Source organism: Python bivittatus, unplaced genomic scaffold, assembly GCF_059951505.1.
Source record: "Python bivittatus isolate LINGU-HERP-01145 unplaced genomic scaffold, Pbiv_v1 ctg000020_np1212, whole genome shotgun sequence".
NCBI lineage: Eukaryota > Metazoa > Chordata > Lepidosauria > Squamata > Pythonidae > Python > Python bivittatus.
The window spans coordinates 5,476,734-6,053,449 of NW_028277030.1; the positions used below are offsets into that span (position 1 = coordinate 5,476,734).

Below are 576,716 nucleotides of genomic sequence, written 5' to 3' on the forward strand. Positions count from 1 at the left end.
ACATGCTGAGATGTCTGCCAACATGAACAAGACCTGCAAGCCTTGATTGGACACTATATGCCATTTTGTCTGGCATGACACAAATGTATAAGAAATAAAGTAAAAAAAAACACGCTTGTTGCTAGTAAATATTTAAGGATTGCACCCTGCACACATTAAGTAAGCCTCAGTGCAGAGTGGGACTTAAATCTCAGAAAACTTTTCAGAAGGCTCAGACTACATACTAGACATGATTAAACTGTGCCTTCTCTAAATTTAGTAGTTTCTTCACATCATGCAAACTGTAAGACATGAGTTAAAACTGTAGTTTGTTTCACTTGGAGAAAATACCTAAGCAATCATTTGGACTGCAAGGAGACTGGTTTATTTTTCTGCTTTGTTTATACCCCACTTTTCATTCAGGAGTTCAAGCAATTGTACAAAGCTTTCTATTCCCTCCTGTTTGGGAGCTGAGAGAGAATAACTGGCTCAGGAGAGCAAAATCATCATCATAAATACGTTAAAACACACACACACATCACACATGTAACTCTGCAATTTCAGGAGTTAAACTGCATCTAATGTATTTATTTTATTAATTTTTATTTTTTTATTTTACTAATTTTCAAAACAGTTACAAAGTTTGCAAATTTAAAAAATACAGCAAGACCAACCTAAAATAACAAAAACAAGAAAAACAATGTAAACCAGCTCAAATACTTTAAAATTGGATTGGTGGTCCTAATGGAAGGTTCTTCTTTGTCAAGCAGCCAAATTATAGCCATGCCATGGAGGGTTTTTTTTCAGCTGTGGAAAGGCACCTGTTATTCTTCTAAACAACAGATGGGAGAGACCAGGTTTAGTCCATGATGCTCCTTGCAGTCCTAAACTAGTCAGCCTTGCAATTTGCAGAGATGTTTTGAGCAGAAAATGAAGACAAGTATCATGTAGCCCACCTGAATTTTTCAGAGGGATGATGGGATTACAGGTAGTTCTCACTTAGCAACCACAATTGGGACCAGCAGCTCTGTCATTAAGCTATGCAGTCACTAAGCGAGACATCATGTTACTGCAATGGGCTTCTCCATTGACTTTGCTTGTCGTAAGCTGGTTCTGAAGCATACAAATAGTGATTGTGTGACTGTGGGGACACTGTGATGGTCGTAAACGTGAGGACTGGTCATAAAGATACGTTTTCAGTGCCACTGTAACTCTGAATGGTCGCTAAATGAGGCCGTCAGTCAGCAATGTCTACCTGTATAGTGCAGAGTTAGTTTTATGGATTCTTAATTGCATTCTGTGGTTTCTTGTTTCCACTCAAAGATGGTCCTGAGATACAGGCATTTTTCACTCCTGTCCCCAATCTACCAAGCTTTTCTTTCATTGCTGTCTTGAGTAGACAGCAGCATTTTACCAACAGCCCCTACCTATCTCTAGAATTCTTAGGAGCAGAGATATTATGGAAGGGTATATGTATAGGTATGCAGATGAAACAGTGGCTGCAATAGTGTGACAACAGAACCAGCAAAAGAAGTATCATTCATTTCAGATGTTTGTTATATGTGTGCTCATTACCTACCTTCAACCTACCTTTTCCTTTAACAAATACGTTACATAAGTTTTTGACATGAAAAGCTAATTCCTAAGGCCCTTACTAAATTTACAGTTTACATCAGCACCAGAATGTCTTGGCAAATCCAACATTTCACCCTTATCACAGATTTATTGTACACCATGCCTAGGTTTTAAAGTCTTCTGAAAAGAAAAATAACAATTTTTCCTGCTTCGTCCATCACTAAGGCAAAGTGTGTAAACTTTATTGGTCCTCCCCCTTTGGGGGAAGGGAATTGTCTTCCGGTGTAGCCGTGAGCAGCCATTGGTAGATTTTCCTAGGAGGGGCCTGTATTTGGGGGGGGGGGCAGGAGAGCTATTCAACCGATTAGTAGCCTCAAAATATTCTCCCCCATCACAGTTGTTAGCCTGCCCCCCCCCCCCCCAAATCAGAACCTATAGCATTTTATCTGGCCGGTTAGCGTTATGGGGAAGATCCCTACGGAGGAAAAATAGCTTATTTTTGTATGTCTTATTAAGGTAAATTGAAATAAAATACTGGTATTATCAGACCACCCAAATGCTATTTTTTTCCTTAAACTGGGCAGAAATGAAGAAAATATTTATAGTTCACCCTTGGAAGGCACACTGATCACGTAGGCAGCAACAAGTAGCTATTGTGTGCGTAGGCGTTTGGGAATATGTTGTATAGCACTAACTTCAGAATAAACCTGCACAAAATTGCACTGCCCTCCTTCCACACCCAAAGCTCAGCCACTGAAATATTTGAACCCCTTTTTTGCTTTCACCACGCGCGCACAACGAACTGCTATGCCCACTGCTACCGACTGCATCCGTCTAGATGAAACTGCGGGATCCTTCTAAGCACGTCAGAAATTCACCGTCCGCCAGGCTTGCTCGCTTCCCCGAGACTGGGACTCTGCCGGGAAGGATGGTGCCACGAAACCAGGCTGGGCTTCAGCAGGGGAGGTCCTGGCCTGGGGGAATCTGCAAGGCCGGACCTTGGCAGGAGGCGGCGTCTCCCGCCACGCCGCGCGCGGACCAACGCCGTCCGTCCGCCTCAGCCTGCACAGGCAGACAGAGGGTTAAGCCAGGCGGGGCCGAGCAGCCAGCCAGCCAGCCGGCGAGAGCCGCGCCTGCGCAGGGCGGCGGGTCGGGTTCTGGCCCCTGTCTGCCTTGCTCGCGAAGTTGTCCGGGGGCCGGGAGAAGTTGGCGGCGCTGGGCGGAGGCAAGGGCGGTGGGGCCGGGCTGCTCGCTCGCGTCCCTGCCGGCCATGGCGTTCCGCAGGCGGGCTAAAAGCCACCCGCTCTTCAGCCAGGAGTTTCTCATCCACAACCACGCTGACATCGGCTTCTGCCTGGTGCTCTGCGTGTTGATCTCGCTCATGTTCGAGGTGAGCAGCCCCTGTCGGGGGATACCAACTCTCTTCTCCTTGGGAAAAAGGGGTCCTGCCGGGTCCTACGGCGGCATGTCCTCGCGCTGAATGCTCTCCCTGGGTCTGGGGGCGGAGGGACCGAGCGATTTCCTTCCACCGCGAAGGCTTTCGCCGTTTCCTCTTTCTCGCTTGGGACATCTCTCCCTTCCTCCTCTCTCAGTCACTCTCCTGGGTTCAATTCCTGGATGTTACGGTATTAAACCAGAGAATTACACTGCTATCTATTCTTCCCGTTTGGGAACCCTCTCGCCCCCTGGAGTTTAAACTTGGCTGCTTGGATTTGAAGATCTAGCCTGGAAATGCCTCTTTCCTTTCAGAGCCTTTCCCTCTCTTTATTCTCCGAACTTCCTCCCGAGCCTTAAATCTTTGCCCTGTCCTGATTCAGAGCGTTTGCTGGAGAGCCAGCCGTTTTGGGCAACTGCCAAGGCCAAATCTTGATGGGTTGCCACTGAGGTGGGACAACATCCACTGTCAGCCAGAGGGCTTCTTAGGAAGTTTGTCCCTTCAGCGACCCTCCTCGCCTACTAAAGTGTAGGCAGGCAGCGGAGTGACAGATCAGAGGAGAGACCATCTTCCTTTGGCTTGGCTTGGGTTTGGTGTGGTGGAGGTTGCTGCTCCATGGTGAGTGGAAGAGCATCAGTAGTAGGGAACACCTGTTGTCTGCACCCTGTGAATGAATTCAGGATTGCGCTAAATCATAATGTGGTTTGTGATCAAACCCAGCTGCTGTGGTCTGCAAACCTTGGTTTATGACTCAGTGTGCTGCATAAACCTAACCATTATAGTATATAGCTTGAACCCAGCCCCATTCTGGATAGTGCAGAGAACCAACTCCATGGCTCATTCCCAGTTTAAGTGACGACTGAGCAAGCCATGGTCGCTGCAGCTGTGGGAGACAACGGGTCTTCCTTTGCTTGCCCTTCGCCTCCGGAAAGCTGAGGAGGTAGCATCTGGTCCACAGCATTCAATCTCAGACACTCTGCCATCAGAGAGTAAAGAGACTGGCAGCAGCTTTTTTTAGCCAACTCTGTGACTCACTGGCCCATTTAGATAAATAAGCAGAAGAGGCAGTTTGCCAAGAACTTCTGTCTCTGCTCACTTTTGCTCTTGTGCAAAGAGCAAGCATGGGCCATGTTCACACAACAGAAGGAGTCAACAAAGATGTGTGCACTGTCACCTTACTCTGGTCACTTGTAGCTTGATAATCAGCGTCAGAGGCTTGGCAGGTAGGCCATCTGAACCAGAATTGCTTCTGTTTTGAATTTGCAAAAGCCAGAATTTGAAAGTTTCTGGCCTTGGTGAATGAGTTTGAGATGGGAGGAAGAGCAGTTTAAGATGATGGCACACACCTCTCCATTAATTATTTCAGCTTATTGGCTGAGCAGGTTGTGTGAACATAGCCACCACCTCAACTCAACACAGCAGTAGTGCCCAAAGAGAGGAAGGGAGGAAAGGGTGGCCCCTTCCAGGGCTCAGTTGAACAAATACAGACCACCCCTTTTCCCCCTTTGGAGAAGCCAGGGCAGAGAGGAGTTGGTTTGTTCACCTGCTCAAGCAAAGTGAGTGAACAGGAGAGGCACAGTGAGGAAGACTTGAGTCCACAGCACCCCACTCAGTCTTTGTCCTCTTTGAAGAGAAAAACAGTTGGGAATAGATTTATTCTTCCCACCGTGCTGCCAAGAGGAGAGCATGTGCAGGAGTAGAGGCAATTGCTTCGAATGCACAGTTGTCTACTCAAATAAGCAAATGGCTGAAAGCAGCTGTTCTTCTTTCCTTCGACGGTACAGCTGTTAAGACTGGGCGCAGTGTACCCAGCCCTCCGCATTGAGCTACCAGAGAGAGATAGCAGCTTCTCCTTCCACAACTTGGGAGCATACGAGGGGCCAAAAGTAGGCAGAGCCCTCTTGCCCTGAAGGCAAAGAAGTGGTGTTGATCTTTTTTTAAGCTATGATAACTCATCAAGAGAAATTCATGGAACTGAGATCCATTTACATGTGCAGTGGCTTCTTTCCTGTGTCTCCACTACCCACAGGTGATTGGTAGCTGGTTACTGTTTTCCTTAAGAGCTTTGCTAGATCAGGTCAGCCCAGTCTAGCATTCTAGTCTCATCATAGCCCGCCCAGTGCTCACAAATAGGGCATGAGTGCAATGATGCCATTCTGTTTATGTTCCCCAGCAACTGTTATTCAGAGGAACTTAAGGACTAGTTGCCTTAAGGCAGGGTTCCTCAACCTTGGCAACTTTAAGATGGGTGGACTTCAACTCCCAGAATTGCTGGCTGGGGAATTCTGGGAGTTGAAGTCCACTCATCTTAAAGTTGCCAAGGTTGAGGAACCCTGCCCTAAGGACTAGTTGCCAGTCAGGATGTGCATCAGATGCACCTAGAGCCTGGATCCTGAGATGCAATGGGATGGCTTCAGGCACATTCTCAGTTTCCTTTTGGAACGTGGACAGATCTGAATCCATTCTGTCCAGAATCCTGGCTGTAGGTCCGTACTCTTCCAAACTGATCCTGGAAAGAATGCCCTCCCCCCCAAAACCTGTTGCCCTTCATTCAGACCACCTCCTTCATTTATTTGTTTTAATTCTATTCTCTAGCAACGTGTAGAGGAGGTCTCATGCTCTAGCAGTCATTTTTTCTGGGGTCTGGCCTGTTGCATTTTGGTGTATTCTCTCTATTCAGATCATCTAGTCTGAAAAAGATGAGAGAACGCAATGCTCACGCTAAGTTTTGTTTTTCCCTTTTGCATTTTTTTCCTTCAACTTTTCTCATGGGACAAGTCAATATAGCAATTGCACAACACCTGTGTTAGCCAGAGTGGGCAAGCTGTTAAAACCAAAGGAGGGTTGGTAAAGAAAGATTTTTTAAAATCTGCCTGGAAGGTCTACATTTTTCTGATTCCCACCCGTTTTTGTAATGGCAGCTTTCTTGACCCAGGCATGACTCCTCATTAGGAGACAAACACTTATTCCCAATTTGTCACTCTTTCTTAATATCCTTTTATAAGCTTCTCCCTCAATTATCAAGTGTCTCAACATCATATTTTGACTAGGCTTCCTTTGATCATTTTCCTATTATACTTAGTCTTCATAGTATGTAACTTCAATCTTCCCTGCCCGAATTTCAGTGCATTTACAATTTGGATGTATTTTAATTGATCTCCTCTGGATCTGGGCAGGAGGCAGGAGGGATTATTCCTAGCCTAGAGCAGATCGTACCGTTTATAGAGTGCTGGTTTGGGGCCCTTCTGGGTGATCTCTGCATACATCATCATTATTATTATTCTTATCTTCCATTAATTTATCTACTTGGACACCGCTGGGTGATACTAAGAACATAGTTTATATGTGATCTCTAGTAGCAAGGAACTATGGCTCACATGTGCTTTTATAACCTTTGTTCTATGTCTCGTCATTTATATTTATTATGAGAACAGAGATGCCAGCAGCCTTACATTATCAAGACTGCTATGGCTGAGTTCAGTTACTGGATCTTGTTGTTTTATCACTGTCTAATGTATTTGGATCAGTCCCACTCAATATTCCCTGAAATTCTGAGAATTTTCTTTTAAGAGATCAGTGATGCAGCAGAAAGATATTATCACCTCCATAGCAGTAGTCTCCTACAGTCTAAGGAATTACATTCCACCATGTGCTGTTGTGTAACACCAACAAGGACTGAGCAGCATCGTTTATGGATTCAGTCCCTTACAACCTTTGATTGAGCTTCTTAGTTTTATTTAATTGCAATATTAGATATTTACAATATTTATTTTTACTAGATTTCTATCCTGCCTTTTTAAGAATCGTACTTTAAAAGCAGCTTCCAACATATAAACAACCATAAGAAATAACATCAAAATAAATGAATTCCAAAAGGTTATGCTCAGCAGAATACAACAAAAATCAAATAAAATTTTCAGTGTTAAAAAAACAAGCTAAATAGCAGAACATGAAAAGTTATGCACAGCTGATTCTGAACTATTAAGTTTTTAAAACCTATTTAAATCTTTGCAGTCATGGAGAAAGTATTCCACAGCTGTAGAGTTACCAGTGAAAGAGCTCTGTCCCTTACATCAACATACCTAATTGATTTGGCAGGAGGGCATGGAAGCAAGTTAAGGATTGATATACATGAAAACATTTCTTTGGATAATCTGTCCTCAAACCATGAATATGAAAGATTTTTTTGAAGATAAAGAGTTGCTGATCCACTGATAAGATGCATTCATCATGAGCTTTCTTTGAATGCGATTAAGGAACAGTCTATTTAGATCTTTCTCCTTTTGCAGGGAAAGACATTATTTTTATTTTCAATGTATTTATTAGCCTTACATTGAGGAGATTAAATTGGCATACACAACATTCTGTCTTCTCAGTTTTTCCCACAGCAACAACTCTGTGAGGTAGGAATGACTTAGGGAGAGTGACTGCCTCTTGATCAGGGATTTTGGAGTAGGTAGGTAGGTAGGTAGGTAGATAGATAGATATGAATTAACGGGTTCTGTGGCCTGAAAAAGTTTGAACCCCCCTGTCCAAATCCACCATCCTGAAAGATTATCTGCTTGTATTTAGTTAAGTCAGAGACAGCATTAAATGGTTCGTACCATGATGCATGATCTCTGCTTATTCTGGATTGGCTAATTAACTATGTTTCCTGATTTGTCAGTCTCCATTCTTGAAATGATTAGAATAATCACTTTACAGACAAATATACATAGACCAAAAGTGTGTATGTATGATGCACAGAGGGATGTTAGAAATGTTTTAAAGCAACGTGTCAGCAGCAAGAACCAAGGAAAAATGTTAGGGTAGGAAACAAAGGCCATAATTTTTTTTGCAGTTTTGGATTGCCCTGTCTACATTCTTGATCAGTGTGTCTGGAGTTAGACACTATCAACTCTCCACATAGGGATGCAGTCAACTCAGTTGTTCTTGGTGATAGATCTCTTGGATGCATGCATATTGTGGAAGCTGGGGCTGGCTGCTTTTTAGGTTGGCTGGGAGCATCTGCAAATCCAAGTTTTGTTTTATCCTTTCAGGAAAGGAATGCTGATCATTGTTGCCATACTGGCACTGTTCCCATAGGTCTGCATGCTAGCGCTTGTTTGTTATCCTCAGCCATCCTTCCTATACCTGGTACCTTCCAGATAGGTTCTGCTATGACTCCCAGCATTCTCTGGCTCACTGGAGGGAACCAAGTTGCTGGGTGGGGTGGGGGCTGTTTTAAACAATTGCTTGTTTGATTCATGGGATCAGGGCATCTGGATGATTCCCTTTTGCTTCTTAAAAAAAGATGATGAGGACACTAACCCAGAGAGTGGCAGATGTCCTGGGAAAAGGCTTTTTTCTTCCTATAGCATCTGTCATGTGGAGACAATAGACTTATGATGTGGATTATACTATTCCTGTCACTTATGCAGGCTGGTAAAGTTGCAGTTAAAATCTCTGGCTATATAATATCTTATTTCTCTCCCTACTCTGCATGCACAAGTAAGTAGGAAAGGTCTGGCGGACCAATTTGAATCACCCAAACTCATGTTCTTTGGAAAGCGCCAGATGCGTTCTCTTGGTCCATACTGGTGGCACACTACTCAGGAGGTCAAGCAGGCCTCCACTCCAGCTAGAAGTCAGCAAAAGAAAAAAATTTAAAATTCACAAAAGATACTGGTTGGCCTTCTATAGAAATGGCTGACATGTTACACTAAGCTGTGTTTTTTTTACCTTGGTTTCTCAAAGAAACCACAGTTTGCTGGGGTCACACAACTTGCTAAATCCAAGCCCAGCCCAACCTGTATTATAGCTTAGCCTCGGGGTGCTCATTTTGTGAAATGAGAGTCGCACTTGACCTTGGGGAGAGAGCAAACATAGTGGATGAGGCCAGGAAGTGGCTAGATCTCATTTTCATTTAAATTCATTTCTAATGAAAGATAAGTAATGGGATTATACACAAGTAACAGATTTCATAAATTTCCCCTTCTGTGGCTGCCCCTAAGGCTTTCTGGAATTCAGGTTGTGTCCTTCTACCTTAGTGTGAAGTGTGACCCCCGTCCATTGCTTGTTTTGTTCTTTCCCGTCCCCCCCATCCCAGTAAAGTCCCTCTTCTCTGTGGAAGGCCAGTACTCCTGTGGATACAGGCTTGACCTTAAGGAGAGGCTGACTTGCTTTACTTCCCAACTCATCTCCACCTCCACCTCCATTTGTTTGCTGCTTTTCCTCCAGCCACTTCTTTGTGAACCAAATGCATATTTCCCTCGGCCTTTGTTCCCTCTCATTTCCCTTCTTGAAGGGAGCAGACTCTCCTCTTGTCTGGTTCTAGTACGGCCCGCCTTTTTCCGTGGCTACAACTGGAAGGTTTCTTTTTGAACTTTAGACCATCCCCGATTCCCTCTCCGCAACCAGATTTGGAGAGTTGTGAATGGAGGCTTCCTCTCCCCCTCCTCTGCCTCGCTGGGGTTCCTTCCAAGCTCTTTCTCCCGGCAGACCTAGGCCTTTTGCCTTGTAGCGCTGCCACTTTGCAGAGAAATGCCAGGAATGCTGGACTCCGCCTTCCCCTTCCCAGCTTGCTGTCCCACTGCCACTGTCTGCGCCTTTCCAGGCAAGGGAGGGGGTCCGGCCCTTGCGACACAAGCCTGGGTCCTTCAGACTATCCTGGCTGGAGTCTGGCTGCTCCTGCCAACGATCCCTCTGCGAGAGGCTCAGTTGAGTCTGTGATTGAGAACTTGACAGTTAACACACACGCGCACTCCTCCCGCCGCCCCCCCCATCCCTTGCAGCTCAGTGCCACGTTTCAAAGCAAACTGAGGTGAGAAGGGAGGGGGAGAGACAGACTGCTTTAAGCTTGCAACTTGGAGAATTTTCCCTGCTCCTCTCCCCCCCCCCCTTCAGTTCCATTCCCTTGAATTAGCAAGCCATTACCAGCATGCAGAAACATTAATGGTTTGAGAGGGGAGGGAAGAACAGGATCCTTTTAATTAGTCAGAAAACTGACCTGGCAAAATTATGCATTCTGAAACCCTGTGCAAAAACCATGTGAACTATTTTTTTAAAAAAGAAGCATTAAGGATTCCGAAGGACTCCCCCATCCCCGTGAGCTGGAGTATTGATTATTTTTGTCCATTTGCTTGTACTTGTACTAAAAGGAGGAAAATCAAGAGTTTCCTTGGGAGAGATGTACAGTGATAAAGGCACATAACCAATCAGTAAAAGACATAAGATGCTAATTGTTGATCTTTAACTGCTTAGTACCAAGCAGAAATTAGTCATTTGTTTATCTTGGAAGATTATCTCAGTTTAAACTAGCCAGGTAGTCAGGTGGGTTATCTTCAAGAAAACACTGGATGCTTCTCTTTCCTTTCTCCTGGATAAATTACGAACACTTGGCTTAGAATGAGGGTGTCCCCCACCCCCCAACCCGATCTGGAACATGAGAGAGAGAGTTCATAAAACAATGAAAGTAGATCTCATTTCAACCTGTTCAGTTCTAGGGAGATACAAACATCCTTTTCTAATGCATGGATTACTGCTCATCCCTTTTGTATGAGGAAACGTAAATCTTCCAACATACTTTAACACAAAAGTTGCATTAAAGGTAAATATTACTTATATTTTGATCCTTTAAAACTGCACTATATATAATGAAAACTCAGGTCTTTTCCAGATTTTGATTCTACCATATCACATGTCCATTATTTTAATCTATTGTATTTGCAGTCACAAAAAGATTGTAAATGTCTTGATATTATGAGCCATGGAGATAGAGACCTTATGGAAGGAGACTGAATGAATTCTACATATATACAGTAAATCCTCAGTTCAGCAGACCATTTGATGGAAGATTATGTCCATTACTCCCAAATGTCTGTTAAATTCAGATTTAAGATACTTCCGTCCATTTTGCATCATTTCTGTAGCACCGCAAATTGATGGAAATGATATAGTGTACATTGGTTTAATTACGTCATTAGTCAGATGGTGTAAATTGATAGAAATGATGTAAATAAGCCAGAGTGCTTTAGTTACAACGGACTTTGCCTATTATATCCAAAATCTGCTAAACTGAGGTCTGTTGCACCAACAGTTTTTTGTACATACATCTCTGTCACACTTTCCTTTTCAAAGAAGCAATGTCACAGGAAGCACATAAAAAGAGTAAAAAATGGTAGGCCAAAGGCATAAAAAACATGGCATAAGAAAAAGGAAAGGAAACATAAGATTAATGCATACCAATATCATTTGCTATACTTCTTTAAACTTTTTTGTCTTTGTAAATTGTCCTTGTCTTCACCAGCTCCATACACTATTTTTTTTGTCTTTTGTTCTTTAAACTTTTCGCGTGCTCTTCTTGAGGATCTCTTCAGCTCCATCTAACCAAGACTTTCTTGGTCTTCCCTTCCTCTTGATCCCTTCCCTCTTCTTTTATATACAGTGGTACCTCTAGTTACGAATGCCCCTACTTGCGAATTTTTCAAGATACGACCAGCTCCGGCCCCAAAAATTTACCTCGACTTGCGAACTCGCCTCGACTTACGAACCGGATCCGCGGCCATTTTCTGCCCGTTCCACGTGGTCCGCGGCCATTTTTCCGCCCGTGCCACGTGGTCCGCAGCCATTTTCCGCCCGTGCCACATGATCCACGGCCATTTTTCGCCCGTTCCACGTGGTCTGCAGCCATTTTTCCGCCCGTTCCACGTGGTCTGTGGCCATTTTCCTCCCATTCCACGTGGTCCGCAGCCATTTTTCCGCCCGTTCCACGTGGTCCGCGGCCATTTTTCCACCCGTGCCACGTGGTCCGCGGCCATTTTTCCGCCCGTTCCACGTGGTCCGCGGCCGTTTTTCCACCCTGCCGCGTGGTCCTCGGCCGTTTTTCCGCCCCTGATGCGTGGTCCGCGGCCGTTTTTACGCCCCCGATGCGTGGTCCGCGGACGCTGGAACGGATTAACAGTAATTACATTGAACCTTATGGGAAAATTTGCCTCGTGTTGCGACCAATTCGAGTTGCAACCAGAGTCACGGAACGGATTAAATTCGTAACTCGAGGTTCCACTGTATTTGTTTTTCCAATTTGATCCTCATTCATTCTCTCTGTATGACCAAACCACCTCAGTGTACTTCTTTCATACTCATTGTTTACTTTTCTACTCAGCCCACATTATTTTGTACAGTACTTGTACATTCTTGGCCTTTTCTTTTTTTGTTTTACAATATAGTTCTTTCATTAAAAAATGGTCACATCATATACTTCCTGCCTTACTACCAGCATTTGCATGTCTTAATATTTTTCTATCTTTACTAAACATTCTACTGAGGTACCAAAAAAAATCATCTACCTGCTCTAGTTTTTCAATATTTACAGTATTTTAGGAAATAATTTTGATTATTTTAAGAGCATGAAATATATTGCTGAAATTCTGAGTTTGCTCCTGTTGATATGAATGTCTGAATTGAATTCTGGTACAAAGGAGATCAGATCTGCTGGCTTCTTGTTTGTACAATTTTTATGCTATTTTATATTTATTTATTCTGTTGACATGACCTTAACACCTTATTCATGAATCCATTTTATTCCATGAAAAGCATCAAAATCATAAGCTGGGGAGACAATTGAAAATACAGGTAGTCCCCAGTTTAAGAACAAGTTCCATTCCCAAGTTCTATCTTTAAGTCGAATTTATATGTAAGCCAGAACAGTATTATTGTATAATACTATATAAGTAGTGTTGTGTAATGAACTCGAACCATTGTGTATTTAACTTGAATCATCGTGTATTTAATACAAATTTTGCTATAATAGGCTCCATTCTTAACTATGGGTTGTCTGTAACCCAGGTTAATACATCGGATTATTGTAGAGAAGGCAGATCCTAAGTGTTTCATTTTCTCTGTTTATTTGATTAATAAGAGTTTTGTTTTTCCATTATTTATTACATTAAATGGACTTGCTGATCCCTGCAAATGTTTATTTGACTGCCCAGTCACCACCTGACTACTGATAAGGTGATTGATGTATACAGCCTTCACTGGAAAAATTGCCTAATTTTGAAGCTTTCCCATCTCCAAGACAGATCACCTTATCAGAGTACTGTTGGGGCAACTCTCATGACAGCATGTGTTTTTCCTCTCAGTATTTACTTGTGTGGCTTTTGTATTGTTCTAGCAATCAAAACTAGATAAACTGAGCAATCAGGAATCCCCTGAGGCTGCCTTCATTGTAGTGGATCACTTTATTGATTATTGTCTTGCTTCTTCCTGCGCACAGCTTTATAGCTTTTGAGTCTTTGTACTCTTTGTTTTGAACTTACAATAGTTCTTAAGTCTAGATACCAAGTGTCTGGCTTTTTCTATCCTTCAGTTTATGGGATTTTGATCAGCTCTGAGATTGACCCAAGCATTGCTTAATCTCCAGACCCTTCCCAGGTTCTCTTCCTAGCACAAATTCTGTTCTACTCTTGGGATAGAGTGCTATTTTTTCTCTTGAACAACCATGTTGCATTGTCCCTGAGATAAAGGCAGTCTATACATCTAATAGATGAACAAATGAATAACATTTGTTTTGTAAAGCCAGAGAGAAATCTTTTATCTCCTGGCTCATTAAGCCCACATCCTCATTCCATGCATAGGGTGGCAAATCTGCAAAGTCTTTATTTCTGCTTTTGATCACAGGAAAGAAACTGTCTTAGGTTTGAGCTGTTAATTTTGACACCATTGGTTATAGGGGTAGAAGAATGAATTTCAGTCTTTTGGGGAAAATACCGAAGATGATCAGCCAAATGCAATCTTTTAACTACTTTGTTGTCCCAAGTATACCAGATTATTATAATTCTGGGGAATCCTACTAAGAGTTAATCCTCAGTTCAGTCTCCCCGTCATTATGACAAATACCTGTTGTATTAGAGTCATGCACATATGTATCATTTGGAAGCTTTTAAGACATTGTTACTTTTGTGAAATTCATAACAATTCCTTAGAAGCTAAATGATAGTCTTTGCCTAAGTATTTTTCTTAGTGCTTACCCAAATCTGAAACTTACGTATTTTTGTGTTACTTTGAATCTGTCCATTTGGTTCCCAAAGGACATAATTTTTCACCAGATAAGTTTCCCTAATAGATCTTTACCATTTCAAAAACACCTTTACTCAGTACTAGTATGGGAAAATTGTCTTCCTCAATGTCAGTCTTTTTCTATTTCTTTGTTAGGATTATGAGTAGTCTACCAGTCTGGACTCTCTAAATTGGTATTCTGTCCAAGCTATTTTTCCTTTTGTATCTGTGTCTATCTAAAACATAAAGCTACAATTTGGAGAATGAATAATTGGTTAATATTCTGCATGTTACAATAAGTGTACTCTGCTTTATTGAGGCATTTTGCATGCCACACGTCTGGGAAATGCTCCTTGTATCCAGCGTCTGCCAGTACGTAATTGCATATGTATTCCATATGTATATGAACAAAGAATGTGCTGAAACAATTCCACTAATGTTCCTGGGTGTAGATGGATCTTTGGAGCTGTGTGACAGGATGGAGGGAAAGGAAGAAATAAGCAGAAGTTACCCCCCACCTTTCATTCCTTCCTCCAGGTTTATCTGTAGCATCTTGGTCCTGCCTATGAATGACCATGCCCTGTACAAGTTAGTCCCACTGAACTCAAATGGACTTGCTTCAGAATACAGGTTTATAGATTACATAGAAGTAAAAGTAACATAGTTTTATTGAGAGAAACTTGGAAGATCCCTAGAATTTAACACATAACAATAGACATTTGGACACATTTTACCATTTCATGATTCAGTGTTATTTCTTTATCTTACACTGCAAGTTTTACAGTAGTTTTAGATAACTAGAGTAAGGTATATATTTCTTTAATTTATATTTGTCAACTTATATGTTAGAATAATAGTTTTCCCCTTGTTAGAAACCATGTCTGAAGCAGGCATGGTTCTTTAATCCAGATTAAGAATTTTTGCTCTGAAATTTCGAGTTTTAGAAAAGAGAAGATGATTTGAAGCAACTTCTCATATCTTTTACACGTTGGCTGATGCTTTGATTTTCTTGAAAACGTACAAACATTCATCTTTTGTTCTGATGAAGAGATGGAGGAATTTGAGAACCATGAGGAAAAGAGACTGTGTTGTACAAAGGCTTTGTTTGTTTCAAGAGCATAGAAGTTCCACATAATCTCACATTCTAACACCAACTATGTGAAGATGTTTTATATTCTGAAACACTAGAATTCTCTTTTCCACTATGGATCATAAAATATTTCTCAGATGGCAATCCAGGAAAATGCAGTATTCATTTTTATTATAGCTAGTATTATTGTGTTTGAGCATTAGATCAAAACAACCTATTATCAGTATGAATGGCTGTCTAGTGCTATTCTAAAAGACTGATTTAAAAAATACTTCAGTTATTCAAATGAAAATAAAAGATTCGGCAAAGTTTTTTGGAACTTTTCTAACTCACTCCACTATAGGAATGAGACTATGCAATTACATACAACCTCCCTCCCTCCCTTCCTTGTTTGTACCCCATTTTTCCTTCCAAAAGCAGCTCTATATTTCTCTAAGGGTTGAATGGAAAGTAGTGCCTCCATTGTTAAAAGTCACCAACAGGTGGCAATGCTGATGCTGTATAAACTTTGACATGATCTTTAGCATCGATTCTTTTGCTTCAGTTGGCGCCAGGTTGCTGTGAAAAAAGGTTGTGCTGCTATTTTTTGTGAAATGGAAGCCTACAGTAGGTACTTGTCACTGTGCTTTGAACAGCGTGCCATGATTGAATTGCTTGTCATGGTACTTGTCATGAACCACTCAAGAGACAATTGCAAAATTTGCCATATGCTCCAGACTTAACACCATGCAACTTCCACCTTTTCCCAGAATTGAAGGACAGAAGTGTGTAGTGAATGGTTGTGACTATGAGGAGAAATAAATATAGGTAAACAAAAGAGCTAATTTCATGGATTATTTTGCTGTTTAATTTATTAAAATATCACTATTTAAATTAAAGTTATGAAGGTACAGGCACTACCTTTCATTCAACCCTGGTAATTTCCAAGACCAAGGTTAGCAGAAAAAGCAGCAGTATACATACACGCACACGCACCATTCCTCGGTCAGTTAGGGAGTTGTTTTGAATTCAGATGAACACAAGTAGATTTCCCCCTCCCCAAGTTATTCCCATTTGGTGCAGCAGCATTGGGATGGGAGGTGAGCCTTCTGTAGTTTCCTACTGCTTCAGGAGTTACTTTTGTATGTTTGATAGGATGAGGGGGATGATAATGAGGGGTGGAGCTACCAGGCTTATTCATCCTTCCCATGTTCCATATACACTGATTGCTCACAGAAAGAGCATTATTGACCCCCCCACCATTAGCTGACCAGTGCTACCTCAGCTGACCAGTGAGGGGCACAAAATCACCTTCAGCTTGTATCCCATCCTCATCTTTGTCTCATTGGATGTAGAGAGTAAAGAAGATGACCTTGACAGAGAGAAGGAAGATTCATTACCAAAGCAGTCTAATACAAATAGTTTTTCGTCTTCTGTGGAGTCTATTTCTTGGTCTGGTCTGCCTCATAGGACTGACATTGGGTTTGTTTTTGCAACAACTAGTCACTCGTTTTCTTTTTCTTTTCTTTTTTGAAGAAAGAAAGAAAAAAAGTGCAAAGAAAAAAGAAAAACTAGAAAAAAAGATAACTAAAGAAACTAAAGTAAATTACTTCCAACCTTCTTTTCAAAAGATATTAACAAACCCATCATCTCTCCTCCCTCTTAACTATTCCAGAGATCCTTTCAGCCCCTTATTTAATCCTCATCTTTTTCATTCATTAAATTCATAAATCATCACTTCACTTTTTTCTTCTTTTAGCAAAAATTCCATAAAAGGTTTCCAGTCTTTCAGAAAAGTACTTATTGTTTTATCCCTGACCAAGCCGGTCAGTTTTGCTATTTCTGCCAATTCTAACATTTTCACAACCCATTGTGAGAGTTTCAGTACTCTTCCATTGTTGTACGTAATCTCGCTGTGGTTACCATAAAAAATCAGTCTTCCACGAGTCTTTCCTAATTCATTATCCATTAAGCCCCAGTCACTCATTTTCAAAAGGGCAGCAGAAAGGCGGGGAGATGCCATGGCCCTTGATTTCAGCAGGTAACTGAGCAAGCTGAGAAGCTGAGAGGTAGGGCAAAGCAGCTCCTTTATTAATGGGAAAACACCCACCTTACAGCTCCAAAATTAATGCCGTAAAATAGGGATGTGCAAATCATTTGGTACTGTCAGCCTTACCAGGTGAACCAGACAGGGAACACCACCAGATGAGCTAATTCTACTGTATTGTAAGGCTACATTAGCAGAATCTTGCAAGTCTGAAAGTACAATTCTCCCCCGTCTTCTTTACACTATCAGGTTCAGCCCAAGAATCACACAAGAGAGTCCGGAAATCAGCTCAGCTCCTTTATTAGCTTGTACCTAATAGACAGAATCTCGCCAGACCAGCTCTAATTCCCCAACGATAGCAACTATAACAATCATGCCCTGGGGGGGGGCAGTCTCCTCCGCTTGACTTTCACACAGTCTACCTGGGGGCTGAGGAAATGCTTGGGATGCCACTCCCCCTCCTTGTAACGGTGAAGCTCCATACCAGAATCCTCCCCACTCATGCCTTCCATCACACACCCTGAGAAGTTAGAGAGGGTCTCTTCCTAGCCTCTTGCCCTGCACACTATCCAGCTGTGGACTATGTTGTCTCTTATCTGACTGTTCCCTAGGCAGTGCCTCTGGGCCCAGTCTCCCAAGGTCATTCCCACATACCATTACAGGTGCACTGAGCATCCTGTGTATGGATCACAGTCATTATGTGCATGGATGGAAGCCTGTGTGCTAGGTCCTTGCGTGCACCAGGAGCATACATGTTCTGGCAAAGATACTCCAGGATGGGAGACAACAGAAAAAAGGAAGGCTGGTGTTATATAGCACTGGAGAGATAAGGGGGTGGATCCAATGGATGCACTGTGTGAATATGGGTTCACAGAGGAGGAAGGTGCTGGAAAGATGGGGCAGGCCTAGGTAGGTTGCACAGTTATGCTGCACTTGAATTCAAGATCGGCAGGGTCAAAAGAGTGATGAGCGAGAGAATACCAGGAAGTTTAATAGCAGATTGGCACACAAGTCATGCAGAGGAAGATAGGAGAACGTGCCCTGTAAGACTTACCTAGATTTGTCTTGGCCAAAATTAGGATTAGTTTAAGTCAGGGTTTCCCAAACTATGAGGTGTACCTCCTTTGGGGAGGTGCAGATATAGTCCAGGGGTGGTGTGAAGAACTTTTTAGCTGTACATTGTTACAATAAATCCTCCTTTCCCAAAGTTTTATTGTATTGTTTTTATTGTTCATTTGTGTTCATTTTGGTGTTTGGATTTTTAAGGGAGGTGTGTACATTGAATTAAACTAAAGGGAGGCATGATAGCAAAAGGTTTAGGAACCCCTCATCTAAATGATCCATTTTCCACTTTGGTTGGTCCACGATCCACAAGGAATGGTCCAACTGAATTTCTCAGTGACACTGTGTCTCACCAGAGCACAGAGCAAAGCACATTTTTCACTTTGTGCACATCCCAACTGCACAACTGTTCTCACAGCATTTTTTCCTGCACCACAACTGTTAGGTCCCTTGGCTCAGTTGGAGCAGATGCGAAGTAGCCCAGCAATGTTAGGGAAACTCAGAAATGTGCTGGTCCTCCCTAAATTGCCTGGTTTTGAATCCATTTGTGATGTTACTATTTTTTTTGGAAACAGTTCATTTAAAAACTAAAAATCTACAAGAAAAGCTAGTGGTAGAAAATATTTAATTACTAAATATGTAGTTTCCAAAGAGAAATTTCTGCCCTGATCAATGAGTGTGATGGACTGATAGAATGGGGCTTTCTCTTTCCATTTTTCTGAGTATTTGTACCTTATAGTTGACTGGATGCAGCTGTGGGTTTCTTTCTCATGTCTCTTATCCTGAGAAACAGTAATAATTTTGGAAGTGAAAAATACGCATAAGCAACTTACCCAAAAGGTTTCAGTAAATGTTAGTTATGTTTTTCTTTTTCAGGGCATTCAAATTAGACTGTGGTCTTTGTTAAGAAAAATGTTTCAGTGAACTTAAAATATAAAGACAATTAGGATCTTACTGCCACATTTTATTGCAGTGCTGGTAGAACCATTGAATTCCATTTTATGTATTGATCCACACTGCGCTGTGGAATGGGGATTTTTTTTAAGATTTTTTTTTATCCCGCCTTTATTATTTTTATAAATAACTCAAGATGGCAAACATACCTTCCTCCTCCTATTTTCCTCACAGCAACAACCCTGTGAGGTGAGTTGGGCTGAGAGAGAGGGACTGGCCCATAGCCACCCAGCCGGCTTTCATGCCTAAGGTGGGACTAGAACTCTCGGTCTCCTAGATTCTAGCCTGGCACCTTCACCACTAGACCAAACTAGTCTAGTGCATGTCCTGAAGGATATACAGACCCAGCAGACAAGAAAGAGAAATGGGCGTGCAGCCAGCACAAAGTGGCTGACATCTCATATGACCTTTGGGTTCTGTGCAAAACATCAACACAGTCTCACAGATCATCAGTCATACTGTCATTGCCCCCATATTGTTTGAGTCTTTTTCCTAATATATTTAAATTTCTGTTGAAATGAATATAAGTGCCAATTTCCATATCTAACTTGAATATGAATCTTTGTTCACTCCTATGCTAGTTCCTTCCAATATCTGAGAGGCTGTAACCCTTCCCACAAGTGATCTTCTTTCTCTCTCTTTCTCTTTTGTAAATAGCTGGAACATCTAAATATTCTTTGAGTGAAATCCTTTGTACAAAAGTGCAGTCTTAAAGTTATGTTTTTTATCCTTTCCTTAGGCTTAAAATAGCATTTCTTACTATCTAAACTGACTAGTTTCCTGCATTTCCTTGCCTTCCTTTCCCAAATTGATGAAACTGTGAAACCTGTAGCCTGGGGTAGGCAGTGTTGTAATGTCCCATCTGCCCCATCCAGCATGGCCAATTACAAAGGATTGTGAGAGTTTTAGTACAAAATATCTAGAGGGTACAAATTGCCTCTTCTTGTAGCAGCCACTGGGTAATAGGTGGAATGAATCTCTTTCCTGATGAAATCTGTTACAAGAATTTCATATGTTTGCTTTTTTTTTTTTTCCTGTGGACCCATTTGTTCCATGATTTCCAGCATGTGGAAGTCAACATTTCCTTATCAGTACCATCATGAGTCACGTTCTCCCAAAATTGGCTTTATTCCCTGAATAAAGAAAGCTTGAACAAATATAGGAATCTGATGCCCGATGTACGGAAAATGTTGACCTTCTATTGCATTTCTAGATACGATCCAAATATATAAATCAGACTTTCCCTATCTAAACACCTCCCATATATATGGAGTTCAACTTCTGGAATTTTGACCAGTGGTGATGCTGGCTGGGAACTTTGTGCATCTAGGGTATTCAGGTGGGGCAGTTTTTGTGTATATGATAAGAATGTGCCCACACAGGTGGGCAGTTGAGCAAATATCCCTTGTAGCACTTGCTCCAATTGTTTGGGGGCAAGTTTCTGCATTTTCTTTGGCACTCTATAAAGCAGTTCAAATTCAAAAAGTTTTGATAGGAAGGGGCACAATTTCTTCATTTAGAACTGTTGTTCCAGGCCCAAAACTAATTTTTAGAAACTCACAATATACTTTGTAAAGAACAGTGACAGTCTTATATGATGGTTATTAAATATTTGTATACAGCAGCAAACTTTACATACTTATTGCGGAAATAGAAGCTCCTGTTCAATTGTTATTCCTCATGCATACTTAAAGATTGCAGAGGTGGAAGAGAGAGAACTCAAGGTTATAAAAACATTTCTTACCAACTGTAGTTCAGGGAATCTGGATTATCTCATGATGTCAACATAAAATCATGAGGGCTAACATTCTATTTTGTTTCTACTATATGTAAATCTTCCTCATTCACAGATTTCATTATAACAATCCTTGTGTTTCTAAAATTATCTGTTTTTGACTTTCATTTTTGACTCTTCAGCAATCCTAGGTTTCTTACTATATTCTGCCTACTAGCTGGTCTAGTAGGATCTACCTGGATATTGTAACTAAAATAGACTAGAATAGTTCTGCCAGTGGCTTCAAATGTCCATCTTTAAGGAGTTTTGGATTATATAGCCACTGGTGTCAGCTCCTGGCCTCCTGCTGAAACTGTGTCTCTTTCTGGCTCCTTGTTTTCACAATATACATTCCAGTGTGTGTGTGTTTGGGCTGTGCAATGATATGACATCATTTAGCCATTCCTCAGTTTGGTGCCTTCCCAAAAGTATTGACTTCAAATTCTATAATTTAGTTAGGCACTGTGGCACTTAAACTCAAATATCTGGAGATGTTGCTAGATTCATATTTATTTCTGAAGCTTAGATTCCTGACTCTGCTGCTTAGGTATATTTTTTGAGGGCTAAGCAATGCTTTGGATTTGATGCCAGATAGTTTCCCTGGTCTAATAGCTCCCAACAGTAGCTGACGACAGGATCATAGTGTTGTTCTACCTATTAAAAATAATGTACTGCCATAGAAGACCTAGTACAGACAATGAAGAAGTCCTGGATTATGTAGTGGTATAAGTCAATTAAATTTATGAACATTTTAATTCTCACAAGGGTCAAACTACCTCAAATTTAACTTCCATAAATTGTGCACTGCTTTTCTTCTTTGTTTCGATTCAGATTTTCCTTCTTTCTATATTAACTTCATATTCACTATCATTTTAAAAATACCTATTTAACAGCACATGTAGAAACCCACTCACTTTAAATAATCAGCTCTTTTAATTTATCTTTAATTTATTAATTATTATCTTTAATTCATTTCTTAGGCACCTTTCAAGACACTGACTTCTGCCCAAGGCAGCTGAAACACCCACATACACCCACGCGCACACACATGTTGTAAAGAACTTTAAATAAAACCAGTGCCAATCAAAAACAATGTAAACATGTTCAGCAAGCAGCAGGAAATTCCATTAAAATGATCCATTAAAAAGTGGGGAGAACAGATTGATCCTTCAGTTTCTCTGAAAAGCAGCCACAGGGAATGTCAGCGGAATAATTTGGAACAGAATTTCACAGAAGGTTCTGTCTCTAGTGCCCACCAACCTATGGCCATGCCCTAATTAGAAGAAGAAAAAAATCTAGAGATATAGAAATATATGATATTCCTTGCTATTCCTTTTGGTGGCAGAAGATATATTGTATGTATTTGATAAGTCATCATGGAGGATTTAGGGGGAAGGGGTATTCCATTTACCCTTTGCTTTAAAATGCTGGAATGGTGAGATATTACAAATGACCCCAAGTTTAATCAGCCAAATTTCATTCAGTTGATTTGTACTAGTCTTCTCCTACCTCATGTCCTCCAGATTTTTAGACTAGCTCCTGTTATCAAGCTCTGCATTATCTTTACCTATAACCTGAAGTAGTTCTTACTAGTTCTCAGTCAAAATACAAACACTTCTTTGTTTTAGAAGTAATTGATTGGATCATGCTTCACTCTAGCCATCTGTAAAGAGACTATAGGCATGTCCTAATAGGATCAAATGTCTGTTTGTTATCACATATCTGTTTCCAGTTTAACTACATGGAGTAAATTTAGTGTAGCAGATGGGGATGGATGTATTTTGTCCAGCACATTATGTCTTTCTCTTGCAATCTGATTAAGGTTTCCAGCAAGTGGATTTGGTCAAGACATAGTCAATGCGCAGCCTTTGATTGTATCCTTCTCTTCTGCTGTAGCCTTTAACTTCCTGAATTCTGCTACTCTTAACCTCACATATTTTTCCTAGCGGGTGTTTCAGCGTATGTGTGTGCGAGAGAGAGCCTCTCTTCTGCTGCTGCAGTCTCACATATTAATTCTTGTGAAGTACGCAGCAGGAGGGAAATCTGTCTCTTTAGCCTGTGAATTAAATATGATTAAATATCCAGCCTCCTATGCCTCAATCATTGTCTTTTCATCAGCCATCAGAGTAGCAGTTCTCTTCTTTGGATTTTCTTGAACTAAATTTCCAAAAAGGACCTGAAGACTAATACTTGTTTTTGTTTGTCCTGCATTGATGCTTGCTTCTTAGCCAAAAACTTATTTCTCGAGTCTGCTTCGCAAATGTGTTTGTGCCGTATTTGCCTGCTGTGGCCATCTGTCCATTATTTTTATCCCCTGAGACCCATTAATCTTTGATTACCTCCATCTTGCTGCTTAACTGGGAATAAAGCTTCATAGTTTGACAAAGTTCTGCCTTTTCCCACCAGCAGGAGGAGGAAGGAAAATGCATAGATTAGTCCTTCCCCATGACATCTTGAAGCTAGCTAGCTTTCTTGACTGAAATTCTTTCTGTTATATACCTCTATACATGCCTTTATATTATAAGAAATAGAGATATTAGACTTCATGAGTACAGAGGATGTGGAAGAAACAAACACCTGAATGATAGAGTCATGTGAGCTCCCAGACCACAAGAGGTGAATTTTGTTCATTACTTAAATTTGCAGCTCTGTGGGAGGTAAGTAGCAAGCTGAGGAATAAACAGCTGGGTTTGGGGTATGCTGGGGGAATGAATGAATGCCTCCAGCAAAAACAGATGTGGAAAGAAGCAGGAAGATGAACTGAACTTAAACTTCTAGATTCTTCTTTCATGAAAGCTTTTAAGGCCAATTGAGTATCTGGTTGCCTGAGAGGATACTTGAATGATAGAGTAGAAGAATTGTCATTATGATGGTGGAATGAAGCAAGCTAATCCAGGAATGTATTTTACCTTCACAGGTTACAGCCAAGACTGCCTTCTTGTTCATCTTACCTCAGTATAATGTCAGTGTGCTGACAGCAGGTAAGAGTATAGCACCTGAACTGAAAATGTCTGCCTGGTATTCTGCATGCTCAGGTTTCTCTAAACTTGAAAACTATGTGGTTGTAACCACAAGCTGGCTTTCTGTTGATTGTTGGGTAAAGTGCCTTTGCTGCACATATAATAGACAAACACATTCACATGCTTACACATACAGACATGCACAAACATACAGAACTAAGGCATCCTAAAAGAAAAACCCTTAAACATTTCTAGCTTTCATATGCATGATATAATCAGCCTTCCTCAATCTTTTGCCCTCCAGATGTGCTGTAACTACATCTCCCCTAGTTCCCAACATAGTAGCTTCTAAACAATGAAGCCTTCACATATAGCACAGATAATGTGTAGTCATCTCTTCTATGAATTTCTCTAATCATCTTGCAAAGCAGTCTAGCCCAGTACCATAAGTTTTATTGTAGTAAATTCTGCGATGTAGTTGTGAAATAATTTTACATTTTTTTATACTGAATCTCTTGGAGGTCTGTGAATTTTAATATCAGGAGAGAATGGGAAAAACTGATTTCTGTCTGTCATCTGTCATAAGGCTCATCTTTTATTTTTCTACACTGAAACATTCCAAATCGTTTTGACTTTTCTTGTTCTCCTTCTCTCCCTTTGCAATACTGTATATCCTTTCTGATGTGGAGTTGGCAAAGGTTGGGATGGTTCCATGAATTTTCAGAGGGTTTACCAGGTGGAAGGGGTAGACTAAGACATAAAAAGATCTTAAATCATATTTCTGAGGGCCAGATCATTTTTATTACTTAAATCATAGGGATTTTGCTCTCTGGCTTCTTGTCAGACTTTGGGGCAGGCATGGCTATAAATCCCCATAGTTCCAGAAACTCAATCCTGTATTCAGCAACTAGGTAACAACATAGACTTCAAGGACTTGATACTGCTAGATTAGTTGCTTTATTACAGACATAAAAGAAATAATATACACAAAGAAAGTCTGCCTATGAAAAACTAGAAATCGAGTCTGATATATCTCTTTCTGACCCAGGGTTTAAATCTTAAGCCTTTTTCTCCTGCCCTTTTGGGTCAATGGACCTTCGGCTATTCGGTTCCCACCTTTGAGATTAGAATGCACCTGCTCAGTGTTTAGACAGTGGTTCTGTCTAGAATGAGTCACATTTGTTCCTGACTTTCTAGTTTCAGCCCTTATGCTACCTCCATATCTAGTTTCTTCTTCCCCTCCCCTACTGGATGTGGAAGTTCCAGGTGCATCTCCTATGCCTTCCTTCTAGTCATGTGAGACTGAGTGCATTGTGCCCCTCTTTCTTTTCCATTACTTCATTGGCTGGAACTGACAAGTTCTCTCCCATCAACTTTCTCTACCCCTCCCTCCCTCCTCCTGCCTGACCTGGGGTGGGGAGGAGAATTTGGTTGTCCAAATCAGAGATCTTTCCTCTAGCCTGGGTTGGAGGGGGAGGGGGCATTTCCATGTTTCTGCAGCAAAAGTCATATTTTCCATATTTGGGGCCCTCTATTCTCTTTCCTCCTGACACCAAACATCTTATGTGTACTTTTCCATTCCAGAACTTTCTTTCTTAACTTCAGGTACAGCAGTATCCATTCCTCTCTCAGCAGTCAGAGAAATGTATGTATTTATGTTTGTAATATTTCTATACCAGCCAGTTGTGCCCGTTATGGGTGGCGCATAGTAAACTCAATAGTAAAATGCAACATCTAAAAATAACCCACAGATGACTCAACCAGATAGAAATGAAGTATTGTCTTTAATACCTTCTGAAACTCCACAAGTGACTGTTCCAGGCTCACCGCTGATGAGGCTGACTTCTTGTTCATGACCTTCTTACCTCTCATGTGATACAACTTTGAGTGGGCCTTTTCTTGATATCTATACAGGAGGGGCAGAATCACATTGATTAAAGTTGTCCCTGTTGTAATCTTGAGGCATACTGTGTAGGGTTTTCGTTGATACCAAGTACTATGGATTGGGCTCAGAATCCTACCTCTGGCAGTCTAGCCACCACATTTTGCACCAGCTAAGCTTCTGAGTCATTTGCAAAGGCAATCCCATTAAAATATGTTTTAGTAGTCTAGCTGTGTAGTGATAAGGGATGAGATATCTCCAAGGTTTGGTCTAGATTGGGCTGTAACTGGCATACTAGTTAAAGTTGGGCACTGTTCCCCCTATCCCACTGGGTTAGCCACAGCTTCCATGTCTTGTTCTAGCAGGAGTCATGAGTCTCAGATGACCCCGAAGTCACAAAGCGGATTCTTCAGTGAAACATGACCTTGTCTGAAGCAATCACTGGAACCAATGTTTCTAGAAGACTTTGATGTTTAAGACAGAACAGCAACTCGATTTTGTTTTGATTTAGTCTGGGTTTGTTTCTCTCCGTCCAGTCCTTAATAGCCTCCAGACATGAATTTAAGATTTCCACAGCATCTGCAGCTTGGCCTGGGTTGGTGATGTGTAATTGACTGTCATCAGCATGCTGAAGATACCTCACCCCAAACTGACAGATGACCACAGTTTGTTTTAGTGTGAGGAGAGAACTGAGCCCTGTAGTACTTCACACTGGAGCAACCATGGGCTTGATCATTCTTCTTACATTACTACCAGCTGGAACCACCCACTCAGGTAAAAGTAGAACCAGTCTGAGTGGTAATTCTATCTCTCGGTCCTTGCAGGTGGTCCAAAAAGATGTTTCCTCTCCTTCCGCAAACTAGGTTTTCTCTACCTCAGAATCAGAATTGTTGGCAGGCACTGAAGCCAGAACATGACACCAAGTAGGTGGTTTGGCTCTGTGAAGATATTGTAGATGGAACTGTCAAAAGAAGCAAGGGGCATGTACATGATCTGCTACTTGCTGGAATCTTTCTGTGTCTGGGTAGCCCTTCCATTGAATCAAATATTCCAGTCTCTGCTTAGGAGTCCAAAATACTTTCCCCTTTTAATTCTTTGTCCTATCTCAAGATTGGGTGGAGGGGGGTAACAGGGCAGAGGTGCTCAAAATGCAGCAGGGACATTCCAAAACCACAAGAGATGTGGATATCAAATCAAAATGTTATTACAGTCATTGATCAGAAATTCAGTAAAATATCAGATGTATTTTTAATGTGTCTGGAAGCTGCAGACTGATGTGTGCCAGTATAGGAAATGATCCAGTAAATTTGGTGTCCAGCTTTTTAGACAGTTCTGTAGAGGGGGGAAGTTTGGTAGAGAGCTGGATATCTTCCAACAGAAGTGGGGAGGGGCATTTTCCTGGTAATGACAGTCAGCAGAATCCTTGATAGAAACCTTAGCATTATCCAGCTGATCCTTGAGGAGATGTGGAGCTACTTGCAGTGGCTGGAAAAAATAGGAATTCTCTGGAATTGGGGAGGGGTGTGAAGCATTTGGTAGTATGTAAGGTTGGTAACCATAGGTGGCTTGAAATGACAATATCTAAGTAGAAGCATGAAGTGAATTGTTCTAGATGAACTCAGCAGTAGATAAATGATGAAGCAAATTATTATGCTGGTACTTTACACAGCAGTGAAAATAGTGCTCTAACAAGGCATTAGTTCCCTCGGTTTCAGCAGCCAACTGTGGATGATGGACAGAGGAAGCTTTACATCTAGCATTTTTTTTTTTATATGTTCAATCATGTCCGGTTCTTGGAGACTGCCTGGACAAGTCCCTGCAGTTTTCTTGGCAAGGTTTTTCAGAAGTAGTTTGCCCTTGCCTCCTTCCTAGAGCTGAGAGAGAGTGACGGGCCCAAGGTCACCCAGCTGGCTTTGTGCCTAGGCGAGATTAGAACTCACGGTATCCCAGTTCCTAGCCTGGTGCCTTAACCACTATACCAAACTGGCTTTAATCCAAACTGGCTCTAATACATCCAACATTAAAGCTTTCCAAAAATGTACCATGAATTGTGGGCTTCTGTCTGAAATAACACAGTTGGCAAGCCATAGTTCCAGAAAACTTGTTGAATAAAGAAGAATATTGTTTTTGTCAGCTTCACTTCTTAGAGCTTCTGATGTGTGGTTAGGTGCTTTTAGTATTGACCCCTTTTTGAATTATTACTATTATCTGAAACGCTCTTTCCTAACTTGATGCCCTCCAAATCCATTGGATTCATTACTCCCAGAATTCCTGTTGACCATGTTAGTTGGGAATTCTAGTTCCAACCCATCTGGAGGGTGGCAGGCTGAGGAAGGATGGCTTAAAATATAAGCAATTGTTTATATTGCATTGCTTGTTGGCTGTGCTAAGGCCCTTTAGAGGAGACCCAGATTTACACACAGTATCGGATGCTCAAAAAGCAGAAGAACAATTCTTGTTTTTGAATGCAAGTTTCTCTTGTAAAAAGGTGTATCTACTCTTTTGACAGGGGAGGGGGGAGGGCACCAGGAGAAGAAGAAGGGCATGTATGAACTCTGTTTGAGGGGATGAATTAACTGGAACCATGGCAGCCTCAAATAATCTTAGGTAGCGAATCTGTGCCTGGAAGAAGGAGTGTATATTGTTAAGCTCACAGATTGTAACCTTTAGTTTGACTGTGTCACTTCATGAGTGAATGATGTTTCATACAAAATATTTTCTTGATGTGATAGCTGTCAGGGAGAAGAGTCCTAAGCTAGCCTTCTCACACTGATAGTACATGAAGGTTGGTTTGTTTATTTGTTTTTGGAATTGAAGAGCATCTCCACTTGTAATCTGAAATGGCGCACTCAAAATCTTAGTGAGAACTAGACAGGTGAAGGTTGCACACTATAAACAAGTGAGCATAAATGCTGTTTCTGAAGGGGGGGCAGCAGCTGACTTTTTGCTAGCCATTGCTGAATCTTTCACTTGCCTTTTCCTTTTGCACAGCAGAGAAAGCACAAAAAGACCTCTGTCACTGTTTAAATTATGAGGGGAAGGTAGGGGGAAATGAAATCCCTCCTAGTTACACATACTGTACCATTTTTTGTTAAATAATTATGTCCTGCAAACCTTCTAAAACAGTAGATTGGGGAGGGGGGGGGGTTGCAAAGGAGAGGGCTTCTTCCTTCTTTTTCCCCTGCCTTTACACCCGAATTTTAACAAAACTTCTGTCTACCCATAGAAACATGTTTCTTGTAATGTTTAAGACTGATCCTGGCTTGTGTAGTAACCGTTTTGCCAAGAAAATCTTATTTGGAATGGAATTTCATCCCTTCCAGCGTTGCTGCTTGGCCTGGGTGATTTTAAAATGCTTATAAATTGAACTGTTGCTGAGCATTCATGGAGGCACGTGGCAGTTGAAGTTCTGAAATACTCATGCTAATTAACCCTTGGTACAACAGCAATTTCTCCAGAAGGCTGAGTCTGCCTTGTTCCTGGATTCTTTGTGAATATCAAGGAGGGAGGGAGGAAGGAAGGAAGGAAGGAAGGAAGTTTTTTTTTTTTTTGCATCAAGGGTTACTCGGCAGCCTGAGCCTTACAGTCAAACAATAACATACAGTGGGGCAAAAAAGTATTTAGTCAGCCACCAATTGTGCAAGTTCTCCCACTTAAAAAGATGAAAGAGGCCTGTAATTTTCATCATAGGTATACCTCAACTATGAGAGACAAAATGGGGGAAAAAACCCAGAAAATCACATTGTCTGATTTTTAAAGAATTTATTTGCAAATCATGGTGGAAAATAAGTATTTGGTCAATATCAAAAGTTCATCTCAATACTTTGTTATATATCCTTTGTTGGCAATGACAGAGGTCAAACGTTTTCTGTAAGTCTTCACAAGGTTTTCACACACTGTTGCTGATATTTTGGCCCATTCCTCCATGCAGATCTCCTCTAGAGCAGTGATGTTTTGGGGCTGTCGCTGGGCAACATGGACTTTCAACTTCCTCCAAAGGTTTTCCATGGGGTTGAGATCTGGAGACTGGCTAGGCCACTCCAGGACTTTGAAATGCTTCCCAGAATGTGTTGGTCCTTTGAATTACACGTAGTCCCCAGGTTAAGAATGCCTGGGTTACAGACAACCCATAGTTAAGAATGGAGTCTATTGTAGCAAAATTTGAGTTAAATACAGTGATTCGAGTTAAATACACAACGGTTTGAGTTTGTTACACAATACTACTTATATAGTATTATACAATAATCCTGTTCCGGCTTACATACAAATTCGATTTAAGGACAGACCTTGGGGACAGAACTTGTTCTTAAACTGGGGACTACCTGTACATCAGCCTCTGATTGACAACAGGTATATGTGTCCGTAGATCTGTACATACACATACTTGTAGATAACTTGGATGATCAAGCAAGTTTTGATTTTGAGCAAACCTTCGTACATTTGACCTGAACATAGTTGCCCTATATGCAGCCCAAACTGATTAATGTTCACTGGGTTTGATTTCTGTCTCGCCAATGTTAAGCTCACTCATTCGTTCTTTAGTTTCTGCCTCTTTGTATCTGCCTCGAAAAGCTTGGTTCCTAAATGGTTTCTCCGCTTATTATATATATTTTTTTATTTTGATCTCTTTCTTCCCCAATCCCTGTTTCCTTCCTTTTAGATGGTGAAAGTGTTCTTTATCGCTACGGGCTGAAGGATTTGGTTACAATCCTCTTCTACATCTTCATAGCAATCATTCTGCATGCTGTGGTGCAGGAATATGCACTGGATGTAAGTCTTGCATTGTGCTCAGTAGAAAATCTAAGATGGGTGAATTTTTGTACAATACCCCCCTGCATTTCTAATCCTGTGTTACAGCTGAGATTATAAAGTAACTTTAGCCTTTGTTTTACATTCAACTTTATTAAAGCATGGGTGGGCAGATGTGAATTTGCCCCATCTTGAATGTCCTTTTAGCCTATCAGATCTTTAAATCTTTTTCTTTTTTCCTTTCTTTCATATTTCTCCCTTGCTTGGGGTAAAATCAGTTTTCTTCTAGGCATGTCCCTGCTTGTTGGAGGGAGTGGGAAAGCTTTTCTTCTCTCCCCACCCCATTTGATGGGAGAGGAGAGAATTTCTAGTTACTGCCGGTATTTGCAGGGTCTTGTTTTCTCCATCCTCTCCATGAGCTGGTAGCAAAGATAGCTTGTTTGACTAGAGGGAGGCAAAGACCATTGTGAGCTGCTCCAAGCACCTTCTGGTACGTTTGGCTGTAGCTTAGAGGCAATTCTAATATCCAGCAACATCTGCTTATTTCCAAGTGAAAGGGGGAAGAGTTGCCACTGTCACCAATGATGAATGCACCTGCTTTAGAGAAATGAGTTTTCCTTGTACATCCTTCTCCAAAACCCTACATAAGATTCTCTCCCTGTCTCAGGGAAGCTGGGGTGAGTGGGTGGGGAACCCTGTTTCATTTTGCTCAGGAGAATGGCCAGCAGCAGTAATGGATGCTGAGTTGTAAGCCAGGTTGAAATGCATGGGACCCGCGTGTTAGATCCCCAGGTCATTTCACTTGATTTTCCTAGGCTGTATACTCAAGCTCTGTTCATGCTTCTTCCCTGCCTCCTGGTTTTTAAAAATGCATTGCCTGACTAAATGTCTGGAAGAACTCGTGCCTTTGTGTTACTTTGGAGGTCCTAATGAAGGCAATACTTAGCTATTCATTTTGAGCTTTTTTTCTTTGTGGACTAGCATGGCTGGGATTGAGTTTTATGCTTTTTTATGGGAAATGGTGTGGAATGTTTGTTTTTCTTCTGCTTTTATTGATTTCTTCTTTTCTTCTAGAAAATTAACCGTCGACTTCATCTTTCCAAAATCAAGCACAGCAAGTTCAATGAATCTGGACAGCTGGTAGCATTTCATCTTGCCTCTATGGTTTGGTGCTTATATGTAATAGTAACAGTAAGTTGCCTTGAGCTTCTTTCTTTCTTTCTTTCTTTCTTTCTTTCTTTCTTTCTTTCTTTCTTTCTTTCTTTCTTTCTTTCTTTCTTTCTTTCTTTCTTTCTTTCTTTCTTTCATAGAAACTTTGGTAGTAAGACCCAGTAATGAAGAATGCTACACACTTTCTTTCTACATAAGTGGCTGTTGATAATATGCAGAAAGAGACAGGATATGATTGGCTGTAGTCTATATCAGCTTTAAAGACATAATTAGAAAAGAACTGAACTTTCATCTTTCACAACATTAATCTGAAAATTAAAGATAACATTTCTTTTTTAGAACAATAAAAGCAGGCATGATCTATTGATTGAAGGAGTTCTTCATACCCAGTGAAAATATTCCAGATCTGTAGGTCTTTTGTTTTTGTTTTAATACTTACTGGTTGGCTTTTTCCCCCAGTATCAGATATGGTATTTTAGACCCAAATTTAGCTTGCAGTAAATGTCAAAAATCCTTTGCAGAACTTTGCTGAATGAGGATTTGCAGATTCCATGGAGACTCTACAGTAACAGAGGCTTGAATAGTCTTCTGTGTGGGAACAGTGATGAATTTGAGGAGAATGTCCATCTCCTGCATGGAGATTGGTTTTATTTACTTAATTCAATTTAGGCACCACCCAACTCCAAACTGACTCTGGGCGGCTCACAATATGTGGTTTTCAGAAGTTGGAAGCAGACATATTTTTAGCTCACCCAGCAATAGGATGTGAAGAAATCATTTTAATACATCAACGTGAAACCTTTTTGGCATCAGGGATTGTACTGAAGTGTGTGGAATATGTCAGGAGCTATAGAACATGGATGGGGAAAGTGGAGGAAACAGAGCAGTGAGTAGAGAGTAAGATCAAAAGTGTTAAATGCTGGGAAAAACGTGAGGAGTAAGGCAGAAAAGCAACACAACAGCAACAGAAAGCATGTCAGTAATTGCAAGTTGGGGAAGATGGGAAAGATAATGTTAAGGGTGAGTTCACAGCATAGCAGATTTCTATCAAGGGAAGCTTCACTGTTAAATTCCCACCACTCCAAAATTAATGCCATATTACCAGGTCATTGAAAGTTGGTGGCAGTTTTTTGAAGGGGACTCTGAAGACGCTAGTCAAGAATTGTAGTCCTCTTCTTTGACTGACTATTATGATAAACTTTAGCATGGTTCTCAAAAAGTAATTAAAATAGTTTTCTTGGAGGTGTGTGTTTGGATCCAAAGCAAGAAAAGTACTTCATCATAGGCAGGCTTCTTTTACCTTTTGGTAATGTCTTTAAGAAGCTGTGCCTTTCTGTGTTCAGTGTAGTCCCAGAAAAATATAACATATTCATGTTAAGGAGGCATTAACGTGCCAGTGCTGGATCTGAAGTACCTTCTACTTTGGATGCAGATTTTACACATGTCTTGTCATAGAAGTGTCAAATTGGGTTGTTGGATGGAGTTCAGCTGGTTTTAAATCTTATGAACATATCTTCCCCCCATCCTAGTTATTTTTGCATCTTATACTCAAGAGTGAGCAAATGTTCCAATGAATTAGGGATTAAAATATTCAAGTTCTGTCCAAATATTCAAAAGTTTGGTGGCAGCGGTGTGAACTAAGCATGCTTTCAGTTATTAATGGTAATAGGAATCTCATTTGGTCCAACTTCTTGAGCTTCTTGAGATAAGTGGGTTGTATATGATAAATATTTTTGTTACAAGCTAATCTTCCTGTTGAATTAACCAAAATGGACATTATCCTGAAATTGTATTCGTAAGTAACAGTCATTCTATCTCAAAGAAAGTGCACATAGCCTCACTTCTAGAACTGTATGGTGGGTTTTTTTATTTTGTTTTGTTTTGTTTTTCCCATGTTTGTAGGGCACCAAGTTGGGAAAAGCTGATTTTGGTTTGCCATGAAATCTGACAATTTTTGGAAAAACATTTGTTGAGAACTGATGAGGCTACAAGAAATAATACAGAATAATTGAATCACTTTGTCTGAATAATTTCGGGTCTTGTAATCTTAATGGAAAATAGCTGCCAATGCATTTCCACAAAAAGCCAGTTATTCTAAAAGACTTGTTCCAGAATTATTGAAAGAAATACAAGAATTAATGTTATGCATACTTCCAATTTGGATAAGGCAGGAAAGAAGCATCTGTAAAGATAGAAAGATTGTGCCAGTGGTAAATGCAAACAAAAGAGAAAAAGGAAGTGAAAGCAGAGCATTTTTATTCATTAAGTAAAACTTCCTTCATGTTAAACTCAGATTATGATGACTTCATGAATGTGTCCATGAGTTTTCTTGGCAACAGTATAGAAGTGGTTTGCCACTAGTACTTACTAGGGTGTGTTTTTCATCTCCCTATCTATCCTACAGCCCTAGGATTTTCTGATGACCTCCTATCCAAGTACTAACCAAGTTCAAACCTGCTTCACCTTTCAAGATCAACCAATTAGTTATATGCTGCTCTGTCTAACTGCCTGTCTGTCTGTCTAATTTATACAGCTGCCCATCTCACAAATGTGACTCTGGGCAGCATACAATAAAAGCAGAACAATAAAAACACATCTTTAAAGCACATCTTAAAATAACAATAAAAACAAGAAACATGGATACAGTATAGCCGAGGAGAATGTTTAAGAACTCAGACATAGTAGAGTCACCTCGCAGGCTCCCTGGTCCAGGGGATCTCCAGGCCTGTTGGAAGAACCATGTCTTGAAACTTATCCAGAAGGCTGATAGTAGAAACTCCTAAAAAACTTACAGAAGACCAAGGTATTTATGGCTAGGATACTTCCAAACACTTCACACAGTGTTTCATCTCTCCTTCCTTAAAGCTGCTTCTCGAGTCTAATTTTCTGAAGCTTCCTTCCATAGATTTGTCTTCACTTTCTCTCTGAAAGGGAGATGGTAACTATGTGAAAATGTTCTAGCCGCAGACAGAACATTCTAGGAAACTGAGGAATATTCTGTATTTTCCCAGCCATATGAATCCAGCTATTCTGGTGGTGGTCCATAGTTTTCGAAAAGTAAATCTTCCAGAACACAAAATGTTTCATAGTAATATGTGGTCTAGAAAATTGTTTTTGTTTTCATGGTAATTCAGACTGATAATGGCATAGAAATGTTTCTGGAATTGCTGGAAAAACCTGTGCCAAATTAGAAACAACTATTTTGAACTCTAAATTGAGCATTTCAGCTGAAATATTTCAAAATCAAAATGTTTTGTACACCTCTACTAAAATCCTTCAGCATTTTAATTCCTACTTTAGTGGCTGAAATTAGACTACTCTAGTGGTATTCCTTCTACCCTTCACTTTGTGATGGAAGCCTCATTATAGAACCTTTACTATCAATTGATTTCTATTTGATTGCCTAGTTTGAACTGTGGGACTTACCTGTTATATTTATAGCATTGGCCAGTGTGGACTGCTTTTGATTCTACAGCTGAGCAGGCTCAGGTTTTCAATTATCGTTATGAAATATGGAAGCGCCATCAAGTATATGCCTTCCACTCTCTACCTCTAGTCCCTGGACTGCTGTATAAGACCATCATGGTTTCTGCTCATTATAGTGTCATAATGATGTTAGGGTTGCCTTGATAGCATAATTCCTCTGCTTGGTAGGAAACTGTTTTGGTATCTCTTGATATTCTGCATCTGACACTATAGAACAAGGTTCCTCAACCTTGGCAACTTTAAGACATGTGGACTTCAACTCCCAGAATTCCCCAGCCAGCATATGCCAAGGTTGAAAAACCCTGCTATAGAATATTGGGAAGACCCTACAAGTTAAGGCCTGTAGGACCTTCTACTTGTACAAGCCTTGCCTGAACTCTTAAGAATTCACTGCAAGTCATGAGTGAATAATACTGTTTAAGTAAACTGCAAGGAGTTTTTTAGGTAAGTTTACTTACCTGATGAACAACTGGAATTTTGCTCATGCTAGTCCTCTGTAATTCATTGGATGCCAAGCTGGAATAGAGGCCTACATATGTGAGGTGTATGTAATCCCAAACGTGTTAATTCTTCCTCCTTCCTCATTTTGATATATATTGATTCCATACAGGTACTCCTTGCTTACTGACAGTAATTGGGACCAGGAGCTCTGTCACTAAGCAACGTGGTTGTAAGGCATGATGTCACACGATTGCACCAGTTTAAAATGGCAGTTCCAGCAGTCCCAGTTGCCATCATTAGGCAAATCCCACATTGTTCCAGTGTCCTGTGATCACGTGATCACTATTTGCAACCTCCTGCCAGCTTCCCCATTGAATTTTGTTGTTGAAAACCAGCAGGGAGGGTCGCAAATAGTGATCACATGACTGCAGGACACTATGATGTAATGGCAAGCTGATTGCCAAGCACTTGAATCACGATGATGTGGCTGCAGGGATGCTGCAATGGCCGCAACTATGAGGACCTGTTGTAAATCCCCTCATTCAGCACCATCATAACTTTGAACGGTCGCTGAACGAGTGGACATTAAGTGAGGACTACCTGTATACTGCACTTTGATGAGCTAGTTGGACATGATATTTGGATACAGGTGAAGAGAATGAGCAGAGATGGCCTTGGCCTCTCTCTTTTTTATACATGAGCACTATTTTGCCAGTTTTGTTGGCAGCCAAATGAATGAGAGAAATCTATGTTTATTGGTTTATTAAGCTTGGCAACCTCAAATAATTCTGATTTCTTTTTCTGATTTTTCACTAATTATTTGATGCTGTGTAAAAACACTGGTAAGTGTTTTTGGCAATTGCTGGGACAACCACTTTAAACCCAGCTATTATTACAGTTATTATAATGCATTTATTATCATTCTGTTTCTTGTTGATTTAATTACTTGGAAGTGATGCTTTTGAGAGGAACAGCTGAGCTTCCAAAAGTGCTTTTAAAGAATGAAGGAGGGGGGAGTGTCTGTCCTTTGCTTTCATTTCTCACACCTTCCAGTCCATCTGCCTTGAGAGCAAACAGGGTGAATGACTTTTATTTGTGGGTTTTGTAAACCAAGCTTCTCTCTTTCTGCTCTTTCCAAATGCCACCCATTTATTCCTAGATGTCTTAACTAGGGCCTCTTGTTGCCTAAGAAATTGGTTAAAGCTGTTACTCTGCTTTAACCCTGCAGGTTATGGAGCCATAAAGTTGGCGAATTGGAATTGCTTCTTTAAACCCTTCTGAGTTTTCTCAGTCCAGTTTTCAGCAGATAGTTTCTGGCTAATTCGGTATCTACATTTCCGATCATTGTTGGGTTTTGCATTTTTTTTTTCAGTTTCTGTTCTACCCTGATGGAAACCTGTGTTTGTAAAGTAGAAAGAGGCACTAATGTGTTTAGCTCCTACTATCTTTGCTTTCTAAGAACAGAGTCATAAGAGTGTGTGAACCTCTTTGCTAGATGAAACTGTGGGTCTTTCTATTCCCACATTCTCTGTTTAATAGATTCCAACCAGATGTATCAGGCTACTCAAAAACGGGGCTTGGAGTTAATAGCCATCCCCTTTCTTGGTTTCCAATGGTAATTTGTTAGAAAAATGCTACTTGTGACAGTTTCATTGTGCTATCAGAACAAATGATTGATGATTGTAGAATTAATAAATTTCACTTTATTCCTCCCTGGTTGATTAGATTTCTTTTTCTAGCATCTCTATTATGAATTTACATGATGGTCTTAAATATAGTGTCTGGAGGCATCAATGTCCCTCCAGACATCTCCCTTGGGCCTACCAGGTTTCCAATCCACCTGACATGTTATTAGAGACGTGCAAAATATTCCACATGGGAATATATAATGTTCTGGAGTTTTCTTCTGGAATAGGCCATTGTGTGCATTCCATGGGTAGTTCATACTTTTCCAGAAATGGTTTGTTTGGAACAGGAAGTGGCTTATATTCCAAAATGAACTCTTCTGGGGCTGCAGTATGTCTGGAACACATTAGACTATGTCCTGTTCTGGAACATCTACTTCCAAAAAACCAAGAGATAGCTCTGCAATGCATAGATTGGCCTATTACAAAGGAAAAACAGCATATTATAGAGCTGGATTTCTTCCTTTGGGAACATTTACTACATAACTAGTTTTGAATGGAAAGGTAGCATCCTGCAGAAGAAAGCAGTATTTAGGAGTATCTTTACTTCCAAGAATGCCATTACGTTTTCCAATAACTTTTTCCAAGAGACCCAAGTTGGTGTAGTGGCAAAGGTGCTGGCCTAGAAACCAGGAGACGGTGAGTTCTGGGCTTCCCATAGGCATGAAACTTAGCTGGGTGACTTTGGGCCAATCATCCTCTCTCAGCCCAACCCACCTCACAGAGTTGTTGTTGTGGGGAAAATAGGAGGTGGGAGTATTAAGTGTGTTAGCCACCTTGAGTTATATGTAAAAAAGGTGGGATAAAATAATAACAATAAGAAGGACACAAAGTGATGGCCAACTGCAGTCTGTTGCTTTCTTTTCGAAACATGCCTATCTGCCCAGCAAAAAGGGAAAGGCAAGGTAAGGAGAATTCTGCAGAATGGGATGAGGGCTAAAGGGGAGGTGACAGGGAGAATTTTAATAAATGCTTTGGAAATGATGTTATCCTCATTGCATCCATTTTGTGAATGGGAAAGCCTTTCCAGACTGGCTGTTTTGTGAAGGTTCTCATAAAATGGTCTCATAACACCAAATTTGCCCAAAGCCCAAAACTTTGGAGACCTCTCTTCTACACTTTTTAAGCAGCATATGTAGTGACACAGAGAAACGAGATTGGAGGGAAAAGAGGAGGAATAGTGGTTATTTTAACCCTTTCCCATCCTTGGAGGTATCCTGTACCCTTTGCAGATACTCCTTCCCTCCTTATTTTAACCCTTTCCCATCCTTGGAGGTAACCTGTACCCTTTGCAGATACTCCTTCCCACTACATTGTTTATATGAGTGATTAAGATTATAAAGTAGCTTGGGAAACTGTTACTATAATCTAAAATTAAGTTTTAAAATATGGTGCAGTGAGCCTTCCCCAAAATGGATTCACCTCATTTTTTTTTTTAAAGAAACTGAGTTTACTTTTAAACCATCCAATAATAGGAATTATCAGAGAAAAGAATAGCATATTCATCTATGAGCGGTTTTCCTGTGCAGAAGGCTGTTTAGCTTTTGATACATAAGTTGCCAGCTCCTTGGATATCAGCAGGGATGTTATCTGAATTAAGCAACAATTGGTTCTGATGGCAACAACCAGTTCTGTCCTGCCTCCTCCTCCTCTTCCTTCAGATTGGCCAGCATACTAGACTCTCATTCTGGATCTTGCCCTTTGGATCCCCAGAACTGCCTTGATCCCCAGCCACAGCAGTATGTGCACAGCAGAGCCATGGCTGTAAAGGGTGTACACACCCAGTGAGGGTATAGCGAGTGAGAGAGCAGAGGTGAGCTGCCCAAGCCTACTGCAGGAGACCATGAGTTCTCCTGTCACCTTAGGCCTGTGGGGCTCTCCCTCTTCCTCTGAGGAAAAGGAAGAATTTAAGAACCAATTCATAAGAACCAATCCAAGCCACCTAAATAACTCCCTTGATTATCAGGATTACTGATAATTTTATTTTTATTTATTTATTTATCAAATTTGTCCCCGCCCATCTCATTGAACGACTCTGGGCAGTTTACAACAAAATAATTACTTTATAATTACTTTAGCATGAGCCACAAGAATTTGAGCAAGGCGTCATTACAGCAAGATGGCTGCTGACTTATATGTGTCTATCTCTGCTTCTTTTCTTTATGTCTCCAGGAAGGATACTTATCAAACCCCCAAAGTCTGTGGGAAAGCTACCCTCATATTCATCTCCCGTAAGTATTGAATGCTTTGGCAGTTTTCATTTCTACCCTTCAAGAGAGTCATAGCATAGCCATTGTACAACTGAACACAACCACTTCCTTCCTCTTTGGTTATCTGAGGTCAGCAATGAGTAATGGTGACAAAAAGAGTGTATTCAAGGCTTCAGGGCTTCTAAAGCAATCTCATAGCCCCCTCCTGTGAGCAATGCCAAGATTGCAAGCACAAACCTAGCCTTTTCAAGAGGAACAAAGGCATCCCCAGCTTTAAGAGATGTGGAGTCTGCATGGTGGTGGGGAGGCACTTTACCTTTCTGAGAGGAACATGAGCTGCATTGGGTAGGAGGATGACAAAAGGCAATTGCAAACACTTGACATTTGAGCAAGACTGCAGTTTTCTCCCATCAAACCTGGGAGATGTTGGTTTTATTTTATTTTATTATTTTATTTTATTTTATTTTATTTATTTTAGGCTTTACAGGGTAGCTTTTACCCAAAATAGGTCTCCAAAAGAACACCCCTGGCTTAAATGGAGAAGTTGGGTGACTCTACCCACGCATTCCCTCCTTCATTGAAATTGCACTCTCAATAGCTCCACAAATAGCATGCAGGGAGGAAAGTGGAAGCAAGAGAAGATGGTGCTCTTGATGTTGATCTAAAAGTGATAGTGATATGACTCATGTATGTATGAAGAAGAGAACAGTTTAGGCAGTCTTCTTAATATCATTCCTTTGCTATCCAAGTATTCAAGGGGGAAGAGTTCCAAATAAGAATTTTATTTTACAGTGCAAGCAATGAACTTTCCAGGTGTTGTCTTCCAGTTGTAATCCTCCTTTGTTTTCTGGTAATTATTTTCATTTTTTACTTGCCAGAAAAAGTTTCACATTGGCTATCACTGATAACAGTGGAAGCCCTTTTTCAAAAAACATCTGAAGAAAAATCTAGGGTTCACTTTCTCCTTGAATGAAATTCCAAAGACCAAACAAAAGAAACAGTCTAAAATGCACAGTCTCCATTCCCACCTCATCCCATGCAAAAATATTAGTCTTCTTCCTAAATGAAAGCTGTGTTTTATGAATGCAGTCCCACTCTTGAGCTACAAAGTGTGTTTACTTCAGGGGAATTGCTAATTGCCATTATAATTAGTTTCGGTCTATGCAGTTATACATTCTAAGTTTTGTACAGAAATATAAGGATGTTTGCTCAAAAGCCAGTAATATGGAGAAGCATTCACTTATTAGAAATATTAACATACAGTTCCCTTATTGGCTACCCCTTCTTTACTCATTTGAGGCCAAGGGCCATTCGCACATTATATTTTTTCAAAACAAATTACTCTCTGTGAAAGGACAAGAGAAATGTACATGTCTCTGTTTGATTCCTGAACTAAGCAACTCACATTTCAATCTCTGTATGGTTTAACAGACTTCTCTAACCAGGTACTCTCCAGCAACTCCTAAAATTCCCAGCAAGCATAGCCACGTTGCCCTCCAAACTTATCTGAACACTCTTGCTATGAACGTTCTTCCTTATCACTTCAGGGGCCTTTAAACGTTCTTTTAAGAGGTCCTTAAACTTTCTTTTTTGGGTGGGGGCAGTGGCAAAATAGGTTACTAGTATTTAAAGTCATTAAAGAAATCTACTTGCTATCCCAGAAATAAGTAGAAAGGTTTTAATTTGCCCAGAAGATCCTCAGAACAGGAAATAGAAGTAAGGTCTTCCTAGTTTGAGGACCACTTGGCTAGTACATGTCTTCTGGGACATCAGGTATCTTTCCTTATTCCCACAGCTGAATGTTATTAATATGGTTGGTTGCCACAGGGCTCCTACAGATATATCCTTTGGATACAGTGTGCAGTTTGAGGCAGTCACTATGATCCAGCCCTGGGTTCCTAAAGTTTCTATCCTATAAGGAACTAAACAATTGTCATAGAATTAAAATTGGACTGCCACTAATGTTTTGATTCCTGTTTGTGGTGCCTAGCAAAAGCACATGTCCATTACACAGCTTCCCACCTGCTCACGCATGAAACTTGCATCTCTTCCTGGAGAAAACACAGAAATATAACATATTTCTGATGGAATCAAAATACAAGGGGGTATTGCCTTCAATTAGCAAAAATAGCTCATTTCCCTTACTTCTCTTTCCATCATAGAAAGATGTTATAGTGCAAATAACACCTCTAGTCCTTGGTAATTTAATTATTTGGGATTGGAGAAGGTATTACCAACTGCCGTGGGACTGCTACATATTGATGGCTTCTTGTTATTTTCCAAAGTGAATTTGGAAATGTTGCTGTTTCCCAAAACACCTTCACAGCAAACTTCCTCCTAAAGGGATGTTCATAACACAGTTGGAAGAATAGAAGAAATATGTAACTGTTTGCTTAATGCTACTATTTCTTACATTCTAGGTTCCAGGTTAAGTTTTTTTATCTTTGTCAGCTATCCTATTGGCTGCACACATTGCCTGAATTATATTTCCAGAAGGTGCGGAAGGTGAGTGCCAGCTCAATGAGTTGTCTCTTCACTATGACTCTAAGAGTTATTTCAGAGGCTGAAATAATGAGCCCTGCATTCACAGTTACAAAACTATTCTTTCCCTACTTCTCCATCTCCAGTAGAGACCCCAGATATTAGTCTGTTAGCAGATTGGTTAAATAACATGCATTATCTGCCAGATGTGCTGGTAGAGGATAGAGGGAGCTGGCTTCCCTGCTTCTTTAGCTCAAATGGAAACCAAACTGCCTGACAGACGAGGGACAGAATCCTTCCCCTCCACTCTGCTATAATGTTATCGTGACAACCCACAGTATCAGGTTGAATAGAAGCTTTTGAAAATGTATCCTTACAATGCTTACGGCTAACCTTGATCCTAATCCCCCAATTGCTTTGGGAGCAACCTAAAATAACACCGATGTACACTGCCTGTTTATTGTCTTCTTAAAATTAACACTGGCCTTTCCTTATTTTCTAGGAAGAGATTCCACGTCAGTTGCAGTACATCACCCTTTATCTAGTGCATATATCAGGAGCATATCTCTTAAAGTAAGTATTACTGAGCACACTTTTTAATTCAGCAGGTAATGCAAATATACGTGCAGTTGCCATCTCTTCAACTTAAAAAGGACTCTTTTGTATTTTCAGTGCATTACCCCCTACAAATCCAGAATTGAAAATATTTCTTTCCTTTATAAAACAAGTGTGCAAAGTGCTTTGGATTTTCAAGGGAGTTCTTTGTAATCAAATGTTTTCTCAAAATAAATTCTGTGCTTTTCAGTGGGGCTTATAGGTTTCCACAGGATTGCTGCTTAATCTAATCTATTTGCCCCAAATTAAGCCATCTGTTTTATTAACAGTAGAATTTTAATTTCTAGACCCCTGGATGGACCCATTCTCCAGATAGAAGTAAATTTTCTTTTGTCCAGTGGGACTTGCTGCCTAGTGATGAATGTGGGATTCAAGCTTTGCACTATATCTGCATTTCATCTGAGCTGCAAAACTTCAGACAATCACTGGATGGCAGCAAGGAAATACAGACAGACAGCTCTTCCCTGCCATCTGGTGGCTATCAAGCTTTTTGCAACCCACATCTGGTAGTGGGTTACTTTCAGGTTACTTTCATGTTTTTCTGGGCAAGAGGACATACTTCTGACTAAAGCACTGAGCTTCACCCACCCATCATTTTTATCTTCTAAAATATAAGTATTTGGGAAATAAACACCATGAATAAAGGTTGGAACTAGGCTTCACAACCTGCCAGGTTCCCCAATTAAAAAAAAAAAGTTTGTAGTTTGAGCAGGATTTCCAGTGACTAGGAAGATTCAGTTTCTTCCATTCACTTTTCTTTGAAGCAAGTAGAAGTATATCCACTGACTTGATTTGGTCCCTATTGCACATACTATGTTATTTTAATTTAGGAGTAGCAGGTGTGTGATAAAAAAACATCAGGACTCAGTGATGATCTTTGTAAGGGTAGGGTAGAAAATCATGATTTATTAACTTGATTCTGTCCATCCTCAATACATGGTTTTGCTCACTCTTGGAGTCTTTGGGGAGGAACTTCAACAAGCATTAAAGATTTTTCCTGCTTGTCTCTAGCCTCACACGTCTGGGACTAATCTTGTTGCTGCTGCAGTATGTCGCTGAATTCCTCTTCCACATGGCCCGTCTTTTTTATTTCACAGATGAAAACAATGAAAAGCTGTAAGTGCTCTTGAGTGAACTTCATATAATGAAACCAAGCCTTCTAAACTTTCTGTGATCCTGGAGCTGGATAATCCTTTCTAGTATGGTCTATCATGTTTTATTGCTAAAATAAAGTAACTGCTAATATAACTGTTGAATGAGGTAGACTAATAGTGATGGGTTGTTAGCCTGGTAGTAAAATTCCTTTTTCTACTAAAGTAGGAAAATGTTAGATTCCCAGTTCCTATCAACCTATGGGGATAAAGAATTACATGGACAAATCAATTTGTCTCAAACATTCAATAGTTAATGCAGTTCTGTTTAGCAAAAACTAGATGATTGATCACAACTTTCGATGTTACTGGTGGATCTGCATTCTCTTCATGGTTGATCTGCCAGATCTCTTGATGTAGAGTTTGGAATACTTTGACAATATTCCAGAGCACAGTGCATAATGACAGTTGCTGTAAACTGAAATATGACAAGTTTTAATACAAGAATCGTATTTTTAATTTCATAAGGTTTAATGCATGGGCAGTAGTTTTCGTCATCTCACGGCTTTTCACCCTCACCCTTTCCGTGCTGGTCATTGGCTTTGGGCTGGCTCGGGCTGAGAACCAGGCATTTAATCCTGAAAAAGGAAACTTCAACACTTTGCTTTTCAGGTAAGTATGTAATGGGTTTTGCTTCCTGATACTGAAGAAAGATGTCCTGTGGTTAATGGCTAGAAGACAGGGATTGTCAGTTCATCTCTCTGTTTCTTACTCAGTCTTACCCATGATCAATAGATTGGGAGAAAGTAGTAGCATTATTGCGTATTCTCTTGTACATACTCCTTCAGTAGAAATTCCTGCCCTGATAACTTTAATATTGTTAACTAGTACTTTGACACCATCGCTGTTTGGTGTTGGCCATTGTTGAGGAGTCCCTCCTAGCTACTATTTTAATCTGAGGGGACAAACCAATCCTGGCTAGGGGGAAATCTGCTTTGTAGCATTAGTTGTGATATAATGCCTAACCAAGATTAAGATCAGCAGGAAGGGATGGAAGGAACTCATTCTAGAGAGTGGTGGATGTGGACACTCCTATAGCCTGCCCCAATCTTCTGTGGATGAATAATCATGAAAATTACAAAATTACTAGTGTGTTACATTCCTGGGCTTTTGTTGCATAGAAAAGATGGATGTGAAGAATATACTTAAAGCTGTGATCTAAAATGTAGCAAGGTAATAAACAAGGTATGGAGTTCTATTATTATAGAACTCGTGTTCTGAATAAATGAAGATGACAATTTTAGGGTAATAAGCTTAATAGTTCCTTGTGCAATGAAGCACCTGAATGAAGATAGCTATTATATTTTAAAGATTTTGTGCATAGTTGTAGAGCATAACAAAAATCCTGTCTACCAATATAAAAGTAGACTGCAGAGGAACCTCCTGCTTCTTGAGATTTGCCAACCTCAGTCTCTGTCATCTTGAGTTTTTCCGAAAGCAAAAAGAAACTGTTTCCAGGACAGTTAAATTGCTGTAACCTGTGTGATTGCTCTTTTGCAGCAAAGCTTTGCCATCCCCTCCTCCTAACTATGCTCATTGTCCTGGGGAAGCAATAACCCTAATTAGGACCACTGGGGGGAAATTCTCCTTCTGCCACTGTTCTACCCTGCCATTAGCAGTGGAGAAACAGCCATCTCTTCCATGTTTCCCAGCTAACAGAGGACTGATCATTTGATCATGGAGGAAGAGTGAACAGGGCTCCCCATGTGCTCTGTGGCTCACCCCAGAAGCAGATGAGGCTGCATGCAGATTATGATTTTCCCCTTAGCACAGGCCAGATCCAAACATGCTTATTCCAAATGTGCTTGCTTTGCCTCCTCCTAGGATGGGCGTGTTGCTTCTGGTGTGCTTCTCACAGGCCTGGATGATGTGGCGCTTCATTCATTTCCAGTTGCGACGCTGGCGTGAATACTGGAATGAGCAGAACACTAGAAAAAGGGTTCCAGCCACTGTCCACTTCAAACAACAAGTAAAGGCAATGAAAAGGGAATCTGGTGAGCATCAGGCCTAATGGACCATGTACTAAAGCTGCAGAATGCCTCCTGTTAATCAGTTAGATTGCTAAATATTGATGAACTAAAATGATTAATTGGGCAGTAGATTTTTAATTAAAATCTTTAATACAAGTACTTATTAAGAATGAAAAATTACAAGGGCAGAGTTTCCTGCATAACAAAGGATACCAAAGGATGGTGGTGGTGGTGGAGGGAGCAATGCACCTCCTGTGACTTGCACATGCATCACCCAGCATCAAAGTATGCATTTCATTCAAAAGTAGTATTTGCATGAATATGCCAGTATAGATTAATTTACTTTTATTATACATGTAAAGGCCATGATGAAAAATATAATGCATATCAATATGCAGAGATTTTGTTTACTGAATTAAAGCATGCAAATAATCAACTAAGATTGCTTTCATTGGGTGATAATCCAGTTAAATTCTAGAGACTTATGCTGGCTCAAGCTTTTTGGTACAGCAGTGGCATCAATTTATTATTTATTAGATTTTTTATCCTGCCTTCATTATTTTTATAAATAACTCAAGGCAGCGGACATACCTAATACTCATTCCTCCTCCTTTTTTCCCCACAACAACAACCTTGTGAGGTGGGTTGGGCTGAGAGAGGATGACTGGCCCAAAGTCACCCAGCCAGCTTTCATGCCTAAGGGAGGTCTAGAACTCAGAGTCTCCTGGTTTCTAGGCCAGCACCTTAACCACTACACCAAACTGGCTTTCAATGCAGCTGCTATGCTAGAAACACTTCTTGTGGTGCTGCTCCTGTTACATTATTGTCTTGTGGCTTATGCTAGGGCAGCTGGTCTTCACTCTGATTGCATTCAGTAGCTATGCTGGCTGAAGATTCTGGGGGATTCAGTCCTACACATTGGGGGAGCACCAGGCTGGGGAAAGATGCAATGGGCACTGAGGTCACATGACATTTCTGAAGAAGACTTGGTCTCCGTGACCTGCCTGGCAGCCATTTTTCAGCTACCACTGGCTGTCTTTCAGGAGAGCGAGGGAGAGAAACCAACCTGTTAACACAATTTTCTCCTTATTATCATTCCTTTCCCCCACTCCCCATTACAGGCTACCATGAAAATGGAGTAGTAAAGGCAGAAAACGGTACCTCACCACGAAACAAGAAACTCAAGTCTCCGTAGAGCCAAAGCACAGCCTACATGGGATGTTTGAGGAGGAGGTAGAAGGTGCAGGAGTGAGGACTCTGGAAATAAAAGCACCTTCCTCTCTTTTGTCCTCACAAAGCTCCACCTCAAGTGATGTGCCCACATAGTGGACCAACCTCTCTTTCTCCTCCCCCATCCCCATGTCTTTCTGTCTCTGTCTCTCTCTTTGCAATAACCAAAAGGCCTTCATCCTTGACAGAGGGGCTTAGGAACACCAAAACCTTTTCCTTGCCCTGTTGTGTATTGTGCATTTCAAAAAAAAGTTTTGCTTGTTTTCATGCCCCCAGAAATGTTTTCTTTAGAAACCTGTTCCCAACATAAAAGCTTTTTTTCTTCCTCCATTCTCCTTTCATCAGTGTTTTGACTTAGAGAGATTGTGGCTTCAGCCCATGATGGAATTTGGTGCCAGGGACTAGATTTTTGGGGCTTGCCAGGTTTTCAAAACATGATGGAAAGATACAGAGTTACTTTTATCTGTTTGCAATTTATCATGCTCAGTTTCAAAAGTTAAAGTTTTCATTTGTAGTTTCAGCTACCTCCTCACAGATGTGGTCCTCTTTCTTATCTTTCTTCTCTGGCCATAAGACAGAATTCCGTGTTCTCTTAGAAACAATTGAATTGTCCTACAACTGGAGAATATACTTGACTTGTCAGTTTGGTACTGTGTGAAACATGATTTCCATCTTTGTTGGCCTAGAAAGTATCAGCCTACAGTGTCCTGAAGGAATGGATAAGCTTCTTCATTCATTCATATGGGAGCTCAGGGCATTTGTACTAGTGAAGAAGAAAAGGCTGTGACTTCTTCACAAGAGGATAATATCTTTTAGGTTCATGGTTTTTCTTCTGACCTTCTTAAGGAAGTGTTAGTATAGTCTTGTTGTCTGGGTCATTCATGTTGAACACCATCCAATCACAGGATAGTAATATTTTGCCTATGAAATGTACTCCTGTGCATATTTTTTCAGAAGTAAATTCCATTAAATTCAGAGAGGCTTACTCCATTTTATTTTGGTGTAGGATTGCAACCTCTGTCATTTTTTTACCCCAAGAGCCTCTTTTTCTAAGTTATATCCAAGAGGTTCTGAATTCATGCCTGCCCTGGCGTTCTCACTTCTAAAACTGCAGAGATTGTTTCTATTCAGATTGAAAGCAATCTAGTTCCTAGTTGCGTAGTATATGGTTGGATTATGAGCGGTGGGGGAGGGGAGAAGGAATAATGTTTCAAAGGGGAGAGCAGTATTTGTAAAGCTGGTGGATGATATAAAACATGAAATCTACCTCGGAGGCCACCCATTCCTACATTTCCTTTAGTTAAGTTGATCTGGCAACTACAAAGAAATTGGGGTTGTTCACTCAAAAATACCTTAGAGTTACTTTGTACACCTGTAATGTTCATTGTTTTCATGAAATAGCGTCTTGTATCCTCCTTTGTGTAGACTTAAGCTTGCCTTATTCAGCAGGGTTACTTCATGACTGTGTCTTATTTTAAGCTGTAGTGTAACTGGATCACCTTACAGTGTTGTTCTCCTTATCATATAATACAAAGAAGAGACTTCTTACTTCTATTCTCTTTTGCCATAATTTGGAATAGAAGTATCTATTTCATGAATCGATGGAATTAAATAAGTAGCATACTTAGTAGTTGGGTTTTCCAAGATTTGACCCAACTACTCCTTTTTGTGTAAGCTTTTTATTGTGTCTAAAGTAGGTCTGCATAAGTTAAGACCTGCCAAACCAAATACATTAGCTATGAGTTTCATCCTGCCAGGGCATCTCTGGTTTGCATTTACCAGCCTAGGACAGCAGGTAAGAGGGGCTGCTGCAGTCTTGGCAGACAGCAGTGCATGATTAGTGAGTAGTGATAAGTTCCATGAATCAGGGATGCAGTCCACCTGTAAAATTTTGGGGAGTGTAGGAGGTGAACAAGACTCCCTAAACGGCCTACAATATTTGTATCTCTGCAGAATCGTATGTATCTTTTTATCATTCTCTTGCTATGGACTCTAATGCTGCTTGGCACTACTTGAGACTGTATGGAGAGCTATTTTTTTTCTTCCCACCAAAATCTTGAAACATCCAGATTAGAGCCCTTCTGAGCTGAAATCAACTGTACCATATTGTGCCTGTCACTCCTTAGCTCTTGCTGAGTTCTAAATATACCTCATCTGTATCATTTTTATACAGGAGAGAAGGACTAAGCTGGGTTCGTGATGGTGCTAAGTAGGTCATATACGGCGGGCTAAGCTACATGCATACCTGAATGCAACAGCTCTGTTGCTTGAGCCTAATAGAAAGCCCACCACTATTGTAAAGCAGCTGTGTGCAGCTTCTGTCATCAGAAGAACTACTCGGCTCTGTGTGGCATGTTGATGGTCACTTTCCAATAATGGGTGTAGTATAATTGCCAATTTTTAAGTGTCTTGAGTCTCTGGAAGACAGAGTGAACTCACTTCACTCTTTAAAGTTTTCCCCCAAGGTCACTGAAATGCAAACAAAAAACTTTAGCCAAATATTTTAGTTGCATCTATTAGGGAGTGCTTTGGGGACCATAAAAAGTGTATGTATGTGCAACTTGTAGGCTTTCTTTTACACTCGTTATTAACATCAGTGTTCTAAATTGGAATCCCTCATGCTTTTTGATAACTCTGAACTGCTAAGACTTGACCTAGCTTAGTCAAATGGAGCTTTTCTGACTTTGCACCAAACTTGGTCAAAAGTCTTCTGTCTCCCAAGGTTCAGAGAGCTACTTCTAAAAAACTGCAGAAAAGCCTCCAAGCCAGCCCTACACTGACCCAGTTTGCCCAGGTCCTTTCCTCCAGTACCAGGTTTTCAACTGTAGTACAATTTTGTGCAAGTGCCTTACATTACCACATAGCCTTTCCAATCTTTTTAACTTTTCATATTGGTCTTTATATATGTATTCCTGTAGTTCACATATACTATATGCACTAGTTTAGCTATTCAAAAAAAGGGACAGCTTTTGCTGAATGCATTGCCTCAATTTCTATGCCTTTTCGACCATAAGTAGTTCCTTAATGACTGTAATTGATGGAACTATTCTAGATGCAAGCATCTCTTTTGTAGCACAGAACAATCCATAATATCAAACATTTCCATAGCAGACTAGATGCTCTTATTTGCTTTTAATTATAGATAAGTCATTGTATTTCTAAAACTTTTTGAACAACTCTGTTTTTGAGCTCCTTTCATAGCAACTGATGCTAGAATTAGATGTTATGCTTAATTCTGTAATTATTTAGGAACGGGGCCTTTAAAAAAACACTGTGCAGTCATTGAAGCTGCAATTCTAAGCAGAAGTTACACATGCATAATAGCATTACCAATTTGTGCCACTTTTCCATAGAGAATTGCCTTCTACTTCTGGGTGTTTTCATTCTCAAAACAAAAGATGTGGGTGCAGAAGTGAAAATAACTTGGGGGATGACCTTTCCTCTCTGACACTAGTGGTCTGCTTTTAATTGCTGTCTCAGTAGCTGTTGCGTAAACAGAGAGACAACCCACCAACACAAATCGGATTTTAACCTAAGGGGTGCCTTTGCATGAACAAGTATAGTCTCACTCTTAGTTAAATGATACAGTTAAGTGATAAGAGCCTGAACTCTTATTTGGTTCTTCTATATTCTGCTTCTCCCACTAGCCAATAAAAAAGGTTGCATAGATTTATAATCCCTTCTGAGTGATCTCACCTTGAGGGGAAGAAATGGGAAGAGTAGTTCTCCATAATGTAATTATATTTGTTTGGGGTGGGGGCATCATTATTAGCTTTGGGACTTATTCTTCCTTTAAAACTGGATTAAGTGGGGAGAACCTCATAGTGCCTTTTCTTCTTTCTTGTTCTAGGTCAAGCATAGGCAAACATTTTGGGTCAGGGTGTGTTTGTAATTTTGAGAGCATACGCTGAGCATGCTTGCAGAATGAATGCCAGGTTAGATGTGGTCAGTCACAAAATACCCACTTAACAAATGGTGAACTAGCCCCAAGGTGTTCTTTGTTACCCCAGTGGGACCTCTGTGGAGTCCAAAGGCAAAGTTGCAGATAATCATAATGGTAGAGGCTGGTGCTTTCCTTCAAAGCACGCCAGCTTCCCCATTTTATTATTTTTCTAAATTGAAAGTGTTTTTTTAAAAAAAAAGAAAGAAAAGTTGGAACAGAGAGTGTGGTGGGGTTCAAGAAGGTGCCATGGGCATCAGTTTGCCTACCCCTGCCCTAGATGGATCAACAGATATGTAGCATAATACTGAGATCTAAGTATAAATGTTCCAAAGCTCAGTAAGTAGATCTTTGTGATTTTGGAAATAGCATAGGGTTTCTTTGCTTTTTTTTTTTAAGTATCCGTGTAATAAAGCAGCTAGCAAAACAAATGTCCTACCCATACAGTTTTTATGTTTTTTAGGCTCTGTTTTTGAAACAAATTGTAAGTAAATGTTATGTAAAACTTATTGTTATGGCTGCAGATAATTTGCTCTCAGTCTGGTTGAAATTAAGACTTTGTTCTGTTTCTGATACTATTAAGTGGAAAACCGGTTACCTCTATACATTCTTTTGTGTCTTCCAGAAGAAAAGTCTTTATTATCCTGAGACTGCAGCTACATCAGGGTTGTTTTTAAGGGCTTTGTTTTGTTGACCTTCATTCAGAAATTAAGTATTATCATTGTTCTACAAGTGACAGTATACAGCAAAAAATGTTACGTTAGAAGTGTACATGGCTGGGTTTTTTCCTGTTAGTATTTCTAATTATGGACCAAATCTAAGCCTAATCTTGCATATTTAAATTTAATCTTGTTGGCTCCTGGTTTGTAGGGAGGGAGGGTATAACTTTTTGGGATTTTTTTTCTCAACGTTTTATTTCCACCATTGAAAAATCTAATTTGTTTATGAATTTTTGTTGTTGTTAAAGAGCTTTTATGAAAGCAATCTGTGATACAATTATTTTTCTGAAATAAAAAAGGCATAGAATGATGAAAAGTACCAATTTGAAGAACTCATTGTTCATTCACTACTAATTTGTCCTTCACCATCAACTATGAAAGTATGGCTCCTAACCAGTTTGGTGCTCATAGCTGTAGGCTTCGCTCTACAGTTTGCCTGGCTGAGTAATATCAGAATGTTTGAACATGTTTGGAATCGAATATATGCTGAGAGTGTAAGAATTCCCAAAGAAGAAAATCCTGGGCACAGCAAATAGAGTGGCTCTTTCAGAAAGTTCCAACATATTGAAACATGTAACATAAAGCCTGCTTGGTTCATATATGTAGACCTGAGTAAGTTTTATCCTTTCTTTCTTAACTGAGGAGGTGGAATTTCTTCCTGCTTCCTGGTAATAGGAGGGAAATCATGTTAGCTATAGGCTGTCATTAAATGTCTTCCCCTTCCACTTTAGAGACTGGAAAGTTCTGGATCCTGCAGTTCCAAAGTTTCTCTTAATACATGTCTTCAACCCTATTGGAGCATAAGGTGGGTTGGTTAAGGGATTTAACTTTTCTGTGTGTTTGATATAATAATTTATTAAATTTATGTGCCACCAACTCCCAGCAACTCTGGGCAGTTTACAAATTGTTAAAAACATTTAAAAACAAGTAATACAAGAAACACAAAACAAAGAAACAAAGCTGGCATACAAAACAAATTTGGATGGGAACAAGGGAAAGAAGAAAAGGAGCATCAAGTGTTCTCACCGAAGGCCTGAGTGAAAAGCCACATCTTCAAGGCCCTTTGAAATCCCAGTAGGGTGGGAGCCATATAAAACTTGGGGGAAACATCATTCCAGAGGACAGGCACTGCTACAGAGAAGACATACTTCCGGGGACCTGAAAGATGGCACTGCTTAATTGATGAAATCCAGAACGCACAAACCTGCCAAACTGAACCAGTTGGGCAGATACTATGAGAGACAAGTGTATTGTTTTATGACTGATATCGTATGTCTATTACTTAAGGATAGTTACGTTACTTGACACCTGACACAGAAAATCCCATAAGTGCCTATTTGCTTCCCAGGCAATAAAGTGAGTAACTATAGATTTTAGTTACATGCCTTGAGATAGCCACCCTCAGTTTATTTCTAGAAGGACCAGACCTGTGATAGACTGTTTTTGCCAAGTAACGTGGGAAATTGCAACTTGAGTATGTGGTACAAAAAAGGAAAGCATACCAGAGCACCTTTCAGGAATTAGCATATTTTAATAGAAATTGATCTGGTACAGCTGGTAACTGCCAGTTTTGAGCCAATCAACACTGGAACGCTCTGAGGAAGGCAGGGTATCTTATCTGATTTTCCCCATGAGAACATGTGTTAATAAGCTGCAAAAATAGAGAGAGAGGCCAATGAGAAGTTGCAAATACTGTAATTTCATTTTTTTTAATTGCAATATGTCATAAGAACAAATACAGTTAATCTGCAGTGGTAAGATTTTTGCTTCTAATCTTCAGAGTAGAAACTAATAGAAAGCAGGCTGTTTCCTTTTCTAATAATTTCTCTAAACAGCTGGATTCTTAGCTTATGTGAAAACACAGACATAATATGCTAGTGGGAGAAGGAGACAACTGGCTGTCTTCCAATTACTGAAATAGTGCAGTTTTCTCCAGGCAGCTTTTTTATCATTTTCTTTCTCACATTTCAATGGCACTGTGTAAAAATCTATTACTTAAACAAAAATCCAAAGAAAGTGCCTGCTATTCAAATAAAATTTGACATCTTAAGTAGCATTTGTTAGTATGCTGCTTAAAGGGGAAAAAAATCAGGGACTATCACTACTCTTTCAAACTGGAATGAAAGAAAATAATAATAGGACTTGTAAAGAAAATGTACAATTAAATTAAATACAGGTAGTCCTTGAGTTACAACCATTCATTCAGCAACCATTCAAAGTTACAGCGGGACTGAATGAATGGTATTTATGCCTGGTCCTCAAACTTATGGCTGTTGCAGTGCCTCCATGGTCACGTGATCAAAATTCAGGCACTTGGCAGCCCACCCACATTTACAACCACAGGGGCACCAACTCCCCCCACCCACCTATCTCCCCTCCCACACCCTTTTGGCTCCCTGCATTCCGCGGCCCCTTCCATGCTGGTCTCTGCCTTCCCAGCTGACCTTCAGCATCTTGCTCCCACTGCTGACCAAGCACATCCAGCCTGTCCCTTCACGAGGCAGCTGCAGGCTGCACAAGGCTCTCTTTCCAAGGTTGCACATGGTGGCTTCCTCACAAGGAAGAAAGCCTCACATAGCCAGGCTGGGCATGCCTGATCAGCAGCAGGAGCAAGAAGACTGCAAAGGTCAGCTATGGCAGCAGGGGCCTCAGAGTGCAGGGTGGCTGGGGTGGCTGAGGCCTCCCAGAGGGGCTGTAACTCAGGGACTTCTTGCAGCCCCAGAGCTGCAGCGCTCCAAGAAGCCCTTGAGCCGCAGCATGGCAAACAGTCCCAGAGCCGCACTGTTCTGGGTGCAGGGTGGCCAAAAGGGCAGAGATTGGGGGGAAGATAGGCAGTTGAGGGGAGTTGAAGGGGAAGCAGTCCCTTACATTGGAAGAACCAAGGCTCAGGGTTGGGAGGGACCAAGCTGGGAATGGCTTGGATCGGGATGGGTCTTTGGCTAACAACTGGTGGGATTCGGTTTACAACAGCAATGGGGAGTGCCAGGATTGCCATCACTAAGTGATGTGGTCATGTGACATTGAGCTTTACAATTGCATTGCTTAGCAATGGAAATTCCGGTCCCAACTGCCATCGTAACTTGAGGACTACCTGTACATAAGAGTCTGGGAAAGCCTTTGGAACATTTTAGCTAAATAAATAGTGCTGCAAATTACTACTATCACATAATAAATCACCAGTATCAGGGCTCAAATAAGATAAATCAATTTTTAAAAAACTGGAATGCTGCAAGCTAAGGGAAGTAGCATATCATTTAATAACATTTAAAATATGAGCATACAAAAGGATTTCAGAAAATGGCTAATGCAGAAATTTCTCTTGGGAATTCTAAAATTTGTCACTTTTAATGTCCTAGCAGAAATTGGGCAAGTGGCACTCATGAAAATATGCAGTAACTTGCTTTGATAAATGTAAGAAAATTCAGTTAATCACAACATGAATTGGCAAGAAATCTCTCTATACGCTCAAGATAGTACCTCCCCATGCTATAGGAGCACTTATGCCACAATTATCTTTTTTACTGATAGTAGAAAGAAAGAAATGAAAACAAATGTATAACCACTATGATTTTAGACTGATCCCAGTCCCTGCATCTTATCAGTGGAATTATGGAAGGGAACTAATGTTGTACCAGTACAGGTAGTCCCCAGGTTAAGAATGCCTGGTTTAAGGATGACCTGTATAACCCATATAGTTAAGAACAGAGCCTACTGTAGCAAAATTCGAGTTAAATGCATAATGGTTCGAGTTCATTACACAATACTACTTATACAGTATTATACAATAATACTATTCCGGCTTACATACAAATTCAGCTTAAGGACAGACCTTGGGAACAGAACTCATTCTTAAACTGGGGACTACCTGTATCTCCATACACTATCAATACCTTTACCTGCATTTCCAAATTCTTTCAAAAACCTAAATGCAGTTATTTGTCCTTTTGAACATTTCTATCATTGCTCTTACTGTTGATCACTCTTGGCTTATAGCTAAAACAGATTGCTAGCTCCTACTTTTTACCTTTTGGAAAATCGGGTCGTCAATTGGTATTTTAAAATGATCACAGAGAGCAGAGAATTCTGCTTTGTTCAGAAGCCCTGAGCCATCTTTATCTTGCTGAAGGAAAGCTTCTTGCATACTGCTGTCTGGCAAGTAATTATGTCGCCTCATGTGCTCCTGAATCTGCTCTAATAGTGCAGCCAGCTCCTGTGGGTCAGGCTCATTGGAAGCTAACCTAGAGGGAGAAAAGAACTCCTTTTACTTGAGCTAAGAAGATGTCATATGATGTCCACAAGTCTCAAGTATCTTGAAAAGCTTCCTATATTATGATTCATGGATTGTATTAATCACCTGCCTTTTAGTCTAATTAACTATGTTTAGATAAATTTTATATTGTCAGCATTGGGGGCCTCTGGACATATTAAAGCTTACACCTGAATGGACAAAATTTGCCATCAACTGTTCAAAAGAAAAGCCATTCTTAAGATATCCTTCTATATCACAGTAATGCAGTAACTTATATACAATGTATATACAATGTATAGTCCCAATTTGCAGTGCTAATGATTAAGTTACCCTCTGATTAATCTACTAAATTTTTAATCAGCCTACTAATTAGATGAATGAAAACAAATCATAACCCATTTCAACACAACTATAGCAATTTGATTCTAAACAACAGAACCAGATCTTACTCTGCCAGGTAAGTGACCATTCTTTTCTTCTTTGTGTCTTTTTTAATTAAAATTCAGTTGCAACTTTTCTCTAGGTGGAGCTCTCACTTCTCCTAACTCTGACATGGCAAGTAGGAGTCAACACAAATAAAATATTTCAGTCCTGATTAAGCTTATTCAATCTAATTGAACACAATCCACAGGGATGGTTAGCTCATCTAGAACTTGAAAGAAAATATGAACAGTCGATCACATCCAGGATTACTTTTCTCACAATAATCAACCATGTGCATCTTTGGGGAAGGATGAAGACAAGTGCCCTTTCCTGATATCATTCTCTGGTCATTGGGAACAGGGCCATAGTGTAAGTTCCCCCTTATACAAGCTGTGACTATTTGTGGTGTTTGAAGGTAAAGCAATACAGCTCCTCATTTGCTGTCTATGATAATGTAAGAGGAGGACCGTTACTTACATCATCCTCAGGCCAACAGCTTCAGAATCAGCTTAATCAATGTTAGGCTATGAAATGTGGCAGGAAACTTTCCCAGCAGAACCAAGTCATGCCCACAGAAATATTCCTAGATATTTTCTTCAAATACTCACCCCCTTACTGCCTCCATTGCTGCCTGGCGAGGTGCAAAATGAGCTCTCATAGACTGCACAACAGATGCTGGAAAGCTTTCCAAATTGCTTTCCATATAATTCAACACATAATTATCTGCATCCACAATAATGAACCTATGGCCAAACACTGCATGAAAGAGACAATCAGCCATCACCATAAACCAACTGTCTGCCAATTCCAGAAATGTAGATCAAACCTGTGCAACCTCTTTCAGAGGTGGGGAGGATGCACATTTTTTTCAGCCTTTAAAACTCTCAATAACACTGGTGGTGTTATGGCAACATTGGTGGAAGGGACGAAGCTGAATATTTTGGCCCACATTTTGGGGGTTTTTAAATGCACAAAATAGGTGCTTTAAGCCTAGCAAAAACTTAATGTGTGATTTTAAACCTTTTCAGGGATGCAGGCAAAACATGAAAAATAGAAATCTGGAAATTAACAATATGCCATTGAATTGTATTGGTGGAATCCTGGGAGGCTCTGGAAGCTGCAAAGATGGGACTGAACTATCCTTGCTATAGATGACTGGCTATTTTCTTAGAAGAACAGCCCTACAATCCAAGAAGTTAAAGGTTTCACCTGATCTTGCAGCTCAACAACCTATTTTTGTTTTGCAAAGTGACTGAAGCAAAATGAAGCCAGCCAGCCACAACACAGGACAGAACTGTGTGACTGCAATTAACTTTCTACAACATTTTGATTTGTATTCTGATCTGAGAAAAGTATATAAGACTACAGGGATAAGCTGTAAGAGGACTAACAATATGTTGTACCTCTACCATTTCTTAGTGCTTTGTTTATTTTTCAATAAAATGGCATTTTATCACTCCAAGGGATATCGAAGTGAAAAGCCTTAAGAATGCAGATCCCGCCCCCCAAAAATCATGGGTAGAAGGGTTGTAACTAATCTGAAAAGATCTGTCATTTGCAAATTAGATGGCTCAAATAGCCCCATAATGCCTAATGAATGCAAGGGGAATTGGACAAAATGTATCCAGTTTGTTTTAACTGCAAACTATATTAATTCTCTGTCTTCAGGTTAATTACAATATTCAAAAGAATGTTTTGGATCATCCTAACAGAGAAAACATTTCCTATGTAAAAAATACAAAATAAGGAATGAATATGTACCAAGAAAATCACTTCGTTAAAATATTTATACTATTTCTACTTACCTTCTACCATAGAGCCTATGGTTAGGTCGGCAGGTTCATAATAAACAGGATCATCTGTAGAGGATCCTGGCTTTGGGACTCTGGTTTTGCCTAGGTATTTGCCACCAATAATTCCTGAATTGCGCACAGGTGGTTCATAAATGCTGATCATGTCAGTGGCAAGGCAGTAGGAGAGGACAAAATGCCGCTTGGTGTCATCAGGGTTTGAGGATTCCTGGACAGGTTAAAGATCAAATGTGAGTTGCAAAATAAGCTGTGCATCAAGGGCCCATTATGTTTGGTTATTCCCAATATAGTGCCTTCTTGAAGGTACTGAAACTCCCAGAATTCCCAGTCATACTGATTTGCTACTGAATTAATCCATTGTGTAAAAAGCAGCTGCATAATTAACTGAATCATTATTTAAATAGTTCAAATCATAGATCTTGTAATGAACTTGAAAGTCTTCTACTCTCTGTTCAAAGCAAATCAAATTTAGATCACTTCCCATGATGCCTGCTTAGCCTCTGTTTAAACACCTCCACTGAAGGAGACCATACGACCTCCCAATGAAGGCAAATTGTCCCCCTGTTAAACAGCTCTGAGTCATAAGAAATTTCTCCTAATGTTTAACTGAAGTATGTTCCCTGCAACTTCCTGGACATTGTAATTCTGTTAAACAGATTAATGAAGTCTTAGGCTGCATTAACAGCCACATCACACTGCTGGATCCTATGTAGTTTGTGATTTAATCAAGCTCCTAGATCCTGGTGACAGGCCTTAGTATTATTTTTCTATGTGTACATTTTGAGATGATTCGTGCTTCACATATTTAGTGGCAAATTATTCGTTTGATGGGACACCTATCTTTTATCTTGTTTCTAGTTTTATACATATTACAGTTGCCCTAGCAACTGAAAACCTTCTGAAATGCAATCATACAGGAATAAAATGATCAGATGCTCTGAAACGGAAGCAACAAAAAAGGACTACAGCACAGTTACTGAAGCTAAGAACTAAATATAGAGCCCCAATAGACATCCTCAACCAGCCAAGGTGACCTATATACATAAGTGGTCCCATCACTCCCTAGTTTGAGAACTCCCAATTTAAATCAGATTCCATGTATCCATATTGCTTTGAATTGAAAGACTATTCCGATACACACATTTTAACATCTGCTTCTATTTCTCATTGACTTGTAAGCAACAGAGTTAGAGATGATGATGATGATGATGATGATGATGATGATGATGATGATGATGATGATGATAATGATTGACGAGATAGACCTTCTTTCAGCAATTCTGTCAGGTTTTTCAAAACTATCAAGAAGTCCTATATATGAATCCTTCTTATTATACTAAAATTTTACCACTTAGATTTTTGCCACTGGAGGTAAAAATTAAAAGAAAAACTTCTAATCCCCAAACCTGTATCACTCCAGAATTGTAAATCACAATATCTCACCATTCTAACAGCATAGCGCAAAATTTTGTGGTCATTCTCTAGCATCTTAATAACATTTTTCCTAGGTGGTTGTGGAATCAAACTGAAACAATTTTGAAGAGAGTCTTCAAGGAAGCCATAACCATTGTAGGGAGGAATTATCTGTAGATAAAATAAAGGAAGAAAAAATTACAATATTGGATCATGAAACTTCACTCACAATATTGTAAAATGACCTATACTGTATTCATTTTTAAAGAACCTTACAATATTCTGTTGTGAAGTATCATCAGTAAAAGCAGAAATGGGATGGGTAAGACACCATTGTGTTTATAAATAGGAGATTCTGTTTCTAGGTAATACCATTCACATATTCCTGTTCATCTTAGTTCTCTAGCTATTGACAAAACTATTCACTGCAGAATTGTTTGCTTTCTAATAAATTGGGATGATCAGTTCATAGTTTATTAAAGGGACAGATGCAAATGACTTGTGGTCATCTCCAATCACTCTTCCAGCATCTGGAAGAACTGCATTTGGAGTGGGTAGAAAAATAGCAAAAAGCAGTTTCTCCATTTCAAACATAAAAGGAGGAAGGGAAAGAAAAAAAAATAGCTGTGAATGTGCAGAGCCACTACCTGGGACTCGCTACCTGGTTTTTCCTTCCACTACATTCTTCTTATTTATTTCTAAATAAATAATAACATTTGAAAAGCAGCCTTTGTCACCATAAGAAGTTAAACTCTCTAGTGTGGATTCTGAAACTTTTCCCTGTATGGAAGTGAATAAACAGGAATGGTTTGACTTAGCATAAGTGATGCTTCCTAGTACTTCAGTTCTTTATGTCTATGAAGACTTAGTCACCTTCTGGAATTCCTCCAGCAACTCTTGTTTCTACTGGTCAGTCCTTCTTCACAGTCCTGCTCCATGTTCTGACCTCCATCTCCTTGCCCTTTAATTAAAAACTGGCTGCTTTTGCAGCTTCTCCTTTGTTTTTCCCCTTTACCTGTTTGATTTCCTCTGGGGGTGGCTTCTTTATATCAACTGGCTGGAAGTTAGCGATGCCAAATTTATCCTGATAAAATTGTCGAGTGAACTCATCACAGTCATAGATGAAAAAAGTGCGTCCAAGTAGAGTAGTGGATTTGCCAACAGCAAAATCTTTAGCTGTAAACCATTCTAAGACCTCCTGATCAGAAATCTCCAGCACACAGGTTGGGAAGTTTTCTTGCGGAAAAAAGGCAGTTTAGTAAGATTTCCATTGCCACTGTTTATTCCATATGAAAAAATGTATTAAAAATGCAGTCCTTCCTTGGCTTGCTCACATTCTTAACACAATCAGATTTAAATCGGTATACATTTATTATCATGTGCCTAATTTTCATAGGATCTGAGTACATATTGCCAAACATCATTTAGCCAGCATCTGAAAAAGCTGCAGCATCTCTAGGAAAGGCAAGCACAAGTTCATTTAAATACTTTATAAAGGAGTGTAATTAGAAATGAATGCTTCAATAGTGCATCTGATTGACTGAATAAATGACATCTTATCTTGGAATTGCCAATTTTAGTGCATCAGCCTCTCTGAAAACATGCATTCCTTAGCCTTGTTATGGCTCCCATGTTCATATCTTCATGTATTCTTTGCATAGCAAATTTTAATAGGATTCATATTATATCTAATAGTGTTTGTACATAGAACTTGAAGGCACCAAACTTTTTATTTATATAAACATTATCCCACAAAATAGCCAAATCTTCAATCACAGAAAGCTGTTACCTTTCTTCTCCACAAATGTTTTGGGCAGGCGCTGGCGCCTTATCAGCACTGGGAAAGGATCTCTGCCATCATTTCGTTCATGGACTTCCCGCACCTCCACTGTGTCATCTGCCAAGTAGTAGTGGATAATAAATCGCCGGTTCTCACCAAACATGTTCCCAGTATCATCCCAAATGGCATAAAAACGAAGAACCTGGAAGAAATGTGAAGGGGTCAATCTCAGCATGGAAGAGTAGAAGCTTTTCTCATATAAGCTTGATCTCTCACAACTAAAGTGAATCATAACATAATAAAAAGGACAAAATTATATCTTCTCATATTTACAATTAAGACATGAAAAGACAGCCACATTAAAACATCAACAAAACAACATAAAATAGCAAGCCATTGATTAAATCTGTTAACCACCCAGGTTCATATGAGTTTGGAGGCAAATAAATACAGGTGGTCTTTGTTTAACAACCACTCATTCAGCGACCAGTCAAACTTTATGACAATGCTGAATGAGTGGTAGTTATGACTGTTCCTCATACTTACAGCTGGCACAGCATCCCCATGGTCACGCAATTGTAATCTGGACGCTTGATGCCCGGCTTGCAATTACGTTGCAGCATCCCAATTTGCGACCTTCTTTGCCAGCATCATACAAGTAAAGTCAATGGGAAAGCCAGCAGAACGTCACAAATGATGTCCCTGTGATATCCTAGCTTAATGATCTACAGTGATTAGCTTAACAATGGCAATTGGGAGTACCAGAATTTCTGCTGCTAAGCAGCGTGGTCACATGACGTTGTATTTTACGACTGTGTGGCTTAGCAACAGAAATTCCAGTCCCAAATGCTGTTTTTAAGTGAGGACTACCTATAAACAAACTTCACTAAAAATAGCTTTACTATCTTTTGAAATGAAAAGCAGAAAACTCACTCAGCAAGTTCCATAGCTGTGCTATCACTGACAAGGAGGCCCTCATGCTGGGTTTCACCACTGCACCTCCTAGCATCTCCTCTTGCAATGCTCTAAATGTATGCAAGCCTAGGCAGTCCTCTAATATTAAATTTTCTCCTTTTTTAATTATGTTTTACCACCTTAGCTACTACTACTTTTTCACAGCTTAATTGGCTGTGATTTTATTGACTTTCTCTGGGGAGGATAGACTTTGTTTGCTGCTTAAAATGTTTTGAATATACAGAAAAGTAGATTATGAGTAATATGAAACAAACACATCTGAAGCTCACCTTTTTGTCAAATGCCAAAAACTGCTTAAGCTGGTCAAAATCTGAGGGGGTGACATACATACGCAGAGGCATTTTACGTAGTTCTGTGTAAGGATCAAAAATCATTCGCTCTGGAGGGTTCAATTCAATTCCTTGGCTTTCCAGAAAAGTCTGGAAAAGGATAGCCATATTGTTAATAAAGGCAATAAGAAATCATACCATAAGAAAGATCTTCTAAGTAATATCATCTCTGTCCCATCACAGGACTGCCTTAAAATTGTATTTGGGGAGGTGAAATGTATGTGATCTGTGGCAGGCATAGTAAAAAGTTTCTTCCTATGCTACTGAAATCAGGCAAGAAACTCAGACCTTGCACAAGTTTGCACTGCATTATCTCCCATGGGATTATTAATCTTAGCAAAACTGGATTAATGCTACTGTGGGAATGACCTGAGGCTTAAGCTCTTTTTAAGAGATCCCATTGCTTTCATTCTCAACAAAACAGACCTGCTGTGCTATCAGAGAGAGAGAGAGGGAGGGAGAGGCAGAGAGAGGCAGAGAGAGAGAGAGAGAGAGAGATCTCAATCATATGTGTTTAAATGTAAACTTTAAATGAAATAAATTACTCAAACTACTGTGAACAGGTACTAGAATGAGAAATAATCATTATGAGAACTAGGTTGATAATGTAGCATGGGTAAAAGCATGTTTCATAGTTCTAAAAACAAATCACACATACACACTGCTACTTATAGTTGGAAAGTTCTGGTCTCTGAATTGTACATTTTTAATACTACTTTATCCACATACTTACTGCTGTAATAGGCATGGCTTATAAATCTTATCCAGTTACTGTAATGCTGTAGATGTGCAACCAAGATTACAGTACCTGGGTGAATCGATCACAATCAACTATCCGGAAAGTCTTGCCATAGATAGTAATGTTAATTCCTCGGTTGAGATCTTTCCAATGATAATGGTCCCCACGATCATTTTTGGGCAAGCGCTGCCTTTTGATGAACTTGCCCTGAGGAATCCCAGAGTTTTCAACAATGGGCTCCATGACAGACATGCTATCATCTTCCAGATAGTAATAAATGCCCACTTGACGAATGCGGAAATGCTCTTCTGTAGATATAGGAACATCTTCTTGAAAGTATCCATCAAACTTGAGCACCTACCAAAAAATTTTAAAAACCAACCCTATATAAGGCAAGGTAGGTTAATAATAAAAATGACAGGACACCCACTTGTAAGTTGTGTGAGATCATCGAGTGATGGAAATCTACTAGTATATATTCTATTCATACTAAGTGTAGGTTTACAAGAAGCTGTGCTGTCTTTGCAGAAGGTAGGGAATCTCTATTCAGCACCAAGCTAATAGCGATGGCAAACTATTATTTCTTTCTTTTGTATCCTATGAAGGTAAAACACAATTGTGGAAGATATACCACAATTAAGTAACTTTTGACTGACAAGAATGCAACCAACATAAAATATTTTTATTTACTTAAAGAGTATTAATGCTGGAGCAGAAGCCTCTTTGCACAGCATTGATGGGGTATATGAAATTCTGCAGTATAACATTTATTTTTATTGAATGAAAGCTGCCTTAGATTTTTCCCGTGAAAAAAAGGATATCTCTCCCCTCCCCCCTTAGATGTATATGTTGGAGCAAGAAGTTGCTCATATGCTGATCCATTCTGTCTCCATGAAGTAGGCTAAACTGAACAATTCGCCCAGAGATTTGCTGCAAGGGTGAGGGTAGACCTGAATCTGGCTCTTCCTAGTTCAACACTTTAACCACTACACCAGACTGTAGCATAAGACTTAAATTATATAAATAAAGTATTGATAGTGTAGAGGAGGGCAGAAATAACGATGGTGAAGGAAAGCAAGATATCTATTTACTGTCATTTTCTGTTAATAAATAAAAAGAAACAGTAAACAACATTGCAGCCCTTGGTAAGGTGGGAGCATGAGAAAGAGATCCAAAATAACCATGTCTTGATTCTGTATGGTATAAGAAGGGCAGAGAAAAACTCTGGCAGTCTTTCAAGATGCTGTTGTTACGCCCTGCAAACAATAGAGTTTAAACAGTCTTTGCAGGGTCCGTTTCCTGATATGGAGTACTTTCATGGGCCGACAAATAGATACCAGAAATAAACAGCTAATTCTAACCGCTTGCTTGCTGTCTATATTTCATCCACTGTGCACTTGGAAGGGCTATCAGCAGAGCCAGAAGCAATTGGAGACACTGCGGCTGGAGATGGCCTATTTCATAGCAGCTCCTACCTTAACTGTAATTTAATTTGTGGTCTAGATTCAGAATCATACTACTGTAACTCCAATCACACTTGGTTTACTGTGCTATGTGAACCAAGCCATAGATTGTTAAAGAGAGATAAAATGCTACATGTAATCAGTTATTTTGGTCTATCAGCAGTCCAGGGCACAGTGATTATGAAGTCACAGCAGATCTAAAATTCCTGCCATTCAACAGCAAATTGCCCAGTGATCAAATCTTCATCCTATGTCATCTCAAACTCCATGAGCCATAACTCAGAAAATCTAACAATTATACAAAACAAACAAAGAAGTAAAACTAATCTCAATATGTTCATTGCTTCTTGGACCAAGGAATGTGGTGGGTACTATTCTGTGCGTAGACATGATTAAAAACAGAAATTATTTCTTCAGATCATTATTAGCTTACAGTATTGCCAAGAGAATGAAGGGTACATCCCAAGGTACCTGTTCTGTAATCTTACTTGCATCATTACTTCAAACTAAGATTCTGTAAGAGTGTTAAGTGTTCTTCATCTGTTGATGATAAAGAAATTTTGAAATGATAAAAATATAGGGCTCCTTAAAATCTGAATGGAATAGATTTACTAATACCTTGAAATATTTTAGAATGGAGGGATTGTGAAAATAGCGTTGGAGAAACACAGATGACACACAATTTTTTAAAGATTTTATATCCCACCTTTATTATTTTTATAAATAACTCAAGGCAGTGGACATACCTAATACTACCAATAGAGGTGAATACTGTATGTGTAGCTCAGGGTTCAACAGTGGAGTCCTTGGGGTTCTCTGAGCTTGGTTCTTTTCTTACAAACGTTTCATTATCCAGCTAGGTAACATCTTCAGTGCTAGAATAGATGTTACCTAGCCTGGTAATGAAACGTTTGCAAGAAAAGAACCAAGCTCAGAGAACCCCAAGGACTCCACATACCTAATACTCCTCCCTGTTATTTTCCACACCACAACAACCCTGTGAGGTGAGTTGGGCTGAGAGAGAGTGACTGACCCAAAGTCACCCAGCCGGCTTTCATGCCTCAGGTGGGACTAGAACTCATAGTCTCCTGGATTCTAGCCTGGAGCCTTAACCACTAGACCAAACTGGCTCTCATTCCCAATATTCTTGCTATTTTCCCATATAACCCTGAGAAGAAAATGATGAAACAGCCCTCCCCATATCATACCATTTAAGCACGGAGCTAGAAAAGTAATTTCCAGTATGTCATGATTCCTTATGGCTTCCCACTTTTTCTTTTGAATACTGGATTTGGTGGCCCTATTAGCAAGGCAATGAATTGAGGCCAGCATACCTAGGAATTGGTAAGTGAATAATTCTATCAGTACAGTTTACGGACAGTAAACTATTGGAAGAATTCTTAGGGCATTTTTAAACAGTGAAACACTTATCCAAAATACAAAAAAACTTTTTTTTTAATTCAGAATATAATTGTGACTCAAGAGATACATAACAATATTTTTCCTCTTAACTTTGCAATAAATACTTAACTCCTCTAGGCTTTGCTATTCCTGTACGTGAAATTAGATGTTTGAAAAGGTACCTTTTTGTCAAAAGCCACATGTGCTGGGATGAAATCAGAAGGTGGGGCTTGTTTGGGTTCACCATAAGTTAAGGTGGGTCTCTTGTTAGATAGTTCATCAAGTTCAGCTTGAGATAGCTGGTTTACATAAAGCCGGTTTCCACCTATCCCCACAGTTGGAAGTTTCTTAAAGGCAAAACCATTCTTGTAACCTAGGGTCTGGGAACGATGAAAAGTAGTTTTCTATAGAACAACAACAAAAATACAGAATCAAATGTTGACCATCTAGTAACTGGTGTATTAAGGTTTCCTAGATAACACATTTATTTTTCAATTGCCTTGTCTCAAATATGCTGGTAGTTCTGGCACCAAATTTATAAATTTCATTTATAACCCTCCCATATAATAACATAATCTAAAAAATCCATTAAGATAAAAATGATGGAATAGTCACACAATACCTGTTGATTAGTAGTGCTAGGAGTTAGGTTTGAGCAGTAATTTGGATTTAGAGAAAAGGTATGCACCACACACCTGCTGGTAATCCCTTAAAGAAACTGTGTCTTTTCTTGGATTTGCAAAGAAGCATTTGATTTGAGGTGCCATCAGACATAATGTACACCCATGCACAGTCCAGATCACCATTTCCCTTTGGATCCAGATCACACTGTTAGAAGTTGTCTACCTGAAAACACTTCAAATGTGCTCTCTTACAGAGCAGAAGTTTCCCATTCTTTTATAAATGAGTTGGACACTAACTTATTTTCATTTCTACTATATTTGCCATATTCAACCAAGAGAGGTTATTAAACTTCAACCTGCGTAATACTTTGTTTTTTGTTAAGATGTGGATTTTTTAAACCATTTTTGTTATGTGCAGAGTGTACACATGAAAACTATGTTTGTTTATTTTCCAAACATTCTTGGAAATGTAGCAATCAGGTTGGATCATTTTTCTATGTTTGGTGGCAATGTTGCAAAGCTCAACAATTTTGGAAAATTATTTAGAATAGAATGAAACAAATTCTGAAAGTTGAATTTCATTTCCTACCTTAAATATTACTAAACTTTATATCCCCATAAAGTATATCAAACTAGCTGTGTACATAGTAACAGCTGCAAGGATACTTTATGCATCTTATTGGAAACTATGTACAGTTCCTTCTGCTGAAAAATGGCTAATTAAGGTATGCTTTAATGTTCACAATAAGTTTGTATTTCAAATGTAAATCTCACAGAGAATTTAACTCAACTAAGAAAACATATACGGGCTTGAACCACATCTGAAATTTGGGTTTCTCTAAACATAAAGCCTTAATATTCTAATTTTCAATTATTTGTTAAATAAGGTTAGACCTTTTAATTTTTGAACAGAAATTACTGTAATTTTTTATCTAACTTTATGATTTACACTATGCTGATTATTGCCATTGATATTTATATACTGACTGGATTTTAACTATGACCTGCCGATCTTAAAATATAGGATATTTAGTTACAAAAAACTAATATGATATTGAAAATTCTTATTTAACCAATTTAATTCTGTTTAAATCTATGATGCTTGTAAATTCCCTGATTACAGTGGGGCAAAAAAGTATTTAGTCAGCCAACAATTGTGCAAGTTCTCCCACTTAAAAAGATGAGAGAGGCCTGTAATTTTCATCATAGGTATACCTCAACTATGAGAGACAAAATGGGGGGGGGGGGAAATCCAGAAAATCACATTGTCTGATTTTTAAAGAATTTATTTGCAAATCATGGTGGAAAATAAGTATTTGGTCACCTACAAACAAGCAAGATGTCTGGCTCTCACAGACCTGTAACTACTTCTTTAAGAGGCTCCTCTGTCCTCCACTTGTTACCTGTAGTAATGGCACCTGTTTGACCTTGTTATCAGTATAAAAGACACCTGTCCACAACCTCAAACAGTCACACACTAAACTCCACTATGGCCAAGGCCAAAGAGCTGTTGAAGGACACCAGAAACAAAATTGTAGACCTGCACCAGGCTGGGAAGACTGAATCTGCAATAGGCAAGCAGCTTGGTGTGAAGAAATCAACTGTGGGAGCAATAATTAGAAAATGGAAGACATACAAGACCACTGATAATCTCCCTTGATCTGGGGCTCCATGCAAGATCTCACCCTGTGGGGTCAAAATGATCCCAAGAACGGTGAGCAAAAATCCCAGAACCACACGGGGGGACCTAGTGAATGACCTGCAGAGAGCTGGGACCAAAGTAACAAAGGGACCATCAGTAACACACTATGGTGCCAGGGACTCAAATCCTGCAGTGCCCCCTGCTTAAGCCAGTACATGTCTGGGCCTGTCTGAAGTTTGCTAGAGAGCATTTGGATGATCCAGAAGAGGATTGGGAGAATGTCATATGGTCAGATGAAACCAAAGTAGAACGTTTTGGTCTAAACTCAACTTGTCGTGTTTGGAGAAGAGAGAATGCTGAGTTGCATCCAAAGAACACCATACCTACTGTGAAGCATGGGGGTGGAAACATCATGCTTTGGGGCTGTTTTTCTGCAAAGGGACCAGGATGACTGATCCGTGTAAAGGAAAGAATGAATGGGGCCATGTATCGTGAGATTTTGAGTGAACACCTCCTTCCATCAGCAAGGGCATTGAAGATAAAACGTGGCTGGGTCTGTCAGCATGACAATGATCCCAAACACACGGCCTGGGCAACGAAGGAGTGGCTTCGTAAGAAGCATTTCAAGGTCCTGGAGTGGCCTAGCCAGTCTCCAGATCTCAACCCCATGGAAAACCTTTGGAGGGAGTTGAAAGTCCGTGTTGCCCAGCGACAGCCCCAAAACATCACTGCTCTAGAGGAGATCTGCATGGAGGAATGGGCCAAAATACCAGCAACAGTGTGTGAAAACCTTGTGAAGACTTACAGACAACGTTTGACCTCTGTCATTGCCAACAAAGGATATATAACAAAGTATTGAGATGAACTTTTGATATTAACCAAATACTTATTTTCCACCATGATTTGCAAATAAATTCTTTACAAATCAGACAATGTGATTTTCTGGATTTTTTTCCCCATTTTGTCTCTCATAGTTGAGGTATACCTATGATGAAAATTACAGGCCTCTCTCATCTTTTTAAGTGGGAGAACTTGCACAATTGGTGGCTGACTAAATACTTTTTTGCCCCACTGTATTCACTTCATGTTTTGGGTTTTTATGCCTCTTTTTTGCTCTTTTCTTATTTTTCCATATTTCTCAAAAATATGTAAGTAAAATATATTAACAATAATAGTTCACAACCTCTAGAACAGTCTTTCTTAAACTCTTCAGGACCATGAAGTTCCAAACATTTTTTTTTAATCTTTAAATATAGTCATGAAAATAAAAGGAATATTGAAATAAAATATTTTTTAATAATACTTTTACATTTGACACATTGATATAAATCTTAATGAGATATTTTAGTTTGTGTAAGATGACATATTACATCAATGTCTGGAGTGATATTGGTTAAAAATATCTTAGTGAACTGCTCAGCCCAGTTTTATATTTGATTATTAGTGATGATAGGAGCTGAAAATCTACTTTCATAAAGCTATGTTGAAGGAAAAAGAAGTAGGATCTTCAATGCCCTTTCACTTAAAATTTGATCATGTCCTCTGTTAACTTTCGTGAAAAATTCTTCTAGCAATGGGGCTACCAGGTCTGAGCTTTAAAAATTCAGATGGCCACAAAATGGCTTGCAAACGGTTTTAGAAATTGTAAAGCCCCATTTTAATGACCTGCAGTCAGGTCCGATGGACCATTCATGAAGTGTATTATATTACACCCTGATCATTCATGGAGGACGGCGTCGATCGGACTCAGGGGAGAGACGCTGGGAGGCGCTTCCCGCCGCGACCCCTGGTCTAACGGGCCGCACCGTTAGCTATTCCGGGGGTAAGACCTGGGAGATGTGATGTGGAAATAAAAAGGGAGATTTTCCTTACCGTCGGGTCCCGAAAGGTCGAGCCCGGAAGAAGCGGCAAGCCTTGCACCGGCTGAGAGCTCATGATGGTGGGCCGAGCGGCGAAGGGCTTGGCGAGCGACGGCTCCGCTGCGACGGGTAACTAAGCAACGCCGTTTCCTCGGTAACCATCAACAGTTGGGCTTCCCATAGGGTTCTAGAGCGCCGGAGGGGTATCCTTTGCGCTTGCGCACTAGCGACCGAGGCGCTCTGCTTGGATGGGTGACCTGGGTGCCGCTCGTCAGCCCCGCGGTTGGGTTTGGCTCCCGTCTGTATCGGCTCCTTCTTCCCGGTACAGCGCACAGCCCTTGAAGGGCTCGGCGTATCTCATGCCCCCGCAGCGCCGGATCGCCTTTCACCGGCGCTAGGCTGAGGGAAAGAAATGTGTGGCTGTGGACAGGCTGACTCGAAGGCGAAGCCCGGTTTTGCTATAATCGCTTTTATTGTGGCTCGGCAGTTGCAGCCTTGCTCCTATGTAGTGGCTTGACACGTGGGAGAGTAAGCCTAATATAATGCAGCGGAGTTTATTACAGGCGCAGTTTGGGGGAGAACATGCGGGGGTGGGCGGATGGGTTCAAAAATGGCATAATTAGGAGTGCAGGATGTGAATATAAGATAAATCCGGAAGACTTCGCTTCTCTTAGGATTTAACTAGCCTTCCCGATTGTCTACTGCATGCAGTACTCCTTTCCCACTCCCATTATCCTACCGTGTCATTTTTTTTCCCAAATGCAATTTGAGCAAAGTATTCTAGCTTAACTTCTTGTCTGCACGTTGTCACAGACCGTTTTAGAGAATACGGAGGATAGCACCTGAACTTGCCGTTCACGTTTGTCAAGAATCTCCTATTCTTGTAGATTTAAGCAACAAAACAAGGGTCCTCTAGGGATTTGCTCGTTCCGCACATTCTAGGAGGAAGGACTTTCCCCCAGACTGCTAGGGAGGAATATCGGAGAGGGTGGGCTTTGTGCCTTAAAGCCTGTTTTTGACTCCTGGCGACCGCCTGGATTAGTCCCTGCAGTTTTCTTGGCAAGATTTCAGAAGTGGCTTATCATTGCCGCCTCCTTAGGGCTGAGAGAGACTGGCCCAAGGCCACCTGGCTGGCTTCGTGCCCAAGGCAAGACTCCCGGAGTCTAGCCTGGTGCCTTAACTGCTAGACCAGGTTGGCTCTTTGGAGAAGTTTTGCCAGACTCTTATTCTACTAATAGTAGACTGTTAGTAAATGAATACTGTCACAGGAAGGGGCTGCCACTAACTAATATTGGCTGATCTTGAAAAGCTGAGCAGGGTCAGATATAATGTTAGGATGGAAGATCACCAGAGCTGTGAGCTGTCTCAAAAACTGAACAAAATTGCAGAAAAAGGGAGTAGCAAGCAGTTCCATGTTGCTGCCAGAAATCCAACATGGGCAAGCCTATTATCTGAGGAAGCCCTCACATAAGTGATAATAAAAGAGATACCGCATTTTCCTTTCTGTGTAGCTGGGACGGCTGCTTGTCAAGTCTTCCTAAAGCCTTCATCTGGTGGAAACACACTGATAGCTTTTTCAATGTGAAATTAATTCCATTTGGGGAAAAAAATGAAGTTTCTTTTTTCTCCAAAAAAGATGGAGACTACACGCACCAAATGGAACAAATTAATCTACTAGAGAGATGAGAGAGTGAGAAACGAGGCTTTTAAAAACATATTACCTGAAGCATGTGACATAAAAGTTAAGTTTAAGATCAATCAGTGCTAATGAAGAATTAATAGAAAGCTGGAAGCTGGTTCTTAATGCTATCTATTGGATGATGCCAGTGTTCTTAGTTCAGTAGTAAACTACAGTCTGTGGAATGAATTTTTCCCCAGTTGGAATAGTATAATTTCCATTTATTACAGTGTAATTTATTCACTGTAATTTATATACAGTGAAATTTGAATTAATGGATCATTTTGCGGGAGGGGATGTCTGTATACTGAAATGTCTGCTGAATCTGAATGTATGCCATGTCATTTGCATAATTACCCAAATAATATCATTTGTGTCATTTGCATCAATTTACATTGAATGATGTAATTATGTAACTTGACACAAATTGCACTTGTATAATGTGCAGACCCAACTGTTGTCTGGACAGACTTTGGAAATCTGGGAGTGAAATCCAAATGCATATTTATCTATTGAATCTGAAGCCCTTGATTAAATCAAGGTACTTTAAGCTGAGGTTTCACCTTCATAAAAATCATAATTTACAAAACAAAAGTAGAAAACTCAAACCCCACAAATGGCCTTATTGAAACCTTGTATATCCATGTCACATAGCAACAAATCAAACCAGAGAATCCAGAAGCCAAAGTGAAGAGGTACCCTTACAGCAAAACCAGAAAGATTGGAAGAATGCATACCAAAACTTCCATGCAGACATTAAATGGAAGACCATTTATGGGAGGTAACTCCGATCTTCTGTAGAGGTAGACGTGGGCGAGGGGAGTCTTGCCCCTTCTCTAGGTGTTAAGCAACCATTGTTGAGCCTAGCCAGGCTCACTCCCTCCTCCCTTGCTCCACTCTCAGAGCTCATCCCCACTTTATCATTACCTTTTAATTCACACATGATATTGGTCCACACAGCAATACGTTCAAAGGTAGTCAAGAGAAATAGAATCTAAGATGACAGGAAACTGTTGTATTAAAAAAGGCAAAGCACTGTTAGTTGACCACTCAGGAGAAGACATGTGCACCACAGATGTATAATACTTTGCACAGCAGTCATTATGTGTATGGCACAGGATTTATAAAACTTTAGGAGAGGAATCATTTTGAGTCATAGAAAATATATCTATATGGATTAAGATCTGTATGGTTTAGCATAACAAATACGGTAGACTAAAGGTTTGCTAGATCCAAAGAAAGCAATGTAATTACTGTGCTGTTTTTCAGAGGAGTAAAATTGAAGAGGATGATTGGTCCCATTCATGGGAGAGAGGAAAAAAAATATAAAAAGACAAAATTAGCAGAAAATCTTTACATTTTTTTTCAAGGCCAGATCTTGGCATGGAAACTACAAAGTTGGGAAATAGTTGGAAATAGGCTTCATACCTAAGCATACTTACCCAAGGGAAAATGTAGCTGAAGTTAGTGGGATAGCCTTCTATGCACAGTAAACCTATGCCTTTACTATATTGTTGTATATTGAGGTCTTACAATAGGGCCTGCTACGAAGTTAAATGTGTCGTATTATGTGAAATGTGAAAGCACTAGGGCTGTGGGTTCCCACAACATGTTAAGCTAAAATATGGGTGGCTGGTTTATGGCTCAGTGTCCTGCACAAAGCTAGCCAGTATGGTTTAGCAAATTATTCAGTGCATTGTGCAAATCTCTAAATTGGACTAATTTAATCATTCATGGCTCTTTTAGCCATGGGGATAGTCTGTTGTTACACACTCAAAGAGGTTGTTTCATGCAAAAGGAAAACATTTTTCTCACTTAAATGAATATTTACTCAATTCTCACACCTTTTGATGGACTGTGGTTTGATTTGTGAGGTCTCCATGGGGGGGGGGGTGCCACAGGGATATAGTACTCAGTGTCCAAAGTTAATAACTACATCTATTAGGACCTCCAATGAAAATGGCCTTTTTGAAGTGATAAAACCATTAAATATAGACTATGTCTTCAGAAACATCAAGCTTTTCACCAAGGCAAGTTTTTACTAACATTACCCCTTAATCTTGCAAATCATACAGAAGCATATTTCCAGCACAATATAAACAGTTTGATATAAACAAATTTCACATAAAACATCAATTTCTTAAACTTTACTTAAGATATCCTCTTCCCACTCCACACTTCAACAATTTATAGCAGAGTACAAATTTTCAAATGTTCTCAACAATGCAGATTTCAGATTACCACAGAAGAGGTTGTCCATATAACTCTAAAACTAACTTTTTTTTAAAGAAAGAAAATAGAAAATTCTATCACTTGATTTTAGTAACAAATAATACATATCTTAAAATATATATTTTAAAAAACTGCCTCTGAAAGATATAAGTATCCAAGGCACACTTGGAACCTCTACCGCATATTCTGTGAAAATGAAGCACTGGAAATAATATGTAAGTCTGCCACCACTCTGCTTGGATGTCAAATCCAAATAAAGCTGAAGTTAACAACTGTGAAATAGGCATGAGGCTGCAGATGGCAAAGAAAGCTAGTTTTTTTTTTTCTTTAGAAACAAGTTCATAATGGTGAAACTGTAATAATAAATTGGGCTGTATCTGCAGTTATTGTCATTGATACTAGACTAGTCCTCCTCAACCTACTGTTTTCCATGTATTTCAGACTTCAACTGCCAGAATCTAGAACCAGGCAGATCATACCACTTTAGAGGGCAATAATTAGAAAAAGCTGCTTTAGATCCTTATACCTATAAAGTAAGGCTGTCTAAATCCTCCCAAGAAGCCTTTCAGAAGGCAGAAGAGTGTGTACAAATCACTTCTTTTCAAACTGTTCAGGCAGCCACATCTTTTTCCAGGCTCATATGGCTGCTTCAGGAGTGCTCCTTGTTATCTCTGCATCACTGTGTGTGTGTGGGGGGGGGGGACGACAAAGTGCAGCATCAGCCAGGATCAGCTCCTGAAATGGCTGCATGAGCCTGGAAAAAAAAACATGGCTGCCTTAACGCTTTGAAAAGATGCCCTTCTTGTATGTTCCTACCCATTCTGAACCAACTCTTTGAAAGATATGCACCACTCTACAAACCAATCCTTCTGTCCTTCAGAGAAATTCATCACATTTGCTTCTTGTAATAACACATTCACTTGGACCCATCAGTCCTAATTAAGACATTTTGTGCATATACAGAAATAGCAGTAAAAGGATCTGGGAAGTATCAGAGGCAGATTTATGGCAGAGTCTGAAAGAAGATTTCAGGAAACTTAGTACACTGCAATTTCTTTTAAAATAAACAGCCATCTTTTCTAAGAGTTCTTACAGATTTAAATTATACAGTCAGGTCCAGAAATATTGGGACATCAACACAATTCTAACATCTTTGGCTCTATACACCACCACAATGGATTTGGAATGAAACAAACACAATGTGCGTTAACTGCAGACTGTCAGCTTTAATTTGAGGGTATGTACATCCAACTCAGGTGAACGGTGTAGGAATTACAACAGTTTGCATATGTGCCTCCCACTTGTTAAGGGACCAAAAGTAATGGGACAGAATAATAATCATACATCAAACTTTCCCTTTTTAATACTTGGTTGCAAATCCGTTGCAGTCAATCACAGCCTGAAGTCTGGAACGCATAGACATCACCAGATGCTGGGTTTCATCCCTGGTGATGCTCTGCCAGGCCTCTACTGCAACTGTCTTCAGTTCCTGCTTGTTCTTGGGGCATTTTCCCTTCAGTTTTGTCTTCAGCAAGTGAAATGCATGCTCAATGGGATTCAGGTCAGGTGATTGACTTGGCCATTGCATAACATTCCACTTCTGTCCCTTCAAACACTCTTTGGTTGCTTTTGCAGTATGCTTTGGGTCATTGTCCATCTGTACTGTGAAGCGCCGTCCAATGGGTTCTGCAGCATTTGGCTGAATGTGAGCAGATAATATTGCCCGAAACACTGCAGAATTCATCCTGCTGCTTTTGTCAGCAGTCATATCATCAATAAATACAAGAGAACCAGTTCCATTGGCAGCCATACATGCCCACGCCATGACACTACCACCACCATGCTTCACTGATGAGGTGGTATGCTTAGGATCATGAGCAGTTCCTTTCTTTCTCCATACTCTTCTCTTCCCATCACTCTGGTACAAGTTGATCTTGGTCTCATCTGTCCATAGGATGTTGTTCCAGAACTGTGAAGGCTTTTTTAGATGTCGTTTGGCAAACTCTAATCTGGCCTTCCTGTTTTTGAGGCTCACCAATGGTTTGCATCTTGTGGTGAACCCTCTGTATTCACTCTGGTGAAGTCTTCTTTTGATTGTTGACTTTGACACACATACACCTACCTCCTGGAGAGTGTTCTTGATCTGGCCAACTGTTGTGAAGGGTGTTTTCTTCACCAGGGAACGAATTCTTCGGTCATCCACCACAGTTGTTTTCCATTGTCTCCCGGGTCTTTTGGTGTTGCTGAGCTCACCGGTGCATTCCTTCTTTTTGAGAATGTTCCAAACAGTTGTTTTGGCCACGCCTAATGTTCTTGCTATTTGTTTGTTTTGTTTCTTCAACCTAATGATGGCTTGCTTCCCTGATAGTGACAGCTCTTTGGATCTCATCTTGAGAGTTGACAGCAAGAGATTCCAAATGCAAATAGCACACTTGAAATGAACTCTGGGCCTTTTATCTGCACATTGTAATTGGGGTACTGAGGGAATATCACACACCTGGCCATAGAACAGCTGAGAAGCCAATTGTCCCATTACTTTTGGTCCCTTAACAAGTGGGAGGCACATATGCAAACTGTTGTAATTCCTACACCGTTCACCTGAGTTGGATGTACATACCCTCAAATTAAAGCTGACAGTCTGCAGTTAACGCACAATGTGTTTGTTTCATTCCAAATCCATTGTGGTGGTGTATAGAGCCAAAGATGTTAGAATTGTGTCGATGTCCCAATATTTCTGGACCTGACTGTATTTGAGAGATTCCTGCAGTTTGACTAATGCCAAGTATACATTTTTCAATGTGTTCAGTTGGACTATGTTAACACTTTTAATGTCATCTTGTAAGCAACCATGTAACAAACATAAAATACTTGTTCAGTGAGAAATGCTGTGAAACACGGATATCGCATATGAAGTCACAGAAAACTGGGCAGGAAATAATGCCACTTAGTCCACAATAAGAATAATGTACAGTACTTTCTATGGAAAGTAACCACAGTCTATTTACTTATTTAGTTAGGAACATCTTAATGAAAAGTATCTCTGCTGAGTAACAATGTAATTAAAGCTATTCCAGCTATTAGAAAACCTTAGTTTATTATGCCACTAGGTGGTGATATAAAATCACTGAGAATTTTCATACAGTCCATCAGATTTAAATGATGGACTTACCTCTTTTCTTCCTATAGTTTATATATTCCTAAAACAAGTTTTTCAGTGTTGATGTTGGCAGAAAATGATTTAAATTTCTTGTGACAGACCTCATTTCCAATTCCTCCCCCCCCCAAAAAAAAATTATTAATGATTCTTGTTGGAACCAGCTTGGACTGCATTTGGATTGAATGTCTTTTTACCTATATGTCAAACACTTTCACCAAAATTTATGAGTAGACATTAAATTTGGACAGCTCAGACACTGGTCTACTGCATATTAAGGAGAACAAGATGGGAAACTATAATTAGAATTCTAAATGTACCATTTCCAGACTGCAAATGGGGTTACCCATTGTTATGAATGTGAACATATGCAAAAAGATTCCCAATTATAGTAAGCCAGCACCATCAGAAATGAAGTTTGGCACACGCCATTCAATTAAATGCTAGTCTGCTATGTGAAAATAAAATTTCACAGGAAACATTAAATAAATAAAACATCTAAGAGCTGAAGTTTGTGTATGTTGTTTGTGTTTGGAAGAGAGGAAGTAATCATTCAGAAGTTCAAAGCCACACTAGACCCAAAGCACAACCCAGACTGGGCTCCTACTGATGAAAGGCACAAATAAAATGGTGGGGTTAGCAGAATGTGTTGTTGGTACAATTGTATGGTACTTGTCCATGTAATACTTTTGACAATCAAACCAACCATCCTCCACATATTTGGCTTAGTGTTCAAACAGGGAAGAAATACTGTACCCTTATCTTAGTTATTAGAACAGCATTCAGCTTGTAATAATCCTGAATAGCTTTGCTTGAGTGACTTGATGATACCTAAAATCAAGAAGAGACCAAGAAAACTAACATTTGGACAAAAGTATGAGTGAAGGCATGCAGAAATGAATTAGGAAGAAAAGAGGCCTTATGGGCAACAAATATGAAAAACAATAGATATATTTATAGCCCTAAGTGCTAATCAGTGTTAAAATGATCAAATAGTGCCTTTGAGTGGTATACCAAGCCTTGAAAATAGTTTGCTTAGCAGGTCAACCAGCAGCCCTCAATTTCTTTCCAGAGAAATCCTGATTGATTTTCCTGAAGTTTTATTTTATTCCATTGATATTTATACTCTTCCTCCTCATTTTGATATCCCAAAATTCTTCAGGAGGCACGAAGGGAAGCTGCAGTCCTATCTGAACCACCTCTAGAACAGGAGAGATGCAAATAATCTGGAATGTGATTTGGGGGGGGGGGAATGAAATGTTAGGAGCAGGGCAGGGCAAGGAGGACAGGTCAGATACCCAGCATTCAAAGCAACTGTCCGGGTTTGGAGATACTCTTACAGCACATCTTACTTGAAGGAAACTGAAGCACTAAGATCTAAGGAGGCTTGCTCTCTTCTGAAAACAAGTTGTGCATTCACTGAGAAAGTGCAGAACACCACATTAAAAGGAACAAGCATCTCCTGCTCTGTTTGGTCACCACTAGCCTCAGTGAAGAGATAGTCATCCACAAGTAGAGCAACTGTTTGTACTGCAGAAACCTTTGCATGTATACAGAGAGAATGGGAGGACTACTTGCCCTGGGATTGCAGATGACTAGCTCTTCACTGACATCACAGGACAACTCACAGAGGGGAGAGGCTAGTAACTGCTGCTACCTTTGAGAGTTCTACACTTTTCTGCTTCAGCTAAACCAGGCTTGAGTGATAAACAGATTATAGTCACCAAGTTATGACTGCTATTTCTACCACCATAACATTTCTGAAGCTTACAACTCAGGGGAAGACTCAGCACTATTGGAGCTGTATAGATGCCAGTGATACCAAGGCCACAGCTAAAATTAAACATACCAAATGAGATGATCATCACTATGTCAACCCTCATCATAATCTTTGCTGTAGTCATCCCTGAGGTCATAAACCTATGACTAGTCTGTACCATTTCATATTGCAAGTGAAGAGTCTTATGATTTAACGTGAAACAAAATCCCTGCACATAAACTAGGATAACAGGGACTTTGTCCCAACGTTTGAGTTTTCCCTATGCAGGGATCTTTTCCTATCTTCATGTGAGTCCATCCCAGCCTACATTCTGAAGTAGTATAACCCAGACACACTTCCAATTTCTCAATGAGATAAGAGCTTTACAAATGTGCAAGTCTATGCTAATCCTCTACCCTTCTAGTTAGTCGTTAGTATCCTCTTTCACATAATACAAATTTCTGCAAATAAGTAAGAACATTTAGAAAAATCTGCCTTTAAAACTCTTCAGTTAGGTATTCTAAATGCCCTTTGCCCAGCAATAGGTACACTTAGTAAAAATATTTAGGGCACAAGGCAGATTTAATAAATTAGTGCCAGCCTATAATCAATTCCTTGGTTATAATTTAAAGAGGAAAACCACTTGGTTAATTTACTTATATACAGTACTTGAGTAAACTTCCCTCTTCCTACTTTTCTTCAAGCACATCAGGACTGAACCCTGTTTCTGTGACGGGCTCTCAGGACGCCTTCATGGCCAGTTCCTCCTTGATCTTGCGCTGCAATACATGTGCAGTGACAGCACTGCAAGCAACTAAGCCAAAAAAGGAGCCACAAGACAGGATGATGGAGAGGGATCCATGTCGCTTGAGTAAGATATCTTGTCTGTTCTTGTAATCCAAGAAGATGGCTTCCAATTGTGAGAGTGTACAAATAGCAAGGAAGGTGTGGAAAATTTGGTGGGCATGACCAATAATATCACAGGACCCAGGGAAATATTTTTCAGGAACTGGACAGGAGAAGAAGCAAGCACTGACTAGGAAGAAAAGTATCTGGAAGGTGTGGTACCAAGCAGCCAACTCCTCACAGCCTTCAAGATGGCACATAATCACACGGTGGGCCACGGGACTGATGTCCAAGATGAACGCCAACCCCGCTGGGATCACCTGACACACTTTCCTCATGATGGGGTAGGGACGCCGGTAGCGGTACTTGGCGTAGCAGCAGCCAGCACATGAGAGCCATCCACAGAAAGCAGCTGCTGGCAAGAAGAAAAGCCGAAACTTGTCATACCAGGCTTGGTCGGAGCTGTAATAGAAATGGGCCAGGGCACTTCCATACTGGTAGATGCTGACTCCAACATAATCCACAAAATAGAAAGTATAGTGTGACATCTCTGACTTGGACTGCAAGAGATGAGCTAAGAGGCTGCATGTTAGATATGTAACGGAGGAAAGGACGAAGATGAAGAGAGGTAAGGAGCGGACCTCCAGAGACAACTCCTCTGCTTCAGCAAAAACATTAAACCTCAGCAGCACTGCCAAAGCAGCCAGAAGGTGAGTCCAGACATTAACGACCTCATTATGTTTTTGGAAGAGGCTGAGGAAATAATAGCGCCAATGCTGACCTGTGGGGCGATAGCCAGCTTGGATATATGGCTCTCTGAAAAGTTGGGGGACATCAGATTCTTTAACAGTGCAAGGCATTTTGGGGAAGCCTTCTTCTAGGAGCTGAGGAAGCCGACGGAGTTGTTGTCCACTGATGGACAAGGTGCTGATCCGTTCTAGAATAGCCGTCATCATTTAGATGATTCCTGAAGTGATAAGAACATGGACATGGTTAATAAGAAGGAAAACAGAATACACGGAGGCAAGTATTTCATAGTCTCTATATGTCACCATGCTTAGAGGAACTATCAAAGTCAAACCCTTTGGAGAAAAAAGTGGAGAAAGAAGGTGGCAACAAGGATGATATCATGGGACTCAATTAGGATTCAAAAGCTGCATACCCAGCTTCCATTTAAAAAAAAGAAAAAGAAATAAATGATGCTTAATGGTCCATAATGGTCTCTTTCATGTTGTGTTGTGTTAGACTTATATCCTAAATGAACATAAATGGATCTGATTGAACAGTCAAGCTGCTTCCTTGCTTTCTGCAATAAAACTTGCTTTCCACTTATTAATTAATATGCAGATGATACCCAATTAAACATCTCCATCCCAGGTAAGGTGAATGATGCTGTGACCACCCTTTCGCAGTGCCTGGAGGCTGTGGGGGTCTGGATGGGGTGCAACAGGCTTCAGCTGAATCCTGGTAAGACAGAGTGGGTATGGATTAGAGATCCCTCTGTATCCGAGGATTTACCATTTTTGGTTCTGGATGGGGTTGCACTGCCCCGGACAGACCCGGTGCATAATCTGGGGGTCCTCCTAGACTCACAGCTCCTGCTTGAGGAGCAGGTGGCAGTCGTGGCCAGGAGGACCTTTGCCCACCTTCATGTGGTACACCAGTTATGCCCTTTCCTGGATCAGGAGGCTCTCCAGTCAGTCACTCATGCCCTGGTCATCTCTCGGCTAGACTATTGCAATGCGCTCTACATGGGGCTACCTTTGAAAAGTATCTGGAAGCTACAGCTGGTTCAAAATGTGGCCACACGGACAATCTTGGGCGCCCCTAGGATGGCACACATAACACCTTTACTGCCTGAGCTGCATTGGGTCCCAGTCTGCTTCTGGGTCCAATTCAAAGTGTTGGTTATTATCTTTAAAGCCCTACATGGCATGGGTCCAGATTACCTGAGGGACCGTCTCACCCCCATCACATCAACCCGTCCCACCTGATCAGGCAGAGAGGGCATGTTGCAGGTGATGTCAGCGAGAGAATGTTGGCTGGCGGGGCCCAGGAGGAGACCCTTCTCTGCCGTTGCCCCCACCCTGTGGAATATTCTCCCCCCAGAGGTGCAGCAGGCCCTTACCCTCCTGTCTTTCCTGAAAGGATTAAAGACCTGGCTCTGCCAGCTTGCATGGGGTGACAACAATCTTATCCAATCCTGAGGGTGGCTGGCACCTTGATGATGCTCCCTGAGTGACTGCCAATTTTACATCTATCCCTGGATCTATTTATTTTCTATTTATTTAAGATTATGGTATGTTGTAATTTTAATTGATTTTAATCGCTTTGTAAACCACCCAGAGTTGTTTCAATGAGATGGGCGGTGACCAATTTGATATATAAATAAATAAATAGAAAATCAAAATTAGCAAGGTTATTCCATTGTTTAAAAGTCACTTGGATTCTGAAAAGAATATTTGGATATATTACAACCATTATGAAATTAATATAGTTGGGGAAGTGTGTAATCTGAAGCCCACAGCAAAATTTTAAGAAAAAAAAAATCCTTAAAAAATCACTACCATTTTCATTTGTGACTGTTCCACACACAAAAAAGTGCCCTAATTGTGGCTCAGTTGTTTCTAAATTTTGATTCAGGGAGAAAACCACAGCTACACTGAAATTATTTCCATCAGCAAAATGATGAGAAAGAGTCAAGTAGAGATACAAAGGGTCTTCAAGCACAGTGGTCCCAAATAGTTTTCCCCCATCCCCCAAAATAACTTCCAAAAGATAATAGGATATCATCAATCTCCCATCCTTACATAATAATTATAGTGGATCTTATTTCCCAAATAAGGCTTAATGCTGCACCCCTAATTGTCAGGAACAAGCTTGGCGATAGCTGCATGTCAAGATGGAAATCTCAAGGCTAATACATTTAGTACAAGTAAATCACCCCACAACTCAACATCCCAAGTCCAACTTCTGCTTCAAATACTTTTCAAATATGCCACACTTTCCAAAAGTGCGTAGGTCACTACCATGTATTGAATCTCAGAGTCAAAGTGATAGCTGTGCCAGAAATCTCAATGGCAACCGTGTATGACAGATACTTGTGTTTCTAAAGGCTATTTTTTATGCATGATGCTAGACGGTATGGATATATCTGATAAAACCATGAGGAATATTGAGGAGGAATATGATGTTCATTTGTTCAGAAAGTAAGAATATTTCTGCTGTCATATAAGCCCCATTGTCTGTCTGATATTCTTAGTGGAGAGAGTATTGTTCTCGGGTTTTGTATTACTTCTAATGTCTCAATGCTTTAATACTGACCTCATTCTCTGGAAGTTCCTTTCTGAAACATTCATTTTTTGAATTTGTATATCATCATTAGATTTCAGTAAAATAATTTTACCTTCCTAAAATGGAAAAAGGCTACATACTCTATTCCAGTGACACTGTAACTCGCCATTCCCAATTAAAAAGGTCTGCAATACAAATAACTCAGATTACTTTCAATTATTCCAGGACAAGTGATATTAACCTCTTAGACTGATTTCCATTTTCATGTCTTAAAGTTCAGCACATATTTTGCATACTGTATATTAAGGGAAACCCCACAATGTCTTTCTTTTTATATCCACTTGTTTTCTGGCTTTGTAATGCAGATCTCCTTCCATATAGCCAATTACATTCATTCAACAAACAAATCAAACATGATACTAAATGAGCTTAGGAAACAATGCTGGTTTTCTATAGTAGATGCAGATGGCCCTAAATTTCATTAAGACAGTAACACTTGAGTGGGACAGCTCAGCTTAACTCCTTCCTCCCCCTTTCCAACATCTCCTCTATTTACCATTAGTATCTTCCTACATACCTATACACACACGAAAACCTAGTGGCACCAATGGGAGATCCTTCTTGGGCTTACAGCATTTGGGGCAATTTATGCCTGGATCGTTCTCCTCATGTCCTTATTTCCTCCATGCTTGCTCTTAAGGAGGGGGAAAAAAATAGACATGATTACTAAATACATCTGTGGGGACATACTGAGTTTGGCATAGAGGATGTAATTTTTACCACACATTAAAAGTTCTTGAAGTGTTGGGAAGACTTGCTTTCAGATACAACTTAAGGGGATTGCATCTGCTATACTCTTCCCTCTTCCAAATGAATGGCCGCAGGAAATTTTAATAGTCATGTTAAATCTAATTGAAAGCTGAGTTCAAAAAACCAGAGACTGTCTTGCAGCATTATCTTATGAGCATCTCTGTCTCTTTTTCTCTCTTTCAGGTCCCTATGAGGCTGTTTAAATTATCAAAATACCAGTGTGATTAAAACAGGTTATATACAAGTAACTCTACCCTGGATAGATTGAAATCAAGGAGGCGTTCCTGTTTTTCCTCTTGTCCTATTCTGTTCTCTCATTACTGACAAAGCAGTAGATGAAGCAGTTGAAGAAACCCCAGTTAAATGCTCCAGTACATTGCACTTAGTGGTATTATCATTATTATTTATTTATTAGATAATGCATTGCAGTTAGCTGCATCCCAAACCAGTGGCTTGCTTCAGAGAGATGTCCAAGTTTAATTAACAGTTTGGATACAAATAGAAAAGCAGACCATACTTCTACAAAGGTGTAGCATTCTGATCCAAGGTTTCCTCATAAGGAAGACCCCAGGGTAAGGAGAAAAAAAGAGATATACTACTGACATCTTGTTCCTAATCAGAGGGAATCATTTTACCATGGTTTTCCAATCAGAGCACTTTGGTGGAGGGATGTTAAAGAAATATACTAATATAGTTTTACTCTGTTCTATGTTTTTTGACAGTTCTCTGTTTTCTGAGCAGAAACTTCTAAAATATTGTGGTACAGACTGTGAGACTTTGTGTTGTATTTCTCATGTTCCCCATTATCTAGGCCAGTTTTTTTTTTTTCCTTATACCAACCAAACCTCTTACATTTAGTCTTTTCCTACAACTAATAACTTAAAACAGAAAATTTCTCTGTTATACTTTCTGTAACTATTGAATCAGCAGTGACACCACCAAGCAGACTTTAGCCAATCCAGAAAGCTAAGCAGGAATAGCCTAGCTAGCACTTGGATGGGAAACCATCTTGGAAGTCCAGAGGTGTAGGCAAGACTAGGAAGTCAGGGAAAAAAGTCCTGCAAGAAGGCAATGCGTGGTGCCAAGAACACTGAACGGATGAGTCCATGTAAGTCAAGCTCAACTTGACTAAGGCTTCACTTTATACTGCATATGAAATATTTGTTCAAATTGATCATCAAACACATATTTCTCAATAAGACAAAATCTGGAGTGGCTATCCATGATCAGATTCATACACTCACATAGCCTAGTGATGGGTAAGCTATGTCTCTCCATATGTAACACCTCCTTATTTTGTCTCTGGGCCATCCTCAGTAGACTGATGAAAGCTGGAGTCTATCAAAATTTGGAGAGGTACAGCTTTTTCCACCTTGTGTGAGCTTTCATCTCAACTAACAGGATTCCAGGTTTTTGTTTTGTTTTGCTTTTAGGATCTTAAACATTAAATACTTTTTTTACCCTTGAAGTATCCCAGAATTTCAAACTTCCTTATGCCCTTTGTTCTCTTTTTTTGGACTGGCAAGATGAATATTCCAGTTATCCAAACTTCAATTACAACAACATCAATAGTAAACAACAATAATTAATAATAAGCATCTTAATGTAAGGATTATAAATAAACATTTAAGAAATAGAAAATAAGAGAAAGTTTAAAAAACTCACAGATTCCTTCATTCCCGATTCTGGGCTACAGTATTAGAAAATAAGAACTTGCCTAATTTCAGCTACCATGTGCCAGTGATGAACAAAGCAACAGGCAATTAACATTACAAAGGGAAAAATCCTTGGTCAGCATTTACTGTTCCACTTCCACAAAGCTTCTATTCTCTTCCTTTCTGTGTGGGTGTAGCATTTTGCTGAAAAGCTATATTCAGTTTAGAGGGCATGTATTTCAGCCTCAGTCTGAAACAACAGCATTTGTATGCAAGTTGCCTGGTAACTCAAATGCGGGGGAGGGGGGGACAGGCAGAGAAGGACACTGTCTGGTGCACATAATTAGGAATGTGTCAGAAATTTTTTAAAAGCTTATGTTTTTAATGTCTCCACAAGTACCCTTTTTCTTTTTTCACCCCGCCACAATAGAAGTTCTAAATAAACGTATGTTGATTTTTTCATTCCTGCAAAATTGTTTAGTGGTGAACTTTAGTATCAACACTCTGCATGAAAAAAAAGTGAGTTTGGTATTTGCACAAGTTGTGCCCCTTCAACACATCTGCATGCTATCATCCTACTCGTCAGGAGGAAGGATACTTGTGCAAGTCATCATAGTTCACCCTTCTCCTCTGTCAGTTCCTCCATGGTAGATTCTGGAAGCTGATACTTTGTGGCTCAGAGTTTAACCATTTTTAATTTTTAAACTGTCCCTAAAATTATTCGCCCACCAGTTTTCTTTGTTTTTTAATTGGGGGCTGGAAGATTTTTCTCCCCTACTTTTAAAATAGCTCTAGGAGAAAATATATTTGAATCTACATTCAAGTGATGAATGCTTTCCTCCATTTCTTCTTTTTATACATAATCCATCAGTGATATTTTAATTAGAAAATTACTTCCAGGTAATGAATTCTATTTTATTATTTTTATGTTTCATGTTCTACTCAACAGTATGAACACGTTTGTAATAAAGTAAGCTGCACAATAAGCAAACTGAACAACCTGACAATTCTGTCTATGTATTTCTTTTGATTTGAAAAATGAAATCAATTTGAACTGCTTATGCTCTGCCCCTTTTCTGGATATGCAGATACCTTCAATTAGAAGTGCAGATAGACACCAGAAAAGAGAATCTCTCCATGGATTGAGTGACAATGATCACTCAATTATACGTGGGCCATTTCAATAATCAACATGCAGGAGGGTATTTTATTTCCTGATTTGCCCATCACGCAAGTGTCCAGGTTGCATAATAAAGATCATGCCCATCTAGTAGACTTGTACGAAGAGTGCCTGTTTTGCAAGGCCGCCACAAGTTGGACTGAAGGTCGGATTCAATTGGTAGTAGTGCCTCCTCTTGAAAAGGGAAGGCATTCAGCCTCAACATTCTTTGCTTTGCTTCAGCTAGCTACTTCACTTTGGCATCTATGGACACAGTTCAAAAGCCCTTGAAACGGCTGCTCGGTCACACATTTGGTAAATACCAACAGCTTCAACGCTCGATGGGCCTTAAGGGGGTGCTTCAATCTAAGCAAAGTGCTCCTGGAAGATTCCTTGCTACACTAGCAACCAGCAGCAAGGACTTAACAGCTATGGGCACACATATGTTCAGGTACAAAATATTTTCTATCTATCTGTCTGTCTGTCTGTCTGTCATATTTATATGGCCGCCCATCTCACAAAACGTGACTCTGGGCAGCATACAATAAAACCCCCCTATAAAACAGTAATATAAAAAACAATCAACAATTTAAAAATACATTAATAATAAGGATGAAAAGGCAAGGAAAGGGCAACAGATTATATCTCTATTTGCATTTGAATATAAAGTGGCAACCTCCAGCTGTTACGATTTGGTATCTTTTTTCCTCCTTTTGAGTGAAAAAGAACATTATTCTTATAAGAAGTTGCTTAAGTTTAGTTGTGTTACCGGGAGCCATATAAAAGTGCACTGACAGGCCCAATTTTGCCAGCTGGGTCTCCAAATCAGGGGAATGCAACAAGTGTGTCAATTTGCATTCAATTCCCCCAAAAGGGAAACAGGATTGTATAGATTTCCTTCAATCTAGATAGCACTTCTTTCAGCTCTATTGACCAGCTTTGTTTCTGGACATGTAGCTCGTGTAATCAGTGGGCTGGACTTGCCAGAAAATGAAAACAACACATCTGTTATGTTGTTCAACAACCTCATCCTAAAATGTGAGCAGGGGTGGGAAACATATTGATAGTCAATGCCACCACTTAGCACTGGGGGACAGGGATGAGAGCTTTCCATTTGCTCTTTTTTTCTAGATGTTTGATCATTTTCAAAATCATGCTAAGCTTATTTTAGGGCATTCATTATAATTTTGGTAGGAAACAACCTCAATATGATGGGAAATTGTGTCAATGATATTTCATCATTTAGCCACTAAAATTCAGCAGAGGGAACTTTAGCAAAAGAAAATTAAAAAGCACCCAGCAACACATGCAGTTGAGGAAGGAATTAGCCTTCCCCAGTGCAGGCTCAGAAAAGAAACACAAGTCAACAGGTGACTCAAACAAATTCACTGCAAAATGTGTGTGTGTGTATGTACGTATGTATGTACGTGATATGTATATAGATGTAGATATAGATAGATATATAATGTGTGTGTGTGTGTGTGTGTGTGTATATATATATATGTATGTATGTATGTATGTATGTATGTATGTATGTATATATATATAGCAAGAAAATATGCTCCCAAGGGTTTATATCAATTAAATACTTTCCTGAGGAGATAGGGAATGCTGAACATGGTGAGCTGGTGCAGAAGAGAATTCTGACTGAAGTACACACCTTTTAACAAAAGAAAAAAAGAAAACAAAAACAACCCCAAAAATCGAAAAAAGAGGATTCTGAAAAATGCAATCAGAGATGCAAGTGTTACAAAAAATGGGGTTTGTAAAAAATACAAATGGAAGCAATGTTCACTTGCAATTGTATTTCACCACATAATTATGTAAAACTCATTCTGAGCCTCCGGAGAAACAGGAAGGAGATGTCCATGTGCAGAACCAGTATAGTAAGCAGCTGGGAAGCAGCAAAGTATCTAGCCTATAATAGGCATGCTCTCTATCTCAACATTTATTTTATTTTATTTATTGTGTCTTTGAGTCATTATTGACTCCTGCCTGAACTAGTCCCTGCAGTTTTCTTGGCAAAGTTTTTTGGAAGTGGTTTGCCATTGCTTCCTTCCTAGGGCTGAAAGGAGTGACTGGCCCAGGATCACCCAGCTGGCTTTGTGCCCAAGGCAGGACCAGAACTCACAGCCTCCCGGTTTCTAGCCTGGTGCCTTAAGCAGTATACCAAACGGGCTCTCCTATTTCAATGTAGACCCACGCTCTCAAGAATGCAACTGATTTGCAGTGGCAAAAGCTCAGCACCCTTTACCAAATGACTCTATACACGATACTGTCTTGTAATTGTTTATAATGAAACTTCATGTTTCAGAAGTTATTGTACTACAGAATTTTCAAAGATCAGGCAACTGTGCCATCCAAGCAAAATTCTATGCCTATTGTCCAAAAACTGTTCTACCAGGAGAAGAAAAATTCTTGTTTGTGTGAATGTAATTTTGTATTGTTGTGAATGGGGAGTTCCTAAATCAACTTTTCCCAACTTAGTATCTTTCCAGATGTTTTGCAACTGCAACTCCCAGAACGTTCAACTTGACAAAGCTCCAAAATGAGGAATGCTTCTCCCTTCTAATTTTACCTATTTATAATCCAGTCATTTGTTGGGTATTGAGATAGGAACATATGCAATATAGTTTCATGCGTTCTATGTCTAACAATCCACGTTGTCCATCAATAACTGTTTACACTGGGAAGTCAAAAACTAATCCAAGTTGTACTGTGATGTAGTTAAGGGGATGGACTAGGATTAGGAACCAGGTTCTAGTCTAGTTTCTGTCACAGAAGCTTCCTGGGTGACTTTGAAGCAGTCACACACTCCTAGACCACCCTACCTCATGGGTTGTTGTTGTGGAGAAAAATAGAACAAGGGAGCACTATGTATACCATCTTGAGTTCCTAAATTAAAGACAGGATATAAATCAAATAAACAAACATATTTACTGCAGAGTAGGGACTTAGCTTATTTTCTTCTAACCCTTCATGCTTTCATATGAATTAGGAATTAGGTACCCTAAACAGTTCAAGCTTCTTCATTTTCCAGAACTGTTCACATCAGTCTTGAATGACTTTCCAACCTAGAATCTGTAAATTAAGATTGTTTGTGAATTTTCATTCAGGCTCGCCCAATTTGCAACTAGAGATTGGGAGTAAGGAACAAGAATTACTCTGCACTAAACTGTCTAGAGTCAATGCCAGCAGCATAAGCAAGCAGTCTTTGTCCATGTGATAGTAATAAATGTTCATATCCAATTTTTAAAAAATTAAAATGTTTTTATCTTTTAATCAAAGCTTTAAACCACTAAGGGAATTTTAAAACACAGTATAAAAATTAATTAATTTTTAAAAATATATACTAAAGAATACTTAAAAAAAAAAACTACTGCAAGTCAGCCAAAAAAGCTAGCAGTAGTTTTATACAATCACTGATTGTATAAAACTATCTGAGAAAGAATTGATGTAATTGTATTTAATGAATAGAATTCTTAAATTGCTTTTCTGCTCATGAGTAACCTCCAAGTTGTTCTTGAAATAAGCATTTTCTTAAAAAAGGAATAATATCCCAACAAAATAAAATTTTAAAAAACCAAACTGTATTAAATATATTGCAGGCCATTAAAAGCTATGGTTTTTCCAGTAGCAATGTATGGCTGTGAGAGCTGGACCATAAAGAAGGCTGAGCGCTGAAGAATTGATGCCTTTGAACTGTGGTGCTGGAGAAGACTCTTAAGAGTCCCCTGGACTGCTAGGAGGTCAAACCAGTCAATCTTAAAGGAAATCAACCCTGATTGCTCATTGGAAGGGTTGATACTGCAGCTCAAGCTCAGATACCTTGGTCACCTAATGCGAAGAGAGGACTCTTTGGAAAAGACCCTGATGCTGGGAAAGATTGAAGGCAAAAGGAGAAGAGGACGGCAGAGGATGAGATGGTTAGATAGCATCGCCGAAGCAATGAGCATGAAACTGAGCAAACTCAGGGAGGCAGTGAAGATAGGAAAACCTGGCACGATACGGTTCATGGGGTCACGAAGAGTCAGACACGACTGAACAACAACAACAAAAGTCCTCCAAAGTGTTCATTATCGCTTGTTAAAATTCTGGAGGGATGGAGCCAAACTCATTCCCTCAGGAACTAGATCTTTGGGCAAAGGCAGTTCTAAGTCTGAAAGCAAAAAGCAAGGAGTGCATGAACTGGTGCTGGCTCTCCAAGCTCAAATCCACCCCTTTGGTGGCAACTGATCTCCAGTCCCAGGCTGGATGCCTAACTCGCTGAGGCTACTTGGTTGACTGTAAATTGTCCCACCAAACATACTAGCAACCATTACAGCTGTTTAAGCACCTTCTGCTGTGGATTTTGTTGGAAGGAAGGAATATCTCATACCCTTTTACCTGTCTCCAAGCACCCACCACTGAATTTCCAAGGCCTATGAACAATGAGGATGCAATCCAGCAAGAGAGCCAGTCTGGTGTAGTGGTTAAGGCACCAAGCTAGAAACCAGGAGGCCGTGAGTTCTATTCCCCCCCTAGGCACAGAGCCAGTCACTCTCCCTCAGCCCTAGGAAGGCGGCAATGGCAAGCCACTTCTGAAAAACCTTGCCAAGAAAGCTGCAGGGACTAGTCCAGGAGTTAACACCGACTCCAAGGCACACACATACCAGCATGAAAACAGAATAAGAGCGGTTAATGAACTAAAAGAATGATAAAAGCAAAACTCCTACCAAGGCTGCACTGCTCAGCTCCACCAGGGTCATCCAGAAAGTCCTTCTCTTGTACAGGATAGAAATTATCACAGCTTTGAGGAGCTGTAAATCACATTATGCAAATAACACTCCGAAAGGGTTTCCTCCAACATGCCTGCGGTCTTTAATGACCCTGGCTGTGACTGCGAAGCCTTGCCAACCAGTAATTTACTCCTCCTTACAGTTCTCGACTGTGAACTCTTAATTCCACTAAGTTGCTTGGTGAAGCTGTGGGAAAGGAGAGTTTACCCGCTCAGGTTCAGTTCTCTGCTCAGCCCGGCAGACCAAATCACCCACAGAAAACGAGCACTTCGCTGCCTCCCTGTATTTAGCTTGGGGGTGTCACTTTCTTCACTGCCCCCCCCCCAACCGTTGCAAGACCTACTTGTAAGCAGCGCATCACAGTTGGAAGATGTAGCGGCATAACGTCACCGCCGCCCACGAACCCAAGACACAAACAAAACACACGCGGGAGCGCGCGCATGCACACACACTCACACCCAGACCGACAAGTCTGTGGGGAAGAGAACAAGCAAGGATCTTTTGCATCAGACGAGCATGAAAAGGTCTTTCAAGCAGGAGCTAATTTTGGGGGAGCAGGGGGCGCGAACTGAAACGGGTTTGGGAGGTCAAATGGCAGCGAGCGCGTTGCTCCGGCTTCAGAGGCGACGGGGAAACCCGCACACGCTCAGAAGCGCCGTCTCCAAAGCTACCGGGGAAAATGAGATGCAGCCCCAGGCCTTCTCCAGAATCCCGGTTCAAACACTCACTGAAAAGTGCACCAAGGAAGCAGCGGGATTACGGGCAGTTCAGGTCAGAAGACTCGCCATCTCCACTCTGGGCGACGGATGGAGAGCGCCTCTTCCTCCAGGAGCTTCATTCCTGCCTCCTGCTCTCGCTTCGCGAAAGGCTGTTTCCTCCGGCACCGCCAGGAGCAGGGGCGACGCTGGACGAAACTGGCCCTGCGTGTGCCCTGGGTGGGAGGCGGGGGAGGCGAGGCAAGCGCCCCTCTCCGCCTCCCTTCCTCGCTCTTCCAGGGATGCGGCGCGGACTCGGGGCCTCGCGCGGCCGCCCGGGTGCCTGTGCTGCGCTGCGTTGCGTTGCGCTGCACACCGACTCCTCCCACCCTCCTTCCGATAGTGGCTCCCCAGTCCGCGAAGACAGGAAGGCGAGGGACGCTCCGAGCGGCCGCCTGCGCCGCTGGCCAGGCGCAGCGAGAGCGCCCCCGGCTCTGCCTCACCTGTCCCTTCCGCCGAATCGCACACCTGCAGGTCCGCTGTCACCTGGCCGGCGCCGCTCAGCTGAGAACTTCACTAGGCGGCGACCCGCGGATGCTTCACGCGTTCAGAGGCGTATCCTGGTGCAATTAGCCGTAGAGGGGGATATATCGAGTCAAGCAGTATATAATAGGCATAGTGACCATACGCCCTTTATTATAACGGACAGTCCTTTACTTCAGAAAGCTGTCCTTTAGATTGATTTATTTTTCAAAAACTCACTTTTGTCCTTTATTTTGGTCATTTAACTTTTATTGTACAGGTGGTACCACTGAATGCACAGTCTTTCTCATTCATGTGAAAAATATGGAAATTGAATTGTCTTTTTAAAATAAATGTACACGTACTGTTTGAGTTTAGATATTTATATTAGAATAGGGATTTTTGTAGAGTTTTTCTGGTTTTGCTCTTGAATTTTCCTTTGTAAAGGAAAGTTATAAACATAAACCATTTTTTTTAACCTTATGAACCTCTTTCGAATTTGCTGCTTTTTCATGTCTGTCCTTTATTTTTTCCAAGAAAATATGGTCACCATAACTATAGGAGATAGGAGATTAGAGGGCGCTTCATTGTGAAAGGCACTGGGGGACGGAAGTTACCGATATGATGGAGGGGGGGAGAATGGGTGTTTTATCCACTTTCCTAGGGGCACAAGTATATATATAAACACCTCTGCATGCATAGGTACATACATAGAGGACCATTATCCATATTTTGCAATCACGTGGAGCAGTGTTGTCCAAACTTGGCCACTTTAAGATGAGTGGACTTCAACTCCCAGAATTCCCCATGCTGGCTGGGGAATTCTGGGAGTTGAAGTCCACTCATCTTAAAGTGGCCAAGTTTGGACAACACTGACATGGAGGGAAATGTGAGAGCTGCATACTAAGTCACAGTTCTCCACAGGCACAAGCAGACTTCAAAAATGTTCACCTTGGCACAATAGAAGTTGACTGTCATGCATGGTATAGCATTTGGAGTAGTCACATGTTTACTCTTTTCATACACTGTTGGTAAGAGGCGTGCTGCTTGTATTTTTCCACAGTTAAATATTCAGTAGCCCCTATTGTATGTTTCCAAATATCTTTCCAGATCTAATTTGTAATCTTTGCTGACAATAATCGGCAATCATCAGCATTAAAGACCCACAGGGAGGGAAAATACAATGACTATCCAAGCCTTTGATCTCTTATTAGACCTTCAGTATCCTTTGAATTGATTTATATCTTAATTTCACAGCACCTGTGGAAAAAAACCACTGAAATAAAATCCTTTGATGCTCTAAAAAAAAAATGTTTGTGCAGGGGGTGGGGGTGGGAAGGCGGTATCAATGTCTCCCATTACTGAAAATATACTTCTAGTTTTTAATAATTCCTTTCCTTTAGCTATGGGAAAAAGACATTGGGACAAATAATGCTGAAATGATGCTCTGATTTTTAGCATAACAGATAATATTGAAGTTCCTGCCAAAAAGTAAGGCTTATGTTCCTTCATATGTAATAGCCAGTAGAGTGTGATATAGTTGCCTGGCCATTGGATTTCCCACTTAGAGGGGTCTAATGTATTTTGTGGGTTCCTGAGCACCTTTTTGTAATTATGATTTTAATTATTCTTGTTTATTGTACACTGTCCAGAGTCACAGCTATTTGAGTTAGGTAGCCGTACAAATCTCATAAATAAATAAATCTTCCTCTTGTGTATATTGCAGTTTTCTTGTCTATCTTTACTATTTCAGCTGAGCTTCTATTTATATGATAGAGGGGTAAGAGCTTCTTTGAGTTGACTACAACTTCACGAACATGTCCACATAGTTATCCTGGCAACAGTACAGGTTTGCCCCTTGTATCTTGGATACTTTTCAACTTCTCAGTCTTGCCTGTACGTGCCCGCCCCCCCCCCCCCCCGCCACAAGACTTCCTGGTGTGATCCTGCTTAGCTTTTTCAAGTTCATCTAAGGTTGGTTATATTCTCTTTGCATCAGATGTGATGAATGTTGAGATGCCATCCCTCATCAAGGGATGAAGCCTTCTGCTCCATCCTTCACATGTGATCCTCTTTAACATGTAAAGGATATCCTAGAATGTGAGATCTGCAGAATCTTAGCATCTCCTGTTCTTATGTTGTAAAGAGATGGAGAGAGAGGAATGGATTCAATGTGCCTTGTGCAATTGTCTTGTGCTGGCTAGCTGATGTTCTTAATCCTACAACCAGTGCAATTTAAATAGAAGTGTCTGGCAATTTAAGAGAAAGAAACCGGGAAACCGGGAGTTCTAGTCCTACCTTAGGAACAAAACCAGCTGGGTGACCTTGGGCCAGTCACTCTCTCTCAGCCCTAGGAAGCAGGCAAGGGCAAACCACTTCTGAAATCTTGCCAAGAGAGCTGCAGGGACTTGTCCAGGGAGTCGCCAGGAGTCAACGCTGACTTGAAGGCATCAAAAGAAAAAAAAATGGTTTGGAGTGCCTAAGTAGGTGTTAACGAGTAACGAACCTTGGATGATCTTAGGAGCTAGAAAGTGTTGACCTGGCTTAATTCTAGGGCTGCAGGCTAGACTGGAAAGTTGAAATAACTTCCTGGAAGACAAAGGCAAACCCTCTCTGTAACAGGTCATTTCTGTGACTCATAGCAGGGTGTTGCTTTGCCTTCTTATCAGCTGCAAAATCTTGCTTGCAAGGGGTGTGTTGGTCTTATCATTCCTTGGCCACTATTTACCATAAGGATTTTCTTAGATCAGTTATTTCTCCAACAAAATGGAATAAATCCAATCATCTGAACTGTTATAAACTATCAGTGACATTTCTGTGGTATCAATTGAGGCAAGCACCTTTTGGCCTTCCTTAGTTGTACCCTGATTTTGAAAATTACATTAGGTGTTTATTGTAGAGATTATTCAATTCACAAGCAATTTTTCAATGTTTTAAAAATATTGTTTGCCATTTGAATTTTCTATCAGATTTTGAGTGCTGGAAGGAAGGCCATTTGTGGCTAGTCTGTCCTGTTATAATTTCCCTATATGATGCCTGGGAGACCTGCCACATTCTCTACAGGAGTATAATTTTAGGCCTTCAGGTGTCAGTGCTGAGATACACAACCCAAAATGGATTAGCCACCACTTTGCCAGTTCTCATCTCCTCAAGGTAAACCTTGGCATGCATTCCATTTTTCTAATCTGTTGTCCATTAGCCAGTTACAGGGACAGCTGACAATCACAACCATCTCAACTAAAGATCATACAAGTTGACCCTAAGCCATTTGTTCTTCTTCATTAGTTTTATTCTTCCCTGTTATTGTACATTCCAGACTGACTGACCTGTCCATCTTGCACCAACAGGTAGAAGATGGCTAAATAAGGAACCTGGATATAAGATGTAATCTAGGAAAGCTTAAATCAGTAAGACCTATATAGGATTTGTTGGTGCAACTTACTGTTTTCTCAACCTGCCCAATATTGTGATTATTGTGATTAATTGCAGTTATATTTTGATTTCAGGCTGCTGTACATTCCTCTGAAGAAGGGTCCATGCCTGTACACCCAATTCATGCTCAGATCAAAATTTTCTATTACCACTATACTATGGAGATATGCATAATTTGATGAGAGCAGAGGTCATACTTGTCCTTTAAGGTCAATGTGGGGATGTCTTCCAAAACATGGAGGGTGGAGAACAGGACAAAGTAGTGGCAAAGTGAGCCAAGATTTAATAATTAATGACTGACTTTTTATCACATTAAAAAAATAAAATACAGTAGCTTTCAGGGGTAGATCTAGGGGCTGCACCCAAAAGTTCGTGGAGCACATCAAGAAAGCAAAAAGTATAAGGCAAACCAGAAACTGGTCGAGCTGTCCTCCCACTAGAAAAACAACATTTTAAATTGGAAAGAAAACTTACTTGCTTTCTGATTAGGAGTACGGTTGGTGGCAGAAAAGAGTACATAAGAGGCTCTTGCATGACAAAGGCTATGAAACGATAGCTGCTTTTTGTAACAGGAATTGGGGTAGATTATAATCAATTCTTGGCTCCCCTCCTCTACTATCCCAGCAGCTTTCCATCACTGGAAGAATACTTTTAATGTTCTGTTTTTCATCTGGGGGTTTCTCCAAGGGTGTGGTGTTTTTTCTACATATTTTGTAGCTCCAGACGCCTGGCACACTCTGTCTAACAACTTTAGATTGCAGCACTTCCTCCTTCTCTCTATCTTTTCATCACAGACAGGTTTCTAACTGAACTTGGTTCTCCGCAGTGCCTTCCTGCTCTGCTGCATACTTCAGATTCAAAATAGAAAGGCAGCTGGTGGTTATGCACAATTCACCAGAACAAGGTCCCAAAGTATCCCAAGAGGTAGGCAGCATACAGCCTGGGCACCCGCATTGCTCTAGCTCTTCTGAATTTAAAAGGGGAGATCTAGAGTCGTGCTTCAGTAGTAATTGGAAAATTCTGTTTCCAGTAACTAGGTTCCCTTACAGAATAGATATGAAAGAGAAAACCTGGAAATCACCTAGAAGATTGCTTTCTTCAGCAAAAAGAAGAAAAGGGAATTTTCATTATTGCAAATATTATCTGAATTTCATATGATAGCCATACATGCAGGGAAAAAGCAGAAACAAGGATGAAATGATGCACAACAAGGGAAATGTGCACGGCCCTTCATTTACAGTTAGTGACTGTGCTTCTAGCCAAGGCTTTTATGGTGTGACTTATGTCTTCATGAGTGGGATCAGAAGAAAAAGGAGTTGGGGAGTCTTGTATAAATCAGTGTTTATTGGAAAATTTACTCAGACTATGTGTAAAAGGAGAAGCACTGGCTGTTTTTACTCCAAATATAGCTTGATTAGAGTTTATGACTTCTCTTGTGTGAAACTTGAACGTAACATGGCTCTGCAAAAGCACATGGGCAAGTTCATTCATTCATTCATTGAATTTGTATAGCCACCCATCTCACTTTTATGTGACTCTAGGAGGAGTCTAGAATCTACATTGTGGAGAGTCCTTGCACATGTAGCTGAAGTACATATTGTAGCAATACATCCTGTGTACTTGATTTGAAAACAGGAAATCACAGTACAATTTCTTGGGTCCTGGGATGATATGATATCTGGTCATAACCCTGCAACCCTTAAGTCCAGAAAGACGCTCCCAGCTAATAAAAATGAGGCAGAGCGCTTTCTTGTCAGAGGATATCAATGGCAGAAGACAGCACAGGGCTGCATTACAGATGCACTCCAAGTGTAAGAAGGGAGGGAGGGAGGACTTTGTCTTAAATTTTATTTTTGATTCACGTTGTCATCTATGTATTAATGTAGTTGATAAATATTTTGGTTGACACTAAAAATAATGTCTGTAAACCAAAACAAAATTCTATTCAACATTATGAAGAAGGAAGGGAAATTAGACCATGACTACACCTTTGATCTGGAGCTATATGTAGAGTACATTTTCAACCTTCCCCAGCCTTCCACACTGCAGTATGTTGGGACAGCAATTCTCTGCATCCTGGCTTGGAATTCTGAGAACTGTCATCTCAGTTGCCTCCAGGCAGAGGAGCCTCAGGTTGGGAAAAAGCTGCGTAATCCAACGGTTGCCTTACCCAGTCCTCTTTCAATTATAAAATCCATGCAGGATGAATGGCCACAATATCTATCTCTCAGAACTGTTGAACCCTTACTTTCATTCAGGGTTGCTAATCAGTGTGCATGCTTTCACACCCTGTTGTACCAACATACAGAACAGCTCACTAATCTAATGCTGATGCAAACTTTTGGGTCCCAGACTTTGTGTGTCTTGATCGATATGACTGTGTATGGTCTTAATGCTGAGTCAATCAGTGTAATGCAGAATGTCATATCAGCATGAGGGCAAGATAATTTCACTTCATATGTTTGCTTATCTAGGGTTTCCAAACTAAGAAATCTTACAAGATGCAGTAGGTCCACCTGGTTCTAATTCTTTCCCTTTGCTTTACTTTTCTCTATTGAACCTGAGTAATAAATACTAGTGAATGAGGTTTAGACAGTTATTTCTTTGTATGAGGAAATCTGCTATGATAGGAAACTGAAAATGACTACAACATAACTGATTCATTTTTCCCATAGCATCCTTGGATGTAACAACAACAACAACAATACCTTTTGTCTGCAAGCAAGAACTGGTGGGACCACAAAACAGACAAAGTAATGGAAAATGAAGAAGCTAAAGTGCTCTGGGACTTTAGAATTCAAACAGACAAGCACCTGCCACATAATACTCCAGACTTAACAATTGTTGATAAGAAAGACAAAAAAGTCTGGATAGTGGACATTGCAATACCTGGAGACAGCAGAAGAGAAGAGAAAGAACTAGAGAAAATCACGAAATATAAAGTCCCACAAATAGAAGTAGAACGACTTTGGCAAAAGGAAGCTAAGAAAGTACCAATAGTAATAGGCGCCTTGGGCACAATCCCAAAACATCTGGAGCACCACTTGAAGACCATCAGCACTGACAAAATCACGACCAGTCAATTGCAAAAGGCAGCTTTACTTGGAACAGCTTACATCCTGCGACAATACCTTTAACACTATCAAACAACAAGATCTGCGTATCCCAGGTCCTTGGGAAGGACTCGATAGGTAAATAAAAATGCCAAATGCAGTTTAAACATCTGGCTGCCTGTGAACCAACAATAATAAATTATTAAACTTGTATGCAACCCAATTCTCAATTAATCTGGGTGGCTTACAACAATCAAAGAAAGACAGTCCAATCTTTGTAATAATAAACATTGGGTGAGTGGACATAATACTAACATGAGAAACCTCTGATAATATTATTATGTTTCCAGGTAATCTTCCATTTTTTGAAATGCAGCCAATGGAGTTTAGAAAAGTTTCTATTCTGAATAGAATAGTGTATTTCCACCAGAAATTCATACTTCTGGATGGATCACTGTGGCTGAATCTCCAAATTATAATATAGATATAAGAAGACTGTTCTGATCAGATTAATGTAATCACTAGAAATATGGTTTCCAGAATGCTGCCTTATACTTATCACTAGTGGCTTTTAATATTTTAAAAATATTTTAGTATTCTGTTAATGATTTTTTTTCTTTTTATATTTTAGTTGTACAGTGCCTTGATGGCATTTATCACAATATGCAAATAAATCATACAGCCACTATAAAAAGAAAAAAAAATCCCCTCTCACCCCTATGGGTGGTACGTGTCTTCCTCAATCTCGGGTCCTCTACCAGAGGCCTGGGAGTTTGAGGGTTCTGCACAGTATCTTAGCTGTTCCTAGCTTCTGGACAGAGAGCTCTGAATGTTGTTCCTGGAATCTGTTGGAGCCACTCTCCCAGCTTAGGAGTCACGGCCCGAGTGCTCCTACCACCACTGGGACCACTTTGGCCTTTACTTTCCACATCCTCTCTATTTCCTCCTTCAGGCCCTGGTACTTCTCCAGCTTCTCATGCTCCTTCTTCCTGATATTGCTGTCACTTGGCACTCCTACATCTATCACTACCGCTGTCTTCTGTTCTTTGTCTACTACCACGATGTCTGGTTGATTGGCCAGTACCTGCCTGTCAGTCTGGAACTGGAAGTCCCACAGGATCTTAGCCCTGTTATTCTCCATGACCTTCAGTGGAATCTCCCATCTGGACCTGGGGGGGGGTCTAGCCCATATGCTGTGCAGATGTTCCTGTACACAATGAAAGCTACTTGGTTGTGCCGTTCAGTGTATGCTGTTCCTGCCTGCATCTTACACCCTGCCACCATATGTTGGACTGTTTCTGAGGCCTCTTTGCACAATCTGCACCTTGGGTCCTGTCTAGTGTGGTAGACCCCTGATTCTATGGATCTGGTGCTTAGTGCCTATTCTTGTGCTGCTATGATCAGTGCCTCAGTGCTGTCTTTTAGTCCAGCGCTTTCCAGCCACTGATAGGATTTCCCAGTGTCAGCCACCTCAGCTATCTGTTGATGGTACATATCCCATGCAGGGGCTTGTCTTGCCATGGTATTTCCTCCACTTGAACTTCCTCCCATGTCTGCTGCTGCCTGAGGCATTCTCTCAGCGGCTCATCTTTGGGTGCCATCTTAGTGATGTACTCCTGGATGCTCTGGGTTTCCTCCAGGACAGTGGCTTTGACACTCACCAGACCCCACCTGCCCTCTTTGCGGCTGGCGTACAATCTCTGGGTGTTGGACTTGGGGTGGAAACCTCTGTACATTGTGAGGAGCTTCCAGGTCATCACATCAGCAGCCTCCATGTCCTCCTTTGGCCAGCTCACTATACCAGCAGGGTATCTGATGACTGGCAGGCGTACATGTTGATGGCATTGATCTTGTTCTTCCCATTGAGCTGGCTGTTCAGGACCTGTCTTATCCTTTGGTGGTACTTGGATGTTGCTGTCGTCCTTGCCTCCTCCTCGCCTCCTCCTCATGGTTCCCATGTGACTGTGGGACATCAAGGTATTTATAGCTGGTCTCTATGTCTGCTATGTGGCCCAGTGGTAGTTCCACTCCATCGGTCTTAACTACCTTCCCTCTCTTTACTATCATCCTGCCACACTTCTCCAATCTGAATGACATCCCAATGTCCTCGCTGTAGATCCGTGTCAGGTGGATCAGTGAGTCAATGTCTCATTCAGTCTTAGCATACATTTTGATGCCATCCATGTAGAGGAGGTGGCTGATGGTGATTCCATTCTTGAACTTGTACCCATATCCGGGCCTTGTGATTATCTGGCTGAGGGGGTTTAAGCTTATGCAGAACAGCAGTGGGGACAGTGCATCACCTTGGTATATGCCACACCTGATGGCCACTTGTGTTGACTTCCAGTGTTGTCTTCCACAGTCCCATTGAGTTCTTGAGGAAGGTCCTTAGAGTCCTGTTGACTTTGTATAGCGCCAGGCATTCACAGATCCATGTGTGTGGCATTGAGTCATAGGCTTTCTTGTAGTCAATCCAGGCTGTGCTCAGATTGGTCTGCCTAGACCTTGAGTTTTGGGCGACTGCTCTATCTATGAGTAACTGGTGTTTTGAGCCTCTGGTGTTGTTCCCAATGCCCTTCTGAGCTGTGCTCATGTACTGGCCCATATGGTTTTGTAGCTTGGCAGCTAGGATGCCTGATAGAACTTTCCATGTTGTGGGGGAGGCAGGTTATTGGCTGGTAGTTGGATGGTGCTGTTCCCTTGTGGGGGTCTTTCATGATCAACACTGTCCTTCCTTGTGTTAGCCAGTCTGGGTGGGAGCCTGCTGCTGCACTCCTGTTAATTTCTTTAGCCAGTAGGTGTGGATCATGTCTGGGCCAGGTGCTGTCTAACTTTTCATGTTCTTGACCCACTGTTGGATGTCTGCTACTGTGATGGTGACTGGTTCTTGTTCTGGGAGATTGCTGTGGTCTGCTTTCAGGTCCTGCAGCCACTTTGCTCTGGTGTTATATGTCTTCTCGTTCTCCCATACGTTCTTTCAGTACTATTCAGTTTCTGCTGCTGGTGGCTCAGCTGTTACTGTGTGGTTGCACTGCAGTTGGGAGTACACTTTAGATGGTTCTTTGGAGAACAGGGCATTTATCTTCTTGGCCTCTGCTTCTCTAGTGTATCTCCTTAGCCTGACAGCCACTGCTGTGAGCCTTTGATTAGCAGTCTCTAGGGCTTCAAATGGATTCAGGCTCATATATTTTTTTAGTAGCCAGGTCTTATCCTTAATCACCACACCCTTCTGTAGTTCCACCAGCTGACTGACTTCTCTCTGAGTTGCCTTGCTCTTAGCGTCTAATCTCATTTTCTTGATTGTGTTCTTCTTGATTGTGTAGCCAAGCGTTTCCAGGATTACAGACACTGTAGCATATACCAATTCATTGGTTTCAGTTATGGTGGTAGTAGTGATTGTCTGGAGGGCTCTGTTGGCATCTTCTAGCATACTATCTGATGGTACTTCTCCTCTGAGCCTTGGTAATCGATCTCGAGTGTTGACTGTAGCTAGTTTATCCATGATCTTATGCCTCATATCAGCTGCTGTGCTCTGTAATGGAGGGGGTGGCAGTGATATTCCAGCTTCAGGTGTTGGCTGCACATCTGCTTGTTCTTCCAGGTCTGCTTGAGTCTGGGCTTGAGTCTGGGCAGCTTCCTCTTCACTATGTTGAAGCGCTGGATAACTAGTAGTTTCTCAGTTAGTGTGGATATAGGCCTTCTGTCTATCCATAGTTCCTTTATACATTTCATATATCCCCTCTCATTAGGTCTGCTGCTGTAGTAGCATTCCATCAATTCCAAGTTCTCTTGTCTCGTCCATGTATGGTTTGTTCCAGTAGCCCACTTAACATCAGATTGTCCTGGTTCCCCAACATCTGACGCAGACCTTGTTAATCCAGGTGACGTCCGAACCGGCATGACTCTCTTAGTTTGTGTCACTCTCGTATTTGAGGTAGGCAGGTGAAGTGTTAGGGGGTCTTTGCCCAAGGACCACTACTGGTAAGGTAGGTATCAGCCGGGATTTGAACCCCAGTCTCCTGCATCAAAGGCGGTGTTCTAACCACTACGCTATCCAGCCGATAGATAGATAGATAGATAGATAGATAGATAGATAGATAGATAGATAGATAGATAGATAGATAGATAGCAGGAAAATGGTATAAATATTGGTAAATAACATTGGATAATAAGTTTGGTTTGTATACCGTACACTTAAAATGCTAACAATTTCATAATAAGACAAGCAGAGAAAGAATATGATGGTGGGCAATGCAAGAGAAACTCTACAAAAAATATTTCAGTAAACTTCTTTCTTCCCATTCCATGTCTTTAATTTCTTAAAACTGGACCTAATTTATGGTCAGGTTCCAGTGGTGATTCTTGGTGCAGGCATCAAAAGTAAAAATCCATATATTCAAAATGGTCACAATTTCATAAGATTTCCAAATCTCACAAGATTTTGGAACTCTTGCCCCAAACCTTGTAAGATTTCATGTGGGAATACCAAAGTTTTGTGATCATGGATGCCACTGAACTCAACAAACTTCAGTGACAATGTGGTGGTCCTCAGTAAGGGAAAGGCTGGGAATTGCTATAATAAAAATGACTTCTATATTGGCCAAATGAATGTTGCTATTTTTAGATTTAATTTTTGCTATTCTGCTGCTCCAGACCATTGGCTCTCCTATCACTAGATCAGCATGTGAATGCTGGCAGAGTTAATACTACATCCTTCATCCTTGGTTACGACAGGGTTTTTTTCTTCAAGGTCACAATAGTCTTCTCTGTTGCTGGTCCTCAGGAAAATAAAGGCCTTTGTGGTAGACAAGTCTATTCCATTCAGAAGCAGGAAAAGTGTTGGGAATGCAATTCCTGGAATTCAGAGCAGGCATGGTTTGCCAAACGCATCTGGAAAGCACCAGGTAATGGGTGTGCAAAGAAAACATGGTGCTTTGGGGTTTTAAAGCAGTAATATTTCCAAATACGTTCTGAGCCTGAGCCCTTGGAGGAAAAATTAAATGAATGGGGAACAATGTATACAGAAAATTCATTTTAGGACTATCATATGGCAGTGCTTCCACAATGATGCAGTGAGAGGGGCACCTTTCATTCAGAGCAATTCAAGGCTGAATTTGCCCCTTTTAAAAGATTTATTTTCAGATAGTAAAGTAACTATTGACTTCCAGAGCAGTCATTTTCATGTAGATCTGCTTCTAGATTTAGAAAAGGTTGAGATATGGGAGCAACCTGTTCAGAATACCAGCCTCTTTCAGGTTGCTCTGATGAATTTTCACATTAATATCTGCATGTAGAGATGCAACAAAATATCATTAATCAGTGGAGATGGGAGGATACAAGATTACAACAATTTATCATATAGGGATACATTAGGTAGCCTTTTTTGTGAAACAGGGTTTTTAATTTGTAGGAAACATTGATTAAAGTACAAGGCATTCTACCCATTCTCTTTTAGTGGAGCAATGTGCCCCAGCATCATGGCTGCCTTTTCAAACATTAATTTCATTTAGTTTCTTTTAAGTTGAACTTAATTTTGGGCCATTTTTTTAAGCTGAGCAGATAGAAACCCATGGACTGTACAGCAGCACATTGAAATGTGTAAGACAAAGTGGGTTCATAAATCTCTCTCCCTGGCAAACTCTGATGTCTAAGGGGAACAAAAAAAGCATTAACCCATCCCAGTGAAAGTGAATGGTCAGGTAAGATGATATATCCTCTAATCATTTACCAAGTATTGAGAGAGTTTCTGACACCAACACAAGCCATCCAGCAGACGATATCATGAATGTGCTTTAGTTGAATAATTAGCAAGCAGTTTGCATAATAAGCTCATTAGGCTGCCAGATTTCGGAAAATGGAATATGACCATTCTATCTAGAATTCTGTCTCCTGTTACGATCCTTTTAATTAACCCAGATTGCTTGTGATTAGCATGGAGTTCCCTAGAAAGCATACTGTTGGTAAGAATTGGATGCTATGTTCCAGAGGGCTCATCGGCCTGACAGTGCCCTACTTCACTGCAGGTAACCACTGTAAACATTGAAAAGTCAGCCTTAGAGTATCTATGCACATTTAGCAACAAAGCAAGGAGGGCAGAGCAGTTGATTCTTCCCTACTTCTTATTATAAACACTTTAGCTTTCTAGATAAACAAACCCAATAGAAAATAAACTGAATTTCAAGGAAGAAAGCAGAATTGGTTTGGGGTTATCCAGTGTATGGCATGGATGTCACATGGATTTGACAGCTGGACAAGGTTTTGGTACAAGTTTGCTCCTTAACATGGGGAAGCTGGAAGACACAGAAACATTAGTAACATGACTATTAAGGGCTTGTGGCTTGCTACAAGTCCCAGCATGAGAGTTGCTCTTCTATTACAGAGAATGAGAAGAGAAAGCTGAAAAGGGACTGATTCTAGCAAAGAAATCACCCTTGGTGAGAAAACCCTGAAATCATGCTTTGTTCCCTCTAACCAAAATACTCCACATGATCTTGAGGTAGAGAATAAAATCAAAGAGTTCCACAAAGGAGAAGGTTTTATACCAAGAGGTCACTTCAATTATCTTTACATAATCTGATGTCATATAAGCAAAGAGATAATAAACAACCTAGATACCCCAAGTAATGGTGCCCTTGCTCATGAAATCAGCCTAGGGGAGATAAATCTGGACTTAATGCTAAGAATAGATGTGTACTGGATGGAGCAGAAACTTAAATCCTGAGATGGAGCAGGGCAATTGAGAAAGCATTTTTACTGGCTATAATAAAGTGGATGGGCCAATATGACCTTGGTTCTGATCCTCAGTGAAACTGTTTTTGCAAATAGCAGTAGTGTGGTAAATGCAGGAAGGAAAAAAAGGCTTTTTGACACACCCAGGGGTGGGGAAGTAGGTGGGCAAGGGGGCTAGAGAAAGGACGCACTGGGTTTCAGTTACCAATATATCAGTTTACAAATCAGGCCACATTAGTCACCCAAACTGCAGTGTTTTAGGAAATTGAGAAATAATGGGATGGAGAAACCTTAGTTTTGCTATTTGGTTCTCATCATTATATCTCTGTCCACCTCCCTCTCTCTCTCTTTCTGTGCTGCATTAGCCAGCTAGTCCACCTTAGCAATCTATTTATTCTTTATTTTATTTGATCTGTCCTCTCCTTTGCTATCTATTCCTTTTTTTCTTTATTTCTCCAGCCTTGCTTGTTCTAAAACATATTCATTTTTTTATTATCCTACAGTTCTACTCAGGTGAGTACTCATCAAATAAAGCCAATCCTTATTCATCCTTCCCAAATAATTATTCAATAAACAACCTAGATACCCCAAGTAATTATTGCAACTATTCTTCATCCCAATTTGTCCTTCCTTTACTGTCCTATTTACATTTTACTCAACTGCCTTGTTTCCCCATGTTATTTCCCCAGGACTTGTCACCTTCTATCCTTGTCATTTTTCATCTACTAATAAAGGAATGTGTCTTCAGCAGGCAGCACCTGTCAAATTGACTTTGTGAAATACAGGCAGGGTAGGACCTGCTTAGCACTTGTATGGGTGCTAATCCTTCAAGACAGTCCATATCAGGAAGTCGACTCTACTAGTCTGACTGGAACTATACTTTATTGCTGTAGGCTACAGTAAAAGAATCTTGAAGGCTTGACTGTGTTTTGCCTTCCGTCCCTCTAATTCTCAGTGAATTAGGGTAGAACCAGGCTAAGTTCTTCCTAATGTTTTCTTTGTTTCCCAGGCTCAACATATGTTTTTGTAACCATCTCTGCATAATTTCTCCAATGTCATCCTTGCAGCCTTCTACAGTGAGAGACCTTGTTAGTGCTTGGAAATCTCAGGGCTGTGGGATAGAATAGGGACTCAGATTACCCTGAAAGAAGTCAATAGCAGACTACTTCCATATTGTTGGCAAGAACCTTCCAGGAATATAAATATGAAGTCACCAAGGGTCAAACTCAACTCAAAAGAGCCTTTACCTTTATTAAAGGCATGCAGTCTGACATTTGTTGCACTGATGTTTCTATGAATTTTGACACACCTTGCCTCCTAAAGCTCTAGTTTGCAAATTCTATTGAAAGACAAATTAAAGTTGTCTCTCTTCACTAAATTACGGGAAAATGTAGTCCATTTTTCAAATCCCTCTCCAGATCCAGGAATCAAGACAGATCACACTATTTGTGGAATAACTAATATTATTAAACTAGTTTCAAGCATCCAGACTGGGCTACTGAGCCATCCTAGTCTCTGCACAACTAATTCTAAACTGTACTCCAGATCTAGTGTGAGAGACATACCGTATTTTTCTGACTATAAGACAATACTTTTTTCTAAAATCCTTACCCTAAAAATTGAAGGGCGTCTTATTCAAGGAAGTCAGCCGAGAATTGCGCGGTTGCAAAACTGCCCATACTTTGTTTCTGCAGAAAGGCTTCCTCCTATTGCTAGCCTCCAATCACAAGTGAAATAGCTTGTCTCCCAAACAGACTTCCTCCAGTCACGAGCCTGATGTAACTGACGTCAGCTGATGCTGAACAAACCAATTAGAGGAAGGCTGTTTGCAGAGACAAGCTATCGGCAGTTTCACTCATGCTTGAATGTAATCAATTATGCAAAAGAGCCTGGAAACAGAGCTGCAGAGAGACGGTTTGGACCTCCTCCCACTGAGTGTATCAGGTAAATGTTAACTAATTCCTAAATAAAAATGTGTTCTGCACTATCTTTAAAATATTGATTTCTTAATTTTGGGTTGGAAAAGTGGGGGGTCATCTTATACATGGGGGCATCTTATTGTCGGAAAAATATGGTATGTTGCTGAACCAACATATGAAAATGGAAAAGAGCCAAAGATGTCCAACACAATCCATTAAACTATTGAAACATGAAGTAAACAGGAAGTTGGAACAAAAATTCAAGAGGGTCAAATCTCTCTAGAACACCAGAGGCGGGGAGTTCTCAGACATTCAGTAAGAAAAGGTCAAGTTGAATAGTTGCGATGGATTAGAAAATATACTATCAATTTTAAGAAAAGATACACATTGTAAATGAGCAGTGTCAAGTTACAAGAAAAAGATTACTTTCTTTAGAACACAAAATGCCCAGATGAGGAAATTATTAATATTTTGTACCTTCAAGTCAAGTAGATTCCTGGTGACTGCCTGGATGAGTCCCTGCAGGTTTAGCCCAAAATTACTGGCCCAAAGTCATTCATCTGGCTTTGTGCTTAAGGCAAAACTAGAACTCACGAATTTCCCAGTTTCAGTCTAGCCTGAGGCCTTAACCACTACACCAAACTGGCTCTCCAAATGAGGAAAGCAAACTCGCAAATAAGTGCAAGATAGACAAGAAGACAGTTTCACTGTCCTTTGATCTTTTGAGGAATATATCATTAAAGATCACCATATCCATTGAAGAATGTATCATTAAAGGTCAGCATTTTGAGGAGCATTTCATTAAAGACCAACAATGAAAAAAATAATCAAAACTGACTGGACTGACAAGTGGATAAAGTGTATAAAGAGACTGCATAGAAACCAAAAGAAGTCTATGGGGTACCTTGTGACAAAGGCATCCTCTGACACATCTGGCTGTAGGATCCAGTCTGTAGCTTTCCCTCCTCAGTAATAAATATGGCATTATAATTGCTTACAAGAGCCAGTTTGGTGTAGTGATTAAGGCATCAGGCTAGAAACTGGGAGACGGTGAGTTCTAGTTTCACCAAAGCAGCTGGGTGACCTTGGGCCAGTCACTCTCACTCAGTCCTAGGAAGCAGGCAAGGGCAAACCACTTAAAAAAAAAAAAACCTTGCCAAGAAAACTGCAGGGACTATAGTAGTGCAGGCAGCTGCCAGGAGTCATTAACAACTTGAAGGTACAAAAAAAAAAAAAAATCGCTTACATTTTTATGACCCTTCCAAATAAAATCTCTCAACACACCCAGCTATTTTCAGTATAAACTTATCAAGTAAAAAAACTATGGACATTTGTCTGTTTCTTAAATATGAACTGAACTGCAATACAAATACTTCTAATTGGTTTTTATGGGGACTTCTATTGCTCTAGCCTTCACTATTGACTCATTCTATCAGCCATTCTACCTCTTCTACTCATTGCAGGAAAGAAATATTTCCACGTTTTTTGTTTACATAAATCATCAGTTTAATCTGGATTCATTGTATTCGGAATGAATACAAGCATTTTGATTAGTCTCCAAATGTAGATACATTCAGTAAAACTTTTTTTTAATCTTTGGGGGAAAGACTGGATTTGGCCTTTCATCTTGCATTTTAAAATTGAGAAGTCAGGCAAAGCACATGAACAGTTGTAATAAAAATATAGATAATTCTACTGGATTATCACATTCCAATCCACAGCAATGGACTTCAGAAGCTATATCAGATATAACACAGTTTTTCAGCTGATTGAAAAAAAACCTCACACTCTACCTAAAAGAAAAATAAGGTTGCCTTTTTATAGTTACTACAAATGTAGTATACAATTGTATAATTGTAGTATTATAGAGATTACATCAGCAAGTGGGCCATGGGGCAGATAAGGCCCATTCCTGTCTCTTGGGAAATAGAACCAGTCATAAAGTCAGTATAGAGTATATATTTTTTCTTATTGCTTTCAATGGGAAATATAAACAGAGAAGATCAGAAGTCCCCTCAGCTTCTTGATGTTTTTCTCTCCCATTCTGCTCTGTTGGTACAAACCCAGCAGGAACTGGAAGACTGCAGTTCCTCTAGAAGGATTCTTCTATTTTCAGGTATTGAAAGAATTATAGTCTTTGGAAAAATGAAGAAAAAGGAGAGAAGATGAAGTCACTTCTGAAAAACAAACATTCAACCACAGAACTGTCTGCTTGGAGCAACATGTTTCCTACTCATTAGCCAAGTATTAATCTTCCCCAAAGAATAGCTGCAGAAAAAACCTGCAAACAACCTCTAAGACTTGCTCATATATTATGGCATTGCTTCATCCCTCAAATACTGTTGCTTCTGTATTATTAAGGCATAAGCTTTAATAATAAAATATTGGGAAACCATTATTTGGCAAAGACTCTAGGAATCTCCTTTTTTTCTCAGAAAAAAGGCATGTACTAACTGGGCATTAATACAGAGCAATTATAATATGGAGTTATCAAGTACATGTTTTATTTTTTGAAAAATCAAATGCCTAGCTGGGATTCTCTGACTTAGATTTGAGACTATATTCCTATATTCCAGTAAGTGAAAAACTCAACTCAAGAAAATGCTGATGAACCAGCGGTTTATATTAGGTAGATTAAGGCAGCCATTTCAGTTAAATGAAAATGGGTAGAAAATTCTTAGTTATTTTATTACCATAATGTTGCATTTTAAGTGCCAAGAGGAGGGAGAGGAATTTGTGGGATTTTGAAGTTCCCCAATTGATTGACCAGCCTGACATACTTCGGTCTAGCCTTGATTTGGGAAAGGCACTGTTTTCTACCTTCCTCCAGCCACAAATCTCTTGGGCCAGCCCTTTCTCTCACTGGGGTAAATCTACAACCAGCTTCTATATCACTCATGGAGGAATTAAGAACATAGCTGGGAAGGAGGAAAAATTAGCTGGAATTTCCTAGAATATTGTTTCATCCCCTCCCGTCCCCCCCCCCAAAAAAGAAAACTGAATGTAAGAGATCTAAGACAAATTAAAAAAAAATCCCAGGGTTAGGGAAACTTTCTGACAAGAACAGTTTGACAATGGAACAAGTCATCTGGGCAGATGGTGGGTCCCCTTCACTGAAGGTTATCAGGCAGAAGTTGGACAGCTACCTCCCATGGAGATTTTAACATTGCAAGGAACAGGAGACTGGACTTCATGGCCTAAAGCAGTGTTTTTCAAACTTAGCAACCTTAAGAAGCATGGATTTCAATTTCCAGAATTCCTTAGCCAGCTGGTAGTTGAAATCCTCACATCTTAAAATTGCCAAGTTTGGAAAACACTGGCCTAAATGGATCCCTCGTAGTTCCCAAGATTGCGAAACAGTGTTCTACTGTATCACCTACGCTTGAGTCACAAGTAAAGAAATCAAGATGGAACTCTAACAGAGATAGGTAGGTAGGTAGGTAGGTAGATAAATAGATAGCTATGCCGTGCTACTGAAACACAGCTTGGATATGGTAACAATAATGTAATAATATATATGTACAATTAATATGTAAAATAATAGCAATAATAGACAGAGCTAGATCTTTTGTACACTCAATCTGAATGCTTAATTTCTACAACTTAAATAGCAACCCCGCAGGATAAGGTATAGAGGTAGTTTGATAAGATCAGGAATGAGGTATTACAGAAGAGAAGGGAGTAATCTTTCCTTCCAATTAACATGGTTCTGATATCCTCCACTCTTCAGTTGGTTTTGGCTCTGAAGAGCCTTCCATTGGCCTTTTCCCATACAAATTAAAAATTAAACAGAAACATATGTGGAAGTGCTCCCCCTGCTGGAGAGGAACGGGAACTATTTTTTGAGAACCGAAAATATTGCTGATGCTTTTGCTTAGGTCAGTGTTGTCCAAACTTGGCCACTTTAAGATGAGTGGACTTCAACTCCCAGAATTCCCCAGCATGGCTGGCTGGGGAATTCTGGGAGTTGAAGTGCACTCATCTTAAAGTGGCCAAGTTTGGACAACACTGGCTTAGGTACATAGAAGTAAATGTTCATTTTTTCCAGCTCTTTCCCTTTTTATTCAAAGACAAGTTTGGGTTAAGGATAGCGAAGTCTTGAGTAATTCTCCCAGACTGGGGTTTCAAAAACCCGGACGACCCCTAGATGGCAAAGGATTTTCTAAATTTCATTGCTGCCATCTAGTGGGTGTCCGGATTTTTGCAGATCAGATCTCATACCTAGTTTTGAAACACTGTAACTTGTTATTATTATTATACCGTAATATTTCATGAAATATATTTCTTTTCCTGAGAAATACTTATACAGAAAAGAAGCTGGGCAACCTTTTGATAAAGCGAAGACTACGGGATGAGGAATTGCAAAGGGAGCGCCCAACAATAGTTTGAATTAAGATATACGGATAAACTACGTTTCCCATCATACATATGGAAAGCAAAGTCACTCCGTCTTTTCCGGTCGACTGTGCCATTAGTTGAAGAATAAACATTTTAGTCTCTCTAAAAAAAGTACTGTATCTCCCACGTGTTTCCCCCCCCCCTTTAAATTTAAGTGGGGGACCATAGTTCTTCCAACTGAAGCCTTTAGTTTGTGAGTGGAAAAGTGGATAATTCAAACCAGAATGCAGATAACTGAGTTTCAGACACTACAGCTCCCACGATGCCTTTCGCCAAAAACTACGCGCATCAAATCCCGCCCCCAGCCTTTTCTTCATTGATGGCGATTACTTCGGAACGTTCGCGCCAATAGAGCAAAATATGCGCGTTTTTATTGGTCGCTGGTGCAATAACTAAAAGACGTCAGGGGCGGGGAGAAAGACGTTCCGCTGCGCGGCTTGGCGGGAAAAGGGGTCAGATTTTCGCGCCAAGGAAAGTTGCAGGAAGGAGCGAAGTTGCCTTTTTATGCGCGGGAGGAAAAGAAGCGGAGGGGGGGAATTGGTCTCGATCCTGAGATGGCAGCGCCCGCGCCAGCTACCCTGGATGATGCAGAATTGCGAGAAGCTCAGCGAGACTACTTGGATTTTTTGGACGATGAGGTGAGCAGGGGTCGGAGAGCTGTGCTGCTTATCCAGGCGACAGTCTTGCTGCTAAGTCATAAACATGGTATTTATTGGCAAGACCTGGTCGTGGGAGGAATTGAGTAGTAATTCAGAAAAGCACTTTTCTTCAAAGTAATGGGTAGAGTCTACTTCGTGAGGAGTTAAACTGGGATGAGATAATTTCATTTTCTTATCGGAGGGTATAGTCTCCGTTTCAGTCTTTACCTACCTGATGCCCTCCGATCGGATAAGTTGCATTACCCTTTCTAGAGGGAGAACCGGAATTGCGCTTAACTAGAGCTGATTAGCTTCAATCTGTTTCATTCTGGATTGGTTAGTATAATTTCGCAGCCCAAATAATTTGCTAAGGATGAAAGGAGTAACTGTTCAGTTGAGAACAGTTTTAAACGTGTTGTTTTAACCTTTTTTCATCCAATTAATATTTTCTTCCATGGTAGCTCAAATCCTTGGAAGGGGGCAATCAGAAGAGCTTTGTATGGGCTGGACAGCTAAGCAGAGTTTAGAGTGGTTAATACTAGGATGCAGGACCTCCAGGAAATACTTGTGCTGTAGGCTAGTATTTGAGTGTATCCATAAAATCACCAGGGACTGAGTTTAACTGGAAAGAGACAACCTTTTTTTACTAGATGTCTTAAGCTAAAACTCCCATGATCCTTTGCTACTGCCCATGCTAGCTAGAACTAATGGGAGTTGAAATCCAAAACATCTGAAAGGTACCCACTCTCATCTGAAACAACAGGAACAACAAGGGAAAAGGATAGAAGAGTTATGAATTCCTTAAGGCCAAAATAACCTGAACCGCCATTTATATCCAATTCAGGATCCTAATGTAGATCCTAACTCACTAGAATAATGTCAGCTAGAAAGAAGAAACTATTCCTTCTCTTAAAAGAGAACAAGATCTGGACGGGGTAGCTGAAGTAACCAAGAATATATCCTCCTTTTATTTTTTGCATCGGATAGACATTGTAAGGGAACAAGTGAACCCAGGGATTTTCCATGGTTAAGGGCCAAGAGACCTTCCACTTACAGAAGAGCGTTGAATAAACCATGAGCAGCTGGAAGGTCTCTTGGCTCTTAACCATAGAATCAGAAAAAAATGAATTATTGTTGTCTAACTAAACAGTTCATCATCTTATCTGCCCTCCTTGCAGGAAGATCAGGGAATTTACCAGACTAAAGTCCGAGACATGATTAGTGACAACAGGTACCGTCTGATTGTGAATATCAATGACCTCCGAAGAAAGAATGAAAAAAGAGCCAGCCGGTAAGAATAGAAATGTTAGCAAAATATTTGTCTTTGTTCCCCATTTCCCATACAGAAAAGGAACCTGGGATAGCTGATGTATGTCTTCCAGGCTGTGTTTCACTCAGGAGTTTTCAGGGCCAAAAATGCTTTGGTGAAGCAGAACATTATGTTTTGTATTTGGAACCACTCTGGACTATTATTCTCTTTGTGAACCAAACAAGGCCCTTGGAAAGTTCTCAATGATATCTTTCCCTGATGATTAGGGTGTGATTGAATCCCTACAGAATGTTTTTTTAGGTTGTGCCTTTTATTCTGATTTAAGACAATGGCTAGCCTAGCCCTTGTTGAAAAATATTCTTGGTCATACTGAAGGATTTTATGTAAGCTCCTTTAAGTCTAACATAAATCCTTAAGTCACTTATTCCATGGCAAAATATTGTTACTTAATGGCAGAATTTTGCTGCAAGAAGATCACCATCATGGGACAAAATGTCTATTTGCAGAGGTAACTTTGCTTACATATGAAGATTGTTGGATGCTTTTATCGTGTATCAGGTTTTATTTATAATATTGGCTTTCTGGTTAATGACTGTAATAGAGTTTTGATTTGAAGAGTCTCCTGGAGATTCTGGCTTTTAAAAATGAGAAAGGAGACGAGTCCATCACACATTACTGATGAAATATTTAAAAGAGCTAGGCCATTTGGATTATGTTAACATAAATTTAATCTGCTTCTATGATGGCAAAATAAAAACGTGAAGTTGCTCTTGAGGCGAGTTTGATTCCTGGGGACTATATTGACATATTCATGTAGCTTTCTTGGCAACAGTATGGAAGTAGTTTTCCATTGTCATCTTCTGGGACTTTTTTGGCTTCCCAGTGTGTAAAATACTGCCCTAGGATTTACTGGCGATCTCCAGTCCATGTACTAACAGGGCCAACTCAGAGGTTTTTGAATTGAAACAAGATTGGGCAGTTGCTGTCACCAGGATATCCTAAACACCCCCCCTCCCCATTTCACTGATGTGGGTAGAATAATATGGCTCACTAAAAAAGCATCCAGAACTCTTTCTTCTATTTTTGGAATGATGTCATGAATTATAACGATTCCCCAATATATGTTAGTCCACCTGAGCAATTAGCTATAAAATCCTTTACAATAGTTGCACAGTTAGGAACATGTTGTAATCCAAATATTCTATAGTGCTGGTCATATTGAAAATGACAAATCTCAGTGGCCAATAATCAAAATATCCTCTCTAAGTCTGTGTATACCTTTCTAAAATTAGGGTTACCATGGCTAGGCTTTCTTTGATGCTTGTCATTGAGCTAGTGAGGGCCTAATTTCATATCCTTAACTATAACTCATGGTGATAGTGAAAGTCCTAGATAAGTGCAATATAGGGGAGTTTAATTTAAGGTGGTTAGCATACTTACAGATTACAATGGCAGAGATCTCTGTTACAGTCTCTATTTTGAAAGGAACACTGGGAACTAATAACCATCCACATTGTTAATTCTTGATGGGGTTGTTGTAATTATGATAATTGTTTTCCTGTTATGATACAGGCCTTTTCTGACAAGACGGTTAAGACTCTTGTTCATCTTTGCTACAGTTTGCTGAACAGTGCCTTTGAAGAGTTGGTGGCTTTCCAGCGTGCCCTGAAAGACTTTGTTGCTTTTGTGGATGCTACATATTCAAAGCAGTATGAAGATTTTTATATTGGGTTAGAGGGAAGCTTTGGATCTAAACATGTGACACCCCGGACATTGACATCCCAGTTTCTCAGCTGTATCGTCTGCGTGGAGGGTATTGTTACAAAGTGTGAGTGAAACAGCCTGTGCACTAATGAGAAGTACAAAGCAGCTTTTGATTCCAAATGGGTGGAATATAATAGATAAATGATTCTGCTTAAAAAGCACTAAATTCACTTTCATAACTCCTCCAGTTTTAGAAATTTTTATGGCAGGAGGGAGGAACGGAGGAACATACCTGCTTTCCTGCTAACAGCAGGTAATCCAATGCACTCCATGGACACAGGCTTTTTCTCCAGTGTTTTGTTTCCTGCATTTTGCAAATAACAGAGTGAAGTAGACACTTAAGTGAGATGTGTCCCAGTAAAGCTAAACATTATACGTTCAGGATCACAATGCTGTTGAGAATGTTATTATTCAAGAGCAAAGAACCAATTTGGAAATACTTGTGTTAAATCATTTTTGTGTTTTTCAAGGGCTTGAAGCAGATTTCAATACATTGAAAAAGATCCTGACCTGTGATCTTTAAAATGCTAGTCTAGGAATAGATTAAAACAAATTTAATGGGATTGAATGTGGAATTAATATGAAGAGAACTGGTATGTTACATCAGTTTAAACATGCAATGCTTTGCAATCTAGCATGGGAACATCTGGACCGAGTTCTCTATATTGGCTAGCCCTTTTCTTTATTTCCAGATGCTTTTTTGCTATTTATTTTATTTATTTATATATCAAATATGTAGGCTCTTTGGTGCGCCCAAAGGTTGTCCGAAGTGTGCATTACTGCCCTGCCACCAAGAAAACAATTGAGCGGCGATACACAGATTTGACTTCCCTAGAAGCTTTTCCGTCCTCTGCTGTTTACCCCACCAAGGTGAGCTGTGTGGGTTGAGAAGCCTTTCAAAGCTCCTAGAAAAGAAGTAACTCCTTCTACTACGGAAGGAGTAGACTTGGGTGACTTTGGGCCAGTCCGTATCTCTCAGGCTAGGGTTCTTGCTGGGAAAAATGGAGCAGGGAATACTATAAAGTTGTTTTTAGCTCCAGTAGGAAGGGTAAGGTCTAAATCAAATGAATACAAATGTGTTATATTTTTTTAATATCCTCTAATAACTTTTGCTTTCTAGGCAGAGTGCATATGATTTAAACATTCAAGCAGTAGAAACATGCTATCTCTTGTAAGATGGTACTGATTTTAGTGGAAATGGGTTTGATGTTTTTGTGATGTACTAGTTTAAGTTGGGGGAGAGGTTTATGGAAAAGGCTTCCCACATGTAAAAATGTGAGGGCATTAGGTGGATTCTGTCATGGCTGTAATGTTTTATAAGTGTTATGAGTTATTTTTAAATGTAATGGAATGTTTTGATGTTCCTGCAGCCTAAAATATTCCAGGGATTACTGATGGTTTTATTAAGCCCGTAGAATCTAACAGACCTGATAAAAAAAAGTCGCAGAAGGGAAATGCAGAGTTAGAGTTCAGTATGATTAGTTTCAAAGAACCAGGTGGAATGGCTGTTGAAAAGAATCTGTCCTACGTATTGAAGAGAGTTCAGAGGCTAAACCTACTATCCCAAGCCTCAGCACAGCGGCCTGATCAGTCTGTGCTAAGAACTGTGTTGAATGCTCAATAGTCTGTGCATGCCTCAAGAGATGTCTTACTACAGTGATGGCGAACCTTTTGGGCTTGGCATGTCAAAAATTTGGAAAATGCCTAACTTGGCTCTGCTGGCATGTCACCCAAAACGTCGTGGCATGTCACCTTTGACACGCGGGTCATAGGTTCACCATCACTGCCTTACTATGATATAATAGATGTTTAGTTCAACTGAAATAATTTGGTGGAATGCTTCACCTAATGGGAAAAGATGATGTTTATTAAATTGTCAGATAGACCTGTGCTTAGGCAATTGCTGAAGATATAAACTAACTGGTTCATAATGTCACTAAAAGTGCTTATCTTGCAAAATAGCCTTGTATGATGTAGAAAGTTGTCGCTGGAAATGTTTGTATTATCTCATCTCTTAGTCCCATGCAAATCCTTTGAAAGAGGTGCTTTGGAGTACAGGGAAGTGAATCTGAAGGTCCTCATTTCTAATTATTAAAGTATCTAAGTCTTTTTCTAGGTTTGTGAAGGTTCTTCATAAACTTTTCTTAGCTGCCTCCATATCTCTGTATGCACACTGACTTAGCTTAGATCAGTGAAAATAGCTGGGAGTTTCCAGAAGATGTGGCTGCTTTAACAATTCCAAAAAGAATGCTTCATGTCTACTCCTATGTAAGAAAGAAGAGTATTGCTTGCATTTATTCAAACTTGATTAAGCTGGATAATTCCTTCTGAAAGATATAGGAAGGATATAAATATATGTCAGAGTCTGCAACACTCAATTCCCAATCCAAGTAATTCCTCTGGAGACTAGACCATTCCGGTAAAGATTTCTTTATTGAGAAGAAGCATACAGCGTTCCATAGATTGCTGAAACTGAAAACCCGCTCTCAGTGTTTTCCTTTTAACCCCCCTCCCTGCGGTTTCCCTTCTTTCAAGTTCCAGTCCCTCTCACACCTTCCCTTGGATCTCTTCTTGGTCTCACACCTGCACGACCTTGCGAATTCCTGAGAACTCGATAATGTTCCGTCTGTCTCTGTCTACCTAAATCTCTCCCTCCCTTATTTTATGGCAGGAATGAGCAAGCAATCTATATAAACTAACATTCTTAAAAAACACCCCTACTTTATGGCCGATATAAGGAAACATTCTAACTAGGTCAATAGCTCTAATAAATCTAATACAGGGGTCCTCAAACTTTTTAAACGGGGCCAGTTCACGGTCCCTCAGAATGTTGGGGGGCCAGACTATAGTTTGAAAAAAACATGAGAGCCGCCGGACCCGGCATACCTGTCGGGTAGAATAGTCCGGCTCTATAATCTCCCTCCTCGTGCATCGCCTGCAGCTCCTGACACAGCCCTGACACTTCCGCTTCTGACAGACGGCGGCCAATCAGGTGGGCGGGCTGGATAAATGACCCTGGCAGCCTGCATCCGGCCTGCAGGCCGTACTTTGAAAACCCCTAATAGTTGACATAGATTGATAGTTGATTGATTGCGAGGATCCTGACAATACGATATAGTTAAATATTCTTCAACACCAAATTTGGTGCTCCATATTTCCTTACCTCTTCAGAATATAAATAAAGCTGGTTGCATAGCATGTACCCGGGAATTCAAGTAATGAAGCAGCTGCATAGCATATTTATATGTGGGATATAAATTCAAATCCTCCTCATCAAGTAAACCAAGAAAGTTCTAAAAAACCACTCAAATACCAAGTTTGTTCTTGTAGGATGAAGAGAACAATCCTCTTGAGACAGAATTTGGTCTGTCAATCTACAAAGATCATCAAACCATCACAATCCAGGAGATGCCAGAGAAAGCACCAGCTGGACAACTTCCTCGCTCTGTAGATGTCATTTTAGATGATGACTTGGTGGACAGAGTAAAACCAGGGGACCGAGTACAGGTCATTGGGACTTTCCGTTGTCTGCCAAACAAGAGGGGTGGCTACACTTCAGGGACATTTCGGTTAGTAACATAAGCTGCTTACTAGCTTTTGGTTGGCTTAACAAAGCCTTGAGATCCATATTGCATTAAGCTCTCCTACAAGAAACCCATTTTCCAGAATGTCATTGCTTTTGTTTTATTGTCCTAAAAATTGGCTTTTTGGAATCTATTCCAGGGATTTACTTCCAACCCTTGTGTTCATGAAAATAATTTGGTTTATCAGTGAATATGCCATGTATATCAGATAATTAATGCTAAAGGAGGCAGAAAGGATAGTCACAGAAATACAGCAATTATTAGAATGTGGTGGAAGCTCTGCTCCTGAGGCATTTTCTTTAATTCTAAATTGAGTTAAAAATTGCGGATTCCTTGGGGTTCTTTGAGCTTGGTTGTTTTCTTGCAAACATTTTGTTACCCGGCTAGGTAACATCAACAGGCCCATAGAGATAAACAACATCTACACACTATTCAAAAGAGACAATAAAAAAGAAAACAAAAGACCAGAACATCTCCTCACCAGCAATCACCACCCAGATAAGCAGAGATTAACACCAAGATTATCACCAGAGATACAATCAAGCAGTAAACAATACCCTAATCAAGGAACTACCAGAAGGGGAAAAAATAAAACGAAACCCACACCTCCACCAACACTGGCAGGGCATGCCACTGTTTATAAACAGAGGGCTAACACCATTCCATTTTAGCACTGAAGATGTTACCTAGCTGGGTAATGAAATGTTTGCAAGAAAACAACCAAGCTCAGAGAACCCCAAGGACCACAGTTCAACCCTGTACACATATTCTCTTCTATTGAATTAAAAATGAAAAATTGTGTTTGGAAGATGGCTATCTCTTGAATGACTGCCTTACCTTTGGCACAGCTATATGGTCTTCACCTTGGAATGTCTGCTCAACATCAGAATCTGCCAGAGGTCCCTCACACAATGGTTAATCTTGAAACTCAATGCAGTAGAAGCATTAAATTAATATTGTATTTATTTAGCTAATAACATTTACATTACTGGTATTAGTCTTCCCAAGAAGCTAACATAACACGAAAAGGCGTAATTGTCTTGATTTCTTTCTTTCTAGGACCATCGTGATTGCTTGCCAAGTAAAGCAAATGAGCAAGGAGGTTCAGCCTGAATATTCATCTAGAGATGTTAGCAAGATTAAAAAATTTAGCAAACATCACTCAAAGGTAAACTGGATGCTGGCATTAGAATCATTTACACATTCTGTTCATAGAAAATCAGATCTGGCATGGACAGAGTGTTGGTTCGCCTTAAACTACAAATATGATTAATTTGGAAAATACTTGAAAATTATGGATGTTGTATTTTATTTATTTAAAACAGCAGATATAATAAGTGCACAAAAATTACTGAAGTTATACAATTAATGCTCAATATAACATTAATAAAGGTTGACCATGCTAGGCAAATAATAATAATTTATTAAATTTATAAGTCACCTGACTCCCAGTGATTCAAAGTGCATTGAGTTATGTTTATGATATGAAAAAGTATAAATCTCTACTGTATTATTTATAATTAAGAAGGAAAAAAACCTAAAAATAATATAGATAAGTATTTGATTTCTGACTTCCCCCTTCTTTGTACTCTGACTGATTTTCAGTATTTTTAAACATAAACTTTAGTTTGTATTTCCCTTGCTGTGTGGTATATAGTATATATGGGAGCCATTCTTGCTTAAATTTAGTTATACTTCTATTATGCATATATACCTGGTTCTCTTTGAATTGTATAAATTTTTCACTTTGTGTTCTTTTAAAAATGTTATACCTCTGAACTAGTTTATATATTGTAGCAAGATGACATAAGTGTGATGTTAAAGGGTGAGATGAACATAGCCTCCTACCTATATTTTATTTTATTTTATTTTATTTTTATTTTTATTTTTATTTTTATTTTTATTTTTATTTTTATCTTTATTTTTATTTTTATTTTTATTTTTATTTTTATTTTTATTTTTATTTTTATTTTTGTATATTTCGAATTTAGACACCGCTCATCTCACGAGGAAGTGACTCTGGGCGATTTACAATAAAACAACAAATAAATATTAATTAAAATACAAGAAAAACAGTATAAAAATACAGTAGAACCAAACACATACATAAATAATATCTTCCAAGATGCTGGTGATTGAAAAGATGTTAACATATGGGAGCATCTTCAAGGTGCTAGCCACCCCCAGAGTTGGTTGCCCCTTTTTTTGCCACATGCCAGTTGGCAGAGCCAGGTCTTGACTGCTTTCTGGAAGGACAGGAGAGTTGGGGCCTGCCTCACCTCTGGGGGGAGAGTATTCCATAGGGCGGGGGCCATGGCAGAGAAGGCTCTCCTTCTGCACCCCGCCAGTTGACATTCTTCCATCAACAGCATGCAGCATGCCCTCTCTGTTTGACTGGGTGGGACAGGTCGATAGAATGGGGGTGAGATGATCCATTAAGCATAATGAGAAATGAATTTTGTCTTTCTATCCAAAATTTACATTATTTAGTCTAGCGTGTAATATTTTAGTTTTTCATGAAGCAACACTTTCTATGGAGTAATTGGGTAATCCCTCTTTTCCCCAAACTGTTTTTTGAATTTACTCATATGTGGATAGTCTAGTTAAATTTTGTCCCATTTGTTTCCTGAACCTAGGATGTTTTTGAACAGCTTTCAAGATCTCTGGCTCCTAGCATCCATGGGCATGAGTACATCAAGAAGGCAATTCTATGTATGCTCTTGGGAGGAGTGGAAAAGGTGTTGGAGAATGGAAGCCGACTCAGAGGGGACATTAATATCCTACTAATTGGTATGTCATGGAGGCTTTGTATTTCAAACGTTCAAGAAATGCTGCTCATATCCTGTAACAGGACAGTATAGCTGGCAATTTGGGTTTGATAAACAGCCTGTATCTCTTTTGTTTTCAGGTGACCCTTCTGTTGCAAAGTCTCAGTTGCTACGTTATGTGTTATGTACAGCTCCTCGGGCCATTCCCACTACTGGCAGGGGTTCTTCAGGAGTAGGTTTGACTGCTGCTGTCACAACAGATCAGGAAACTGGTGAGAACTTAGAAGCAAATGACATGCAAAGGGAACTGTCATTACAGTCTGGGAAAAAGCAGCTGACAGCGTCTCTCTGCAGCCAAGAGGATTGATTGATTGATTCAATTTATTCCCATCTCTTTATGTCTGTTCTGGAAACTTGCATGGCAGTAAACGAAGAGCTTGAGGTGTAAATGAGACAATGGCCTAGTAGTGCAGTACTGTGCTAAGGAACTAAGTCTCTAGGTAGGGTGCACTGGACTATGTTCACAGTATTAGCAGCGGGCAGGCAAGACACTTCCCTCTTATTCATCTTTTGGACTGCTGCTGGTATGGTGATTAGAATATTATTTAGCATAACAGAGTGGGTGAATATTCAAATCCATAATTACGTATACCGTATATTATAGACGAAATATCTCAAAAGCCTGTCACACCTGGCTGACTTTGTCTGGGTTGAAAGCTAAGTAGGGTCAGTCCTAGTTAGGATTTGGATGGGAAATTACCAGGAACTCCAGGGCTTTAGTTCAGACTGGAAAATAAAACTCACCTTAGGAGGCAATATCTCCTCTATTTTGTTGCCAAGAAAAAAACAGCACCATGACCAGGGATTGACACTTTTTTTAGCCACCTAACTCCAATTGTGTGATAGTCCAGGACCTTCGTGTAACACCTGAAATTTTGCTAGAATTGGTTAATCTCATGTTAAGATCTTGAAAGCAATGACATCTTTAAAAAAATGATCTTTTTTTAAAAAAAAGTCATTTCACTTTGGAAGGACTCTGGGTGCTGTTCTGAGGAGTGATTGATATCTAGGCACGCACAGGGAGTGTTTTGCCAATTTTTGGGTTAGATTATCTTGGCTTTTCTGTAGGAGATGGAATAATGCTACTACTTTTAGAGAATGGAGCAGTAGTAGAAACAGAGTGCTTAAAGTAGTTCCAACCCCTGACTTAGAAATGCATGAGTGCATTTCGTTCAACCGATATATACTTTCTCTCCCTCTCCTTGCTTTCCCATCCTCAGGAGAACGTTGTCTGGAAGCCGGTGCCATGGTCTTGGCTGACCGTGGAGTAGTGTGCATTGATGAATTTGACAAGATGTCTGACATTGATCGTACTGCTATCCATGAAGTGATGGAGCAAGGCCGTGTTACTATTGCCAAAGCAGGCATTCAGGCCCAGCTCAATGCCCGTTGCAGTGTTCTAGCAGCGGCCAACCCAGTCTATGGAAGGGTAAGCATGGAAGGGGCCTTGCTCAGATAAGCCAGATGGCAACATAGGGAGCAAGACAAACTTTCTGCTTCTACTTTTACATTGTGTTTTTAGTTGGTGTTGTAATAGTTTAGTTGCCCACCTTATGGCCCACAGTTCTTCAGTTGAGGACATTTTTATGCAAGAATAATTTTTTCAACAGATCATGTATCTCCATCCCTGCTCTTGTGGAACACAGTAATACTTCACTGAATTCTCCAGTCAGAGTTAGTCTAAATGTTACTGTTTCGCTGCACCTGGAACTGGAAATTTAGTTCAGATCTATGATGATTGAAATCCTACTGGAATATTGTCTGCCCTTTTTTTAATGCTGTTTTTCATTTTGTTTGTTTGTTTTTGCTTACTACATACTGCATTGTTGCTGAATGGTTATTTTCTATTCTCAACTCTACAAATCACATAGTTTGATAAGTAAATTAGTCTGTGTAATATAACAAAGCCTATTCAAGCTTACATTAAAAACCCAACTGAAAAAAGGTAAACTACACAGCTTTCAAAAATCATTTCCTGCGTAGTATGTAGGAGCAGACAAAGGAAATGTAATAAACATGAATTATGTGTCTGTTTTGCAAAAGAACAAGCTTTGATTGACCTTCCTCTACGTCTTCTGTGCTCAAAACAATTGTATGATATTGAAGCAGTACAAGATCTGACTTTTTCTCTTTCTGTCTGTTTGTAGAGATAATGTTGAATCTCCTTAACATTCCACCAGTACTGTTTCTCCTGTTTAGAGATAAAAGCTGCTAACTCACTAACCTTTCCATGCATTTTTGCAGTATGACCAATACAAAACTCCCATGGAGAATATTGGCCTCCAGGATTCTTTGCTGTCCCGATTTGATTTACTCTTCATTGTTTTGGATCAAATGGATCCAGAACAAGATCGAGAAATCTCAGACCATGTTTTGCGAATGCATCGTTACAGAGCAGCTGGTGAACAGGATGGAGATGGTGAGTCTCTTGTCCCTATATCCTTCCTTGAAATCTGTCAACTGCATCAAACGTATTCTCTATGATGATTCATAATTTTTTTCTTTTCTGTTCGTAGTTATTTAAAAAGTGGGAGAGTTCAGTTTATTCTGTATGTTGCAATGGACAGTGTATTCTTTCATGTACTGATTAAATTGATGTATTCTAGACAACCCTCTAAGGAATTTTTCCCTTCTTTTTCTAGCCATGCCTTTAGGCAGTACAGTTGAATTACTGGCAACTGAGGACCCTTCCCTTACCGAGCAGGAGGATCAGGAGCTGCAAGTGTATGAAAGACACGATGACCTACTGCATGGACCTAAGAGGCGGAAGTAAGTATTTCTTCTTGTCGCTATCTTGTAAAATAGAGCATGCACGTGAAGAATAGAGATGGTGAATTCAGGAATTGCTTTATAGTTACATCCTGTAATTCCACTCTCAGGGTAATAAGACTGGTACCCAAGGAGCCTAATTCCAGCAGCCCCATTCTCTTAGACCAAGGAACTGTCAACCTGTGGGTTTCAAATCTGTCTTTAGCTCTGCTTCTCAGTATCTGCCCTCAGCATGCTGTTTCAGTTTAATTGCAAATCAATGATTCCTAGCCAAGAATCCCCAAATGTGGTAATTAAACTCCTATTATCCTCTAATTAGTGGAAGCTTATGGATTTTGTTTGATCAAACTCAGAGAGAAGATCGTAAGCATGGAGTTCATGAGGAAGTATATTCATTTTGCCAAGATGCTGAAGCCAGTCTTGACTGAGGAAGCAGCAGCCCTCATAGCCCAGGAATATTCTTCTCTTCGCAGTCAGGATCAGATCAGCTCTGACCATGCCAGGGTGAGTCTGTTTTTCCCTAGTGGAAGGGACAGCTGGAGAACTGTGAGGTGAGAAGGAGGCCTGGACTGGGTTAATGTTGTGCTGGACCTGTGAAGTTGATAGAAGCATACAAGTTTAATAAATTATTATTAATTATTATTATTATTGATAAAATTGGATGTTGTGTTAGCATTTATTGTTACAATATGATGGCTGGATTTCTGCTGAACTACAAAGGTTAGTGAATGGGAATCGGAACATTTTTTTCAATTTAATTTGCGAAGCTACTGAGATATGTTCTTCTTTAATGCCATGGAAGAAGAGGTGGCATCTCAGGAATTATTAAATATCTGCAACAATTTATTCAAGCATTACCTTGACTATGACAGCTGTTTACACATGTAAGGTTACTGCTTTGAGAATTGTAATTCTGTCTGGAAATTTTTTAGCTTTTTGCTCCCTGGCAAATGCCTAATTAAATTTTGAGAAGAAATCCCCTTCCATGTGGAAAAAGGGAAGCAAAAATGCTGCAGATTTCATGATCCATACACTGCAAAGGCCTATAAAATAGATCATCTAGCATGGTGTTGAGTGCTAGGCCAGGATTTTTAGGCCATGCTCCCCATGTTTATGTCTCCTTGAATTCCCATCTAATCTAATACCTGTAAGAATGGTGGAGTTTGTAGTCCATGAACAGAATCCAGTCCTAACAGACAGTTGTACTGCACCAAACATGCTTGGATCTATAAAAGTGGACAAGGTTTTGAATATTTATCATCTTCTGCTTATCCCTTGAAAGTGTTAAGATTTTACCTGCTCTTTTCAGACCTCCCCTATCACAGCCCGAACTCTAGAGACATTGATCCGGCTTTCAACTGCACATGCTAAAGCCAGGATGAGTAAAATAATTGAGAAGCAGGATGCCAAAGCAGCTGTAGAGCTGGTGCAATTTGCTTACTTCAAAAAGGTGAGTAGACAAGAGTTGTAAGAAAAAATTAAAGTTAGACACTTAGTAGCAGTTGGATTGCATCTTTGAATGTACTAGTGTCATTCAGTATTCAGCCGATATTACTGAAGTACTCAAATGATTTGATAAGCCAGCTTGGTGCAGTAGTTTAAGGTACCAGGCTAGAAATCAGAGGATCATGAGTTCTTCTCTCGGCTTACACCTGAAGTTAGCTGGGGACCTTTGGGCCAGTCACTCTCTTTCTGGCCCAGGAAGAAGGCAGTGACTAACCATTTCCGAAAATGTTCCCAAGAAAACTGCAAGGACTTGTCCAGGAAGTTGTCAGAAGTCAAAATTGCCTTGGAAGTACACACACAGACACAAAAATATACTGCATGGAAACTACCAGTTTCTTTCCTCTCCCCAAATTTCTGATATCTTTACTTGTCATGTATGATACCTCAACATACGTTGGAGATCAGTAGATAAAGTTTTTGAAGCAAAAGGATATGAGCAGAAGAGATGGCATGAGCTGTCCCACTCAAGCATGTACAGGAATCTGCCCTTCTTTATTTGGGTGCCAATGTAGGTCACTGGTTTCATTCTTAGTCACTGCTAGCAGCTAAGAGTTGTAGAGACTGTAGAAGCTACATTCATAATGAATGACTAATTACTTCTCTGTTGTATGTCTGGAGTGCTTATGAAAGAGATGGAGGTTGTACTGTAGGAGAAAATCACTTAGTACACTATTCTATCCTGGTGCTTAGCTTGGCTTAGGGAATTACGTGGAATTACAGTATAATAATTCTCCCTTTGTGGACGAGCATGTGTATCAGTCTGGAAGCACTTTAGGTATCCTCTGCCTTGGTGCCATTAAAGCAGCCTTGTGACAGGACTACTCAGTGTGTGAATGGTCATCTGGTTTTGATCCAAACTTGGAATTCAGGCTTCATCAGCAACATTGTGACCCTTGCTGAGGAAATTGTGATATTTTCCAGCAGTTGTTTGCTTGAGACTTTTCTTTTAGCATTAATCCTATCATGGGCGATGCTATGTTTTTATGGCAGTTATTTCTGTTGAAACTAAAATATTGGGTGGTTTTATTTCTTTGGAGGCTGAAATTAGTGTTTAAAGCTATCAGGAATTCCCATCCCTGGGGGAAGTAGCATTCAGCTCTTGGCTTCTTCTGTGGAACTCAGACTGTCCTTGGCTTCTGAGCAACAGCTGATTGGCCCAGTTATGGATTCTTTGGTTTCTCTACTTTCAAAGGTTCTGGAAAAAGAAAAGAAGCGGAAAAAGGCTGAAGATGACCCAGAGGAAGAAACAGATGGTGAAATGTCCCAAGAAAGCGAAAAAAGACAGAAAAAGAGGTAGATAAGAAAAGTGGTATAAAGGGAACTTTAAAAAGATTTTAAAATAAAGCCTTGGTGGCAGAGAAGGCAAGCACACTGTTAGGGTTATATGTGGAATTGAATACTTGGCCTTTTTCATCTGCCTGTTGTTACACACGCTGCTCCCAGGTTCGGCTTATGATCACTCACTCACATACTCACAGCCTGTTGAGACACACGGATCTTGTCAGCCCCCCTTGCTTTCTACCTGGGTTTTCTAGATAGGTGCAGCTGGATCAGACAGACAGACAGCCCTGGTCAACAGCTGGGAAATAATTAGGGATACACACAAATCACTTCCAACCGAACACTGAGGCACAAGAGGTTCTTTGTAATACATGGAAACCCAGTGAATTTAAAGTAACAGCAAAACTTTACTGGTTGCAAGGTACATTTGCTCTTCCTCATACACACACATGCACTTACCCACGTCCTTCCCAACTAGGCTGCCAGGCACTAGCTAGAGGGAAGCCGCCAAGTCTGGGACTCAGATGACTCAGATGACTCAGAGTGGGCGGGCTTTGGGGCCCCTTTTATCCCCAAAAGTACAAGTTGATGGGATTGGAGTGAGGGCTTCCATGTGCTCAAGCCCAACTTCCTCTTTCTGGTTCAGGTCCTTTGTTTTTTCCTTAACGACTTGCTTCCTTCTTATCTACCTCCCTGAAGGGATCTCATAGATAAGATTCCAGGCTTTTGTCCTCTCTGCTTACGTGCCTCCTTCATCTTTAGGTTATGGCAGCTTCAGCCTAGTCTCACACTGTCCAGCTGGGACTAACTTGGGGAGTTTTGTTCCAGAAGCTGCATGCTTCTAACCTTGGAATCTGGTGATGCCATTGAGACCTATTGTGTCTTGCATATACTGACCTGTTTGGGTTTGCATACTAACACCAAATACTATGGAATTATATGGCACTTGAGAATCCTAAGCTTAGCAGCTGTTTCCAGCTACCAAAACAGACAAAGAGACTTCATTGCCTCTTTAATAATGGATGGTGTTGTCCATAATTGTTGTTCCAAAAGACCACCGGAATCGCCTCTCTAGAAGAAATGGGATGCATTTTCTTCAGCCCAAAGGAGTAATATTTAGCCAGCAGGAAAGCTTTAAAAATTTGGGTTTTCCCCCAGTTGGGTCAAGACAATAGATGAGCCCATCTTCTGGAAGACAGAGTGTATGACTGGTGAGCCCTGACTTTGTATTGTTGATATGTTGGCTTCTGGATTATGCCTTTTGTTGATACTGTCTGGTTCTTACTACCATATTTTGGGAGAGTTTTTTATTTGGTGTATGTTGCCCTGAGTTGCAGTTGTGCAAGTTGAGTGGCTGTGTAAATCTTCTAAATGAATACATTTTGAAGACCATTAATTAAAACTTTTGCTATTAACTTAATGTTCTTCTGCAGAAGGAAGACACATTCCAGCGACCAGTCACCCACAGAAGGAGAAACATATGATCCTTATGACTTCAGTGACACGGAAGCAGAAATGCCAGAAAGTAAGTCATTTCTCTCAGACTGATAAATGAATGAATTCAGGCAAATTAAGAATGTTCTGCTATGAGTTTTAAAGCATGGTGCAATCCTTCTGGAGTTTGGAAAGGATTTATTTATATCTGACTGTCTTCATCTGTTCAATCACATATGACTTTTAGAGACTTGATAATTAGCGCTCTCCATTCTTTCTGATATTTTAATGTTTCTAGGTTTTAAGCAGTGCAGGTAGTCCTTGTTTAGCAACCACAATTGGGAGCGGCAACTTGGTCGTTAAGCGAAGCAGTTGCTAAGTGAAACCGCAACTGTGTTTATGATCTTACTTCAGCTTTCCTTTGCTTTAAGACCTGAAAAGGCCATAAATGCAAGGGTTGGTCACAAAGTTACTTTTTCATCACTGTCGTAACTGAATGGTCGCTAAATGAGACAGTTGCTAAACAAGATACCTGTATCTTGTTTGATGGTGTCTGTCCAGCTTGTTCTTTGCTACTGAATCTGTTCAGTAAGTGAAAGTCAAATACGTTTGGCTCAAATTCCACTTTAGCAATAAATTAATAATCTTGTTTTAATAACTTCCCCAGTAGACCACATTGTCTGTTTCTTTTAGAGATGCTATAAATCAGGAAATGCCAGTTATTTATTAATTTCATTTTCCTGCTTTTATATTTTCTAGTTCAGGCACACACACCCAAGATTCCTGAAGCTTCAAGCACTGATGAGATTACATCAAAATTGTCTGAGTCCAGGTAGGAAGCGTGCAAAGACTCTTACGTGATAGAGTTTAATGAAATGAGAGTTTGGGTTATGAAATAGTGATGTGCAAAACATACTTAATCCAAACAACTTATTTTTGACTCTGAAACACAATTTCAGGTTCAAAATAATCAAGTTCAAAAGACTTGCTCTGACCATTCCAGAAGTATTCAACATTGAACAGTCCTGTTTTTCTACACTACAGCCAGGGCATCCAAATGTAGATATCTCCTTCCTACTTGCTCTCAAGACAGGACTTCATGTTCTTATGAGTCCTTGTGAGGGGGGGAAGAAGCCTTCTCCAGTTGCAGCCCTGCTTTACTTTGGAGAACATGCATGTCTGCTAGCTCAACCAGCCATTTGCATGGCCAGGATTCTGGCTAGACTAGGTGGATCTTCCATTTTGTTTTTTGGCTTTTTCCTTTTATTTTATTTTATTTTGTTTATCAGACCTTAGGAGGTTCCATGGCAAACAAGGCCTAGTCTATGGTCACCTGAGAAGATTTCTCCAGTGGCTGGGCTGATCAAAGTGGTCAGTTCCAATTGCATGCCATTATCTCTCTGCAGTTTTCCACTTAGGGAAATGCGGCTAGTACCTTGGTGCTCAAGCTGCCAGCTACTTGCCACTGTAGCAAGCTCATTGTTATGTGCCAGGGAATTGGACAGTCTGGGCACCATGGGGAATGGAAACTGGCAGCACTGGATGCCTGATCTCCCCATGTAATTATTATCTTCCCACCTCCCTCCCCAAAGAACCTACCCTAGCTTGCACTCCACAGATTTAGGGATTCTGAACAGGCCTCCCTCCCTCCCACTCACTGATCACCAGTTCTAAGAAAGAGGAGTTAAGTGGGAAGTGCTATTCTGAGACTTTGATGGATCCAGTGGTATTCTTAAATATATGCAGCATAAATTTCCTAGAGCTATGTATGACATTATTAGCTTTGAGCAAATTCCAAACTCTCCTAAAAGGCAAGCACATCATTTCATAATGTTACCACCAAAGTCTACAGCAGGAGAGAGGGACCCAGCAGATCAAGACAGCTGTTGAAGGAAATAGCCAAGCTACATTGGGCCAAAGAACACATGTCTCTATGTCAGAACATGTTCAGGGAATACACAGTATGGTGACAGATTGGCTCAGCTGTAGAAACTTGAATCTGGGTGAATGGACTTTGATCTTCGGGAATCCAGTGATGGGTAGTGATGATGCCCAGAGTCACATTGTTTGAGTGGAGCAGCCCTATAAATCCAGTAAATAAATTAATAAAACCTTAGTTACACCTTCCAGTCTCAGAGTGGAGTGCTTAAATAGCCTAAGTGCCAGCTAGCTCACAAGATCCACTATATGCCTTTCCTACATTTCCACTTACTCCCCCTGGGCTCCTGTAATGAGTTCCAGACTGCAATGGGGAGCTGACACTGATGGTCACAAATTAACCCAGGAGACCTTGGTACTTGAACATAGTCAATTTATCAACAGCCCAACCACAGAGCCTCCTGGCTATATCAGACTAATTAGCCAAGCAGGGCCATTCCATTCATATGTATGAACTAATGTGGTAAGCCTTACATAGATGGACCAAAAAAAGGGATTCTTACCTATGTCACTCTACACCCTCAAGTCTTGACCTTCCTGCAAGCACAAGGAGACTGTTCTGCAGCCAGATGTCAGCCCTCATCAGTCCTTAAGAGATACCTAAGCAGAGAATCCCTAATGTCAGTCCTAACACTAGAGAGCTATGAGCCATTATTGGCCTCCCTAATAAAACTATCCATGATTCACCAGCATTCATCATGGGACTTCCAGCTGGTGTTTCAAACCCTAACTAGAGCCTCCTTTGAGCTGTTAGAACACCTAAAATGGGAAGTAGCAAAGTGGAATGGAATAGCAATAATCTCAGTCTGGTGAGTTTCAGAAATAGGAGCACTCACTGCCAGGAGGGAGTTCTGTATCATCCAGCTGGATGCCATAAAGATATGTCTGGAGCTAACTTTCGTGCCTAAGGTGAGCTTTCCACCATGGCTAGGAAGTAATCCTCCTTTCTTTCTGCCCCAAACTTAAAATCCAGCTAGAGAATGAATGATACATACTAGATAGCAGATCAGCAATACAGTGTGGCTGAAGAAAAGGTAAATATAGTTCTAGACTGCACTGACAGAAGTGCAGTTACCAAAGGCAGGGAAACACCTTTTCAGACTAAGACATTTTATTAAAAGACATGAGCTTTTGTGAACTACAGCTCTCTTCATCAGATGCATGGAGTGGCTACCCTAAACTAACACAGCTGTCCTACAAATCCTGAGAAGTAATTTTGTCACTTTATTCTGTGTTGGTCAGAATTCACTTTGAGTATTGTGTCTAGTTCTGAGTACCAAACTTTAAGAAACATTAAACATTTAACAACATTGGATCAGGGACTAGAAAGTAAGAACTGTGAGGAGAAACAGAAGGATCTGGGAATGTTTAGTTTTAAGGAGACTAATGGAGGATATGATGGTGCTCTTCACGTATCCAAAAGGTTGTCAAAGAGAAAGTCAAGACTTGTCTATTGTTCTGGTGTGCAAGATCTATAATAATGCATTTAAGTTACAAGAAGGCAGATTCCAACTGAATGCTAGAAAAAACTTGTCAGAAGGGTGGTGAGCTCCTTCACTATCTGGGATGGCTTAGTTCGTATTCCTGAATGGAGCAAGAGGTTGATGGTCTTAATGGCCTTTTCCAACTTTTATGCTTCTTTGGTTCCAGCAGGCTCAATTTGTGGCAACTGCCACTAAAAGGATCATGAGATGTTGTGTGAAATCCTCAAGAGAAGCTGTCAGTCAGAGTAGAAAATTCTGGACTCTTCTCTGTGGCTTCCTGTTTATAGATGAAAAAAGTGTATTTTGTTTAAAATGTAATGGTTTTTGGTATGCACATGACTATACAGAAGTCATCAAAGACACACTATTAAGGACTGTGCAGAACTTTGGGGGGGGGGATTCTGGAGTACATGGGAGCAAAGATATAGGACCTGTCTGCAACTCTCTAAAGCATGTTTTGTCCCGGGACTGTACAGCTACCTTTCACACTGCTGTGTGATCCCAGAAAAAGACGTGGTTGCTTTAAAGAGTTGCAGACAGGTGATATAATTGCATCTCTGTGCACTCCAAAGCACTTACTTGGAATTGAAACGATTGTACTGACTAGTCCTCCCCTTTCCTCCCTATCTCATTCATTTATTCATTCTCTCTCTCTCTCTCTCTCTCGTTTTTTTCTCTCATTCACTTACTGTAGCAGCAGAGTTTTCCTTCAAAACATCCTTACTTTGTTCTTGTATTTGCTTAGGCTTAAAGCATTCAAGGCAGCCCTCCTAGAGGTATTCAGAGTTGCTCATGCACAGTCTGTGAATCTGAAGAGCCTGCTGGAGTCCATCAACCGGGACAACCCAACTCCTTTTTCATCAGCTGAAGTCAAAGCAGCATTGGAACAGATGCAAGAAGATAACCAGATCATGATGTCCGATGATATAATTTTCCTAATCTAGTGTAACTCATAGGGAGGAGAGTGTTTCCTTTGGGTGCTTGGTGTGGATGGAAAATCTTTCCAGCAATATCAGTGAAACTTGTCCAGAAATCTTGGCTTGGCTGATTGGTTTAGAGAAATTTGAGTTTGGAGCAATCTACGTGGGAGGAAAATATGCTTGACTTTTTTCAGTGATCAGTCTTGTTTTTTTTCCTACTTCAAGTTGTTTTTAAATTCAAAGTTCTTTAACTCCACCTGCTTGTCAGACATATGTACAGTGAAGCTATTCTAAGCATTCAGCCTTGCCTCATCAATTCACCAATGAATTTAATGCACTTTTCATTTTCTGATAAGGATTTTTGTAAATTCCACTGGGGTAAGAAAATGGAGACCATCAAAGTGTATTTGCAAAGATGTCATTGCAGTTAAGATTAGAAAGAGCTGAGTGCCCATGTGTACCGTATCTCCTCTTTTATATATAACAACCTCTGCTACTTTGGACTGTAATTTTTAAATTTTAGGTAAATAATTTTGATGGTGTATATAACGTGAAAATAACTTTTTCTGCTAAAAGGAGCTTTGGCTACTGGGGAAAGTAGCACCAGTATTCTGAAATTAGGCCTGTTCTTATGAGCATCTAGTTTACTTCTGTATCTACATGTCTTCCTCCTAATGTAAGCAAGAGAAGCTGGCTGGAGTGCAAAGTAATATTGGTGAGGGGCAAATGGGAAAGCAATAGATTGCATCATTCTGTCTCAGCATTTTTTTACCCACAAAAGTCTAACATACAGAATTATCAAAACATTTATACAAATATTAAAAGCCCTTCTATTTTTAATGTCAGTTCAAAAGCTTTGGTTTTTAATGTTGTATATGTTACATATTACAATACAGAATAAAAGTGAGTAAATTTCTAAACAAACTGTTGGATCTTACATCAGATCTTCCATGAATTCTGTTTGTGCAGTATAGAAAACAATACTAAAATGCAACTTGTATACAGAGCAGTTCCAATACCTAAGATATGCGAAAAGATTATTCATTTAGTTTCAGTGAGCTGAAATATTGGATAAATAAAAGCTTGTACTATCCTTTTCTAAAATGAGATTTCAAGGAGGAGAAAAGTTGATTGAAATCCTGTTCTGGTTTTTTCCCCCTCTCTGAGAGTACAATTACCAGACTTGGTTTAAAACATTTAAAGATGTATAAATGAATCAAGGTCTTTCCAAGTGGATTCAAGTTGAAACTTCCGTTGAAAGAAGGTGATGATCTTGACATTAAAAAAGCTGAAAAACAGGTGGGTGATCAGGTGGGCAGCAGAAAAAAGTGATCAGATTTCTGAGTGAAATGCTGTTTTGTTTCATACCATCAACTTTTATTTCTAATCTCCTCCAGTTCTTCAAGCTATTCTTTATATAACCATAATATTTGAGTAATATAAATTATATAAACAATTTTATATATTTAAATTATGTTAAATACATGAGTTTACATAAACATGTCATAAAACATGCATTGCTCAGGGTAGTTTTCTTACATCATGTTTTCATCACCATTACATATTCCAGTAGCCTACTTTGAATTTCTAGACAACCTTTCACTTAGGACTAGGCCAGCTAAAACTCTTAGTTTTCATGGAACAGTAGCAATAATGTATTTTCAATCAGATTTCCTGGTTCTTTGAAGACTACAAATTCATTAGCGCATAAGCTTTCAGGGGCAATACATTTGATATTTATTGTATACATTTAAATAATATTGTTATGGATACAATAATTTTAATACTTGCACAAGATTATTGGCTTTGCCCTCCAGAGTTTCTATGCTGGGAACTAGAGCTGCACAAAAGTTTTGAACTCAGATTATTTTGCATGCCACTGTTGTTACTTTTTGCTGAACCTGAATTAGTTCTAAAATCTTTCAGTTTGGCAGAAGCAGCAGATACCATATTGTTGACCTGCTCAGACTCTAGTTTTTGCCTCGATACTAATTTGTCTTTATTGATTCACCTTCAGATATATTACTTGCAAATTGTGTTCCTAGGCAATCTTATGTAAGAATAAATTTCACTGAATTTAGGACTTATTTTAGAATAAACATATCGCATTGCATTACACATTTTGCCATTTTTCTACGTAGAGTCTAACTTCTAAAATTACCAAATACCTCTTTTTTTTCCATGCACTTGCTGAATTTTATTTCATTTCTGTACTGTTCAGGGTTCTTTTTTTGCAACTTACAGGTAGTCCTCGACTTATGACCATTCGCTTAGCAACTGTATGACGTTATGACAGTGCTGAAAAAAGTGACAACCAGTCCTCACACTTATGACCATTGCAGCGTCCCTGCAGTCACATGATCAAAGTTTGGGTGTTTGGCAACCAGCATGTATTTATGATGGTTGCAGCATCTTGGGGTCATGTGATTGCCATTTGCGACCTTCCCAGCCAGCTTCCGACGAGCAAAATCAATGGGGAACTGCATGGTTCACTTAATGACCATTAACGACTGCTGCAAAAAATGTCACAAAATTGGGTGCAGTCATGTGATGCCTCACTTAACAGCTGTACTGCTTAGTGATGAATTTTCCAGTCCCTATTGTGGTCATAAGTTGAGGACTACCTGTATATTCTTTCTGAAGCCTTCATAAGAGGTAGTACATTTTCTTGTTTATTTTTTCCTCATTATGATTAGATTTCTTTACCCCATTGTATATGTATTTGTCTTCTTTCTCTTTTAACTTTCCAGTCTTTTATCCTTCGCTGCTTTTATTTTTACCTTCTTTTGAAAGGACTTTAGTGGTTATATGTATTTCTTTTAGGGAAAAATAATAGGGTTACCTTACCTTCCATTATGAAATAAATCTAACTTATGTAAGTAAGACTAAGCTCAGACATTTCAGAAGATCTGTTCTAAATCCCCACTACATCCTTACCTTCTATCTATACTCTCATAAAACATAAGTAACCTGATAAACTGACAGAATAAATTTACCATCTAGAAAAACAAAGGCATCCTTCTGTTTTCATGGACATGTCCGTGCAGTGTTATTTTCAACACAATGGAACATTATGCCTTCCCAATTAACTTCCCTATTTAATTATAGCCCTGGGGTTCCCTAGTCATCCCCTATCCAAGTACTAACCTGGTCTCACCCTTAGTTTTCTAAGATCAGCCAGGTACTGCTAGGTATTACATCTATGTATAATGCCAGTATGTTACAAATATCTCCCTGACAAGATTTTTTTTGTAAAGGGCCAGATCCTGCCCTTCCTCTGCCTCTGTGGGTACAGCTGGAAGATCTGTATGCCAAGGAGCATGGCAGCCGTTAGATGGCAGCAGCCTACCAGCAAGGAGGCCACTGATAGGCCACTTCCCAGGATACCTGGACCCACCCCTCACTCTGGGAGCAGAGCTGAGGCTCAGGCCTGGTGATTTGCTGCCCATCCACCCATTCATTCTTAGCTCATGGACCGTGCAAAAATGTGTCAGGCCAGACTTGGTCCAAGGGCCGTTGTTTGCTGACCCCTGCTCTACATTAAAGTCTTTTAATAAATAGATTAAAATGATGAGCAGTCCATTAGAGGGAGACAGAGTACCTTAGTATGAGTTGAAATAGTAACAATTTTCTTCCACACTGAAGAATCCTGTTGAGGAATCAGTACTTCCTAAGTCCTAATGCTGGCTAGAATGGACACTGGAGGAGAAGCAGGGTTTTTTCCTCCTCTCCATTGGGAAGACTTAAGCCAGCTCTTGGGCTGGCATAGTTAAAACTCAGTAGCTCAGGGACTGAGGGAGCTTAAAACAATTAATTCTTAGCTGTCCACCTCCTACCATCTTCTCATTTTCACCATGCGCTGGTAACTGAAATGTCTGCCTGTATTCTGGATGGTTCAGTACTGGTAGACTTCCCACTCTGTGGACAAATCTGCAGGGTTTTCCAAGCATTTTCAAGCTGTGGAACAACCTGTTGCAAAATACATCTTTTTAGTTTCTCGTGGAACCCCTGAAGTTCTCATGGAACACTAGGATTCCATGGAAGACAGTTTGAAAACCCCTGTACTATGGCTTCTGGTATCATTTCCCATGGATCATAAGGAGATAGCATTAAAATTTGGGGCACTCCTGCCTACAGCCTCCATTAGACTTGTATGTTAGAGAGGGAAGATGGTGTTGATGAGCTGACAGGCTCTGTCTCATTCTATTCTATTCTATTTTACTTATTTATTTTTTATTTTACCTTAGTGGGCAATTTTGACTATCCACTGCTCCCTTGATAACAATACCATAACATCATAACATTCTGAGCATCTTAGAATTTAACTCAGACCCTCAAGAAAAGAAGATGGAATGGGGAAAAGAACAAATCATGATGGAACAAGTCCAGGCTCTCAGACTCAAGTCATTAGAACTCAAATTACATGAGGAATACTATCAGTAAATAAAGGGTCACGTCTCATTTTGACTAAATAATTAGATGTAAGGATTGCATTAGCGTTAAGGTGGCCCAACAGACTAGCAATCCTGTGGCCCTGCCTTGTTGGCTGAGCATTTATGTCCAGCAAAAGAGTTAAAAACAAAAAATTCAAAAACACCCATTAATGTGTGTCCCTGGCAATATTATCCAAATAAGAGAGCTGCTTGCTAGGAATAGCATACTGTGACCAAGTCATGGACATTGGGGAAGTTTATATGTCTATTAATAAACTAAATAACCAACCACATTTTACCCTAGCATGTTATGTGGACCCAGCTTGTCTGATTAGTTGAAGGTTCACTATTTTATCAAATCTAGAAAATTAGGTTGAATAAACATAGTTAACCACAGTTGAGTGTGGTGGGCAAAGCCACCCAAATAAAAAGGAAATCATTCCAGAGAGTGAAGAGAGGAACACCTATATAACAAATATAGAGTCCTAACCCCGACCAAAAAAAGGAATGATCTAGGATGAGCACCAAACCCAGACCCAAGTGCATTCTTACAGCAACTGCTTCCCACAGGAACTGCATAGAGTTCTTGTACGGAAAACAGAATAGGTAGATTTGGCCTTCTCTGAGGGAAAGGAAGAAATGTTGAAGCTCTAACCCAGCTCTTCCATACCTACCCTGCAAAAATGAAGAACCAAGAGAAGAAGATTAGAAAGGAAAGAAGGACTAGAAGTCACCCTCTATAGGATGTGTTCACATCAGGGAATAGTTGTCATCCTCCAAACACTGCTAACCCTAATCATGCACACAGGCTGAGAAAGTGACTGGATGCCTAAGTTCCCTTGTGGGGACAACAAGGAATTCAGAGCCAGCAGTTTGCAGTTCAAACCTGAAAAAGGCTGTGAGAATCCTCTCTCTCTCCCAAGGTCTGATATTGAACTTGCTTTTTCCCCAATCTCCCGTAATCCCTGGCTGGAGTCACACCACACTAAATCATAAAACGTTTGTTCTCATTTTGGCTTAGTTTACTGTGTGAATCCAGCCATTGTTTATTTAGTTTACACAGTTGAACAAACCATGACTTAGCATTATGTGTGGGTGCCGTAGCAACCAACCAGGACAAAATACAAATGCTTAGAATAATTATACCGAACACATAAGGCTGACAGTAGCAAACCTCAGCAAGAAGAGAGCATTTCCATATTCCGTATACATTTAAATTTCCAAACTGCAAATCCCTTAAAAATACTGATGGTCCTAGATCTACAAGAGCTCTTTTTGAGTACTTTCTCCCTATTTGTTTGTTTCACACAGTAATAGGAAATAAAATAAATAAGCTAAAGGCAGGAGTTACTAATATGGGAACACATACTTAGAGGTTAAAGACATACAGTTGCATTTCTAAAGCTTGCTATTTCTTTAGCATAAACTTCCTTTCTTCCCACTTGCCTGCTTTCATTTTTAGACAGTCTGGTTCTAAACTGATCAGTTTCAAAGATACACATCTGAGCTGAAATGTTAGCAGATGCAAAAATTCAGCTTATGAAAATAAAGTAATCTCAAAAGACTCTGCTTTTGTGCTTATAGCGTGAAGTCAGCCAACTCTGTTGTGGTGTGTAGGTTGCAGTTTTATCTTCTGGCTTCTTCTTTGCCAGTAGAGTCAGGCTGTTGCATCCTAAATGCAAGACTGGAGATGGCATCTGTTGCAGGTTTTCTGGCATGCATGTTTCAGTTGTTGCTGCTACCAGGACTGCTCAGAAGGAGGGTCAGGAGGGCCCCTGGACTGTTCCTTAAGCTCAGAGGAGCTTCAGACAAATGCCAATTGTTTTATTTAAAACATTCACATGATGCCTTGCTCCCCTTCCCCTTTGGTGCATTGTTTTGTTTATATGTGTCTTTATTCTTATTCTGGCTAGGAGACTTCAGATCTGAAAGACCCTCACTGCTACCTCTACTCCCATTTGTAGCATTTCACAGCTGCCCAACATATCAGCATTAGATGGTGGGCTGTTCCAGGCATTTTGAAGCTAGAAGGTTTCGTCTATTTGGTCATAGCAGCTACTCACCCAGCAGACTGGGCATCCCGAGCAAGTACTATCTACTCTAGTATGGAGGAATAACTCAGAGGATGCAGGTAGATACCAGCTGGAGTCATCTAATATGGTAACCCATAATGTGGCTTGGATGTTTCATATGATAGGTATTAGTTAATAGGACACCATAGTCCTAGAGCTAACTTGTGTAGCATGGTACCCTCCAAATGTGTTTGAACACATTAACATGCTACCTAAGAATTCTGGGAGCTGTAATCAAACATACCGGGAGAACTCAATCAACTTGGATTTGATTAAGAAACTTGGTTATCTCAGGAAGTATTTTATGACTCTTCAGATGTCCATATCACTAGAATAAAACTCAAAGTGGTGGGATCACCAGTGTCAAGACTGAGCACCAAGCTTAGCTTACCATGAGACTCCAGTTGATCCTGCACCTTGATTCTATTTCTCACACATGTGTGATCATATGAAGCCAAAGAACTTTCATTGCTAGAAGGGCCCTCTTCTCAGAGCAGCTCTTGGGGTACCAATCAGCTCACTCTTCCCTTAAACTGAATAACATCCTTGACTGAACCAGGCATATATGTGCCTTAACCACATTCCGCTGTCATCACCTTTTCTTCACCAACAGGAAATATGGGAGGAAAGTAGGGAAGATTAGCTGCAAAGTGAGTAGAAGAGAAAACTCTGGACAGCTGCACTTCTTTGTCAGTAGGATTTTCCTAGCCTGTCCTTGCCTGAAGTCCTTGCCAGCCAACTCTCATGCCTAAGGCAGGACTAGAATTCACAGTCTCCTGGTTTCTAGCCTGGTGCCTTCACCACCTGAATCTAAGTGTAAGAAACCTTCTCATGGGAAAATTTGTGGATTAGGGAAAAACATGATACGAGGAGGCTTTGAAGGCTGGATGCTAGAGGTACTAAAAAAGAACTAAAGATTATAATTAAAGGAAAAGAGACCCACTAATACAGAATATGTGTGTGTGTGTAAGTATGTATGTATGTATGTGTGTGTGTGTGTGTGTGTGTGTATATATATATATATATATATATATATATATATATTTAACTTGGAAGAATTCAAGGGTATTTGGCAAGAATGCACTCAGAAATTTCTCTTAAGATTGCCAGCTACCATAAAAATGGTTTTAAAACAGGAGATAGAAGAGGATATAACTGAGAATCAGGCTGTTTTAAAAAGACAAGATACAGGAATGATATGTTACACAGGACTTACAAATGAAAACCAACTGAAGTCTTAATAACTAAAAGAGACAAATAATAAATCAGAAGAGTTACTTTAACAACTTTCTTATCTTGGATTTACAAAAGAAAAATGTTATACTCATGAAGGAGTTCCTAAGAAAAGACAAAGAGAAAATGAAATCAGCTCTTGGGATGCTATTTAAAGGGAATCAACATTAAGATATTTTAAAGCAAAAAGAAGGAATATGAAGTTGGCTTATTTGATCAAGGTTAAAATATATATGAAGTTGTTTCTAGTAGCTCTTAATGGATTTTTCTCAACCAGGACTGAATGAAAAGGCTTTAAAGATTTGTTTATAGATAAGATATAGGAAGAAGATATTTTTTGTTGTATTTTCAGAGAAAATGATAAGCTATGATGTTAAAAGTTAAGGAAAGGATTACAAAGTTGGCTTATTTAATTAAGGTTAGAATATAGATGTTATTTCTTGTATGTGTTAAACTGGCAAAGGAGTTTCTGAGAGGAACAAAGAGAAAATGATAAGAAATGAATTTGTGGGACAGTATTTGAAGGGATTAAAGTTCAAGATTTTTAATATGTTGTTTCTGGTAGCTCTTAATGTATTTTTCTTCACTAAGTTTGAATGATGAGGCTTTAAAGATTTGTTTATAGACAAGAGATATGGGGAGATGATTTTGTAGTATTTTTAGAGAAAATTACTGTGTTACAGTTACTGTGTTAAAAGGAAAAGAAAGGAATATGAAACTGATTTACTTGATTAAGGTTAAAATATATGTGTTGATATTTCTGGTAACTTTTAATGTATTTTTGCTGATTAAGATTGAATGACGAGGCTTTATAATTTGTCTATAGATAAGAGATGAGCCGCCCAGAGTCCCCTATTGTGGGGGAGATGGGCGGGGGAGAAATCCAATAAAAATAAATAAATAAATAAATAAATAAATAAAATAAATAAATAAATAAGGGAAGAAGAGATCTTTGGTTGAAATGTTAGAGGTGATAAGTTACTGAAATTGTACTTGTCTTGAGGAAGGGGGAAGTCACTTCTTTATATATCCTTTTTCTTTTTTCTTTGTATTTCTTTCTTTTTCCTTTTTTTCCTCTGCACTTTTTATTTTTTATTTTACTTTTTATCTTTTCTTAATTTGTATCAGTTTTTTATCTTTGTATGTTTCAACTTTATAAAAAAGTAGTATTAAAAAAGGAGTCCCTTTCATTAGTTCTGAATCTCCTTATATTTGGTTTCACTGAATGAACTCGAACTCTCACATAGTAGAAAAGGGAAGAAAACCTCTCTATCTACATTTTCCATGCCCTAATTTTATAAACCTTTAGCACATCTTCTTATACTGTCTTTACTCCAAGCTAAAAGGCCCAACTACAGTACTACGTTGGCACTTTCAGTTTCAATTCTCTTTCTAATAATTCCAGCATGAACTCTGCTATTTTTACAGCAGCATAAACTGACTTGACCTTATTTTCACTGAACTCTCCACTGTGACTCCACAATCCTTTCCTGATCATTTGCTGCCATTTCAGATTCCAGTAATGGATATGTGAAATCTGAATTATTTGGATGACCATGTGCATAATTTTTACTTCCTTACCTTGAGCTGCATTTGCCATTTTAAGGCCCATTTATTCAGTTTAGAAATACCCTTTTGGAACTCTTTATGATTCCTTTTTGATTTTGCTACTGTTGGAATATTTTTCTTATGTATTTAAAGATTGTATGGGCAGTATCCATTTTATAAAAAGAAAAGGCTGGCTCTCACCATTTGAAACGAACAAGCACATCACGTAGCAAAATCCATGCATACCTATGTAAAGGAAGACATGTATCTTATGTATAGAAAAACACGTATCTAGATGAAATGCCCATTTAAAACATTTCTGCTTTAGCTCTAGATCAGTGTTTCTCAACCTTGGCAGCTTGAAGGTGTGTGGACTACAACTCCCAGAATTCCCCAGCCAGCAATGCTGGCTGGGGAATTCTGGGAGTTGTAGTCCACACACCTTCAAGCTGCCAAGGTTGAGAAACACTGCTCTAGAAAAAGAGAAATTTGTTTAGCTATAAATAAGGAGGCATCTGCTCTATCTCTAAGGTAAGGAAACCTTTGTAATAAGCTAACATTCCATTGCATTGATAATGATTGGCTAAAATTCTAAACTTCAGAACCCTACAAAAAGAGAAAGAAAGAGAAGCGTGGGACAGCTGCCCAACCAAACCAATTGGATAACTTTGGGTGAACAAACATATTTTTGACTCTCCACTGATCGTCTGGTGTGCTTCATTTCCAGTTTGGAATGAACCAAGGGTTTTAATCCTTCTGACGCTACCTTGAACAGTTTGATACTATCAACAGACTTGGTCATCTCTGCTCCCCTTTATTCCAGGTCCTTCATAAACAAGCTAAAAGTACCAGCTGCAGCAAGGATCCTTGGGGAATTCCACTTTGCATGTCACTCCAACATGAAACTTGTCCATCTAGTTCATTCTGCCTCTCAGAGGGGGGCATCTGAAAAATCCAGTGGTTCCAGAGGTTACCAAGGACTATATTACTGCAGTCTAAGTTTGTCCAGAGCAAGATCAACATGGCAATGTCATCATCTGTGTGGCAACCATCATTCTTGCACGTCAATCACTAGCTGAGGCTTTACATTTTATGAGGTAGCCTAGCACATTTTCACTTTCTGGCAAATCCCATTGAAACTGAAAGCACCATTAAAATGATATAACTGAGTACTTGTGCAAAGTGCAAGGAAACCAAACAAAGCAACATTTTTGTGAAGAAACAGGACTTATATTGATTAGCATTGTATCAATTGCCATTTGAAAAGGAATTTCTCATCTCTAAATCTTTGCACTAGCTACAAATAATTTGATCAGAAGTTTTACAACAATAGTAATAGTAATAGTAATAGTAATAGTAATAGTAATAATAATAATAATAATAATAATAATAATAATAATCAGCCAGTTCGGTCTAGTGGTTAAAGCACCAGGCTAGAAAGCAGAAGGCTGTGAGTTCTAGTCCTGCTTTAGGCATGAAAGCCGTCTGGGTGACTCTGGGCCAGTCACTCTTTTTCAGCCCAACTCACCTCACAGGGTTGTTGTTGTGGGGAAAATAGAAGGAAGAAGGAGTATTAGGTATGTTCACTGCCTTGAGTTATTTATAAAAAGAATAAAGGCGGGATAAAAAATATCTAAATAGTAACAACAACAACAATAATAATAAATGATATAGTAATAATATATCTTATATATGTTTTCGCACATTTCTTAATTGGCCTTTGCTTTGAAAAGCATTCCAATTATACATCCATTTGTAACATGCTAAACTCTATTCACACTGAGCTCTCAGAATGAAATGTACAAAATCCATCCAGGCATGATTCTAGGCTTCTGGCTGGGAGGCCACCTTAAACCACACTTTATTTCCAAAGAAACAAAATATTGGCAGTGTGATAGCTGCTTTAAATCAGCTTCCTCCCCTCTGCTTAAGAAGTGACAGGGTTTCCTGGTGTTTCTCTAGGCTTAACCTCAAGGGCAGAGCCTTAGCTCAACAACTGAAACTATGGCTTAACTGTGCATTTCAAGGACAGTTAATACAGTAAATCATGTTGTGCTGTTCATGGTCAACATCAAAGATAATTAACAAGTAACTGAAAACTGTTTATATGCAAGAAATCCATAGGACTGTTAGTGAATTACTATTAACCTGGTTTACCCAGCTTTTCTCTAGCCTGATGCCCTTCAGAATTCTCAGCTATGGGGAATCTAGAAGCTGTAGTCCCAAGCAAATCTGCTGGGGAACTGAAATTATAGATGGATGGGGGGTTCTTAAGCTGTACATTGCTGACAAACCAACTGCACTATATTTTTAGTGAGAATTCTTACATCTGTTCAATCATTGAAACTATATTATCACGAGTATCTGAGGAGACACCTTCCCCGAAATATTTTCTTCTTCCACGTAAGGACTGATTTTATAACACTGTGGTTGTACAGTATATGCAGGTTTTAAAGATGATCCTGACAATATATGCAAATTCCTTCCCTTTTGAATAATATTATGCAAATTATTACTTTATTGCTCTCTATTCCACCCCATCAGCATAAATATACATCCTCAGCACAAATTGTTATATTGTTCTCATTATTAAGGTGCCCAGATGCAATTAACCACTCCTCATCTAGTCAGATTTCCAGATCACCTGGACCCATTTTATTTATAGTTGCTATTATTCAATTACTGTGATTTTATTTCTCTTAACTTGGCTAAGTTTTGTTTATCTATTTGTAAAAATACGCCATTCTTCGACCACACCAGTTTTGTCATTATTGGGCTTTACTGTGTTTTTTACTTGCTGTCTCAGAATTTGTTTTCTTTTTCTTTTTCGAGCAGGTCAGTGACTGTAATAAAGTAATATCCCTACTGCTATACTCTCAGGTAACTAAGAACACAAATCAGTAAAAGTGATTTATGAACTAGTCCAGACAAACAAGCACACACAACAAACCGAAAGAGCAGCAGCCCAGACAAAAAGTAAAAACTGCTCTAACTTAGATACGCTAAAACGAATCATTTTAACAAGCTGCTGAAATTATGTTCTGCTTGGTATTTCACTAACAGTAAGCAGGGTGCCAAGCAGGTCACCTCATTTCTGAAGGAAACAAGCAAAACCATAAAGAGCATAACTGGGATTCACGCAAAAGAGGAAACATGAATAGTATCAATTTAGTGATAACTACAGCACTGGTACAGAGCTAATCTTGTTGGGCTGGTACTCAGTTTCCCCCACTGTACACCCACAATAGGTCTGACCTCCCTCTCCCCCACATTTGCAATGAATCAAACTGACATCAGCAATAGGATGGAAATGATTTGTTCTGCGGGATGTCTTCCGTTGAACTTGCTCTCAGTCGCAACCTAGGAAAAATGCGGTGGAAAGTTTCATAGGCAACCCAACTGTGCTACCTGTCATAATACTTTCCATTCAATACGCTACCTGCTATTACAACAAATCGACGACACTTGCCATTTCATGACTTCCGTCATTCAGTTAGAAAATGAAAATAGGTCACTCTGTCATTCTGTCTCCTTCCTGATAATTATGGTTATTTAGCTTACAGGTAAACACTTACTACACAGAAAGTCTTTATGGGCAGAGAAAAAAATGATTTATCTGCAAAGCATTACAAATAAGCCATTTAGAGAAAACTTACTACCCAAAACCTATAATAAGGGAAGGCCTTCTTCAATCCTTGGGGACTTCATGGAAACAGCGATGAAGATTTCTTGGCAACATACCATTGGCTTCTTCTGGGATTTTCTGCTTTGATTTCCCAGTGCAACCTACAGCCCTGGATCTCTCCCATCCAAGCATTAACCAGCTTTCAAGCCCAGGCAAGGTGATCAGATGCTGCTACCTGATGAGATATCTGGCCTTATTCTTATGTATATAAGGGACTAGTTATGCACAGATTATTATTTCTGAGAAGAAAATGAGTGAGATCCCATTTCTGTTACCACTTAAATATGACTTCTTATTCATCACTGACAGTTTGATGGCTGTATACACATAGTAGGGAATGATTCAGTTTCTTGGCAGAACAACACACATTCTTTTCTCAGCTGTAGCTGTCCTCCATGTTTCATACCAATAGTTACTAATGCTTGCCTTTGTGCAGACCACTACATCATCTTTGAAAGCTTGTACGTCACCACGTAAGCCAGAGTCAACAATGTAGCATAAGCAGGTATCATGGTACATATGACCCCACCCAGATGTTTCCCATCTATCCATTTCATCTGTCCGGTCGATCATTTTCATCAATGTTAGCGCTCCTCCTGGTCACATCATTCTCACATGTTGCTTCGTTAGGAAGCAAGGATACAAATTGATCAATTAAAAATGAATTTGCATAGTTCCTATCCACTTCTTATTCTGCAAAAGCTATTTTTTACTTTTTGATTTTTCTATCATTAAATTACTATCAGAATTACTGTGCTAATTATGTGCTAAGGAGTTCGCATGATTACCAACATATTTTTCTCTTTTATGGTATAGATTATTGCTTCTCCATATAAGCACATGGATAAATCTGTATGTCTTTTGAACTTGAATGCTTATCTAGCTAATTGTTTGTGGATTTGAGTGAAATTTAATCTAACAGTTTCTCAAATTTAAAGGTAAATGTAGCAGTTCATCAAATTAATGAAACAGTAGTACATAAATCTGCTATTTGCATGCTAAACCTCAGTGAAAAGATCTCTCAATCTACATTTGACTAGACTGGCGAACACATGCAATTTTGTATCTGTGTGGTTCATAGAGGGGGCCTGGCAATTCTAACAGTTGACTAGAAGAATTCAGTTGCTCTTTGAAATTATTCATAATACCTACTCAATCCAGATGTCCATGCCATCTTTACTGCCATAACGCTTTTAGTTAGAGGTAGGAAAATATTTTCACAGCTACCTATCCAGGCTATTGTTGCCCATAAACCTCAGGCACCTGAGTTGGCATGGAGCTGGAAAGAACCCAGTGCCTGAATTTGAGAGCGAAACACCCAATACCTTTGCAAAGTAGCTCCCCCCTCCACACACAATACAAATCACAAGTACTTCAGGCAAAGCAAAAGGCATTTTATTAAAAGGGGGGAACAGGTCTTTATGTAGGGTACAGAAACAAATGATATGTACATTCGATATATGTGATGCATCAGAAAGCAACAAATCAAACAATAAAAGACATTGATTAGACGTGAGAAAAGACAGCCACTCTTAAAATACAGTATGTTGCATCTCCTTTTTTCCCACCTGGGTTTGTGTCTTTAACATTTGCAACACTCAAGGACTTCAGAATTCAGCCCTATTGTTTGACTGAAGGTCCCTGAAAGGGCTAGTTTTGCACATCAAAGGAAATGGCTTTGTCTCAAAGGAAAACATGGTTTCCAAAATTTCAAAAGGAGGCAGGGATGCCATGCTAAAATGCTAATATCACCTTTATTAAAATGCTAATAATAAAGCCTAAAATTCTACATAACAGTATCAAGACATGGCCTAGGTTTTTTTGTTTTTGTTTTTTTACATTAAATGGCTAATGCATTCTCAGGGGGTATTGGGGGCTAAATTGTTGGCTTGGATGTAAGCAACAACAGGTTCAAATTACTGATCATTATATTCACAGGTTAGCGATGCTTCCCTGGGCAAGTTGTCATCATACACTCAGTTGACAAAATCGTTGTGAGATTAAAATGCTACTGTAAGCAATTTGGAGGAAGAACAGTATACAAATGGAAGAAGTACAACTTTGCAATCTGCAGTGGCCTCAGACAAAAATTTATTTTACAGTGAATTGCAGAGAAGTTTTAATGACAGAGTTTATACAGGTGATGAGTATATGTTATGGTCTCTTAATACACCGATCATGAATGTATGCTAGCTTTCTAAATGGCTCTTTTTAACAATAGTATATCATCACAGAATATGTGGCTCACTGCCCATCACACTCCTCAAAGCTGATCAGGCAAACTTACAAACCATGCCATTATCCTGCATATCATCTATATTTTATTCAAACAAATCATTTGGTTTAAAACTTCTATATCCAGTAACCTTGTGGATTCCCCTTGATGTCCCCTTGTTTGTGTGAGACATAGTGCTACAAGGAAGTAGTAAAAAAAAAAAAAAAAAAGTCAGCCACAATTGCCTGAAAACCACAAGTGGAAATCTCTCTCTGCATTGCAATGGAAAAAGAATGTCTCAGATACTGGAGACAATATAAAAAGAGATGCTACTGCACTCATGGACAAGATTTGAGCTACTGATCCTCACTTGCAGAGCATCAAGCAAGTCAAGGTCATAACAACAAGAAGGATAGTTATGACACCCAAAAGATTGCCCTTTCAGGTGAGTGCACTATTGATTGCTGTACAAACTGTCAATTTGCCTCTGTCTCTTTACCTCCAGATATCTAACACTTGATTTGCACACTTGTTCTGTCTTTGTATTTTTTTTTTAATCAGTCTTCCATGGGCAAGTTACAGTTATTATAACCTTTTCTCATGCACTTAAATCTCTCAATCTATTTGATACCAAAAATGGAAACCACTAGTTACTGAAAAGAGCCTAGTTCTTTCTATATAACTGTACTTGATTCTCTCTTCCTCTCTTATTTATTTGATTTAGATCCCATCTTTCATTCAGGGGCTCAAGGTGATATACATACTGTAGTGTTCCCACTCCTAATTTTCCCACAACAACAGTCCTGTGAGGGAGGTTGGGATGAGATAGATAGATAGATATATAGATAGATAGATGATAGATAGGTAGATAGACAGATAGACAGACAGACAGACAGAGGCCCAAAATTATCCCATGAGCTTCCATGTTGGTGGATTGCAATCTGGGTTTCCATATTCTTAGCAACTTAGTACACTTTAACTACAACACCACACTGGCTGTCTTATACAATTCTCGATACCCTCCAAAGACAATTATTTGCATGAAAAGAATCAATACATTAATATGTTTCAGTTAATCCTGAGCCCTAGGGCCCCTCATTTTGGAAATTAATCACTGCTTCCTATCAACTATTTAAATATTTGAGTCCTAAACGCCAAAGTTAAAATCATGCAAACTACTAAGGATGGACATTTTTTGCACAAGAGATGACACTTTGTGCTTACCTATGACTGGATTCTTTTGCAGATCAGGCTGCTGCTACTGATGCTTGCAGTGGGGAATTTAGCCCATGGAGGAAACACTTATAAAACCAAGAAGAAGCGCAGTGAAAGAATGACTGACTACAACTGCCCAACTCAGCCAGGAATCCAAGAGGATGCCAAATTCCCAGAGACAGTGAAGGTACACATACATGTTGCTCATACAGAACCAATCAGAAGGATGCCTCATGATGTCAGAAACAGATCTCTCTCTCCATGGGATTACAGGTACTATTCACCTTCTTACTGTTAAACTATATTGGCTATGATATAGTATGGAAGTGACAATCCCACAATGCCTTTTGAGTACTTCAAAAATTCTAAGATGCAAGAACTGCTAACGGCTGCGAGGTCTTATGGGGTTAGCAAATGTAAAAGCTATACACATTTACTGAAACAACAGACTGGATGATTCATAACTGGATAGGCAAATGTCACTTGAATTTTTCATTAGTCCATTAGATCCTTGATGATCACCCCTATTGTTTTGCAAGAATGTAATAGGGCTTTGTGAACATGACTTTCAGCCAGTTGGCCAGTTCAAGTCTTTGCATGCGTATTCATTACAATAAAAGTAACCTAGGAGAATTTCCTTTATTTAAATCCACTAAATGAGATGCGAATGGTCTTTCTTCAGGATAGGTCCGCATAGGGAATTGACCCGTTGACAGATTCTCGAGTAGCCTAGTGATAATGCTAAGCAACAAATTCAAGCACTTTCTTTCAAGGCAAAATCTCTCTTTCTTGTCAACAAAGGGAGTCTATGAAAATCAGATATGACGTCTGAGTAAAAGGAAATGTAGTATTAATTGATAAGGAGACCAAACAGCCTTTTCTGTTTCTTTTGGTTCAGGTCCATAACCAAAATATTATTCCATGGTGAAGAGAACTAGGAAATTCTGACAGACATTCACTATGAATGAATCTAATTTATATTTTATTATGTGATTAAGGAAGCCTGTGTGACATGGTTCTGTCTCCTCAGACACAAAAATAAGACTCCTCTCATGGGTAGGCAGCCACTGCTTCCATCTATTTTTTTCCTTATGGGTGCTCATTAGCTTTCAGGGTTTCAAATCCGTGAATTTTGATGAAGAAACTGTTTTGCTATCACATGAATCACATCTTTCTCTGTCTTTTGTGTGTTAACTTACAGTGTTAAGGAAGATCCTAACAGATTCCCACACTTAATTTCTGAAGCCAGCTGCCGCCATACCGTTTGCCTGGATTCCACGGGGAATAGCCTAAACTACGCTATGAACTCTGTTCCTATCCAGCAGGAGATCCTGGTTCTCAAACGCAAACATGTTGGTTGCAAGCAAACCTATTGGTTGGAGAAACAGGTGGTCACTGTTGGCTGTACCTGTGCCTTTCCTGCTTCCACTGCCTATCAGAAAAAGATTCTCTAATGTAGCTGAAAAATGGCCAAAGGTGTCACACAATCCACCATCAGCTGAAGCAATCAGGATAAGACAGCATTTGCTTGGCTAATTGGAAAGGAAATGCTAGCTTTGAATTTCACAGAAATATGGCCACCTTTAGAATTAGAGATGATTTCATTCAGATCTGTTATAGTGTCTCAAAATACTTAAAAGTTCTGGGAGCATACTGAATGGAAGAATGGCCACTTTCCTTAATAGGGAGGGGGGAGTTTTCCGATGTCTACCATTCAGCCACAAAGACAGGAAAAAAACAAGAAAGAAAGAAACCTCTTCATTGAAAGCCCTGCTTCTCTTCAGCTTCAAAAAGAATGAAGTCTTGCTCTGAACGAATTTGGTATCATTCATAACCTGTTTTTTATTTGTCTTGTTGATCTACATGGATGTCCTGAAAGTAGAGTCCTTGGGGTGCTCTGAACTTGGTTGTTTGGAGAACCCCAAGCACTCTACAGTTCAGTCCTGAGCTACATATATTCTTTTTTATTGTCCTGAAAGTTGCAATGCATATGGTATTTGACACTCAAGGAGGAGCAAAGAGGAATATGCTTATGTATCTATTTATAAGATGTATTTATAACACCCATATTTATGCATTTGCAGAAGCATTGTTGGATAAAATTTTGTAGTTTATTGGTATTTATTCAGTAATTTATGTAATAAATAAAAGGTTGAAATATTTAATTCTCCACATAGTCAATTTTTCCCCAAATATCCATTTTGTTTTCTTAGACATGAACACCATTCTATTTCATATTTAGAAAAGCTGCTCTGAGTCCATGGGATAGAATGCTAAACCAGGAGCAGACATATATCTTAATATGGATGAAAATGTGAGTCCTCCACCTGCCATGATCTTTTTGAAGGGAAACATAAATGACTTTGGCCACCTGGGAGCATTTGCCAGACCAGGAATGAACCCCTTTAGGTGCTTGATTCCTTCTTCCCTCCCATCATGGCCAAAAAAATATCAAAAATGATATAACATCAATTTCTTTTAAAAAAGAAAGAAAGAAAACCATACCACAACATAATTAACCTGTTCCAGAAAATATCCAAGTATGGAACTATTTGCAGGCACTTACCTGCTCAATGTCTGTTAGGCAACAAGGAGCTACTGCAGAGTGGGAAGGACTAATTGGAGAGCAGAGCTCAGTCTCAGATATGCCTTGAAGGTGTCTTGGCAAACTTTGTCCTAGAAGCAAAGGGCCGTTCCTTCCCAAAGTTCAGCTTGGCCGGGTGTAGTTGGTGATCTTGATCATGCTAGATTTCTGCTTGTACAAGGTAATGGGTTCAACTTCCATACTGGCACAGTTTCTTAAGGATCCTATTCCTTATTCTGGTCTTTCTAAGGGACACAGCTAATAGTGCCTGACCCCCGTTTCAAGATAGCTGAGCATCTGCTTCAATGGCAACATCTCACTTTAGATCTGACTCTGTCTAAGTGGTCAATTCAGTCCCCAGTCTAGTGCATCTCCAGACTTGGTTTGCTTTTCTATCATTTTTGGCAAACTGATGAGACTATTGTTTTCAGTAAATCTGCATATGTTGTGCAGAAATGCTGGGTATGGTCTAATAAAATAGAAAAATGAAGACCCCTGAAAGCTCTAGCAATATTTATTGCAAAGACTACATCCATGGAATTATTGGAAAGAGGCTTCTGGAATAGTCACACTTCGTACTCCTTCCTTCTTACTTGCTTCTATGGTTTGGGATTGGAAGCACTGTTGTAGAGTGTTTCTGATCCTTCCTCAGTGGGCTGTTTCAGTCCTAGGGGGGCAATGAGATATCAGCCTGGTGGCCCTGATATGTGGGGTGCCATAAAGATCAGTCCTCTCTCCCCTGTTCTTTAATATCTATAGGAAACCATTGGGAAAGGACATCTGACATTTTGAGGTGGGGTATCACCAGTATGCTCATGATATCCAATGTTATATCGCCATCCCAGGCTGAAAGGAAGATTCTGCAAACATTCTAGCCCATGTGAGATGGAGCTGCTGTTTATACATCAGGATTCTCTACTGACATCTGTGTTATCTCTGGATGAGCAAGAGCTCCCTGTGAAGAAGTAGATTCATGATTTTGGGATCCTTCTAGATTCCTGGCTCCTGCTTGAACAATAGGTGGAAGCTGCAGCTAGAGGAGCCGTTGTCTACCTTTGGCTGGTGTGCCAATTGCAGCCTTATCTGGTGCAGGAGGACCTGGCTACAGTAATTCACACTCTCATTACTGGCCAGTTAGATGACTGCAACTCGCTTAACATGGGGCTGCCCTTAAAACTATTCAGAAACTACAATTGGTCCAGAATACAACAGCCTGCATATTAACTGGCTCTCAGAGCTGGGAGCATCTAACACTGATTCTGCAAGCCCTGTGCTGATTGCCAGTTGGTTTCTGGGTGCAATTGAAAGTTGACCTGTAAAGCTGTTATGGTTTGGCACTAGAGTACTTGCAGGACTGCCTGCTCTAGCCAGAATTGGCCTAACCCATTAGGTCTTCCAAGGGGAAACTACTTATAGTCTGAAGGGGGCCAAGGCTACAGTAGAAGGTGGTGCTTCTCTGTGGCAGTGCTGGTACTTTGGAATAGACTCCTAGGGGGGACCAAGCTGGCCCCTCCTTCATAGCTTTTACACAGATGTTAAGAACAGAGCTATTTTGGAATGTGTTCCAATGATGTTGTGTCCCACTCATATTGTATTGTTTTATTTTTATTTTTGTTTTCAGTTTGTTGTTTGTGCTGTTGTTTCAGTTGAAAGAGTGTTGTTAGTTGTTTCATTTTAACCATTCCATGGATGCTTTACATGTTTGATGTTTATTTTTATTATACATCATGGGAGCCACCAAGAATTGCTATATGAGCAAACTCAGGGAGGCAGTGAAGGACAGGAAGGCCTGGCGCAATATGGTTCATGGGGTCACGAAGAGTCGGACACGACTTAACGACTAAACAACAACAAAAGAAGTTTATGGTCAGAGACCAGCTCTTTCAATTCACTACAGGTCCTGATTCAATTATTCTTCTGGCCCACACCAGCAGAATTAGTTATAACTCACCCTCCGTCAAGAGACCTTATTTTAAAATCAGCTTTCAAAAAAGAAAAGGTTGCCTCAAACAGATCTGACCTAGGACTTATTCCTGAAAAGTCAAAAACAGGAACTGGCTTCTGGAGTTTTTTAGTTATTAAATTGCAGCAAAGTGTTTGGCTCGAAGTTACATTGAAATTAATGTGAAATTAATCCTAGCAAAGTGGACTGTACTGCTAACAGAAGTCTGGAGATGGGAGAGGAATAAAGCTTTCTTCCAGTGGGAAATTGTACTGAGAAGTAAAGCAGGAAGGGGAGTACAAGAAAGACCTAGGGATGTAAAGTTTTCATTAGGCCTATCATAACTAAGCTGCAAAAATCCAGATGAGCCCTTCTGCTGCCATAACACCTTCTCCTCAGCCCCAAGAGAGTGACTGGTGGCAGTTTTTCCTGTGAGCTGGTGATATTTGGTGGGAGGGCAAATGAAAAAGATTTTAAAGATGGGTAGCCCTGTACCAGTTTCTAGGAAATCTGGCCCACACCTATAATGTTTTAACCATCCTTTACCAGCAATCCCATTCTGATTAAAATTTTAAAACAGGTGTTTATTTATGTATATTTCCATGTCAAATTATAAGAGAATATGGCCTCTTGATCAAACTGGGGTGAAATATCTCTGACTTTGCACCTAACGGATCTAGAAAAGTTAAGCAGGGTTTGACCTGGTTGATACCTGGAGAAAAGACCACTATGAGACCTCAGGGTTGTTAGGCTAGACCAGGAAGTAGAAAAAATATCCCCAAAGGCAGTGATAGCAGACCACTTTATGGGCTACTTGATCATGACCATGAAGTTCACAATGTCACCAGGAGTTAACCTTGACTCAAAGGACATTTTACCTTTACCTATTATCCCTTGGGCAACAATAAGCAGATTGTACTAGTTTCTGAGCTGGGTGGCCTTTGCGCAGCCCTGACTATCAGCATGAGTCTCGCTTCTTTCTTCCCTCATTTATTTGGATATATTTCTTTTGTGTTATTTGTTTAAAACCTTACTTTGATATTCTTGGGACTAGGTCTGCCAATTCACACTGGAACTACAGATTTATAGTAGGCTCAAAACCCTTGCCAGGGATCTGTTGCTTGGTATCTTACCATGTTTTTGTTCTGTTGATTTTGTTGAGTGAAGACTCATTTCATTTCACTTATATGTGAAAAGCCACAAACAGCTTCTTGAGCTCCTTCCAAGAATGTCACCTGTGTGAGCTGAGCACTAACCAAGAGCTTCAGAACACTTTGGTTTTGAGTGTTTTGTTCTATCCCCAAACCCTCGAAATAAGTGCCCACTTGATCTTCTACCCCTCCTACATGTCTGCCAAGCACTGTGGTTGAAATGCTTAGTCAACCTGTCCTACATTTTATACTACTGAAAACCCCTTTTGGGTATAGGAGGGAGCAGAATGGCCACTGACACAAAGATCTGTTTGGGTGACTCTTCATCTTTGCTAATAACTAGGCAAGGGGAAAACCTTGTTAGAGGGGCCAAGGGATAGCACCAAACTTCCCTGCCATGCCCAATTTTTTGCATTATTTCTCTTCCTCTGTGCAAGGTACAGTGAATTTCACTGCAGGATTCTTAAACTAGGTCTTCTCTGCCCTATCTCACCAGTACTTGCAAAGCTCCACATGGCTCTTCAGTGTTGTCCTAGCAAGCCACCTTCATAGCAAGTTCCAATTGTTTCCATTGTCCATACCCTTAGCGGTGAGGAAGTATGTGGTGCATTTTGATAACCTCTCTTCTAATCTCTCTTAAAAAACAAGCCTCTTGCCCCTGAAGCAGGGCCACGTGGAATTCACAGTAATTGCCAAGGTGGGTATATGAGAGTGACTTATATCCAAATGGTTGGGATTACTATTAAGATTCTTATTACATACACATGGCCTTTAAACCCTGGCAAAAATCTAACCAAAATTTCATTTCATTTCACTATGGAGAAATCTTATTACAAGGGACCAAACTACTACATGTGAGCAGTATGCCTCACTCATCCCTTTTATTGTCTCTAGCACTGAGGAAGGAAGGTTGTCTGATCGTACTCCAGCTTTGATTGATTATGTGCCATTGAGTTCTTGTCAGATCTTAGAGACTGCATAGATTTTCTCCAGGAGGATCTGTCCCCAACCTGGTCCTTCAGATCTTCCAATGGTACACACATCACCACTGTAATTGAGTCCATCCACCTTGCTGTTGGTCATCCTCTTCTCTTTCCTTCCACCTTTTCCAGCATTAAAGACTTTTCAGAGTGCTAGGTCTTTGCATACTATATCTGAAGTATGATGACTTGAGTCTGATCATTTGTGCCTTGAATAAGAACTCTGGGTTGATTTATTTAATGGTCCATTTGTTTGTTTTCTTGGCTGTCCAAGGTATTCTCTGTAACACCAAAGTACAAAAGCACCAATACTGTTTCTATCCTACTTTTTCAAACTCCAGCTTTATTGTCAGAAAATGCAACCCTTGTATTAATATGAATGCATAATATTGTGTTCCAAACAAATGTGACTTCTGTATTTGAACACTTTGACTGTGGGAACTTCCACATGGCCCACACCTCTTCTGCAGTCCCTGCAAACCATATGGAAGCTGGTTGTGTGGCTAATTTTACTCCTGCCAATCTCAATATGTTGAGGGGATGATGAGATGACCATGAGCTATCAGTACTCCCATCGCCTCTCCAACAGGAAAGTGTGAATACTCATTCATTCAGTGCTCCACTCCTTGGACTTATTTATTTGCTAGCTTTATATCTTGCCTTTCCTTCAGGATTCAAGGCAGCATGCAGAGCAATTCATCCTCCAATTTTGCTCCACTATAACAATCATGTAAGATAGCTTGGCCTGAGAAAATGTGACTAGAACTAAGTCACTTTGTCTCAGAGCCCCAGGGTAGCAATAATCTCCTCACCCCTACTTCAAGCCAAAAAGGACATTTTAAAAAATGCTAGCAGTCCCCATCCATATTTCAGGTGACAGGAAATTGTGCATAGGAAGTTTCTTGCAAAAAAAAAGAAAAAGAAAAGAAAAGCGGAAGGAAGGAAGGATCAAGACAATCTGCATGGATATAATTACTTTGTGTTATATGTGAGCCTCTACAGATGAAACAACAGCCAATCTATGATATTGTGCCAGTCTGTTCCCCCAATATCTGTAAGCAGCTGGAGTGGAAGAGAGAAGAAAATAACCGCATATTTCAGACTTCATGATTGGGATGCTCTTATGCTGAGCCTTTATGGGGGGTGTTGGGGGTGGGTGAAAGACAGAGTTAAGGATTGCTTCTTTCCAGGAAGAGGGAGGCTGCTACCACTCTTCAGTCATAGGTTGCAGGAAAAACAACCAACCCACCAACTCAAAGCCAGAAAAAAGCTGACTCAGCTCTCCAAGTGAGCCAGTGTTGTGGGATTCAGAAGGTCAGCTTCAAGCTGGCTCAGCATTATCCTACGGAGGTGCCCCATGATGGCTTGTGAGCATGGTTGCAGAACTGTCAGGATCATCTCAGTGCTGGAGATAATATTATCTTCTCTTAAGGATCACAAAGAGGGATTCAGGGAAATCTCTCAGAGAAGTAGTTTTGGTCAGAGAGCATGAGAAAAGAACATTTTTGGAAGAGGAGAAGGGGAAATAGAAAAAGAAAACACTTTATTAATAGCTTTAAATATTTATAATTAAATACATGAGAAATACAGTTGTTCTCATTAGCTGTTTTCTTCAAGTACCTACATGCCTTACTCCTCATGATAAGTGACTGCAGCTGAATCAAACCAAGATGCTCTAGAAATACATATACATATACGTACATATACATATGAATGAAGTGTCAGTAAAAGAGGATGGTGAAGAATCAATGTAGGATTACAAAGTGTTCTTTGCTGGGATCTAAACTTCAGCAGATGCCCAACAATCCTGCCTGGGAACATTTCATCTGCTATTATGATAATCTTTACAGAAATCGTGATTTGACAGGAGTGCTATGATGTTATTAAACTTTAGCCCTTGCTTATATAGTCAAATATTGCAAGGATCTTCTACTGATTATCTATCTATCTATCTATCTATCTATCTATCTATCTATCTATCTATCTATCTATCTATCTATCTATCTATCTACCTACCTACCTACCTACCTACCTACCTACCTACCTACCATCTAGGAATTCTAATAAGGGATCAGATAATCCTGATATAAGGTCATCTTTACATCAGCTCTATTAAAATATGCAAACATAAATTCAAACACTGAACCTGATTTCCTCTTAGATTTATGAACACAGCAGCCAATGGAAATCTTCTATCAGAGGAAGCTGGTTTCCTTTTAGCTGCGTGCAGCTATTCTCAGTCAATGTGGGCCACTTTTCTGGCAAGACCTTTGTCATGTGAAAGCTAATCCTCATGCTTCCTGTAGGAGGTTGTCTCATACCTCCTTATGGAGCATTTTTGGTTTCCCATTATTTTAAATAGAACACTAGTCAATGAAAGAGATTGTTGTCTGGGATTTTCTGATACTTTCAACCTCAAATACACAAAATAAAATAGCAAATAATCACAGTTGAAAACATGAACATCCTTCTTATTGTATAGTATTATGCAACCTTCTCAAATGCTCCAGTTACGAATTGGTCTTGCCCGATGGAAGATTTTGATTCAATTTTGCTGGTGAAAAAGTGTAATCATCTCACTGTCTCTCTGTCTCTGTCTCTGTCTGCCTCTCTCTCTCCCTAATCTATCTAATCATCTAATACAGTGGTGCTTAAAAGTTTGTGAACCCTTTTGAATTTTCAATATGTTTGCATAAATATTACCTAAAATGTGTGGTATTTTAGAAACACATTCTAAGAAAAAAAACCCCAATTATACAAATGAGTCAAAAACATTATACTTGTTCATCTGTTTATTGAGGAAAATGATCTGAAGCTACATATTTGCCTTTTAAATAGTGACAACAGACATGGAAAAGTATGTTGGAATGCAGCCAATATATTTTTTAAAAAACTATGTTAAAAGGATTTCCTCCTAAATTCATTTTAGGGAATTATTGTGGCAAGCTCATTCATCACACATGCATTGTATTTTTTCTCCTACACAGCTTAAAGATAATAGGGAAAGTTGCAGCATCCGTTTTTTCTGTCTTAGATCTGATTGATGACTAGAGGCATGGTTTAAATAATGATAATGATAATGAATGGAATGATCATGAGTAATAATAATGATAATGAATGGAAGTGCTAAAAATTTAGTTAAAGAAAACAAAGAAAAAGAACAACCACTTGCTAGAAATACTTCTATATAAATGTAACTTTATCCTTCAAACACTTTTAAGATCTTCACATTTAAAAAGTCAGCAGAAACGATGAACAAAAATGAAACCACAATGCCTTTGAGAATAAGCAGAAATGAAGGAAAGAAAACAATATGAAGATTCTGAAGAGAAAAAAGAATGCTTATCAAATTTCATATCTGTATTCTTCAAATGCTAATAATAAAAATAAAATACAAAGATGTAGTCATATCAACTGTACTATGAAAAAGGCTAGGATTTTTTTAAAAATACAGAATTCATTGTTGTTGAAGCTTTGCACGGAAATGTAATAGAATCAGCATAGGCTTTAGGGAAAAACAAAACAAAAAAACAGCAGAGATGCATTTCTCTAAGAAATTACCAGAGTGTAAGAGAGACCCGATTCAGAAGTTGTTTTTTGTTGATCTCCCAGGCATTATTGAACCAACTTAGGCTAGGAAGAGGTTTCTTAAAATTTGACCAGGAAACTATATGGAAATGAGCTGCATTAAATAAGAATAGCCAGCTGCCTCCTTAAGAGAGCATATGTACAGTGTGTATTATATCATTTTTAATCTTGTAACTTAAAAAAAATTGTATACAAGAAAATTAAAATGGTAGTCTCACCTCATTTATCTTATTTGTTCTTTTGCTGGCTCTAAAGAGATGGAAAACCATATGTGAGTTGTACATATAGAACAATTTTGGCCCCAGACTTCAGCGTCTGAAGACCATCATAACTGATAACAAGAACCAGTTCTTCCACATTTCTTCCAGCATAAATTGAGATGCTGTTTACTGATGGAGTACAATTAACATGTGAGCTATCAGTTGGCAGTCACCTACGTTTGAGGAGAATAATTCCAAAGTATATACTGTATGTGAAAGATTGCAGGTTCAGGTTTTCCTGATATAGCTACATATAGACAGAACAATGTTTGAACTATATTCTAAACCTGAGTTTAGAATTTATGTATTCATGGTTTGAATGGGACTATTTGAAGTACATTTGAACAGAACTATTGAACTAAAGGAACTGAATCGACTAGGAAATATGATCAAGTATTATTTTCATTACTCTCCTGTTAGTAGAAATATTTAGAAAATGGACCTTGATCTATAAGATGACTGCTTCCTCAAAGGACTCCTCTTGTTAACACTGTAATAGCCATACTGACTTAGTTAACATTATATCTGGCTTATTTAGAAGGTAAAAATTGCTGCTTTGGTAAGAGGTTGAACTCTCTGCAGCACAGCCAACTAGCTTTGTGGCAGATCATTTTGCCCTGCTAAAGAATGGCACAGGTTTGGTACGTATGCATTTTAAGCATCTACACCTTCCTTTTTGCCTGACAACACAGAACAGTTTGGGTAGAACCTCCTGGAGATTTGAGAAGTGGAAAATCCTAAACGTGAATTAGTTGAATGTATGATGTGGTAGAGCAGTGAATAAGGTCAGCACTGCTATAGCTGGTTGAAGGGGACCAAACCTCCAGGAAAGACGGCCTTGGTTCCTTTTGACCAGCCAGAGCAATGCTCTTCTTCTAACGCAGATGCACATGCTGAACTTGATGTGCTTCTAGCTGGGTCATCTTCTAGTTGTCATACCTGTAAGAGGTAAGCATTGAAATTTCCAGAAATAAAATGGGAGTAAAATATCAAATGTTTGGTTCTGAAAAATGCACAAAAATCTGCTTTTGTTTCAAGATATGCAAATTCACCATGCTTGAAATTATGAAAGAAGTTTTTCAGAATCACTTTTACCATGAGGGAATCTCAATCAGCTTTTTAAGGAAGCTTTTAATGGAGGGCAGAATTTGGAAGAAATTGAAATCCAGATTCAAGTACTTCTATTAATCACCTAATAATCTAAGGATGCAGAAGAGCTGGCTAAATGCTAAGGTACTCCTGACTTAACAGATAAATAATAGGCAGACATTACCTTCAGTTACAGACAGCAGTTACACTTTTTCCTCCTTGTCTATTTTTTCCTGATACAAATTAGTCTGGCAAGAAAAATATGCATATGGTTCCATAAATAGCTCTAGATGCAGAGTGTGCATTATACCAAAGAAAATGGCCATATTATCATTTCTTAAGTACTAACAATATAGTTTGAAAATTGCTTAATAGAAGGATCAAAGGCAACAAATAACAACAGGCCAAGATGGTCCATGAGTCTTGGCTAGAGAAAGAAACAAGCCAGGGATCCAGCAGCCTCACTAAGGCCCAGCCTTTCTCCACCTGATGGCTCTTCCAGATGGATGAGTGCTGTGGCTCCCAAACTTCCCCATTCAGCATGGGTGCTGCAGTTCTCACACAACTACGGGGTACACCAGGCTGGACCAGCTGCTTTGGTAACTGGGTAGGTGAAAAGGTTGAACTTTCCTTATGACTCATAATCCACAGGGCTCGATAGGATACATATGAATTCATCAGCAGGCCCTCACAGGAACAAGTAGACAGTATACAAATGCTGGGGATTGACCCTGAAACCTGGCTACCCTTCTCTGAACTACAAGTTGAGCAGCTCCCTGTTTTGGTAGCTCGGCAATCTGAGTTTATTAAAAACAAACAAACAAAAAAGAAATGACAAGATTTGGCAGGATTCAGAGACACAACCCACTGCTAGTACTATAGTAACAACAGCAACATGTGCTTATCTTCCCCTTTGAAAGAAACAGGTTTTTCTCTTACAGAAAGAAAACATTCTGTTGTCAGCTGGAATCACCTGCCAGCTGTCACTCAAGCACTGATTTTTGCAAAGCAGCTCCAGCTGTACCTGCCTGACAGCTGCCAGGGGCTGTTGAACTCCTTGGCACGTGGCAACTTCGTAGTCACAACAAAAGAAGCATTTTTCTAACCTACGTGGAACCCATAAGCCATGAATGTATGGGGCTCTCCAGGAGCTTGATGAAAATTAAAGTATTTTCCAGTTATCAACTTTCCTTAAGTCACTTGAGCCATTTATGCATTTCTATGATTTAGGAATGATTGTACACGATGGGACCCTTATGGAGTACCCTATATTTTATGCAGCAACATAAAATCAATCAATACATATTAAGCACAGCTAGTTTAGGGTTTCCTTCATACTGGCATTGAGTAAGTGACCAATTAGAGGTTTAAATCCTGTATTATTGTATTATATGATATCAAATAACGAAACCTGTCTAGAGCAACTGGATGCCAAAAAGGATCTAGAATAACCAGACACAAAGGAGGATATCATATCCTTATGAGTACTGAAGGAAAAAGAGGAAAGATACATGCTACATTTTCTCATTCTTATAGCCCTAGGATGTGATACTGCATCGATCAAAAACCCTGACACATAATTAAAGCCACAGAGGTTGTGTAACACTGCATCATGTTCTGACCCCATTCGAAGACTTTTTACCCATTTTCAAAAACAAGTTATTTCATATTTTGGAATTTTTAATGTATAACCTCCATTTCTGTTTGCTAGATGTAATTTTTCCTTCTAAACTACTCACAGACATAGTTGTTACCATCTCCACTTAATATTTCTCTTTTTTCCTTTTTGCAAAAGGTACAAAAAGATTGTTTGTATTTGCCCTTAATGAGAAAGAAAATGATTAAAGCATACACTTGTAATACATATATATAATAATACTTAAAAGTATATTGGGGAATTTACTTACTGACAACTGCAGTCTATTTACATATGTTTCAATAAGCCAAAAATATTTCACATTTCTGAATCAGGACAAAAACCTTAATTGTAGCATAACTGATTTCTTTTCTTTTCTTTTCTTTTCTTTTCTTTTCTTTTCTTTTCTTTTCTTTTCTTTTCTTTTCTTTTCTTTTCTTTTCTTTTCTCTCTCTTGCCTCCAGGTTATCAGAGAGAAGCACAGATATGTTAATAAGCAGAAAAAGATAGTTCAATGTGCAGGTTCATCTTTCTGAAACCACACACTTCCTTACATTCCATAGCAATGTAATTCATATGGGATTATAAAGAAGCGTGTCCCCTCAAAAAGAGAAATCTCCAGTTCTGTCAGGAAAACATGCTAGTGATTAGGAAGCTTGTCTAGGAATGCATTCTCACAAAAAGGATGCTTCCAGAGAAGGGGGTTAATGTACAATCGCTTTGCATTTTCAGATATAGAATTTTGTTGGAGATTCAGATTGCATTGCTTCTATTTGTAACCCTTCCATGTTTTCTGAAGCCATCTTTTTTTTTTCCTTCTGGCGGGGGGGACCACTAGGGGAAGGAAAGGAAGCTATCTTTCTAGAAATGCCTCAATGAATCATATCTTGGTTTCCCAGAATACGGTAATCATACTTTCATAGTTTCTGAAGAGTTGACTAACGTTGATGCATACATATGTAGTTATCTGATTTGCAAATTCTACACATATCAAATGCTTCAGATCCTAAAAGGCTTTTTGGATTATTTTCATCTAGTCCGTAGGCCATGCTTCCCATCCTTAAATGACAGTAGAGCTGAATGTCGTTTGAAAGTGACCAACTACTATAGATACCCTGTAAAGAATAGACTTATCTTCCAATAAGCATTAAAGTTAAACTTTATAAAATTCACTTCTCACTTCCTGCAGCGTAGGTGAACCAGAATGTATTACTTGTCCATTGATATCCACACCATTTTATGATGTGGACTGAAATTCCAAAAATGCACACAAAAATATGCATCTTAAGAGAAAAGGATGCATAAAAATGTTATATCAGAGGAAAGTTTAGCACAACACATATTATGTTCAGGAAAATTGCTTAGATTAAGAATGTATCTTAATAAAAAGCAGACAGAAAATGCATACAAATTTTCTAATGTATTTGCTAATGTATGTGAAAGAAGTGAAAACTAGCCTTGTAAAAATAAGAGACCCATTTTTACATGATTCAAACTTTTTTTAATGGTATCAAAATTATTTTTTAAATATTAAATTTATATCCTTTTCACCCTGTATAAGCACTTAAAGTGGTTTATAACAATACATAAATTTATCTTATTTCTTGTGATGGAAGATATGAGCGGGGAGGATTCTGGAATGGAACTTCAAGGTTGCCGGGAGGGGGGAGAGAGGTTCCAGGGAAAGCGCCTCCTCAGCCCCTAGCTGGAGTGTGGGAAAGTCAAGAGAAGGAGACTGGCCCCTCCCTAAGGGCATCATGGTTATAGTTGCTGCTGTTGGGGATTAGAATTAGTCTGGTGAGATTCTGTCTGTTAGGTGTAAGCTAATAAAGGAGCTGAATTGATTCTGGACTGTCTCACTGTTGTTCTTGGGCTGAACCTGACATTTCTTCATAGAAATAGTCTCTTTCTTCCCTATTCAGCTATGCCTGATAGATCATGGCCCATGTCAAAAATCACATCTCTAAAGAAGAAGGAACAGGAGTGCTTAAGAGACATAAACAAGTCACTACATTTTCCTTAGTTTTTCTTTACAAATATGACTTTGGGAAAAATTACTAAGTGAATGGGAAGGAAGGAAGGAAGGAAGGAAGGAAGGAAGGAAGGAAGGAAGGAAGGAAGGAAGGAAGGAAGGAAGGATAGTTGTCTGGAAGAATCCCCTGTATATGGAAAGTCAGTTACAAATTTGCATGTAACTTCCAGTGGGACAACCATAATTGGGCAACAAGGACCCATCACTGTGGAAGTGCTTCCTATATTTGCCTTAAAGGGAAGAATCAAAACATGGTTAAGAGGTTTCTTAGCATTATGGGTAATTTCAGCCCAATATTTGACTAGTTCTAATCATGGTATGGAGACAGGGTTAGAAGAAGGTGAGCTCTTGGCATAATGTGGAGGCGAAGGATGTTCTTCAAAGAGAGATCAAGCTATGACCTTAGGAAATATCCTATCTTGGACACAGATAAAAGAATATAGTTAGGCTTGGACTAAATTCAGGCCTAACTCTGCAAGTGGTTAGTTCCAACTTCAGGGCTAAGGAAACTGCTCCTTCCTTAGGAGTCAAAGTCAGAAACAGGGAAAGGCAGATAAAACAGGGCAGATAAAAACACAGGGCCAACCTATTTCATTGCCCCATATGGAACAGCACATGGCACCCTCCTCCATAGGCTCCAGAGCCTAATAATCTGGAGCATGATCTTCCTTGGGAGAGAAATATACAACATAAAAAAAACCTCTAGTAATTTCAGGCCACTCCAAAGCAAGGGCTGCCTGGTGATTAGAAAGAGAGAATAGGAGCAGCCCTGCCTTTTTGGGGCTATAGTTTTGATCCACTTATGGTCAGCATGTGACCCTAGCCCTTTCAGTTCTTGGCTCCTGATTCTCTCCTGCTTTTACTTGTGGGGAGTTCTGTAAAAGAAGAAGGAAAAAGCAAACTGCCCTGCAGAGTCTAATTTGCAAACAGCCCTCTCAGCATTAGTAGCTTCAGTGAATTCACCAAGATTAATCAATGTTTTACATTTCTGATTCCCAGTACTGTATGGGGTCTTTTTTCTTTTTCCAAGGGTAGCACCAGAATGACTCTATGGGGCTAAGTAAGATGAAAGAAGGGAAGGGTCCAAGATCATTTCAAGGTTGAGTCCTTACTACCTCACCATATTGTCTCATCCTCTAAAAGTGCTGAAAGGACCTAGGTCAGGGTTGAAACAAACTCAGAGAGGGCTGTTCCAAGGTATGAGAACTAATATATCACACACAGCACAAATCACATCTCTAGCTAAACATTTACAGCTGAGTAGGAAATCAAATTGGTAAAACAGAGAAGTAACAACTGCAGTTGTGTAAACTATTCCATCAACTCTGTTCTTGAACTTTTCAGTCTACAGGACAGTGTTTTTCAACCTTGGCAACTTTAGCATGTGTGGACTTCAACTTCCAGAATTCTGACTGGGGAATTCTGGGAGCTGAAGTCCACACATCTTAAAGTTGCTATAGGATTTAGGTTGAACTCATCCTGATTATTAGTAGAGCAGGGAACAACATAAACAACAACAACAACAACAAACAGAAGGTTCTGCCAGAAGTTTTAAAAGGCAAGTAGTACAAACATAGCAAAGCCAATGGAATATAAATTTAACCCCTATTCTTTTCTTATTAAAAATAACAAATGCACAAAAAATGAATTAAAGGGGACAGATTGAAGAAGCTGCTAACACCAAAGTTGAATTCTCATCCATAAATAGAAGTAAGGGGTGACCATATAATGAATAAGCCTGATCTGGTGACAGTAACCCAATCATCTCTGGACTATAAAGTGACACATCTGTCCATTCTTGGCATATTATATACAGGGGGAAACTGATAGATGCAGCTGTTTCTTAACTCCTTCTATTAATATGAGTGACAGTTTAAGTACCAAGCAATTGAGACCAAACATTTTCGTATATTTTTATTACTTGTTGGTTTGAAAGCTTCCTGTTTGTTTGGTAGATTGTTTGAAAAGCAAGATAAAAATACAGTAAGTGAGTAATTAATACTTAGTAGTTATAAGTACATTATCTACTAAGTATTAATTACTCATTTCTGTATTTTCATCTTGCTTTTCAAACAATTATTGTCTCCCCAAATGACTTACATTAATTAAAAAGAGAGGCCCTGCTCTGGGGTATCTACAGGGGGAGGTCAAAAAAGTAAAAATGGTGGTTGTGACACACATAAAAAGGGGGCAGGGCTTTAATCACATAGTTGTAGCCATCACCTTGACCTTTTTGTCCCCTCCCCCATGGGTACCCCTGTCTGGCTCTTAAGATCACAATAAAAAAAGGAAAGATACACAACAGATGAAAAAGGAAAAAGGAAAAAGAGAGGAAAGGGGGAAAGGAGCTACACTGGCAAGCCTATCCCCAAGTATCATCATAAAGTTTGAAACAGTCAACTGTTTATGAAGGTTCTTCACAAGTGAAACTTCTGGATTCATTGGATTGGAATGTGGCTTGCTCGATCTGTGCTAGCTAAGACCTTACACTGATCTCTAGATTCTCTTTAATGGCAGATATATGGAAACTAGCCCCAGGTGCTTTATAAGAAATGTAGAAGATTAAATGACTATTCAGCAACTTCAAAAGATGTACCCTCAACACACCACTTTTGACTGATGATGGTCACTGTAGATGTGGGAATTGCCTTTTTTTACTGTACTTTTTTACTGTACTTGCTAGGTTTCTGACCACCTGGAGAAGCATTTAAATAGACAGGGATATAGTTCTCACTGTGTAATTGTTCTGAATCTATAGGTAGTCTTTCAAGATGATGCTCTTGGCTGCTAGATAAACTGAGATGTTATCCCTGGCTTCTAACAGCTCCTAATTGTACCCTGTTTGCTTTTCCTAAAACTCTGTAGACTACTTACTACAGATAGTGGTAAGTGATTCAAATATGCTCTCTGAGAGTCATACACTCAGCTATGGGGTTTGTTTGTTTGATTTGTAGCATACCTCTTCCTGAAAATCAGCTGAGAAAAATAATTTTCAAGCAATCCTGTCTTCTGCCATTTCTAGTGTTTGGCTTAACAACAGCTGATTTTTAGTATATTCAGCACATTTAGTATAATATTACTCAGTATATAAAAACAGCAAGGAAGAGATTGCTGGCGTTGGTCTGAATGGCCTTTCTGCCTTATGAGAATGATGGGAGACTGTAAACGTTGCCTGGATCTTCCCTGCATGTTGGAAGTGAAAAACTCTTCTGGCTTTATTTCAGTTCTTCTGTTCTTAAATACCAAAAGCTAGTGCAGCAAAGCTAGCTAGGAAACGGAAGACCCTTCCAGCTGTTCCTCAAACGAATGCCTTCTGATATAAATTCATGCTCCAGACAGTTTAGTAGCACTAATAAAGGGTTATGTTTGAGATGGCTTCAAGAACTATTGAAAAACATCAGTGAACCAACAGATTACCAAACAATAGGAAAGAACCTCACGGAAAAGATGGAGTGATCCAATAGCCAAATAAGTAAAAGTTAGTCATTTTCAGTGTCAGCTAAAAAATAATTTATAATTCTGGCAGATTTATTTGGTCTGGCATAAGGAATAAAGCTGCAAGGCTTAGATGGGGTTAGATTAAACAGTTAAAAGCCTTTTAATTAACTGAAAAATTGGTCATAATTAATCAAATATTCCTTGAATTGCTTTCTATATAAATGATAATATGATAAATTATATTGAAATAATTAATGTCTCCTTTAACATGTTTACTGGAACATTACATGGAAATAAAATATATGCTTGATTATAAAATTAAAATGAAAGGTTGGCTTTGTTTCTCCAAAATTGTTCTATTCTTATACACATTTATGTAGACTTGATTTACCAATTAATGGTCATATCATTCATGAACTAAAATTAATGTAATAGGATATAGGCCTAATAAGCTCTAGATTATAAGTAGTCCTGCATATAACTCCTAGTTGTGTCATTTAGGTGTCTGATTGACATTCTGTCTATTTCTGAAATGCAAGATAGCTTTAGCTGAAATAAAATTATTCATATATGTAAGACATAAACAGAACATAATGTAGTTTGTTTGGGATCTGGAACACTGACTGAAGGTATATCATAGATAAAGAAAAGATGCTTGTTCACTGAATACTGGGGACAAAACTAAGTGTGCCATCCAATATACACCTATTTAGAAATTAGCCCTGCATTACTGAATTTAGCCAGATTTGACTTCTGAATAAATATGCAGAGCATGATTGCTAGTATCTTTAGAATGTCAAGCATCTTTGCTTAGTGAAGTGGTATCATCCCTCGACTAATGGATGTGCTATCCAGCATGTATGGGATTGTAATTTCACAAACTATACAATAATATATTTTTAAATGCTTCAATTACATTAAAATACATGTTAGATTTATTGTTTACTGCATGAATAAGCCAAACGTGTTTGGAAACATACTGTAGAGATATTATTATAATCAGAAAGACAGAATGGGTTATCTGTCTTCATTGAGAGAGACCTAATGATAGCCTGCATTTGCTGTCTTAACAATGTGTGACACCATCCCCTGGTTCTTCATTTTCTATTTAGGTAAGAGCTAGTGTCTCTTAATAGTCCCATATTAATACATTATGAAAAAATAAGACATGTTTAAGGCATTATATGTAAAATCAACAGATACCAATTAGAACTTAAATAAAACAGTTCTGGATACTACCTCATAAGTCAACTGGAGTCTTCCTCTTGTTTCCTGTAATGCTGATGGACCTATGATTCCATCATCCATGTTTGTAGAAGGGTATGCCATGGGAATTTTTCTGCAGACAATCAGACCAGAAGAGGTGTCTATCTCTAAGGATTTTCCCCAGGAGCCTTACAGACTTATGACTGATTTTGTTTAGGGTTTTTAAACAAATATAACAAGCTTTAATGTGGTATTTTCTATATATCCTTCTTCTGTTTTCTACAATTATTTTCATCCTATATTGTACTTATTGTCCCTTCTCTAAGCTTTCTGTATCCTATGTCTTCCATTTTCTAAATCTGAGATTTGGTTAAATCAGCATTTAGCTTTGACTGAATGAAATCTATTCCTCTCTCTTAATCCATGTAGAACTTTGCTCCTGGCAGTAGTCCTTCAAGTCCTTTTTCACCCCATTGTAAAGCTGCTAAATGTAAGCTTCAGCTTTTCTTGTCTCACTCTGACTTCTTTTTCTATTTATCTCACAAAGGAATGCCTTGGAAAGGCCTGCATGATCCTTTTTGTACTAGATGCTCTTCCCCGCCCCTTAACTTGGCCTCCCACCTGTCTACGTCCTTTATAGACCTTAGCCACATCCACACCTCCTGTCCACCTCAATCATTAGCAGTGACAGCAGCACAGGGGGCTGTTGAATTACACCTCTTCAGCTGTCCTATCTTTTGATTTTGCTTCATATAAGATGTTATCTGGATATGCAAACATAAGATGCTCTCAGAAAGAAGTATTTTCCTTGCTACATAATTAATTCAGTAGGATAAGCTGTTTAATACTGATCACTTCCAACAAAATTCATTCAAAAAAGGAATGAACTTTAATGAGGAAAATCAGGCAAGAAAACAAGATGCAGTTGGACATGGCAGAAAACAGAAATCAACACTTGAGGGAGTCTATAAAATGAGAACTTGACCCCCCCCCCCTTACAAATGTAGCATATCTGTTTATACAATGAATTAATGCTGGGAGCTTTAGTAAATCCATTCAACATTTTCTTCAGATCTGAGAATTTGCTTGAATGCTTATTAGGTAATTTCAGTGCATTAAAAATCAGAGGGGGTAAATATTTGTGGCTAGAGAAAACTTAAGTTATCAAAAAGATATACATAGACATGACCAAAATGTAGGCTTGTTCCCTAGCCTTTTTCATCTTAGAATTTCATTTTAGGATTCAGCAGTAAATCTGACAAAAATATATCATAATTATGAACAAAAGTACTTTTCAAACATCTATAAATAGGCGTCTCTTTCATCAGGTTTTTAATTATTAGACTATTTTAGAGTTTATTTTACTGATATTTTAAATCTGTTTTTAACCTCTTTATTCTGTTTTTGTTTTTATATTTTGTTAGATACCTTGAGTGCTTGCCATAGCAGAAATGAGGGTATAAATAAAACAAGTAATAGTGAATTACAGTAATAATAGCAACAACAACAAAAATATGCTGGTTGATAAAAAAGAAAAACCTTATTTTTTCACAAGTGTAGCAAAGAATGGGCGTTTTTGGAAATGTACTTAGTCAAATATGATGTATTTCTCAGGTATATGTTTTGGGGAAATATATTTTCCCCTGAACATTTCTTAGGTATATGTTTTGGGAAAGAACTGCTTTCAGAAGCTTCTCATGCCAGAAATTTCTACTAAAAAGAAATGTCTCTAAAGCAAGATCTGACTTTTTTTCTATTGTATGAAATAGACACATTACATTCTGCTTCATATAGCTCTATTGTCTTGCTATATAAATTCTTCCTCTTCCAAGAATCACTGCCCGAAGCTATCTTTCTTTCTCTGAAGAATGAGCAATCCAAAATCAGTGCTGAACTACTTCATAAAAGTCACAGTCATCATTCTTCATAGCTGGAATTCTTTACAAAACAGGTGGGCTTCCAGGATGTCACGGGTCAGGACAAGAGTGGCAGAAGAAGAGGGTTTACAAGTGGACGAAAGGGGAAAAGGAGGTCAAACATATGATTCCACATGCAGAAAGGTTCTGGCCTATTCAAATGTGATGCTTCCTACAAAGGAAACATATCTGCACAGAAAATGAGTGTACAAACTCCATATAGCATATTCTGATTGAGTTCACACATTACATGGAACCATTCCTTGTTTAAAGGTAGTTGGCTGCTTGAACCCAAATTGGTGCAGTTCATACAATGTACTAAGCCAAAAACAAAAACACATGACGTTATGATTTTATGATTTATGTGTGACATGTGATCCCAATTTGTGTGCAACAATGATTTATCCTAATTATTCATTCCTTTTACATGTGGGAGGAAACAGCTTGACTCTTTTTTTTCTAGGATACCCATAAGTTATATATTTTGTGGTTAGAGGCATCAAGTGATAACAGTGAATACATGGGTCAATCCTTAATGAAAAGTTGGGAAGAAACCAGAGCTTCAGATTCTATCTGGTCCTCAGAAAAACCAACTCCCTTGATGATGCCCTTGAGAACATTAAAATGTGCCACTTTCTACTGCCTATTCACAGCAAGTCAAACTACTGGCAGTTAGCTGGCATGGCTATCAGGGCAAACTATTTCCAAGCAGCATTTATGAAAAAGACCATCTGCAGATAATAACAGATGGCCAACTCCTAGTGCACATGGGAGATCAAATGTGCTATGCCTGGGAAGATGGTAATGGAGATCCATTGAAAATAGATTTTGATGATCTATTGATACATGATATATAGCAGGAATTGCCTTTTCCTTTATATTGGTCTGCATAATCACAGAATTGGCCTTAATAATCTGTAATCAGATTTCATTAAATGATAGAGGACTGAAATTTCTATTACACTGGTAATATTTCTGTACTTTCTATAGTTAAGAAGCATGATGGAAATGGATTATCTGGACCCCTATCATTCAGGGTTCAGGCCTGGTTATGGGACAGAAACAGCATTGGTCGCACTTTTGGATGATCTCTGGCAAGAGCGAGATGGGGGGAGTGCATCCATCCTTGCTCTTCTTGACCTCTCGGTGGCTTTTGATACCATTGACCATGGTATCCTTTTGGGTCGGCTGCAGGAGTTGGGGCTGGGTGGCACAGTGTTGTGCTGGTTCAGCTCCTTTCTCCAAGGCCGAATCCAATCAGTGTTGATAGGGAGCGAGAGGTCCAGCCCCCGGCCCCTACTTTGTGGGGTGCCCCAGCGTTCGGTGCTTTCACTGCTCCTCATCTACATGAAACCGTTGGGTGAGATCATCCGGCACCATGGGATGAGGTATCATCAGTATGCTAATGATACCCAATTATATATCTCCATCCCAGGTGTCTTAAGTGACGCTGTGACTGCCCTCTCTTGGTGCCTGGAGGCTGTGGGGGCCTGGATGGGGGACAACAGGCTTCAACTGAATCCTGGTAAGATGGAGTGGCTGTGGGTACGGGGAGCCTCAAGATCTAGGAGTTTGTCATCTTGGTTCTTGATGGGGTCGCACTACCCCAGACAGACCCGGTGCGTAATCTGGGGGTCCTCCTGGACTCATGACTCCTGCTCAAAGAGCAGGTGGCAGTCGTGGCTAGGAGGGCCTTTGCACAACTTCATGTTGTGTGGCAGTTACGCCCCTTCCTGGATCAGGAGGCCCTCCGCACAGTCACTCATGCCCTGGTCACCTCCGGGTTGGACTACTGTAATGCGCTTTACATGGGGCTACCCTTGAAGAGTATCCGGAAGCTACAGCTGGTGCAGAATGTGGCAGCGCGGACAGTTCTCAATGCCCCTAGGAGGACACATATAACACCGCTGTTGCGTGAGCTGCATTGGTTGTCAGTTTGTTTCCAGGTCCAGTTCAAGGTGTCGGTCATCACCTTTAAAGCCCTTCATGGCACAGGACCAGGTTATCTGAGGAACCATCTCGCCCCGGTTATTTCAGCCCGTCCCACTCGGTCCAGCAGAAGGGGCAGGTTGCAGACCCCACCGGTCAAGGAATTTTGATTGGTGGGGTCTAGACAGAGGGCCTTTTCTGCTGTGGCTCCCGCCCTATGGAACATCTTGCCTCCCGAGGTCCGGTGTGCCCCCTCCCTCATGGCCTTCAGAAAAGGGGTTAAATCCTGGCTCTGCCAGAAGGCCTGGGGGCCGGATGGGGGCTCGCATCTGTGGAGATGGCTGGTGGGGTGATGGGTTTGATTTCCCCCCTAGCATCTTGAAGGTTTTAAGGCTAAAAATTACAGGGTTTTTTTTAGGATTTTTAATGTATGTTTCTATTTTAATTATGGATTTTAGCCATTGTTGGAGGGATTGGTGTTTTTTCCTTTTTTGTTATTGTGAGCTGCCCAGAGTCACCCATTGGGGGAGATGGGTGGCATACAAGTTTAACAATAAATAAATAGATAGATAGATAGATAGATAGATAGATAGATAGATAGATAGATTTATTTATTTATTTATTTATTTATTTATTTATTTATTTATTTATTTATTTTCTTTAAAATCCACCAAACGATCAACATTCTATGGACAGAGTATGAGCACATACAATCACAAAACTTACTGGAAGAAAACTGAGACTCTAAGGTAGGATCAAAATCGAATATTTGATACCTTCCAGTCCTAATTACCCATGATTCTTTATAAAATGCAGAAAAAAATATTAAATCGAAAACAAGAATAATTCCCACAAAATATGGCTTTAATGCAGAATTCAGCTTCCTGAAAATCTGCTTTCGTTTTATAAAAAAGCAAGTTAATAACTTTTGGAGATGCAACAATAACATTGAAGCTGTGTGAGCCCAGAAACCAGTGAAAGAAGGTCTGAAGTGGAAGAGTGTCATTTTCCAGTTAGTCATAAGAGGACTTTTTCTGTGGTCCAGCCTACACTTTGGAATGCTCTCCTAAAAGTCTTAATACGCCTACTCTTGTATCTTTTAGATCTTGTTGAAGACATGTATCTTAACCAGATTTTTCCTATATGAATATTGGAAACATGGTTTTGATTTGTTGTTGTTTTCCTCCCCTGCCCTCATCTTTTGAATGTATATGTTTACATACTTTAATTCATTGTTTTAATATTGTATTTTAATAATGTTGTTGTAAACCACATTGAGATGCAATCATATGGGAAGCAGCTGAGAAATGTATTACTGTACACACATTTATAGCTAGTGATGAGAAAGTGGTGCATCAATATCATCAGCCTTCATAGTTTAATTGCAAATAAGTTTAAAATGTATAAATATATTTATTTAATCTGTAAAGGCTGGAAACCACAGCTTTCCCAAGGAACCGTTTAGATTCTTTTAGCCCAGAAATCACCAGGGCCTGTTTTCTACCCTGGACAGGTTCAAGAGCAGGAGTGTATTGGAGCAATTGTGGTCTTCCACACCTGCTTGCACAGTTGTGAGGGTGGGGAAGCAGTTGCTGGTTAACACAAATTCTGAGAGTTCTTTTGCCATGGGAGGCCCAGTGCAGCTGCTCTGTTTCTTTAGCATTTTAGGAATGATGTATGTATATACAGTATGAATTGCCTTAGAAATTAGGAAACATTCTAATAGGAACTGAACTCATCTTTTACATGTCTTTTAGCAATGTAATATTCATCTCTTAATTTCATTTATTTGCACTTTGGGGTGAAGACAATCTCAAGGGAGGGAGTGATACCAGGTAGAATATAATGACTGTGACTGAAGAGAGTAGCGTGGTCGAGGATTAAAATGAAGCAAATTGACTTATTTCATTTATTTAAAATATTAGTGGACTTATTTTATAATACCAAACCTGCTGGCTGGAATGAAATGGAAGATGTGAGGACATAATCCAGTGTCATATCTAGTTCATATCCTCTGCCATTAGGCTCCAGAATGTGATTTAATCTAGAATTGGGTATTAAAGCAGGACCATCCTTGTATTTTCATTTTCCCCTCCCCTTTAGATACCTAAATAATAAATAATTAGCTAAGAATAATGCAAACAACTAAAAACAGAAAGAAAAAAAGTTAAAATAGCTTGTCATTCCTTTTAGCGAGAAAGCTTTCAGGTATTTAAAAATACAGACATTTTAAGATGTGGACCAACAGATGTTATGCTTCTGTGAAAGGTTTGCGCTTTTCCCTATATACTTGAAGACACTGGCAAGAGTGAGTAGCACCTGTTTGCTTGAAGTTTATGCAGCTGCTCTTCAGACAGTAAGTAGAATGGGCAAATGTACAGAATTTCAGAAATCTTGCACCATTAGGGAAAAAAGGTCAGAGGTAAAAACATTTTGACTGACAAGCAAACAGATGGAAATGAAAAGACGCCCCCCCCCCCAAAAGGGGGTCAATAATACTTGCAGTGTTTTAACATCTATCTGGATGATACTGTAAGCTCTTTTGCCTGGAAACAATAAAGATGGTATCGTAGGCAAATCACAAGGTTATGCTTGCATTATGTTGTTCTTTAAAATAGTCCTGCTCAGGTGTTATACCATCAAAATCTCCAGACAGGGTGTTTTTTTGGGAGGGAGAGGTTAATAAGTCCGCCTTTAATGTTATATTTCCTTTTCTAATTTCTCTAAATAGTGGAAAAGTAGGAAAAAACATACCATTAACCTTCACATTAGATATTGGTGACTCATATAATATCTTAATCCATTTTATGAATTCCAAAAGAAATCCAACTATATTTAGTACAGCAAACATATACTGTTTATGTATTCTGTCAAAGGCTTTTTCAGCATCTAATGATAAAATTACAAACTGATCCTTATTTTTATTCAAGTCTATTAAATCTACAACTAACCTAATGTTGTCTGCTGCTTGCCTAGTTTTTATAAACCCTGCTTGATCATTCTTAATAAGGAACAATATCACTTGCTGTAATCTATTTGCTAATACTGTTGTTAAGGTCTTTGTATCAATATACAGTGGTACCTCGGTTCACGAACGCTTCTGTTCATGAACAATTCGGTTCACGAACAGCTCTGGTCGCAAAATTTTGCCTCCGTTCGCGAACTCCGCATCGGGTGACGAACAGGATCCGCGGCCATTTTCCCTCCCGTGACACGTGGTTGCGGCTTCCTGTAGGGAGGAGGACTCTCCTTCCAAGCAGTAACCGCCTCCCCACCTGCCTTCCTGTCCTCCACGCCAGAAGTCGTGTCGAGCAAGGTTAGCTTTCTCTCTCTTCGTACTGTACTTTGTGTCATATTTTTGCGGTTTAAAAAAAAAAATATATATGGTTCAGAACGGATTAACCGTAATTACATTGAACCTTATGGGGAAATTTGATTCGGGATGCGATCAAAAATCGGGTCACGACCAAATTCGGAGGGGTCAGAACGGATTAATCGTATTTACATTGAACCTTATGGGAAAATTTGATTCGGTTCACGACCAATTCGGTTCGCGACCAGAGTCGCAGAATGAATTAAGTTCATGAACTGAGGTACCACTGTATATCAGTGAGATTGGACGATAATTAGCACACTATGAACTTTACCTGTTTTTGGTATAATTGTAATATAAACCTGATTAAATTTATATATGCTGCCTAGAGTCACTTATATAGTGAGATGGGTGGCATATATAAAATTGATAAATAAATAAATAAATAAATATGCCAGTGATAAAATTCCCTTATCAAATATCTCTTCCTATATTTGACAAACTTTTGGCACCAAAAGATCTATAAATGTTTTGTACCACTCAATAGGGAATCCATCTAATCCTGGTGTTTTACCAATTGCCATTTTTAACATTATTTGTTTAATCTCTAGCTCAGATAGTGAATAAGAGTTGTTTTTGTGTGTTGTCTAAATGTGGTAGGTTACTTTTATTAAAAAAAAACCCTCTATATCTTCATTTGATACATCTTCTAGTTTACTATATAATTCTGAATAAAATTTTAAAAATTGACAATTAATATCCATTGAAGTTTTATACATTTCATCTCTTTCACCTCTATTGAATGGAATAATTGCCCTATCTTTCTTTTGCTTTGAACGATTAGCCAAGATCTTACTGGGTCTTTCACTATTGTTCCAGTATCTCTGTCATAAACACGTCAGCATAAATTCTGTCTGCTGTGATATTTTAGTAGTTAATTCATATTTCTTTTTCTGTTTTTCTATATATAAAACCTTGTAGATGGGTACCTAACCATCTGTGCCCATGGATGTTTTGATTCATCTTTCAAATTATTTTCCCTTTTATCTTTAATCTTATTTTCATGTGATGCATAAGCAACAATCCTACCTTTATATGCTTCCCATTCAAAAATTTGGGCAATTGAAGTTTTCGAATTCAAATCAAAATATTGTATGGTCTCTACCCACATTTGTCATACAAATTCTTTATCATTCAAAAGGGAAACATTAAGATACCAATTTTTCAATAACTTAACCAGTTTCTGAAACACACATTTCAAAGTAATTGCATTATGATCAGATACGTAACAAACATCAATGAATTTGATGATATAAAGTCAATGATATTAAAAAGTAATCAAGTCTAAAAAAATTATGATGCACATTTGAATAAAATGTATATTCTCTTTTAGTTGGATACATCAAATGCTAGGGGTCTACTAAGTTCAATTCTTTCATATAAGTCTTAATTGTTTCTTTCACTAATGATTGTTTTTTCCATGCCAGTGTATCTCTATCAAGCTCAGGACCCAATATTTCATTAAAATCTCCTGATGTCCACTTTCACCCTCCTTTTTAACATTTGTGTGGAACCCTTGGCTTGTGGTATTAGACAACACAGAGAGATCTGTGGAGTAATACACAACTCAGTTGAACATAAATTGGTTTTATATGCAGACAACATTCTTTTGTTCATTTCTAAACCTCAGACTACTCTTCCAGTGTTGATGCAAATGATAGATTCCTTTAGTAAAACAACAGGATATTCTATTAACTGGTCTAAATCAGAATTGATGACAATAGGTGAAAATTTGGTTAACCATTCATTTAAGGAATATCAATTCTGTATTTGTACCGAATCTATTAAATATTTAGGTATGTGTATACCAAAGGCTATAACTCAGTTAGCAACATGTAATATAAATAAAATATATAGAGAGGTTTCTTCAGATATTGATAGATGGGAGTCATTAAACCTCACCCTCTGGGGAAAGGTGAAAAATGAATATTATTCCCAGATTAGTTTATATTCAGTGAGGAATTCTAGTTTTTATATCTGGAAAATATTTTCAGAAAATAAATTCTTTGTTTAGAAAATTTTATGGGGTTCTTCAATTAGGAGTGTATCTTTACATAAAATGCAATTACCAATTAATGAGGGAGGATTTGGTCTTCCAAATCTGGAGCTATATCATCATGCTTACCTATTGTCAAGTATTAAATACTGGAAGCCAACAAGTGGTGTTAATTGTACGATTTGGGCAACTTTGGAATATAGATATATATATATTCCTTTGGTTGGATGGCCAGTATTAGGATCTAAATGTACTAATATCTCTGGAAACAATTTCATCAGTTAGAGAGCTATGGAATATAATATCTAATAAAAAAAGATTTCACTCTTTTTCCCACGCCAAATTGACTTTATGGGGAAACCCAGCTTTAAAAATTGGGAAAAACATGGTGATATGGAAAAGTGGGATTGAAGCATGGATATTGACTTTGGACCAACTGACAGATGATGAAGATGAATGTTTAACATACTCTGGTTAAGAGATAAATATAATCTATCAGATGTAACCCAATGGCAATATTTACAACTAAAACATTTATTAACAACATTGTTTGGACCAGCAGCATTTTCAGCTTCTGAGACACCTGAGATATTAGAACAGCTAGTTAAATAGTTGTAAAAACTAAACTAAAAAAAAAAAAAACTTCTATTAGTTTGTATAGATATTTGTTATCAATAAATCAATTTGATATACATATGTTAAGGGATGAGTGGAATAAGGAATTAGAGGTTTCTATATTTCCTAGACAATGGGAGAGTTTCTTAACTTGTATACCAAGAGTATCAATGGACCTTAAACTATGACTTATACAACAAAAAATAATATTTAGAATTTAATGGACTCCACGTCTATATAGAAAAGGATTGTCAAAACAGCATTTTGTTGGAGCTAAAGTAAGGACAATGCCTCTTTAAAGCATATGTTTTTACAATGTCCTATACTTACTAAGTTTTGTGAGAGGTAGTAGACTATATAAATATGATTATGCGACAAAAGCTAAAATTTTCAGAGGATAATATTCTTTTGAACTATATAACCAGTGCATGGAATTTGACATCTGGACAACATAAATGGATTCTCTGTGCCCTTACTATGACCAAAAGACTGATATTGCAGCATTGGAAAGACAAACCTATGGCCCCATTTAGTCAATGGATTGAAGACCTGATTGCACTTGCCACTTATGAACGGATTGCCTATAGACGTAGACTTTGTATGGACAAGTATAATTTTCTTTATTTCTTTATTTAATTTAGTAAACTTGTCCCCACCCATCTCCCCACAATGCACAGGAAAGGACACAAATAATGAAATATGGGACTCTTTTATACAAAATACAGTAGCTTAAAAAACATGATAGTCATATAAATCTATTAGAAATATATATGTACTTGAATAATATTTGCATTAGATAAGCATATATAGAATTGTAATTGTTTATCGTTATGACATATTAACACTTTTTTCCTCTTTGTTATATTTCACTTTTTGTTAAAGCACTTTTTATGTGTTTTCCCCCTCTTTTTGTAATTAAAAATTTAAATAAATAAATAAATAAAAATGTTATATTTCCTTTGATATAACAGATTTATTTTTTTAAAAAAATTGTCACCTGCCCTTCCTCAAATGAAATTATATTGGAACATACAAACATTTTTCTTTCAGTCATGCCTGTAGCTGCAAACTTCATGAGAGACACAGCATGAATACTTGAGAACGCAGCAGATGAATTTTGAACTGTGCAGTCCAGAAGCATCTACTCTTCCAAATTTCTGTTTCCTCTTTTCTTGATAGAGTTCACTTTCCTTCTCCTAGTTCCTACCACTGAATTCCAGTTAGACTTCATGTGGTGACACATGGCTTGTGATGCTTAGACACCATTACTGCTGTATATTTCTATGCCCCATGCTTTGAAGGTCCCTCCTAGAATTTATTTATTTATTCATTCATTCATTCATTTATTTATTTATTTATCAAATTTGTCACCACCCATCTCACTGAATGACTCTGGGTGGTTTACAAAACAGTTAAAATCAATTAAAATTACAAAATTACGACGTGCTATTAATCCTTTAAAACTGCTCCCCCTAGCCTCTTCTCAAATCTGCAGCTTGGGAGGAGCGTGGACTGAGAGTGGGACTAACATATAAGAATGTTCCTTCTAAGTCATTATCTTTCCATGCAAATTACACACTCATTTAGCAGTCTTGGAGAAGAGGGGTGATTTACACGGAAAGGACACAAACATAGGCAAGGGCACACGTGCGGGTTTAAAAGTCTTTATGCATTGCAAAATTCTAACTAGGGATGTATCTTAATTCAGTACTACATCCTCATCTATATAATGCAGTCGTTCTATATATTTAATTCTATAATTAAAGACGGGGATTCCAAGGCTATACTTTGCCCTGATGCTGAAATTAGTTGCTTACAAAATCTCATTTTCTAAGCTGTTTGCACACAAGTTTGTTTGCCCACAATGTACACACTGTGAACATTGTCACATTTTCTCAATTGTGGCTCAGCACTGCCACCCAGTGCCCAGAAAGTTCCAAATCTTCCTTAGCTAAGCTTGAAATCTTGTTCGGGGCAGGAATAGAATGTTTTGTTTTCTTTCAAAACAGTATCTGTGCATGCAGACGTATTTCATCTGTTCTCTGGAACTGCCCATGTATTTTTATTCGGATTAGTACTATAAGGGCTTTTAATGAAATGCAGTGACATCATCATATAACTAGAACCCTGGGAGCAACATTTTGGCCTTGGCATCTAATAATGATTTGCCTTGTAGCACCATGCAACTTGTTAGAGAAATGCAGTAACACCATTCTTAAGTATTAGAGTCCCTAGCAGCCTTTTTTTTTAAAGTATTGCTTTGATCATACTATTATTTACTGAATACTTTTATGTCTACTTATAGGTTTCTTGACACTTCATCCCACAAATTAGACCAATTATGTAGTGGCATCAGTTGCATCATGATTATTTTAAAAAAGATATTTTTATATATGCTTCCTGTTAAAAAAAATGCTAAAAGGCAAACAAATAAACAAGAAGTGAACCAAAAATAAAATCCCCAATATTTTTTTGTGCAATTTAGTACCACCCTCAGTCTTAGATGACTCATAAATTTAACGGACTGTACAAATGATTCTTGATCATTATGGCAAATATTGGTGCCAGGGGCTTCACAGTTACTCACTGAAGGCCTTCTTGAAAAGCCAGGTTTTTACCACCCTCTGGAAAGCCATGAGATTGGGGGCCATCCTTGCCTTGGGGGGGGTAGCTTATTCCATAGGAGAGAAGCTGTCACAGCGAATGCCTGTCCTCAGCCCCCTACTGCCATACCTCCTGAGAGATGGGGATCATTAGTAGGCACTCTTTGGTTGTCCAGGTCAGATGAACAGAAGCTATCTGCAAAAGTGGACTCTTAGATACCCAGGTCTCAAGGCTTAGAGGGCTTTAAAGGTAGACACCGATATCTTGAATTGCACTTGGGAGCACACTGATAGCCAATGAGCTCCCACAGCAGTGGTGTAATATAGCAGTACTATGATGTGGGTAGCTGCAGTTTGAACTAGCTGACGTCTCTGGATGGTCATCAAAGACAGCCCCATGTAGACAAAATTTCAATAATCTAGATGAGAGATGACAAGCATGAATTATTATTCTTAGCCCACCCTGTTTTAAGGCTGTAACTGGTGCACCCACTGGAGCTGGGCAAAGGGTCTCCTGGCCATGGCTTTCATCTGCTCACCTAGCAGGAGCCGTGAGTCCAAGAGGATACCCAGGCTGCAAATGTGCTCTTTCTGAGGGAGCACAATTCCACTGAGAGTCTTAGTTGGTACAGTCCTGGAGTCGGCGGGCTTCAGAATTGACCGCAACTGTGTCTTGCTTGGGTTGAGTTACTGGTCATCAGTATTCACACAGTACTGAATTGGCAGAGATATTTAATATCTACCAAATTTTCAGGGCATAATCCTTTTAGTTTTTATGCATTTAAAACTGACTTCATTTTGGTTATCATTTCCGAATAATGAAAAAGAAAACCCTATACCTTAAAAACAAAAACAAAATATGCTAAAAGGTCACCGTATCCGAGTGATGCATGCCCTGCTATAGATTTTTCTCTCAATTAACCTGTTTAATATTTAAAGGTCTGTTAATGATCATATATAGGAAGTAAAAAAAGTGGGTTAAAATGTAATCGTTTTAAAAAACTGAAAACATCATATAAGATGCTTGTTGCCTTACCAGAAATATTCTAAGCTACTTATCACTCTGATTATTGAAAAGACTTGGAGCAAGTTTGTTTAATAGAATAAGTAGCTTATGTTAATCATTAAGCTTGGCCTGAGGGAAAACGGGTTTTCTCCCCCTTTTATTTTTGCTATCACAAGCATTCAGCATGGTCACGGTTACAGAGTAACTTATTCCAGTTTTCAAAAGAAAGTAATATTTGGGTGGATTTTTTTCTTTCTCTTATCTTTGATTCAGTGTCAGAAAAGAGAATGGAACAAAATGAAATTTTAAGAATTTAAAGGAACGGTGCTGAACAATTAATTCTGAATTTCCATTTACCACAATCAGAATATTGGATCAGAAAAAAGGAGAAAAATCAAATGCTGTCACGGTAGGTTTCAAAATTTCTTAATTTTGAAATAAGTAGGTTGATAATAATTGTTTACTGTAGATTAATGACTGGGGAAGAACAAGAGAGTCTCCAATCTATAGTGCACTAGAGGTGCATGTCTAGATGTTCCTTCAGTTCATAACGCTGTTCACCCACCGGTCTCATTCAATACGAAAGAAAGTGTGCACCTTTTGTAACCAGGATACCAACTGTATACACCATTGTTAGTTGCTTACCACAAAGGCATCTGTGCTGTAATTTATGTAGCTGGGAAATCTTGTAACATAATAAATTGGTCTAAAGAAATACATGATGATCCTTGAAATTCCATACATTTAGTGCATGAGTTGAAAGTAATTGAAATCAGTTTGCAATATGAATGTAAAACTGACCTTTGTTAGAGTGAGTCTTCACAATTGCAAATGCCTATCTGACATTTTCCTGAAACACGAAGAAAGACATACATATATAGGGAAGGATCAAATGCAAAGTCAGCATCATGTGCTGAATTTGAGTAAAAAAGGAGGGATATACATCAAATAACTATATAATTAAATGGGTCTTGAGTTAAAACAATTTATATTGTGCAACAGAAATGATAAAGCATTAACTAACTAGTTTTGTATATTTTAGTAAGCTGCAATATAGTTTGTTCTGTTCTGGATTATTTTATTGTATAAATTCAGTCACTGCAGTTAAACCATGATTTATGGGTAGTCTAATGTTTGAAGTTAGCCATTATGCCTTATACAACAATCCTTAATTTCAGAAACCCCTAGTTAGTTTTATGTATGTATGTATGTATGTATGTATGTATGTATGTATGTATTTATTTATTTATTTATTTATTTATTTATTTTTTATGGCTGCCCATGTCAAACAAATAACTCTGGGCAGTGAACAATCATAAAATCAGTTAAAACCAAGTACATACACAATAGAAAAAATGAATATATATAGCAGCTGAGAAAAATTATAACTATAGATGTTAATATAACCAAGAAATGGGGCCCTTAACACATGCCTTTTTATGGAATTATATTTCTAGGTGCGTTCAATTAAAACTCCTGCTGGATCAGGCCAAAGATCCCTCTATTTCCCACCACAATTACAAACTACTTTCAGAAAGCCATCAGCAAATCTTCAAAGCAAAATCTCATGGCTCCTATTATTACCTAGTATCTAATACCTCTAAACCTCGAATTCCATGTTCCACATAGGTAAATATGCATTCGTAGAGCTATCCTCCATGAATTGGTCTCATCCTATAGTGAAACTATCTGAGTCTGTGGCCATCAGCACATCTTGGTGACAAGGATTTTATATATGGATTATGTACTCATTCTGCCTATCCTGAACTGGATGCCAATCAGTTTCACTGGGTTGCCCCCAAGTTCTAGTACTATTAAACAAAGGGGAGGAGAAGTTCTAATATCCACATTCTCCAAACTATTCATAGTTTTATACACTTTTGTACAGTTATTTTTTTTCCTTATGTGAAATCTCTCTCTCTCTCCCTCCCTCCCTCTTCATCATCTATTATCTATCTATCTATCTATCTATCTATCTATCTATCTATCTTAGCTCCCCCCCCCACACTATTCCATTTTAAAACTGGTTTGATGTAACATGCTGTCCACAATGGCAGTGACAGTTCATTTTTTTGTTTGGACAGTAATTTTACATTTGCATTCTTTCTAACTGCTTGACAGTACAACATCCAAAACTTTAATAATTACTTCATTTCTTTTGCTCAGCATGTTCATGCTAACTTTCATGTAATAACTCTTATGCAACATTGTATTCTAAAATATTTCTCAAACCTACTCCAGTTCCTCTCACCCCAATATATTTTAAAGTTATTTTTAATGATGCTTCCATTAAATGTTCAAGGACATCCAAATTCTGTTTGTTCTGAAGAGCTGTTTAGATGGTTTCTGACAAGAAATCATCTGTCTATTCTCTTTCCTCCTCCCTCTCTCTCAAAATGTGTATATTGCCATATAGAACTGGATTTCAGACCTGTTTACGGTGACAGTAAAATTAAACAAATCCATTAAATCTACAGAGTGCTTTGTTAAAATCAACCAATGTAGCTGTTTCCAGAAGGATAACAATTAATAAGCCACTTTATTAAGTCTTTGTGGGGGGAGTTTTACTATTGGAGTGCATAGCACCTAGTTTCTGAGGGTGGGACACAGAAAATGACATTAATAGATGGACTCAGTATGTAGGCAGATTAATATAGCTATCACAATTTATTTAGGCAGCAGGGCTCCAAGCTATTAATGCCTTTATAGATAAGCACCACTAGTTCAAACAGAAACTGAAAATCTGCCTGAAATCTCAGATTATCTTCTTATGGAAGAGAGATGCTTTAAATTATATTCAAAACTTCTCTGCATCCTGAGTCTGTCTCAGTACACTGCATGTACCTTCTAGCTGGTTGGATGAGAGCAACTATGTGTTGTCTTGTATGTTATGCTCTAGATTAGAGAGACATAGAATGGTGGGACGTTGCCTGAGGGGAAAGAAAAACTATTTGTGTTTGTGGCATACTGGCCATAACGTGACATAAGTGACTGGTACTATCCTTACCATCAATGTGGAATGCTGCGCGTGGCACAGGTGGGATTGGTAACCTAGTTACATCTTAAATACTCTGTGAAAGCCTCAATTGAGTGAAGCCCTGATTAGTGGTGGAGGTCAACATCTATGAGCCCATCTGTGATGACCATGGCCAATTGAAGACTGAGATGTGGAATATATGAAGAATAAATGGTAAAGAACATGACTTTACCAGTGGAAAAAAAAAATAGTTATATTGTCTGTCTATGAAAATAAGAGAAAGGGGAAGGATGTAATAGATCTGAATGAAGATAGTTTGATGTTGTTGAGTGAATGAGTTTTGGGAAAATTGTGCAACATCTTGCATATCATGTAAGGGAAATAATTATTCGTCTAGATGACATCAATAGATGAGTGGTAATGAGATGAGAGAATATACCAAAAGTGAGTGGGTTATTTGCAGACCCAGAAATGAAGACCTTTTGGCAAGTGTTCATTTTAAAAGGTTTCTTCTTTTTAAATATGTGGGTTTAAGCATAAGTTTATTCATATGTACACATGGCAGAGGAATAGATATAAATCTAAAGACATGATTGATTTGATTGCTTATGGTGAAAGATTGAGAGAATTAGTGAAGGTTAGAAGGGTAATGGGAAATGTTGAACATTGGACAGACTGTTATTTGGCAGTGCCAAGACTGGAACTTAGGAAAAATGGATATGGAAGAAAAAGGAGGAAGTGAAAGAAAAAAGAAAGTAGAACAAACACAGGAAGAGAAAGTATGAGACATGTAGGAAACAGTATTAGAGAATAGTAATAGAAAATTTCCAAATGGAATGAATAGAAAGTTGACATAAAGAACTGAAGGAAAGGGTTGGTTGCTTACTCTATTTATGAATGAATTTGTGTGGTGTTGTTAAAGGTTGAGACATGAGTATGCATGTGATTTTGTATGCAGATGATGCTGTGTGGTTGACTGTGAAACCAAATGATTTTCAGTAAGTGTTAGATAGATTCTATGGTACAATGGGAAGTATGGAGTTGAAAAGTGATGTATTGAAGACTAAGGTTGTTGTATTTGACAGAAAAAATGGAGTGAAAGACTGCAAGTTATGTGTCAGTGTCAAAAGGAAAAAAGATAGAGCAAGTAGATGTATTTGTGCATTTTGTTAGCATGTTTGTTAGCATGTTAGCATGTCTAAAGACGGGAAAGTGAATGGAAGCTTTTGAAGACATGAAAATGCTGGTAAAAAGAGAAACTGTAATATATTGTGAGGAAAGCAAAAATGGCTGTATATAAGAATATCCTTTGCCCCTTTGTTCTATGAAACTGAGAGAGTCAGGTGTGTCAGGAGACACATAGAAGTATGTTGAATGCAATGCAAATGGAAATCTGTGTGCTAAAACAAGTAGAGATAGGGTCAAGAATGAATGGGTGCTGAATGAATGAGGACTTAATATGAAAGTCAGTGACAGCAGCATGTTGAGGTGGTGTGGTCATATAGATGGAATATGTGAGCTGAGGTTGGATGGAAGGGGAGGGTGAAAAGTTTTAAGAACTAAAGGCAATGTGTGAAGCTGTCTATGGCGTGGTAGAAGTAAAGGTGGTTTGCACAGGTAGAAAAATATGGAGAGGTATAGTGAAAAGCATTGGTGTAAACTAGATTTAGCTGTGTTTCCTTTTCCTTTTCTTAACTCAGCCTTTAATTTGTTTGGCTCGCTATTTCATATTCCTTTTCTGTGCTCTGCACAAAGTTGCTTATCCCAAAAGGGAATAGCATGATGAGCATACATACCTGCACGGAAGTTGAATGCCTCTGTGTCTTCTCAGATCTACCTCCTATGCCTTTGATTCAAAGATATGAGAAGAAATGTCTCTTTGACAGATTTTTTTCTGGTTTTATATTACTATTCTGATTTGGTGTTAAAATGTCTACTGGGCATCTACCTGTATGCTGCAAAGGGATCTAATGTGAATAAAGGAACGTAGAGTGTGCTTCTCTTGCAGGGAAAAGTGGGAGAAACTGCTGAGCTTTGATCATTTATGATGCAGCAATCTCTACAGGAAGTCTCAAATTGATAGGAGGATAAAGATGGATTTTTTAATGTCATTCTTTTTCAAGGCTTTGCTGCTTTTTTTTGCAGGTAAGTTTTATGAAACTACATTATGAAGCAACATCATTAGATAACATATTCATTACAGGACTATGCCTGTCTATTTGATCCTATCTAGCAAGGGCAAATCTAATATGGATTCCTTTGATGTGAATAATAAAATAAAGCAAGGCACATATAAAAGAAATAAATGGTAATTGCAGCCACCCCCAGCCCCACAATGCTCATGTCATGCTGTGGTGCCCCCCTGCACCCACCTCTGCCTGGTGGCAGCCACCTGTAGCCCCACTGCACTTGTGCTACACCACAGCAGCTACTTACTTACTCTCCCGGCCTAACCAAGGAAGTCCTCGCTTAATGACCTGCAATCTCGCTTAATGACAGAAACAGGGACTGCCAGGATTGCCGTCACTAGGCAATGCAATCACAAGATGCCACACTTTACAACTATATCACTTAGCAATGGAAATTCCTGTCCCAATTACCATCATTAAGCGAGGACTACCTCTATAAATCTGTTCATCAGAAAAGTGTCTGTCTCTGCCGTTATATAATGGATGATGTTTTCTTTGTTTTTAGTTACCTTGGCAAAGTTCATCATGGAACCAAAAGCTGGCAGCCTTGGTGGTGGAACCTGGATCACAATAAACTTCGATGGTACATTTGTATACCTGTTCCAACTGCTGGGTATTTTTTTAGATAAACAGCACCTTCATACAATGTAGGGTGAGATTATCTTAGAATTGGCCTAGTATTTCTTTGCCAAACAGGAAGCTGATTTTTCCAGTATTTTTGTTCATGCTGAGTTGATTATTCAGAATCAGTTGAGGAACATTACTTTTTCACTTGTCTAGACTGATGTTAAAAATCTCCAAGATACAGAGGTGCTCAAACGAAGATCAAGGGAGGAAGGGAAATGAAGAAAACAGCATTATAGTGATGCATCACAAACTCCACTTCTTTTGTATGGATCTTGTGACCTCACATGCACATACAAAATGGGCGGAGTTTGGGTTGCAACAGTATGACACTGTTTTTGTCATTTTTATGAAAGTGCTGGATCCTTGGCTGTACTGGCTGAGATTCCTGCAATAAAAAAAGATTAGAGAAGTTTGTGTCTAAACATGAAAACAAAATCACAGATCTTTTGTTCTCAGGCTGCACAATCTTCTTGTTTTCAAAGTACTATTCCTAGTGTGTAAATAGAAATACTGGTCCTGAGAAACAGCAAGCCATGTGCTCTATAATTATGCAAACTAAAGGAAAATAGGGGCAACTTGTCTAGCAGGTACCAAGAAGTTGCCATAAAGAAGTTACACAATGAGGAAACAGCTAAAAGAGAAAGGAACATATTGCATATCTTAATATAAGTTTCCTTATTCAAGGGTTGAAAGCCTCAGCAATATAGTCTGTGATATACTTGTAATACCTTGTACATTTTATGAAAAGGAGTATCAGTATTCGTCCTACACAATCTTCTCTACTTCAAAAACCTTTGCAGTTTTATTTGTTTGTTTGTTGCTCGCCTTAGGTCTCTCTCACTTGGTCAACTGGTCACAGCTCCAAGTGGCATTATTGAATCCAGAGCTGCCTCCAGTGCTGTGTGACATTATGCCTGTCAGTGTTTTCCTGTCCACAATAAAATGCCAAACAAGGTAAGGAATATTTTCTGCATGATAATTACTAGAAGCAGAGTATAATATTGCATGCCTGTGACCATATGGTTAAGATATTTCTTGTAGACCATCCAGAACTTTATGAGTTTCCTTTAAACTTAATGGCCATCCAAGCAAGTTTAAAAATGTACCAGAAACATGACTGGGAAACATTACTTGCCTTAGAAGTACAGTATGTCTTAGCAGAGAGTTGCTGTCAGGCATCAAAACAGGTAACATTCAATCATGCTAGTTTATGAGAGAGAGGTATTACGCAAGTGCCCCAATTTAAATGGAAGAAATAGTACTCTGATGCAGTGAAAGAAATTGCTATTATTATTATTATTACTATTATTGTTGGTCACAGAGTCAGCCAGATGTTTAGACTGGATTTGGCATTTTTATCCACCTATCAAGTCCTTCCCAAGGACCTGGGATAGGCAGATGTTGTTTGATGGTGTTAAAGGTATCATCTGCAGGATGTAAGATGTTCCAAGTACAGGTGCCTTTTGCAATTGACTGATGGTGATTTTGTCAGTGCTGATGTTGTTCAAGTGGTGCTCCAGATGTTTTGGGATTGCACCTAAGGAGCCTATCACTATTGGTAGTATCTTTGCTTTCTTTTGCCATAGTTGTTCTATTTCTATGTGCAGGTCTTTGTATTTTGTGATTTTCTCCAGTTCTTTCTCTTCTCTTCTGCTGTCTCCAGGTATTGCAGTGTCCACTATCCAGACTTTTTTGTCTTTCTTATCAACAGTTGTTAAGTCTGGGGTGTTGCATAGCAGATGCTTGTCTGTTTGAATTTCAAAGTCTCAGAGCACTTTCGCTTCTTCATTTTCTCTTACTTTGTATGTTTTGTGGTCCCACCAGCTCTTGCGTGCAGGCCAATGGTATTTCTTGCAGATATTCCAGTGCACCATTGTTGCTACTTTGCATTGCTGTTGTTTGTAGTCAGACTGTGTGATCTTCTTGCAGCAGCTAACTAGGTGGTCCACTGTTTCTTCAGCTTCTTTTCAGAGGCGGCATTTGCTGTCTGTTGCTGTCTTCTCAATTCTGGCTTTATATGCTTTTGCTCTTAAGGCTTGGTCTTGTGAGGCCAGAATTAGCCCCTCTGTTTCTTTCTTCAACTTTCCTGGTCTTCTTGTTATCTACATTGCCTGCTAGTTTTGTTGTGTACTGGCCATGTAATACTTTGCCTTGCCATGTCTCTTTTCTGTTCTTCATTTGGTCTTTCTTACAGGCCAGTTTGGTCTCTTCAGTATTCAGTAAGCCTTCATGGTGTACTAGCTTCAGTGCATCTTCTTCACTGTCCTTCAGATATTCTTCCAATGCCTTTTTTTCTTCTTCAACTGTCTGGTTTCCTTGCAACATTCCACACCCACCTGTGCTCCTTGGTAAGTAGAGTCTGTCAGTGTCACTGTGTGGATGAAGGGCATGATTCATTGTCATTATTTTTCTGTTGTTGTTGTTATTATTGTTATTATTATTATTATTTTGTCATGCCTGCAACAAAATGAATTATGTTATGCATTTAGCAAACATAGGAAGCTGCTTTGCGTCAGGTCCCTTCATCTATCTTAGCTAGTGTTCTGACTAATAACAGAAAGGCCAGATAAACTGGCATCTCCGGGTGTATGGGCTTCATCTTCCATCATCCTAGCCTGAAGAGTCAATGGCAAGCTAGTGGAGGAATTGTAGGCCAAAAGAACTGGACAGCATCCTGTTGCCTGTCCCTGTTTTAGAATTGTATGGATGAAGATATTCACTTAACAGGACATTTGGCTACAAGATTGTTCTATATTGTCACATTATTAATGTTTTCTTTGCTTTTTAAATTCATTTTTATCTTTGATATCTTGCGTTTTCAATTCTCTTTCAATTCACTAGTCACACAAGACAAGGAGTAAGTCCTATTGTGAGAATTAACTGATAAATTTGTTTTTAAAGCTTAATGTAAGTCTCAACACTGGTTATTCAACTGAATTACTCATTTTAAGTACTGTTTTTGTTACTTTATTACTTTTAAATATTTAAATAAAATAAATATTTTTTAAGTAAAGGTGAAATAATTGTCCTGTTTTATATCGTATTTCAAGGCAAGGCAATCCAGTGGCTTTGTTAGTTGGGTATTAGGGGAGCTGTAGTACAAGACTTCTGGAGTTGGGTAGATAGGGCCAACACTAGTTGTAGCACTAAGAAGTCATACTGTATTGTTGAGTAGGATCTATAGCTCCCCAGACTTTGTGATTTACTTCTGTTAGAAAACTGATGAATAGTAGGAAAATAGTTTTAGTCTGTGTTCTAACCTATAAGCCAAGGAGGAAGTCAGCATTTTAAAAACCTATGAATAATGATTAACGGGTGTAACACATACCTGAACAGAGACAGAAAAACATTTAAGTGTAAAGATTAGGTTTCTGGATAATTATTACTAACTTAAAACATTGACCTAGTGCACTTTGCTGGCAGTTTGTAATTGTGTTCCATAGAGGGTTTGGGGTTTGTTTCTCTCCATCCTTATGGTAACAGAAAACCAAAACCAGCCAAATAAAACATCACCTTGCCCATTTTTGTTTTGTTCTGTTTTATTAGAGCTTTTTCTCCTGGAAGAGCCATATTGGTAACAGAAATGTAGCAAGTGAAATTTTTCTGTGTGAGGAAAAGCTGATCCTGTTCAGTGCGGTGCAACTCTTCTAAGCACAAGAGCTTGGCCAGTTCTCTTAAACTGTAGCAGTGATGGGGTTGTTTGTGATTATGTATATTTGGAAAGCCTTAGTTCTAAGCTGGCACATAATAAAAAATAATATAACTATTCCTTTTTTCTTTTTACAGCACACAAATCAGTCAGTTTTAGGGCTGTTCAGTTATATTTATAGATTAGACTATACCTGGCCAAATTCCTGAGATGAGGCAGCCTTATCTTGGTTCTTCTCCTTCCCATGCAGTTTTGCTGTTCATTTCCTTTTCCCACCTGCTGTTCTATATCCTGGAGCTTCTTCTATATCTTTTCATTTTCTACTACAGAAGGCTTGGGGGCAAGAATGGTAGGGAAAATCAGGTAGAGGAAACCATAGCCTGTTCATGTCTAGTTAATTGAACATTGCAAAATGAGAAGCTCTTTATCTACCTTATTAGCAGTCTGTTCTCCTCTGCTTTTACTATTCCACTTGAAGATCTTCTCCGCGGGAAGGGCTTTACCATCTCCAGCTGAGTTTGAATGGACAGAGTATCAGCAACATAGATGAATTACATGAAGAGAACTGTACATTCCAGGTATATAATAAAATAGCTTAAGTAGTAATAATCCAGTGACCAGGGCCAATGGCTCATGGGTTGTTAATACAATGTTGGTGTTATTATTACTTTTATACCAAGAAGAATTTAAATATTCATGGTTATCTTTGCTATATGTTCTCATGGGGTATCATTCTGCCAAGTTAAGTTGAAGTTCTTTTCCTGCACTTGTGATATAGTTCTGAAAGAGCATTCATCTAAATGGGATTTCTGTCACTGTAACTAGATAATGGAACTAGATAATATTAAGACATGAGTGGTTCAAGGTATATGCAAAAGCAAAATAGAAATGCAAGAAATCCTTCAATTAATCAGAACTTTTAACATGCTGAATAACGTACAAGTACAATCTAACTTTTATTGTGCGTGATGAAGCCATCTTTTAACAGATTGCATATTAAAGGTAAGATGCTGTTCTGCAGTTCAGCTAGCTTAAAAAGATTGGGCCAACCCTTGGAGAGGTATGAATGGAACATATACCAAGTGAATAAAACAGAGATTGCTGCTCTTTGTTTTGGGGACCTGGGACCTATAGACATGAAAAAATAATTCTCTCTGTAATAGTTGTGACAACGTAGATAGCCGCTGGCTGTGACCGATTTGGGGAAAGCCTCTATCAGGTGTTCCATTTTACTGCTTTCTTTTCCCTGACAGTATAAAAAATGTCCAGAGAGTGTTTTGAAAGGCTGATCTCCCTTTTCTGACGATCAGCATGACATGAAGAATATTCTGTCTCCTTCTTAGCAGGAGATGCATGGTCTGTAAAGGATGGTGGTTCTCTTGGAAGTTCATTGAAAATTATATAGGCTCCCTGAAAATCAAGCCTAAGAAAGTTGAATCTGAAAGGTCTCCAGATGGGGTTTCTGTGGATATGTTCTTTAATGTTGCTGTAATAGAGATATCATTGCCTGATCTTGAAAACTACGTTATATATATCTAAGAACAGGTGGACCCATCTAATTTTTCCAATGTTACGTGCATTTCACTTTATATATACTGTGTGTGTGTGTGTGTGTGTGTGTGTGTGTATATATATATATATATATATATACACATACATATATATATATATAATTTTTTTCCATGTTGCTGCTTTTTAAAATCAGCACTAAATTTTTGCATATTTTGGAACTTTTCTCTAATATAAGTGTATTATTTATGAGCAGTTTTAAGGAGAAAAAAATACCCAATAAAATTCAGAAAAGTGGATAGTACCATGCTAGATTGCACTGTAATTGACCTACAAGTTTGCAAATACTTAGTGACAGAAAAGAAACATGCATAACGAACAGCAAGTATCAGCATTCCCACTGTTTTGCTGGGGTATAATTAGGAGCCCATTGTTATGTTAAACTAATTTTATTGGAATGAAGACACTCAGTTTAGGGGCTAGGAGCCCACTGAAACTGAACGAAGCATTCAATTTTTAAGAATAATCAAATGTAAAATGTATTCTTCTCTTAATAGTTCTCCGTTGCAGAGACACCTGTGGTGTTTCATGTGAACCCCTCATATGGAGTCCCAGGTAAAGAAATGCCTTTGAAACTGAAATGCTAACATAAACAGCACCCTAATAAGTCAGCATCTTTGAACAAATTAGTAGTTGGCAAGAAAAGATTCCTGACTGCATTTCTTCAGCCCATGGGGGAGGGTGGGGGGAACCCACTGGGACTTATGCGGAAGTTGCTAATTTGTCAAATGCTCCAAATGCAGCTGAGCAAATAGGCCAAGCTCTCAAAGAGAAAATATAGCACCTCACTCATATTGCTGGAAAATTAGGGCTGAAGATCAGGAGGTGGAAGACATTGCTGGAACCTGTGTATTCATAGTTTTCCTGAAAGATGCCGGTATATTTTACATTCTGCAATGCTTTAAGTATGTTCTTTCATAATGATATCTCACAAAATGCTTTTAAGAGAACAAAATGAATGTTTAAAGCAAACAAAAGAAATGGCAGACTATCCAAAGACATTTTAATGTATTTTAATGAATTCAACAGTAACTAATTTTACATTCTGAAGCTTAAATTGATCTTAAATTCAAGGGGAAAAAAATTCAGATCTTTCAAAATGTGTGGGTACCACAGCAGCTGGCAGCACCGAGGAGACCTGATCTTGAAAAAAATCTCGGTGTTTGGATGAGAGTCCCCCAAAAACCCCACAACTAAACTGTGAAGTTCACATAACATCCCAGAAGTAACAAACCACTTATTTACTTATTTATTTATTTATTATTTATATATCACATTTATATAGCCACCCATCTCACACAAAGTGACTCTGGGCGGCATACAACAATTAAATAAAATAACAAATAGATAAAAACAATCATTATAAAAGATAAAAAAGTGATTATTAAAATACAACATCATCAAAAAAATTTAAAATTTTAAAATATACAAACCCCATGGAGAAAGAGAATATCAATCATAGTGGAGCCATCTAAGAATGTCTCCAGTTCCCAAAGACCCCCCAGGCCTGATGACATAACCAGGTCTTGAGGGACTTCTAAACAATAGCAGGGAAGGAGTAAGCCTCACTTCAGGAGGAAGAATATTCCACTTCCATATTGTTGACAAGAAAACTACATGGACATGTCCATGAAGCCACAAAGACAACAAAATGCATAACAAACAACATGTGTGCAATTATATATTGTGTAAGTTAGCAGTTACTAACATACATCGCAATTTCATGATGACATCGCCACACATGTCATTGTTTGCCTTTCTCATCTTGGCTCTGTGGACACCCAGGCACCAGGAATCAAGAACTTCTTGAAGAATTCTGTATCTATCTATCTATCTATCTATCTATCTATCTATCTATCTGTCTGTCTGTCTGTCTGTCTGTCTGTCTGTCTGTCTGTCTGTCTGTCTGTCTATCTATCTATCTATCTATCTATCTATCTATCTATCTATCTATCTATCTATCTATCTATCATAATAAAATTAATCCTAAAAACAACTGAAGGTAACATGCAATCAAACTTCATGACAGCATCCACCCATCAAATGATCTGGAAGAACACCATTTTTATCATCTCTCAAAAAACCCTTTATGTGGGGGCAAATCTAATCTCCAGCGGAAGGCTTTCTGGACAGAACCTCCTAATTTGCAAGGTTGGGCGACCACCAACAGTTTTTCCCAGGATGTGCATATCAGGTGTGTCACTTCTAGCTAGAGAAAGCAGTCCTGTATGTGATACCATGTATGTAGGACTTTAAAGGAAATATAGTTTATCATAAGCCAATAAAGAAGAGGAGGAATGTAATACCTTGAGGTTCATTTATGCCTATATCTGAATGAAATTTTTTAAATACATATGAAAACATGTTTTATTCTGAGCTGTATTTCTTACAAAGGATATTTTTATGGTTTGAATTTGCACCAAGGAAACCAATGCACCACTCTCCTATTTTCACTCTTCATATAGATTCCATTTGGTTTTTGAAGTGACACATTCTAATTTCTGCTCTTTTTTTTCTCAATAGGAAATGTAATACAAATTTATGGTCTGATTCTAGCCCAAGACTATGAAACCTACAATTTCAACATGGACTTTATTGATGGGTAAATGGTGTTGTTTCTTTGAGTTACCATGCGCAGAAGTATTTTCCTGTATTTTGGAGATTCAGTTAATAGGGATATAGAGATGCTATAGAACTATTGTTTCTGTCCAGTGCATTCCTATGTATTTGGAAGCTGGATACAGTAGATGTGATCTTAGGGTGGTGAGATGTGGCTGTGCAAGATGGGATCGGAAAGACTGTCTTGCTAATCTGTTTAGATCACACAATTGCCTGGATGGGATTCAAACAAATGGTTTATGAGCAAATGATTTTCTCTTGTTGGTGATAGACATAATGACATAATATTCAATTTGCTCCTAGAGTGCATAGATAGATAGTAAATGAAGGGGCATTCCATTTTTTCCCGTAAACCTCTTACTATATTTTGTGAAGAATTAAGAGGAGAGAAATGTGCCTGAGCGTAAGACAAAAGGAAAGAGATAACCAAGTTCCAATAGAAGAGAATATATGTAGCTCAGGGTTGAACAGGGGAGCCCTTGGTGCTCTCTGATCTTGGTTGTTTCCTTGCAGACGTTTCACTACCTGACTAGGTAACATCACCAGTGCTAGTGAGTGTGGGGTTTGCTCCCTGTTTAAATACAGTAGCTTGCCCTGCCAGTGTTGGTGGGAGTGTGGTTTTCTCCTTGGTAGGTCCTTGATTAGGGTATTGTTTTCTGCTTGTTTGCATTGTTACTGAGAAGAAAAAGATACATAATACAGGTTGAACTTTAATTTGTAACAGTAAGAAAGCTAGGATTTTGGGGCATGTTTTCCTGGCTTGCACTAACTGTGTCCCTTTACCACTAGGCCTGTAATCCTTGAGGCAGAAAAAGATGGGTGGATAACTATATGTTCTCTTGCCAGTCAGCAGACTCATAGCATGTAAGTTATAAATCATCATTCCTTTCACACTATATTCTCTTCATGTTGTTTAGGAGTTTACCAGACAAGTCTTGTATTGGTGTAGGATATCTGAGTCAATTTAAATTAGTCATAGAACTGCATTAAAAGCTTTAGGCTGCATTCATTCACCTGAAAGTAAGTCCTGCAGAATTCACTGAGGTCACCTTCTACACTGGACTGGACTGCTAAGTGTTGATGAAAGTTAATTTCTAGATTTAAGATGGTGATGGAAACAATCTTGAGTTATGAAATCAGTTCTGACAATTACAGTATTGGTCAGTGAGACTTCATTGCGTAAGGATTCAGAGACAATGAGACCTATGTTGAGTCTGTTTTCAAACCCTCTCCTGCTGTTAGTTCATGAAAAGACCTTTGTTTGGAAACAGGAAACCAATGAAGCTGTCTTGTGTTTTAATAAGTCATTGTTTAGAAGTTCTGAGGCTGGACATTGACATTTTTACAGGAAAAGAAAACAGGTTAAGTATTAACCTTAGCTTGCTCTTTACTATCTTCTGGCACAACAATGTAGAAATAATTCAGTTAATGGGTTTAAAGCTTTTTCCATCTAATGGATAGTGATTCTTCCCTCCTTTCCCAGGTAGAAGATCAAGGTTGGGATTCAAAAATTGGTATGCTTTATTAGGGGCATTGTCCCAGTGTTAATGCCAGTACAGATACTGGGCAACAGGGGATGGGGGAGGGCAGAAAGACCTTGGTGCAATTATCTTTTTTTAAATTGCTGTTACACTGAGAGCCAATCAAACCAACTGGCACAGTTCATGAAGCTAAAATAAATGAATAACATTTCATTGTTGAAAAAAATGTCTGTCATCACCTTCATCAGCAAGAGCTGTGCTGTGCATCTGGTTACAAACAAAAAAGAAACACCTTTTAGGCCAGCTCTCTATAGGGCCACTTTCAGGTCTTTAAGTGCAATCCATACATTAACATTTAGGTATAAATTGAGCCCCACATAAAAATTCAGTTTTCATTTCAATTGTTAAAGGGTTTCTTTAAAACAAACCGCAGTGTGTACAACTAGAAAGTGTATCTTGAATTAGATGCACAGTAGATAAGCTCTTTACAGTCTCAGCTGGGCTCTAACAAGCTCCTGAAGGTCCTATCTGCTGCTCTTTGTATCCTTTCCTGATAAATTTCTCAATTCCCAGGGGTCTCAAGTGATTTAGATTTCTATTAGGTTGCTTCAGATGAGGTTGCTGGGTGGGAGAAGTGAAGGCAGGCAAACCCCATCCCCAAAATTTGCTGAGCTGAACTTATCCTCATTTCCCAGGACCATTACCATCAACTGTTCCATGGGAAGATTCTAGAAATGTCTTTCCTTGTTTTAAAATAATATCTATTGTCATTATCATCATTATTATTATAAGGGACAATTACCTGTATGCCACCTTGGGATTATTTTTATCCTGAAGGCAAAATATAAATAATTATAATAAATAACTCAATAAACATTTTTAAAAAGTAAAGATATTGCTATGGCAACAAAAATCAGAATAGTTAAGGCAATTATCTTTCAATGTGCAGCTGTGAAAGCTAGACAAAGCTGTACACTGAAAGATAATTGGTTTAACTATTCTGAGAAAGTGAGAAAGAACAGGAGAAAAAAGACAACTTCAAATCATGGACCTGGAGGTGATTACTAAGAAAAATTACTCTGTAAGAAAAAACAGTCTGGGACAAATGAAGTCTGACTACTCCCTCAAGGGATGATCAGAAAGCAATAGTTCACAAACTCTGAAGAGTAGATGATAGACTAGAAACAAAATTCTGTCTTTGGTATAGAGAAGTAGAAGGCAACAGATAAGATGAATGATGTCCTTGGAAGAGTGATGGATTATTATTAGAGATGGGTCAAGATGGCAAATATTTGTCCATGTGGTCACCAGAAGTTGAGCCTGACCTGATGATATCTAATTAATTAACCAATTATCCTCCTCTCCTTTTTTACGTATGCAATATCAAAATGCTTTGATACAAACCTATGATACAATCACATGCTGACTATTGTGACCGGTTTTGGTTTCTGCTGTTATAATCTCAAAATTATATTGTAGATGCAGAAATGGGAAGCAAAATGGAAGTACTTTCTTATAAAGAATGGGTACAATATGTGGGGCTTTTTAGCTTAGCAAGATAATATATAAGATAGAAGGTGATAAAATATATAAAGTTGCATGCTGTTGGAAAAAAATCAGAGAAAGAAGTTACCATTGTTTGTTGGCTGTTGGCTAAGTTCAGTTGATAGGAAGATACTACCTTTTTCTCTCAGAGTACTGAAATTAAACATAATTACATTATTCAGACATTTCCAACATTGAATTGGAACTTGAACTCTTGAGACCACATGACAATAGTAGCTTCCATATGTGAACTATAGAAAAGGACATTATATGTTGGAAACAAATACTGTACAGTGCTATGTATTTAGTTCATGCCCTAGAAACATCTCTCTGCAGGATCTGCATTCTGACTATGCAAGTTCCAGAACATGTGAAAAGATGACTGTAAATATCTTTCTTCTGCAAATATCTACCCAAATATCTACCCAAACCTAGAGTTAGAACTGAAAAAAATATGATCCTTTGGCTAAGTCAGAAGTGGAGCCCCTCATGTTCACATACTGAACTTAAACTACTAGTGTTGTCTATTTGGGGGTTATGTGTACATGTGCATGCTCATCTAAGGATGGGTACAAACTCCTGAATGCTGGCCCACACAGATGCATGCCATTACTCTCTTCTAGCAAAACAATGATCATTATGTTTCTTGTTTGCAAATTACAGTAATTCATATAGTTTGTCCTAACCTAAGATCAGAAACATTAAAAGCATTTAACATTATTTCAGTGCTTGCATGTTCAATGAACTCCTGAAGTCAGTATCCAGCAATTCAAGTATCATTGCCTCTTCATAGAAATTTCTGTAATGAACATTATTTCTCTTGATTTGAACAAGACATTTTTACCTTATCAAAAGCATTTTCTTTTGCTTTGTTTAGATATCCTATTCAACTAGATCATGGCCTGGGAACTGTAGAGTGTCAAGTGGAAGGCAACTATATTGGTTAGTAGAAATGAGAAAATAATATATTACTCTGTATTCATTCAATAATATAAAAATGTATACGTTGGCCTTCTTTGCAAGGAGTCAACTAGCTTTTCTTTCTTACTCTTCCTGTTATCTTTATTTCCAGTGGACACTCCTAGCCAGTGTGACAAACCATAAGTAGCAGACATAAAATAGTAAATGAAAGCCTTGTGAAAGCTATGGAGACCAGAAATATCATTTTCCCAGGGAAAAAAATGTCAAGGCACAACAGTGTAGAAATAATTCAGTTAATGGGTTTAATGTTCTAGTCAGAATTCTGAAGGTAGTTTCTTTTACTGATGAAAAGTGAAGACATTTGAAAAGCAAAAGATCTAAAATACAGCATTCATAAATTCTACATTCAGCTTTTTATTCTTTTTTTTTTCTTACAGGGTCACACAATGTTAGCTTTTCAGTGTATAACAAGGGAAAGTAAGTAAAAGAGAAGTTCCTTCATTTGCTTAATGTTATAATTTTAAATGTATTTTTACATTTTTGTATACATAATTTCTAAAGACCTGTGCACATTGTGGGTGCTTTAAAAGAGTTGGATCCAAAAATGAACAGAACAGTCTGCACCATTAAATTTTTTTTGTGTTTGGAGCTAGGACTTAAGCTTAGAAATGTTCCTGATTTCTTCCTGGCTTATTTAGTCCAGGCTCAGTTCCAGTTTTGAAGGCTGCCTAGGCAGTTGCCTCTATTTACTTTGCTCCATTGCCATGGAAGAAGTTTTTCATATAAATAGATGAATGTTGAGTGATTTATGCCCAAACTCTCACAGTTTACTTTAACAGCTTGGATATAACATTGCTTTAACTATATGCCTCATAAAATAAAGGAGGCAACTCAGTCACTTTGAGCTAAAAGCTTTACTTCAGATATTTGAGAAATGGTCATTGTTTTCTCTTTTGGACATATCGAGACATAAATATCCTATAGAGAGAAAAAAAAGTTTCTTGTTACTCTTCAGTTCACAGTGTCTTGAGGATAGACAGGTGCTGATTGTTAGGTTACTGTTAATTTATCCAATAGATATGGAAGTTGTAACTCTTACTTATGCTAATCATAATGCAACAATTGTAAGACTAAACAAAGAAATCTCCAGACCAAAGAGATGAACTATTACTATTACAAGAAGATATCAAATTGAAGTGTCAACAGGAAATAAACAGCTTCTTCCAAATTAGTTTAACTCCTGATGTTTCTTTATCTATAACAATGGTTCTTAAACTGGGGATAATTACCCCCATGGGGGTAATTTAGGTATATCGGAGAGTAATGGAGCAATTTGTAATTGCTTGTTTGTATTTTGAAGACCCAGTTTGGGACTGCTGCTGCGTAAAACAACAGACTGGTTTTTGGTTTTTTGGGGGGGGGGAGGGAGGGGCATTATATTATTTGAGACTGGGAAAAGGGGTAGTTGGGTCAAATGGTTTAAGAACCACTGATCTATAGTATGGGACTCTAGCAAAGCATTTATTAGAAGAGAATATATGTAGCTCAGGGTTGAACTGTGCGCTGGAGATGTTACCTAGCCGGGTAACAAAACGTTTGCAAGAAAAGTATCAAACTCAGAGAACCCCAAGGACTCCACAAAGCATTTATTGCAGGACTGCTTATCTCTCTGGCATCAAATGGAAAGAAAGCCATGCAAAAACAAAAAGGATATGCTGCTGAATAAACGGATGCATTTAGGACACGAGGCACAACCCATTTTGGATCTAGAATAAAGTAGTAACATGATTCATAACCAACTAGATTTAATGAATGTAAATGAAATTCTCAGAAGCTGAACTTTGTTAAACAAAAGTTTCAAAAATGACAACAAGCCAAGTTCTTTTTGCAGTTGGCTTATCACCTGCAAATGGAAGGAAAGAAAAGAATTGGTACTGTACTTCTATTGGGGACAGAAGTAGATAAGACTCAACAATGAAAGAGATGATGGAGTAATTTGTTAACAACTACTTTAGATTACCCAGCAATCTAGAAAAGACTGAAGAGTAAGGCAATGTCATTCACAAAATTTACAGAACAAATTGATAACAGAAAATGAAACCAAGAAGCAATGCTGTCAATCATTTAATCCTTCTATATTCCCTCCATGGTTTTATGAGGCCTATATTATAGTAATATTAAAGCCTGAGAAACACCTCAGCAGATGTGCAAGTTATAAATCACTATTTTGCTTAACGTGGATGCTAAAATATTAACTCTGCATCCCTAGCCAGGAGACTACAGAAACTAATACTGTTGATAATTCACCCATCTCAGTCTGGATTTATAAAAGAAGAACAAGTATCTGATAATATCCATTTGGGGATTCGTATTTTGGACATCATGGCAGATAATTTAGAACTGGCTATTGTAATCTTGTTGAATGGTGAAAAGGCCTTTAATATGGCTCAGATTGAATGTATAGAATGTGCTTTAAGAAGATAAGGGATTCCACCATGTTTTTTTCATTGAATTACATTTTGATATTTTTACCCTGTGGCTAGATCAATAAACTATATAATGGCACCTGACAAAGATGCCCCTTAACCTTTAATTTGGTTCTTGAACACTTAACTTCCTTCATTAGACAGTCTCAAGATATTAAAGTTGAGGTAGCACTTGATACTGAATATATTTAAAAGGATTGACATTCACCTTATGTTATAATTTAAAAGAGCTTTTTAATAAAATGATGTACCATTGGTATATGACACCAGCTAAATTATCTAAGATGCATAAAGTTACTTCTAGTCAATGTTAGAAATGTGAAAAACATGAAGAGACATTTTACCATTCATGGTGGACTTGTGAAAAAGAAAAAAAAGGAAACAAATATATATGATGATACAAAAATTTTTGAAGACTAATATTGAGATGAAACCAGAACTTTTCTTATCGAGACTTATGGATAGTCAATTAGAAAAGACTTATGGAAGATTGATTTTATATATGATAACTGCAGCAAGATTACTATATGCACGAAGATGGAGAAGTATTGAAATACCCCCAATGGAGAAATGGATTGTGAAGATGGCAGAATTAGCAGAGATGGCAAAACAGACCTGTTTGGTCAGGGATAAAACAATAAGTACTTTTATAAAAGACTGGAAACCTTTTATGGACTTTTTGCTGAAAATGGAAAAAAGTAAAATGGTGATTTCTGGATTTCAGGATTGAAAAAGGATTGAATAAGGGGCTGAAGGGATTATTGTAATGTTAAGGAGAGAGGAGGGATAATGAATTTGTTTATAACTGCTGTAAACAAAGGTGGGAAGTGACTCCTTTATCTTTTTCCTTTTTCTTTCTTTAACTGCACTGTTTTTTGCACTTTTTCTTTTCTCTTTTTCTCTTTTGTTTCTTTATATATTTCTATATTTGCCTTTTATTCAAGTAAAAACTATTAATAAAAATTATATATAAAAAGATAACAAATATATTGAAAGTAAATAGTTTTTATATGCCAATGATATAATTATATAGGTAACTACCAAACTTCCAGAGGTTCTACAGCAACATGATTTAGACTTTGGTTGCACTAGCAATTGGAAAAGGTCTAATTTGCTGCCTTTGGGATCTATATTACCTATAGACTTTTGCAAGAAATTAAGATTTACAGTATAATTTGTACAGACTCAATAAACCATGTGTGTTTATATTTTTCTCAAATTATATCATAATGTGTGGGATTAAATCTAAATTGTGTCTAAATGTATAGATATAATGTTGGTAGATATCACTCAACGGCAAAAACTTCCATTAAGTCCCTGGAGCAAGATTAAAGGAATCAAAATGAATATTGCATTGAGAATATTTAACCTTTTAAGAGAGATTCCGGTGCTTAATTCTTATCAGATAATTCCTTTACAGATGGGCAAATTACTGAGAAAAAGTTTATGACAGGCCAAAACCCCTTGAATACCTTTGGCTAAACTGAGGTTGCCTTATAAAGGCAATTTTAATTTACCAGATTCTCAGCTGTACCACTGGGCTTTCATTTTAACATCTTTATTCTTCTGGGACATTTTTTTTAAATAATTTTGCCTTTTGGGGGCTTCTTTGGATAGCAAGTATACAACCTCTATGAAATCTTAGTTAATTAATTTGAGGGATATTTGTTTCCAATCTTGAAACCTTTGATTCTTTGAATGTGAGATTGTATTCTGAATACGATTTACCTATAGCATCTCCTTGGCAAAATGTACAGTTGAAACATGTGCCGGCTTAACAGTGCAGTCCTTAGCAGCCTCAGAGATACCTTCAGGGTTAGGTTCCTTAAGTGATAGAAGTCAATTTTATAAGGAATTTTAAAAACAGAATGAACTCAGACTCCTCCAGAAAAGAAAATGGAATGGGGAAAAGAAAAAATCACAATAGTTCAGGCTCTCAGACTCTACCTAAATATCCAGTATGTCCGAATATACTAGATTTTTAGTGAATTCTTTATTTAAACATTGATTTCTCAGTGTTTCATTAGAAAGTTACAGTTTCTCTTTCCTCTTATAATCTATGTGTCTCAATTTTACCTTCCTCCCATTAAAGCATTTCTGATTATTATTATTTTTTTTTGCTTTGGTATTGCAGGTCAATAGTACACAAAGATGCTTGGCTTATCAGTGCTAAACAGGAACTTTTCTTGTACCAGACATTCTCAGGTGCTGTGCTCTATCTTGGTGTAACATTTGCAGTGTTTCATTTAAAAAGATCATGGAAGGCATGTAAAAACAAGTTTAATAAATGACTCGTATATTTCAGTGCTTCTATTCATTACTCACTACTAGGAAGCATTATACAACCAATTTTGTTCCTGTTGAAATTTGTCAGGCATAGACAGCCCCTGTATGTTAGGTCTTTATATGTTGTTATGTTCAACCCTTTACTGAGAGTTGAACTCCCGGGTCTTGCACATTAATGACTATTATCCTGTTAGCAGCTTGAAGGAAGCAACATCTGTAGATCCAATGAATGATACACCTTCCTTTTTTCTGTTTGCTCTCTCAGACTAGAGAGCTGAGGCCCAGACAAATTAACACCTATCTGCTCTGCAAGATAGCTTTAAAAGCTAAACATACTGCATTATAGTCATCAAAGCACAAGGCCTGGGAGTTCCAATCTCAGTAAAGGGTTGAACATACAATGTATAAGACCTAACATACAAGGGTTGCCTATGCCTGACAAGTTCCGGAAAATGGTCATACAAGACCTCCTAGTGATCAGTAGTGAATATAACCAATGTCATGGAACATTATAGATCAACACCATCCACCTTAGGGGGAAAGGTTTGAAGCTTCTAATGTGAGGTCCAGGCAAATTAACACCTATTGCTCTCTAGCCTGAGAGTGTCAACAAAGAAGAAGAGAACATGTACCACCCATAGGATCATTTGTATCTGTTGGAGAACTTAATCTTGGAATTGTTCAGCCTAACCCCAGATAGATGAGAAGTGGTTGTGGTTACCTACCGCCCAGTGTGTTTTTCTAGTAGTAGTTTCTTGGAAATATTAAATGGATTTCTAACCTAGTGAACTTTCTTAGAGTGAATTAGAAATATTTTTCTATCCTTTTCTCTCTCGCTGAATAATCAGTGAAGTAGAATCACTATCCCACTATTTTAAAATGGATTTTCTTTAAAATATGTCAGCAGGTAGACATAGAGTTCTTTCTCATGACTGAGATACGTGGCTCTTCAAAAGTCCTTGAGCCAACAGAAAACTATTCTGGCACAATATTTGCTGGCCCCAGTGATGTCCACCAGTCACTTTCCTTAATGTGGGCTGGTCTGAGGAGGTATAGTGGGCAGTAAGGACAACCTTGAGGAACCAAAGGGAGAGCTGCAACCATGACAATGGTTGGTTGTCTTGAGTCCAAGGCAGAAATGTAATTTGAGAAAGCATCTCAGACTTGACCCTCCCTAATTCTCATGAAGATAAAGGGAGGGAGGGGGGAAGTGTATTCAGACTTGCAAGATTCTTTACTATAGCCTTATAATAAAAGTAGTATTAGCATTCATAACTTTGGTTTCCTAGTCTGGCCTACTATGAAGGGCTGACAGGAGGAGGCAAGTTTTGACAGATGGCTAGATTGGTGAATTTACTAATTTGCTTTGGGTTTGCACTGGTGTTTGTGCAAGTACCTTCAAAGGAAGCTGTGTTTTGGACCTGGATTTAGAAGAATGCTAAGAGTGCCTGAACAATATTGGATAGGCATGAGGAGAGTTGCATTGTGAAGCAAATGACAAATAGCCAGCTATTTCTCTTCTGCTTCATCATGCAACACCCATGGCCATCACTGGTCAGCTGTTGTTTCAGGCTGGTTCAGGTCTTTTGAGATAGATATTGGCCTGGAGACTTGGTGAGTACAGGGGGAGAGTCACTGGAACAACTGAATTCTCCTTCTCTGTGTCAGGCAGAATGACCCTGGAAAATGGTACTCAGGGACTGGAAGGGAGGAGTACTTGCCCCACCCCAAAGTGGCCAATACATGTTAGGATAATCCCAACCACAGGGCTCATTTGACAGTGACACCAACTGAATGGTTGACAAGGTGTATCAATATGGCATAGCTGCTATGGCTTGTTGCCTGCATTAGCACAGAAAACATACTTTAACACCAACTAAGATGACTCTAAGCTGCCTTGGGTATGAGTTGGAGATGAGACCAAAGTAATTTCATGAGAACTTGGCAGAAAAAAGGTGTTGCCAGGTCATGTTCATGTCAAGATTAGTGCATGTGAGACCCTTTTATTTTTATTTTAGAAAGGTCTATTTGTATGTGCATTTGAACACTATATGCTGCCCTGGTAGTTTGTATTAAATTATTACTGGCACCCTATTCCAAGGTGAATATATATTTTTTAATCTAAGGGTAAGTAACATTGCATAAAAAGAATGTAAATCTGTATACAGTATGCACTTACCACCTAGCATTGTTCAAAATAACATGTCAATTGTGTATAATTAATTTGAATATAGATTTTGATTTGTGTGAAGCCTATGATTACACAACTTTATTTTTTACTTTTCTCTCATAGACATTTCTTCAGTATCTCCTGCTGCAGGCAGCCTCAGTGGTGGAACTGATCTCACCATCACAGGGAACTTCTTTGATGCACCTGTGAAAGTCACAGCTGCAGGTAAAAATGATAAAAATCAAATTTCATGGCACTTATCCCTCTGAAAATGGAAACATGATTAAAAACATATGTGGCATATGTTCATTTTGTTTGGAATGTGTAATAGTTGGCAAGAGGGATGTGAATGCTCTGATGTGCTTCAAATTCATGCTCCTTTTCCTTCTCCACAGGAACTCCCTGCCAAATTAAACATATTACTCCACAAAAGATAATCTGTACAACTGGAGGAGTTGACAATAATAGAACTTTCAGTGAAATTCAACCAGGTATCTTCTACATATGACCTATCCAAGGGATCAAATGAGAGATGAGGTGGGGTTGAGATTTTAGACTGGATCTCTTGACCACTTTTTGTGCTTAAAAGCAGCAATCTCAGTTCATAACAAACTGATTTAGATCACTGACATTTTGCTCAAGACTGTTTACCTACACGATTTCTCCCTGCTGAAGTTTTGAGAAACCTGAGCTGTCATAAATTGAATTGAACAATATCTTAGAGTTAATTTGCACATATGTGAGATCACCAATATTTATATTTCTTGATTTACTGATGACTACATCCTTGTTTTCCAATTTATCAGGAAACAGGGGGCTTCTTTTTGAAGTTTGGGATAGTTCAGACACTAATCTCACTGAAGCGATTCCAGGATACAGCTGGCAGATTGTTCCTAATGCCAGTTCTCCATACAATTTTCTGTCTGGGAAACAGAAACTGTTCAGGTAATAAGTGTTCTTTGATACGTCTTCTTCATACTACAAGTTGCAATAATATAATGCTGACCATTCTGCAATCTATAAATTTATATCTGCTTTACACAACTGCCATGAAAGAATATAGGAGCGATAGTGAGAGAGCTTAGAATACTCAGTTAGAGATTTCTCCTCCCAGTCCTAAATGACAACTCACAGACTTTCTAGCTGATAGTCAGGATGGGGCAATATTATTAAGCCAATTTAAGCCAAGCTGTCCTGGAATGTTCCAAAAAGTTACTTGTTACTTGCAACAAGACAGGAGGAGGGAAGAGAAGATCAACCATATACGTTCTGCTTCTCTGTCTTGTTCTCATCGAATTCCACATATTGAAGCCAAAACTTCAGGAGTTTTTCCTATTTAGCTTCCATGTGATGCAGAATAATGATTTTTAGGAGTCTGTTTCACTGAGAGCTTTCCAAGATACAGTTCTGGGAGAAGGTACAGCTGCTTTAAGAAGTTACAGACATCTCTTTGCCTCTGAATCTGAAGCACCGCACAGCCCTAATACTATAGAATTTCAAGCTAATTTTATTCTCCATTTTAATCACTGCTTTATTTGTTATCTTTTGTGATTTTTGTATTTTAATTGGCTTGGAAAGCTGTCTGCCTAAAATGTGATTTATAAAGCTTACAGATCTTACACATTTTTAAATTGATTGATTATGTGCCATCAAGTCATTTTTGACTCCTAGCTACCACATAGATCAGTGTTGTGCAAACTTGGCCACTTTAAGATGAGCGGACTTCAACTCCCAGAATTCCCCAGCCAGCATGGGAGTTGAAGTCCGCTCATCTTAAAGTGGCCAAGTTTGGACAACACTGACATAGATAGATGTTTTTAAATTAAAAATGTGCAAATATAGAATACTGTATATACTTACATCTAAGCCCATCCACAGATAAGCTGACCTTTGAATTTTTAACCAAAATATCATGAAAAATTTGCCACCCACGGATAAGCCGACCCAAATCTTTCATGGTATTTTGATTAAAAATTTGAGGGTCTGTTTATCCATGAGTATATATATAGGAATACAGATGCTTTGAAAAAGTATTATCGTATATACTCATGGATAAGCCCATCTGCAGATAAGCCAAACCCAATTTTGGGGGTGTATTTTGTCACCTATAATTCTTGGCTTACCCACAAGTATATATGGTAAATAAAACAAATCAATAGAAAGATGAGTATAATAATCGAAATGAACAAAGTGTAACACATTTTGGAATTAAATATTTAATGTTTAGGTAGGAATAATAAAATCAACATAGCTTAATTAACACAATTAACATAATTATTTTTCCAGAGGAAAAATCACAGAAAGTCAACCCTCTGTCCTTTCCTTAAAATGTTATCAATTTTTCATATTGCATGATTGCGATCAGGACCAGGAAATTGTACCATAATTTAGTTATGAAAGCACTACACACTAGTATTGTTATACAGTGAATGTTTGAATATATTACCAAGAGCTCTGGTAAATGTCACAGCTTCTTCCATACGGCACATTGCTTTCTTGGTATGGCTCAACTGTACTTTTCCTCAGGTACACAGATATCTTCAACCAAGAGACATATTTTCAAAACATTAACAGCAGTAAAGAAGATTTATTTGCCGTCAGGAGTTATTGTAATTTCTAATATTCTGGGTTGAAATAGTGAACATGCCTTTATGATTCTTTTAAAAAGGAAAGGTATTTTAATTTAAAGTAAGGATTGTTGTATGATAACTAATTCAAGTCACATCTCTTAGTCTCAACAGAGGAATCCTGTTTGGGATTTGATAGCTTAATATTTTTGTTCTGCTATCCAGTGCACGACTACGTGGCTTTTTCGTGGCACCAGAGACAAATAATTATACATTTTGGATTCAGGCAGATGGCAAAGCTTCGTTGTATCTAAGCCTGTCAGATGATCCAAGAAGAAAGGTATGACATACGACAAGTTCTGTTATCAAAAACCAACATGCTAGGAGAGTGACCTTGATTAACTGTCCATAGAATTCCACTGTTTATTGATTCAAAACAATTATTGCGTTGATAAAAGTAAGGCGATCCCTTTTAATTTTCTTTATATCCTCCTCTAAAATACTTTATAGTAGTTAAAGATGGTCAGATTAAGATTCAATCCACAGATAAAACAGCTTCTACTCTCTTTCCTCCCCACCTCTGCATTTTACACACATACTGAACGCTCCATCCATCCATCCATCCATCCATCCATCCATCCATCCATCCATCTTTCTGGAATTTGAACTTTGGCCAGACCTAAAGCCAAAGATTCGGTTGAAATGGAAAGATATATATTTACCCTCTGTGTTAATTAACCACGGGCCTTTCCAAACACAGCTACTTAAAATCATTTGGATCACTTCAGGAGATATGGAAGATAAATCTGAAACAAAAATCAAGCCGTTTACCTGAGCTCTAAAAAAATTCATAATTTATATGAAAGATGGGTAAAGTGGGAAAAAACCATGAGCTTAAAACTTTTGATAGGTTTTAATCTAAAGAGAACGGCAAAATTATTTTATGTCTGGAGACCAAGCTATATTTATTTCTCTTTATAGTATATCGCCATTTCTTAAGATGAGGCACCCTTTTATGGAATGGAAGTTTTGGCAGGCTTGGGTTCTCCCTGAATATAAATTGATTGCAATTATGTTACAAATACTATACGGGATGCAGAGCACATCTATTTTAAATGTTTGCAGTGATTTACATTCACTATCTCAATGATTGTCTAAAATAGACTGCTATCATTCCAATTCTCATTGCAGATTGGGAGTTGGGTATGGCCCAGGACTTAAGACAAAGGCAGCATCTCTAATTTACTCTAGAGGAATCTTGATTCAAGTGAGTTTTAAACCAGTGTTGACTCACATGGTACTTTAGTGCCTTGAGAGTGAGATTGTCAGGAACTAGCATTAATAGACAGATATTTATGTATCAATGGCTAGCTGCTGATTTGTACATGGGAGAAGGAGTAATCACTTCTCCAATGTATCTTTTCCCATTTTGTCCATACGTGCCTAATGGAATTCCACAACGCATATTTCAAAAGATCCAGCTTTATTACTATTTTAAGATGTTCCTTGGAGGGGAAATCACACCTTCAGTACAACAATCCTTTCTTTACCAAATTATGGCAAGTCTCTAGTTTTGTTGTGCTTTTTCATTAAAACAACTTCCTTGTTGTTAAGGAAATAAATGTTCTCAGTGGAGTAGGTTTACTTAGGTGATGCTCTTTCATTTCCAGCTGATTGTCTTGTAATTGTCCAAATGCCTTTTTCAGTCATCAGTCAAACTAATTTGTTGGTAAAGCAAATTCACTTTTATTCAGGATTGGTAGGGGTGAAGGTGGTCTCATCAAAGGTAAATTATAAGGTCTCTTGGATCTTTAAGGCAGGCTGGTATGTTGTTTTCCTCTCACTTCTCCCTTGCCTTTCCAGGGGCCTGCAGGTGGTTATTCAGAGAAGAGCGAGGGATGTTCCTCTATATTAACGGCTTTTGCAAATAGGGGTGGCTGAATGCCTGCTCCGTTTTTTGGGTGTTATTGTTTGCTGGCTTGATTGGTTATCAAGGGAGGGGTCCTCTTGGGGCTCAGTCTTTGTGTTACCAGGAGTAGTGAAGCGGACAGAGTGTTTCTTTGTTGGCCTTTCTTCTGATGCTGGTTTTGGCATGGAAGGGTTGGCCATACTGTAGAAAACCTCCTCATCAGAATAACGTGTTTGTCTTTTGTCTTTTTTCCTAAGAGCAGAACTAGCAGGCTTGGCACATTTTTTGTTAGCTCTTTGCTTCTTCAACTTGGCTTTCAGAAAACCTGAGCGCGTACGGTTGTAATGTTTCTTCTTTCTTGGTCTTCCTACCTTCAAGGGCTTCTTATGATAGATGTTGCTCCTGTAGGAAGTCATTGTATGCTTGGCCTTTTGGGCCGAGAGCACATTGTCCCTCATTCTTTGGTCCAAATATCGGGACATGGGCATGCGCTTCTTTCGATAGCCACTCCTTGCAAATTTCATTATGTGTCTGGTTCGCCCCTTCCTACCTCGCCTAGAATTATGCTTCCTTCGTCTACTCAGGAACTTTCGGTATTTCCTCCGAGGCATCCTCCTCTTCCTCTGGAAGTAGGCCTTCCTACTTCTGTGGACAGCAGCCATAACTTTGCTGTTTTTTTACCCCTCCCGTTCAGCTTACCTGCCCCACTACAAATGATAGTGATCTCATTCTAGCTGTGCTCTTATATAGTGGGAGGCATTCAAATGAGGGATTGGCTCTAAGTGTTGTGATTGGCTGGGTAGAACAATAGATCAGGAAGTTACTTAATAATGCTTGACTGTGAGATACTTATATGAAATGATGAGAGTGAGTCTCATCATCTAGTTCAGTGTTGTAAGGGGGAAATATTCCAAATAATACATATTTGAACTGATAAAAGACTTCATTTGAATATTGGGATTCTAGCCATACTTGGAACTCAGATTTGCTGCAAAATATCAGGACCATTTTTGACCCAAAACAGAAAATGTTGATTGCTAGTTTGCTTAACATCCTATCAATTTTTCATTAATTCCATCTTTTTTTAAACTCTGAAATGCATAACTGAGTCTGTACAGACTACTTTCCATGCTTTGAGAAAGTATATGAAATAATCAGTTGCACTTTGCAGAATCTTTTAGGGCATGTGTAAATAAATGTGTAATGCATAACTATCATGGGGATCTTAAAGGAGCACTCAGTCCTATTTTTCTAGCACTCTTTTCCACCGTACCAACTACATGCCTTTGGGAAATCTACAGCCAGAACATAAGAACAAGAGAATCTTTCTATTTCCCCAATTGCTCTGCTTCTGGGGATGATCTCCAACACTACCACAAGTATTATTAGACAGAGCAAATCATTTCTTTCTATCCAGTTCCTCTATGTCTTACTTAGTTTTCCTAAATGAAATCCTAAATGATGTTTTCCTCCCTCCCTCCCTCCCTCTCTGTCTCTCTCTCTATGATCACTTGGGCTGCCTTCCTTATTCCACATGTCTTTTTAGCTCCATAACTCCCTGTTTAAGAATAAAATTCTGTTGTATTTCACTGATAGTTGCAACATATTTTTGTATAAAAGCATTACAATACTGGCAATTTTATTGTACATCATCTTCCTTATTTTTCTTAATGTTTCCTGGACTTTGTTTGTTTGTTAGTTCATGTATTTATGTTACAGTACTTATAACCTTCTCCAGTCTCAAAGAACTGAGGGTAGCATATATCATCATTATCAACAACAGCAACAATCTCCAGAAATAACAATAAATAAGTAAATCAGATCAATGTGAAAACCAACACATAATCACAAAAAGAAAAGATAAATTTCAAATAAAGCCCATGATAGATGTCACAGTTACCTGGAACCAAAAGGACATTGAAATAAAACAGTTTTATTCTGTTACTGGAATTGCAGTAAGATGGAGCTATCCCTAGTTCTTGGGGAAATATTCCATAAGCTAATACAGAGAAGGCTAGCCTACTCACTCATGCCCTGAAGCCCTCAAAAATGTCCTTTTTCACAATAAGTGCAATGTTTTCATTTAGTTATCCACCACAATGATTACTTACTTTGTCAGTTACCACTAGCTCAGACCATTAGCATACTGTATATACTGTATTTGCAAAGTTTAGCTTCTAACCCCCGTATCTATCACTGCAGACCTGCTTATATTGAAATGAATTTGCTATTTTAATATCCATCTCCCAATTTGGAAATGCAATTGTGAATTTTTTTCTGTTACTTTTTTGCTTTTATCACATAGGAATATCTACAGGGGAGTCAAAAAGAGTCAACTGGTGGTTGTATCTGCATGATTGAAACAACATCTCTGCCACCATCTTGACTTTTTGATTGTCTGTGCGTGCCCTTGCTACCACAATAATAGTTTGGTGTTATCAGCAAATGTGGCCAGTTCAGTGATGACCCGAACTCCATGTCACCGACAAATATATTAACAACCTTCACCCCAATATATATCCTTGAAAACCTCATTCTTCATACTCCTACATTGTAAGGACTGCCCATTTATTTTTATTGTTTGCTTTAGCCACTTGGGGGGAAGTTTCTTATTCTATGACTGCTGAGTCTTTTCAGAAGACCTGGTTTTTGAAAATCCAAGAAAATTGGATTTTAAGCATATCACCTCTATCCCGCAAGAGTAAGTGTGGCGTAACTTAGTATAGCAGAATTCATACTGATTCTTCTTCAGTAAGGCTTATCTTTCTATATACTGAGTGTTTTATCTTCAGTAACACTTTCTGGGAAATTTATCCAGATGTTAACTTACTGGCCTGTAATTTCCCTAGTTCTTTTTTTAAATTGTGCATTCCTTTCCTACAGAGGCTAATTTTACTGACTTATTACACATCTTTGATTAGAAAGTCAACAGTTCACCTTCAATTTGCCAAGATCTAGAACTTCTTAGCATCTCCCAACAATATTCAGACGCAAGTATTTTCTGTATAGCTTATATAGCAATGTCAGATAAAATAATAATCCATTCTATTGTTAGTTGGCAGCTTTCTATTTGCATGTAGTCATATGCATCTGCAGCAAAAGGAATTGTATCAAAGCAACATATGCATGGTAAAGTCATGACGCAAACCCTGCCCTTATGTACTTGTCTCCTGACATCTAGCACAATACATTAGTTGCACTTTTTGCATCATGATTTCATGGCACAAGTTTTGTCATTCCCCTTCAACCCCCCCCCCCCCCCAGTAGACACTAAGTATGTAGGATGTGCCTTGTATTTTCATTAAACTTTACCCAGATACTTTTTGTCAATCTTTCCATGTTTTTCTGGAAGGCAGTTCAGCTAAGAATAACAGTAAGAACCTTACAGGACTGCCAGAATAAAGACTGAGTTAATATTGATGTTCATGTGTACCTTCAAAGGACAGTTATTTGCTTCCTTCATTAATTAGGTTAAAATGAATTGCTTATCCAATTTCAAATCTCCACTTTGCCATAAACTCACAAGGGAAACTTTGAAATGCCAATCTTGAAAGTGTTATCTCATAAAGATCAAGAATACCACCCAAATAATTGGGCATAACGATTCATTTTGGTATGACAGACTAACTACTTTTAAGCATACTTACAAGAAATCAAGCAATGTTCTTGTGGTTTCAAAAAGCACTTTACTGGAAAAAGAATACATTGGTGATGTCAGTGTGGTATAAACATTTTTAAAAGGAAGAAATAATTAGTAACTTTCAAGTTGAACTCAAAGAGAAGCTAAAAGTGAATATTCTAAGTAATATTTAGTTAATTAGGTGACAGAACCTGGGTTTGATTTCTGGTTACTGTATGGACAAATGCTATCCATCTTGACCTTCCTTTAACAATACTCCTAGCTGTTCTAAGGACATTCCAGTAATCTCTTTGAACCTGTCCATTCACCTTATTTGTTGTCATCCCCTTATGTTTTCCTCAATATTGTCAAGCAAAATAATTTTTTCTAGTCCATCATCTGCTCACTTTACATGCCACAATTCATTATATTCATTATATGAATTTCTACTTGCTGATCATTGCCCTAAGAGTAGTCAGCTGTTATTTAATCCAGGATTGTTTATGCTATCCATAGTATCCATCTCCAGATTCTTAATTTGAAGGCATTACTCTCTGTTCCAGTCTTTTTCAGCTAATCCAGCTATATAATTACAACTGGAAAGATCATTGCTTAATTCTGATCTTTACTGTCACTAAATGTCCTTATCCTTCATGACTTAATCCACATTTGTCATCGCCTTTGTTCATAGATCAATTTATTATTTATTTTTCCAGCATGCTGACCATCTTTAGTTATTCCTGAATCCAAGAAAATCTTCACTTCTTTGGCATCAACTATAAATTTAGTAAGCATGCAGATTGTTTTGACCCCAGGACTGGCAGTGCTTATCTAGGTTAAGTTTGTGTTAAATCAGTCAGGCTTCCCTTAAACACATATATTCAATATAAGTTTGTATGAATGCAAACAGATTCACTCAGCAGACTGCATCCAAAGAAGCAGACAAAAGAGAGGAAAACTGAAGACCAGACAAATCATTGCAAGAGAAGTCTTTGTAGCTTGAAATTTGAAGGCAGGGTCTTTCATGGACTAATGTTGTTTCAGTGACTTTGAGCCCAAGTAATTCCTGGAATAGCAATAGCCTCTGACTCTGTCCTGGCACAGCTGGCTTTGGTCAGATCTAGCATCCTTCATCAGATTACTCTTTTGGTATAGCCAAATGCTCCTTTGTTTCTCCAAGGCAAGAATGGTGGATCTTGTTGTTCACTTAGCATCATTGCTGGGTCTTAGCTGCATAGGGTCTTTTCTTTCAGAAGCTTCTTCCTGGCCATGACATCATTCCCTTCCCAAAATTGAGGAAAAACCAGTTTGCTTGGGCCAGTGTTGGTGAAATTTGACCACCAATTTCATGGCACGGTCTATAATTCCATGGCAGGGCCATCCACCAGTAAATACCCTATCCAATCTCTCAGGCATTCTAACCTACCCTGGCATTAGTGGGAAATCAAGATGTGAGCATTTTTGTATTCCTCCTATCTACCTGCAAGGGATGTGATTGTACTGTAGCCGTATGAGCAAAGTGATGAAGAGGGTCAAGGACCAACACAGACTGATGGGATATTAAGTGCATAATAAAAGAAGAAGCTGTAACATGTAAGCCATCAGGTTGATATCATCAGGTCTGGGATCCTGCTGTGGTCCTTTAGAAGCAGTGCTTGATAGGTAACTAGAACAGACCATTCTTTCACATTCTTTCCCTCTTGCCATTTGTGTCAGCCAAGGATTTATAGGTTTCCTTGACCTGTTAAGTTGCTCTTTCACTCTTTCAGTAGAGTGAAACTTTTCTCAGTCTGGAAGCTTATGTCTGTCTGTCTGTCTGTCTGTCTGTCTGTCTGTCTGTCTTATTAGATTGGTATTTTTGTTTATTCATGATAAATATGGCTCATGCCTGTTTTCTGTTCTCTAAGCTGTTACAGAAAAGTTGAATGGTGGAGGTGTGATGAGAAGTAATTCCAGGCATGCAAGGAATATTGCAATTTCAATTAGAAGATTTTCTAAACTGTTCGTTAAAGAAGAAATACTAGATGAAAAATGTCCCTTTTAATTTTTATGTCCCAATTTGAATACACCTTCTTGTCTTCTGCACATTGAAGCTGGTTTTATATAAACTATTTCCTGGTATCTCATTGTTCATTATGAAAGATATGTGAAATAGGTGTTATAATAACTTCAGACTTATGGCTTTAATTGATTACAATTTAAACCCATATTCTAAATGATCTCTGAATACATCTCTGTTGAATATATGAACAACAGATTTATGAAGATAATGCAAAAGCTTTTATTTGCAGTCATAAAAAAAGCTATCAGTTAACATCAGTTTCCTTAAAGCAGAAAGTTAAAGAATTATTAATCTTTTATATCCCATTCATTTCCAGAACAATATAGAACCCTTGTTTATTCTAAACATGGACTTAGCTTTCATTACATTGTAACAAGCAACAATACTGGGAAAGGAGAGAGAAATCCAGTAATAATGGTTTTGAGACTTTAACAAATTAAACATTATTTCTTCTGCTGGTGGGAGAGTATATACAGAGTCTAATCCACTAATCAACAGATTTTAAAAATTCTATTCTAAATTGTACAGTTCCAATTTCTCAATGGATGATAAGACAGAGACTTTTCTACAGAATAGGTAACTTGCACAGCTACTGCAGGTTCAGATTGGTAAGCACCTCTTGCTCTTCAATAAATGATGGCTATAGCTAAATCATCAAACAGTTTGGATTTTTCTTAGGTTTCTTTTCAGGACACAGGACAGATCTATTATCTTGCTGTTTTAGGCCTCAGAATCATTACATTTTTTGTACTAATTCAATGAAATAATAATCCCCCGTATTCTCATACCAACTATTTTTCTTTCATGTAATTGTCCCCCACCAAGAATTTCTGCAGATTAATTTGACTTGTGAGTGAATTGAGTCATTTGATGTTCAGAGCTAACCCTTGTGATTCTTACTTATCACTGTTTGTTTGCTGGTGCTTAACTCTCTGTTTCTCTGGCTACAACAATCACTTGTTTCTTGGCCCATTTGATTTATTCAATTTAAGAATGCTTCTTGAGGAGAATGTTGGGTTCTAAATGCACCACCAGCTCTTTTTGGTGCCTCTTATGAATGCTGGTAGAAAAACACCCCGTGTGGAGCTTCTGACTTTGAAACCAATGTCTGTGGTAGTCAACCAGGAAATGTAGAAATGTTGATATTGCTACTTCAGATATGAAGTAAATAGTAGCTACTGGCCAGTTTCAATTCTATTTGAATCCATTTAATACAGAGTCTCTAATCATGAATTAACCTTGTAACGGTCACCAGGGCCTATAATTTGAAAAAGTCATTTTATTTTCCCTTGCTTTTTGAATCAAATATTCTAGATTGTGCCCACCCTTAATTTCATGTGTTTGGTCTTATTCAAACTGGGTCTAAACCCTGAGAACCTAGAGAATAGCTGCTATGTGAGATTTTTGCTTTTAAAAAGAAGTTTCTGTGACTAGTTTAGAAGAGAAGATTTGCATTTGCCTTTCTTTGTAAACAGTAATTATATTAGTTCTTTTTCTTTGGCTTTTCATTTCTAACTCTTTTCCATTTTGCGCCCATTTTCACTTGCATCTGAATTTATTGAGTTAAAGAGACCCTCATTCTGAATCGGCCTACTCTATGGCCTCTTCAGTTTGGAAAGCTCTGATGAATAAATAGCATTGATAAAAGGTAGCCAAATACATACATTTCTACTCTGACTCTTTTACTGCTTTCATTTTTTGGGCAACAGGTGGAAGTTGTATCAATTCCTACTGGCACTTCTGATTGGTCAGCCCTTTGGGAGGAAGATTGGGCCTATCCTAGGAAGCCCAAATCAGAGAAATATGAGCTTACTGGTGGTACAATGTACTATTTGGAAGCCGTGTATGATGGGAGATCCCCAAACAATGGAATTAGGGTGGGAGTTCAGATGCATAATACCTGGCTGAACCCAGATGTGGTCAGTACTTATCGCAGAGAAAGCTACAAAATACAAGTCAGTGCTGTCCAGCTTCCAGAGATACAGGTAAATTCTAGAACATAATCTGAGTTTGACATTTTTGAGTGCTTCTTCCGCACAGCTTTCTCTATAACAGTTGTCAACTGAATTGATGGGAAAAACTAACTAATGTCGTTTCTTGAATTCTGTTTGCTAGTTGCACTTCTTGATTTGTGAGTCAAGTTGCCTTTTATCCCTCAAGATAAATTTATGGCCCCAATTACTCAGTGGATTGAAGTCCTGCTGTTTCAATGAGTTGCATACAGTCTAGATCATGTATGGATGATTACAATGAAAAATGATGTGTGTGTGTATAAAACAACAGTTTCTATATACCATATCTCACAATAGATCTAAATATCTATATCTATTCCATATATCATATCTCACAACAATCTAGATATCATATACAGTATACAGTATGTAAGAAGCCCTTACAGATATATTTTTGTCATTGTTGTATTACTTCCTTTTTTCCTTTTCTGTTTTATAAAAATGTTTTTTTTTAAAAAAAGTCAGGATCCTTTATTATAATTATAATAGTAATAGGTTTTAATTGATATTATAATTAAAATAGGATCAAGTTTTCACAAATAGCAATAGAGAGGCTTGTATTATCTTGGCATGTTAGTGTATTCGTAAACTCTAGACTATTAAAGTTTCTACCTAATGTGTAGAATGTGTTTGTTTTTAAGGTGCCACCAGACTATCTTTTTCTGCTTGACTGTATCCTGTTGGTCAATCTGGCCCTGCTCAGATTTCTTCACCCTCTAACAAATTCACCATCTGCTGGGCATTGGATCATTCTTAAAAGTTGGGAAATAGATTGATCCAAAAGGCTGTTCCCTTTTATCCCTGTGAAAGGATGCAAGACAGCCTGACTTATGATTACCTGATCACACCAACTAATGGTTTTATAGATGCTTTGATATTGGAATCATTAGGAAATAGTGAACAACAATTTCAGTGACTCTCAAACACTTCATAGGATGACTTCATCAGTTCCTTAACCCTCCCCTCCTTAAAACTATTTGCAGAAATTTAACTGCTTGCAAAATGATTCTGAATGTATAATGATTCCTTAATTGGGTGCAAACCATATATTAAACTGGGACTCAAGATTATCAAATTCAAAACTCTTTTTACTACATATTACATTCACTATGTGGTTAAGGAGAGCACAAAGAATCCCAAGTTGCTAAAAAGTACTGTTTTTATTTTTTTTCTTAATTCAGGAGAAATAAATATTCTTCGTAAGCTACTCTTAATCTTTCTGCTTTATAGATGCTGATACTGTCTGGCAGAGGATGGTTCAGTCTTGCCTGGGACAACGTGACCAGCAATCTCATGTCAACAAATGTTACTGCTGAACAAGTATAGAATTCTTCTGGATATAAAATAACGAGAAATAATTATGATATGTAGAATTTGGGGGGTAGTGTTGATTGGTACAACAGGAGGTTCAACATTTAAAATTGTTGTATAGGAACTTTATAAGTAGAGGTCACACATTAGGAAAAGTTAAGAAAATATCCCAACATAAAAGTTGATTAGAGTGACAAATGTGTGTGAAATCTGTAATGACATTTTGTAGCTGAGTTAAGGTACCACAGAAGCGTGATATTTAAGGAGTAAGGAACTCCTTGAGAAATGGATTTGAAATGTCATTTATTCAAATATTTAAGTCAGAGGAGGAATGATAATACAAGCTAAATTACTAAATCCTCTCAATCATTGTAAAAGATTTCAAAAATGTTAATTGTATTAAAAACTGTGTGTGTGTGTGTGTGTGTGTGTGTATAATCTGCTTCTGGTACCAGAATAATTTCTCTTATTTTTGGTACAATGCATCTAGACTTATAGTGGGGGAAAGATCTGTTGTTTTGCTTTAGACAGTCACATGTCTCAAATTTGGGTCCTGGTTGATTTTGGAAGTCTGCACTTTTCTACAAAACTCAAATAATTTTCTTTTTCAGATGCAGAAAGAACTGGAAGAACTTCTTTCGGTAAAATGTGAAATAGAGCCATCATCTGCTAATATTTTTTTGCAAGCAAGATTTGAGCAAAGTAAGCTTGTCCTTTTCGGTTTGAAAGGCTGTTTATTTCAACAGAAAAAATTAGCTACTATAGAAGAGAGACATCTGCAAACCTTCTCCAAAAACTACACACATGTGCGCGCGCACACACACACACACACACACACACAATATTGGTCAGTATGTGGAGTCAAGAAGGAATACATTTTTTTTCTCCCTAGCGTTTTTCCTGCATGTGCAGAGTCTGCTTTTTTCGAATCAACTGAATGTTGATCCATTGGTTGCAACAGGAATTGACTGGTCAGCTGAGCCTGACATCATGGGCTGAGAGAGAGGGACTGGCCCAAAGTCACCCAGCCGGCTTTCATGCTTAAGGCAGGACCAGAACTCATGATCTCCTGGTTTCTAGCCTGGAGCCTTAACCACTAGACCAAACTGGCTTTCTTCAAGAAAGAATACATTGTTGAGTGTAAAAGTATTTTATTTGTTTATTTCATTTATTTAAAAATGAATAAAATGTGCCATACCTTTGAGGGTAGCTTACAAAATAGATCTGTAAATATTGGCCACATAAAGCCATAACTAGAGTAGATATGTGCAATGTGGCTACTTAGCTTAGTTTGCTTCTTGCACAATGTCTCTTCTCTCCCCCTTTTTCTTGTGGTCTTGAATGTTGCAAAACCAGTGCATGGCTTCCTATTTATCACCTATATATGCATCCCTACATTTGGGTTGTGTAATGTGTACTCAGGTGTTCTTTAATATACTTATGTTCTTTGATTTCAACATTATGCTGACACAACCATTGTGTGAATGGCTGCAAGGTTTGAGTAAGAATAGAGCAGCTTGGAAAGTCCATGCTCATGGTCCTCTTGACATGGGTAGTACTCTAATTTGTGTGCTTAACTGAGCCTTCTTTGACTAAATTTGATATGTGCAAGTCTTTACATGGTACAATTGAATTTCTGCATTAACACTCTTTTTCAGGTTTGACACTGCAATTCATGGCCCTGTGCTATGAAAGGTATTCTTGCACTCAGCTTTGTCTAGGATTTGCGTTGCATAAAAGAAGTTTTCCTTACTTTTCCCCATTTTCAGTAGATACTGAGAATCTAGTCAATGGTGGAGCCATTGTCAGTTGGACAGAACCCTTTTGTGGAAGATTCAGCATGTTCAGGCCAAAAAGTCTTATCAAAACATCTCAATTAATCCCTCCTTATGATGTCACTAAATACACACATGTGAGTAATGTTTTTCCAAGAAGTTTGAAACAGTAAAAGGACTAAATATTGAACAGCATGATGACATTAGTGATGGGCACAATCTATACCAGGAAATCTGTTTTGGCATCAAGGCTAACTGACTCTGTGAAAGCATTGTGGAAGTCACATCCCAGCATAAGGTGGGTAAGGGTAATATAAGTGGTTCACCACTGTCTTCTGAATGTTTTTTCCCATCCTTTCAGTATAGCCTATGGCCCTGGGAACTCCAGGTAGCCTCACATCCAAGTACTACCCAGGCCAGACCCTGCTAAACATTTTGTTATGGTTGGCTAGGTGCTGCAGCCTAGAATTGTTAATACTTTTTAAAGAATGGTTCCATCTAAGATATTTTAAATCGATTTTTATGTACGAAATTGTTGCAGTAGGTTAAAAAGGAGTTAGGATAAGATCTGCAGAAAGGTGGGTTTTACTTAGCACCTGTTTTCTAGTAGTCTGAAGAGAAGGGAACTGTTGAAAGTATCTGGACTTGGAAAAAGGCACCGTCTTCTCCATGCTGCGCAGCTATTTGAAATGTGCAACATGATTGTTAATTTTATTGTATTGCTCACAATACAGGAGTTAGATTCACGCAGCAAATGTAGTGGGCAAAGTTAGGGATCAGTGTGTTACATGTATCTGGTAATTTTGTCAGAAGAGTGGCAATTTAACCCTAAACTCAGTTTATCAGGGCAAAACACAAGAAGCAAGGCAGAGGTGCAGAGCAGCTGAAAATGCATATTGTGCCATAAGAAACTCACTACCAAGCATGGCAGTACAGGACTTACCTTCCAAACAGGAATACGTTGTATTGTCCAAGCCATGCTCACATCAGTCTGTGAGGCCTATGGGGAAGGACCAGGTGATGTAAGAAAGCCCCACCAGTGCTGTCTTGATGCAAGACTAATGGGATACCAGGGAGATCTGGAAGAATTGAGCAAGGACCCTCCATTACCCCAAGTGGCAATTCTTGTTTATTATGACTTAAATGAATGGATGACTAAGGGAAGAATGTTGTTCAAAAGAAATCTGAGTATGGGAAATGTGTTGTTGTATTACTGGCAGCCATATTGGAGACAGGTAAACAAAACATTTAGTGAGGAATTTTGAGTTTTATTCTCTCCCTCCTTCACAGCTGTGCTTTGCATATAAAGGTTACCTGAACAACACCCTCTACATTGCAGTGTCTTATTACAATACCTTTCTAAATACTGTGAAAAAGCATTTGACTTGCCAATGGAATCCGAAATCCAGCCCAGAAAGGTATAAGCCTACAAACATTCATTCTATATATTTTTCATGACTGCCCCCTTCCTTTTTAATGTAATTAGCAGCGATATGTATACTTATGACATACAGGCAATAGGACGGGTTCTTAACCAATGGAAATTAAAACCACTTCTTTTGATGCTTTTGACCTCCAGGTGTTGCTGAGGTACAGCTCCAAGTATCCTTCCCCATTTGGCTATGCTGGCTCAGGCAGCTGGGAATTACATTTCAACAATATCTAGAAAACTGCTCTTATATTCAAGAACCAAGACCTAACCATAAGCCACTGGTTTCATTCCACTGGTTATATGACTTTGATTTGGCACAGTCGTGGTTTAGGGCAGGGGGCTTCAAACTTTTTTAGGGCATCAAACCTGTTAGTTGGAAGGAAGGAAGGAAGGAAGGAAGGAAGGAAGGAAGGAAGGAAGGAAGGAAGGAAGGAAGGAAGGAATTCCAGGATCCTTGATCAAGAGACAAAGCTCTAATGACTGAGAATTGGCTGCGTTTGAGTGATCTTTGGTCTGTTTGCTTGTTTGTCCTTAGTCTCTCATGGAACCCATCAAGTTCTTATGGAAACCTGTGATTCCACAGAACACAGTTTGAAAATCCTGGTTTAGGGAATTTAGAGGAATATTGCTAGGCAATATGAACAGGAAGGTGGATTCAGTATCAAAGTCAAGTGTATACTACTTTTAAGGTTTCGCCCATAGTGAAAACTGAACATCAGAATAGATTCTAGCCCTTCAAGAATCAAATATGCAGAACTGCTAAGTGAAATGGCTACTTGCTTTTTCTGAGTACCATGAAAAGTGTGATTCTGATATTTCTAAACATCTGCAATATTTTGGGGGGCACGTAGACAATGTATATTCATTTCTGCTTTCCTGCAGCTATAAGAAGAGTCCTGTCATTAAACAGCTCATCCATGGTAGATTTCTTTCCAAAAATATATTTCTCTTTCAGCTGGAAATTCATATGTACCAACCTTTGGAAAGACTGTCTGAGTAGTTCTGAATTCCTTACTGATCTTCCAAAAAACTCTTCAGTGTTTTTGCACCAGATTGATGTAGAAGCTCCTGCTACTGGGACAGAGACACCTGGCTGGTTTTTCATTGATGAGATCATTGTTTCAGATCAAGATGTAGTTGGTAATCTAATGTTTTGCTTTTCTTCTTGATGCTGCTGATAAATAAAAGAGTGAAATATGAATGGCTTTGAAGGGACAAGAGAAAGGTTTTTTTTTTTTTAATCAAGAAATAAATGTTTGAGAGAATACAGTTATTGATAATAGTTGGACATTTGTGAAACATTTCAGCTGTAGATCCTGGATCTAATTACTGTGAAGGCCGATGCTGGTAAGGTGGGAATGAAACAAAGAGCTGGAACAAGCAAAGCTGGTACATACGTAAACCCCATACAGATATCATCAACATCCCAGGCTGAGAGATAGGCTGCAGGACGTCCATTATGAGGAAGAGGCAGGAGAAAGAAACCGAGGATTTAAACTCAGGGCTACACACATATACATAGGTAGATTCTGCAGGATCTGTTCTTTGTTGTTCCTAGGGCTAGTTCATTTTGACAGTAAAAGCTACTTGCTGATCTGTGCCTTAACTTCTTTGTGAACATTTTGTACAGAGCAGGTTGGAATTTACTGCAGTGGTAGGGAGATGTTTTGATATAAATTACAATGCAAATGCACTTGTTTTAAGAATCTGTGTGCATATTGAGTTTGGCAAGTGATAAGTCATGCCTTTTATAGTAGTATTCTCCCAAACTGTGTGGTTTTTTTTTTTAGTTTTTCAAAAGGAACCCAGGTCAGCTCACCCACATGGGAACCTCATAGAATCCATCTCAGTTGCTGGCATCCCACCTGTATTTAATGTATCCTTTTTTGTAGCAGACTATCACACGAACTTCCCTCTTCTCTCACTCAGGTAGGAATAAAGCTTCATACATATTCATGCCCCCCTACCCACCTTCCCTTCCCTTCCCTTCCCTTCCCTTCCCTTCCCTTCCCTTCCCTTCCCTTCCCTTCCCTTCCCTTCCCTTCCCTTCCCTTCCCTTCCCTTCCCTTCCCTTCCCTTCCCTTCCCTTCCCTTCCTTCTTCTCTAACTAGCTGCTGAAGAATCAGAGGAAGCCAGCCAGAACTATAAAAATAATAGGGATCTGTAAAGTAGACCAACTATTTGATAAAACATCTCCATCTCAGGGACAATGATTCAGAGAAAGCCAAGGAATCCAGTTAGGACTTTTCCCAAAGTTCAGTTTCCACATTCCTTCAGTTAGCAGAAAAGCGTTCCAGTGTTGTTTTTGCTATTCCCTCTGCTGATCCTTATCCTGCCACAGGAAGGATGATGCCAAATGGTTTAGTTCTTATTTTCTGTGTGCAGAACAAGTTAAAGAAAGGGATTGGTGGAGTCCCCCAGATTTGCTTTCCTCCTCTCCTATTAAACCTCATTAGACAGTGAAACAAGATCCACCAATCACATCATTCTTGTTAATTGGGCTGGGGCTGAGGAGGAGAATGCAAGTGTTGATGGATGATTAGATTGGCACATCAATATAAAATGTGTCGGAATAAGAGGGAAAACTTTAACACTGGAACAGCTAAGGATGACTTAAGGCTGTCTTAAGACTGCCTTGAGGATAGTCTGGGATCAGACTAAGTCAATATTGTGAAATCAGAGCAGAAAATAGAGATTGCTGGGATGTGTTTGAACTGGGGTTAGATGCAAGTAAAGAATGGCTCTTAAGTGAATTGAATACCCGTGAAAGGCTCTAAATGGCATTCCATATCTGGGCTGCAAAAGTCTGGACAGCCCCCAGATTCCAGCCAAGGGATAGTTAAAACTCACCCAGGTTTAAACAGCCCAGGCAGGGTAGCTCTAACATGAATAAGGATACAGCAAAGATTTTTCCTTAGCCATTGGTTGGATGGAATTAAATTGGGCAGCGGGGTGGGGGTGGGAGGCAGGAAGGAATTATTCTGTATACAAGATTAAAAACATGCTGAATCTAGCATATTTCTTGCAGAAAATTGAAACTTTATTTTTTTCAAGTCAGCTCTAGCAGAAGTCTTGCATGCCACTTAAATTTAAATACTGTACTAAAGTTGGACTAAATAAAATCTTAGAAAGATATTTGAAACAAATATATATTTATGTATTAATCAAGACCACAGCATTGGTTTAACTTTATGTTATTTTATTAATAAAATGTATGGACTTAAATTTTTAAAGGGACACTTTAGATTTGGGGGGGAAAAAACCCCTGAAGTGTAGGTGTTAATTTATTTGACACTTTGAATTAGTTTTGAAAATGAATGTAAGTTTAGAAAAGAGAAACAAGGCTAGTATATCTCCACATGAGCTTCACAAAATTGCTGGATGATATCCAGCCTGTATGAGGCAGGCTTGTGGTGGGTTTGTTCACATTTTACACTGGCACATAAACTGATCAAGCATGTTGTGTGAAGTTTTCCCATGAGATTAGTTTATGAGTATATCAAGTGTACTCAGGAAATTGACTTAACTCACCATGGTTAACTATGGTAAGCATGTAATGTGAACACTGCCAGTTAATTAGTCTTTTGTATTCCTAGACGCCCTTTAACTATCCATATTATATTTTAAATCATCACTTGTTCATTTTCATAGTGGGAAAAACAAATTCCAGGAGACTTAATTCACCTGAGCCACATATTTACATGTATATTCACTTGAGTCTAGTGGAAGGACTGAATTTGACAAGATGGCAACCAGCATAAAGGAATTATAGTAGTTGCCTGCTATATTTTGAAGACAATATATTTGAAAAGATGTATTTTGAAGAGAAAAGACCAATTTGCATTTATTATTATTATATTATAATTATAATTATAATTTGTAAATGTGAAGAATTAAGAATTGTTAATATACAATTTGCTTATTGGTTTTTATACTTTTGTCAGGTTTTGTATTTAACCACTGGTACTTTCTTGTGATACTAGGAATATAGATACTCTTTTCTTGTTATGATATATTTCTAATGACATAGGAATTGTATTAATGAAACTATGTTAGATTTGTAATCTATTGTTTGGGTTGAGTTTGAAAATTATTTTTGCATAATATGTATGAAAAGCAATTTGATTTGTCTATAATGAGTCTGAAGAAGTTACACATAACTAAACCTATATATTCAGATAAGGTTTTTTGCCCGCTTTTTAGCCGGTTTTCTTTATTTTATTCGAAGTGCTTAATAAAACACTTTTCTGAAATGTAGTTCACTTTTTAATAAATGCCTTTGCCATAGCACTCTAGAAGATTCCCTCTCCATATTTTCAGGCATTAGAGGCACCGTGCCTATGACTGCCAGTTGCTGGGGAACATGAGGAAAAAGCAACTATTACCTTGTGTCTTGTTTGGGGTTTCTTATTAATTTCTGGCTGGCAATGGATAGGAATGGTATTGCATAACTTGCTTTGATTTATTGTTTCCTGGAGGGGAGGTATGCCTTTGGAGGGATCAGAAGGGGCTGATCAATTGCTGATGTCTGTGAATGAGTCAAGGATCAATTTGACAGTCCAAAGGATACAGGGAGCAAGTCCAGCTCTTGGAGGAACTTTTCAAATCCATCTACCTAACGTGGTGATTCCAGGTAAACTCAGAATTGGCAGCCTCTTTCTTCTACAAAATAAAGGATTAGCCAAGATATACCATCCATCCTGAAAATTAGGACACAGAAAACTTATGATTGAAATCTACCATGATTGCTTTTGTGTAATCATGCATATTAGCAAATGCCTCAATATGCTCTTTTTTAATTAAAGAAACAAAATAATGATAACTTAATAAAAGGCAGAATAATGATAACCCAAAAAAGGCAAAAATAAAGAATGCAACTATCAGATCTGATGCCATACAAATATTAATAAAGATATCGCGGGGATTAATAATTAACAGTATAAGCAGCAATTAGAGCATGCAAATTTGCTGTCATTTAATGGTCTCTATTTATTCATTTTGATTATTGGGAGTTGGGGAAAAACAATGAAATGATGCATTGGCCCAGGGGAAAGGTGTGTAATGCAGAAAAATAAAAATAGTAAGTTTGGTAGCTGTACTTATGATGGGGCAACCTAGTAGTGTGGATATGATTTCAAGTAGGGTTGGTCAACTGACAGTTCACTGTACTCAGTTTTTCTTGCTGCCAAGGCCCTGAAAGATCTCACCACCAAGATTTAACATCAAATCACAGCCTTGTTGAGGGTGTGATTTACTACTGACTTTCAAAAGCAAACCAAAGGGTCTGTAGTATCAGATTGTTTTTACTTTTTTACGTGTTAAACCAGACAAACGTGGAGTTTTGAATCTAGGCTTGCCATCAATGTTTTGCCAATCCTTGTGGTAAGGGGTTATGATTATTTCTTGAAATTCACAATTGGTCATGATAATCAGAAATGGTCATGCAAGCCATGATGATATCACATACTGTATATCATGATTTCTTTGTGCAAATGACACCAAATATGTAACTCATATCATTTGCATCATATTATGTATTATTGTTTAGCCCCCATTGGTTTTTAATTTGGTTCATTACTCATTTCTATTATTTTATCATTTTCCTTCAGGTATCCCAGTGTCCATCTCTGCTGATCAGCTCCACAGTCTTCTGCAAAATTACAGTGATAATTTTACAGCTCAGTATATAAATGCCAATGACTTTTCTGTATCTAAGATTTCAAGCAACTGCTATCAAAGTATATGGACACTGACCTGGACTTCAATGATTGGTGATTTGCCCAATTTCATCAGGGTAATACTAGTTTTTAAACTCATTTTGTTCAGAATGTTTTATATTAACATTTGTTAATTCTCAGTATCTTCTCATAGATGCAGTCTAGCCCTGAGTCTTTCTTGCTTTCTTGTATGGTTTACTATTTCTCATTGTTCTTGATCCTTTCTACTTTGCTATTTTCTACATTTGGAGTTCCCCGATGAGCTACAACATATCTAGAGTTTTGATCCCTCAGCCAAAGCTTATTGAATCATTCAGTTACTTGATGCAGCTCTTTCCCAGCCTATTGAATTCTGACCTCTCTGCTTGACAGGAACATCACCTTGGTAGGCACATGAGGAAATGAATTGAAAGGCCACCCTACTGCATCTGACAGACTTCCAGTTTTTAGGAAAAATGCTGGCACAACACTGTGTTTGTCATTCTTCTTTTTTTTTTTTTAATGATATCAGCCAGAGCTAAAGATATATGTGGACCGGCTACAAATCACTCAGTGAACTTCCATGGTTGAAAGTGGAATTAAACCTTATTCCCAATCCCAGTCTTAACCTCAAACCTTAACCATTATACTACATTGTTGCCCACTTTATATCAAGACATTGTGTGTCCATGCTCACAGCAATTAAATTATAATATAAAATGCAATGTAAAAATAACATTACATTTGGTTATGTGGTTCCATCAGATGTTGTGGCTCCTTACTAACAGACAGTTTGGATAATACACATGTCCAGATCTTTTCCTGCTTTCCTGCCTTCCTGCTTCCCCTCCTACCCCCCTCCCCTCCCTTTTTTAAAGAACAGCAATCATGATTTTTTAGCAACAAGCAAATAAGTGACTTTTCATGAACGTATCCACAAATCTACAGGGGTTGCTTTTGCCATGGGAAAATCTCACACTGTAAGATATATTAATCTCACAATCACCTCTATGAGTTTTTCTTCAATCTTGCAACACTTAACTGTAAGGAAAGCTACTAAGTCAGTGGAAAAGTATGTGATCATACAGTTGTGATATTTTCACCCGTAATGGTTTGGGAATATGTTGCAGATAATTAGTTTCCATATATATTGCAATGCACTATATCAATGTATATGAGATAATGTAATGAAATGTTTGCATTACTAGTATGTTTACATTAGTAGTAGTAGCTACTAGTAATATTTTATTTTTTGGAATGATGTACAGTGGCCATCCCCACCCCAACATAGTGCCCCCCAAAATGGAATTCTGTGAACTGCAATACCAATGTACTTGGAGAGCACTTGGCTGGAGTACCTTGGTATGACATATGTTAAATGAAATATATATAGTAAATGCTACAATGTTGTCTCAGCAAGTAGCAGCACCTGGGCTCAGAAACTAAGCAGGGTCAAGTCTGGTTAGTACTTGGCTGGGAGACTACCACAGAATTCTAGAGCTATAAACTTGACTGGGATATTGAAAACTCATCTTGGAAGAAGGCAATGGCAAACCCTAGCCATACTATTGCCAAGAAAACTGCATGTTTGTGTCTATGAAGTCACCAGGAACTGAGCTTGACAAGAGGGCATCTTTACTTTTGTCTGTTATAGTCTCAAATATAGTTAATAGTGGTTCTAAAATTATAATTATATCCAAAGTATACAAGAAAGCTTTTTTTTTTTTAAGGAAAGGACAACAAAAATGTAGCTGGATTTGGAGATAGTTTTATGGAACCACAAAGTGGGTGGGCATTGGAGGACAAAGGCAAAGACTGCCTCAAGTTCACTTTGACTCCTGGTGACTTCATGAACATGACTATGTAGTCTTGGCAACAATGTGGGACATGATTTGCTCTGTGATAGGAGAGGAAGTTTAAAAAGAAGAAAAATTCTTTAACGTGCACTACTCTTCTTTCCTGTTTTTTTTTTTTAATTATTATTATTATTTAGTTAGGGACATCTGTATTTTGACTTTTTGGGGGGAGGAGTGATTGAATTTATTGTCAAGAGTCAAAGAAAACACAGATACAATATCCAATGAAAGAGTAAGGAATTAAAACATAGGTGTCATGTGCTTATGCTACTAGATTATTAGTAATTTAATCTGCAATAGCAAATACCCAGAATCAGACATCAGGTGATTCCTGTATGAGATTAATATATTTTACAGAAATGATAAACACTAATGTGTTACTGAAATATGAAAATATTAAGGAATTTTATTTAATTTTTTCTTCCAAGGTCTCTGATGAAAACCTCACTGGTCTTAACCCAGCAGCTATGAGCTATGTAGTATTTGATGGTGGCGTTTTCATTCATCCAGTATTTGGAGATATGCTTGCTACCCCTAATAACTTTACACAGGTATGAAATTGACATAAATTATGTTGTGAAAATTGAGTATTTAAATACACCTCAGAAATGATCAGCGATCAAATAACTCACTGTGGATTTTCTCAAGATGCATATTTGTTTTAAATTGGTAAAACGTGGTAAGATTGAAGTTGAGAAGTGTTGGTGTTGGACTGGGAGAGATCCTGATTCAAGGCCAGCCTCAGCCATGGAAGCTCACTAGGTGACTTTGGGCCCATCAGTTTGGGCCCAAACTACTCCATGTGATGTTTGTTGTAGAAATACAATTAAGGGAAACTCCCATGTAATTTGGCTTGAAGGGAGCCAGTTTGGTGTAGTGGTTAAACCACCAGACTATAAACCAAGAGATCAAGAGTTCTAGTCCTGCCTTAGGCACAAAGCCAGCTGGGTGACCTTAGGTCAGCCACTCTCTCCCAGCTCTAGGAAGGAGGCAATGGCAAACCACTTCTGAAGTCTTGTCAAGAAAACTACAGGGCTTGACTCTTTTTTCTCTACATGTTATCCTTAGAATAACAAAAGCAGAGTTACTACCCAATCAGACTGTGAGTACTGGAGCTGTCTGGACCAGTAGCAGGGCCACCTTCTGGTAGGAGTAAAGCCAAGGATTCTCAGTTAATTTTGCTGCTGAGGCCACATAGATATTGTATGAAGCCCTCTAAGCCATTAATTAACATTGGTGCTTAGTAGCAAAACCTCTGAAAGGTTTAGCTCAAACTATTTTCCTTTGCTAGGTAAAAAAAATCTTCCTCAATCTTTTTGAAAGCAATTTATATGTATATGTAGGTAGGAAAAGATTTTTAAAAAAACTTTTCCCAGAATGAACCCTGTTTCATTACAAGGATACAGAATGAATGGAAAGGATCTTAATTTCAATCCAGTCACCTCTATGGAATGAAGAAAAGGGGACTGCAAATCACAGAGATTTCCACATTCAAGCAATTGCAATTTTACACATAGGCCCATCAGTCCCCAATGGTTGAGGATGATGATGATTTTTAAATTTTTATCCTACTGTTCCTCCTAAAGTAATCCACATGAATATAAACAGGAACAAAATAAATAATAAACTAGGAGTAGATGAATTTAAATAAAAATTTGATTATTATGCTATCGTCCAATGGCCCATTTGTCTGTAGGAAACTATCTCAACTGGGTGATCTTCAGATGATGTAGATGTCAACTGCCAGAAATCTCAGCAGTGGCCAGCTGCTGGAGAAAGCTCCAGTGAGATGAAAGACTGGTCTAGAGAGTCATAGATGGGACCTATCTATTGGCATAACTTAATGGACTGGACCCTTTCATTTTCTATTTGCTGTCACTGAGGCCATAATATTACAGTAACTTGTGATTTATCTATTTTAAACTAGTCATTATAACAATGCTGTGGTTAATTCACACCAATATTTGAATCTTATGTTTTCTCCATATGGTTTGTTTGTTTGTTTGTTTGTTTGTTTGTTTATTTATTTATTTACTTACTTACTTATTTGATCCAGTCGAATAACATGATGTAATCTTGAAGAAGAGTAATCTTGAAGAAAAGACAGCAAAATTTCACCTAAACTTGGGAAAACTAGTTTGGTCATGCAAGGGCTACACATATTCTTAAACTGATGGTGGAAATCAACAGAAATCCTTTGGCCCTTTATTAGAAAGGAAATTACCTGATTATTTATATGGTTTATTTGAAACATGGTGGTGGGTGTGTCACTGAAATCAAAAGAGAATATTGATATATTTATTAAGAAGTTATCCAAAATTAGTTTCTTTTCATGGCAGTTCAAGTTAGATTTTTCTATCCATCTTTGCCAAGGTCTCTAGAGGTAAGATAAAGTTTGCAAGTCCCTCCCCCCCAAAAAGGGGGAGGGAAGATGGAAACAGTCATGAAAGCTTTGATCTTTAGCCCAAATGTCATAGAATTGATCCGGATTGCCTCCTGTCTTCCTTTCCTTCAAGGAACAATCAGGCACGGAGGGAAACTTCTGTGAATTAGATTCTTCTTCCCCTTATGCTATAGTCCCAGTCCAGGTTAGCTTCTATATAATGTATATAGCCACCCAGAGTCACCCATTGGGGGAAGATGGGCGGCATACAAATTTAATAGTAAATAAATAAAAAATATAATAAAGCTTGTAACAGAAATATGATGCTGATTGATTGCAAGCTATAGCCCTAGAGCCTGTTTAATGCAAGCCCTGATCTAAGAAGTTCATGCACCTAAAAATCAAGCTAAAACGAGCCTGTGAGGGCTGCTACCTTGAAAGAAGACCAATGGGCTTGTGACATATTCTGGAGGACCCAGAAGGCCCTTGAAAACATTTGGCTGGCAGGTTCATTTCAGATAGGCCACCTCCCTAGTCTTGTCAAAATCTTCCTTTCCTATATCATTTTGGAGTTCCTTGCTAGATTTTGCTAATGGTTGTGTTCTATGTTAAATGTTTTCCTTATTTCATTAAAATATTATATATTTTTTTTCATCCACAGTCAAAACTGTTTACTTGTACTACAACTTTTAAAATCAACGAATATAGCCATTGTTTTGGTTTTAATTCTTCTTAATATTCTAAACTGTTCATTTGGCCTCATTGTTTTATTCATTAATTTATTAATACTATTTCTTGTCAATTCAGGTTGTAGTTACAGTGAATGACATTCCTGCAAATTGTTCCGGCTCATGCACTTTTCAGTATCTCAGGGAACTGACCCCTTTAGTCAGTAGCATTGACTATTCTACAGGTAATGCTTCTTCAAATGGATACACTAGTATTATCAGGAGGGTTTATAGGGATTTTCCTGGTTTCAGGGGGAAAATGAAGAAGTAGCATCTATATACTAAGATCTATAACTTTTTCATGGAACTAATGACTGAATGGTAATGAAGTTTGAACTTGCTGGTTTTTAAGAAATTGATGTATCAGGTCATTGGCCAAGTCACTGGCTGAGAAGTATGACACTTTCAGACTGGAGATGGCTTCAGTGAATGGGAACAAATAGATTTTCCTTGGGGCTCAACAAACTCTCCCCAATCATGTTTCTTTCAGACATTAATTCATTTCAAGGATTTATATCTTGCCTATACATTATGATTCTAAGCAAATGATGGCATCAGTTAAAACAGAAATATAAAAAATATATAATGTAATATGTATAAATATAAAACAGTGTAAAATATAAAACAATAGCACAGCAGAAGAATACTTCAGGGGCAATACAAATCTTTAAGGTAGCAAAGCAGTGGTTTGATAAGAACCACAGCAGATTCATAAACTAAAGGCCCTCTTAAAAATGAAGGTCTTTATCAAACTTGGAGGCGCTGTAAGCAAGGAAGTGAAAAGGCTTTCCTGAAAAGGTGGTTGCTTTCATGAGCTTAGCCTTCAAATTACCCTGTCCCTAGTTCCAGTGGTACAGATGTCAGTAGATATTGAGACACAAAGGAAGAGTCAACTGTGCAGGCCTGATTCCAGACGCTTGCAGAGAATATATTAATCTGTTACAAATAAATCAATAAAGTCTTGTCACATCTCAAATATTAAAACATTTATTACCATGATAGCTTTTGTGGATTGCAGTCCATTTAATCAGCTATGAAACTTATGCCATAGTATATTTATTAGTCCTTAAGATGCCATAGACCTGAACTGAGTTAGGTTATTAATAACCTACCCTTGGATCTGCAGGTAACAATAAAAACAGTCGCTATTTTGAATCAAGGAAGTGAACCTGCAAATGCTTTTGGGAATAGGTTATGACCAACCAAGGGAGACACTAAAACAGTCACCAAAACGGATACAAATATACAGGAAGATCAACCTAGAATCTCTACAAGAGCAGTGGCTATGATGTGGTTTTAACATCTCAAACAGTTCGCTGTCATGAAGTACTATAGAGTCTTTGCCATTGCATGCTTTAATATTCTGCAGCAATTCCTGAGGGTAGAAATAGGAACACTCATCTCAGTGAAGGATCTTGTCCATGTGGGACAGGTGAGATAGAAACATCAGCCCGTGGCTTTTTATATTGCCTCATTCACAGGGATATCTGTAATTTTGTGATAATTCCCATAGTCCAGGTGCTCCATATGATTTTTTTTGTAAGCCATTCATTTGCAAATGAAGACTCCAAAATTGTGTGACAACTAGCAAAACGTTATGTGGCAGCTTGCTAAGCATGGCGTTGTCACATGAAGGATCAGAAAGTGTAGGAGGATTGAAATCAGTGGTCTTCCCTTTTATCACCATATATTACTGTATTGTATTTTACATTGATTTTAACATAATTTAATGTAATATCTATATGATATTTATTATATCTATACAACATTTATCTTGTTGTAACTTGAAGTAATATATAACGTAATAAATTAACATGTTATTTTCTTGGAATTTTCAGGTGATACAGATCACATAATAATTCACATTATAGGATCTGGCCTCACTGCAGATAGTCAATCATTGCACGTAGAAGCAAACAACATAACCTGCAAAATCCTAAGTTCAAATCACACTAGTGTCCTTTGTCAGATGAAATTATTACCAGTTGGAATGTACAGGGTTACATTATTGGTAAGACCCTATGGGTTTGCAATTAATACCAGTGGAGAAAGTAGTATCTTCCTGAAGATTACACCTAGATTGACTTCTGTTGAACCATCAACAGCTTCGGAGATAGGTATGTCTGAATCATGCTTACTTTCTATAAGTACATCTGTCTAAAAAATGATGACTTTCAAAGGGAGTGTTTGTACCTCTAACTGCTGTATTTCTAATTCCCAGGTTTGGGAAGCAGAAGAAGCAGGGTGATAGTGGTGGTAGAGTGAGTGAGTGAGTGAGTGAGTGAGTGAGTGAGTGAGTGAGTAAGACACAATTGAGAGATAAGCAAATGCATTGAAATGTTAAGACTCTTTTTGTTTGTTATTTATTCTTTTTAGGAAATCACAACTGTGGTTCTAAGCCACATATAAGACAGTGGAAAAAAAATAAGATAAATATGCTGTCAAGATTCTCTTGTTTTGTAATGTGTTTGATCTCTAGAACATGCTCCTTTTATAGCAGTGGACTATATGTGTGCAAATATATTTTTTGAATTTTTTACTTATTTCATTCATTCATTCTAAGGTCTTTCCTTGTACATGTTTAGGAGGACTTCCAGTGATTCTATCAGGTTCAGGCTTGGATGGGATAAACACAGTGCTCTTTGGTTCTCAGCTTTGTCCAATTAATTTCAATGCCAGCAATGCAATGACAATGGAATGCAAGCTTCCTCCTTGGGTAAACACCTTCATTTATATTGTGAGGCAATAACAATTCAGTCTCATTTGTGGTGATTTTATGACAACAACAAATACATACATATATATATATATAGTCATTTACCCTTTTGGAATTATTATTATTTTTGCTTATGAGAGTATAAAATTAGTTGCATGCAGGGTTATTTGAATTCATACCAATCATTTTTTATATTTATTTATTTTTCCTACATATTCCTGATCATTGTTGCAAATGCTGCCATAATTATAGATAATAAAAAAGGGAATAATGGCACAGGTAATACATGCCTCATTATAAATAAAATTGGCTGATATAACTCATTGATCAGTAACTTGAAAGAATTTAGGATATATTTAATTAAGCATAATTGGAAAAGATAAAGCTACATGGAGTTCCCTCTCTCTCCTCATAATATATTGTTCCCATAGCTTTATATTATTCTACAATGGCTCAGTAGTAGTAAGCAGTGTAGGATGGAGATGGTGCTAAGGTCAGGATCTCAGACATTGTGAGAAATGAATATGTGGGGTTGTCAATTTCAGCATCTTGTCACATATATCCTTCAGTATTTCATTTAGCATTATTTTCATTAGCCCATGGTTGTGATTTATTTCATTTCATTTCATTTTATTTTATGTGATGCTTAGTTATACTTCATGGATGACGGTCATGTTAGTTGCCAATCTTTTGTCATTCTTTTTTCTCCTAGAGTGGAGAAGAGTCTACTGTTCATCTGACCCTAATTAATGATCATGAATCCACTGTCTTTACCAATGCTTTTACATATGACCCTTCTCTAAATCCACTCATCATGTCAATGGGCAGAAATAAAAGTGGCATAACAGGTAAAAAAGGAAAGCAAACATTTCTTGTGCCTGTTCTTTCCTTCCATTCTTATTTGATTTTTACAATATTTATATCTTTCAGCATGGCATTTGAAATGTTTTGCATATTTAGGCAACAGCATAGCTAAAATGTAGCTATTCAGAATTTTAAAAAAGATGAGACTACTCTATTGACTAGGCATCATGTTGGGTGGGTAAAATAGTTTTGATAAAAAAAGTGCTACCCCAAGGAACCTGTCATTCAGTGTTTCTCAACCTTAGCAACTTTAGGATGAATGGACTTCAACTCCCAGAATTCCCCAGCCAGCCATTCATCTTAAAGTCATTCATCTTAAAGTTGCCAAGGTTGAGAAACACTGCTCTCATCAATATCTCAAGTGCACCCCTTTCAGTTTTCCTTTCACCAGGCCTGGTGCTTGCTTAATACATTCCCAGCTGTTGGTCATACTTACAGTTGGCAGATTTGTTTAGGCACATTATTGGATGTGAAAGGTCGAGAAATCCAGGACACTTATTGTCTACCCACTTTCTAATATCTAGTTATATCTGTCAAGCCTGTGAGTACACACAAGTGAGATGACTCTCACTGTAAAGCAAATTCCATATTGTCCTTGATCTTGTCCTTCCTGAGTGCAGCATGTAACTTGCCTATTGACAGAATGAAAGAATTGAGAGGTAACAACCACTGAGATTTCTTGAAGGGTTTTTATCAAGAGCACAATGTATCTGATTGCCAGGTGTTGAGGCTAAAGTGTCAGAGAGTTTTTGCTTCAATGCCCTGCTTATCACCTTCCCGTGTGCATCAGAGCAACATTTTTGGAGATAAAAAGCAGGACCAAATGGGTTTCTCTGAAGACAATTTTATTTCAGGCAAAGTTTTAAAACGTGAACACATTGACAGCCTTTCAATATGGGCTGAAGAGATAAAACAGCACATGGAAATCTGGGTTTGTGGAAAAGGATTGTTGGAAGAGAAGGGCGTTACTAGCTCTAGCAAAAAGTATTGATTGTTATTTTTTTCTTCATTGCAGGAGGACAGCTGCTCTCTGTAGTAATTTCTTCATTTGCCCATCATAGTCCATTGGATGTGAAAGTCAAAATTGGGGACGCTGCAGTTGAAATTCAAACTTTAACAGAATATGGACTCAGTGTAGTGCTGCCTTCTCTTGCAGATGGATTGCACAGACTTTCAGTATTCCTTCATCATCTCCCCCTCAGCGCTAATGGGTAAGAGGCTCTGATTTTTCATGGTTAAATATTGCATCATAATAGAAGTTTAAGAGAGGTAATGAGACAAATGAGAATGGAATCTGATGACTATCTCTGAACGTGTGTGGACAAGATGGATCTGATTATTTTTGGAAACACAAAGAGCTCTATAAGTAAATAATTTCCCATTGATTAGATTATTATGAAATGTTCAATATGGTATTTGCAGTTTTATTTGTCTGCCAGTCTGAAAACTGCACACAGTAGAACATGGCTGTCATTTTTTTAAAAAATGAAGAAGTAAATCTATTATCTGAAAACAGTTCTTCTGATAGGCTAGTATGAGAAACTGGAACGAAAATAGATTTGTTTCAGTCAGCTGGGGATCACATGCAATTGAGCAAAGGGGCAGGCAGTGTTTTTGGTGAATGTTCAAGGAATCATATGAAGGTACCACATGCATTCTGTACATACAGCATCATGACCAAAATCAAGAACTGAATATCATGCAAATCACATCTGCCATTTCCATAGATCTCTCATTCAGGCAAGTGACATTTGATTTCATCAAGGACTGAATTAAAACTTTTTGCAGATGCTGAAAAAAAAAAACGTGCTCAATTGACAGTATGAGGTTTATTTATTTTCCAGATTTGAGCCATTAATCCGGTATGTTACCGAGGTCTTCGGAATAGAACCATGTTGTGGCTCCTTCCTAGGTAAATAACTTGTACATATTTTTGTACATATTTTGCACATATGTAAGTATTAAATATAGTAAATATATTTTATTATATATTATATTAATATTATATATATATTATTATATATATAATATATATATATTGTTTATAATAATATATATATTATTAATTTATATATTGATAATAATATAAATATAAAATATTAAATAAAAATATTTTGTACATATTTAAGAAGATACATTTAGAATAACCAAGAAGAGAGTCTGGAAGATATGAATACATGTTGAGCAGATCACATTTAATGGGTGAAGCCTGCAGTCTATTCTATGAGAGAGATCGGGTGGTCCTATATTGCATCCAGTCTGTTTTTTCCAAACTCTCTAACTACCTAAAGGATGAATATAATAATATATCACCTTTTTATTGAAAAAAAATTAAGCCAAAACTTTTGGTTTGTACTTTGTAATTAATTTTTGTTAAATATGGTTTCCTATCCCTAACCCCCATTTTCCAGTTTTGCTTCCAATTCTTCCTGTCCCCCCCTCCCCCTCAGGACATCACATTTCTTTTAGTGAGATCACTGGGGCTAGTTATTGTAGCAAAACTCATATGGGTGGAGGGTGCAGTTAAATTTCATTTCCAGATGGGAGAAAAAAGTAGCTTTTCTGTCTTTCCCTAAGGAGGAAATGGCTTCCATCTCTTTTAGGGGCAAGGAGACCAAAAAGACACATCCCAGCACCTAATGTCAGGATAGAGGAAAGAAATACTTTTGAAGGCTGCACATTTCCTACCCTTAACCTCTTCCACTCAAAGCAGTGTTGGATAGCCCAGGCCTAGTTGCTTATTTGGTATAAGGGCCAAGCAAGATTTTTCCCCCCTGGTTGGCTGTAGGCAGGTTGTCTGTGGGTAACCAGGGAGAATTTGGGCTACCTGGCAAGTAAACGAAGGCACCAAAGGGTGAAGGACTTGAGACCCAATCTATTTCATATCACCATCTAGCTAGTGAAAATGGAGGTTAAATATAATTTTATTCTTTATATTAAGATTTTGTCTACAACATATTTATATCAATTTTATAGTGAATTGAGCTGAATGTATTTACAGTCTCAGAATAATAAATCACAAATACAGAATTTAAAATACAGAAACACCAATAAAACACAAATGTAAAATTTAAAATGCTGGAGAAAATCAAAATCAAACAAACCCCTGAATTAATATTGTTTAATATCCCAGACTTCTATCTAACTGGGTTGGCTCATTGGACATCTAATTTTGTACTGACAATTAACATAATAGAAATATAATTTTTTTCCAATTATATACATTTTGGAAAAAAGTCAATATCCATCAACATTTGTTCTCTGTTTCCTAGGTGGAACATTGCTCACCATCTCTGGAACAGGCTTTAGCAACAACTCAGTCTTGGTCTTAGTCCTGATTGATTCTCAACCCTGTACTATTATCAACTTGACCGAAGATAACATTCTATGTCGGACACCACCACCCACTCAGCCACCTAATACCATTCTCAAAAACTTTCTGGCAGATATAGAGGTGTTCATAGGCAACAGGTCATCGGTAGACACATTTCAAATGAAAATCTTCAAGAATTACACTTTTCTTTACAAAATGTCTTTGACTCCAGATATCATAAACATTGAAATAGAATTATTGAACAATAGTCTGCAGCTAGGCGTAGAAGGAATCAATGTAACAAATTCAGTAGCTATCCTGAAACATGTAGAATGTCATCTTGAGGTTCAGAAGATCAACCATTCTATAACCTGGTCTCAGTGCTCCTTACCTCTAAGTGTTCTGGAACCAGGGTACTATGTTATGAGAGTTCTTCAGAAGCAAGTGGGCTTTGCCAACATACCAACTGAGATGCAGCATTTTAGAGTATACCCACAGATAAAGACTATCTTTCCATCTCATGGCTCAGTTTGTGGTGGACAGTTACTCACCATATCTGGCCATTCTCTAAAATCTTGGACAAATTCTACTTGGGTAAATCTGACAGGCAACTTCATTTGTGAGATACAAAGCTCAGATGACAATAGTATAATCTGTGCTATTTTCCCAAGTGATTCCCTTTTGGATGATCAGCAGTTGCCTGATGTACCCCAAGCTCTTAATATCACAGTGAATATCAATGGAATATATAGCCATTGCCTAGGAGAATGTTCATTCCACCTTCTTGGAAACAAGACTCTTGTAATTGAAGCTGTCACTGTGAGGTTCAGTGGGATCTTAATCTACTTGCTAATCAGAATTAAAAAATTAGTTTGGGCAGTGAATGAAATCCTTATAGAGGTAGATGGACATCTCCCTTGCAATATAACTTCTTTAAACAAAACCAATATTGAATGCCAGACAGGCAGCCTTGATGCAAAAGAACATAACATTTCAGTATTGAGCAGAAGCTGGGGAGGAGCCTGCCTGAGACAGAAAGGCTCCAATATCTTCAGAGTTACTCCTGATGTGCTCCATCTTTACCCGCAGAATTTCAGTATCAATGGTGGAGGCCTCCTCACCTTAGAAGGTGCAGCACTGCAAGGCAGGAGCAGCACTTCAGTTCTCATAGGAAATCAGAAGTGTCTCCTCACCAAAGTCACATATTGGATTCTTAAGTGCCTTGTGCCTTCAGGCAAAGGGACTGCAATCGTGCGGCTTGACATAGACAATGTGTCATATCCTGCTGGGGAAATAAGCTATAGTGAAGAATTCACCCCAGTTTTCCTCTCCCTTCTGCCTGCCACAGGCCAGTTTCTGACAATAATGATTTCAAAGGTTAGGCAAACAGAAGATATGCATGTTTTCATTGGAGGCGCTTCCTGTACCAATGTTACTAGCAATGGTGCCAGTTTGCAATGTGTGCTTCCTCAGCTTCCCAGTGGAGAATATAATGTGACAGGTGGAAGTGTGCAGAGAGGCTGGGCTTCCTCAAGTTTGGTGTTCACTTCTGTCCTGACAGTTATCTCGGTGAAAAACAGCCATAGTAAGTATGTACACGCTTTTGGTGAGCAGAATTCATTAACTTTATTGAACTGATGTGGGAAGCAGACCAGAGGGTTAGAATAGCAAACTGTTAGAATATCAGAATTATACCTGACTGGAGCTGTGTTTGGAGCCAGTGTTCCTGTTTTCTTTGTGAAAGTACTTGTTATTTCTTCTAGTTCAGGATTTTTCCTGAAAGCAACAAACATATGGTTTGCCTTGCAAGTCATAGATTGTTTTTTTACCACATACATCATGCTTATGTTTTCTGATGACAAACTGTTCTCCTGCAACAAAACTAAACAAACCTTTTTTTTTTGGTTTGGTTTGTTTGATGTTCAGAAAACGCTTGTGATATCCCATATCTCACAGCAGAATGCTTCACCATCTTAGTTTCAAAATCCCATTACTAGTTTTGGAAGCAATGCCCAAGTACCATAGCTGACCTTCATCAGTTCTGTTGACTTGCTTGAGTCATTCTACATTTGGAGACATGCTTTATGAAAGTAAATGGCCAGCAAAGACCACGTGTTAACTGTCAAATGAAGGTTATTGCAAAGCTTTAATATATCACCTTAAAAGAGATATGTCACAGAAACACACAGCTCTGCCGGTGCTAACAAGGGGATTCTAATAGATTATTAGTAATTGCTTTATATTCTAAAGTTTAAATTTGCTGTTATCCATTTTAGAGTTCATCTGTTGTGTTGTTTGGAGTGATGCGTTCTTGGGACAAAGCAGAGATGGGCAACCTGTGACCCACGGGACAGTCTAAGCCCCTCAGTCTAATTTTTTGCCCCCAAAACCTCCCAAGTTCCTACTTCTAAAATTCAGTAGCAAAATAATAATTTTTGGTAGCATGCTTATTTTGTGTATACAAATTAAAATTCAAAGTAGGTATGCTAAGCCTGTCTTTTAAGTGACCTCCCAAACCTTTCCAAAAACAACCCCTACCAAGAAAATAGATTTTCTCCTGGTCCTTCTGATAACATCACTCCAAGGCTAGAATAAAAAGAAATAAATAAAAAAGGTACGCATCCAGAACAGATGAAAATTGCTTACCTCTTGTGTAAGGTTTTACTCTTCATACTTATGTGTCTTCTTATTTGTATAATCATATTACTTTCCTTAAAAATTTGTGAAAGGAATAAGGAGAGTCATTATCTTTATATCTTATAGACTGTCTTCCAGAACATAATATATCCAAAATGTTATGGGAAGCAGTGGATGACAAATTTCAGCAACACAAATTGTGAAACATTATGCACATTTTTTTCCCCTTTCAAGGCAACCTTGAGGGAGGAGAACTATATATACATGGAAATGGATTTTCTCCAGGAAATACTTCAGTTGCCATCTGTGGTTCTCTCTGTGAAATGCTGAATGTGGTCACCACAACTGATTTGAGCTGCTTAACAGGGCCCTTGAATGGTCAGTTGAATGGCTGAGATGTGCTAATTGAGATAAGAATGAGAAAGAAAATACATTGACTGCACTGCTGATTGCTTCTCACTGCTGTGGGTACAAAAGATTAATGTGATCCCCTTGGTGCTATTTTAAATAGAATAAAAGAAACTGGTATGACTCTCTTGGAGAGATTAATAAGAAATGAGGAATTGTCCTTCAGTATGATACTGGAAGTATGTGGTACATGTCCATGAAAAATGTTATAGGAGTATAACTAAGAATAAACTAATCTTGAAAGTTCCATCACTTTCATATCTATTGACTGTTAAGTCTGTTTCATCCTCTTTCTGTGCAATTTGCTTCTTGGAAAGAAAACCCTAATATGGAGGTGTTTTTAATGATTTTTTGACGTGTTTACAGTTCTTTTTAAAGAACATGAGGTAGTCAGAAGTCTTCTCTTCTCTTCTCTTCTCTTCTCTTCTCTTCTCTTCTCTTCTCTTCTCTTCTCTTCTCTTCTCTTCTCTTCTCTTCTCTTCTCTTCTCTTCATTGGTTGCAAAATCTAGTAAGCGTGAAGCCTGACACACAAGGTGAAAAATGCCCTAGAACTAGCCATGCATTGTGAGACACTACTCTTTCCTGTTCTGCCAATATTATGATAAGACAACTACCTATCTACCTAAAGCAACCACAACCTCCCTGTACAATTATCTTCTCCCCGAAAAGTTAAAATCAGCAGTTGTAGTTGTAGAATGGTATGTTTATTGTACATCAATATATATCCTTATCATTATACGTAAAGTTGCTTTGTTATTTCTTTGTTGACAAGTCAGAGTCATCAACCAGGCACTCTCGTTCTTCTAGTGACAGAAACAAGCCAGAGTAACTGATTCTCATATAATGCTAAAGAAACCAGGGAGACCTCCATTGGCTAGATGAGCCAAGAGACAGACATTAGACATAATCAATTAGCTGACTATTTGTTCCTAAAAAGGAAAAGGAAGGGGAGAGAATATTTCAAGTGCCAGTAGGAAATAATTTATTGTACAGAAGCCTGCTGAATTTCAGAAACTTCTTTTATCAAGGGCACTACGAAACCAGTTTGTCCTTGTAAAAACATCCATATCTAAAATGAGATAAGGTAAGGTCAACGTTCAGCACAATTTATTTTAAAATTAATGATATTTTATTATTTTACTTACTTTATCTCTAAAATACTGAAATAAGTAAGCATGTCAAATAACCTGGAGTTATTAAAAAGAACAACCCTTTTGCACACATGGAAAATATCCACTTTCAGGGAAGAAAAGGTAAACTAGTATAACTGAAGTTTTCAAAATATTTCCTTTGCTTATCACTCTTTTCTTTTTTGGTTTACATTCCCATATAAAACAAGAAAACTCACAAATTCTCTGATGGGTCTTTCAAAAATCTCAATGTTTTTGTTCTTTTTCTAATAAAGAATAAAGCCAGAAAAAGGGGGGGGGGAGTTTATTTTTAATAATACATTTAACTTACCTGTGCTTAACCTAAAGTAGTCAATTGATTCATGCACTTTTTTTTAAAAAAGAGCATATATCTAGAGGTGCCTGCAGGGCGTCAGGGGAGAGGCAAATGATCAAAGTGTCAGATCCTGCAGGTGCCTCTGCATATATCTTCCACCACTAAACCCTAGAGAACACATTTAAGTGAGTGCTAGAGATTTACTGAACATCTACTTGCTATTTGGGAAAGTGATTAGGAAACTAAAAAGATTCTATATTTGGTAAGATCAGATGAATTTTTTGGAACTCAGATTGTTCAAGTAAAACAATTGTTTAAAAACCATTTACATAGGAAACAAACAGATAGGAATTAATCACTCAAGCATGATTGTTCTCATCTTAAACAAGTTAGGAATAATTTACCATTACGGCAATTTTAAGGAACTCTAAGGAACAGTTGCATTTTATTCTTAAGAGTCAGATTTTCAACTGCAGATCTGGCTGTAAGTAATTTCCCACTGCGAAATAGAACTATTATTGGATCTTCCCATCCCTTGCGGTCACTGAACGTATTGCAAATATGCACACAAAACAACTTTTTTCCCCAGTTGGTGGATGGATAGAGACATTATTTACAAAATGTTTCTACATGCAAGAATAGAATGTTGGGACATAATACAGAATTTATGTCCCAAAATACAACTGCCCAGAGTCGCTCTGCACTGAGATGGGTGGTGACAAATTTGAAATATAAATAAATAAAATAAAATGTCCCAAAATATAAGTGGGCAAGAATATTAGAGTCCAAAAATTAGGATTAGGGAACATATACATTCAGAGAGCAGCAGTCCCTTTAGTAAAACATTTTATGAAAAAAAAATTCATCAGTGCATACTCCCACAACTTAATTTGCCATTCTATTGAAGGAATTATATGTCATTTCTAATCAAAAGTATAACATAATATAATATATCCTTACCTTATATAAAGCCAACTTGGTGTACTTGTAGGAATATAAGGTTGGTAATGTTTAACCAAAATACACCTGGTTGGACAGAGAAATCAATGGTAGGAATTAGTTTCATTTCTAATAAATCTTCTTTCAGAATTGTTGGACTTTAAAACATTGCCGCCAAATATTATTATTTAATTATCATTTTATTATAAATTATTTAATTATTATTTAATTATAAAATTATTGCATTTCCAATATTTTTTAAAAATGAATTATCTATTTCATCAATCAATACTAGAGCAATATACCATTGACAAAACACCTTTTACCAGTTTTCTCTAAGAGTAATGTTCATAATGAATGTAATATTTATCTTCCATTGATATTCTCATTGTTGCATGTCAATTGTCCTATTTAAAATCTGCATCCTTTTAATCATGCATCCCTTAACTTGTTCAGCTTCTGAATGATATGTTATCCGCAACTTCTAAGTAAGCCTGAACAAACATTCTGATTTTTGTGTGTGTTCCCCCCCCCCCCCAAATTTGGCCTCTGAATAGTTCTTTCTTTGGCCTTATTCTTAATAATTAGGGAAGTGCAAAAGTATTTAAATATTTTTGAGGAAACTGATAGAAAATTTGTGAATTCATTTTGTTCTATATGGTAATAGAACAAAATGAACTCATGAAATCTATAACAGTTTTATCTGAGAATATAAAACAAAAAAATATCTTCCCAGAGTTGTTCTGAAGTTAGATGGAACCTAAATCTAAGCAAGCAAACAAACAGTGATAAAAGTTTAACCAAAGAGATGCTTTTTTTGTATTTAACTAGTTTAGCATTTTCTTCCCTAAAAGAAACATTTTCCATTTGTGCAAATAATTATTTTTCCTCTTTTCATTTTTTGTTATCCAACATGCTTATTTATTTCAGTATTTTAGTGATACAATAGATAGAATGATAAAGTATTATTCATTTTAAAACATGTCTGTTTTGTCGTAGATTCAAACAATACATTGCATTCAGTGTTGGTCTTCCATGGGTAAAATTGTATAAGCAGTTTTTATGGTTTTGTTTTGCAATGCCCTTGATAAAGGAATTGTTTGAAACATATTGGGTTTCTATATAATAAAATATTTCATACTGTGATACTTTTCCCCCACTTTTTTTTGGCAAGGAGTGGGTGGGTTCGGCATCTGTGCTTTTTTTCCTTCTACTTGTTTGTGAGCAAGCCAGAATTTTTTACATTTCTGGATTACGGTTGTACGTCACCATTCCCACAATGTTTTGATCTTCTCCTCTCTGTTTTGAAACCTGACATATCTTTTTTTTTTTTTTTCGGTAAATAATTTAGGAGGCAACCTTTTTGTTTAACCATACAGAAATGTATTTTCTAGGCATCAGAATAAAATGAGTTCAGCTAAATTACTGAAATATACAAAAATCATTGCATTGAATTTCCCCATTGGGTTATATTCATTCATAAGAAATGTGGTTAATCTTTAGTCCTTGCAATATTTTAAACTGCCATTAGATGTCAGCAAATGAACATTGGTTACTATTACTGATACAGCACTGGGAGTTTTTGTTATTGTTATTTATGGGGTTATGCCAGTTGCTTCAAACCACAAAACGGATTCCTCTTGCTGGGAGAAGAAGACACAACCTGAGAAATAGCCTGCAAATAAAAGTTTAAGTAACAGAAGAAACATCTGAGGTTTTTAATTTACAATAATGCAGCTGAGCTAAACCAAAGACAGGCTGAGAGGAGTAGCCAACGTTGTTCCAAAGGTAGTTATGAACTCAAGGAAAAGTGTCAAGAATAGGCAAAATTCTTGCATCACCTTTTTCCACAAGGAAGGCTGGGGTGGGAAAATCAAAACATTCTTAGGAAACAAACAAACAAAGAAACAAATTCTGAGGCTCCAGGTTGTATGGGTTAGGGTTAAGGCTAAATCTGAACTCTGCATATCTCTGAGAAGATATATGATGGTGCTGAACGTTCTTCCATAAACTGAAAAAAGATATCTGCCCATACAATGAGGCAATACTGCATCTAGCAAGATATGGCTCATTCTGTCTCAGATTTGTGTCAGTCTGGCATGTGTTTATTGCACGGTGCTACTGGGACAGTTTATAGGCAAAGAGAATTGCTGACTCAGTCTCTTTTCCTTGCAGTGCCACCTTGCAAACAGCAAAAAGCATTTCCTCTAGGCTTCAAACTAGCAGGATCAAGTGGCCTGAAGAGTCCTGAAGGCCCCATTTGATGTTCTACAACTAGTTTCGTTCCTCAGAATGTGCAGCCTTGCTGATTTCCTCCCTTTCTGGCCTCCTTCCTGGAGTGCATCGGAGATGGTGACAGGATGGTTATTAACCCCATTAAAGTAGGATATTGAAGCCTTGTTCAAATAGGAAAAACTGAAGAAACACAAACTTCTGATGAAGAATTTTAAGGACATAGTAAGGGATATTAAAAAAAAAAAAAAGGTTTTATGGAATCTATTGCTAGTAAGACTAAGATGAAAGAAACTTTAGGTTGTTGGGCTATTGGATGACAAGATAATCAAAGAAACAGTAAATCAGGATTAAGAGATGGCAGAAAAGCTTAAATGGATACTTTGCATTGTCTTCACTGCAGAAAATGTTGGGTAAATATGAGCTGATATTTTCAGAAGGGGAAGCTGAGATAAAGAGGGATGATAAGAAGTGGATTACATCAGCAAATTGGAAACAAACAAAAGAACCTCCTCAGTCCAATTGGTAGTGCTAGAAAGCTTAGAACAATTAGGAAAGAATTTTTACATAAGGACAAAGAGCACCATGCAGTTCAGATAGTGAAAATAAATTCCTGGACTCAGATTTCTTTAATTTTATATATGACTTTTATGGTGGGTTCCAAATATTTTTTTTTTCTGTAGAACCCTGAAAGACCCAATAATATAGGTTCTGAAATCCTCAAGTCTTTTCCTTCCTCCAGTTGTGAAATAGGCAAGAACAGAAGTAGAATCTATACTTCTGGATTGACCTTTTCAATTGGCAGATTGAGTAATTGATTTAAGATGCTGCTATTGTCCTTTAAAAATCGTACCGAAGTTGTGACTTTTCCTTTCTTTTCTCTCTTACCACAGTCAACATTTATTAAGGTATGATATAAAATGACATTCAATTAAATCCTCCTTGTTATTCAACATACAGTGCAACTATCTCTGTGTGTAGTGTGTGCACACACCCACACATACATGTAAGTTGCACTGAGTTCAGTGGAATTTATTTTTAAAAAAATGAGTTCAGCACTGGTGGGGAACCCATAACCTTCCAGATGCTTCTGGATTAGAACTCTCAACCAATGTTACCAATGCTGAGGAATCCTGGGGGTTGTAGTGCCACAACTCTGGAGTGCCAAGTTTCCTTCCTCTACAATATAAGGCAACAGAATTATCTCATTTTAATAATATTTTTATTTATTGTTTAAATACACTGTTCTACAACCATCCAGAGTAGTGGTGAAAGTAAGATCTAAATTACATTTAATTCCTAAACAAATAAACAAACAAAAACATAAACAAATCTGTGGATTAACCCAGAAAAGATTGAGATTATTTGTAGACTGTGGGAAACAATTTTTAAAAAAAACACCTTAAAAGCTTTGTTCTGAGCTTCATTTTTTAAAATTGTATCACTTTATACACAGATTCCATGGACAAGACTACATTCTGAAGGTGATTTTTTTTGGGGGGGGGTTTCACAATATTTTTTATAACTGTTATTCACAGTTTTCTTTTTTCTTTTTTATTGCAGTAGCGGGGGGAATAATCAAGCACCATTCTAAATAGAGTTTCTAGATCTCTGGTGACTGCATTTTTAGAAACAGAATACTGTGAAATAATATGCAATGTGTGTTTGTGTGTGTATGTATGTAGATGCATATATAAATTTTAACTACTTCTATGGTGTCCTTCAATCAAAACTGTTTCCATGGTGGTTTATAATGACAGAGTGCTATGCAAACGTGCACTCTTAGAATGCCTTGATTGATACAGTGGTAATTATAACAAAATGATTAATATCAGGAGCTAGCTAACTAACAGCAGTATTTACTTAGAGCACCTCTACATTTGATATTTGTACAACTCCAGGATCATCTCGGTGCTTCTGTGATCACTAAGTGTCATCCCTGTTGGGCACCTGAGCCATTTGTTTTCAGCTCAGCTGCAGGGCAACCAAAAATGCTTCATGCCTGTTTTTATAGCTAAAACCATGTGGGTGGCCCATTTTCCACATTAATGGGAGCTCCTGTCTCTGAACTTGCTCACATGGCCTCCTTCTCACAGAGGCTCAGCTATGAACATAACATACCAAGACACTATAATTCACCATTCTGTGAGCAGAATAATGGTGCTATAATGGCTTCCCTTTGTTTTTTAGTAACCATAGTGATTTTTAAAACAACACCACCACCCCAAACCCCCCCCCCCCCCAAATGCAGAGCACAGGGTGTTACAGGTAGGGTTCCATTTATTGCAAAGTCCCTTTAGTCAGCTGAAGGAACTACTGGTTGCTTCTGTGGAGAACTCAACCTCTTGAAGCCTGTAGAATTATGTATTATCTATGAAAGTACTGTTGAGAGTTTGAGGAGTAAAGTTAGTGTTAGTGTCAGGGCCAACTGATGCTCTGAGCGCAGCCCTCGGCCCTTCCATTGCTTAGCTGACAAGACATTAAGACTTAAGTGCTGAAAACGAAAGTTGAGGGTGGCAGTGAAAGAGTTAAGGGCATGATAGCCCGGGGGGGGGGAATCTCTGTGGTGCCCTCCTTCCTGTGGTGCCCCCCTTCCCTTGGTGCCCAAAGCCCTGCACTTACTTTGATTAATGGTTAATCCAGGGCTGGTCAGTGTGGAACACCGTTCAATTAGGACAGACAATTTTAGAGCTGGCCTTGTGCTTTCAGGAACATCACAGCTTATCTGCAGGGGAAACTTTCCACCATCATTTTAACCCAGCACACTGCTGTTGCAAATTATCATCAGGAGCATCAGGAAAAGGAGACTACTTCTATACTTCTGTAATCAGTTGATGTCCTCTCACTCCCTCTCCTTTTTTCAGCATCTATAGCGGTTCTCTGTGGCTTGACGTACTCTGTAGAAGAGGACAGCGAAGACTGCCAAAGAGCTGGCGCAGCCCTGATCCAGTGTGACATCCAAATCAAAGCAAATGTTGATGTTGTTACAGCAGCCACCCCGTTCCTATTCCTTTGTGATGATTTGGCTTATTCCTCTTTAAGGCCTAACAAGGACTCTATCAACTCATCCCACGTCCATTTTTCTGCCCTTCTTATCAGGTTAGACATGGCTTTTTCTAACCCTAGCTGGATCTTGTGCATTTCTTTCAAATACATAACTTCTGATCCAAAGCAAAATCTACTGAATGCTGCTGGGGGAAAAAAAAGATTAAGGTTTATGAGTCACAGTTATTAAAAAAACGCTTTCCTTATCTCAATTATATTGACTTACAGCAAAAAAATGCAATTTTAGCAACCCTGCGTAGTATTCATCTAGCTAATACTGGCAAGCAGACTCACTGTAGATTTAAGGCAGGGATGGACAACTAGTGGCCCTTCAAATGTTGGACTCCAACTCTCATGATACCCCATCACTGCTAGGGCTCAACAATATTTGGAAAGCAGTATGTTGCCAATTCCTGGTTTTAAGCTTCAAATCACTGTCTCATTTGATTAATTTGGCACCAGTTCCTCAACAGGATACATTGGCTTGAAGTCTAGGGAAGTGGGTACCACCGTTCAGGTTGCAATCTTGCAACACTCCTGTATTTCAAATTGCAGTCCAACATACAGTAATTAAGGTGTATCTGACATCTGTGTTTGAATGGTCAGACTTCTGGTTCCTGGGTAGTAAGCTCTAACCTGTACTTTCTGCCATGCTGAAGTCTTATCCTTGATAAAGACTGGTTCCTTTTTTTTTTTTTTTTGCAGTTTCCCTAAAATTTCCCAAGTTGTCCACACATGCCCCACCCCTCCATGAATTTATTGATAGGCATATCTAACTTGATCAAGGCCCTGAAGAAATCTAGGGCAATGTATTATATAGGCTTCACTGAAATCTTATGTTTCTCCTCCAATCTTGCAGGATCTAAATCTTGTGTCTCATAAATTTGGCCTTGCAAGAGTTTGGTGTTACTTGGCCATCATGAAATTTAGCCCACTGCTGCCTACCCTAGCAGTTGTTCAGGGTTAGCTTGGTAAAAAAAAAACAGTGATGGACATCAATAACGATTTGGGCTTACAGGATCCAGGCCAGGTTTTAGCTTATTTCTTGCTACTTCCTGGGCAGTTCTGTTAGGATTTCAAAAAGGGTAGCAAAGAAGTGAGAATGTAACAGTCCTGTGGCCAGCTTGCAGAGTGGTTTAATAAACAGTGTTGTTAACTCCTCTGATGACCGAGCCAATAATTATTGCTGAAAGCAATTTTGCAACTATTCTCTTTCTTGCAGATAAGACCATGGCTTGCAGGGATGGGAATTCATCTTTTCATAGTGACATCTTTAAGTCACAGGAGTAAAAAGAAGTTGGCAAGCGCAATGGGGAAATGTGCTGCTGGTTTTCTGTGATGACAGGAAAGGCCAAACTTTCAACACCCAAGTTCTGACTGCCTTTCACACAATCTTAAGGATAATTTGTTACGGCATTTGAAAGGCATACAAATCATCTCTCAGTGTATAGAAACGGATATTAGAATCTTAAACGCCCCCACCAAAGTAGGCAGCTGTCAACAGGCAGGGCTAATTAAGAATGGCCCTTTATTCCCCCCCCCCCGGATTATTATGACTACCTCTTACGCCATCTACCACTTCCTAATGTGAAAAGAGATTGTATAGAAAGGGGGCCCTACTAAACTAACTGGCACATATATCGAATCTGCTTAGCCTGGGCTGTTAAGTAAGTTTAATTAATTTACTAAGTTAATGTTCCAGTGCTGGCAAGAAAGCATCATTGCTATCAGCTGGGTAGCAGGAATTGGAACCCTAAATGAGCTCATTTTTTCACAGTTGGAATTAGGGACCAGTTAGCCAGTTATATGGTTTTCCAATTTCTGCACTTGCCCTAAGGGAGTTGCAAGTTATTCATTCCCCAGGATTAAGTGTAAGAAAAAAGAGCTACTTGGGATTTACTTCCATCTTTGACTCAAGCAGTGTCTATTCTCTTTAGTTTTCTGCCCTTATGTTTGCTCTGTCCTAGAAGTGAATGTGTACGTGTATTATTTTGAGAGGCTGGCAGAACAGCATCTCTAAGAAATGTTTCCTATGTGTATTTTTGTTGGGAGGGTTTGCAGATAAAGGTGTGTGTGTGTGTGTATGGGGTGGGGGAGCAAAACAAATAAACAATAAAAGAATGGAAACAAAATTACAGAAATTTGCAAAGTTTGACAAATGGTGGTCTGGAGTTGCCACAAGCTAATGGCTTGCGATGATTAATAAGAGTAAAAATAATTGCATTTCATTAAGATTGATGACACCCCATTTAACCTCCCTTCTCGTTTCAGCCCTAAAGTGGAAAGAGATGAAGTTCTCATCTATAATAGCTCCTGTAACATTACCATGGAAACTGAGGCAGAGATGGAGTGTGAGGGACCTAATCAGCCAATTACCGCCAAGATTACTGAGATATGGAAAAACTGGGGCCAGAACACTCAGGTATAATCAAATCTTTTTTATAGACTGATTCAAACAGCTTAAAATTAAATTTGTAATATTGTGTACATTTAAGCGAAAAAAAAAAAAAACCCTAGGCCAGGCAGAGGCAATATATAATTTTAAATGCTCTCCAACTTTGAATAGCAGATCTAAGGCACAGCAAAGGAACTAATTCTTAACTATGGTTAACCATGTTTTAATAAATATGAATGAGACCTGCTGTATTTAATTGCTTTCTGTTGTCTCTTTATTTTTGCAAACTCCCTTCATATAAATGAAAGTCCCTTCCTAATTTGATGCTTCTTCCTGCCTCTGTTGCTGAAATCAGAGATCCTGATCACAGATTTTTTTCCCCTGAGTTATTGTGGTCTCTTCTTATGCTCTTGAGGCAATGGGCTATTAGCTAGTTTGAACCAGGAAGATGATAAGCCATCTCTTTATTAGAATATGGACTAGCAGTTAGAAACTTCTTGCATACTGCCAGTTTTTTTTTTTTTTTTTTTAATATGTTGCCTCTTCAGTCCTTTTGGAAGAATTGAAATAATTGAAACTCAATATTTGGGTTCTGTCCTCATAGGAGCATAATGGTATTTTTAAAATGTCATTATTTCTAATAACATGGAGTTAATCAAGTGATGTGTTGCCCTTGCATTCCATTAAAATCTGTAAGAAATATAACTGCCTTTTATACTTCTGTTTTTCCTCCCTCTGGCCCATATCTGAACAGCTGTAGAAATCCTCCTTAGCTGCTCTGTGTATGTAAATGCATGTTGTGTGACATACAAGTGATTGTTTTAAAAGATCCACTTTTGTTAGCAAGAACCCAGTAGCTTCAGCCCTATTCAGACAAATTCAGTGCAAAAGACGAGAATAAATTCAGGCAGATGGATGTATTTATGTCTATTGTATTTAAAATTTAGTAAATAAAATCAAGTAATACCCAGTTAAGTCCTCCTCCTTTTCTCAATTCACCCTGTGTATACAGCGCTTATTGTTTCCTTAGTTGGGAGACATGCAATCTGCCAAGAGTCATTACACTGCAGTGGGATACAAATTGAATAAATAAATAAAGATAAATAGAAATATTTTTAGTGTAGGTTTGGGAGATAGGAAGAGGGTACACAGGGAAGATGAGAAGACAAGAAAATCTGTTTGCATCATTTTCAGTTTGAGTAGAATTTTTTTTTCTCATAGAGCCAGCTCATGAACTCACTCTTTTCATTATAGAGGCCTTTGCAGTTTCGTGGTAATTCCTTTTACCTTTTATCTTCTGGAAGCGATATGTAGAAAATGGTTTCAGAGTTAGGAAATGAGAAAATATTCTGAGAATGATTCTTTAAAATTAAAATATTATTTTAAATACATGAATTTGGGAAAATGATAGGGGAATAAAACTTTAACAGTAATGGGTGAGATGAAAGATCACAACTATCCATAGAGTAGATGCTTGGCTGTACCAGGGTTCCTTCTCATAATATTAATTAGAGAAAGTAGAGTAAATAGCACATAGCCAGATCAAGACCTACCTATACGGCACTGGGACTGTAAGCTGGTCCTTTTACTAAGAGCCTGTGGGAGATATTTAATTAGCATCAGTCCTATCAAGAATGAATGAATATAGAATTTGATTTCTTAACATTTTCCTGGCGTGTAGGTAGGTCTTGATCTGGCTATGTGCTATTTACTCTACTTTCTCTAATTAATATTATGAGAAGGGAACCCTGGCACAGCCAAGCATCTACTCTATGGATAGTTGTGATCTTTCATCTCACCCATTACTATATTTGTTCTTGAAGACCTGGAAGTGAATTCAGAATGAGAAACAAGGCAGGCAACATGGACTCTTTAGTGGTGCAGGGGATAGGATCTTCTCTTTACAGAGGTAAAGGAGTTAGAAGAGGCCATTTAGACCATCAAGTCCAAACTCCTGTTTTCTGTAGGAACATAAGAGAAAGGATTCCTGACTGACAGCTGTCCTTCCTCTGCTTGAACACACCCAATGATTGGGAGCCCACCACCTCTTTGAGGGATTCGTTTCACTGTCAAGTTGCTATCCTGTTAAGAAGTCCCCCCCCCTCCCCCATTATTCAACTGTTTCCACCTTCCCATACTTGTGGATTAAGGTCTGAAGTAAGGGAGGTTCTGAGATAACCATCTAGCAGCTTTTGCAAAAATAGACAATCAAGAGGTCTATTTGGCTATTGTATCTGCGAAGCCACACCATGCTTGGGGGCAAGAGTGCAATCAAGAGTTCCATTTCTACAGTATTTGCTACAAAAGAGTCTGGGGAGCATTGAATAGATGGGGCTGCTCTTATTTACTTGTGTTGCACTGTTGTGAATGATCTGGGAAAGAAATATTTGTTAAGAAGATTGTGTAGCTGTCTTCACAACTATATATTACAGGAATGTTTGTTTTCTTAGTGATGTAAATGGTTGCCAAGTCTGACACCTTACATAGCTGAGGGATTAGAAATGCTGACCATCTCATTTCACACTGAGAAATGCAGTTAGGGACTATTCACGTGAATCATGTGAATGTGAAGATGGGATTATGTTTCTAACAGAATGGTGTGGGAATGAAGCAATGAAGTGGACCATGTCCCTTCAGACCTTAGCTGTTAGAATCATGAGCTACTTTTAATGTAATTAATAGAAATGTTTTCTATGGAATTGGAAATACTGATTTGGATTCTGTGTAAGTTTTGATAATCTAACAGGAGTCTGAATACATAGCTTTGTAACCTGGGGAGGAGGATCTAGAGGGTAATTGCATGCACAGTTAATTCACTATGGCCATTGCAACATTTACCATTAATTTCATTCTGAGGAAAAGTAAATAACTCTTGATTTATTCTTTCTCTGCCATCAGTGATTATCTGTATTCCATCTCCCTTATAGATTTTCGGAACTTGTGGACATTTTGTATTTTGTATGCTTGCTGCTGATCATATTACATTATCAATCTACACAGCAAATATGTGTAAATATGTATAATTACAAAGCTTATTGCTAGACAGCTAAAATATAATTTGTACCTTAGTTATGAGAGAGATGATTCTCTGGCATGCATCTCCACATAGTTGTTGTTCACATCTGGTGTTCTGTGTAATAAACTCTTCAGCTGTCAGTGATTTGTTTTAGCTCATGCAGCTAGTTCCCATTCTTTTGGAGAAGAAAACTATGTATTCGGTTCATGATGCTACCTTCTCTTACACCACATGGAACCATTCTCTTTCAAAAGGAATATGAATTGCAGAATCTTGAGTGTGCCAACTGAAGCCCAAGTAGCATGTATATGTTGAGGAGGAGCAGGTAGGTTAGATAAGTGGTTTCAATTTTAGTTGACAGCCCCTTGCTAAGATTTATGACACTGTGCAGTCTATGCATGTTTCTATGTAGAGGCTTTAATAATGTCATGCAAACTGGCCTTACCTTTTCACTGGAAATAATGGTACCAGTCAGAAAAATGCATTAATGGCCTCTTGTACACTGGGTTACTGTAATGGTGCTATTAGCAAGGGGTACAAAATGTCAGAGAAGTAATGGGACCTCACCTTTTCCCTTACACATTGGCCCCCTCCAAAGAATTCTACATGCATTGCTCCTAAAAGTGGGTTCTCAGCTGACACTTAACTTTGTTGGCATTTTCGAAATAAATTCATTTTTGACCCCTGCGTGATAGTTCTAGGAAGTTCTGGTATTGAGAAAATGACATGTCAATGTTTCACATTCTTCCCTGACAAAAAGCACCTAAACTTTTACTTCAGCCAAGTAGCAATTCATTATTAAACTCCATTTAAAAGATCTTTCCTTCCTTCCCCTGCTTCAAATTATGTATTATAATTGGTGTACATAATTGTTGAGAGTGGTGAGTTCTACTTAATTTTTTTTCTTTTTTTTCTTTTTTTTTCTTTTGGTAAAAGTATGTGAAGTGGAATTTTATAGGTTTACTACTATAGTATACAATATGTATATAATATATATCATGTAAGCATGCACATCTGCAAACCTATTATAATCAATATTTTTTTCAGAACTGGGAACAGACTTGCAGCAAGCACTGAAAACTGTCTTTATATTCCTGGGCATTATATTGCTTTAGTGGCATTTTCCAGATTCTGTTGCCTGCTCTCTTTTGACCAAGCAAAATCCATCTTCATAAGGTAGATGCCGCCTGCAGAACAAATGGACAGGTGTTTAAGTAGCAGTGTCTGACTTTCCTCTGATAGGGTTGACGTCCGTCTGGATGTGTCTTAGAACTAGTGGATGTATTGGTGGCACATTGAATAGCCATTTGATTTCTGTGGACTGGATGAGTGCAACAGCTTGATGAAATAATACCAGTAAATGCTGGACTGTGGATTTGGGGAAAGATGAAAGGGCGGCTTGCTGGAAACTGGGTAATGAATTAGGCTGGATGGAACAGAGTTGGTTGTAGTAAGAGTACACAAAGCTTCTGATAGACACGGCTGTAGTAATTATGTTGTAATATCAGAAAGCAGTGTAGGGGAGTTTCTTGGGTTCTGCTGGCTATTCCGTCAAATGATGACAAAAGGATGAGGACTCATATGTTAAATATTTTGCATATTTTTCATATATATTCCCAAATCAGAAAAACCTAACTAGTGGAAAAAATACGGCCATAATAATATACAGCTAAGAAAGGATAAAAACAAGAAAAAGATTAAAGAAAATAACCTATTTCCTGAACATTTGTTCCAGAGGCCTTTCCTATTACTGGCATACAAACTCTTTTGACTCATCTTTGATGAGAACAGGTTTATTAGAATCATTTTAATATTGATTTTGGCTTTGGGACATGGCTTTCCCAGATCTGACAGATCTCCAGAATCCAATGCTTGATGTATCAGCCTTTTCCTTCTCTTCCTTCCAAGTGTTCCCAGCAATATTTTCTTCTTTGTTACTTGGCAAGTGACCTTCTGCTAGGGTGGCAGGAGAGGGAGGAAGCACCAGTGAGCAACTAGCCCTTCTAGGCATGTACTAGTAAGGACTGAGGTGGGAATCTGATTGCTTTCTCGGCAGTAGTTGCCACACATCTTACTGTGGGGAAGATAAAATCTAAAAGCACAAGCATTCATTTTCTCTCTTCCTGCATAAGACTTAAAGCTATTCTTCCTGCTGTTTCTTAATTTTTTCCTCGCAAGTTCACTTTTTGTAAGATGAACTTACTGAGCATTAAATAGGCCTGAATTGTGTTATTGCCTTTTTACCTGCCTTTTCAATATCGCATCGGCATTTTTGAGTCGGAGGATTCAAGCATCAAAATTATCTCTCAGTTTAGTTTTCAAGGGTTTAGCCTCATGTTTTCCCAAAATAGATATATAGATATCCAGGTTCTGAAAGAGTCCTTGTTGAATCTAATATATTGTGTATCTGATATCACACATACACATTCTCTCTCTCTCTCTCTCTCTCTCTCTCTCTCTCTCTATATATATATATATACACACACACACACACACACACACACACAAACTGTTAATATGTTGACTGTATTTTTTTGTCTGTTATAATCTTACTCTAAGTGTGGTTTCCTGTGGTTTAAACCCCAGATATTTTTCTCCCACCGTTACATAGTAAGGGACTTCTTGCTGGCCATTTTGCAGTCTTGGATATTGAAGGGACATACCCAGTGTTTTGATGAGTCTTATTATTTTATTTATTTACTAGTTCAATTGATATGGCTGCCTATCTCAAATGAATGACTCTGAGAGCTAACAATGTTAAAAAATATAAAAAACAGACAAAAACAAAGCAAAACAAAATACACACATTAAACAGCAACCATGGTAAAAAAGATCCATCAGTAACAATTAATATAACCAATGCATGGGCTCAACCCCACCTCCTGACCCTCAGGCCTAGTGATGGAACCACTAATTTAATGCCTCACAGAAACTTGACAGGGTTGGGGACAATCTGATCTCTGTGGGCATGATATTCCAAAGGGCGGACACCAAGATAGAAATGGCTCTCTTCCTGGGCTTTGCCAGATGACATTTCTTAATAGATGGAACCTGGAGCATGCCTCTTCTGCTGGATTTAATGGGATGGGTAGACATGATTGAGGAGAGGTGGTCCCTCAAATAACCCAGCCCCATGCCATGAAAGGCTTTATAATTTACAACCAACACCTTGAACTGAACCCAGAAGCATTCTGGCAATGAACGGAGGTCCTGAAGCAGAATGTGCACCAAACGAACTTCCTGTGCTGCTGCATTCTGTACCAGCTGTAGTTTTTGGATGCTCTTCAAGGGCAGCCCCAAGTATAGCTCATTGCAGTAGTCCATTCAGGAGGTGACTAGAGCATGAGTGACCATGAGCAGGGCCTCACAATCCAGGAAAGGGTCCAACTAGTGCACAGCAAAAAGCTGTGCAAAGACCCTCCCGGTCACAGCTGCCACCTGTTCTTCAAATAGGAGTCATGAATCTTGGAGGTCCCCCCAGATTTTGCACTGGTTCTGTTTGGGGAAATGTGACCCTATCCAGAACTAAAGATGGAAAATCCCCAGAATCAGGAGGCCATAATACCTAAAGCCACTCAGTCTTGCTAGGGTTGAGCTGAAGCCTGTTCTTCCCCATCCAACCCCACCCACCCCCCAGGCTCCAGACACCAAGACAGAACCTCCACAGCATCACTTGGGCAGATAGGGGTGGAGATGTAAAGCTGGGTATTGTCAGCATACTGATGATACATCACCCCATGCCATTGGATAACCATACCCAGTGGCTTCATGTACAGTAGATGTTAAACAGGAGAGGAGAGAGAACTGAGCCTGCATGATCCCACAAAGCAGGGGCTGTGAGCTGGACCTCTCCTCCCCTATCAGTGCTGACAGGAGCTGTCCCAGAGAAAGGAAGAGGACCAGCACAATACAGTACCACCCACTCCAATCCCAGAGCTGATCTAGAATGATACTATGATTGATGGTATTGAAAGCCACTAAGAGATCAAGAAGAACAAGGATGGATGAACTACCCCAATCCCACTCCTGTCAGAGGACATCCACAAGTGTGATCAATGCTGTTTCAGTCCCATACCCTGGTCTGAATCTGATTAAAAGGATCCAGATAATCCAGTTCCTCCAGGGTTCTCTGGAGCTGCTGCACAACCACCTTTTCTACAACCTTCTCCAAGAAGGGAAGTTGGAAACGGGACAAAAATTGTCCAGTATTGTAGAGTCTAGTGATAGCTTCTTGAGGAGGGGGAGAACCGCTGCCTCTTTAACAGACAACAGGACAACCCCCTTTCTCAGAGAGGAATTGACCACCACTAGGGCCCAACTACATGTCACCTCCCAGGAGGCCTTCACCACCCAGGCCCTAGATAACCTGGGAGAGGCCCATGGCTGTCATGGTGGCCATGAACTCCCGAGCTTCCTCTGACCCCACCTCTAGAGAAGGCAGATTGAAGGCCCCCAGGACCATGTCTGGTCTCACACTCTTTACTTTCAGCCTTGCCAACTTCAACTCTCACATATATGTTTTTCACAAGAAAAATACAATCTTAATGTAATTCTGGCCATGTGATATCCTTTCTCTGATTCCCTACACTGATTTTCTGTCCATTCATGAATTCATTGCATAGGACAATTCCATACTGCAGGCTAAGCTGCTGGTGTGCCATGCTGATCAAAGTTGTCTTTTTAAAGCCATTTTTAGGATTTTCAGTGCGCATTGCAGTGAATTGGCAACAAGACTGGGCTGGTGCTCAGATCTGACAATGACCACTTTAAGATCTATTTGGTCATTCCTCTGCTTCTTGCCCTCTCCATCCATGCAGGGAAGGCAAACCTGCCTCATCAGACTGGTCTAGCCAAGCCTGCCTTTTCCTTTTAGAGATTGTTTCTTCTTCACTACAGTGGTCCCTTTGCCTTTCCTTTGCTTTCTCATATGTTTGCACCCAGGATCACAGAAACAAAGAAGCAGTCTTCCTATATTATAATTTAAAGGTTTTTAAAGAAAGGGAGAAGAAGTTTTGCAGCACTGTGAGCTGGGAGTTGAAAATCAAAGGAACATGTTTTACTCAGGTTAGGCAGCTGCTGAAACAGTACTTATGCAACATGTCAGGGCTTGAAAGGGGAATGAGCTCCTCAGGGTGAGGACACTTCATTGACCATTGTTGGATCAACCACAAGGTCTCTCTTATGTATAAGCCCAGCAGCCCAGAACCAAATGGCGGCCCAGGACAGTGACCAGCCACTGGAGGGGAGGGGGTGTGCCAGGCCCTGCAGCCAATCAGAACTGGGGCTGCCTCCAGATCAGAACCAAGTGCTGGAGGCTCTCCACTGTGAAGTGTGTAAGAGGCCCTGGTTGGAAAACTTGGATGCAAAGTGAATTTGCAATGGGCAGGGAGGAGGAGGAGGAGATCATCTGTTCCTGTGTTCAGAGAATGATGGTGGTTTATGTGGTGATGGGCCAATCAGAAAACGCAGATCTGCCCATAATCTATGTCCTAAAGTCCAAACCATTTGGTTGCTTTCTGTCGAAAACTGATTTGCCTTATGGTTAGTATTTGGTCCAATTCAAATACCTACAGGGAGAAATACCTTTTCACCAATTTCTGGTAGTTTCTTCTCCCAACAGAATTAGGTGAGCATCCTTTTAAAAGATACAGTCAAAAGCCTAGGAAGGAAATAAACCGCCTAGGACACATCCCTTCCAGCAGCCAGCAGCCAGATAAGCAGGAACCAGTGCCAGATACTGTAAACAATCAGGAAAAATACCCTAATCAAGAAAGAAACCATACCCCACCAAAACAAGCAAGGCAAGCGACTGTATATAAATATCCGGCAAACCCCGCTCTCCCTCGCACTGATAATGTTACTTAGCCTGGTAATGGAACATCTGCAAGAAAACCCCCAAGCTCAAAGAACACCAAGAACTCAACGATTTGTCTTATGTTTTGTTTAACATAAGACAAATCGTTGAGTTCTTGGTGTTCTTTGAGCTTGGTGGTTTTCTTTGGTTTTCTTTCTTTAACCATCAAGCTAGCCGATACAAAAGGTGATATGGCTTTGCTTTGCTGACAAAGTGCTTGGATATTCAAACGAAACAAAGAAAGAAGGCCTAGAAAGTTGTATCATAGACAAAACAATTTTTTAAAAAGACACAACGTTCCTTCCCCCGTATTCAAACTAACAATAAATAGTAGTCCACATGTGGGCAACGAGCACATTTCAGGATTCAGTATCGCAAACTGCATGTCGTATTGTATGATAATAGTTTTAGACCCACCCACCCCCAGGCTCTCGCAATCCATAATTCTTTATAGCTTGATAATTCCTAATACTGGAAGACAGACATTTATACTGTATCTTTTACACAGAGCACTCTGGGTAAGTCAGGTTAAAAATGTTGTGGCAATAATAGGAAAAACTTAAATAAGTCATTGCTCCACCTGCTAAATGGTTTTGTTATAGAAAATCAATTAGTAACATTTACTGAAATATATGTTGATAGAACATGCAATAAAATATTTAGTTGCTAGTCTATCATACTTTCTTGAAAATCTGTCATACTTTCTTCTGAAGTATTCTATTCACACCTCATTTTTCAGTTTTTCCATTCATAACTGGGACTCAGCATTCTCTCGCCACTGAACTTGCTTAATTTTCAGTGAGCCCCTGTTTTTTCCCTTCTAAAGTCCCCCCCCCTCCAATTTTTTAAACCTTAGAGTTCCCCTGGGAATTCCAATATCTTCTTGTTTCCCAGGAGTCCTATTTGAGCTACTTATTTCATCATCATAATTCAGCACCTGAGTTTGTCATTAATACAGGATCATGATTAATGTATGCATAATTAAATTGTGTGTAAAAGCACAAGCCACTGAGAATTCCTTTTCAAATCCCTTACATGTTCACTGTACCATGTAATTAACATGAGGAACCTATGTTTCTGTACCTAATGCAATTTAACCTACAAAAAAAAGGCTGATTACCTGTCCCATAAGTCCTAATTAGCTCATGGCTAGATGCTACTGTAAGTACTATGACTACACAGTGAAGTAATTGAAAGGTTATATTGCTCAGTTTGTATCTCTTCAGTATCTAGTAAAATATCAACTACCAAGACACTATAATGGGTTGTATAAAATAAGATGACCATATATGAGACTGATATTCTCTGCTGGGCTTAGTGGATGTTTGAGGTCCGACTTACACAACTGTGGACTATGATGGTTAATTATTATTATTCCATTTATTGTTCCACAATTATTATTGTACTGGATCTAATCATAATATATGCATGATATTTTCTAGAAACACTGGCCTTCTATTTTAATCTTCCCCTGGCCCACTGGGTCAAAGAAATGTTTCTGGGCAGGTGCAATGTACATGAAGCCAGTGGAAGGAAACAAAATGTATAACTTTGACACTGGTTTCACTGAATGGATTTCCATTACAAAATTTACAGGCTAGTTAGTCCCAGATACATGAAACTAAGCTGAAGGTGAATGCCTTAGACCCAATACTTTTTAAAATGCATTAAAAAGACTCTTTGATAAAATGATCCATTTACAGATTGCATATATGTTTGATTGTTTCTTTGTCCCATAACAATAGCAATAATGTCTGCAACATCCATTACTGTCCAACTTATTTATTCTGAAATTTTCATCCTAACCTGCATAATAGTTTAAAAAATTGTTTCTACTCACTTAGTTGTTCTAATAACTGGTGATGAACTGGGATTTTAGATTTTGCCTTTTCTCTCTCTTGTGATTTTATTTTCTCTATTTTCTCTTTCTCTTTTTTTAAACAATCGAACTGATAATCAGCTCTAGTTGTGTTTAAACACTTGAGACATTATTTTATGGCAGAAAACTTTTAAAAGTAGTCTACTTTATTTTCAGTGGACCTAACTGCTGTGAATGAAAATCAAGGTGGTAAAACCTAATTATAGAAACTTCAAAGTAAAGAATGGCTTGGGTCCTTTTTATGCAGGTATCTATTATTAATGATGACAGTAGCCAGCACTATCTGGGATTAAAATAGAATCACCCCTATACAAGAAAAAAAAAATCAAACCCCAAGATTTGTATAAGTAAAGAAAAAATAAAAAGGATTTGTTGAGGGAAAAAAACAGCAAGAGGGAACCACAGATTGCTGAGTTACTGTTGGGCATGTGAGGCAAGGGAGAGAAATAGAAAAGCAGAACAGATGCAAAATAGCTTGGGTATCCTAGAAAACAGCATCCTGGCTCTATCCCTTAACTGCATCACTCTAAGTGCCAGTAATGCTAATAATAACAACAGCAACAACCATCAGGATATTTTATTCTACCTTCATGCTGAAAATGTAATGCAAAGTTAGATAACTGAGGTAGAGTCCATCTGTTGCCATTAATTCTAGGAAACAAGTCAGCAGCCTATGGCCTATAGAGAACATACTTCCCTTAATGCCTGTTTTACAAACCACTGTGGGTGCCCCAAGTCTTTCACACCGTACCATTGTCACTGCCGTTGTTTACATACAACTGGGTGTGTATTGTGTGATGCATGTGTGGGATTTTATTAAATGTTTAAAAGAATAAAAGCCATACAAATTTTGAAAGAAAAAAGTAAGGGAAGTAAAATAATAAGTAAGTGAAAAAAATTGCAAAAAAAGAAAAGAAAGAAAGAAAGAAAGAAAGAAAGAAAGAAAGAAAGAAAGAAAGAAAGAAAGAAAGAAAGAAAGAAAAGAAACAGAGAACAGAAAAAAAGGAAAGGAAAGGTAAAGTTATAAAGAAACAGCTTTCCATCTTTTTAACAGCAATTACAAATACATTTATATTTTACCCTCTCTCTCTAAGATTACAACATAATCTCCTTCTTTCCATAGTCTACCCTTTCTAACAATCAAACCCATAAATCACAAGTTCATTTTTTAAATTTTTTCAGCAAAAAGTCCATAAAGGGTTTCCAGTCACTAATAAATGTAATTATTGTCCTTTCTCTAATCAAATATGTATGTGTGGGATTCCTGACTATTAACAGTAATGTTGGCTGGGGAATTCTGGGAGCTGAAGTCCTCACATCTTAAAGTTGCCAAGTTTGAAGAACACTGATATAGGCTCTACAAGCATTCGTGGAACGTAAACACTGTGGGTGGCAACTGAGTCCTTTCAAAATGGAACTGTTAACATTCAGTTTCATTTTACAAACAGTTGCCCTTCCTGGGGGCCAGCCTGCAAAATTGGATGCAACAATAGCCACCACCAGGAAACTTCCTGTCTTTTCTCCTCACTTCAGGACATGCTCTATCCTTACACAGCATCCATCGGACAAACTTGATTCAAGAAATCAAAGCAATCCCCTTTACCTCCTTCAGGAAACATGTTAATATAATTACTTAGTTTTTGTTTAGTTTAGCTGTAGTTTGAATGGCTGGTTGCTGCTAACCATGCTATGCTCAGGCAGATTTCTGCCTTATTCCTATGTCTGTTACATCAAGCAAGTGGTTATTTATTTCCATCACCCCAATATTTCTGAAGCAGAGTGGCTGTAACTATACAGATCCACCACACACACACACACACACACACACACACACACACACCCTTGTGATTATTTTGTAGACTTTTCTGAAATCCTGCTGCCCAATTTCTCTACCTTCTGGGTAACCCAATTTCAAAATTAAATAAAAATGACACTTGAGCCCCCCCAGAAGAACATTAAGGCCCATGCAACTTATGTGCAGCAAGAACAAAAGTCCAAGTTTAAGTGCAGATATTATGATCATTTCCAAGAGATGTGACTTCTGCAAGGTTGTTAAACTGCGGAAGGAAAGCTAACATGGCTGCCACTGTATCCACAGGCAATGTGAAGAGATAAATGGTTGACCCTGGCCTGTGTCAGGTTAGGATTGATGCCACTATCAGCTCTAGTGCCTTTCCAATGATTTAAAAAAAAACAAAACCTCTCTGATAGAGTGTGTTATCTAGTTACTGCCATGAGGGCAATAGCCTGCGGTGGGGTTGGGTAGGGGAAGGGAAGGGAAGGGAAAAGCGGGGGGGGGGGGAGAAGGTCAATTTAAGAGGACAATCTTTGTCAGATTAAATGGGAAAAAGAACCTTGCTTTAAAAAAAGGAACTCAGGAAATAAATAAAAAATGAAAGTAGCTCCTAGGTGTAAGGACAGGGTACGCAAAACCATGCTGCTCCTCTCTCCCACACACAGAAGAAGATGCACAGGGTTAGGCCTTGGGCAAAACTGGGGAGTCCAGCACTGCCAACAAGTTGTAATGCATTGCATGAGATAGAGGTCATGCTATCTTTGTTCAAAGTCTGTAACATTTAAATTAGCTCAATATTTCTCACCAAATTCTAAAAAAAAAATGCTCAAATTCAGAATGTATGTATTCTTTGTTTTATAAAAACGTAGCCACTTGACTGAGCTTAAGCTTGTCTTATTTCTTGGGGGCTTAAACTTCATTCCTCACTAGAGGAAAAGATTCTAGTTCCTTAATCGTCCCTCCCTTTATTCTTGAACATCTGCTTCAGCATAGTCCATCCATAATCACCCATTAAAAGATATTTTGCTAAAGTGTTATATAGCATGTGGGTGAGTGAAGTGAAACATTGCCACCAACCTATGCCATAGCCCTACTGGTGTCTTATGAAAACTTTTTTGTGTGCATTAAAACGTGAATTATATATGTTCTGACTGGTGTATATTTTAAATGATTGCTGCTTTGGCCCCTTTGAATCTGTAATGTGTAAAAATGGTGCCAGTACAGAAAAAAAAAAAGAAGCCAACTATAAAATTGTAGCAAGAAGCAGAACTGACTTAGCTCATTGGTTTCCTTAATCTATTGGAAGTAAACATTGCCACCTAGTTAACAAGTACAGGTAGTCCCCAGTTTAAGAACGAGTTCTGTTCCCAAGGCTTGTCCTTAAGTCGAATTTGTATGTAAGTTGGAACAGTATTAACGTATAATGCTGTATAAGTAGTGTTATGTGATTAACTTGAACCATTGTGTATTTAACCCAAGTCATTATGTGTTTAACTCAAATTTTGCTACAATAGGCTCCATTCTTAACTATGGGTCATCCTTAAACTGGGTGTTCTTAACCCAGGGACTACCTGTCCTTTTCAGTGGTATGCTTTTACTCAATTTCTGTTTAGAAGAGAGTAAGTCTGAACACTAATGTATACCTTCTATTGCTTCCCATTTAAATACACCGGACATAGAAAAAAGATCTATTTCTAGATGAACCTTCAAGGAATTTTTGGGGGAAGAAGTGGAGTAACCTCAGCTGTAGGGTGATACTGGCTGCCACATCCAAGACTATCCTTGGGGCTCCTGTGTTCAGTTCTTTCTTTACCTATTTATTTTGTTGAAGGGTTACCCTCGTTATAACCAAGTCTTTTGAAGCACATTATTCCTGTGCTTCTCCCTCTCCCTGTCTCTCCCCCCACCCCCCAAACTTGCTCTTGTACTAGACAGCTTATGTAAGTTGTACTATCAGATGGACTCATTTTGATTTCCTGCGTTTATGCTTCCAGACTGAACTGCATTATGCAATTATGCCTGCTTTTAAACCTGCGTACCTTTCGTGGAAAGATGCTGTAACCAGGTCACAATATCTTATAGTAATGATCATGTGTACAGATAGGCTAAAGGAAGCATTTTTGTGTGTTAGGATGGAACAGGATATTGTGCTGGAAATAGAGTGGTCGGTGCTGGCAGATTAGGCACTCCTGTTTTGTTTTGTTTTGTTTTGTTTGCATTGGTGGAAAATGAGAAGCTTAGTGGTCAAGTGATCAGTCTAAATATAGAAAAGGAACAACAAATGCAATATTATTTTACTTGATATCACTGTCGATATATTCCACCTGTCTATGGTTCTGCTATAATCGGCATGGTATAGCATTATTGTCTGATTAAATAACTTAGTAGATGGGCAGAATTCTTTATTAGTGAACAGCTTAAATACATATACTGTAAGTGTTGTCTGTTCATTTTATATTTAGGCCTGTCGGCCCAGAATACAAAACAAACAAACAAAAAATATTTTTAGAAAATTGGAGCATTATAGTACTGTATTAACATTTTGGTTTAAAATGCTTATATAAACATTCATAAACTCTCAGTTACCTTCAGTTACTTTAAAGCAAATTTAAAGAGAGGATAGACTTGGATCACCACTTTGTGATCATTCACCTTTCATGTAATATTTATTGATGAGCATACAAAATATTGGGGAAGCCAGCATAAGACAGAATATGAAGGATGATAATGTCTGGAAATTGCAAGTAGAGGCTTCTTTGCTCTTTCCTATAGAGTCTGAGCTTCTCTAGGTCTCTGGATTGCCACAATCTTCTTGAAGAAGCATTCCTCTTATATATAGATTGATCATTGCAACATGTGTGGGACGGCCTTTGAAGGTTACTTTGAAGCTGCACTTGGCAGCCTGCCTGTTGACTTGTGAGAGCTGCTATACATATAAAAGACTCCTCATGGACTCTGCATTCGTTACTAGTAGGCTCTGGGTACAATTCAAAGTGCTGGTTTTGATCTATAAGGTTTGGGTAGGAGTCTCTCCATCCAGTACACCCATCCTGGGAGGAATGGTGAAGATTCCTCCTCAGCTGGAGTTAAGAGGGAAGGTGAGAAAACAGTGCTTCTCAGTTGTGTTACTGACCCTCTAGAACAGTCTCTTCATGGTGATCTGGATAGACCCCTCACTCCTGACTTTCAATCCTACAAACTGAGCTGGCCTTTAAGGGTTAATACCTCTGTCATTTGGGGTGTCTAGTACTTATGATTATGACTTTTATATTTTTTTTTAGTAAGAAGTTTATAATGATTAAAAAGTTTTATGCATTGTTAAAAGGATGTTGTGATTTTTTAAAGTTTCTATCACCATGTGCTTTTTGTGAGTGAGGTACTATAAGCACATAGCAAATAAATAATGTTCACTCTATATTTATGCAGGTCTTTGTATTTCTGATTAGTTCCCTTGCTTGTCTACAAGCCAGTTTGGCTATGTTCTTGGGACTGACCTCCTGACTAGTTCTTGGAATCAGTCCAGTCTAATACATATATCCAAAAACCTGCATTTCTTCTGGTTCTTTTTAAGTTTCATCCTTAGAGCTTCTTTTACAGTTGTTCCTCCATCTGAGTATTCACCTTCTGTCCAGATCACACTCTTTCACATATGCAGTCTTTCTTTTCTTTTTTCTTTTCCTAAAAAGAAAAAAAGAAGTATAAGTAACAATTTCATGGCCATGTAACACTAAGTGAAAAGGCCAAGGCTAGCTCTGGTCTTTACTAACAATAGCTGGTGATTACAGCATACTGTAACAGTTCTGCAGATGGAGATTTTCCCCTCTTCCAAGAATGCTTGTTATAGAAATCCTAAGTCATTTACAGCAGGGAAACATCATGTAAAACAAATGTGACTACGGGTATGGGTCTGCCATTACCTTCATCAAATGAAAAATCTCAAATTCTAATGTCACTGCTAGGCTGAATTTCTGAGCAAATCCCATAGATCAGAACTGGTAATATTTTGGAGTAAATGTGAACAGGCCTGTGCTCTTTAATTGTTCAGCAGCAGCAATTGTTCACAGGGGGATACATCCTGAACAGTTAGCCTAGAATACGTTTGGCTGGGTTGCTACCAGTGGTAAATGCTTGAGGAGACTGACTGGGCATACTTTTGATTCCTTTAATTGCAGTAGGAAAATGAATACTTTCTGGTATTTTTCAGAAGAACTTGATAATTTCTGAGTTGATCTTACCCATGTGCTAGGACTATGCACACCTTGAACATGATTTGGAAAAAGTGCTAGTGTGACCCTGAGAAAACAGGGAGTGTTTTAATGAATTGAATAATTTAATTGCAGAGCATGTGTTTAATGTGACTCTTAAAGGAGAGATACCACTTTTCAGATTCACATGGAACCCCCCCAAAAAACACATATATAGCAAAAAGATGATATGCTCTCACTTGTACAAGGTCCAAAGCAATGTGTACAACTCTACCATTTATCCTACCTTCATTTGTAGTATCTTGGAAAGAGCAGTAGCCTTCACATTTTTCTAAGAATATTGCAGAAACTTCAGGATTTCCTCAGTGAGATTATTGGTAATTATGGACAAGCTTCTCTAATATGAAGCTTACCTACTACGATATTATCTCCTTGAAATGTACATATTGTGAGAGCATACTGAAGGGCATTTGCAAGAGATGATGTTGAGAGTTCCATATGTACAGTATTTTAGAAGCTGCCTGTACAATGAGCTGGGATTCTGTTGCCTGTAATATTGATAATAATATCTATAATTTCCATAAATTGCCCATTTGTGAAGCCTGGGAGAAGGGCGAGTGAAGGAGTGTCTACTTTATAGTAGGCAGTGTGAAAAAAATCAGGAAGCTCATATAATTATATATTATTATTATATAATTAGATTTATATATTATTAGATTTGGAGAGAAGAATGGTCAAAAGGAAACTTGGGAGAAAAGTCTCCTAAGATCTGAACTGATAAACTTTGTGTTGCTGGCAAGAACAAGGTGGACAGTGGAGAAGGGAACTCTTCAGAAATAGAAAATAGTGAGGTAGAAAACCACAGATGCCACAGACAGTAATGATTTGAACTAACCAGCCAAATCTCTTTTTATGGGTCCCTAGTTCAATAATTAAATAATAACTTTGATTATAAATATAAGTAAATAAAAATATAACAAATAGAATGATTCAGTAATAACACCATTCAGTAGCTTACTGTGAATTTTATTGGAGAAGTGATTTTAGACTGTGCCTCTATGGTTGGAGTTTGTCGTCTGTACCAAGGGGAAAACAGTGTTAACTCCCCCCTTTGTGTATGGTGCATACACGCACAGCATCACCCTCGTCTTCTCCATTGCCCTCATGTGAAAGCACCATTTGATCAACCCAATATTCTATTTCATTCTATTCCCTTAATTAATTACCAGTAGGGTGATGTGCCTTACCTTCTGTGTCTGGAAATTGCAGTGATTACTCCCATGCTGAGACAATTCTCCCCCCTTTCCCATCCAGGATTTATGCTTTCCTTTTGCTTCTGTCCATGTGCAAATTAGCCTTTTCAGCCCATGAACTGGCTTATGTTATGGGTGGTGACCTAAAACTGCCCACTTTCCACCCCTCCCCTCAACTCATCAGCAACCGGAACTCTTTCCAGTTGGCTTTTGAATCTTCTGGCTGTATTTGTGGCTGCCCCTGTCTGAGTAATTAATGATAGTGCTGTTGTTTATGAGCTTGAGTTGCTAACACTCTTGGCTGGAAATGCGTTTCTACCTTTGGGGCCTGCTAGTTTCCTGTTTCCAGTCCCACTTCACTGGTCCAGGTCAATATTTTCTGTGTAAATAGATTTATCCAATAATGGCTGGTGGGAGAGTGTGTCATTCATCAGTCCAGTAGCAAACATACCAGACCAACTTCTAGAAGAGCCCAGGAGGCTGCACTAGCATAGCTTGGAAGAGAATTTCTTCCTTACCCTTATTAAATGTACAATCCTATATATGCTGAACATCTTTAAACTGGAACACAGTACTGGGGAGGTATTGGGGGCATTAATATCTGAGTCCTAAACAAAAGTTCACTTAACTTCAGAGGACTATTGTCGTACATAAGAGTGCCTGAACTGGGACTTAAATACCAGTCGATTGAAGTGTACAGATCCCCATGATTTGTTAGTTAAGTCTTCTCTAATCTGGATCTCTCTAGATATTTTGGCCTGGAATAATCTGCAGTATTCTAGCCAGCGTAGCCATCAGATGGTGGGATTTTTAGACCAAAGTCTCCAGGTGGGGAAGATTGGGTTAACCCATTAGCAGCAACACTACCATTACTTACTCTCTTCCCCAAACAGGAGGGAGAAGTGTGGGCTATTAGATACGGTGTGTTCAGTTGGCAAGTTCTCCAGCAACAGTGGCACTAAATGGGGAGTACAGATGGGGATGCCAGGAGACAGCAAGGTATTTGACACTGTAGTCAAGGTGCCATACGTTACCATCCACATGTCATCATAAAAATGATATTCAGAGAACACCATAAATCATTATTTTGCAATGTTCTTGAGAGTAGCTAAGCCTTTGTGATCAGCAATGAAATTCTTCTCTGCTGACAAGGCTAATATTCTTTTTCCCACCAGATCATTTCACTATAGAGCTCAAATTGGAACACTACTGATCATTTTTCCAAGAATTATTTTCTGTGTGATCATGCTGGGATATGCTATCTTCATACAGATGTGAATAAATATAATTTTAAACAATAAGTATCTACAGTAGAAAATGATAGCATTAAAAAACTCCATGGCCCTTATATGCATGACTCTTTGTTCAGGGTTTGCAAACTAAAGGTGGATACCTCAGAGCACCTTGAAATCATTGTACTATTGAAATTTCCAAACAAAATGTCCGATTTTCAGCCACATGATTTTTAGGGAAGATTAAAGCATATTCATTTGCACCTCTAGAAGTGTTTGAAACCACTTCCTCCCAAACAATGCCATTACTGGGAGCTGTCCCCTACAATCTTCAGAGAACAAAATATTTTTAAAAAGTGCCCCTCAGGCCAAAGCACTTTTCCTGACCTGGTATATACCATTAGACGCTGCATTCCTTCCGTCTATTTATGCTGTGCTCAGTAATCAATAGGATCAGTAGTATGTTCTATAATTTTCCAGATACATAAAGCTAGCTAGCATTGAGAGGAAATATGTGTTGAGGAATCTCTGCAATATGCATAGGGATGGGGTGGATGAGAGGGGCTTTAAACAGGTCTGCTTAACTTGTGCTTTGGTTAGACTTCCTATGCCCACTAGAGGTTCATGTTACTTTCCTCTTGGTGTTGCCTGTTTTGGATGGCACAAAGCAGAAAGACAGGGCAAAACCAAACATAGCACAAATTGTTTCTGCCAGTATTAAACCAAAGCCTGAGACAGTCATGAAAACAGAATACCTGGCCATCTCTGATGCATTTTGGAACAATTAGCCCCCAGCCTTGTTACCTCTGTTATGCATCCTTTTCAAACCAGAGCACTGAGTGATGCAAGCATATTTTTTGCCTGTAATGCATACCCTATACCCATAGGTACAGATACATATCGAAGTAGATGTAAATATTACATTGTCTTTTAAAATTATGCCTCTGTTCGCTCTCCTAATTGCTTCTTCATTAGGGACTAGGTTTTCAGAAAACATTTCCCTAAGAGCTAAAAATAATCAGCATTTGTTTCTGTAAATAATGTTGTGTCCTTAAGGAGATAATGATTTCTATTGTTGCAAGAATATGGTGGCTACTGCTATATGGATAAGCAGAGCAGATGGCTGCTAATTCATTCCTTGAAGAAAGGCAACTTGGCAACAAAAATATACTTCCTCCCTTCCATCATTTCTGAATGTATGATTTTGCTTCCCTTCAGGTGGGTAAGGAGAAGGCTAAGAGAAAGCAAATCTCTCTGGTGTATTAATCTGAGAAGCTGTCAAGAGTTCACAGCCTGAAAAGTACGCACAATGTCTTCCATCATTGAAATTAAGTGTTCTGAAAGGTGGTGTTGGAGTCCTAGCTCTGTGGCATGGGGAAATATATACACTGTATTCCATCACTTAAAATGTTAACCTTGTCCCTCATTGGTGACTGTGAACAGGAACACTTTCTCCATGCTTGCTAGTTAAATGGCAATCTGTCAGTGTGTGGGGTGTGTGCGTGAAGGTGGGGGCAAGGCTCTATTGTGTTATGTCAGCCTCTGTGATTTGATTTTAATGTTCCAAAGTCTCACATCTTTGCTCTTGTAGGACCAGGTGGGGAGTGTTAATACATTACTTAAAGATTTCTTATTGCCTTGACCACTCTGACCCTCTTTCTATGGACCACAGCTAATAATAGGAATGTCTTCCTGGGTACAGCAAATACATAAATAAAATTAAGAGAGTTGTTTTTGCCCCCCACCCCCCACCCCACCTGACTCTTTGTCCGGTGGCTAGTCTGAAATATAAATACAGTCCAGCTACTGGGTTATGGATTTGAGCTGAAGCAGTTTCTATATTATTTGATTGACTCTAGCTATATTCTACAAAATTTCTAGATTATATTGATTTCAGTTGACTGTATGTGAATTAGATTGCCTCTTGTATATATGCTTGGATAGCTTTTAAGCACTCCTAGATAATGCAGTGCACTTTTTACCTTCAATCTAAGGAACAATAGAGAAGATTAATGTGTATGTATTTATTCTGGGGTAGATGAACATCTTGGAAGAGAAAAGTTATATGGCTAATAAATCTAAGGAAAAAAAAGAGATTCAAGTCCAAGTTACCTTTCTAATGACAGCAATTTTATGAATAGTCAAGCACTTAGGGCAGCTATTTGCTCAAATTTCTAAATATACCCATTGGTCTAAAAAGATAGGAATTTTTCACAATAGAAAAAAATGGGATCTAAGCAAATCATGCCTTGTCACCATGGGCTTTATGTGAGAAACTGATCTACCATTACATGTTAGAAGATAAATAATTACCAGTGAACTGAAGGGGTTGTATTACAGCTGTTGATAAGAATGAAAGAAATAAAGGAAAAGGCAAAAGGTGCTTCTGGAAAGTTATGGTTGCCTTTGAAGATTAATTGCTGCTTGGGAGGGACTGTTTGCCTCAAAAAGGCATTGATTCACCCTCTCCTCAAGAGGCCAGGTCTGAAACCAACAAAACTGGACAACTACTGTCCTATTTCTAACCTTATCTTTTTGGGGATGGTTATTGAGAAAATGGTGGGGCTGCAGGTTGAGATTATCTGGACCTTTGACAGTCTGCATTCAGACTTGGGCATGAGATGGAAACCTCATTTGTCATACTCATGGATGACTTGTGGTGGAACTTGAAGGACAGTAGCATAACCATCCTTGTCCTTCTAGATCTCTTGGCTTCTTTCTGGACCACCTGCAAGGGTTGAGAGTTGGGGATATGGTATTACAGTGATTTTGCTCCTACCTGACTGATGGGGTGGGGTGGGTGGGGAGGCACTCATTATGGAATGCATCAAGGTTCAACCCTTTCCCCTGTCTAATTTAACATCTACATGAAGCCGCAGGGAGAGGTCGTATGTTCTGAACCCATTGGGAGATGCAGTGGAAGTCATGTTCAGGTATGTAGCAGCTGTCAGGTCTGGATGGAAAAAAAACCAAGCAAGACAGAGTGAATTTTGATTCAAGGACTGGCTGATTCCAGAATTGCACTCTCTTTGATTCTCTATGGGGTCATGCTTCTGTAAAAAGAGCAGATTCACAATTTGGGGAACCTCTTGGACTCACAGCTGCTACTCAAACAGCAAGTGGTGAACTGTGGCCAGGAAGGTTTTGCACAGCTTCACCCAGTGTTGCAGTTGAGGCTGGAACACTGGAACAGGATGCACTTAATATGAACACTGACAACAATGGCTCTTGTCATCTCTAGGTTGTTGTTCGGTTGTTAAGTCATGTCCGACTCTTCATGACCCCATGAACCATATCCTGCCAGGCCTTCCTGTCTTTCACTGCCTCCCAGAGTTTGCTCAGTTTCATGTTCACTGCTTTGGTGATGCTATCTAACCATCTGATTCTCTGCTGTCCCCTTCTCCTTTTGCCTTCAATCGGGAAAAGCTGGAAAAACCATAGCTTTGATTATGTGGATCTTTGTTGGCAAGGTGATGTCTCTGCTTTTTGATATGCTGTCTAGGTTTGCCATGGCTTTCCTCCCAAGGAGCAAGTGTCTTTAATTTCATGGCTGCAGCCTCCATCCGCGGTGATCTTACTGCTTCCATTTCTACCCCATCTATTTGCCAGGAATTGATGGGTCCAGATGCCATGATCTTAGTTTTTTTAATGTTGAGTTTCAAGCCAGCTTTCACACTCTCCTCTTTCACCCTCATCAAGAGGCTCTTTAGTTCTTCTTCACTTTCTGCCATTAGGGTGGTATCGTCTGCATATCTGAGGTTATTGATGATTCTCCCTGCAATCTTAATTCCAGCTTGTGATTCTTCCATCTTGGCATTTCTCATGATGTACTCTGCATATAGGTTAAATAAATAGGGTGACAGTATACAGTCTTGTCGTACTCCTTTCCCTATTTTGAACCAATCGGTTGTTCGATGACTGGTTCTAACTGTTGCTTCTTGGCCCGCATACAGATTTCTCAGGAGACAGATAAGGTGGTCTGGTACCCCCATCTCTTTAAGAATTTGCCACAGTTTGTTGTGATCCACACAATCAAAGGCTTTTGCATAGTCAATGAAGCAGAAGTAGATGTTTTTCTGGAACTCTCATGCTTTCTCCATGATCCAGCAAATGTTGGCAATTTGATCTCTAGTTCCTCTGCCTCTTCGAAACCCAGCTTGTACATCTGGTAGTTCTCGGTTCACATACTGCTGAAGCCTAGCTTGTAGGGTTTTGAGCATAACCTTGCTAGCATGTGAAATGAGTACAATTGTGCGATAGTTTGAGCATTCTTTGGCATTGCCCTTCTTTGGAATTGGAACGTAAGCTGACCTTTTCTAATCCCATGGCCACTGTTGAGTTTTCCAAACTTGTTGGTATATTGAGTGCAGCACTTTAACAGCATTATCTTTTAGTATTTTAAATAGCTCAGCTGGAATACTGTCAGCTCTGCTAGCTTTGTTGTTAATATTGCTTCCTAAGGCCTACTTGACTTTGTTCTCTAGGATGTCCAGCTGAAGGTCAGCGACCACACCAGCATGGACATCAGGGACATTAAGATTAGGATCTCTCTTGTATAGTTCTTCTGTGTCAGTGACCACACCAGCATGGACATCAGGGACATTAAGATCTTTCTTGTACAGTTCTTCTGTGTATTCTTGCCACCTCTTCTTAATCTCTTCTGCTTCCGTTAGGTCCCTGCCATTTTTGTCCTTTATCATGCCCATCCTCGCACAAAATGTTCCCTTGATATCTCCAATTTTCTTGGAGATCTCTAGTCTTCCCCATTCTATTGTTTTCCTTGATTTCTTTGCATTATTCATTTAAGAAGGCCTTCTTATCTCTCCTTGCTATTCTCTAGAAATCTGCATTCAGTTGGTTATATCTTTCCCTTTCACCCTTGCTTTTCGCGTTCCTTCTTTCCAAAGCTATTTGTAAAGCCCCATTAGACAGCCACTTTGCTTTCTTGCATTTCTTTTTCTTTGGGATGGTTTTAGTTGCTGCCTCCTGTACAATGTTACGAACCTCTGTCCATAATTCTTCAGGCACTCTGTCTACCTAATCTCATCCCCTAAATCTATTCATCACCTTCGCTGTATACTCACAAGGAATAAGATTTAAGTCATACCTGAACAGTCTAGTGGTTTTCCCTACGTTCTTCAGTTTAAGCCTAAATTTTTAAATAAGAAGCTCATGATCTGAGCCACAGTCAGCTCCTGGTCTTGTTTTTGCTGTCTGTATAGAGCTTCTCTGCAAAGTACATAATCAATCTGGTTTCGGTATTGACCATCTGGTGATGTCCATGTGTAGAGTCGTCTCTTGTGTTGTTGGAAAAGAGTGTTTGCTATGGCCAGCTTGTTCTCTTGACAAAACTCTATTAGCCTTTGCCCTGCTTCATTTTGTACTCCAAGGCTAAACTTGCCTGTTATTCCGATTATTTCTTGACTTCCTATTTTAGCATTCCAATCCCCTATGATGAAAAGGACATCTTTTTTTGGTGCGAGTTCTAGGTGTTGTAGGTCTTCATAGAACCAGTCAACATCAGCTTCTTTGGTATCAGTGATTGGGGCGTAGACTTGGATTACTGTGATGTTGAATGGTTTGCCTTGGATTCACACTGAGATCATTCTGTTGTTTGTGAGGTTGTACCCCATTACTGCCTTTCCCACTCTCTTATTGACTATGAGGGCTACTCCATTTCTTCTAAGGGTTTCTTGCCCACAGTAGTAGATATAATGGTCACCTGAATTAAATTCACCCATTCCCATCCATTTTAATTCCCAAGATGTCAATGTTCAATATTGTCATCTCATGTTTGACCACATCCAGCTTGCCTTGATTCATAGATCTTACATTCCAGGTTCCTATGTAATATTGTTCTTTACAGCATCGGACCTTCTTTCTGCTTCCAAATACATCCACGACTGAGCATCCTTTTGGCTTTGGCCCAGCTGCTTCACTCTTTCTGGAGCTACTTGGGATTGCCCTCCGCTCTTCCCCAGTAGCAGATTGGACACCTTCCGACCTGAGGGGCTCATCTTCCGGCGTCATATCTTTTAGCCTTTTAACATTGTCCATGGGGTTTTCTTGGCAAGGATACTGGAGTGGGTTGCCATTTCCTTCTCCAGTGGACCACGTTTTGTCAGAACTCTCCGCCATGACCTGTCCGTCTTGGGTGGCCGGGCATGGCATAGCTCATGTCTTCACTGAGTTACGCAAGCCCCTTTGCCATGACAAGGCAGTGATCTGTAAAAGGGCATCTCTAGATTAGATTACTGTAATTCACTTTATATGGGACTCCTCTTGAAAACCACCTGGAAACTTCAGCTGGTCTAGAATGCAGCAACATGTATGCTCAGTGGTCAGTCATGATATTGCTGGATTACAACCTGTGCTGCAGAAGCTAAACTGGTTGCCAATAGGTTTCCAAGTACAATTCAAGGTACTAGTAGCTACTTATAAAGCCCTATATTGCTTGGGGCTTCAGTATTTTAGGGACTGCCTTTCCCCCTAATACTTTCTGCTCATCCTGTCTGAACAACTAAGGAGTGTCTGCTAAAAGGTAAGGCAGGAGAGGGCCCAGCAGCAGGCATTCCCTGTAGGAAATGCTTTCTTTTTTTGGAATAACTTTCTCCCTGAGGCAATGACCCCCATCCTCATGGCCTTCCAGAAGCAGGTGAAAACACAGCTCTTTCATAAGGCCTTCAGGGATCAGTTACAACCAGCACTGCCATAATCTATACATGTTAGCTTATGACTTTTAGCATTAATTCAGATTGAGATATAACTGGATTACTATTTTAATTCATTACTATATTGACTTGTATTGCATTTTATACATAAGGTCTGTAAGATGCCTAGGGTCATTTTAGTTTCAGGTGATAGACAAATCTCTTGAAATAATAAATAAACCAATAAATGACATAGTTTTAAAAATAACCATGGGGTATTTTCCAGCTGTGGCTTGTCCTAATTCAGATTTTCCCTATTTAGCTCCTTTTTTTCCCTCATTACTGTACAAAAGAAAAGTTTATGTATTTAAGCTGCAGTTATTAGACACCAACACACTCAGGCAAACACACAGTCCAACTTCTCTTCTGCAAATTTCTGTTTGGCTTATTCTGGGAATATATTGTGTTTGCACCATTCCTCCCCCTCTCTCCACTGCTGGGTGATGTTTCCTAGTTGGGTAATGAAACGTCTGCAAGCGAACAACCAAACTCAGAGAGCGCCAAGAACTCCACAGTTCAACCCTGAGCTACAGATATTCTTTTCTACTGGAGCTACTTAGAATGTTTTGAACTACTGGTGGTGGTTCCCCCATGGTGGTTTTAAAATGGTAACTGGTCATTGCCTTGTGGAGGTACATGTGATGGAATGGAATTATGAAGGCCAGGCTCAGAGAGAGAAACATTTTCTTAGCTCACTGACAGAGCGTGGGAACTACAAGAGGATGAGGCTGGCACCTCCCTGAGGAATTCATGGTGTTGTGGCTGGCTGGCTTGGGAGCTGGGGTTTCAGTCTGGGAAGATTCTTGCTAGAGGTTGTAGCTAATAAACATAGCTGGACTGATTTTGCACTGTCTCTTAGAGTTCTTTGGGCTAAACCTGACAAAACTTGGTTTGAGTCAAGGTTCTTGAGAAGCTGGTAGCTGGGCAATTCCAGAAATACTTGGAACAAGCATACAGTACTATCTTAGCCTGCTTCAGTCTGACTTCAGATTTGAAATTTGTTGGAACAGATGATCTTTGGGTTCTTTTACATGGCCACATCAATGTGTGCAGTCCTCGAGTCAGGATAAAAGTATGATGTGGCCCTGATATCTGAGCCCTGCTCTACCATAGCAGTGAGGCTGGTGATTGGTGCTGTCTTTATAGCTTTAATGTGGGACAATTGAAATGAATTCCCGCTGGCTTCAATTTGTTATAGTTGCAAATCCAGTGGCAATGACTCTTCAGTAGCTCATGACTTGCTGACCACAAGGGGGCAGTGGGATGTAGAGTTATTCTGCATCTCCTCTTCGTCTATCAGTAGCCAACTCTTTGCACTTTCTTCTCCTTTTCTTCCCAGGCACATAGACACATAGCATGTACCCTTTGACTCTTCTCCTGGTAGTTAGCTAGGTTCTAGGCTTTGCCAATTGTTATAATGTGTTTCCTGTAAATGAATGCATTTGTATCCTTTTTTTTTTTTTTTTGCTTTTTGCAACTCCACCATGCATGATAAAATGTCCCTTCATGTTTTTCACATTTCCAGAATTGATTAGAAACACCTTTGTACATCTTAGGTAATTTCTCTGGTGACATATATCAGCCGTACATAATTTTATAGAAGTTCTCTCTTAAATTATAACACAATATGAATGTCAGTCCTTCTAACCACATTCTCTCCCATTGGTTCATCTGTATATTATATCCAAAATTCTTAGCCCATTTTATCATGCACTCTTCAACTTGCTCTTCTTCCATTTCAAACTCAACAAAAGTTTAGATTTATCAAAGATTAACAATCATGTGCTCATCATTTGTGCATTATTCAATTTCAAATTCTGTCTTATGTTGTTATATTCCAGTTATCTTTTTATCTATATTAAATCTCTCTTTTAATTATGCATATAAAAACCATTGAAAACTAAATCCCTCTGCATTTTTTCTCTCGATTTCATCTTAAGTTCTGCATATTTCTGTACTAACAAATCTTGATATGTTAACCATTTCTCTTTGCCCGTTGTTTCTTTTCTATAAAATGCATCTTGTGCTGAAACCAATAATGGTATTTTTGGGCACAGTCTGGGTTTATATCTGTACCATATTCTTAGTATGACAGTCTTAACAACATTATTTTTAAAATCTACATTAACTTTATCATATCATACCAAACCATGCCATCCAAACCTCCAGTTGCATACTTCTAATTCCAACATTCTTTTATTTCTCAACGGCACTCACTCTTTTATCCAGACCAAACATCAGGCTGCAAAATACAATTTGAGATCAGGTGATCCTAGTCCTCTTTCCTTTGCATCTTGGAGAATTTTATTTTTAATCCTTAGTTTCTTCACCTGCCATAAAAACCTGAACATATCTTTTTGCTGTTGCTTAAAAGGTATATCATTTCTCAAAACTGCTATTGTTTGAAACAAAAACATCATTCTATGTCGTACATTCATTTTTGCCACAGAAATTCTTCCCAACAGTGACTACTTTAACATATTCTTCTTAATTTCATTCTATACTTTATACTTTAACATAATTATTTTGAAATAATATACAGTTCATCTTAGCCATAGTAATACCTAGATATTTTACTTTTTTCTCAATCTGAAAACCAGTTTTTACAATTAATTTTTTTTTATCTTCCATCTTCATATTTTTTGTTAACATCTTTGTTTTCTCATTATTAATTTTAAATCCAGCCAACACACCAAATTCCTTTAATTTTTCCATTAACACTTCTATTCCTTCCATAGGATTTTCCAAAATTAAAACCAAGTCATCAGCAAATGCCCTTAATTTATATACTTCTTTTTTTCATCTTCACTCCAGCTATTCTCTCATCATGTCTTAAGTCCCTATTCAAAACTTCAAGGGGCAGAATGAATAACAGCAGTGAAAGTGGGCATCCTTGTCTTGTTCCTTCCTGTATTTCACAGGGTTTAGCCAAATCACCATTGACTATAATTTGTGCCCTTTGTGATGTATATTTTGATTTCACCCATGTTCTGTCTTTTTGTAGGCAAGCTACTCCATTCCAGTCTCCTAACAAACATCAATTTTCATATGGCAAGTCTATTAGTTTTCCCATAAGTCCTTTGAAAAATATAGCTTTGTTATCATTTGGGGCATATATTCCTAGAATCAGAATCTTGGTTCCATTAAAATTAATTTCAGCCCCCACATATCTGCCATAATCATCAGTCAGTATCAATTTTGGTCACAGTTGTGGGTTTATATACAAAACAATTCAATTTTTCTTACTTTTCCCTGGCAAAATAAATTCTTGTCCCAAATTTTAAGAATTAATTTTTTGGTCCTTTTTTCTTATGTGTGTTTCCTGTAAAAAAAATTACATCTTGTTTTAACTTTTTGAAATAATGAAATATCTTTTTTCTTTTTTGAGGAGCATTGACCCCATTTATATTCCATGTTAGGCATTTAAAATCCGTATTTATATTGTAAACTTAGAAAAGTCTATACCTGTAGTGCCCAATGTGAGAATCTCTTCCTCAGTCTCTTGCTGTATTTGCTGCATAGCTCCTTTCTTTTGATCCACTTGCATCTCTTCCAATTCCTCTTTAAAGCTTTTAAGGAAAGCTCTCACCTTTTAGATTGAATTAAGTCAAAATCTCTGCTGCTTAAAAGTTAAAATCACTCCTTCCAATTTATCCCAACAAAATGGTATCTTGTCTGTTTGAGTTTTTTAGTCAGGAAGGTGTATTTTTTTTCTCTTATGCAATATTCTGATAGGTATTCCTTCAAGCAAAATTACTTCTGAATTATTAATCCTTAGCTTAGTATTAAAATGTTGTTGTAGAACCTGGTCTCTTGTCTTGTTCCTGACAGAGTGCACAACTACATCTCATAGTACATTTCTTAGCTTTGCATATCTTTTATATTAATTCTGTATACTTTGTCCAATTCTACATCCAAATCATCTTCATCTCATTCTTAAAAAATTGTTAAGGATTCAACAACCCACTCTGTAACATCTTCAGCAGGTTCCTCTGCAACTGCAACATCTTGGGCAGAATTCTTCCTCTCTTAATTCCAGTAGTGCCATGTTGCCTAAATCTTTTCTATCTCTCAATTTATTATTTCTGTCTTATTTTCCAAAATTTCTATTTTTTCTTAATTTATTTAACCTCTCCACTTATTTGTATTACAGATTCTTTAAATTTTTTATTCAATTTTTTCTTCCATATTTGCAAATCTTTCCTCCATTCTCCCTTCAAATATAACCAGATCTCTCTTGACAGATGCCATCACTGATGCTGTAATATTCTTCCCCAATTTTTCAAAATCTCTGGCATAATCCCTTTTTCTGTTATTTGCTCTGTTAACAACCCTCTCCTCCCTTCTGTGATTTTCGCTGCTTTCCTGGTAGTAGCCATTCTCTTATTTAATTTATAAACCAGAAAGGGGAAGTAAAAACTAAAGTAAGGCCTTTTTTTCCTCTCTCTCTCTCTTCTTTATATCCTAACTTCTTTGGTCCCATTCGGCACTCCATAGTTCTATAGACACAAAGTTATGATCTTTCACAACTTTCTGTTATCTCTTTGTTTAACAAAATCAGCTATTCATCTCTCTTAAGAAATATAAACAGTCCTCATTCCCACAGAGGTATGTATTATTTAATTAATTCAATAGTATTTTATAATAAACAATATCCCTGATTCAACTGTTCCCTTAATCTGTTTTAAACTTTCATAGTTCAAACTCTTGGTAAGCTTTTTGTTGTTAGTTCCTTTTAAGTCCTTATAATTATTTCTTTAGTTTTTACTTTAATCTTGCCCTGGGTCAAAGGAAAACTCACCAGGTGGTTTAGTTGTTCTGCTGCTCAGAAGATCTCTATAACTTTTAGAGCATTTGTAATCCAAAGTGCACTAGAAGGTAAAGTTCTGAGTGAGCCCAGTGCCTTAATGAAGGCTCTGTATGAGGCTGTGAGCTTGATATTTCTTCCTTGGCTCCTGGTGCTCTACTTGCAAGTTGCCCATAGGTTCTCTCTGGATCCTGTGGGTTTCCTTGCAAGGAGCTGCCTTCCAGAGCACAGGTGAGCAATCTCTTGGCTTCTCCTTTGTCCAGAGAAGCTCTGCAGGTCCGGGCTCACCATCCGGCCACCAGTCTTCACCTCAGTGTCATCCCTACTCCTTGGAGATGTGTTAGGTTGCCATTTTCTCCACCTGGAAGCCAATTCTGTTGCAATTTCTAATTTAATTAAAGAGAAAGATTCATTGAAATGAATGTATATAAAGCTTCAATTTATTTGGCAAATGGGCAAAATATCACTTTAGCCAAAAAAGGCTTTATAAGATTCCATTGAGTATTAACAAAGGAGAGATATATGTTGCAGATCTGAAGTCAAGTCTGCTCTCATTAAAATATATCACAGAGAAAGGATGTGATGTAAGATTTAAAGGCAATCATTTTTATGTTACTGAGGATGGTAAATTGCTTGTGAAAGGTGCCCTCCAGAAAAATAGACTATTTGAATTAGAATGTAGAGAAGATAAAGCAAGGACAGCAAAGAATTGTAACCACAAAAACTGTGTAGCCAAATGGCACTAGAGAATGGCACACAGAAACCCAGATGCTGCTTGTAAATTGGAGGGCTTAGCCAGAGGACTAAAGCTACAGCCATGTATGAATCACTCCAGGTATGTCATTGGCACTAAGTCAATGCATGTGGAAAGAACAGAAAAAGGGGCAAGTCATTAGAACTAGTTCATAATGACATTTGGGGTCCAGTGTAAATTACCACCCCAAGTTAAAACAAGTATATATTCACATTCATAGATGGTTACATAAGATACGCATTTTGCTATTTGCTTGGTGAGAAGAGTTAAGTACTGGAAAAATATAAAGTATACATGGCTTTAGTGAGCAATACATTTGGGAGAAAGCCTCAAGTATTGTGCATAGACAATGGGAGTGAACATACAGCAGATAACATGCAAAGGAATCTGAAAGCAGGGAGTTGTGCATCAAGCCACAATGGCCTATATCCCAGAAAAGTATGATATGGTACAAAGGAAAAAATGTTCCCTGATGGAAATTATGAGATACCTGTTACAAAATGCAGGACTGGTAGAAACAATATAACCACTCACTTGTAGAACATTATCCCTATGAAAGCCATAGATGCAACACCAAAGAGTTATGGCACAGAAGGAAATACAGTCTAGGAACACATAAAAGTATTTGGTTTTAAAGTTATGCATCTGGGCCAAAAAAAGAGAACCAAGCTACACTGGAGATGTGAGGAAGAAGTGATAGTTGGATACTTGCAATACAGCAAGGGATACACATGACCCATTGAAGTAGGCACCATTGCTTATTTGTTTGTTTGTTTGTTTGTATTTATTTATTAAATTTGTCACTGCCCATCTCATTGAACGACTCTGGGCGGTTTACAAAACAGTTAAAATCAGTTAAAATTACAAAATTACAATAAATGGAAAATAAATAGATCCAGAGATAATTGGCAGTCACTCAGGGAGCATCATCAAGGTGCTAGCCACCCCCAGAATTGCATAAGGTTATCACCCCACGCAAACTGGCAGAGCCAGGTCTTTAATTCTTTCTGGAAGGCTAGTAGGATAGGAGCTTAACTATGGTTAAGTCTATCCATGTGTTGTGTTTTGTTGTGTTGTGTCACAACACATGGACAGACTTAACCATAGTTAAGTTGGGAAACTGTCAGCATCTTAGACCAAGCTAAATCCAAAAATGCAAGGGAATTCCTGGAAGCTTGGTACTCAGACAAGGCAGCCATCAACAGGCACATAGAGATAAACAATATCTACACACTATTCAAAAGAGACAATAAAAAGGAAAACAAAAGACCAGAACATCTCCTCACCAGCAGTCATCAGCCAGATAAGCAGAGATTAACAACAAGATTACCACCAGACATACAATCAAGCAGTAAACAATACCCTAATCAAGGAACTACCAGAGGAAAAAATAAAACAAAACAAAACCCACACCCCACCAACACTGGCAGGGCATGCCACAGTATATAAACAGAGAGCAAACCCCATCCCATTCTAGCACTGAAGATGTTACCTAGACGGGTAATGAAATGTTTGCAAGAAAACAACCAAGCTCAGAGAACCCCAAGGACTCCACGAAATGTACCTCCTCAAAGACAGAAGATAAAAGATCTTCTTGAATTTCTAGGACTAATTGAAGCAGATAAAGCCATGGAAATGGACTTCCTAAAAACAAACTGCACACAATGAGTCCCTGCCTGAAACTAACAAATATAAGACTGCATTTAGAAACTTCTGATACTTAGCCAAAGTCAGACATTGCTGCAAGAGTCAGAATCCTGTGTAGAAAAGTGAGTGCACCACCCAAAAGGGACTGTATTGGAGTCAAAAGGATGGCAGATACCTAAAGGAAACTGAACACATACTGTAGATCTCAGACTGCCAGCCAGCAGCAACCATCAACTGGTAGGCTATATGGATGCAGTCTGGGCAAAAGTCAGAACAGATTATAAATATACAAGTGGACAACTATTCCTGTACAGAGGTGGAGTGATCAGTTTGGGCAAGCTAGAAACAATCAGCTGTTTCCCTATCACCCACCAAAACAGAGTATTTATCTGCAGCACATGCATGACAACTTGTGAGGGACTTTGGGATTGTCCTATTTGAGGACAAAGGTTCATTTAACCCAAATGAGAAAACTACACTCCAGAACAAATGATCAGTCCAATAAATCAATTCCATATCAAGGCTAAAACTACCTTTATTAAGATTGGCTGTACTAACAGATTCTTGCAAATCTGATTATAGTTTACCTTCTCCCCCTTTTATACTAATGTGAATTAGGGAGGTGTCTGAAACATTTTCATTGCTTGTTTCAAAGTTTCCTTCCTTGATGTAACAGATCTCCCCTTTCTCTGTTAAGGTTATCCTCTTTACTTTCTATATTAAAGCACATAGACACCAAGGACTACAATGAGTAAGATGTTCAAGAAGAGGGATTTAATGAACTGAAATACTATACTGCCCATCAGAAGAGTTCTGGCAGGTGCATTTACTAATGGCACAGAACCCTTCAAGAAATTATGGATTTGTGGATCAGTGCACAAGCCAATGGGAAAACATCTTGCTCTTCTCAGCGTGTGGTGGTGTGAGGTTAAGGGAGTCTGGGCAGGTGACTGGGCAAAGGGGTTAGCTAGCTTTCAACTCACTCTGCACTTGAATCTGTGGCTCAGGTTATTTCTGAACACATGTCAAGAAGAGTCCAACACCCATACACAGAGCCTGCAAAAAGCCTGAACATTGCTAGGTGGATTAAAGCAGTAGACAAGTGGTTGCTGAATTCTAGGAGAGAACTTGAGTGATTGTGAAACCAGCTTGTATGAGAACAAAAAATGATTCATTATTAGAAGGAAATAGAGTTAAAAACTGCTGAGATTTTGGTTAACTCAGCAATGTATTTCTTGTGGCTTATAAAAGAATGTCACACATCTTGTAATGCAATATAACTATTATTTAAAACTTTTTAAAAAATACTGGCATCATTGTCAAAACCATTATCATAATATATCAATTATAGGACATAAGCAAATTGCTGAAAAATGTAGTTATAAAAATTTTCAGGAAAAAATAATAGACTTAGATCAACACTGTAAAATGAAATTCACAGGTGTTAAACTGTGTCCTTTTAACTTGCTCAGTAATATAGTCCTACTCAAAGTAACATCCAATGTAACATTCTTGCGATAATGCCATATAACTTTGTAAAGAATGCTTATCGTGTAAACATTATATAATGTTTGTGTCCATTGTACAGCAGTCACTTTGTTTCAGTGAAAAAGTCTTCTTGAAGTTTTTTTTTTAATTTCATGAAATCACATCTGGGGCAAGGTTTGAGAAGGGATAATCCATCTAACTGAACATATGAGTCAGCAACAAAGAGATATTTGGGAGTCTCCCAAGATCCCTTGGTGCTTAAGAGGGATGGAACCATGTCCTTCTCTTCAGTGCAAGTCAGTGGTCAAACTCTGCCAGACTGGCAAGCTCAGGAAGCAAGAACCAGCTGGATTTCTGGAAAAAGCTGTACTGCTGGTGGGGTAATATAACAGAATCCTGAAAGCCTAGCAAAGTAATTCTCCCACACAGCTTGTACCTGGTGTAATTAAGGCAGAGTTACTGTGAGTCTCTGTCTCACGGTCTCCCCCTCCTACCAAATCTTTTGTAATGGTTTGTTTCCCCTCTTAATATCTTGCTGCCCTTTTGGGTTCCAAAGTCTGTTAGGCATTCCATCATATCAGCCATGGCCAGGATTCTCTTCTTTTTCTCTGCATTAGCACTAAAGGTAGTAATGTTTTTTGGGCTGCATCCTAAAAGATGCTTCAGAGTACGTGGAGGCACAAACCCAGCACTTGTCTGCAGTTCCAAGCAACCACATCTTTCCGTGGGATTGTGTGGCCTTGAATCTAAAGCATTGCACAGTTTCTCTATGACTATGTATGGAATATATAATAGATGGATCAAGTTTTAGATATCTTCCTTGTTTATCCACTGTATTCTGCAAGCCTGCTATATGCACATGTGCTTCTTTGTTTCCTCTACTTAGTTTTATTTTCATTTAATATCTTCCCTGCCAAATAAAATTGTGTTGGCATTTGTGATGTCACTTGTGTGAAGCTTGATTTTTCTGCAGTAGTGTGTTCACTTTTCTGGCTTTTCCTATTTTATGTAGGATTTTAAACTGCATGATGTTAAGAAGGGCAATACATATAATGGAAATCTGCAGATACTAAATCCATAGTGGAAATGATGGCCAAATATGAAAGATTGCCTCTCCTCATAATTTCTGCTGTGCTTGGAGATCTTCATCCAAGACTCTGTTCCAAGTGCCATGACTGAATGGGTGGCTATTTGATAGCAGTTTCTTTTAGAAGTAGTTATGTAACTCTGGAATGCCTTCCTCAGAGAAGTCTTCCTACTTCCTAACTGGTTGATTTTGTAACATCAGGCAAAGATTTTTTTAAAAAAAATTTTTTCTCATGCCCTGTAAATTATTGCACACGTTGTTGTCCAGTAGCATTTTAAAATTGTTTGTTGGGAATAGTTTCATCTCCATGGATGCTTTAGTCCTTTAACTCCTTGTTTGTATTTTAGACTTCATTCCTATAAATTGTCTTTGAAGTTGCCCCTGATTTCTTTATTTAACTGGAGGTTACTGAATTTGATTTATATAATGTCAGCTTTTGCCACAGGATGACTCACAAATTAGAAAAACATAAAATAAAATGAGGTACTCAAGTCCAAATAGACATGTAAAATAAGGATTGTATGATCTATCCGACTGTGTTATTTTCTTCACCACAAAATGTGTGTTGCTAATGGATTTGATTTTTGTTTCATTTTTTAGAACACCTTCCAGATTCAATTTTGTGGACGATGGTCAAAGAACATGACCTGGCTTAATGGACACCCACCACAAGATGGCGATAATGTCACAGTAGAAAGAGGACATATTTTACTATTGGATACTAACACAAGCATTCTTAATATGCTTCATGTCAAAGGTCTGACTCTCTTTTTTCTGACCAACCCTTTTTTTCAGGTGAAGGAATTTCATTGTTAGAGAACCCTGAATGAGAATACTAGCAAGTACTAAATGTAGGAAGCATTGGGAAAATGCTTTCCTGCTTACCTTGGTTAAATCACATTTATTTGTCATTCCTCTGTGTGTGTGTGTGTGTGTGTGTGTGTGCCCGCGTCCACGTGTGTATGTGTGTGTGTACATCCACACCCAACCACATCAAAGTAAACATGATTTAACAAGATTATCAGAAAGTATCCTGTCTCCGTGCAATTATTCAATGCTACTTAAGATACTTTCTTGCTAACATTTTTATACACTTACATATAAATAAGTAATATTAGTGCTGTAGTAATAATAACATTACTCACTTTGTGCTAGAACAACATGGAACTTGTTACTGACAATTAATGTTGCTGATGTACTGTGGTGGCTGCTCTTACTTTTATCATATCAAATTACCAGGGTTTTGGATCCTAAGATAAATTCAAAGGAAGTTAAGTGAAAGAAAAATTCTGATATTTCCCCTTCTACAGATCTCCAAAAGCCACACTAGAGACTTGGAGTCCCCTCCTGGTGTAGGAGGAAAGATAGAAGGTGATGGGAGGAGGGAAGGCAAAGCTTTCTGTTTGTAAACTTGTGAACTTAAGAAACTTATTTTCCAGTTTAAGCCAGTGTGTTGAATAGAATCCATAAAGTTGGAGGGGATCTTGTGGATTATTAAGTGCAATTCCCTGGTCTGTGTAGGAAATCCAGTGTTAGATCATTCCATACAGTTGGCCCTCTATTGTCTGACTGCTTTGTTTTTTCAAATAACCTGCTAAAGTTCAATCCCATTCTGTTGTTTTATTAAACAAACTCATTAAACAGCAGCAAATACCTCCCCCCTTCTTTATTTCAGTATCTGAAAACTCTCCCTGCATTTCAGGAGGACTATCATGTGTCCTGTGCATATCTTCTCTAGGCATAGATATACCATTTTATAGTAACATTAGCTGGGTAATAATTGCTATATCAGTGAAACATTAAAATACATCAACATACTGAATGCAGTGGGGCATGTTCTTCCTTCCTTTAAGAATTTCCAAGTATGCCTTGATAAGAATTTTGTATAATGGAGGAAATCTCAAAGTGCAGGAGCTTTGCACTGTTAACTTTAAGAATACTTAATGGCTCACTGAAAGAAATTTTCCTTTTTACTGGCTTTATGAAAGATATGTAAAACACATTTTTTCAGGTGGTATTATTTGAATGATACAGCCATATGAACTCAGGAAAGCTTCCTTATCAACTCATTAAAAATAGCCTTTTGAACACAGTCAGGTGGAAAATGGCCTTAGGAATACAGAATGGTACCATTCCTGAAACAATCTTAGTCTCATGCTAAATATGTCAAAGAATCCTCTTCATATGCTGTTTTTAATTCCATAGTGGAGAGCCCTATGTTGTCTTCTGAAGCAAATGCCTTAGCAAACTGACTATGAACCTTTCTTTCAAAGCAAAGGAACTCAAGACTGTTTTAAATTAGGATGCTGGACTTTTCAACCAACCTGCTTCTACTCCTTAAAGGATGGCTGTGGTACCTCCCACTCGGTAATAGTTATTATCTAAACAAACAACAGAGGTTGCCGAGGGTGGTGGTAGGGGTGGGGATGCAGGGAGGGAGAGAGAAGACAAAGGAAGATGTGCTAGCATTTGGGCCAGAGATATTCAAATGAGCCACAATCTGAGTTAGCTCACAAATTGTCCTATAAAACATTATCACAATGCAGTTCAACATGAGCCTCGCCAGTGGCAGTGTGTCAAGTAGCAGGCTGTGCACCAAATGGGGCATTGCTAAAGTCACAACATCCACCCTTGCCCCATACTGAGAGATTTAACTTTTAAAAACAAAAGTGGGGTGTGAATCCACTAGAATGGAAGCTGTGCTACAGGCAGGCTGACTCTAGCCCAGCAGAAAGGCTGCGCAGCATCTTGCTAGCTCATTTACTTTTATGGAAAAGCAATGCTGTTCATTGCTGCAGAAGGGTTTCACTTGAGCTTAAAAGGATAACAAAACCCTTTCGCCTACCCTTTGAAAAAGTGGCAGAGAATAACACTGCAGTAGATCAAAACGGTGGATAATGCAACAGAGAAATACATGAAGAAGAAACGGCTGTCTTATCACCTCTGATGCCTAAACCTATCGTGGAGATTCCATGACAGGTCGGAATCACAAATCAGGGGGTTCTGTATGTAGGTTGCTACCACTTCTATAATTTTAGATAGGGATATTTTAATAAATGAAACTGGAAAATCATCTTTGAAATGTGCTCTTTTGTCTTCATCTGCTGTTTGGGAATTAAACTGCTGCTCGAGACAGAGCTCTTCCCTCCCCCCTTCTTTAGTTGCCAACTATACACATCCATATTATTATATACAACTATATTATATTTTTCAGGACACCACACCAAAAAGTCCTGTCAAGTATAAAGAGGCTTGTGTATACTTTGATCTGAAGAGCTAAACGCTTTCAGGATGGGATTTTGGTGAGATATTAGCACCCCTCGTCTTAACCTTATTTCAGCACTGTCTTAAAAGGTCATGGGATGCTTCTAAACACAGGATGTGGGAAGGTCACAAAGTGGACCTATCTCTTGTGAATGTGACTTCCATTTGCTCCACTATCCTTTTGTCACTTTAAGTCCCCACGCTTCCACTCGAACATGTGACTAGATCTAGGAGCTCTATTAATCAAGGAAGTGATCAACCGCCATGGCAGTTGGTCTGATTCTGTTTTCTCTCTCTCTGAAGTCTATAAAAAAAGTCCACATGGGTAAAAATAGGTTTCCACAGCAGCTGTTACCATTGCTGCTGATCCCGCCATCCATAAATGCCTGTATGCAATGGTCATAACCTTTCTTCTACTCTGGCATTTGCTTGCTTTGGCAAGCATAACCACAACTGATGAAGGGCAGCAAATACAGTGCTGCTTCGGTTTGGTTCACGTGGAGCAGTTTTACTCCAAACAAGATGCTGTATTCAAGCTGCTGATTAAATCACCATTGCTTGGCACTGGTCCTCTCAGGGAAGAGTCCAAGCAGCTTGTAAGAGAGCACATGCCATCAGAACAGATGGGCATATGTGCAGATGGCCAAGCAGCATCGGCATCAGTTTGGGGAGTTTATTTCTGACCGAGAATGATCAAGCAGCTGCCCGTATGGAACTCTGGGTGGGAAGAAGGCTTTGATCCAGAAAAGTGCTTTCATACGCTGCTTGACTTTAAGCACACATTGAGTTTCATTAATCCTAATGAGAGCACTTGCATATTAAAAATGCAGCACCCATTTAAATGCCTTGATGAATTGGGAACTGGAACTGATACTGTTATTGCATTATGAATGTGTCATTGATTTAAAAAAACACTTTGACTCATTGTAATGCAGGACTTTCTAGGGACCGCCTTTGACAAGTGTATGAAGTTAGGCAGACTGGTGTTACTAATGAGAAATGTGCGATGCTTTCATAGTCAGGTTGGCAGACAAATTTTCGTCATGTTGTTTTTACTTTCTCTGAAATTCCCATCACTGGATCATCTGAATGAGGATTTACAGAAATGACATGCTGAATATTTCACAGGAAATTCACATGTCTAAATAAAATAGTTTGGCCTCTCTTTCAATTCCTCTTTCTTTTCAATTATTCCAAACAGTTTAGATTCAGATACCATTTTCAGGGATGCTTGATGGAAGTTCTCGCTCTTATGATCCATAGATCTTCTATTAGTATTCTATACAGAAGAACCTTTTCTTTGACTCTGTTCCCCTAGAGACCGCCCCATCTCATCTCTTCATCTTGTATTATACAGTGGATTTTTAAAAACAAATTTCCAAAAGTTGTTTTTTTTTGCTTAAGAAAGAAAGAAAGAAAGAAAGAAAGAAAGAAAGAAAGAAAGAAAGAAAGAAAGAAAGAAAGAAAGAAAAGAAAGAAAGGCGGGCTAAATTTTCAGTAGAACTGAAAGGGCATTGCAGCTGCCTGCTGATACTTTTTGTGGCTGCTAGTAAGCAGCATAAATATGTACCATGTCAGTGATGCCAGAGATAACACGAATGAGAAACAAAGGTTAAATGGAAGATGTTGTTGTTGTTCAGTCGTTAAGTCGTGTCCGACTCTTCGTGACCCCCCAAACCACATCCTGCCAGGCCTTCCTGTCCTTCACTGCCTCCCAGAATTTGCTCAATTTCACGTTCATTGCTTCGGTGATGCTATCTAACCATCTCATCCTCTGCCATCCCCTTCTCCTTTTGCCTTCCATCTTTCCCAGCATCTGGGTCTTTGCCAAAGAGTCCTCTCTTCGCATTAGGAGACCAAAGTATCTGAGTTTGAGCTTCATTATCGATCCTTCCAATGAGCAGTCAGGGTTGATTTCCTTTAGGATTGACTGGTTTGACCTTCTAGCAGTCCAAGGGACTCCTAAGCGTCTTCTCTAGCACCACAGTTCAAAGGCATCAATTCTTCGATGCTCAGCCTTCCTTAAGGTTCAGCTCTCATAGCCATATATTGCTACTGGAAAAACCATAGCTTTGATTATGTGGATTTTTGTTGGCAAGGTGATGTCTCTGCTTTTTAATGTGCAGTCTAGGTTTGCCATAGCTTTCCTCCCAAGGAGCAAGTGTCTTTAATTTCATGGCTGCAGTCTCTGTCTGTGGTGATCTTGGAGCGCAAATAAATGAAGTCTGTTACTGCTTCCATTTCTACCCCTTCTATTTGCCAGGAATTGATGGGTCCAGATGCCATGATCTTAGTTTTTTTAATGTTGAGTTTCAAGCCAGCTTTCGCACTCTCCTCTTTCACCCTCATCAAGAGGCTCTTTAGTTCTTCTTCACTTTCTGCCATTAGGGTGGCATCATCTGCATATCTGAGGTTGTTGATATTTCTTCCTGCAATCTTAATTCCGGCTTGTGATTCTTCCAGCCCGGCATTTCTCATGATGTACTCTGCATATACAGTAGATTAAATAAGCAGGGTGACAGAATACAGCCTTATTATATTCCTTTCCCTATTTTGAACCAATCGGTTGTTCGATGACTGGTTCTAACTGTTGCTTCTTGTCCCGCATACAGATTTCTCAGGAGACAGGTAAGGTGGTCTGGTACCCCCATCTCTTTAAGAATTTGCCACAGTTTGTTGTGATCCACACAATCAAAGGCTTTTGCATGGTCAATGAAGCAGAAGTAGATGTTTTTCTGGAACTCTCGTGCTTTCTCCATGATCCAGCAAATGTTGGCAATTTGATCTCTAGTTCCTCTGCCTCTTCGAAACCCAGCTTGTACATCTGGTAGTTCTCGGTTCACGTATTGCTGAAGCCTAGCTTGTAGGGTTTTGAGCATAACCTTGCTAGCATGTGAAATGAGCACAATTGTGTGGTAATTTGAGCATTCTTTGGGATGGAAGAAGGAAGGGTTAAATGCTCTGTACCATTATCCCTGCCTTGCTTAGGATACTAATGCATTTCCTGGTAGGGCTTCATTTATGCTTTATGGATTCTGGGCAGTAGAGATTTCACCTTTGTCTACTCCCCTAACATCAAATGATCAGCCACTGTTATAATCCAATGTGAATGTTCTCTGTTACTAGAGATGACATCTAGATTTGATGTCTTCTGGGAAGTTCTAGAATATTTCTTTTAATCTCCTTCATTGAAAGAAAAAAACATGATGGAAAATGTCTCCCTTGTTACTGTATCAAAGTGATTACTGTTGGTATAATTGAGTATAATTATATATTTAAATTTAGATGATATATTTAGTTTAGTTGGAAGACCATCATAATCACTGAAAGTAAAGTTTATTTTTATTTTTCAGGATTACCCTATGGTAATATGTAGGATAATCCTTGCTTTCTTGGGTAGCCATAATAAACAGTAGAAAAGTTGGAGCGAAATACTTTGGTTAAGCAGCATTCATTCTTTTCTGCTGTCAGAAAACAGGTCAAGTGCTATGAAAACAAGAAAGCAGTGTGTGTGTGTGTGTGTATTATCCTTGTAGAGTAAAAGCTGCATATTTATTATAAATTAATAAAGTGCAGAAAGGGATGAGTTCAGAAGGCTGGCAGTTGAGACACATTATGTGTCATTTACTTGTTTAAATATAAATGCCTATAAACTCTGAAAATGTTATAATTAGCTTAACAGACTGGAATGTAATCTTTGCCAGTCGTGGCTATTCTTTCTGTCTTACTTTACAGATATCTTTATCACTCAGGCATTAGCTTTCTCTTTAGTAATGTCTGGATTTTTCAAAAATGACAGGAATAAAAAAAAGTGCCCACTGGGGAAAAAAGAAATTAGATTTTTAATATCACTTGAAAAGTATATTTATGATTGTACTTTATCACATGCACTGACATTGGCTGTGTCAGCTGTTGTCAGAGGTCTTCCATCCCTAGGTGCATGTTAAAAATTGTGTGCTCACAAGTGCGGCTAGAAAGAAATCTGAAGATCTTTCTACTGAAGTGTGACATAGAGTGGACCTTGCTGAGAACAGTTACTTTGACTCACTAATTTAGGGAACATTTGCTTCATTCTCAAACAATGTGTCTCAGTTTGCTCAACCAGGATTTTACATACCTGAGCAAACAGAAATGTTTTTTGTGTTCTTGCAAATGGTAGGAAAACAATCATTAACTTTTTGAAAGGGGAAATACCTTATTTAGCATGTCTGATTCCCAGCATATGGTTTGGCACACTGATTCAAAATAGGAAAGTCCAAGAAAAGAGAAATCAGATTTGGAGCAGAAACTGGAACAAAGAAAGTGATCTGTATTTGTCTGACTATCAGTGATATTAGCCTGATAGTAAAAACAAAGTGTGGGGGCAAAATAGATTAGTTTAGAGGTCAAAGAATAGAGAAAAAGCAGTAAAAATGATTTAAAATTACCTTTTCCAGAGAAGTAAAGCACAAAAAGGCACCACTTCTGGGATGTTCAGGGAGTCCTGAAAGACTTGTGCATGGGCTATTGTATAGGAGCTCAAATCTGAAGCCAGCATTTATGAGAGGCTACATTTCTCAGGCTTTGGTGGGTACAATGTAGAACAAAATTGGAGGCCTTTTAGATTTGGAGAAAGGAGGTTCCCAGTGGGGATGGCTGGGATAGGGCACCAAAAGACGTTCTATCCAAGAACACTTATACCTTGTACAGTGGAAGGTGTATTGGAAACTGAGTTACCTGTCATTATCTTAATAATTTAACAGATGTAACACATGGAGGGGAGGGAACAAAAGCATTAAATGTCTCCCTCCAACTGCAGCTAGACCTGAAGCACAGAGGTATTGTGGTCTGTAGCTTGCTGGTTCTTTTTTAACCTATCAGTGACACATCAATGAGTCACCATTTTTGGGGAGAAAAAGAAAAAGAAGGTCAAGGACCCTCCTTATATTTCAGGCGTGATAGTAATTGGCTTACCTTCTATGTTTTAATTTTAAGTAGGCTACATTACATTATTAGAATACCAAAAAGCTTTTAACCTATGCTGTCCATACTCATGTCTACTAATATGTTTCTAATTCTAACCTGAAATGGCTATCTTTGCCATTTTGGCTGTATTAAAATGATTACATATACCTGAAGTATCTAATATACTGTCATTTCAAATATTTTTCTGTACTTCATTGTGAAAGCTCTCTTCACAGAGAGTGATGTTGAACCTTTTGTGCAAACTCTTGGGAGAAAAGAAATTTGGGAGAAAAGGAATGAGAGCCAGTTTGGTCTAGTGGTGAAGGCACCAGGCTAGAAACCAGGAGATGGCGAGTTCTACTCCTGACTTAGGCAGGAAAGCTGGCTGGGTGACTTTGGGCCAGTCACTCTCTCTTAGCCCAGCTCACCTCACAGGGTTGTTTTTGTGGGGAAAATAGGAGGAGGAAGGAGTATTAGGTATGTTTTCTGCCTTTATTGTAAAAATAATATAGGTGGGATAGAAAAAAATGTTGGTGGCTGGTGACGCAGCAGCACTTACAAGAATGTGACATTTACTCTGGAGTGTGAGAAACAGCTACTTAAATAGAGCTGAATGTCAATATGGGTGATATACAGGTGATAAAATAGAAAAGGCCACTCAAGTCAAGTTAGGCCCCTACACCTCATTTCTTTTCTTGGGATACTTTTAATTTAATGTATTTTTTTCCCCCACTTAGCCAAGTAACGGTGGAAACCAGTCTAAATTTCAACAGTCCTTTTGCTGAATTCTTAAGGATTTTTCAGCCTAAAGACAACCAGATGATATAGGGGTGAGAACTGAAATTCAGTATTTGAGAATCTGAGGCTTAATTTTTGAAGGCTGATAGTCAAGTTCATGAAACATTCTGGAAGCTTGTCTTAATACTAAGGGTTGTTCACAGAAGGACTGCTTTAAGCTAAAAGACTAAACATTTCCCTCAGATTTTCAGGCATGACTATATACAAAGTAGAAAGCAAAACCTTAATCTAGCTATACGTGTCTCCATCCATATTTTTTTCCTGTAACTGCTATCATGCACGATTGAACACCACACTGAAAATATGAAAAGCAGGGATTAAGCTGAATCATCAGTCGGTTATTTGTTCATTTATTTAAAAGGGATGGTTACTTCAGTAGAAAATGTGCCTTAAAGTTTAAAGTAAGAAATAAAATGTATTTAAAGGCCAAATTACCAAGCCTTTGATCATATGATCCGCGTGTGAGAGAGAGGAAGTAAAGTCAAAGAGAGTCAAAGAGGAAGTAAAGAGAACCAGAATCAGTTTGCTTTCTTCTTTACCAAGAAATTCTTTTCTAATGTTACAGTGAGACCCATCCCATGTTCTCCAGATTTAGGAAATCAACTTTGCTTTCTTCACTGAAAAATCACAATGATTAAGACTTTTCTGCTCTGTTAATCATGTTACATCTCATGACTGTTTAGCACAATTACTGTTATTGTTTCTGATCTTAGGTGGCAAGCTGGCATTTATTGGCCCTGGCCCACTAGAACTTCATGCTCATTATATCCTTGTGTCTGATGGAGGAGAACTTCAGGTTGGATCTCCCAAGAAGCTGTTTTGTGGCATTGCCCGTATCCATCTCCATGGAAGTGCCTATTCGGAAGAGTTTTTCCCATATGGGGCAAAATTTCTGGCTGTGAGAAATGGAACCCTTTCCATGCATGGTGAGTTATAGAAATGTTTGTGTTCTCAAACGGATATGTATTTTTGATAATAGTCACAGCTGTGATGAAAATATAGGTCAGGTTTAATAAAAATAGTGACACTTTTGAAGTGTTTAGCCTTCACAAAGCTTTATTTAGCCATGGAGGGACATTTGTGTTCAGAGGAGAGATGATTTGGATCACTTACTCTTCCAAATAAGATCAGACAAGAACTCCCTGAATCTGACATTTTTGAAGTTAGGGTTAATTTTCAATAAAGTCAGTTTGTTCAACTAATGCTACATTAGCTGCTACTTACATATTTCTGTGGTTGTGATGCCTCCTTCTGATAGAGAATTCACATGGCAAATTCCAACTACTGACGCAAATGAAGCAAAAATGGAACCACTGAAAAGCAATGTTTAGCAAAAGACAAAAATAATTTAAGTGGCTGTGAGGGAAAGCCTAACAGATCTTGGGTATATAAAGGAGGGAGCAAGGCAGATAAGGGAGGAAACAGGGCCTTTAATGGAGAGATTCTTGAGTCCAGGGGAGGGGTGAAGAGTGAGAAGGGGACTCAGAGTAAGCCTGCCTTAATTATATTAGATACAAGATGTTTGGGATTATTTTGGTAAGTTTTCAAGAGTCTGCTACATTACTGTACTAGTAATAAAATCTTACCAGCAATCCAAGAGGTTTCTTGAATTTGCTATCCCTGTAGGGCTTGACAGTGGGATATTTTTCCCCCTTGCCAATAACAACTTTCTCACCTGAACAGCAGCAGCAACAACCACCAAGCCTATTCAGGCACAGACTGTTGAGTGCCATTTGGAAAAGCAAAGCCACAAGTGGAGTGAAACTATGGCCATAGGCTTGGTGTTCAGAGCCCACTACAATAAATTAGTTGAGTCCTCTGCTAAGAAGTAGCCTCTGCTCCTCAGTAGCTTGCTGCTTGAGAGAAAATAAAGAGGTGTCAGAAGGTGAATGAGAATATATGAGAGAAAGGAGGATTGCAAAAAGAGAAATGGTTATTGGGTCTTACACTGTGCAGGTTCTTGAGAGAACAAAGGCTGCCTACATCTGTCCTAGATATTCTTGTTTACTAGCAAGAATTCTGAATTTTACATTCCAGGGTACACAGGATGTTTTGATGTTAGGTGAGGGCTGAATGCTGATGGGAAGGAAAAGGAATGGGCTTCTTCAAGGCCTGTATGGTTGACAATAAGCACTCTGGGTCAGATTTAAGTACGGGGGAATGTATGCTGTGAAACTGACAATTTTTCTTTCTTGTACTGGACCAGGTATTTCAAAAGGAGAGAATGAACAACTTTTTACTTTCCTACTTTTCCCTCCTACTATATCTTTGTAAAATGTTCAGGCTCAGATCTCTAAACCAGCCCTGACAATGAGCTGTCTAGCACTAATACCGAGCAGCAAGAGAGGGGCACAGGAATGGGACAGAAATAAAGCAGGCTTTTTTATTTCTTCCTGGCAACCCCTCCCCAGCCAAGAATTCATAGCACTGGTTGATCTGGAGCAGTGAAAGGGAGCGCTTCTTTTAAGGGATAGGATGCATTGCAGTATTTGACTCTAATTCCACCTGGGGCTGTTTTTGTTCAAATTTTTCCAGTGTTCCTTTACAGACAGTGCCCCTTTCACAGACATCCTTGGCAGAGAGAGAAGCTTTTGTATAGAATGTAGTTGTTCAGATAATTAACATATTTGGTTGTGCTTTTGTACTTAAAAACGCAGTCAGATAGGACTTTGTTTTCAGAATAGTTCTTTCCAGAATAGGTTGCAATGTCTGTCGCTGAGGCTAGAAAGTAGGCTGGAAAGCTGGGAAATCAAAACAGCTGAGCTAGGAAGCTGAAGAACAGAGAGCAGTGTGGCCCTGCAACATTATCGAACATGTTTCTTGGTTTCAATGCTTTAGCAATGATGCAAGAAATCTTGGGCTGGCTGTGGAGTTATATCCAGTCTGAGCACAGTTCCAGTGCATGAGTACAATTAAATTTCAGTCAAAGTGTGTAATCCACCATTTAGTGCCAGGGTAGTGGAGCCCTCCGCCCGCCCCCCAGAAATAAGACAGAAAAGAGAACACTTATTTTGTGTCTTCATGCTGTTTACATTGAACCCAAAGACATTCAGGTTCCAATTTAGGATCAACCTGGCTTATAGAATAAAACAAATTGGAATGCTTGACAACATTCTTATATTTTTGAAATAAATAAGTGTAGCTAGCGCAGATTGAAATCATTAAACAAACAAGCTTTTGAAACATTTTTAGCTGTCTGTGAGTAGACAGAATAGAGTATAATTCCACTTATTTCCCTTTCAAATAGTACATTTTGGAGGAACTGTTCCATAGCAATGGCTGGATCTGATTGTTTAATAACAATGTGTCAGCTTCTCTCTTTGATATGTTAATATGACTCTGGGTTTTCCCAGAATTCTCTCTGAGTGGCAGTTAGGCACTCTGGTGGTCAGAGTAGACCGAGAATTTTTACAGTTGCCTTTGGCTTTACCCAGCTCCCCTGCCAGTCAGAGCACACCACCCGTAAACCGCATGCCAATCAATGTCAATGTTAAAGGGGGTCTCAGTCAGCTGGGGTAACTTGAATTTTTGACAATGTAATTATGGCCCTTGTGTCCACAGTAGAAGCCTGAATAGGATAGAAGGTTTTTTATTGATTGTTCAGAAGGGAAATTTATCAATGTCTCTAGCACTGTTCATATGTATTCCCTAAAAAACTCCCCTGACAGGTTTCCAAAGAGAAAACTAGCTCGGTGGCCTTGTCCATATTTCTGTCCTTTCCATCAAAATTGATCTAGACTGGTTGGGTCCCTGAAAGAACTTGCAGAATTTTGACTCATGTGAATTTTTAGAGGATAGCATCAGAATAAACGCTGTTACAGTGTTGCATATAAATCTGTCCTATTTTGTTATTTGGAACTTGGTAAAGGATGATATGCCAGAGAGTTTCCAAAATGGCATGTGGACTTGAAGGCATACTTTATTGGTCATGAGGCTGCACAATACTTTGATATTATTCCCTCTGCTAATCTCAATGTATTCATGTTCAGTCTGTCTATGCCCTACACTCCTTTCTTTCTGCTCATTAATAAATTCATCATCCTTGAAAGCCTGAATCTTGGAGAGTAAGTAAATGCTGCTAAAATGCACTTTTGAGTTGAGTCCAAGTCTGCAAGGCAATATTCGTTACTGATAGATCTTCTGTGCTTCTTTATGCATCTCCTGATTTTAATGGTTCATTTTTGTGTACTTGTACCATGTACTTGTACAATTTAAACATTTGTGGCAATGTAGATCTATATCATGGCCACTAGTTTTTGGCAGAACAGGGTGTGCTAAGGGCTTATACTTTCCAACTTTTAGGCTTGACACTTAGCCGTAGAACGATCACTCCTCCTCACTCCCCTCTTTCTTTTCATTTATTCCCCTCCATTATGACGGACTTTTAGCTCTTGCAAATATAGGCAGCAGCTCTTAACATTTGGATGATCTTCTTGTCCTACATTCATGTTCCTCAAAACTGCTCTCTCTGTGTCATTTGCTAACAGCTCAGGAGATTAACTGGCCATAATAGAAAATGTAAGAAGCCACTTAGGTTGTAACTGCTGTAGTTACAGGTAGTCTCCAGTTTAAGAACGAGTTCCATTCCCAAGATCTGTCCTTAAGTCGAATCTGTATGTAAGCTGGAACAGTATTATTGTATCATGCTGTGTGATTAGTATGATACATAGTGCAATTAACTCAAAGCATTGTGTATTTAACTCAAAGCATTGTGTATTTAACCTGAATTTTCCTTCAATAGGCTCCGTTCTTAACTATGGGTTGTCGGCAAACTGGGTGTTCTTAACCCGGGGACTACCTGTATTAGGCACGTATAGATCTTCACATCTTCCTTCCTTCCCTTCATATTGGAGCAATCTGATTGATAGAATCATTGCACTCTAAACTGCATTTTATCCAGCTGGTATTCCTATTGGTTGGCAAAAGCTTTGGAACATTTTGGCAGTGCACTATTCCTTTTGTTGCAACTTAGGGTAAATTTACTTTTTCATCATCAGTCATAAACTCTTAAGGAGTATGGACAGCATTCAGGCCTTAGAAGTCAAGTATGTGGCCCTGCTCTCTCCATGGCCCCTGGCAGACCAACTGGGGAGAAGCTTCACATGGGGGGAGCTTCTGGCATGACAGTACAGGCTTCCTGGTATAAGTAGCCAACTGGATGCAAACTCACTGGGAAGAAGAGTACTCCAGCAATCCAGCTCAATTATGCTTGGTTTCAATTGGCTAGCTGCAGCTTTTTTGAAATAATATGGCAATGAACAAGCATGCTTACATGGCAGGCCCTATGTTATGGAACCAATTGCCATTGGCATTGAGACTGACTCCCTTTTCACAGTTTGGGAAGGATGTGAAAATCTGCCTCTTTACTCAGGCCTTGTAGTTTCTTCTTTAGTGCCATCTTTTTCTGGGGGATGGTGACCGTAATGTAGGCCATTGCATTTTTGCTAATCTATGGACACAGGGTTTTCAGCCAGGACATGCGCTGTCTTCTTGTTCTACAATTTCCTTGAATCTTACCTTGTATAATTAATACAAGGTAAGGTTTACTGCATATCTTCTGTGGTAGACATTCCTATTTACTTTTCCTGATGATACTCACAATTTCCCAAAGTTTGCCTGTTCTTTACAGGATTGCCTCATTTTTTACGCATTCAGGTCATGATTTTTAATCTTCTGAAAAAACATATTTCAATTTTCTATTCTCCTGGTGGTTCTACTCCATACAGAAGAACTGGCACCCTCTGGACTTCTTTTTCTATTATTGTAATATTCAGGTCAGAGGGCCAATTTTTATTGATGGCAATTATCTTTATTTTCTTCTGATTTGTATTTAGACAATATGATATGAAGTTTTTAACATTTTTAGCTTTAATGATTTTAGCTGGTATAGTAACTTTTAATTGGATTTTAGACGTTGTAATCTGCCTTGTGGTACAAAATGGAAGTGGGTAGATGTAGACTTGAAATAAAGAAACAAATAAGCAGTAAAAGTAGTGATAAAACTAGTAAAAGTGAGAAGTATACAACACATACCATCCCTTTCCAGGTATCAGGAAAAATGCTCTTACATCCATGAGTGACTAATCCTTAGTCTCTAAAATAATTATCAATTGGAGTTTAAGATCAGAAGTATCTCAATACTATAAATCTATTGAGCAGAATACTGATACCATCCTCTTTTCCTGATTTCAGCAGTGCCCTACCAATATTGAGGTAGGGTAGCTGCCTCCTTAGGTTAGGGAAATTAACTAGATTCATGTTCCACTTGAAATTTGATTCAGTCCAGATCCAATCCTATTAGTGTTTGTGTGTATACACATACACACACACACACATATTCATACACCTCCACACTCAGACGCCCCCATAGGTTGATAACCTATTATATACCATCAATTCTTTGGAATACATTATTTACCATGAACACTGTTTTTATTGTATTTTAATTGGTTTTTATTCTTATTTTTATTGTAAACCACTATGTCAGGTTCAGCCCAAAGAACTCCCCAAGACAGCGCAGATACAGTTCTGTTGCGTTTATTAGCTTCCACCTCAAGACAGAATCTCTCCAGACTGAATCTAACTTCCCAAGCCAGCAAGCCACAACACCGTGAATTCCTTAGGGTGGTGCCAGTCTCATCTTCTTAAACTTCCCATGCTCCTGTTAGGGGCTAAGGAAATGCTTATCTCCTCGAGCATGGCCTTCATCCAACTATTCCTTCACACACTCAGTCACTCTCTGAGTGAGATGGGTGGTGACTAAATTTGAAATATAAATAAATAAATAAATACACACACACATATACATACATATACATAACACACATTAATTGCTTGTTTAGCTTTTAAGGTAGAAGTACCGTACATTTTAAAAGCCATTATAGACTATTGTTGAGCAAGCTTTTTGGAACTATCTTAAATGTTATTGCTGTATTGATTGATTGCTTTATTTTTTCTTTTGACCATCTTTCTCTTTTGTTCTCTTTGTTAAATAAAAGGATGCTATGATTGGTAGCAGGTATTTTCTGTAATTAAGTAATTATCATCTTGTAAGAGTATGCACACTTATTGATTTTGGAATAACTTGCACTAGTAAATACCACTAATAACAAATGTTGAGGTCTATATCTACTGACCTATAGATTCTAAATCCTAGAAAGGGGAATTTTATCAAATAAGCACTAAACTGCCTCAATGTTTCTTAAAGCCAGCACTTGTTGAAAATTTTAGATCTCCTTTTAGTTTAGCAACTCTCCTGGCTCTATTTCCCTCTACCAACGTCAGTGTTTTTACTCTTTATAAAATGCACTGGTATTCTTTCGAAATCACACATATAGGTTTTTCCTTGGTATTTCTACAGCTGAGTGTGTGTCTAGATGCTGCTTCTGACACACATACTTTCTAACTGATATCTGTACTGTAAGTTCTAACCAATGAATTTGTTAACACCTTAGCTAGAATGGTAGTATCTCCTTCTGTAAAGAATAATTTCAGGCTTACAATTCTGATCTGAGTTTCTGTTCACTAAAGTACAGTATTAAGAACCACCACCTTTTTTGACAAATAATTTCAAAGTGTCTAATCTTTTGTCAACATTTCTGAATCTGAGAGCAAGGGAACAGGTTGATACTTCAAATTTTTAATATACCAACTAGAAACAGATTCATTGTTACTGATGAAATAGTTGCTTGTCATATTCCATCTTGTTATTATCTGTTATTATTTAGTCCTTCTACTATCCTTTCTCAGAAAACACAAAACAAACAAAAATGGTTTCTAAGCTGCTCACAGAACCTATAAACAAGCAAAGAATGTATTGTTTATTAAAATTAAGTGTTTTGTTTGTTTCATTTAATTCAAATGGCTTCTCAGTTTCTTTAGTCATTCTTCTAGAAACACCTGGAGCACTGAGTTACAGAAAGTGCTACACTAATTTTTTTTTCTCACGTTGTTGAGAATAAATTGCAGTATTTGAAATGATTACATTACATGGAAAAGCTATAATACAGTTCTGATTTTATTTTTTGGGTCATTTTTAAAGAAGAGTAACTATCGTGAATTGTTGAGCTTACAAACATGAGGCAACTGAAAGAATGATTTGTGTGACTGTATTTATAGGTGTTTATGCTTGAATGTTCTGAAATATTGTGTTAACTGTCCTGGATATTTAATAGTAACCCTTCTCAAGAATGTTACTAATGCAGTGTCAACCCTTTTATTTATTTGAGTTCTGTACAGATGATTATTTGTCTCGCTCTGAAATGTTGCAGTTTGAGACATGCTTATTTGAAATGTAAAGACCCTCAGAGGTGAAATAGAAAGGTTTCAAACCTATGACATGTGCATAAGCAAGGAAATATACCCGTCACATAGCTATTCATACAATTTGCTTGTGAATTTTGGGGAAGACATATAGCAAAAGACTCTAATTCTTTGCAGTCCTGAAGGCTCTCTTTTTTAAAGGATAAAAATAACAGTATCCTTCGAAATGCCTTATCCCATTTCTAGGAGATTAGATAGAGTGGTGAGGGAAAATAAAAATAGTTTGATTGGGATTAGATGACATTGGATTTTGATTATGCATACAAAGGTTCTAAATTCTGTTCTCTGATGCAATAGAAAATCTGACATCTCATTGTAGACAGCATATAAATGTTGGTAAATACTAAATAAATAAAAACTTCTTGTGAAGCATTTTACTTTTTGCTACTAAGGTGCTTTGGAGAATTCCATGTAAAGAACCTTCAGGATACTGGAAGTTCTTAGTTGCAAATAAGGATGAGGAATAGATTCATTCTGCATATCCAGAGGACTTACTCATTATAAATAAGAAAAGGCTTTGCAGTTTACTGGAGGGGACACATGAGAAGTTTGCATAGGGTCATCTACCACATAAATAGAAGAAAGAAATCTGGTTTGCATTGACAAGCTCCCCCATAGAGAATTTGGCCTGGGGTAGTATCTGGGGTGGATCTAAATGTTCACTTTAGGTGCTATTCCATAAATTATTTATAGATTTGGTGAAACTAACGTTCCTCCATATGTCTTTTATCTTGGGATTTTATTTTTATCTCCACATTCATAAATTGGAAAGAGTTTCCTTCTCCGTAAGTTATACAGGATTTTCCATCTGCATCTTTACACATCTCAGTCTGTAGCACAGAATCTAAGTACTCTTAGATCTTTACTACTATCACGACACCTGTGGATTACTGCTGCAAACCTATATTGTATGGTGTTCTCTGGAGTCCTTGGAGTTCTCTGAGCTTGGTTGTTTTCTTGCAAACATTTCGTTACCTGGCTAGGTAACATCTTCAGTGCTAGCAGAGAACCCCGAGGACTCCACAGTTCAACCCTGAGCTATACATATTCTCTTCTAATGGTGTTCTCTGTCATGTATTTGGTCGTGATTTCTGTCTTGACTATGATGACTGTGATTTGCTTGGGATTTAGTCCTAAAAGCAAGGAACATGAGACTGGAAGAAGGACACATTTGATTTATTCACATATTTATTTAAAAGTTTTTTCTACCTACAGTATAAGCAGCTGACAATTAATATAACAATACAACACAAATGAACTTTAAGGGGGAAAAAATGAAATTACAGTTTATAGAAAGGTTGGGTGAGAGTTACCTGTCACAAACACATAACTTATAATACAAGCATGGTAGATTTCTTCTTGAGTTCCAAGGTGTCTGACTGTAGCTATTGTGACAGGTGAAAGAGCTCTACTCCTACAGGAAATTATGCTGCTGACCCCACCTCTTTTGAATGAGAAGGTGCCCTCTTCACCTGGGGTCTGGAGGGGAAGCTTCTCCTCTCCAGGGCTAAGGTTTTAAAAAAATAATTCCAATTTTTTCTTTTAAGCAGGGCTACCAGACCCAAGTGGTTTTGGAATGTGTGAAAGTAACCAGGGTGGAGTAACCAACACTGGAGTAGCAAAGAATAAACTTTATTTTATTCAATAAAGGCAACTAAGTAAGGGGTTGGGAAATAGGATAGTTGAACCAAGTCATAGAAGGACTATACAGTGGTACCTCGAGTTACGAATTTAATCCGTTCCATGACTCTGGTTGCAACTTGAATTGGTTGCAACACGAGGCAAATTTTCCCATAAGGTTCAATGTAATTACCATTAATCCATTCTGGCGTGGAGGACAGGGAGGCGGCTATTGCTTGGAGGAAGAGTCAGGGGCAGAAAAGTGGCCACAGACCACGTGTCAGGGGCGGAAAATGGCCGCGGACCACGTGTCATGGGAGGGAAAATGGCCGCGGATCCAATTCGTAACTCGAGGTGGTTCGCAACACGAGGTAAATTTTTGGGGCCGGAGCTGGTTGTAACACGAAAAATTCGTAAGCAGAGGCGTTCGTAACTCAAGGTACCACTGTATCTGTGTAACAAAGCTAGTAATCAATAACTTGCAGCTCACAATGAGAGAAGAAGAGAGAATAGGAATGCTAAAGTGCTAAATACCACTGAACAAAACAGTGCTGAAAAGAAATAAAATGCGGCTAATGCTTCTGCCTTTATTTTCCCTGCTAACTTTAGTGGCTACATTTCTTCCAGAGCTTTTGGACAGAGGACAATCAAGAAACTTGCTCCTACTGTCCTTGCAGTGTCCAAAAGTGAAGAAAAAGAAACTTTAAGTTGCCTCTCCTTTGATCACAGCCCCTTGCCTTTCATAGAAAGGAGACAGTGGTTTCATAAATCTATCGCCTTTAGCTTGTGAGCCTCTAGATCCAATGCACTGTACTACACTTCTCAAAATAAAACATAAATACAAGCCGAAGTAGCTGATGGAAAAACAGGCAATGAGAAAACATCAGCCAGAACTTCATTTTGGCAAATCAAAAGTCTGCTCTTACTTGCCAATGGAAGTTCAAACAGGGAGCATCTAAGCTGGTCTTCCTGCAAAAGAGGTACCTGTACAAACTTAAGTGCAGGAATTGAGGAGGCCCTACTTCAGGTTCTCCCCAAAATATCTAAGTTGTTGGTGGGACCTTGAAAAGGATCTTCTTTTCATACAGCATATATAGCCCATCACATAATCTAATCCTAAAGTACTCAGGACTTTCAAAGTAGTAAAAGTCAAAGTTTGTCCAGCAATGCAATGGAACTTTTTAAGACCACAAACTTCTGATAATTGTCTCCCACAATCAGCTTGGTTCAAGTTTCTGAAGTTTCTGACAATTTTCTAGAGCAACCCATGTAATCCTGTAACATGTGTGGCATTCTAATAATTATACCACTATTGTGTATCTGCCTAAATTTGTTATGGTAGGGTCATGCTTCAGTATGGATATGATAATAGGCCTTAGTTCAAATTCTGTACAAGTCTCTTGCACTGAGAGAAAACACCCATACCTTTAACCATTATTAACATAACACAGATAAAAGGGAAGATGGAGGATTTGATAAAATTACAGACTTGATTTCAGATGGAAACCCTTACATTGATTAAAATTATTAATAACATTTGTAGAATGGTCTGTATCTTCATTTAATAATAAATGAATCTGGTCACAGAAGTTAAATCATATTCTAAGAACAACAGGGTCTCTTGAAGATGGTTTGAGATTTCATCTTGGTGAATCTCCCTGGAACTCTTGGTGGAGTAAAATTCTTTTTAAATCAGCAACTCATCAAAAATTGATCTTGAAGATAAGTAGAGGCAATATAATATTTATATTATTGGGTGCTATATTTGTTATTAGAAAACATTAGAAAATTAAAATACATCTTTCGTTGGATTGCACTGATTTTTAGAACTTTCTAAAACTTTCTCTGGCTTAAAAATTTGACATAGCAACAAACCTTTGAAAAAATCTATAGTGAAAGATAAATTTCCTTAAATCCTATCACAATTTATTAGGTATAGTAATTATGTTTTCCTTAATAGATTACCTATGTCAGAAATACTGAATATAAATGTTTATGTTCATATTTTTTTTCCTTTGGGTACCCACACTCTACATTTTTAATTTTTCTTTCCTTTTTAAATTGCTCTTCCTTATTTTCTCTCTTTTTTATTTTATTTCTGTTGTCTTTTTTGCATTACTCATTCATGCTGAGAAACAGAAAGAAAAATCTGGTTATGGTATAGGGTTGTAAGTGAAAAGACCTGTTGATAAATAAATGATGTGAGGGGAGCATGCCACTATTACTATTACACATTCAGTACTTGTAATGAAGTAGTCATGTGTGCTGTACTATTGATTCCATAACACAAGAAACTCTTTTCTGTCAATTTTTAGAGCTCATGTTAATGTTTCTGGTTCTGGTCTCACTGATATAAACAGTCTTTTTGGCTAAAGGGAAGTTATTCTCCCAATCGGTGCTCAGTTAATAATTTAGAAAATGAATCAAATAATTGAGGAGTTATACTGAACTATCAATATTTTAGTACTTGTGAGCGTTTTCAGTGGTAAAAGGTAATTATAAATTTAATATCTTGTGGTTTCACTCTAACCACCTTCCTTTTGTTAGAAGTCAGAATAATAGATAAATGTTGTTGCTGATAGCTTTATTTTCTTCACCCTGTACTGCTGTCATATTTGTTAACTATTCATGAATGAACTGTAGTAACTGTTTTGCTTCCAAGGTTCTTTAGGTCATGGTGGGACTGTAATCTTGTGTGTGTGTGTGTGTGTGTGTGTGTGTGTGTGAAGATTACAGTTCCACCTTGACCTATGATTACGATATACAGATAAAACTAATGCAAACTACAAAAGATAAAAAAGAAAAAGTGAAAAGTGAAAAAAGAGAAAAAAGAGAAAAAAGTTTTAAAAGAAGAAGGAAAAAAAAGAAACTTCCCCCTTCTTTCCAGCAAATACATACAACTTGAGCAACTTATCACCATCTCTTAAAATACAACAAATGATCTCTTCACCCCATATCTCACCTCATTCTCTATAAACATATCTAGAAATCCTCGGGATCCATCCTAATCAGCAAAGTCCATTAAGGGTTACCAGAAATAACCACATATCTATTATCAACTTAATATAATAAACCCACTTAATTTCCTTCTTTTACATTCATATCTCCTTTTCTGTTCTTAAACAAATTCCCCGAACCTCATCAATCAAATACCATCAATAAAAAATCCAATAAAGGTTACCAGAAATGATAAAATAACTATTTTAAACTTAATCAAAAAGATTGAAAATGTAACAACCTCTTTTCTATATAACTCTTTATCATTAAAAACAAAACTTTAAAACATCATCTTCCAGTCCTAATCAGAAAAAAAATTAAAAATTGCCAGAAGTAGAACTTTTATTTTAAGAGCAAAACCTTAAAACATCATCTTCCAGTCCTAGTCATAAAATTTCCATTAAAAATTGCCAAAAATAACAATAAACTATCTATTTTAACCTTGGTTGAATAAACCCACATTATATTCCTTCCCTTTACTCCCAAAAATCTTGATCTTAAGCCCCCACAATAATAACCCAACACATGGTTTCTTTTCATTTTCTTTCTGTCTTTTCTCACAAAATCACAAACTCATTAACAAGTCCCTTTTGTAAATCCAATGCACAAAGGTTGTACAAGCCACTTTTCTGGCCTATTATTCGTATGCCCTTTTTAATTATTAAAGCATCAGCTGGCTTTGTAGGTTCAGTTCACCTTGTTCCATATCCTTCTTATAGTCTACCATTTTTAAGTCAATTTCATCCTTGTCCAGTGAAATTTGTTTCTCTTCCATAGCATCATCTAGTCTTTCAATAATCACATAAATCTTTAAGAGTATCTTCTGAATCATTTTTTCACATACATCTCTCAATGCAGCCATTATTTTATTTGTTTCTGGTGCCCTCTAGTGTCCAACCTTCAAAAACCCAACTTATCACATTATTTTTTTTCCAAAGAATGTAAACATCCAGTTTCCCATGGGAAGGATTTTATAATTAATTTCAAACTTTTATTCTAAATCCCTCTGCACCGTTAGTTCATTTTCAACTTTCCAGAAGCAACACTCTAAACACCCTTTTGCTGTATTCCAAAAAAATAATATTTTTCCAAGTCCTTAAAATCGTATTTAAAATTTCTTTCACTAAGGAGGAGACTCACCCAGTGAATACAGTAGAAACTTGCTGATCTGAAGAGTCTTAATATTTCCAAAACAATACAAAAATAATTCAAAAAGTGATTAAGAAATGAGGCTTGGTTGAGCTTTTTGTCCTTAAAAGGCTGCATTACGATTGTGAGCTTATATAGTATTCCTCGACTCCCAGCTACTCAACTCATAAGTCAACAGCAAAACCTCAGTTCCTGCAGTCTATTCATGAGGAGTGGCTGTCTGGAGTGCACATGGGTTATCTCACAATCTCTCCTTTCTTTGGAGAGATTTCGCTGGTCCGGATCCAGCATCCAGCTGCAATCTCCATCATAAATGTTGTCCCACATCAGCAGGATGTCTAACTTGCCATAGCACTCCCAGGAAGTCCCTGGAAATCCCTCTGAACATGGGACCATAGTCTTGAATATTGTCAGAACAAACATTTCTCCCTCAAATCCTTTTAATCCCTGAGTTCTTCACAGACTATCATCATGGCTTCCAGTGCCAAATTTTGTTGGAATGAGCTCCAATTTGAAGTTGTGGAGGCAATCCAGGTTGTTTTAAAGAGGTGGAGTTGAGCGGAGGCTTCTTCAGAGCAATCTGAGACATAGCTAAAATGGCAGGGAAGGTTTCTGCAAAAACAATTAGTTATTTTTGGTTGATCTACAGAAGTGAACTAACTTGGGACAATTCAGAAAGTTGATAGCATGTCACTTTCACTTTGGACGATTCCCACAATTAATTGTGGACTATTCCCACAATTAAGATTAAGTGTCAGTATTCCAGGATATGGTATAGATATATTCTTTAATGCCTGTGGTCGTATTTTGAGGCATAGTACATCTGCACAATACCTCTGGTCTGTAGCAGCTCATTATATCATCAGTGCATGATGCAAGCTGCAGCTTATTGTTGGCTCTTCAAAAACTACCCCCAGTAAAAAGTCTGATTTCTTGTTATCCTGAGAAAATGAGGTCCTTTTTCTTTTGCCTTGCTCCCAGTGATGGAAAATTTAAGTGGGTGTATACAATTTGTATGGGTGGGTTTTCTCTAATTGGAGGGACACCATTCCCCTGCTGAGTTTTGATCAGTCATGGAGAAGCTCAGAAATATTTACTGGCTTCCTCTATGATGTACACAAAAGTTATCTTGCAGCGTGCAGAGAAGCACTCCCCACCGACAGAGCTGATCTTGCACCATCTGAACTTTTCAGTAGTTTTGTTAATTCTTCCAAAATACAGTCTTTCCCTGAAAAGATGCCTAAGTTGCCAATTAAGAGTATGGGAAAAACATACAAAGAAATACAGAAAAATGAATGGATTATACTGTATGTGGAGGGGAACAATGGAAATGTATTGCCTTTTTTTACAATGAAGGTAAGGGAGAATCTAATTATAGAGTGATCAAAGCACTTGAGGGGAGGGCAGTAAGCTCAGTAAGGTTAGTGAATGACAGATCTGAGGCAGAGAGAGTGATCACTTATTGGCTTACGTTCTCTGCCTTCTGCTATTGACTAGACTGGGCTAAGCAGAGTTTGGCTCCAGATTCTCTTTGTGAGCCCCAGAGTCTCATACATACAGACAACATAGTGCACAAGGGGTTTTGCAGCTGTAAACAATTGAGAACAACTTTGGGAAAGCTGATATAAGTTAATGTTGCTTTGCTGAATACTTTGCTGAACCAAAATATCTTGGTGTGGCAGAGTTCTTATCCTATGAGATCTAGAATCCTAATTGTTACATTTTAAAATTTTCTTTTGTAATGCTAATTTTATAAAGAATTCGTGTTTAAGTAGTGCTGATCCATTGCATTTTTCCAGGTGAAATTTTAGATTGTAATCTTTCTTTCCTTTTATATCCTATAAAAAATAAGGAATTGTTATGATTGCTTAGCTGCCTGAGTGAGGAATGGTGGCTGATTTGGAGGGAGGGGAAGGGATGTTGGGTCGATGAGCTTCTATTATGTTAAATCAAAATATTTAGATGAAATCAGTAGCTTCACAAATATATCCAACATTTATGGAATGTGTGAAATAAGGGTAAGAATATTTATTTTGAAGGAATTCAGAGCCCGGCCAAGACATTTCACTGCCTGAGGTAGAATAACAAATGGCGACCTTCTCTTCAAGTCACAATATATAATATCATTAACTGAATAATTAATTCTGGCACTTATGAGAAACTCCCACAAGTATCTTTCCCTAGCAGGAATTATATATATATATATATATATATATATATATATATATATATATATATAATATTAAATGACAAACAATGTGCTTCCCTTTCATGACATCCAGAATCATTTGTCTGACTCAGCTATCTCTGTATGCCTAATGGTAGGGCTGGTTGGCCCTGCAGCAATTTAAAACAGGATCTACAATAACATCTAGTCTACCAGATTGTTACAAGGATAACATGATGTGTGTGAAATGCCTTGTGTTTTAAAACAGTGCTAAAGTGAGAGGTGTTATTATAAAGGATCCTCCCATTCATTATATCCTGTTTATTTCATGCATGTTTAATTCTTTGGCTATCATCATACAGTCTTATTTTAGCCCACCTCTTTGGCCTTATTTCAGTTAGTCTATGATGGAATGCCGGCTTACTCTGCTGCTGGAGAGAAATTATAAGATCTGACCCTTCTTGGAGGATCTTTTAATTTCAGGCATTCCTAGAAACTGTAGTAATGGGAAGACACATTCCTCCAAGGTACCCTGAAGCTTGTGATGTTAGTCACAGGAGACATACCTTTAGCTGGTTTGGATAATAGCAGTTTATTTCACTTGAAAATAAATGTCATTGTTACGTCTAATAACTTGTCCAAAATGCTCTTTCGAAGATTTGTTGATTTGCTTTAGATATGTTAATAGTTACCACTATCTTGCCATCCACATACCTGAATGTCCATCCCTAGTCATAATATATGGTCCCCTGTCACCTAAGGTCTTTGACTAAACCAAGGAATCTTTATGCCCAGTTGTACTTCCTGTCCAGTTTTCTTCCACAGGGTGAGAATTTAATTTGTAGTCTCCTTGGAGCCAATGTCATGTCTCTGATTATGACATTGTATTATGTATCAATACAATGATACATAATACAATGTTGAATATCACTGAACTATGTATGTTGATGATGTGCATAAAATCAACTCAAAATGAAAACTTCCTTGAAAAAGCCTCTTAATACTTTAAACTGACCCTTACTAGAATAGTTATATAAAATTATCCCTCAGTAAGAGACTGAGCGGTGTGTTACAGAGTTCAGTCCTGGGCCTTGTATTTTTCAATATTTTCTTTAGAACTTGGATGAGCAGAAGTGTTCACAGCTAGCCACAGTGACTCTAAAAGGATGAAATGTGCATTGTGATATCATCTTACAAGCTCTGCCATTTTGTACTTCCATCCCATTGTCATATGCAAGTATTCAGAGGTAGAATTTATGTTGCAGGGCATGTTTTTTCACTTGCCCCCTTGCAGACACTTGCATGATGAGAAGCTGGAGGGAATGCTTATCAGATCTGGAGAAAGCACAAAATTGGGTGGGAAACCTAATGCTCTTAAAAACCAAAAATAACATTTAAAACATTCATGGTAGATTACAGAAATGGGCTGAAACTAACAGAATGCAGGTAGTCTTCACTTACTGACTGCCTTGTTCAGCAGCCATTCAAAGTTACGATGGTGCTGAAAAAGCAGAAAAAGTAGGTTTATGACTGGTCCTCAAACTTGCAGCCATCACAGTGTCCCTGCAGTCATTTGATCACAATTTGAGTGCTTCACAACTGGAGCTCATTTACAACAGTTGCAGCATCCTGTGGTCATGTGATCACTATTTATGACCTTCACAGCTGGCTTCTGATAAGCAAAGTCAACAGGGAAGCTGGCAGGAAGTTACAAGTCACTGTCATGTGATGTCTGTGAAGGAATGGTTGGATGAAGGCTGCGCTTGAGGAGATAAGCATTCCCTTAGCCCTCAACAGGATCGTGGGAATGCTTATCTCCTCGAGTGCGGCCTTTATCCAACCATTCCTTCACATGTCTCGCTTAATGACCCACAGCGATTCAATTAACAACTGCAACAGAACTGATGTTGTAAATCTGGTGCAGTCACGTGATACTTCACTTTATGACTGAATTGCTTAGTGACAGAGTTGCTGGGCCCAATTGCAGTTGGTAAGTGAGGACTACCTGTAAGACAAATACTGAGTTTTCCCCTTAAGAAAAAAATCAACGTACATGTGCAGACTGGGAGTATCTGGCTTGGCAACAGCAGTTAGCTTGATATAGTACTTACGAAGGAGATCTTAGAAGAATAGTTGATCACAAACTGAAACTGAGTTAGACTGCAAAAAAGATAGATGCAATTTTAAGTTTCATCAACAAAAGTCTGTTTTCTAAAACAAATGAAGTAATAGTTCAACCTTCTTCTGTATTGTCACATCCTACCCCAGGTCTCAGGTGCCATACTTTAAGAAATATAGTAAGGATAATCAGGGAAGTAAACCCTATGTTTTATGAAGAGACACTGTGGGAACTGGGAATGTTTAGCATTGAGAAGATTGAAGGGGCATATGATAGCTCTCTTTGCATATGTACAGAATATCAGATAGTAGGTGTTCAAGATCTGTTCTCCATTGTTCCACAGTGCAGGACATGGATTAAAGATTTTAAGTCACAAGAAGATAGATTCTGATTGAATCTTCCTAATAGTTGAAGCAAAGAAACCAATTACCTAGAGAGGTGGTGGGTTCCTTCACTGAATGAGTTCAAGCAGAGGCTGGATACTTAGGGATTCAGTTAGGGATGAATCTAGATTCTGGTATTCAGCAAGGGGTTAAACTTAATGGCATAAATGGCCCTTTCCATCAGTGATCTATGATCTTTGATTCTGTGAAAATAAAACCTATCCTCATCAAACAGGAAATATTAAAATTGTCTTTGTTACCTTATAGTTGCATCAAAAATCTTATGTATAGTTTGAATGAATTGTTACTTTCTGTTTACACATTATCCTTCTCTACAGTCCTATAAATACATCAAGATTTTCTTCTTTGTTTTGTTCTCCATGATGATTTAATTCGTTATGGAAGAAAAATGAGTATTTTAGCTGGCTTTCAGTTTCAAACAAAAACAGGAAAGGACAGAATGATTTTTTGCTGGGATGATTATACTGATATAGAAAGGGGTCTTCAGGGAGACTTGATGTAGAAATAACATGGGGCGCATTCAATTTCTGTTTATGCTATATCATATTCCATGGGTATATTTAAAATTTAAAGGGCATGCTATGGACACTTTCACAAAATAGTTGCCATTATTGGCCTAATTAATCACAAAATACTCTTTCAGAAAGCAAAGCAAGGTCTGGGCTGCAAATACCCCATTTTACTTTCTATTTCTGGGGTGTATAAGAAGCCCAGAGGCATTATGAGGAATAAGATTATGCTTGAATCTGGTGATTTGTTTTGCAGCATGGATTACATGGTTTGTAATTTATATTAGACTGACACCATGAAGATCCAGGTTCAAGTCTACACCCAGATTAATTACTTTTATTCTATTAGTCTTTTCTTCCTTAATTCCAACTGTCTTGAGGAGAAAAATAAAAACAAAACAAAAAACCCAATTTATTTATTTATTTATTTTACCATTAAAGATAAAAAAGAAAGTGGTAATATATGAACTAATAGAACAAGATGAGGTATTAGCATATTAGAGGGACAAAAAGTTAGCAACAAACATCCAATGCAGCAACTTCCCATGAAAGACATAAGTAACCAGGCTATCCAAATGTGAGTGTAATTCATACCCAGCATCCTGTAACAACTATCACAATTGAACAGAATTTAGTGATCATAGAGGAATATGGAGGTAGTCTTGAAGAAGGAATGAAAAATCAGTTAAATAAACATCAACTTAGCCCCAAAAAGAAGAGGGGGTGAGAAAGAAACTCAAGATAACCCCACTTGATTCTCTTTGGTATAAGAGGGGGCAGAGGGGCTTTCTTGATTTTGTTATTATATCCTTCAACAATAAAATAGAGCTTCGGTATCCTTTGTGATATCAGTTTCCTGATCCAGCCAACCTTGAAAAGCTGATAGCAACTTTCATAGAAATTGATACACTAATAAAAAGTACACAACCTCCATTTTAGGTCAAGCCAATTTCAAATGCATTATTTCATTGTTTCCCCAGCCACTTGCACTAAAAGAGTTTCACATTACTATTTATTAGACTGAAAGGCTTCCTGGCTCTATCATGTCTTTGGGAGGCCTACAAGACCTGAATGACAGTAGAAATGATTAAGCAATGTACTGCTGGACTGATTAAAAAAAGAGAGAGAAAAAAGTCTAGGGGGAAAACTAGTTGGCTGAGGAAAAGAAAAATAGTAATTAAATAAAATTCTGCTGGATTTCATACCAGAAACAATCTGTATGCTAAGTAAAGAGAACAGCCACAGTGCACATCTTATTATGAAATTCATTTCTTCATTTCTGTTTATGTGCGTTTTTGTTTATGTACATTCTGATGCAGTTTTGTTATCAAAATTTAGAAAAATAGGAATACTGAAGGATAGCTGCATTTTGGTTTATGTTTGGATTTTTAGGAAGTGTAAATTAGCTTATGTTTCCATTGAAGTGCTAATAGAACTAATTTTTCCCCTATCCCTTATTATGATGATGATCTCTTGCTCTACCCAACAGACCCTTAACTATCTGGCACAGAAGACAGCAAGTTGTGTTCTTAGCTTTCTAGAGTGATAATAAAGGAGGAACACTTTTAATTAACATGGACAAGCATTGTGTTAAATGTTGGAGAAGCAAGAGATATTTCATATTCTAGTGTAAAGAACAGAAGGCCTTTCGCTGCCATAAAAACCACTAAGCCCTGAGCTATTTCTATTATGGCATGTTCACTTTGAAGGTCCCTAGCTGAAGCTAGTGGGGATTCCAGCATGTCCCTTGAACTAGTCTGGCTTGTTCAGGAAGAATATCGAGCAATACACCAATAAACCTCCTGTTCTGCCCCAACCCACGTTTTCCCTTCACATGCTAACAAGCAAAACTTAACTGGATGAATCTGCTTTCATATTTAAAATGAACACTTTACTAATTCAGCAGATTGCAGCTGTACTTCCATCTCAGAGACACTTTTATTAAAGCCACTAGACTCTCTAAATAGATATCTGGGAACAACATATATAGCTGAACCATTGTACGACACAGACAAGGAGATGTACAGTATTTGTGTTATTATTTGAGTTTTGGATATTTATTGGTATTTTGGTATGGTTGGTTATGGTTTACAGGTAGTCCTCATTTAATGACTGCATCACTTAGTGACCAGTCACAGTTACAATGGTGATGAAAAAGTAACTTTTATGACCAATCCTCGCACTTATGACTTTTGCAGGTCTGTAAAGCAAAGGATAACTGAAGGAAGATTGTAAGCACAGTTGTGGTTTCACTTAGCAACTGCTTTGCTTAATGACCAAGTTGCCAGTCTCAGTTGTGGACACTAAACAAGGACTACCTGTATTACTTTTGTAAGCTGTTTAGATTCACTTGGATTGAAGCAGCATAAAAGTCCTTTTAAATAAAGGACTTTGATCTCTTTTTTCCTCTCTGAAGTGGCTCCCCCCAAAACAGTGACTTCATTTCATGCTTCTAAGGCATTGTATATTAAAGCCTGCAAGCACTGCATGACAGATAATCGTCTCTTTAAATAAAGCCGCATTTAATGGGAGATATTGTTTTATTTTCTGATTAAGAATGGTTAAATTTATGATCAACCATTTCTATCTATATTGATGTAATACATGTTTCTTTTTTTACCCCAAATTAATTATTTTCTTATGGAATACAAATAATGGCTAAGTACAGTGGTGTCTATACAATAGAAACTGGAAGCTGTTAATGCTGTGAGAATATAAAGTCAATTAAACTGTTCAAAATAGAAAATGTATATTAATGTTAAATATGATTTCCAAAATAGGTATGAATATAGGGTTGCTCCTATTGTATAGTTGAGCTTAGTATGACATTGATAAGAAGTTTCAAAGTGCACCAAATTATTTTGTAATATGAAAAAAGTTCATACCGTTGAACTTAATATTGAAGTCTTTACTGCATTATTATTTATTTTTATTTATGAGTACTAAAAGGAAAAGAGAAGAGAGCTGCTTGGAAAAGGTAAATAGGTATTTAATTTCTAACTTGTTCCTACTCTGTATTCTGACCAATTTGCAGTGTTTATAAACATTTAAACCACCTTAAAAACCATACTGTAAATGTTTATATTTGCCTTGCTGCATGATGTCATTCTTGCTTAAATTTAGTTAGGCTTCTGTTGTGGATATATGCTATCAGTTTTGCCATTGGAAGTATTGTTAACAACAGTCTTCAGTGTGCCTGTGTGCTGCTGGGAGTAGCATCTCACTAGGGCCAACATCACAGGAGTGATTATTTTCTTCTCTGAGTTGAGAAAAAAGGAAAATATTTTTAGCCGTATGTTCTAGGTTTGGGAGACGACACAGGAAAATAGCATTTGGCCAAACCTTTTGAGCTATGGAACTCAAACTTGATGTCATTGTGATGGTCCTAGAATTAGGGCTGACTTAACATTTTCTTCAGAGCACTGTATTGGGTTGGAGAAGTTTTACAGGGCTTAGCTTGTTTTCCTTAATTTGGGCAGTGGGTAGCCCTTTCTTTGATTTCCTGGCTGTGGCTAAAAACAAGGTGCTGCCAAAGTTGTAGCAACTGTGTCTCCCCACCTCACAGAACATCAATTTTCAACTCACTTAAAAAAAAAAAAATGAAAAGTTACATAACAAAAATGTTTAGTATTTTTCAACTAGAGATACTTGCAAAATGATAGCACTATATTAAAAAGTTAAAAATGAGAACGAAGACGAGTTCTTAATCCATAGATAGTTCTCATTATGTTTTTAAACATAAATTTGGAATATTTTGAGCTGAAATGAAAGTGCTTAATACTTATAAAGAAAAATGAAACTGCAGCTTTTTATGTCATCCTTTTTTTCTCATATGTTCATCTTATTTAATATTTCAGGTTGTGTCCCAAAAGTGTCAGTCACACACCTAAAATCAGCAGCACACCCTAATGATACAAAGTTGGATTTAATGGACTTTGTGGATTGGAAACCTGGAGATGAAGTTGTTGTATGTGGAGGAGGTCTTGAAGGTGCTCAAAAAAAAGACGAAATTGTTACCATTAAGAAAGTAAATGGCACAGAACTCTATATTACACCTCCACTAAGGTAATCATACCTGAGTTGGCAGCATTGTTCTAGCAATGTTCATGTGATGTTAATTTGAAGTTATACCACTGTGGATCTGCATTTGTACAACTGTATGTCAACTGAAACAGTCACATATGTAGGCAACTGCGGGTGTGTACTGAATGCCTTTGCATAACAGTGGAAAGGTAAGTAGTCATCAAAGAAAGGGGAGCTCAGTGCTGATGCTAGAATATGCATTAAGGCTAAGTTCTGCTTCCAATTAAGCTTATTTCTGGCTTTTTTAAAAAAAGTGATTGAATTGTTGACACATTATCACTGAATTGGTAGGACTAGCTGTACTTATTCTTATATATCCTATAGGTATCTTTACAGTGTTACTGAAGAGCAGGTTCTCGAAGAACGTCTTGCTTTTAGAGCTGTTGTGGCATTGCTGAGTAGGAATCTAGTCATCCAAGGAAATGTCACAACTGAAAAAATTTCCCATCTGCAACTCTGTAAAGCAGCAGGCATTTCAGGAGGTGAGTGAGGAAGAAGTGTGTGCCTTTGGAGGGCACCATGCTGGAGAGAAGTAAATAAGTGAGCACAGCATTGTAGCTTTTAACATCCCAGGTTTTTATCACTTTTTCAGAGGCTCTTCTTGGTTTTCTTTATGTACAGGCTCCAAGAAAATTCATCTTTTCAGTTTTTGATATTGAAATATTAACCAGAGTGAATTGAAGCATTTTCTGCTTGCTTGAAATGGGAGATGAAGGGGCAATTAAATTTAGTAGGCATCTTCAGAATATAATTTTGTGCTTTAGATTAATGTATTAGGCTGATTCATCCCACTCCTTCCCCAGCTGCAGAGGGAAAGAGGATAAAGATTTTGAGCTTTTGTAAGAAATACGCATCAACATGCAGAAAACAAATGTTTGGATAACTGTTTAAAATAAGACTGCACTTCAAAGACAGTGAATGGGAACCTTAATATACATGAACATTGGATTTGCTGTGTTTACAATGCACTCTTTAATCAAGAAGACAATTGTAGGAATAATTTATGTTTACGTAAATTTTTGAGACACATGCTGAGTACATTAAGCATTTTACAGGATTCTTGTGACTAAAATGCTTTTTCGTAGCACAAGAACAGATATGATTTTCTTTCCACAGTTAACATTTTTATGAGTGAGTAATAGCAAAACTGTTACAAGGAGCTGTCTAAAGATAATGCCTTAAAGTGTGTCATAAAATGAGTGCCATTTCTGTTAAGTATTACTTCAGGTCTGATGATTGCCTATTTCCTTTGTGATTTGCTGAAATTCTCGTCTCTCCTCTGGGATGTTTGAACGTTCTCAGTTCTAGCTCTGAATAATCTCTACCTCCCTTGCTGCTTTTCAGACAACTCAGAGTGCCTCTATAAGAGAAGTGAGAGAAAACCTGGATCTCAGAACATGGGGGGCATTGTCACTGTGGAGTCCTATTATGATGAAGAGAGTCTACTATGCTTGACAGGTGTACAGTTCTATCATGTGGGACAAGCATTCCAGAAGCATCTCAGTGCGCTGACTGTTGCTGGAAATGCTCAAATGACTAGTAAGAGATTTTAATTACTAGACATGATGGTGGTGGTTATATTGTTTTCTTAACAGGGTATTTATTAATTTATTTTGCATGTGGGCGTTATGAATAGTTGCTCCAATTCCCAACCAAAACACCACTGATGAAAGCTAACAATGACGATCACTTCTGGAAAGGCTCTGGGTATATAAACTCTACTTGCTGATTCAGATGCTTATTTCAGTTCTATGCAGGAAAGTCCAGAAAACTGGCATTGCTTTTTCTTCCAAAATTCTGGCAACTAATAATTATTCCTCTGTTTTCTGCATGGGGACATGATGGCTAGTCAACTTCATACTCATTCCTGGATGAAGATGATTATTAAGAACCACTTCAATTAGCATCTGAGTGAAAGTGAGGGATAAAGATACCTTGGTCATCTTGGATGCTGAAAAACAGAAGAAATTGCAGGCTGAAAGATAATGCTACGGGATAGTTGCTCTGCTCCAGTGCATTTGTACTGTGTGACTCTGTAAAGCTCCATCTTGTCTCTCATACTAGTTGGTTTCCTCCTCAAATCCCTAGGAAAAATTCTTTCAGGGAAATGGAGCAAAATGTTATCAGTATGCTGATGACACCGAACTCTGAATCTCTTTTTAAAGTCAGATTTAGGTGAGGTGAGACCAATTAATCAACTGTATCTAGACTCAGTAATAAGGTGGATACAGCCAGCCTATTAAAATTCCATCCAGGTATAACCAAGCTGTTGCTGGTTAATGATTTAGCCAAAAAAGGAATCCAAGATTTAGCTACAATTGGATGAGGCTGCAGCATCTATAGTCCACCAGGACACTTTCAGACATACTGCACCAGATGGCTTCCCAAGTTTTGTCAACATATAAATACCCCAACCAACTCAGTCAATATGCCAGCTGTAGTACATTTAGGGAAAATATAATTTTGACTACAGTTATACATAATGCAGTGGCATCCATATTAGATTACTGCAGGGCTGTTACTATAGAGAGTCCTGTGAAGACAGTTTAGAAATTCAGTTTATCCAGAACAAACAAATATTTCTGATACTGGTAACCTGCTTTCCTCTAAGGAGCCTGAGGCAGTACACATGGGTGCAATTTCTTATTTTCTACTCACAAGAACTTGGCGAGGTAGGTTAGCTGAGAGACTATGACTATCACAAAGTCACTTGGTGAGTTTCATGGTTAAGTAAGGACATGAATCTGGCCCTCCCAGTTCCTTCTGTAACAATCTAGCTTTCATACAATTAAAAGAGCTTTCCTGGCTATCAGTTTTTTCCCAGCCACAACTCACGGTCTTAGGCATTGGGCTGCTTGCTATAGATTCTGCCCAACGGTTAAGATCTTCTCAGGAAGACTGGTTCTAGACACCTTCCTCCCACTTCTAACAGGATCAACTTGTTTGCTAAATTCCACGCACAAACCCACTCAGTGCTTCTTCTGCTGGTCTTTGGAAGTTAAGCTTCTGTTATTTTCCCTCAGTTGTTTGTCCATTTTATGTAATTGATTGAAATGATTCTGCTGCTATTTTAAACAACTATTGGCACATTCTACTTTTGATATTTATTCCTCCACTGTCTTTAAACCCACTGTAATATGTCATGTGAATTATCACTGAAAAGGAGACTTTCAAACACTATGGAATTGCATTCCTTTTCAGTTCTGCTGGTCTGTATCCACATCTTTTTCTTTTTCTCTTTTTTAGAATCTTACATTCAACATTGTGCTGTGTTGGATTCTTTTGCTCAAGGAGTTAGCCTATCAGGAATATCAGATTTCAGGATTGAAAATAACACTTTTTGCAATATTATGGGCCATGGAATTAAAATAGGTAAGTGAACTAAAAAAAAAAAAGTTTTATAGAGGTTTGCAGAAATTTTCAGTTCAAAAGGATTATTTTGAAATTTTCCTCCCACCCTTTTTGCTCAATGTTCTTTGTTTTACAATTTTGTTTCCAGAGGTTTTATTTTCAGATGAAAAATAGTCATTTGTATAAAAAGAGAAAATGACATTTCAGTCAATGTAACAAACAGATTTCAAGAATTGAAGAGCAGAAGTAATTACTAAAGCAGGTTCTCAAGCTTTCATAAGGTTTCTGTGGGTGCCTGGGTGTTTGCATGCAAACAGGTGTTGAAAGCATTTTTGTGAAGGACTCATTAATGATGAAACTTGGAAGCATCACACATCAGCAGCCTGGTAACCAAAAAAAGGTCCTGTGGTATCACAGATATGTTTTTGGCATAATATTTCATGGACCAGAAGTCCCTCCATCAAATGAATAAGTAAATGAAAAAGCATATTTGACTCAGCATGAACCCTGAGCCCAATGCTGAATGGGACAACTCCTGGTGCTTTTTTTTTAAATTCAGTTGAGATGAGATGAAGTTATCTTCGTCCTGTCTCCAGGGCATCACATTGCACACATACAAACCCAGAGGGGGATTTTAAGAATGAGAACGTTTGGATACTTCGCTCTGTATCATCTCAGTGGAGAGGAGTAGTATTAAGGCACTTTCACACTACAGCTGATTCCATTTACCCTCCAACCCATCAATAGCACTTTGAAGCTGATCTTTGATTATGTTCACTTCTGCCAAAATGCTGAGAAGATGCAGAGATCACCATGAACTAATCAGTGCTTCCTCCAGCTCAGTGACAGGAGAGTGAAAAAAGGCATTCAGTCAGCACTCATGCTGCCATAGCTTCTGTAGTAACAAAGGTCCCCTACCACCCACTCCTCATAAAAAGAAATAAATTGCTACTCCCGCCAACTTTTTCTGTACGTATCAGATACAGGTATAGTTTTCAGTCTGTCAGAACATCTAAGCAGTTCTGACTTAATGTGTAAGCCTAGCAACGTCATCCAGACAGAAAGCATGACCAGATGGACTAATTCTACTTTATTCTAAGGTTACATTAACAGAATCTTGCAAGTCTGAAAGTACATTTCTCCCCCTTCACCTTTACAGCCCAAGAAACTAAGGAGAGTCCCTTCTGAGATGTTTGCCACACCCACATTCCTTTTGCAGGCTGAGCTGCCTCTTGTCTGACCATTCCCCTGGCTGTGGCTCTTCTCCCTGCCTCCCAAGGTCATTCCCACATACCATTACATAGGGTGAGCCACAAAGCCATTAAGCCACCTTTCCTCCACTGTATTCAATAGCTCCTGAGAGTTGTGAAAATGAAACAATAGCATGTATTACTGATTTGCAACAGGCACTTTCCTCAACACTGTAATTATAATTGCATGTTGTTGTGGGAGAGAAAGGGGGAGATAAAAGCTAAACAATCCCTACAGAAAGAGATTAGTAACAGGACACTGAAGCTGTATGGGGTGGGAGAGAATTCACATCGCTATGAATCCAAGAAGGTGGAGTGAGGCATCAGTTCCTACTGATGCAAAACTGTGTGCCCACACCATTGATAAGAAAAACCCAGCTTGGCTCTGGAAGTAGAAAGCTCTCAGAACTAGCTAGTGTTCTGTGGCTATACAGGTCTGGAGCTGGTTCTGAAGCAACATAAAATCTTCATATGAAAATCCCCAAGATTCAGAGATTGGTAGAACTGTCTTCAAATCAAAGTCACACTTGCATTTGGTCACCCCAATTGTAGCCTTGTGCTCTAGCTTTCTTGTACATTTTATCCAGTTTTTGTATAAAACAACAAGAACAACAACAGATCTTATGGGTACTTGAATAACTCATATTGTCAAGGAATGTAACTCAAACACACTATAAATTTGGCAGGCTTCATCTTATGATGGTCTAGTGTATCTGCCAACTTCATCTCATTCTGGTAAAAAACAAAAAGTTTATACATGCTGTTTGGCATTATGTTTTCTCATGAAAGGTGTTGGGATTTTCCCTAGTTATCTCTAACCACAGCAAAAAAGCCCTGGCAACATCATTCATGATGTTGATCATGATCATGATGTTGCCTTTATCTTGTCCCCAGCCTATGAAGGAGATAAACTTAAGTCATCCTTAGCCATCTTTGCCCAGAAATAATGTTTTCTGGCTTATTCTGACATTGTTCAATGACAGACTCAAAGGGATATAAGACATGTTAGACATTGTCACTTTACCTTGGGGGGAAGGTAGGTGATCACAGTGACTTGAAAGAGAGGCAGTAGAGACAGGACTGGGATCAGCAATGGGAACAGCAACATTCATTCCAGTATAATTTTCAGCTCCAGGGGAGTTGGAAAGCACTTCAAGTAGCAAGTGGGAAAAAGATTAGGGAGAAAGCAGAACTATAGTTTTCCTATATAACATTCTAGAATTGGGAACGAGTTGGACAGACTACCTCCCCAGACTAACATGTGGCATATGTTAGAGTAATTTTTGCATAGCCCTCTTTCTCTGCATGCAGGTATACATACCAAGAGAGAAAGGAGGCTTTCTATTGTTCTTACAACACAAGCAACCATCAAAAGATATTTCACATCATTGTGCAGATCATGTTCAGTAGTACATTTCTGTTGTGGAAATGTTACAGTCTCAGTTCTTCTAATACAAGACATGGACCCAAATGAATCAATGAAATACTGTTGATTTGGCCAGGATCAATGCCATAATTCTGGATGGGGGATTATCAGGGAACTGGCGTGCAATTCCTTTTTATGTTTGGGTGGATGCATGCAACCCTTTGCTACCTGCATAGGTTCACACAAAGTGAACCTGAATCTTACTTCTTATGCATCCTATTCTGTGAAATTCCATACTGCTAGAGGTATTAAAAAGATGTTTTCCAAAAGATAAAATGGTAATCATTTTTAGCTTGTTCAGGCTACAATCCTATGCATTAAACTTCTATTGTTCCATGGAACTTACTCCAAGGAAATTATGTGCAAGACTTATCTGCAAGTCTTCAACAGGCTCAGTTCATAGGATTAAGAATTAAGTTCCTGGCCTTTGTTTAGCTTTTTGCTGGTTTTGTCCCTCACATGTAAATAGTGGCAGGCATCAGTTTTTATCTGAAAAGCAGCTTAATTTTTTCCCCACAATATTCACATTATTTTAATACACTGTAGTATGATCAGTTTTGTCTACCTATTTTTTTTTTTTTAAAAAATCAGTTTTAATTTTTAACTTTCTTCTGCTTTCTGTGTTATTTGTTGGCTGAAGAAATTCATCATCCATTTCTTTCTTCCAAACTGATTTTGAAATTGTACAGTATACAAGTCCAGTAGCCAATATGTCCCATCCATCTTTGTAATGCAAGTTATGATGCAACTAATTATGCATTCTTATTATAAGTTCCATATGCTGTGTTCTGTCAGAAAACATCTGAAATATTTTGAGTGTTTCAACCACAGAGAACACCATGGCTTCTTTGTTTTCCATCCCAAAGCCATAAAAGTAATTTGGTAAGAAAGCATTGAATGAGAAAAAACCCCAGCATCAGTTAGGTAATTATTAACTTAGAATCTGTTACTGGAGAAGCGCTTGAGTCTCAAAAGACAGAACAAAGGTCTTCTAAAATTCCTTCCTTCCTTCCTTCCTTCCTTCCTTCCTTCCTTCCTTCCTTCCTTCCTTCCTTCCTTCCTTCCTTCCTTCCTTCCTTCCTTCCTTCCTTCCTTCCTTCCTTCTCCAACTGACATTGGGCTGCTCACAAAAAATAGCAACATATAAAAAAAATAACCAAAACAACTACAAAATAATCACAAGATGGCAATCCAAACAACAAAGCAAACATAAACATATGGCAGCCATCAGCTTTTTGGACAAAGGGCTATTCCAGATGGCTGCATTAAAGTTTTATTCACTAATCTTTGAGCTGGAAGAAAAGTATGTTGGTGTAAATTGTGGTGCCCATGGCCAATCCCTATTCTGCAACAGTAACATGACTGATAAAAGGTGCTGTTCTTGTGAACCTACTGAGGGCCAAGTTAAAGAAAAGGATTAATAGATTCTCTGGCTTCATTTTCTCTCCCATTTCCCCTGCTGGTGGGAAATCAGCCACCAATCATCCTCCCATTTATTTATTTATTTGTGTTTTTCTTACCTCCTAGTCCTAAAGGCCTGTGGTGGTGCATGTCATAAAAATAAAGAAAACAACAATAAAACCACACATTAAATAATGAAAATAGAAGTCCTCATTGAAACCAGCTGGGTGCTAAGGGCTCCCTGAAACAATATAGATTTAATTTGTTTACGGAACGCTGACGAAGCACAGGCTGCACATCTTTCAGGGGAAGAGAGCCCCACAAAGTAAGGGTTACCACAGAGAAGGTCCTATATGAGACAGGCAGCTTTGGACAAGTGTAGGCAGGAGTTTAGTATGGCAGGTTTAGCCATCTGTCTAGCTGTCCAACAAGCATGTTGCAGGAGTGGAGGAATGCATGGATGGAGAACCTCTGATGTGCCTGCTTGTTGCAACCCCTCCTCTTCTGAATACAAGCTTATCCCATGTCCCAAAGTAACCCATCTCACAGGTCACAGGAAGCAATGATAATGAGTGAGTGCCATCCTCCAGTACTGCTGCAAAAGAAGGGCAGTGTAGTGAGCAACCGAGGAGCCTAGTTCTGACCTGACAGCTGGTGGCACCCAGACGTAGCCAGTGGAGAGCCATGGAAGACACACAGTTGTGACTGGCTGATCTGCAGTAACAACAATCATCACCATAATATTCTCACCAAATACTGCCAAAGCCATAACAAAGTAGCCAAAATAGCACTGTCCCTGCACCGAAGTAAGAAAACCAATAAAACGTACATCTCTCAGCAGCAGCAAAAACGTGAAATGCAGTCAATGATGGCAGAGCTAGGAATGTAGAGGGGGCATATGCTGGCTCTTTTTCCTAGTTTCAGTCAACCTTTTGTGCAGCAGAGGACTAGCATTCTCTCAAGAAAACACTACACCTGCTTAAAAACAACAACAAACAGGTCTTGGTTTATCAAGGACCTGAAGAGTATTTTCAAATGCATTGGTTGGGCATTATGTAGGCTGATGCTTCTGCTGAAGCCAGTTGTCTGGTCTCTCCTGCAGCTCAAGACACAAATGCTATGAAGAGCTGTTTCCAGCAACCAGAGGGGAGGGAATGTCCCTGCAGATGCCTAAACGGGCCATGAAGAACTGGACATATGAAACCCCCAACTAAATCAGCAACCACATCATCAGCAGGGCATACTGATCATATCCACAATGAAAATTATATCCAGACAACAGGGAAACTCCTACTTTAAAGCTGGAACAGCCAAAGATAACTATAAGCTGCTTCAAGTATAAGCTGGGGATAAGATGAAAGATACGACAAAAAAATGTTACCAGGGCATATTCATGCTGCAGTTAGGGGGATGAGGAAAAACCCCAAAGGAAAGTGAATTTGTGTAATCAACCTTCTTGAGTAGGAACACTTAAGCAACACTCTAGCTCACGTTTAATTTACTGACTATGTTCCCATTCCTCTGGGATCTGTTGTTCTTCTGCTTTCAACAGTTATTAAAGATAAGCACTGCTGCTGGCTGCTTATAGTAACACTTTCATAAATATATAGAATATGATGATTTTGATAAGACAGTAATGCTCCAGTAGAGCAGAATCATCTAAAGAAGAATTCTGATCAGGACAAAAATGTTTGCACACAATAACCAGATCTACGTCAACAGCAGTTAACCAGAAGAGCACCACACAACAAGCAAAAGAACAAAGACTTACTAAAGACTGTTGAATAGGGTCTTGATATTTGCAAATGCACCACAAAGCTCACATCAACAAAGCAGAAGAGCATGCACAGAGTGCACTTGAACATAAACTAAATCAATCAACCAGATCAACAGCATGTTATTAGTCTTTGCATTTATATAGCCTCAGCAACTTTAGGAGCACGTGTGTAAAGCACAGTAGTACTTATGGAAACATACACAGCCCTCTTTGCTTTACCAGGCTGCAGAATAAAGTACTCCACATATTGGTCCAAGTCATCAGTTTGATCTCTAACTACAACTCACTCACACACATTAACTTTTGGTTCCCTGCAGCAAAGTTTTTTTTTTCTTTTTAAAAATTATTTACCAAGCAATTATTTACCAAGCAGATTGACAGCTATGCAGCTGCTATTGGGACTTGAGCTTATCTGCTACTCTCCTCAGAACAGTCCATTCCTCCTTCACTTCATTAAATCTAAATCAGTAGCAGCTGGGACCATGAACAATTTTGTATGTTTGTGTGTGTGTGCGCGCATGTGCATTAGATAGATAGATAGATAGATAGATAGATAGATAGATAGATAGATAGATAGATAGATAGTCTTCTATGCAATAAATTACTAATTTGCAATCATATTTTTAGGAGAGCGGCGAGGTCAAAATAATAAAATACGTCATAATACAATTATTGGGCTAGTGGGCACTGATGGCCTTTCCAATACTGAAATTCTATCACCAGCTGGAATATATATCCAGGCTCCTGATAATTTGATAGAGGTAAGATACAAAGACAATACTTTTGCACATATAGAAAAGCAAAAATAAGTGATACTGTGCTCTGTTTTCTTGAGGCTTCCTCTCCCTAACAGTTGAATTTGTAGATTAAATTAAAGCTCATTTCATTGTTTATTGCAAATCAGATGTTCTGGGAAGTCCAAAGGCTACAGCCACTTTTTATAGTGGTTTCCAGCATGGAGGTTTTATATTGTCATCATGACAAAGAAGCATCACTGGAACTATTCTCCACCTCTACAAATCCATCAAATCTCCTTTTCAGTCCTTAAAACTAGTGGCTATTATCATAGCTTGTGACAGCAGATTCCAAGCATTAATTATGATAAAACCAGCTTTTTAATCTGTTCTATAATATGCTAGTAGTATTACTGCTGCTATTACCTTGGGTCTCCAAAGAGAGGCTGGTATATGTTTCTCTTACTCCCGTCCCTATGTGGTCTCAACATGATCTTGTGTAGAGGGAGTGGTAGTGTGTCAAAATCATCAGCTCAGTGTCACAAGGATGAGCAGAATGCAAAATCTCAGCCTTCCCATTCTCCAGTAAAAGTAGTACTTTAGTCCTCATGCAACTTCAGCTCTCATTATCTATCTCCAACCAGTTTCATAGATGATCCTGAGTGTTATTAACATGAAAGAGGGGGGAAAAAAAATCTATGCAGTTCTTCTGTTTGAGTATGATCATTTAAAACGTTATAAGTCAAACTGAGCACCAAACAGATTTGTGTTTTAATACCTTTATGAAAAAGTTTGGCTAGAATTAAATTGCTGCTTTAAATGGCTTCTGTCTAAGGCAACTTTGGAGAACTGGATTGGCTGCAGAGCCTTGTCCTACATGTCAGCTTGGCCTGGTTGATCAAGACACGGGAGCAGAATTCAGCTGATATCTCTTCGTGACATAATCTACCCTCCTTCTGCCCAATGCCACCAATCTGTACGTGGAGGAGCTCTTGCCCTCATGTTTTTCTCTTTGAAGAAATCTGTTTTGTCCTCCAGGAGCAGCCTGACTCCTTACCCTGCAGGTTTTATCTGGTGTAAAGATTGTGCCCTGAGCCAAATAGCTCATTCAGGAGCTATCCTACACAATCCCAGTTGGGAGATATAGCAGAAGGTTCTTTTGCCTTGCCCATGAGAGGAAGAAGAGGATGGGGGTGAAGCAGTTTTCAAATGCCTCTGTGGAAATGCTTGTGGAACTGGCTCCTGTGATCATTATCCATATTTCAGCATTCCCTCTCAAAAGACTTAATTTCATAGGCTGCAGGTAACGTAGTTGAACTATACTTGGATTACAGGTAATCCCCGGGTTAAGAACGCTTGGTTTAAGGACCATAGTTCAGAATGGAGCCTATTGTAGCAAAATCTGAGTGAAATACACAATGACTCAAGTTACATATACAGTGATTCGAGTTAAATACACAATGGTTTGAGTTCATTACATGATACTACTTATACAGTATGATACAATACCGTTCCGACTTCTGTACAAATTCGACTTAAGGACAGACCTGGGGAATGGAACTCGTTCTTAAACTGGTGACTACTTGTATATCCAAAAGATATGAAAGCTTAAATGCTGAAAGCTAAATGACAGTTTTCTAGCTTAGTCTCTGACCTTCAGATTTTGTAATGTTTGTAGAGCACATGAGCTTCCACCTGCAGTCTGAAGTGGCAGAATCCTGCAGACACAAGTTTACTATCTCATGTTCTTTTGCCAGCACATCTTTCTGTACAGGACAGGCCATTTCTTAGCATCTTCTAGCATCAATGCATATAAATGGGTTCCCAACAAAATTTTGGACTTTTCACCATGAACCTTGATTAAATAGTCTGCAAATATGCCTGCGTATGTTTCAGTTTTCAAGCAACTCTCCCTTGGAAAGGAGAGGAGGAAACAAATAGAGATGAATGCTTAGTTTTCAACAATGCATTAAGCAAGTATGTAGAGTGCCAATATTATGAATAAAATGTAATTTGGTTGTACTCCAGTGCTATCAGATATTCATGTAGAAAGGCATTTCTGTGAAAATTTAGCTGCAGGGAAATCCATAAAATAAAGTTCCCTAAAGAATTGATTTCCACATAAAATTTTCTACTTGCCTAAAACTGCTGCTGTCAAGCTACTAGTTCTCTACATAAATATACAGGCTTCCCTCCCCTCCCCAGGTTAAAAATAATTTGTGGACTGTATTACTGGCATTTTAGGTAAATATCCAATGACATAATATGAGTTGACAACAGAAGCTCTATATTAACTGTGCTATGGGCACTATGATATGCCAAGCTATATTTCTGTAACAAGGTGCCTAGACTTGTGCTTTAGGTACTACTCTTATTTCATTGTTCTGTGACCCAAATGAAAAATGTCATACATCATGACAGTGAGAAACCTGGATAAGTCACAAACCTGGAAATAGGATCTGGGGCCTTTCTTTCTTAGGCTACTGATTCTAGGGATTCTCTTTGATCTAGGTCACAACTAGCGTTCTTAAAGCCATCCATCCAGTGACCTCTGGCAAGTGAGTTGGTCGTCGTGTTTGTGATCCCTTTGGGGAAATAACCACCTAGCAAGCATTTCAAATGACACCAGTGAGCACATCTGGATCAGATTGTGATTTTATAGCGCTGAATGTCTAGGCAATACTCTCATTCTGGTTAATTGCCTTCTCTCTTATATTCTCCTAATTTTAAATCTTGTTTTGGTAATGAAATAGTTTTATTTCAAATAGATACACTGGAAAGAAAGTATATTGCTACTAATGAGATGCTGTAGGCTGACAGATGCTCACCAAATAGTGGGATTGTTATGATGGTTACAGTATTTTTATTTTTCTTATTGTTTTTCTTGTAGTATATATTCAGGTAAGTCCAAAACAGAATCCATTTGGTTTGTATTTTAAGATGAACTGACCTTAATTATCATTCCTGATCTATAATGTGAATCAGAACTCAGTTATTTTCCCCAAAGCATACAAAAGTGTGTATAGTAAGAAAAATAGCAGTAGTGTAAGTGATTAAGATTAGGGAAATTCTGTGTTCAAATTCCCATGTGACCATGGTGCTGACTGAGTGATTTGGGGCCAACCGCAGCCAGCCTAACTATATCACAGGGTAGTTCTGATGTTAAAAAGTGAGGGAAGGAAGCTACTTTGAGGCCCTGGAAGAAGCAGCTATAATAGAGGAAGTACCTATTATGAAAAATTATTCAAAGGGTTACAGAAATAGGATGGAACAAAAGTTTGTTTGAGAATGAAATGGGAATGTTATGGAAAATGAAACAGATAGATTTGGGAAATCTTTTACATGGGGCTTTTAAAAATGATACATACTCACAGGACCTCTGTGTTATAGACTGTCCTGTGGAGCAGAGGTTGTACTAGTCACTAGTCAAATGTACAGAGTCACATTTATTTTTTTCCCTGTAATCCAGCCCAGTTAAGCATACAACCGTTGTTCATCAGGGTACTGTGAGCATTTCTACACACCCACTGATTCCACTCCCCAGTTCCTCCCCAAATCCTCTGATCCAATCAGAAGATGACCCACAGTTTTCCTACATCACAGCCATTGCTGGTATTCACAAGAACAAAATGTGTTCCTGCCAGCTGGACAATAAGGCTGTATGCAACCTTGGTCCTGTCCATGTGGCATACTTAAGCCCAGACCCAGGGAAGTCCAGCTGCTCAAATAGCAAAGCTTAAATGTTGCTATTTGAGATTTTGGGCAATGTATTCAGAAGAAAAGAGGCTTTGCTGCCCAGCACGGATGCTAGGTGGGAACTCAGTGGTGCAGGGCTTCCATAGGAATGATGGCAAATCCTTGTGTGGAAATGCTTTTAGTCTCAGGCATATAGGCTATGAGGTATTATACAATAGGTATATTATCTAAGAGGAGAATGTGAAAAGGCTGTCATGGTTCCCCTAAGCACCCGGAAGTCCTGTAGCATTCCCTGTCATTTTCCAACAGAAAGAAGTTGGATGGATTTTTCTTTTCCTGGATAGCTACTGCTTTTCTCTTCTGCCTATCTTTAATTGTTCATGGATAAGATTTATACTTATTAAAGAACTGGGGCAGACAATTATCTTTTTTGTCTCCATTCTGTTGGTATGCATACATTGTTTGCATTTATGACCTAAATCATGAATGAAAAGGACTTAATCTGAAATCCAAGATTTGATGTCAGTGTTTGGAATAGCTGGGGACTGGGCATGTTTATATGTGTCCTCTCAACTATCAGAGAGATCATTATCTTAACCTTCGTGGATTTCAAAAATACTTTGATAGAGACATTAAGATGCCATTAGCGATGATAAAATGTCCTGGCTTGTAGGTACAAATCTTTCAGTGTTCTATGAGCTTAGTTGAGTTGGGTCAGATGTCCTAATAACTCCTATTTCCTCTGCAGAGTAACACAGTGTGTGGTACTGGACATGGTTACTTTTTTCACCTTCCCCGTTCAAGATTAGGAGAACCAGTGATGTCCTTCAGTAATAATGTAGCATATTCCTGCTCTAGGTATTTTTTTCTTTTCTGCCTATTTTATTTTGTCATTGACAGTTTATTTCATGCATGCTAACAGATACACAACAGAAACATACACAGCAAATCTGCAATAATTAATTGGGGGAAAATGTGTTTAATGCTTACTCTGATGTTTAATAGGGCCTTCCTCCATCAGGATGAAAACATATTGATATGCTATGGTCCATTTCTCATAGACTATGTAAACAGAGTCCATTTCAATTTCAATTACATATAGACTTCCCTGTTCTAAACCATTCTGTCATATTTTCATCTGTTATGTTTCATTCATTGCAGAGATGTGGAATCAACATATATTTCTCATGTTACTGCATTCTGATCCTTTTTTTTTTTTTTGTAAAATATTATATTTGGAATGTAAAACTTGGCATACAGAGCCAGTTTGGTGTAGTGGTTCAGGCATCAGGCTAGAAATTGGGAGACCGTGAGTTGTAGTCCCACTTTAGGCACAAAGCCAACTGGGTGACCCTGGGCCAGTCACTCTCCCTCGGCCCTAGGAAGCAGGCAATGGCAAGCCACTTCTGAAAAACCTTGCCAAGAAAACTGCAGGGGCTAGTCCAGGCAGTTGCCAGGAGTCAAAAACTGACTTGAAGGTACACATACACAAAAAATCTTGGCATATTCTTGTAGAAATTTTCATCATCAGCCAGGTTCAGAACAGAAGCCATAATAATCTGAACTGAAGAACTATCTTTGGGAATCATTGTAATTTTGGAGACAGACCAGGTAGGCCAGGATTTTGTCTTCTTGAGGCTGAATCTGTTTAGTGGTTGGAAGTGGATTGCAGGTGTTGCATTTCTTGTGTCGGTTAAGCATGCACCTTCAACGGCCTTCTAAAATACATATCATAAATGTACTTATGTATTTATGTTATATCCCACCTTTCCTCCAGAGCTCCAGGCGTTAGACATAGTGCTGCCTTCCGTCACTCCCAGTGGTCTTAATCTAACACCTTAACCAGTAGTGTAGGATAGTAATTTTTGTTTTAAAATCAAGTTACTGTTCAGTTTCTCGCTTGTCTCTTTGCTTGCAGAATCTTCGTCAAGTTGCTTACTCCAGAAATGCTGAATCACTTTTTCTGCCACAATCTGTTGGATGCTGCATACGATCAAATGCTTCTGCTTAACTATCTACCCTGAAAGTACCTTCAATAAAGAAAGGCAAAGCCACCTCTTAGTGCCTTTTCTGTTTATTTATTTATTCAGTTTCACCAGCTGACCCCTATGAATACACACCACAGACTTCATTTGCTGTACTAGAATCAATAAATTACCAAATGAGCACTAGAGTGGATTAGTGGTTCAGTTATCGATCTGGGAGCAGGACACCCAGATTCTAGTCCGCTCTCAGTCATGAAAAATCTCTCAGCCCGGCTTAACTTACAGGGTTGTTGTGGTGAAAAATAGGAAGAATGAGCACTACGTCTAACATCTTGAGCTCTTCTATAAATGATGGGATAGAAATCAAATAAATAATGCAAATTGTTAAAACAAATGCACCAATCTGATAGGAATTTGCCTAGTTTTGGGTTTTTTTTTGCTATTTATGAAATCATTATTTACTTTGCTATAAACAGGTATGGACTCCTAATACATCCAGCATATCACCCTCAAAGGGGAAGCAATACAGAACCTGTTATATTCCAAAAGTTTAGTGCCTGGAAGTGCAAAGGTGGAGTTAAGGTACTATACATTCCCTTCCTTCCTTGCCCTTCCTGTGCATGATTCCCACTGATCCCATTTAATGTCTTTAATAATTTATAATTAATTTTATTGGTTACAAAAATAATTTACTAATCATAATTTCTTAGGTAATATCCCTATTTGAAAGGAAACTCCCCAGGAATAACTTACATGACTGTTATTGCTATCTTAGTCTTGAGTGAAGTAATTGAAAATTCAGTCTTCCTATTTATAAGAAAACATTTTAAATAGGCAGTTTAGAAACAACTTAGAAAAAGATAAAAGGAAAGATAGAAAGAAGGGGACAGTGGTAAAATTGTATATTATTTGCATCATATTGCTGTAGTTGAAATAGTGCTGCAAGTTATTTTTGTGATATGAAATGTGTGCAAATAATTCCTTTATGTGTTCGTTTTATATATCCTGGAGCATATTATTATGGTTAGAAGAGAAAACATAGTAACACTGATAGCAGGTGCCTTTGCAGCAAACCTTGTGGAATATTAGTCTTTAATTTTTGTCATCTGCTAACATGCAGCAAAGCTAAGTCAATAGAGTTTGCATTATTTTAGATGATTTCTTAAAAAGTCGATTTATCTTATAAAGCAGAAGCATAGGTTTGCCTTCTTTATTTATTACTTTCTTTTGTGCTGATGAGAGACTTTGTAGTTAGCATTATAATACATTTAATCAATGCTAATATGTTATTTTAAAAATTATTCTACCAGATTGTTAGCACCAGCAACCTTCAGCTTTGGAACTTCCACATCGCTTCCTGCAAAGATTTTGGAATCAACATTGTGGAAAGTCTTGGAAACACTTCTGTTGCCCACAGTGTACTAATTGGCCACTTCCATAAAAAGGTATGAGGTCACAAATTTTTCAAAGAACCAGAGTTAAAAAGCTAAGAACGCAGAATTAAAAACACAGCTTCTCTGGAAAATACTGAGGTGGTTTCGTTGAAGATACTGACACAGGTAATGTTTCAAGTCAGTCTGAGAAAAACAGCAAGTATAATTCAATATAACTCAGAGGGCTAAAGATAATTTGGGGTTGTAGAGTGCATACTTGATCCTCAACCTGAACAGTAAAGAAAGGTCTTCAAATGCTTAGCATAAAGATCTAAATAAAAACTGAAGGCACATTCAGATGAACACATTTAAGCCCATATCCACAGAAACTCTACTTTATCACGCTGCATTACTGAACAGTTAGAGACAACACCATTTTGTTTTCTCTGGGAAATCTTTTTCTGTGGAACTTCCTGAATTTTGGAAAATTCACAATGTTTGCACTCATTCAAAATGGCTGCCGCTTTTCCTGTTACAGTACTGGCAGCTTCTATAATATCTTCTGGGAGTTGCAGCTATATGTCTATGCAAACATAAATACTTGTACAGAACATCCCATTATATGTGAGAGCTTAAAGATGCAATATGCTTAGCATGCTATTTCATGCAATTTTTAAAAACATGAAGTATAGCAAATGTCTGTGAGTCTGTCTGTCTTGCCCAATACCATCAAATATATTTTATTCAAGGTAAAAGTAAGGGACTACTTCAATAGGACTTATTCCTAAGAAATAATTTTGTGAAACAACAGAATTATTCACCAAACTCCTTCTGCAATTTATCTGAGATAAAAACGTGCACCAATGTCTTTTTCAAGAGAATGTCCAAGAAAATAATAAAAGAACAACTTTGCTGCATAACAGTTTAAAACACCAGTACTCAGCAAGCATTTACTAAGTCTAGATTTTCAATTCAGCAAAGAACATAAAATAAACAGTTTAAACTTGTGGAATTGGGAGGATGTGCTTCTGGTTCAGAATAGGAATGTGTCTTGATTATAATGCTCATTAGTCCTCTACAATGAGCACTACTACGCTCCAAAATTTTGCTCCAGCATGGACCAAAATTTAAAGTGGAAAATATTTCATTGATATTCCCTACCTAATTTGTCAGAACTTTATTTTTCTTGCAAAAAAAGGCTTCTTATTCTATCTTACTCTCATACAGAAATGTATTTCAAATTTCTCTTCATAGTGTTTCTGAGTATAGTTCATACTGGAGCTGGCAGAGGGCTCTAGTGCGGGTTTCTGTTATACAACTCCCCATTGAATTGAAGCTTCCCTAGCTGTCCACAGTTGCCAGTCTGAAGAAGCCAGATGGGATGAGTTCCCTCATGAAGCCTTCCCTTGGGAAATGAAAGAAACAGTAGATTGCGGGCAACATAATTATGCAGTGAGATGCACGGTATGCTTGGCCAATTTGGAACTAAACAATTGTGAGACTTTTCTCCTTTGAAAGAAATGTCAAAAGCAAGTGGTATTTCAGCAAATTAATGAGAAAGCAGGACAACTGCCTCTTCCACTTGCCACCCTGTCTTCCGCTTTTACTGACCAATGCTGGCTTGGCAAGGATGTGGAAAAAATAGCCCAGGAAAGGGAAATCTAGAGGCATGCATCTTTCTCTTGGAACACCAGGATTCCACATGCCAGGCCATCTTCAAAGTAGTTCTGTACATATTCCAGGATTTGCACCATGCCAAAATATGAGATGTGGATGGATGGATGGATGGATGGATGGATGGATGGATGGACGGATGGACAGACAGGCAGACAAACATTGGACCATCCTTCATTCCAGTCATTGCAAGCCAAGGGAGGTGGGGTTGTTTGTGTGTGGGTAAAGGCAGGTTGGGAAAATGGAACTTAAAAGGAGTGTGATGGGTGTTAAAAATTAATCTTGAAATAAGTTTTAGTGATAGGAATAGGAGGGACTAAATTTTGATTACTGTAAGTGTGAAGAACAAAGGGAGAACCAGGAGAAAAAAGAATGGGAGTTAGGTGGAGGATTAGAGTGCAGCTAACTTCTATAGCACTGATAAAATATTGTCTTTTAGTTCTGCTGTCTCAGGGTACAAAGCTCTTGAGTTCTCCCATACTACTTGTTAAAAGATTTTGAGGCACTCAGCTGTGCCTTGTTTCTTACAGCACCCCAGGGGGGTGATTATCTTTGATTATCTCATGATAAAGAGTCTTCTTGTCATAATTTGCATATTAATTTCTGTAATTCTAGCCTTTAATAATGATGTCTCTTTAACATCAATTAAAACTTTATGACATTAATTTAACAAGAAAGCTAAACCTTCCATTCAGCCAGCCCTTTTATGTTTAAAATATGCTTTTAACCAATTATTATTTTTTTCTTTTAAAATCCTGCTTTTTGCATTGATTCAGCACCCACTGCAAGTTAACCGGAAAAAATAGGTAGAATTTAAATGTGAGTCGTGTGTGTACTTCTCCTAAATAACTATTAGTAATTTAAAAGTAGTTGTAATTTCTAGAGTTCTAATTTTTTAAAAAATATAACTTTTGATATTTGCACATCTTTCATTTTCTGACCACCACAAAGATAAGCTGTGGCAAAACACTGAGAGCTTTAAAACAAAATATCTATCATGGATACAGAGAGCCAGAGGACAAGACCCTGATCAGGAGGCCCTTTAGACAGTGATTCACACACTGGTCACTTCACAGCTTGACTACTGCAATGTGCTCTATGTGGGGCTGCCCTTGATGACCACCCAAAAGCTTCAGCTGGTCCAGAATGCAGCAGAACGGTCAGTGATGGGCATGCTTTGGTATGCACGTGTAACACTTCTGCTTTGAGAGATGTACTGGCTGTCGGTTTGCTTCTGTGTGCAATTCAAGGTGTAGTTACCTATAAAGCCCTTCATGGCCTAGGGCCTGGTTACCTGGGGGACTGTCTATCTCCCATAGTATCTAGTTCGATCTGACAGGGTTGGCACACTCTGGGTTCCTTCAATTAAACAATGCCATCTCTCAGGACCCTAGAAGCATACCTCCTCTGTAGCAGTGCCTGCCCTCTGGAATGAGGTCCCCCCTGAAATCAGGATGGCCCCCATTCTGCTGTTATTTAGAAGAGCCAAGAAGACCTGGCTCTTCTCCTAGGCTTTTAGCAAGGCTGAGTGAAGGCCGCATGGATTTTTTTTTAAATTCCTGTCTAGTTTCTGTCATCTTGCTATCTTTTACTTCTTATTTTTCTTTCTGATTGTATTTTTACTTGCGAGCCACCCAGAATTGTTGGGAGTTGGGTGGCATATAAATTAAATAATAAATAAATAATAAAATAAAATAAAATAAAATAAACAAATAAACAAATAAACAAATAAATAAAAAGTGCCTAGCAGGGAAGTGTGGTCTTGTAATATGAGTTTGTGGTGGACTAAAAGAAATGATGGTGAGTTTAAGGTAAGTAGAAGAATGGGAAAGTAACAGAGACAGTGGATGGACAAGAACCATGAGATTACTGGAAGACTCCACGTTATTACTAAATTTAGATTAAAATGGCAAGCATTTATTCATGCAGTCTCCAGAGCAAACTTAGACTTGGTGGCATTGAACTAAATGCAACCTTCACTCTTACACCCATGTCCCAATTTTTGTATGACAAAGGCAGATCTACAGTATATCCAGCCTGATGGATCAATTGCTGTCTTAAACTAGTTTAAGCATAAACTGTATTATCATATGAATTCCTGCTAATGCACAACTTAATTTTACACAACTGTTCTTTTCAAATGTGGTGCCAATTTCTACATTCTTGTAGCAGGATGGAAGCTGTATGTTGACAGGGCTGAAAACTCCTCAAAAGCGTGAACTGTTGATATCACATACAACCTTTATGAACTTTGACAGTCACAACTGCACTGCAATTACTACCTGTTCTGGCTGTTACCAAGGTCAGGGTAAGTTGGATTTTTGGTACTGAATATGGTTGTGATGGGAGGAACTGAGTATGAAAAGCACTAAAGCAGATTTTCTACAAGTAATTTATGCTCACAGCAATTCATAGAAAATAAAGAATCAATTTAGCTATGTACATATTATCCAAAGGGAATGCATATTTTTCAAACAGGACATTTGCTGAGAATGTGGTAATGGAGGTAGCCATGGAGTTGATGTCACTTCAAGGGGGAACAGGATCAAGCATGCAGACTCTGTTTTCTCTTGTTACCTTCCATGTGTAAAGGACGAATGTCTGCAGTGAAGAGCCTCCTTTATCCATGAATGCTCTTTACATGAATGAAGTCTGGAATATTAGCATATTCCATCATGTGGAGAGCCACAGTAGACAGAGGAAGTCCCACGCTGCATAAATTCACCTTCTGTACACAGGGGGCAACTAGAGGAAAGTTGAGCTAATAGACTGACTAAATAAAAATGGAAATTCTAAGTATAATACTTCCTTTGGATGAGAGCTTTTGAACCAAAGAGGCTTATTATATGGTAAATATATGTAAGTTTTGCTTTGCTTTACAGCCAGGCACAAACACCTCTATCAACCTGATTCATTTTAGCAAGGAAAAGGATACAGATTTCATTTCCAGTACCCAAAGAATCTCGAATTTCCACCCCCGCAATAATAATAATAAAAAAACCTCTTTATTGTTTAGCCATAAGACTATATCACTATGGGGAAAAAAATGAATAGAAATATCCATGACAAAATAACTGAAATCAAAAGGTCAACTCATATTTCCTTATCACCTTTACAATTTATCCCAGTCATATCTACATACACCCCTCTCATTATCACTGTTTTATTCAAAAAGGAGTCTATGTTATATGTAATATTTGTGCTCTGACTGCACATAAAGTATGTTGTTCTAAGATATGAGTCCCAGTGAGTCATTTGTCATATATATGACACACACATTATCAAACGAACATTCATAAAATAAAAATGAACAATCACCAAAGAGAAAGGAAAAAAAATTATACAATGAGTAAACACATAAAAAGGGAAAACAACAACAATCTGTAATTTCAACTACATCCCAAGATCACCTGATTTTGTAAGTTTTTAAAGAGGAAAACCAAATTTTCAAAGTTCACCCAGCCTATCCAAGAATTTTTTCCAAAGGGAGAGATAATGTGACATTTTCTGATTAACAGAATATATAATTTTCTCAAAAATTGCTAAATCGTACATCTCCAAAATCCAATCCTTTGTATCTGGAATTATGATATTTTCCCATCTCCTGTTGGGCTCCAGCTCTGTGCTCAAAGGCAACTGAATGTAATTGCAGAGCAGCTTAGGAAACCCATCCTTGCACATTAAAATGCTCACTCCTTAGCTGGCTTCCATTATGGCTAAGCAAAGCTTGGAAAGCTACAACAGGGCCCTGAGCAAAGCACCCTTTTGAAGATGTTTTGTGAAGCAATGCAAGCCTTCACTTCTAAAGCGGAAAATGCCGCTTTCATGTGGCTTCTGAGGCATGCTCAGAAGACTCTTCTGGCCAGAGGAAGTGCCAGAAGCACAAAGGACCTTGTGGGATGAATGGGGATAGGAACACAAAGCACCTTGTCAGGTAAAGTTCAGCTGCCTCACAAAAGCCTAGTTTTCACACCCTGCCCATGCTCATGGCAATTCTTACTCTTTCTTCCCTTGAGAATTGTATTTTTTCTTTAAAAAGCTTGGGGCTGGGGTGGGAGAAGAAGACTGCCTTCTTGAAAATGAACATCAGAGGCTAAGGTGGATATAATATTAATAATAGCAACCATCCATTATTAGAATGTACACTATTTGTAAAATCTATATGGAGCCAGGAATAACCAAGGCATGAAATTAGTGCCGATGGATGCAAATACCTGCTTATAAGGTCTACCATGGGGAGCAGAGGAAACATTAGTGTCTCCTCTCCAGTCCCAGTGGTTTTCCTCTTGCTTAACTTATTTTGTTGGCTAAAATATGCATTCTAAAAGCTGGCCATTCACATATTTTGGCTAATGGCAATGTGTGAAAATAGGCAATAGAAACATGGCAGAAAGACTGTGGAAATGCATTAAGAATGGTAGATTTTTTGGATGCTTCTACAAGAATCTGTTTGTTTGTTTTCTTTACTTTAAAAAGTATAATCCACAATTCCTTATTCCCATTTGATTTTTATTTTTTGCATTTTACATCCATGAAAAGCAAACAGTATAATCATAAGCAATATTTACCATGGTGAGCCTCTACTTTGCCCCTGGGCACAAAAGCCAGCTGGGTGATGTGGGGCCAATCACTCTCTCTGAGATGTAGGAAGAAGAGGATGTTGTCAAGAAAGCTGCAGGGACTTGGTTGGGAGTTGACTTGATCAACAATAACAACAACTCCTTATTCTAAATGTTTGAAATATCTCAATTTTCATCTGATGGGACTTTGTATCTTCCCTAATTGTCCTATATGTAGTATGTTCCTCTTCTTCTTTTTCAGGTGGCTTTACTGTAAGAACAGAACAAGTGCTCTTCCTCAATGCCCCAAACTGGATATCATTTCCATTCCCTCATTGTGCCATCCTCAAAGATCTGGATGGCTCCGTCACAGGACAACAGGGGAGTCAGCTTCTTCCTTCTTTGGATATACTTCCAGATTCCTGTAGGACAATTGCCAATGCTAGTCAAGCTATCAATGCCAGTTGTTGTTTTGAAAATGTTACTTTTCATCGTATGTCTATTGGCCTGTAAGTTTTTTTTTTCCCCTCAAGTATAGATGAACAAAATTCAGGAAGTCATACTTTAACAAGATAACTGATTGCAAAAATAAGTTGCTGGTGTGATATTGATTTGGACAATCCTGAAAAGACAATGCATTAAAAGACATCCAATACCTTAAAAATAATTTCATTGTAGTGAGTAAAATATATGAAGGGGACAGGTACATCCACAAATTACATATAGTTTAGTTGCAGGAACATGTATTTTTTAGGGAAAAAAATCTGAATATTTAAAAGGATTAAGACTATGTTAGGGATACAGATCTATTGATGTTATCTGTTTAAAGCAGAGGTGAAGGTTCTAGGCTATGCCCTAAAACCAGAACATTCTAATAGGTGGCCCCTCAGAAGTGAAGCTTAGATGTTTTTCATAGATTTTAAAAATTGGGTGAATAAGCATCTTTGAATAAATGATTGGACTTAATTTTTAAACTTACGAATAGCATATATAAATTGCAGTCATGCTTTCACTATTTACACATAACTTCCGAACTAGTCTGCCCCGGCCACATCTTTTTTCTGCCTTATGTCTATGACCTTACCTTCAACTCATCTCCAGTGTCTAAATGAGGTAGGCTTAAGTTCTCCTTAGTGGACAGCTGTTAAACTACACTTTCCCCTCTTTATTCTTTATAATAGTCCACGCATGGCCTCAGTGTGTGAAAATCTGCTAGGTTTTGCCAAGCATTACCCTGAGGGGAATTCAGGTGACTGCAGTGTTTGGGAACAGAGACAAAAGAGACAGAGTAGGGATTGGCAATGGGACTATTGTTTCATGCCGGTATTGTTTTATGCCAACTGAAGGATGGGAGAATAGTACTTCAGATCATCAGTGGGGAAAGGCCTTAAGCAAACCGCAACTTGGACACTCATGGGTGAAGCACTACTATGCTATTAAATTTCTATTTCTGAAAGAGTAGATTGCAATATTGATGCTTGTACCATCGGCCTCATTCTAAGTCAATTTTATTGTTGCTTTATTTTCTTGAGTTATATCATTGTAGCAGATTATTTCACAAAGGTAACAAACAGAAAGCATTTAATGCTAAACGCAGTGTTTGCCTTAATACAAAGGGAGGAAGGGAGGGTGGAACCCCCTTAGGATAAGTAAGCTAATGGTAAACATAAACAGGAGACTTAATATTTATTCTACTCATAGTTGTTGATTGGTTTAGCAAACCCTTTGTGAGCCATTTATGTTCAACAGTTCTGCACACTACACTTGAGCTAAATTACATAACAGCTTAAACAACCATGATGGTAAATTGTAACGCAGACTGTAAAGTTCTATCTACTAGTCATGCCAGATTTCTGTAGCAAATTGCTTCTTAATTGAAACTTCCTTGGATATAAAAATACAGCACTGCCAATCAGTCATCCAGGTTTTTCTTTCCTTTTTAACCCTCTCGAAAGGCTCCTGGCAGTTTGAGCCAAGGGTTAATTTCACATTGCGACGGTTGTTACCTCCTCCTGGTTTCTTCTGCAGAAAGGCGAGAGCAGATCTTAGAGAGATGCCTCCTACTTTGGTAATGAAACACTTTCCCATTAATGATCCATGCAGACTCCCTCAGCTCCTCCGCATTACAAATGCTCATGCCCTCCTCTGCTCCATTAACATTAAAGAGAGGTAGATTGGTGGCTATTTAGGGCACAGTGAAAATCACTGGCTATTTAGAGCAAATTAAAATGGTGCTAATTATGGTTGCAGGAATGCTCAATTATGTTAGCAATATAGTAGTTCTATTTTGGGGCTAGCTTGACAGTATGAAGTAAAACCATTGTTTGGAAAGACAATATAATAGTCAGCTCATGATTAACCTGGACATTTTAAAAGGATGGAATATATTTGTTGTCTTTCAAGCTTCTTACTCTGCCTATCCATGTCATCCCCATTCTCTTGGAAGTCTTTATCAGATAACAGGGATGGAAGTAAAATTCTTTTACTCTGATTTTAATGCATTTATCCAATTTGGGCCTCTCAAAACTAAATGTGTTGCTTACCAAAATCTGCACTTTTCAGAATGGCAATTTGAAAATACATGTGTATATTATGATTTGCTGCAAATGCACTCACCAAGAGAAGTCCTATAAAATGTATACATTAGAAATATACAGAGTATATTCTGATGTTTCTTCTCATGCAGAAAAAGCCAAAACATTGGTGGGAAACTGAGAAAATGAGTGAAACTGAGAATGATAGATTTATTATTACCTCCAACCGCATGGAGCTTATAATTCCTAAAACAAGAAGTTGAATAAAAAGGACTTTATCTGGTTTTGTTGGTTAAGGATTCACTTGAGCATATCCAAGTTGTCCACTTGAACATTTTTGATGTGACTTAGATTTGGGGAAATGGGATATGTTAATATTTTATGCTATCTGAGCTTGCTAGTGTAAATCTAAATATTTGGAAGGGCAATAGTGGGCCAACATGCTCACCAACATAGCAGCAGCAAGTATCACAGTGAATATTATTTAGAAAATCTTTGTGTTTCTTTTCCCCACAGAAAGTCCCCAATCTTTCCTTCTAATTTAACAGTAACTGATAGTTGCAATAAAGTGACCACTGTCAATTATGTGTCTGACACTTTATCAAATGCCAATGGCTGGATGATTCTTCTTTTGGATCAGCAAATTTACACTTTGTCATTCAGCAGTCCTCTGCTTCAAGGAAATCTGCAGGTAATGAAGGTTTGTTTAATTCATCAACTGTTACAGTATCATATTGTTGTAGAAAATAGAAAAGGAATTCCAGAGCTAAAATAACATACAATTTCATTTTAATCTAATGGAAGGATTAGGTACAAGGGATAGGATTCCTAGTGTGTGCATATGATCTGGGTCATTCACAGGTCAGAATGAATATTTTATAATGGGAAAGACAATTTCAGATCTATAAGTTAGCATGGAAACATAATGGGCAACTCTGCATTATATGTTGCTTTTATTGGCAAGACCCTGCTCTTGAAATGATTACTGATTTCTCAGTAGCCAACGAATAACCAGATCTAAAGATCATTGTTCATAAATTGGGGAGGGATAGAGGTGAAAGCCTGTGTGACAACAAGCATTTATGAAACTGCTGAAAAACTACTGTGTCTCTTCCTCCTTCTGTCTTACATAACCATTAATGTACTTTACTGCAGTCCAGATATAATTCAGGAAGGGAATATATTTTAAGTGTTTGCGTGTTTCTTGTGTTCTACTCCATAGTATATAGCTACATTTGATAACTTCACTGCTGGCAATTACTTATTGTTGGAGCATGAAGGATTGCCCTCCCACGTTCAAGTTACAGTGCTCTGTGGAAAAAGGCAAGGGTCACTACTCCAGGCCTTTCCTTCCCATAGATATCACAACGGTTGCGACTGGTTTTTCAACCAGAACACGAAAAAGTTAACTTATTTAGGTAAGACCTTGCTGTTCAAAATTGTAGCTGATAACAATGCTCATTGAGAAGGAACAACTGTACCCAGATGTTGGAATTGGTGATGGACATCACATATGAACCATGATGATGTAGGAGTTCTCTCCTTTGGGAAGCAATTTGGAGTTCAAGCACTCTCTCTGAAAATTGCTTTTGGGATGTTAGGTTTGCCACCTGCTATAGGAAAGTGAACTTTTTCCCAGAATTAAAATCTCTTAGTGCTTCCAGCAAGCCTCAGTTTTTGAAGAAACAGGGAGCACATAACAATAAGTAATTTTATATGGGAAATTGTGGTGGAACTGAATCCCTAAGTTATTTGGGCCAATTTTTACCAGTGCAGTAAATATTAGTTGAAAAAGAATGCAGTACATGGCATGACTAAAATTGGACTAGTGATGTGGAAGCTCCTTCACATGAACAGCATTGCATAAAAGCACTTTGTTCTAACTCAAGTGAAGTCTGAAGTGGGCTTTAGTCTCTGTCCTGTGTATGAAAGAGAAAATGATTTTGTTACATAGTTCTTTCTCTTAAAGAACTTTGGAGTCTTACTGCAGAAATAACAAAAGTTATTGCAAACAAACGAAAACTCGACAACTGTTTCACCTAACCTACATTTTTGGCCTCTTCGCATTTATCAGTAACAATATGTCACTGTCTGAATCATGAAGTGCTTTCCCTGCTGAAAGAAAAGGTGGACAGTGTGAGCTCAGCTCTGTTCCTTCTGAGTTTAATAACCTAAGATCTTTCTAAGAAAGGACCATCTGTGTTTTAATCTTTTCAGTATCCTTTAAAATAAAATCAGAAATTGTCTTTATTTTTAAATTGCGGTAATAGTCCGGAAAAAAAAAAAGTCAGCTAATTAATCCCGTTTACAACCTTTGTAGGATTCTTCAGCTGTCACTCACTTCCAGGCCTAAGGCTTCTAGTTTAGTGTCTATTCTCATGTTCATGTGACTCGGTCTCCATGGCTACAGGTTGCATCTGCTGACACCCCATACACTATTTACTGCTTAATTAAGAATTTCACGCTCAGCCCCTATCTGCGGCCGAGAACAAGAACACGCTGTTAAGAAATTCCAAATATAGGCCACTGCATAAGAGAGGCCTTTATTGTAGGTCTGACTCTGTGGAGCCTCTTTAACTATCCTCTTGACAACTGAGCTGCCACCTTTCAATCAAAAATCATTAAATGGGGCAGAGATAATGAGCATGTCTCATATCAAAAGAAGGATGTTTGCTCGGGTTGAAGAGGAAAAGCTGTAAAAGCCTACCAGCCCTCACCACTTCAAAGGAGGAGAGGTTGCTCCATCAGCAGGACCCAGAAAGCATCATTTGTTTCTGTTTGACTTATGTAAAAGGTCTGGCATGTTAGAGTCCCGTCTTGCAGACGTGGGTCTCCCCCCACCCCCCGCCCCTTGGTGCTCGTGTGTCAGCAGTTAGGCAGCTGGGCCCTAACCGTATCCGCCAGAGTATCTAATCACTTGACTCTGTCTCAACAATGGACACTTGTAGGGGGTGGTCGGGAGGAGGTCTGTGCAACAATAGGAACACAATTATTGCAGCTGCTAGGGAGGGCGATAATTCTTCTTAGGGGAACCAAAGGGACCTTGTCGAGGTGGTAGAGAGGGGAAACCTGAGTGTATTCTTAATAACCAGACTTTTGGAAATACTTCGCTTTGCCAGTGGGGCTCCGGCAGCTGCTGTTGTCCGAGTCTTCTCTAATAATTGTACATTCTGTCCGAGGTCAATTTACTTATGACCTCCTTCTTTTGTGCCAGTTAAAAGCCTTTTAGGGTGAATTGTTGAATAGTGGCAGGAGTGCATTAAACCCTAAATTTAATGTCGATAAATACGGATCAGATGCCAGATCATTCACAGGCAGGCTCTGAAATTCACACAGCATTTGCTTCAGACCGAATCTCACAGTTAAAGAAAAAGTCATTGTTATTCTGAAAGCTGAGCGTCTGAAGGAAGACATCATGGAGACACAGCAGGAACTGTTCATCTTTAACTTAGAGGCTTTATAGTTTTCCATCCTTAGTTGCTCTACGAGGAATTGCACATATAGTCAGGTTTGAAGAGCAAGTTTACAAAACAAAAAACAACACCAAAACTGATATATAGAATAATCTGGCTGATCTCATTCATCGTGCACTGAAATGACTTTCTGAATTTGCCTTGGTCATTCAGAAAATATTATACTGAGTTATGGATAACATTATGAAACTCGTATACAATAACAGTTAAATAAAGCACACAGAGATGTATATAAAATCTATTAGTTTATTGACATACATCATTTCAAAGGGGATTCTACAAAACTCTCAGTAGGATTGTGTTGATAGATAGCTTCCATCCCATAGACTAGGAGGGAATATATGTGCCAGGGTCAAAGAAGCTGACCTGTCCAATTTTGAAACAAAGGCACAGAAGGACAAAGAGGATGAGCAGAAAAATGGAAACTGAGCCATATAAGGAGAGTTTGAAGTAATATGGTACATTTAACTTTGAGAAAAAATGACTGAGAGGGGATGTGACCACACCATTCAAGTATCTGAAAGGTGCCAAAAGAAGCAGATGTAGGCTATTGTCTCAGACTGCAGGTCACAAAACCATGCCTTTAATTTGCAGATGTGCTTGAAAGTTAAGAAATATGCATTTTTTAATATTTACATCCCACTTTTCCTTTTGGAGCTCAAGGCAGTATATGCAATGCTCCTTCCTCTCATGTTTTTCCCCACAAAAACATCCTGGGGAGGTGGGTTGAGCTGAGAGGGAGTGACTAGCCTGAAGCCACTCTGGGAACCTTGGGGCTTAAAGCTTGACTTGAAACTGGATCTGGGGCTCCCTGGTGCCAATCCAATACCTTCACTGCTACATCACCTTGGCTATCATATTCTTCAATACTTCCTAATACTTAAGACCAGCGCAATAGCGGAACTAATTATTAAAGCTCTGCAAATCCTTTGGAGGGGTGCCCCCTCAAACCCCCTGCTTGACTTTAGTGGAAATCCTGGTGGAAGTTTTGCTGTGCATGCAAGTTCAAGAGATCAGGAAAAGCCTTTGAAGCTGCCGCCGGGACAGTCTGTGTAGCAAAATATTGTAGTTTTCAGAATCCTCAGTGGAGATCATCTTCTCTTCTCCTTCTTCAAAAAAAGCCTGTTTTAATTATGCGTCAACAGCCTTTTTTACATTTAGTGACCAAGTTTAAGCACAGTTCCATTACAAAAGATATGGAAGTAAAAAAGTAGCTAAATAAATTGCACAGGGTACGAGGAAACAAAATTAAAAGACATAGATTCAAGATAGATACAAGACCTAGAATTGTTGAGTTACCTAACTGTAAAATAATGACCTGTATTACTTAGTAATGGTAATTTCTATTACTAATTCATATAGATGCTAATTTAATCAAAGTTAAAACATTAGGTTAGTTAAGGAAAACTCTATATGAATATAGTAACATTGTGCACAATTGCTATTGCAGTATGTTCAAGAACCCTCCAAATGCTCTAGAGTACAACTTCTCACACTTGAGACCTCCTAGGCAAATCTTAACCTCTTTTATGTGTACATTCATACTTTACCATGTTTTAATTTCGATTCCTACACGTCGCAGGCACTTGGCCTAAGTGGCATCTTCCAATTATGATTCTACAAATGCTATACTTTATTCTTTACAGATGTACGATTATTATTATTATTTATTATTTTAAAGTATCTTGGAGTAGATTACTAACTTTCTTGTAAATATTCAGAGCCAAAGCATTCTTTGAAGAAGCTTACTGTCAAGTGGAGGATTGATTAGGATCAAACTAAATATGATGCAGACAGAACTGAATTGACAGTCACATAGGATTAAATCCAAAGGAACATATAGCCTATTTATATTTACTAAATTTATTACCAGTAAGTCATATTTCAGATTGTTACTAACTGAAATTGTGCAATTAACAGACAACACCTTTTGGAAACTGCAAAGTTTTGCAGAAGTAAAACACAAAGACACATTTATATAATTAAGGGAGGGGGGGGATCCTAAATAGCAAAAATTTTAAATGCTTGAGTATATGGATTGTCTGAATGGAGGAAAAAGAAAAAAGGCAGGAACGGAATATCTTGAAAAAGAGCACATCTATCTAGCTAAACACTAAAACCTTGTTTTATCTATTTTAAATAGCATCCTTCAACCACATTTTGAGTCACATTAACAACAAAATATGATAAAAAGAGCTTTGATAATAAAGGAACCATTTTGCCTGATTTCACAAGGACAGCATTGTGAAGACTTAACCTACCCTTTCCCAGGGATTACCTATAAGAAACAGCTCTTTCTTAACACCTTTTAGCTGAGCATCTGATTGTTCTCAGCTTTTCGTATAAGGTGTATTTACTGAAAACTGTGTGGATTCATACCATGCCCATAATATTATGAATAGTTCAAAACATGACATTCCTTCACAGTTGGGGGAACTTTGTTTTCTGGGATTAGAAGAATTTTTTAGCTTTTATACACCATTTTTATGTCTCACCAGCTTTCTAAATTTAGTTACAGGAAAGGGCCTAATCCAGGTGACAATCAAAATCGAAGACACATTCCCTTTCCCAGAGGCAGGTATGTGAATTCAGTTTGAAAATGCAATCTTGTTTTACTCAGCACAATTCACCCTAACCCACAGGGTGCATTTCTGGGTACTGAAATAAATTTTGGGGCATTTCTGAACGGTGCTTTCTCTGTGCAGAAAATGTATACAAGAGCCGTATCTAGTGCTTGCCATCCCTATGCATGACTGCATCACATCTATCCTATGTCTATTCCTGAAAATAACTTTTATTTAATCAGCTCTCTGGTAAATGGTAATCGGTAGTTCTGGACCCCCCTATTTTTGTTCTCCCTTCCCAACAACCGGATATTGTTTGTCTTGGTTTGTTTATTTATGGATGCATTTAATATAACCATCCAACTGCCAGTGGACCTCTGGGTGGTAAATAGGAAGCAATGTAGAAATATAATTTTTAAAAAATGAACTGAAAGATGATAAAAGTGTGCTTTAGAAAATTCTGAAGAAACAATGATACTGCAATTAAGTAATTAAGTAATTAACTCCTCTGTTAATTGAAATATTCTAAGCTTCATTTGCATGCAATCTAAATATTTTGCTCTTTAAGATAATCTTTATTATTTACTTGGCTTTTTTTCTTGTTGAGAAAAAATGGTTGGGAGACTAGAGATGGGGAAACAGCTAATTAGATGAAGAGAGGCATGCCTATGAAAATAATCTACAATTTTGATGATAGTTTTCATCATCTTTTAATTAATGTTAGACATCCATTTAATCCACCCTGCTGATGAAATTGCTGATAAATAGAGTGGGAAAGGAATCATTCTCCTTTTCCCTCTGCCACTATTTTTGTATTTCTTACAATCTCAGAATGCTGGGTATCCTCTGGCCCAGTTTTCTTGGGAGAGGCTCCAGGGGCAGGCAAAAAAATAGAAGAACAATCATACATGTAGAACTTGTAGCCAATCTCTACTGAAAAGTGCATATCCACTTAGAAACAAATGTTTAAAATATTAATTGTCATTTTGAGGAGGATAAACATCTTTTCCCAAACATCTTAGTTATCCTTGCAAAATCCTTACCAGTTTATATATATATATAAATATATATATTATTTTTGCAAAAATACATTCTTTTTTTTTTTTTTCTAGATCCAGTTCCCTCTTTTTCTCCTCCTATTTTCAGATGGTCCCTTGCTGAATCTTGGAATGATGTGACAAAAGGCTGGGGTGGCTACAATAAAACTATACCATCAGCTGATGACGATGTTATCATTTTACCAAGTAACTACCATACATTTTGTTAATATACAGAAGTTGTAACACTAGAACTGGCACATGGAAGACATAGATTACCAGTCAAATATATAAATAATTACCAAAAAGCCAGTTTAATATACTTAGGTGTTCTGGTTTCTGCATTGCTTTATTCTGCAAGTTAAATATTCATTTGTCAACCAACATCCCCATGTACATTTTCATATCTCCTGACTCCTCAAGATGAAATATACATAAATAAATGAAAGAAGGTTGTATGTGCCTACATATTTATTTTTTAATTTTTTAATTGTTGTACGCCGCCCAGAGTCACCTTGTATGAGATGGACGGCTATATAAATATGATAAATAAATAAATAAGTAAGTAAGTAAGTAACATGTGGTAACAGTAGATTTTCTCAAGGCTATTGGAATTGCTAGAGAAGGCCTCAGAAGAAAGACACAGCAAACAAATGGGGGCCACTTTGCTTTGACAGGGGGCACTTCACTCTAAACTTCACTGAGGTGAAGTGTGCTTCAAAGATCTTCACAGCCTCTTGTATCTGTTGCTTTTCCTAATTAACCTTCTGTCTTAGGAAAGGGTTTTAATTACAATAAAGCAGATATCCGTTGTTATCAGAAAACAGATCTGGATGATTAATCAGTTTAGCAAATTTTTCAAACAAGCTTCAGACTTTCCAGACTTGGAAAGCATTTTAGAGACCGGATAGCAAATGTTAGACTGATGATTTTTCCCACAGTGAACTTTCAAAAGAATCATTTCTTTTCATTCATTTTTTTGTGGTGAATATATAGTATCAATTGGCTGCTACCTGGTGAGAAGTAGCATTTAACACCTCAGGACAAACTCTTATTTTCAGGGAACATTGACTACCATTTTCACACACTGAGCTGAAATAGGTGGATGACTTTCCCTGTCTTTAACCAGGTTTACCGAACATTGAATTGTTGGTTCTTATTCATTCCCAAATATTTTAAGATTATTTTTTTAAAAAATCAGAAAAATAACCATATTGTGTTTTGCTTCTAAAAGAACTACCTTTCAACAATGGATAGTTCAGTTATTGCTTAGAAAGGTTTCACAGTCTGTATTTAATTTTTGGATCTCCTTGGGTGGCACAGTGTAGAACAGCGTAATGAGGAGAACAGCAAAGAGGGGCCATATACTGTATAAAGAACCCTTGACAATAAGTGTGGGGTAGACCCTGCCTCCATGAAGTAAGGATGTCCCTCACTTTCATGGAAGCTGGTAAAGGCCTTGCCCTTCCAGCAGGCCTTCTGGGACTAACTGTGGAGCCAGTGGCACCTATATTAGTTGTATATCACTTTAATGATTTAATGTACTATGCATTATTGATGTTTTATATGTTACTTCTATGTGTAAATAACCTAGAGTCTACCTGGATTGAAACGATGGATAAATTGGCAGAATACATGCAGAATTGAATTGAATATGGTAGATTCAGCCCAATGCCTGAAATGCTGAGTAACATGTTTTTAACATAATATCTTACTCAGCATTTCAGGGATTGGGCTGAATCTGAAGTGAATTGTATAGAGGGGTGCATACATTAATATAAGTTTTAAGATGGATGAGTAGATGGAAGCTAATCGTCTGTTGGTTGTTTCTGAGATATCCTCATTAGCAGAGGAAATGATGGCAAATTAGAAATGCAAGTCTATCAAAAAACAAGTCAACTACCAAGTGCTCTACTACCAAAGCAACAACCCAACCTCCCATAAGAGTGAGCTGTGTAAGAATATTATTCAGACAAGTACAAATACACTGCAGCAATTCAGAACACCAGAAAAAAGAAACAGACCACCTATACAACATCTTCCAACAAAATGGATACCCATGCAACTTTATCCAAAAGTGCCTGACCACTCAACCTACTACAGCACAACCAACACAAGCCATGAAAAAGATAACACTACCATACATCAAAAACATCTCAGAAACAACCAACAGATTATTACAATCACACGGCATCACCATAGCACGCAAACCAGCTAAAGCTCTCCAAAACTCCTTAAATAAACCAAAAGACCCAGTAGCCCAAGAAGGAAAAACAGGCGTCATCTACAACATACAAAACAGGCAGAAGACTCGCAGAGTGCATCCATGAACACCGACTACCAGTCAGACAACATGATGAAAACTCCTTAATCTCACAACGCATGAACAGACTCAACCATCGTTTCAACTGGGAAACTGTGAACTTCCTAGACCAAGCTAAATCCAAAAATGCTAGGAAATGCCTGGAAGCTTGGCAGTCAGATAAATCAGCCATCAGTAGACACATAGAGATAACCCACATTTACACACTATTGAAAAGAGACAATAAAAAAGCTAAAAAGGAACTAAAAAGACTAGAATGCAGCCTTTCCAGCAGCTGAAACCCAGATAAGCAGGGATTAACACCAGACAAACAATCAAGCAGAAAACAATACCCTGATCAAGAAACTACCAAGGAGAAAACCACACACCCCCAACACTGGCAGGGCAAGCTGCTGTATATAAACAGGGAACAAACCCCACACTTACCAGCACTGATGACGTTACCTAGCTGGGTAATGAAACGTCTGCAAGCAAACAACCAAGCTCTGAAAGCACTGAGGACTCCACAGTTCAATCCTGAGTTACATGTATTCTCTTTTATTGGATTTTTTTTTTCTATTTTTGTCAAGGCTCCTTTATGTATTTTTCTAAAGAAGTGGAACAGCAATTTAATTATAGATTATTAAAATATTTCCTAGTATTACATTTGAAATAAAGGATAAAATAAGATGTAATTTAAGATAGTATTACATTTAAAAGATCTTTAAAATGTCTTTTTAAAAAACTCTGGAAGTATTTACATCAAGTCAAGAAATGAATTAACATGTGAAAGTTTAGGCAAGCTTGACCCAATGCAGGCAATCTTTAACTTTCAGAAGTCACTGAAAATTAAAGAATTTTAACAATAAAGAGTCAGAATAATGTAGAAATTGTTGATAGTGATAATACTCCATTTTCCAAACATGTGTGGCAAAATGTGTATTTAGAGCCTAAAGCCTATTTTTTTCCTGGAATGTAGCTCTTTCTGCAACAGTTAAAGATACTTAACATTCTGCACTTTAGTACAGTCTTATCTTAATGGTTTCTTCTGTTTTCATCATTAACTTTTCACCTGCTTCCTTCTCCTAAATCAGGTGAAAGTAGAGATGATGTGTAACTCCAGGTTCAACAGCTTGTAATTCTATTTCTAACAAAAGTTAAAACATTTTAAAATACATTTAAGCAATAAACATATTCTCATTGTATGAGTAAAGAATACTTTTCATTTTATACACCAAGCATATCTTTATAAACAAACCAAGTAATATATTTTATAAAGTAACATAATAACCTTTCTGGGAAATATTCTTTCACACACACCCCCCCAAACAGAATGCCAGATGAATGGTTCCTTTCATCCTTTGGCCATGCCCACTGCCTTTGCTCAGTAGGAACAATCCCAGCTCCTTGCAGTTAGTCATGTGTTAGTCTGTCTCTCTAAGCTTCACCATGTTAGTGCAGGCAGCTCTACATGTTTTTCCCCCTTTTATTGTAATATTATAATTCTTGATACATTGTATTATTTCAAAGCAGTAATGTTTATATAATATGATTAAAATTATTAACATTCTATCCTTTAGAAAGCTTAAAGTATTAAAAATAAAAAGAGAAAAGTAAAAATTCTATCAGTATTAATTGCCATTTAGGATGTCAATGTTACAAGCATAAGATTATTTAACTTTTCATCCAAAGTTGAGGATTTCATAAAGAAAAAAGAACCACTACAATTCACATCAAAATGTTAGTTATGCTGTAATAGTTTCAATCTTGTACTAATTACTTAGTACTAAGATCTCCATTGTATTATTACTTAGTGTATATATAACTCTACACTTTTCCATAATCATGTTTTAATTTGGATTTTGGTATATACTCTCAAAGGCCTTTTGCTGTCATAGCAACTGTGAAGAGGGCATCATGCATCTAACCAATATAAACTGGAGTGGTTTTGTATGTATTAGAGCAATTTTGGACAAGTAGCTGATCGCCTCATAACTTCAAAATACCATTAAAAAGTCACTTCATCTCTCATTTTGATGATCTGTTACTATTGGTGTTGTAGGTTGAGTGCCATCTGCCTTTGGTAGGGCAGGATATTTCTCTGTTAGAGAAGAATGGGGACAGGAAAGTAGATTCGCATGTATTTGAATCTTTCTTTGGGAACGTTTTAAATTATTTTCGTAACATTGAAGGAAAGAAGGACAGGTTTCTTGTGCTATCCATGAACAAATGAAGGCAGCTTTTGTGCTAGCAGTGTTCCTAGCTTTCCATGTTGTTTTCACATTTTGTAGTATTTCATATAATAAATTTCTGACACGATATGTGAAGGAAAGAATGAGGAGTTTGCCATAATATGTTGCATCAGATGGCATATCTATGTCATGTAGCCTCTGGGAATTTTTTTAGTGGTGGAATCTTCTCTCTTTCTCATTTGGCTTTTAACTTTTTCTGTGTGAAGAGACAGACGCTTAAGCCTTGTACTCATATAATAAACTTCCGTTGTGCCTGTGTTCCATTTGGGGGCGCATTTATGACATTTTATAAAGCAAGAATGTTGATCAAAGAGATTCTGTGTCACTACTTGAGTCATTAGAAAGCTTGTTTCATACCAGAGCATTAGGATGCTGCTGGATTGTTTCTGAATTTTTGTCTGGAGAAATGAACACATGATATGGGAATGATATCTTTAAAAAATAAATTCTAGTATTTGCTGAATTTTTTTTTTTTTTTTTTGGTCTGCGCTCAGTCATTGCTGACCCTGCAGTGACTGCTTGGACGAGTCCTTGCAGTTTTCAAGGCAATTGTTTTTCGGAAGTGGTTTGCCAGAGCCTCCTTCCTAGAGCAGAGCCCAGCTGGCAAGCACAGGAGGCGGGGTTTCCGTTGCTTCGCACCCTTTTCGGGCGCACACGGTTTTTTTTTCGCGCTTACCGGCAACTGCTCCCAACTCCTTTTTGCAAGGCGCCGCCAGCATTTTTCCTCCCACCGGAGTGAGAGTCCCCATTTATCTACTCACGTGAGTTTTCGACCTGTTGGGTTGACAGGAACTGGGGAGGAAACAGGAGCCCACCCTGTTTAACACGAAGGCTGGACTCGAACCGCTGAAGCGTCAACCATTTCTGGCCGGCAACTTTCAGCGTCATTAAGCCACTGCGCCACCACGTCCCCCTATTTGCTGAATATATTTTACATATGGGTGGAGGTAATATTGAATTAAATCTAACAAAAGCTGACCTGAGGATTTTGTGACCTCAAGAATATCAGGCTTGGTCACATTCTTGAGGATCTCTCTGCTCAGTGGACATATATTACCAGAAGTATATCAAACCGTCAAATGTTTTCCTTTTCTTAACTCTACAAGGGAGCCCTCTGCTGTTCTGGTGTATATATTTCCCTTTTACACATCATATCAGAAAACTATATATAAAATTATCAGCCCAAATCAATCAACTGTAGCATGAAGACTCCTTCATCAAAAGTTATGGACCATAATCTGCCATGCTGGTCCAGCATGAGTTGGTAGATGTATAATTTTTGACTTCTCATCCCAGCTTCCATGCCTAAAGAAGGACTAGAACCTGGTCTACTCACTCCTAATCCAACACACCATAATCTGTCTGTCTGTCTGTCTGTCTGTCTGTCTGTCTGTCTATATCTATCTATCTATCTATCTATCTATCTATCTATCTATCTATCTATCTATCTATCTATCTGCCTGCCTGCCTGCCTGCCTGCCTGCCTGCCTGCCTGCCTGCCTGCCTGCCTGCCTGCCTGCCAGCCAACCAACCAACCAACCAACCAACCAACCAACCAACCAACCACCCTACCTACCTACCTACCTACCTACCTACCTACCTACCTACCTACCTATCTCTTTATACAAAAAAGAATAAAACTAGAGAAATAAGGAAATGTTACACATGAGAATGCATATATTTTAAGGTTCTACTCAGGGAATAGAAATTCTTTCCATCATAGGGCAAAGAATTAGGAATGAAGCCATTGTCTTATAAAAATGTTTGTCTAACTCAGTTGGCTGCCCTAACAATATTTGTCAACAGCATGTGTTTTGTTAAAAGCACATTCTTTGCAAATGATTTTACAGTCTAGGCTCTTCCCTCCCATCCCATCCTTCAACAATGGCTTTCCTTTCCTTTACATCTGTGTTCTATTTTTCTTCTCACTATGAAGAAGATCTTTTCAAAACACTTGCTGTATAAACCCATGAGCTTGAATCAAATGTGTACCAATGTATTGTAAGGCAGGCTACTTTTGGGTGTACAACACAGGATACTTAGTATTAACATTTTTGCTATATCACTACAGCATCCCTGCCAGGCTACTTTCAGCAATATTGGCTGGGGGTGGGGGGGAGGGACCTCTGGGGTACAAAAAGGAAATGGAAGTTACACACACACACACACACATCTTGCCACAGAACATGCTAGCACCCCCATGAAGTTGCATATCCATCATAAGGAAAAATAGCTAATGATGACTGGGCAAACTATTTTTCAGGAAAACATTACTGCATTTACCAATCTTTTGTATTTATTTATATGACAGTCCTTTCAGCAGTTTACAATATTAACAATAAAAATACAGTAAAATATTGTAAGATGCAATACTTAAAAAAAAAAAGCAGTTATAGCAAAATGTGCCATTAAAAATTACCCTGCTATCAGCAGAAAACTAAGATCAACCTTTAAAAGTTTTCAGAGAAAAACACACAAGCAAGCAAATTCAAGCTATTTAAAAGGCCTGATATCCTCCCTAACTGTATTCATGGGGGACTCGCCCAAGAATTCTCTTTTGGGCAGTCCTTCCATTGTGAGCAGTTCTTTGCAAAGAAGATCATCTAGATTTTTGTGCCAAGTTTGAAACTAATTCAAGCAATAATGTACTTAAGGTATCTGCTATATATTTAATTATATTTTTTTGAGTCAGTTCCAAGATTTACTGTATCTCCTGAAGAAGTAGATAAAGTTCTTGGATCTCTTTGTGCCACTAACTGCATATTGGCTCTCTCAGCTTATGAAGGCCTCCGTAGACTTTGTCCTGCCAATAAACATTGAGTTAGTTAATGGAATACTTTTGTATGTGGAGTTCTCTGCCCTATTAAAGGAGAGGTTTGTGAGGTCCTTACCTAAGAAACAAACCTGCTTTTTGGACCTGGCTGATACTGCATACCAAATTTAGCAACACTGTTGGAGAAAGTGGTGCTGCTGCAGATCCAGCAGCTCTTAGATGAAACAGATTACTCTGATCCTTTTCAGCTAGGTTTAAATCTGGATTTGGCATGGGGACAGCAGTACTTGTCCAACAAATGATCTGTTGATACTTCTGGATTACTCAACAGTTTTTGATATCATTGGCCTCACAGTCTTGTTGGAGTGCTGGAAGGAGCTGGGATTTGGAGATGCAATTTTGTGGTGGTTCTCTCTTATCTCCTTGGGCACTATCAGAAAGGGTTACTTTGTACATGAAGCCATTAGGAAGGATGATTTGCAGGTTTGAAGTTAGTTGTCATTTATATGCCGATGATACTCAGCTATATGTCTTCTTTCCTGTGAGCTTGGCTTGAGATATCTCCAGGACCTCTGAACATCCTCGGATTATAAGAGTCTGGATGTGGGAGAACAAACTGGAACATTGATACAATGAAGATGGAGTTCTTACTGGTTCCATGGTCAGGGTTTCAGGATCTGGAAGATTTTTTTTTTCCTGAATAAAGCTGCAATTAAGGATCATGCTTGCCATCTGGAAGCCTTCTGGGTCCAGCATGACTTTTACACGCTCAAATAATATTGGTGGCCTTCTATCAGCTTCAGCTGGTAAACTGTATCCTTAGTTGGAGAAACCTGGTTTCAGTGACTCTTTGTGGGATAGGAAATTGCAACTGGCCCAGAAAGTGGCAGCAGTGAGTGGTTGTGACTGGTGCCTCCTGAATATTTGTAACCACAAATTCAATCAGGAAACTGTAACCATTTTAGATCATGCCAAATCCGAGAGTGCAAGAGAATTTCTAGAAGCTAGGCATTCTGATAGCTTAGCTAATAACGGAGACAGAGAGATATACTCAGTCTACAAACAATTCAAAAAGTAAACAAAGTTCCAAGAAGAAAGCCTGGGCCACATTCTTCCTTATCACACACCCAAAAATCAATACAGAGAAAAAGGAGAGCCAACACAATAGGTAGGAACATGCTAAGATAAAACAATACAACTGGCCAAGCTGGCTAGGCCAAACCTCTAAGCCAGACACAGAAACTCTTGCAACTCTGATCAAGACAGGTAGGACAGGTTGCCAAATATAAAAAGCCAGCAATTGCCACTGCCTTGGTCAAAGCATAAACCATGTTACCTAGCTTGGTAATGGAACATTTGCAAGGAAAAAACCAAAGTCAGTGAGGCACAGGATTCCAGCCTCGCAACCCTGAGTTGTACACATTCTCTATTAACGCTATCATTGGGAACTGGATGCATATAGATCTATAAATAAGTGAAGATGAAACCTAAGGTGGACCATTCACTTTTGAAAATTTATGCCAGGACTTTATTTATTTATGTATTTATTTTTGCCAGAATATTTATTTGGCTAACCACTAATTCTGGTCTGCCATGCTTCATTGTTTCCCTCATTCGGGAAATATATAAATATAAAAAATATATTTAGACACATATGCTGGTGTGCAGACTTTGTACCTGCAATTTTTGCATGGTAAAACTCATAAGATGTTTTGTGCATTTTATCTGTATGTTAGGGAAGTATAAATCCTAACCCCAAAACATATGAGGCAAAAGTCTTACTAAGAAATGTACATGGAAATGCAGCCAATGAAACAACAGCTCAGAAACGGCTGCAGAATCTAATGCAATGAATATACCATTGGAAAAAGAGAAACTGACCGAAACAGTGGCTGACAGTTCTCCTATCCCTAAACTTTTGGGGAGTTCCAGAGTTTGCAGATAAATAGTATGAAAATAATTCAGGTAGGTTCATATGTGGATTTTTTAGACTAGAAGCCTTAATATATATTTTGAATATTTCAAATTATGCCTTGATGTTAAATGGTCTCTCTCTCTCTTTTCCTCTCTACTTTTTCTGAGCAGAATACAGGATGACTTTACTAAAAAGAAACTAAACACCTTCAAAGATTTAAAACTTGTTAATAAAGTGACAGTAGATGGCTCAGATAAAGGCCCCAACAATGACCTTGCTGTCATTCAAACTGCATGTATGAATACAGGACAATTGAGCCCCCATTCATAATCTACATGACCTCTGCTTCTTTTGTTTATTTATAGCACAAGCAGTGAAAAGAAGTCTTCTATTCATTTTGGAGCCATCTGTTTTCCAGTGTTTGTTTGACTAGTAACTTGACCTGATGATAATGTGGTGTCTGAGTTACAAAACAGATTGAGTTGTGGTGTAACATTTATATCCCTGGAGTTCTGTGGCAGGCAGTGTGGAAGAAACATGGATGGTCCATCTAAAGCATGAAGATAATCCTTTTGCTTTGTGTTTTTCTAAAGGAGTTGATTTCATTAAGCAACATTCACAAGCAAGAACTTCACTGAATTTCTTTACTGACTGAGAGCTAGGAGAAGGGGCAATTTTCCATATGCTTATTTAAAGACTAATTCAATTAGATTTAGTTTTGGTTTGTTCATTTTTATTTTTTTTTTAGCCATAGCTGCAGTAGGAATAACGGCAGCAACTGGGAATATATTTGGATGCATCCAGCTTCTGAAGCTGGATGAGATGCACTTTTGTTTTGCTAAAGCCTTTTTATCACCCGTAGAGGACAGGAAATTTTCATTTGCAATTTTCTAGCAGCGCTCAACACCATCTGCCATAATGCAGTCACTGCGAAGTCTTTTTAAATGCACTTGATTTCACCAGTATATGTACAGGAATTCTAGATTCAAAAAGTAAACTGAACTTGTTGTGAGATTGTGGGTAGGTCTGAAAGGGAGGGTAATTACTTGCTCTTGTTATCCTGTGATAGGCTGTCCATGCATTTTTGTCCTTAGCATGGGATGAGAAGGTAGAATTAATGTTTTTCTACTCTGTTTCTTTTCTTACCAGAACCAGGAAAGGATACTTTCTTTTTAGAAAAGACTGTGAAATAACAATCTATTGAAATGTGTGGGTGTGGGTGTCATTCTAGGTCTTGGACCATAATAAACTATCTGCCGGTCTGTAGGTGCAAATATAGGTGTGCATCTCTTCTTTACTTTTCTGGCTGTCATAAATGTTAACAGTTATTTATTAAGATCTCCATACATACTATCCATATACTTTCCTTGTTTTTCTTGGTGATGGTTACAACTTTAAAACTGGTAGACTTAACAAGAGACTTGAAGAAAAAGCTTGCAAGCTCAGAGCCCCAGATCTCCACTCCATCTTCAGGCAGTGAGTCGCGGCAATGAATTGATGACTGCCTCTCACTCCCTGGAATAGATGTCCCACTGTGGTTTTGTCAGGTCAGAACTGCAGGCGTCTGCACCAGCCTAGATTCAGGGAGTCAGAGCCAAAGAATAAAGTCACCAGATAGAGCTGAAAAAAGTCATCAAAGCATGTCAGTGCTGAGAAGCCCCTGTAGACGTGGCCAGCCTGGAGTCTTAGAACTCGGCTAAAAATGTCACCCTTTGATTTTCCATCTATTTCAGGAGCTGAGATATCAGATGAAAAGGTCAACTGAAGGGCCATATCCATACTTTTTCAGGAGGAGCATGGAATTTATAAATAACTAGTGAGGGGTGGCTATCCCATCCCTTTCCATGTGAAATAAGACAGCTGATGGACTGATCACTTTAGCAGTCCCTCAGCACTTCTACTATCAAGCTCATGTTGAATTCTCATATAGTCTTCTCAGCTGTAACACAGACTTTTACTTCATAGGCAGGAATACAGAGAGATTTTTTCAGATTCCATGCCTTTTTTCTACATAAGGAAATACATTGTTTATCTCCTGTATTCCTGAATTCCCAGATGAAGGGATCACATTGGCAACATCCCATTATTTCAGCACATTAGTAAGACAAGGCCTCTTGATATTTGAGATTGTCTCTAACATGAGTAGTAATTAATTATCGTCATATGTTTTTTGCCTTTGTCAGAATCAGAATATCATCTTTTTTTCTTTTGGTTAAATGCACAATTAAATAACTTGGCATATACTTTTTTAAATTACAAAAACCCTTTACTTATACTGATTTTGAGGAAGAATCCTAATAAATTTTGCTATCTCAGGATTGTGCCTAAAATTGTTCTCTATCTATCTTTCCTTTTAGAGAATCTCCACAAAATGTTTTGCACCTCTGTAGAATAATTGGCTTGGCATATGCATGCACTCATATCCAATCTTCTATAGTATGTAAAAAGCGGGCTGAAATATACTATTGATTCAACACCTTTCCTCATTTTAAATATTTATTTATTGTGTATTATTTATTTGTATTTTAAGTCGGTGATCACAGTAGCCAAATAGTAGAACTCTAGAGAAAGGTAAATGAACATTTTTAAAACAAAGCTTTCAAAAAACAGTAAATGGCATGCTAACAGTATTACAGTTGGGGACTCCTGAAATGGTTAAACACTAATAGAACATAGCTTGCTTCTGGATGGTGTTGATAAACGTTGGTTTTACATCTCTGTTTCTCTTCTCTGCCTTGCTTGGTTTCATCTATCTATACTGACTACTGGTATGGGTCAAAGATCTTCTGGCCCTTCCATATGGGAACCAGTAATAAGATAGCAACAAATGCTTTTGTTTTAAATCCGATTTTTCATTGGAATGCTCCTCTTAAGAACACCTCTGTGCCAATCACCTTCTGCCATAACCAAACCTGGTCAACATGTTATTCACTTATTTACAGGGCTCACTTGCTGCTTAAATTGAAACCTAGTCTGAATAGCTTACATTTCCTATTTGAGTAAATAAGATTTTAAAGAGTCTAAAACAAACAACAGTTTAATACAAAGCATGGCACCAGAGATAAATAAAAGTCTATATTGATTATGGTTCAAGGTATAGGAGGGAGCAGCTCACACCTTCCAATGCTGAAGGCCTGTTAAAAAAGCCAGGCTTTCATTTTTAAGATCAACACAAATAATAATACTTACGTATGAGTGCTGAGGGAAAGGACGTTGTGCTAGAAATGTCCCTTTTTTCATTAGAGTATATGGTTGGATCCCTTAATAAGAGATGACTCCTTTTACATCACAACTTGGCTTCACTAAGAACTTACTTGGCTGGCTTTTTGTTGTAATAAAACTTATTCTTTTTCTTTTATGTTAGATCTAAACTGATACTGAATCTCTGATTAGTTTTAGACATATAGTTTAACAACTGTTATTCCTAATCATTTTACATTATTATATTTTATGGACTATATCTTGTCACTTTGACGTCTCAGAAATAGCACTCCAGTTTTACTTGTACCTCTGTCATTTTATGCTGGTCTGTGACTGACATAAAGATTTGTTTTCATGTTCTCCCTGTCCATCTCCAGCCTCTAAACTCCCTTTTCCTTTCGAGCTGATTTTGGGGGCTGCACAGGAGAGGGTGATCCATTCTTCTTATGGATGTCATTGCATTGACAGATGGCTAGTATTGGATGCAACCCAAAACATTCAGAACACCAGGCCCTTATAATACAGAGTTTTAATTAGAGTTACCATATGTCTAGTAATTTCTAGAAGAGTCCAGTTTTAAATTCTGAATGCCCTATCTGAAAAAAAGGAAACAAGTCAGGGATTGCTTGTTTGTTTTTAAGAGGCTGGACAGCCCCACCACTCCCCATGTCCTTCAACTCTTGCTCTTTCCATGTTTGGACATCAATCCCTTGTTCTCCTCATTCTTTTTCTTCCATATGCCTGCTCTTTGAAGTCATCCTCTGCTTCTTCCTCTTGTCTATTTTCTTTCCTCCCAGTTTAGCCTGTCTCCCTCCTCCTGTATCATGCCATCACTCTCCTCCATAGCCCTCTCCTTTTTGCTGTCTTCCATCCTGCTTACATGCCATCATTCCCATTGCCAACCTTGGCCCCCAGCCCAGAAACAATCCTCCTCTCTTCCCTCCCTTCTCTTCCTTTTCTCTACAGAAGGCAGTGGCCCAAAAGGGAAGTATTAATGTGGGTCTCATTGCTGTATGGGTGCATGGAGGAATATATGTGAGTTCAAACACATGTGTTAGTTTTTTGGCCAGAGAGACCCACTGTCAGTTCCCATTTGATCTTGGGCCAGTCATTCTCTCTCTGTCCAAGCTATTTCATAGTGTTGTTGCTCTGAGGATAAAATGAAGAGAGGGAGAAATGAAAGCTGCCTTGAGTTTTTAGAGCAGAGGCAGAATACGGTGTTAATGCAAAAAGATTTTTTTTTTTCAATCTCAGTTATATGTAGTATATTAGGTAAGTATCTTCTTTGTTAGAAGGTCTGAATATTTTACATCTAACGTATTCATTCACTAATGACTTTTTTTTTCATTTAGATTGAATTTGGTGGGGAGCAGAATGTTTGCTTAAATGATTGTATTGACTCATAAATTAAGCAATAGTCCTAGTCTCGTTGTTCAACTTTGCATCTTATAAAACCACATGGGATACAGAAAGGAAGCTACTTTTTAAAAATCAACGTATTAAACAAAGTAACACTCTGCATCGTTTCCTTCCTTCTAAGACAGAACCATCTTGGTAGATATGAATCTTCCGCCCCTACGAGGTCTTTATATCCAAGGCACCCTGGAATTCTCATTAAATACCAGCCATGTTTTGAGTGCAGCCTGCATTGTGATTGCTGCTGGTGGTGTCCTGAAAGTGGGTAAGTGAAAAATAATAATAGCTGGAAGAGAGGCTGCATGTTGTATCTTTTAGTTATTTATTTTTTTAAAGTGAACCAATGAATCTAATTAGCCTCAGGCATGACAAAGCTATTATGGGATATATATGCCAAGGGCAAATAATGAAGCCTAGAAAGAATAACATCATAAATTGGTGCTCATGCCATCTAACATTTATAAAGCACTTGCAATATGCTGGGCATACTGCAGTACAAATGGGATCTGCTTTAGTCGAAGTGGAATCTATTGCAGGTAAGTGCTCATTGGAATGCAATCAAAGTCTATTTCACACTGAGCAGAAAACCTGATTTATTTTCCCTAGTAGATGAGGGGTGCAGTAGAGCCTATATTGAGTTAGGCCCAGAAAATCCTTTCTCAACACCTTGAATTGGACTCCATAGTTCAGTGTAGGATTTTAAACACTGCTGTGACATGGTCTGATTTAGCCACCTTCCTTAACAATCAGGCAGCTGTTGGACCATCTTCAAGAATAGCTCTACGTCAAGTGTATTGCAATAATCCATTTGTAAAACTGTTAAGGCATGGAGCAGCAAAGCTCCTGGTGTGGAACTCTAAAGATTGTATGATTAGTAGTCCCTACCCCATCACAATCCCTTTGTGATTAGCTAAGGCCATTCAGCAGTTATTTTACAGTGACACTCACAACGCTTTATTAAAATTCCAAAAATGTTCATAACTTAAAGTAGATTCACATCTTTTTTTATTCTGTAATTGGACTGATTTTAATTTGCACAATAGCAATTTAAATATACAAGAAGTGGTCATTCTTCAACATTTGTATTAGTGATCTAGATAAGACATGGAAGGAAAGCTCACCAAATTTGCAGGTGACAAAAATAGTATAATTAGGACCCTAGAAATAAAATTAAAAATTATCTTGATAGTTTAAAGAAGTGGGTTGAAAATAACAAATATCAATTTAACAGAGGGAGTTATAAAGTTGTAATGGTTTGTGGGAATGACCTTGGGGGACAGGAGGAAGAGCTGCAGCCTAAACAACAGTCTGATAAATGAAATTTGAGTCCGAAGGAGGAGGGGTGGTTAAACCATTTCAGAAAGGACCCTCCCTAGTGTTTGAGAGATAAAAGTGAGGGACAGGAGGGTTACTTTCAGACTTGCAAGATTCTCTTAATGTAACCTTACATTAAAGGTAGAGCTAGTACTCCTGGTTATGCTTCTTGTCTGGACTACTTTGCAAGGCTAACATCAATCTTTCAAGTCTGAAAGTACCCCTGCTGTCCCTCGCTTTTACTTTCCTGAAAACTAGTGAAGGTCCATTCTGAGATGTTTTCACTATCTCTCCTCCTTTGGACTCAAATTTCAGACCATTGTCTAGGCTGCAGCTCTTCTTCTTGTCCCCTAAGGTCATTCCCACATATCATTACAAAAGTGTAGCAGAGATGCAAACAAAGGACATGCAATTTGAGAAGTATAGTTTCCAAAAGATTCAAGGAAATTGAACAAGTTCAGAGAAGGATAATGAAGATGATCAGGGGACTAGAAAATAAGAACTCTACAGAAATAGGGAAGGAGCTGAGTATATTTGGCCTTGAGAATCAAACAACTGAAGAGGTAGGAGGAACATGATACCACTCTTCAAATAACTGGAAAGATGTCCACAGAGGAAGGTCAAGACCTGTTCCCTCTCATTCCAGAATGGAGATGTTATAATAGACAAGACTGGAATTACAGGAAGCAGATTCTAATTTGATGTTAGAAAAAAACTTCCTAGCAGTAAGAGCAGTTCAACAGGGGAATCAACGGGGCAGAGAGCTTGGTGAGCTCTTCTTAATTGGATGTGTTCAAGCAGAGACTGGACAACCATCTGTCTAGGATGCTTTAATTTGGATTCCTGCACAGAGGTTGGCATTAGTGGCCTAAATGGCCTCTTCCAACCGCACTGTTGAAGAGTCAAAGTAGGCCTAGTAATTAGTAAAATGAGGTTGGTCCTTTTCTTTGATTACTTGCTTTTAGAGATAATTTTGAAACTTGCCATTTCCCCCCCTGAGTTTTAATTAAAAGCCTTGGAACATTTTTCAGATAAGATCCAGGAATAGATGGAGATAACGCTTACTTTATAAATGTTATAAGGTTGCTTAGGTCCAGAAGAGATTTATTACAGGGGGGTTTGTTTCCCAGTGGATTAACACACAAAGAAATACACCAACACTTATTCTTTATTGGTTTCTTAGTGAAATGGGATGACTTTTGCCATTTGCCAGAACATAGCATGCCACATGTCACTGGAATCAGTGCAGGGTTTTAGAACTGCATGACTTGAAAACTGATTGTCATTCAGATTGTCTCAGGGTGAAGTAGAATATAGTGATTTATGAAAAAGGAGCAAGAATAGTCAATTTACAAATTCAAAGCATTTAGCAGTTAAGGAAGACTGGGAGAGGGATGGCCTCTGAAATGAATTAAGATGGGGAAGGGGAAGCTATTCACCATCTCTAGATGAGGGGATCCAAAGTGCCTACTCTCACTGAGGCTTGCATAGCTCAGTTTGGGAAGGGGAGAGGAAATCAAGAAATCATTACTACAGAAAGAGTAGGAAAATGTAATATCCCTGGACTATAAGAACTAATCTACTGTGGTTAGAAGAGGTTTTGAGCAACTTTTATCAGGATTTATCCAATCAAAGGGTTACAACAACAACAACAGCTTGAGCACTGCATTTTTCTATTCCTTCACTTACCTTGTAAAGTAAGTACAAAGCAATCTTGGGCTGTCTCCATAAGTGTGAAAGGATATATTGAAACTATATAGCTAGCATTCAACCCACCATGGATCTGCCATGGATATGTTATGGTGAATTTCCTATTCCCAAGTATGTCAAGAATCAAGGACAAGCAAACATAACAGGAATCTATTCACCCATGCAAATAAACCGTAAACAAAAAGGAAACCAACATGTCATGGGTAGTTAGAATACAAATAACCGTAACTGGGATGTTTAAACAGGTCAGTAGCATTCCTGAATAGTTATTTCATTATAGTGTGGGGTTATTATATTTATACCTCAGGTATCATTCAAACCAATACATATTAGTATACACAATTTATTTATGGTATTATTTATGGTATTATTATTCATAACTTATTACATTTAAGTTTTAAAATTCAGATTATTCTTGTTATAGAAATCTTTAATTCTAGAACTTTCTAACGATCATTCTTTCACCTGTAAAAATTGCCTTTTTATTAAAAGGGAATTAAAGAAATACACCTTGCAATTTTGTAGCTGTTGATGTTCAACTTTTTTTGCTTTTAAAAAAATTAATTAATTAAGCTTTAGAATGAGGTAATAGTCTAAGAAGTTGTCTTGATGAGCTAGCAAGGATACTATGTTCAAATTTTTAATTTTTTTTAAAAAACTGATGCATAGTTAGTAGCCACAGCTCAGACTGTAAGAACTGTGCACCCTTCTGGGACATTTGTTCAGAGCAGTAATGGCTCTCCTCCCAAAACTGTTAGATGACAGAATATTTACATATCTAGGAATTCAAAAAGATGCTTGATACCAGCCACTTTTATTGGACTTTTATTGGACTAGATCAAGTACAAATTAGAAGTGCAAAGTGGAAACACTTTTTACAGAACCAGCTTATAAAACCTGGAAATTTCTAAACTTTTCCAGAACATTAAAAACATGTCTTATTGAGAAAAGTTTATAACATGCCTCATTTTCTGCACAGTAATTCTTAACAGAAAGGAACATATGAGATTTAGTGATAGGGTGGAGGGAAGGGAATAACATAGATTCAGAGAAAGATCATCTTCCAGACCCAGCTTTTCATTCTTTCTTGATTGTTTCAGGGTTAACTATATAGCCACGGTATAAATGAATGAGCTAGTCTTCATCTGTAGTGTTTTCTCTTTTAAGCTGACAGCTTCCAGAGGATAGCTGCAAGTTGTGTAAAATCTGTTGTGCTTCAGCACCCATTATACTGGAGGTGACCAGTAGGGTCTGGGATCCGAGAAGGGCTTTTTCGTAATTTTCCCTCTGGTCCCTAGTTAGCTTCATCGACTGCCAGTTGGCTGTTATCTCTCTGAAGAGCTAGATACCGCAGTGCGGTGGTCAGAATTGTGCAATAGTGCTAGACTGCTCAGCCAGGAATACTGCAAGTATTTAAACTCTGATACAGTTTAGTCCATGGTTGAATTAAGGTGACAGTGAAATGCTGGTATTACTCACCTCCCATTGACTCTGGGACGGAACATGGGAGAATCTGGAAGACACCATTTATTGCCCAAAGAAAGGAGGGAAGAAAAGATAAGTCCTAAATTAAAAACGTTGCTTGTGACTCAGCTCCCTCTGTGACTCCAGCCTCACAGGTATATGCATACGTAGGTAAATACATACATATTTACATATTTATTTCAGAAGTCAGAACAAACATACCAGAAAACAACACACCCATTAGACCAGTGTTTCTCAAACTTGGCAACTTTAAGATGTGTGGACTTCAACTTCCAGTGAATGTCTGATAGTGATGGCAATAGCAATGCATTTAATTACTCTTCTGGAGATAATCTGGTGACCTGTCAGCTAGTGTAAGAATGGGTTATGGAAGATATTATTAATCTGGCTCACTGTGTTGTTTAGCAGGGGCAGGGGCAAAGTGGAGAGAGAGTGATAAAGACCAAAAGAGATTCTTTTTCTTTAGGCAAAGATGTCTTTCTTATGCAGGAATGTTGCTGAACTTTCCTTTAAAAACTGAAGACATGAACATGTTGTAAAAGGCAAGAGTGGCATGTCTTCTGTAGGATGGGCAGAGAATATTTGATAACAGCAAATTAAAAATAATATACCAACAGAGTGACCTGGATAATTTTCCTATGTTGGGTTTACAAAAGAGGCTTGTTAAAGTTCTGAAGAATTTTGTGAGAAGGACAATTTGTTTCAAAGCTCACCAAACCTTCTCAGGGCCAAGTGAAATAATTTCAACCTCGTCATTTGTGCCTTGAATGAGAACTCTGGATTTATTGGTTCTGTGATCCATTTGTTTGTTTTCTTGTCTATCCATGGTATTCTCAGGGGTCTTCCCCAACACCAAAGTTCAAAAGCATCAATATGTTTTCTATCCTGCTTCTTCAAAGTCCAACTTTCACTTCCATAGAGTGACACAGAACAAACCATTGCCTGCACAGTTCTGATCCAGATATAGGTATAGACATATCAAAGCATCTGAGTATCTTTTCCAAGTCTTTGTTGCTACCTGACCAAGTGCTAGTCTATGGCCTGTTTGTTGATTGCAGGATCCTAAATCCTAAAAGGCAGAAAATATCCACCACTTCAGAGTTTTAATTGTCAATCTTAAGGCTGGTTGCTGTACCTGTTTTCATTTTGGCTTTCTTTATATGTAATCATACTCCAATTTTTTCACTGTGCTCCTTGACTTACATTATTAAAGCCTGCAGATTATTTGCATTTGTAGCTATTAGTGTTATCAGCATAGTTATGTTTCTTCCTCTAATCTAAAAACTATGCTCATCTTCTCCCAGTCCAGCCTCCCTCAATATATATTCAGCGTACAGGCTGAATAAATAAGGGGAAAGTATATAGCCTTGCCTAACTCCAAGAAAACAAACCAAAGGATCATCAAACAAATCAACTCAGAGTTCTCACTCAAGGTGCAAATGACCAGGGTCAAATTATCCTACTTCAGACACATTATGTGAAGACCTAGGTCTCTGGAAAAGGTTCTAATGCTGGGAAAGGTGGAAGGAAAGAAAAATAAAAATCAGGAAGCAGCAAGGTGGATGGACTCAGTTACAGTAGCAATGGGTGCACCATTGGAAGAGCTGAAGGACCAGGTTAGGGACAGATCATCATAGAGAAAATCTATCGATATGGTCACTAAGAGTTGACAACAACTTGATGGAATGTAATAAATCAATCAACTGGCATGAAAATAACCTCCATATATTCTGAATTTCAGCATTCTATTGTTACAGTTTTTAAAAATATTTTATTAAAGCAATGTCACAAACTATATATCTAGAAACGGAGGTGTTGTAATTCTGAAATCCTGGAAAACTGGGCTTTGGGAGCAGGGCTAGATATGTGGCAGTTTCTTGTTTATAATACATATGTTGATATCACCATTCATTATGACTAGGGCTATGCTCTGGAACTGGCTATATTTTGAATCCTGAGGCATGCTGAATAATTGGATCAAATTGCTATGTACACAAGTTGGAATGGATAATTTTGACTCAAAATAGTCCATGGAATTTCAGTTTTCAATCCATTATTCCAGTGCTACAGTTGCTGGTGCTACAACAACTATGTTAAAAGAAAAAAAAAAGTTTCAGAGCTTCCATAAAATATGTCAGGTCCCTTGGCAGTTGCCTAAAACAAGAAATCACTATTTTCATAGCATGACTCTCAGAGTTCTCTTTAGCAAGATTTATTGTGCTGAATGGGATGAGGTTATAAGAATTATAGTAACTGAACTATTTTCCATTTAAAGCCCATATATCCCTGGGTATGGGGTAGAAACTTACTGATCTTCTTTCTCACAGTCTTCCTATGACCTGGTGAGGAGGCAGGTCTCTTCACTGGCCACGGAGAAGACTGCAGCTGGCTGTTTACATAAGCCTGTCTTGCATCTTTTACAAAACCTTTACAACATACCATGGTAGGACAAGGAAGAAGAGGGGCACTGGATTTTGTGATTGACAAATGGACTTTGTGATTAGATCACTATCTGTTTCCTCAGTTTCAGTGCTTTGTATTGGTAGTGAGATGTCAGGAAAAGTCCCTCTTGATTCTTGATTGGGGAACACAGGACCCGGTCAAGGAAAGCAGTTCAGTCATGGATTCAGCTCTCTAATGGATAGCTACCATTAAGATTCACTGGGAGTTTGAAAATATCATGGCCTGGCTTGTCCAGAGACAAAAAGCACAAGCCTACTCCACCTCTTTGGAGAAATAGCATATGACCTGTCATGTTATGTGGTGGAGGTGACTCAATAGAGATTGTGGACAGACAGCTATCTGGCAAGAGTTGAAGACGGAGGCCTGACTACCTCTGGCTATTGTCTCAGTTAAAAAAAATAAAAGGAAAGGCATATCCCTTAAGGGGACAAGATTTTCTTATGCTGCAAGGAGTTCCTTCCAGAGATAATGCAGTTCTGTTTTTATTATTATTCTGGGACTGGTCAAACCAGCTCCAGAGCAACCTGGAGTAAATCAAGTAATTTCTAGAGGCCCGAATTGGCCCCCAGATTGAATAGGGTGGTCCTTCTGTGTCTCTTTGTGTGAGTCATTTGTCTGATTTCAGATCAAAATCAACCATATCTATAACAAGATTAATTTCATAGACACTTCATTAAATGGGTTACTAAGATTAATTCTTACAGATGCATATTACACTTTTTTCTTTTCCCCACCAAAGTCATGTTTTCTGAATATTAAACAATTGTGACATGATGGCTAATTCTACCCAGATTTCTTTGTTTAATTCTACATCTGCTGCCGTTTGGGGCTGTATAATTGATTTAATCTCTAATTTTAAAGGAGTGCTGAACTCTCTTACTGGACTCTGCTTACATTTCTCTAGGGCAGAAATTGCCCTACTTTTCCCTTCAAGTATCTGCTTCATGCTACACTATTTTCTTCTGAGTCTGTAAACTACCCTTGGTGAAATAAATAGGTTCACAGTTGGAATACAGCTCACTTTGCACTCTAAAAGATAAGAGTTATTTCCATCCTCTCTTGTTTACCTTTCTTATTCTCCTCTTGTGTTTTCAATATCATCAGAAAAAATTCACTTAGGTTTTAGAAGTTGCATCTGTGAAAGAGATGGGATTCTTCCAAAATGGTAGTTGAACACTAATCCAGATATACTGGGAAAATGCCAGTATTTCTGAGTTTAACTATCTTTCTCTACTAAACTAGTTCTGTTCCGCACTTAACCTATTGAAAAAAAAAATCTAAAATAAATTTGGGGTAACTGAAATTATTAAGCAAAACAAAGTTGTGTGCCAGAGTAATCAAGAAAGAGTTACAATTTGTTCTGAAAGGAAAAGTTCAAAGAAGAAATTTTTAAAAAGAAAGATTATCCTTTCTGAAGAGAAAGAGTTCCAATCTGTTGTCTTTGCTTTCTACTGGACAACAAGAATACTCTGTTGTACGGAATGTTAGCTTTTCCAAAGCTTTTCTTCCTTCTCCCATTCTGTTTATCTTTCTGTTGGTAACCTGGATGATCCTGGTTAAGGAAAAATGGTCTTGCTGTTGTGGCTCCCTTCCCCTGCTTCAGCCATTGCTGTGAGAAAGTCGTGCCAGTGCTAGTTACATAAGTGAGGTCACACGAGAATTGTTACAGCTCCCTTGGATGAAGATGATTAACTCGACATTGTGGGATGGTAGAATTTGACAGCACAATATATATCTTAAACTTAGTGAAATCTGGTGAGTTATGCAAGTGCCAGAGCTTATCTGACTTAGAGTGGCACATAGGCAAAATCTGTTCAATCACATAGAGTAAGAGCTGGGGGGAAAAATGTGCCCCAGCTCTGAAAAATTCTGGTTTCTGAGATTCTGAATGGGTTTTGTATACTACAGTAGAATAAATTCTATTCTGCAACAGAATAAGGGCTTGGCGTTATTGTAGAACCCAGTGCTTTTTAACCCTAGTATGTTAAAAAAAAAGCACAACCTTTTTTGTTTCACGTTTGTTTCACTGAAATTTCTTTTGGCAAATCAATTCACTGGTGAGATATTATTAATGCTGCTACTTGTTCAAATGTTTTCACTGGGGATTCATTGAATTTAGTTGCTTTTAACATTAAGATGGGCACTGAAAAACACATGTACATAAGCAGGCCTTTGACAATTAATTGCTTGCTGCAAGTAGAAAGAACATGCATATCTGCTAATATTATTGTTGTACTTGGTTTAGCTTGTTCTTGCTATGCATTTTGTAATATTTGAGTGTTGTAATGTTACATATGTTATTCATTTTCTTTGGCTTTTACCGATAGGTATATGTATTTATATTTTTATGTAAGCCATCTTGGATAGATTTTTTAATATGTAAAAAGGGGAAAAATACATTGTACAAATTAGTTAATATTCATCAATTTCCCATTAGGTACACCGGAGCATCCATTAGAAGAAAGGACAAAGGTACACATTCTCCTTCGGGCGTCTGAGAGAGTAAATTGTGATCGATTAAAAGGGTTGAACATTGGTCCTGGAACCATTGGTATGGATACCACCTTTTGAATTCCTGGGTGGGGACCTGGGAATGCCTTAATCAAAAAATGTTATCCTATAATTAGCACCAGTCAACAATTGTCTGTTTTGTAAAATGGTGTCTGCATTATAATTGCTAAAAGTCAAGAGTGGATAACCTGAAGGAACATGAGAACACTGAAGCTTTTTTCCTGCAGCCAACAACATATTTGAGCCCCTCTAATTCCTAATCTACTGGTGCTACTCTGATTGTGTTCAGTTTGGGTGTGGGGTGGATTACTTTTCTCAGTTGCTTGGTAGATTGTTAGTAGCTTGCGGGGAACAGGGCATAACAAGGCATATAGGGCATTCTGTCCTCAGATGATGGGCTTCTTAAGAACTTACACAACAGACTGGATGCTGTTTTAACAGCAGTTAAGAAACAGTAATTTCAGTACAATCAAGGTGGGGGGAGGGGGAGGGGGAGGGGGAGGGCAGGTTGTGTCTGCACATGCATGTGTGTGTGTTGGGAGTGTATGTGTACATTTAGGAAGAGACTTTAGACCTCTTTGGGCCTTCCATATGTGAAAGCATGGAGGGCAAATTAATTTACATTCTCATTACAGCTCTCTTCTCCATAAACACACAGGGAAAGAAAGGAGTGGGACAGAGTCACCCCTCAGCATCAGAGAGTTTGCTTATCCATGTTCCAAAGTGATAGGCCACTGAGCAGGCTTTCATTTCAAATAGGAGATAAACTCTTTTCACTGAATGACCTCTTTTCTCTCTACTAGGTTTTGTAGATATATTGTCTTTTTCAAGCTGTTTAATCCCACAAGGAAGTTGTCACTTTCCTACTCTAATGCTGGTATGACCTTGCAGAGCATACGGGTTATAATCCAAAAAGCCAGTTCACCCTTCCGCTAGAGTTGGGATCTTCCTAATGTAGTCTTCAGGGAACTGCCTTGGAGATTTTATGAAGTCTCCAAACCTCCTCCAGCAGTACAAACTAGCTTGGATGGGTGCATTTCCAGCACAGCTGAGATGTCCTCCCTAGTATGTTGAAGTGTTTGCGAAGCTTAGCATCTTTTGAATCACAGCTAGTTTCTTCTTCTCTTTTCAAGGTGTTTTTGGGAAGCTGCAGATGCACAGTGCTTACACCAGAAAGTCATGGACACATCTTGGAAATGATGCTGCACCTGGGAATGAAAGGTAGATGTTAGATAATAGGTAATAAGGAAGCCCTTCTTTTTGTTACTTTTTTTTTTTTGCAAGAGAGGCAATTGTGGGTTCAGGACATGGCAGGACCTTTTCAGCAACATTTCAGAATGATGCTACCATTTACTGATATATTTGATTAATTAATCAATTAAACATATTTGTAGGCCACCACATTAAAAAATTACTTTTGGTGGCATGCATTAAAAATACAATATAAAACAAACCCCATATAAAATGAAAACTACAGCAACACTACAAAAATAAAAAGAGAATAAAAGATGGCAACAACAATTCAAATCAGGGGAAGGCTTTCTGAAAAAGCTCAGTCTTAGGAGCTTGTGGAAAACCAGCACAGAAGGAGCCAGCTAGGTCCTGAAGATTTCCATGTGCCAAGAACAATGAGTTTGATAGATCAAAACCAGCACCTTAAATTGGACCCAGAAACCAATTGACAACCAAAGCCGGGCCTATGCACTCCCAACATCAGGAGCTCAAAAGTACACAGACTGCTGTATTTTGAACCAATGGCAGTTTCTGAATATTCTGAATATTTACTTAGGGCAGCCCTAAGTAGAGCACAGTACAGTAGTCTTGGGGATAAGGGCACGAGTTACTGTTGCCAAGTCCTTCTACCCCAGGTAAGGCCACAACTGGCATACTCCCAGAGCTGGACATAAGCCCTTCTGATCACAGCTTCCACCTACAGATCCATCAGGAGCCAGGAGTCCAGAAGGTCACAGACCTGCTCCTTAATGGGTAGTGCTTGCCTATACATAAGTAATAATGGGTAGTGCTTGCCTATACATGCTGGTGACAGAGGAGCTTAGTGTATCCGTAGGAACTCCAACTTTCCAGGATTCAGTTTCAGTCTGTTCCCTCCCATCCAGACACTGACAGTTCCAGGCACTGGGAAACAGAGTCAACAGCATCTCCCCTATGGCCCAGGGTGGCAATGTACAATTGTGTGTCATTAGGATATTGATGGTACTGCACCCCAAACCATTGAATTAACCCTCCCAGAGATTTTATATACTGTAGATGTTGAAAAGCAGGGGAGACAAGACCAACCCTTGCAGCACCCCACAAGTCAGGGGCCAGCCAGTTGACCTTTCCTTCCCCACCAATACAGACTGGAATGAGCTGAACCATTGCAGAACAATGCCTTCAACTCCCAAACTTTCCAGAACTTTGTTCATTACCCTGCTGATACTGTAAGGGCAGATTTGTTAACACATCATTTAAAAGTTCAGTTTTCCTTAATTATTTCAGGAAAAAAAAAAGTGTCCTGTACTGTTCTTTTAAATATGTATTTTCCTCACATTCTTCCTATAGAATAGTTTTACCACTTACAAAGTCGTCTTCATCAGTGAATTAATCTGTATTTTAGTAAGCATTCTCTATTTTTTTTTCCTGTAGTATTTCTGTATGCTTTAAAAGAAGTAATACTTCATGGGAACTTCACAGTATTTCTTTTGAAATTTACAGGATTATGGTGCGAGATCATTTGGACTGGCATCAGGGTGACAGTATTGTTGTCAGTTCCTCCTCTTATGAACCCCATCAAGCTGAAATAATCACTTTGGAAAGAGTTAACAATCATAGCATTAGGATCCATGAGCGTCTTCTCCACAGACATATTGGTATGTAATCTGTCTCTTATGCTTAGCTTGTATCATGATTCTTAGTACCATTAAAGGCTCCCTAACATTCACTATTTCTCCTCAATAATCTTGACGTTATTCAATAGCTTTTCCTTTCTAGTGCGCCTTCACATTTTCTCTTGTCTGCTTTAATGAAGTAACAAAATGGGAATTGTGAGATATTCATAAGGTAGTTAGCCTTATGAAGACAATCGGTTGGAATAGAGATTTATGCCTGGAAGGGCAAGGGTTGGAGTCATGCCCCAACTGCTACAAATTGATTTTAAGTTCACATGCAGAGTCTATGAATGTACAGTCTTGTACCCAAGACTTTTCAGGGAGGACTATGTGCATCTAGGCTCTAAATATAGGCAATCTTGTACACACAAAAACCAGTGACTTATAGTGGCTTCTGGCTTAACCCAGCCATCACTGAGGTAGTATAAAATCTGTTCCCATTATTGTTCTTTTGGCACAATAGTTGAATAATTCTAGAAGATGTTGTAAGTCACTTGTGGAGATACTTCTCTAGAGAAGCTATAATCAGCATAGATTGGGACCAGCAATCTTTGCATCTCAGCTTAGTTTGAAGACTGGTACTTGCTTCTTAAGACATAATTAAGCAGGCAATCAGCACCTGTATAATGAATGAATTATCTCAATTATTTCTCTATTTAACTGCTGATTCTAACAGATAAAGCTGTCTCATACCACTAGAATTACAAATGCCTGCAAAGTTTTAGGTAGGTGCAGATACTCTGAACTTGTATTTAACCTCTTTTAAACTGGAGATGCCATGGAACTGAGTTTAAGCCTGTAAAATATTTGATTACAAAAGAACTGCGGTATTATGCTCCTTACTTCTGATATGTTATTCTCTACATCAGTGATTGCTGTATGAAATGTGAGGAAAACCATGTTGTTAAAAGATAGTACAGTAACAAAGACGATGACTCTTTCCAAGGTTCTGAATCTGCAATAACTTATAAAGTCCTCCTGTACATAGCCTGGAGATGTAAACTGTTTTCTGAAGGGAAGAATTAGTAGAGTTTCCATGTTGGGTTTATCAAAGCTGTCCCATTTCTATTGCTTTCTGTCATTTTGATCTGTGTAGGGCATTCCCATCGTTTAGAAGATGGTCGATGGATTCTCCTGGCTGCAGAAGTTGGGCTTCTGACAAGAAACATTCAGATTAAGTCTGACATGGATTGCACTGGAGGGCTTCTGGTGAGACCTTGGAGCTGTGCAAACCAAGATGCAGGTGCTTAAGTATTGATAATTATTTTACACATTGTTCTCAACCCATCTAGCTTAGAAGAAAAATATTTTAATTTTGTAGGTTTCCCATGTATTTTTTTAAAAGAACATGAATTCCATTTGATAGTCATTATTCAACCTACTGTTGTGGGTGATTAACTAAAATTAAATATTATGCAATACAGGTTATGTACTTGTTAATAAATAGAGGTGTTCCATTGTATGTCACATGTCATAGAAATGTGATTTGTGGTACAACTAAAAGCATTTGGTCCATCAATTGACCAAAAACATGTGAATGTGGGAACTATAAATGATCTTTTATTTAATAATAGTGTGATAATATAATAGTAATTTGTGAGGAAAGTAATAGCAATTCTGTTTCAAAATGTGCTGTTTGGAGTGAAAACTATTATCCTCTGCAGCAGATGTTATATAGGCATTACTGAATGTAAAATCTGTATCACTGAGTAACTCTTTGAATAATATCCATGTGTATTCTGATACTTATTTGTTTTCTTTTTTTTTATTCTGGAGTAGTATTATCTTAAGGATTTATGAATTAAGAACTTCTAAAGTCGCATCAGTAGAATACCTTTTATCATTGTTTTTATTTTTTCAAGGTATGAAAGGTTACCAAAAAAAAAAAAAACAACCCACCAAAACCCTGGTTCCTAAATGTGTCCTTTTTTCCATCCTGCAGGTGTGCTTCAACTTTCAAACGTTGAAATTTTTAACTTTGGATCTTCACAATCTCCATCAGTTGACATCACAAATTCATCCCTCGAATCTTTCATAATTTCCTCCAGTATTCACCACAGCTGCGGAGTTGGTATTCAAGCCACTGCAAGTAGTGGACTCTTTCTACGTGACAATGTGATATTCAATACCATTGGGCACGGTATACACTTAGAAGGCCAAAATCATACACTCATCAGAAATCTGGTTGTCTTAAGCAAACAGCCATGGACATCAAGGTTCTGGGTGGCTGGCATTAAAACAAATGCAGTAGATGGTGTTTTACTACATAATAATAGCGTGGCTGGTTCAGAACGGATAGCTTTTCATATCAAAGGTCAAGCATGTTTCTTAGCAGAGGATCTTTGCAGTGACAATGTAGCTCACTCAAGTCTTCATGGGGTTCATTTATACAAAGGAGATGGCTCTCCAAACTGCACCAGAATCACAGGTTTTTTGTCTTACAAGAACTATGACTATGGGATAATGTTTCATCTTGGAGGAAGTATAGTAGTTGAGAAGGTGATACTGGTAGACAACGTTGTGGGACTCTTGCCAGTACTTTATGGACCACCTGCTAAGCTGCAGTGCCACCAGGAAAAACAGCACTTGAATCTAAGAAACTCTGTCTTTGTGGCTACTAGCACTTCCTTTGATTGCATCAAGGACAGAATCCAACCTCTTTCAGCTGATTTGACAATTGCAGATCGAGCTCCGCGTAATCCCTGGAGGGGTCGAGTTGGCATGTTATGGCCATCTTTTACCTCTGATTGTAATTGGTGGCCTGATACTCCATGGCATAAAATAAGAAGCTATTCAGTAGTTCCAGGAATCATAACTCTACAAGGTTAGTACTTTGTTTCTGAGAGCATCAGTGGTCTGATAAATGCTGAAATAATAAACTAATAAATCCTGAAAGTACAACTAGTACTAGTTTGTTAAAAAATGTCATGTAAAGAGTTCTTAGGAACCTCAAACTTAAATTACTTTCCAAGCTTTTCTTTTAAAAAAGGACAGCGATGCCACTATTTCATAACAAAGGTTTAGACAAACAGATTTATAATGGTATAACATTTTGTGGACAAAGCTCAGTTCTATGAATATTTACTTAGGAATGGACTGATTTCAGTGCAGCAGATCCTGATTTTGTATGCTCTTGTATTTAAATCCAAACTTTAATACAGTCTTAGATCAGAATACATGTCTCTGTCAATTTTATTCTGTTTCAAGTTACTTTTTCTAAAATAATCAGCACAAAATTCTTAAGAATATTTTTAAAAAGACACTGACTTAAAAAAAATAAATTAGTAGTTGTAGTTGCCATGTATGTTGAAAGGGGACCAAAAATCTGCCACATGAGAACATACAATAGTGTAATAACAATGTTCCTCACTGTAGCCTGGTTATGGAAGAAAAGACCCATTTAAATGGAAAAAAGACTCAAATAAATCCAAATATATATGAAGACCCAATTTCATCAGAAGCATGAAAATCCATGATCATATTAAATATATTCACTGAGTTTGTGTATACTAATTAGTTTAATCTAACATGAATAAATAGGGATGTGGGTTTGCATACTCTTCCCAAAACATATTAATATAATTAATATGAAATATTGTTAATTTTAAATAACTCACTTGTTTAATCATGGCAAACTAGCTTATTTGGTTTGCTTAAATTAATCATAGTTGCAACTAAGTATAATTAATTATAGGCAAGGATGACATTGTTTGCTGTAGTTAACCATACAGGCAAGATAATTCCTCTCTTGGCTATGTAGGAAAGGTGGGAAGGGAGGAGAAATGTATGGCTTGATGCCATTCATTTCTCCTTGTTTGTGTCTTGTTAAAACAGGGATAGAAATGGGTTCCCTGTAAAACTTTGGAATGACTCCTCTTCAAATCCTTTGCCATTGGCCATGGCAGTTGGAGCTGATGGGATCTGATATCCACAACAAATGGAGGGCACTAAGCTAGTTACTCTTGAACTAAACCATGCTTTGCATCATGTCTGTATAAACTGCTGTATTCTCAAGTCCTACTGAGAAACAGAAGGGAGAATGACAAAACTATTTTGCTAAAGATTTTCTCCTGAAAATAAAAATGAAGAAATGTTGAATAATTTTAGACAGAACATTGAAGCATCAATTCAGTAAGCCTAGAGACATAAATTTCTTACTGGAATCAATGAGACTTTAATTGAATCCTAAAACATTAACCCTTTATTTAAAAGGGGAAAAGTTTACAATACTATGTGATGTTAAACAAATGAATTTTACCTCTGATTTCTACTTCTACCTGACTTTTAAAAAATGTGTCAAAAAAAGTGAAAGAAAGCTCTATCAACAACTCAAATAGCAAGATTATACCATAGACCAGGGTTCCTCAACCTTGGCAACTTTAAGATGGGTGGATTTCAACTTCCCAGAATTCTGGGAGTTGAAGTCCATCTGTCTTAAAGTTGCCAAGATTGAGGAACCCTGCCATAGACCATGCATACCAACACAGCTACTTCCAAGATCTAGTTTAGCCTGAGGTATAAATTAGTTGAATGCTACCATTTACCTACAATGCCTTTACTTTCCCTTTATCAGATATAACCTTTGATGGCTTTAGGAAGAGCTGCTATACTGATGACCAAGACATCTGCATCATGACAAATCCAGGCCATGGAGGCATCTTGCATCTAATCACATCAGAACAGACCAGAATGCTCCATATCAGTGAACAAAACATGTTCTATTTTCATCCACTGCGAACTAGGTAAAGGGATCATCACTTATAAGTAATCCATTTTGGATAACTCTTGTTGAGATGTTCACAGTATTAAGTCTGATATATTCTTGATCTACTTGCATCCGCATAGTCAAACTACAGATGCCTTGTTTTTCTTAGGGACACTTTCTCCTATTTTTTTGTTTCATCCCATTTCAGCTTCAGTTTGTCAGTTCAAAAATAAGCTATTCTAACACATACATGTTTTGCAAGTTGCTTTAATAGGCATTTTTTTCTTCTATTGCTTTGCATACAGTGACACACAGGCAAAAGAGCTGCAATATCACCTGTAAACCATTGAGGGGGCATACATGTATCACCATCTCTTTGTAGAGATGTTATCCTTTACTATCACTATTATGCTGTCTCCAATTTAATTTAATTTAATTTAATTTAATTTACATGTATATCAGTAATTAGTTCAGCTGTGGATGTATCTGGAAGCAAAACGAAGGTCCGATGCTGTAAAGAACAATATTGTCTAGGTACCTGGAATGTAAGATCTATGAACCAAGGCAAGCTGGATGTGGTCAAACATGAGATGACAAGATTGAACATCGACATCTTGGGAATCAGCGAATTGAAATGGACGGGAATGGGTGAATTTAATTCAGGTGACCACTATATCTACTACTGTGGCCAAGAAACCCTTAGAAGAAATGGAGTTGCACTCATAGTCAATAAGAGAGTGGGAAAGGCAGTAATAGGGTACCTCAAAAACGACAGAATGATCTCAGTGCGTATCCAAGGCAAACCATTCAATATCACAGTCATCCAAGTCTATGCCCCAACCACTGATGCCGAAGAAGCTGAAGTTGACCGGTTCTATGAAGACCTACAACACCTTCTAGAACTAGCACCAAAAAAAGATGTCCTTTACATCATAGGGGATTGGAATGCTAAAGTAGGAAGTCAAGAAATAATCAGAATAACAGGCAAGTTTGGCCTTGGAGTACAAAATGAAGCAGGACAAAGGCTAATAGAGGTCTCTCAAGTGAACAAGCTAGTCAGAGCAAACACTCTTTTCCAACAACACAAGAGACGACTCTACACATGGACATCACCAGATGGTCAATACCGAGACCAGACTGATTATATACTTTGCAGCCAAAGATGGAGAAGCTCTATACAGACAGCAAAAACATGACCAGGAGCTGACTGTGGCTCAGATCATGAGCTTCTTACTGCAAAATTTAGGCTTAAATTGAAGAACGTAGGGAAAACCACTAGACCACTCAGGTATGGCTTAGATCATATTCCTTGTGAGTACACAGTGAAGGTGATGAATAGATTTAGAGGATTAGATTTGGTAGACAGAGTGCCTGAAGAGTCAGACATGACTTAATGACTCAACAACAACAACAACAGTAATTAGTAAGCTCCCTGGGCTGTGTTCAGGATATTTTCTCCCGAGTCTAATATTTCTCCCTTTCTTGTCAGAGAAAATGAATCAATACCTGACTCCTGTGGTGATGTGATATGTGGGAGCTCAAGGAAGGCTCTTTTCAAAGATCTGGATGGAAGTGCCCTAGGATTGGATTCACCTGTATCAGTTTTCCCAAAATCATTGCTGGATTGGGAACAGCCATGTCAGGATGCTGGTAAGTTGCTTGTCATGGCTAGACAGCAATAGTGAAGAATTTTATATGAGAAAGAGCAACTTAGAAGGAACCCAGTGCTACTGTGGCCATCTGAAGACAATTATTCCTCGATATATATTCAGTGACTCTATTCCAGAAAGATGGTAGTATGACAATAAAGAATTTAGAGTCATTGTCTCAGGGGTACTGTTTCCAATTGTATATGTCTCTCCTAGTTTCAGGGCAAGTAACTTAATTCAACATAACCTTTATATGTATTAACGGCAGGCTGGTCCACATTTATTCTTCAATAGAGCAAGGTAATTTTATTCACTTTTCACAAGCGTTTTGAAATCCCTTAATGAGAGATGCTTTCTAAACAATTGACCTAATATGATTTTGTGTGAATCCCACAGAGAATGGTAGGCCCGCCGGCATCCAGTCCTGCTCAAACCTTTTAAAGTAAACTGCCTGTTTCAAAAGAGCTATTTTGTTATACAGCCATGTGCTGAAAGTGCATGCAGTGAGGCTTGGTTCCCATCCTGATTAAGACTGTGCTGCGATTCCAGATAAACTCTTTAATTACAATTAGTATCTCTGGAGCCTGCTGTTCGTGATGGTGGCCATTTTGCAGAAAAGTTACATCGTTTATGACTTCTGCGGGATAGGAGCTTGATGCAGGGGACTGTAATTAATCCCATTTTCCATCTTGCCCTAGAAACCGATTAAGCACAAAACGAACTTTTATCTTTAAACAAAATGTTTAATCTTTAAATAAAACGTCTAATGTCTTCCCTGGTAAAAGGCATTTCTCTAAGGATCTGTCTTTGAGGCTGCTTAGAGGGCTGATTAATTCACTGTCTTGCACAGGCATGATCCTTCCCCCTGCTTTTGTTGACCTGATTATGAATCACAAGTCAAAGTCAGTACTGCAGACACCACCGTCCCTCACATGGATCTTTAAAGGCAGGTTAATTGTTCTTTATGTTCATGCATATAACAGGTGATAAGCTTCTAAATTTGTGGTCAGAAAACAGATCTGTGGTCTTTGCTACCTTAAGAATTTCCAGACAACTTTTCTAGGAAAGGACATATATGGAAGTGATTGAGAAAAGGCCCTGAGAGGGATTTGACACTGAATTAATAAAACATTTTTTAAAGAAAGAAAAAGGAGGTGTTGGCCATCCACCCCTATCTTAAATGGACTTGCACATCTTGGGAACCTCTTTTTCTATGGCATCTCATTTTCAAGTCCAAATCATGGACAGAAATCATATCTCCCTAACTTTAATGACCCATCATTTATGGAAGCCCTTAATAATATATCCCGCATCTGCTGCACTACGTTATGGTGAACCCCAAAGTGTTCTTTCCTGGAAGTTCAGTGCTGAATACAATGAGATGCTTTATCACCATATTTTTCCTCTCTAGTATAGTAATTCCTTTTTTATTCTGGTTTATTTTTATGTAGCTAGCTTTAGTTGGGGATATTGATTTGTCTGATGTATACTATACGACAACTCTTTGGTGAAATGTTGAGATAATTGAAAAATAACAATTTACAGAGGAATTTCCTTTCCTGATAACCACTGATCTATTCTCCCTGGGTTGGGATATGCTTTTCTATATCTATGTAAAAGAATTGTAGCACATAGGGAAGATGTCATTGACAGAGATATATAGGTGAGGTCCATTACGAAAGCAGTGAGGAGAAAACCAAAATCCAAAACAAGCAGGAAATATGCAGAAGCGGCTCAGACAGAAACCTTCATATTCACATAAGAAGGGGAGGAGGTCCAGGACAATCAGACTTGCAACATTCTTTCATTATAGCCAATCTCAATAAAAGTAGTTTTAGCTTCCCCGTGAAAATGATTCCTGGTCTGGTCTACATGGTGAGGCTAACAGCAACTGAAGTTTTCTCTGTTTTCCTGCTATCGTGACGCTGATTTTTATGTGGAGTCCTGGGGGTTCTCTGAGCTTGGTTGTTTTCTTGCCAACCAACACAAGCTATGAAAAGGATAACACTGCCATACATCAGAAACATCTCAGAAACTACCAACAGACTATTAAACCACATGGCATCTCCATAGCACACAAACCAACTAAAGACCTCCAAAACATCTTAAGCAAACCAAAAGACTCAGTAGCCCAAGAAGAAAAAACTGGAGTCATCTACAACATACAGTGTAAAGACTAACAACCACCATGTAGGACAGACAGGCAGAAGGCTAGCAGAGCGCATCCATGAACACCAACTAGCAGTCAGAGGACATGATGAAAACTCCTTAATCTCACAACACATGGACAGACTTAACCATAGTGTCAACTGGGAAACTGTCAGCATCTTAGACCAAGCTAAATACAAAAATGCAAGGGAAGTTTTTGAAGCTTGGTATTCAGACAAGGCAGCCATCAACGGGCACATAGAGATTGAACATCTACACACTGTTCAAAAGAGATAATAGAAAGGAAAACAAAAGACCACAACATCTCACCAGCAATCATCACCCAGATAAGCAGAGATTAACACCAAGATTACCACCAGACATACAATCAAGCAGTAGTCAATACCCCAATCAAAGGAACTACCAGAGGAAAAAACAAAACAAAACCCCACCCCCACCAACACTGGCAGGGCATGCCACAGTATATAAACAGAGAGCAAACCCCATTCCATTCTAGCACTGAAGATGTTACCTAGCCGGGTAACGAAATGTTTGCAGGAAAACAACCAACCACAGAGAACCCCAAGGACTCCACAGTTCAGCCCTGGGCTACACATATTCACTTCTGATTTTTATGCACCTTGAGAAGTGTTGGAACAGGAAAGAGGATCTTAACTGGGCTTTTTCTCCTACTATCATAATAAATCAACCAATCAAATCAACATAATACATTATTAAAAATCAGAGTATTTTGGAGGATCAGTATCCTGTAATACACAAAAGAGAAGTGAGTTTTTGAACAAGGGTGCCTGCTGGAAAGTTAACAGCCTTTTCCAGAATGCTACTGCATTATCATGGAAAAGACTGCTAATGCTCACATATATAACCCTGCAAGGGCCTTTTTATTTGCTGCACATATATTTAAAACTATATGTCCATTCAAAATGGACCTGGAAGAACAGGTCAGGGATAGATCATCCTGGAGAAAATCTATCTAGGTGATCGCTAGGAGTTGAAAACGACTTGATGGTACATAATCAATCCATTCAAAATGGGAATATTAAAATATATGTTTGGAAGCTCAAACATCATACAATTACATTCACCACAATGGAGTAATTTGTCACAGGAATCACTCATTTTCAGCTATCTTCTGAATGGTATTCTGGTTTATTGGACTATGAGAAAACTGAGAGTTGAGAAGCATGTGTGAAAAATGAAGGGAATGGATATAGCAGAAAGGATTCCTCCTGACAAGCCATAATATGTGAATGGAAATAATATTTAAATTCTAGACATCTGTTCTGAGAGAAACTGAATTTATAAGGGCATGTCAGAGATGAATTTTAAATATGATGAAAAATGGAATTCAGAGGGATATAAGATTAATATATTTGACTGATGTTGTTCAAAGAATAGTAATTGTTTATACATTGAAAGATGGGCCACAGGACAGCTAGACTATAGTTCCCAGATGAAAATTAAGTAAGTAACAGGGTCGGTCTTCTCAAGAGTGAATAAGCCTCACACTTTACAGGATTTGCATGCGAACTTGAAGAATGGCATTGCCCTAAATTTCCCTGGCATATCCATAACAAAGACAAACTGCTGAGTGTCAGTGTGCAGTACTTGACACAGAAGAAGTGCTGTGTTTTGCAACAATTAATTTTGCAGAGGAAGCAGCCTGTTTAAAGATGCCTGCAGCACTCACTAAAAGTTGTGTTCTTTTTCAAGGCCACCAGATACACAGTTGGCTAGGCTGCCTAATAAACAAAACAACAATGTAAAACCCTTTGCCTGGTGGGGTTTGCTAGAGAAGGTAAAATGAATAATGCTTACCTGCCAGGGGTGGGTGAAGACAGTAATTGTTTAGCCTGCAGCAGATCTCTGTAAGGGTTAAAAATGACAGAGATATTAGGTGAATACTGTAAGATTGTTTGGTTTGAAGCTTTCAGCAATACCCAGACTGTTATTTACCGGACTTGGTCGATTTACTTCTTAATGCAATAATGACCTGTGAAATGAAACGTGAGCTAGACAATTGTTCCTCATTGTTTCCAGTAAAACATTCCTTCATACCCCATTAAACCACCATTAATTCCATATGAAAGAGAAGCAAGCACAAACACACCGAACCTGGTTTTCCTTTTTCTCTGCCATGAGAGTCCTTCTCTTTGCTTTGTTCCTCTAACCCTGTCATGTTGGCTGTAGGACAAATGGTATGTTTATACATTAAGATTTAAACAATATACAATAAAGCCATATAAATATTGATGTAAGGCTGTTGTAGTTTCAGTCAAGGTCTGGCGTATTCATTTTACGTGCTGTGTCTGAAGTCAGGGGACTGCAGCGACTGGGAACAGAGGGGATACATGCAGGATAGGGACCGGCAACGGGGAGAGCGCATTTCATGCCATTATTGCTTTTCGAGGACTTAAGGATGGGCAGAAAGGCTGGTTGTTAATTTAATATAGTCTCCCTATTCTGTATAACCTTTCGGCCTGCTGTGCTGCACTTCTATTGTGATTTGATAGGAAATCTTGAATTGGTTACCAGAGAGAGGAAATCTCACTAGTCTTCAAGTTGTGCACGTAAGTTGCAAGCCCCCCAAAACATGAGAAGGGGAAAGTGGAAAATGAAGTGGATGGAGCCCTGGGGATGGAGAACAAGGAGTCCGCTGGGATGGGGGACATAGAAAATAGAATGGATGAAACCATGGGGACAGAAAACATAGTTGCCTGTAATGTAAAACCAGGATCCTGGGAGAATGGAGACATGTAGGGGGATATTTGGGGGTTGAGGGTAGATAAGCTGATCGACACAGAAAAGGAGAGAGGTTTGCAAATGTTTTTGGCTAACATAACAGAGAAATCTGACAGACTGCAAGGGGTTGCCTTCTGTGAAATGGGCCTTCTAGTTGAAGTAACTAGCTGTGAGAAACAAAGTAGAGGGAAAAGTGAAAACAGGATTAGTTTGGAGAAGGGAGTTGCTCTAGCTGTTCCCCTGCTGGTACTCCATGTCCTGAGCAAATTATTAAATCATTTAGTTCCCCTCTTTACTTGCTGTGATCTCCATGGCTTTTGAGGGGGGGCATGACACCATGTGTTTGATGCCCAGGTTTTTTTTGTTTTTGTTTTTACTTATAGTAATAGACTGGCACATGCACATAAAATCCATCAACTTTCGTAAGTACAACAGTAGCAAAGAATCCAGGAGGCAACAAATATGATCAACTGCATGATTAAACAATTGAATAAATAAACATTTGAGTGCTTTGGTGAAGTTTTAGGTAGAAGCCTTCAATGGATAAAGGATGTGACAAGCTTTGCCTGAGTTTTAATTGTCTTATCTCTTATGTTTTTATGTTGTTACTGCATCTTCTTATTTTGTGAGCTGTCAAGAGTCCTGTGATTGTAATGGGGTATAAGTTATGTTGTACTGTTCATTAAAACAATCCTTTTGTGAATGGGAATGCATTTTTGTGACACTATCAAGACATTTTCATATATAAGGATACTCAAATTAATATAGATTCAGAGAGAAATAAATGGTAGGGTTATATAATAATTCATGGAAATTATTCATGACATTCGCTGATGAACTGAGACAATTTCATTAAGGATGGAGGGACCACCCTCCCCCGCCCCCCGACTCCAGCCAGTCCTCTCTCCCCTCCTTCGGGCTATTTTCTATAGTTAAGAACAGTCTTCAGTCAGATCTTCTGCTGGTACTGTTCCTGGTGAAGTACTCCTTCTCTTCTCCAGTTTTCCCCCTCTAGTGCAGAGGAGTCAATCAGGATGACCAAACTAGGGATCAGAGAGAACCTTTTAAAGGTGCTCTGACTCAGCTTAAGGGGGTAGTAATCCAGAGCATATCCACTTTGGAGCACAGCCCAGAGTTACAAATCATCAGAAGCAGGCAAAGAAAATACTGGCATGAAAATAGTCATTGTAGAAGATACCTGTAGAACGTTCAGGGAAACACACACACCTTGCAGCTTCTTAATTTTTTTCATTTTTTCTATTTGCATTAACATTAACCTGATGGGACTAGAGACAGCAGAGCAACCATGAGATAAACATTCCTAAGGACCTCCCTGCAAAGTCTCATCTCTTATTTTTACATTTTCCTCTTCTCTTTCTTCTTTCACGTATTTTCATGTGTTTCCAGATATAAATAAATTTTACCATTTTTGTATATTACCCTAATCACAGGACTCTTTCTGAGAGTATGGATGGGACTGTGGTATGGACCTCTGTATAGAGGCTTCAAAACTTACAATTTATTTTTAAAATTTTAAAAATGTATAACAAAAAACATAAATAAAAGAGATTCCCACCTTGCTAAGATAGCTCTTTTTACAGCATGCAAGGGTATATTCAAAGAAATATCTTTTGGCTGCATGACAATACAGTAGACAGAATATATCTTGATTTCAACGAAATATTAATGATGTGCCCTATGACATTTTGATTGGCCTGCTAATTAAGTATAGACTGGGTACTATAGTAAGTAAGCAAGACTTGCTAATCAATGTTTGTTTGTTAAACTAGAATGTAAGTACAGGTAGTCCTCGCTTAACAACCACAATAGGGACTGGAAAGTTGGTTGTTAAGTGGGGTGATCATTAAGCAAATCACCACGTGACTGGACCTGATTTTATGATCATTTTACAACAGTCATAAAGCAAATCATGTGGTCGATAACGAATCGTGTGGTCATTAAGCAAAGTATGTGGTCATTAAGTGAATCCAGCTTCCCCAATGGACATTTTTTGCTGGAATTTGTTTAACAACCATGTGATTCGCTTAATGACCACATGATTCACTTAACAACCATGGGGATTCACTTAATGACCATCATAAAAAAGGTGGCAAATTGCGATCACATGACTACAGGGGGTGGTGTGATGGTTTGCGATGGTTGTAAGTGCAAGTATAGGTTGTAAAGCACTTTTTCCAAGGCCATCATAACTACAAAACAATGTTAAATGGACAGTCATTAAGCAAGGACTACCTGTATTGCATAAGGTGCTACAAGGTTCAGTGCTAGGCTCTGTTTCCTTCAACATTTGTATTAATGATTGGATGAAGAGAAGGAGGAAATGTTTATCAAATTTGCATATGATTCAAGATTTGGTACAATAGCTAATACCTTAGAATTGGCTGTCCTTCACATTGATTATGTGATTTCAGGAAAGGATCCTGCTGCATTAAGCAGCTATAGACAAGTGCTACATCTCCAGGTGCTCAAAAGTGCCTTTTTGAAACTAAATCCAAACATTGCCAGACTGAAAACTGATTTGATTGGACTTCTCAGATAGTTGAAAAGTGTTATATTGATCTGTTTTCTATCATCCCCAAGTGTATAACACAGAATAACTATTGTTAAGTTACAGGATAGCAGAAAAAAATTCCTAACAATTTGACAGTGAAAATAATTACCAAAGTGAGCTGCATTTCATTAGATGCGTTCAAGGAGAGGCTGAGTACTCATCTCTCATGAATGCATTAATTTAAAATTCTACACTGAGTTTGTCCTGATGGCCTCAGTGGTTTCCTTCTAGCTCTGTGCTTCTATTATTCCATCTATTTTTAGCATTCTACCTGCCATGTTCTCTTTTACTCCAGCTCTATTTGTTATATTAATCTGCTTCCGTTTCCTAACTGCAATGTTTGGAAAGTAAAATCTCTCCATTTATGAAATGATACATCAGACGGGATTACCATGTCTACCGTGCTGGTCATGACCACAAGCCTTGTTCTCTTAGGTCTCTCCACAGGAGATACCGGTTGTGGCAGAAGTCAATTCACTCATAATTCTTGTGCTATGACATCACACACATTTGCTGCATTCTTGGGATCCAGTGTGATGAAAACACAGGATTTAGTAGAATTTCCAGCAAATGGGCAGGAAAATGAAGTAAATGAAACTTTTTGGAGGGTTACTTTAGTGCTTCCAAAAGGAATATGGAGACATCAGCTAAGCCTGAAAAAATATTCTCAAAATAGAACCAACAGTTTGCATCTGTGAATGGGCTCTCATTTTCTGTTTCTGTTAATCACTACTGACCACAGTGAGCTGGAGGCTAGAAAATAAAGTGCAAGGATAAAGAAAGGGGAACTGATTTTATTGTTCTTGTCGTGAGATTTTAAAGAAACATGGCATGGAAAAAATGTCAGCAAAAATCATGACCCAAATCTCTTTATAAAAGAAATGAGTTCATAAAAGGTACAAAGAACTTGAAATTGCCTGCAGGCTGTTACATACAGAGGGTGAGTTTCCTAGTAATTAAAATTCACATAAGACCAGAAGTAAGCAAGTATATATTTGAAGCCTGGGAAAAGAGGTACTCAGGGAGCAGTTTCCTTTGAAGAGTATTTCTTAACAGCTTCTCCATTCTATGAAGGTATGAAAGACTTGCATAGAAATTGTTTTTTATATATGTTTTAATAATGAATCAATTCAATTTTGAGGCTATGTAATTTCATAATTGTGTTAATATCAACCCTCTGCTCCTGAATTGTACATTAAATTTATTTTGTTTTATTATTAATTGAACAAAGTGTACCTTTGGCTGCTATTATGGTGAAAATGTCCCATCTTCTTCCATTCCTAGAATCAAGTCTCCTGCTTAGACAGGAACATGTTTTCAGTGATATGCACAAACACTTAAATATGTGTTTAAAATGATAAGTTAGAAAAAAAATGAGTTTTTTTCCTTTTCACTGCCCTAGCAAAGTGGCATCAGGACTAACTTTTACTGGAAAACCTGAGAACATGAAGCAGTGCTGAACTTTAGAATAAGTCTGCACTGATGTACCTGGCAGGAGGAGTTATCCAACTATCTATAAACATATTTTATCTTTCATACAAACATACAGTTTGGGAGTTGCATATTGGCTGTGAGAACCTAGGAATGAGTTTGTTGTGGGATGATTCCCTGAAAAGTCAACTAATTCTGACATATTGTGGAAAATGCCAAGTATACCCAATGAAGTACATTCTAGTCTATTGTATAAAGGTCTGGAGAATAATTCAAATAATTCATTTGGCCTGGAGAACCTTGTCCATTTTTTCCAGAGCCCAGCCAATCAAGCATCAGTTGGATAGTGGGAAATAGTTAATATCCCAGTGCTGCTGTTGGTTTTAATTTTTGCCAACCTGCTAGCCATCCACATGGCAAAAAATGTTTAGGACTGCAGGACGGAGGCATTTGCTGCTAAATATTAGGAGGAAACCAGGTCTGTCTTCCTTCCTTCCTTCCTTCCTTCCTTCCTTCCTTCCTTCCTTCCTTCCTTCCTTCCTTCCTTCCTTCCATCTATTTAGAGTGGACTAGTTCAATTTACATCCAGGCCTCATATAGCATGACTGTTTTCATGAGTTTCTGCTTTTTTATGCCTTTAGCAGCTGTCTAGCAGACAGAGATCAATGAGTGAATCTTTGGCAAGTATTTCCCAAGGAGTCTGACATTCTGGTAGGATCATCAGCCTTTGTGAAAAATACAGTTCTCATAAATCCTGAGATGTTGCTGCATATGGTTATGACACTATTCAGGTGAAAAGATCCATCATGGGGACTACAAATTACAATTAGCCTGATAGTCTGATAGGATTGTAGCATCTATATAAACTATAGGGTTGTCCCCCCCCCCCCCCCCCCGGCAAGACACTGCTGTGATATTGCTGGGCAGAGGCTGTGAGCTCAGCTTGTAATGGACTCAGAGCTTCTCAAAGGAGAAGCTTAATTTTCAGCCACCGTAATAACCTTTTTCTGAACTTTGACAGGTAACAGCTGTGACAGAGATATCTTGTTTAGAGACAGAGAAGGGCTGCAAACTCTATGTTGTATTGCTTTAATATAAAAGAGAGAGAGGAAGGAAGGTAAAAGGAAGACCAAAAAATTAAAAAGAACACATACAGAAAAATAAGGGCTCTTATTTTTAGTTAAGAGTTGTATTTTGAGAAGCTTACACCTTTTAGGAGGAATCCCAAGACTTTGGTTTCTTCAGAAGTTCTAGCAGATGTGGCTTCCAGGGGAAGAATGGTGGACTGAAGACGTTTCTGCAAAAGCAAAGCCAATGACCATGGCAAAGACCAAGGAACTGGTGCATAGACCAGTTCCTTGGAACCTCTCCAGATAAGGATAGGATGGGAGATTGCCCACATGTGCTCCCGTGGGTGTGAGCAGTGGGAGACAGTGGGAATAGCCATCTTGCTCACAACCATGGTTGACATCTTTTAAAGGACACTAAGTTCACTAAGCTCACTTTCTAATCACTTTCAGAAATTTTTAACTACTTTTAAGCTATTAGAGACCTTCAGAACAACAAGTCTGGTAATGCCAGGTAAGTCTGCCTTCAATCCTGAATTTTCCTGAAAGAAAATTTTAATCAAAAGCTTAAACATTTAAAGAATCTGAAATGAACAGCAAAAAGCTAATTAAGATTTTGATCTTAGAAAGTTATAAACAGACTAAGGTCCAGATAAATTTGGAATTTAGAAACTTTTACAATAAGATTTTGGAATTAATTATAAAGTACAAACAGCTTCTCATGGGAAATAGATCATGTTTTAGTTTTTGCAAGACATAACAAAAATAAGTAATTTTATGATTTTAACAACTGGACACTAGAGGAGACTAAAGATTCTAGGTAGAGGAAAAAAAACACAAGCCTACCTTTTGTGTTAATTAACTGGGACCTACAAAATGATGCAAAATGTTATAACATTGAAAATCTCTGCCTCTATGGATAACTGTGTCCAAAAGATGTTACTGAAGAAATGACAAGTGTGGAACAAATTTTATCTGACAAGACAGAGAAAGTACAGAAAGTGGATTTACAGCTGACAGGCCAAGAAAATGACTTGAAAAAGGATGTCTCACTGGATATACAGAAGAAACTGTCTGAGGTTTTAAAAATCAAAAGGGAAATACAAATGATAAATCAGGAAAGTGACCTGGGTAATTTTTTTTAATTGGATTTACAAAAGATGCTTGTTAAAGTCCTGAAGAACTCAGTGCGATGGAAAAATGAAGAGAAATGATGAGTAAAGGAGACATGAAGAGAAATCAAATCCTACAACAATATTTGAATGAACTAAAGTTTAAGACTGTTAGAAGGAAGGAATATAAAGTTGGTTTATTTGATTAAGGTTAAAACAAGATATGTTGTTATACAGGCAACCCTTTATGGACTTTCTGCAGACACCAGGACTGAAAAGATGATGTCTTATGGATTTGCCTATAGATAAGGGATGGAACATGGGATGAAGAGGTAACTGTTTGTAATCTTAGAGGAGGTGAAGAGTCACCAAATTTGTTTATACTTGTTGTGATAAAGGTTGGAAGTACATATTTCTTTTCTCTTTATTATATTCTTTTCTCTTTCTTCTTTTTTCTTTTTCCTTGTACCTTTTACTTTTTTCTATTTTATTCTCTTTAAGTTTAATTTGCATTAGATTTTACTATTATAATCAAATTCTTATACGCGCATACATATATAAAGAAATTCTAACATGACATGTGGACTTCATATTTAAATGGAGGTTTTTGCAAGTAACCTAGGAAATGCATCCCCATGTTTTGGTAGTCACTTTCTCTACTTCCTTCTCAGGACTACATACTGTATGACAGCAAGTATTGTGGTATTGAATGCAGTGATAGAAGTGTTGTTCAAAGTCTGTGAAATATGGCATAGATGAAAAATCAGTCAGAACTGTAAAACATTCAGCTATTTTTAAAATTTAGCTGTAGGTGAATAGAGCTAATGGCTTAAGAAAGTAGCTTCTTTCTGAGAAATGTCTCAGATGTATAACACCAAGATTGAGAGAAAGAAGGAAGTTTTGCATGCATAGCTCCATTATATATCTTTATTTGGAAGCTTGTTTTCTCTGTTGTCTTCCAAATATTACCATTTAATGAAAGGCACATTTCCTTCATGTATTTTGAATGTATTCCAATACCAGCAAATATCAGAATTTCAAATGTTATGATAGGATAGGTTCTTTATTAGTTTGTTTTCTTTTCATTCTGTTTTGACTATGTCCTTTTTTATTATAAATCCTTACTTTTCCAATCAAGTCTGACTAATCTGAAAGATTTCCAGCTGAGGTAGGTAGCTATTCTTCACAAATTGTCCCCAAAGCAACCCCTTGAAGCCAGCTGTTCTGAAAACAGGAAATTGAGGAAGCCAGGTTGATCAAGAATACGGGATATTTCAGATAAAATATGTTTTTAAAAAGCTTATTGTACTGTATGTACTTACTGTACATATAGTGGAAAAATATATCCAAAAAGAAACAAAAAAGATGTGCATGAGAGAAGTGGTGATAATCTAAATATGGTGGAATTGAAGTACAATCAGCTGATCTCTATAGCAAAAAAATGTTATGTTTATTTGAATTGTTATTTTGTTGTAGAATGGATAACTAGAATGATTTTTACCTTAATTTCAAAGAATTGAGGAGTATTTACCACAAAGCTGGTTGGTTTAAATGATTTGTAGACCGCCTTGTAGGACCATACCAATATGAGGTAGGTTTCTTATATGTAAAATGTTCTACAAAGCATTTACACACAGTGAATCTGCAGCCTTCTAACATGCAGTCCCCCATCTCATCTGGACAGTCAAGAAACCTTAATTATTTATGGCACATTGGACAGAATGAGAAGAATGAATAAAGAGTTGGGGCAGAGACATAGTCCATGGGCAGGCAACTTTCTTGGGACACCTGAAAGAATAAGGGAGAGACAAAGATGTAGAGAGATTGAAGTAAATAAAATCATAAAGTTGTCATCAAGAGATCAGTGTAATATCTGGCAGAAAAAAAGGACCAAATATAGTTTGATTGTGCACTTTCAGCAGGAATTAGCATTTGGTTGGACATCTTTTTTCCAAGTACTTCCTCTACTTATATCCTTAACTATTTTCCCTTCCTATTCTGGGTATTTCATTTTTAGTTCTATCTTCCTTGAAAAATCCAAGTTGTATTAACTTTCTGACAGAAGGTTGTTGGTTTTTTTCCTTCAGCCAATCTAACAATTTAAGTTCTGTGTCTGACAAGTTAATTGGCCAGTGTTTAATAAAACCATCAATTAAGCAATAAAACTGTGAAAGTAATTAAGGTGATCTAATTTATTTCAAGTCTGTTCTGTTCTTGCATTGTCCTGGTCTAACAACTTTTTTGTTATGATAACTTTATTTAAAATCAACCCCACTGACAAAAGAGGGCAAGCTTTGTAGAGTAATTTGAGCAGTAATTATAACTTATGATGATAAAATAATTAGTGTGGTGATAGTAGAGTTTTATATTATAAACTATGATTTTCCAGGATAATTGTCTTGTACAGGATAATTAAAGAAATGTTGTGTTCATAGTTTTTCATAGATGGCAAGAGAAAGCTGATGGAAAATCAGGCATAGTGGACTGGTGCAAAGCTTCCTTACATATCTAGTTCCTTACAACTATGTGCTACATTTATATTAAAGAATGGGTTTTTTTTTAAGTTTGATAATCCTTATAGATTGTCATTCTAATGAAAGAGATCAATTATAATTCTTAAGAACAACTGTACAAATGCCGAGTAGATAGAAAAGGTTAAGCCTTGTAGCTGGAGAAAGAAAGGAAAGAACACCCCAGGAACTAAGTTCAAAGATGCAGTTAAAGTTGTGTCAATGGGGTACATTAGTGACACTTTGAACTTCAGTATGTGTTGGCTATCAAGATGAATTACTTTTGTTTTTGTTTTTAATGCTGCTGTCATTTATGATTTCTTAGGACATATGTTAAACATTGTCACCTTCTTGGCCTTGGAAGTGTGCCTTTTTTGTTGCAGCCCCTGCCCTATGGAACACCCTCTCCCCTGAGATCTGACAGGCCCCCACCTTTTTAACCTTTCAGGGAGCACTCAAGATCTGGCTCTTCCCTCAAGTGCTGGGATAGGGTGAGGTCAGGGCCAGATGGAAACGTTGTATGTTGCATCAGGGAAGTGTGTTTATGGCATCAGGTTTTTCTGTTTTTTGGTTTTATCATCTGTTTTGCTTTTATGTTTGTATATATTGTTTTCATTGGTTATTAGCCATCACTGTGAAGTGTCAATATCTACAAAGATCAGAATCATACAAACTATTGTATTCCTTGTGACAGTCTATGGAAGTGAAAGTTGGACTTTAAAAAAGGATAGGAAGAATAGTGACACCTTTGAACTTTGGTGTTGGAGAAGACTCCCGAGAATACTGTGGACAGCCAAGAAAACAAGCTGATGGATCATTGAACAAATCAACCCAGAGTTCTCACTTGAGGCACAAATGACCAGACTCAAATTATCCTACTTTGGACACATTATGCGAAGATCTAACTCTCTAGAAAGGCTGTCATGCTGGAAAAGGTAGAAGGAAAGAGAAGAGGACAACCACCAGCAAGGTAGACGGACTCAGTTACACTGGCAATGAACTATTGGGAGATCTGAAAGACCAGGTTAGGGATGGAGAAAATCTATCTATGTGGTCACTAGGAGTCAGAAACAATCAACTATTGGAAACAATCTGGTAATGGCCATGGCATATGGAAAACTGCAGTTTGAATGTATGAAGAGTAAATGGCAAAGAATATGAATTAATGGTTGAAATGAAAGAAAGTAAAATAGTTATGTTAGTCTGCAACTAAAAGAAAGGGGAATGTTGTAATAGATTTGAATGAAAGTGGCATAATTGTATGGGATGGCATTAATAAACCTATGCATGGGGGTGTAGTTGTAGGTTTAATTATGAATGAAAAATCTAAAGTATATATCAGAAAGTATGATTTTGGGTTATCTACAGTATATTGTTGTGGGCATGAATAAATGCAGGAATCCATAGGATGGAAATAGTTTCAAATTGCTGAGAAAATTAGTGAAGGATACAGGGAGAGGTTCTGAATGTGGGACAGACTATTTCTTGGTAATATCAAGAGTGGATCTTGAGAAAAATGAACATGATAGAAAAAGGAAAGAGTGAAACAAAGTAGAACCATTGCAAAAAGAGAGAATTTGAGTACTAGATGAAAAGTATTAGAAGATAGATTAATCTCCCCACACATATATAAAAAGTTAATGTGTAGAAGCTGCTTGAAACAGAGTGAAAACAATTATGTTACAAAGTGCCACAAAAGTATGTGGAGTTCCACTAACTGGAATTATAAAAAAAATTGCTTGGTGTAAATATAAAGTGGAAAAAACTGTGAACGAGGAAAATGCATATAAGGAATGATTGTTGCAAACAGATGAATATAAAAAAAATATATATTGTAAAATGTGTATGGAGAGAAAAAGCTAACTGCAAAGAATGTTCAAAGAACAAGAAAGAGTTAAGATTAAAAAAGTCAAAACATGATAGAGTGATTTTGTTGGAAATTTTGAAAAGAAGTGTTTTGGAAGTGGGTGAAGAGGTCTAAATGAGGAGCCTCCAGAAGAACAAATGGGATTGAAAATAAAAGTGAAGAAGTGCTTTGGGATTATATTGAAGTGGGAGAATCCTGGAAGGATATTTTAGACATTTGTATGGGAATGATAGAAATATTTTGAAGAGCAGAATTGAAGCAAATGCTATAAATGTTAGCATCCGAGAAAAAAAATGATGAAGAGGAAGTCATAAATGCTATGAGAGTGTTTAAAAATGGTACTGTAATTGTAGAAATGTTAAAATATGGATGTAGTTTCCTTATGTGGTGGCTGAGCAATTTGTTTCATATGTGTGTGAAGACTGAACCTGTGCCTGAGCATTGGAAGAATGCCGTTATTGCTCCCTCTGCAAAGGGAAAGGTTCCAGAAGTGAATGAAATATTGCAGGTGAGTTAATTTATGAAGCTTGTCTGTGAAGATGCTTGGCAGAATTCTGACTGAAAGTGTAGGAGAAATGACAATGAGCAGTCCACTGGTGCCTTATGGCTAGCAAGGAGTGTGCAAACCAAATTGTGAAAAATGTATGAATGTGGGAAAGGAAGTTTATGACACCTTTGTTAATTAAGAGAAAGTGAATGAAAACAATGAATAGTCTTGAATTATAGAATGTTTTGTGCAAACATAGAACTGAAGGTTAATTGCTATGGGCGTGGGACAAATTTAATAAATAAATAAATAAATAAATAAATAAATAAATAAGATGGAACTAAAGTACCCTAAGAAAAATGGAATGCATAGCAAAAGTTTTAACATTAAGCAGGAAATAAGACAAAGCTATATGCAATGTTGTTCCCTTGGTTAATTAATGTCTGTATAGTTTTGTATGCAAATGATGCCACTGATTTGTGGCAAATGTTGGATCATATGACACAAGAAGGAACATAAATCTGAAAATTTATTAATAAAAGAAGAAAGCAGTAATGTTTAACAGGGAAAATGAGATGAATGATCGCAAATTATTAAAAATGGCAAACAAATTAGAACAAATAGATGAATGTGTACCTTGTTAGAATATTTACTGAAGATGGGAAAATAGATGCAGGAATTATAAGATGTGAAAATGCAGGTAAAAAGATAATGAGGTAGTATGTGGGCTAGTGCAAGAAATATTTCTTTTAAAGAATCTTTATTAAAAGAACAAAAAATGGCTATGTATAAGAGTGCACTTCTGTTCATTTAGTTATATAAAAGTGAAGGGTTGATATATCAGGAGAAACTTAAAGCTAATTCAAAGGCATTGGAAATGGGATAGTTAAGAAGTATGTGTGGCAAAGCAAGAAGAAATTTGGTCAAGAATGAGTGGAAGCTGAATTATTTGTGGATTCAGTACAAACATGCATGACTAGTAGGAAAAATAACTATGTCGATTGGGTCTGATATCACAAATGAATGAAGACCAAATTATAGAGCAAACATAAGCAATATGTGAATGGGCCAAGACAAAGGGGAAGACAGAGCAAGGTTTAGTTGGATGGAGTAGATGAGATCTTCATAAGAAAGAGCTGAGATGTTTAAAGAAGAAAACATATGAAGCAGTGTATTGAAATGATGGAAGCAAAGATGGTTTGTAAGGATAGCAAGGTATAAAGAGTTATAGTGAATGGTGTTGGTTTAAATGAGACTGGGTATATTTCCTTTTCTTTTTCTTATCTCATGTCCTTAATTTCTTTGGCTTACTATTTTACTGCTTTTCTACGCTCTGCATAATGTTCCTTACCCTGAAAGGGAATAGTGTGATGGATGTGTATGTATATATGCAGAAAAGGACATAAAAGAACAATCTTCTTCCTAGAGTAAAATAAAAAGCTACTAAATAAAGAGAAAATCCAATAAGTAAAGTTTAGAGAAGTGGTTAAAATAATTGGGTGTCGGTCCACTTGTTTGTAATTTTCTTTAATGCTTATTTAGCAGTCACTAAGTACTATCTTATTCCCTCAGAACACTTGAAAGAGTGTTTGGAAATATAAAATGAAATACTGGCTAATCCTGCAAAAATAACATGCAAATGCCCAGTGATTTATGTATGTTTAAGTATCTTATTCTGAGATGAAAAAGACGGCATTGAGTAAGCAAGATTTCTGCATATTCTGAGTTATCCTCATTCTGAGCTTTGTAAATGGAACCATTCCAGGGAGAGTTGAGTTCTATTAAATTCAATACGATTAAGATTTATTACAAACAGTACCAAGTGAGTATTCAGCTGCTGAGGTAAGCACCCCTTCAACTTTGCTCATACTTCAGTAGTTAGACCATGGGCAAGATGCCAGTCTTTAGATCAACTAAGTGGTAGCGGTAGATAAAATATTGTCCCCTCTTATTCACATGTGGGAATGTGTGTCTTTCCTCTTTCATGGAGACAGCTAAGTTGAGTAACAAGTAATGATATAGCCAAACTTTTCCATCCTTCTGTTTGCTGTGTGAATTTAGCATACTCATAAAATATATCTGAATTCAGACTGAATCAAATCATTTTGTTCCCTAACTAATAATTTCATCCGTTCTGGCTGGGAGCACTGAGTTCTTAATAGATTGCACATATAAATCCCTATACAGGTAGTCCTCACTTAATGATCACAATTGGGACCTGAGTTTAGGTTGCTAAGCAATGTGGTCATTAAGCAATCATCACATGACTGGACCCAATTTTATGACCTTTTTTTGCAGTGGATCACACAATTGTTAAATGAATCATGTGGCTCCCCATCAATTTTGCTTGCTAGAAGCCAGCTGGGAAGGACACAAATGGCAATCACATGACCCCAGGATGCTGCAACCATCACAAATGAGAGCTGGTTGCCAAGCACCTGGATTATGATCACGTGACCACAGAGGCACTGTGACATAAGTTCTGGCACCAGTCATACGTCACTTTTTTAGTGCTGGCATAACTTCGAATGGTCACTAAATGAATGGTCGTTAAGCAAGAACTAACTATATTCACTTGGTTCATAATGCTGAATTAGGGTTGCCCTGTTTATTTCCCTGACAAGCTCCTCATCTTTATCAGCTGCATGGAAGGCAGGCACAACATGGTTCTTTTCATGTTATGGATAGCTGTACCACTGACTTTGTGTAGCTAGATGAGAATTCAGTTCAGCTGTTTTTTTTAAAGACCCTAAAATTTACAAACTTCTTCACAAACAAGATGGGGAGAATACAAGTGACAGATAACATCACTTTTACTTACTGCTCCAAATTATTCATTTCTTCCTATGCCAATCCATATTTTAAAAAGAACAGTTGTTAAGCTATTCCAGACCTAGCAAAGTCCTAAACTTTAATGCTCAGATCTTTTCTGGAGAGAGCTAAGAACTATGGACTAATGCAATTGTTCAGTACATTTTTTAAAAAAGAATTTAGCTTATATTAATTTTATTCATTTATATACCACATGCTCTAAACAAGCAAGTTAGTTCAGAATGGCATTTTAATTCTAAAGTTCCTCTCTCTACCTAATTTAGCTAATTACTTCAAAGCATAGAACTGTGCTTAATTGACAAGGATTATTTCTCAAGTCATTTCAATTAACTTGAAATCAGGTTTTTGTTTGTTTCAGCTAAATGTTAGGAATGAAGATAAAGATTAATTTGGATAAGAAGTAGAAACAGAAATGCTTAAATTTCTTCAAAATGTTCTGGTTTAATTGAATCAGAAATAACAAGAAGTAAAGAAGAAGATGTCCACCTGGGGAGTTCATCTGCAATCCTTTCTTTCTTTTTTCTAGAACAGCCTTTCTCAACTGGGGTTCCCCCAGAGGTCGCTAGGGCAGTGTTTCTCAACCTTAGCAACTTTAAGCTGTGTGGACTTCAACTCCCAGAATTCCCCAGCCAGAAAGCTGGCTGGGGAATTCTGGGAGTTGAAGTCCACACAGCTTAAAGTTGCTAAGGTTGAGAAACACTGTACTAGGGGTTCCACAGAAGATTGTGATTGGGAAAAAAAAAAGTATCGAAATGCTAGTGCTTGCAGTGGGGAGAAGTTCTTTACATGCTACAACACAGCTGCCAGCCTGTCAGTTTGCTATTGTTGCATTGTAAAACATGGATTTTGTAGGTTTGTATTGTGAAATTTTCATATTGTTTGGTATTTTTATGCAGGGGTTTTCTGACACCTGAAAATTATTTCAAGACCTTCTCCAGGGTAAAAAGGTTGAGAAAAGTTGCACTAGAGTATGTTTCAGCTGCTATGAAGCTTTTTGAAGTCAAGATGTGGCAAGGGTCCTCTAGGCTGTGTAGTTAAATCCAGTTGTCAACTATGAAAAACTGGGGGAAGTTCAAATTGGCTTCCTAAGAAAGCTATCTCAGGTAGTGAAATGTGTGTCTAATGCTGCTTTATGTTTGGAGGCAGGGTTTATAAAAATCAAAATAAGAGTATGGCTATGTGTGGTGAGACATTGGCTAAAAGCTCACTTTTAGCCCCAAACTCTAGTACATCTTGTCTTGTCAGACAAGACACCTGTAATGAGTTACTAACACCTCTTCTTAGTCCATTTCCAGTTCAGACAGAAGAATTTTATATGCAGCTTCTTTTGGCAGATAAAGATTCCCAGCAAATTGCTGATTTTTCAAATAAACATGATGTAGTAATGGTAGGGGACTTTACCTCAACACCTGTTGCGAGATAAATTCTGCCAAGTTAGAAGCCTTCCAGGAAATTCCTGATTTGCTTGTTTACAATTTTCTCCTTCAGAAGGTAGAGGAAGGCAAAAGAACATCAGCTATCCTTGATGTGATACTAACCAGAGAAAGAGAAACTAAAACTGAGTATAGCTGAATGCTTATCTTGGATTTCAAAAAGGGGGATTTATACAAGTAGGATTCCATTGTCAAGGGAAGCTACTGGGAAAAGAAGCTCAAGATGGGTTGAAATTCCTAAAAAAGGGGATGTTAAATATACAATTTCACACAATTCCAATAAGGCAAAAATCTAGAGTTGCATAGAATAATTCACCTTATATTTCATCTCTAGTCATTTAAAAGCTATTGTGGTAAAGTGAGACAACCACTCCATCTACTGAATGTTCAGGTTTTTTAAAAAAATGTTTTAATTGAGTTGGGTCTTAAAAAGCTCCCTGTCACATTGAGGTAATTCCCAGACTTCTCGTTTTGTTCAGCTACAAAAATATTAGCTGTTGCCACCAAAATAAATCCTCTGTACCATATAGCAAAGTTTATTCAATAGAACTACATTTTTAGATATTTCTGGCTCCCTCCCTGTGTACCACCATGGAAACCTTTTGAAGACAGTCTGGGGACCCTTGTGGAGTAGAAATTGCATAACCTTGCTTTCAAAAATGGAAAAGGTACAGGATTGGCACTATTGGAAACAAGCTCTAAAGGAAAACAGAAATAAAGTGTTTGTTTATATAAGCAAATTAAGTATTGAATTTCAACTGGAACAATGAAACTGCTTAATTGTACAGTTCTTAGGTTAAATGTGCTTAGGACAATTTATAATAATAATAACATGAATAGTAATGGAATTGAAATGCCAAATGGCCAAACTATCAGGAGCTATCAGGATGAAGCCTACAAGTATCTGGGCATTTTACAGCTGGATAACATCAAGCATGACAAGTTAAAAATGTGATCAGTAAAGAATGCAGCCAAAGAGTGAGAAAATTGTTAAAGACAAATTGAATGGTGGAAACACCATCAAAGCCATCAATACCTGGGTCATACCTGTTATACGATACACTGCTGGAGTTATTAACTGGACACAAGCTGAACTGGATAGTTTGGACCAAAACACAAGAAAACTCATGACTATTCAGTATGCGTTACATTCCCATAGTGATATTGATAGCTTATACCTGTCCCGCAGAAATGGAGGCAGAGGTTTACTTCAAGCCTGTCAAGGAAGAAAAGCATGTATTGGCTGATTATGTAAAAGACAGTCAAGAACAAGCACTGATGCAAGTTAAAAATTGGAACTTACTGAATGTACGGGAAACAAAACGTGAATATTGAAATAATGTAATAAAAACACGAACAGAATGTTGGCAAGGAAAAGCATTACACGGTCAATTTCTACAAAAGATTGAGGGTAAAGTGGATAAAGATGAAACCTGGCAATAGCTTATAATTGGAACATTAAAAAAAGAAACTGAAGGCTTGATTTTGGCTGCTCAAGAGCAAGCTATTTGAACTAATGCAACCAAGGCCAGAAATGAAAAATCAAATGATTCAAAGTACAGGTTGTGCAAAGAAGCAGAAGAAACAGTAGATCACAAAGTATCAAGATCTGAAAACCGAAGTTGAAAGATTATGGTATAAACCAGCAACGGTGGTCCCAGTGGTTATTGGCACACCGGGTGCTATACCAAAAAAACCTTGGACAGCACTTAGAAAATCTGCACATTGACAAAATTTCCATCTCTCAATTACAAAAGGTCACACTGATTGGACCTGCATATATACTATGCCAGTACATTATGACATTCTACGTTCTTGGGAAGAACTCAGTGTGAATGAAGGCCAACACCAGCTAAAGAATTGGCAGCTGTGATTTTATGTTGTTGTGTAGATGATGATGATGATGATGATGATGATGATGATGATGATGATGATGATGATATACACTTGTTATGGCCTCCCACTCCAGTAGATTCTGGGTAGCTTACAAAATCCAAATACACAGAACAATTAAAAACATAAAACAAAATGGACAGCCCAGATTCAAAACAGCCATAACAATAAAAACATGACAGGGGCCTCACAAACACATTAACCCCAGGGCTAGGAACAGAATCAGGTCTTAAGAGCTTTTTTGGAACCCCAAGAGAGGGGGCACCATCCATTCCAGAGGAGACAAGGACAGCAACAGAGAAGGCACACTTCCTCCATTCTACAAGATACCAATGTTTAATTGAGAGGGCCTGGAGTGTATCCACACTGGTGGGATATATTGGGCAGGCAGAAACAATTGGAGACAGGTGGTCCTTCAGATAACCAGCCCCAATGCCATGAAGAGCGTTATAGGTAACAACCAGCACCTCGAATTGCACCTGGAAACCAATTGGCAACCCATGCTGCTCATGTAGCAGCAGTGACACATGGGCCTAACAAAAAGTAACAATATTCAGAACATTTTGAACCAGTTGTAGCTTCTGGATGGTCTTCAAGGGTAGTCCCGTGTAGAGAGCATTGCAGTAATCCAATCATGAGGTGAGCAGGACATGGGTGACTGTCGGACAAGCTTCTCAGAAAAGGAAAGTGTGCAACTGCCGCACAAGATAAACCCATGCAAAGGCCCTCCTGGCCACAGCTACCACCTGTTCTTCATGCAGTAGCCGCAACTCCAGGAGGATCTCCAAGTTGTGCAGTCTCAAATGGGACCAACAGTGAAAATGTCCCCAATCCAGGGGTCCAAACAGCCATAGCCACTCAGTCTTGTCAGGATTGAGCTGAAATCTATTCCTCTTCATCCAGACCTGCACAGCCTTCAGAGACTGGGTCAGTACGTTGACACCTCCACCAGAACAGCCCAGGGTTGAGATGTGAAGCTGACTACCATCAGTGTACTGATAATGCTGAACCCTGCACTGATGGATGACCTCAGCCAGTGGTTTCAGGCACCCCATCAGTGAGGGGCCATGGGCATGATCTCTCCCCTCCTGTCAATGCTGACTGTAAAAGAATCTTTCTGTAAGAAAATCTTTCCCAAGTCCCAGTTAAAAGTTTTAATAGGTTCACACACACACACACACCCTTTGGGTTAAGAATTTGTATCCCACTTAATATTTTATAACTTGGAACAAGTTATTTGGTACGTTTGCTGCTCTGAGTTATGTATATAAAAAAGGGGGAGGATAAAAAAAATCTAACAAGAACAGATGCATTTGCTCCTTTTTTCTCCTATAGTATCTAGGATGATTCCACTATTTCAATGACTAGTTGGATTATTTTACTGCTAGTCTGTTGTATCAAACTGGCTTCCAGAACAGAGTGTCAAATGCTGGTGGCTGCTATCTGCTATCTGCAAAACACTAGAGATTGTAAATGTGAAGATTTCCTGACACACACACCCCTCCCTTGCACATATGTATCATTTTCCAAATTCAGCTTGTTCTGTACCCCACTACCTGTGATGGTGGGTTGGAGATTGATACAGGACCTTTTCCTTCTTTTTTCAGAACGTTCTTAAAGAGTGATTGCATTAGCTCCCACCCTTTAAAGCTTTGGATGCGATGCCAAGATTTTCAAAAATCTGCTTTAAAGTTTTGTTTCATTGTCTGCATTCTGATTAATTTTATTTTGCTGTCAGTTTTACTGCCTTATTTATTTTTTTAATAGATTTATGTGTCTGCCCAGCTGACACGCAACCCAGGGCAGCTAACAATCAATAAAATAAACACCATAATCAATCAATAAAATAAACACCATAATTAAAAACAATTTAAAATGTTTTGACTTTGAATGGAGTTTATTTTTCTTGTTACGTTTCATTATGAACCACTCGGGAGCCTTTTTGTGAGGTTGAAAAGCTGTATAAAAAAAAGAATGTTTAAATAAATGGTAGTTTGAAGGGAAAAAAACACAGGAAGCGGTCTTATCCTGAATTGGCCTATTGCTTCACCTACTGAAGTACTGTTGACATGGACTGGCAGTGGCTCTCCAGGGCTTTTCCAGCCCTACTTTGAGATGCTGGAGATTGATCTTGGGACCTACTGCATGCCAAGCAGCAACTTGAATTGGACATTAATTTTTCAAAATGGTATGCTCAAGTGCTATTCTGTTTCCTGGAGGGTTGCATTTTCTCCATAGAAAAAAGCTTGGAAATTCTGTAACTGAGACCTAATATATTGGTAACTGTATGAAAATGGGAACTGTGTAGGCAGCATCTCCAAAATGAAAAGGATTCCAGAGCCCCCTAGAACCACAGAGTTGTTAACAATATAAACGTGAAAGAAGGTGTCCTGGATAATCTTCCACATATGCTGCAATTTCTATTTTCATTTTTGACATCCCCATTCAGCTTGCTGGAGAAAATTCATGAAATGTCAATATACAGTAGAAGAAAGCATTAAACCTCTTTGTCCTTATACATGGAGATAGGCCTGTTTAGCCCTCCTCTTTTTTTCCTTTACCTTTTTAAGACTTGTTCTACTTTAATAAGTATTGAGATTCCCCCAAGATTTACTAATCTCTCCCTCTCTCATATGTTTTTCATTGCCTTTGTTGACTATAGTTCTGCCAGCTCTCATCACTATGTGAAGGAATGATCACAATATATGAAGTAATAAAGACATCTATCTATCTATCTATCTATCTATCTGTCTGTCTGTCTGTCTGTCTGTCTGTCTGTCTGTCTATCCATCCATCCATCCATCCATCCATCCATCCATCCATCCATCCATCCATCATTTCCATGAATACATTTGGTACTTCCCCATTATTAGGCTGTTGCCTGTCACAGACAACAATAAGAGATCGGTATACCCAACTTTTTCTGTATCAAAACCAAGGATTTTTACTTTTTTGGAAGCTAGATAACCATTCTAGTGTGCAACGCATCCTAGAACAAAACTGAAATGTATTTTGCCTATGTAGTTTTATTTTTGCTTTTATTGTTGTCTAAAACACAATTAATTATTTGATAGATGTTAGAAAATGTAGATGTGAACTTGAAGATCCAATATAGTTTTATTTATGTACTTAAAATATTTATATCTTGTCCCTTAATCAGAATGATTCATGGTGTAGCTAACAACTATAACAATATAAAATAGCCACAATAAATCAGGAAAAAAGCAGCAACCAGTCACTTTCTGAAGGTCAGGGAGGCAGAGCCAGGGGAGTGGAGAGAGGAATGGGAGCCTGAGGCAAGGCACTGCCTGTGAAAAGTCCCCTTCCTCAAGCAGAGGCTGTGAACAATATTCTCAGGCAAGAGCTGGCATCATGGTACCCAAAGGCACCATGGTGCTTATGACACCACAAGATGGTGCTAGGCTTTTCTTTTTCTTTTAACAGCTAAATGTTGTGAGATAGACAAATCTTGTAAGATCCCTATGTTCTTGCATGAGATTCTGTAGATGTTGCAATATGCATAGACAGACAGACAGACAGACAGACAGATCACACACCCACATGCAGCACTTTAGATTTGAAAAGGAAGCAGTGCTTCAGAGCACCCAGGGGTGTTCATGTTTCTCAGCACCTCTTCAAAACAGTGGTGTCTTCTCCTGAGATTTATACTTCTAATGCAATCCTGGGGAAAAAGGTTTAGGTGGAGAAGCAGCTGGTAGGTACTGTGTAGGTGTGCATTTTGTAATTGTCCTGCAACATTGCACAAAATAGCACAGTGATACCCACTATTTTGAAAAAAATAATTGATCCATTTGATAATTGCTAAAACTAGAAAAAGCTTCAGGAATCTTGGTACCAGATTCCTTTTTAAAACCTGGAAAGTTAAGAATTCACTATCACAAACAAAATGGTACCCAGTGCAATGTTGCTAAAGCTGTGTCAAGGAACAGTGTCTGGTAGTTTTCCCACGGAATAGTCTTGCTGCCCTTGTGGCTCATGTATATATGTATTCCTTTTAAAAAATGTTCTTTATTTCAAATGAATACTCAAGGAAGCTAACAATCAAAATACAGGACAGAAAAAAGTAAGTACAAGAAGTTTAAGAACATTGATGGTTTTATAGCAAGTCATTCAGAAAATGGTGTGATAATCCACATAGGATATTTGTAGTTTTAGATTTATTAGATGTGGGCTGCAAAAGTCCAGATGGCAGCAGAAAGTGTGTTCTTTGCAGCATCTATCTTGTGATCATCTGCATTTTTGCAGCCCAGATCTGGTTGCCCTAATAATTGTGTCAGTCCCTTTTGTCTTGGAAAGATCACAGTTATAAGTGGATGTTTTTAAGGAGCTTTATAAAGTCCCTCAGCCTTAATAAATACAGTGGAAAGCAGGAATGTATGAGAAATCAAGGAATTATATATGTATACATAACCTCAACCACACAGACATGAAATCAACGGATTTCAGCTGGGTATACATGGCTGAGAATAAGGCCTTCCGAATGCTTGCTTCTTTCTACCTCATCCTTCTCAGTGTTTCTTTTCTAGTGCAGTATTGTATATATTTAAATCTGAACAAGCTAGGCAAAAGGGATCTGTCAATCAAACCAATTAGTCATCCACTAATTTCTTCTTTGCAAAACAGCAGCAAGCAATGAATCAGAATTTGATCACAACTCAGATGGCAATTCTAATTGCCCTTGCCATTTCCTCTACAAGTATGGAATCATTATCGTTTCTTTTTGCCTCCTTGTCCTATCTTTCTAATCTTCCAGCTGCTGGAGGCAAGATATTTTCTAAGAACTAAATATTGTATCTCTCTACAGGCAGCCTTACACCCCTGGATTGAGGGTTATGCGCTCAGTCCATGGTCATGTTTTAGTGTAATTTGAATGAATCCTGAGTGGCAGGCTGGCTGCTTGCCTGAGGGTGGGGAAATCTGCCTTATAACATTATGAGAAAGAATGAAAGGTAGCAGCTCACTCCATTATCAACCTTCTGGAAAGAGACTTCAGACATCTGACTTCTGCCTAGTTACCCAGTATGCATTTGAAGGCTACCGGCCAGCAAGCATGGTTGTGCAGGGATGCTCGAGGTGTGTGAACTTGATATTTATTTATGCATTTATTATTTCAATGTATATATTCACCCATCTCAAATATATGACTCTGGGCAGCTCACAGCAATTAAAAACAATGTAAAAAATTAAAAAATGCCAAAAAAGTATGAAAAAACATTAAAAATAACATACAGTGGCATAATCTTTAGCCGAGGTATACCAAAACCCATCCACAGTCATCAACACACCCCTGCGCAGGCTCTACCACACATCCAGGTCCCCATGCCCAATGGCAACACCAAGTCTTTAAGGCCTTACTGAAAGACAGTAGGGTTGGGGTCAATCTGATCCGATATTATTAAAGTTAAATGTACTCCTGCTTGATAGATGGGAGTTTGGCCAAAAGCCCTCTATAAAATGTCCATCACTTCCTGCAGGAAAGTTGAGGAATGGGGAGGTGAATTAGGACCATGACACACTACATTAAATGCATCTTTGCATATTTGGGTGAATGCTTAGTTATGCAGCTGTTTCTGGCTCTCATAATATGGATCAAGCTTAGGCAGGGATGTGACTTTTCTCCCCACATGATGGTTCACACAGATCGAAACTGTTCATCGTCTCAGAAAGAAAGCTACTCTTGGGGCCGAAAATAACTCCTCTCCTAGATGAAATGGAGCCGGAGCAGGGACAGAAGGTTGTAGGTCTGTGCTTTCTCAGAAGAAGCCGCTACCATCTGCATCTTTACCCCAACATGGGCTGTGAATCACAAATTAGCTAAGTGCAAAAAATAGGTGCATATTAATATTAATTGTAAATATTTAAGAGCCAGTTTAGTCTAGTGGTGAAGGCACCAGGCTAGAAAGCAGGAGACTGTGAGTTCTTAGTCCGGCCTTAGGCATGAAAGCCGGCTGCGTGGCTATGGGCCAGTCCCTCTCTCTCAGCCCAACTCACCTCACAGGGTTGTTGTTGTGGGGAAAACAGGAGGAGGAAGGAGTATTAGGTATGTTCGCCACCTTGAGTTATTTATAAAAATAATAAAGGTGGGGTAAAAATTTTTTTTTTTAATGTTTATTTTCGTTACAGAATTATGCATTCAACTGCATTTTTTAAATTTTCAATATTGTTTTAAGTTTCAGTGGGATAGCCAAAGCACTTCTCTTGAACTTGTGGTGGCATCTTACAAACATAGACCTGACTTCTATGTAACTAGCTGGTCCATGACTGTATAAGCTATTCGTTTTCCTTGTTTATGTGGAGAATTACCATTGATTTCAAAAAAGAACAGCAAATCACTGAGCTAGAGGCTGCAGTGCTATGACACCAGTGCCTGGGAATTGAATTGGTTTGGTAGACCAACAACTATCCTATGAGAAGAATCCTAAATATTTATTGCATTTTTATTTGCATTTCTCTGTATGGATGTTTAGCTGTTTTAGAGGGTTCTTATTCTAAAAGGCAGGGTATAAGTAATAGTAATTAATGAATTATACATACAATAATTATTCACCTTTAAAGCCCTTCATGGCTTGGGACTGGGTTACCTAAGGGACCATCTTCTCCCAGTTGTTTCTACCCGTACAATCAGGTTCAGCAGGATGGACATGCTACAGGTCCCATCAGTCAAGGAATGTTGGCTAGTGGGGACCAAGAGATGTGCCTTTTCTGCCATAGTGCCTGCCCTCTGGGACATCCTCCCTCCTGAGATTAGGATAGACCCAACCCTGCTGGCCTTTCAGTTACAGTATGTGCCCAGGCCTGGGGTTTCGAGTGGGTGAAGGGCCCTGTTTCCTGGTTATGGTGACACCAACAGATTATAATATCTCTTGGCTGCTATTTGTATTTAATTTCTTTTTGTATTGTGTTTTAACTGTTTAATTTGTTTTTTTTATTGTTCGCGGCCCAGAATCATTGGTTTGAGATGGGTGGCTATACAAATTGAATGAATGAATGAATGAATGAATGAATGAATGAATGAATGAATGAATGAATGAACAAACAAACAAACAAACAAACAAACAATGGACAGTATTCAGAAGATAAAATATGTACCCATTGACATTTCATTGGCCCTTTAAAATAGTGCCAGTTGTCTTAGATTTAAGTCTATTCATACAAGGCATTGAAAAGTATCTTTAATCCATTTTATAATCTTTGTAAGGCACTATAATACCAAAGTGCTAGATGTTGTTGTACTACAAGTTCCATCACCTCTGAGGCACTGCCCGGGCTGTCAGATGCTGCTGAGAGTTAGGGTTCAGGAATATCTAAAGGTCCCACAGCTCCTTGTTCGGGCAAATGTATTTATATCCTGAAGATGAAGTTGCTCAAGAGTAAACTCAGTGATATTTTTTAATTCCCTGTAACAATGTGTCAGATTTTAGCTTGAATAAAAGATTTCCATACTGGCATCATTCTGTGTAGACTTTTACCTTCCATTTAAACACAAGAAATGCACCAAGTTGGTGTCCACATTGTGCTATTAATTTCTAAAATGTATCCCATGGTACCTCATAATTGTGTAACAGCTGTACCGTTTAGTCATAAAATTCATGAGAAGAAGCAAATTAACATTTATAATTTCGTTATAAAACAGTTTCTGATGTATAGGTCCAGGTAATGTTTCTTCCACATGGAATCAATTATAATATTAGGAGTAGTATTGTTTTGCAAGTACTCAGATTCAGAGCTTTTGAAGGTATTTTCTAAGAAAACATGGAACCTTTCCCAGTGGCCAAAATACTGGCCCTTTCTTGTCCAAATCCACTGCTTCCTTTCTAACTTTGAGAGACCTCACTGGAGGGAGGAGAAGCTTTTCATCCTGTCCTTAACTGAGATTCCAACTTGTGTTAAGGAGTGATCTTTCTATTGAGAAAGTTGAAGTGTTCACCTGTCTCTGCTTCTCAGTCTGATCTTTGGTGAGGATGGGATTGGAGAGGCTAGCTAGTGGTGATGACAAACTAGGAATAGAGGCCCAGCTTAGAAAAGGTTAGGGTTAAGCTTACAGTTTCAAATTCGCATTGTTGCTTTTGAACAAAAAGGTACACTAATATATTATATCCACCCTTTATATGTGGCTGTAAAAATCCTACTATGCTTCTGGTGTTTTCTTGTGGCAAGCATAATGTGTAGAGCTACCTCAGAAATCTAGGTCAACCAGAATTTCAGTTCAGATGATTCAACTCCTATGGCAGAAGATCACCAGAAGCACCAGCCTGCTTTCAAACCAGGTTTTGTGCATCACAGAAGAAGAGAAATGTCTTTGTGCTGCCAGGAAATAACCCCCATGCTGAGCCTGTTTGGAAGATCTGGACGCAGGAAAATGGTGCAGACAGAGCCAGCTGTACATTGTGATATCTGTTGTGCTCTACTAAAATAGAGCACTAGAAGCTTGACTCATGTTTGCCAAGTTAGGCATATTTAAAAAGACTTCACCTGAATGTTCAGCCAGCTCCTGATACACAATATGGTGAAAGGAATCCCATATGCGGAGCAGGCTGTTCTTTGCTGAGAAGAACAGCCAAGGACTGAGGAGAGGGGCAGTGTTTCTCTTTATCAGAGAAATGACCATACTGTGCATCAGATGTTAGCGTACCGGGTTACAATCCTGTAAGGATTGTGGCTGTTCCCAAATCTGGAAGATTAGCAGAAGCTAAGCGGTTCTTTCTGCCCCTAAAAGAGTATGTATTCCTTTAGCACCAATCTTTTACATTCCTGGCACACCAAACCCATGTTTTTGCAATCTGAGCATTTCTTCCGTCATGTCCTCCCTTTCCCATTTTCAGATTCCCATGGAATTATGGGGCTTGTAGTTCAGCCATCAATAGTTTGCTAGTAACACACAGTGCTGGTTGTCACTACTGCTGAAAGTATCTTCCCATTACAAAGAACCGAGGTAACAGGAAAAGGAATGCCAAGGGCTTCTGCTTTGATGGGAGTTTTTGATTACCTAATACCTGATGCTTGACCTCCAACTTAATTTAGGAACAAAGTAATAGTGAGATGGAGGACAGAAAAAAACAGGCAAAATTGAGATTGGCATCAGTGATTCATCATTTCAGCCCTATCTGCTAGAATTCAACCAAAGTAGCTGCTGTAGATGAACAATCCATGATAGTTGGCACTATATAAAATATTGTTTGTTTATTTATTTATTGTTGAATTATGAATGAGCAAGCTAAATTCCAAAAGCACCACTCCTCTTAGGGTATTAGTTCTGATCTTGGTATAGTAAGCACTTCTTCAGTAAGTGATATATTTCAGAGGGTTTTTAAATAAGGTTTTCTCTGCCTTCTGTGACAGATTCTGCCTGCTGCTTATATCCATACTGATAAGAAATATACTAGCATAATGCTGTATGTGGAAATCTTAAATTGTTCTTTTGAAGAGGCATTTTCTCACATAAACACTCACATAAGACCAAACACACATCAAAACTTTCTTTAAACCATTCTCCAACTTTAGCTGAAAAGAATTTTGGTTTAGAAGTAGACACAGAATTTGATTGGCTACTCTGCCCATGTGTGAGAATTTTAAGGATTTCCTTTTCGCTGTTTCCCTGTATATAGCTTTCTCTATATGTAATTATTTATGGGCTCATTTATACAAAATTCCAATCCTCAAAAGCCTTTGATTAGAACTAGTAATAGAGGGTTTGCCTTTATTTTCTGTTGAACCAAAGTGGTTATTATTTGTCTGTAGGAAATGTTATATATTTTTGTCCTAATATAACATTAGATCATATGCTATTTCTCTCCTTTCCAAGAAAATGTACAGAATGCCAAATGGTTTCAGTACACAAACTGCTACAGGGTATGAAAAGTGGCCACATTGCTTCTGGGTTTGTACTTGCAAACAAGCTTCTTTGGTTGGAAAGACAAAGCATGCACTCATAAGTAAAATAACAAAGCACAGTTCATGGAGCCTTTTTAGGTTGCCCACAAAATTTAGCTGTGCACATGACTAATTTGTAAAACAACTTCTTGGAAATCAGCGGAGGCATATACTCTATTGGTATCAATGGGTGATGAGCTTGGTCAATAACTGTCATCCTTATTTTACTGCTGCAGCTATTGCCAATAAAATCAATGAGATCTTGGACCAGTTTCTCCAACCTCATTGTGCCCCAGATGTGTAAGACTTCAACACTCATAACCCCCAATTGTTTGTGTCTATCAGCTTGTACAAGTCTGTTTGCCTCCCTTGAGACCTCCACTAAAAACATTTAACTTTAGAATTAAGCCTGAAGTGTAAAGTCTTAAAAAGGGACTTCTTTGGTTTCAGGGATCTTACAAAGATTCTTGTACACTAAGCATTTTGAGAGTTTGTAATGTTCTTGCACAGAAACATTATTGCATTAGTGGTTTGTATAGTTGACAGTAAATAACTATTAGCCACATGGATTTTTTCTCTTTCTTTCTTTCTTTCTTTCTTTCTTTCTTTCTTTCTTTCTTTCTTTCTTTCTTTCTTTCTTTCTTTCTTTCTTTCTTCTTTCTTTCTTCTTTCTTCTTTCTTCTTTCTTCTTTCTTCTTTCTTCTTTCTTCTTTCTTCTTTCTTCTTTCTTTCTTCTTTCTTTGATGAATGGGAATTCATACACATCTCTCCCTCTTTATTCTGTAATAGAAATATCAAAAAATTAGGTTGAGGGCAAGCGAGAGAGAATATATTAGCATGAAAAATGTCAGAGTTCACTGGATATTGGGCCCCAAACCTGGACTCACGTCTCAGATGTCAGAAAGTTGCCAATTGCCTATCCAATGTAGGCAAAAATAACTACTGAGGTCCCAGAGAGGCAAAAGTCAAATTCCATAATCAAGAAGATATTGTCTTCAGCAGGTGACATTTTCCAAAGTTAATTCCTGCAGGCAATTCCAAATTGATTTCTTTGCTAGTGTAAGTTACATGTGGAATAGCAATTACATAACATGCCATAGTATTAATATAATTGTCCTGTATGTTATTAAGGAGCCAGGTTTTCTATGTACAAATACCCTGCAATGTTCTGTCCAACTAATGGATGAAACACAATTGTATCAGTGGCAAAGGGGATCAAGCGTTGTCTCCATTGCCTTCAACTGGGCTATGTAATGGCAGAAATGCAATCTGATCATTACCTGTGCCCAAGGCTGCTCAAGCTGCTATGCTAGTCCCTTTTGGGGGGAGGGAAAGGCTATGCTTTTACTTTCCATTTCATTGCAGAGGAAACTGTTTTACTCTGGTAGGGATTGAAAAGCAGCACTAAAGAGCATTGTGGGAAGGGTGCAGGAATAGCAAAGCAAGCATTGATTAGAGACCATAGCTCCAAGTTTCCAGTTCAAAACATAACCTTAGGGACTGGAAAGTAATCCTTCACTGAGATTAGTAGGTTTAAAACCAGCACAAGGGAAAGTTCTTCATCCCCACACAAGTTCTTTTCCAAAATCATCATGAATATTAAGAAATAATTTGGATTTCTTTAGAAATACTGTATGTTCTTGTCAAAATCCTGAAACTCTGCCTATTACAAACTTTAAAAATATACTACTTGTGGAAATAATAGCTGCTTCTTCAAAAGTCAGGATTTCTTCCAGCAGTTGACTCAGGCTGCATGAATCATCAGGGGCAAGGAGATGAAGAGGAATCCCAGAATAGAAGTTGCAGCCCTGCGTAGTTCCACTGATCAGTTCCTGACCCTAAAGCCCAAGGCATTTAATGTATTTATGTATTTGTTAGATTTATATCTTGATTTATATCTTGCCTCATCCCTCAGGAACTCAAGGAGGGAGCACTCAACTAAACATAGTGCTCCTTCCTCCCAGTTTTCCCCATAACATTAATCCTGTGAGGTTGGTTGGGCTGAGGAACAGCGACTGGCCAAAGGTCACTCTGTGGCTGAGGATGGATTTGAACTGGAGTCTCCCCAGAGGGAGCCCAACTATAACCACTACGCCACACTAGTTCACCTCTTGGGGTTGGTGATATGCAAGCTAGGATTTGACCCTGTTAACCTTTCATAGACCTGGCTGTTCTCCCAGGCATTTGAACTAGGAGGTTAGGTAAGCTCTTCTGGTGGAGTGTTTTTTTCTTCTTTTTCTTTTTTCTTTTGGGGGCTGTTGTTTAACCAAGGCATCATGCATTATATGTTGTGGTGGTAGTTTTAATCTTTGTATGCTGCTCAGAGTCACTACTGGGAGATGGGCAGCTCTATAAATTATTTAAATAGATAAAATAAATACATCTTGTGGGAAGTGAGTAGTAGAAGAAAGGGGTTTTTCTCCCCTTCTTTTCTCCCCAGTCTCTTGCACAATTGATAACCGACCTGGGAAAGAATTGTTAGCACTAGGGTGAAGGATAGAAAAAGAAGATTGTAAAGTAGTAATAGATTTACTTTCCTAATACATCAATGCACATAAAAATGCACTCCTTTGAAAATTCAGAATAATGTACTTTTATGTTAAAATTGTATTTTCTGAGGTAGGCAAGACACATGGGAAAATATGGGAGCTCAACTGTTTGATAACCATATTTGTATGAATGCCAATAAAGCAAGAGGACAAGAAATAATAATTCCCACCACCATCATTATGAAAGCATTGTGAAATGACCAGGCATTTGATTGATGGCATGAATGGGATGGTGTTCTGACAAAAAAAGAAACTCTATATTTTTTGTTGTTGTTGCACAGCAAAATATGAAGGACACAGAAATATTGAGATAAAACCAAATGATACTGACTTCAAAGAGTTTATTTATTTGTTTGTTTGTTTATTTATTTATTATGCAAGGCATTCTATTGGCACAGTAGATCATTAGACAATATCATGGTTTGCATTAAATTGTGTTCATTTATTTATTATTGGCAACAGCCTAGCCCAAACTGCATTTTAGATACTTGTATCAGAAAGTGGTCCTGATGTTGCAAGCACTGGTTTGAGACTCTTCTAAGACATGCTTAGAAAATATAAGTGTTAACAACATTATTTCTTCTATTTTATAAAGCAAGTATGAAGGTAGTCTACATTTTGTAATAAGTGTAAGCTGATGTTCTGTTCTGGATATCTGGAAAGAGTTAGATCCAAGAATTTTGGTCTTGGATCATCTGTGATTACCGGTTTACATTTTGTGGTTAGGCTTGTAGATACTGCACATTTTACGTGCTTTTGTTCTTATTCGTGGTGCACAAGTCTATTTTAACAAAGAAGGATTCTTGAAGAACAAAACATAATATTTCTATTCTGGAACAATCATTTGATTTCCAAACTTTATTTTTGTAAAGGAACAGGATCATTTATTAGTTATGAGAGAACTTCCTCTAGCATACCTCAGAAAAACATACTGATTTTCTTTTTCTTTCTTTCTTTCTTTCTTTCTTTCTTTCTTTCTTTCTTTCTTTCTTTCTTTCTTTCTTTCTTTCTTTCTTTCTTTCTTTCTTTCTTTCTTTCTCGCCCCTCCCTTCCTTTGGAAGGGCTGAGAAAAGCTATGGCATTTTCTCAATTTCTCCACATCTATCACAAGAAATGCATGCAAAAAATGCAGCTTGTACTACCGTACATCCAGCACACTCCCCAGCTACTTTCATCTTCTTAAGGAAAGTCACCTCCTCTTTGAGAAGAATAAGATGAGTAATCAGCAACTGCTACAGACAGAAGCTCTTTTCTGGCTTCTCTTTAAGTGAAGGTCACACTCATGAACATTCCTGCATTATTTTTCTCCCAATTCAATTTGGAAGGCTAGGAGAGACAAGATTCTCCTGCCTTGAGCATTGCTTTTAGTGGTTACACCATCCTCACTTCTCAAAGGTTAACATATTCTGTTTGTTTGAGAAAAGTTCATGATGTAGTTGGTGGGGTGTGTGTGATGAAACCCATTTTACATTGGACCTGCTTGGGAAGGTGCCTGGGCTTGACTTGATGTTTTTTAGCCTGGGGAAATTTGTATTTTGGAATCCTTCAATTGTGAATTTATTTCCCTTGCTACAATTTATCTCTTAGAAAGAGGTAGGTACTGGAAAATAGAAGGTACATTTAGAGATGAGAGCCTCAGAATCTTCCTGCTCTTTAAGAAAACCAAACATAACCTGGTAACAATTCTCTTGTAAGTTTATTTGACTAATTCTTTTGTTGCTTATCAAAGAGCATACTTTTGTTTTGTAGTAACAAACAAGCTCTTTCCTCTTCCATTTCTCTAGCAAAGCTGCAGTGGTGGTGAGTACACACTCCTGCTAACTGTTATGATGTTTGCTGTCAAATTCATTTATTTATGCAACTGCTGTGGAAGGCCCCAGGCGGATAAGCAGCCATGCAAGATTTCAGAGTCCTGGTGTGGGGTCATGAAAGGGAAAGAAAGGAAGAGATTGGGGGGAGGGGGGTTGAAGGGAAAGACCACTGGTTATGAGAAAGGAACTGACACAGGAAATAGTCACATATGGCACAGATTTATTGTGTCCAGGACTTCCCATTCAAATCCCATTATAGCTACAGCTTAGAGGGCTTGGAGCAGCTTTGAGCACAACCCGCATTTGTTTTTAGATCTGGCAACCAATGAAATCAAAGCTCCATCCTCAGAACAGAAGCGATGTGTTTATCATGCCATGGCGAAGGAGCCAAGGGTGAGTGCTGCATTGGAAAAGAATGCGGTTTTGCATTCTGTTGTGGAAAGCAACTGATCAGAACAGGCAAAAGGGCTGGAGGCAGCTCGGTGTGTCTCTGGATATGTCAAAATAAACCTGTGAGCTTTATGTTAAATTAAAGCAGCAATAACTGGAGAGGATAATACAGCAGACTAAAACTCTGTGACACAGAAAAGATAAAGGCTTTTGGTATTTTCAGCTCAAGATGTGGAAGAATATGTTGCTTATGAGGAAACAGTTAAGGACTAATTGCATTGGAAGAAGTTTTAATCAGGCTGCAGATTTATCGAAATACATTCCTACCACAAACCTTTCTTTTGATTTTTTTAAAAGCCAGACAGCAAATGATTTTTGAATTACTGTATCTCCATCCATTCATACTAACTGGTGTGCACTGTGCCTTTTCTTCTCACTAACTTATGTTGCATTCATTCAACAGGTATAGCTACAGTTTTATTCTAACCTATCAGAGATCCTCTCCATTATTTGCCTCGTCGCCATTTAAGTTTCCAGGCTTTTTGGTGCCCAAATGCTAATGCTGCTCTGCAGAGCACCAGTGGTTACAGGAACGTGAGATGGGCTATGATGCTAAAGTCAGTGGAGAAACCTGTATCCGACTCTGTGGCTTTCCAATCAATAACATTCAAACTTATACTGCTCAACTCAAACTGCTGCAGGGAGTCCCCTTTTCATTGGTTCCTCCTTTAATCAGGGCAAGCACCTACTTTTCAAAAGAGCTAGTGTTGAAAACACTACACTTCAGTTTTAAAACAAGGGTAGCCAAACAACAGATATTAAGATGTGGCTTTATATAGATAGTTGATTTTGGCAGGGCTTTTTAAAGATGTTAATTGGGGAAATTTTATTTCTTACTGTTAGCTACCTTGACTGTCCTCTAGGCATGGATGGAGCATTACAAATCAAATTAATAGCAATTTATTCATTGTTGTAATTACATTACTTCAGACTCCAGCTGATGTCTTCTGCAACAAGGGGACTTTTTTGAAAATATGGTAAACTATCCCTGTTGTGTTGGGGAACTTCCTGCTCATTCTTCTGACTGGGCCTTTGGAGTTTCTACTGCTGAAATAGCACTAGCCAAAAGCTGGATGAAACTTAAAGACAATCCTATAGGTGGATTCTTGCTCCAGTTCACAATGCCTAGGAGAACTTTGTTTTTCTGAACACTCATTCTCCTGGCTCGGGTGTAGATACATTGACTGATACAGGTTTGATCATCTTGTTATCAGCCATTCGCTCTGTACTTAAGCAATATTTGATGGATAACTTTTCCATTTCCATTTTAGTTGTTTGTTCCTCAAACTTCTGTCCCACAGCAATCAAACAACTTTATGTGGTTGTACAATAACAAGATAAAAACCCCAGTCTAAAAGCATCAGAACAAATAAAGAATATATAACAATAATGGTAAGGGTAACAAACCAAAATAAGGAATAAGGGGAAAGAAAAAAACGATGGTGTCAGATATAAACTTTTTAAAAAGCTCTCTGAAATAATTCAGTTTTTAACATTTTTCTAAAAACTGGGGATGGGGAGAAGCTAACCAGATCTTGGTTAGGAAGCTGTTCCAAAGCACTGGTGCTATCACACAAAAGGTTCAGGCAGAACCTCTCAGAAATGTAGAACTATAAATACAGTAGTTTAGTGTCTTCAGTATATTCTGGACTTTTGTTAGGTTTGTTAGCAAGAAACTTGTTGATCCTGTAGAACTCCCCTTGTCTTCAACTGAGCTTTTATCTAGTTTGTTTCTTCTATACAGTATTCCCTTCCTGCATAGTTGAATGCATTAAGTCTACAAGCATTCTTATTCTTTTTACTGATAACTGATAGGACTCAGACTTTTGATAGTTTGGAATACGTCTACATTTCCAGTGAATTCAAGCCAGCCTTCTCTCCAACTCCCATTAATAATTCATTTGATCTCTAAAGGGTTTTTGAGCAAGTGGTGGTGGATAAGGGGTGTTTCAATACAGCATATTTAATTCTGCTTTTTTTGCTCTGAATTGTTACAAATTAATGTCTCCATTAGCAGTAACTCCCCAGATGAACAGTTGGTGGGTTACATGAGGTGTCAATGTTCCACATGTTGCTGATGAAATAGTTCAGCTTATTGGTTGAACATCCACCCATTTAGAATGGTTTTATACTCAGATACTTCTTGTTTTTACATGCAAAAGCCCTACATAAACAAAACAATGATTTTCTTAAGTATTTCCTTTGATTATTTTGAAAGAGTGGTCAAGCAATGTCAACATTGCCAAATTCTCTAAACAAAAGGCTTACCATTTGGAGATATGAATACTTCTATAATATAACTAAATTATACTTTTTATACCTTATGCTAAATATATGTTCATGCAGATTGTTGGATCATAAATGTCTATAATTTTGTTGCATTATCTTGGAAGAAGCTTTACAACTTGTGAGTAGAAAATAATATGTGGTTATCAATCCCATGACAAGTGGTTACAAAGCTGGCTTGAAAATTGTACTCAAGCAGTGTTCATCAATGGTTCCTCACTAAACTGGAGAGAGGTACTGAGCACACAATTATAAGATGTGGGACACCTGGATTTAGAATAGTATACCAACATTTACTCAAGGTTTCAAACTGTAATTCTTGTTACTCTTTTTACTACTCTGTTCCAATTTTCTTAAATCCTTCTTGAAGTGCGGTACTTCAGGAAAAAAGATCTTGTGAAAAAGATCTAGTAATAGTAATTGACTGCAATAGTTGAGTTTGTGTGAAAGAAAAAAAACCTGCTGCATCAAGAGAAGTACAGTTTCAATTCTTGGAAGTAATGATCTCACTTTATTCTGCTTTGGTCAGACCCCATCTCAGGAATTCTGGGTACCACACTTCAAGAAGGATTTAAGGAAATTGGAACAGAGTAGTAAAAAGAGAAACAAAAATTACAGTTTGAAACCTTGAGTAAATGTCAGTCTTCAACTTAGATTCAAAGTGAAACATCCTCATGGGTTGTTTTCTGAATTATTGAATATGTTCTTCACGTAATAGTAGAATCAAGAAACACCTATTACTTTTTTGTTGTGACAAAGTTTGATGAAATGTGCAGGTATAGTAGACTTAGTGAAGTCTACAGACAGTGCCAGGAACTGAAGTTTTATGAATCTTTGGCAGTCCTTGAGGATTAATGGAATTCAGAGATTAGATGTAGCATATCTCGGAAATATATGGAAGTGTATAGGTGCATATATACTGTATTACAGACAGTATGTGTGAATAGTCTCGTAAAACATGCATCCATCACAGGCAGACACAGTTTTTCAAGTACTTGCAGACCCCCACATGATCTATAATATTAAAAATGTTAAATTAAATGCTCCTGGGCCAGAAGGGAGGAAAGAAGGGGAAAATGGGGAATATAATAGCTAATGCTATAGATAAGATTAAAAAAAATTCCTTCTGTAGCTAGAGTAAATTAGGATAAAATGGATTGATAGGTTTTAGGAAAGGATCAAGAATGAGATATGGAATAAGCTTCTAGTATTACTTCATATCCAGAAATCATTGTGATATAAGAACCCTGTTAAGGACTCTGATTGGAAGCTACCAAAGTTACTCACAAAACCACACCTGATCTCCTTTCTCTTTCTCCTGTCTATCATTTTCCATTGGTGGCAACATTGGGAGAAGTTTAAATAAACTTCAAATAAAAAAAGATGCCATATGGATCGCAGAAGGGCTTGAAGGTTCAAGACCAGCCCACTTTTACCTGGACCAAAAGTTCCCTCTATTCAGATAAGCTATTCAGATAAGTAACTGTAACTTTAACCCTCCCAGTTTTAATCTTCCCATATAATCCATGACTAGGTTCTCTGGTTACTACTGTTGTAGAGGAATATCTTTATATATACAAAGATTTTAAAAACTGATTTTCTTTACAGATTAAAGCAAGACAAAACAAAACAAAAATAAACTTGAATAGTCCAGAGCAGAAATCAGACACAAACCTGAAACCAAAAGCTAGAAATAAAATTCTAAGGATAAGACTTCTCCAGACCATAATCATAAATTTAAGATCAAGTTGCTATATGTTTGCTTATAGGGGTGTTTGAAATTTAACAGGTATTGGTTGCTAATAATTCTTCATTGCCTCATAACTCCTAATTCAAATCTTCTCATCAAGTCTGTCTGAGATTTCTGTGACACAGCATCTTTCTCTACACAGGGGCCTGGATTGTATGAATGGTTATTTCATTAATTCAGGGAGTCTCAGCAAGCAGTAGAACATAGAAATAAAATATGAACTGCTGAATTATGGATGAGCCCAATTTGATGCTGTGTGTGTGGTAGTGGGACTTTGAATAGAAGTTCATATGCCTGGAAAATTTATTTGGATTTGTGGGACAAATGCTTTTAAAAATCCTTACCAGAATTTCTTGTTCTCTAATAATGAGAAGACTTACTAAGCCTGGACATATATCCTTAGAATGTGCTAAAATTCAGAAATACTTCTATCCAGGCCTAAAGCAAATTGGCTGGATTCCTGGTGACTTCATGGATATGTCCATGTCATTATCCTACTAGTAATAATAATTATGAATACTAATTAATAATCTCATTAATAATTATTTTATTAATAAAATAAAAATCCATGAAAATGGATTGCGATTGCTTTCTTTCTATCTGGGCATAGGTCTTTAAATATTAGGAAGTCTTTTGCAATTTGGACAGATTCTGGCACAGATTCTGGAAAACACTGCTGAAAATTTGTAATGGATTTTTTTACATGAACTTTACTGTTTGATAAATAATTCTCATTCTATTCTGGTTATCAAACTCATTTGAAGAGTTCGTTCTGTTTCCCACATTTCTACAGTATATTTAGTCATTTATAAAGTCTCCCATATTGGTACACTAGCCACAATATTTTCATATCTGAAATATCATATTCAAAGTTTAATTTTCCTCCATTATCAGGTTGTGTCCTACTGGCTTTCAGAAACCCCTTAAAAGTATTGGTCATAGTGCTTCCATGTGAAGTCTTTAAGCCACTTTCTTCCACAGTGAGAAGGGAGAGTTGGATTTTATCTATGCAGAACTTAAAAATAAAAAAATAAATTCACATTTCCATTCACTTGTACAAACTTGCTGCTCTGTCCCAGATTTGCCTAGCATTCACGTATTGAACAGCATATCGAAATAAACTCTAAGCACAGATAAATGTTTAATATTATCTTTTTCATTATATTTCAGGAAATAATGATTGAGAGATTCAGCCTGTGGGAAATTATTGCCATTTCACAGATGTTCTATTGAGATACAGAGAAATTAAGATCTGAATTAGATTTTACATGCAAATGAAGACTTTCAGAGAAATCTGTCCCATATTTATTTGCATGAAAAATTGTGTGAATTGTAAACAAAGTATCTTGTGGCTTGAATGGGCACATAATTTCTGGATTCTACTACCATTCATTTTAAAATATTTCTTGTCTCAGAAATTGGATACAAAAGGGTATATTTTGCTTACAGTAACATACATTTGAGAAGCTGTAGATAGAATATATGCGCTTGGGAAAGTTGCTTGCTTAAACAAATACAGATTTACTGAAAGAAGTGTTGGTTAACACTTGTTTGCATGGTATTTCTTTAGTTAAAATCAAACTCAACGGCTACTTTTTTCCCATGACACAGATCCACAGCAGGATCTTACTGTAATGTTTATGGGACAGCAGGAAACTACACATATAGTTCTATTCATGGTTTACTGAATTAAACCATGCCTCACTTCCTTATGGTGGAATATATCTGATGGCTTGCCCAGGGCCACTAAACTACAGTGTGTAAATAGTGCCCCATTAATTATGTCACCACTTTTATTTTTACTGTGTGGCTGCATTTATATTTGCATTAGAAATATATGACTGGCAAATCTGGCCAGGTGGAAATAACCCTGCATGACATTTATTTTATGTTGATAAAATACCTATTAGAGAAACTTGATGACATCTCTTTGTTTTAGTCAAAAACGCCTGTATTGTTCTTTACAAGTATGTATTATGAAATCTATCATAAACTACGGAAGAAATTAGTTGCAGGAAATGTTTGTGCTAACCTGAAGGAGAATTCATTAATGTTGATGTATTTCATTCAATTTTAGAACTTTAAACGGGTGACAGAAGTGGCTAAAAGACAGCAAAGGTCTCTGTGCCTTTAAGTAAAACATCTGTTTTTAAGGAACATTTTAAAAACACTTTCCTTCTTCTCCATTTTCTAAATAAAGGACATGAATTGTGTGGGGTGCTTTCTTTCCTAAGCAGAGGACCCCCATGGCATATTTTTCTTTTCAAATGTGAAATGAGGTGGAAAATCCTCATTTCACGACAGGAAGGACAAATATTGATACAAAGTTAATATTTGTCAGAAACCCTGCAAGCAACTTGAGTGTTTGAAAAGAAGTAAATTAAATAAAATAACAAATTTGATGCGAAGGTGCTTTTTTTAAAAAAAAAATTTGCAAAGAGTAGAGTGCAATATCTTAAATGGAAAAAAAGAAATAAAGTAAACAGACATACTGTTGCTTGTCTCTTCTTGAATGGAGAGCAGATTTCTGGGTCACCCACTATGTGCAATTCTCCTGCCATGGAGTTCAGGGACTTATGTGAGTGAATAAACAAAAATACATATATTCTTTTTAATAAATAAATAAATAAATAAATAAATAAAATCCATATGTAGCTCTTCAGCCACATGTATTCACTTAGATTTTAAAAAAAATATGTTCACCCTCACCTCTTTGATCTTATGCCTTCACCTAGGTTTAAAAATATCTCCCATCTCTTTGATCCTGGGCGTTCACCTTCATTTTGGTTTTCCTGGGTTTTCATGGCACACGTGTACATCAGTGGGCATGTGAATGCCAGCTACCTTCCCCTCCCCCCTCCTTTTATTTTTGCACACAAAACCTAACCGGTTTAATTTAATTTTGGTCATTTAGAAAAAAGCTTCTGGAATTTATCAGTGTTGTTCTTCATCCCCAATGTAAATAGCTCGTGTCACCTCAATCCTCAGTGGTCAATCAGTATTTATTAAGGGCTGTCCACTCTGGCCTTTTTCTCCAAGGAAAGCCGCAAGGCAGATTAGATGCTGCCCCTGACACACTGTGTCACTTATCTATTTGTGTTGATGATGAGAGTCAGCTGCACGCAGGCCTCTCTTTCCCCTTCCCTTCCCAGCCCCGCTTACGAGCACCCCTGCTTGGATTTTCATGAGGAAATAATCAGATTAGGCCTTCAGCGATGAGTTCATACGGAGTTCTCTTTTCTCCGATGTGCTACTAACTGAATAAACGTGTTTTGTGGCAAATTGTAAATGACATTATGATTACCAAGGCCAGCATGGGTTTCATTTGAAAAGTGATCAAAATTGCTGGCCACAGAAATTGTGACTGGCAGATAAGGCCGTTTAGTAGGAGGAGGGAGTGGGGGCAACGGGAGAGAAAGGGACCTACCGGGATTCTAGCAACCTGCTTACAAAAGGAGCAATGGAGATCCCAGCCATTTCAAAGAGAGGCTGGCTCAGAAGTGAGGCGTGCAAAGGAGACAGGCTGCATGAGGCGTGGTGGAGTGTGGATATGAGTGGTTGACTCAGCTCTTTGCTGGGACCAGGTAGCAACAATTGTCTTCACCAGTCCAGGAAGGCTTCCAGGTTTTTTTCAGTTCCTTCCTGACAAGAACCACACAAACTAAAAAAGTCACCCTAATCTTGGGGTGCTGGGGGGGAAAATGTAATACAGGCTAATTGGTTTCCACAGGTCCAGCCTTCTGATTTGGATTTGGAAAGTGTTGCCAGCTGAGTTTTCTCTCTTTCTTGAGAGCTACTTTTTTATTTGATTTTGTTTTGTGCTGTGTATGCATGGATGGAGCATCCATGCCTGTGCAGAAGAGTTTGTGGCCATGCATGTTGTATAGGTTCCAGGTCAAATGGATTCAAAGTGACAGACAAAACATTTCTTTATACAAAAATGCCTGTTCCCTCATTCCAGAGGGAATTGCATGGAATTGCAAAGCCGGACAACTGGACGCAATCATGACCTGGCCAAACTGGGTGGTGTTGAGGCAGCAACAGCAACGGATGGAGCTGTAACCCAACACATTAGCTCCCAACCCCCAGCCAGTGTTCTGCCATCAACAATATCAAGAATGCTTTTATTTAAGCATACTTTTAAGAGGCTTCTCACCTTTATCTCTACAGAGGAAGTGATGCAGAAATTACACTCCCTCAGCATCTGAAACAGCTTGGCCAACAGCATTCAGGCCATTTAGGTGTTGCTTTGCTACTCGAGTGTAAATAAGGAAACCTGAAGAAGGGAAGCAATCCTGGGAATCTTGTGCCTTTATTGACCCAGGGTCATACTGGGGGCTTAAAGGGTCTTTTCCATACCCACATAAATAAGTAGTGAATTGCAAGGAATGGTATAAAACTAACTCAATAATTTCCATTATTCACTTTGGAATCAGTTGCTAAAGTGAGCAATGGAAGTTCCAATCTTTAAATCCATATTTGCAAAACGTTTCCATACTTCAAGTCTATTCAATACATTTTCTCTGACTCAATAAACATATAAGTTTTCTTTTTGAGATTCATACATTTCTCAGTAACTTTCCGAAGAGCAAAAAACTGGATCTGTACACCCCTTGCTTGGCATAAAGCCACACTACACTTCCCAGTTGTTGCCCGTTATCATCTCTTGTACCATTTTAATCAGAATTCTGTGAAACATGTTCCAGTCATATAGTTTTTGCATTCACTCTGGCTACTTTTCTTTTTATGTAGGGGAACAATAACAGCCTTCTTCCAATCACTGGGCACATATCCAGTCTTGCCACATAAGTTAAACAAGTCACATGACCACTTTGTAAGCAAACAACATCCATATTTTAACATTTCTCCAATTTACATTTTTTTAACGTTCTCACATTTATGAATTCCTTTTCAGCTTTTTAAAGTATTTTTTTTTATTATCCTCATTTTTTGCAATAATAATAATAATTCCCTTTCCTCATCCACAGCCTCTTTTATTTCATCATTCCACCAAGCACCCCTTTCCATACTTCCCATTAGGAAACTCTACACACTTCAGTGGCACTTGGTAATATAATTCTGTTCCAAGCAGCTTCCACATCCTCTTTCCATGCATCCATTTTCTGTTCATTCTGTTGTGAGATCACTCTATCATCTAATACTTTTTCATACAGGATTTGTACTTTTTCTTTCTGCTTTCATCCTAATTCCTTTGACTTCTTTTTCTTCCATATTTATTTATTACCAAGATCCACTCTTGACAATACCAGTAAATGATCTGTTTCACATTCAGCCTTGTATCATCACTAATTTCCCAAGTCTTTATCATAAATGATCTGATCAGTCACATTTTTATATTTATATTCATTACTTTGCTTTGCATGTATAAAAGGAGTTATGTGTCAACTCTGTTTTTGAAACAATAATTTTCTAAGCAGATTATACCAGTCAGCATTGCCAATCGTTCTTGTGTCTCCAAATGGCAGATCACTTTTTAGTGCCCTCTGATCTCATTCCCACCTATTCATTCATGCCACCCAGTAGAATAATTTTCCCCAGATTGCATTTCTTATGTTTTTATAGGTTTTAAAGCTTTCACACTATTTTAATTTTTTTATGTTGTAAACCACAGGAAGTCATTTCTGTTGAATCCACTGGTATGTAAACACAACAAACAAACAAATGTATAATTCAGAATGTTCCACTATTTTTCTCCCAACTCTTCTGATTCTTCCATTTTTGTCATTCATTAGAATGAAGTATGCAACCATCACCAATGTATGGATTTCTATTTTCATACACACCCACAGCAACATAGCTGATACCAATTCATATTTCATGACATACATTTTAGTCCTTTCATTTGTAATTAAGCCTACAGTTTCACTTTCCTGAAGGTATTCAGCAAGTCTACTCTGTAAGATCAAACTACCCTCATTCTGATCTACCTTTCTTCTGTAAGTTTTCCAGACTGATAATGTACCCATTTCTGTTTCTTTCATTTCCTTTGTTAATTCATGTCATTTCTTCAACTTACATTTCAAGTCACAAGCTTGCATATGTCAATAGCTTTTCACCAAATAGGCCCATAACGATTGACCTTCACTGCCCATGATGGTCAGTTGAGGCTTTCATATAATGCTTTTTAGCCAGCTGGAGTAGAGTTAAATGAGGTCCCCACCATTGGTTGCACTTGTGCCACATGTAGCATTCCCTGCTAGTGGAAAGGACAGTACCAGTCGGTTTTGGCATATTTGGGGCAGTGGTGCTACAAGCACAACCAAAGTCCAATTTTACTTCAAGGATGGTCATACTATTTTTTGCAAGTTAGAATCTCTAATCTAGCGACTACTTGGAAGACAACATATTGTTGTCTTCATCTAATTAACTAGAAGATATATGCAGCATATGGGCACAGACTCAGGATGGGCACTAACTTAGGATGGTTTAAAGCAAAACATCTTAAAAACTATGCCTTATGAAGTTGGCACTTTTTATATTTAATCTGAAATGGAAGAATGTATCAGATAAGGAGGAGTCCAGGCTAATTTCTTTCACAGTCACTAGCAAAAGTTCTTCTGGGAAATGTAGTTTGTTGTTCTACTGTGAATTTTTTTCCTGAGAACCAATATGCTCTAAGCCACTATTTACTGTTGAAACTGAAGCACACTAGCTCTTTTTGATGGTAACTTTTAAATATTTTAGAATTATCCTTAAGAATATCTTTTTTTCTCCCTGGGATGAGGAAAGTCAGTTTCAGCCCCTGCCCCAAACACAATCTGTTCATCAAATGATGTAATAGTTGCTGCTCCATTCAGAATTTTCATTAATTTATTTTCATCATTAAATATAATATTCAGAACTGGATAATCTCTGCTTTCTGGAGGAATATCAGCTAGGGATGCTGGAGGTTTTTGCTTGAGCTGCATAAATGAACAAATCTGATTTGCATTTTTCAATATGCGGATCAGAACATAGTTACGCTTCAGCTTTTGCATTTCTCTGAATTTTGGGAGTCTTACAAGTCTTAGGTTCAACAAAAATATAACATTCTGTGAATACAAATTCTTTTTTGCATATGAAAATATGTAGATTAGAATACAACATATATTTTAGGATAAAATGCAAATGTTGTAGAGAAAAAAATAATGCGGTTTTGGTACCATTATTTCTTTCAAAAGTATTGATGCAGAAATGGATGGAATAAATTCATATCAAATTGTCTCAGATTTGAAATTATCCCAATTAATAGGATATATTTGGCAAAGTTGTATAAACTTCTTCCTTTCTGATTATATTAATAATGTAATTGATTGCATATCTCACAAGTTAAAATAAATAACACAATTTTTTTTAACAAAAATGCCTTTATCCTATTATTTTTTCCATTCAAAATAGATATATGAATATCTGTTGTTATTCCTTTCCCCACCCATATCTAGAATTTCTAACATATTGGAAACTGAAATAGTGTACAATTGCTTTTCAAATACTGTGTTAAGAAGAATGTTAGGTTCTAGAAGACTGGTGACTAAAATTATAACAGTTGTAAATCTTGCTGATTATTTTTTAAAAATTATTGTTTAACAGGCATCTACAGGGAAGAAAGAAAATGCATTCTCGAACCTTTATCCAATATTTATTTCTGTCACGAAACTGACTATGGAATGGTGATTTTGGAAAGTATGGATACAGATTTAGATCATAGGAACTTCTCTCCACCTTTATTGGTAACTAGTACTTTTGTGGACACCTTCAGTGAAGCCACATCACTGGGAACTTGCTGTTCCAAAGAACTTTCTTTGGTTTTTTACTCTATACTGCCATCAAACAGGCTTTCAAAGATTTGCTTTGCTGGACCAGTTCCTTGGTCATTAAGACTCTACTTTAATGGCGGTCACGGTAATGTCAGCTTACTTTTAGCTATCTTCTATGATGAACCAAGAAGCTTTCATGTTTTTGTGAAAGAGAACTCTATTCAACCAGTCTTGTTTTTTTCCAGACTTTTTTGGGAAAATGCCACAACAGGAACCTTTTACTTCAGTTTTCAGGAGAACCTTCTGTATGTTTCTGTTCCCTGGGATGAACCTGTAGAAATACATACACACAGTGCTCTTCATACTGCTTTCACCATAGCAGAGAACACTGGAGAAAAAGCTCAGGCAATGCTTCTTCAACAGTTGGCTAATTTTTTACAAATTGGGCAGGATGAAATTAGGACAGTCTCCAACACTTCAGGAAATGAGGACACATTAAGGATTATTGCAGACAATAGCACGAAGAGGAAATATCAGTGCCCTCCGAAGAGTTCATGCGTATTCACCAGTGAACAGAAAACCCAGGGGAGTTTGCATCCATCCCATGTAATACTTGGCTTGAGAGTGCTGATCCTCGAAATCAGTGATCCATTACACTTCTTAAAATATAAGCTTGCTTCTTCATTTCCAAGTGTCAGATTAAAGAGTTTGGCCAGTAGGCTTATTGATGCCCAACAAACTGGGACACTTCAGCATGTTCTCAGATTGCCAGTTGATACTCTAGTGGTGATGGTTTCCTCCACTTCAGTTACAGCAAAAGAAAATTCTAGGTAAGTGTGCTGATTGTTAAATATTTTTAATATTCATATTAAATAAAAATACTTTTAAAATGTCAAAACTAACTATATCAAACACAAGCAAAGGATTGTTGTCCTTCCTTAGATATAGGGTTCACTGAATAGGATAGGGGACTTCTTTTTCAGTTACCATGCATAGTAACGCTGTGCAGCAGCTCTCAAAGAGCTCTCAAAGAGTACATGGAACACAAATGGAACACCTAGTTGCAACCACATGATCTAGGGAAAAAGGCAGAGTTGCTTAAAGGTGCTCCAAGCATATGCTACATTCCTACTTCTGTATGTTCTGAAGCAGTTTTGGAGTTTGAATCTGAACTGCTGAACATGCCTAATGTGCTTTTTTAATAATAGTAATAAGAATTTTGTGAGAATTTTGTCTATAACCCATTTGGGTGCCTTAAACCTATGTTTGTTTGTTGTATTTACAGCTCACCTGCTATTTGGAGTAGCTTCTAGCAGGTTATATACCATAAAAACAGACAACGATATTTAAAACCAAACAAATTAAATAATGAATAAATTTAAAACCCAGAAGAGCAAATAAATGACAGAAACTGAGAAGCACTTAAATAAAAATCCAAGCATTTACCTAGTGCTGAAAGGCAGATCGTTTAAGTGCCAACCTGGCCTCTAGAGGAAGGGCAATACAAAGCCAAGATACCACAATAGTGAAGGCCTTCTCCATCATCCCGTGTACTTCTTCCAGTCAGCAGATATTGAAAAGCCATCCCACTTTAGATCTTAATATTTGGGCACATACATATGGGGTGAGGTGGCTTCTCAAGTATTTGGCTCGTAAAGCATGAAGGGCTTTAAACATAATCAATAAGAGATTAAAGCACAACTGGTCATGTATTAGCCAGTGCAATCCTTTTAGGACTTGTCTGTGGTCTTTTACAGGTGTTCTGGATAAGAAATATGCAGCTGCATTCTGCACTAGCTGCAGCTTCCAAGTCATCTTCAAGGACAGAACCATATAGAATGTATTGCAGTAAACCAAATGGGTAGTTACCAAAGCATGGGTTATTAGGGACAGACCATCCTTGTCCAGAAAGATTTGCAACCACTAGAGTATGCATAGCTGGCTAAATGTACTCTGGGCCACTTGAGCCTCGAATAGCAGAGATGAATCTGAGAATATATCAAGGCTGTAACCCTTGCTCCTTCAGGCAGAGGGCACACCATACATAGTCGGGAACCTACCCAGCTCCTAGACCTTTGAGACATCATCCCACAGTGCCTCCATCTTGTTATGCTTTGCTTCTAGTATATGAAACTCCATAACAAGCTCCTCTAAAAAGCCATCATATCACAGCAATATTTTACACCTAGAAATAGTGGGTACCCACTGAGCGTGCCAAACAACAAGTTCTGTAAATACAAGATACATACAACAAAATTGGAATCCTCCTCCCAATATAACTGCAGAAACAGCAGCATCAGTTACTTAACAAATAATAATAATAATAATAATAATAATAATAATAATAATAGTAATAGTAGTAGTAATAGTAATAATCCAGTATTTAAAAAGTATTGTTAGCCATCCAGATTCATGTACTTTAGTTGAGCAGCCATATAAATTCAATCAATTAAGTATATAAAATAAAATCGGTTCTGGGAATGACATTGAATCAGCCAGTAATTTCTATTCCACAATGATAGAAGTGTTAGGAAGGAAGGGAAATTCATTCAAAGCAACTTTTAGAAAGTAGTCGCTCATATCATCTTGTAGAGGTGTGGGAATGCACTGCCCTGCCCGTTTCTCATATGCTGGACTTCAAAAAGCAGGTAGAGTATGGGGCAAAATTGAAATTAAAATTTGGCATGTTAAAATACACCTTTTTTCCATCTTTCTATCAGAATAGAATAATTGGTACAATGTTACTTATACAAGTCTTTTCTCAAGAATTGTTACCTTTGAACAGTAAATTGAATATTGTAATCCAGTTAAGATTTTAGGTGGAGAGAGTTATGTCTGCATCCCTCTACCTATATACTCTAAGAGCCTCTGACACACATGAACAGTTTTTTAAATTTAAAAAAAAAAGTGAAACACCCAACTTCCTTCATAATACCTTTGGTCAACCTTTGGTGATCTCTTTAAAATGCTAATTACCTTTTAGCCTACATTATGAGTACCTCCAATTATCCTATTTAAGAGGCAAGGAAGAGAGCTTTGGGAGTGAGGAGTGATAACTTCAAGGAAAGTCCCAAGTAATAAAATGCATGACTGTGCATAATTCATGTCCAGCCCAACTATTGATATGGAGAAAATCTATCTACATAGTCACTGAGAGTTGACATTGACTTGATGGCATTTAATTAACAGCCTAACTATGCAAGCTTTTGTTTTCCAAAATTCTGTTTTCTGACTGATTTTATCTTTACCACTTGCCATTGTAAGAAAAAACTCTGAATAATCTTGAGAAGGAATACAGTCATAAAGAGTAGAAAAACTAATCTCAAAATTTTGCTTAAACATTTACATACAAATTGACTTTTTAAAAATAGATAATTCATGTTCAAGGAAGTTTTGAAAATGATAGGGGAAAGTAGGTAAAGGCTTTTACTGAATAATAAGTAGCTAATATCCTAACTTCATTTACTGAAATTGACTGGATTTGCTTTGAATAGCCACATATCAGATAAATCTATCTTCTTTTGTGCATTTCAACATGAAATACACTTTGAGATATTCTCCATACACATATAGACATCCTTTCTTGGTGTCAAAATTCAGCAAAAAATTTTTCTAAAAAAATTCCCTGAGACTAGTCATTTTTTCCAGTAAAGGTAAACTTTAGTCATAAGCCACTTCATCACCTCTTTCAAAGTCAACATTCATTTTTATGTAGCTATATTGTACTTGAACTATTTTCATGTAGGTACATATATTTTCACTTACAGCAATGGCAATGCCAAAGGAAATTGGAAATTAGTGACATGCAATATCCTTCTGTCTCTGTAACAGTCAGTATTCTTTAAAGTCACATATTCATCAACAGATATACTATGTATATTAAAGTCTCATCTCAGAATGTAAGAATATGTAAGACATTTTACATTATATTCTTGTGCTACAAACTTCATTAGTTTGGGTTTTGGCTATGTATTCATTTTACAATCCCACACTTTTACTTCAAATTAGCATCTGACAGAATGGAACAATATTATAATATCATATTAACCCAAATACTGAATGAGAAAAGGGCTGTAATATTGAATAAGAACAGACTAAAAATCAAAGGCCCAAATAAATAAAAAGGATTTTATCTGCTACTCAGATATACTCGGGATGTGGGTGGGGAGTTCAATAGATATTACTAAAAGGGTCCTTTCTCAGTTGCCACATATTTTGTTTCAAGACAGGACTATCCATGTTGGCTTTATGCTGGAAAAATGATAGAATATGCTACAAATATGTTGTCAACAATCACCATTTTCAGAAACTGATATATTTGTTAACTGAAGAATTAACAACTTCCAAATCAAGATGGATGTGATTTTATTCTTTAAATATTTAGCAAACATCCCAGCAGTTTTCAAATTTCTAAACAATCTCCAGACTACCCAGGAAAACAGTAGACTGGGCAGCACTCTACAACACACCTTCCTCCCCTGACAAAGACTAGGCTTTAAAAGAACTACTTATATAATTTCTATCACTTGCATTTTAGTTGTCATTCCATCTGTTTGCTTGTCCAACTCTCTGTGGTAAACAGATAGGACTTTATTAAGAGAATATAGCTAGGAAGAATCATATTAATCACCTCATCATTGCCCATTTTGTAGAAGTTCCCTACCGGGATTCAAGAATGCATTCGGATCCATCTGCCTAACTGACATTGTTGGTCAACTGTGCACTAGTGGTGCTGCTAAGGACAGGCTATGTGGCAGAGCTTTAGAGCACAGCAGTCTGATGAAGTGCAAAATAGCAATCTGCCCATTCTGATATTTGCTCAGAATTTGAGTGTTCAGCAATAGGTGGGTTAAAAAGGTTAATACTGTGGAGGGTAATAATTGCTGTCTATCAGCATAACCATCATTGCAGAACAATAACAAAAGAGTTAAGACAAAATATCTCTTATGCAGTGATAAATTTCTTGCCAAATCAGAAAAAATTCAAAAGAATAAATTAATGTACTTGTGGCAATGGCTTCTTGGAGTGTTGTAACAGCTGTATGGCAGCCATGATGGAGTTCAAATGACAAGTGGAAATAACAGTTGCAGCTTGTTGTTTTCTCTGTCTCAGAGTCTTGAACAGAAGTAGTTTTCTTAAAAGTCCCACAAATGTCACTATTACCTGAAAATAAAATGGTTGGAGCAATTAATTGTATGGCTAGCTATGTTATAGATGAACTCTGTTTAATCTGATTTCAGTTGAATTAGGAATCACTGGATCATTTTCATGCACAACCTCATACTCCTTTATTTACTTATAATGATTTTAATCTGTTCATTCATTATGCTTGTCTGGTTGGATTACATTAAATATTAATTTGTAAGGGAGTAAAACAGTAGAATAATAAAATGCAATTAATAAATAACAGAAGATGACCAATTTGGTGTAGTGGTGAAAGGCACTAGAGTAGAAGCTAGGAAACCATGATTTCTAGTCCTGCTTTAGTCACAAAATCCAACTGAATAACTTTGGGCCAGTCATTTTCACTCAGCCCTAGAAAGAATGTACTAGCAAGCCATTTCCAAAAATGTTGCCAAGAAAATTGCATGGAGTTGTTCGTCCAGTTACAAGGAGTCGCAGTTGACTCCATGGACCATATTAACAATACTAGAAAGTCAATCTGATCTCGTGGTAGATGAAAGCCAGTTGGGTGACCTTGAGTGAAACATTCCCTCTCAGCCCAAGGAAAAGGCAATGGCAACCATTTCTGAAAATGCTGCCTCTGACTCAAAGGTTAAAAAAATACAAAACATTGGAAATAGAAAGGACTTAAAATCAAGTTGATCTGAAAACTATAAAAATGTATGAGAGAACATCAATGTTTTCTTTAGTCATTGATACAACTGTGAGCAATCTTCCCTGGTGATGGCATAGCCAAGAAAGTTCTATTCCTTGTACCTTCTGCCTAACTTCACTTGGTTGGGAGATCCAAAGGAAGACCTTCAGATATGACCAAAGACCTGGGCAGTTGCAGAGCTTTTCTTTGATTGCAATATTATTCCCTACTAAGAATATGATTTGGATGTATTTGGCACCAGCAATGTCATTAATTTAAAAGGCCTTCTTTCTGGATTCAGTATTACACAACACATTCTGAGCCACAGGTGTTTTATATTTGGACAAGATTAACTGTGAACTCTCTTTAATTCCCTTGGGCCAAGCATTCTTTTCTTAAATGGTGCCAGATCTTACGGGGAGAGTTTGTAAATGCAAATTAGTTCTTCTTTAAAAGTCATGTACTTGTTTTTATACAATTTTACAGGATTTCCCTGTGTGCTTTATTCATTTAAAATTTACCATCTTAATTTGTGGTTTATTTCTCTTCTAAATTTTGGAATCAGAAGCGCTGATGTACCAATTATCTGTAATTAAAGGCATGTCAGTCTGAATCTGCTTATTAATAGATATCGCCCCATTTCATAGCTATAAAATGGATCAGTTGTTGGCTATGAATCTATTAAACTTAATAGGAAATCAGTCTCCTTTCCCAAATTGTTGACAAAACCCAGGAAAGAAGCAATGAAGACAAGAAGTAATACGAATCTGCCAACATTTTAAATAAAATTAACTAGGCCCTATTGGAGTCTCCTCCTTGTGATCTGCTCATATTGCATATGAAGCTTCAGCTAAGAGTAAACCCAAACTACCATATTCCAAATCCTACCTTTGTGTTGTCACTGTTACTATTGTATTTATGCAACATGGTCATAATTCTAAGTCTTATGCAAGATTTCCCTTAGATACATGAAGGCAGTTGAGATTATAAATTCATTTAACAATTTCTGCATACTTATTTTTTCATTGTAATTCCATGTACCAAGCTAACTTTACAATGGCCCAATGTGGGTCCAGATTATACAAAAGCACATGCTGAAAAAATAAAATAAAATTACAGCTAGAACAGGAATATATTCTGATATGAGAACTTTTCAATCATCTTTGATTCAGTACACTAAAAATCCATTTCAGAAGTCAACATGTGTTAACATCAACATGCATTGAACTTACGAAAAGGGGAATTGTATCTCTATCTGCTAATTTAGACAAAGTGTGAAGCGACCTGAAATTACAACATAGTGATGGGCCCATATAACATTTGCCATTGCCCACTGTCTAGCATGGCTTTTTAAAGAAAGGAACATAGCTAATTGGCCAAAAGCACAGCAGGTGAAGGGTTAAATACTCTAGCTGTTGGGCAGTTGGAATTTTTTATATCTTTGCTGGAGGACCTTGTGCCCACAGGCCATAGTCACATTATCAGCTAGAAATTGGATAACGACAGCACAATGACAAATCCAGGTTGCTTGCAATAAGGTGCTAATCCCTTTGCTTTAATATCGAAGCAGCATGTAATGATGTTTGGACATCACTCCAGTTTACTGACGACCCCACTGGGGCTTGCAATAGAACCGTACAACCACCTAACAAGGTGTCAGCTGACTGCCGTCGTCAAAGCAACGGACATTGCAATCTAATCTTCCTTCCATCCCTTCCAGCTCCCAATAAGGCCCAGGTTATATAAGTGGCCCATCGATGCTTGGTAACTGGAATCAATTAACGTTAATTCACACAATGCTATGATGTATTGTGATCACTTTCATTTCAGGGAAGGGGGAAGGAACGGCTATAATTCACCTAAAATGAGGTTGTCTATGGTGCTGAGGTATTAATTGGGTGTCCATATTAAATGGGAAAGGAGCAGAGCAGTGAAGGAAAAGTGGAAGGATGAGTGACTCTCTTGGCTGCTATTGACCTATCAGAAGAAGACAGTGCCCTTTTCCTTTGCTTTTATCTATTACAGTTTTCCCTATTGCGTGTCAAGTTGATGTATTATAAAAAATTCATTTGGTGACCTTTCACCCTCTTTGCAGATTAAACAATTTCACCAAGATGGCATCATTAAGAGGGCCTTGCATTTAATGATGATTTCTCTAAAAGGCCACGGAGATTCGATTTTAAGCTAACAGATTTATTGCACTATTATAACATATCGTAAAAAATTCTACCACCTACGGTCTAGTTTTAGGTTAGGAAACTGTTAGGAGTTTATGTGGAGTTTAAAGCGGTATTACCTTGGGATATGCTGCAACAGCCAATTGGCACACTCTCTCCCGTGGCACAATCCTGTTTATGTTTAATAAGTTATTGTTCCTCAGGTGCTAAATTTCAGAAGTAGAGACCTGCCTGGATTCACTTTTTAACACTCATAATTAGATATTTAGGCCTGTAAAATTGACAGACTAAAGCACAGTTTTGTTAATCTGTACAACATACAATTTGACTTAAACCTAATGCTTTGAGGGACTACAAAAAGGACCATCTGGTTACCATTAGCAACCACAGAATGGCTGGAAGGGGCAGAATGCTCTCGGGTGAGAGATAGAGGGAGGTGAAATTGTACCAGGGGAACAAACTCATTTGTTATGAAGCTAGTGGGGTTTTTAAACACAAGCATTGTTCTCCCCATTATCACTCAAATCATAATGCTTCAGAATGAAAAGATAAGGAGCTAGTACCAAGAAGAAGGGGGGGGGGGGAATAAAAAAACCCAGAGAAAATGGTTTTATCCTATACCAGGTAGACTGACTGGCACTGTTGCCTACTATGAAAATCTCTACTAATAAAACAAAAGAGAGCTATTTACACCAAGAAGAATAAGTGGACAGACTGGCCAGGAATTCAGAACATCCTGCAGGAATCCTCTTGCTCAGCGAATATATCTAATGTTCTACTTTTGCTAACACTGATCTCTTGGCTTTTTAAAACTAAGCCTTCAAGTGTCATCTGAAGAAACTACCTGAACCCAAAAGCAGATCTGCATCAAGTAGTTCTACCCAAATCATTTAGCTCTGCCCAGAAACTCTACATAATATGGATTGTAGTTTAATGTGAATGCCTATGTACAAAGTAAAGCAGTATCTTTCACTGTCGTTAGAACAACAATTAACGTACTGTATATGTTAGCTCAAAATATGTAATTTAAATTCTCCTCTTATGACGAGGAGAAATAAAGAGGGGAACATTAAAAACCAAATGCTTCATCCATACCCTTGTATGAATCCTACTAAAAATGTTAAGTCTTCAAAAATAGGTAAGAGATTGCCTTCCAGTCCATTAGTACTGAGCTTGGTCCTTTGTCATTTGCCTATTCTCAAAAGAGAAAGGCCCTGAAACATAAAGTAATTGGTGTGAGGAAGACAGCTTATCCAGTTTTCAGAACTCCATCTCCTTCCATTCAGGTTGCTTTTAGAATAGTATTTTGGTTTTTCCAAATTCCGCTCTCCCCCCCCCCCCCCAGCGTCTGTCTGTCTGCCTGTGTATCTAATCTATCTTCATTCTCTATCATGAATTCATAACAGTAGAAATTACATTTGGATAAATAAAGTATACTTGGATAGATAAAACCATTTTGTATTAAAATCCATAATCCTACTTGTCTGCCTTTGCAAAGTCAATGGGATTTCCAAGTTCCTTCCTTCTGATAGCAGCTCCAGGTGCTGAATGCTTACATCAAATAGCAGTACATGGGTAATATCTACCCTGTGTATTCCATAATGATTTATAATCAGTTATTCATAGTCCTTGGCTTTCAAATGCTTTTTCAGGTGGAAAGAGCAGAAGTAAAAATGATGTATTGACACTCTTATTGAAGGCTGATAAAACTAATGCATATTGAAACTACTACTTTTCTTGAATAGAAAATTCTCTTTTAATATGCCCCCTGCAATGGGGGAAAATCTGTTAGGTTCCATGCCTCACTAAAATAGTTTTTCTGCTTATGTATGGTATACAGTCCTTCTAAGAACTGAACTCCTATATATAATTCTCTCCTAATATTCTGCAATCCACTTCTCTATTCTGCTGTATTACTCCTAAGTGCTTATATTAGAAAGCAGTAGGTGCCGTTTGAAAACTAACCATTTAAAACTGACTGCAGTTTTATTTTTCCTCCCTACTGTAATTTGTGAGAGCAAAAACCTTGCAGACAAAGAGTGTGGTAAAAGCTTCAAAATGCAAAGGAATTCTGTTGAAGAAATTGAGTTAAACTAAAGTGAATTGGCTCTCAATAAATACATTGTTTGTAGACATTTAAAGCAAACACCAGGAGAACTGAATAAATAGCTTTTATACTTTTCACTTTCATTTTGAGGCAATATCAAACCCCAAGTTACCACTCTGTAGCAGTGGATTAGAAGCATATATAAAAAGGATAATGACAGGAAGAATTGGAAAGGATGTGAGGCCATGTGGGCCCTAAATGAAGCATATTTTTTATTCAAATGCAAAAGAGTATTGCCAAGGTGCTTGATTTACTCCTAGAATACAAGCTTAGTGGGGTGCCTATGTGCATGGTACAGCTACAGAATGAAGAATCACAGTGTTGTTAAATAAATATAGTCAACCCAACTGCTACATGTAATGCACATTATGAGAAGAATATTTAAAATTATTCCCTGAGCTATATAATGGAAGAGGAAAAATTTCTCCAGGGTTTTATGCCACTTCTATGTACCTTGCAAAGTAAGTGGATTGGGTATTTGGTATTCTTTTAATTCTGAGGCATGATAACTAGATGGATAAGTATTGTTCACATTCTCTCTCCAAGTACTTTGGTGATAATTTCAATTGTTTCTGAAGTAATCAGCATTAATCATGTTTTTTTCCTCTTTTGATGTTTTTTCTTTGGTGAAGAAATGGAAGTAGCCCAACTTCAGAGAGTTGCCTCTATGTCCGTCCTTACAGCATCTCTGTCTGGATTCAACCCTCTAATGGAGTCGTGGAAAGACCACTGCTGAGGCAACCAAAAATTATTTTTCTGGACAAACAGGTATGAAATTCCGAGACATACATTTCATATTTTAGGTTAGAAATCGATATGGAATCTAGGACTCTTATATTTAAATGGCCATTTTTTTAAAAAAAATCCAACCTTCTTGGATATTGTTGTAGCAATGTTAAATTTTAATATATTGTAATCAAAGGAGAAGTAAAGGAAATTCCAGACAAATTGCTCAACAAGATAGCTTGCACACAGTCCCTTTATTTTTATCCTTTTAGAAATAATATTAATTGTAACTCGGGAATCTTGCATTTCTTTTCCCAATAGCGGCCAAAACTTGTTGTAGGTTCCCTTTTTTACAACCTACCATTGCCACTGTTTCTACCACTCCATCTTTATTAAGGGTTCCCAATGTTTTATCCATGATACGAGAGAGAGAGAGAGACAGAGAGAGAGAGAGAGAGAGAGAGAGAGAGAGAGAACCTGCAAATTTGAATGTAGTTTCCTTTTATCTTCTTTGCAACTGATAGCATATTTTGATGATAGGATATTTTCATTTATTTATATGTCAAATTTGTCACCACCCATCTTGTTAAAAAGTGACTCTGGGTGGTTTACAGAGGAGATATAACAATTAAAATACAATATAAAAACAGTCTTAAAATAAAAAATAAATTCCAAGAATGATGGGATTGGCAAATAGTTCAGGGAGTGACATCAGGGGGCCAGCCACCCCCAGGATTGATTAAAACTCTTATTACCTCATGCAAGCTGGCAGAACCAGGTCTTAAGTCCTTTCTGGAAAACTGGGAGGGAAGGGGCCCGCCGCACCTCTGGGGGAGAGTATTCCATAGGGTGGGGGCAACAGCAGAGAAGGCTCTCCTCCTGGGCCCCACCAGCTGACATTCTCTTGCTGACAGGTTCCACAACATGCCCTCTGTGTCTGACAGGGTGGGATGGGTGATGTGATGAGGATGAGACAGGCCCTCAGGTAACCTGGACCTATGACATGTAGGGCTTTAAAAGTGATAACCAACACCTTGAATTGGACCTGGAAGCAAACTGGCACAGCTCCCACAACAAAGGTGTAATATTTGCCATCCTTGGGGCACCCAAGATTGTCCATGCAGCCACATTTTGAGCCAGCTATAGCTTCCAGATACCCTTCAAGGGTAGCCCCATGTAGAGTGCATTGCAATAATCTAACTGAGAGATGACCAGGGCATGAGTGACTGACTGGAGAGCCTCTGATCCAGGAAGGGGTGTAACTGATGCACAAAGGTGGGCAAAGGCCCTCCTGGCCACGACTGCTACCTGGTCCTTGAGCAGGAATTGTGAGTCCAGGAGGACCCCCAGATTATGCACTGGGTCTGTATGGGACAGTGCAACCCTGTCCAAAACCAAAGATGTAAATTCCCGGATACAGAGGGACCTCCAATCCACAGCCACTCTGTTTTACTAGGGTTCATCTGAAGCCTGTTGCACCCCATCCAGACTCCCACAGCCTCCAGGCACCACAAAAGGGTGATCATGGCATCGCTCAAGTCACCTGAGATGGAGATGTATAACTGGGTATCATCTGCATATTGATGATATCTCATCCCATGGTGGCAGATGATCTCACCCCGTAGTTTCATGTAGATGTTGAAAAGGAGTGGAGAAAGTACTAAATATTAAGCTTAAAATTAGTAGCAGTCTAGTTTAACCCTCATAGAAGATAGAAGCCCTGGAAGACATGGGGAGTGAGGCTGGATTCCTTAATCTGAGATTGTGAAGGCTCCCTGTCTTCTGCAACAGTTGGTTTAGACAATTCTCTCTGCTTCTCATTTACAAACTGTACATTTAAAAATATAACTAATATATGCTTCTTAGATTAAAAGAAGCCAGTAGCAACAATGACTCTGGGAAATATTCACCTTCCGTTTATAAGAATAACTACAGGGCTGTAATAGCTGTTCCATATTTTCTCTGCCTGAAACCATAGCAGGATGAAACAGAATGTGACACTGAGCCCAGGGTGCTATCAGATTAGCTATAGAGATACTTCAGATGCAAAAGGAAAAGAGATAATTTGATTGATCCGATATTACTTGATGAGCTAAGTTGAATAATATGAATTGATACTCTTCATTAAAATCACTTTTTTTACACAAAAACTGTGAAACAGAGAAGAAAGTGTTGGTAGAGAAACTGAAGTTGAAACAGTCCTGAATTGTTTTTCCAGTAAGCCATCAATGTGGTTCTTCAGTATTTATGGAGTCATTTCTAAACCAATTTATTGGCTACTATTTGTATCTATTTGTCTTAATGACACTGAAAGTTGCTGGCCAGAAATGGCTGACGCTTCGGCGGTTCAAGTCCAGCCTTCGCGCTAAACAGGGTGAGCTCCTGTTTCCTCCCCAGCTCCTGTCAACCCAACAGGTCGAAAACTCATGTGAGTAGATAAATGGGTACTCTCACTCCGGTGGGAGGAAAAATGCTGGCGGCGCCTTGCACGGGAGTCGGGAGCAGCTGCTGGTAAGTGCAAAACCGCGCTCGCCCGAAAAGGGCGCGAAGCAACGGAAATCCCGCCTCCTGTGCTCGCCAGCTGGGCTCTGCTCTAGGAAGGAGGCTCTGGCAAACCACTTCCGAAACAATTGCCTTGAAAACTGCAAAGGACTCGTCCAAAGCAGTCACTGCAGGGTCAGTAATGACTGAGCGCAGACCAAAAAAAAAAAAAAACAACTTTAACACTAGAATCCTAAACACAATTTTTGAGAGTAAGTTGCACTGAACATATATAAGACTCTCCTATACATTTTTTTCCTATGCTATTCAGTTGATGAACCCTGGAATATCACCCTTAGGAAAAGTAATGAAGATAGAATGATGATAATAACAGATTGTCTCTCTCTCTCTCTCTTTCTTTCCTCCTCCTCCTCCTCCTCCTTCTTCTTCATAGGGGCGGAGAATTGTGTCTTTAGGTTTCCCCTCGAAACCATGGCTTGTGACAGCTTATCTCAAAAACAATCCAGAAATTTTGTTGAAAGGTTTGGATATATTTTTTAAGACAATGGGTTTCCATTCATTTCATTCATAGACAATACAGGAGTGCAATATCCTACTTTTCTTGTGAAAAAAGGAGGTGCTTAAAAAACAATGTCATTGATATGAAATAAAGAAAAGAATAGAAAGATGTGAAGAAGCTAAAAATAGAGGAAACCCACCAAATGCAAAACTATCAGCAGCTATAATTAAGCACTTCAGGGTTATATGCTTGTTGAACTACAAATGGCTTCATTTGTCAACATAACCTAAATAAGGAATTCCTTATATGGGGTGCTTAGGGCTACCATAGCTGAGCTTCAAATATCCAGATAACCACTAGATGACAGCAGAGTTAAGGTTTTCTGCATTGTTTGCCACCATCTTGTGGTGGCCTGGATTTATGGAATCCAGACCTGAAAGGTCTAGGGAAGCCACCACTAAGAAAGCCTTTACAAATGTTCTCTTATCCATGCCTGTGAAAGCAACATTTCTTACAACAGGTCTTATATAAAAAGATGAGCAGGTTCACATGCGGCAAGATAACAAGTAACCATATGTCATGCCACATAAGGTTTTAAAGTTACTAAATATGATCTCACTGCGAATCCAAGGCAAACCATTCAACATCACAGTAATCCAAGTCTATGCCCCAACCACTGATACCAAAGAAGCTGAAGTTGAAAGTGAAAGTGAAGAAGAACTAAAGAACCTCTTGATGAGGGTGAAAGAGGAGAGTGCAAAAGCTGTCTTGAAACTCAACATTAAAAAAACTAAGATCATGGCATCTGGATCCATCAGTTCCTGGCAAATAGATGGGGTAGAAATGGAAGCAGTAACAGACTTTATTTATTTGACCTCCAAGATCACCGCAGATGGAGACTGCAGCCATGAAATCAAAAGACGCTTGTTCCTTGGGAGGAAAGCTATGGCAAACTTAGACAGCATATTAAAAAGCAGAGACATCACCTGCCGACAAAGTTCCACATAATCAAAGCTGGATATTATATGCTTCCTTAGTCAACAGAATGGTGTGTCCAAAATTACGGAGCCACTTAAGGCACGGAGATTATTTGGCAATTATATTAATGGGACATGAACAGAAACCCCATCCTGTCTTGGAAACCTAGGAGCATGAATCAATGCTCAGACTTTGGTATCTAATAAACAGAGTACCTGAAACTAGCAAGGACTCATAACAGATCTCTGCAACCCTACCACCCTTGAATTGTGGCTATTATTTTTAATGTTTTATCAGTTTCTGTGCTGCCTCAGTCACTAAAATAACTCCAGGCACCTTGGAGAGATTCAAGGCACCACCTTCAGCCAGCTAGAGATCTCTGTAATACATGCCAAATTGGCTGTTTCATTCAAGATCAATAAAAACGTTACTTTAGAAATTTTGTCTGAATCCCACAATTGCTGCTGATCCAAAGCACATATCAATATTACAAATTTTCGCCTGCACTAGACTAGAGGCAAAATGCTCTTTAGCCTCTTCCAGCCTGGGATTTCCAGCAACAAACACTTTGGCAGAATCCTTCCCTTATGCAGTTTGGCAGACCAAGTTAGGGATCTAGGAACTGAATAATTCTTTTTGTGCTGATGTTGTATGGCTGTTTATAAGTAAGCTTTATGGGCTGTGCCTGAGCCTGTTTGCAGAATATGTTAAAACTTAATGCACACTAACTTTATTCCCAACCCATATCAGATCCTTAATTACAGTTAGTGGGTTTTCCATGACTGTGCTTGTCATCTCAACCCAGTGGCTGCCATTTTCATTTAACATCAGCCATTAAGCATGGCTCCACATTTTGGTTAATAGGGATAAGAAGCCAGAACATGTTTTCAGGTTAACCGGACAAAGCAGCTGATTTGTTATGCAAACCCATCTCTTACCTGATGCGGGTAGAGGGTTCAGTGAACATTGCTGGATCTTGTTCATTTCAGAACATAACCTATGTTAAACAGAGGGTTTTTTTACAATTTTATATAGATAATAGTGGACAAAAGGAGGGGAATTATATAAAATTGCTATAACAGATTCAAGTCTCTTAGGCCAGGTACCTCTTATTTAGGTGATAAAAGCAGTAAGGCCAAGAAACAGTCTTTCCTATACTGTATATGAACCAAGTTCGAAGCAAATGCCTCTATTCTACACTAGCTTAACTCTTGGGGGGCTATGTTATGTGCTTTTAGAGAATCTAAGCATTGCTTTGTACTTGGTCAAGAATGCTAATTGAGCTTCAAACTCTCTAGTTGGCCATGTCTCAGCCTCTGTTCTTCATTTGTCATATGTGTTCTTTTGTTCTGAGGACAAACAAATGCAAACTTAAAATGCACAACAGATACCACTATGTCATATTGCCTCCTGATAGAAATAAAAATAGATATATAGGCCTTCTCATCAGAGCGAATGCACATCATATTTGATACAATGAACTAGACTTAGAAATGATTTCATTCTAGGCTGAGTGCAGGCAAATTTCCATCCTCAAAAGCAAATATGTAGTAGGACAGTGATCTCAATGATTTCTGTATAAAGAGGGCAGAAAGGGTTAGGGTTAAGGTTTGCCTCTGTTTCCCAGACAGTCTGAGTTAAACCCTTAAGAGACAAACATGCTGAACGATTTGAAGTATTTTCACGTCTTTCAAGATGGTGGCTATTTAGGTACTACATATAACCCATAGTTATACTACCACCTGTGCTTACTGAACTATTGAAAAGCAAGAAGTAAATAAGCTCCATCAGTAGCGATATAGCTGCTTCCTATTGTGCACCAATTTGAAGTCGCAACTGGACTTTGCACATGTGAGCCCTGATCATGCTAAATATATCTTTCCAGGGGTTGTGTAACCCAGATAGGTAAGACATGGTTGGCTGAGAACAGAGAAAAGGAATTCAGTATGCAAATGTCTTTCAATTATCAATTTAATGACCCCAGTGCCCCCCTTGTGGTCTTTTAAGCAATGAATGTAATGGCCTTATTGCTGTGACTGACATTAACCTTGGCAGTTGCTCAGCTGGATTAAACTGGCATTGCGCCAAGGAAGCCAATGAGGTAATTCTGATTTACATGCTGGCTGATGACATCAGCTGCACTGCTCGTTCCACTGGGTGGACATTTGTCTACTAAGAAAGAATAGTAAACACCTGGAGCATTTTACCCAGGACAGGTGCTGAGTTTAGGCACTCATCATTTGTCACAGCCTTGACAATCATCCAGACAGCTGAAAATAAGATACTTTATATGTGATCTCTCGAATAGCTCAGCATCACTATTCATTGTACAATCGATTTTTCTTAATGTTTTTTTCTTTTTTCCCTGAATTGGAAAACTACTTTTTCTTCTTTCTGACTGAAAATGAACTAGGCCATGAAGGAAGCAGTATAAAGAAGAAAACTAATGGAAGAAGAAGGCTCAAATAAAGGACAGTCACCAAACAGGAGTGGGGAAAAAACATTATGCATTCTTTAAAAGAAACATACATCAAATTAATGGACAATAAACTCCAGGAATAATAGAAGAGTGCTTTGCAGATGTTCGCTCTGTAATCGTTTGCTGCATTTATTCCTTTGACAAACATCCTTATTGTGACTGTTGTAACTAGCATTTCAAGAAAATGATCTGCCACACATACTCAGCCTGCTTCATCTGACAGCCGCCAAACTGCTTTTTGCAAAGTAGTTTAGCTCCAAATTAGCTCGCTACAGCATTAAATACCAGCTTGCCAGGAGATCTTTGAGATGAATACCATATATATCCATAATATTCTGGGATTTGAAGCATATGTGCCAGAAAGCTGAGATCACCTCCTTTCGAAAGTACAGTATATTACTCTGAGGTTCACGTTAGACTTGGAAATGGCAGTTTTAAAACCTTCCGGTGCTGCTGTTAGGCGCCTCTGATAAACTGTCACTACCATGAATTGAGAATGTTATGGGTAGTCAAGAATGAATCAGTTTAAGATGTGGATGTTCCAACTAAGCCACCAAACAGAAAATCATGTGTTCATAGAAATGGTGGCTGCTTTTTCCCCCTTAAAAAGCATTGCTATTTTTTGAAAAAGGTCAGCAAAACTGAGTTTGCCCCATGGCAATATGATACAAAAAGTGAAAACCCCTGCAGGTCCTCTTGTGACATTATGACCTTAGTCTTTAGCCTGACTGAGATGTAGTGGGAAACCTGCACTCAGTCTAATAATTTAATCCCATACTTCAGTCTTATAGCAACAGGGCAGCTTTTAGCTTTTCAAAATAATTATGTCTTTAGTCTTCCTCTATGTACAGCAAAATCTTAATTTAATGGACCATTGGGGGGAGGGTATCCATTAAACACAAATGTCTGTTAAATCTAAATTTACATGATTGGCTTTTTACATTATTTGTATCAGTTTGAATCATTTGTGCAATCTGTTGCATCTGAAGTCCATTAAATACAGGTTGCTAAATTGAGATATTTCACTGTAATATCTTACTGCATGGGAGGAAAGGGTAGATAAAGTAACTTGATTTGTTGAGTTTTTTAATATAATATTATTCTATCCCCAGTGGCCATATTTTATGCTTGATACACACACACACACACACACACACACACACACACGAGAGGGGACTCAAAAAAAACCCAGAATTTATTTATAAAAAATCATGTATTTATTTTTACAGACTTCAGTCACCTTCAAAGTACTCTCTGTTTGATGCAATACACCTATCAAGACATTTTTCCACTGCTCAAAACAGGTTTTGAACTCGTCGATTTTGATGCCTTTTAGCGCTTCTACCATTTTTTGTTTCACTTCCTCCACATCGGCAAAACATTTCCCTTTGAGGACTTTTTTCATCTGGGGAAACAAGACAAAGTCACACAGGGCGAGATCGGGTGAATAGAGAGGGTGGGGCACAAGGGTCATGCCATTTTTGGTCAAAAACCGCTGAACACTCAGTGCGGTGTGTGCAGGTGCATTGTCATGGTGGAAGAACCAGTCACCTGTTTGCCACAACTTGGGACATTTCTTCTGCAAATCATGACGCAACCTTCTCAAAACTACCAGATAAAAACTTCGGTTGACTGTTTCACCTGGAGGAACAAATTCCGAGTGCACAATCCCTCTCACATCAAAGAAACAGATGATCATGGTTTTCATGTTCGACTTCACTTGTGCTTTTTTGGGTCATGGGGATGTGGCAGTTTTCCATTGGCTGGATTGCTGTTTCATTTTGGGGTCATAGGCGTAGCACCAAGATTCATCTCTGGTTATGACTTTCAAAAAAAAATCAGGGTCAGCCTCCAACTGTTCCTTCAAAGCAAGGCACACAGTCAAACGATTGTCTCTTTGTTCAGGCATGAGCAAGCGAGGCACGGATGCCCATCATGAAATAGGCAAACACATTGAAAGAGTCTCTAAAAAAAACACTCACTGAAGCCGAACACAGCCTCTCACAACAACGCAGCTGGCACACTGATGCAGATGGGTTCCTGGAACACTCACCTAGTGGGGGAAGCCTGTACTACAAGGGGCCCACCCTCCAGAAGATAATTCTGTTTTTTGGGGGGTCCCCCCTCATATAGATGAGGTAGAGGTAGAGGTAGAGGTAGAGGTAGAGGTAGAGGTAGAGGTAGAGGTAGATATAGATATAGATATAGATATAGATTGTCTCTTACTTACTCTTTTCTTCCAATGTTTAAAATAATTGTCACTCTGCTACATGAAGTTCAGCAGAAGTTAATAATCCAAGTATGGATATAAATTGTTTTCAGGTAACACAAGAGTAGAGGTCCAAGATGGACAGGCTAGCTTTCAGAATTTGATTGTATCCAGCTCTTGCTCAGACTGCCGCCTCATTTTCAAAGTTACTTCTCCTCCAGGTAAGATGCTTCTCCAGTGAAATGTCCAATGGGAATCACATAATAAAGCTTTTCTGAAATTAAGTAGGCAATGGATAAGATCAAAGCCTTGATGTAAGCTGCTTTTGAGCTTCCTTAGGGATATCAAAACTGTTTATGTATTTGTATGTGTGTATACATATATACAGTATATATACACACAAAATAATAATCTCATTAGTAATTTTTTTTAAAGAAATTATAAAGACAAATAGATGTTTGTATTTCAGTTTACTAACATCAGATCCAAGGTGTACAATCATTCATTAATAATAGAAATGGTGATCAATCTGTAAAATTTGTAATTAAATGTGCAGGATTTGTGTATGTCTATCTGTATCTATCTGTCTTACAGCAAATGTGGGCTTTTTTGTCAATTTAGGTAGATTCAAAATTTCGCCTTCTAGTGTGAAACAAGGTGTACTGTAGCATGCATCTAGAGGGATTCCAAGACTTGGAAAAAGAGATGCACACATTATACACACCCAATGCAATGAGAGAATTTTCCCCATTTTCTTTGCTGTTTGTTATTTCTCCTGAATTCTGAGTTAACCCAGATAATTCTGTTTAGAAGAGGAACATCATTGGTCCCAGGTTTTAATTCCCTTAGTTCAAAGAAATAATTCTTCCATTCTTTTATCATAATGCGAAGGGCAAAAAGCTATGTTGCTGTAATTTTATCATATACATAGTGCTCTTACACATTGATAAAAATCAAACACAAGAGCACATGTAAATCAATAAAACTGCTTATGATAATTGTAGAGTAGCTTTTTTCGTAGAGTATTGGCATGTAGGTCACTGAGCTCTGGAAAATTCATAATGTACTGATTCTACTTTAGAAACAGGATTTGGAATTCTAAATTTGGGGTGAAGTGCAGAGGAAAATATGATGTAATGAGTGGCAGAAGTGGCAGAAACAAAAAAGGTTTCTATGTGTAGTATTGATTAATGAGTGACAGAGCAATTTATATCAGTTCAACATGTTGTCAAAACATTTGTCAAGAGACATAATTCATTTTACATACAAAATTCTTAGCGCGCCTATCATAGGAGATCATTCAGTTTTCCTACTGGCAAGAATCCTGCAATGGGAAGCTAAAGAGCAACATGCTTTTACCCTATCCATTGGCAAGCCACCTTGTTTCTCAGAAAATAATCATGTCAGGAAAAGACCAACTTTTCTCCCTTGAAGAAAGAAAGAAAAATTGTGGAGAATTTTGTGCCTACCAGAAAGATGGAATACTCCACTTGTAACTGTCAGCTGAAGCAGGAAGCAGGAATTGGCCCCATCAACAAGTCAATTAGCCAAAGGACCATAAAATGCTACCCATGGAACAATGCCAATAAGGAAAGATCAGCCCCATCTGAACCGTATAGATATGCCTGTATTTCCCATCCTTCTGCTTTCTTTTCAATAAATATTTTCTCTACTATCCATGTAGGAAGGAACAGGAAGGAAGGGAAGACATGACAGTTCCTTCCTCACTTCTTCCAAAGCTACGTAATAAAGCTCTAACTGTAAGAGCTACTATAAATATATTTAAGTGTCTTTTGAGTGAAGGCTCCAACCCTAGTAACTTCATAGACATCTCCATGAAATTTTCTTGGCAATGGAAATGGTTTCCTATTTCTTTCTCCTAGGATTTTTTTTTTTTTTTTTTGGATTTCCTAGTCTAGCCTACAGCCCTGGAATTCACTTGAGTATCCCATCAAAGTACTATCCTGTCCCATCCCTAATTAAAGTCCAAATAAATTATATTTGGAGTTCTCCAAATGGTAGTCAAAATTATCCTATAAAAGCAATAGATGCAAGGAATAAGCCAAGGGGCTGGTAACAATACTCTCAAGGTACTAATTAATTATTTGCACCAATATAAAGAAGTTGGACAGATTGTCTGTTTTTGAACTGCATTTTTATGAAACAGTATATCTTTACAGGTGCTTTCAGCTTCATTTGCTGATATTTCTAGTTAAAGGGATAACTGAGATTGAGACTGAGGCTGGAGAGGACTTTCCCCTGGGACTTTTAAATAAGTGTAAAGGCAGCTGTTGAGGGGATATAAAAATATTAGCATGTTGATATTTATTATTGATATTCATAGTGCCTTCAGTGTTTCATCATGCTTCTTTTAGTGTTACACAGCCTGAGACACAATTTCCTTCCTTGTGGTGATATCTGTATTGTTTAGGCTTAAATCCTATGTTCTTTGTTGTTTTAATTGTTTTACTCTGTATTTTTTATTTTTTCAGGTGCTGTCTTATCTGTTGAATCAGATTCTTTTACTGTTTCCCCCATTGCCGTGTCAGAAAAATCCGCCATCATCTTTACTGCTCTCCTGTGTTCAATAGCCTCCATGCTTGTTTTGGGATTTGTGGTTATTTGTTGGCTTAAGAAAAGCAAGAACAACAGTAAGTCACAAATTAGAATGACGATCATCTTCCCTTGATCTACTGTGGTTTACAGAAAAAGGGGCTTTGCAATTAGCAGTAGCTGGCGAAAGAATGTTGCAATCCCCAGTTACAAGAGAGGATATGGAAATGCTTTCTGCTGCAGTGCTCTAGCAATCCACATATGTTTGCTTGCCTTGGGCCTTCTGCACAAGTTTTTGAAGGAGCGTCTCTTAGGCCACCTTGCCTGTCATCCATGGCACCGTGTTCCCAATGAGTGAGATAAATGGGAACGGGAGGTTATTACGGAGGGGAAAAAATGGGCACTCCTCATTTGTAAGGCAAAGTTAACTACTTCATTCTTCTTGAACCAGCACACAAACTGGAATTAGATTTTTCAAAAAGTTGGCATGCAGCTATTTGAAAAAATGTATGTAAATGTTTGTATTAGAAGCAATAGATGCATAAAATGTATGTTGGCAAAAAGTAATGTACAAAAGCAGCTATTACGAAAAAAAAATTCCAAAACTATTTGCTGTAGAAAAAGCGTATATGAAATAGTGTATATTAGGAGCAGTGATTATGAAAAATGTGCTACGGTATCATTATTGCTGACTTTGAAAAACGACTATAAGGACAACATAAGGATGGAAAAATGAGAAACAGAGTAAACCTGAACTTTATCCAGATTCACCCATGCCACCTGTATAAGATATATTCTGCTTAAAATATGATGTAAATGATGTTTATTATTACATGTTGCCCTGCATTTCTTTTATATTTCTAACATCCCAATGGGGTAGAGTAAGATAGGGACTTTTCCGTGGTCTCCTAGCGAGTTTCATGGCTGAAAAAGAATTCAATAGCACTTGGTCAAAGCCTCTGTTAATATAGTCTGGGTGTTGGAAGTAGTACTGAACTCACTAAAACTTTCAAGCCATACAATAGAGTTGCATTTTTGCCAACCAGATATGTACTCAAGTGTTGCAAGTGACATTCATGTGTATAGTTCTGAAAATTTGCAGTTCAATTCAAATTAAAGGAGTCTCAATATTTCAGACAGTTGAAATGTCAGCATTCAAACATTTGTGTTTTAATTTTTTTAATTATAATGTTTAAAATACTTTTATTTTAATTAACATTGCTCGGGAGAAAATGTTCCCATAAAAATCAATGGTATTCATAAAAATGATTACCAATAGAGGTGAATATGTGTAGCTCAGGGTTGAACAGTGGAGTCCTTGGGGTTCTCTGAGCTTGATTCTTTTCTTGCAAACGTTTCATTACCCGGCTAGGTAACATCTTCAGTGCTGATAATGAATACGTTTGCAAGAAAAGAGCCAAGCTCAGAGAACCCCAAGGACTCCACATTAAAATGATTCTAGGTAGACATTTTGGTATAAGAAAATGGTGAATTAATGAATGCTTACTGTTATTCTCATTAAGTTGTTTTTAATATTTTAATGTAGAAAGCATGCTCAAACAAACTCTGAAGAATAAAAAATGTCAAACACAGGAAAATCAAGCAAATTTTAGTATCCATCAGTACTGCGTTGGGAAAGAAAATGAACATTCCACTTCTGTGAGAGAAGGTGAGTTTATTGAATAACAAAAAGGTTGCATCTCATTACAAAGCATATTTTATCTGAAACATTTTAACTATTATAATTTAGAACTCTGCCTGACAAAGATTTAAACCTCTCTCCTGGCAGAAATTTAAATCTCTGAGCTGGACTTTTCTGAAACAATTCTCCCTCGCCACACACACACACACACACACACACACACAGAGAGAGAGAGAGAGAGAGAGAGAGAGAGAGAGAGAATATGTTTTAGATGTTCACCCTGGTTTTTTTGGTGGGGGAGGGAGGGAGTATCTCCTGGAGAACAATTTTTGTTTTCTGCTCAGTCTCCTTTGTCATAAGCAAAACCACACAGATCTAATCCTCCAACATTTCAATTGAGAGGTTCTGAAGAGACAGAAAAGAAATTTTAGAATCTGAAATGGTTATATTGATCCAAATGGATCAATCATTTTAGTACTATGTTTCTTATAAGTACCATTGTGTCCAGTTTGACTTATTCTGGAGAAGGGATGTCTAACATTGATAACTGTTGTGAAAGGGAAAATTATTTTATTGAAATTTAAATGTTCACAACCAAATGGGGTTGTTTTGACTTGCAAGTCATTAATTATTTTTATTGATATAATGATTTTAAAAAATGTTCTTGCAAAATATTACTTTAAATAATTGATATTAAATATTGATTGGTTAGACTTTATATTATCTATATTATGGAAATTTTTGCTACAAGTTGTTTTGAACGAGCCTTTGTGAGTTTAGTAGGTCTGTCTATCTATCTGTGAAAGATCATGGCAATTCTTTTGTTTAAAAAGCTACTTAAGAACACAACATTTTATTGTTTTGATATATGCAAGCATCACAGTTTGTCATAACTCATCTTTAGAGAAACTGAGAAAAATTATGTAAAGCCATATAAGCAATTTTATGAAAAATGCATGAATACCTTACTTGAGTCAATTTTACATTTAACTTTTTGGGCAAAAGAAGTATCTGGAATCAAAGTGGGGGAACCCCACTGATAATATTGTTTTGTAAATGTTTGCAAAACAATAAAAGCATATTTTTTTTTTTTTTTTTTTTTGGTATTTCTTGTTCTTCCTCTTATGCAAGAGGTTGTGCAGATTCTTGTCTAACTTCTTGCATAAGGAGAAAATATTTTTAGAATATTTTTCACTTTTCTCGTACAACACATACATGGTAGAATAAAGACTTTCCCTGGAGAGAAGACTGTTTCCTCAAGTGAAATAGCATCTTTGGATATATGCTTCCATGTGTTCCTTCAGTTCATTCCCCAAAGAATGAACAAGGAGAATAGTTTGGAATAGATTTAACATTTATTTAAAGTGTGCATAGTCTAGGAGATATACGCAATAATGAAGAACTGTTAGAAGTTATGTTTCCATGTGTTCCTTCAGTTATTCATGTTGTCCGGTAGATAATACAAATTTAAATAAAGTTAGGATTTTTCTTAACTCTATCAATGGTTATTTATTTACTCCATATTCATAGGAATCAACCTTTACTTGGAAATTACATCTAGCAATTTGCATGTTCCTGAGTCAGTTAGATTGCTTTTTCAAACACTTCTAACAGTTCTTCATGATCACTTATGTCTCCTAGACTATGCACACTTTAAATAAGATTTTAAATCTATTCCAAACTATTCTCTTTGTCCATGCTTTGGAGATTTTTCACAATATTTTTCAAATTAGAAGCCATCCAATTGTTACAGTGTATCTCAAAGAATGCAGCTGGCTACAGGTTCTATCATACAATTTGGTTTCCATTCACATTCTAGGGTTTGAGACAAAGGGCTAGGTTGCAGTTTGTAAATAAAAGTTTAGAATCCACTTTTGTCCCTTCTAAAAATTATTGCTTGAGAAGGCATGTGTGTGTTTGGGGGCGGGGGGGGCGGGTAATCGTGGAGAAGAACAGTAAGTTATTCTACTGAAGGTAAGACTAAGAGTAGAATGCAAAAAAAGATTGCAGGTACTTCTCTGGACTCAAACTTGTTGCATATGAAGGAAGCAGAAAGAAGCTAGTTTTAAGTTTCATTTTCTGATTTTAATTAATATTTATTACAGAAGAGCAGAAGGAGCAAAAAAGGAAATGCTACAGTTTATATGTTTTGATATTTGCTATACTCTTTCAAAATACAGCATTCAGCTGTATGCCTTAGGGTACATATCTGCTATAAATTCATTTTTTATCTAATTTGTCTGAGATCTAAGCTTCCTGTGGAGGTCTGAGATCAAAGGATCTGATTCTTTCTGATGTTGGCTCTGACATAAAATGTGTGCTGACTTAGTTCTGTCTATAAAATCGCAGTAGGAGACTGTCATAGTCCTTTGGAACCTTTACATAGTGGACTTTCATTTCAGCTGGTAAGGATGACAGGTACCACATTGATTGGAGCTAACATGTAAATAATTAATGGGCAGATCTTTCTCTCGCTCTCTCTCTCTGCAAATGGAAATCCAGGCCTTCAGATTATTTTTTAAAAGAAATTGCTGCAAGATCATTAAAAATCCTTGATATATTCAGATTTAAATAAGAATAACAATGTATTAAGCTAATATAAAATGCATGACATGAAATATCTAATTTCTTAAACACCCCCTCCCATTTAAAAGATTGTTGCTTTTGAAAACCGAGAGACCGTCAAAGGTAGTTATTTCTCCTTCATTTCTGCCAGCTAATTTTATTTTCCATGGAATACATTTGATCCAATATATTTTTTGGCATTTTAACTAGTGTTTAGGGATATAAAACAGGGTAAACCAGTTTAGAACTTAATATAACATAAATCATCTAAGAGATTAGATTTGCTTTGATTTATCTACTTTTATCTAACTGTATAATGACATAGGACCAAATCCAAATAGTTTCCCTTTGTTGATAAAAGACTTTAATCAGCAGGTTGGGGAAAGAAATGATTTCCATCCATTTCGCCTCCTTTGGCTTTGCAGTTTCCAGTTCTGTTCCAGAAGGATACTTTCTAAAGCCAACCATACAGGGCTTCACTGATTACCCCTCCCTGCTCCACTGAGGGAAGCCTTCCACTTGCAAGGGAAATTAACTGGATTCTACTCATGGTTTTAAAGGATCACCTTATGTAGGCCATCATAATGAGAAAACATATGTCCTCTTTTTTTCCATCTTTGTTTTATTTCTGGAGTATAATCACCATTTTGGGATGATTAAATATGAAAAACAGTAAATAATTGTCATGATAAATAAAAAAAAATAAACATAAAGTTTAAACTGGAGCGAAGTAGGAAAAGGAACATAGGAAACATAGTTTTGTTAGTTCCCTTTCTTTTTGGCATCTAGGCCCAATACACAGTCCTTCTAGCAATGAATCATTACAGTAGGTGTTGAGCAGCTTTTAAGAAAGCTAAGAATTTATTAATTTACTATCATCACTGACTGACCATGTGTTTTCTAATAGATCTAAAACTGTGTGGAGAACTTACACATATTGAAGAGCCATTAAAGAAGTCACATCAAGAAACATTGAACAGCGTATCAGCAGGAGCAGCAAATGAAATCAAACAAGGTCATTGTCTCAATAAAAGGAAATCAACCAGGGATTCTCTGGAGCTTCAGGAACTTGGCATCAAGGAGTTTAATGAATGGAAAAAGACCAAACAGCATATCTTTGACTATGTTCAGTACAAAGAAACGAAAGGAGAACAATTCGTAGATCAAAAGTATAAAAGACACACAGAGATGCCTATGACAAGGTCCGAAGAAAATATGAGGGGAAAACAGGAAGTTACAGTATCATAATATCCAAATGTTCCTGAGGATTTGGCTGCTTTTGGAATTTCTCATTGTTAATGCAATTATATATTTTGAGACATAGAAAGTGGAGACAACTTGCTTAATTTTTAGAGTAAAATTAATGAAGGCCAATAAACCATGAACAAGCAATATTCCTATGAATTGCTTCTAGCACAAGTCACTGAAGATGGCTGCAGTACTGATTTTGCTATCTCGTGATCATTGTCATTCTTCTTATTGGTTCTTGCCATATTGCTATGCAGATAGGAGATGTAAAGTGGTAAACAAACTACTGTTTTTGTTTACTTGCTTACCTGCCTATTTAGTTGTGAGCCTTATTTCAGTAACTTTCTTAAAATTTAAATTTTTTTTAAAAAAAATTAATTTTTTTTATGTTTTATATATTTATAGGTATTTATGGTTTTAATGTTTTGTGTGAACCACCCAGAGTCCTCCATTGGGGGAGATGGGCGGGGGAGAAATTTAATAAATAAATAAACAAACAAACAAACAAACAAGCAATATTGAATGATAAATATAAATGTTTAACTAAAAAAATAGTGTAAAACGCTGACATTTCCCATGGCTGAGGTGGTGATACAGGCCTTTTCAGCACCATTTTCAAGAACTGTGTTGAAGTCTTATGGATAAAAGCTGATTTAGAATTTATATTGGCCTTTGGAATTAGCATTCCCAAGGAAAATTTTACTCTCCCCAAACTGCTGTCCTAGCATGTAGTCCACCAGGACTCACAAAATAAGCTGGGGCAATTTAGTGACTTCTCTCACCTTCATCATGAATGGATGTAAAGAATTTCAAGTGAAGGCTTTGAATCATTCTATGATTTCTGATAAATTATACTCAGTAATGTAAATTTAGTAGTGTAAATAGAGCCAGTCTGGTCTAGCGGTGAAGCACCAGGCTAGAAACCAGGAGAAGGTGAGTTCTACTTCCACCTTAGGCGTGAAAGCCAGCTGGGTGACTTTGGTCCAGTGCCTCTCTCTCAGCCCAACTCACCTCACAGGGTTGTTGTTCACAGGGGAAAATGGGAGGAAGAAGGAGTATTAGGTATGCTTGCTGCCTTGAGTTATTTATAAAAATAATAAAGGCTGAATAAAAGATCTAAAAAAAATTACCATTGGATTATCACTGCATGTACATAATGGTATTACTGCAATTTCTAGTGAAAATCATTTTATGAGTGGACTTCCATGTGCATATATACATACAGTTATGGTGCACATTTGCTTTACAAGTTATTTTTATAACTAAGACATCTTAGTTATCTATTGTTCTCTGGAATCAAACATGTCCATTCCATATTAAGTGTCCAGTACATGCCCATGTAAATAAATGCTTGATTTCTTAAACTGAGTTGCATTCACATAATCATCATTTCTCAACTGTCTAAACATAGTCCAAACCTGCTTGGGAGGTTTGGAGATCTGAGTCAGAATTGGGAAATACAAATTGCCCATTGAATGCCTAAAAGTCCTGCATCACTGTTTCTAACCTATATGTATGGCAAGATTGTGTTTGCTTCATTATTTCAAAGAGTTAGCAAGAACTAAGACTATGTTGAATCTGCCAATAAATGATTGAGTCAGTATATTTTTTGTTGTGGAAAATTCAGAAGAACAGAGCACAACACTGAGGAGAAATAGCCAACTGTTTATTCAATAATCGCTGGATCTCAACTTTACAAGAAAAGAGAACCCCAAACAATGGGAAAGCAAAGATTTTTATAGATGTTGAGGGCTACAGGGTAGAAAATCCTAGGGATCTGATTGGTTGGCAACTTTTGGGATAAGCTGGGCAAGTCCTTGTCAGTGTACATGGGTTATTTCTATTGTTAAGCAATACTGCCCTTTCAGGAATGACAGCAGACCTGGAAAAATTCATCGTTAAGGAGATGGAACTGTTGGAGGGTCTCTGATTAAGGATGGAATGTTGCAGTCTCTCACCTTGTTGCAATTCTCTTATTAGGGCTGCCCTTGGGCTGTCCTGTGAGCAGGTGAGCAAGGCTTCAATTCTTTGGTTCAGAAGGGATCGCGGGGGCTTCGTCTGGAGGCAGGGAGGGTCAATTTCGGTCTGATAGGATTAGGCAAAGAGAGAGGAGCTGGTTTTACCCTGGACAGATCCAAAAGAGGGGGAAGAAAGGGGTGCAGCTTCCATTTTGTTTCTTATATAGTATATTTTCTCCACCACATCTTTATACAAGAAAATGTCTATGGCCAAAACCATGGTAACAAGCCTTTTGATGTTGCTATTTGTAATAGTTTAGCATTTAAATTAATCCTTTCATTCCAATCTATTTCCATTTATTCCACATTTTGCAAACAGTACAAATTATGCCTTGCTTGTTCCTAACAGGAAAAAAAAGAGAGAAAGAATAGCTCAATTGTTGATTGTGGCTTTTAGTTTTGAATGCATTTGTTGAAATGAATTCTACATCTTACCCTGTAGTGTGATAAAGAACAGAGTTTGACCTTCTGTATGACATCCTTTCAGATACTTGAATAATAATATCATATCCCTCTGATTTCAGTCTTTTCTTCTCAAGGCTAATTATTCCTAATTACTTAAATTTCTCTTGAGAGGACTTAGATTTTACTCCTTGTTCATCATTAATCTTTCTCTGAACCTATTAAAATTTGTCTGATTTTTTTTTTCAAATGCAATGTCCAGAACTGGGTATTCTGGACCCAATACTCTGATCTCTGCCAAATAAAGGGGACATGCATGCACATTAAAAAGGAACAGGACTTTGACAGTTTAAAAAACAGTGACTGTGGCAGATTATCCCCTTTCATGGTAAATGACAACTAGTCTACAGAAGTCTAAGTAACAGTAAAGTTCAACATTTCTATAGAACTTCAAGGAACTTGTGATGTCAGCCATTCCATTAATTTTATAGCATGATTATTGCTTGTGAAGGTAGCTTTTCTCTTCAACTTCAGCTAAGAGTATTATTCTTCTGTTCCCTAACCACCAGGAAAGTGTTGAGTGAAGAAAGCTCTGTAGTAAGCCCATTCAAGGATACTCTGGCTTCTGAAGCCTGAGTACAAAGGTTCTTCCTTTGTGTGGTGTGTGGTGAAACATCAACAGCAGATACATGTTTTAGGATGATGGGTTTATCAAGCCTGAGTTTGGAACAGTGGCAGCAGAGGACACAGGGGGCACCTGAGGTGGCAGGAGTCTTCAGAAATATCTTTCTTACATACAAGTTGCACTGGCATCAGTCTAGCCTAAACCAAGAGACTGTAGTGAGGCTTGCATTAGGTAGGTGTGCATAAGAGCGTTCAGTGTCGCAACCAAGCTGTTGTTTCTAGGCCCTCTCTTCCAGCTAGAGGTGTACATTATAGAAGAGATGATTGGTCCCTTAGATAGTTGTTAGGGTTTTAAAGACCAGCATCTTAACTGCACCTGATAAGCAATTGGCAGGCAGTGCAGATTGTTCAGAATGTGTGGTTTTGGTACTTTGTGCTAATTAGCAAATTAGTTTGTTCATGTTGTTCCACTTGCAACTTCCACACTCTTTGTAAGAGTAGCCTGACACAGGACACACTGAACTAGACAAGATGGAATATAACCAAGGCATGGATACCCACTTCCACATCTGACATGTCTTTTAACAATAGGGCACAAGCAATCACCAGCCGACCTTTCCTTTTAGCCACATAAAAATACAATAAGAGCAGTATGCCCTTGCTCCCAAGGCCTCCCTCAGAAATTGCTAAGGAATAGTTCCTTCACTGATCTTGCTGATGGAGATCTTCCCACCTAAGGAAAATATTCCAGCTGATATCCAGACACAAGGAGTGGATACAGTCATTGGCAGAAGGCCTTTGCTAGGAACAGACATTCCAGGTGCCGATCAAAAGTAGCAAATAAGCAAGTAACCAGATAGTACAGTGTGTTTTCCTTATCTCTCTTCATCTAACCTAGTCAAGTGTTGATAGTGTTATTAGCTTGCAGTCACAGGGTGGGATAATGATCAAAGGCAAGCTTTATATAAGGCCTCTATAGTAATAATGGTGGATTTTAGAGGATGACTATAGAGTTGGGTGAAGCCTCAGGTTCTCTTCATATTAGCTCATAATTCACTTTCATGTGTCCAGTCTCAATATTTCAAAAAGTAGGGTAAGCAGCATCCAAGGAAATCATGCTGTAAAAATTTGCTGCATGAGTTACTTAGCTATTTGTTTGTTTAAGAAAAGTCTGTGCAACAGTATGATTTGGATAAGAGGTATAAATACCAAAACTGAAACATCCAATTAGCTATGTTAAAATCTCAAGTACTGAAAGTTTCTTAAGAAAACTGAAATGCATGGTGAAGCCAAAATGTATTAATTTGGCAGCAAAAGCAAAATTTACTTCTACAGGGCATTCTAGAGTTGGGGTGTCACCACAAGATGGAGCTGCTTTTTATAGTTGTACAGTGCCCTTCTTCCAATTACATTTTATGGAAAAGGCTTCTTCTAAAGCTCTGATTGCATATGCAGGATGATATAGAAGGAGGTGCTCTTTCAGATAGTTGGACTTCATTAACTGTTTAGGAACTGAATTGGCATGGAAATAAACTGAGAACCAAGATACTTGGAATGTGGTTACAGCTAGATAAATTGGTTGGAATTCTAAAAGCTGAATTCTGAATCTGTTGAAGCTTCCAAGGGTAGGCCCACATATAATATTTTATCATAAACCTACTTAAAGTACCAACAGATAGATTTCTATGGCTAGCTATCCCTATCTAGGAAAGACTGTCACCAGTGAAATACCAAATCCATTTGAATCTATAGTGACCATACTGGAACAAGGATCAATCCCTCTATCCCAAATAAGATGTACATATTTGTACTATGACAATATGGTGCAACAATTAATTTTTAGACTAGGGCTGGAAGAAAACAGTTCAAGTCTGCCTTCTGCCATGGAAACTCACAGATGATTTTGGGCCAGTTACACTCACACTCAAGATTCTTGTGGGGTAAAATGAAGGGAGATCTCTGTGTAAGCCACCTTGAGTTCTAACCACCTAGACTAGAAATCTAACAAACAAACAAACAAACAAACAAACACCATAAATGTATGCTTCTGGAACCCCATTCCATATGAACTGAATGTGTAATTGATGGAGAAATGTGGCCTGCAAACAAGTGGACAGGAAAGCTGGCTTATATAACCATGCTTGTTTCAACAGACAAGATGAGAGATCTCTGATTATCCTGCTCCTTTGAAATGTCTATAGTGGAAAAGAATTCCACAGTTGTGAGAATCTACTTACAGAAGCAGGGTTGATCTTAATAGTTCTAAGAGTCAAAAGAGGGTGGAGGAATGAAAATCAGTCTACCTGGCATACTGATGCTCTTCAGACTAGCTACTGATGGTTTCCCACCATTGTCCCATTATCAGTTTCCACCAAATATGATATGTATGTATGTTCAGCATATTAATAATACAAGAGGGGGAAAAATTGCTAGAAATATCCTCTCTTCTCTCATGCTGACAAAAGTTATTTGCTAAACCCCCTTCATTTGATGGGTGACAGGAGACTGGTGTCAAGTGAGAAAATGAAATGTAAATTATATTAAACACCTCTCTCATCTCTGGGTACCAATCCAGATTCCAAAGTAACACATCAAATCAAATCCTGTCTTCGCCTAAGGGCAAATGAAGAATCATTTCTCTTTAATACCATTCTTTTCTAGTAAAATATTTTTCTGTTTAGTAACTGAAAAATTAAAATATAATCCCCGTGTTAATCCTGGAGGGGGGAAATGAATATTTTTAGCAACAAGAAAAGCTGTGATTGTATTTTGTGCTGTTTTTCCATCTTCATGCCTGACTGGCATTGCTTAGTAGTAATTATTGATTCCATGCTACATAAAATGGCAACTTTAAAATACTCCAGTAATTTTCATTGCAAACATTTTATCGCTATGTTTACTGTGAAGCACAGAAACAGGACAGTGTTTTTCACAATGATGAATTTATTGGCACATTTAGACCAAATTGTATTATAACTTATCTGTGAAAAAAAAATTAAAAACAGTTGTTGTCTGTCATGTTAAAATGAGTAACCAGTGGAGAATCTATATAGCTGAACTAACTCAAAATTGCCTACTGCCGTATGGAGTTTTGACTCTGATGAGATGGGTAGAAAAAAGCAGGATGCAGAATTTGTTTCTGATGTGTTTCCCTGTGAACTAGGGCAAAAGTGGGGAAGAGTTGGTTCTCTGGGGCAAAGGAACTTGGATATCCAAATGTTTGGAAAGCCCTGCCAAAAAGGCATGTAGGTGGCTTCTATCATTTCCTTTGATATTTCAGACAAATTATTGAATATCTAATGATGGGGGGGGGGGCGGAAATGGATAAAGTGATGGTTTCAAATTCTCTGGGATTCTCAAGGCATGAAGCAGTATGTAACACTGCAACTTACAGATATGACAGCACCCCTTGCAACAGTTGTTGCAACATTCCTGTAAATGAACCACACTTGTGTGGCTTAGAGATATAGTGGTAGAATAACTTTAGTTGTACTTGCTGTCCAATCTTTGCCTACTTTTAGGATTCTATAGTTAGGTACCTACTTCTATAGCTTTTCCCAAAGTTCGAAATCTACACACTGTGCCTTAGAATGGTCAAATCACATGACTGTCAAATTCCTTAATCATTGTATTCCCTTCCCCACCTTACTGACTGAAATTCTCCCAGATTCTGAGCTGTATATAAATCCACACAAGAGACCAGTCATTTCTTATTGCCACTGGGGCTCTTTGCTATTCCAATAGAGAACCAATTGCATGCTATGACTAATAATGTTGACTATGTGAAAGAATTATTTATCTAATGATAGAGAAAAGCCTCCTTGGATTTTTGGGTAGAACATTTATGGTCTAATGAAGCACAGAGCACAATGTGACTGCAGGTCTGCTGATTTAAAGACATATTTGGAAATATGTTGCTTATATGGGACAAGCATAGAAGTTAGGAGAATTTAAACTTTGCAAATGATGATATTGTTACTGTGTAGAGTCTTTGTGCCAGAAGACCACTTCATTCTTCCCGGAGATTTAGAGAGAACAGTGAGAAAAGTCCTGAATAAGCTATATGAATAAGCTATATGAGGCCCCACTGTCTTGCCTAGCTAAGGTCAGCAAGGTCAAGCTGGAATATGTAATTTAAGAATTAAGTAGTTGGAAAGTTAACAGTATGGACGTACAGTGGGAGTGGTCCATCTCACTTGCCCAGGATCCTGGCTACCCATAGTGGTGTCTGAGCCGTGTGGGTAAAGAGTGGCAAAATCTGAAACAAGCATTGCACTGTTGCAATATAAGCTCTACCCCTTGTATACATGCGGCATAATGTCACATGTACATGTGCAAGGGATGGACTTTGCACTGAGATATCACAATGCTTATTTTGTCATTTTGACAAAACCATCAGATTTTAAGGATGCTTCTGATTATCCACCAGAAATGCAACTATAGTAGAACAATGAGCAAGCACATTAATAGGGCAAAGGCATGAATGGACTTATACAAGTTGAAGGTAAAAGGGAACCTGTTTAGGGTGAAAATAAAGAAAAAAGGTGTGAGAAATTCAATCTTGTCTCTAATATATACAAACTTGTTGCTGTTTTTTCAGACCCAATTATAATTAAAACAAAATGTGCATGACTTTGGAAATGATCTCTCTCTCTCTCTCCCTCTCCTCCCCCCCCCCACTTTTACTTTTATATCTTAGAATGTCTATGTTTGACTTTGAAAGTTGGGCATCTATTAACTCATCATAACTGGATTCCAAAATATGGATGGAGAAGCTCACCTACTGGCTAAGTATCACCATGACCCCTTAGTGTCTTTTTAAATATTTCTTGCTTCATCTCCAATCCAAAGAAAGGACTTTTATTTTAATAAAGACAACAAACTAAGGCCATGAGAAAATAGGTTAGCTGCACCAAGCGAGGTAGCTTTATGTACCAAAGCTACCAATTGCCCTGCAAACAACTGAGCAAACAAATAGAGTAATGGGAGACAGAGAATGGGAAAGGATGAAAAGCTTCCCTAGAAAAGAGCATTGAAGAGAAATAACTCCATAGAGATAGAGAGAGAGATTGAGAGAGACAAGTAGTATTGGTACTGGCAACTCAGTCATTAAGCGAAACGGTTGCTAAGTGAAAAATCACATGACTGCAACTGTGCTTACGATTTTACACAAGACAACACATACTAACTGACTGTAATGGCAAACATGTGACTGACAGAAATATGCCGTGAAGGTCGTAAATGTGGCCATTGGTCACAAAGTTACTTTTTCATCACTATTGTAACTGTGAATGGTCACTGTCCAAGGCAGTTGCTAAGTGAGGATTACTGAAAGAAAGAAAGAAAGAAAGAAAGAAAGAAAGAAAGAAAGAAAGAAAGAAAGAAAGAAAGAAAGAAAGAAAGAAAGAAAGAAAGAAAGAAAGAAAGAAAGGTCCTTGGCAACTTTATTGCTTCCAGTTTTCAAAGGGCTTTGGATCACTGGGCCTCAAAACCAAACCTAGTCCCCCCTCACTTAATAGTCTTGCTTCTCTGAGGACCTCCAGCCAACTGATTGTCCTGGGACAAACTTCATCCCTTTCCTCTTGAGTTCCACCCACCTGCCTTTCACAGGAAGAAACAATGCTGATAGAGTTATAGGGTTCCTCCTCATGCCAAATTAAAAGTTCTTGGGCTAACAGAAAACTATATTGGCATAACTTTTGTTGTCCCCACTGGCATTCTCTATATTGTTGTCCTTATTTACAGTATGTTCAGGACAGGAATTGGTGAATTCCACTGTCTTTTATTTTTCTTCCACCAGACATCTACCAATCACTTCCTTGATGTGGGATGGAGCTGGGGCTAAGGGATGGTGCAGGTTTTGACAGATGGCTGAACCTGTAGGTTAGGCTTTCTGTCAAACCTTGCTCTGGTTTCATGTATTTTATGCAGATGTATTCAAAGAGAGTTCAACTATCAGTTGATATCAGCTGATAGTCAAACACTTTTTGAACAGATTTTTGTGCTACTCTGGAATAGCGCTAAACCAGTGTCTAAAAGAAGTCCAATGATCAGTTGGTATCTGCTGATAATTGGGTTCCTTTTAAATGCAATTCCACAAAACACTTATGGCAAGTAAAGGTAATTGTATGGCTTCTTTTGGATATGGATTTTGCATTAATCTAGAAGAATACTAAACTCCTATGTAAAAGCAGCCCAAATAACAGCTTACGGTCCTGGGGAAAATTGTGCCATGAAGCAACACAGAGAGAAGCTTTTCTCAGCCTCTCATGTCCCCAGGCAGTCCCCAGGTCAGTTGCAACTCTCTCCCCACCACTGATTGACTCAGAGACCTGGCAGGTACAGTGGGGGAGCCTGGTTTAAAAGAGTCAGACAGCCCCACTGCCCAAAGCAGAATACAGTTCCCAGGGACCAAAGGAGACCTAAAGTGGCCAATAGCTGCTAGGCAGATCTAATTGCTGACATAATGGTTGGTGAAGACTATCAGTTTGTATCCACAATAAAACCTGTATCTGGATTAGGGGGAGAAAGCTACCACCAGTATAGCTATGTCATAAGGTTGTCTGAGGTGTGGTTTGGAGATCAGATGAAAGCAGCATCATGAGGACATGGCTACAAAAAGAAGCAGCTGAGACATGTTTGTGTTGTAGTTAGATACAAGTGAGAAAGGGATCATGGAGCCCTATGAGTCTTTAGGTGACTAACTCCATCATGGCAGGGCCAGCTTTGGGCTAAGGCCAAGCAGGCACTGGACTAGGGTGCCAAAGCTTAGGGAGCACCAACGCCACCCCTTCTTCCAAATCACTCTAAAAATGAAAATCTTGACATTGGCAGGAGGTGGCGCCATCAGTCAATGTGGCCTAGGGCTGCCATATACCCTTGAGCCAGCACTGCATCACAGCATGGCATGGTACAATAACATCCATGATGGGGGCAGCAAGTCATGATGCAAGCCTTGCATACTTTCTGCATGGGTCACAAAAAAGTATGCCCAACAAAAGGGGTGGTGCTTGCCATGAGAGCTGCAGATAACACTGGTATGGAAACTGCATCAAGTCTTTTGTGCTCCACAAAGCAGCAGGAAGTTCTACATACAGTGTTCATACATACCGCCAAAAGATCCCATCTCACCCTCTCTCCTGCAGCAAAAATCCCTACTGAAAAGACGAAGGAGTCTTTCTGTGCAGAGTGTAGAAAGTCCCTGCAAGCTCTGCATGGAGAAGACTCTTTGCCCTTTGTCTCCTTTCCTTTAGCCTTTCCCCTTTGTGCTACTGCTGCTCTGTCCCTAATCTAGTTGGAGAAGTAATCAGGTAGTGCTCTGTGCAGCCCTTTCCCTGTCTTCAAGGAAAGAAACTGATTAAGTGCTTGTCTTCCTCCTATTCTGAGAAGGGGAAAAACTGTTTTGTGGGTTCCTTTGTCATACTTGTTCATCTTTTCAGTGCATTGGGCATAGTTTGTAGCCAATTCTTGCAATGAAAGGGGGATTCTGGCAAACAGGCATATAGCAACGTTCTTTTCTGATTACACCTAATGACAGCTCTCACCTGTTGGCTGTCTCTTCACTCTTTTTAAAGAGAGGATGGTCTTGCCTTGAGGAGGAGGCTGTAGAAGTAGAAGTGGAGGGCTTCTGGTGGTGATGGAAGAGAGAATCAAGGGAGAGTATAGAATGTCCTACATGTTATTCTAATTAATAATACCCCTGAATGGCTCTTTTAATGTCTTAGGGAATTTCCTTCCTTCCTTCCTTCCTTCCTTCCTTCCTTCCTTCCTTCCTTCCTTCCTTCCTTCCTTCCTTCCTTCCTTCCTTCCTTCCTTCCTTCCTTCCTTCCTTCCTCTTGGAAGGAAGAAAAGAATTAAGCAGAGGAGATGGAAGCAGAATCAAAGTAGGAAATTTGGGACACGCAAGTCAAGCATGGGCATTTACCTAATTGAGTGTTCCTTTTTGCAAATTTCCAAACCCTAACCAAATAATCCCTATTGTGAAAGTACCAACATGTTTTATATATCATACATGGCACTAACTCTAATATGTCCATTCCATTCTTTTACGAAAACTCATATGTTTCTTACAGCAGTTTCAGTTTTTTTCCACTGGTCTCCTGGCTGAGACATCTAAATGTATTCCATTTGCATGATTATATAGTGAAACTGCTCCAGGATTACTTTCTTGTTTGCAAAAGAGGCAGGAATGAGAACTTTGTAAAACAAGGGAAAGATTTATTCTATATACTGGGAAATATATTCAAATCCAATGACTTAGCTTTTTGTTCCCCATTAGATTTGCTTGAAGCCTTTGAACATTGACCATAATTAGTATTTCATTCAATATTGTTTGCATGCAGACTTTTTATTAAATTTCTTTGCAGTAAATTCAAATGGCATAGAAGTAGCCTTTATACAAAATCTATGTCCTTGATCTCCTTAGGATAGAAGCAGGTGAGGTTCTATTCCTGTCAAGACATAGCAATTGGCCAATAATACTAATTGTCCTTAACTAACACCATATCTTCAAAGATCACTATGATTAGCTCACTAATCTAGAATGTCCCTTCACTGGCATTGAATATGCCTCATCCAGATTGCAGTCTTCACTGGGTCAGTAATTGTTACCACTGTTAGATTTACAAGCCAATTTCAAAAGGGAGGGGAGGGGAGCAGCAGTTATGGTTGCTTGAATGAAGAGAAGCATGCAACATTATTAGGCAAGCTTCAGTAAGAAAGAAAGACAATGACTGTAGGCAGGGGAAGAAGAGAAGTGTGTTTTGAAGAGCCACATTGCTTCCAAGATGAAGCAATAACAACAACAACAATTAATTAATTATTATGGTAGAAAACAAACAAGGAGGTGGCAATCTAGAGTATTGAACAATATGTTACATTTAGGAATGTCTGTTGGAAAGAAGTTGTCAATATGTGCTCATTAAAATTAACTTGTGGCCTTCACAAACCACTTTATTCATTTTCTGGCAACTTTTTTGGAAAAGCTAAGAGTGACAGCAATTTTCCACTGCTATTGTGATAACTTCTTTACTGTCACAGAGCACATTGGTTTTAGTAAAGAAGGATATCACAAATACATCCTTTGAAGGAAGCTATTCCTTTGATAAGTAACAATCATTATCTCAAGCTAAAGCTATACTTCCAGAGCAGGAGGCAATTTAAATATTAGAGACTGAATTTCCAACAGGCTTATGGACTGCAAAATGACTTGCCTACCTGGTATGTAAGTTGCAGCCATTGCATATCTTCTTAATACTGGTTTTATCAGGGACAGAGTTAACAGTCATGACACATTCTGACACCCATGAGACAAGAAATATAGCTATGAATCCTGGAAGCTAAATACAGGTTCATTGATGAGTAAAGGTTGAATGAATGCCAGAACTACAAAGAGTGTGCTCTGAAATGCCAGCTGTTCCCTCTGCTAGATCAACTGAAGGTTGAGGGGAGGAGGGAGACTCAATGCTTGTGAATGATAAGATGGCATAAAGAGGAAGAGGGGGTTGGATTTATTACATATTGGTTTAAGGTTGGGCTCCACTTGAACCAGAATGGAACTAGAGAACTGGTGCTGAAGGTTAAAAAAAATGGCAATACTTTTGTTAAACTGAAACCTGGGTAGGTGAACCAACAGGTGCTGGGGTGTTCCCAGTATACTGAATCATTTCTACAGAACAAGGATGCAAATATACTTGATTGTCCAAATGGAAGTGTGTGCAAGGTCTAAAATAGTCAAAAATATGTACTGTGTAGATATTTGGGGAAGAACATAATGTATAGGTATTTCTGAGCAAATTCTGGAAGCCACCAAGTTAAGAAAGCAGAACAACATGTTTTGTTTTAAAGAAGAAATTAGGCATTACTGGTATCAAGGAGGATATGGGATATGGTAATCTTTAGCTGCAAACTCTATAGGTAACTTGATTGTTGTAGTTATAATAACAGAATCTTGAAAGCCTGACAGAGTTTCCCTCTGCTGCCTCTTATACAGAGAATTAAGGTGGGGTTAACTCTTCTTCAAAGTTAGCTCTGCACACCAGTGGAATAGACATCAAAATAGCACACATAATTCAGTGTGAGTTTGGATTGATGCACATCAGCTAAAACCTGCTAATTTACATTTGGGATGAAGTAGCCTAGAAAGAGATCTTGGGGTTCTGATGAATGTGAACCCAGTGTAACGATGTTATGAAAAGGCAACCATGCATGTTGGGGTAATTAGGAAAGGAACTGAAAATAAAGGTATCATGGTCAAATAGTTGGATTAGGACATGGCAGACCCAGGTTAAGCTTTATACTTGGCTACTGGCTTTTGGGGACAGTAACTATGTCTCAGCCCACCCTACCTCACAAATTCGTTGTTGGAAAAAAAACAAGAGGGAACCAGCCATCTACTCCCAGACAGAATGTTGTCCATGAACTTGGATGCTTTTAAAAGATATTAGGCAAATTCATGATATATTCATCAGGCTATAGGCAGTGATAATCCCTATACTTATACAATTTATAAGATGTGGCTGGGGGAGTCAAGATTTTCTATCAAAACTGGCATATGTAGCAAGTCATCCAAAATTTCTTTATAAAGTTTATAACTGCTATAAGACATTTCAACTTACCCTGATACTTCCCCCTACAGCACCACCTAAAGTAAAGAGGAGACAGGAAAGGGCAAACTTTATTCCTTTTCCCCACAACCTTCTTTAATATAAAAAATTACAAGGAATACTCCACTATATATAAGGTTGCCAGACGTCTGGCAAAAGGAGGGCATGTCCTCATTTTTGTCCTCATGTCCTCCATCCCACAAGTATAACCTTAAAATCAAATATTGTCCAGCTCTTTTAGTATCATAGGGTTTAATTAAATTTTGGACAGTTTTCACAAGTAAAAATTGTCACAGTAAAAGAATTACTGTCCAAGTAATTCAAACTTCCATATATTGTGACCTTGTAAATTGTCTGTTTCTTTCTCCCATTCATAAACAGGCTTAATAGCCTAGATTTCCACTATTTAATTTATTTCTAGATTCCGGCTTCAATCTAGCCTCTTCAAATCTATGATCATTGTAGTCTGTAGATTTATTCATCAGATGAATGAATCTGATGAAATTTGAAAAGTACATCATTGTCACTTCTATATTATTGCTAGCATATTGCTGGAAAAAGTAATTTCATATACATTTTTTTTTGTTTTTTTGCAGTTTTTCACTGCAATTTTTGTTGTAGGTGCCAAGAAAGTTACAGTTAGTCTGTCTTCCTTCCCCTGCCCCCCATTTGTCCTCCTTTCCAATTTTTCATATCCTCCTTTACCTGTTCAGATATCTGGTAACCCTAACTATATAGGTATATAAACATATACACATCTGGTTTGACACATAGCTCACATTCAGCTTCCACTCAAGTTTGTAATAACTAGAAGAGAAAAATCATTGATTCTATTAATTCATAATCATATAAAGTTTCTCTTTAAGAGCAAATATTTGTGTAGTGACTCCAGAACAATATGGTTGGGAAAGGTAATGGCAATACAAGTCAAACAAATGATGAGGAAGCACAATCTAAAATGGATATAAAATGTGGAGATGGCACATGGAAAGATCATGCTGGAAGACATCAGATTCCTTTCAGCGGAAGGCTTTGGAGGAATGAAATGTCAAGTACTGTCCCCTTAGTCTGAAAATCCAAATACACTAAATATCTTATCTCTAGCAGTCCCTGGAGAGCTACAGCAGACTGCATTCAACCATTCACTCAGGATATCTTGATCTTTGTTTAAGTAAAAGTGACTACACAGCAGGTTTTCCAAGGTGTGATGACCATACAAGTGCAGCACATCCTTTGGATACAGGACACTGGAAAAGTGGCTAACTTTGCCTTTTGTCCTTTCCTGGTGATGGCCTTGTCACCTTTCCTCAAAAATAAACATCATCAGGCTTGGCTCAAAGGAAGATCTTCTTTCAAACTCCAGACAGAAGAATGCGTTCTCTCTAGTCCCCGGGCTTAAAAGGCAGCCTCAGCTGAGTGCCCACATTAACATTCTGCTGGCATTGCCTGTGCGCCATAATAGACACACGCCTCAGCTAGGCCCAATATTAGTGATGGTTCTGGGAAACTATCCTTCCTTTTGGCTGCCTGAAGGCAGCTGTGATCCCCAGCTTGTCCTATCTGTCAGTCTATTTGATCTCCAAATGAATTGCTTTTGATAACAGCTATATAAATGCAGAACTGTTCCGCTGGGCCTTCTTAAATGAGAGTCCTCTCTTTCATCTCCTAGTCATTTCAAAAAGCAGATAGACTTGTTAGAGGTTTTTAATGCAATGATTTATGTTTTATCTTGCCTGGTTCGAGGCAGCATTTATTTAGCACTAAATTCTTCCCAAGCCTATATATGAGAAGAAAAGCTCGAGCACAACATTGAAAATTCATAATATTATATATTCTATATATTTATGTCCTATTCATGTGTATATCTAATGTATATATAGCATTAAAAAACTCATAGACAAAGAGAATATGAGATAATTGCTTAAACAGTGAGCTTCATGGTGTGTGTAAATATGCATATGAAAAATGTACTGAGGAAAAAGTGTGTCTGTATATGCAAGCTTTTCTAACAAATTACCATTTAGATTTTGCGCACTTTGATGACAGTAGCTTTTCTTCCTACCTTCTTCCTCAAAGGATAGAACATAACAATAGTGATGCTTATGCAAAAGGAAAGAAAACAAGAAAACATTTAGAATCACTGAAAAGATAACATCTATCTGAAGTAGATTTATAATATCTTAAAATCATTCCTGGGAACCCCAGTTTTCCAAATAGATAAACGCTCATGTTTCCTTCATGCATTTTTATATTTTTAAATTTATAGTCCAATCTTTGTTGATATCTATCACCTCAGGCATCTCAATGCTTAGGTGGAATGCCCATCTATTTTTAAATAAATAAATAACATGGATTAGTTTAAGCATGGACTTTTGTAAACAGGGCTTCCATTTATCCAAATGCTCAATTACCTGTAGATTCTGGATATCTCCCAGGCAATTTTTACAAATGAGGCTGTATTGCCTTTGAAAAGGAAGGAGAAGACGGAAAAAGATTTCCTTTAGGTTTCATGAAAACAAATTTCTTGCAGACTTGAATTAGCATATTTGTGCTGCTTATCTGAAAAAAAGATCAATTATGCTGAATAAAATCCCAAGGTAACCAAAGCCTTTTGGAAAGTTTTTAATGGATTGCTGATGAAACTGGGCCCATCTTTGTTTAGGGTATTTGTTAAATATGTGAAAGGGCTACATTAAGAAGAAAAGGAATTATAGTGGTCTTGGGGATGAGAACAAGAAGCAGTGGTAGTTTGTATCCTCTAAGCTGGAGGATACAAACTACCTGAACCTTGAGGAACATATTTATAAGTCATTGAGTAAGACTTACTATGTTGACCAGTTTACAAATTCTCCTTTATGGGAAACAACAACAGTTTAGTCAAATATCTATTAGAATCTATTAGATATACACAATAGCTCAGGTTACCTCATAAAATACCATCAAGAGGTTTACTGCTCATGTAATCAAATGCATCTCTCCTCATTGACCCGTACTGGCATCTGATGTGTTTGTGCTAATCATCAAGTGGAAGATGCCACCTGCCACCTGCAGCAAATTCCTGGCAGTAATTTCAATGAATGTGTCATCGGGCAGGATGTACTACCATGGGACAGCTGCTGAGGACCTCAAGGAAGCATCCATGGAAAATTTTATCCCCACAAGTTCACCAATTTGTGAAGTAGATTGGGCTTGGTAACAATGTCCACTCAGTGTGCATCATCTCAAAGCCTAGAAGCCAGAATAACTTCTGGCTATTGGAACTGCCAGAGGTGGTCTGAGAAATGAGGCAAAATAAAGCATCATGAAATCTTAATGAAGGAAAGCACTGCTCTGAAGCTTTGTACCACTATTTAAGGTATTTAAATAGTGTTACAAAGCTTTATGTTCTCATAGCATTTGTAAATTAATACAGTCTGTTTAGGTTTTATAATGACGGAGTAGAGTAGATCGAGAGCAGAGGAAAACTAAGCTTGGCAACCGCAATGCATTGTATCTCATACTAAAATGTTTTCCTTTGTGTTGTGGAATTGTCTCTGTTTTGTTTTGAATTCCTCCCTCCCTCCCTCCCTCCCTCCCTCCCTCGTTTTTACCCATATTACTTGCCTCACACTTTGGAAAGTAAGGGGAAGATCTGGGGACACACTAGAGGGGACAGGGGAAGAATGAGAAGGGAAGCCTTATTATCAAAGTGAAAGCCTGTTAGATGTAGTCTGTTGTTTCAAACAGAGATCATAACAAAAGCAAAAGTACAAAAATTACTTAAGTAGGACATCTTGATAGATAAGGCAGAACACCTTACAAAGCAGATAAAAAGGACTCATTTAAAAAGTAAATAGTATTAGAATAGTCTACAAAATGAATGTTCGTGTAATGTTACCTTGATACTTCTGAATAATGAAGTTGTTCTCTCCCCCTGCCCCCCCCCCCCCATATGGTTATTTTTGTTACAGTTTTGTTACACGTGGAGGAATGTAATAGGAAGTGGAAGCTGGCCCATATCTCTCCGTCACTGCAATTCCAACTCCGTATAAGAAAGCTTCAAATTGTGTTTCTATATCACAGGCTATACATTTTTTCCCTTAATTTGTGGGGGGCTTTGGGGTAACACAAGGGACAATGATGTTACCAGAGAAGCTGCAACTGAATTTTTCAGCTGTTTCTTTGATGTTTGGAGGTGTGGATTAAAGCAAAAAATGTGGGTTAGGCTGAATATAGGCTTCATGCCGCTATTCAGCTTTTGCATCATTAACACAACCCCCAATCATTTTGCCTCTGAATTTCTGTGATGGTATTTTGAGAAGTTATAGAAGGCCATTAAAATGGCTCCAAGGATTTATATGCAGCCCATAGGCCACAGGATTTTCATTCCTAGGTTTTGATAAATATAGGTAAAAAGCATTTGCTGGAATTTAAAGCCAGCATTATCCTTCACACAGTTACCAATTGCATGGCAGGATGAAGGGAGACCAAGGTTGTTCCTGCCTGTTTCTACACTCATCTTCACATTTTCTTGTCACACCTTTTCCAACTAATACATTTTACTAAAAGCATCAGCATTCATGACCTGAAGCTCAATTTCTGATTATAGAAGCTATAATATTGTATGTGATGAAGTAAGCTGCAGTTCACGAAAGCTGGTGCCTTTTGATAAAACGTGTTGTTCAGAAAAGGCGCTATCAGATTCCTCATGATTTCTTGCCCCATAGACTAATGTGGCTGTCCTCCTACAACCCCTCCTTCTCCGTAGCCTAAATGTTTTAGAAGATGTCTGCAGCAGGGAGCAAATGCAAACCTACAGATTCCTGCTGTGATGGAGAATCCTGATCACGCAGGATCCTAAGTGATGGATTTCAGGTGGGTAGAGCCAACTTCCCAGTGCTGACATGCCTCAAAGGGGTGGATGGTGGCCAGGAATGGTAGAGTCCTGCTTTTGCCCCCAAGTAGGAAGGAGAACACCCTCCTCAGCTTTCCAGGTAAGAAAAAGCCTTCTTCCAAGAAGCTCACTGAACATCCAGCCAGAACCCAAGCCACCCTTTCAGATCCATCAGCATTTTCTATGGCCCATTTATTCATTTGTCTCTCTGTCAATTTTGGGTAGGCAGTAAGGTGAGGAGAGGGGAGATGTGATGGGCTTCTCTGTTCTCAGCGTATAGTATCACTTATTAAAATCCTGTTGTCCTGACTATTGTCACTGCCATTGAAGCCTCGTTTATTTCCTTGAAAATCTGATTTGTTTCATTTTATTACTGTGTTTGCAAAGTAACTGATATCAGATTCGGTGGGAAAGAGCTGCTATTTACCAGCAGGCACTGATGGCTCCGTCTTTGTCTGCAGGCTTGATTTTGAGGCCTAGTCTGCCCTGCGGCTCCAGCAGGAATAAGATTACTGGCAATAACTGCTTCAACTGCTTTGAATAACAGACACAACTCAGAGAGCATAAAATTAGCATAAACACAGCATCAGTGTGTTCCCTCAGCGGATTCAAGGCAGGCAGGATATGGAAAATTGACTGAAATGGGGTTAGACAATGCGAAAATCTGCAGCGCAGGAAATATGGGCAAAAAGAAGAGGGGGCTGTATTTTCATGTTGCAATGGGGGGAAAATGCAAGCTTAATGATGAAGATATTCAGAGTGAGGAAAATGAAAGAATACCCTCTGCAGCCCCCCAATAAGACTAGTGCAGAATTCTCTGCCAAATAATTTACTGTGCCATATTGTTTCCTTCCTGAGGGTAAAATAAGAGTAATAACAACAGTAAACAAAGATGCTGCTCAGTGCTGAACTGGATTTCTCTCTTAGTCCAAGGAGGAGGTTCCAGGTTTGTTTGTGAACACTAGGCAAGAGCATTTCTTAGAGCAATTCTATCTCCTTCAATTTGTAAAATATTAAAATAGAGTTGCTCCTGACAGATCCAATAAAGAAGAACATTAACTGAGGAAGTCTGTGTGCCACGTATCCTAAACAGAAGCTATAATTGTGCCATTTGGATGACAAGATTGCCATTATCTGCAGAACGGAAGCACTAGAACATGAATAACAGCCTAAGTTTTGGTAATATTATCAGTAATCGGTCACGGATGCGCAGATGATCAGGGAACAGTGTATTGAGAAGGAAGATAAGGTTTATGTAACTAGGAGAGGTCAAAATCACCCAAACATGGGACAATACCTATTCAAAGTCTTCGTACTGGGCTCCCCAAGCATTTTACCTGGTTTTCTGCAACTACAGCTGATTTTATATTTATTTATTTGCTTGCTTGCTTGTTTTTAATGTTTCTCTACTGCTTCCCATTAAAAGAACTCTTAAAGGGGGTTACAATTAAAAATACAGTTACAATTTCTGTGACATTATATTGATTTTTTAAATTCGTTTTCCCAAATTACTTCACTCAAAAAATTCTGGGAATTGTATTTTAGTTGGTGCTAAGATTTTTTCACCGGAGAATGTTGAAACCAAACTGTATCTTTTACTACACCATATAGACTTTCAGCTATTTTTCTTTCCTTATTCAAACGTAAGTGGAATATTTATTTGTATCACTGATACATATCAGGTCCCCATATTTATTTCTGAGTTATATAACAGATCAATTATATGCAATATCTTAAAAATAATCGTGAATCTAACTTTCATTTCTCCTTACTCTTTACAGAAATTTATCTCCAATTTTAGTAAGAAATGAGAGTGGTTTAAAATTAAAACAGTAAAAACCTCTAATATGAGTGGGCCATCAGTCATGCATGGCTGCACAGAAATTGACTAAGAGATTTCCATCCAAGATACATTAATCAAACTGTCTAGATATGATTATGCAATGCCAACAGTTTTAGTAGGATATACCCAAAAGCCATATGTATTCTTGTTAGTAGCTAGCTGAATTATTGCAGGAATATGTAACAGTTTTTGAATAAGTTAATTATTTTGAAATAAAGAAATAAGTGCTTCCTTTCTCCTGGATAGAAATGGTTGGTGTATCAAAAAGAAAATTACCATCCACAACTATTTATTGTAAAGCAATGTGAAAGTGGTAACCTTTTTTATTTTATATTTTACATATAAAATACATATTTTCATAGGTTATACGAAATGGTGTAAGAAGCTTACAAGAAAAGATGATGTAGAAACACATTGATTTTTACCTACTAGCTAGAGATTTTGTTAAGCTAAGCAGTAAGAGATATCCATAGTATCAGGTTAAGCAGTGTAATTGACCAAATTATTCTAATTTTCTCTCATATATACAGTACTTTTCCTCGGTAAAATTTTATTTTGTTGAGTCAGTTGATGTGAACATACTTTTTGAATTGGAATGGCAAGATAAAAATAATCCTTAAATGAAATAAATAAATAAACAAACAAACAAACAAACAAATAAATAAATAAATAAATAAAATCTATTTTTTCCCCCATTTCAATGGTGCCTCATGCACATATACATGGAGAAAAACCATTCTTTTTGAAAAAAATAAAATAGTAATTGATATAATAAGTTGTTCAGAGTTCAGAGAATATTTTGATTGTGTCTAATATACATAATCATGCAAATCCCATTCAAGGTAAACAGCATTATACACAGCACAGAAAAGGACTAAGAAATAGCCAAAGAAATTAAAATAATGAGATAAAAGAGAAAGGAAATATAGTTAAGTCTAGTCTACATCATACCATTAACCATACCCCTCCATATCTTTCTACCCTTGCAAACAGTTCTTGTTTCCACCACTTCACACATCATCTTTTGTTCTTTAAACTTTTCATTTGTCCCTTTTCAAAGTTCTAATCTGAACTCCATCTAACTACAACACTCTTAGTCTTCTCTTTCTTCTTAATGATTCAATTTTTCTTTCATATATTTGTTTTGGAGTTGTTCCCATTCATTCCCTTTGTATGACCCAACCATGTAAGCACACCTCCTTCAGACTGGTCACTTATATTTGTATTGCACATCTTTCTCTTAATCCCTGCTTAATTTTGAACCATTTTATCAGCATTCCATTTATTCTCACACACATTTACTGTATTGAGCAACCAACCTTCAGTTCCATAGTTGTGCAAATGTTCCCTAATTCAAAACTATTCACTTATCATATATTTTCTATATATCCATAAATAAAATAAATTTTCTCACATTCACTCCTTTCACATTCACACACAATGACTGCTGATGAGCAAAAGTATGATCTGGACATCCCTTACTCAGCATAAAGACATATTGCACTTTCCAAATATTGCTCACTGTCACATTTCCAATCTTTTAATTGGACGGATCAAATACCTTCCTAGATACACTTAGCAAACTAAGTCCCCTGTAGTTTTTATATCTACTCCCCTTTTCTATAGGGGAGCAGTAATGTCATTCTTCTACTCATTAGGCACAGATTTACCCTTCATATACACATTAAACAAGTTGCACACCTATTCTGTAAGCAAACTTCATATATTAACATTTCTTCAGTTACACCATCTACACCTGCAGCCTTACAATTTTTCAATATTTTCATGTAATTTATAACTTTCTTTTGATATGTGGCTAATATAGTTTATTTGTATTTTCTATTGCACTCAGGACAGCTTACAAAAAGTTTAAAATAAGAATAAAAGTAAAGTACAGCAAAAATAAAACAGAAAAAAGGATAGTAACAGGTAAAAACAATATTTTAAAAGATGGGGAATCAGAGAGGAATCATCACCAAAAATCAATGCTTGCAAGATTTATTTTTTTTCCTTTTACGTCTAGGTCAGATATCAGAAATGCTAAGTCCCACAAATGTTCCTCCTTTAAATACTAAATTGCTTTCTATGCTAGCATTCCAGCCTGGCAATAGATTTATGAAACTCTAGGTATTGGCTGTTGAAATCTGTTAGAAGAAGCATTTGGTTGGAGCATGCCAGTGAGTTTGCCATATTTTTTAATCTGTGGATTTTAATTCATAGTTGAATAAAGTACATGGTAGATTGCTGAGTACATTTTGTCCTCATCAGATTCAGATGAATCAGTTTATATGCTTTTGTATCAATCTTGTGTAACTGGATAACATTTGTAATATGTCCATGTTGAAGAAATACTTTAGATATAATCCATTATTGCTGAACACTTCATCTTTATTGTTCATTAATTTTTCTTGCAAAAATTAGCTTTTGTAGAAAATTGTGTTTGTATTTTGAAAGGAAAAGAAAAGTCTGATGCAACTGAATCTAGTCTTGGAAATAATATTTGAGTTCCAGATAGTTCTCCTGTAGTCATTCTATATTCTGTTTGTTTTCTATGACTACAGTCTTGCAGTCTTGTTTCATTCATTAATACGTTTGTAATTCTTGAAAGTAATAAGATTGCACTTTTTTTTTTTAATTTGAATGCATGCAGGGATAGCTTACAAGTTTTAATGAAGAGAGAAATAAAATGGATTCTTCTGAGAAACTGTACTTGTTCTTTCTTTCCTACATCTTCTTTTTACCTCCTTCTGTCACATCTAAAGTTCTAATGTTATTGGCTGCTATTCACTGCTGACTGAATAAGAGAGAACTTCTGTTCAGAATTTCCATTCAATAAATCCATAACAGTATGTATCTCCCTGATTATTTTGAGGAGGTTCTCTTTTTTTCTGAAAAGAAGGTCCACAGTTCCACATTCCAAAGCTAACAACTAATGGCATATATTGAATTCCTGCTGAATATTCCCTAAAGTCTTCTTGGTTTTTATTAGTTTTTGTGAAGGCTATGGAGATATCCACATACTTCTTGGAGTTCAGCAGTATTCACATGAGGAACTGAACAATATCTGAATCATTGCAGAGTCACATCAGTGTCTAATTTATTACAGAAATTAGTGACACTTTAGTGTATGTTTTGTTTTATGTCTTTTAAGTGGATAATAAGATTTTTGCATGTCCTGAGAGAATTACCTTTTCAGTTTATAGGGATCAATTGATTTGCCCTTGTAATTAATACTTAATTTGTTTGCATAATGGAATTATTTTGTGATTATCACTGTAATTATATACTCAAATAATGAGAGAGAACATTTCTTTGTTCTGTTAAATAATATTTATTGTACTTTTACTTGCCATTGTTTATATTGCTTGTCAAGTACTTGAGAGGACTGTTATTCTGTAAGGAAGGTATAACTGAAACAAGCAAACAATTAAATACATTCAAAACACGGCCACTTAGGCTGCAAGTTACGCAATCCCTTTGGTATCAGATGATAAACTGTACGTGAAATTGTAAGCAAGATCTGTTTTTCTGTTTAGCTTTTCCTAACCCAAAGAATAGCATTTTGGAGAGACTAGTGCGATATATGTGATATCAATGATTGATGTGAATTTACAGTAAAAAAAATGAATACTACCAATCACTTTAAAGAAACTGATTTTGTTTTGTTTAGAAAGGTATTCCATGTTTGGCTCAATTTGACTGAAGAATTGCATGTGCATCAGTGCATATGCTATGCTACACTGCCCTAATACTTATTGTAATGCTTAGTTTGATACTACAGTGTGGCATTTTGATACCATCATTATGTTTTTTCCTGACATGACTGCGGCTATGTGGTTTGAGTTTGATTGTCTTTGGGCGGCATTGTGCTATTATTAAGTTCTTGTTGTTTTATAGTTATTTATTCTTTTGTCCTGTTGGTTTTTAATCTTGGCTTTCCTATCCAGAGTCAGGATTGCAATATGGAAAGCTATATAAATTGATGTAATAAATAAATAAATACAAAAAGTACATGTACACATAATTTGCTTATTGGCTTTATGAAAGGAGATGTGTACATTCGTTGAGTGTAAAAAAAAAAGAAGCCCCAAAAAGAAAAAAAATAATAAAAATAAACAAGTTTATGAAAAAGGAACATTTTTACATATAGTCATATAATCAAAAATACATATAAATGTCTAGAAGTTATACATAAGCATTTCAATACATGGTAGCCATATTTCATTGCCATTATCTGTAGCTAATCTATATCAGTTTGCAATTTGCTAATAACATCAACTTGTAAATCATGGTAACCATACATTTATGCCCTACGTATAGCTAAAAGATTTATTCTTCAGTGCTGAAGATAAACTATGAAGAGTTTATAGAGAACATTGTGTGTTTCCTCTTCATGAACGCACCAGGAGAGTTGTGATATCCTATAATGATAGTGAAAGCATACATCAAATGTCTAATTTGATGTCTTCTCCGTTTGCTGTAAGATTTTTATGAACCATAACTTTTGTTTCCATATAGATATGGAAAGTTCACTAAAATGACATTTTCTCTGCCTTTTCCTCAAGAGAATAGATGGCTTTGGTGCAATGGGATTTCTACACTGCACTGGAGATGCTGGCTGCTTCCATATCCCCGTAATTGTTTCCATGGGCCACAGGAATGTGTTTTATTACCAGAAGCACTTCTTTCTGATTGCGTAGTGATGTCAGGGCAAATGACAACATTCTTCATGGTCCAAAACTACTGTGAAAATTCCAAATGTTTCTAAGGTTCAGTCAATGAATTGGCTTATTAAACAAATAACATATCTTCAAAACCAGACAAAACAAACAAAGCACAGGCTTTAAACAGCTAGTCTTCACTATAAATACCAGGAACGACGGACATGATTTAAAGGCAATCACAAGACCACCTCAGCATGTTGAATTCCTTCCTATTAACATAAACAAATACTTTATTTTTAACCAGAGTTTTAAAAATCATTTATAAGACAACTGGCTCAGCCTTCCTGTAACATGTTGTATTATTTGTTTTCTTCTGCTCCACATGTCCATGCGTAATGTATATAAATGAAGAATTGGAGCAGGATGATGGTTAGGAGCAATGGCAAACCGCTCCAAAATTTTTGGCAAAAAAACCCCCAACATGGTTATGTTCATGGACTCACCAGTTGAGCTCGATTCAAGGAGGGCTTTGCTTTTAATAGCTAAAAGACTTGTCTAACTTAGCATCATACTATCCTTTGTTTGAACCTTGCTTTTGCTGCAAAGGGAGTGGGTCACTCCATTTGTAACAGGTTTAGTAATAATATGAAATTACATCTCAGGGTTAACATAAGCCAGCATTACAATAAAATAATGAATACCTGAAATAAGTATGTAAGTGCTAAGTCCTATAATAATAATGAAAAACAGGAAAAGCAACAAATTGTATCATCCTTAAAATACAGTTAAAGGCACATTATTTCTGCAGGTAGAAAATACAGTTAAATGTCCCATACATCAGCTTCTTATGGATTTTTGCACCATTAGTTTATTAATGTGTGCCCAGACCAATATTGTTTTCTGAAGTAGGGTAATGAATTCCCACAGAAACACAAATCTGGTGGCCTGTCTTCAGGGAATATTACCCCCCTAGAATTCTATACTCAAAGTTCTTGTGGGCAAAGGCTAAGAATTCTGATGAGTAGAAGAACTGATGGCCTGATCACTAGGAAATATTTTCCAGTCAGAACTTTAGGTGTATCCATCCTGTGCTTGGCTTTACACCTAGGCAGGATCAGAAAAATACAGGTATTTGTTGGCCTGGTCGTCAGGGAAATTTTACCCCCAAGAACTGTTGAAGTGTATCCAACACTTGTTCTTTGCAATTAATATTATATTACATTTCCTACCCTATTTCATGTTCTGACTACTAGAGGTACTCCTTGATTTGTATATGTGTGTGTATCATCATCATCATCATCATCACCATCATCATCCTGAATCAATCCACTGCAGGATGAAGGCCTCTTTATTGAAGGTTATGGACCATACTCTACCATACCAGTTCTGTGCAGATTGGTAGTGCAGTGTGGTCCAGATAGATTTTTTTTTTTTTATTTCCCAGTCTAGGGCTTAGAGAGATTAAGTGGTCCAAAGTCATACAGCTTGTGTCAAAGGGAGGACAAGAACCTGGCCTACCCACTCGCAGTCCAGCACCTTAGCCTCTGTACCACACTGGGCCCCACACATACAGATGCCTTGCTTCAGGATTCTTCTGGGCCCTCCTTTGGCACTTCAAGTATGCATTTAAGGCTCCCTGCACATAAGCAGAAACCTCTTCTGGCTACTGAAAATGCTGGAGGAGTTTTCAAGAGCAGCTTGAAGCACTCTGATGAGGGGAATACTATTGTCTCCACATTGTGAAGTGTCCTGTTGAAATGAAGCAAAGCTACCTTGCATAAGCCTTATATATTATTTACCAAATCATTAATTGCTTAAAGGCAGATTATATTCCAAATACATATGATAACGTATTGTTATTGGCACACAAGTAAAACACATTCATGAGCTTGAAAATTTGTTTATCCTTTGAACTAAACTGCAGCATTCTAGATGTAAACTGGCAACCCTTTTATAGCACTGTTTTCTTTTTTTTCTGTATTTCATATCTCTTCTGCAAGACAGTTTATCTATCTATCTATCTATCTATCTATCTATCTATCTATCTATCTATCTATCTATCTATCACATTTTATAGCCTCCCATCTCACAAAAAGTGACTCTGAGTGACGTATAACAATTCAGTAAAACGACAGATACATAAAAGCAATCATTATAAAAATATTTTTAAAAATCATTATGAAAAAGGAAAATATTATAAAAAGTTTAAAATATACAGACTACATGGAGAGAGCAAAAATATTCAGCATAGAGGACCCATCTCAGAATTTCTCCAGTTACCTGGGACCCCCAGGCCTGGTGACATTAACCAGGTTTAAGGGACTTTCGAAATGATAGCACGGATGGAGCTAACCTGAGTTTGGGTTTCTTGTCCTTGCTGGAGGGAGGGAGGGAGGGAGGGAGGAAGCAAGCAAGGAAGGAAGCAAGATTTCAAGGCCAGTAAAGAGTTGAATTTCAAGCCTGAAAAAGGTTTAGCCCTGACTAATAAAAGTACCAACATCTGCCTTCTTCTCTCCAAAGATGCTGGCCAGAATACACTGGCATTCCCAGAAGAGATGCCAGTAAAGTAAAGCCTGGAGTAAGATCAGCCTCCTCTCCTAAGGAGGTGGTCCTTGTAGGTCAAGAGGTGATCCAGGCAGGTTCCACAGCATGGGGGATGCCTGAAGCTTTATTGCTTGGCCCGGCTTGCTGTTTGGATAAATACATAACTGCTGTCCGTCCAGCACCAATTCCTGGAACTAGATTTCTTAAAGAAATAAACAGATGAACATGGCTAAAGACTATTGTGCTAGCGGCATAAGAGAAAGCTTGATTCCAGCAATATATTTCTGCCAGGAAACTTGTTAGATTCTACAGATTCTCTCCCTACTTTGACTGGGGGATGTGGGAATTTTAGCTGGACTTCATCCTTCACTTTACATACAATTATGTCTGAGTCCATTTCTGAAAATGTTTCATTCCCTGGGAAACTCTCCTCCTTCCCAGTCTTTTTCATGGGCATCCTTCATTTTGGTCCCATTTCACATGAAATGCTGGAGAAAGGAAGAATAAAAACTTAGTCCAGCAATAATATTTTGTGGCTCTGCACGTGTCACTCTCAAGCATCCCTGCATTTTTTGCTGAACTCTTTTTAGAAGTTTGTGTAAACATACTTCTAGGTCTTTGGGGCTGCTCCAGCCTACTTTATTTCCTAATGTGGTAAAATTTTGACCACATTAATTGACTAACTGGATTCATACTGCTTAAACACCTAACCGAATATCCAGATGGGGCGGTGGGGGTATGTGTGTGGAGGGGAATCCTATGCATTTATTTTGAGGAAAGCAAGATTATTTGACACCTCTAAAAGAGTTAAATGTGTAGTAAATCATTAATACAAATTCATTCTGGGTCTGGGATACTTCCATTTAGGAATGTAAATTGTCGTCTATACCCCATATAAAACTTTTTTTAATGCATAGGCATGGGACTGGATCTATAAATTTATGTATATATGATAAGCATACCTAACAATATTCATACACCATGGAAGAAGGAAGGAAGGAAGGAAGGAAGGAAGGAAGGAAGGAAGGAAGGAAGGAAGGAAGGAAGGAAGGAAGGAAGGAAGGAAGGGAGATATTATCTATTCCTACTGATAATGAAGAACAGGTCTGGTTTAGGCCAGTCCACTAGAATGCAGGCAAAAATATTTAGTAGGGCCACCAGATCTGAGCTGCAAATATCTGGATAGCCATTACTGTATATAGCAGAAAAGCATTAGAGTTTTTCTGTCATCTGAATTTCTGCAGCCCATATCTGATAGCCCTAATATTCATGCTATTGTTAAAGAAAATGAAACTCTTATATTACAATTAACAGCAAGATTCACAGTGGTATTAATGACAGAGGATTTCAAACCAAAGCACTGGAATGTTCAAATATGTCTCTCTTTGTTCAGGAATTGATTTATTTTGCTGGTTTTTGGATTCCAGCTATAAAATTGGCAAGGTTTTAGGATTTTAGGGCTGACTGTTAATAATGTATTAAGAACATCAATACACAGTAGCAACAGTAGTTCTAACAACTGTTGTAAACAGGAACTAGTCAAGATCATTACAGACAACTGATCTGAAGAGCATTATGAACTCAAGAAAGCAGTGAACTCAATAAAAGTAAATGGAAACTACTAGCAGGTGGTTTATATTATGGGCTTTGGGCTAGGAGACACACATCCCCGCTCCAAGGATGTACAATGAATAAAGAAAGAATAAGCTAAGAGGAAGGGCCTGTGCCCTTCTTCCTCTTGCATTTGTTGCTGCACTTTAGGAGGTCAAAGCATAAACAGATCTGATTACTGACATGAATATTTGCTGCTATTGCTGGGTTTTTATACTGTATCCTCAAACTCACTTGGACACAAGAGATTTGGATTTTTCCATTTTCTCTTTCAGCAAGTTGTACAGCTGTAAGATAGACCAGTTGAATCCCTGATTGCCCTTTAATTTTTTTAAAAAAATCAACAATACCCAGTGCTATTTGTCTTTGTCATGGGAGTTTACACAGCTTGAGATGTGTGCTTGCAAGGAGATTCTTTGGAGTACATTTGGTGCCTACTTCTTATAGCTATATTTGCTTTTTTGTAATGATTCTGTGAATATTTCTTAATGATCTGCTTCCGCATCTTTATGCCTGAGATACATGTCCTGATCAGACAACACATCTGTAAAAATATCTCAGGGCCTACAAAAAGGGTTGTTTCTAAGCTGTTATACAGTTTAGCCACTGAACATGTGAAGGACTACAGTTCTTCAGCTTCATATTAACGAATATTACCATCTGTTTATTTGATTGGAGAACATGATAGACTAAAAGCAGATAATAATAGGAACATGATGAGAAAAAGTTATATTGGTCAGTATTGCAAAATCTGCATATTGCTTACCTGTCATGTAGGTTGCAGATAGGCAGTGCCAGCATGCAAGAAGGCAGAAACAATTTTGCAGAAATAGAAGAGGTACATTATAAATATATCCATAATTATTTGAAGATTAAAGTGAGTTGCCCTTAATGCCCACAGCTATCCTCCTGCAAAAAAGAAAAGAAAAGAAAGAAACACATCTTACAGCTATAAAAGAAAGTGGAACACTTTGCAAGATGGATGCCAGAACAGACATCTTTTATTTCACCTTTTATGTACACATTAATGAATGTAATTAAAAAATACTTCACTTGTCCCATTTCCATGGAATGTTGTAATGTTATCTGATGATTTCTAGTTAGTGGTGTTAGTGGGGCCTTCCAGTCCTGGCACACCATATTAGAAGGAGGAGGACTTTTTTAGTTTTATTATTATATTTAACTTTTGAGATGGCAGCTAAGCTGGGAATTCCTATTATGGTATAGTACTAAGCAAATGGAGAAAGCTTCACAAAGTAGATTTACGAGATAGGTATTTATAATGCTCAAAAGTATGTAAATATCTGATACTGCCTCTAACATGCAAAGAAGAATCTATCAGCAGATTACACAAAGACACATATATACTGAACATGGATTACTTTATTATGGGGAAATGAACTTTGGAAAGGGATGATATTGAATAATGTAGAAGGCATTTCTTACTGACTACATTTCACTTGAAATCACTATCTCCAAAAGAAGCTTTTCAGAGGATTAAAATGAGGTAGAAATGGAACTGAAAAAGAAAGCTCCTTCTCCTGCCCCTAATTTCAAACCGAATCCATCATAATGAGAAAAGGGGTTCCATCCCAACTGAGATCAACATCCTAAGTAATATCAAGAGGCACAGAATATAAAAGTCTACTAGGACAGTTTATGTTAATAAATGGTTTCCCCTCCTGATGAAATGCAAAATGTACTTGTCTTCAGAATTACCAAGTGCTAAGATTTAATAGAGCTCCATGCATTTGGGATTGTTGAGTTGCTTCCTCAAGAGTGGAGTACAATGAATTATCAATATTAAAAATAAGATCTTTGCATATTATTCCCGAAGAAGAATCCCAGCATTTCAAAATGTTAAGCTGGAGTACATCTTGGTAGCCACCACTTTGAAGGACAAGTTTCATCCTTTGTCTGCTTTCTGGCTCCTACAACTCCTTCCTAGTTTCTCTTCCATTCCTGGTGCTAATGAAGTCCAAACTAGGGAAAAAGAGAGAGTGAAAACAAAGACCTTCAAAAGAGTGAGAGAAATGCCTTTAGCACATCCTCTTAGCAGTTGAAGGCTTCCTGCCCCCCCATCAAAAAAAAAAGAAAAAGAAAAATGAATGGCGATTCTGTTCCAGCCAGTTCCATCTCTTTACCTGTGTAGGCATTTCAGTTGAACACTCTGAGAAGAATCGAGTTTCTACAAGGCTGACCTGTTCTCTTTGGTTACTGTCAGTTCGACAAAAGAAAGGCAATTTATATGCTGAATTAGGCCAGTTTGTAACATTTCTGAAATGGGGCCCTTGTTCTTTTGCAGTGGAGGCCAGCATTTTGTAAACTGGCCAGACCATGAGAATCATGGTCAGTATAGGCCATGCCCATTCCATTGATTCAAACTTGTGGGTCTCATTGATTGCAGGGCTCTTTGATGCATATTTTAGCTTTATTGAATAAACAAAAATGGTGGTGCCAGTTTCTCATGTAGTTCATCCCTGCACTGACAAAATGGCTCCCATTCTTAGCTTGTATTTGGGGAAATTAGTTGGGGAAATTCTAGCCAAGCTGACCAAACCACTTTGATGGAACCAGTAGCTATAACTCAGGGCCATGCTGGTAGTTGGTTTACCTGTCTAAAGGGGAAAGTTTCAGATTGTGTTCATGTGAATGCATGCTGCAGGATTTCTACTCCCACAATCCTATGTTAATTGGAAGTAACTCAGTTTGTTTAATGCTGCCAGGCTGCTTGGTTTCTCCTGACAAGTGACCACATCCAAATTAAGTGTAACAGTATTATTTTCCTTGCATATGTATAAATACATGGCTAATGCCAGAAGAAAGACTTTTACTTTCTCTGATTCCACATTTGCTGGTTCACAATGTTTTCGCAGCATATGGCTGGTTCTTTTTTGAGTCCAGATAAGTGTTGAAACCCAAGTCAGCCTCAGGCTTTGCACCAAGGATTACGAGAATCTCTGGTAAATAGCAAGTGCTGTGCTAAAATCCTTACCTGATGTGAATTCTATCAAAGCTACACTTTCACTTCACTGCTGCCACCAACAGGACAATCCATAAAATAGAGCACTTTTCTTACCTTCTATAATGATAAAAAAATTAAATGAGACGGAGAAATCACTGGAATATGAACTCAGGTATCTGTTTTAGGGATGCAAAGTATCTACTTTTATATACCCTTATTTTGCAGCATCAGGAGATTCTTCATCTCCCCATATTTGCAATCTGTTCCTGGTTATTCTAACTGATTGACTGACAGGCAAACAGACAGAGAGCTGCTATGGACAGAGAGAGGCTGTGCAAATCTTCAAGAGGGTATCTAGCTTCTAAAAGGGAAGTGGAGTAGTGCAAATGCTGTCTGAGTCATGCAAAGGGAAGTGAAATGCCTGGTCCAGGGACATTGGAGTAAAGAGAACTGTGTCATTTCTATGGCACAAAGCTCTTACTCAAGATAAACCCAAGCAACCTCACATTGGTTAAAGATATCAATTTCATCACTCTTATATGTAGTACGCTCTTGTGAACATAGTGACCAGCTGGAAACTTTTCTTTAAACTCCACTCAGAAAAGGCTGTGGCAAGCACATGTACTTGTGTGTCCATGTATACTCTGCAAAGTGTAATATGGAAAACACATATGTGTAAACATGTATTAATATGGTGAATTTGGACAGGGATAATACAAGGTTTTTTGCGTCAGTTCCTTAACACTTCTTACTGATTGGTTTCAAGCATCTTCTTCCCTTTACTGAGTATTTTGGAACCTCCACTAACCTCTTTCCTTATTTCTCAGATTAATCCCATTCAGCTTTCTCTTTTTCATCAGAGTCGTATTTCATCAGCTGGTGAAATAGTGATACGAATGTTAAGGTTTTCTTCACCCTTGAGCAGCATCTGCAGGAGTGTTAGAACAGGCAAGAGGGTAGTTGTGTGATGAAATCCTGCCTCTTCATATCTGCAGATTGCCTTGATACAGCTACAAAAGGGATGGGCTTCAATCTTGCTGCCATGACTTCCATCTTTTTTTTTTTAGATTTTTTTTTATCCTACCTTTATTATTTTTATAAATAATACAAGGCAGTGAACATGCCTAACACTTCTTCCTCCTCCTATTTGCCCCACAACAACAACCCTGTGAGGTGAGTTGGGGTGAGAGAGAGAGAGGGACTGGCCGAAAGTTACCCAGCCGGCTTTCATGCCTAAGGCAGGACTAGAACTCACCGTCTCCTGCTTTCTAGCCTGGTGCCTTCAACACTAGACCAAACCATAGCAAGTCTTCATCTTGCTTCATCTGATCATATTGTTAGAAATGGAACACAACATGCTCTTGGTGGCCTGAAGGGAAAAAGACTGATGGTGGTATCTGCAGGAGAGTCCTCATCTTGCTGTGATGACTCTCCCACAGATGCCACCATTGGTCTTTCTCCCTTCAGGCCACCAAATGCATGTTGTGATCCATTTCTGACCACATGATCAGGTGAAGTGACAGCATACTCCAAAATGGTTTTTCCCATTATAGATTCCATGATGGGAATTCCAACCTGATATGTCTTTTACAACATTATTATATTATGTTTTTCCTTTTTCGGTGCTGTTTATTTCATTGCTAGGTTTCTTTTTAACTTAATAATTTATTGTAAGCCACTTTATTGAAAATAATGGTGGTGATTATTGCAGAAGCAGGAGTTCTCAAACAGAGGATCCTTTTATTAAACAAGACAACTCAAACACTTCACTGTTTGTGTCCCTGCAGTGTTTTATGAGTCATGTGCATCCTCTCTGTGTCCTTTCTGCTGCCCCAAATCTTCTGTCTGGTTCCACTTATATTAATACAATCTTTCTACTTATGTAAGATGGGATTTGCATTTTCAGATAAGTAAATACATAATAAGCAGAACTTTTCTACCATTCTTTCTACCTGTTCTCATTCAATCTACAGAAACAAAACTCATTGGAAACTCTTTCAAAGAAGAAATTAATTTTGGGCAAATTCTTAGGAGTTAACTGTGATGGTCTTCAACTTAATTGGTTGTGTGATGGCCAATGGGTATGTCTGGTGGTCCTGATTTTCACTATATAATCTTTCTAGAAGTCTGTAGACTTGCTGGATTCCCACCCTTCAGTTTAATTCCAACAAAAGATGTTATGGGGGAATGCCTTCCGGGGGATCTTGTAAGAAGCAGTGCTCCTGTCACTGTTAAAAGGGAGTTCTACTCTTGAGAAATTGTTGGAAAATTTCTCCAACCAATTTGCAATCATCCACTCAATTTCTGTGCTCACAAATTTATCAGAGAAATCTGAAGGTCTTTTGTGGCAATTTCTAGTTCATTTCACCTAGTTAACGACATGAAGAATTACAATATACTGATTAACAGCCATGGAGGTATGAAACCTGTGTGCCTTTTTTTGGCATCTCCTCCCCCACTCCTGCACATGCACATACATAACGATACAAAGTGTGGAAGTTATGCATTTATGTTGCATTTCTCATTCTGTCGCTTGCCATTGTCGGTTTCAGAATATTAAGAGCAGTAAACCCTCCTATCCCTATTTGCCATCTCACATTTATCTAATTTTTGTTTACCCTCAATTCATTTCCTTCAGCTTGATGACTTGGTCCCATACACTAGTACCTCTTCTATTAAACACTTTCACTCCAACAGATTAAAATCATTAAGTATTTAGGAGAATATGGTAAATGTTATGGAAGGTAGAACTTCTTCAGATAATGGAAGATATGCATAGTTCATTTCACTGGGAAAAGAAAAAATCGAGTCCATTGACTAGAAGTCAATTTTCTCCCATCCAAATCCTATTTTCTTTCTTTCCCTCTTCATGTTTTGCAAACTCTTGGTTAATACTGATTATGTGTCATGGGAAAACACACATTCTATATCAAATGCTCTGAAAATTATCCACTGCATATTATACCTCTAAGCAGTTTGCCTATAATGCAATCATTTTCTGACAATCATTGCACAAAAACTTCTAAAGCAGTTGGGTCCCCCCCTCCTTCCTCTTCAACATATACAGTAAAAAGCAGAGAAAAATATAATCAGGAAACCCTGTACTGCTGAACAGTGGGATGATGATGAATTCCCATCTCTTCCTTCATAAACACTTGATTGGTTGATAAATAATGAATGATTAGTAACTGGATATGTACCAATATATTTGTGGCTGTGATTCTGTGGTTTGGTAAAATAAAATCTGACTTGAGTCAGTTTAGAGCCCCCTTCTGGTACTATTATAGGAGGAGAGCTGTGTTAATCTATGGCAGCCAAAAGGCAGAAGGAATGTGGTAGCACCTTTTCAGACTAACACATTTTATTAAAAGGCATAAGCTTTCATGAGCTACAGCTTCACTTCATGCAATTTAAATTCCACCTTAGTTTAGCCACTCTATGCATCTGATGAAATATGCTGTAGTTCACAAAAGCTTATGTCTTTAATACAATGTATTCATCTAAAAAAATGCTACTACACTCTTTCTGGCTTCTGGTATTATGTGGACTGACATTCTATTCATGCCCAGAGAAGGGAGGAAGAACATGTCAGTCCTTTCCTTGGCATTGTCCTCCACTGGTCCTCAAGTGCATTGGAGAACCTCCATCTATAGAGGATGTTTTCCTCTATTTATAGTCACCTTTTCTACATGGAGATTATTCCAAGAGAAAGTCACTACTCCCCCTGGAAATAAGTAGACCATTTCTGGCTTTGCACAAGACTTGAAGAGAAGCCAAGACCACAACCAGTCCATGTGGCTTGTATTGTAAGTTTTCTGCTCAATTCCTAGCATCTCTAGGTAGAGCTGAACACTGTCCTTCCTGAAATGCTGAAGCTTTGCTGCCAGTCACTCTCAGAACTGGACCAATGATCAGACTCAAGATATGACAAGATTTGGCCCAGGGCTTTGACTTAATATAAGCAGTTTATTCTGCTCCCATGACTGCTAAAGAGTGAGGAAAGCCAGGGCGGTGTGGTGATTAAGGGTTCTAGCACAATGTATTGGGGGTGCGCAGGCTCATGCCATGTTATTCCGCTGCTTGCCAGCATCACATTTCCCGTTTCAGCCAATGACTGACTGAGGGCTTCTGCTTTCTGTCAGTGCTTCAGTGCAATGACACATATTCTCCAGTGATTAGATTAACGCTGGCAAAGCCAATATGAAAAACCCACACAGATTACCACTGTCACCCACAGTAATTACATTTATTCATTTCCACTTACCTGAGCTTTTACAAGCTAAGCAAGGGGCCAAATAAGCAATAAACACAGAAGCAAGAAATTAAAATGCTGCTCTGTTTGCTGTGAAAACAATCAAACCATCATCTTTCTTTAGGCAGCTCATTCATCATCTGGGAGGGCCGTGCTGTGATGATATGCAGGGATGGAAACCTAATGTTATTACATGTAAATTCACTAACATGAAATTACTGCCCCTGATGTGATTTCACTAATAAATTAGTTCATTTCCACCTTTTCGCAAGAGACTTTAGGGACTGTGGAGAATTGCACATCTGTCTTGTAATCTCCCTTGACTTCTTCCTAGCCAAGGTGGCGACTCTGGTTCGGTTTTCTCTTTATCTTCCACATCTGCTCACTTCTGCTATTCCATTAACAAGAGGCAGACATCAGAACTGCAGGACTTGTTAGAGTAGGCTGAAGTCCACTCAGCCTTTCCAATGCCCCTCTCTGCAGCCATCTGTAACTGCCATCATTTGTTAAATAACAATAGATCCATCTGCTAATGCTCACACTTGCCTGGCAGTCAAAAAACTGACCTATGGGAAGGAAAAGATGTATGCAGTTAAGTGCAGGGATCCAAATTTGTTACCAGGTCTGGTAAAGGTAGCCCAGCCAATGACATTTGAAGGTTGCACCTGCCACTTAGCACAGGTCAGTCCTACCCATAGAACAACTCTTCTGCTCTTTGAAAATGGCACTGGGTGGGTTTTTAATTGTTTTAGTTGTTGCTAAATGAGGTTTACAGAAACTGGGTTTGGATTCAAGCTTAAATCAAGAGAATGTGTAAACCATCTAGAGTCTGTCTGGATTGAGGCAGTGTATATATCTCATAAATAGAATAAACTGAATGTTTGTTGAATGAATGAAACTTGAGATTATTTTCCTCTATATAATAAAGATTTCCAAATGTGTATTAGGACAATGCCTTTTCTGACCAACTGAAAGATCACAAAACTGTGCACAAGTCTTCCCAAACTCTTCATCAGGCAAGAAATTAAACAAAGCAATGCTCTCCACATTTTTTTTTGGGGGGGGGGGGTTACTTATCATCTTGCCTGCCAATGACTTTGACAACAGTAATTTTGGAGAACTTTTTAGTACTTGGCAAGATGCGATGACACTTCCTCCTCCTCCTCCTCCTCCTCCTCCTCCTCCTTTTAAGTCAGCGATCCTACTTCCTGCACTGCAGTTGACTGAAAGGTGTGTGACTTTGTCACAGTAGTATCCTAAAATATGCTGGTGTTTGAGAAGAATTGAGGGGAACCCTTGAGAGATTTACTACATGCCACTGTGTTTATTTTGCTTTATTCCCAGTATAAATCCAGGAGCTTCTCCTTTGCTGACTGGTTATATCATGCTTTTGAAGCAACGCTGAAGCAGATCAAACACCTAGTGACAGAAGGGCTGTTGTTTTCTGTTTGAGTATTGGGAGGCCTCAGGTTGCTTATACAGCAGATAAAGCATGGTTGGCCTTCTCCTTTTCTTTTCAAGATCTATTAGGAATTTCAGTCTGGGCAAGAAACTCTTTCTTTTACTAATCAGTCAGCCTTATCCAGTATTCAGAACCACTCCATGTGGATAAATAAGAAATAACAAACAAAACCAAATAACACCCCACCATGGTTTGTTTAATAACATGACAGTGTCTTGCTGAACAACTGTATTTTGTATGTAGTTATTGATTGTAATTTATAATGCCCATCAGCTCTCTAAATTGCTGCTAAGTAATGGTAGGCACTGGAGGTTTAACAGCTCTTTCTGATCCTTTGGTGACGAGAGGAGCCGCCAACAGCCTTTGCCAAAAAGGGGAATGATGGATCCCCATTGGGGAGGCAGTAAATTAGGTTATAGTCTTCACGATGAAACAATGGCGGAAGGAAAATTAACTATCAATAAAAATCTATAAAGCCACTCTGATTATTCCCAGTCAATTATATCAATTAGAGATCAAACAGTGAGCCCCTGCAGGACTTTAAATAGGACTAAGCAGGGGCCAAAGGAGGCCAAATTGTGTTACAAAATGCAACACCCTGGGCAGCTGCAGGAGATAATCATTGCTGTCATTGACAAAGGGGCTGCTTTATTAGAAAGCTGGATATGGCCTGCGGGCAGGCAGGCTTCTGGCAAAGAGGACAAAAGCTCAGCAGTGAGAGAGAGGCTGGCTCCAACCTGGGGAGGGGGGGAAAGAAAGGCTCCTTGATTGGTTCTTGCTGATGTCTGCCCCTTGCAACCTCTTTGTCATTCAAAATAGATCAGACTGAATGCTGTTCTTCATCTACCTCTAAGACATGGTTTCCCTATTTGGGAAAAAAAAAAGTCAGTATGGAACAAAGTGGTTCCCCGGGTGCATATGCATTCACCTAGGTCAGTGAATTTTACATGCAGGTTTTGTTTCTGTTACTTTTGAAATATCTGATCTGGTTAATTAAACCCAAGCCTTCCCCCTGCCCCAAAAGGAAGCATATACCTTAATCCAAGTCAAACTATCCTTAGGGAAGGGGTACTTGTTACTTGTATTAAAACCCCTGAAATGAAGTGGTGCTGTGGGCCCTTTAAACTGAGACAGAGTTGCCATCTAAGGTTCTGCCTTAGATATTATGAACTTCTAAATACTATGATATTGTCATGATCATCATTACCTTTCTGCTAACAGATGATGATTACTAATTAAAGATGATTTATTCATCGGGGGGACCCTGTTAGGTGATCTTTTTATTTTGGCCCAGCAAAGTTATATAACATTTATCTTGTTTCAAGTTTCAACGCAGTGAAGCTGGAATGGTGCTCCCTAGAACAGCAATAGCTCAGATGACTGTTCCCAATACCCAAGATCTCAGCTGTCCATGCAAGCTGCCAGTATAGAAGGGACAAGTGAGAAGAAGGCCTTGATATAGACTTCACATATACCACCTTCACTGATTTTGCTTATTGAAATAATTAGAGATGATGGTGAATTTCCAAATGGAGGATTTTGAAGTACAAGTGGGAAATATTAGGACAACAGATGCAAAACTCCAGATGATCACTAGAAGACATCTCTTTGCTGACAACTAGTGGTCATTTGGATTTTTGTAATCCAGATCCTGTAGCCTTAGAAATGTAAACTTCAAAAACTGCCTTTCATCTTGACATGGGATCTAACTTTAAAAAAACCAGCCTTATCCCACTGTGTGCCATCCCTGATTTTACAAAACTTGGCTCTGAGACTACCTATCCATCTTGGCCAGCCCTTCTACTCTGTCAGCAGCTCTTCTGAGTCTCAGATGACGTGTGGAACTTGGAAACTTCCTCATTCAATACATATGAGCTACACCTCCTCTCCTATGAATAACCAAGAAAATGCTTTCAGGTGGACTGCTCCTAGCATTACTGATCCAAAGGCACTGAGCAGTCATTCTATTCTTCCTGCCTTAATATGTTTTGCAGGTAGCAAAAAAGAGAGTAGACAAACATGGGACTGTTAGAAATAGAAGATCACTAGGTCAAGACTGTTGATTACTAGTTCTGGCTTTCCAGGTTTCATAGTAGAATCTTTCTAGTCTTACCTAGAAATCTGAGGATTTAACCTGGAACTCCTTGTCCATAAAGCAGATGATCTATCTGAGTTCTTCCATCTTTATTTGCACATCAATCAGCTATATTAATGCCTCTGTTACTTAGCTTATGGGAAACATTCAAGTGACCAGAGTGATTAAAACGTATAGTACAATTTAAATGTTTTTTAATATATTTGTTTATTTATTCCATTACATTTGTTATGGCTGCCCACTCCCCGTACAGTATACCATATCTAATTATTGTTAGTGGTTAAAATGCTGGCCTGGCCACAGGAAAACCCAGGTTCATGTTCACCCTGAAAGCTCTGTGGGTGACTTTGAATCAGTCTTCTCTCCCTCTTTCTCTCTCTCTCTCCTTCTCTCTCTCTCACTCTTTCTCTCAACCTACTTCACAGGGCTGTTGGTGGTGGTGGTGGGGGAAATAGGAGGGAACACAATATAAGCCACCTAAAGCTCCTTGAAGAGGTAGGATATAAATCTAATAAATACATTTCAAATAAATATCAATAAATATCATAAAAATGAAATAAAGTATCATTTTATGAGATAGTAAATTCTATGCATTAAATGAGTAATTATTATATTTTATATGTTGTCCAAATCCATAGTACCCTGTTGATGTATTATACTAAACATAATTAATACTATGTTCACCATCACCTTGTCCATTTCATTTGATTTATTCTTACAGTTATATTTTTAATCCATACATTCCAAAATAGCTTTTAATGATTAAAAGTTTAATTTCAATTTTGTGCAGGTACATACTTTTCTCATTAAACCTTTCAATCTCTCTAAAATCTAGATGATAATGTATGCAAGTTTCCAAATTACTACTGCATTTAAATTTTAGCATTATAAATAGAGGATATCATTAATGAAATGTTAGGACTAATTATCTTCCTTAAATTATCCTAATTTTCCAATAAGGCTACTACACCCAGATTATTTTCTTCTCAAATAATAGGTTTTTGAGCTAATTGTAACCAAAGAAATAAAAAGTAATTGGAGCTTTAATACTTGCCCCAGATAAAACAAAGTGCAGGTATTTCAATTGGGGGGGAAAAAAAAAAACATTCCTTCCTTTACCAAGATGGAGAGATTAAGCGGTTCAAATGTGCTCCCAGCAGAACTCCCTTAGTGGCTTCATATTTATCTGAGTTGTTGGCCTGAAAGCCTCCAAGACTGAATGTTGGAAGATCATCTAAATTTCTCTTCTATATGGATCATTTGCAGAGATCTTGTCTGTATCTTTAGATATGAGCTTAGGCTCTGTCCTATACAAATGGCTCCAGAAATGCAAGAAGCATGGCCAACAGAAATGGGGTGAACCAAGTTTTGGAGACAATCAAGACCTACAGAAAAATCTGCATATATATCTTGCATTTGCTGTATTTTTCAACATGCAGCCATTGTATGTGTAAGTGCTTGAGCTGATATAAGTGTTCTTGGAAAAGGCCCTATCCTGCTGTTCTATCATCATGTTACAAATCTCCTTCCTAGCTTTTTCCATCTCTTCTAGATGGCTTTTGTAAAAAGACTAATGGAAAATACTCGGAAATAACTGATGATATAAGAAGTTTCTGGGCTAACTCTCCCCAAAACAGCCCTAGGGTTGAGATTTCCTGATGCATACAGCTTAGCCCACTTGTCTTTCCCCCTTAAATGGATTCCCATTGCAATTTGATTAAAGGATCCTTTCTGAGCACAGAAAGATTGGCATTAAGCAAGAAAATGTACTTATGAAAGAACGAAAAATGGAAAGGGGTGGGGGAAGAGGAGAAAGTAATTTAACATTTGATGAAACAGAACATGAGCTTCCAGAGGATGCTCCAAGTTTAAGGGGTTTTTTCCTCCTTTGCTGTCCTTCGCTCTCTCTTATTAAAGGCCCAAGCAATTTAGAAATTGAGACAGTGTTTCCCACTTAATAGTGTGGCTGTTAATCTTCTTGCCACTCAGCTCTGAGTATTGAACACAAGAGGGAGGGAGACAGAGGAAGAAGAGCTCCTCCTGTCACCAGCTGTGGGTGGGGAAGGACTGCCCTGAGGAGGTTTGAGCTTGAGGGAAAAAAATCCACCACTGAGAAAAGGCAATAACTGAACTCTTTTGCTGCCATATAAATGAAACAATCAAGGAAGATTGACAAAGGAAATTCCACTCACCCCAGAGGCAAGAGGAGTTTACTGTAATATGTCCGGGCTAAGACAACTGTTTTTAGCCAACTCCTCTTCCAAGCATCTCCCTCGTTAATTTCTATTAAGGAGAAACAAATCACGGCAAAGGGCTAGCAGAATGATGGGGTGAGAGGGCGCTGGAGTCAGTTGCATGGATGTTCAGCATGTCTCAGTGGCTGACCTGACATTTCAGTGCCCAGAGTTTTTTGTTGCAGCCTCATTTTTAAAGTCCCAATGGCAGGTATTGAATCTCAAAATAAGGGGCTGGTATTTTTTTCCCTTCCACTGGAAAACCCCTCCCCAGTCTCTCTTTCCCCATCTAATAATTTAAGATACCCCATTTACCATTCTTCCATTCTGAATTGTTTTTACTTTTTTGATGAAAAAGACAGGCAGAGTATATCAGTCTAGCTCATACATATGGTTAAAAAATTAAAGCACAAGAACGGAGGGAGTATTTTCTACAGCTGGGCATGCTTCAGAAATTGTTTGAAAGAAGTATTTTGGATCTTGTGCAAGCCTGAGCACACCATTTCTCTGCTGTTCATTAAACCAGCTAGAGATTTAAAAAAATGTTCGCACCAGATTGAAAAAAAAAGTGTGGCTACTATAAGAGTCACATTAATTAAATTAGCCAATATTCTAAGAACATACAAGAAGCTCTGTCCAGTTACTAGGGATTGAGAAGATGGGTTTCTAATCAGGGCAATCTGGTCCCCTCTAAACGTTTTGAATTTTAATTCCCATCAGCCTCTACCAACATGGATCATGGAAAGGAATTGTGGGAGTGGTAGTCCCAAATATCTGCAGGGTGTGAGATTGTGGGTTTCTAATAGATCAGCCCCACAAATGACCTATTATGTTCCTAAGAATCCATGGAGACATTTACTGTAGCAACTGTGCTTATACCCATGACTGTTATAATAGATTTAGCTTTATAACCCTGCTTGTTAAGAAGTTAGGGTGTTCCGCTCCTGAACATCAAGGGGTTTATGGCTGAACAAAGGCTATAATTGAATTCAAACTATAGCTGTCATAACTGGAGTGGCACCAGAATGCAAGGAATTGGTGTTTCTGCATCTCTTTGTTGCCCTTTAGTGGTCATCCAGAGGTTTGCAGCCCAGATATGGTAGGCCAATCCAAATTAAGATGGTAGTTTATAGGTTTAAGAGCATTTGTTTGGTGGCTGGATCATTATTTCCAAGATCAAGGTCTTGGCATCCTCCCTAGGGTTGTCATGCTGCATTTAAGCACCATTCTACAAGGTGCAGGCTGTTTGTTGTTGTTTAATTTCAAGGCCTAATGACAAAACCCTGCTTCTAGTCCATACCCTTTGGGAACCAAGATGCAGCTCTCACTCAGAGATCCTAGGCAGCCGAGTAACGTTAAAGGGACTCCCTCCTTCCCTAGCCAGGCTCGCTGCGAAATGTTATTAGCATTAGGTAATGATCTGTAAATGTGTCAGAACTATGCCACCTAGTGACATCAACACCAGTTTCCTTTGGTGAAGTCACATTGATTGCACAACAGCAAGCCACAATACAATTAATGCTAATTTGGTTTCTTGGTGGATAACTGCTGCACAGCACTTTGAGCGTCTCAGGAAGACTCCTGAAAGAGTTTCATGCTCTAGCTTTTCTGATGGTTGTTATTTTTATTCTTCCTTTTCTTCAGGCAAAATAGAATTTGGGTACCATGGATTTGAGAGGGAGACTTCTGAAATAGCTGTGTTTTGATATCTGATATTTATTTTCTCTTTTCAGCATATATGAATTGTCTCTGAAGTCTGACCAAGTCAAAGGATCCACATTAAATTATAGGATTTTTCCCCCCACATGTACATTATTTTGTTTTAATTAAGCCTTTGAAGAAAATGTTCTTAATATTGTATTCTTTATTATTTATATCTGTCTTGCTCTAATAAGTTCCGTTAAAATTAAGGTGCAAATATAAGGCAATCAATAAAAGTATATCCACTATTTTACAATACAAAAACCTATGTGTACTGGATACAAAATATATACTTTTTTGTTTTATTTTGTTTCTCTTATTCCCCTGCACTACTAGTATTTGTCATAACATGTATTAGGGTGAACATCCATTTTTTCAAACTGTGATGTTCAAGGGGGAAAAAAATCAGTTAGTTTCTGTAAACTTTTGAATTAAAGGTAAACTCACTTTTGAAACTTTATAATTGGAAGAAAAGTACAGTCAGGGCTAGGTTCCTAATATTTAGAATCATGTTTTAGAGAAGAGAAAGACCATTAATTGAATTCACTAAAAACCACATAATTAGTCAATCATCTTTTCAACAGTGTGTTATCTGTCCAGAAGAGGAATGAATTGTTTAGTGAAGAATAATATTACATTAGTGATATTATGAAAAAAAATGAGAATAAAGAAAAAAAACCAGTATTTAAAGAACCGAAAAGTTTACAGATTTACCAGAAGAATAGGAAAGAGATCTGGACCAGATAAATAGTAAGCAAGTTCTTTATATTTTCATTATATAGGCATTTGCTTATTCATTGCATTTATACTCTGCCTTTTCTATAAGTTGTGAAGACAGTGTACATCTCTTTTAATTTTATCCCCTCAGCTGGGCTGAGAGAGGGTGACTGTTCAAGTCACCCAGTGACCCAGTGAGCAACACAATCAAATGGAGACTTGAAACTGGGGCTCCATAGTTCAAGTCTAACATCAGCTATAGCAGTACACTGGCTTTCTATCACATTTGAAACTGGGTGGAAAATAAAATCACATACTTTGGCCATGCCTTCTACATCCTCCTTTCTCTCCAGATTTGAAGGAGTTGATTCAAACATGGGTGTTGCTCTCTGCATGATCTTGGATCATGCTGTCTTAGCATCTCATAGTAAGATTCCCATCTACAAAGCAATCAGCAGTGCAAGAGACATGATGCAGAAGCGGACCTTATTAAGGTAAACTAAAATTCATGAACCAATCTATCATTAGGGGCAAAAAGTGGCAAGAGAAGATAACTTTGGTCCCTAAATCCAAGCAGAATTTTATGGGAAAAGCAGAAGTATAGTAAATTCTTGGGAAAATGAGGGTAAATTGGTTACTCAGAAAATAACAACCTCCTCTCTACATTTGCTGATCCAAAATTCCAAAATGGGGGTGGGGGGTGGGGAGAAGAGCTACATAATTTGGCAAGGAGGATAAAAAACAGAAGAGTTCCCCCACTCCTTCTACTGCTGCTTCATTCTAAGTGCAAAATTTGAAGCATCGCTGAGTTGTTTTCCAAAAGGCAGACTTTGAACTGGTCTACATGTACAATCGTATTTAGCATTAACATTCTTTCTTTTTAAGATTGCCTAACATAACTTTGAAGAAGATGGATAAGATCTGCATAATATATTCAACACCATACAATTATATCTTAGAAAGTAAACATGTCCACCTAGTCAATGTAGTAGCCCTACTTTTTCAGAAAAATGCATTCTGTCAGAGTCCTGAAATGGTTCAACAGGTTGCACCATTTAAGATTGGGGATGATACTATTCTCAGTGGTTATCCTAAATAAAACTTTCCTAGCAGACTAGGTCAACTTTTTTTCCCTTCTCTGCCAGCTTTCTACTTGTAAGAAAATAATATGCTTTTTTCTTTTTTTTTTTAACATGCAGAAATACTTTAAAATCTGGCAGGCCCCTCTCCAGCCTTCAATCTTGAAGAAGCACTTCATTTCCTCAGGACTATTAGGATCTCATTTTCACTTCATTTTGTCACGTATAACTTGTTCTAGTTTATTCAAAAAAAAATGACACTTTGCATAAAAGGGATACTTCAGCATTGGTCAGAGTCTTTGGTCTCAGCAGATGGCTAAACTTGTCTGAGTTTGGAAGCTAAGTAGAGTGGGGATGGGTTAGTGTTTGGATGGGAGACTAACAGAAAATCCTGCAGCAGGAGATTAAACTAGAAAGTCAAGCAATATCCATGAAAGAAGGCAATGGTAAACTACTCCTATATGGTTGCTAAGAAACCTGTATGGACTTGCCCATGTAGCTACCAAAAGTTGACCTTGACTCAAGGGCATCTTTAACTTTATAAATCTGTATGGTTGTGTCAGCAGAATTTCTAATTAAATTTTAAAAGTGAATACTACATACTTTTGTGTCTCTGAAGATAATCAAGGAAGTTATTTATAAAAGAGTAGAGGTATACAAAATGTGTAGGATTTTCATATGAACAAAATGCTTGCCATTTATTACATATTTTTTCCAAATCTATTTGCTAGGTCTCAAGAGTTGCCTGGCACCACTTAACTTTAATTGAAGTAGCCACCCTTGGAGAAAATTTAAAATCAATTGAAGGCATGTTCTCAAGTAAAGTCAGAAAGATTACATTTGCTTCACACCATTTCCAGTATGGCTTAATCATGTATAATTTAACTGGGGAAAAGGTTTAACGTTTGAATTTATCCACACACTTTCATTGTAATGCTGAAACATAGACTTCCCAATTTCAGTTGTAACACATTTATTATGTGTGGTCCAAGATATAGGGATACTGAGTTTTGGGACGTTATGTCTACACAGCATGATTCAAGTCACAATAAGTAGGTATACCCTCAAAAGAAATAACTAGCTTTAGTTGGGTGGAGAAATACTTTACAACCTTTGTTTTTATGGTGGTGTCATTTGTATTTTCTCCAAAGCCTCAACCTGTGTTTGTGTGTGTGTGTGTGTGTTTTATGTTTCTTGATTTTTTTTTTTAACTTTTATTCCCCATCCAGAGTTACATTGGGTAGATGGGCAGCCTTATAAATTGGATAAATAAAACATAACTATATATTTCTTGTTAGCATGGTCTTTGTCCATGGGAAGAAAGAATAATCGTAATTATTTACAGCAGAGCAGAAAGTAGCTTCTCACCTTGTCTTCACTCTCCCTTCAGAGCGGAGGGGTCAGTGATGCTGACTGATGCACTACCTGCCTGGGGCCTTCAGTGGGCCCTAAGGAAACCATGGGCCTTCATGCAAATCTCCAGTCATGCCCTGCTTCTTCTTTCCAATGGCTGCCAAATGGGTGATGTCTCATGAGCATAGAGAGTGGGGTAATGCTTGCTGACTAAGGTAAGGGACAAATCTGTAGCATTAAAAAACAGCTTTAAATTCCAAGCAATTGTTTTGAAAAGTTAAACCATGTGGTAGTTTGTTGATTTCTCTAGTACCATCTGTGTAGTACGTAGGACTCCATCCCAGGAGATTTATAATATTAAACTTCTCCCCTCCCCCCCCCCCCCGGCCCATATAAATGAACAGGAGAAAAAGAGGGAAATGGAAGGAAGAATTAGAAGAAAAGGGAATCATAGGATATTGGAAGGTGGGAATTGTTGAAATGATTCCTGGGGAAGGTGAATTTTGAAGAGAAACTTTGAGGAAACAAAGGAGATGGAAGAATGAAGATGTTTTCTAAAGCAATTTGAAGTACAGAATAATGAGAAGCAAGGAAGAAGGTGGAGCTGTTCAGTGAGCAGGAGACCTTTAGATAACTGAAACTGGGGAAATGAGGGAAAGTCACTCATAATAGGCTTATTACATTAGTAAGAAAAGGGGGCAAAAATATGGACAGTTTTGAAGGTAAGGAAGAAAAAATTGTGCTGGTTCTTGGAACAAAAAGCTTATATAGACAGTTCAGGCAGGGGTGTTACATGGTCAGGATGAGAGAAAGAATGAATGATTTTGCAGCAGTATACCAGATGGCAAAGAGTAGATGGTGGAACAACAAACGATCAGGGAATTGCCTTCTGCCTGAAAAGGTGAAACTTCTAATGGAAAAAGCAACATACTTTGGATATCAGTTGAACATGGAGGGTTGGAGAAGTCAGAGGAAAGAAAGAGAAGAACAGGGATACAGAGCTAATAAATAGGGCAAATAGTGGTGTTCAGTGGGTAAGGGTGAGAAGAAGAGTTCCTAGCAGGAAATATGTGAAGTTTGGTCTTGAATAATTAAAGTCAGAAAATTGTGAAGCAAACAGCACTAAAGAAGTTGCTAAAGACATGAGAAAGCTTTAAAGGACATTTCAAGTTATTTCCTGAATTTAGGCTTGGTGCCCCATTTCAGTCACGCATTATGAATGTGTGATACCTCTATCACAAACTGGAAATGCCTAAAGTGAAAGGGGAAATTGGGTGAAGGTGTTTACTTCACTATTAGAATTAGGATCTGATTCTGTTAGCAGGTATATCCTTTCTCTTTGTATGACTTTCAGTTTTAAACAATGAAAGCTTGATAATAGTTATAGGTCTTAAAGGTCTCGGTCTAGCTAATAGTTGAGCTCAGACCATTTATTCAGAGGACAATCAAAGGAGTACCAACATTAAAAGCAGAGTTGTTTCAGCCCTGATTCAGATCCTTTTTCTCACAGTCCCTCTAAATGCTTTTTCCATTCCAGACGTGCCATCATGACACAAAGAGGAAGGGCTGTTATGTACAAAAAGCCTTGTTATATATGTACTAAGGGCCAACTTTGCAACCAATGAATACTGACATTTGATTGCTTAAAATAATAATAAAAAGAACCATAGAGACAATTACCATCTGCATTCTTCTTATTGCTGTGTCTCATAATTAACATCTGTTTATAACTAACAGTCTGAAATGCAGTTTTGCTGCCCTTGCTTTCTGATACAGTGTCGTGCCTGTCCTTCTCCTTCTCCTGCCCAAAGAAAGAAGGATTTGGTTACAAAGAACACCTTTCATTCATCAAAATAGATATCCAGGGGTGGGTAGTGGCAAACCACACACATACTCAAGCAACTGGATTTCATCAATGCAAAGACCCTCAAATACTTGGATCCAAAAAAGGAATTATGATTTAACACTGAATATGCATTCAACTCATTCTTTGTCCTTTTTTTAATGCATTTATTTCTATATTTATTAGATGTATATCCCACCTTTCATTCAAGAACTCAAGGCAGTGATATGAATGAAAAGAGAAGCAGGTAGTAATGTGAAGAGTGCAATATGCAGCGTCAGTATTTCCTGTTACAGGAGCTTGCGTGCCCACTGTAATTTCTGAAAAAGAGACCACTGAATGGTGTACACTTTGAAAAGAAAAATAGACTTATGATTCCATCAAAAACTTCAGCATGATGAACATAGATGTTCTGATCAGGAGGAACTTCTTGAAACTGCTTTTTTGTTAGCCTGCTTATTGTGTTTGGTATGCAAGCTCTTCAAAGCATTGAAAATTGAAATGTAACAGTAGTTTATTTGTTTATCAAATTTATATGACTGCCCATCTCACACAAAGTGACTCTGGGTGGCATATAATAAAGCCAACAATTAAAACATTCTCCAGAGACCACTTAAAAACAGTTAAACATAAATAAAAACAAGATCACAAGAGGGAATGCATCAGAATGTTACACATGATACAGCCAGCGCTGAAGGGTTAGTGACAGGCCGCAAACAAGGACAAGTGTTTGATCTGAAACTAAGAGCCAATTATTGAATAAATATGTCAAATTACTGCTTAACAGCTCCATGTCAAGCAGCTAGTGTTAAAAAAGCACATATTAGCCCAGCAAATCAGAGAAAATTGCCTTATGATGCATTTCATTGTTCAGCTGAATATTTAACCAATTAGGTGAGGATGAGCAGAAATATTAATTATAAGGATATGTTTTTTTTTTAATATGGTCAAAGTTTTTGATTTATATCCATAATGAAGTTGGGAATTTCCTTTCTGTTACAAATCATGGTGATTTATGGGTTGATTTGTCGGGGTAGTTTTGAGTAAGGGGCAGATTAGTAACAATCAGTGGTTTTCTATACAGCTTTAGTGTGTCACTAATTCTTTTATTTTCTTTTTTTTCCTAGGATCATGGAACGTGTGCTATTTCAATATATTATTCTGATTTTTTTTTTTTTTAGTGTTTAAAATCTGAATAAATAAATACATGATGCAATATAACACGATGCACATGAGTCAAAAGATATTATTGAAAATGACCTTTTGTCAGAGTTCATCACATCAGGCTTATTGATCTTTACGTTGCTGTTTTTCTCCAAACTGTCCTATGTTGTCTTAGCAATTATTATGGAAAAATGGTATAAAGGTATTATACTAAATAGTTAATACATATAAATTATGATTGAGTCAGTTTGCCTGTCAGTAAACCTGATTAAGAAAGAGAGGACAACTAATGACTGTTTCTGGAGAAATCAATGATGTGCACTGGAACTGGATTCCTATGACAGTATCTACACAGTGCACTCAACAACGTCCTTAGGAGGCAGCCCATATCTTATGCCTCCCCCCCCCCCATTCTTTTATCTTTTAATGGGAATAAGTTATTTAGCAAGAAATTTTTAGAGCAAAAGTACAATTTGACAAAGACATGGGAGACAGTGTTACTAGTTGCTGAGACATTGTCTTCCTTCTTCCCTCCCGCCCATCTGGAACGGGATTGAAAAGAGTTTCAAGAATCCCTCCAAATATATCTGTCCAGCCATCACCTTCTCTGCCTCTTTATCTAAGAAAGTCATGTTTACAACTGCATCTAAAAACTCAGGCACCTGGAAATGCCTTTTAAGGTGAGTATGTGCCACCAGCACTTTGAGAGTGAGGGGTATAATTTCCTCTTACGAGAAGTACTAATGCTTCTTGGAGCCTCCCAGTTTATTCCTTTCTGCTAGATCTGACTAGTCATAAGTGGCAAGAATCAAATGAATACTTGACTGCCTAACACATTACACATCTGTGTCATGGGCCACTTAGTGGTGAGTTGAGTTTTGTCTTCAGAGCAGCTTTGAACAACCTATGGATCACCTGAGACGCTGTGCTGGGTAATTCCCTAACTATATAACAACAGTGGAGAGTAAGTCTTCTTTGCCTTTGTCAGCATGACCACCACATGATGGCATTCACTTGCTGTCTGCATCAAGGCTGTCTGTTAATGTCAGGCCCAGCCCAAGAACAATGGTGAAACAGTCCAGTTGAGTTATATAGTTCCTTTATTTGCTTACACCAAATAGAATCTTGACAGACTCGATCTATATTCCTGCAACTAGTGGACATACCCTGGAAGATTCTAGGGAGTGGCTATCCTGAACCTCTTACTCTTCTCACACTTCCCCTGCAGACTGTGTTGTCTTTTGTCTCCTTTCCCTTCCTGGAATGCACCCCCTCCTTCCTGATAGCCTTGCTTTCTGTCGCTCTCCACCACATCACCCTCCTCTTCGTAGATACATTCCAACACAATTAGCCTGCTTACAACTCTTAAAAAGCAAGGAGACTCCTGAGTTTTCCCCAAAAGCTGGAGAGATTTGGAGGTATATTGGGGATGGCACAGACGTTCATTTGATTTGGATGTTTGTGCAAAGACACCCAATTTCTGCTTCCTGAACTATACATGAACTAGAATGTACTTATACCCTGAAATATATGCTTTTCACAATTTTCCAATGGATTTTGCATGAAAACATGGATTTATTAAATCTTAATATGGACATATTTGTGCAGGAAGGAAAAATGTGCACCAAATTGTATGCATTATAGGAGAATTGCTTATTTGTATATGAAGAGAAATATGCCTCAAGATTTTAAAACAAATTTAGTATAACCAGTATTGGTTATAGCACTAAACGTATGCAAGTGATAGCTAATTAACAGCCATAGCTTTATTTAAAAAGCTCTCTCAATCTATGCCGCAAAAGATAAAACTTTTAGATATTCAACAATTTCCCTTTGAAATGTACCTGCTCAAGAATAGCCACTTTAAGTTCAGGACTGCAGAACATAAAGTGAGTGATGTGTTTTACTGGCTCCTGTATATTGCAAAGTTTCATATCAGATTTCTGTTTGTTTATTCTTTTGCCTGGAGAGTATGCACATTATATAGAAAATGTGTGTTTGTGTGTTTGCATGTATGTGGTTTTTAAAAAAAATAGTAGTAGTAGTACCAGTAGTAGTATTTAGCCTGAATCAATCAACTGCAATATGAAGGCCTCTTCACTGAACTATAATTTAACATGCTGATCCAATGTGGACTGGTAGATAGATGCTTTTCAACAGTCTATGGCTGAGAGAGGGTGATTGCCCCAAAGTCACCAAGCTGGCTTCCGTGCCTAAGGGATGACAAGGACCTGGTCTACCCACTCCCAATCCAGCACTTTAACCACTTGGTATTACAGGTAGTCCTCGTTCAATGACCCTAATTAGGACCAGAATTTCTGTTGCTAAGTGAAAGGCAAAATATCACGTGACCACACCACTTAGCGATGGCAGTTCTGGTAGTCCCAGTTGTGGTCATTAGGCCAGGACCACGCTGTTGTTAGATGAGAACCTCATGCTTCTCCTGCCCTGCTGCCCTCACCCCTGCTTCAATTCCCCCCGCCCACCTATCTCCCCCAACTCTGCTGTTTTGGCTGCCCTGCACTCCACCGCTTACCCCTGCTGCCCTCCCGCTGCCCCCAGCTAGCCTTCTCTATCTTCTTCCTCCTGCTGCTGCTGAGGCACACCCAGCCAAGGCAGCTGCTGGCCCTTCACAAGGTCCTTGCATGGCCTCCCTAAAGCTTCACAAGGCCTCCGCATGGCATTGGGGAGGCCGTGCAAGGCCCTTGTGAAGGGCCAGCAGCTGCCTCAGCATCCTGTAAATTAACATCCTGTAAATTAGTTTATAATATTATGTTTTAATAGTATATTTGTAGTGAAAAAGAAATGTCTAACAAACAAAATGGAGAGTACACCCTCCCCCCACACCACTCTCTTTTGGATATGACCAGGGTCAAACCCAGTTCATCTCTTTGTCTAATCCCATCAGGCCCAAATTGACCCTTCCTGCCCCAGACAAAGCCCCTGTAATTCCATCTAAACCAAAGAGTAGAAGCCTTCACACCAGCTCACAGCACAGCCCAAGGGCAGCCCTTACAAGGAAATTGCAACCTAGAGAAACCCCAACCTTCCATCCTCTATCAGCTGATGACCTCAATCTTCCATCTTCTTCACAATGAACCTCCTCAGCTCTGCTGCCCTCCCAAAAGGCCCATTTTGTCTAACAACAGAACTCACCCCAGGTACACTGACAAGGATCTCCCTAGCTTCCCCAGACTGGCCAGCCAATCAAATACTCAGATTTCCTGCCTTGTAGCCCTCAACTTCTATAAAAATATTTGGTTTTCCATTGTTCAGGGTCCCTCTTTCTTGTAAATCAGGCACCCAACAATCTTCTCTTCAGTGTTGTGCTCCTTATTTGGGCAAAATTCCATGACAGTTCAGGATATATATTGTCAGCCAATCAGTTAACATTATTTGGTGGTGTTATATAAATATAGCAAGTTAATAAAAGTGTCACATTAGAGGATAAAAAGCCAAATAAACTGAGGCTGATGTTATCAAGTCTTGTAACAGCGATGCCTAAGATGATATGGAAGTAGATATAATATCTGGGCTTTCAAGAGCATCCAGTTGCTGGAACTTCTGATGTGGCCCCCAGGAACTGGTGAGAAGTTGCTTAGACTAAGTAGCTGCTTATGAGTAGACAGGCCTTAAAACCCAAAGTCTGTGACAGGGAAGTATCTGTATCTAGAATAAAACAGAAATGAAGAAGGAATGTTAGAAAATGATTGGTAACATGAAACAATATGAGCTGCAAAAGCAGAGCCAACTCTAGCAAGAATGATGTGTAGATCACAGAATCTACTCAAAACTTGTTCATAAAAATGCATATTTTTGTGGAAACTGTGTACACCATGTTAGAGAAAGCTGTGTATCAAAACAAATGCAACTTTTCTTTTCTTAAATTCACAGAAAGTGAACTTTGATTAAAAGAATTAACTAACAAATCCACATGATACTAATACAATACAGATATAAATGGATCCACAGATTATCTAATTGGTTTTAGCTGGAAGCTATATGTAACAAGTGTTGTTTGTCACATGTTTAGATATGGTGGCATTTGACACTGAATATAAACTGATCTTATATGCTGATGAACACCATAATATTTGGTGTGATTACCAAAGCTTGTTGAATTCATATAGCAATACAGTATGGTTTATACTCTGGCTACACCACTAATGGGAACAAGTATATTTTGCTGTCTTTGGGATCTTCTACTATGTCTATAGATTACTATAAGATATTAGAATTTACAATTTGTACAGGCTCTATAAAGTACTTTCTTTATGCATTCTCAGAATGCATCAAAATACATTGAATTAAATATGTGCAAAAGTATAGATGCAATTTCAGTAAGTATAACCCAATTGTCAAAACTCCCATAGTCTTTGGGGCAAGAGTAATGTTATCAAAACGAACATTATATCAATATATCCTAAGAGAGATGCTACCTATTAGATATTTTACACAGATAGATAAGTTAATCAGAACATTTCTATGGCAGGCTAAAACCCTTCAGATATCTTTAGCCAACTTATCATGCTGGCAGCTTTAATTACCAGTTTTCAGCTATATCATTGGGCTTTTATTTTAATGTCTACATTTTTGAAATTATACTTTCAAAAGTTTGTAATACCTCTGAAATCTTGGCAGGATTTAATGTCCTGGTATACTAAATACAGAGCTTTGCTTCCAACCTTGAAGGCTGCCCGGCACATCTGGATTTTTAATAGGTAAGCAGTTATGTTTTTATCCCAAATCATATGACAAATTGATGCTGTGGAATTTAAAAAATATCAGGGAGGATGTTTCATTGGAATGCTTGAGCTAAACTAGTAATCAACTCTTTAAATCAGTTGATTTCTAAGAGCTGCTTTAAAGATTTTGAGAGATGATGTGTTGAGTACAACTTAACTACAGTATTTATTTAGCAATATATACTAATTTAACAGCATGGCCCAGATGCCCCAGCAGATACCTGCAAGATACCTGCAATTTTATGTTCCTCAAGAGATGGAGTGCTTGAATAGAAAGAAATAATTCAATTTCATAAGAAGTTTAAAAGTAAAATGAAAGTTAGTATAAATTATATCTCTGAATTGTGGAAGGAAAAACTAGAATACCCAACTCTGGAAAATAAATGATAACAAATGTGAAATATACTTGTTATAATTTAAAAATGAAATTCGTTCATCAGAAAATAGTATTTTGTGATTATTGGACCCCTCAAAGAATATTTAAAAAGGGATTACTATTAGATTTCTTATGTTGGTGTTGTAAGAAAATTGAAGGTTCTTCAACTCATAGGTTTTGGTCTTGTCCAGCTACAGCCTTGTTTTTGGTTTTGAATTACTATGTATATCAATACAATTTTGGGAAGAAATATTATAGTTAAGGATCTCAATGTGATGTGGAACTATATTCCTAAACAATGGAATTTGCCATCTCATGAAGAGGTGTAGCTCTATTGAGCCTGGGGCATGGCAAAAAGAATAATTCTTTATAGCTGGAAAGGCACTTTTTGAGAGTCTGTGGCCACAATCTAAAGGATAAATTTTCAAAGAAGCATGGTTTACTTCACATTTCTAGCACCAGACTACTGAATGATGAAATCTTATTTGTTGCATCTCCCAAGATTATTTTGCAGCTGTCTTCTATTAGACTCATTCCATTGACTGCCAGCCATGGAAATGCTCCTTTGCACTATAGCTCTGTCACAAAGCCTAGTGCATGAAGCAGTGCAAAACCAACTGTAGGCGGATGGCAGAGAGGCATGTGTGCCAAAGTTTTTATTGGACATGCCTTAAGACTATGAACAGACTGACAGGAGTCTTAGCTAAAAGGACTGAAACAACAATTTTCAATTATAAGGGGCAGGCATTCCATAAGGAGTTAAGGACACAACCTCTTCCCCTCTTCTTCTCAACGTTTTTGAGCCCATAAACAAATTGTGTAATAAATGACAGACTTCAACAAATTGTCAAAGGCTAGGTCACAGTGGTGATGGCCCAGCTTCTGTTCACAATAGGCGTGGGCAGGTGCTTTTCCTTGGTTCCTCTCTGCCAGGAAACACTGCTGGAATGCATGACCAATTGGATTTCAGCAAAAAACCCGCTCCCTTTAATGGACAGAAAACACTAACCTTTTATTTCCACTTTTTTTCCTTGCCTCTGCTCCTTTCAATGTTGCCTTGACTTAACCCTTTGGGTAAAGAAGAAAAAAACTATTTCAGGTTGATTTTGTCATCTTCAAAACAGAGGCTTATGTTAGTTTTCAAGGCAAATATTTACTTTAGTGGAAAAAAACTAATCTGGAACTAAACCTGGATGCTTAGAAAGAAGAAAGATATTATTTATTTTATAGATAAATAAACAAATCAGAGGTGTAATTATTCCAGGTCACGCTGGTCTAAAATATGCAGACTCCTGTAGTGTTAATGGGTGTACAATTTTTTAGTTCCTAAAGTAACAGTTATCAGTCCTTTCTCAGTTGGGATAAATCTGACAGGCATGCCACATTTACACCCTTAATGGTAGATCCTGTATTAAGCAAAGGGTACATTGCATTTTCAAACGCTATGATGTTCTAGACCAGTGGTTCTTAATGTGGGCCCTATGACCACTTTCAGGTGGCCACACCGTATTTCTAGGGGGCCACAGTAAGTTTCTGCGAGGGCCACTCAAACTTAATTGCCAGGCATATGATCAATGTCTCAAAATCCTCACATCTCATTCTATGTGCTAATTTCAAATACTGAAAGGTACTATGATTTACAATAAATATCTTAATGAAAAAGGTAATTTATAATGACAATGAGAGGGGTCACAGAGGCAAATGAAGCTCAGAAGGGGGCCATAAGCAAAAAAAGGTTGAGAACCACTGGTCTAGACCATGTCTCTTAACCTATTTGAAGACGTGTTATAGGCATGTTCATGACTCCAGTTCTAAATTTGTATCCACGGGAGATTTTTTTTTTTCTTTGCAGAAAGTCAGACAACACATGTGAAGGCTAGCAGTGTGTTCAGGGTAAATGCAAACAGGCAATGTCCATCTCCAGTTTTCCTGCAGAGCTTTCTCTTGTGAACATGAAGATCTGCAGGTTTTTTGTAGTGTTGAACCAGAGTTTACAAACTGCTCAGTGATTAGGAGCACGTGTCCAAGGAAAGACTCCTTGGACATAAGAAGATGTTCAACCAATGGCTGCTTTCTATAGACTACAGTAGATAAAGATCTATGGAGGTTCCAGGAAAAAAATGGGAAATAGGCTTATATACACACCATGCCACCCAAAAGATTTTTTAACTGTTGTGGATGGAGATAGTCCCTGCAGAATAAATTTGATCTACACATTAGATTTGATGATGGCGCTTATGCTCTAAGTGTTCCACAGACAGGGCAAAAATTAATGCAGAACTTCTGTGGCTGTATTATAATTTTTAAAACATCTGGAAGTCCAATGACAGATTTCCTTTGTACCTTATGGGCTGCAATTCTCTGCAGAATAAGCCTTAACAAACTTACCAGAATTGATTTCGGTGTCAGTATTGGATCAGGCTCCCAGGCATCTAAAATGGCTTAGATGTTTTGTGGCATATATTTGTGGGTTATCTAGGTAGAACGTAGAGTAGCTCACACTGAACCATACTTGGGGACTGCACACATTTCTCTCATATTCATGTCTCATTCATCTAGGAAAATATTCCTAAAACAAACTCATGCACTGTCATGGTGTCCTCTGACCTACCACTGAAACTGAAGCATGACCCAGAAAATATGATTGCATGCATCCCCTATTGAGCAAAATTACATGTTACACATATGCATATAGAATTGGTATGTAGAATTGGTATATAAATCACCCTTTATCATGAATGAATAATTAGCTTCGTAAAATGGAATATTCATATTTTAACTACAAGTCTGTGTAATCTATAATACAACACTCCATATACATATCTTTGAGTGCCTCCAGTAATACTTAATGGGAGAATTAAAAGAAAACTTCTTTCCAGAATTTTAACAGACTAAATTTAAAAGAGGAAATGCTTTCTCTATACCTGCCTTAAGCTTTGTAAAGAGATTTCCAATAGCTGAGGCACAGAAATATTAGTTTGCAGAAAAACAGATTGATTTTCTGAGTTAGTAATTTGAATTATAGCTTATACCAAAGCCCAATTATTTGAAAAAGTGGGCAAAAAGATCTACTCATTTGGATTTTTTTTTTTCCCTTAGCAAAGGGAGGGGAGGAACCTACTCTCTTACATAGCCTGTTTTTCAGACAGAGTTGTATATATATTATCACCCAGGTCTGGCAAGAAGAACAGGCATATGAAAATGCATTTGTGATGATTATATAATTTGAACATTTTACATATCTGTCCCCACTGGGTAGAAGATGCATAGTAATGTTGATGATTTTTAAACTGAGTCACATACAAAAATGTTTTTTCTCATGAAAAAATGTGGCTAATGAAATTAAGAGACTGTTTATATCAGCAGCAACTGAAGTATATGCACAGATTTCATAAGATTCTCGGCTGTACATAATACGCATGGTCTGCCTGTAGGAGAAATAATTTAATGGGCTTTGTCATTTGGTACTAAAAGCATTAAAAAAAATTACAGCTGAATCCTTGTCTTGTCTCTAAATGTATGCATATGCTGTATGTATGTAACAAAACATTTTACAAACCAGTTTCCAAATTCTAGACAATTGTGGGTAATTATATTTAAGGAAGGAAGGAATCAAGCAACTTCATTCCTTTCATTTGTTTACTTATTATGCAAAAACAATGACAAAAAAGGCAAAACAAAGCATATCTCTTCACTTTTTGTGTACTTTTTTGTAGTATAGTATACTCCTACCAGCATTGGCAACAAGAAAGAATAATAATCAGGATTATTTCCTATATTCAGGACATATAGGCCTAAATTTGATTGAAAGCAGTAACATTTTGTGTTCTGATGACCTGAGAGATTTAACAAATGAGCTTTGGGTAGCTGCACATCTATTTCTGAATGATAGGACAGAGACATCCAATTGAGAGCCCAATTGCCCACAAAATGTTTGAATATCCTCATGGGAAGGAAATCTGCCATTTGTTTGTTTGTTTGTTTGTTTGTTTGTTTGTTTATTACAAAGGCCTGTCTTGAACCTCTCTTCGCTTTTAAGGCAGTCATGAATTTCTTTTTTTTTTAATAGTATTTTATTGGAATTTAAAGTTACAAAGTTAAAAGTTAGAAATGAAAAAGAAAATTGAAAATACAAATTATAAAGAAAAGGAAAAGAAAAAGAAAAAGTGAGATAAAGTAAAAGAAAAAAAAAGAAGATATGAAAAACAGATAACTTCCAATCTATCTCTGGTCTTAGGAATAATAAGAGTATCATAAGTGCTAGTTTTTAATGCATTAAGTAGGAATAATTCTTTGTCAAAACATATCCCATTACATTTATCTTCAAACCCCCATGTAAGCTTCACCCCACCTGCATTTAAGGCAGCCATGAATTTCATGTGCCCAAATAGAAGATGCAACAGTGTATTCTTATCCAGCTAAGGTGTGATCATGGTACAGCTGCAAGAAAACTTAACCAGGGAGAATTGGTCTCTCCAGATGGAAGAGCTTGGCTATTCCAATGATACATAATGCCTTCAGTCAAAATTGGCATGTAACATGCTGCTCTTCTGCTGAATCATTATAGCCAGCTCTTCTTAAATTTTGAAGCAATCCTTCTGGGAGAAAAAAAAAATAAAAACTTTCCTGAAGATGAAATAATTGCTTCCATGGTAAAATCTATAGCATAGTCCTGCAGCCAAGAGTTACTCAGTTCTGACCTCCTTGGTTCTTTGGGCAGCCAATATAATGATCTCTATTGATCCACATCTCAGCAGCAAAGAAAGGGAAAGTATCTCATTTCAGCTACAGTGAAGCCTTCCAGATCCCTGAACATTAAAAGAATTTTATATAAGATCCAGATTGTTGTCCTCCTGTTGCTCATAACGTACTCCAAAAGTAACTTATGTTGAACATCTCATTTGTGAAAAGCAGTGTTTAGCCTTTGAATAACTCTTGTTACCACCAGGAAAAAAAAAAAAAACAACTTTAAAATATTTAAAGGTGAATTGATATGCCTGTATTGATTGCTGGTGATTGCGACATTGTCCTTCTCTAACAGAATTTTCCATATCATTTGCAGAACAATGCTGTTTAATAAAAGTAATTTACACAGAATATTTTGAATTATTAACTCTGGAAGAAGGCTTCATGTCTTCTCATACACCCAGACTAAGGATAGGCTATCAAGTCCTCCCCCCTCCCCTCTCTAATATCTTGTACTCCCAACTAGCCTCCACTAAAAATTCTGGAGAATTTATGCAGGGCAAACATTTAGACAGACTTACCCAATTGACACTATGTTGGCAGGAATAAAACTACATACTTAAAATCAACTCTTTTCAGTAGATTTTGCATAGAAAACTAAACATAAAAGTGAGTGCATATTTTGTGGATTCCTGCTTCCTTTCCTGAATTTACAAACAGATGAAAACAACAAATTGTAAGTCAGGAACATCAGAAGTGCAACAAAACCAGAATCAACAGATTTGCCTGGTCTAACTTCATGGAGTGAATATCTGCAAGGATGCAGCCTTTACAAATAGAGTTTATATACAGAGATGACATCCTTGTAGACAAGTGCTCTGTATGCACAGAGCCAGATGGTGTAACTTCTTAGAATGGATGATGTCATGGCTGGGGCTCACCAGGGCTTCCCCACTCAGATACTGATAGAAGGAGATTGGAATCTGAGCTGGCAGTGACTGAGCAGGAGAGGAATCTTGGAGCTCAATGAAAAAATTGTCCCAGAATGTAGCTACTGTAAAACAGGCAAATTCCACACTTGGAATCCATAGGAACAGAACTGCAAATAAAAGAACCAATATTGTAATGCTGTGATACATAATTACACCTTTAAAGAATATGGTAGACCTGTAAAGCATGCAATAAAGAGTGCAACCAGAATCATTAGGGACCTGGAACAGCTCCCTGTGAGGAAAAACTACAGCTGTAGATTTCGACTTAGACCAAAGGTGAGTAAAAGTAACATTATAAAGATATATTTTAAAAAAATACGGTGGAAAAAGTAAACAGAAGTTTCTCCTCATCCTTTCACATTGTTGGAATGCTGAATCATTGACTGAAATTAAATGCAGGGAAATTCATGACTGATAGAAGAGTTTTAGAAGGACAAAAATTCAAGACTGATAGGCTTGTGAAGGCCACAAGTTACTACAGTTTTAAAAAGAAACCATATACATTCCACATAGGCTGTTCTCTTGATGGCTGCATTTCACCTGTGGAATTGGCAGCAGCATGCCTTAAATGTTACTGCCAGGACCCTAGCTTGAGTAACGGTGTGTTCAAAGTCTTCAAAGTTCAAATAAAGCCTTGAAGCCAACCCCAGGCCTCTTCTTCTGTACAGAATAATAATGTGTTGAGTTGTATGCTATACTGGAATATGCCCATTTCCTAAAAGTTTTCTTCCATTTTGAGATATTTTTCTGCCTTATTCTCTGATGTGGTATTTTTGAGATTACTGTACCTTAGTGAAAGGGTTGAGGTGCAGTACATTTTTTCTTTTTCCAGTGCTCTGCAGTCCCTGTAAACTAGATCTGAAAAAGTCCCATATAATGAGTTGTCTCACAACATACATTCTTAACTTTTAATTGAATTGTGGAAAATTGGGCAGCTACTGACCACTCCCTGACTGTACAGAAAAAGAGAAGAAATACACTTAACCATCTTGTATGAGTACAAGAATTCTTCACCTTTCAATATTTGACTATTTTTTTTCTTTTTCCTTTTACTCTTTGTCCTCCCTCACAAACAAGGAAGGAATTGCCTTTCCATCAAATTGAATGCAATTTTTTAAAATAAGACATTTTAGCATAGCATTAATGTGCACATGTGTTAATGTTCCTTAGGTGTGTTATCTTGAGTGTGGTCATTTTTCCATCATATTTAAAGCTCCAGATTACACAGTGCATAGAAAGTGATATTAAACATTCTCCAGGACCTCCCAGGACTCCAGTTTCTGACCCGTATCTCTGGCCTTGAATGGAATAGGTTGCTGGGATGAGATAAGTGAAAAAGAAAATTGAGAGCGGTATTTGATTTTCCAAGTAAAACATTAAGCATGTTCTCCTTCAATCTGTATCTTATTCCAAAAAGTGGGCTTTGGGTTACCAGAACAAGGGTATTTTACAGACACTATCTGTCCTTGTTATTGTATGCTAGGTGGAAGAAGAAACAAACATGCAGAAACTGAGCAACACTACATTACTATCAAAAGGCAATAAAAAATAACAAGCCATTGTCAGATAGTTTTATTTTCCACTGAAGCAGAAGGAATGGAGTTAAATGCATTGCAATATGCTTTTTATCTGGGTTTTTATTTCTTTGTTTACATTTGTAGACCCTCCATCACAAGATTATATCTATCTCAGTAACTAACTCAGAAAAACAGCAAATAACAGAAATAAAAACATAACATATATATACAAAGATGGAGCACCCACAATTAATTGATTAGGACCCAAGGCCCAGTGGATTGTTTTTACTGATTTACAGAATGCAAAAAAGGAGGGTGCAACACATACCTCCCATGGGGAACATATTCTACTGCATGGTGGCCACTACAGAGGAGACCTGCCATCTGACCCAAGTCCCATGCACTTCCCACAGAGTAGAGGGAACTCCCAGTATGCCCTCTTGAGATATTTGGACCAGGCAGGCAGAACCAGCTTTGGCAAGGTGGTGGATGATCTGGATGGGAGGACTTGTCCAAGAGGGATCTGCCACTTCCAAAAAGGAGGGAAGCAAAGATGCAGTTGAGAATGTCTGTTCTGTTCAGTGTCCTGGGAGAAGATAAATGAATCACCATCTCCTTTTGTAACATTGGCATTTCATCATTGCCTAGGTAAATATTATTAGGATTGCAAAAGGAGGAGGACAAAAGGATGATCTGGCAAAAAATCCAGCAACAATACAGCCCTCTGGCGCTTTGTGATCCTGTTCTCATTGTTATTCTGTTTCTGGTAATATTATCCAAGATCATTCCTAAGAAATACAGGACTGCTTTTCTTGTCTGGAGGTTTCAAGACGAAATAGAATATTTTAAAACTGCCAGGTCACATACTGCAGATATTCAATTGCATGATCCTTTCAGCCAGGATGAATTGATGTTTTACCTCGCTCCTCTTTCTCCACAACCCTTGGAATCCAGAACTAATGGACTTCAAGAGAACAGTCTTCCAAGACAAACATGGGTAGTTCGCATACATCAAATAACAATTGTTATTAGCCATAGCATAACCATTGTAGATTCTGAAAGGAGAATAAATATTGGCAATAAGCCATTTGGCTGGTGCTTTCATGAGCAAGTTGAGCCATTTAGCATGGTGGGTGGTAGACTGGAGCATGTCCTGAACTTCATCTGGAAAGTAAGGTTTCACATGCCAGCTAACTACAGGAACAATTTCTGATATTATGAAGAGTTTAGTAGCAGTGTAAAGGGCTACAGCATTATGAGCTTGAGGTTGGAAAATGGTCTGGTCTGATTTGCTGTGTGTAACTCCAGGAAATAATATTAATGATGTGTCTTGACTTTGAAAGGGAGAAGGTCCTATTTGCTGTTCTACCTCAGACAGCAGCATGTCTTGGTCTACCGCTGCAGGTCTCTTCCACACTGCAAAGGAAAATTAATCATTGTCTGACATAACCATTATCTGTTAACACATTTCTTCACCCACTATGGAGTACACTCAAAAATGGTCTAGAAGTTATCATTTGTGTAGAATGCGACTGCAAGATACTAACTAGTGCAAGTTACACAACAAGGTATCGTCTTTGTATTGAAAGATCTGCACTCAGTCCAGTTGTTTGCTGAGCACAATTTAAGGTGTTGGTATTAATCTTTAAAATACTAAATGACTTCAGATCTGACTATCCAAGCATAGTTCCAGAGGCCTTTGCATCTGGAGCACAGGAGGCAACCTTCTCCTGCACTACTGCAAGACTATAGAACGTATTCCCTTTGGAGTTGCATTGGGCCCCCATTCTCTTAGTATTTTAGAAATCTGTAAGGATGCATCTTTTTCACCAAGCTTTTAATAGTTGACTGACTTTAGCATTGATACCATTTTATTTGTATTGTGTTTTAAAATTTGTTAGCTGCCTTGAACAAAAAGGAGGACTCAGATCAAATGAATGAATGAATGAAGTCTCTTTGATGATGGTATAGGACTCCCAAAATCTTAACCCATTTTTTTATGGTTATACCCTCATATCCAAAAGGCTTGATGTTACTGCCAGGTACAGCAAGATTCTATTCTTGTTTCAATAGTGATCTTGACTTAAGTAAAATACTTTTTTTTTTCAGTTTCTCCTCCCTATTCCCTCCAAGAGTTGATGTCTTAATCATAATTTTACAAACTTCTGCTTAGATGCTAGAATCAGAAAATGGACAAAGCAAGTGGTAAATGATTCCCTATAGGTGCTATGCTATTACTGTAAGCAAGTCAGGAGGAGGAGTTGCATACTGCTAAACTGTAATGAGCAGGGACAAACATAGGAATTTGCTAGGTGATCAATGGGGAGAGGGGATGCATTGACAGATGTTCCTCATTTACTGTATGGCAATCCAGATGTATTTCTTCCAGGCATTTCTTATCTTGTAAAGTTATCAGATTTTCCACTCAAACTGTAATCTTTTTCTTTTAAAAATATTTTATTTGGTTTAGGAAAATCATGGTTGTCTTCTTCCTCAACTGGTGCATCGTTGCAATTTTGAGTACTACAACTAGTGTCAATTCAATTGTGGTACATAATACAATTCTCCTATGCTTATGTCATTTACTGAATGGCTTAAGTTTGCATTTATAAAAAGTGTTTATTAAAAACGCTATAGATAAAGATAGCCCCACCCACACATTGCATGAAAAAGGCTATAGCATTATAGTTCCTAGGTCAGTGCTAGAGATTCCATTAATTTCATTTTCACCACATTTCTCCACATCTTGACTGTAAATTACTTTGACCCCACTGCTTATGAATTGACAGGTAAAGCGGATACAAATGTTCATGTATCCTCCTGTCCAATGGATATTTATGTACTTTTCTTCCTACGTGCACTATTTATAAGTACAACAATGCATTTTTCTCAAATATTTACGCATCTGTACCTACTGAGCACATTTTTGTTTTGTTTTGTTTTGTTTTTTGTTTTGATCATGAAGCATGCTGTACCATTTTGAAAACGGCAAATTTCAAGGAGCATATGCATTTCAATATTGCCTATATATTCGAGTTCGATGGATTTCAAGCCTCATTTCCTATTCATCCCTCATCAGTGCATAAAAACATCATTAAGAAGAAACTGTGGTTCTTCTAAATATCTGAAAAAGCTGAAAATGTAATACCCTCCCAATAGTAATTGTACTATTGGGTAACATTGCAAGGTAATTAGAATACAAACGGCACATGAAAATATAGCTTGTTTGGATTTGTAGTAAATAATGGGTTGTATCCAAATTGACTTGGTGCAAGAGAAGGCATCTTCTTGCTGCTGATCCAGCTGTGTGGGAAGCTACAATAGGTAAAGGAAGAAACAGGAGAGCTGTGTGCCTCTCTTGTTCTAGAGGAAGTGCATGTCACCAGCCAAAAGCCATTTGTCTTTCACTGGACATTTTGCTATAGCATTCAAATGACACACTATATGCAAAATAGCAGAGCATGCAGGTAAGTAGAACTATTCTGTAGTCAGGGAATTCATTGCCAACTTTGCCTTCTAAAAATCATTTGGGAGAATTGATCAGTGATCAAATTAGTAAGATTCCGGACAGTTGTTACTTCTGACTGAGAAGAGATCCATATCACGGGCTTTGGAGACCATCTAGATCAGTGTTTCCCAACCTTGGCAACTTTAAGATGTGTGGGCTTCAAGTCCCAGAATTCTGGGAGTTGAAGTCCACATATCTTAAAAGTTGCCAAGGTTGAGAAACACTGATCTAGACTGAAGAAAGAAAAAAGAGGAAGGCAGAGAAGGAGTGAAGGGTCAAAGAGTAAAAGAGTGGGAAAGGAAGATTTCAATATGTAATCATAGTTGGTTTCATTGTGGCGGGGTTTGTGTGTGTGCTGCTCGTTGGAAAGCATCTCCTTGAGGTGAAGAATGTATTTGCTTGCTTGCTTGCTTCATGCTTATTATTGTTGACTTGATTGTTGTTAGAAACTTCCTTGGAAATTATTATGGAGGGGTGGGGGAATGTTTATGTGTGTGTCTTAAGGCTGGGCAGGGCTTTGGATTTAAAGGTAAAAAGATGTCTCGGAGTTTGCAGGGGTGTGCGCATAGGATTGGCTTAACTCCTGGAAGCACATGTGTTTTTTCTTGGGATGGCAGGACACTGCAGAGGGCAGCCATATGATCCCAGGAAAAGACAAGCTACTTTAAGGAGGTCCAGGTATCAGCTCATCCCCTCGATGCTCTAAAGCAACTTTTTGCCTATGAATCTGAAATGCTGATAGACCTAATATGGGTGTATTTGGGAAGAAGTCCTGGAGAAGACAGTTATATTTTTTATATGTGTGGTTAGTGGTGACTAATCAAACAGAAGCCAACAGTGACAGATTCAGGGTATCCTATAAGTATATTCTGATTCAATTACGTTCATCCACCAGAGGTCATTAGATGATCAAATGACACTTTTCTGATGCATTTTTAAAAACGAATATGTGCTAGGTTGGTTTGATGAACAGCTGAAATCAGAGTGTGGCCACCCTTTCTTTTCCCTTTCCAAGGTTAGGGCTCTGGTAACTTTATTTGTCCTATGGATTAAAATGATCCATGTTGACTAATTATTATTAAAGGCAGCTATTGACTTGTTAGTTCCACAAGTATATGAAATTAGATATGGTAGGATGAGATACCTTTTTCCACTAATGTATCCATCAGATTTTGAATCACACCAAGTCCTTTATTAGGCAATATATGGCCCAACATTGCACCATATTTTTGTCCTAGATTTTAGTTAGTTAGTTAAAAAACCAGCTTTGTTTTGTATTTGAAAACTGTAAACAAGTACCTTAAAATTCAATAGAGGATTCGCCTAGGAAAATCAATAGAAACAAAAAATAACATGTGCTAACTAGTAACTAGGGATGGAAAAGAATTCAACCATGAATTCTGTTTTGAGTGGATTTGGTATTTCTGTTCCTAGGGCATCCATGACATGATAAATGCTAGCAGAAACTAAATCCAACTAGCATTCATTGTCCTCTAAATGAATATTTAAATAAATCTGACCAAATCTTTTATGAGGCAATAATGACTTTTTCTTTATCTTACATTTGAAATGTCAATCCAGCCCTCTCCCTGTCCCTTAAAGAGACCTGCAAATTACTCTTGTATTTGGGAATTAAAAAGAAAAAAGAAGAGGAAATCTGCTCTGAGATTAATGCCTGTCTACACCTTCCTACTCATAGCAGATAAGAATTCCCAGTCATTTGCACTAAAGGTAAGTTACAATAGAGGTAAATGACTTCTGATCATACACTCCAAGTTTCCCTCTTCTTCTCAGCCTTGTATCCTGCTTCCTAACTGCTCCAGTTAGGCTTGATAAAAGTTTTCAATTAAAATCAACAAGAGAGCTTTTTCAAAATTTATAGTTGCCCAGAAGTCATTTTGGGGAGATGCAATACATGGGCAGAGAAGGGTTAAGCTTCCCCCCACTGTTATAATTAGGCTGGGGGGGGGGGAATGCCTCCACTATTTCCAGCAGAAGGTTTTGTTTAAATCTAATGAAAGTATTTAGGGAATAGGAAGCCATGGGGAACCTATGGGTCACCAGTTTCCCACTCCCAACCTGGCTTATCTTTATCTCTCAACTTTGCATATTATGAATGCCAACAGTGGATTTTTTTTTTTTTTTTTACAAAACTGTAGCTCCTTCTTCTCAAAATCTAAAAAAGATTGAGCAAGGATACATACATAAATACATCTACAGGCAATATATATTTTTATGTAGAATGTATACACATGTACTGGGTTTAAATAAAGCACCACACATACACATGTGATTGTTAAGTGAAATAAAGTTTTTTCTAGGTGTTCATAAACACATGTTTCCTTGGACTAATACTGATATCTCAAAATGCCCCCTCCCATACCCCACACAAACACAATAAGCATTGCTGGCTTTTTATTGCTGGTGGCTCCTAGCATGTTAAAGAACAAAGTAGTTTGCAATCAGTCCTAAACCAGCAAAATCTTAGAGGATGTAGGTGACTAACAAAGAAAGGTACTTACTGATAGCATGTTATAATTTCAGGGGAATTATGCCCTAGTCTCAAAAAAAAAAAAAAAGGAAACTATAAGACAAAATGCAGCTTTTAAGTTGTCAATTAAGATGTGGTATATTTTACTAGATCTTAATCTAGCATTCTTAAGCACTATTTAAAGCTCTGAACAGTTTAGGATCTGACTATCTGAAAGATCTCCTTCTACTACACAGATCTAAAGTTGTATTCTGGATCAACCCAATTCCCAACTGAAAGTGTGTGTGTGTGTGCACACAAGTGGGGGGGGGGTACGTGTGTAGAATTGAGTGAAACCTCTACAGGAGTTCAGTTCAGCCTTATCACCTTTTTGTGAATTTCTCTCCCAGTTAGGCTGGCCTAGGAGCCAACTCTGATGCCAACATTCAAATCTCTCATCTGTCTGTCTGTCTGTCTGTCTGTCTGTCTGTCTGTCCGTCCATCCGTCCATCCATCCATCCATCTCTCTTTCTCTTTCTCTCTCTCTCTCTCTCTCTCTCTCTCTCTCCTACCTATCAGGCTCCATCAATGCTTTTAAGAGGCAATGTAATTTTTTTCTTTTCTTTAATTTGTTTCACCAAAGTATTATGCTAAAATTTTACACCGTTGCTCTGTAACCCAGAGCTTACATTGTTGACCAGTATAGACATGATTTTATATTTTTCATCCTCACTGGACACCTTTCTGAGACTGCCATTTTCACTGAAGAGCTGCCTAAAAATATTTGAAATTAATCTCCAATTTGTGTCCTCTTGGTGAGGAAGCAGACTTCGCTCCCTGCAGCAAAACACTAGGTATCTGGAGAAGAAATTTGGTTTGTCCTTTCCCTGGATATATTTTCAAAGAAGAACTTTGAGATCTGAAGAAATTACCCTACGGGGTGACCTCTCTGGTTCCGATTTAGAGGGGTCAGTGGCATGGGTAACTCTGCTCTTGTTGGGGAAGCCGATATGGAAATCCCAGCCCAAAGACAGAGAACAACATGTGCTGTCCGTCAGAGTCATTCAGGGCATTTCTTTATTTTAAAAGGCAGCCTTGTTCCAGGAGACAGTGTGTTTCTCAAAGCAGTGTGCGTGTGTGTGTCTGTGTGTGCGTGTGTTGCTGTCTTGGGCTGCCCTGCTCTGGTCAAGCTGTTGATCCATTATTGGAGCAACCAGAAGAGTGCGGTATATTTATTTCAAAAAGCTATAAAGGATTTCATATGGGGCTGGATTGTAAGCAGAAGGGAAGTTGAGAATAGGAAGGTGAGAGCAAAAAGGAGACTTTCTCAGAATCCTAGGTTAGCTCTGCTGTTCTTGCCATGAAAAAAAAGAAGGAAATGGAGAGGGTGAGTGTGTATTTTCTCTAGCAGTAGGTGAGAGTTGTACCATGTGTCTCATCCCCCCTGCAGCTTGGGGATCTGAAGTTCATAAGAGAACAAAAAGGAATTAGAAAGCAAGTCGCACATCGGCTGCAGCTGATTCAAAGTGATCAAACCCCCAGCCATTTGTTCCATTGTGGAAAGATACACCGGAGACAGGCAGATGGATAGGTGTCTGTATGTGATCCCCGAGATGGGCATTAAGAACAATGCAGCAATTCTGATTGTGACATCAAAGAGAGTACAAAGAACCAGAGTTAAAGCCCTTTGTAGTGCTATTGTAATGGGGAAGAGTGCTACAGTTTAACTCTATGTTTATTTGCTCAGAAATAGTTTCTCCAAGGTAAATAGGCACAGGATTGACTCTTCAACTCATACACAATATTTGTGTTGATGTCAATGGGGCTTAAATTTGCAGCGCTTCTGGTTGGCTGAATAATACCCATAAAGTTCAGCTCCAAGATACTTGGTTTTTTAAATACAGAAATGATTGTGCCCTGTATTTAAAGCATTAAATATAAGCCATTAAGTGGCAATGTGGCTTTCTGTATGCACTTTTACTCTTTTAAAAGAAAAATGTAAAGAAGAGATACATAATTAAATCATGCACATTTTAACTTGGATTGCTCTTCTGAGCAAGGAACTACTGATATATGTAAAAAAACATAAAATATCTGATTTTTAAAAATTAAGAATAAAGAGGTGGAATACTTTTGCTATTATCTGTTCAGCATATTTTGGAGCTCCAAGGCTATAATGAGAAGTCATATATGTGACCAAATTTCTTCCAGTGCAGGTCTGCACTATAATCTCTCTTATTTCACAGCGGTTGTTTTTCTTGTGATACTTCTGTAATTCAGTGTTGCCTTAACCCCACATTGAGCAAAGTTGCATTGGTGAGAAGTTGCATTTGATTTCAATGGAATTTACTGCCACAGAAAAAGTCTGCATAAAAGAGCAGCTACAGTACATCAGTTGTTTATTTTGAATTCTTCGGTTTAAATTCCCAGTGCAGGTTGGATATGTGACATTCTATGATGAATAAAACAACAAATTGTCATGGTTTTCCTTCTGCACACCCTACCCAGATGTAGCTCTTCCTGGAATAGGCAGATGATTTAGGTAAGTTAGGTGAGATGCAGAGGTGGGTGAGCATTTTGGCTGATCGTGCAGTAATTTTTAAAAATAAAATTACAAGTGTCTTTTAAAATAGACAAGTTTAAGATTTAAAAAATCTGAATGTGGAAGGAAGGAAAAACCAGCAGTACCCCGAGTACTTCTAGTTTTTAAAAGTCTGGTTTTGAATCTATGTCTGCTACTGACACGTGTCGGTCACATCATTGGGGTGGGAGTGGCCCTTCTCCTTATGTTCAGCAGTTGCACATCAGCTGGGTAACAGCTTAGACCTCTCCAGACAAGGAAGAACTATTGAGTCCGGTCAGTGCTGGTCAATGACAATTTTCTTTGACAAGAATTTATTTTAAAAATAATGTATTTAAAAATCAGAACTGTTTCTCTTTAAAAAGGCAGAATACTTTGAGATATGTAAAATACGGGCAAAGTTTTAAGTTTCAAATTTTATTTATTAAGGATGTGTAGCCCTAGGCTATTATATCAGTAAGGACACTGAGAAACTGATAGAAACTTCCCACCTTTATTAGCCATAGTTCCCCATTAAATGTAAGATTGTTCCTTTGTAGATTAATAATGATGCAACAACAAGGAATAAATTTACTCCAGTGACTTGGAAGTAAGTTCCAGATGTGGCAAACTTTTTTCAGAGTTTGTCACATCTTCCTCATGAAACAATCAAGAAAGCTTTTTCCTTCTCCAAAGAAAAGGTTTGCTAAATAATGATACTGTTAATACTTATTTGAAGGATTCAGCAATGAGACTCACACAAATGATCCTCTCCTCCTTGAAATGAATGTTTATCCTGGAATGTTTGCTACAATCCTTGACGGTTTGTTAATTTCCATGACGATGTCTCTCAGCAAATAAGGTAAAGAAGTTAAAAATAAATCTATGAAACTCATGAGGCACGTCTCCATCCCATCTCTGAATATTAGAGAATATTAGGATGCAGATTAAAAAATAATAACAATACAAACTATCTAATGTTCATACTCTCAGCACTGGATATTTTTAATATAAAGTGATATAAAGAAAACACCAATCAATACATGTATGTAAAATCTACTGTAAGGTGTACACTGGGGGAAATGATTATTTCAGATAATATTAGAAGCCCTGAAACTATAAATGGACCAACTTTAAAAAAAAAAAAAAGAAATCTGAGTCTGGAGTTAAACAAACTTCTGGTAGTTCTTTTCCTTTTCAAATGGTTTGAGTTTATTATTTTAACTGCAGTGCTGCCTTTCTGCTTCTCAGCATTAGGTGGTAGTGAATGTCTGCCATAAGGGGCTTTATTGTTAATCAGCGTTGCAGGCTGAGAGTTAGTAAATTTGTATTTACCGTACCCAGGGACCATCTCTGTAGTGTTGCTTCAGGGCTATTCAGTGAGGGTTGATTGGCTGATAAGTGGTAATTGGGTGACTACATAAGATTACATCTTCCTGGGACATCATATTTTCACCTATCAATAAATTAATAGTAATAATAACAATAATAATAATAATAGTATCAGTATTTTATGTTTACTTCTCTTTTTAGCATATATGGCAATAAGAATGGTAGTTGAGATCGGCTGTATTAGAAAATTGTTTACCACTGTTATGTAAATTGTCTGTGAAGTAACACATTGAGTTGAAGGCTGTGTTTGGGTAAGACGTGTCACAATATTGTACGCTTATATTATGCAGCATAGTTCATATTACAATATGGCATAATTTGCTCAAGGAAAGAAATCTGGATTTTAAAAAACTCATTATAATGTTAATGGTGAAGATTTCAGTTCTGGGCAATTCTTTGAAACACATCGAATTTTAATGTTAATTAGTCTCTTTTTGTGTCCGCTTGCAACAAAATGCTCAATTATTCCTTTTTTGCCAAACATAAAAGATTATGTTTATAAAAGGTCAGCATAAGAAGCTGTACAGTGTACACTTTAAAGAAGAGAAGAAACAAGATGTTCATGAACGTATGACTTAAGCTGCAATTCTATGCAGACTTAATTGAGTAGAAGCCCTATTTAACCCAGAGTCATTACTTCTGAGTAGATCAATACAGAATTGTGCTATTGCTGGTTTCTTTGAGTCTGCAATTTTAAATTACATATGGAATGTTCACTCCATGCATGTTTTTGAAACATATCCGTGTTGCTGTTAATCTGATGAGTTCAAATCACTTTATTATGATATGATAAACAAGTCCATCTATTCAATTTTCCCTTGTAGGAAAAAAAGCCGGTTCAACCATATACAGTATCTGCCTTTTGGCTACCTAATTTCTAAGTATCAGAGCAGACTTCTTTGTCAGCTATTCGAAGAGAACTTCGAAAATTGTCTCAGCTTTCCTCAAAACTTCTAAAAAAGGGGGAATAGAGAACTGCAGATGGGAAGCGTTATCTTTTATCGATATCCTCTGTAGTTAAATCTCAATTTTGTCTTTACGACCATTGGAACTTTTTCAGTGTGGTTAGAATATTCCACCCATGCAGTTCCCAGGGCTGGTGCAGCTGCTTGCAATCAACTACCCTGCAGATTCACTGGATTGTGGTCTACTTTTCAGACCTGCTTTAAAGGATAGACAAGGGATGGCCAAGTATAGCCCACCCGATGTTGCTGACACGGCCTTCAGCATTTATTAGCAGTTCTCACTGGCCCTGTTAGGAGTTGTGGCTCAGTAACTAGAAGGTATCATGACATTCCCACCCATGCATGACACAAAACAATGTTCTTTCATGACTACACGGACAGATCCTACAAATCCATATTCTGCCATGGATTTGCGAAGCAAATTCCTTTCTTTGCCTGTAAAGGTGTATCATAAAGGCCACAGGTGGATCTGGTCAGAATACACTGTATTAAAGTCCTTTTCATATGAGAGTGGCTTCATATTTGAAATCATCTGTTGTTACTATAAACCACTTCTGCTCACTTTCACTTAAGGGGAATGTTTTTCAAGCAGCGTATTTTTTGATGAATTCTTCTCTCTTGGAATTTCTGACCTCACAACTGACGTTTCAGATGTTCCTCCCTTTCTCCCTTTGTTGCAAGTTCATAAGTCCACTGACTTCCCTGAAGCCTCTAGATCTGCCCTCCCACTGCAGGCAGTCAATCATATCAAACTGAGCAAAAGCCTCAAAGCAAAGACACTGGAGACGGTGAAGAAAATACCATGAACTGTAAATCCAAGATGATGTCTACTTTATGAAAAAAAATGCCTAAAGACACATTTTTATTCCCTAAAGCATCTTTGCAGAAGCATTTATTACTGATCCTAATTCCTCTTGCAAACTTAGTTAATACTTATGGATATCTTTTGCATACAGAACAGCACATGTGCTGTTTGGATGACGTGACTTGCTGACTGATGTATAGCTGAGCTGTGAAAGCTACCAAGTGGAAGGAAGAAAAGCCCAAAGGGATATTCAGTCTAAAATAAAATTATATGATACCTTTTAAAAAATGTTATGGTCAATGAATATTCCATTGTTTTAATTAAGCTGTAACATATCTCTAATGAAACATGACACATCATGCAAGAAGATTTTTGCCTTTGCTTGCCCAATTATCTTTCTTTCGTGGCAAGCAGGGGGAATCATTCTTCTGTTGGGATAGTAAAGAATCATTTATGTAATTCACAATTCTGGGATTATATCTATTTGCTTTAATAATAAAGTGGCAAAACTAGCCCCAACACCACTTTTGATCATTTAGTTTGTCAGGTAAAGTCTCTGGACTATACCCCTATTTTGGAAGGTTGCCCCCCCCCCCCACCCCATGCCTATGACTTTACTGGAAATATGGTAGAATTGTTTGAAAAAATCTGAAGGCCTTGATGCATGCTTTGGTAAAACGGACAAATGACTTGCTTTTGGAATTTGTGCCTTCAAAAAGATATATTTTTGAAGCATATTTTGCATGTTGTTATTGTGTTTTGTAAATCCACAAAGCCTCTTTGTCTAAAAATGAGGGAGGCATGTATAACAGATGGGTACCACCTTGTGCTTCCTTTAAAAAAGTGTATTTTGTCTCCAGCTTAAATCAATCCAGCCATGCCTTTCTCTAGAAAGAAGTGAAAAAACTGTATGGTTAAGACAGTCAACTCTTGCCTTGGAGGGAAATGACTGCTACTTAGCATGGACAGAGTATTATCTCCACTAAATAAAATGGAATACTTAACTAGACTAGGTTAACCTGTAACAAGTCTGTAGCTCTTTAAAACAGGGATAGGTGACCTATGGACTTTCAGACATTGCTGAATTTAAATTCTCAATAGCTCCTGACTACATGGCCAATGAGGATGGGTGCTGGGGATTGAGATGTGACCTTCTGAGGGGCTGCCCCTCCAACTACAAACCTGTCCAGCATATAAATTTGCAGAAGAGGCCTTTCTGAAGGTGTCCCCTTTCCCTCTGGGTACATGGGAGAATGCCTTCTTCAGCATTACTCCCAGGTTGTAAAATGAAATGCAGTAGATGGATGCATCTACTCCTCTAGAATTAACAATAGCAGACTCCCATACACAACTGAAGTAATTATATTGCCACCTAATGTTCCTAAAAACTAACAAATATAATCTTGAATGAAATGTCTCAATCAAGAGGCATACAATGATAATTTCTGGTGCCCTTAGCATATAGAACCCTTTCATGGGGGATGGCTCCAATTAGAATCCAATTAAAAATCCATGCTTTTAATGTGCAATTTACAAATGTACCAATTCATTCAATTAATAGCTTCAGCCCTTGAAGGTTCTTGTTCTTTTACTTGGGAAAGTTGAAAGGAACGACTCTGGCAAAGCAGGATGTTACACTAGCTGCTCTGATTTGTATTTAAGCTCTACAAAATCAAATTATTTAGAGAAATAAGCTGTAGTGATGCTGATGGGGAAAACCTACCTTGCAAATAAATTCAATCAGATTGAGGTGATTCAGCAGAGGAGTCCTTTTGTTCTTTGATTAAATTTCAGCACTCATAGGGATCCAGAAATAGATAAGAGACTAATCACTAGATTACATTTATCAAATACTAGAATGCATAGCAGTGAGGTGAGGATGAACTGAAGCTCCTGGTCCAAAAACTTAGAAATTGTATAGAAAGGAATACTTCCAAAATTCAACCACCACTTCCATTTTTATTTTGCAAGCCCTGAATATGAAATTCAAAACTGAAACCGGCATTTGAAACCTGAAGTGAAGATTAAATCTATTACCAATCAAATATTCAGTACTACTGAATTTCTGCTTTACTTCCAGTTGAAATTACTCATTTCATAGAAATTACATATTCAGGAGGAGAGTGTTTGTGTATCCCACAATGGGTGGAGGGAGAGATACATCAGTGCCACATAAAGACTGACTCTCAGATTTAGCTCTGCCTGTTATATCTCAAAAGCTTCAACTTCTCTTATTTATTTTGGAACTTCATCAATTGTCCCATTCCTTCTCTATCATTTAAATATATCACTAACTCTTTTTAAAAATAAGTGAAATTAACCCACCTTTGGAAAAGCCCTGAGATGGCTCCTTCCTTCAAAGTTTGTGTCTTTGCAGTACTGTAATGACTAAGCATTTATTGTCTATTTATTGTCAGAAATTCTTAACTCTTGTGATTTCTGGAATCAGACTCAAATGTCAATTATCAGATTAGTAGATGCCAGCATCTGTCTGATCTTTGCTCAGAAACTAAGCAGGACTGGGCTGGACTAGTACTTGGATGGAAGACTACCAGGAACATGAAGGTTCTAGGCTAGACTAGGCTATCAAAATAATGCCCCAGGAGAAGGCAATAACAAACCACATCTATGGTGTTTCCAAAAAATCTGTATTGAGATGTCCATAAAGTCACCAGAAGACAAGTTCAACCTAAAGGATACTTTTTTTTTTTTTACTAGTCACTTTATCTGCATGAAGCTTTATCACTCTTTGCTGTGTGTTCAGAAACATGGAATTACCTCAAATCCCTAATTCAATTTAACAAGGACAAAAAGAGCATTTCTACGTCCCTTTTGAATTTAGGAAAGGGATTTCTTCTTTCTGCTGAAGAATTTCATGAACTGCAAGGTAGGAGAAAAATTTTAAGAATCTATAAATCCTATGAGTTGGAAATAATAATTTTATAAGAATTGATTGATTGATTGATTGATTGATTGATTGATTGATTATGGGCCATCAAGTCATTTTCAACTCCTAGTGACCACTTAAATAATTTTTTTCCATGACAATCTATCCCTAACCTATTCTTTCAGGTCTCCCAATGGTGCACTCATCGCTACTGTAACTGTGTCCATCCAACTTGCTGCTGGTTGTCCTCTTCTTCTCTTTCCTTCCACTTTTCTCAACATTTTTCAGAGAGCTGGGTCTTTTCATAATGTGTCCAAAGTAGGATAATTTAAGCCTGGTCATTTGTGCCTTCAGTGAAAACTCTGGGTTGTTTTATTTGATGATTTTTGTTTTCTTGGCTATCCATGATATATGAGAAATAATACTTAGGGTTTTATTTGAAGGAATATGGCCAAAATCAGTCTCCATTACATGGAATCTGATGGCTCTTCAAGCATGACCAAAGTAATAGTGGATTATAAATCTGTGGAGCCATCCTTTACACTTTTGAAGCTGAGGACAGGTTTTGGTGGGGGCCTCTCCACAGTCACACAATGCTGTCATGGATGCTTGGGAATCATGGGAACCTGGAAGATTCCATGATCCCCAGATGAATTTTCATTTAAAGAAAACTAATCAGTCTCCATCAGGAGTCCTGGATTTTTCATGGTGATGGGACCACCATAACCCCTAGCAGGAATGAGTGAGGGGCCCATTCACTCTCTGATTTGCTGTGAATGTTCTATCAAACACTCCAAGATATGCAATTTATTTATGCCTACATAAAAGGCTCAGTTTTATCCCTGCTAAGCAGCATGAGCTGCATTAAAAAGCATTAGGAAGACAGTATTAATAACAAAATAAAGATTGTAATAATAACAAAACAAAGTCATTTTGCCTGCAAAGACATTGCTATCTGCTTCAATTGGTTAGCGATTAGTACAAGAAGTGAATGACGGTCTTGTGTTTCTTGTGTGTATGTTGGCATTATAAAGAAATAAAAAGAAATAAAAATAACTTAAAAAGCATAGTGTTTCATTCTAACAGTTTCTTTCTGATGTCTATTTGTTAATTTGTCTGCAAAGAAGGAACTCATTTTGAGGTTTTGGTAAAATAGGTGTGTATTTCAATTTGGTTAAAGGACAAATTATGAACCAACTGGACATTGTTTTAATTGGTTGTCATTTTAATTGATTCTATTTATGTGGTAACACCATACAATAAAAATACATGATAGTGTTGGAACCCTGTGGATAATCTGCCTGTAAGGATCATCTCTTTCAATCCTTAATTACCCAATGGACATTTTCAAAGATCTGGCCATTGCATGTAGAAACTCTAGCTCATTTTGCATAGCTTCATAACTACCTGCCATTGCCAAAGCCATAAAAAAAAAAAAATAACAATGCTGTATAACTGACACAGAGGTGATCTAAACATGGAAGAATTCTTCCTCAAGAGATAAGGAGGGATGTAACATTACCTCCAGGATCCATTTAATTCCAAACCACAAATAGTTTGATTGCCTTTCAATCTAATAGGTGGTAGCACAAAGAGCCAAGAACAAATCTGGAACCAAGAAGTAATATTTGTGCCCTACTGGGAAGAAATGTGAGAGACAGTTCATTGATACCCGTAGCTTGGACATCGAATACACAAGGTAATGGTATTCCTGAATTATGTTGATCTCATGACCAAATTGTGAATTCACTCCCAGTTGTACTGTAGCCCACATCTAAATAACAGGAAAACTTTTTCTTTCTCAACATGCTTTATAACTTTTGGAAACATTTTTATATTTTTATGTTTTAAATATTAGCTGAAGTTTTGTCATCATAGTTTTATAACATCATCATTTACATTGCAATTTCAGTATCTTTTATTTGGTAATCATGTTATTATATTCTTGATATTCTGGGGGAGCAAATGCATATTGTCACAAATGTCATGATACAAGTACATAACTGCATCATTTGTGCAATGACATCATGGTTTCTGTGCCATCATTTTGACATTATTATGGCTTGTAATGGGCATCTATATAGGTTCTAAAATTGCTAGGATAGGTAGATGCTAATTCTAAACTCACTCATTCAGGAATAAGTTCCTAATTTTTTTCAGTAAAATATTAAACATGAATAGGATTCTTAGAACCACACTATAAGGGGGAAAGCATCACAATTTTCCAAAGGCCTGTGCTATATGAAAAAAGAATGGATGGGCTAGGAATTGAATTCAGACCTCTTAGGCTGACCACACTCTCACTTGTTTGGGCTGAAAAAATATTTCAGGCTGTGTTGCATGGTAAGCCAAAAGGTATGGTTAATGATCAAGCTTTTACCAGGTTCTTATCTCTATAATGGGTAGTTTTTAACCAAGCTTTGGGACTTATGTGTTCTCTGGATCCAAATGGCCACCATGTGTAATGTCCAGAAATTGGGAATAATAAATCCCTCAAATCTTAGTTACAGACCCAGTTTCCAAAATTCTAATAGGTGGACTATGCTGGTCTATGACTGAAATAAAATTGATTGATTGATTGATTGATTGATTGATTGATTGATTGATCTAATAGGTGGACATTTTTGTAATTAGGTCACACACTGAGCCACAAAACTTGATTAAACCATAATGCAAAATGATAGGCTGTTAATAAACTGGCATTCCTTTACCAAGCTCTTTAGCTTAGTGTGTCATATGGACACAGCCTCTGTGGAATGTGTGGTAGTCTAGTAATATAGCACAATATGTGCTGATATTGCAGATCGGGGAAAATAAGTAAGGACCAGTCTATTGGTGTCATGGTGAGGCCACTTTTCCAAAATTTGAAAGCTCCCTTCACAAATTCTCTTCATTCTACCAGATTATCCATAGATGAAAACTGGTTATGCCAGAACCACCAAATGCGTAAAACAGAAAGAAATCTCTGATGTGAGTGTAATGTTTTTCCAAGGTGTGCCATTCCACGAATAACTAGAGGAAACATCTAAAAGCCCTGAGTGCCTTCGAGAGGGAGTTTATGATCAGAAGTTAACTTCTAAATCCCACGCAATTCCTAAAGCTCCTTTGACTGAGAATGTCTTCCTGCAATTTGGTGTATCATGTGCCCAGTCCTCTCTATATAAAAGATGTTAAATCTGACATCTTATAATATTTTCATATTAAGTAACTACAGAGAATATTTTGGCAAGAGTGTTTAATCTCAAATGTTCAATTTTAATCAGCTTGAACTATGGTCTGTCTTTCCCTGAACTGAAAACCACCAATCAATTCTGCTTTATCTTTTCCCCCCCTGTTTTTCTTACCCAAGGCAATGCCTTTTGTAAAAGGGTATTTATTTTTAATGGATTTTTTAATGAATTTTTCAGTCAAGCTATTAATAATGCCATTAATTATAGGCAGCTTATATTAAAGTGCATGCTGGCCTCTTAATCCTGACCCCCAGCTATTGGCTTGTAGCTAATCCAGCCTGGTGTTTGGTAGTACAGGGCAGGCCTTAGCCAATGGCTGCTGGCAGACATGATTAGAAGACAGAAGTCAGGGATAAGAAGGTGCAGGGGAGGGAATAGAATTTTTTGGGACTAGGTGGCCAGAGGGAGGAAGTTTAAAACCAGATGATACGTTAGTGTTGTGGGGATAATCCCAGAGATGCAGTGCCAGCACTTTCAGCAGGGACTTCCCCTGTGGAAGGTTTTTCTTCGCCTCCCAGCTCTGGCCTGCTTGATAACCCAAAGGAGTCCTGGGCTGATTTACCCAGGGCTGTTAGATGTGCCTGCTGCTCTCCTTCAACCGGCTCTAAACTGGCAGATGGACAACAGAGGCAGATCTCTCCCTTGCTCCTCTTCCCCGAGGGCGCCAAAAGGTGTTCCTTATCAGCAGGTTAAAGATAATGGGGCAATTTTCCTGTCAGAGAAAGTGACTCCCTGCCAAGGAGGACCGAAAGTCTACTGTACGGAGCTTTTGCTTCAATTATGACAACTATAATTGCTTTCTGCTAAGAGAATGAGGACTTTCTAGAATGGATTCCATAGGAGGAAGAGGTTGAGGCTGGACTTTCATAATTGTATTCTGGGACTCTTGTGAAAAAATTCTGATTTTCAGGATAATCGATTCTTTCACCATAGGAATATCAGTTCTTCAAGAGTCAGATCTATGTTTCTGTCTGTTTGGGAGGGCTATTTGCTGCTGCATCCTTGTTTCCCATCAAATAATCCTTGGGGGCAGAAACGCTAGACTGAAAAGTGGCAGTTACTTTTTAAAATATATTGTTGCATGCAAATATACTGCAAATACTATATGCAAATATATTAATATAGTTATTATTACTTTAATATAATGTTAATTATATTATTTTATAGACAATTTGATAATTGGCATTTGGAAAAGTTTTGTTCATAGATAGTATGCCTAGTAATCCAAAAGTCAGTAATTCCAGACCATTTCTTCAGTTTATTTTTTCTTTCTGAAAAGGTCCTTTCAACAGGTTCATATCAAAGCCATAGTGAGTCTTGAGTTAGCAGTCCATGTTGGATCCCCTACTTCATACCCTTCCCCATTTTAAGCTCACACAAATCCTGCAAGCAAAATAAGAACAAAATCTCTTCTTCATCAGGCAAGATATTTACAGATTAAAAAAAGAAAAGAGGGGTCGGGAGACAAAGTCATGTCTAATAGCTCATATTCAAACTTCCAAATTAGGATCATTTTAAGTCTCTCCCCAAACGAGCAAATACCTGTAATTCCCCATTTTTGAAAATATAAATTCCAGCAGTTAGGTTCAGACTTGTTTCCATCCTAGGCAAAATATATAGATCCATCAGCTGGTGGAAAATGAAAGCATCACTTAGGAACTCTTTTGATTAACATAACTAGAAATAATTTTAAAGCTTTTGCACATGAATTATGTAAATGGTCTCTTTGAGAACAAATGTTTATTCTAACCTGACATCATGTGTTGTATCGATCACTCTTTCTGTCTGCCTCTTACACACTCACACACAACAAACACAAACACTTATAAACACATTTTTTCTGTCCACTAAAACAGTAAATAGTAAGAAGAGAGAGACATTGGTAAAATACAGCAGAACCAACATCCTAAGGTATAAAAATCAGTCCATACACTGTATAATACTGAACTGGGCCCTTTGAAATACTTGATTTCTGTACAATAATACAAAAACTCTGTGCCTTAATCTGTGCTTACATTTTTGAGTGCTTTATGCTATTTCACTGGTCCAATATCAGCTCCACCTTGGCTGGCTCACTGCTTGCTTTGATTCTAAAATATTCAGAGGTGAAGCGTCTATTGAGCTGAGCCCAACTTCTGGTGACTTCATGGACTAGCAATTTATATATCACCATACCCAATATATATACTGTAATAACAAAGATTATTTTTGAGTACATGTGTATCTCATTTTTTTGGTACCAAACCAAAGGAGCACAAACAGGACCCCCAGCCAAACTTCTATCCACCCATTGACCAGACCCATACTAAAAACTTTAGGAGATTGCTGCATCATGGGTCTCAAACACAGATCATAAAACTTTATAATCTAGAGTACAGCTTTAATAAAAAAAATAAAAAATTGATCAATTAACATATGGATGTTGCTAGACCCTGACTGATCATTCTTGATATGGAATGTTTATTGCCTCTTATTTGTCCCTGCTTGTTTTTGTTGCAATTGTTCAGTCACTTCTAACTCTTTATGAGCTATTGGAACATGACTTTGCTAGAATGGTCTTCTCTGAGTTCTTATAACCTCATGCTTATGTGATAGTATCTAGCCACCTTGCCTTCAACTGTATTAGCTTCTTTTTTGTTCTCCTTGAATGTTTCTAAGCATTAGGCTCTTCTCCAATAATTCTGGCTTTCATGTTATATGTCCAAAGTATATCAGCTTTAGCTTCATTATTAGTGCTTCTAGTAAAGAGTCTGGTTTTACTTGTTATTCTTGAGGTTCAAGGTCTTCTCAACAATATTCTCCAGCACCACAATTCAAAGGTATCCACTTTTCTTCATTCAGCTTTTCTGATGGCCTAGCTACTACTGTCATATCTCAAGGTTGAATCCTCTTCTACTGCTTATCAGCTAGACGGAACAACTGGCTTCCTCTTTAAGGAATAAAGGTATAAGAGGCAGCAGTTACCTACTATATCTAATGCTACCTCACATGTTGAGCTTGACACCTTAACATTAGCCCAATGAGAGTTAAGATTAAAGTTGTTAATGAGAGCCAGACATAGTTTACAGTGTTGGACTAAGGCTGGGGAGACCCAGATTCATGTTTATCTTCAGCCAATTGCTCACTCTCAGCTTGAGATATCTCATAGTGGAGAAAAAAATGAGGGGAGATCCCCATATAAACTACTTTTGCTATTAGAAAAAAACCACAAGCAACAAATCTAACAAGATAGATAGAAAGACAGACAACACTTCTGGGTGGAATTGCATTCTAGAAGATAACAGGTTATATGGAAAGGAATTTGTTTGAGGTTCAAAACAAAAATGTTTTGTCAGATATTTAAATATTTATTTTTTTCTTTATTATGGGGAACACAAGCTAAAGTCATATTTGGGGTGATAGTTTTTGATGTTTAGTTATCTCTCCCAGAAGTCTGTAAATCACCTTCTTCCAAACTATTCTATTCTGCTATTCTACTTGCTGAGAGCAAACAGGATAGTACTGTAGAAGTCTAAATTAAATGCCTATAGTTTCTGTTGTCCTGCTTTATTCCTGCAGGCTTTTCATCAAAGATAAAGTGAAAGTAGAAACTTTGGAAAAAGTTATGTCTCCTTCTCCTTCTCCTTCTCCTTCTCCTTCTCCTTCTCCTTCTCCTTCTCCTTCTCCTTCTCCTTCTCCTCCTCCTCCTCCTTCTCCTTCTCCTTCTCCTTCTCCTTCTTCTCCTTCTCCTTCTCCTTCTCCTTCTCCTTCTCCTTCTCCTTCTCCTTCTCCTTCTCCTCCTCCTCCTCCTCCTTCTTCTTCTTCTTCTTCTTCTTCTTCTCCTCCTCCTCCTCCTCCTCCTCCTCCTCCTTCTCCTTCTCCTCCTCCTCCTCCTCCTCCTTCTCTTCCTCTTCCTCTTCTTCTTCTTCTTCTTCTTGCAGTGCCTTTTGTAGTATATTTGTTTTAGTCAGCTTCTGATAGTCTAGGTACACTCCTGAATGCTATCCAAACCAGTGTTAGGTATCCATTAACTTCCAAGTGTGGAAAGGCCAAAGAGAAGGAAAGTCTGAAATCCTGCCTATTAGACTACCTTGAGACTGAGTATACTCAGTAAGCTGTTAGATCAGGAGAAAACTAAAAGGGACTGATCATCACGACTTGGTTAGGGAAAAATTGATGCAACATATTCTAATCAGACCCATATCTGGGTGGATATATAATATTCCAAGTACCATTCTGATTATTTAATTATATTTACAGCATTCAAACCACCAACAATCATTTCTTGGGTCTGGCTGTAATAGAAATGATTGAGAGTACCATTCTGGGTTCAATTCAAACCCTCAAAATGCTTATTACTGTTATTCACATAGATAGTTAGATAATTATTATTAATAATAATAATTAATAATTATGCTGTTATTCCCACAGATAATTATTAATAATTACTATTATTTCTTTAAAAGAAATAATAAATATCCTTTCCACTATAGTGGACATTTTGTTATGCAATTCTTGTGCTTTTGAACTCAAATCCAGAAGATTTATTGGGGCTACAAGACTGAGAAATGTCTTGATTAATGCTGGTTGTAGAAAAAAGGTTAAGCATTTGAGCTTTGTTCTCTGCTTCTGTCTGTCTCTCATTTATTTATTTGCTCATTGACTGTATTTTTGGTATTGTAATATTTTTAAAAGCTGTCTCTTCTTTATTGCTGGTGTGATTGTTCCAATTCTTAGTGCCATTTTTCTTTTGGATGTATCAATTGTTTTTAAATTTGTTTTAATATTGTATATAATTAATCACCAGGAATTATTGTCTGATAAGTTGTATCCTGTTGTGTCCCTTTGCTCAGAGTAGGCTATTTGATCCAACACAGACTTCTGTAAATAGAGGGAGAGGCCATTTTGCTGACTTCCCAGTTAATTCTGCACCCCTTGAACCTCCCAATCTGCCCCACAGATTTGGAGGGGGCTTTTTGGATCAGCCTGGGAGATCTTCCAAGTGACAGCTAGCAAAAAGAAGATTCTGCAGAAATCAGGTTTCCATTCATAGAAGTCAACAGCCTTCCATGCACAAAGGAAAAGAAATTTAGGGAAAGAGAGGCAACATTTCATGTTACCATTTGATCAATCTTGGATTGCCAATCCATTTCATCAACTGACCTGGATTTTAGTGTCATGAAATTTATATATACTTCAGGTATATATATATTTCCCATAGAGTTCACCTCTTGTATTTGGACTGGTTTGGTTTTGTACCCTGATCTATGAAACATGATGAAGAAACATTTTCTTATTCAGTAAAGAAAAAAGTCCTGGACCCTACTTTTTTGTTCAGTTGTCCTCTTGAAAGTTTTTGCTATGTGTGGAAAGGAGCTCCTGCATGGTTTGATGGCCATGAATCTTCCCACTCAACAGAAGGAACATGTTCAATTAGTGTCTCAGCCATTAGCCACCAAGTTAGTCTCTCCCTGGAAAACAGGGGAGAATTTCTTATTCTCCACTCAGTATGTTAATCATCGAACTGGTATCGCCATTTTCTAACTGTGTAATATCAGTCCCCTTTGGCAGATATATTTTATTTGGATAATGATGTGAAATTTAAGATCTACATTTCAATTGTACAAAGCCATAGGCAGTTGTCAATTTTAGTGGCAGACATAGACTTGGAGCTAAATTCCTGTGCACAAGCAAAAAATTCCAACAAGCACAGCACAATCCTAGTCCCTTAATAGAAATGCATTTTCTCCTGTTGAGAGGCTGTATTTTTGAGCTGTACGCCACAAATCATTCATGTTTTATTTATTTTCAGCTAGACGCTTTGTAATCTGAACTATCTTTGCAGAGAATTTTGGAGTGGGCTGAGAAGATGAAATATTTCAAATGATCAATGTGATAAAAATGTGGGAAGTATATATTGCTATAATACTAGATTATAGTATATTATAGCATAGCATAGCATAGTATATATATATTATATACAATACTATATTATACTCTATTATATTATATACTATGTTATATTGTAATCTATATCAATAACATATTATGGATTATATTATTACCTATAATAATAGATTATAGATCTTCCTTCTTCCTTTTCTTGGGGTTTTTAAGAGTGACATATGGGAGTTGTTTCTGTGTGCAAGAACTACCTGTCAGCAATATTATATTACAGATTCTATATTGTGTTACTGATATATTACATCACAGCGTAGATAGCTTTCATGCAGAAGATGTTAGTGTCAATTTCTCAAATCTCCAGTTTAAAAGTGCCTGATTCCTCTTCTAATGGATGGGAAAGAGCTCCTCTGCCAGGCAGAAAGGTTGATAAAGATATAGGTAGCTGCAATAATGTGATTTAACCCCCTGTACTTTTAAAGTTCTAATCAGTTTGTAGCCTAATAGAATGCATTCTTCCCCACTCTTGCTTGGAAGCAATGGTCCAGCTTTAACCCTTCAGCTGGACTTCAGGTGAGAAAAGAGCCTTGTTGGTTATAGCACCTCAAGTTTGGAACCCCCCCCCCCCCCGAGGGGCTTCCCTGGTCTCCTGTCTGACTTTATTGCTTCAGCCTTTTCAAGCCAGAGTTTGTTTTCATGATGCTTTTATTGCTCAAGGGTATCTCCTCTGCATTTATTGCCTTATTGATTTTTATTGGTTTTTATCGATGTTATGTAAATTGCTGGGCTGGTGAGTCTTCTGAAGAGCAGGGTGAAAATGTCTTCAATGGATCAATGAGAAGTGAGCCATTATTTCTATATTTGAATTCAGGAAACAATTAATTTGCAACAAAGGGTTTTTTTTATGCTAGATGTATTTTTGTTTGGGGAATTCCTGTTTTTTAAAGCAAAACATGGTTCATATGTTCAAACTATTCTTCAACACCAGGCCAATTAACCCTTGAGAAAGCCAAATCAATAGTAAAAGAAAGAATTAGGGATATTGATTTGCCAAAATGATATCACTACTGCTCCTGAATTCTATTGCCCAATGTTAGATAGCTACAAGCCCTCTACTGCAGGGTATCTATACCATCTAACCCCAAGCAAATTAAATGGGCCTTTTCCAGAGCCTGCTTTGATGCCCTCCCTTCGGCACTGCTGGCAGGAAAATTTCATGAGACTCCTTATTTACAGAGATTTTGTCCTTGTGGATCCAGGGAGGTAGAAACTCTTGCCCATATTCTCATACAGTGTCCTTTTTGTGAAGCTCCAAGACATGCTTTGATCTCCCCACTCATCTCTAACTTTGAGGGTCATACTGATAATTTTTATGTTTATTACTTTTTAAGGGATGCTAATTCTACATTCACATGCCAGGTGGCCAAATATCTTCATCAAGTCATACAATTGTGCAAAACTTTTAATTAGATACGTTGTTTTATTGTCTTCTTGATTTCTTTTTTTCCCCTGATAATAAATTGCTGTACCAAACTATTTCTCTTTTCCTACTGTAAAGGTTGATAAAAGATCTTAATAAAGATATTTGATTTGATTTGATTCTTCAACAGCACAAGTGACCATCCTTTGGCCCCAGAGTTGCAGTTGGCTCCTGATCTCCCTTTTTGTAGCCCCCATAGCCCCATGATTGCTGAAAATTGATAGCAGGGTATCTTACCGTTGTAAGGTGGAAAACATATGAAAACTGTAACAGAAGCCCTAAGATACTGTAGTCATAGTACGGCGGGGGGGGGGGGGACAAGTTCCAGATCTCCTCCAGTGTCCCCACCTATTTCTGTGATGCAAGCCCACCCTTTTGCAGCCATTAGCTCTCCCCAAGTTGCCTGTGGCTACCAAAGGGTGGCCAAACCTTTTTTTTTTTCAGATAATTTTCTTTTCCTTCCCTGTTCCCAAGTTGCCAGAAGAATTATGATGGCCCAATGATTTCAGCAAACATAACTTACTAACTTTTCAGTGGTAACCTTCTAGTGTTTATTACAGCTAGCTTCTTTGTTTAAATTCTTTGTTTAATAACATATATCCCAACTTCAAAGATGCAATGTTTTGCAAGACAATTTAATAGTGATGTCAAACTATAAAAATGGCATTGCAGTGATATTGAAACAACTGGATCCTACCCATAAGGCCGTTCATCTTAGGTGACTTATTAAGGAGACAGAAGGCACCATTCTTTTTGACTCACCTTCCTTCTCTCTTGGATGTGCCTTCTTTCCTTTCTTGTAGACCATGAATCCCACCATATGGGGATGGGATCAAGCAAATCTTTATTACAAGAAAGAGAAAGTGGGAGAAAATGAGAAGGCTAAATCTTCCATTGGTAACCTTTCCCTTCCAAATATATATTCAAGAGCTTCAAATCTTTCTCCTTGTATTCCTCACTTGGAGGAGCTGTTTCTCCCCTTTCATTGCCCCTCCAGTGATACCTCCGTTAGGGACACATCCCACACACTAGAGAATTTCCCAAGAATTAAGGAGGTAGTCAGTTTTACCCATATTTACCCTCTTTTCAAACTAAATTGTGCATTTTTGGTGTTAACATGCCAATGCTACTCTATGTCACGTTGTGCGTGTGATGTGCTTCAGTGTACCGGGATTTGAAAACAGAAGCTGACTTATTGTTTTGCTCACATTTGTTTTGATATGTTCTTTCTTTGATTCTGTCTCTATTGATCTTTAATGGCTTCCAGATGGGATGTTTTATATAGCCTTTGCTCTGAGAGATTGAAAAGTACAAAGGAGTGCAAAAAGGCAGCCCATTAGCTAATAAAAAAAAAGTTCACTGCATTATATTCTAATAAAATCTGAAATGTTGGATTATATTAATGACAACTGCACAGGAAATAGACCTGGTCCAGTGGCATTGAGCAATGTGAGCTTTTAAGCCATTTTACCATAGGAGCAACAGCTGTATGGTAAGAATCCCTCCCATTTTTTTCTTCTGTCTCTTTATTGTAGTTTAACACAATAAATAACCCGGACACCCTGCAATGGCCCTTGATTGCCAGTTAATTTAGTATGATTCCTTTGCAGAGAAACTTGCAATCTCCCATGGAGGGCACAGCTGAGTGTGTGCACTGCAGAAATATATTATTGGATTTATGTATTATTGCCTAACCCAGAATTAAGTTTGTTCTCTTCTCCTCAACATAAGCATCACAGGCCTTTTCTCTTATAGCTTTTGTGGGATCATTTCAGAAGCATAATTGAAAATAATAGTGACTACAAGACTGCAGATCTTGGGAATTCTCATCCATGAATATTAAGTTTTATTGATTCATTAAATATATTTCTATACCACCGCAATCAAAATTACTTTCAGTGGCTTATGTAGAGAAAAAAGTACAATTTAAAACAGACCTGGTACAGAAGAAAAAAAAACCACAGTAACAATAGAGCAAGACATGAAAATGAAAGGGAAACAAGGATGGGAAAGTTCAAGGATCAAAACAGGGAAAGGCTCTCTGAAGCAACTTGGTCTTCAAAGGTTTCTGAAAAATCAGCAAAGAGGGATCTAGCTTGATTTCTGCAGGGAGGCTGTTCCCTAGTGTCAGCACTGCAATCAGAAAGAGCTCCTCCTTGTCTCAGCCCCCCCAACCCCCAAATTCCCAAAAGTGTGGAATTTGTAGCAGGTAGGTCCAATACTGACTGGAGTACATAGTCCTCAGATATCCAAGTGGGAAGCCATAAATATTAATATTTAATTAATATTAAATCTAATATTTTAAATTTGCTAATGAAATTGTGATACATCAATAGAAAACCCAGTTATATTAAGAAAAAATATAAAGTGTAATTGATTTTATTTATTTATTTCTTCCCTTTCAACAGATTCCTAGAGTACCTTAGAAAAATTGTTCTTAGAAATTGTTACATTAAAATTAGTTTTCTTTTGACAGACTTGTAAGCAACAAAATCTTTGGTCAAATTGTCTGGACATTTTTTTAAATTCAATACATATTTCCAGGATTCCCCACTCCTTCCCCTCCCCCCATAACCCTAACCCTAACCCTAATATTTTATTATACACAGACTGTTTATGATACTTTCTTTGAATGATATGGTTGTCAATATTTATATAATACCAAAAGACAAATTTACTCAACTATCCTGTTTGTTCTTACAGCAAGTATTTTTTGCTTAGACCAATATTAGGCTTTTGCTTTTCATAGTTTTTAAAATGTGGAAAGCAAAAAGTTAAAATAGCAATGCAACAAATGTAAACAACCTTTAGGATGCTATAATAAAAAAGGAATACCGTAAAATCTAGCATTAAGTAGCTGAGAGAGTAAAAAAGAGTTTCTATTTATTTAAAGGTCCCCAAATTACATCAAGCTAGGTACAGGTTTTTTTTTTTTAATTTATTTATTTATTTACTTACTTACTTACTTATTTATTTATTATTAAATTTGTATGCTGCCCATCTCCCCCAATGGGTGACTCTGGGCAGCTCACAATTAAAATCAAAAACCCATAAACATTTAAAACTACCCCATAAGTAATTAAAGTTAATTAATCCATTAAAAATCAACTGTAAAAATAAACCCTATACCTAAATACCAAAAACATTCAAGTATGTTATGGTATGGTAGGCATCAGGTGATCCTCCTTAGGGAGGGTATTGCCTAGCTCGATGTCGCTACCTGTCTAGCGGCATCTCTGATGATGGAACTTTATGAGCATATATGAGCTGGCAGGCCCAGGTGAGCCCCAACCATCAGTTCTTCAGGTTCTCAGAACTCAAGCCATGAAGGCTTTAAAGGACTTGATACAAAGCGATACTGGAAGGGTTAAAAACAAACTTACGGCTAGAAAAAATTAAAAACAGAGTGAAATTAAATCTTATCATTAATAGATAATAGACTAGCTTGGGAAAACCTGCTCCCTGGTTTTTCAGAGGCATCGCTGTGTTTCTGAAAAACTCAATGTAGTTTTTAGCTACCAGAGCAACCTTGCCTCCCCCCGCCCCCAAATCCACCGCCATTATATTGGCATCTGTTGACTAATTTAGTTTGTAAACTATTGCTGGAAGCAAATATACAGAAGCCATAAAACATGTCCTTATGATTTATACTGAAAATCTTATTTTGCTTTTGGGCCACACACACGCACGCATACACATATACACACATCGCACAACTTCTTTGAGAAGAATTATGAAATTGATTGGCTCATTCTAGCAGCTATCCAAGTGGTATATTACACTGTTGCTCAACTGGTGGTCTCCAGATCAGAAGCAGAATACATCTTCTCTTCCCACATTGATAGAAAGGCCGTGATAATAGAAAGAGAATGGTAAAGAAGGAAGGCTGGGCAGCCAGTCTCCAGCGGGGTATGCCGAGGGAAAGGAAGCTGAGCATCGAACAGGAGTTGGGATTTGAGCAGCCTCGAAAGGGTTGAGTTTAAAACCAATAAAAAATGAAATAACAAAAGGAAACGAATAACGTTTAACACTAGTTAAACACATATTCTCAGATTATTTAGAAATATTTTTGGGGTTTGAACTTAGGCAAACATTGTTTCAGCCTGAGTTAGTCTCATTATTTTACAGTTATAGCATCAAAATTATTGTTATTGTACATTTTTCTCAGGAAAATGGGAGTTTTGTTTCTATTTTGGCAGGCCCCAGGTTCTTTGGTAAATTGTTGGGACAAGATATGAAAGGTAGCCCTGAAGGCTTTAAAGGAATTGATACAAAGTGATACTGGAAGGATTAAAAACAAACTTAAAGCTAGAAAAAATTAAAAACAGAATGAAATTAAATCTTATCATTCATAGATTAGCTTGGGAAAACCTGGTAGCCTTTCATATCTTGTCCCAACAATGAAAAAAGTAACTATTCTATCAAACATTTGTGGTAAACAGATTCTATACCTTCCAAACTCTCTCCCCTTCATCCCCCCCTACACACACACACACACACACACACGAGGTATATGTTATTAATATTTTTCTGCCAAAGGCACCAAATTATAGTGCTAAAAATGCATTTTGTAATACCTAAAACAATATATTAATATACAGAGTAGTGACCCAGAGAAGATTTTTGAGGATGGTATGCCTTACAGCTTGCTGACATACACACATGCTTCATGACAATTCATGTCAATAGCACTAAAGTATTCCTGAGACTTAGGAAGTTTTGTACAGGGAGAGCACAATGTCTCAATTCCTCATAGGGGATTGCTTTTGGCACATAATGGAGGTTCATATCACTTTTAGCTCTTTTTTTCCTGTAGTAGAAAAACAGAGAGATGTATATAACATGAATTGTTAAAAAAATAAGCAAGGTCGAGTTTCATAATATGTATTATGAAACAGTCACCCATATCCTGGTTACCTCACAGCTTGACTTCACTGCGTTTGACGACCACCCAGAAGTTTAGCTGATCCAGAATGCAATGGTGTAGGCAGTGATGGGCATGCCTCAGGTATGCCAATGTAACACCACTGCTTCGCAAGCTGCACCAGTTACCATTTTGCTTCCAGGTATGATTCAAGGTGCTGGTCGTTACCTATGAAGCCCTGCAGGGCCTGGTTACCTGAGGGAATGCCTGTCTCCCACAGTATGTGCTTAGCCAAGGTGATCTTGCATGGTTGGCGTACTCTGGGTTCCACTGATGAACAATGCCATATCTCAGGACCCTGGAAGTGCACATTCTCTGTAGCATCACCTGCCCTGCTGGTGTTTTGAAGGGTCTTGAAGACCTGGCTCTCCTCCCAGGCCTCTGGTGATGGTGAGAGAAGCCTTATGGGTTTATTTCTTTTTGTTCCTGTCTGATTTTTTTGTCATCTTTGCCATCTTTACTCCTCATTTGTGTCTATCATTTTATTTTTTCTTGTTTGTAATGTTTTTATTTGTAACCACCCACTGGGAGCTGGGCAGCATATAAATTTGATGAATGAATGAATGAATGAATGAATGAATGAATGAATGAATGAATGAAGCTATGGCCACAGTAGATGATTTGATAATGGAAGAAGATACTGTAAGTAGTGAGCTGTACATGAAGATATCCAACATTGGTTGCTGTCTATTTGCTCTGTCACCCAGCTAGTAGCAACACCTAGCTGACCTTGGTTCATCTCAGAAGAATCAGACCTGATTAGTACTGTACTTGAATGGGAAATTGCCCAGAAATTTCAGGACTGTAAGCTAGGCTGGGAAGTACTGTCACCAATGACCACATGGATGATGTCAAGGCCATTAGAAGAAGCCAACCTCTACTGGAGGAGGTCTTTATTTTATGGGATTTGTCTTTAGAATTTGCACATTGCTGCTAAACAGAAACACCTTAACTAGTTATTTGCATGAGATCTTGCTACTTATTCTTGTTTGATGGTACCTTCCTAAAATGAAAGCATTCACAAAGTCTGACTCTATATCCAGACCAAGGAAGAACTTGACAAAGGATTTCCCTTCTGGGCACTTAATCTTTGAAAAGTTCTAGAATACTGCTGGCTGTGAAAACTCTGCCCCTGGAGCCATTGGTGTCCCAAGCGATCCTCCTGTCCAACCAATCAACTATAGAACAACCTTCATATTGTACAGCAATTCAGAACTGAATTAAGCTTTAAGATCCAGGTGGAATAACTAATTTTGCTGTGAAAATTAGTACTCTCTGAGCTTGGTTGTTTGCTTACATACATTTCAGGCAACATCATCAGTTCGATATTGGTCCTTAATTTCCTCCTTTTGATGTTTCCTCCTCTTGGTGCTTCTTTCCTCCCCCAGTATTAACCAATCAAATTGAAGCCCTGCCTCTTTTGTAAATTAATTGATGCTACTTGCACAAATAGAGGGGCAAGGTTTCAGTTGCAATGTCACAATCACCATCTTGCCTCTTTTGATTCCCCCCTACCCTCCATGGATGCTGCTGTCTGTAGCAATCATTGATAGCATGACAGAGTAATACGTTTTTGAACAACTTGTCAGGATCTGGAAGAGGTTTTACATTATAAAAGTACAGAAAATATACTGGAAGTGTCATGTTCTCATGATATTTGTACATGGATTGCAAAGTCAATTAAAAAGGAAGGTCAGGGTTTGTGTCATCCACATGCTGTAAAATCTGAGATAGTACTACTGTCTGTACTGAATGTCATCAGTTTCACTGAATTTCACCAAACTTCATTTCACTTATTCATATATATTTTTATATACTGATATTTTATGTTAGACTAACATGCAGTTTGTTACTTTGTATACTAAGGACCTTAGTTGTGATGTGACATCCTGACCTGTCTCCCATATGCACTTGCTTTTTTGGATTCGGGTCAGAGTACAGCTGATATTAAAGTTATGCTAATTACCATTATGCTAAGTGCCATTAATACTTGGAACAGAGTTCATATGTCAGTATTTTCTCAAGGCAATGATTGGCATACATACATTGCATTAAGCTTTGGTTTGCTGGTGCCATGATCTGAATAAGACAAAACTGTCTGGGGTATACCTAACACTAAACCATAATCTAGGTTTACAAACAAGGATTGGATTCACATTTCATGCTAAGCCAAACTAAACAATTATGACCTAGCATGCTATGTCAACCTGACTCTACTGGAATATTAGTTGCCTACATTGTTTTATATGTTGTAGCAAATTTGAAAGGCATTTCTTTCACCTATTTGTCCAAGTAATAATTACTGTATAATGTTGAAGAGCACTAGCCCGGAAACCAAATTGCCACCACCCCAGTTTGATGAGAAGGTGCTAAGTCCTCTGTTTGAGCATGGTTTTCAAGTCATATGTGAATCCACCTTGTAAACCTGCTCTCCAACTTTTCTAGCTGTCTAATCAGAATGTCACAGGGCACTTTGTTGTAATAAAGATATATTACTTCAGCAACATTCCCCCAATTTACTAAGGAAGGTACCTGATCAAACAGTGGAACATGATTAGTCTGGCAAAATTTATTCTTTAAAATTCCATGCTCACTTCTGGTAAATATTTTATTGTTTTCAAGCTGCTTACTAAAATCTTCACACATGTCCATCCCATACTGACTTACACATAATTCCACAGATTTTCATTTTCTTTTCCATCTTTAGTCATCTGCTACCCATTCCCCAGGATTTCTCAAAGATTTATGAGACTACCATTCTGGCTGCTGAAGCTAGATAACCACTCAACAGCAGCAAAGAGATATGGAAAACTCTAACTCTTTGGTATTCATGTAGTGGTTGTCCAGATTTTTGTGGTCCAGATTTTTATTTTTTTTTTTACATTTCAAAGAACAATTTATTATACACTTTGGTACTTCCTATTTTGGTTTATAATTTATATTTGTTTTAAAAATACACAATTGTTTCGACATATTCCCAAGCCAATGTATTTCTATCTTAAAGCAGAAAGGAATCTGCAAAGTGCAAGTTTTTAATTGCAAATTATACTACAAAGAGAGACAAATATAGTATAAAATTATATGATAAAATAAAATTTAAGACATTCTGTATCAAGACATTTGTAAATATATTTAGAAATATGTTAGTGCTGTTGATAAAGTATGAAGCACTTTACATCTACGGCTTCAAATATTAGCTTCCAGTGGGACTTTCTTCAGAGAATATGGACTGGATTGCATTCTCAGTCATTACTTACTTCCAGATTAACAAACATTTGGCATAATCTTGTGTCAAAGAGACAATTTAGAATAAAACCTTGTTAATACTTTGGGGAACTATACATAGAAGATGATGCCATAGCATTTATGCATGGGTATATTTGTGAGTGCATATGACGTTGAGGAGGGTGCTTGTGATTCTTCATAACCATTTGAACATGTGAATGTTTGCAAGGGGGTAATCAGAGGGAAGATTTTCCACTGGTCAAGACAATTTGTCTAATGCCCCTTCAGTTGTTTGTCTGGGACCTGTGGGTTGGTGGGAAAGCTTTGTACCCTGCCTGAACACACCCTGAGATGTATTGGAAGGAGTGCCTGAATGAGAATTCCTATCTGCTCTCTGGCTCAGCTGTGTTTTATGTGAAGGAATATGGCATTTAGTTCTGGACACACAGGAAGCCACTACTGCAATGCCTATTTGGTATGCTATCTCAGAACACATGCAGACCATGTCTCTTAATCACAGCACACACCAGCTCTGGTAATATATTTTTCTGCCAAACCCCAGTGACATGGCCTTCCCTCTCTTCCCAGGTCCATGAGTGAGACAGCCTTAAGTTATCCTAAGGTGGGATCAGAAAGGCATTCACTGGCTATTTCAGGCTGATGCAGACATGCCCCTCCCCTCTAGCCCCTGCTCAGCCTCCTCCACTGCTATTCAACTGTTGATTTCCTAGAGAGCTGGACACTGCAGCCCTGTGTTGATGATGATCAGAATTGGGTGATAGTGGTGCTAGCAGTACTGTCTGTACTTTAACTCTAGGGCCCTTACTGGTTTAGCACTAGACTGAAATAGCAAAACAGTAAAATGGCCAAACCAATCCATGCCCCACACTTCCCAAACAGAGCACATAGGAATCTGGAAGTGGGCATTTGCTACATATGTAAAGAATAGAAAGGGGGGGGGGACCTAAATAGAAGCGCTGTTCATGACTTCCATCTGCACTGTTGTTTTTTAAACTATATCCAACTAGAATTATAAGAGTCTGGAGAATCAGACCCTTATTTCTGCTGCAATGCCATGACTGGTGGATTTTTTTCCAGCTGACCAGTGATGTGCTGGAGAGAGAGGCCAGCAGGGATGGAGGAATCAATCAAGACTCATGTGCCACACATATGTTATCAAGATAGCGTCATTCAGCGACTTGTGAGCAGCAACTGTCCCACCAGTAGAGTTTCCTGCTGACTCAAAGACGATTAGATAGCTCATTGATTTGGTAGTGGAGGAAGGAATTGGAACTGGGTGGAAGCAACACATTTGCTAAGTAAGATATTCCAACATTTATCAGTGCTAATACTGAAAGGAGCAAGGTTTCGTTGTCCCTATCCAGGACATGATCATACAAGCTGGTCTGATGCTTTGGCTTACCACCATCTGGAGAACTCCTCCACTGACCCAGCATGTGTGATAGAAGTTTGGGCTGATCTTATCTGAATAGCAGCCCCCTTCAGTAGATGGTGAATGGTTCTGAATACTTGGAGTGATATTATAGGGAAGGGATATGCAGCATGAGTATAGATACATGCATGACATGCTCTCTCTTCTATGTGATGTTTACTCTGTTTGAAGATTTGTTTAATTAAAGAAAATTAAAGAGGCGGCTAACACCAAAGCCTAGCAATGACCCCCAGTACCATTTTTATTTCCAAGAATGCTTCTGACTCCCATATACGCTTCATAGTGCTTCTTAGAGAATAGAAATGGTTTAGAAATGTGCAGAACAAAGTCAAATAAAACGGATGGGTGTGTATAACATTCTGGCTAGCTAAAGAAAGGGAGCATTCTCATCCATCTCCATTCTCATATACTGTTATTTGCTACTTGCCTCACTGCCAGGACAACTCTGAATAGAAGGTGGGGGGGGGGGAATCCCCATGGTAGTCATTTTGTGAAAGCACCCACAATTACCATCCTATCCATGAGAAAATTTTTGCTCCTTTCTGTAGCATTATCCCTTTATTTCTGAGTTCAGTATTTTAGGGTAACTGCCTCTGAATTTATCAATATATCCTCTGTTCATGAAATAATTAATAAAGGATTTGGTTTCCTTCTTCTTCTTTTTTTTTTTTTCTCAGTGTCTGATGCTGGTAGCTTATGAATTTTCCATATTTTATATTTTCTTGTTATGGGGAAAACGAATATAAATGCATTGTGCAGTCCTATAATTCTGTAACCAAAAAGCAATGGTGAAAACAAGAATGAAGAGGACTTGATTATTAAAAAAAAAAAAAAAGCAGGGGGGATAACTTTTGCTAACCTATTTTTGCTTCCTGGGTATGCATTTGTAGAGACAAATATAATTGCTGGAGCCAATTTGCTGCTGCTTTGTTTTGAGCTGGAAAGCGGTGGGAAGGAGGGAGAGCTGAAGCCTGCATTAAAGTTGAAGAATTAAATATAGCACTGGGGCTAATTAATTATAGTTTGATCATTTTGACACCTTCCAAAATGACCCAGCCACATACCTTGAAGCTTTGTCAACTCAATTGCATCTTTATTTTTCTTGCCTTTAACCAACAATGAAGACGAATGCCACTCTTCCCTCGGTTTTCAATCACCTCTGCAGAAGTGCTCCCCTGGCAATGTGCATGGACAGACCTAATTAATCCCCCCTCCGCCCTGCCTTGGGTCTATACATCACCCTGGCAGTTGGAACTGCTGCTTGTTTTAAGGCAATCGCGCCAATGAAATGCTCATCTGTTTTGCCATAATTTTACCACAGGTGGTGATTTGTAATTAGAAAGTGCCAAGCCCAAATTCTGAATTTCCCCACAACTCTTCCTTCCCTCCTTCCACGTCCCTCTTGTGAAAGACGCAGGCCAACAGGATGATAAAACAGGGGAGCCACGGAGGGAGGGCGGAAGCTATTGGAGATCTGGGAGATGAGGAGGAGTGGGCTGTGGCCCAACTGGGGAGAAAAAAATAGGACATGCTGATAGAATCAGCAGCATGTCCTGGAGAGGGTTCAAATGATTGGAGTTGCAGGGAGGGTGAGGTCAAACCATTAGCAGCTTTATTGAGGGTCAGTGCCCATTGCTTGTTTAGGGTCAGGAGGCAAATCAGTGCAATCCTTCTGGGAAACATGGCTCATTCCCTCCCCTGTCCCTCCCCTCCCCCCTTCCCTTCCCTCCCCTCCCCTTCCTTTCATAACAGTCCTGGGGAAAATGTACACTATTAAAAGAAGTTAAGTAGTTTAACATTTAAGTAATGGACAAGCTGCAATATGTTCGATAAGATTTTTAAAAAGTAGATCCCAGTGTCTTCTAGAAACCCAAACCCTAACTAAGGTGCCCATTTTTCCTCATCCTGTCTGAGAGACTCCCCGCAGATGCCGTAACTACTCTCCGCAGAGTGTTCGCCAAATCATTCCAGAAGACAGAAGAGCATTTCCTGACACAATGTCAGGATTTCAGTGTCATGAAAATATAAAATGTGACTTTCTTAATGGCATTCTTCATAGGAAGAACCCTAAATATGCATTATTTGTATATTAATAATCCAGTCTTGATTTTGTTTTTAAAGTAACTATTATTACAAATAAACTCTTTGGGGAGTTTATAAGACCTGTCATGTGAATAACACTCTTCTGCACTGGTGTTGCAATTCCTAGCGTTGGAGACTTTCAACCCTTCTGCAAGTCATGGAATAGGACTGTAAGCAATGAAGTGTCTGCAGGCATGCAAAGAAGATGCTCAGATGTGCTATAGAGACACTGTGTATATGTGAATTACAGAGGCATGTTTTAAAGCATCCCACCCACAAGGTGATTGTAGTTTGTTGCTGCTAAATTCATTTGATTTGCTCCTCCAAAACCCTGAGAGTGTCTCAGAAATGCAACACAAATGGGTGAGTGAGATCAAGCCACAAGAATGGGAGGAAGCTTAAGGACCTCTGGCATGGTTGTGGAAAGTGCCCAGTAGTGATTTCTTGTGCAGGGCAGTAGTGATGAGATCCATTCATTCTCTAGCTTCTCTACCCCAAACTGTCTGAGAGGAGCAGGGTCTTGTTCCTGAACTCATCCTAGGTCTGAGGACATATTAAGAGCATGACATAAAGGGTGTTCTGTTCCCTCCATTAGGGGAAATGCAGGATTCTGGCAAGTGCACGTTTTGGCTGGTGCCTAAATTTGTGGAGCCCCAATGCAAGAATGCACATCCCTTGCAGAGCTACCTTCTGCACAAAGAGCATTTCCTCACAGTTTGGCAACCTGATGCTTGGGCTGCCTCCCACATTTCTTTTTCTGGGCCCTCAACCACTGAGGTGCTTGTTTTAATTTTCATGTTTAAGTGAATTCAGTCCAGAGCTCTTGCATCTCCCTAATGAAAGAAACATTCGCTCAAAACAAACCACCAAGAGATGTTGATGGTTTTGGCTGCCAACCATGCCCTCAGCACCATTCTTGTTTTAATGAATATACATGGTTTTTCTTGGCGCTCTGCACTGTGGCCCATCTGTTAGCATGGCACGGTGCCTGCTCACATGTAGGATCAGACCCTTGGCCTGAGGCTCCAGTTCTGTGTAACATTGGGCTGTCGTTCTGCTGTTCTTCTTTTAAAGAGGAGCAGCGAGAATGGCAGGAAGACTTTCCCTGGTGTCATCATAGCAGCACTGGCAACACATGTCTCATTTCACATGAACACACCAGTTGGTGTCTACGCTCCACCAGTTAAGCAGGCAAGGCAAAGGAATTGCAGCAGCCAGTCATAAAATAAAACCAAGAGCTATCATTGTGAAACTTCCTAAAAAGAAAAGGATGGTATGCCAGCAAATATTGCATGTGCTCTAAAACTCCCTGGATGCTCAGACTGGATTCCCACACCTTTTACATGAATGTAATGTTCACATTCATTCAAGGGTTAAATATTGAAAAAGAGAGAGTATCTGGGTATGCATAGATAGGCAACAATCATTGCCACTTTGCTGATGGATAGCCACACTGAGAAAAGGACAACCTTCCAGTACTTAATATTGCCAAATGTTAACTACTAATGCTTATTTGAGCACCAAACATAGTAGTATACACTACAGCAACATTCTATAACATGCAGTCACTCTTGTTTGGTGCTGTCCAATTCAAGTTAGTTGCAAGTAAGTCCTGCACAAGGTATAACCACGTATTTGCAATGTCCTGAATTTGGGGGCAGAACAAAGAGGGGATCATTTGAAGCAGAAAAAGAGAGAGCAAGGTAAACATTTTATACAAGGGATATGCTGAGCTGTAAACAAAAGCTAAGTACTGCCAGATGTGGCAGGTGACAAAATGGCTGTAGCTGTCTGATAGCTGTTCATATGTCCCCCAACCAACATACTGAAGAGAATGTTTTCCATGGCAGCTAAAATCATGACGCTTTCCTACAGCTCCTGGGTCACTGAACTGGTGGCATAGTTGGTGTTTATGAAAATCAAGTTTCCACTGGGGTGTGTGTAGTATGTGTGTGGAAATAGAGTTATCTGCAATAGCATTTTTGAATGTCTCATGCCAGCCATGGCAGTAACTTTGCTGGTGCTAATTTGGTCTCTGGGCCAAAGATGTGCTTCCCTTGAAGTAAAGGATCTGTGTATAGCTGATGCTTATTTTCAGTTTGTCAGCTCTCTCTTCATTCCTTCCTGTTTGGTGGCAAGGTGAAATAATATGCCATGGAGGTCATGGTGGGCATTCTTGCCATGGACCTAAGCATACTTATGCCTGGCTTATTGCTGCCTCCATTACCACAAACAGTGCCAGATCCTTTCTTTTGCACTGCTTCTACTTGATGTCACAGTGAAGAGGTGGGACTTGGTGTCAGGTTTTGTATGGGCCAGCTTCACCAGCTTGGGATCTTACATGATCTTCTCTTTGCAGGCTGTCCCTTCCTTCCCAGGCGGGATTTTTTCTTTTTTCTTTTTTCTTCTCTCTTTCTCTCTTTCTCTCTCTTTTTGCTTCTCTGTCTCCCTAGTATGAAGAAAAACAAAACAAAACCCATTTTCTTTGGGGGAAAAAAAAAAGGAAAAGGCATGGTCATCAGGGGAAAAAAAACCTTTATACCCCAAAAGATGCTTTTGAAAAAGAGTGGCTTCCTTTTGGCTTTTGGTCAATGATACCACCAGCTGTTATCAACTTAATTTATGACTGACAGATACTCTCATTTTCAGGTGTACTGAAGTCAGCCAATGCCACTTTTTACATAGCTCAAACCTAAACATATTTATCCAAAGGCCTCATACAGAGTGTAAGGAAATTCCTGGGAGCAGTGCTTGTGACAGCTGCAAGTTTTGAAACAGTCCACTTCCCTTTCAAAAAAATGTCAGGATATACTTCATCATAGCATAGTTGAATATTTATTGGTTTGACTTTAATGAATGACCACTGGTTTCAAAAGTCAGGTTAAATTAGGAATTTCAGCCAGGTGGAAACTGCATCATCTCCCCACCCTTCATGCCCTTGACACTATCACTTTCCTCCTTGTTGCTGCTTCCTTCTTCCTCTTGAATTAGACTGTGGTCAACCATATGAGAAATATGAGTCTCATTTGCTGTAACTGGATGCTGCTATCCAATAATGATCTCACTGTAGTTTCCTCCTTTTAGAAATGAAAGCCTGCCTGCCTGCCTGCCTGCCTGCCTGCCTGCCTGCCTGCCTGCCTGCCTGCCTGCCTGCCTGCCTGCCTGCCTGCCTGCCTTGAAAACTGCCATAGTGGTCCCTGTGCTTTTCATTGTAGACATTGTAGGAGGAGAGCCATATTAGTCTATGGTAGCCAAAAATTAGAAAACATCTGGTAGCACCTTCTCAGCTAGCAAATTTTATTATGCCATTTAATAAAATGTGTTATTGTGAAAAGGTGCTACAAGACTAATTTTTGATCCCTGTATTTAATTCAGAACACTGGGAGAATAATAGAAGAGCTATGTTGGAAATACTTGCTTTTTCTTGCCTCTGGATCAAGGATATAAGTGTGGTGAAGTCAGCCAATTCTATCAAGATTTTCCCCATTATTTTATTGCCCTCCAAAGAAGAATAAAAGGAAAAGAACTAAAATCCCAAGGGTTGCTTCTGCCAAATGCTTTGGACTTTAGAGCTTGTTTTATCATTAAGCTAAGTATGGGTAATCATTCTAATGTTCAATAGATCAATTAAAATTCTACATATAATGGGTAATAGAAAGGGGAGCAGCCAAATGAATGAGCTCTTTTAAAGTCCTTGGAAGTGTGATCTAATTTACCACTTCCACCTTACCATCATTACCCCACCATTTCTTCCTCCCTCCCTCCCTCCCCTAACATGCTTTCATTAATCTAACTTCCAACCATTTGGGATAGAGGAGAGTAGAACAAACCTATGTCAGTATTTTGGTCACACAGGAGACAAACAAATATTGGTGGGAGATGGGAGATGTAATAATGACATTAATACTAAACTGATTAATTTATTTGCAGCCTCTCCAGTCTTTAAGGTGCTATTGTTAATGTATCAATCAGTGTTTCTCAACCTTGGCAACTTAAAGATGAGTGGACTTCAACTCCCAGAATTCCCCAGCTAGTATGGTTTGCTGGGGAAATCTGGCAGTTGAAGTCCACACTTCTTAAAAGTTGCCCAGGTTGAGAAACACTAGTATAAATATAGCTTCTGAGTAGTTGAAGGAGATAAAAACTGAAAGGTTTGGGGGGGGGGGTCTGTTCTGCTAGTTACTCCAAAAAAGGATTAATCACTTCCTTCTTAAAACCAAAACAAGCCATTGCTTTAAATATTCTCTCACTATCTAATATATATTTAAATGAATCAATGATTCCATACAATATTATACAGAAACAATATTGATACAACATTTTTAATCCAAAGCCTTCCTTTTTAAAGCAGACCCCATATGTTGACATTACACCATAGGGTATACATCCATCCATCCATAGAAACCTGAATTCTTGTCCATATTTTGGGCTTCTGATGTAGAAGCTACATGGGTCATAATTACTACAGGATTTTTCAAAGTTCATGCTATGGGATCCTTTTTATAAAATGTAGGGGTGCAATGCTATGCCAGAATCTCTTTATAAATAAAGGTTGAAATGAAAAAGAGGGTAAAGAGAAACTTGGTTGATAACTCCCTGTCAAAAAATAATGAACCTGTGAAGTGCCCCCTTTTACAAAATAAAAGTACCAAGGTAGAAAGTGATTGTTGCCTGGGAAACCTGGGCGACCCTCCTGTTTTCTTTCCAGCTTTCCCATTACCAGTCAAGGTGATGCTAGGGTTACTTCAGTTTCATCGTGGAGTCAAGCTAAACTGACAATAAGGTGCTATATTTTCACTGTATTCATACATGTCTGATTAGAAAAATTCTTTCAAGATAAGAAACAAGGCATCAGCCAAGTACTGTATTGTTAAATGCATTCCGCAGATGAAATTTTAATATTTGTATTGCGTGTTTACAGTCTTATTTTAATTTAGATTGCTTCAGCACTATCAGTTCAACTCACTGCATATTGACTGCTCCCAGTTCATTACAGGATTAGAGACATTTTGCATAAAAAACTGTGCTTCTGCATCCATTAAAAACAGAACTGTTTGAAAGTAATTTATGATTCTGATTCTTTCTATTTCTGGGGGCATTTTCAAATATCACATTCACTCGGCAATTGGCCTGAGAAAACATAGTGTCTGTACAAGATTGCCTCTATTTTTATCAAAACTTACAAGTATGTACCTGGACTTTGATCCTGGAGTAATTACTCCTGCTAGGTATATTGGCATATGTTTTTATAATATTTCCATGTCTGATCTCCCAGACAATTGCAGGGAAATAGATAGGGATACCTTAATAGGTAGCCTTTTCTTGGACATTTTTGTTCTTTGTGCCTCAGTGTTAGTGTTGTGCTACGTGCTGTTTGCGTTTCAACTTTGCTGTGTTCATTAAAGGGTTTGTGCTGCTGTATGAAATTGAAATGAAGTGAACAGAAGCTCTGAGCGCACTGAATCACCTTACCTTGCTGTGATTGGCTGGCTCTTTCCTTAAAAAAAAGAGTTTATAAAAGCATGGTGTGCAACACACATGATTTTCTTCATCCTCCTTCCTTGTATTTACACTCCTCTCTAACCTTTCTGTGAATATTCTAACCATCTGGTCACAATGGTCACAAAGATCCTTGTATGGTCAGGTGGTAATTATAAATGTAACAAAGAAGAAGAAAAGGGACCACTTCTTTTGCCAGGAATAACCTTTACCTTAAATGTCAGGCATCCAACTGAGCCTGACATTGCAATATATTCAATTAAAGATATGTTTGTAGAAAACAACATTTGGAGTAAGAGCCAGGCTGCATGTGATGATGATGATGATGATGATGATGATGATGATGATGATGACGATATCTTAGCTTCAGCAGTGCAAAAGGCAAAGTCTTCCATTATATTTTTCTTGCAAAAATGGTAGAGTGTGAGCTGATGCCATAGGCATCTTTTATAAGCCATGAAGATGTCAAAAAAAAAAAAGTGCATCATAACATCATCACACAAATTATGTACTTCTGTCATGATGTCAGTTGCATAATTTATGTCATTTGCACGCTCCTTACCTCCCTGGGGATGCCAGAGGTTGATGGAACTTGTCACTGGTGTTTTGTGTGAATTCTCAGGATTTGAAGAAAGACAGTGCAAAATCTCTTGATACATTTTTTTCTTTTTTCTTAAGAGAAACAGTATTTACTTTCAGTTTCAATAACATTCTTTAGCAAAACTTAGCAAGGTTATTTAGAGATAGAAAAGCCAAGTCTGGATTCTCCCATCTGTTCCAGCCCATTTTTAGTGATAGCCAGCAGGGAAGCAATAAAGCAAGTGCTTGAGATTTAAAAATACATTGTAAAGGGAAATTTTTCCTCCAATGGACATTATGCAGCTTAAATGCATATGTGTACACTCTATGAAGTTGATTTAACGGGTGTGTATGTGCTTCTATTTCTAAAGACTCTGCCTCTGTTTAGAGTTAAGAAAAAGGCTAAAGATCCTGGTCAACTTGTTCTGTGTCTCAGATTGGCAGGAGTACAATTCTGGCTAGTACTTTCTCCTTGATCCCCAAAAGATCCCTCTGGAGGTTCTACCTCAAGCAGATCCCTACTGCTCCAAGCATAGTTCTCCAGATTGTGCCCTGCTCCAATTCAGGGATCTTCAGGACTCCGACTAACATTTCTGACATAGATCAAGCAGCTTAGCCCATCTCAAGATCATCCTCCAACCTTGCTTTTTTACTAAAATGTCCAGTCTTTAACAGCTAGTGCTGTCTAAATCTATCTTAGGTTTGCAAACCATTACAATTCCATAAAAATTCTCATTCTTCCCATAGTTGTGTGTGTGTGCGCGCGTGTTTACGTTTTCACTTTCCTTGGCCAGTTCGGTAGCCTCCTTTCCCTCTCCCATGAAAGACTCTTCATATGGAAAACTTGTCTTTCCCACCCTGTTTCCGCTTATCAGTTCACAAGCCAAAGTGTTTGGGGTATCTAGGCTGCCTCTGTGACAGATTCCTGCTCTTGGTGCTAAATGAAATATCTTCACATATGACGGCTGGCTGCATGGGTTGTGTGTGTGTGTGTGTACACACAAACACAAACACAAATCCAACCTGTAAAATTTGCTCCTTTACCTACACATGGAGGAGTAGAGGAAGAAGCAGTCTTGAAAAATCACAGTGGCAAAGTTGCCGTTCTGCCTAGCTGGGCAACAGTTGCTGCACGACAGATCCTGTCAGAGACCTGGCCCAGCTTGCAGCTGGAAGCCTGACCTATCAGTCTGAATGGAAACTGACAGGAGATGTTTCTGTCATGTGAAATGGAGAGCTGACAGGAAAATCATGACATGTAAGGCACCAGCCAAAGGACTGCAAGCTGAGCTGTCACCAGTGATGTCCTCAGAAATGACAGCGCAAGACTAACTTTAGCTGATGTCAATTTAGTTGTCCTTTATGTTAGAAAGAAGAGAATTATGATAGCACCAAGAAATGGACCAAAATGTCTCTTTGAGATATTTGCCATTTATTGCTTCACAGGGACTGTCAACCTCCGTCACCCTTTCTATAGAAGGCTCTCAGGTAGCAACAGTAGGTGAGACCTCCATCTGGACAGGGGTCGCCATGAAGAGGAAGGGGGCTCTTGCTAAGCATCATAGTGGCACTGGAGAGATGGGCAAACATTCACAACCTCAAATAGATTGCAGGGTCCTGAAGAGAATTGCAAAACTTTAGAGGGGAATGGTAGACTTAAAGGCTCTACAGAAAATGGGCAAATTTCTGTACAGTGAAAGAGTGACCCATCTCACCTATGCCCTTTTCTGCTAGCATTTGCAACAGCTGCTAAGATTGGAGATAGTTAGCACTTAGAAAGGCCAATGACCTCTTCTCTACCTCATTCCAGCTCCTTCCACGCATACTTTCTACCTTAGTGAAAATTCCTTCCTAGTCTTCATATTGTTGCTCAGCTTGAGTTATCTCTGCCAAAAGCTCTCCTGGTCTGCCCCCTGGTTCCTAGCAACTGCTTGAGACTAATGAAAAAAGCGAAAACATGGAAGCATAGTGCTTGAACAGAGAAGCAGCAAAGCCATGTTGCTTTCTGCTGTACAATACTGCATTCCTCCAAGGAGCACAATATGATGGCTTAAGGAATGCAGCCAAGAAGTGGTACTTCCCCTGACCACCAGCCCCCACTTCAGCTACTGACCTTGCCTGCATGATTGATCTTGGGCAAATTGTTTTATGGTTTCCTTCTGCATCTTTTCTCCTATGACATGTTTGTATGCCGCACAGCACAATGTGCACCCCCAGTCTTGGATGGTATTAGACCTTTAGGTGTTACTGTAATACAAATAATAAATCTAAAGCAGATCCAATTTTAGCATTTTGAGAGAGAAAGGGGAAAAAAACTTTCCTCCCCTTGAGCAAGAGTTTGAGGTTCAGGCAGTGGCAGATCAGATGATGGGTTCAACTAGAAGGCCCTAGAGGGAGGAAGAGGAAATTAGAACTGGTTAAAAAAAAGTAGGGGGAGGGGGAATGGAAAGAAATGAGAAAGGAGCATGAACATTTCAGAAATGTCCATTGTTCTTTAAAACTAGGATTGCTACCCTCCTACCCCCAGTGGCAAAAATTGTCATTGTTTGTTTGAACATTATTAGTTTGTTTCAGTCTATGCAAAGTAGATATTGTTGGATGGCATTTATGCTGACCTTTTATATTTGTTTTTGTTTTATTTCCCTCTCCCTCAAAAACTTTGAGTGGTTTGCTCAATAAATTATGTCTTCCATTTCTTTATCTATAACATGTGCTTACTGAACTGTGGGAGAGGGGAGATCCAAAAAAATCTTATCAAGCCATTGAAAACATACCTCCTTAAGTGGGTACAATGGTCAATCCGGTTTCCTTGGATCAGGAAATTAAATCAGGTTGAAATCAAATGGAACTACACAAACTTAATCTGTGCATTCAATGAATCATTTTATTCCTCTGCTTTTAAATGATTCTTGTCCAAAACCTTTGAAATTATATTACAGTTATAATAGAACAAAGAAAAAAATCTCAACTTCCCATCCACCCACCACAATCAGTAAGTTTCCTATTGAACATTAAACAATAGGAAAGTTTGGGGTAAAGTTTTACAGACAGTTTACAGGCATAATCAGAGCTAGGTAATGCAAGAATAAGTGAGGATTTTTGCCCACTTAACTGTAAGGACCATTGAACTTAGTGGGACTTATTTTGGAGAACACATATACAGGACTGTGTTTTGAGACTAATTATTTCTTCCCTTCATTAAGAAATGTGGAATTATAAGATGCATTGCTGAATTGGTTTTAACTGTTCATAAATAATTTCCTTTGAAACATTGTTCAAAGCCCTATCACTTTAATTTTTTTCCCCCCTATTAACAGCAGGTAAGAAAAGGTGCTAGTTTAATAAGGTTCACAGGGAGGACAGAAATAATTTGAAGAGGATTCTTTTTCTATATGACAGTGGAATGTCACTAAATAAGAAACAACATGCCATCCCAATGAAATTAGTCTGCAATTTCTGCAAAAGATCACCTTTTTTCCCCCAACATGGCGTCATTTCATATATTTTTGTCCTTGGCTATAAATTAAAACTTCCTTTGAAAGTGAGAAAGAGAAAGGAGGAAATTAATAACAGATTAACAACTTCAGGTGAAATCAAGGGAAGGCTCTGATTAACTAATTACATTAGAGATAGATAGATAGATAGATAGATAGATAGATAGATAGATAGATAGATAGATAGATAGTATTGTAGGCGTAAAAGATAGAGCACAACTCTGAGGAAGAAGATCACACTTTATTGAAACAATGATCACTGGGTTCCAACTTACAAAGGAGGAGGAACAGCAGACAATAGAAAAGAAGATATTTAATAATAATTTTTAATTGTGGGGCAGGAAATTCTAGGGCTCCAATTTGCTGTCAGGATCTTGGGACCGTATAGGGAAATTGGATATGTTTGATTGTGTAAGGAGAGCTGTTTTATTATTTAGAAACACTGGTTTTTAGGGGCAGCAGGGGTTCTGGAAATAGCCATTGTTTCTTGTTAGCAAGCAGAGAAACATTGATGGAATTAGGTACCTATCACCCAGTTGCTTCATTGCAATTTCCTTATTAGGTTTGCCTTAGTCAATTGCTTGGGGATGGATCTTCTGCTTCTAGTCAATTTCATTCTGCCTTTGTTAATGATAAACTATGCTGTCCTTCTTTTCAGCAAGGAAAGGATTAGAGAGGCTTTGTTTAGGGGCAGGAATAGTTCCTTTGGGTCTAACAGGATTATGTAAAGTGGAGAATTGAACCTGGTCCCTGTCATGTTTGCAAAGTCAAAGGGAAGGGAAATAAACTGTCATCTCATTTTGGCCATAACAATGGATAGATAGAAGGTAGGTAGGTAGGTAGGTAGGTAGGTAGGTAGGTAGGTAGGTAGGTAGGTAGGTACATATAGATAGATATCATTTTTATCCTCCGTCTTCTCTCTGTGCCTATGCCGGTGCTTTTAATCTTCAGTGGTTGCCTGCATGTTGTTGGGCACAAAACTAAATAGCTTAGTCAATATTTCCTACAGTTGTGCAGAGCTTCTAAGGGATGTTTCAGTTCCAGAAAACCTCAGTCAAATAATTCCCCAGAAGCTGAAACAAGGATCCACGTTGAAGCAACAAGCTGAACTAGTGGAAGTGAAGGGTTCCATTGCTGATTTGGTGCTCCTCTGGGGCTGCTTCAGGCAACGCGTGGTATTGCAGCTTCACTTCCACCTATGAGTTTGCCAAATGGGAGTTCAGCTCTGCGCTGGGCTCTCTGACACTGACATGGGGCCAATTGCCTCTTTCCACTCTTTTGCCTGTTTGGGTGTTTGGGGAAGGCCTGGCTAAGTTTGGTTCACATTCCCAGCTTCTCTCTTGGGACCTGCCTCAAGCCAGAACTCTGCTCTGCCAGAGTTTTAAATTTTTGATTGGGATAAGACACTTCCCATATTGATTCAGCACAACTTCAGCTCCCATGCTGGACAATTTAGAGACTGTGGTTGTGCTTTCCCTTATACTGCTATCTCTGCCTTAAAAGAGGTCCCGGGCAAGTATGTAAAACATACATGGCTCTGAGACGGTTGACCATATCCAGTTGAAGCTACGATGAATCTCTTCAGAGGGCCCACCATTCCCACTATTTTTATTCCATTCTGTGAAAAGAGTGGAGCAACTATAGGCATTTAGATATTTCTCTGTTGTAGCCTATGTACGTTTTTTTCCCCTGATTAAATCTCAGACTGGATTAACCCCCTTTGCCCTCTTTGAATCTCAGGTCTCCAGTTCAGATCAGATCAGGGCTCCTCCTCAGAGGCATTTATATTGACTTTATGAGCTACTTCATATTCCTTCCAGCTTCCTAGCAGTTCCCTTGTTGCTTGGCAGTCTGTACGCTCTCGTATGCTGGATAATAGTTCTTTTCCAACCAGGCCCCGCTTCTTCAGAAACTTGCTGGCTTGGCTAATCCATTCCCTTGCCCAGCTCAGAAGACAGAGACTCAAATAGGAATGAGGCTAGATTTCTCCCTGTGTCCTAGGGATCATCCATGCAGAAGCGGAAGGTTAGAATACAGAGTAAAACCCAGTATGCATATCACATCAGCAGTCTTTGCAGGACTCTGTATAACAGATCTTTATGTTTCTCTAGTCAATTATAAAATCCACAGGTGGATATTTAGTGGGGCTGGCACAGTAACGGATGGAGCTGGAAAACATATTCCCCACTGCTTGCCAAATCCACGCATTAAAAAGAGAATTATAGAATATGACATAGTTAACATTAGTTTTTCATTAGTAGGGAGCTAACAGACATTGGTTTTGGTCTATCACTAGTCTAATGCTACCCATTTTTAAAAACCTGTTTTATGTATGCATACATATATGCATGTATGCATTGCTCCTAGTTGTCTAAGCAGAGATCATAGATGAAAAAGCCTGTAGCTCAATCCATTTGTATGGAGAAACAGATTTATGTCCAAATCTCTAATAAGAGAGAAATGGGATGTACAAATGGATTTTGTATGGATTTTCCAGGGGGACGCGGTGGCGCAGCGGCTTAATGACGCTGGAAGTTGCCGGCCAGAAACGGTCGACATTTCAGCGGTTTGAGCCCAGCTCCGTGCAGCAGAGTGAGCTCCTGTCTCATCCTTAGCTTCCGCCAACCCAGCAGCTCAAAAGCAACTGCAAGTAGATAAATGGGTACTCTCACCCTGGTGGGAGGAAAAATGCTGGTGGCGCCTTGCACAGGAGACGGGACCAGTTGCCAGTAACGCGGAAGTCGCGTACGTCCAAAAAAAAAAAAAAGACGCGAAGCAACAGAAACCCCGCCTCCTGCACCCGCCAGCTGGTCTCCACT

General features: G+C 38.2%; 5 protein-coding genes and 1 long non-coding RNA gene across 10 annotated transcripts; 5 read left to right on the forward strand and 1 right to left on the reverse strand.

The window, feature by feature from the left end:
• The first annotated feature begins 2,643 nt into the window (after positions 1 to 2,643).
• On the forward strand, positions 2,644 to 51,940 carry TRAM2 (translocation associated membrane protein 2). The gene is made up of 11 exons (XM_007430749.4): positions 2,644 to 2,944; positions 23,850 to 23,913; positions 30,435 to 30,544; positions 31,598 to 31,714; positions 39,478 to 39,536; positions 41,936 to 42,020; positions 42,499 to 42,569; positions 43,623 to 43,727; positions 44,231 to 44,374; positions 45,587 to 45,756; positions 46,854 to 51,940. Exons 1-11 carry the CDS (start codon positions 2,825 to 2,827, stop codon positions 46,925 to 46,927), a joined length of 1,119 nt encoding a protein of 372 aa, XP_007430811.2. The 5' UTR covers positions 2,644 to 2,824; the 3' UTR covers positions 46,928 to 51,940.
• Positions 51,941 to 53,138: 1,198 nt separating this feature from the next.
• On the reverse strand, positions 53,139 to 97,159 carry PAQR8 (progestin and adipoQ receptor family member 8). Of its 4 annotated transcripts, XM_088133940.1 has the most exons (12): positions 91,631 to 93,665; positions 80,779 to 80,964; positions 66,387 to 66,577; positions 63,410 to 63,697; positions 62,542 to 62,691; positions 61,307 to 61,499; positions 60,533 to 60,753; positions 59,548 to 59,688; positions 58,099 to 58,312; positions 56,902 to 57,049; positions 55,646 to 55,859; positions 53,139 to 53,272 (listed from the first exon to the last, which is right to left on the reverse strand). In XM_088133940.1, the coding sequence occupies exons 2-12, from the start codon at positions 80,951 to 80,953 to the stop codon at positions 53,201 to 53,203; spliced, it is 2,007 nt and encodes a 668-aa protein (XP_087990066.1). In that variant the 5' UTR covers positions 80,954 to 80,964; positions 91,631 to 93,665; the 3' UTR covers positions 53,139 to 53,200. The 4 variants fall into 4 exon arrangements, with proteins under 4 accessions (XP_087990066.1, XP_025024037.1, XP_025024036.1 ...); XM_025168269.2 differs by lacking the exons at positions 53,139 to 53,272; positions 55,646 to 55,859; positions 56,902 to 57,049; ... (6 more) ...; positions 66,387 to 66,577; positions 91,631 to 93,665 and adding an exon at positions 95,209 to 97,159 and having other exon boundaries at positions 76,912 to 80,964; XM_025168268.2 differs by lacking the exons at positions 53,139 to 53,272; positions 55,646 to 55,859; positions 56,902 to 57,049; ... (6 more) ...; positions 66,387 to 66,577; positions 91,631 to 93,665 and adding an exon at positions 83,869 to 83,971 and having other exon boundaries at positions 76,912 to 80,964.
• LOC148216973 (uncharacterized) lies at positions 87,041 to 99,606 on the forward strand. Its single transcript, XR_015794817.1, has 2 exons — positions 87,041 to 87,366; positions 99,018 to 99,606. It is a non-coding gene; the product is annotated as an uncharacterized LOC148216973 (long non-coding RNA).
• A 12,526-nt stretch (positions 99,607 to 112,132) lies between these two features.
• On the forward strand, positions 112,133 to 136,653 carry MCM3 (minichromosome maintenance complex component 3). 2 transcript variants are annotated; one of them, XM_007430747.4, is made up of 17 exons: positions 112,137 to 113,079; positions 114,258 to 114,370; positions 115,969 to 116,177; positions 116,853 to 116,983; positions 119,444 to 119,682; positions 120,757 to 120,865; positions 122,334 to 122,487; positions 122,606 to 122,737; positions 123,746 to 123,954; positions 124,770 to 124,944; positions 125,168 to 125,294; positions 125,648 to 125,798; positions 126,604 to 126,744; positions 127,993 to 128,093; positions 129,515 to 129,606; positions 130,275 to 130,347; positions 133,683 to 136,653. In XM_007430747.4, exons 1-17 carry the CDS (start codon positions 112,996 to 112,998, stop codon positions 133,879 to 133,881), a joined length of 2,439 nt encoding a protein of 812 aa, XP_007430809.1. In that variant the 5' UTR covers positions 112,137 to 112,995; the 3' UTR covers positions 133,882 to 136,653. The 2 variants fall into 2 exon arrangements, 1 of the variants encoding a protein (XP_007430809.1); XR_015794825.1 differs by lacking the exons at positions 130,275 to 130,347; positions 133,683 to 136,653 and adding an exon at positions 129,135 to 129,292 and having other exon boundaries at positions 112,133 to 113,079.
• Positions 136,654 to 150,307: 13,654 nt separating this feature from the next.
• On the forward strand, positions 150,308 to 151,712 carry IL17A (interleukin 17A). Its single transcript, XM_025174039.2, has 2 exons — positions 150,308 to 150,531; positions 151,460 to 151,712. The coding sequence occupies exons 1-2, from the start codon at positions 150,308 to 150,310 to the stop codon at positions 151,710 to 151,712; spliced, it is 477 nt and encodes a 158-aa protein (XP_025029807.2).
• A 36,960-nt stretch (positions 151,713 to 188,672) lies between these two features.
• On the forward strand, positions 188,673 to 465,421 carry PKHD1 (PKHD1 ciliary IPT domain containing fibrocystin/polyductin). The gene is made up of 64 exons (XM_088149932.1): positions 188,673 to 188,724; positions 189,274 to 189,351; positions 190,226 to 190,349; positions 193,523 to 193,622; positions 195,111 to 195,168; positions 197,137 to 197,215; positions 198,022 to 198,096; positions 201,136 to 201,200; positions 201,617 to 201,656; positions 205,800 to 205,870; positions 208,245 to 208,346; positions 208,517 to 208,612; positions 208,928 to 209,066; positions 210,914 to 211,028; positions 219,988 to 220,263; positions 221,521 to 221,610; positions 222,213 to 222,303; positions 223,371 to 223,545; positions 225,764 to 225,948; positions 226,599 to 226,737; positions 229,287 to 229,441; positions 230,418 to 230,602; positions 232,789 to 232,911; positions 235,551 to 235,656; positions 237,310 to 237,588; positions 238,057 to 238,187; positions 238,900 to 239,035; positions 240,067 to 240,262; positions 240,896 to 240,963; positions 242,324 to 243,949; positions 245,236 to 245,379; positions 252,892 to 253,126; positions 255,344 to 255,494; positions 291,795 to 291,951; positions 300,914 to 301,126; positions 323,345 to 323,552; positions 323,895 to 324,052; positions 324,915 to 325,109; positions 326,817 to 326,942; positions 333,403 to 333,536; positions 337,954 to 338,063; positions 339,667 to 339,772; positions 340,501 to 340,635; positions 344,410 to 344,545; positions 347,059 to 347,305; positions 349,847 to 350,021; positions 350,553 to 350,748; positions 355,316 to 355,381; positions 356,480 to 356,611; positions 370,388 to 370,528; positions 379,673 to 379,786; positions 380,880 to 380,967; positions 382,462 to 382,616; positions 383,731 to 383,877; positions 384,577 to 385,458; positions 387,208 to 387,376; positions 388,829 to 388,989; positions 437,431 to 438,427; positions 448,332 to 448,467; positions 451,361 to 451,448; positions 457,206 to 457,313; positions 459,585 to 459,743; positions 461,192 to 461,314; positions 464,760 to 465,421. The coding sequence occupies exons 1-64, from the start codon at positions 188,673 to 188,675 to the stop codon at positions 465,098 to 465,100; spliced, it is 11,988 nt and encodes a 3,995-aa protein (XP_088006058.1). The 3' UTR covers positions 465,101 to 465,421.
• Positions 465,422 to 576,716: the final 111,295 nt, after the last annotated feature.

What these genes read in the sequence shown, in the direction of transcription:
- TRAM2 (XM_007430749.4), top strand. Translation starts at nt 2,825, where the DNA reads ATGGCGTTCCGCAGGCGGGCTAAAAGCCACCCGCTCTTCAGCCAGGAG. An exon ending in TGTCAGTGTGCTGACAGCAG is followed by an intron (nt 23,914 to 30,434) that starts GTAAGAGTATAG and finishes CCTTCCTTTTAG; the next exon opens with ATGGTGAAAGTGTTCTTTAT. An exon ending in TCAGGAGCATATCTCTTAAA is followed by an intron (nt 42,570 to 43,622) that starts GTAAGTATTACT and finishes GCTTGTCTCTAG; the next exon opens with CCTCACACGTCTGGGACTAA.
- PAQR8 (XM_088133940.1), bottom strand. Translation starts at nt 80,953, where the DNA reads ATGATGACGGCTATTCTAGAACGGATCAGCACCTTGTCCATCAGTGGA. An exon ending in AGCTGGCTATCGCCCCACAG is followed by an intron (nt 66,578 to 80,778) that starts GTCAGCATTGGC and finishes CCCAGACCCTAG; the next exon opens with GTTACAAGAATGGTTTTGCC. An exon ending in CATAGGCTCTATGGTAGAAG is followed by an intron (nt 57,050 to 58,098) that starts GTAAGTAGAAAT and finishes TCTTTCATGCAG; the next exon opens with TGTTTGGCCATAGGTTCATT.
- MCM3 (XM_007430747.4), top strand. Translation starts at nt 112,996, where the DNA reads ATGGCAGCGCCCGCGCCAGCTACCCTGGATGATGCAGAATTGCGAGAA. An exon ending in TACACTTCAGGGACATTTCG is followed by an intron (nt 119,683 to 120,756) that starts GTTAGTAACATA and finishes CTTTCTTTCTAG; the next exon opens with GACCATCGTGATTGCTTGCC. An exon ending in CATTAATATCCTACTAATTG is followed by an intron (nt 122,488 to 122,605) that starts GTATGTCATGGA and finishes TTTTGTTTTCAG; the next exon opens with GTGACCCTTCTGTTGCAAAG.
- IL17A (XM_025174039.2), top strand. Translation starts at nt 150,308, where the DNA reads ATGCTTGCAGTGGGGAATTTAGCCCATGGAGGAAACACTTATAAAACC. An exon ending in CTCTCTCCATGGGATTACAG is followed by an intron (nt 150,532 to 151,459) that starts GTACTATTCACC and finishes GTTAACTTACAG; the next exon opens with TGTTAAGGAAGATCCTAACA.
- PKHD1 (XM_088149932.1), top strand. Translation starts at nt 188,673, where the DNA reads ATGGATTTTTTAATGTCATTCTTTTTCAAGGCTTTGCTGCTTTTTTTT. An exon ending in CAAATGTTACTGCTGAACAA is followed by an intron (nt 221,611 to 222,212) that starts GTATAGAATTCT and finishes TTTCTTTTTCAG; the next exon opens with ATGCAGAAAGAACTGGAAGA. An exon ending in AGTGCAAAGGTGGAGTTAAG is followed by an intron (nt 339,773 to 340,500) that starts GTACTATACATT and finishes TTATTCTACCAG; the next exon opens with ATTGTTAGCACCAGCAACCT.